We start from the raw sequence: 522,025 nt of genomic DNA on the forward strand, positions 1-522,025 counted from the left end.
TTACAGACTCTAACATTTCCCCCTTTTGTTTAATTTAAATAAGGACCATAGTGGTTTTTACAGAAACACCATAAATAACCTGCTACAAACAGAAAGGGAGGATACAAAATGCCACAATACCAAGCCAATTGATGGCTCCATGCAAGAAGCCCTTGGAAAAATTATACCAGCAATGACACTGTTAACAAAGATACCGAGTTACAATTTGTTATAGATTACAGTTTGTTGTCTCAGTCCAGGTGAAGCAGTGTAGATTAACTCACAGTTCAGATTAACTCACAGTTCAGGTAAATCACAGTCCAGGTAAGTTCTGCAGGCAGCTAGCTTAAATCACAGTCCAGGTAAGTTCTGCAAGCAGCTAGCTTGATCCGAAGTCTCGTCTGTTTCTCAGCTGAAGTCTCGTCCGGTTTTCAGCAACACTGGAAATTCTTCCACCTTGGTCTTTACCGGCACTGGGACGAAGGCAGGAACTCCGGAGGGCTAAAGAAAATCCTGTAGCATTCTACTAAGAAAACAACCTTCTGAACAATTTAGTACATTATCTCAAGGTTTTCTACATTTGAAATAAGCATTAATAGTGCTCATTACTCATCAGCTTCCAGGTGTGGGAGAACCATTGTAGCTTAGTTATTGGCATTGAAAATGACCAAACATCAGGGACACCAGTAGCGTCTTTTGCCGGCTGTAGTGCCTGGGCAACCCCAGATGGCCCTGGGGAGTGTCCCGGACTCAAACTGCTACTGGGCACAGGGAGCAAGAGCCTTCAAGACTGTGCCTCCGAGTCAGGTCTAGATTTGGGCTCTCAGCAGTGAGAGCCAGCTCCCCGGCCAGGAGGCGGGGAAGGGCCAGTCACTGCCGCCTCTTGGAAAATCCTTGCTGCGCTGTGACCAGCTTGCACACTCGGCAGCCGCCTCTCTGCTTCACGTACCCTCCGATAACGAAAAGTATTTAGTAATAGCCTTTTGCTGCAACTTTTATTCTGATAATCCTTCTTCTTCTGAACTTTCTTTTTCTTTCTGACTAGAGTTCTTGGGCTTTTATCAACACATGCCCTAACTATTCTTGGTTCCACTGGGGTGCCTCCTTCCCTTAGTAATTTACTCCTCACCCCTTCCATAGTTTCATCACAAAGACAATACAATACACTGAGACAAAACAAGACACAAACATACTGTATCAATCTTCCTCATTTTCTCGAAATGGCCATTTTTCCTCTCGCCCTATCTGCCTAGGGACGAGCAGAGTTGCTCCCGTCCTATCAATGGACGGGCAGCTTTTTTTTCGTCACTTACCCCCGAATGTCCCGGGGCTCCCCGTAACGGGCCACCATCTGCCGCTGCCCGGCTGGCTGGGCAAAATAACCGGGGGGGTGACGAATAACTTGTGTACGTTGATACAGCAGGAGTAGGAGCCGTTTATTGCAGGACAGGAGCAGTATTTATACATTCCACACAGCTTATCTAATTAGCATAAACTAGATACAGCAGTCAACCAATCAGGAATCTCCACACTTAATGGCTCGCTTTTGTTACTTCTCAAACCACTCCCTCTGGCATTTTGCCAGGCACCATCCAGACTTGTTTAGGAACTCTAACATTTCTCTGGCAAAATGTCAGGAGTTATTTTGACTTGTTTGCAGACTCTAACACTCCCCAGCTTAGTGAGATACTGTCTCAAAATAAAAAAAAAGATCTAGGGATGTAGCTCAGCAGTAAAGTGCCCCTAGGTTCCATCCCCAGTACTACGAAAAAGAAAGGAAGGAGGGAAAGAGAGAAGGAAGGAAAGAAACAGAAAAAAACCCTTTCTCTGTTGGCATTCACTCTCTTTTTCTCCCAATCCCTCCTACCACTAGGCAACCATCAATCTGCTTTCTGACTCTATGGATTTATCTGTTCTATTTTAGTTCATATAAATGAAATCATTCAATATGTGGTACTTTGTGACTGGATTCTTCACTTAGCACATGTTTTCAGGTCCATCCATGTTGTAAGATGTATCAATTCTTCATTTCTTTTTCTTGTTACACAATAACAATTCAAAGAATGGCACTGTTCAAATACGATGTTTTCCATTGAAGGGCTTACTGGTTTTTGGGGAAATTCCTGTAAAGTACAATTAAACCATTTGCTTGGGTAAGACAGTACAAAAAGTAAAATAAGATAATGCTAATGAAGAGAATGAAATAGTCTTTTTATTATCGATAGTAAAATTGAGTCGGGGGTTACTGAGAATTGAACCCATAACATTGAGTTATGTCCCCAGTCCTTTTTTAATTTTTGACATAGGGTCTCACTAAGTGGCTGAAGCTGCACAGAAATTTAGGATCATCCTGCTCAGCTTCCCAAATCACTAGGATTACAGGCATGAGCCACAGCACTCAGCTAGGATATGATTTTTGATTTTTGAGTAATGAATTGTGTTTGTCATTACCTTATAGGGACAATACAAATAATGTAGTTTATAAAGTACTTAAAATGATGTCTGAAAAAATATTCAGTAAGGATCTGAGTGTGTAGCTCAGTGGTAGGGCACTTTCCCATGTATTAGGTTCTGGGTTCAATCTCCAGCACCCCTCCCCCAAAGAGAAAATAATAAACATATTGCTCAATAAATGTAATCTTTCATTAATGTGCATATCTAACATCCGTAATTTCAGCAGCTCCGGAGGTTGAGGCAGGAGGATTGCCCTGAGTTCAATACCCAGTAACCTCCCCCCACTCCCCCAAAACAAAAAGCCTACATTGAAACTTTTAGTAAAGTAAATGTTTAACCTCTTGATTTAACTGAGAAGGGTTCCTAGTGTATTGGATAAACTCTAGGACTAAAGGCACTTCTTGTTTTACAAAAATAGTAAGACAAGAATTGTTCAAGGATAATTTCCAAGGAAGATAAAACACAACTTTCATATAGAATTTTTTAAAATGAAAATGTAATTAATTATTAGTGAGGGAATTGCTAAGATGTTACAACTAGTTCAAGGGAGAAACCAAAAAACCCACAGATTCACATGGAATAAAGAATTTCAAAGTGAATTTATAATGGATGATAATCTGATTTTTATTTATTATTATTATTGGGGATACTAGGAATCAAACCCAGGACCTTGCATATGCAAGTGATCTACCACTGAGCTACATCACCAGCCCAGAGACTATTGTTTTGTACTGGGAATTGAACTCAGGGCCTTCCATATGAGCACTCTACCACTGAACTACATCTGTAGTTGTCAATGGACCTTTATTTTATTTATTTATATGTAGTGCTGAGAATTGAATCAAGTGCCTCACACATGCTAGGCAAGAGCTCTGACACTGAGCCACAATCCCAGCCCTTTTTTGAAAAAATTTTGAGACAGGGTTTAACTAGGTTGCTGAGGCTGGGCTTGAACTTGCAATCCTCCTCCCTCATCTTTCTGAGTAGCTGGAACTATGGGTGTGTCTCACAATGCCTAGCTTAAGCTTCACTTGATGGAATTAATTTGCATGTCTATAGGCAAGAAATATTTTGTATGATTATCGGTTATTTGGGATGTGCAGAATTGTGAAGTATCTTCGGGACAATAAAAATTTACAGGAACAAGATAGTGTTTTTTCATACTAGTTCTTCAATTCTTTGACACCAACTAGGTGTTCAACAATTCAATTAAATTCTGACACTATCTACTTGGAGTTAGTGTCAGATTCCACAAGTTAAAAGGCTCAGTTAAAAGTTAAAAGTACAGCCAGGCACAGTGGTGCACACCTATAATCCCAGCTGCTTGGGAGGTTGAGACAGGAGGATCATAAGTTCAAAGACAGCCTCAGAAAAGCCCTAAGCCTTTAAATAAAATATAAAAAAGGGCTGGGGATGTGTCTCAGTGGTTAAGCACCTCAGGAGTCAATCGCCAGTACAAAAAAAAAAAAAAAAAATTAAAAGGCCTCTGCGCCTCTGCTTCTGATGCCAGTAAAAAGTCCTAAACTATATACTTTCAACTGACCAGCTATAGACCGGGAATTCCCATGACACCTCCTCAGGTTCAGTAATTGCTAGAATGGCTCACCGAATTCAAAACACTTTGCTTAAGTGTACTGGGTTATTATTAAAGGATACAACTCTGGAAGAAGTACGTAGAAGAGGTAGAGGGACTGGGCTGCTCTGAGCCTCCATGCCCTCACTGGGGTGCCACCTACTGGCATACAGATGCAATTCACTGACCTAGAAGCTCTCTGAACTTCAGGATTTTTATGGAGTTTCATTATTTAAGCATGATTGATTGATTGAGTCATTGGCCATTGGTAATTAACTCAATCTTCAGCCCATCTCCCTTTCCCTAGCGTTGGAGAGTTGGGTGAGGTTGAAAGTTCCAACTCTCTAATCATAACTTAGTCTTTCTGGTGACCAGCAATCTCCCCACCAAAAGCTATGCAGGGGCCCACTAAGATTCACCTTGATATATAATGTATATTATGTATTATAATATAAACTGCCATATATACACATATATTAATTAATTAATTAATTTGTTTGTTTGTTTGTTTTGTAGTACTAGGGATTGAACCCAGGGCCTCTTTATCACTGAGCTACATCTCCAGCACTTTTTATTTTTATTTTGAGACAAGTCTCACTGACTTTCTGGGGATGACCATGAACTTGGGATCCTCCTGCCCCAGCCTCCTGAGCTGCTGAGAGTATAGGCGTGTGCCACCACTTCTGGCTTCATATATTTTTTGTATAAATTCAGATATAATTGAAAGGGGCTTGTTGTGAATAACAAAAGGTACTCCTATTCAGTAACTTCCAAGGATTGTAGGGCTCTTTGCCAGGAGCTAGGGCCAAAAACCAAATATATATTTCCTAAATGTGCTAAATGTCCTCAGCTAATGATGGCTGAGGTTCCACTGGAGAACCCCAGTACATCTCCTTTGCTTACTCTAATTTTTTATATATGCTAACATAAATTATATTTATTATTGTCCCCATTATGGAGATGATAAAGTTATCTTACCAGGACATCATAGTATAATGTTGAGGGATGCTAGGGTTTAGATATGGTTTGAGTGTGTCACCCAAAGATGTATGTGCTGGAAGTGATGATGTTCTGAGTGATGATGTTGAGAGACAGTGGACCTTTTAAGAGGTGAGGTCTATTGGGTGATGATTGAATCATAACTGACTTTGGAAGGGATAAACCCATAAGAGCAGGTTGTTACAAAGGGAGGCCACCCCCATGTGTTTGGATCCTTCTATACATGGCTATTCCCTTTCTGCTATTCAGACATATTGTGACACAAACATGAGACCCCAACTAAGATGCTGGAACCATGCTGTTTAGATCCTCCAGCCACTGCATCATAAACCAAATAAACCTCTTTACTTTGTAAAGTATCCAGTCTCAGGTATTTTTGTCATAACAACAAAAATATGGACTAAGGGAATTTTCCCCTTGATAAATGTTTAGAAAAGTAGTCTCAATTCACCTTGACAACACCCAGGAAATAAAAAAGAAACACATTCCAAGCAGGATACAGTGGTAGCGCACACTTGTAATTCCAGCCACTTGGGAGGCTGAGGCAGGAGCATTGCAAGTTTAAAGCCAGCCTCAGCAATGTTGAGATGCTAAGCAATTAGTGACATCCTATCTCTAAATAAAATATAAAATAGGGCTGGAGATGAGGTTCAGTGGTCGAGTGCCCCTGAGTTCAATCACCAGTACAGCCCCCTCCCTCCAAAAAGTGACGATTCTGAACTGAATTTTCTGAGTCCAGAATTAGCAAAGGTTTAAAAGAATTTCTCCTTAGTTAGCTAGAGATTAAGACCAATGGGCTTTGTTTGACTTTTCATATTAACCTACTAAAGTTATTAGCGCTCAACTGTTTGCCAAGCCCTAAATATTTCTTTTTGATTTTTTCTCAGTTTTTAAAAAGAGTTTTATTGAGCTATAATTCATAAATAATAATTCACACACAGAAATTGTGTAATTCAAAGGCTATTAGTATATTTGAAGAGTTGTGACATCATTGCCATGATCTATCTATCTGTTTATTTATTTATTTTTGGCATAGAGTTTTATTTTTTAAATTTCATTTCCCCATCTGATAATCAGGCCAGGTTTGGGTGTAGAAAATTATCAGGCATCTCCTTTTTCTCAACTGTGATTAGGTCATCCTCTGGTATTACCTTTGAGGACAAGGCTCCCCTCGTTAAAAAAAAAGTAAATAAATAAAACAAATGAAAGAGAACAGAACATGGTGCCAGCACCAAGGAAACTGTCTTTTTGGCTAGGGGATATCTCCCCAATCTTGGGACTTCTGGCTGTCAGCAGTTTCTGCCACTCCTTCCATGGCCTCTGGACTTAACTGCTGCCTTACCAGTATGATCATAACTTCTCCCCTCCTTCATGAGTGGCCATGAAAAAGGTGCAAGCCTCTGGTCTATCCACCCTTAGCATGTGACTTGTTACCTTGGGAGACCATGAAACCCTTAGATGCCTTTCTTGTAATGAATTCTGGTTTATCTGTGCTAAGACCATCACAACGTTGATAGTGATGTGTGGGGGAGAACTGGGCCTCACTCAGAACAGAATATACCAACTTCTTGAAAACTGTTTAATCTAAGGAGGACATTTGCCAGATAGCTGTGCCTTTAAAATTTGCCTTACATATTCCCTTTGTCCTTTTGGGACAGGACATGATTTCATATTATGCTCCTCAATTTGAAGTGGGAGGCAAGCCCGTTAGTGCTCTGGATGATATCCCCAATAGAGAAAGTAAATTGGCTCCTTGAACTAGGAGAGATAAGGGATAGTTTACTTGAAGTGATAATTTTTGGTCTTGTTCTTTCCAGATGAGGGGAGTACAGAAAAGATATCTTGTGAGAGTCTAAAAGGCAGTCTAATTTAAAGCCAGGGGAGGGGCTAGAGTGGTAGCTCAGAGAGTGCTTACCTGGCACATGTGAGGCCCTGGGTTCAATTCTCAGCACCACATACAAATAAATAAATTAAATAAAGGTCCAGCAATGACTAAAAAATATTTTTTTTAAATAAGATAAAGACAGGGGAGCTCTATCTTGAGAATCTCTCATAATGGGTCCCTATTTAAATGGTAGACACAGGGACAGATTTGGGGAAGAAGCATTTCTGAAGAAGGAGAGACTGCTCAGCTTACGCTCTGGTATAATGAGTCACCTCTTGGCCAAAAAGCTCAAATCAGACTAAGACTTGTCTCAGGATCCAAGATTTACTGAGTGAAGGCACCCTCCACCACTGGGCCAAGTCAATAAGAAACAAAAGACAGTGGTTAATAATTGGTACCCCCGAGGGCTGTCAGTGTTAGACTCAGGACATGAGACCTTCAGGCAGCATGGAGGAGTGGCCCTGGACAACTATCTTTAATGTCTTTAGACTTCCCCTGTCCCACCCACCAACTTTCTCCCACAGAAAGGAAACTGAAGCAAGTCAGGACTGACATTCTGAACACCTGGTGGAGAGGGAGATCTGTACAGTTGAACATGGCTGGAACAAGATCTATCAATCACATCTGGACACTGAAACAATGGTTCAGGTGGCTCCTTGTCCATCTATGACATAGATCCACCTCATCCAACACCAACTGTTTATTCTCTGTTTTTTATCAGAGAATAATTCTCTTTCCTTAATCCCAAGTGAGTTTGCGACTTAGCTCTTGAATAGTTGTTTAAGATAACAGCCTTTGAATAATTAGCCCCACCTCCATTTTTAAAGACAGTTTGAGGAAAATGTGAGACCCAGACTCAGATCTCTGTTTATTTTTCCCATTTATAGAACAAGCCTCTATTTTTTAAAAAATTTATGTTGGGCCCCAGTCGTGTTACAGAAAAAAAGGAAGTTGATCTAAGTCCTCTGTCTTAAACCAATTTTAATTATTTACTATGAACCTAAGGGATGAGTTCTCAGGGATATATACTCAATTACCTATAATTCCAATGTGGCTTTTTGAAAAATACAAACCAGGCCTCAGAGTATTCTTTAAGTCCCCAATTGGGATCAGATCTTTAAGTCTGTCCCAAATTATCTCTTCAGGATACACTCTATGTGTCCCTATCAGGATCAGACCTTCCAATTTCTTCAATAATGTAGCCTCCAGGGAACTCTTTAAGTCCCCAACCAGGATTGGACCCTTAAGTTTATCCCACTTTGAGCCTCCAAAGTACTCTGGAGTATCCACTGGGATCAGACCCTTAAGTCTGCCTAACGTTGAGTCTCTGGGGGTGCTCTATGAATCCCCACAGACTGGACCTTTAAGTCTTTCCCCAATTGTCTGCAAACTATTGGTGGTACTAATGTCCTCGTCCCAGTTATGCGGTTTTCAGGGTGTTTGATAGCCCCTACCTAGGCCTTTTTTTTTTTTTTTGCTTTTTTTAATTTTTTATTTTTATTGATTTTATTTTTTTAAATACATGACAGCAGAATGCATTCCAATTCTTATTACACATATAGAGTACAATTTTTCAAATCTTTGTGTATAGAGTATGTTCACACCAATTCATGCCTTTATGCATGTGTTTTGTGGGGGTTTTTTTGCATCACAATTCTTATTACACATATATACCACAATTTTTCATATCTCTATTTGTATATAAAGTATGTTTACACCCAATTCAAGTCTTCATAGATGTACTCCTATCTAGGCCTTTTGGAAAAGAAATTAAAGTCTGGCCCAGTGGCGCACACCTGTAATCCTGGTGGCTAGAGAGGCTGAGACAGGAGGATCCCAAGTTCAAAGCCAGTCTCTTCAAAAAAAGTGAGGCACCAAGCAACTCAGTGAGACCCTGGCTCTAAGTAAAATACAAAATAGGGCTGGGAATCTACCTCAGTGGTCAAGTGCTTCTGAGTTCAATACCTGATACCTCCCCCAAAACAGAAATTGAAAAATTCTAAAAAGGACATCCCTAAAATCTCAAATAATCTAGGTACACTTAAGAATTTACAATATCTTTTTAAATAGCAAAGACACAAAACTTTGTAGAGAGCTTAGAGGCACTTTGGGATAGGATGAAATCTTGTAAGTTTTAATTAGAAAATTGTTCATGTAATAGGGGTCCACTTTGTGTTGAACAAAACCCTCACTATTTTGCCAATAGTTTTATTTTAAAACTGACTTTTTTATTTTTCTCCCCCTCCATAATTAAGGTGGAAATGAAATTAACTATTTCCTACCCTAGGCTGAGTTATCGGTCCTTTGGCTCACTGACTGTAGAAATGAAGGAATTTAGACTTCAGGGCTGGTGCCTGTAGGCCTAAGAAACTGTTGGCTCTCAAGGCCGCACATAAACCATGACTCCTAATAGGGCACAGGCTTTGTACCACCTCTTTACAAATCTCTTTCTCCAACAGTGAAAATGATAGTCCCTAGGATAGGGTAACTTAACTGGGGCACATGTGAGACTGTGCAAAAGATAGTTTAGAAAAGGGAGTGACAAAAGACAGGCCAGAGTTTTAGCTAAAACTTAGGGATTAGAGATCAGCAGAAGTTTAGTGTCAAAAGATTTGCAACTAAGTGTATCAGGTCTGAATGTGGTGATTAATGGAGGTAGCTTTCTTGATTGTCACATCAAGGCCGGGTCCCTCCATGTGTCCTGGGTGAATCTCACATTTGGAAAAACAAACCGGTGCTCAAGACTCTGGGAGACCAATTCCTCATGTGCACCTTCCAGACAAGTAATATATGTTCCTTCTGATCCAGGAATGGGATCTTTGTGATTTTATAAACAAGCACTCGTCTGCTAAAAGGCAAGAGGGCTTTTGGCCAAGGAGAAGAGGAAGAGAAACAGTAAGAACATCAACCATTCTAAGATCCATGGAGGCTGAGAAACCTATAATTCCCACTGTGCAGCATAACAAAAAGAAAGAGCTTTGGGCTGGGGATGTGGCTCAAGCGGTAGCGCGCTCGCCTGGCATGCGCGTGGCCCGGGTTCGATCCTCAGCACCACATACAAACAAAGATGTTGTGTCCGCCGATAACTGAAAAATAAATATTAAAATTCTCTCCCTCTCTCACTCTCTCTTTAAAAAAAGTGAAAACTTGTCAATGAACACTGTAAAAAAAAAAAAAAAAAGAAAGAAAGAGCTTTAAAAAGGATCACTGAGGGGGCTGGGGCTGTATGTAGCTCCATGGCAGAGCACTTGCCTCGCATATGTGAGGCACTGGGCACCACAGAAATCCTCAGCACTGTATAAAAGTAAAATAAAGGTATGCTGTCCATCTACAACTACAAAAAAAAAAAAAAAAGGACCACTGAGCTCCTTCATGGTCTTTAGAGTTCAAAGACTCTTACCAGATCCCTAGGACATTGTCAGCCGTCACCTTATTGCCACTTGAATCTATATAGCCTGGGGATTTCCCAGCCACCCAAAAAAGGGAGCCACGTCAAATGAGACTATTGAGATTATGCTCTCTGGTCTTTGGAAGGTAGAGAGGAAGAGAGGGAGGGAGAGGGGAAAGCTACAGGGACAGAATACGTCATAATCAAGACAAAAAGAAAATATTTGATAACTCTTACTAAAGTTGATGCCTCTGAAGCCCAACATTTGAGCACCAAAAGATGTCACAGGAGAAAAATTGTCTCCGGAGAAGGATCCGAGGAGTTCCTAGAGAGAAAGAGAGAGAGAGAGAGAGAGAGAGAGAGAGAGAGAGAGAGAGAACTGAACTCAGGACCCATGGGCTTCTTGGCATATATGATAGAAAAAAATTTCAGCACAAGCCAGAAAAAGTCAGACAAACGTTTATTTAGGAAGATAGATACACATTCAAGGGAGAATGTGGGCTATTTTCAAGAATGAGAAGCAGCTTGATCTAGGAATAAGTTCCAGAGTTCTATAGACCAATATAATGACTATCATTTACAATAATTTATTATACTTCTGTTTTTTGTTTGTTTTCTTTCTTTCTTCTTCTTCTTCTTCTTTTTTTTTTTTTTTTTTTTTGGTGGCAGTGCTGGAAAGCAAACCCAGGACCTTGCACATGCTAGGCAAGAGCTCTACCACTGTGCTACAACCCCAGCCCTTATATTTTATGAAGACCTAGAAGATAAGAGTTTTAAGATTACCTTGCCCAAAGAAATGATAAATATTTAAAGAGATGAAAGTGCTAATTATGTTGATTTGACCATTACACACAGTATACATGTATCAAAATATCACACTGTATTCCATAAACATGTATAATTATTATATGTGAATTAAACAAGAAAATGAAATTTTTAAAATGAATACTTAAGAAGAGGAAATAAAAATATTGACCTTGGAATAGTGAATGTTTTTCTTCAAATTATTTATTTTTTAATTTTATATTAAAATATACTTATATTTTATTAAAACAAACTTTGCTAAACAAACAAACATGATGTGGCCTAAGATGGACAATCCAAGGAAGAACACCACAGAACACAGCACCATAAGGAGAAAGCAGTTTCTCCAACAAGATATCCAACCTTGGAGACAGAGAGCATGCTTTGCATTTTGCCAGTTTCCTTGCTAGACAAAGAACACAGATGTATTAGTTATTTACATATTAACACAATCCTCACAATGTGGTATCTATTTGGACCCCACACTCGGCAAAACAATGGACTTGAACCAGAGCCAGAAGCCGCTGTCCTCAGGTTTAGGGGAGAGACAGCCTGACTAGAGACAGTAAGATTTGGTCCAAGGTCCAGCCTGGAGAATTCATAGCTAAACAAGATTCTTCTTCTAACAGCTCCAGGGCTGAGACCACTTCTGTCCTTTTTTATTTGCTTATTTATTTATTTTGCCCTGGGAGCAGTAATGGTCTCCCTTTCTCTTTGGGTAGATGGGAGCTGCCTATGGGAATGCTGCAGCTCTTCCTAGTAACCATGGGAACCTTATTGGCATGGCAACCTGGCAGCCTGTGAAAGACAGCCAGGAGGTAAGGGGAAGAAAGCAATGAGAAGAACTATAGTCCTGAGAAAGAGGGAGGGGAAGCAGCTTTCCATCCTGCTGAGGAGAGAAAAGGAGGAGGAAAGACAACCAGCTGGTCCTTAAGCTCTCTGGCTGGCTGCAAGGAGTAGTAGCCTCTGATGTTTTAAACCTCCCTCCTTGGAAGGCCTTGGAGCAGGGCTATAAACCAAATAGGGTGCCATTACTGGACATAGAGCTATTTTTTTTTTCTTTTCTGTTCTAGAGTAGCAGCACCAGGAAAGGAATAAGGGCTGGAGGCACACACAGAAAGATCTCACAGCACAGGAGCAAATTCTGACACTAAGTTTGGATCACAGGCAAGATACCACCCAGAGCTTTTTGAGAGCTCTGAGCTCCAAAACATCTTTGGAGTTCTGGGTATGTGCAGACTGGGCACCTTTTATTAAAGATGTCTAGGGATGAGGAAATTTCCAAGCAGCACCAAAACAAGAAATAAACCATTGTAATAAGGCTGAGAATGTAGTAAAAGCAAAACGTAAACCAAGAGCCCACTGAAATTATGTAAGGTTACTTTTAACTGCAAACATTTGGGTTACAGCAGATGCAGAAGGAAATCTTACCTGAGCTTACCTGATCTAACTACAGCACAGTCTACCAAAAACATAGCTGTCTCAACTCCAACCGATTTTCTCAGTTGGGAGAAAACTGACCTTTAGCAGACAGAAATACGAACTCAGATGACATATTCTCCCTCCCTTACAGGGGAATAGAACCTTCCGAACTTTCTCTTTGAAGTTTAACCACCATCCATTTTGTTGTGAAAATTCTGTGAGATAAAAAGTTTAATAACCAGTAATGTAATTAGCTTAAGTTCCTTGCATACCCAGCCTACTTTCTTTCTTTCTTTATTTGAGATAGGGTTTTGCTAAGTTGACAAGGCTACCCTTGAATTTGTGATACTCTTGCTTTAGCTCTCAAATTGCTGGGATTACAGATGTGCATCACTGTGCCCAGACCTTTGCTGGTTTTTTAGAAATGGCTCTGTTTAGCATCATTTGAGATCTGACCAAGTTTTTGTTTGTTTGATTGATTGATTGTACTGACTTTTAAAAAATAATACCTTAGGGATATGATCATAAATAATAAAATTCATTCTTTTAAAGTGTAAATCCAGTGGCTTTTAGTATAGCCATAGAGTTGTAGAACCATCACACAACCAATTTTACTACCTATAATTATCTAATTTTAGTCCATTTTCATCATCCTTCAAAAAACTAAGGCACTACACATGCATTAGCAGTCACTTGATGTAGCCCAGACAACCACTAATCTACTTTCTGCCTCTATAGATTGTTCTATTCTGGACATTTCATATAAATAGCATCATACAATATGTGCCTTTTGGTGTCTGGCTTTTTTCACTAAGCATAAGGTTTTCAAGCCTCATCCATGTGGTAGATTGTATCAGTACTTTATTCTTTTTATGGCTAAATATCATTCTTCCATTGTGTGAATATATCATAATTTGTTTATCTATTCATCCCTTAATGGGCATTTGCATTATTTCCACTTTTTTGACTTTTCTAAATACATTGATATGAACATTTGGGTACCAGTTTTTGTGTGCATGTACTGATCAAATTTTATTTTCTATCTTTCAGGCCCTATGGTTTACACGACATGATCTGGTATTAAAATGGTGAATATAGTGGCTCCGGCTCTCACCGTCATTGCAGAACACTGAGCTTCCTAGAGACAGTGCTGGGATGAGTGAGAGCTAGATACACCTTGGGCAACTCTGTGCCACAGTAAAAAGAAACAACTAAACATGAGCAAAGGAACTCCTAAGAAGCCAAGAGGCAAACTGTTAACATATGCATCCTTGCTGCAAACTTTGTGGGAGAATAAGAAGCAGCACCCAGATGCTGTAGTCTGCTTCTCAGAGTTTTCTAAAAAGTGCTCAGAGAAGTGGAAGACCATGTGTGTTAAAGAGAAAGAAAAAGTGAAGACATGGCAGAGGTGGACAAGATCCATTATGAAAGAGAAATGAAAACTTATATCCTCCCTAAAGGGGAAACAAAAAAGAAGTTCAAGGACCCCAAAGCCTCCAAGGGACCCCCTATGGCGTTCTGTTTTGTTCTGAGTAGTGCCCAAAAAAATCAAAGGAAGACACCCAGGCTTGTCCATTGGCAATACTGAGAAGAAACTGAGAAAGATGTGGAATAACATGGCTGCTGAAGATACAGCCTTGTGAAAAGAAGAACACGAAAAGCTTATGTTGCCTACTAGGCTCAGGAAAAACCTGATGCAGCAAAAAAAGCTGGGAAGGCTGAAAAAGCAAATAAAATAAAATAAAATAAAAGAAGAGGAAGACAAAGTGGAGAGTGAAAGGGAAGAGGCAGATGAAGATAAAGATGATAAGTATTTGACTCTAGCACAGTTTTTTCTTGTCTATAAAGCATTTGACATCCCTGTATCCAACTCACTCCTTTTAAAGAAAAAAATTTGAAATGTAAGGTTGTGTAAGATGTTTTTTAAACTTTACAATGTCTTCTTTTGTATGATAACACTCCACTGAATGTGTCTTTGTTCTTAAATAGCCAGAAACTTTGCCTGGTACAAGATGAAGGTTGCAAATTGGAATGGAAATTTAAAATGGTTCTTGTTGGTATGAAATTTAAAACAGGTTCTTGTTGGTATGTATATGAGAAAGACAGTTTTTTCATCTTCAGTGTTCCTGAAGTAGCTTCTATGAAATAATTTTTATGTTAACAGAAAAACACTCTGTAACTGAAAAATAACTTACAGTTATTTTGTTGATATTATGAATGCTTCTACAGTTTTTTTTTAATTAAAAGAAAAAAAAATTACTGCTGGGCAATGGCTCACACCTGTAATCCAAGCAACTCAGGAGGATGAGCAGGAGGATGGCAAGTTTGAGGCCAGTCTCAGAAAATTAGTAATATAAAATAAACAATATCAAAATAAAAAATACAAAAGGCTGGGGATGTAGCCAAGTGTTAGAGAATTTCCTTATGGCCTTGGGTTCAATCCCCAAAACTGTAAAAGAGAAAAAGAAAGAAAAGGTGAATATAAAGGAGAGGCTAATGTCATTACTTCACTTTAAATTTCCTGCCAGCTATACCCTCCTTTACTCCTGTATCCCCCCACCCCACCCACTCCTGCCTTACTCTTTCTCTCCCCATAGAGCAATCTGATCCTTCTCACACAATATCCAGAGAGGGCACACAAAAGTTATTCTCTTATTTCCCATTAAAAAAACACTTAAAAACTATGAAAGGAAAAAGAGAGACAATGCCACATAGACCAGAATTATTATTCAATAACAATTAAAATATCTTTTAGAAACTTTGTTTTTAACTGTTTTGATAGGCTAGTATATTAAAAAGAAGACAACTTCTTTGGAGAAGAAAGGGAAGAAAGGAAAAAAGAGAGCAAGAGAAAATCAGAAAGAGACATTGATCCAAGGCTTTTCCAATGTCCTAAAGCTCAAAGCACTGGTCATGTCAAAGTGCCATTATCTTAGGTATTGTTTTATAAGCCCCCATACATACTTATTCTAAAACATTATTCATTGTTTATCTAAGACTAAAAGTTAATGAACTGTCCCATGTTTTTATTTGGTAAACCCAGCAACCCCTAGAATAAGAAATTTAAAAAATTCTAATGGATATATAAATATAGCTAAATGAATACCTAGATAGATATAGATATAGGTATATTTTGTAACTGAGTCGCATTTGAAGTCTGGTTGGAGGAAATTCCTGAATACAGAATTTGGAGTTAATTTGAAGATTTAATTTTCTTTGATTTCTAATTTTCTTTGGAGTTTCATATAACTAAGTACTGTTTCATCTCACTTTCTCATAATATCCCTATGAAGTATGTGTGAGTCTTTGAATGGAGAAATAAAGGCACAAATACTAAAAGATGCTCCATAATCCCTCAGTGAGTCTAAAGTGAATTTAAACACAATTTGGGGACATTGGAGATTAGGGTTTTTGTTTGTTTGGTACAGGGGATTGAACCCAGGGACATTTTACCTCTGAACTGAATCCTCAGCCTTTTTTATTTGAAACAGGGTCTTGCTAAGTTGCCAAGGTTGACATTTCAATCTTCCTGCCTCAGCCTCTGAGTCATTGGAATTCAGGCATGTGCCTCCATGCCCGGTTTGGGGACCAGTTTCTGAAAGGAAAAATAGAGTTTAAATTCATGAAATGTATGAGCAGGGGAGGATTTTAGTCTGATCTTTGTATTATACATAATAAAACTATAGTTTAGAAAACCTAAGCAATTTTCCCTAGGACACAAAGCTAGCTAATGTCCTAACTCCTAGGCCATGGAGTTTTTTCCAGTTTATCCCTTCCTTTTCCCTTCTGCTTAGTTTTTGCCTCTTGTAATGTGATCTAGCTATTAGATCAGCTGCAATCACACAATTATATGAAACAGTAATCTGCAAATTCTTTCAGATCTTGCAATTAGTAGAGATGGTTCACTTGATATGGACAAATACTTTTCTATTCTAAACAAGGTAAACAAAAGGATTTAAGATGAATTTCTATTTATTTCTTTTAACTATAAAAAACAATTTACTACTATCAGATTTGGGGTAATCTTTTCTAATAGGTGATGGGAGGGCTGTCTTTGACTTAAACATTTTGCATTTCATTCTTGAACAATCATTATTCCCAAAGAACAAATTCTTAACCTGGAAAGAATCTGGATTTATTTGAATATGCAGATCTTGAATGATCCTAGGTTGCCAAGCCTCTCAAGCTTCTGGTTTTCTATTCATTCTATGCCCAACTGCTTTGTGTTGCTAAGAGAGCACTTCTGCTCTGCAGCATGGTTTCTCCCATGGCCCAGGGATCAAATCAACAGCCAAGAGTGAATTTTTCCTCTCATAGAAAACTGAGTTGCTCTGTGTGTGTGTGTGTGTGTGTGTGTGTGTGTGTTTGTGTTTTCAGAGTTAGGGATCAAACCAAGGGCCTTGAGCATGGTAGGCAGTCACCCTATCACTGAGCTATATCCCTAGCTCTTCACTCTGTATTTTTAAGGGAACTGTCAAAGAAAAAATTATTTGATGGCACTTGTTAAGACACAGTAAGGCAGACTTTATTTGGGAACATCAAATATATATAGGGACTACTGCAGGGGGATTTTGCAGTTGGAGAAACAGATTGAACTCAACCCCAAATACAGCATAGGTAAGTGGGTGTTTATAGTTAAGGAATAGGGTGGAAGTGAGTGGATGGGAAATTTCTAAGAAGAAACATTCGGAATGAGAGGGATTCTGGCTAAACTGACATACCAGAAATCTTGCTGAAGACAGGCCAGGTGATGAGACATCAACTGGGGCACAGTGAGAATGAGGAACTAGATTAGGTATAAAGGGTGATAAGATATTGAGGTTGTAGGGTACTTGTTAAACTGAATTAGGAGGGTTCTTGCTAAAAGTGAATTTTACAAGGATGTACATAGGAGCTAGAAGATTTAGAGCTTGATGAGAGTTTGGTCAAGCAAAGAATCTTTGTCAGAACAAACTTACCAACTACTTGGCCCACCTCTTCTTCAGGGCTTGGAGTTCAGTGAAATAAAGCTCTTACTTTATAAGATACGACAACTAGAAGAGACTGGCCTGTTTAAATCCTGACTAGAATGACTTTGTGGGCAACACTAACCGCTGAAAATGAGGCTTTGGGGAGAATGTGAGTTCTTTACTAATCATTTTTACAGAGTTGAAAATGCTGTCATGATTCTGAGTTGAGGCCTTAAAGAGGACAGCTATGGCCTAAGGCAGCATTTGCAGGGCACACTGATGGCTGGGAGTGTGCTGGTGTTGAAGTGATTTTTATTTAGTTAGACTAGTGCAATGAAATGACGGTGTTATTTGGCATTTCCATTTCCTTAACTTCATTTCTGAATCATCATATTTCTGAATACCTGGGCATACTGGGGGTAACTAAAAAAAAAAAAGAGATTAGTTTTGAGATTACATACACTGGGATTCAATCCTCAGGAGTTCATACAAATTAAACCCCTGCTTTAACTGAGGGTCTCAAGAAGAATCAAATTATGGGATGGAGGTAGTTCAGGAGTAAAGCACTTTCCTAGCATGTGTAAGGACCTGAGTTTGACCCCCAGGTTGCAGAAATAAATAAATAAATATTTCAAATGACTAAAATGTAACCTAAAAGTGATTTTCACAGAGCTGAATCATCTCAGGAGTGTCCCTAAACCCATGAAACTGCTACCTAGCCTGTGTTTCCTATAGCCACAGAGAAGAGGGAAAGAGTAATGGTTTTTCTTTTTTTGTCCCTCCAGATATAAAGGCTTCCCCACACAATGGGGATCTCATTTTCTGATTCCTATTAAAATTCTTGGTTCTCCTTTCTTGAACTATCCAATTTTATTCTTCTCTTTTTTTTTTCAGTACCGGGAATTGAACTCAGGGGAACTCGGCCACTGAGCCACATCTCCAGCCTTATTTTGTATTTTATTTAGAGACAGGTCTCACTGAGTTGCTTAACACCTTGCTTTTTGCTGAGGCGGTGATCCTCCTATTTCAGCCTTCCTATCGCTGGGATTATAAGAGTGTGTCACCATGCCCAGCTCCATTTTTTTCTTGTACAGCAAAAACAATTGTCACCATACTTGAACTTATGGGAATTTCCAGAATCTTGGGGACTCTCATTCTTTTACTTTATTTGTCAATTAGTTTATGTATTTGTTTTTTTAATCAAGTAACAGAGATTACTATTTTGGAATTTGTCATTATTCTTGGGGCTGGCTTGCCTATTTTTATATTATTGCTTATTCTTTATACACACACACACACACATATTTTTTTGGGGGGGTACCAGGGATTGAACTCAGGGGCACTCAGCCACTGAGCCACATCCCCAGCCCCATTTTATATTTTATTTAGAGACATGATCTCACTGAGTTGCTTAGCGCCTCTCTGTTGCTGAGGCTGGCTTTGAACTGGCGATCCTCCTGCCTCAACCTCCTAAGCCGCTGGGATTACAGGCATGTGACACCTGCCCAGCTGCTTATTCTTTTTGAAAGCAATCTTGTCTTGTTCTTAGTACATGTGCTCTGTGGTAGGGAATAATTACCTGGTGGCTAGGTTGTTGTAAATCAGTTTTGAATTTTTGGGAATATTTCATTTTCCTTGTGGAAACAAATCAGGGAGTTCAATCAGCATAGAAGATTATTCTTAGAGATGAATATAGGCTTGAATTAAATGTTGGAGTTTGAGAACTACCAAGTATGGAAAAATCAAGAAGTCTGAAAATGTTAGCAAATATGAGCTCATCTTTATTTTCTAGGCTGTGGTTGATTATGTTTTCAATAAAGGATCCTTCTAAATTAGCTCAAACATGATGACCACAATACTATCGTGCCATCATTAAATTTATAATCTTAAACATCCAGTTATAGACTTGAAAGCCATTAAAATTTTTAAAAGGGAATAGACAGCCTTGTGAGGTCAAGTTCCTTTTCACTACAGGCGTGTAAATAGACAGTACATAGAACTGTCTAGAAGAATTATTAGCTTCTGCATTAGGTGGGCAGTTAAACTAGATGATGTTAAAATACTATTTATGTTCCAACATTTTTTTACTTTATCATGAGTAAATCAGGATTCCTTGAAATCAGCCCCTACAGTGGTGTTGGTGTGATTCCAGATCAATTCTCTATGTCTCCAATAACCAGCAATTTATACCTAGGACACAGTGTCAAACAAAAATTTGTTTTATTATTGGGCAGTAACTGGATACTAGGCACACTGCTAAGGGGTTTAACCTTCACAAAATTCACAAGTAAGAAATACCAGGGAGATTAAATCAGAAAGAACTAATAACATGTGAAATCAAGGTTTAAATCTAGTCATTTAAACTCCAGAGCCAAACTCTTCTTTTACCTGTCTTGGATCACTCATTTAATGTTTATTAAGGGTCAATTATCTTTTATTTTGATGCCTAAGTCATTGTTTCAAATAATTAGTTTCTATATGGATGATTTTCCTCCTTCTTTTCTTTCTCTCATTTTGAGACAGAGGTCTTGCTAGATTGCCTGGGCTAGGCTTAAATGATCCTCGTGCCTCAGCCTCCTGAGCAGCTGAGACTACAGGTGTGTGTCACTACACCAAGATTTTTCTTTTAAAGAAAATGTGTATACTTTCTCTTGCTATATTATTTTCTCTTGACTAGGGTAGTAGTATTTCAACTTATTAGAATGGAGGCATTGAGGATTTTTAGTATTATAATTTGCTCCACTTATTTTGAGGTCTTCTGGGGAAAAATATTCTTGCTTTTTTCTAAACATGCACACACACACACACATGTATAGCTGCAAGTAGAACTCAGGGACTCATACACTGGTATGCAAGTTTCCTCTTTTTGCATTCTTGGCAATCAATCACAGCCTTGTATGTGCTAGGCAAGTGCTCTATAACTGAGCTACATACTCTGACCCCTCATATTATTATTATTTAAAGAGAGAGAGAGAGAATTTTTTTAATATTTATTTTTTAGTTTTCAGTCGACACACATCTTTATTTTATTTTTATGTGGTGCTGAGGATCGAATCCAGCGCCCCGTGCGTGCCAGGTGAACGGGCTACCGCTTGAGCCACATCCCCAGCCCCCCTCATATTATTTTGAGACTGGGTCTTGTCCAGAATGGCCTTGAATTTGTGATCCTCCTGCCTCAGCCTCTTGAGTTGCTGAGATTGCAGGTGTGCAACACTATGCCCAGTCTAAAATGGCAATTTTTTTGTTATTGTTTTAGTCAGCTTTTGTGTTTTTTTGACCAAAATACCCACAAGAGCAAATTAGAGGAGGAAAAGTATGTTTTGGCTTGTTGTATCAGAGAGGTCTTAGTCCATAGGTGGCTGAGTTCATTGCTCTGGACTTAAGGTGAGGCAGCATTTATGGCAGAAAGTCATGGTAGAGGGAAGCTACTCCTCTCATGGAAGCCAGAAAGCAGAGAGAGGGGGGCATGGGCTGCAGGAAAGATGAAACCTTCCAGAGCACACCCCCAGAGACCTATCTCCTTCAACCATGCCTCACCTACCTATAGTTACCATCCTGTAGGTTCATTTAGGATGGACTGATTAGGTCACAGCTCTCACAATCCAATCATTTCACCTCTAAACATTTCTGTATCAACACAGGAGATTTTGGGGAACAACCCATTTCCAAACCATAATACACACACACACACACACACACACACATTAGAATGAAATGTTTGCTGGAAGGATAACCTGGCTCATGTTCAGGGCATTCTTTTCCCAGGTACCCAAACCATGAGTTTTCAGCTTCCAATTCCTTCATGTCCTCATAAAAGTAAAACAACAACAACAACAAAAACAAACAAACAAAACAGAATTCACTTATCAAACACTTATTATATGGCAGGCTTTATGCCTAGCAATTTGTATGCATTATATTATTTAATCTTCACAACAACTTTGAGTACATATTGGAATCTGTATTTTACAGACAAGAAAATTGATGCTCAGAGAGGATAAGTAACTAGTATAAGGCCATCAGCTGGTAAATGGAATGCTGGGGTTTGAACCTGAGTTTTCTTAGAGATCAAACTGGTTTCTTTTTTTTCAATTAAAGTTTTATTGGGGAAAATAATAAAAAGCCAAAACAGAACAACTTTTCGACATTTCCAAAATGTTAATAGCCTTAGTAGTTTCCAAAAGACACCCAGAAACTCTGATTTATCATTTCCTCACAAGCTTCTTACAAACTGTGTGTCCCATTCTCTAAGGTCAAAAGGTGGTTTCTAATATAGTTTCCTCAAAGCTTCTGCTAAGGAAGAGAATTAGCAAAGATATACAGTGTCTTCCTGTATGCCTGAAAGTACTTTACATATATCAATTCCTTTAATCTCACAATAGGCAAAAAGAGTCAGAGCTATTATTATCCTCATTATGCAGATGAGAAAATGAGCCACATGGAGAATAACTCTCCCAAGGTCACAGAATTGGATTTGATCCCAGAAAAGTAGACTTAGGGGTTTTTTTGTTTTGTTTTGTTTTTGTAATGGGGATTGAACCGAGGGGCACTGTACCACTGAGCTACATCCCCAGATTTTCATTTTGAATCAGAGTCTCCATAAATTGATCTCGAAAGTGTGATCCTCCTGCCTCAACCTCCCCAATTGCTGGGATTATAGGCATGCACCACCATTTGCGCTTCTTTTTCCTTTCTAACAAGCAGAGATCCTCTGGTTAATGACACCAGAAGGACTAAATGCTAACTCTTCCTCTCATGGGGATGCTATCACCCTGCTTCCCATCCTCCCTGAGATTGAAATGTTTGTGGAAAGAGCTCACAAATGAGCAAAGGAAAGACTCTTTCCCCCTTTCAGATGAAGTCCTCAGTTCAGCCTTTGCCATCAGACAAAAATACTTGGGGTTCTCCAAGCAGACATGCTTTTCTTATCTTTTCCTTTCTTGCACTCTTAGTGGTCTGTGTTTATCAATTATCAGACTTCTTTACAATGACAGCATATATAAGCACAGGCTTATTCGCAGTAGACAAGATCAACGCACGAAGAGTACATTTTCATAGGGGCCCCAAGCGCCTTCCTCTATTATCCCAAGTCCTCCTGAACCTAAAACCCTCTCACTCAGATTTTTCAGCCCGCATCCAGCTCTCACCCTGCATCTTTGGGTGATAAAATCTTTCTGGCTGGCCTGTTCACCTTTGACTGGAGGTCTGAACCCGGTTTGGGGTAGGAGGCATCCCTCGACTTCCCCCTTTCAGTCTCTAGTAAAGCAGAAAGGGGAGTCCAGAAAATGCCAGAGAGTCTTTGAGTGTGTCTGTTGGCCTCCTCCCGCTCTTTCACTCCATCGGCCTCCATTTTTATGGAGAATCTACGATGACCAGCCGTGTGAGGTATCCATATTGGTAATTATGACAAGCACGGATCTTGGAGCTCTTGAATATTCATGAGGGAAGCAGAAGAGCCAATGTTAAAGAGGAGAGAAAAAGCAATTCATAAATATTTATAGAAGCAGGCCCACGTGCTCCAAGGAGGGCTATGAATGTTCACCAAAGGATGACGTCCAGGCCCTGCGCGTGCCAGTTGGTTCCGTGCCCGAGCGCGGGCGCGTCCCCGGAGCCCGGGCGCGAGCACGGGGAGGGGGCGGGGTGGAGGAGGGGAGCGGAGCCGGGCGCCGCCGGAGCTGCGGGGGGAGCGCTCGCTGGCTGGCTGGCTCTCCGCTGCCGCTGCCGCTGCCGCTGCGCTGCGCTCCGGCCGTTCGCCGCGGCCCGTGGATGGGGGTGTCCGGCTGAGCCCCGGGATCCGCCTCCCTCCGCCAGGACCCGCACAGGTGTGGTCGCAAGGGGCAACCTTAGTCTGGACCCAACCCACTGCCAGGGGTGGGGTTCGAGTGGGGGTGGTGAAAGAGGTCCCGGGACTCCGGATTCTCCGAAAGGACTGTCTGCGGGCGCCGCACCCTCCACATCCCCAACTCGTCCCATCCCGGGATTGAAAAGAAAGCCCAGAGGCCGTCGCCCTCCTGTAGGGAGAGCTACCGGGACGCAGCCCCAGGGCCGAGAGACGTGGGATGATGAGACTTCAAGCATCATCTCAGAACATGAGCCAGGCGTAGTGTGTGTGTGTGTGTGTGTGTGTGTGTGTGTAAAGGTAGGCCTCGCGGCATGGGGTTCCAGGGAGCCGGGGAATGCTGCCAGACCGTGCCAGAGCAGTGTGGACAATACCTCATTCCAGGGCCGTTATCTGGCCACATTACCTTAAACGCCCCAGAATTATCTTCATCCCTAAAAACCGGACCCCCACCCGGCTCATGCCCCTCCCTAGGGTGTGGAGTGTTTCCCCAGATCGTGCATTCCTGCAGTGTCAGAACCTCTGGCGGCAGCTGCAGACGTTGGGGGAGCGATTGTTTTACTACACAGCAGGTCGGAGAAAGGACGAGTGTGGTCGTGTAGTGGTGTGTGTGTTGGCGGCGGGGAGTGGTGGTGATGGGACGCGCTGCGGTCCTCTGGGCCCAGGACTCTGGAGATTGCGGGCTTAACCGAGGAGGTGTTATACAACCCTTCTTTTCTTCCCTCTTGCCTTTCCCTTCCCTCCTGGCAGCTCCGACACTCCTTGACTCACCTTCCACTCCGGCGTCCTGGTCTTACTTGACCACAAGGGCAGTGGAGTATGTGTGAGGCCTGAGAGGGATGAGTCCGACTTCCATGCATCACCAGCCATTGTACTGCCTGAAGGAGCCTTTCTTTACCCCAACAGACTGGTTGCGGGCCTGCGGGCGCTGGTTAGGGGATCTGAGATGGAGGTGAATAGAGCCAGCAGCAGGAGGAAGGACGCCGAACCACGAAGGGTTCATATGCAATGAAATATTCTCTTTCTGCCAAATGTGCGGTTGGCACAAACGTGTACACTGGCTGGGGTTTGCTCAGGAGCCGTGGGAATCTGATGGTGGATTAGCAGAGGGCAGGTTTTAGGGATGGATGTGGGGGGGCCAAAGAATGGATCTATAGAGCAAGTAATGGGAAGGATGGGTCGGGGTATGAAATGGGGCTTGTGTGGAGGTGCAGAGGCCCAGCAGAGGAGGGAGGCATGGTGAAATCTCTACTGCTCAGCTCAGCAAAGCAGAGACTGATAATTTGTACGGCAGCCCCAAGCTGCAGCTAGTGCATCATTGTGGTGCAGGGAGAGGCTTTTATGTTACCTACTGGGTCCCTGTTAAACTCCTTGAATGTCTTTTCTTTTCAAACTACACCATCTATTGGAAACCAAAATAAATGGAATAGATATAGGACAATAAAACTATAGTCCTGCACTCTGTTCTATGCTAAAGACAAGAAAAAATAACTCTCCCATAATTCCTTCTTTAATGCCATTTTTTAAAATCTATTCACTTTGGAAGTATAGAGTATAGCTATTACTTATATTAACTCATGGGTGTGTGTTGTGTGTGTGTGTGTGTGTGTGTGTGCAGGGACCAAATCCAGGGCTTGGTATGTGCTAAGTAAGTGCTCTACCACTGAACTACACCTTAGCCCTTAACCCTGACTTTGGAGGGGAGGAGGGCTTTGAGATGAGCTGTGACTGAGCACAGGAACAAGTTGCCAGGAAGAAAGATTTGAAGGTTGTTTCAGACATTTTAGTTAGGGGCTGAAGGCACCCAGCTAAAAGAGAGCAAAAGAATGGAGGCAAAAGGAAGGAAGGTAAGGGGGCACCGTTGCAAGGCTTGTGCCAACCCCAACCCAGAGGATGCCCCTCTTCCCCACTCCTTAAGAGTATGGTAGAGCCAGTTAGAATGCTTGATTCTCATCTCCTCTGTCACAAATGCTGGGTTCAGTTTGGGTACTGAGTGACCAGATTCTCATTTAGGCTTTCAATTTTAGCTGCATCTCTAGCTGGTCATTCATGCAGTGCTTCTTGGCTCCTTGTCAGTGTGTTGATAACAAGCAATCTGGCTATATTATGGATTGTTTCCAATACCATGTTTCTGGACTCTAGATCTTGGTGTTCATTTCTTTTATAATTTCCTAGATGAATCTATTTCTCTAAAGTCTACTTGTACTGAGGATAGAATAGAGAGACCAAAGATTCAGGAAACTTGAATGAAATGAATTGAAAAAAGCCTTAGTAAAAAATCTGCCCAGGTTTTTCATCAATACTTCTCTCATTTGGTAAGCATTCCGAAACATCATACATAGACTAATATGGCAGGGATAATATTTTTTGCTTGAAATGCTCTTGTGCCACTTTTTTATGTAAATAAGTTATCCTGGTGTTCCAAGCATTGTTGACATTTATTGAACACTTTCTGTTTTCCACACATTGTGCTTAGCATTTCAAAGACAATCTCATTGATCAGTGAAATAACCTTGAAAGTAAGCACTATTTTAAACCCCATTGTACAGATGGCAAAATTGAAGCACACGGAGGCAGATAATTTGCCCAAAGTCTCACTCCAGTTAGGAGTCCGGGTTTTGTTTTGTTTTTTTTTTTTTAAAGTCTTCCTCATGGATTCTTTTTTTTTTTTTGAGAGAGAGAGAATTTTTTTTTAATATTTATTTTTCAGTTTTCAGCGGACACAACTTCTTTGTTTGTATGTGGTGCTGAGGATCGAACCTGGGCCTAACGCATGCCAGGCGAGCGCACTACTGCTTGAGCCACATCCCCAGCCCAGGAGTCTGAGTTTTTAACCATCACTGGATACTACCTCAATTAACACAAATCCTTTGACTATAAAACCTTCTCTATTCTCTATTATACCCTGAGATCTTTTCTAAACTAGCTTTTTTTTTTTTAATGCTCAGAGATGATTTTCTTCCTCCTTCTTTGATGAACTCTTTTGAAGTGTTGTGGAGAAACCTATAATTCTTCTCTGAATTGTAGAAGATAAACGAAGAACTCCTGACTAGCAATTAGTTCTGAATTGATCTAGAGCTGTGTGTGCAGTGTGGTAGCCACTACCTCCATGTAGTTCCTGGGTACTTGAAAGGAGCCTAGTCCAAAGAAGCTATGAATGTAAAGTGCACAATAGATTTAAAAGAACTGAATATAAAAATGTAAATTAGCAGGGCTGGGGTTGTGGCTCAAAGGAGGAGCGCTCACCTAGCATGCGTGAGGCACTGGGTTTGATCCTCAGCACAACATAAACATAAAATAAAAGTATTGTGTCCACCTACAACTAAAAAAATAAATGTTTAAAAATGTAAATTAGCTGAACCTGGTAGAGTAGTACACACTTGTAATCCCAGCTTCTTGGGAGTCTGAGGCAGAAGGACCTCAAGTTCAAGGCCAGACTGGGCAATTTATTGAGACCCTTTCTCAAAATAAAAAAAAAAGGGGGGAGAGGGGCTGGGGATGTGGCTTAAGCCGTAGCGCACTCGCCTGGCATGTGTGGGGCACTGGGTTCAATCCTCAACACCACATAAACATAAAATAAAGATATTGTGTCCACCTAAAACTAAAAAATAAATATTAAAAAAAGGGCTTAGAATATAGCTCAGTGGTAGAACACCCAGTTTGGCTCCCTAGTACTGGAAAAAAAAGTAAATTTTCTCATTAGAATTTTTTAATGTGGATTATGTATTGAAATGGAAATACTTTGAAATTTTGGATTAAATATATTACTAAAATGTATTGACAATTAAAATGATTAAGGTATTAAGATTAACTTCCAAAGATATTGACTTTGCTATAGTAAATGAGGAAATCAGAATCCACATACTCACCACTCAGCTAGCCATTTGCAGGTCTGTTGTCTTTTTTTTTTTTTTTTAATGGTGTCAAGGATTGCTCTTGGTATAGGGCTTGTACTTCTGAGCTACATTCCCAGTCCAGGTCTGTTGGCTCTTGAGCCTGTGCTCTTTCCAAAATAAAAAAAACAAAAGGGGGCTGCTTTTATATCTTTTTATATTCCAAGGTCCTGTCATGTTGCCTTTGCAAACTGTAATGCTGAAGTATAGCTTGATGCCATGGTAATTACTTAATCCTAGCAAAACCCCAGTAAGAACCATCTCACCTACTGCCCTCTGCCTTGCTTAGAGTTTTAGTTTTTTAAGTAGAGATGGGGGATGGGAACTCCAGGCAAAATGCTTAGTTTTTGCTATCTGGTTCTCCCTGGGGTGTGAGTCCAAATGAAGCCTCTAACTGAATCAGTGATCACAGAAACCAAGAGAGAAAAGACGGGTTGCCTTCTGTGTTATAGGAAAGAAAGTTGAGCATATAGAGAAGGATATGATAGACAGCAATGCTTGTGGGAAACTGTATGTGGGGACAGATCATTTTTCAATGAGCACACATTGATTGATTGCCTAGCCACAGGGCAATCTGTGTGTGCTAGGAGCCATGGAGGATATCCGGAGGACATCTCTGTGCCCTCGAGGAATTTAAATTAAAATTGGGAAGAGACTCGGAAGTTAGCACAGAAAGATAAATCACAGTTTAAGACAGTATGTGAAAAAAGGCAGAAAAAGGGTAGAAGTCCCAGAGTTTTGAGGAAGTGGAGGGAAGTCTAAGTGTGCAGCTTTCAAGGGTGCAGTGTCCAAAAAGGATATGGAGTCTGATTTTGGAGCTTATGGGTAGTTCATTTAATTCATTCCTGTATTTCTAGGTATATGCTCTGCATCTTGGAAAAACTCAGGTAGTTGTCAGAAAATCTCAATTACTGTTCCATCATTCTCTATTATTTATGGTTGAAGGTAGTAATATCCAAAACCTTAGGCCTGAGCATGTTTCAGAATTTAGATTATTTCAACTTTTGGAAGGCAGATAGAGTATGTATTCTCAGGTAACAATCTTATTTATTTACTTATTTATTTAGTGCTGGGGATTAAACCCCAGACCTCATTCATGCTAAGCTCATACTTTACCACTGAATTATGCACCCGGTCTGTCTAGAAACTTAATACTCTGCAGCAAAACACATTGAATGGGATACATTAAAACCCAATCAGATTTATGTCCGTGCCAATCAAGTTTTGTTGCCAAATGAGTTGAGGTCATGTCAATCTTTGTTACCAAACAAATTGTGAAAAACTTTCAATTTTCAAAGCAGAGCCCCTGGCTAGAGATGTGGACCAGTGGGAACAGCAATATCAACAACAGCAATAACAATATGAATGTTGAACAATATTGGCATTTATTATCTGCCAACCACTTTTTTTGGAGGGAGTATAGGAGATTGATCATAGGGATGCTTTACCACTAAGCTACATCCCCACTGCTTTTTACTTTTTATTTTGAGACAGGGTATCACTAAGTAGTTGAGGATCTCACTAAGGTGCTAAGTCCGGGCTCAAACTTGGGATCCTCTTTTTAGATGCCTCAGTTTCCCAAATCTCTAGGATTACAGGTGTGTGTCCTCAGCTTGCTGCCAAGCACTGCTCCTTTAATCTTAAAACAACCATTGGAGTTGGGCACAGTGACTCTTCCCTATAATCCCAGAGCCTCCGGAGGCTAAGGCAGGAAGATGGAAAGCTCGAGACCAGCCTTAACAATTTAGTGAGGCCCTGTCTCAAAATTTTTAAAAATAAGGGAGAATGGTGGTGCTGGGGATGCGACTCAGTGGCTAAGCACCTCTGGGTTCAATCCCTGGTACAAAAAAACCCAAAACCATTTTATGTAGGTCCTATTATTATTGCTGTCTTGAGAAGAATAAAAGGAAACAGAGAAGTTAAGTAACTTGCCTAAAGTCTGGCCCAGGAGCTGCACACTTAACCACTATGCTTTGGAGCAGAAAATTGGAAGCAGGTATATTTCCAAAGTTCACTCTATTTAGTTAGTTAGTATCAACGTACATAGTGATATTTGAACTCCTGAAGTGCATAGCAGTGCACCGATGCCAGTATTGGGGAATCTTTGTTTTCTGAGGAATATGGAGTAATAGAATATGTTCTTATGGGTCATAAAAGTCCAGGCCAAATTCACATTGCCCTGTTTATTTCTTCCAGGAAAACGAATCTTGAAAGTTGCTATAGTTGTATTGTGGTGCAAGAATGGAGGCCCCACTGGTGAGTTTGGACGAAGAGTTTGAGGACCTTCGGCCCTGCTGTTCTGAGGACCCGGAGGAAAAGCCCCAGTGTTTCTATGGCTCATCTCCCCACCATCTAGAGGACCCCTCCCTCTCTGAGCTTGAGAATTTTTCTTCTGAAATAATCAGCTTCAAGTCCATGGAGGACCTCGTGAATGAATTTGATGAGAAGCTCAATGTCTGCTTTAGGAACTACAATGCCAAGACCGAAAACCTAGCTCCTGTGAAGAACCAGTTCCAGATTCAAGAGGAGGAAGAGACCCTTCAGGATGAGGAGTAAGAAGCCTTGATTGCCCTTCTCCTGCTTCAGGAGAGAATGCAGTAGTCTGGGATCCTTAACCTAGAGCTAGTTTCTGCCCACATGTTTATATGATGCATTACCTATTTTTATGTTGTCAGTGTGACAGTGCCCTGACAATTGCTGACATTGCTGATAACATTTATAGTTATCTGCAGAAAGCTTTCTTAGATTGAAATATTAGAGGAATGAAAGGAATTAGTTAGGTTTTCTTAGATAAAAAATGAATTATAGGAGCAGAGAAAATTTTGGAGTCTAGTTAGTAGATTGCTTGCTTTCCTCCCTCCATTTCTTCTTTTTCTTCTTCTTTTTTTTCTTTTTCTTTTTTTTCTCCTTGTTTGTTTCACATATTGGGGATTGAACCCAGGGTCTTGTATGTTAGGCAAGCAGTTGATAGCACTATAGCCCTAGCCCTTTTTGTTTTTTATTTTGAGAGAGTCTTGCTAAGTAGCCCAAGTTGGCCTTGAATTTGTGATCCTCCTATCTCAGCCTCTATAGTAGCTGGGACTATAGACATGAGTCACCAAGCCTAGCTAGCCAGGTTTCTTTTCATTAGTGGTAATGTATCCAGATATTAGAAATAGGACTAGAAAAGAACTAGTTAACTGTGATAGAGGAATTTATATCATTGGACCAATTTGCCTCCATAACACCAGAATGACAAAAATTTCAAAATTAGTTATAACCCCCGAGGCCTGGAAATTTATCCTTCAAATGTTAAGATATGTCCAAATAAAAAAACATCCAATTAAACTGAAAGCTAAGGGAGTTCCTGAACAAAATAAAGGTGAAAACTGGGTGGTGTGGTTTTGAGTATGCACATTCCTTGGGTCACTTGCTAACTACAAGTGACAGTTGTTAAGGAAAGAAATCTGAGGAAGAATTGTCCAAGGTAGGAAGAGAAAACGGTAAGCCCATCCCATAAATTAGAGAAGTGAGGACCTGGAGGAGAAGCCCCAGTGTTTCTAAGGCTCATCTCCCCACCATCTAGAGGACCCTTCCCTCTCTGAGCTTGAGAATTTTTCTTCTGAAATAATCAGCTTCAAATCAGCAAGTAGAAACAAGAAGCATGAATTCTTAGTAGAGATAAAATATACATTAATAATTCTCTAGAAATCACATGAGAAATGTCAAGTAGTTGGTGTGAAAGTTTAAAACAACTATGCTAGATTGTTTTTGTTTTTTTTCTTTATTTTTCCATTTTCTTTTTTTTGGGGGGGGTTGTGGGGGTTGAGGCAGGGAATCAAACCCAGGTCCTTGCACATGTGGGGCCAGGGCTGTACCACTGAGCTATACTCCCAAGACCAGTTTCTCTTTTTTATAGACATGTGTGGGACCAGTTCCCACACATGGCGTAGGAGGCATATTCTAGAGGATCCTGACTATATTTGGGAAAGATTTGCTTATTTAGTGACTACTAAGACTGTACTTCTATGAATACAGGAGTTACCTATGTCTCTGTCTTTCTTATTCACTATTGTCTGCACTAATACTGTGTGTAGTTTGTAGTAAGTGATCAAATGATATTTTTAATGAAATATTAAATATTATATGTAAAGGACAAATGATAATAGCTAATCTTATAGTTCTGAGTAAGGTATTTCTAGGCCCACACCATTTCCTTCTTTTTAATTAATGCTAGCCTGAGGGCATGATCACAGAGAACATTTTACTCTGGTGACCATACTATAACTGTGGGCTGTGTGTTTCAATTCAATTTTAAATTTCCTACTGATTCTTTTAAAATTCTGAGCCTATTATAATTTGCTCAACTTCTGTAAGTCAGAAAAAATGCTTAGAGGCTTTATTAAATGGAGTATACATTTTTTTTCACTCCAGTGCACCAGGCAATGAACTAGAAACACAAAGACTATGAATTCTAATTTTTGTACTCTCACTAATTCCTGTGTGACCTTGGGCAAGTCACTTAACTCTAGTTCTCATCTTTGAACCTCTAGAGTTTAATTTTGATGAAGCGGGTCTAAGGACTTGCAAAGAAACTGATTTCTTCCCTCACCCAGGTTGTGTTCTGAAAATGGCATTTTAAGATGCATTCCATTTCTAAGGCTTCTAACAAATCATTTCCCCCCTATCTAAACCCTTCCTCTGGCTCATTAAGGGTGAAGGCCCAGTGAGCAGGTTCTTATTCTCTTTTGGCACATTAGCAAAGGCCACTCAATGTTAATTGCCGTCACATGGGATTATGGGTCTTCCCAGCCTGGTTTTTCTGACTTGACTGCCTCAGCTAAGAGACTAAAGGTTGAATAATTCCTTAGAGATAAAGTGCGATTTGAGGGCAGTGTAGAGCAGACAGAAGAAAATTTGACCTTGCACTTTTTAGGCATTCAGTATATTTAAAGCCTCTTTATAACTTAAAATGAAAATCAGAATTTAATTACAGTTTTTGCTTTACAAACTCTGTCCAAATATTTGCAATTATGACAGAGTAAAGGAAAAAGATGATTTGATATCTAATTTAGTCACAAAACTCCACTAGTGCTATTGTTTTAAACCTACTCAGGTTTAGTGTTTAGAGAGATGTTTCAATCTATAAATGAAGTGTTGTGGCTGGGTTATATCTAAATACTAGAAGCTTAAAACAAAAGCAGGGTCCAACACCACCAAAAAACCCAAACCAAACCAAACCAAACCAAACCAACCAAACAAAAAAAACTTGATAAAACTAATCTCTTTAAAGATAGCACAAAGGGGCTGGATGCAGTGGTACATACCTGTAATCCCAGCTACTCAGCAAGTTGAGGAAGGAGGATCACAAGTTGAAGGCCAGCCCAGGAATTTAGTGAGAGTCTGTCTCAAAATAAAAATAATAATAAAAAAGGACTGGGAATGTAGCTCAGTGGTAAAGTGCCCCTGGGTTCAATCCCTAGTACTGCAAAGTAAATAAATAAATAAATAATACAGAAATCATAAATGATACACATTGATATACAATGATTTCCTTATTCTGGTAGAAATTTTGATTCCTTTAGTCCTCATTTGGAACTGTATCAACTTTGATTTCAGGGCAAGGAAGTTCTAGGAGCGTTAGATTTGAGTGCTGTATATATTTGCTTGGTTTTTAATTCAGAAAGTAGTATTCCAGAATCTCTTCTTTCTGTTTCTGTGACCACCCTGTTTTCCTTTGCCATAAAACATGGGACCTGACATTTAGAAACCCTTAGAGGCTACTACAAAAATGGGAATGGACAACCCTCACCCAGCCTCCTGCCTCTTAGCTCTCTTACAAGTATATCCTGCAGGCAGAGAGGCCAAAAAATTTGGGAACCATGGCTATATCCTGTTCTTCACATAGAATTAATGAGTTAAAGATGATGTTAAAAGTAAAGTCCATGCAAAAAATAAATAAACTGCCTGTTATTTTTTAATTTATTCTGATTTGTTATACATGATGGCAGAATGCAATTCATTTCATATTACACAAATAGAACACAATTTTTTAAGACACTGTACACAAAGTATTTTCACACCATTCGTGTCATACTTCTTATTTTCTTGCTGTACTAAGGATAGAATCCTCTATCACTGAGCCACATCCACAGTCCTTTTTTTTTTTGAAAAAGGGTCTTGCTAAATTGTTGAGGCTGCCCTCAAACATGCAATCCTTCTGCCTCAGTGCCTTCCAAGTCACTGGGATTATAATTGTGCACTATTGTGCACACTTGACATACTTATTTTTATTTTTAAATTTTAATTGGAATTTTATTAAATATATGGCTTAATGTGGGACACCTTGACAGACTTTATTTATTTTTAAAATTTTTGTGGTCGTTGTTAAATGGATAGAATGCCTTTATTTTATTTGTTTCATTTTTATGTGGTGCTAAGGATCAAACCCAGTGCCTCACACATGGTAGGCAAGTGCTCTGCCACTGAGCCCCAGCCCCAGCCCTTAACATACTTTAAATTGAAGACAAGTAAATGATTTAAGAGATAGTAAAAACTGATAACTGTATTTTTAAGAAAACATAATTATCTTTGTAGAGGTTCAGTTTTCCCATATAAAGGGCAGAGATGGTGTTGATTCTATTTAAACATTTGAAAGATGTAAAAAGTTGAACAAAGGCATTCATGTGCTAATAATTCCGAATTCCTAAATAGGAACTACAAAAGTGCACTCATGTTAACACACATCTAAGTGTGGATTTTTACTAGACATAAAACACTTCGCAAGAGAAGTAGCCACATACGGGAGGATTAAACGGAATGTTACCTAGTTGGTATAATTTTTATTACCCCGTTAAGCTGCCTACTGTATTGTCAGAAATAAGTGTGTGTGTGTGTGTGTGTGTGTGTGTTCATTAGAACTGATATAGCCCTCAGGGCTCTGTTGCCGGTTCCAGGTCCTGAAGCTCTTTGTACACTCCTCTTGGCACCCCCACTCTGCTAGTTTGCTCATACTCTGCCAGCATCCTTCTCCAATGCCCAACACTCAGTAGTAACATGTTTAGTCAATTCTACAGGCACCTACGCCTAAGCTATAAAATATGCATGTGAAGAACCTTTTCTATGATTATGAGGACTGAGATAGTAAATTGAATCTCCGATGCCAGGGTGGTGTAATGATAGGAATTGAGGCAACCTGTTTAATCTCAGTTCTTTGATAAATGATAATGTTGATGGCTTGCAAAAATCTTCTTTCTCTGAGATAAGAGTAAATAAGCAGGATATTTCTCAGAGAAGTAAAGAAAACCACTTCCAAGAATCCTGCTTATGATGGAATATATATCCTTTGTGAGGAGCAAAACCCTTCCCATTCTCTTCTTTACAGAACGCTCCATTGCCTCTCTCACCACTGGCTCCTCTGTTTCCATGGCTGTCTGCCTACCAGTATCCTTCCTTTGCTTTCCTGTGGACTTTCCCATGGGCTGAAGACCTACACAGAAAGCTGTTGCACACCCTGTTCCCTCTGCTAGTCCTCCTGTAGAATGCCAAAAGCACAATACCCGGAATAATGTATGTGTGGATTTTGTAGGCAAAGCCAGTGTCTAAACTGCTGTTCTAGGTTGTGATTTGGAACTTGGCATGTTATTCTGATGTCCATGCCAATGCCATCATATAGTAAATCACAAAGAGTTGAAATTGTTAAGTGGTTAGGGATATGAACTCTGTTGCCATTCTGTCTGGGTTTGAATCCTGCCTCTACTATTACTGGCTGTGTGAGCTTACACAACTTAATTAGCTTCACTGTTTTAGGTTCTCATACATCTGCTGTGTGGAGTTGTTGTGAGGAATGAATGTCTCAGTCCTCATAAAGAGCTTAGAAGAGCACTTGACTTGTAGTAAGTGCTCAGTAACTGTTGACTGCTGTTGTTATTGTTAAATGGGCACTGAATCAGTATGGGAAGGATATGCAAGTGATCATAAAGAAAGAAGAGATACTTTATCTTCAAAGTAATTTATAGACTTCAAAGGATAAAAAAAAAAGTATACCAGAAAGAAAGAAAAGAAAAGGAGAAATGAAAATGATTTGAAATCCCAAGGAGACAAAGTTTAGGGAATAGTCTAGAACTGAGAATTAGAAGATAAAATTCAGAATATGCCAGTGAAGGCTTATCAGAGAAAAGTAGGCACTCCCTAAATAACGTGAGAGAGTCCCCCATTGTCACTTCAAGGATATAAGCAGTCTCAAGGTCATTGGAAGGTGTGCTGTCCATAAAGATCTCAGCTTCTATCCAGAGTAGGAGAGGTACAAAAGACTCCTGCCTATTTTGGGCTTTGCTGAGTCTCACTTCTCCAGGCATTTCCACAGGGACAAATCTGAAGGTCAGTTCCTTCGTACATGTTCATTCTCCAAACAGAAGGATGTGAAGAGGAGTACGAGACCTTCCCAGTGGGTGTGGTGCCTAAGAGCTTTGACAGGGAGACAACAAATCAAATTTGCATCTTGGCTCTAGGATGCTAATGGGACTTAGATTTAGAATTAGCCTGTATTGATGCAGCTCTAATAGTTCCTGATGGACATTGGGATATCACCCATGGTTTAAGAAGTATTCTCTGAAATTCTGCTGAATAGTTGTCTAATGAGCACTTGCCCAATTCTCTCAAAGCGCTTTTTATAATGACAGAAAAATAGCAAACAGATGCCTCAAGCACTGCCATTAAATTCTATTTCCTTGGGTTCCTTTTGTCTCATTGCAGTTGCATGCATTGTATACCAGGAAAACCTATTTGCTTACATATCCATATATTATACGTCATTCTCGATTTTTTATGTTCATAGCACCTTCCTTCTGCATTATTATTTATCTGATTTCAAGTGTCTGTGCCCTGATTTCTATATCTATGTATTTTGCACTGACCCTTTCAGCATTTGTTACAACATAAATTTGATCCATATGTATACATTTTAAGTGGCTATTTTTATTAGATTAGTATATCTAAAAATTATATGTCTTCTTTTATCTTGGTTTTGCAAGTATCACTCATGTTTGACAGGTACAGGCACCTGCAGGGGATATTGCATACAACCCTCATGTATCATCATCTAATATTAACTCAAGTAATGCTGGTTTCCATGGGTTACTTTATTAGAAGCTTGGTTTATTAATTTATATTAATCTTTTGGTGTCAATTAATTAATGAATATGTGATATGTGAGTGTGACTTCAGAGTTTTCCCCCAAAAGACCTTCATCTTTACCCACCCAAACTAATTGTGTAGACAGAAGTGTGTTTATTCGTTCCTTTCTTATGTTTACCTTAGAATATCCATGATCTACACTTAGCCTCTACATTACAAGAGGGCAGGATCGTGGCTTCTGTGGGCTCCCTAAAACATTTTGGATAATAAGTGAGAATTCTCAATATTGGCATTATCCCCTTACCTATGTTAGATGTCAGAGTTAATTCATGATTATGTAGATTGCAGGTCTTCGAAATTGAAATATCTATAAACTAGATGATAAACCTAACTTTAATGAGATTCAGCTAAAAAAAATCTGTAACCATCCCCCCCCCATTATCGGCCCACCCCCCCACTGCCTCCATTGTCCATAGGAAAGGAACACAGGAACTTCCTTGGGTCAGAGAATAAGCTCTTTGGTTCGGGTGCAGATTAATTTGCAAGGCAAGAAACTAACACCTTTCAGCCAGGCTCCATGCTCTGGGCTCCCTCTCCCGTAGACGTGCCTATAATTCTGTTTTCCAGCTGCTCTCTCCCTGCTTGCTGGAAGGCAGATGATCTCAGCCTGGCACACACAGCAACCTCTCTCCTGCCCTGGCCTGGCTCTTCCTTCCTCCAGGCAGGGCCATGCCACAGATGTGTGCTAATGAGAGCTTCTCTTTGTTTACAGGGTTTGGGATGCTCTGACAGACAATTATATCCCTTCACTCTCAGAAGACTGGAGGGACCCAAACATCGAGGCTCTGAATGGCAACAGCTCTGACACTGAGGTACCTCTTTGGGGCCCTCTATTTAGCAGGGCTTGGGAAGATGTGGAACTCAGAAAAACATCCAGCAACTCAACAATCTTCGGCAGTAATAATAGCTCAAAATCATTACTGGAAGGCTGGGGTTGTAGCGCAGTGGTGGGGTGCTTGCCTAACACATGTGAGGCCCTGGGTTTGATCCTCAGCAACACATAAAAACAAATAAATAAACAGACAATATTACTGTATGCATATATGTGACTACCTGACCAATATGATTCTGTAACGTGTACACTCAGAAAAATGATAAATTATATCCCATTTTGGTATGACATATCAAAGTGCATAAATGCATTCTACTGTCATCTATAACTAATTAAAACAAATTTAAAAATTAAAATAAATAAATAAATAGAATTTTTAAAAAAGGTAGTGTGTCTACCCACAACTAAAATTTTCATTTGAAAAAATCATTTCTGAGAAAGTAGTGTCATCAGATTCAATGGGTCTGACCAGGTGTGGAGAGGGATTAAAAAAATAAGATAAGGGGACATCCAGTGTAACCGAGGTGATTAAATGGTTATATATGAAAAACGTAAGTGCAGGTAACATCTATTTGTTTATTTATTTAGAGGGCTGGGGATTGAACACAGAGCCTCATACATACTATACAAGAGTTCTAGCACTGTGCTACATCCCCAACCCAGGATTCATTATGAAACTCAACCAAGGGGACAATTAATTGTGTGTCGGGACCAGAGTCATACTCTGTGGTTCCTGATGCCAAGCAACTAAGTAACCTAATGGTTTGGAATAAATAGAGGACTCTCACTCCCAGTTGATTTGCATGGGTTATGGGGAGTGACCTTTCAGAAGATCCAATTGCCCCTCCTGGCTAAATCTATATATAAGATGAACGGTTTTAGTAACCAGAATATTTTGGACTGACTGACTTACGAAAAACAGTTATTTATTCCCCACAATTCTGGACACTGGAAGTCCAAGACGAAGACACAGGCAGATTCAGAGTCTAGTGAGGGCCATGTTCTTGGTTCATAGATGGCATCTTCTTACTATGTCTTCGCATGGAAGAAAGGACAAATGAGCCACACTGAGCCTATTTTATAAGGGCACTAACCCCATTCATGAGGTTCTATTCACATGACCTAATCACTTCCCAAAGGCCCTACCATCATTATTTTTTATTTTGCAATGAGGTCTCACCTAATCTACATCAATTTGGAGGTTAGGATTTTGACTTAAGTTTTTTTTTTTTTAAATTCAGCCCATCACAATAGATAAAATAATTTAATGGCACAATCCATGTTAAAAGCCAATTTCCACCTTGCCTGGTTTTCTAGTTTCAGTTGTGAAGGAAATTTGTCAGGAAGTTCTGGCATAGCCGAGTGGACTCAGCAAATCATAAATGGAGGTGGATCTAATCTTCCTAGGTATTCCAGAACTGATTCCAAGTAAAAGAGCAGGAAGCAGATTCCCTTTACTGGGCAATATATGTGCAAATTATTGCTCAGAATAGCATAGCAAAGAGATCAGGTTTTGGCTGACTTGTTGAAAAGGTGCCTGTGTATCATTTTAAAGTCTTCTTTAAGTACTCAGAACCTCAAGGATTCATTGACTGGGGCAGGTAAGATGGTGACTTTGCTAAAAGCCTACTCCACACAAGCACAGGAGGCCACATCATAGGTTCTGTTTTGAATTCTTGCCTGCTCATTTTCTCTTGCAATGCCTATATGGGTAGTGCTGAGTTCTTACCCAGAATGCAAAGGAAAAGGAGGCAATAGTGGAATAAATCTAGTTACTGAAATTAAATCAGTTCTTTCAGGGTGCAAAAGGCAGATTTTGTTTTGTTATCTTTTTGGCCACCTTTCCAATTCGTTTTGCAGATTAAGCCAAAAGATGTATAAGATAATCTGTCCTTCTGAAGGACTCTAATTTATCCTCATTTGCAGATTTCCCTCAAGAGAGCTAATATTTCAGGATGAATTGAGGGACCCTGGGAAGGATGATCTTGAGCTCTGCTTTGTGGAGTTCCTCTATCCAACCCCTGGGAAAAAAGACAGGGTAGCAAAAGAGGGTGGAGGAAGGGTGTTTTATTTCATCCTCCTTTATTATCTAGATTAATTACAGTAGAAGCTCTTTAACTGACCTCAGTTTAAATGACTCACTAGGTTAACCCGTGCTCTGAATTCCTTCTGCAAAATGTACCAACCAAACATGCCAGCGCACACAGCTGGGAGGCTTCTCTGGAGCGAGCCCTCATACCTTCCACTTGGTACATTTGGCAAGAATGAGTTGTATGCTCCCCAGCCTGTTCGTAGCTTGCCTTTGTGACTACAAGGAAGTAATTTAGTTAAATATTATAATACTGTTGAATTGAAACTACAAGATCAGTCATTTTTGCTTTGTTAAAACTCAGAGGGTGAGAGATGTACATATTTTAAGAATGAAAGGATACTTTTTAAATGATGTAAGTATGAGCCCCTTGCCTTGTCATTCCTTACTCTGTAGTGGTGATCAATTTCATTTCTTTTAGCTGTTTTTTGTTTGTTTGTTTCCTTTTTCTTTTTTGCACAGAGATTCAATTTTTTCTCCCCCTCCTTTTCCTCTCTCTCTCCATCTTTCCTTTCTTTTTCCTGTCAGTACTGGAGATTGAACCCAGAGGTGCCCTACTATTAAAATATAAATGCTATGTAAATTATAGTGTACAGTATTGTTTAGGGGATAATGACAAGAAAAAAATATCTGTACATGTTTAATCTAGATGCAATTTTTTAAAAACTTTTTTTGGATCTGTGGTTGGTTAAATTTTGAAACAGGAAGTCATGGGAAAATCTGGGCAGTTGTATTTTACAGGTCCTAGAAACATAAGGCAGGGCATGCCACATGGGGCCACCTAGGGAAGTACCCACATCAGTCCAGAGGGAGAAGGGGCCAAGGGAGAGCCACCACCTTTAGGGGAATTTTCTTGGGAAGGTGTGAAAAGTTTAGGATTGGATAGTTTGAATAATTTTAGTGGATGTTATACTATAGGGGCGGCCCTGAGTCGCCTGGTACCTGGTCTGGGGTGACTATTGGTGGAAGAATTTTGCTTCTTGGGATGTACTGGCCAGATAGAGGAGATGTGGGTTTACATTGGCTAGTTTTCATATCGATCTACCCTGGCTAGTTTGCATATTGAAGCCACAATCTCAGCGGAAATCTCTAAGAATTGAATAGCCTCTGGAGGGACAATTTCTCCCCACCAGAAATGTTTCTAAAACGTCAAAGCACAATATGCAGAAAATACAAACATAAACAATAACAATACAGTGATTTTAAAATCAGACATTCTATCCATTCAGTATTTTCCTGGAAAATGTCCCTGCCTTGTGCCCTCTATATTCCTGCTACAAAGTGATGCCCACTAGGTCAGTTGCACAGCTATTGCCCTGGAAATTTCTATCACCATCATTCTGGAGATTCTTCTTGCTCTTCTCTCCTGTCCTTCAGTGACCACAGTTCTACCTTTCCCGTATAGTCCCTATTTCGATGGAGGGGAGGAGAAACTATATTCTTTTTTTTTTCAGTTGTAGATGGACACAATACTTTTATTTATTTATCTTTATGTGGTGCTGAGGATCGAACCCAGGGCCTCACACGTGCTAGGCAAGCGCTCTACCACTGTGCCTCAATCCCAGCCCGAGAAATTATATACTTAAGGAAGGAATGAAAAGAAATGTTTTAGAATATACAAAAACATCTTTATTTACCTGACCTGTTATATATTTGAGTGACTGTTGTATTTGGTAGATAATTTACCCAAAATTCTGAAGGCATTGTTCTAGCTTTCAGTTGCTGATGAAAAGCCCCAAATCCACTATTTCTAGTCTTTCTAGAAGCTTCTAATGTTTTCATTTTTTGTTGTTGTTGTTGTTCTGGGTTTTGAACTCAGAGGCACTCGACCACTGAGCCACATCCCCAGCCCTATTTTGGATTTTATTTAGATACAGGGTCTCACTGAGTTGTTTAGTACCTTGCTATTGCTGAGGCTGGCTTTGAACCCATGATTCTTCTGTCTCAGCCTCCCAAGCCGCTGGGATTACAGGCATGCGCCACTGTGCCTGGCTTTCTTATTTGAAATTTTACAATAATGTGCCATAGAGTGAGGATTTTTTTTTCATTATCCATTGTATTATGTTCAACGTGGAAGCTCATGACTTTTAAATTCTGGCATGTTTCCTTGTGTTATTTTTCTGAAGGTTAATTATTTCTATCTTCTGCCTCTATTTAAATGAGTATACAGTTCTCCTTTATCATGTTAATGTAATGAATTACACAAATTAATTTTTGAATATTGAATCAACCTCACATTCTTGAGATAAGCCCAACTTGGACATGATGTAATGTCTTTTTATTTTTTAATTTTCTTTTTTTTCTGTACCTTTGTTGAAGGATAATTGGTATAAAAATGCTGCACTAAGTTTAATATATATGTACATTTGTGATACCATGTCTACAATCAAGATATTGAACATATTCACCATCCTTCCTTCTCACCCCCAATTTTCAGGCTTATCTACTTTCTGTTGCTAAAGAGTGGCAGAATTTTCTAGAATTGTGTATACCTGGAAGCATGCAGTATGTACTTTAGGGGGGCTTTTTAAACTCAATGTGATTAGTTAGTTAGTTAATTAATTAATTAATTTCACAGTGCTGGGGATTAAACCCAGGGCTTTGCTCATGCTAGACAATCATTCTACCACTGGGTTACATCCCCAGCCCAATATAATTACTTAGATATTCATTATATAATGGCATATATCAAGAGTTCACTCTTTTTTATTGCTATGTATTATTCTTTTGTATGGATATACCACAATTTGCTTCTTCAGTCAACCATAGAGAAACACTGGGTTGTTTCTATTTTTTGAATAGCAAATAAAGCTGCTGTGAACATTCTCATCTAAGTCATTGTTAGGATATATGCTTTCATTTCTCTTGAATAGAAACCTAAGGATGAAAGACTGAGTCATGTGATCCATCTATCTATCTTTCACGTTTTAAACTGTTTTCTAGTTTGTTTGAGAGTTCTAGTTATTCCACATTTTAACCAACACTTCCTATGGAAATTTTTAAAAATTTAAACATTCTAGTGAATGTATATTTTGTGTGTGTGTGTGTTTTGTTTTTTGGTACCAGGGATCGAACTCAGGGGCACTCAACCACTGAGCCACATCCCCAGCCCTATTTTGTATTTTATTTAGATACAGGGTCTCACTGAGTTGCTTAGCACCTCAGTTTTGCTGAGGCCGGCTTTGAACTCATGATCCTCCTGTCTCAGCCTCCTGAGCTGATGGGATTACAGTCATGCACCACCATGCCCAGCTAATTATATTTTATTTTGATTTTAATTTGCATTTCTCTTCTCATACAGGATGTTCAGTATCTTTTCAAGTGATTATTTATTAACTACATGTCTTTCATAAAGTATCTGTTCATCATCTGCCTATTTTTTTAGTGGATTGTTTGGGTATTAATTATTGAGTTGTAATTGTTCCTTATATATTCTAGCTATAAATCCTTTGTGAGGATTTATATCATCATCCTCACCATCACCATAGTAATGTTGTTATTATTTTGGTGGTGCTGGGGATTGGTCTCAGGGCCTCATGCGTGCTGCATATGTGCTCTGTCACAGTCTTAATCTCTAAACATCTTTTGAAGAACAAACATTTTTTAAGTGATGATATCAAGCTTATTGCTAGTTTCCTTTTTATAGTTTGAACTTTAAAAAATATATATTGTCTAGTTGTCAATGGATCTTTGTTTACTTATATGTGGTGCTGAGAATCAAACCCAGTGCCTCACACATGCTAGGCAAGTGCTCTACCACTGCGCCACAATCCCAGCCCTGAACTTTTTATATTTAAGAAATCTTTGTTAAATCTTCGTATAGAAATGCTGCCATTTTAGCTCTTATGTTTATGATTTATTTCAAATTAGTTTATCTATGTGTTGTGAAGTAAGGGTCAAGGTTCATTTTTTTGCATACAACTATTCAACTTTTCCAATACCATTTACTAAAATATTATCCCTTCCCCATTAGATTGTTTTGGCCCCTTTGTTGAAAATCAATCTATCAGTTATGTATGGATCTATATCTGGATTCTACATTGTATTCCATTGATATATACATATATGTATATAGATAAATATATAACATATGCCAATACAATATTGTATTGTTGAATGCAGCTTTATAAGAAGTCTTGAAGCTAAGTCATATAAGTTCTCTAACTTTAGGCCTTTTTTCTTCCCCCAAAGTTGTTTTGATTATTTTAGGTCTTTTTCATTTCCATATAATGAATTTCTATTTAAAAAGCTTGCCTAAGGGCTGGGGCTCTAGCTCAGTAGTGTACTGCATTTGCATAGCAAGCTCAAGACCATGGATTCAATTCCTAGTGTGCGCACACATGCGTGCTGCACACACACACCTCAATAAAAACAAGCAAACAAGCAAGGGTTGTGTGCTGGCCATAGTGGTGTCCACCTGGGATTCTAGAAACTCAGGAGGCTGAGGCAAGGGGATCAAAAATTGGAAGCCAGTCTGGGCAACTTAGGAGACCTTTTCTTAAAATAAAAATGTGTATAGATGTAGCTCACTGGTAGAGTACCCTGGGTTTCTTTTCCAGAAAAACTTACTGGAAATTTGACTGTGGTCATGTTGAATCTATAGATTAATTTATATGTGTAGATCAATTAATTAAGTTAATATATTGAATGACATTAATTAATTTTCAAATATTCAGCCAACAGTTCATTTTTTAGATAAACCCCACATTATATAAGAAAGATATTTTATCTTTCTTATATAATGTGGAATTTGATTTATTAATATTTTACTAAGGGTTTTTTGCATCTATGTTCTTTTTTATAAATTTCTTTTGTTCTAATGTCATAAAATGAGTTGGAAAGGGTTTTCTCTGTTATCTGAAAGAGTTTGTGTTAGATTGGTATTATTTCTTCCTTTAACATTGGATAGACTATACCCAGTGAAACCATTTGGGCCTGGGTTTTCTGTAAAAAGGTTTTTGATTGCAAATTTAATTTCTTTAATAGGTATAGATTAGATTCAGATTTTATGTTTTTTCCTTAAGCCAATCTTGTTTTAAAATTTTTTTTTGTAGTGTAGATGGACAGAATGCTTTTTTTTTATTTGTTTATTTTTATGTGGTGCTGAGGATCGAACCCAGTGCCTCACACATGCTAGGCAAACACTCTGCCACTGAGCTACAACCCCAGCCCAAGCCAATCTTGATAAGTTAGTTTTTCAAGGAATTCATCTATTTAATCTAAGTCATTGAAGGTATTGGCCATAAATTTGTTTATAATTTTTATGCATGTAAGTGCATTAGTGATATTCCCTTTTTTATTCATGATATTATTAATTCATGTCTTCTCTCCCCACCCTGCTTCTGCTTTCCTTCCTTCTCTCTTGTCAGATTGTCTATGGGAACTATTTTGGGTTTCTTTGATTTTTTTCTATTATTTGTTCATTTTCTAGTTTGTCAATTTCTTCCCTTAATTATTTCCTTCCTTTTACTTAGTATGGGTTTATTTTTCCTTCATTAAAAAAAAAATTGTTTTAGCTTCTTAAGGTGGATGCTTTGATCATATGAAGCATTTGTTTTAAATAACAAACATATGAAAGCTATAAAATTTCCTCTTAGCACTGTTTTGGCTGAATTGTGAAGGGGCGTTTTTTCATCATCATTCAAGTAGCAAAATTTCTAATTTTCTCTTATGATGTCTTCTTTGACACACTTAGAAGTATGTTGCTCAATTTCAAAGTGGGGACTTTTTACAGCTGCCATCTGTTTTATTGCTGATTTTAAATTTAATTTTGTCAGGGAATATATTCTGTATGATTTAAGTCTTTAAAATACATTCATACTGATTTATGGTTTCACATATTGTGCATCTTAGTATATTATTATATGCCATTGAAAATAATATGCAACTGTAGGTTGCAATGTTCTGTACATGTCACCGAGGTTAAGTTGGTTGATAGTATTATTGAATTCTTCTATATCCCAACTAGATTTTTTTTATCAGTTTTTTCAATCAGTACCCAAGAGAGGAATATTAAAATCTCCAATGATTATTATGGATTTGTCTCTATTTCTTCTGTCCTCTTATTTTTTGTTGTATATATTTTGAAGCTCTGTTATTGGGTACATACACTGTTACAATTGTTATGGCTCCATCATGAATTGATTATTTTATCATTGGGAAATGTCTCTTCTTTATCTCTGCTAATACTCCTCTTAAAAGATACTTTTGCTAATATGAATTTAGTGACCCCAGCTTTCCAATTTTTTTTTTTTTGGTACCGGGGATTGAACCCAGAGGTGTTTAACCACTGAGGCACATCCCCAGCTCTTTTTTTTTTTATATTTTATTTAGAGACAGGATCTCACTGAGTTGCTTAGGTCCTTGATAAGTTGCTAAAGCTGGCTCTGAACTTGTGATCTCCCTGCCTCAGGCTCCTGAACCGCTGGGATTACAGGCATGTGTCACCATACCCAGCTGTGACTCCAGCTTTCTTATGCATCATTTATAAGACATAATATATATTTTTTCCAATCCTTTTATTTCCCACCTATCTTTTTCTTTATATTTAAAGAGTGTCTTTTGCAGAAACACATAGTTTGGTTTTGCTGTTATATGTAGTCTGACAATATATGCGTTTGGGGGGTGGATTAGTTCATTTGCATAGTGTTTGGTTCCTTAACATTTAATATAATATTGGTAATTTGTGTTAAGGTGTACAATCTTGTACTTTTATTTATCTGCTTTTTGTTGTTGTTCCTCTGATCCACCTTCTCTCCTTTATTTTGGGTTAATCTAATATTCTTTGGCATTCTATTTTGTGTTTTATATAGATTTTGACCTGTACCTCTTTGTATTTTTTTAGTGGTTTCTCTGGGGATCACATTATACATTATTAAGTTACCATAGTATTTTTATAGTTAGTCCTGTTCACATAAAATATAAAGCTTGCAACAGAGTAAGTCTATTCCCTCCATCTTTTATGTTGTTATCATATATTTTATTTTCAATTTGTGTTACAAACTGCAGAACACAAAGTTATTTTATCTTCAGACAGGTGTCTTTTAAAGAAATTGAGAAAAGGAAAAAAAATTTAAATTTGTCCCTATATTTACCATTTTTGATGTCCTTTAATTCCTTTCTGTAGATCCAATTTCCATCATTTTGGCCCCCCAAAAACCTTTTACAGGCTATTTTGTAGCGTAGGGCCACAGGTGACAGATTCTTTCAGCTTTCATTTATTCCATGTTGTTCCCTTCTTTCAAGAACCACACAGGCTTGCACTGCCTGTATCCAGTGCCTGGAAACAATTGACTCATAGATTTTTGTCCAGATGCGTAGTTGTTACTTGGAAATGGCTTAAAGAGGCCATCTCGGGTCTAGGGCTACAGCTCAGTGGTAGAGCACATCTGAGCAGGCACAAGCCCTGGTTTTAATTCCCAACATTGAATGGGGGAAAAAAGGAGCTCATCTCTTCTGGTTTTCTGGAACTCTTTTATTCAATTGTTGGGCTTTTTGAACTGATCTTCTGAAATTTTCCCCTCCCATTTTCTATCTACTTATTTCATTTTACTCAACGAGGGGACTTCTCAACCTTCAACTTTATTTAAAAATGCAAATATTGTGATCATACTTCTAATTTATACCACCTCCTTCTGGTTTTTTAATGAATTCTTATAAACAGCTCATGTTCAAGGACACAGTGCTGTCCATTGTCCTTGAGGGCAATCATGATAGTTTTTAAGCAGGGGTTTTGTGTGCCCTCAATATTGCTCTTGATTTCCCCTTTCCACATATTTGCTTTAGTAGCTGCCTTTCATCTTGAGATTTGTTCTCATGTGTCTGGCAATCCTTGGGCATCATTTTGTATTTAAAAGTGAGGCAGTAGGGCTGGGGATGTAGCACAATGGTAGAGCCCATGAGGCTCTGGGTTCAATTCAAAGAAGAAGGAGAAGTAGAGGAAGAAAGGGGGGGAGGAGGAGAAGGAGAAGGAGAAAAACGAGGTCCTAGAAGGCTGAACTCTTTCTGGGGGATTAGGTCTTGTTTCTGCTGGACCACACTATCCTTGAGTGATCCTTAAGGACTTGGTTGTTGTTTTTGGAGGTCTTGAAGGCTGGCATATATCTGTACTCCTGCAGCATCCCCAAAGAGTGTTCCCAGTGTCTTGAGAATAGGCCTGGTTGCCAGCGTCCTGGGAGCCTCCTAGGGAAAAGAGGCAGAGGTCTTTCTGGTTAGTCTGTAGATTGTCATTTAGCCCTTCTGATTTTGATAAGAACCCTCCTCCTACTTTCCAGTTGCCTGGCATCTTGAGTCTCACAAGTTCATCCTGCCCAGAGTGAAGTCTTTTCACATGAGTTGGGAGAAAAGACCTGTGGTCCAACCGTTCCTGATGAAGAATCCCAACAAATCCTCCTCTTTTTAGCCCTGCCTCCCTAGGCCACCTTAGGCCTCAAATCCCCAAGACTTTTAACATCTACTCCCCAACCCCCAATTCCTACCCACAGGTTGAGCCCAGAAGCTCTCTGCATCCCTATCCCTTTTTATATTGTATTTTGAGACAGGGTCTCCCTAAATTGCTCACACTAGCCTCAAATTTATGCTCCTCCTGCTTCAGCCTCCTGAATTGCTGGGATTACAGGTATGTGCCACCCTGTTTGGCCCTTTCAACATCTTTAGTGCAGTCCGATGGCCTTCGAAGCTTCCTCCCACAGGGCATGACTCTCTATCTGCTGGGCCAAGGCTGGTCGGTAGCATCTGTCTTTCTCCAGTTCACTTTGTCCCTGAGGGATAGTCTTTCTTGGTACCTTTATTCTCACTTTAGTAGGATTTAAGGAGGAAGAGGAGAAAACTATGGTTCAATCTTCCATGTACTGTCTTTCTACTACAAAGAAAATGGGAAATCATTTTTAAAATTAAATTATACCTGAGCTCAGTGGTGCATACCTGTAATCCTAGCAGCTCAGGAGGTTGAGGCAGGAGGATCATAAGTTCAAAGCCACCCTCAGCAACTTAGTGAGGCCCTAAGAAATTTAGCAAGACCTTATCTCAAAAAAAAAAAAAAAAAATATATATATATATATATATATATATATATATATATATGAAAGGATTGGGGATGTTGCTCAGTGGTTAAGCACCCTGGGTTCAATCCCCAGGACCTCCCCGCACCCCCCCCCAAAAAAAAGTTGTAATAGTTATAATGTAGATGCTGTAAGAAATATTATGTAGAACTCTGCTCAGCGGTCCATCAGAGAAGCTTGGCTTTATATGGGATATTGGTAAATAAATAAATGTGCATTTATATTTTAGGTCCAAATAATATGCTCGAGCTCTATCTGTATTATTAATATTATTATTTAATGATTACCCACTTTGGATTGGTTCTATGAATAAATTTATTCTGTTCCTGACTGTGATATTAAAATCTTTCTCTTTTTGCAGCGGGGATACCAAGGATTGCACTCAGGGGCACTCGACCACTAAGTCACATCCCCAGCTCTATTTTGTATTTTATTTAGAGACAGGGTCTCACTGAGTTAATTGCTTAGCTCCTTGCCATTCCTGATGCTGGCTTTGAGCTGGCGATCATTGTGCCCTGCCTCCCAAGCTTCTGGGATTACAGGTGTGTGCCATCGCACTGGGTTTAAAAGTCTCTTCTGGTCCTTATAACTTTCAATATCAGGCAGTACTTGTCTAGGGCAAGAGAAAAAGGAAGTTCAGGACAGGAAGTTACATCTTTCTGTTCTCAAGAAGCTAAGTTATTTGTGGAGGTGGGACTGAGTCTAGGCGATCACAGCACTACCCTTCAGTCCTCTCTTTGTCGTTTGTTCTTTAAGTCTTTCAATAAATATTTGTTGGCCACATGCTCTGGAGCATCTTACTGTGGGAATACAGAGCCTTTGACTTAACCCACACAGATGTTTCCTGGTTGTTCACAAGCATAAAAGGGACACAGTTGCCCTTTCCTTGGGTTGGGTACATATTGATGAGTTTCTTTTTTTTTTTTTTTTCTTCTTTTTGTCTGGAGGTTTAAAAAAAAAAAAAAAAGGATTGCTGTTCTCTCAATTTTGTTCAGGGAGGCAACCAACCATGTGAATCAATGGTGGGAAGGAAAAGAAGTAGAAATTCCCTTTTCTGTGAATGGAATCATCTGGAATGCTTTAACAAAAGACATTGATTAACAGTCATAATCAGACAAGAGGACTTCACAGAATTTTAACCTTCACTCAAACTATCACGCAGCAAGATTTAGCACTGTCAGAGTCTGCAATCATTAGCAAGCTTTCAGCTACTGGGTGACAGCTCTGAGGCACATTTACCCAAAGCAGGAGGAAGAAACGGCTTACTGAAAGGGGCAGTCAGACTCCTTTCTGGATCCAGGTCTTCTCAATTCTGGGAGGAAGGAATTTAGAAGGATGATTTTTGTTAGAAAAGTCTAATTCTCTAAACAAGTATCAGGTTTAGCCTGCATGTAGGTTTCTCATTGCTGCACAAGTGGCCAAGGAAACTCTCTGTGGCTCTGTCATATACCAGGAATAGCAGAAGTGCTGTGGTTTTTTCCAAAAGCCTTCCTCTCCCTTGGCCTGTCTGTCCTCCTTCAGCTTCCCACTGTCTGTACAAGATACTGTCATGGTAAGGGAAGGAAGGGCAGGAGTCCGTAAACAGCCCATGGGAAGGGAACAGGACTTGTAGAGAAGTGACAGAAGTTATTGGAGCAGAACAGAGACTAGTAGGATTGAGAGAAAATACTGAAAGCAGTGAGGGTGAATGAGAGGGTCAGAACCAAACACCAGAGGAAGAGAAGCAAAGGCCAGAGGCATGGTGGACATGGTGAAACCCAGGGAGGGGCTAAGAAACAGTCAGATGGAAGAAAGGAGCCAGGGCTTTCATGGGAGTCCTTAGTGTATATGCTTCCTTTCAATTGATGGATTGATTGATTATACTGGTGATATGATTGAACCAAGAGGTGCTTTACCATTGAGCTACATGCTCGGTCCTGGTTTTTTGTTTTGTTTTAATTTGAGGCAGGGTTCTGCTAAGTTACCAAGGGTCCCACTAAATTGCTCAGGTTGGCTTCTAACTTAGGTTCTCCTGCATTAGCCTCCTGAATTGCTGTGATTACAGGTGTGCACCTGATTTCTTTTTTGTGGAGGTGGGGTGGGTACCAGGGGCACTCAACCACTGAGTGACATCCCCAGCCCTATTTTGTGTTTTATTTAGAGACAGGGTCTCACTGAGTTGCTTAGCACCTCACTATTGCTGAGGCTGGCTTTCAACTCATGATCCTCCTGCCTTAGCCTCCCAAGCTGCTGGGCTAACTCCTTTTAATTAATTTTTTAGTGAGAGATGTCTGAGAGCTGAGGAAAATAAATGGTGGGTTGGGCTCTTACAATAGTAGGAACTCATAGTAGCTTTCATAATTTCTTTACCTTATTCTGATAATTCAGACCTGTAAGCATTGTCTTGAGAGGTGGATGGGAGAGAAAGCTCTAGGACTCTGTCAGTCAGGCCACAGCCCAAGGTCATTAGTATTTCCACAGCCGGCAGGAATTCTCCCAAAAACTTCCTTCCTGGGGTGGGGGTGGGGGGAGCTGGGGTTGTGGTTCAGTGGTAGAGCACTTGCCTAGCATCAGCACCACATAAAAATAAAATAAAGGTATTGTGTCCAACTAAAAAATAAATATATTTATATATATATTTAAAATTTTTGCTTTACATTTTACATTCTTTTTTCTTTCTTTTTTTTTTTGTGTGTGTAGATGGACACTACACAATGCCTTTATATTTATGTGGTGCTGAGGATCGAACCCGGGTCCCGCCCGTGCTAGCCGAGCACTCTACCGCTGAGCCACAATCCCAGCCCTAAAAAATAAATATTAAAAAAAACAAAACTTCCTTCCCTGCCTTGAACCCCAGTGGTTTTGGTGGTGGTGGTATGGTGAAGGGTGACTGGGACCTTGAGAAGGGAGATGGAGTTGTTGAGAGGTACAATATTAAGTCAGTGGCATAAACCCACTAAAATTGGCCACACTTCAGAAAATGTAAACATCAATATTTTATAGACTTAATTCCAATCCCTCACCTTCAAATTCCGGTTATAGACTAACAGTCATTGTTAGGAACTTATTTTAAAAATACCCCAAGCAAAAAACAAAAAAAGCTCCATTTCCCAGTAAGAGCCTAACTTTTACCCCAGGACCGTCCGCCCCTCAGAAAGTTCTGCCATATGAGTGTAGTTGTGAACAAAGTGTAGCTCCAGGAGTTTTGTTCTGCCTAGCGGGAAACTGTGGAAACCAAGCAGCTACCACAGGAGGTAGACTTGGCAGAGACCTGAGCATATGGGTTCAACAGCAGAAATAGATGTTACCATCTGGCACACCAGCCCCTCAAATGATTCCATTACCTCCTTGTCCTACCCCTTTTCCAGGTTGAGCACAGATGGCATTACTTATTTATTTTATTTATTTATTTTTTTTGTTAATAACATCGTCCTGGTTTTAAGCAAACAGAGAAGTTGATGTGCGTTCTTAGGGGTATCTGCCAAGGCAGAACTCAGAGAGGAGGAGAGAAGTTTCTTAGGATAGACCACCTTGGATCTGACTGCTGGGATTGGAACTGGGGTGTTTCGTGTTAGAACAGGAAGAATTAATTCCCCAAGGAAGGGCCAACCAACAGGTCAGCTCTTGGAGAGAAGGAAGATTGGTTTCCAGGATGAGAGGTGGTCTGCAGAGGGATTTCCTGAAAACAGTACTTGCTATCCCCAGTATGACTTTGGAACCAGACTTCTGAAAGGAGTGGTTGGGTGGTTAGGTGATTCACTTTGTGCAAGAGTTGAACTGATACGATATGATATGAGTTTACTGATAAGTTTACTGATAAGAGTTTACTGACTGATATGGTCAGTAAAGCCAGCTATACTATGAATATCTCATTGAAGAACATCTAGAATCGTGATAATTGTGAACCTTTAGAATTTACGTAGGATCATAGAATTTTGGACACACAGGGTAATTGGCTACATGGGTGTCTCCTTTTAATATTTTGTTTTTCTTGTAGTTTATCCTCCAGTCCATGTGGTCAGGTATGGTATGTGGTTTGTCCCATGTTGATTTCATCATATGCTTAACTAGCTAAGACACCACACCTGGATTCCAAAAACAGGATGACATTTCATCAGATTCTAAAATCCATGCCTATTGGGCTGGAACAACCCCTTAAAATATCTAAAAAAAGAAAAAAATCTAGAAACACACCTCCAATTGACACTCCTTAATAAAGCAAGTGTGTCTTTGCTATGAGAGTTGGCTATAGGGTCACTCACCTTGAGAAGGTTTCTGGCTTATCCAGAATGACCTGCCTGTGGTTAAACAATGGAACTGGTCTCATGAGTCAGAATGGTGCTGGCGTTCCAGCCCTGTTGTCTTTTTCTGGTCAAGCTGGACTCAGCCATGTCTGCTGTATAGAATTGGATGAAACTCAGGACCGCTCTCCAGCTTCTTTCTTTCTTTCTTTGAACCAGGGATTGAACTCAGGGGCCCTTGACCACCGAGCCACATACCCAGCCCCATTTTGTATTTTATTTAGAGACAGGGTCTCGCTGAGTTGCTTAGCACCTCACTTTTGGCTGAGGCTGGCTTTGAACTTTCGATTCTCCTGTCTCAGCCTCCAGAGCCACTGGGATTACAGGCATGTTATGCCGCGCCTGGCTCCCAGCTTCCTTCTTTAGATGGTGGGTGGCTGGAGTGGCCCTTTAGAATCATCCATTTTAGAGACCAGAGGGAATCCTAGTCCTGCTGATGGTCAATCAGAATCCCATGTTCCTCCCCTCCTCCAGATTCATGAGAAGGAAGAGGAAGAGTTCAATGAGAAGAGTGAAAATGATTCTGGTATCAACGAGGAGCCTCTACTCACAGCAGATCAGGTATGATCATCTCTGTAGATTTTTGGAAACTTTCATTCCTTTGATAAAGAAAAAGTTTAAGAGTGGGCATGGTGTAATCCATGCCCCTGTAATCCCAATGACTCAGAAGGCTGAGGCAGGAAGATCACAAGTTCCAGGCCACCTTTAGCAATTTAGTAAGATCCTGTCTCAAAATCAAAGAGCTAGGGATTTAGCTCAGTGGTAAAGCCTTTCTGAGTTCAATCCCCAGTTTGGGAGGGTGGGGGGAGGAAAAGAAAACAGATCCAAGATAAAGATATATGGTCTTGTGATGACTGTGTTGGTATCTCAGTGTATCTTTGATAAGGGATTTAATTTCTCTTTACCCACCTATAGTAAATGTGAACATAAATCCTAGCACTTCGGTTGCTTAGGGTCAGGTTTTAATGACAGCTAGAGACAGGCCTGGTGTTTACAGGTTTCACCTGCTGCTAAGCCTCTTCCTGAAAATTCCTTGTACTTGAAGTCAGGGCACTGACAGGAGGTTCTTAAATATCTGTTCTTCCAAAAAGAGAAGTGACAGATGAAACTTCTGAATGATGGATATTTTCTCACATTTCATAAAACACTGAAAAATTTGAGCCTTCCAAAAGGAGTCTTAGAGACACTTCTGTCTTTGTGAAAAAAAAAAAAAGACATAGTGTTCACATTTGGTTGGGTTGATTTATTTTAGTTTTAGTGATTTATTACTTTGAGAAGACAATGTTGAGTTTCTGGCTTCCTTATTCAACTTTTTTATCAACAAATATCCATGAGTGCTTATTTTGAGTTAGACATCATGAAAGTTTCTACAGAGTCATTCTTAAAAAATGTTCCACTAGGAGCCATCAGTGCTAGAAAGTTCCATTTATTTATTTATTTATGGTACTGGGGATTGAACCCAGGGGTGCTTAACCACTGAACAACACCCCCAACCCTTTTTATTTTTTATTTTGAAACAGGGCCTCACTAAATTGCTGAGACTGGCTTTGAGCTCATGATCCTCCTAACTCAGCCTTCTGAGTCACTGGGATTACAGGTGTGCGATGCCACACCCGGCTAGAGAGTTCCTTTTATTAGAGGTGTTTCTTCATATCTGTGATAAAAAGGTAGAATTTGGTTTCTAAGTTATTTCATTTTATTTTTAATATATTTATAAACATTTAAATACATTTTCAAGTTTCAATTTTTACCTTTAAAAAAATAAAATAAATTTTAAAGATGAAAAATATAAAATAACAAGGAATAGAAAAGTAAAGGAAACCAGATTAAAACAAACAAACAAAATGGGCTAACAGTTATTCTGTGACTTGTAGAAAGGAATATGGATTGGAAGATAATTACTCTTAGATAAACTCAGCCATAACTCTTAAAGGAGATCTATGTCATTGGGTCACATTGTATAAAATGGATTTTAGTAGTCAAAGAATAAATATGACCTAAATTCTTAAGTGGAGTTAAAAAGATATGTTAATAAAAATAGGAATTATTCTAAAGGATATGTTAAAAAGATATGTTAATAAAAATAGGAATTATTCTAAAGGAATACATCAGGGACAGATGACTAAATGACTACTGTTGCTAGGTGGGTGCAGTGGTGCATACCTGTAATTCCAATGGCTTGGGAAGTCGAGACAAGAAGATCACAAGTTCAAAGCCAGCCTCAGCAATTATCGAGACCCTAAGCAAGTTGAGAGACCCTGTCTCAAAATAAAAAATAAAAAAGGCTGGAAATGTGGCTCTGTGGTAAAGCACCCCTAGGTTTAATCCCTGGTACCAAAGTAAATAAATAAATGTACCGTTGTTACCAAACTTACCCGCAGACTTGCTTTTGGAAGTAAACTTTGATTAATATTTTCTTTAAAATTTTATGGTTGCCGAGGATCAAATCGAGGGCCTTGTGCATGCTAAGCAATCCCTCCATTACTGAGCTATATCCCTACCCACTGTATGTGCAAACAATTACTGTGCACAGCAGTTCACCCTAATTCCTTTTGGCAGGAATCTAATTTTACCCTCCACTTGTAGGAGCTGTACACCCTCAATAGTTAAGGTTAGAGCTGAAATTCTTATCTATTTCCTGCTCTCCAGACTTGAGCTATCCTCTGATTGTGTTCCTGTCTTCATCCTTATCTGTTACTGGGGAGCTTCAGTTCCTGTCTAGATGAATTCTAGACAAATAGCTGTTTTCCTCCCTACTTTGAGTTGTTCTGGAAATGCTTTGTTTGTTTATTTTTTCACTTGCAAGTAATGTGACAATTAATGGACTGAGTTTTAGTGTTAAGGTTAGACAGATAAAATATTTTCCCACTTCAAAATAAAATGCTCAGGAAATTGAAATAAACATTCCTTTCCAAGCAGCTGTGCTTCATTTCCTGAAAGAGTAGTTTATTTCCAATAAAGCATTCATCTAAATGGAGCTCTTGGAAGAGGTTTTGCATGAAAGAGGTGCTTACCATTACAGAAAGAGTGTGTGTAAGACTTTGGTTGAGTCTATTTTTATTATTATTCAATATTTATTAAGAAAGGATAATGCTTCAGGAATTTTACAGACAGCAAATTAGAGACATCCTAAACTGATCAAAATCCAATCCAGAATGCTCCCTCATCAGAGAACAGAGCTTGCATTCTCTTGTGTACCTTTCTCAGGTAATTGAGGAGATTGAGGAAATGATGCAGAACTCACCGGACCCTGAGGAGGAAGAGGAAGCTCTGGAAGAAGAGGACGGAGGAGAAACCTCATCCCAGGCAGACTCCGTCCTCCTGCAGGAGATGCAGGCCTTGACACAGACCTTCAACAACAACTGGTCCTATGAAGGTGAGGGCCCTAGGGTGGGGCTTCCCAAGGATGCATCACCTAAGCCGTGCCAGGCACTGTTCACACACAGTTATTAGAACTTAGGTCACCATCCTAGAGCAAAGGTGTACAATCCAGGAGGTAGGCAACCTCCTTCCTACTCCACATCAGGAGAGAGGTTTGCATTTTGCAAACGAAATGGCAGTACAGCAAAATTTAAATGATAAAGCTAACCGAAGAGCAAGACTAAAGCAGTCTAAGTGGGAAAAATCTAAACCACTATCCAAATCCAAGAGATGATGCTACCATAAAATCAATGAAACAAACAAATAGGAATAATAATAGCTCATAATTTTTGTAGTGCTTTCTATGTGCTGGACCTTAATCTAAACTGGGTCTTTGAGAAATTCAATGATTTGTCCAAGGTTACTGTTGGGGTAATAAAATTAAAAACAAAATCTACATGCCACCCAGAAAAAACTCTCCACAAACATAGAAGAGAAAGAAAGTTTTATTATCGAGTAAGCATTAAACAAAAATGGGATGTGCACTACAGGCAACCTGCTAAAGGGATAGCAAGATAGAAGGAAATCCCACTTTTGGCTGTAGCTAAGTGGATGGAACCCATTACATTAAGTAGGTTTTGCAATTTGGAGTCAGGTGGTGAGTTAGGCCCCTCTGCTTCCAGAACAGTGGGAGATTAAGTCTTTATCTTCCTTGATGATTGCATTTCAAAGCAGTGGCTCCCAAGCCCCTGAGGATCTCTTTCAGGATTGTGGGAATGGTAGGAAGCTTATTTAGCCATTAAAAGATTTAACATACGTTTGAAGAAGACAGGCAATGAAACTGAAAGAAAGGGAGCTGGGGGAAAGGAAAATCCTCTTCCTTATTTCTTTAGTGCAAGGCTGGGAATTGAACCCAGGGCCTCACGCTGGCTAGGCATGGACTCTGCCACCGCACTGCAACTCAGCCCTCTTCCCTTGTGCTCAGTGGAGAGAGTCAAGCCTTTCATTTTAAACTGTATTTGCCCTCTCGCCTGCTATAAATCTTAAAGGGTGCATTCACTACTTGTAGGCAGTGAGGTTAACTCCAGAGTTCAGTCTTTTAATCCCTGTATCACGTTAACGGTCTGAAACAGGTTTATGGTAATTATGAGCATGCAAAGAAAGGCCCGGGTAAATTAGTGTGAAAATAAAATTAAATAAATGTAGTACAGCAAAGGTAAAACTGAGCATGAAATCCATCAGTCTGTAGGGATAATAATGCCCACAGTCCAGGAGGATCTGTTTCCAGGGGGAGGTCCTCATATGGGGTGAAAGGACTTATAAACCAAGGAGAAGAGGGTTTGCTCAGGGTATGAAGATCCAAATGTGGGTTACAAGTGACAAAATCGAGTCATGATCTGAAGCACCACATCCTACAAGTAAAACTGTGACTCTGAGGAGCAGAGGGGGTGGGGCATGGCCTGTTTGGGGCAACAGAATAGATTTGGCTGCCTGGCTGCATTCACAACCGCCCCAATGGAGTCATTCTCAGCCACACAAAGGCCCCAAACATAGAAGTGTTCAGCAAAGGACTCATGAAAACAGCTGAGATGTTGAGTGAAATGGCAAAGACAGAAGGAGGAGGACAGTGCCAAAGACCAAAATAAAGGGAAAAGTCGAACCAAGTCAGCAAGTACCCAGGCAGAGCCGAGACAGAAAAGGGAAGGAAAATGCATTCTGAGGTGAACATAAAAGATGCCATTAGGGATAGACTTTAAAAGATGTTCCCTAAATCTATTCTATTTGTTTAGTTTAAAAATATTTCCAATTGACACATAGTAATTGTACATATTTATGGAGTACAGGTTGGCATTTCAATACATGTACACAATGTGTAACGATCAGCTCAGGGTGATCGGCATATCTACCACCTGAGACGTAATAATTTCTTTATGTTGAATTTTTTTTTTTTTCAATTTTGGCAGTGCTAGGGATCGAATCCAGGGCTTTACACATGCTAGACAAGTGCTGTACCACTGAGCCACATCCCAGGCAGTATTTGGGGAACATTTGAAAACCTTTCTACTAGCTCTTTTGAAATGTTTGATTGGTTGTTGTGAACCACCCAACTCTATTTTAAGTGAAGTGGGTTTTTTGGTTTTTTGTTTTTGTTTGTTTTGTTTTTTGCGGTGCTGGGGATTGAGCCCAGGGGTGCTCTACTACAGAGCTACATCCTCAGCTTTTTCCATTTTTTATTTTGAGACAGGGTTTCACTAAATTGCCCAGGCAAGTCTGAACTTGTGGTCCTTCTGCCTCAACCTCCTGAGTAACTAGGATTACAGGAGTGCACTACCATGCCCAGTTTAAATGAAGAAGTCTTAAAGAACAAGAAGTTAAAACAAAGTTATTTATGTTCCAGGATATCAGGTTCCCTTTCCTTGTTTCTGAAAGTGGCAGACTACTCTGTACCCACTGGGCTTCGTTTGTCCCTGCACATCCCCCATCTTCCATAGATCTCCTGTGTTTCTGAATATGTGCACGACATCCTCACATCCTGCTTGTTTTACTACCAGCTTGGTCTTGATCAATACTTGGGAATAAATACCACTTCCCCCAGGGCAGCCCCATCTCCACTGGGCTCAGGCCTGGCTGCAGATGTCATCGGTGGGATGGTCTCTTCCCCTACAGGGCTGAGGCACATGTCTGGGTCTGAGCTGAATGAGCTGCTGGACCAGGTGGAAGGTGCCATCCGTGACTTCTCAGAGGAGCTGGTGCACCAGCTGGCCCGCAGGGACGAGCTGGAGTTTGAGAAGGAAGTGAAGAACTCCTTCATCACGGTGCTCATCGAAGTTCAGAACAAGCAGAAGGAGCAACGGGAACTGATGAAAAAGAGGCGGAAAGAGAAAGGACTAAGCCTGCAGAGTAGCCGAATAGAGAAGGGAACCCAGATGCCTCTCAAGGTATGTGAGCAGCCCAAACGGAAGGAAGACACAGAGCCGCCTCCACCCCCACCCACCCCTGCAGGTCCTGTACCTACCCCGCCCTGGACTCACTGAGCACTTGCTGGGCTTACTGAGCAACAACTCAGTTGTTGTGAGCGGGGGCCCTGGAACAGACAGTGGGGTCATAAAGAGGGGGAAGATGTCACTTGTTCCCTCTGTTTCCCTGAAGGTCTAACTGGGGGATGATTGAGAGTGACCTGTGTTTTCTGTGGGCCAGACCATGGAAAGTGGACTGATGGTACTTGGAGCCTTGGGACTCTGGGCCAGGATCTCGGCCATTTTGTGGATTGTTGTCCTGCCTGGGCTCTTCAGTGTGTTCCAGTGGTCGACAATGACCAGACGCCATATTGGCCTTGACAATATTCTGTAAACAGTGGTTCTTAATGGTGGAAGCTAGGCAGAATCATCTGAGGAGCTTTTTTCAAAATGCCTTTGCCCAGCTCTATCACCCACTGAATCAGGCTCAGGGCCTGCATATTTTGAAAGAAAACCTTCCCAGATCAGGACAGTTGCTTTAAAGCTGTCCTCTCTGGTAGCTGAATAGTTTGTTTCCCCCAAGACCTTTGCGGCATCATTCCCCTCCATTTTACCATACTTCCTTACTTGTCTATTTATGGGACAGAGAATGAAATGAGCAAAGCTGGAGAGGGCAGAGGGGATTGTCCTGAGGGACTTACTAAGCTAAGAGTCTTTGAGACAGAGTTTTTTTGACTACTATTTATCCTTATAAAGTTCAGGCTTACGTTCCGGCCTGCTTCTGTAAGCCAAGGTCTTACCTTTACTCTCCATCACTGTGGGCCATTTACTGGAACAGCATGGTGGCTGGCGGGTCTGGGTGTTTGAGTGAGGACTTGGAAACCCCTGGGGTAGGGAGGATAGAACCAGAAATCTTTGTCCTCCTTGAGTGTCTCTCTCCCTCAGCGCTTCAGCATGGAAGGCATCTCCAACATCCTGCAGAGCAGCATCCGCCAGACCTTTGGCTCTTCAGGAACCGACAAACAGGTGCAAACAGTCTCCCTACTCCTGCCCTCCTCCTAGACTCTTGCAATTTGACCTCCCCATCGGATGCTGACTTACTAGAATAATTACAGCATTTGGGCAAGGGAGGTCCTAACATTTTTTTCCACTCTTAGTGAAGAACAGGAAGTGCTTTTTAAAAAGATGATTTTTAGGTTTTTTTGGACATGTACAAAACTGAAAACCCAACACTACTTTAGATCTACGATTTGAGTTGTTTTAAGGACAAATGTATTAAAAGAGAATCTGTTTCATGACAGGTCTCATCTTAGAGTTTAATCAGTTCTAATATATTATATTACTAGCCAAGCCAACATCACCAAGTCTGCCTCTTCAGTCTCCTGGCTCTGATTGTATGTAACTCATGCTGTCTCATCTCCTCATTGGCTCCATTTAGTCAGGAACTTGTTTATTGTTTTAGTCAGCTTTGCATTACTGGAATGAAATACTTGAGGCAACTAACTTTATGAAGAGAAAGGGTTTTTTTAGGTCACAGCTTTGGAAGTTCAAATCCGAGATTGGGTAGCTGCATTGGTTTGGCTTCTGGTGAGGGTCATATGGCATGAGTGTGTGTACAGTGGTTTCAGTTCAAGTTCAGGAAGAGAAAGATAGAGAGGGAATGAGAAAGAGAAACAAGATAGACACTAAGTTTTTTTTTTTTTTTAATCTTCTTCTAGAACATGCCTCTAATAATCTAAGGATCCACTAATCCCAACCTTTTAAAGGTTCATAGTACCTCCCAATAATGCCACCCTGGGGATCAAGTCTTTACAAATGAACCTTTGGGGGGACCCTCAAATTACTCCTAAACCATAGCATCTGTGAAGAAGCATTTCTGATTATTAAGGCAGAGTTCAAAGACTCTTATGGAGTTCCTATTATGTGCTGTGCTCTGTTGCTAGGTGCAAAGGGGAAAAGTCCTGGTTGCTGTCCTCATGGGGTGCATAATCTAATAGACTTGGTAGTGTATGAAATATATATCCCTTTTTAAAATTTATGTTTAATTTAGTTTCTGGTACTGGGGATTAAACTCAGCAGTGCTTTCCCTAGTTCTTGTTTTGAGAGAGCAACTTGCTAAGTTGCTCAGGTTGTCCTGGAACTTTTGATCCTTCTGCCCCAGCCTCCTGAACCATTGAGGTTACAGGCATATGCCACCATGCTCCACTAGCCCCTTATTTCGAAGGTGGGAGGAAGCAGTGTATTCTTGAAAGAAAAAGCAAAAGCAGGGTATTCTTTTAAACATGTTGTAACTGAATTCAATGTATTAGAATTTTAGAGCTGCAGCATGCAAAGAAGCTTTAGGAATATCAAACTCAGCCCTGTCTTTTCACAGCCACGAGAAGTATGGCCCAGGGCAAAGAGGCAGGCATGTTCCCAAGGCCTTGTTGCCAGTGGCAGAGCCAAGACTGAAATACAAAACCACTTGGTTTTGCACTCACCACCTCAGGCTCCCTTAGGGCTATCAAGGTCTCCCTGGCCTGGTGGTCTTGGGTACCCACCAGCCTCTCATGTTTAGTTGTTGTTGCAGGAGCACTTCACCTCCAGCAGAGAGAGCGAATCTGACAACCAACACCCTGGGCAGGGTTGACATCCTCTTGCCTGTCATTTTTGACAAAAGAGAAGTAATTCCTTCTCACATTGCACTGCAAAGAATAAAAAGATCACCTTCCCTGGAGATATTCCTTGCTCTCAGCCTGAAGGAGAAACAGTTCCCCAGGTTTCCAACGTAGGAAGGATGTAGACGTTGGAGTGTAGGGAAGTTTTTTCCTGGGCAAATATGGGGAAAGTCTTACTTTGAAAGAGTTTTCCCCCTGGAAAGTGGGGGAAAGAGTTCTGAAATAGTAGTGTGCCGGCGACTGGAAGTGTTGTCCAGAATGTCAGCATTGATAGATCTGTGTCTTAGAGAAAAGTACATTCCTCATGCCCCAAGGGACTGTGTCTTATGATGTCCCAGTCTGTCTCAGGCCCTGCATTCCCTGTTTGCCTTGCAGTACCTGAATACGGTTATCCCTTATGAGAAGAAAGCCTCTCCTCCCTCCGTGGAAGACCTGCAGATGCTGACAAACAGTGAGTGCCTCTGGCCCTCAGCCACATGGGTGGGCTTCTCATTGTCCTCGGTCCCTTCCCAGGCTGTGTACCTCCAATGCCTTGGCCAGAGATTTCCCTAGGGCATCTTCACAGGCACAAAATATGCTCTGTATCATTTACCCAGTCCTCTAGCACAGGGTAAAATTAAAATACCCTGTGACAATCAGAGCTGTCTCTTCTTTCCCCTGGTTCATGTCAGGGAGAAGACCTGCTGGGGGGCAGGGGGTTGGGGGGACAATGCAAAGCAACAACAAAACAAAAACAAAAAATGAACTGGTGAGAGAGGTAGAGGATTGGGTGGGGCTGGGTTTTTTGGTTTGTTTGTTTCCCCAGAAATCCTCCCAGGCTTTGCACCATCTGCCCCCTGCCTGTTTTCTGCTGGAACTTCAGGTTGCCTGGTCCACACTTGTGCCCCTTGAAGCAGGGGGCCTAGCTGTGTTTTTGTTTGTGTGGTGCTGGGGAAACCCAAGACCTCGTGCTTGCTAGGCAAGAACTCTACCATTGAGCTGCATTCCTAGCCCTGTGGCTGTATTTTTAATGAGAAGTGAGGGTTTCTTGGGTAGGGTAAGGCTGATTGGAAAAAACAATCTAATTTTCCTTCCAGGAAGTGACTGCCTCCTCTCCTTCTGTTTGGCTCTATTGTCTTATATTAATAAACATTTTGAGCTACGGGAGAAAGCAGTGTGTAATAAAGAGTCTTTTGTAGGCAAAATCTCTCTATAAGTGTACATCAAACAGTACAACCCCCAAAGGACTGAGGACACATGGTGTCAACCATTAGTGTCAGCTTGGCTGTTAGGAAGGAAAAAATCCTAGGCTGAGATGTGATGACAAGCTCAGTGGATCAGAGAGAAATTCCATTCCCCTGGCAACCGTGCATGCAGAGTGATGGGTCAAGAGCTTGCCCAGCCAACTGCAGGCTGCCCTGGAGGGAATGGGCAGCACAGGGCTGTTGGACACCCCAGGGAAAGGGAGAGGAGCTGCTATTCAGCAGAGGAAGACACAGATGCCTGATGGGCCCTGGTGCTAAAGGTGACCTAATGTTTTCATTTGATCAATTTGGAGGACGAAAACAGGAGATCATGATAAATACAAATCCTGCTGGCATAACTAGACACTGTGTCCTTGAGAATCAGGAATTTAAAATTCATAGTACATTGACTTCTTTCTATATCATTTTAGACTCCTCTATTTGCATAAATATGCACATTCTTTGTTGTGGTTGTTGTTGTTAAGGGAGTAGATAGAAAAGCATTTATAGGACAAGGGATGTAGCTCAATGATGGAATGCTTACCTAACACAGGAGGCTCTGGGTTGGATCTCCAGCACTGCCAAAAAAAAAAAAAAAAAAAAAAAGAAGAAGAAGAAGAAGAAGAAAGAAAATGGAAAAGAAAAAATGCATAAATGCATTGTTTGTGTTTTCATAGTGATGAACATTCGGAAAATAATTTTGACAAATTTGGCAGGTTGATATATATAAAGTACTTGAGCATGGTCTTTAAAAAGGGAAGAACTATTTATTACAAATACCCACCTAGGAATTTAGTATGAGGTTTTCTTTTCATTTTAATTAAGAAATAGACTTGTTTCTATTCTGAGTGGATGTGTTTAGTTCTTAAGTTTATTTACAAAATTATAGCTAGAGCTCATCTATCATTAGAATACTTTGGAATACATTAGAATACGTGAACAAAGAAAAATAAATAATTCATTGTCCCCTTCATCATCACTATTTGGGGTTTTAGTCACAGTACTTTTTATCTTTTCTCTATAGTTGGACTGAACTGGCTATAAAGTGTTGTATCATGATTTTAGTGACACCAGTTAGCATTTCGTTAACATTTATTTTTATTTCTCTTTTTTCTATTATGGGAAGGTACTACATTATGATGTTTTATTTCTTTTAAAAGAAAGATTGCCATCTTCTCTGAATACCCATTTTCCTATAGACTATGAAAGCAGTCATTTTTGGACAATCCTTGTGTGGTCTCATGAGCAGTGCCTCCCCTCTCATTCCTACTCCTTGAATGGAGGCCAAAGGCCAAAGATCAGCTTCTATGACTGGACCATCTATATAAATTTTGAAGTTTGGAGATCAACTTAGACACCTACTGGCTGAGTGCAATGATACTTTACTGCCATCTTCTTTATTTTATTTATATATGGTGTTGAGAATCAAACCCAGTGCCTCACACATGCTAAGCAAGCACTCTACCACTGAGCCCCAGCCCCAGCCTGCTACTGCCATATTCTTGGTGTGGCATTTTGTTGAATGGAGCTTGGTTGCCAAGTGTTCCCAAGCCAATTAAAAGGAAATAAATGCATGTTTAAAAATATAGGAAAAAAGAAAGAAAACGGGATCAGGGCCCTCAGTATCCAATTAAGTTGAAATGGACACATATCTAAAAATACAGAAGAGAGAAAAACAGGAAAGTCCAACAACCAAAGGACCTCAGCTTGTTTTTCTTTTCCTGGACCTGCATGGACTCACATCAACATTGGGTGTTATTCCTCACCCACTCCTGATTTTTTTGGATTCAAGTTTCATTACCGTGCTTTGGAATGAGGCAAGGGAATCAACAGAGACTAAGGATGTGCAAATGGATTGGGAATTCCATTTCCCTCACCTCCTGACCCTAGCTATCTGTGCCTACTGATCTTTATTGTTTTCTCTGGTTGTAAACTAAACATACTCAATGAGAAAAGCCAGGCAGTGTAGAAACATGCTGTAGAAAGAACATCCCCTGTGGCCTCACACTCAGACAGCTATTTAATAATTTTATATACTGTTCTTCTAGATTTTTTTAAATGAACATTAGCCTTTATTTCTTTTAAAGTTAATATGTTTTCTGAAACTTCTTTCTTTACTAAGAAGTGTGCCTTATACGCATACATCACTCTCATTGTTATAAGGCTATGTAAAACTACATTGAATAGATACTTTGTAGTCTATTTACAGAAGTCAATTGATGAAAGATTCAATTGAGGATTTTCTACAAAGTCGGCTTCAAGCTTTTTTTTTTTTTTTTTTTTTTTTCCTTCTGGGTTAGGGATTTAATCCATGTGCTAGGCAAGTACTCTACCACTCGGCTACATCCATAGCCCTAGAAAAACTTATCTTTAAAACTTTAGAAAAAGCTTCTAAAAAGCTTTAAAGTCTAAAAAGACTTTAAATGCTTCTGTATTGTTTGCTTCATGTGTAGGTCAAGCAGAGTTTCATAAGAAGTCTTCAAACTCCCAGAGAATCCATAATTCTTCTGCATCTCCACACATTTTAGCATTATATTGAGCAAAATACAGAAAATAAATATTGTTGAATTAACTTCATTCATTGTCAATAAAGTGGAAGTGAGAATTCTAATGTGTTTATGTGAATAGAATTTCTTTCAAGACAGTTTTATTGGTGATTTCAGCGATGTGACAACTGTTAGCATGTAGATGCTATCTGGAAGCCAATTCTTTTTAAATAATTGCTTTATTTTTACAGTCATTAAAGATATATATTTAGTAAGTGGTATTGAAATTATAGCTGGGCCAAAAAAAGGGAAAGAAAAAAAATCACAAATAGGTGCACTCCCAGGAGACACCACTGTGCTCTCTACCTGGATTTGCCTCCCTCACCATGAGGTGCACTGGCTCCTGACAGAGGCTTCTGGACTTCTGCTCTGTGCTCAGAGAATGCCTGGTTCCCTGAATGGTTTCTCACTCCCTTTGTGCTCGGGGGTTTTTTGGCCCTAGAAGTGAGCTTCCTGCATAATGAGGTCTTGGCTCATCTCTCTCCCTTTCCTTCCCTAGTTCTCTTTGCCATGAAGGAGGATAATGAGAAGGTGCCTACTTTGCTAACGGACTACATTTTAAAAGGTAAGAGCAGCTGTAGGCCTCCTGAAGCAGAAGTGGTCCCTGGGGACTCCTGCTCCAGCTATGGAAGCCACTCTGAAGCCCTTCCAGAGCATTCACACCAGACCCAACTGGGCAGGGAGGTGGGACAGGGAAACTGGGTGGACATGTGTGAAACCTCCACAATAATGGGTGTTTCTAGGAGGAGCCCTAAGGAGGAGATTGCATCTCCCCAAGTCACCAGTGTGACTCCACACCAACAAGGGAGTCAATGTGATAGTCTCATGGAGTTTGGACTATGTGGTATTTAGTTTGGAAAAACAAAGCCTGAAAATAATCTAAAACTTTTTAAGTATTTGAAAGGAAAATGAAGTCATGAATGAAATCATATTTTTAATATATATATATATATAAATATATATATATAATATATATATATATATATATATTTTTTTTTTTTTTTTTTTTTTTTGTCATGCTGGGACCAAACTCAGGGCTTCATACATGCAAGTCAGGCCATCTACCATTCAGCTGCACCTCCAGCTTCCACAACTTCTTTTTATTGCTTCCTTTTATTTATTTTTTTAAAATATTTATTTTTTAGTTGGACACAATACCTTTATTTTGTTTACTTATTTTTATGCGGTGCTGAGAATCGAACTCAGGGCCTTGCACATGCTAGGCTAGTGCACTCCTGCTGAGCCACAACCCCAGCCCCTCCTTCCTTTTATTATGGAAACTCTCAACACATATGATAGTAGAGTGAACGGTACTTACTATCCAGCTTCAGCCATCATTAACTCATTAACTTTTATTTCTTTATACCCTACCCAACTTCTCCATTTCTATATTATTTTAAAGCAAATCTCTGTTATCATATTCTTTCATCCATAAATATTTCAGTATGCATTTCTAAAAGATAAGGACTTTTTAGAAAAACATAGTTATTACACCAACACTAAAGCATTTTCTTAATTCTACATTTCTTGGTATCATTTATAATTCAATCAGTGTTTGGATTACCCTGACTCTCCTATATAATGTTGTTCAGTTTATCTGTTCAAATCAGGATCCAATGAAGGCCAATGCATTTTGTTATTTATTTATTTTATGGCACCTGGGCTTCAACCCAGGGCCTTGAGCATACTAGGCAAATACTCTTCCACTGAGCTACACTACCAGCCCTATTGCTTTTTGATATTTCCTAGGTTTCTTTTAATATACATAGGTTTCCCCTTTCCTTCCTTTCATTCCTTGAAATGTATTTGTTGGAGAAATTAGTGGGTTTTTGTTGTTGTTGTTGTTCCTGTTTTTTTTTTTTTTTTTGTCCCACAGAATTTCCTCACCCAAGATATTTTCATCCCTCAGCTAAGTTACAGTTTTCTTCCCTCTCCTTTAATTCCTGTGAACTGATAGAATGAGAGGCTTGAAGACTTCCATCACAGTCATATATTGTCTGTTGTCTTTCTTTTTGTGATATTAATAGTGTCTAGATCCATTATTTTATTAGCTTTTGCTCTATGTGCAAACAAACCTTTTATGGTTTCAAATGGTTTGGAGAATTCATAGTTTCAAAACCCTGGGCTACACTGCTACTGTTAGGATCAGAGAGAGTAATCTTAAGTTTCAGTAGGAAGGACTTAGGTTAAATATTAGGAAGAACTTGTGGCTCTTAACTATTTTAAAAGCAAATTTCTCAAAAGAAATGTGTAGAAATGGATGATACAAGTTTTGTGGTCTGAGAGCTAGATTTTACCATTCACCATCCCTAGAACTGTCAATGAATTTCTAAAAGTAGTTAATGTGAGCACATTCTACTTGCTTCCTAACAACCCTGTTGGGTAGGCGTAGGTACGTGCTACTGTACATATTTGAAACAAACATGAGTAGGTGAAGTCATTTCTCTGAGGTCATAGACTAAGTAATGCAGATCCAGGATTTGAACCCAGGCAGATGGGCCCTGGAGAGTACATGCTTAATCAGTCCACCTACCACCCACCCATCATTGTCTCTTCTCATTCCTTAAAGGAGAACACATGACTACAATTGTTGCCTGGTTCTAAGGGGTTATCTTCTGCTCAGGACCTAGTGTGACCACCACGGTGCTTGATCTCTCGCCTCTCCTCTCGTTTCAGTGCTCTGTCCTACCTAACCTTGCCTTTGGAGCAGCCTGGTTGCAGGAGGTCACTGAGCAAGAGTCATTCCATCATGGGGACTGCATGACACCACGTAACCTCCGACGTGTATTTAAACGTGTATAGCTTAACCTGGATTAAACATGAGCAATTGCGCGGGTCCTTTGCCGTTGGCTTCTAGTGCTAGCAATCATTGGATGCATGATAGGGGCGCAGGGCCGGTGATGTCGCCTCCTCTCCGCCTATGTCAGGGAAGGCAGAAGCTCTCACCGCTCATTATATAGTCTGGCTCCAGCCCTCAAAAACAGCTTATACTCTAAGACTAATTTTGAAATAAACCTTCATTTAATTAATATTCTGTATGTGCTTTGGAGTATGGTGTCCATCAGCTCTCTGTTTCAAACCCTTTATAGGAAGGATATGTAGCTACCTTTACATGCTGGCCTGTGGCTCGTGGCAGTTAGCATAGTGTTTATGGACCAGGATAATGTCCTGTGGGTTGTACATAAGGTACAGACAGAAGAAGGAGGCCATCAACAGACTCCTAAGATTTTACTGTGTGGCCTTATTAAAGGGACTATATGTTGTAGAAATTAGCTGGCCAAAGGGGGCATCAGATCAGTGGGGAGAGAGAATAGCTCAAGGAGGAGCCAGGCAACTGCAGTGCCTCCTGTCGGGATAGCTACATTGGCTCCTGGAGGTCTGGGGTTCTGAGGTTGGAGGGACATAGGAAATTGTGGCTTCTCTTCTTTTGCCCCCACCCCAGGGAACAGCACCCCAGGACTTCGCACATCGTCCCTGCTCATCCTGCAGCCCTGAGGTCTGGTTGCTCTGATTCACATGCAGCCTCTGGCATCAGTAGCAAGCAGCTGCTGGGCATGTTGGCACACACCTGTAATCCCAGCGATGTGGGAGGCTGAGGCAGGAGGGTTACAAGTTCAGGCCAGTCTCAGCACCTTAGCAAGAGTCTATCTCAAAATAAAAAATAAAAAGGGATGGGTAAAGTGCTCCTGGTTCAATCTTGAGCAAAACAAAACAACACAACACGCAGCTTCTAACCATGACTAAGCAGCTGTCAAATGCTGTTCTCCTGTCCCAGGTATGGGCTCTACTTCACCACAACCTGAATTCCTTTGGTCTTCCTTTTCTGGGTTGGATGTTGTTAACTCTGCCAATTCTATACTCCCTCTCTTAAAATAAAACAAACAAACAAACAAAATACCTTTATGGGATACTTGCTATGTGCTTGCCACTGGCCTTTTCACTTTCTACACACTGTCCTCACATCACAGCAACCCTATGTACAAGTAATTACTTGTTTTATTGTGATTTTCCAGGAGAAACCAAGAAGCAGAGATCTGCAGCAGCTGGCCCAAGGCTGTATAGGAAGTGATGGAGACAAACTGGCACTTAGGTCTCTTATCCAATTAGGAGTGTAGGGTTTGCTTTAACCAAGCATGTCACACGGAGAGCCATACTTTACTACGTTAACTACTGCACAGAAGACCACAAGGTTGACATAGGTGACAGTAGAAGACATTCTGGGTGCTCTGCTTCTCACTTTCTGGGCCTCTGATTGTCTAAAAGAAGTCCAGTAGACCATCTTGCCTGGGGCAGGGGATAGGGACTTAACCCCACCAGGGAAACAACCCACTGTCTGCAGCTCTAATTCAAGCATTTACAGACAGCAGAGGTCCTCAGAGAGACACCTGGCAGTTGTTATACAATCAGGAATGATGAGAACAGGGGAAAGCCAGGAAAGAGAATAGGCTCACCTGTTAATCACATTGTCTGCAATGTCCTTGGGTTAAGTATTGAGAGTCAAAACTCCATCAATTTTGAAAACCTAGAGCAGAGCTTTTCAAGACTTGATTGAAAATACTAACCACAAGGGTCCTATTAAAAGCAGATTCTGACTTGGTTGGTCTGGGATGTGGCCTGGGACTTTTCATTTATAACAAGCTGCTAGGTGAGGACCATACAGCTGGGCACCATGCTTGGAGTAGCAAGGATAGAGGGAAAGGTCATGCAAACCATGAGGAATGGATGTCATAGACCCTCTACACTTCCAACGTGGAAAAAGGCCAACAGAAAGAGGAGCTGCTCTTCTCCCCTTCCCCACTCACCTCCTCCTGGAAAGAATGTGTCCCTGACACTTGTGATTTATTTTTTACTACCAGCAGCTTTGATTAGTTTGTCTCTGCTGCTTCACACACCTGCTGGCAGGATAAATTGGGGGAAAAGGAGTGGCTGACCCAGATCTGACAAATCCAAAGCTCTTAGGGACTCACTGCTTCCCTTTTGCTGAGACTAATGAAAAACCCCACAGCTGGCAAAGTGTCAAACTTGTTAATGACCTCACACCACCAGTGGCCTTTTGCATCTTTATCTTTAGTGCCAATGAGTTGCAGAATCAAAGTCATCCATATTTGTCAAAGAACTAATATTTATATTAGTTTGTGACCCCAAGAATTTGCATGTATGCCTCATGGTCCCTTCCCCTGTTCTCATAATTCCTGATTGTATAACAACAGGGAAGGGTTCCAAGGGGGAACTAACAAAGGGGGACATTTACAGGTCCAGTCAGTTAGCTGCCTAACTCGTCTGGTCTAGTATGTCTGCACTCAAGGAGGAGTTTTGCAGGCCCAAGGTCTGTAGGGAGCCCCCTTGTAGGTAGGATGGAGACCTTTCTGGCACTAGTAGGTCCATTACTGAGGTGTGGTTTTATTGAAGGATTTTGCAAACTAGTCTAGTCCCAATTAGAAAATTCTACTAGACCAAGTCCCAGTTAGAAAATTCTACTGCAGAGCTAGAGGCTACTCTTGATTTATGTAGAGTTGAAGCAGTGATCATGGGGGACAGACCATTTTCCAAATAGAATAGTCCATGTTCTCTGTCCTCCCAGGTGTATTTGAGGATGGGAGACAGATGTAATTCCTTGGAAAGAGAACTTCAAGGTAAGGGTTTTATGCCCTCAAAGTTTGAAGGACAAATTGGGTTTTTAAAATTATATAAGCCATTTCATACTCACCAGAATAACACTGGAGTATGGTTACCTTCAGTTAGTGGTCAGAGAAGAAGAAAGAGATGGAGACTCTCAAGTATTAGGCACAATCCTTTAGTTGCCTTTGTATTTTTGGTGCTAAGAATTGAGCCAGGTCTTCATGCATGCTAAGCATGTGCTTTACCACTGAGCTACACTCCAGCCACTACCCAGTTTTAGCATGTCTTATGCCCTCATGGCCTTGACTGAGGCCATTCCTGAGCATTGTTGAGCACCCACTCAGTCCTAGGCACTCCAACCATAGCCCGGTCACTGAGGGCATCATGGCTCGACACCAGAGGTCAAAACCAGGTAGTATCTCAGAATGCCCAAGTTTCCTTGCAGCAGAAGCAAGAAGTGGAGAGAGACAGGCTGTTTTCACAGAAACCAGGAGAGGTGACTCATCACCTCACCACCAGCCAGCCTCTGTGATTAGTATGCACAGAGAGAGGGGTAATTAAATGTTACCCTTGGAGAAGAGGCACTCCCTTTCTTGATGGCGCCAGATTATTTATTTCCTTGAGAGGGTGAAAGAAAAGGCGTTTGGATTCCTGTCTGAGCCTGAGGTTTGCTCTCCTCCTTTCATTAGGGAGTGGAAGCACAGGTCACTCTGCTGACCTGGAAGGTTCTTTAGCTTCTTAATGCCTTTCTTCTAAAAGAACAATGAGCCACCTTAACCCACAGCCCAACAGCCCCACAACCCGCCCAAGCCCTCATGCATATTCATCCTGCTTCAAAGAGCACAGCGTGGAATATGCAAATTAGCCAGGCAGGAGCTGGTTGGCATTTTGATAATAGCTTTGTCTGAGAAAACCCCAGGGACACGTGCACATCTAGTTTCCTTCTCTTTTTCTCTCTGTGTCTCTTTCTCCTCCCTGTGTCCTGCTCTTGACTCTTCCACTCTCAACCTGCCAGAGAACAGGGAAATGAACCAAAGAAACAAGTTAGTGGAGGAGCCAGGTGTCTAAATTCCAGTCCAGTGTATTTCCACTTCATCCTCTCTCCTCCCTCCTCTTCCAACAGAATCATTTGATTTTCCCCACCAGTGTTGCCAAGATCTGACAATGACCCAGAGCTCCAGCCTGTCCTCTGCTCTCCGTTGACTCCCGCCTCTTGTCTGGGCACACATTTTATGACATCTCTCCCAGAGATGAGCTCTCTGCCCTTTGCCATCACTCTATCTTCCAACCTGGTTTTGCGCTTGCTCTCAGCAGTCAGACCTCAAACTCTTAAGGACTGGCCTTGCTCTCTGAGCAAGAAGGGAAGGAACTGCTTACTTGCACAGGCCAGAGGGGAAAGAAGGCTTGAATGTGAGTTGTCATCACTGACAGATCACTAGGACTCAAGCATTCCTGACACTTGAAAGCTAAACCATACCTGTACCCCATCAGTCACAGCACAAGTGACCTCGCTATTGCCCACTCTTTTATCCCAGGCAGCAGTTTCTTCTTCCAAAGACCAGATTCCTTACCCTCTCCTGTAGCAGAACTCCTTGGAAAACATGTAGAGCAATGCCCTAAATTCAGAGGATATGGTCCTGCCCACTTCCCTACAGGGGAGAAGCCCTGCTGTGCAGGAAGCAGGCTGAGGTTGGAGCCCACATCTTTGAATCTGTTTCATTAGGAACCCGAGAAGGGAAATGTGAAGGCAGATGCAGGGATGCTGGCATCTCCTGGCATTTCAGAGACAACGGATTCTCTTCCCTTCACTCTGAAGGCCCTGGGAGAGCCAAGGCTTAGGGAGGTAGATTATCTTATTCAAGGAGTGTAGATTTGGGAATTGGGTTCAAATCTCAGCTGTACATATTATGAACTATTTTTTTTTTCTTGGTCGTGTTGGGGATTGAACCCAGGGTCTCACACATGCTAAGCATATGCTCTACCACTGAGTGACACTCCCAAGCCAAACGAAATAATTTTTTAAAAAATTACTTAATTCTTAATTTCTCTTAGCCTCACCTTCCTCATTTTAAAAATGAAGCTATTAGCCAGGCACTGTGGTGCATGCCTGTAATCCCAGCGGCTTAGGAGGCTGAGGTAGGAGGATTGCGAGTCTAAAGCCAGTCTCAGCAATCTAGAGAGGCCCTAAGCAACTCAGTGAGACCCTGTCTCTAAATAAAATACAAAAAAGAACTGGGGATGTGGCTCAGTGTTTAAGTACTCCTACACTGGTTCAATCTTCAGTACACCCTGCCCCCTAAAAAATAATGGAGCTACTGATATTATTAACAATACTAGAAATTCTTCCAGAGTTGTCTTGAAGAACCTTTAGCGTCTAGCACATATGCTAAGTGTCAATGAAGCATGACTTATTCTTACTAGAAAACATTAAGGAACACAGAGAAAGGGTTGGACCCTGTGGCCGCTCTAGCAGTGGGTGCCTGGCCACTTTTATAATCCATGGTATACAGGAGGCCAGAAAACAAAGAAAAACAAAACAAGACAGGTGCAGCCTGTATAAATCAGCCTTTTGCCTACTTTTTACCCTCATCAAATCTGGCTCAGTGTTAGCCCAGGGAGCCCCAGGGTGCTCCTTCTAGAGCCAGTGGCCTCCAGGATTCCTGCATAAGGAGACAAAGCAGGGAGGCAGGAGCTGGGTCTTATTCTGATTCCTCAGCAGTTTCACTCAAAGTTGGTGGAGGAGGGATGGTGTAAAAAATTCATTTTTGAGCTTAGAGAATCGTTTTCCTTTCACTGGCAAGGAGACAGATAGAGGGGGGACAGAAGAGGAAACACACAGGCCACACCAGAATCACTCAAGGAAGCTGATCCAGGTTTATGATAAGATGGGACAGGTGGGAGCATCAAGAGATTTTAAAAAGGCTCTGCAGATTTCCTGCAGGGCTGTTCTTACATATTACATGAGCGTCAGAGACCATAAGTAGCAGTCTTCAGGGTGCTACCTATGCCCTCTGTCTCCAGCAGGCAGAGCTCAGATCACGGGCAGATGTCAGAGGGATTGTTCGGCTCTGTGTAATAAGTCGGCCTTCTTGGCTCTAGAAGGCAGTGGGCAGTGTGAGGTAAAGAGAGGTGGCAATCCATAGGGTGCTGGGGCTGGAATTCCTATATTCTGTGGGCAAGTTGGGTTATTGACCTAACATACCCTCTTCAGGATGAGAAAATGATGTTCTTTTCACCCTGTAGGTTTGGATTCTCGTTGAGATGCAAACACAACCAGAAAGGACAATACTGAAAGTATCGGGAATTTTCAGCTCAGAGCAACTAAACTGCAGATCATTTTGTGAAATCAAGTTCAGTTAAGATAGGGGTTCAGAATCTCTGGGGTGCTATTAAAAAAAAAAGTGCCTATCTTGTCCTGACCCTTCAACATTATGATTTAGTAGGCTGAGAATGGAACTTGGGAACTTGGAATCCCAAAATTCCTATTCAGCAATTCTAAGATGCACCCCACCTGAGAATCCCTGGGATGAGGGTTGGAGTGGAAACAAAGAGGCAGTAGGTTGGGAAGATTCCATCACAGAAAGAGCACATCTATTTCACCTCCTTCCAAAAGGTGGCCCCATGTGGATACGCAGTTCTACCCTGTCACCAAGGCAGTATGGACTAGGGGTATGGTTCAGTGCTAGAGCACTTGCCTAGCATGCATGAGGCCCTGGGTTAGATCCCTGGAACTGGAGGGGGGGTGGGGGGGCGGGGGGTGGAGCTGCAAGAAGTGTGAGGCCTTTTGGAAGCTGGACAGTGGTTCAAACTCAGCTTCCACAGTGGGAGTGGGCAGCTGTCCAGGAAGAGGAGCCAGGTAGGAACTGGAACCTGCTGAACTGACCACCATGGAACTGGAGTTTTGTGGTTGATACTACAGGAAACTCAGCATTTCTCTCCTCTAATCCCCTCAATGTACAAGTGAGGAAAGGTGGTTAAGATGGTTTAGATGTTCCCTGTGTGTAAGTAGAAATTATTGGCAGAATCTTGACCAAATCCAAGGGAACCCAACATGCTTTCTTCCCAAAGGAAAAGAATCATGGGTGGGTCTGGCCTTAAATAAGTTTGTTATAATAAAAATTTTGCAAAACAATGACACAAACAACCACCCAGAAATTCAATGGAAATAACAGGTGAATGTGAGATACAGACACCTGAAGTGAGTTCTCTGAATAATAACATGAAAAAAAATTGGAAAATGAAAGGTATAATGAGATACACACAACTGAAGGGAATTGTCTTAAATGGCTGATTATAATGAGATGTACATAAATTGTAAGGCTTGTAATGAAATGAAAAAAATCATATTCTTGCCTGATAAGATGGGGTGTAATGTCTACACCTGAAATAAGTCATCTCAGTGTGCTGTGTGTAATGAGATGCACATAATTTTAAAGAGTGTAATGAGATGAAAAATAAATCAAACACTTGTCTTAAAATGAAAGATTTACTAAGATGCACACACCTGAAGGGCATTGTCCTAAATGGGTTCAATTTAATGAGATGCATTTAATTTGCAAAGGGGATAAATGAGATTGGCCCAGAGAGAGGCTGAGAAACACAAAAGTATAAGATACACTTGAAAGTGGTATAATAAAACCTGCCTCATCTATGGAATGGAAATAAGATGCCAAAGTGGGAATGCACAGTATGATGCGATCAACATTCTGGCAGTCCTTGGTTCTCTATCCCTTGGCCTGTGATGCTTTGTAAAGTTGAATTATCTTTTGACCCTAGGTCGATGCCAGGCATAAAATAGGCACCTATGAAACTTCATTGAATGAATAACTGGCTCAGGCATTGTAGTCTACATGGAAAAAGGAAGATATAAGGAGGAATCATATAGCAAGGAACTTCAAAAGGCAACGGAAAATAATTTTCTGTGAGCAATGTTCTTGGGAACAACACTGGTGATGGGATCTAATCTGCATAGATAAAAACCAAAACTGGTGATTTTTAGTCTCCCAGACTCATGATTTCTTCTAGGGGTGAGATGGGCAGGTAACGTATGTGCATATAGTTGGATGGGAGACAGGTAGACTTTGCAACAGAAGATAGGAATATCATTTCTACGATTATGTTCTCTCCAATATTTTGTTTCAAAGTCAGACTTCTCTTGGACTGTCTTCTTGTTATGGTTTGGACATGAAGTGTCTCCCCAAAGCTCCTGTTAATGTAGAAGGATTCGAGGTGAAATGATTATATTATAATAGCTATAACCTAATTAGTAGATTAATCCGTTCTATGGGTTAATAATTTGAATGAACTAACTGGGTGGTAACTGTAGGCAAGTAGGGCATGGCTGGAGGAAGTAGGCCACTGGGGGCATTCCTTTGGGGTTTATACTTTGTCCCCAGTGCCCTCTCTATGCTTCTTGGCTGCCATGAGTAGAGCAGCTTTTCTGTGCCATATCTTTGCACCATAATGTTCTGCCTCACTCGGGCCCAGAACAATGGAGTTGGACAACCACAGACTGAACCTCTGAAATCATGAGCCAAAATAAACTTTTCTTCTTCGAAGTTGTTCTTGTTGGGTATTTTAATTACAGTAACAAAAAACTGACTAACATACTTTTTTTCTCATTTTTTTTATAATTTTTAGTTGTAGCTAGACACAAAGCCTTTGTTTCATTTATTTATTTTTATGTGGTACTGAGGATCGAACCCAGGGCCTCACAAATGCTAGGCAAGTGCTCTACCACAGAGCTACAGCCCCAGCCTTGTTTTATGATTCTTGATGAAGTAACAGGTTTAGAGAAATATGTCCCTTCTTAAAAACGACCACTTAGATATTTGAGGGGGAAAAAAGACCCCTATTTTTAATTTTAAATTTAATTTTTTAATTAATTAACCAGCTAACCAAGTAGGGAGAGCCCCATAATAAATGGCAGCCTCTGTGTTGGGAGACCACAGGGGATGATGAATGTCATAGCCTGGAGAAATCCCTTAGGGGGCAACTAATTATTCAACCACATTCAATCGTGGCTGCATGGGAATATAGTTCCCCAGAGTGCCCGATGGCCTGATTTTTCAACAGAAATCAAGAATCTGATGTTTTTAACATGCAGTCTTCAAACCTTTAAATGTTGGTACAAAAATGTTAAAAACAACATATGGTTCAGACAAAACATGTCTGCCAGCTAAATTTGCCTTGAACATCATGCTTGACCTGAGACTCTCTTCTCTGCAAATTTGAGTAAAGTTGGAGGTTACTAGGATGAGATCTGGTCCTAGTCATTACAGGAATACCACAAACAACTTCAGTTCCAAACTTCTTCCACTAGAATGTAAACTCCCTGAAGGCAAGAACTTTGATCACAGTTGTACCATTGGTGTCTAAAACAGTGACTGAGATAGAGTTGAACGTGTGTTAAATGAATGTTCAAGCCATGAGGAGTAAGAAGGAGAAGACTGCAGGATGATAGTCTTTGCCCTCAATGGGCCCCATACAAGGCAGCAGAGGGGCTCTTTGGTAGAAGATATATATAGCTCTGGTCATCCACTCCCATGAGCAGGTTCTCCAAAAGTTAAAGGTCTTTCCTGATGGATAGGGGTCAGGGGCAGAAATCAATCTGAACAGTTTCCAAGACACTAATACGAAGTTCCATTTGGGGCTGAAGGAACAGCCCCCCCACCACACACACACACACTGTCCCCCCATCCTCTTTCATTACTACGGGGATTATGGAACATCTTCTTCTTGGGTTAGGTAGCATTTTAATCATGATGCAGAGACAGGGTTTGGTGCTTCTTCAAAACAAAATTACCCAAGTCTCAAATGATTTAGAAAACCTTTTTTAGTTGGCAGCATGGTTGAAAAGATGGCAGAATGGGATAGAAAAACGTAGGAATGGAAGGAGAGGCAGAGGCAGGCCACTCTGTAATCCCTGGGGATAGTATTCCCTGAAGTGTTTTGCTGAATCCCTGTATAACTTGATATTACTTGAAATAAAGCAGGGACAGGGAGGAGATACATCTGGGGAACAGCTGAAACAAAGATAAATTGGTTTCTTTTCTCCAGAACTTTTGTAGAATCTTTAGTATACTAATGTGCATTATTAAATTCTCCTAGGATCTTTAGTATACTAATGTGCATTATTAAATTCTACTAGGAAAATATATTGTTCCTTAATAATACTAGGCTAATTTGACCACAGAATTTTTTTTTCTTGGTAGCGTATCTTTTAATACATGTTCCTTGAAAATCACTGCTTTAAAAGACTAGTTTTACGGATGCTGGGAGGTGAGGTTCTAATGCATTATTTTTAATATCTTGATGTTCTTATCTGCCCACAGAGGGGCGCTTTGCTGAGTTTGGAGAACACTGTCTAGGTGATGGGAGGGTAGGTTGGTGTTGCTGCTAGGCTCTGTGAGAACAGTTCCCCAAGGAACTTCCCAAAACTGCTTGGGGCCCTTTTGTGTGTATAACCATCCCCTTCACCATCCTTGGCCTGGCTCTAGGGGATCCCCAAGCATATGCACTCTGCAGCCTTCATAAGTATGAACAAGAAACTCCCCTTCTGCTTCGAAGTAGATTGCCCTAGACATCTTAGTAAGAGTGCCTAGGTAAGGAGAACTCTAGTCTGAGATTGACAAGAAAGCCTGCTTCTCACTTATGTGGGGAGAAGAGCTATCTCTGAACTTCTTTCCCCAGTGGATACAACATAACAGGGAAGGTCCCCTGCCCCCCCCCCCCCACACACACAATTCAGAGGTTAAAGCTGTAGTCAAGACTGCATCTTCTTCCAGGTTCCTGGGACCTTTCACCTGTGGGATAGGAAAAGGACATGCGAAGTTGCTGTGTGGTGCTGTGGTAGCACCAGCTCAAATGGTGAAAACTCTCAGGCCTAGGACTACAAAGTCCTTGAGGGAGGTAGAGAGCAATGGAAAAGAAAGACCAAATTCAGAGCTTTCACTGCAGTGGGGGAAAACTGCCAGGAGAGGGCAGAATAGAGCTTTCTTCTGTCTTCTCTAATTTCTTTGTTTCAGACCTAGACTCACACAAGGTAAGTGGGCCAGATTTGGCCATCTTTCTGCTCAGAGTGGTTAACTCAGGTCATCCAAGAAGCACTCTCCTTTGTCCTTTTCTGTGGGTAGTCTGCTCAGTAGGATTGATGCAGAGACCTCCAAATTCTTTCTGACTCTGGTTCCACTAAAGGAACAAGGCACCTCTATGGCAGCTACAGAAAAAGAGAATTGCGAACCAGAATTATGGTAGGTAATAAGATTTACTGAAAACTTCTCGGCCACATTCAGTACTGGTTTGGTGGATACATCAGAAGGAGGTTGCATAACATTAGGCAGGTGGAGGGTGCTGGAGGAAATGATGTGGGCACCTGTGTGTGGGTGTGCCTGTGTGGGGTGGGATGCTTATCAAAGTGGTAAGTGGAAGAGTGTGTGTGTGTGTGTGTGTGTGTGTGTGTGTGTGTGTAAGAAAAATGAACAGAAGAGGAAATGTATTTTTATCCCACTGCACATTGCAAAAGTCTCACGCCAAAAAAGCTAGACTTTCCTCTACCTATGGCATCAAAAGGGAGTAAAAAATGATTGGATCACCCAGATTATAAATAAGGTTATTTGTTTCTCAAAAATCCCTATTAAAACATTAAATATCAGCTCTTTTGGGGGAGAAATACATTCATTTCAGGGAGACCTCAGGAAAGCGACTATTCTTTTGCTCCACCCCAACCAGGTAGGGGAGGGGAAGCCCAGAGGGCCCTGAGGGTCCCCTCCAGTTGAGCCAGATAGCCGCTCACATCCTGCCACTGAAGGAGATGGCTAATGCACAATTTACAAATGAAACTGCACGTCCATTAAATTAAATCCAATGGAAAACACACGTGTGATCAGTCCTGTCATTCACAGTCATGGTTTAGGAGGGAACAGAAGAGGATGCCAACTGTGAGGGCCTGGAAGTTGGGCTGGGAGCATGTGTGTTAGGGCAGATAGTGGAAATCCTTCTCTTCCCAGGAGCCCCTGTTCCTCCAGTGCTGTGTACAATGGTGGTGTGCAGAATACCAAGGAGGGTGGGATTAGGCACCACCACAGTCTTTTGGATGCTATTCCCCACTAACCCGCCATTTTGGATATCGATGGAAAAAGGGATGTAGCACCTTCTCCAAACCCTGGCTTCTCACTGGACTGATGCTTCTTTCCAATGTTTCTTCTGCCTTCTCTGATGGATAGAACTAATCAGGGAGGCTGGAGACTAATGGTGCCAGCCTAGGAGCAGAAGGACAGCCTTGTGGAACTGCAAGGTAGGAAGAATCCAAGACACTTTGGCTCCATTCCACCCTCTCTGTAGGTCTATGGAGGGGCTGGAATGTCTGAGGAGCTCCATCTGAGGATAGGAACATCTAGGGTAAGACACCATTGTCCTGTTGTTACATGAGCTGTGTTCTGTGACACACCTAGGGACAGCTGTGGTCTTCAAAGTTACCTCAATATGGCTTCCAGTGCAGGTTCTGCCACCTCCTCAGCTCCCGGAGCCAACCCAGATAGAGGGGCTCCTCTTAATCTCTCATAGGTTGAGCCCACCAGCTGATAATTTGTTTTCAGGAGAGAGAGAAGGAGGCTCTGCTGGCTCCACCCCTCTCTCCCAAGTCCATGGTTGCTGTATCCAGAGAAAGGGACCTAGAGGGATGAGGTGGAGCCTCAGAGGGTGTCCAGGTCTCGCTCTGATCTGCAGGATGTTTTGCCTTAGGCCCTACCACTCCTCCAGCCATTGGTTATGCTTTTGGGCTTCCTCCTGCCTTCGAATGTCTCTCAAAGCAGTTGAGATACTTTTGGGAATAGATCCCAACCCTCTTTTGTCTCTCCCTTCCCTTCCAAGTCTGTCCCCTGACAAAGGCCCACTCTGCAAACAGTATTGATCCCTCTCACAGTGTGGGGCTTATAAAGAACTCAAGTCCTTCTGTGGGGGACCCGTGGGTGCCATCTGTCCTCAGTGTTTGGGTGAGTCCAGATCTCACTCCTGTCTTTCCATTTCCACACAGACTGCTTCACCAGCTCCACCAAACGGAGTCCTCCGTGGTTCCAGGGAAGGGGGCCGGGGTGCTGATTGAAGCTTGGTGGTTGGGAAGAAGCAGGGTGTCTCCTCTGCATTTCTTCAAGCTACTGATGTGGGGAAGCTGGGGCCCAACTTCCTTTGTGCTCCCTGCCTATGCCTCCTGCCCCCCCACCCTGAAGCCCTCCTGACAACACTCCTTTCCTGCTTGGTGATCAGCGCTTCTGGGCTGCCTGGCTACTCCAGGGAGTCACTGTGTTCCAAGCCCAGGTCGCTGACATTCGTTGTCTGCAGCTCATCGGCCTCCTCCTCCAGCTCCTCTTCCTCCTCCTCCTCCTCCATCTCGTCCTCATCCTCTTCTTCTGTCCCATCCAATGAGTCATCATGTGCAGCCATCATAGCCTGCTGCATGGCCATGGTGGCATTGTCTGAGGACAGGGACTGCAGGTTGTCCAAATTGATGGAACCTGCATGAGACAGGGCAAGGGTCATGACTTCACGGAGGCTGTTATTCAGGCCCAGTAACTTCAGTATTGAACAGGGCTGACTAGACTGGCTCATGGGGTATGAGCTCCTTGTTTCTCTCCTTGAGGGTGGGAGGTACTGGAGATGGAACCCAGGGCTTTGTGCATGCTGGTCAAGCACTCTACCACTAAGATACATCTCCCAGTCCTTTGTATTTTATTTTGATACAGGGTCTTGCTAAGTTGCTGAGGCTGGTCTTGAACTTGTGATCCTCCTGCTCAGTCTTCTAGACACTGGGATTAGAGGTGTGTGACACAATACCTGGTGAGCTACTTGTTTCTAAGGGTACCCAACCTTTGGCTAGATCATTAGTTGGTCAGAAGTCCCCCATCCATTCACTTCAGCTACTCCCTACCTCATTCTAGGCAGGAACACTTGCAGCTTACTATTTACTCAGCATCTTCTATGTTAATATGTTAAGAACTTTGGGCTTTCTAACAGTTCTGTAAGGCAGGTATTATCGTCCCCACTCTAAAGAGGGGGAAATGAGCCCCAGAGAGTTAAATCATTAGCTCAAAATGACACAGTCAGCATTGAGAGTTGGGATTGTCTTCCAGATTGGTCTAGCCTAAAATCAGTTTCTTTATACTGTAGCTCATAAGAGCCTACAACAATATACATGCATGTATGCACTAAGGCTTGCATGCACACACGCACACCTCCAACCCACTGCCCACGCAGAGCTATCTTCACATGCCAAGTTCTAAAATGTCTAGCTGATTGAATTATTCATTATGCACTCGGCGACTGGCAATTACAAGAGTGTGTATGGAGGGTGTGATGGAGAAGCTGGGAAAACAAAACTTCTCCTGGCCTCTGTTCACAAGCCAGCTGCCTGCCTTGGTATTTATAGATGGCCTTGGTCTTGGGGATCCACACAGACACAGACTGTGTTGAGGAACTTGGGGAGGTGTGTGGGAGTGAAGAGAGGGCTCTGCTGAGCTGTCACTGACTCAGATGACCACTGACTCCCACACATCTTTGTGAGATCACTTTGAGCTTGTTCAAATGTGTGCCCGAAGCAAGGTGTGGTAGCACATGCCTGTAAGCCCCGTGACTCAAGAGGCTGAAGCAGGAGGATCACAAGTTTGAGGTCAGTCTCCAACTTAGTGAGTCTCAGCTACTTAGCGAGACCCTGTCTCAAAAAATTAAAAAAGGACTAGGGATGTAGCTCAATGTAGCTCAGAGGTAAAGTGTTCCTGGGTCCAATCCTCAAGACAAAAAAAGGTGCAAAAGCATCCTTTCCTTTAAGGTTTTGAAGGAGATCAGGGAGGGCTAATCATTGTGATAGAGCAACAGTGGGGGCCTAGGTAAGGAGACAGTCCTTGAATCTTTGCTTTCCAGGAGCCCCAACCTGCCCCTACCTAGGGTACCCTTAGCCCCAGTTCTTACCATCAGGGTTTGTTCCTGGGGCACCACCCTGCTGCTGTAGCACTCCCGCAGCAATGGAGTTGGGCCAGAATCTTTGGGTGGGCCGGTGCTGAGACTTGATCTTCTTGGCTTTGGGGGCAGGGTCTGGGTTACTGGCATCAAGCATGGGCTGCAGGATGCGCCTCCGGGCATTGATGAACCTGCCCAGGGGTAAAGATGGAAAGCTGGTTAGTAGGTGGTGTCTGGTGTGGGGCAGAGAGGGCAATGCTGCTCCCAGATACAATTAGATAGAACAGATGGGGTTTTGATCTAAGGGGTAAAGGCCCAGCAGAGAGAAGAGCTCCACATGTTGAGGAATTCTTAAAATCACCTGGGGGCTCGGCAACCAAGAAGCAATATGGGAAGAAAGCCTGAGGAGGATTTTCTCATGAAGATCAAAGGGAGATCAGTAGAGGAAAGGGTCCAAGGGATGGGAGATGGGGAGGGAGGGGGGAATGCTGGGGAGTGATATGAACCAAATTATGATGTTATATCATGTATTGTATGCATGTACGTATTTTAATAACGAATCTCATTATTATGCACAACTCTAATGCACCAATTGAAAAATTGGGGGACGGGGAATCCACCAGGATTGAACAAAGGAGAACAGAGCTGTAGCCATAGGTAGCAACTTCTGACTTTTCCCCAGAGAGCTGAGGGCTTATATCAGGGCCCCAACAATAAAGTCCATTCCCATCCAGCTCAGGCAGATACAGAGAAGGCGAAAGCCAAGATCCCTGTGGCGTCAAAATGGAGACTCTCCCTCCTCCTTGCCATTCCTAATGTTGCAGAATGTTTTAGTTTCAGTTCACACACAGGTGGTGATCAGATGACCACGGGCTGCACCTCCTATCTATAGATGTCTGTCTCAGCAGTCAGCGGAGCTGGATGCTCAGGTGTGGTTGGATTTTCTATTCAACAAGAAGCTTCCAGGGATGAGCCTGGAACAATTTCCCAGCAGAGGGCGCTGAGAAGCTGCAGATGGAGCCATGGGTACTGGTGTTGATTCTGGCTCTCTGCATTTAGTTCAAATGGGAGGGGGACTGGCCTGGCAGCCGGGCTGAGACTGAGGCAGGTCTGGGCTTTCTATCTCCTTTCCCTTGCCGAGCCTGTGGCCCCAGGTCCCGGAGGCTTTGGGCAGGTGATGCTAACTCACCAGTTGTTTACTTGCAGGAGGGTGAGGTTTGTCTGGGCTGCGATCTGCCTCTTCTCATCCTCCGTGGGGTAGGGGTGCTGAAATGAGAGGTGAAGGGCTAATGAGGGGAGGGCACCTGGGGGCCAGGTTCCCTAGAGACCATGCCAAAGTCTTGGACACAGTCTTGGGCCAGTTGTTTGGAAGCCCAAACAGGGGAAAGTTTATTTCCCCAAAGACAGTGAGCGGGCCTAGGATTTGGCCAGAGGCTAAGCCATGCCTAAGGCTCCACATTCAGAACCACCTGAGCCTCAGCCCCTCGATGGACAGCAGGAATCAGTGCAATACTGATAACTTCCGAGGCACCTTCACATCCTAGTCACTTGATTCAGCAGACAAGCAGGCATTCTCAGTGCTGGGATTTACAATGCCCTTAAAAGCCCACAAAAGGTGGTAAGCTGGGTGAATGAACCGATTCATTTTAAACTAGCTGATATTTACTGAATATCTATCATGCCTACTTATGCTAGGCATTCTTAGAAGATAAACATATTGCTAATACTATTGGCTTAGGACTCTATAGCCTGTGAAATGCTTTCATGTGCTTAATTTCTTTTAGGCAAGCCTTTCATTCAAACTCTCAGCTAGACAGGTTAGGTATTGGTATTCCCATTTTTTTTTTTTTTTTTTAATTTTTTATTGTGGGTTGTTCAAAACATTACAAATTTCTTGACATATCATATTCCACACTTTGATTCTAGTGGGTTATGAACTCCCACCTTCACCCCATACACAGATTGCAGATTCACATCAGTTACACATCCATTGATTTACAAATTGCCATACTAGTGTCTGTTGTGCTCCGCTGCCTTTCCCATCATCCACCCTCCCCCCTCCCCACCTCTCCCCTCCCCTCCCCTCCTCTCTCTCTACCCCCTCTACTGTATAACCCTGAGGGTCTCCTTCCATTACCGTGCAATTTACCTTCTCTCTCCCTTTCCCTCCCACCTCTCATCCCTGTTAAATGTTAATCTTCTTCTCCTGTTCTTCGTCCCTACTCTGTTCTTAGTTACTTTCCTTATATCAAAGAAGACATTTGGCATTTGTTTTTTAGGGATTGGCTAGCTTCACTTAGCATAATCTGCTCTAATGCCATCCATTTCCCTGTAAATTCTATGATTTTGTCATTTTTTAATGCAGAGTAATACTCCATTGTGTATAAATGCCACATTTTTTTTATCCATTCGTCTATTGAAGGGCATCTAGGTTGGTTCCACAGTCTTGCTATTGTGAACTGTGCTGCTATGAACATCGATGTAGCAGTGTCCCTGTAGCATGCTCTTTTTAGGTCTTTAGGGAATAGACCAAGAAGGGGAATAGCTGGGTCAAATGGTGGCTCCATTCCCAGCTTTCCAAGAAATCTCCATACTGCTTTCCAAATTGGCTGCACCAATCTGCAGTCCCACCAGCAATGTACAAGTGTACCCTTTTCCCCACATCCTCGCCAGCACTTGTTGTTGTTTGACTTCCTAATGGCTGCCAATCTTACTGGAGTGAGATGGTATCTTAGGGTGGTTTTGATTTGCATTTCTCTGACAGCTAGAGATGTTGAGCATTTTTTCATGTACTTGTTGATTGACTGTATGTCCTCCTCTGTGAAGTGTCTGTTCAGGTCCTTGGCCCATTTGTTGATTGGGTTGTTTGTTCTCTTATTGTCTAATTTTTTGAGTTCTTTGTATACTCTGGATATTAGGGCTCTATCTGAAGTGTGAGGAGTAAAGATTTGTTCCCAGGATGTAGGCTCCCTATTTACCTCTTATTGTTTCTTTTGCTGAGAAAAAACTTCTTAGTTTGAGTAAGTCCCATTTGTTGATTCTAGTTATTAACTTTTGTGCTATGGGTGTCCTATTGAGGAATTTGGAGCCCGACCCCACAGTATGTAGATCGTAGCCAACTTTTTCTTCTATCAGACGGCGCGTCTCTGATTTGATATCAAGTTCCTTGATCCATTTTGAATTCACTTTTGTGCATGGCGAGAGAAAGGGATTCAGTTTCATTTTGTTGCATATGGATTTCCAGTTTTCCCAGCACCATTTGTTGAAGATGCTATCCTTCCTCCATTGCATGCTTTTAGCCCCTTTATCAAATATAAGATAGTTGTAGTTTTGTGGATTGGTTTCTGTGTCCTCTATTCTGTACCATTGGTCCACACGCCTGTTTTGGTACCAGTACCATGCTGTTTTTGTTACTATTGCTCTGTAGTATAGTTTGAAGTCTGGTATCGCTATACCGCCTGATTCACACTTCTTGCTTAGCATTGTTTTTGCTATTCTGGGTCTTTTATTTTTCCATATGAATTTCATGATTGCTTTCTCTATTTCTACAAGAAATGCCATTGGGATTTTGATTGGCATTGCATTAAACCTATAGAGAACTTTTGGTAATATCGCCATTTTGATGATGTTAGTTCTGCCTATCCATGAACAGGGTATATTTTTCCATCTTCTAAGATCTTCTTCTATTTCTCTCTTTAGGGTTCTGTAGTTTTCATTGTATAAGTCTTTCACCTCTTTTGTTAGGTTGATTCCCAAGTATTTTATTTTTTTTGAAGATATTTTGAATGGAGTGGTTGTCCTCATTTCCATTTCAGAGGATTTGTCGCTGATATACAGGAATGCCTTTGATTTATGCGTGTTGATTTTAAATCCTGCCACTTTGCTGAATTCATTTATTAGCTCTAATAGTTTCTTTGTAGAGCCTTTTGGGTCTGCTAGATATAGAATCATATCATCTGCAAATAGTGATAATTTAATTTCTTCTTTTCCTATTTTTATGCCTTTAATTTCTTTCGTCTGTCTAATTGCTCTGGCCAGTGTTTCGAGAACTATGTTGAAGAGAAGTGGAGAGAGAGGGCATCCCTGTCTTGTTCCAGATTTTAGAGGGAATGCCTTCAGTTTTTCTCCATTCAGAATAATGCTAGCCTGAGGCTTAGCATAGATTGCTTTTACAATATTGAGGTATGTTCCTGTTATCCCTAGTTTTTCTAGAGTTTTGAACATAAAGGGATGCTGTACTTTGTCAAATGCTTTTTCCGCATCTATCGAGATGATCATATGGTTCTTATTTTTAAGTCTATTGATGTGGTGAATAACATTTATTGATTTCCGTATATTGAACCAGCCTTGCATCCCAGGGATGAATCCTACTTGATCATGGTGTACAGTTTTTTTTATATGTTTTTGTATCCGATTCGCCAGAATTTTATTGAGGATTTTTGCATCTAGGTTCATTAGAGATATTGGTCTGTAGTTTTCTTTCTTTGAAGTGTCTTTGTCTGGTTTAGGTATCAGGGTGATGTTGGCCTCATAGAATGAATTTGGAAGTTCTCCCTCCTTTTCTATTTCCTGAAGTAGCTTGAAAAGTATTGGTATTAGTTCTTCTTTAAAGGTTTTGTAAAATTCTGCTGTATACCCATCGGGACCTGGGCTTTTCTTAGTTGGTAGTCTTTTGATGGTTTCTTCTATCTCCTCAATTGATATTGGTCTGTTTAGGTTTTCTATATCCTCCTGACTCAATCTGGGCAGATCATATGACTTAAGAAATTTATCTAAAAAATATGGAACGCTTCACGAATTTGCGTGTCATCCTTGCGCAGGGGCCATGCTAATCTTCTCTGTATCGTTCCAATTTTAGTATATGTGCTGCCGAAGCGAGCACTCCCATTTTTTTTATGTTCATTTTTTTTTCAGTTGTAGCTAGACACAACACCTTAATTTATTTATTTTTGTTTATGTGGTGCTGAGGATCGAACCCAGGGCCTCGCACGAGATAGGCGAGTCCTCTACCACTGAGTCACAACCCCAGCCCTTGGTATTCCCATTTTGCAGATGCAGAAATGGAATGACTCCTGCACTGTCACTCAAATGGTAGATATCACTGACTCAGTTCTTCTGATTGTGGCCTGGTCTTCTTCAGAATGTCACTTTGTAAAACTTAGTCACTGTCTTGTGGAGGCGGCAAGTGGCACAGGTGTCTTGCATAGTCTTGGAACACTCCAGTCCATGCATTGACTATATGTTTGCTCCTTCTCTTAGACTGTACTTCTTGAGGATGGAATGTATACTTACTAGTGTGTCCCCAGCATCTTGCACATATAAATGACTGCCGAGTGAAGGAGAGCAAAAACACAGCAATAGTTGCTGTGATTTGGGAAATTTGCATTAGAGAAGCTCGGAGGAAGGATAAACAGGTGGTGGCCAGAGTGATAGGGAAAGACTGGGTCATATTAAATAATGGGAGGGAGAAAAGTCCTGAGCCCACTTGGTGGTGAGCCACAGATGACGAAGGCTATGTGTCTCTGGGTCTCAGCACTGTGCCTGGCACCAGTAGGCATCATAAATATCCAAATGGGTGAAAGCTTTGTTCTGGAAGCTAGGAGTGACCTGGGGGCTTTTGGAGCAGAGGACCAAGCTATCCAGCATCCGCAAACCATATCATTCCTTTCAATTGGGCTGGTAATAGAAAGTGGCACTAGGGTTTTCTGAAGTCCTCAAGATTGGGACTTACAACCTTATGCCTAGCTGTGAGATCTCCAGCAAGTCACACAACCATACAGCATAAAGTCACCCAACGGCTAAGTGAAATGATACTTGTAAAGCACTCGATAAAAGGTAGCTCTTCATACTATATTATGGGGTGATGTGGGGAAAGTGTCTAAAGCTCTCTAAGGAAAGAGTCTGAGGATGTGAGGGCGATCTGCCTGCGACATCTGTCACCCCACTGATTGCCAGGTTTGATTTGGCTGATCTGGCTGGCTAGGTAGGTGTCCCCTTCCTCCTTCACAGCTCCATGTGCATCCCTCCTGAAGCTGCACGCTTGGTTGAAGAGGATTTACCTTCCCCCACAGAGGAGGACCATTCTTCGGTCAAGGGTATACAAGTAGCTGTGCTCCCCTGTTAGAACCTCCAAACAAGCTCTCAAAGAGTTTGAGATCAACAGCTTGGAAGTACTCTTATTATCAGTGACAAAGGAAAGCAACCTCTTCAGTTGGCCTCGAATCCCCTGACTGAAGCAATTGGGATCATGTGTTGTTTTAATTCACACCTCTGACCCTGACTGCCACACCAGGGCAGCTGTGACTTGTGATTCATGCAATATTAAGATGCTAACAAGAAGTAAAGCACATCAGTGTTAAGGAAGCCAATTTCATGCTAATTGGGAAGGAGAGAGGGAGGCTGGGAGGAGAGACTTCAGGCCCCACAGGGTAGGGAAGCAGGGATTCTGGGAGTTTTGACATTCAGAGACTGAGGGATGCTCATGTCCTACCCCCAGCTCCGTGCGTTTCCAACCTTCCTATCTTTGGGAAGGAATGAAGCAGCTTCCCTATCCATGGCCATCAGATCTGTGAATAAAAGTGTCCCCTCTCATTATCTACAGGGATTGGTTCCAGGACTCCCACAAATACCAAAATTCATGGATGCTCCAGTCCCTAATATAAAATGATAGAATATTTGCTCAGAATTTGTACACATTCTCCCATTTACTTTAAACCATCTCTGGATTACTTACAAAACCTTATACAATGCTACATATATAGTTGTTAACATCATATTGTTTAGGGAATAATGACAAGGAAAAAATATGAACATGCTCAGTATAGACACAGTTTTTTTCAAATATTTTCAATTCATAGTTCGTTGAATCCATGGATACAGATCCTGCAGACTCAAATGCTGACCATATGACAAAAATACAGTAGTGACTTTTGGGCTTTCACTCCATGTACATGCAGAACCCTCACTGGAACGCGTTTCCACCTTTCCACTGCAAGCTTTTCTGAGCTTCCAGAAAAATCTCTCACAGGTCAAAGCCTCAGGAAGGCCTTTCCCAACTCCCTGATACAGAGCCAGTCACCATTGCTCTGAATCAGTGCACCAAGCACCCTACAGGTAATGTATTCTCTCCCAGGAGTCCATGAGCTGCTCTCAGGCAAGACCAGGTCTCATTAGACATTGTCTCTCCAGTGTCCAGATCAGTGATGGGCAGAGAGGTCATGTTCAGCAATGGGGTATTAACACATGAGCCAGTGAACATAAGAAGGAGATGTATACTTGTTTCCTGAGCAAAGCTCGCCTGGCCTTGATGACCAAGCTGGGTCATCAACTCAGACAGGTTGGATATCTGCTACACCTTAGGTGCCAGAAGGGAAAGATATTTGACATTCAGAGCTCACAACTTAGATGGGAAGGGAAAAGGGGTGGGGGGACATCTCTATTAAAGGACAGTTCATGCTAAATACTCCTTGGGAGGTTACAAAAAAACAAAAAAAGGTAGGTTGGACTGGTCCAGAAAGGTGAGACCTGAATTGGACTTTGAAGAGTGGCCAAACCATTCAAGTAGAGGAGGGGGGCAGTATTCCAGGCAGGAGGCTTGTACTGGGACTTAAACCAGTCAGTTGATAATCCCTTCCATTGATAAAGGACCCCAAAGGGGGAAGTCCCCAAGCCTTCCCTGGAAGGATGGATGATGTTTGCTGTCTCTAAGGAGGCTTCTGGTGCTTTCCCCATTGAGTGGATGTCACACATAAGTTAACATTCACCTGTCTCACAGAGAGCTATAAGAGGCAGTGCTACCAAAGACTGGCTAGTTGTTCTTATGGATAAGGGTATAAGCCTCTTACTATCCCCTAGAACCGTCTCCTCTCCCTCTCCCTCCTGGATCCAGCATTTCAGGAGGCACGTGGTGGAGGCTGTGGGTGAGTAGCAGCATTTAGCCCAGCTTTGGGAACAGGTGTGTCGGCCAGAACATTCCTGGCTCCACTTCTGAGTGGTGATGGGAGCAGTCCAGCTCATACACGCCTCAGACCACATGATTCCTGAGGACAGAGTCAAAATAGTCCTGGCCCTGGGACAGACTGTGATTGGGTCAGTGCTACTTTTAGCACAATTGGAAAAGTCTGGGGCCAAGAATGGGAAGAGGAATGAAATGAGATCATGGTAAGCCATTAAGCCATGGTAGCTGCTCTCTGATCATTAGTTGGAGGAACTCCTTTGGAGATGGATGGGAAGGACCCAGGTAGCAGTTCTCTGTAAGCAAGTGATTTGTTCTTGGAAAAGAGGTACAGAACATACTAGAAAACTCCAGATCCTTCTAGGGCCAACCTGAAGACTCCCATGGCTGGGCAGTGCCACTTGGCAGTAAAGAGTCTTTGGAGACGGGTTCTAGACCTGCCCCCACCTTCTGGCTATTGTTGCTTTCTGTCTTCCAAACTTAGCTTTCTCAGCTTAACTTGGAAATAGCAAAATAATGTGCACCTCTGGACTTGAGGGATGACTTAATGAGATGACGCAGTGCGCATACATTCTATTGATTCACTCTGTGCAATGTTCCGAAGCCTCCCTGACACCATCTAGTTGAATATTTAAGGTCTCCAGAGCAGAGAAATGTGGTATTTATATCAAGTAGGTGTTTCAATGCACCATGGTTGCCACTAGGAAGTTCCTCTGAAATCTAACCTAAATTCCTTCCCAGATTTCTGTGACACCTCCCTCTATAGCTCTACAACCTGAGTCTCATCTGGGCTCAAATGACGCTGAGAACAGTTTTCAGTTTGAAGAGTGAGTTTTTCCTGAGTCTGGTCAGAAGTGAGCTTAGCTTGTGCTGGTTCCTAGGTCTCTGGCTACCTTTTCAATCAACACCCACCCTGAGGTTGTCCTTCCACATCCTAGTCCATGCAAGTACCACCACAAGGCTGGCCAGGTCACCAAGGGGCATGGTACATAGGAAGCAGTAGCCTGTAGGTATCAGTAGCCCCTGTGTTACTGCTGGAGCAGGGCTTGGAATCTGACTCAGAACAGAGAACCTCCTGCTCCCATGGCCTGCCACCGCCAGCTCTGCTCTGGGTCCCATTGCTCCTCTTACTCCTGACAAGTGTGGGGGCCACAGGCTGCTGTGTGCCATCACTCTGTGAGCATGGCTCTGCTAATGAGGGGCTTGAGACCATCTAGAGAAGGGCAGCCAGCTGGGGGAGGGGCTCTGAGATGGCCACAAGTCATCACATCCAGGATGCCAATGATTTGGGATGCACTCTGAGTTCTAAGATGCTAAAATGGAAAAAGCAAACCTTTTAGAAGAAAGAAAAGCATAATTATTCACCCATAGAATTTCTCCTTCTACTATAGTTACCTGTGTTTAGACCTTCCATTCTTTCATTTTCTCTCATATTTTTATTTTACCCCATCTCCCTTGAGATTGTGTACAGTTAGAAAAGTACAAAGACTTCAATGTATAGTTTCATGTATTTGCAAAGCAAATACCCATGTAACAACAACCCCTCAGGTCAAAAGATAAGATTCTACCAGCATCCCAGGAGCCCCCCTTCTACTTCTGAATTAACTCCCCAAAAATATTCACCCCAAAGGTACCATGACTTTTATGGCAATTACTTTCTTACTGTATAGTTATACTATCTATGTTACATCCTTCCACATGATAGGTTAGTTTTTCCTAGGGTTTATATTAATGGAATCATTGACCCATGAACTGTAGATGTTCATCTTCATTGCTGTATACTTTTCCATCGTGAAAATCTAATGCCCTCCATTCTTCATCCTCCTGCCATCTCAAAACAATTCTCTCTTCCTCTGGTTTCCATTTCAATCCATTTTTCACACTGCAGCAAGACTGGTCCTTCTTAACTCCCCCACCTTTACCCCTGCTTAAGTTAAGTATCTGGATGCCACTTTTAGAGCTCTAAGCCCTCCTATGTAGGATTCCTCACACTGTAACCGTAACCTATTGAGTTATCGGTCACAACAAATAATATGATGCAAGTCTTCTTTGTCTTTTTTGAGAAAAGGGACCATGTCTTTCTTTTTGAATGCCCACCCCCACCATCAGTTCTGAGAATGCCTGGCCCATGGTAAGTGTCCAATGCTTATTTGTTGACTTGGAACAATCGTGGTGGCTTGGGGCTAGTTGCTACTTCTCACCTTTCCTCTGAGTGTGCCTGCAGTTGTGAAGGTGGGTGGATGGGGACATCAGTGATTCAGACTCCCCTGGAATTCCACCTAGAGGCAGGTTGCACATCTGTGGTGGGGGAGGACGGGGTACTAAGAGTCCATCCAGGCCCACTGGCTGCCTCTCTGGAGGGTTATGAAGAGAGCACTGTGAGAAGTAGGTGGGAAGGAACAGGGACTCCACACCCAGATGGCCTGGGTTTGAATCCTGGTCCTGCCTCTCGGCAGCTCAAGATCATGGGCAAGTTTCCTCTCCTGCAAAGGGAAATCATTCCAGCTGCCTCAAGGTTGTTACAGGGATTACGAGAGTTAATAGTATTTGAAAAGTACTTAGAACAGTGCCTGGCATACCTTGTGAGTGTTTGTTAAAAAATAAATAGATAAATAAATATTTGGCTGGATGCACATGGCTCTACGTCTGAACAAGCCTCAGGTTGTCTCCTGGCAGATGGCGGGGCCTCCCAGCAGCCCCCTCTATGTTCATATCACTGTGCTCTTGGGCTTTATTTCCTGCATGCTCCGGGGCTGCTCCAGGCCCTCTGCACATGTGATAGTGCATTTTTTCCCAACCTGGGTCTCAGACTTCTTGGGGGATGCTGTGAGGATGTAAATCTCCCACAGCATTTTCAGGTGAAATCTCTGAGAGCTGCAGACTCCCATGGGGTGTCCCAGGACTCAGTGCTGCCTGGGGGCCTCTCACACTCCCTCCCTTCTCAGCTTGCCCATCCAACCTGCTGTCAGCAAGGCCCAGTCTTAGATGGAGATGCACCAAGCTTCCTTCTTCCCTGCAGACTCACTGCCAACGTGGCACACATCCTGGGACTGTGGCTATGCCTCCGGCACTCTGCCATCTTCCCTGGGGAGTCAGAAGGCAGCTTCTCTCTACATCCCTTCAATGAAGGGCAGGTGGGAGAAAACAGTCTCATGTCACAGGCAGGAATTAGAGGCCTAATGAATCTCTGGCACCAAGAGATGGTTGCAGCCAAGAACCCTGCTGGCCTGACTCCAGGCTCCCAGTGCAGTGGTACAGATGCCTGAGCAGCCTCTGGTGGGAACTCTGTCCTGGCCATGACAAGGGGCCATGCATGTTGCCAAGTTCCAAGGGTGAGAATAAGAAGATTTTATGATCAGAACACCTAGGAGGAAGCCCATTTTGAGGCTAGCCTGGGCAACAGCAAGACTCTGTCTCAAAATAAAAATAAAAATGGTGGAGGGTGTAGCTCAGTGGAAGAGTGCTTTTGGTTTCAATCCATGGTGTGCAAGTGCATGAGCACATGCGTGAGTGCACGCACACACACATAAATAAATAAATATCTAGCCATCCTTAAGGATCAGCCTAGATGCAAGATCCTCCACCAAACCCTGCTAATGAAATATCAAAATAGCCCTAAAGGTCCCTGAAGCCAACCTCTTGCATAGTTTAGGAGCCCTTTATACCAGCATACCCCAAATAAGATACAGATGTACAGAGACAGTGATGGCCTCAGCCTGAGCATGTCTTGGTGGGGTGTGGGATGGTGAGAGTCTCCTGGCTGGTCTTCAGTTGTAAGCAGCCTCACGAGTTCACTGACATGTTCTATGTGTGCCATCTTGAAGAAGGCAGGCACTTGGCTCTGAGTATTACCATCATTCAGTGCACAGCCCTTTGCTCGGATGTTTGGGAAGATCTTTCTATTGAGCTCAAGTCTGACTCCCTACTCATCCATCCAGAGAATCCTGCACGAAGTTTACAAGACCGCCTCTGACCTAAGAATAACGGTTGCCACCTCTAATGGATGCCAACAGCTTTTGGCTAACTTTGAACACTTACAGTGGGAAGAATACTCTGCTGAAGTACTTGATGTGTATCCTCATTGAATTCTTTAGGCATTTAGGTAATAGGCATTATTATTTCACTTCACACAGGAGAAAAGCTGAACTCAGAGGGGCTAATACAAGTAGTAAAAGGCAGATCAGAACTGGGACTCATGACCCGCATATCTTTAATCAAGGCTACTCTACCTCTGCTGACGTCCACCTGTCAGGCCCTGTGCTTTATAATATATAATTGGTCACCTTCACCTTAGATAAGTAATGCTCTCTCCACTTTATGAGGGGGAAATCAGCTCTAGAGTTCACAGACCTGATCAAGGTCAGAGAGCAAGTAAAAAATGGAGTCAAGTCTGGGCATGGTGATGCACGCCTGTAATCCCAGCAGCTCGGGAGGCTGAGACAGGAGGATTTTGAGTTCAAAGCCAGCCTCAGCAACAGCGAGGTGCAAAGCAACTTAGTTTACAGGAGGTGCAAAGCAACTTAGTGAGACCTTGTCTCAAAATAAAATACAAAATAGGGCTGAGGGATGTGGCTCAGTGGTCAAGTGTCCCTGAGTTCAATCCCTGTACCCTGCCCCACAGAAAAGTGGAGTCAAGATTCATTTCAGTGTGAGTGCCTCAGTAGCCCTTGTTATCCTGTGCCATACTGCCTCAGGTGAACAGGCTTCTTTTACTTTTATTTTCCACAGGCCAACCATGCCCCATCCCCTCAACCATTCCTCAGATGACATGCTTCTTGTTGGTCACCTGAACAGATATTTCACCATGTTGGCACTTTTTCTCTAGACAGGACCATCAAAGGACCTTTTGCAACCCAATACTTGGTTCTGGTTACACTATTAGGGACATGTTTGACAAGCACAGGTGGCCAAATGTCTCCGGCCTATCCTGACTCCTCCATTCTCAACCTCCATGAGTGTTTTTGGCATTTGTAAAATAGCACTTGATTCCACCATAGTTGACCTTTCTTGACTTATATGTATACACTTTTTTTTTTTTTTTTTTTTTTTGAGACAAGGTCTCACAGTGTTGTTCAGGTTGGCCTTGAACTCCTGGGCTCAAGCAATCATTGCTTCAGGCTCCTGAGAAGGACTAGGATGCTAAGCATGCTTTTATTTATTTATTTATTTTTGCAGGGCCTCATGCATGCTAAGCAAGAGCTCTTCAACTGAGCTACAATCCCCTGTTTATGTGTATAATTATTCCCCTAATTAAATTACCAGCCCCCTGAGTGCTAAATCATGTCTCATACCTGAAACTTAGGTGTTAGTAAACAGATATGTTATTTAGAACTCAGATCACATTTTCCTATAAAACTAATTTTTTTCAAAATATTTTTTAACTTGTCAAAGGACTTTATTTATTTATATTTGGTGCTGAGAATCAAACCCAGTGCCTCACACACGAAGGCAAGCGCTCTACCACAGAGCCATGACCCCAGCCCCAGAAATAAATTATTTTAATAACAGTTTTCCTGGCTAGTCCCAAGGCCAGTTTGGTTAAAGGTCTGTGTTCAAATGAGGGAGGAACTGCAAGGTTCAGAGGGACAAACAAGAGACCTCCCTCTGCTTTCAGGAAGACCGTGCTAGACCTGGGCAGCTCTGAGATTGGTGGGTGCGGACTGTCTGTGTCTCCTTTTTGTACCCTGTTGACTTACCAGTGCCTCTTCTCACGAGCCACAGGCTCCACAGGCCTCCAGGATTTCAAGGTCAAAACCCCTGAAACTGTGTCCATGATGATGCAAATAAGGCTTTCCTCAGAGTCTCAAAAGAGGCAGGGGCCTAGAGAAGTTTGGAACAATTGCTAGAAGATTCTCCACTGGCACCCCATTCAGGCTTTCCTCCTCAAAATGCTGTTAAAAAGTGTTCTGCTACAAGCACTGCTGTTCTTCACATGAAACTGATTTTAGCTGAGTGGGAGTAGAAAAGCAAGATTTGAACTAATTCATTCTAAACTGTGAATGAACGGCCTCTACACAGGCATCTGCTTTTTACAGGGATTAACTTAAAATGGGCATCTGATCAATGGAATTTCATTCAGTGTGAACAAGTTAAAGGGAAAAGTAGCAGACAAGATACTCTGGAACAAGAATGGGATCAATCTTCCTACGCCATTTTCTTGCTTTTTGTAAGGGGTTTTTACTACTCTCTACAGATTTCCTAATAGTTTCAAGATTTTGCTCAGCATTTTCCAGGATTGGGCATATTATGAAGACTCCTGGGCAGGGCACTGTGGTGCACACCTGTATCCCACAACTTGGGAGGCTGAGGCAGGAGAATCACAAGTTCAAAGCCAGCCTCAGCAACTTAATGAGGCCCTAAGAAACTTAGTGTGACTCGGTCTCAAAAAAAAAAAAATAAAAATAAAAATAAAAAGGGCTGGGGATGTGTCTCAGTGGGTTGCATCCCTGGTACCAAAAAAAAAAAAAAAAAAAAGACTCCTGGGGTGAGATTAGAGGCATCTGTATCAGTGGCTATGCCTGTTTCAGGTCAAGGTACCTTCACATCCATCATCTCATTTCATCCTCACAACAACTCTATCAATTGGGTATTGTGATCCCATTTGACAGCACAGGAAACCAAGGCTTAGTAAGGATAAGTAACTCATTCCATTTCTCCAGAGGCCTAGAGTGGGTGGTGAAACTCACCTGGTGGTCCTGCCACCAGGTACTGTGTCCTTTCTATATACCACATTCTTACTGTTTGTAGGAAACATACTATTTCTAAGCCAGGTGGGCTGGTAGATCCTGTCATGGGGACCTAGCTATATAATTCCTTCAAGACTTAACACGGTGTCCTGCACAGGGAAGTGGTGAGGCATGCAAAGAATGTTTGCAGCAGCAGCAACTGGATGGATTTCACCTCCACGTGCCCTCCTTGGCCGGAAGCCCTGTTCAGGGCACAAGCTGTACCTGGGAATGCAGCCACTCTGTTTCCCCTGGTCAGGGTGAGTCCAGCATGTGAGGTGCTAGGGTTGTGGGGAAGATAGCTGGGAATCTGGTGAAGAATCTGTAGGATAAGGTGGAACTCAGAAATCACATGGAGTACATGAATATTCATAGCAGCATTACTTATAAGCCAAAAGGTGGAAACTACCCAAATGTCCATCAACTGGTGAAGAAATAAACAAAATGTGGCATATCCACACAGTGGAATATTACTGAGCTACAAAACAGAATGAAATGTTATAACATAGATTGCCGAGGTCTAGCCCCAGCGTGGGGAGTGGGGGTTAGATGAACCTTGGAAACATGCTAAGTGAAAGAAGCCAGACACAAAAGATTACATTATATGATTCCACTCATTTGGAAGGTCTGGAATAGGCAGATGCCTAGAGATGGGGAGCAGATACCAGGTTGCCAGGGGCTGAGGGGTGATGGCTAATGGGTACGGGATTTCTTCTTGGAGTGATGAAAATATTCTAGAATTAGATAGTGGTGATGATTGCACAATGCTGTAAATATACTAAAACTCACTGAATTGTACAGTTTAAAAGGGTGAATTTTATGGCATGTGAATTATGTTTCAATTCAAAAAGTCATAAGAGAAGGCCACCCGGTGCCTTTTATGTACTCAGCATTCTGCCCACAGTTGAGTTCATATGAGGGCCTGGAGCAAGGCCCTCAGTTCTGCTGGCTGGGTAGACATGGATGTGGGGCAGGAGGAGGGGGGACAATGGCAGTGAGTGGAGCACAGCTGGGCCCTGGCTGAGGAATGTGATGATGGGGTGTGTTAGAAACAGTTTCACTGTGATTTCTGAAAACTGGCCCGGCCATACAAAGATCCGAGACCTTTTCCAAGATAGGGCTCTGTGCTTCAGACAGAAGTCAGGGTTCCCCTCTGATTTACCTAGCATGAAAGCTCTGAATGTCTGTGGTTTCTTGGGTTCTATGTGGAGACAGTAAAGCCAAGTGGGTAGGAGGTTAGAGCCCCAGGTCACAGGTTCTGGGTTCAAATCCTATGCGATCTTATTATCTGTGTGACATTGTGAAACGTGTTGCCTTCTTTGGGTCCCAGTTTTGTCACTGGTAAAATGAGGACAGTTGTACCCACCTCCTAGGGTACTTGTGTGGGTTGAAAGGGACAATGTAGTACAGCGCTGACCAGACTGGCACGCTGCCATGGTTGGTGCAGGAGTGACTGCTGTGCTGGAGCTTGGTTTCTTCTCCAGGACTTCCTGAACTGCTCGTGTACTATGGCAGCAGCATGCAGAGAACTGCCATGTCTGGGGATGAAGATGAGCAGAATCACCTGGCAAGCAGGATGATGCTGGGATCTGGAGTGGAGCAGGTGGGAGCCAAAGCTGGGGAGGAGGCATAGCACCTCTTCCTCCATTCAGCACCTCTCCCTCCTCCACAGGGAGGGAGGACCCTCCGCCAGGACTTCCACCTGACCTGGGTGTGCTATGAAATGATTGCTTCCAGCAGGAGTTTAGCTTCTTTCAGCCAAAATGCAAGAGCAAGAAAATGTCACTGGATTCTTTAGGGACTCAGCAGTCAGCAGCAAATGGATGAAACTATCCCAATCTCACTGCAGCCTGACACAAAAAAGGCTCCAGAGGTAACCTCCATCTCAGGAGCTGTCTATCTCTGAACTCATGTCTGTAGCTGCTAATGCCACAGAACAGCGGAAATGACATGAAGCCTCGGACACAGGACAAAAGGAACCCACCAACCAACCAATAAACACAACAACAACAAAAAACAAAACAAAACAAAAAAACCCCTAACTTCTGCCTGCAGAAAAGAAGATGGCAGAAAAACCAATATTTACTATAGAGTGCTCAAAATTAGTATCTATTTGGCCAAGGTAGTAAATGACATAATGCTCTCCATTTCTTCTGTAAACCATAACAATCGCCAGTCATCAGATCCTGATACTTGAGATGAAAGGGCTGCTTTGTAGAATATCCATCAGCCAAATTATCTGCTTATCAGAAACTCCTCAGTGTTAGTATCCAGATTGGTGTATGACAGTTAAAGATGTTATAACAATATAATTTAATGACCTGCCCTGTAAACCAATGAAATATGAGTGCAAAAAGAAAGAGTTCTGTTGCTAAGATAACTAAAAATGCTTTGGAAAATCTTGAAACTCAAATTTGCTTAAAAATGCTAAATATGGAGCGGGTAATAATAGTAATAGTAGGCTCGGTGGTAGAGAGCACTTGTCAGGCATGCTCGAGGACCTAGGTTAAAAAAAAGAAGGAAAGGAAAGGAAAAGCTGAATAGCTAGGATCAGGTGAGATAGATATAGGGCATTGGAATGTACAATAAAAATCCAGAAAGATCTTGTAGCCAGATTAGCTCCCAAATGTCAATGTTCTTATTTCTCTTTAAATAAACATGGAATTTAAAGAAATTTTATTATGGAAAAGGTTTATGCAAGAAAAATGATAAACATTAATTAGAAAAGGACCTTGGTCCTACATCAAAGATTAGCAAATGAATTTATACACATCTTTTAAATTAACATAAAGCAAATCTTTTGAATGGTTGCTCCCCCCCACCCGCCCCCTTTTTTTTAAACCATCTTTTCCAATTATCTAACCAACAAACTAGTTGTCCCAGCTGCACTGGATACAGAACATCTGTGGAACACTGAGGTATGTTTTTATTTTATACCTTCTCCACTCTTCTTTCCCCAAACTGAATAGGTAGGTACTGCATGCCCACTGTGCTGTTACCCTGAGGTTCTCTCTCCCAAGAGTTGTTCTGTCTCAGGGTTGTTTCTCAGAGCAACAATGATAACAAGAATGATTTGGAGCCATCAAATACATTTGGAAGAAGCCTCAAGCCTTAACCCTCTTGTGAACTCCCAATGCCACCTAGTACACTGAGAAAAAAGAAATAGGCTAACCCTTGTAGAACCCAGATTTGCTCAAACATTTCACCATGGAACTCCTTTTTGGCAGCAATGTCAAGGAAAGTCCTATGAAGGTACATACATCAGGAACCAATGCCATGGGGCCCACAGACAAGGGTAATGCATGGTCCCTATTCTTGAGAAATTTAGCACAGAGTCAGAGCCATAAAGAATAAAGATTTGATGCACACACATAGCATGGGAAAGCCACTGCACTCGTCAGTATACTCTTAGGATTAGATGATGGGAAACTCAGCAGGTGTTACAGATCAAAATGACACATTAGCCATCCACCTCTAATTAATTTTCACAAATGTTGGGCTTTACCCTTAAAAACTTGCTCTTGGTTGGCTGTTCCTGAAAGTTCAAAGTGAACAATTTCTTAAATTGACTATATGGTAGACCTGGCTCTTTAAGGATGTTCTCTTATTTAATGTTCACAACCAGGGGAAATAAATATCTTATTCTTTTCAAAGAAATAAAATCAGAGTGATGATGTAGCTACTGCAAGAAATTCAATTCATACCCCAATCTGCTTGGCTTTAAATCCTATCTCCCCTCCCCTGAGCCTGGTTACCAGGAGCCTTTCAGCTTCTGTCCTGAAACTGGGGTCTGGCAGGGAGTGTATGTGTGTGCACATGTACACAGATGACCAGGCTGCTCTGATGATGCCCCAGGTTGTGTGGCCCAGCTGTGGTCTGCAGAGGACAGCCATGATCTGCAGGGGACAGCTGTGGTCTGCAGGGGCAGTTGTGATCTGTAGAGGCCAGCTGTGTATACTTATTACTCTAGAGTGACCAGAATTTTTCGTTTTAAGTTCAGAAGTTCTGGGTTCTGACTTTAGAGGCCTGGCAGCCCATCCCTTCTCATCTCCTGAGGCCACTGTCTTGAAGGCATTAGCTGTAGGAGGACTTTGTCAATACTAAGTGCTTTCTTACTAGCATCTGCAGCTGCAAGCACTTCCAGGCTACAGAGAATAGCAGAGTGGGTGGGTGAAGGCAGGCAGAAGGCTCATACATATTCTTTTGGCAAGACTTCTCTATTGTCCTAAGTGTCTTTATAAAGTCAACATGAGTCCTTTCTTCTCTTCTGTTTGGTGCTCAGCTAATTCTCCTGCCTCTTCTCTTTCTCTCTCTTCCCAAATCCAGTTGGAAGTGACCATAGAGCATAAAGAACAGACCCTGAGCTAGAGAGGATGCTCACAGGGAAAGGGTAGGACATGAACCCAGGTGAGAGGTGGGCACAGCCGGAAGGGACTGAGCTGGGTGACCCGCCAGTCTCAGGCTAAAAAGTTGAGCTGCAGATGGGGAGTGGAAGGTAGCTGAGGTGGTTTGCAGGTGTGTGTTTACAACCATTTAAAAAAATGCAAAGGGTAGTTCCTGATTCCTGGGTTTATGCCAAATCGTATGGTATAAGGGCACTCCTGTCAGGAATTCTCTGAAGGATGAAAGCAGATATTTCATAGATATGAATTCTATGTAGCATCATTGGGCAGTTGGGAGATGTATGCTAATATCTAACCCTACCAACTAAACCATTTCCCAACATTTCAGCTCTTAATGTAAGTACTTGTTGCATTGACCTGGATGTTTTAATGGAAGAGGGTTTCAGATGTCAGCCTCTGGTTATTGTGTTATTTTTAGTTTATGTCTTTTCTTGTGTGTGTGGCCTGAGCAAATTTGAAAAGAAACAGCTGGATGAATGCTTTATAGCCAACTTAATGTTTATACAGAACTTGCTCGGTGAAGATTTGATTGTGATTGGTTCTCTAAACACATACATCTTTGTTCTTCTGTTAAAATAGCATGCCTACAGATCTTGGGCTAGAATGGAAGCATTACATTTTGACCCAAACCTAAGTGAGTAGAATATTTTCTGTATTGCAACATTTACTTCTGAGTTGAAACTGAATTGGATCTCATGGGCTCAAGTTTGCCTGAAGTGTTTGGATACTTCTAAACATAGGGATCCCTTTCTAACAAAAATTAATCAATTAAAAGGTCTTTATGCAAATTAAAAAATGCATGGGGACCAGGGGTGAAGGAGGAAAGGGAATGAGCATTTATTAAGCACCTCAGTGTTCCAGGGTCTTTGTAACTATTTCATGAACTCATTGTGATTTTTTTTTTAAAATTTGTAGTTGGACACAATATCTTTGTTTTATTTATTTATTTTTATGTGGTGCTAAGGATCGAACCCAGGGCCTTGCACGTGCAAGGTGAGTGCTCTACCGCTGAGCTACAACCCCAGCCCTCATTGTGATCTTTACAAGAGTTGAGAGTGGCCAGATTAGAGAATAAAAGGTAAAATCTAGATTTGAACCCAGGTTTGGTTGCCTTGAAAGCCCATGAGCTTTCCATCCTATCATTATCTGTCATCACACCACAATGCATGGAGCCTGGTTCTGATCCATTGAGGGATAGGGTAGCCTGTGCTGCCCTGATTTTGGTTGTGACAGACAGGTCCATGCAGAGATGACAGATCTTTCCCTAGGGAGGCCCTCTTTCTCATGTATGGGATGCAAGCTCTAACAAGACCCTGGGCTTCTGGGGCCATCAACTGGCCAAAGGGATCGTTGGTTTTCTGAAAATTTGGGAAACCAGAACAGACAGGAAACCAGAGCATCACCCCTCGAGATCCAGACTGGACCTGTCCCTGGTTCCCTTGCTTCATTGCTTAGGCTCTAGGATGTTTCTCCAGCTTCCTCTCCTTGCCTTAACCCTTAGTCTTCTAGCCTCTTCTGTCCAAATTAGTGTTCTAATTCAAAACTCCAGATTTCCAAACTACATAGAGATTTAAAAATGAGCTTGTTCAGCAACACACTGGAGATGCACCAAGTCCTGAGAGTTGGGTGGATAGCTTTGGGGAGATGCCAAACTCTGATCCCACAAACAGTGATTCTTCCCATTCTCTGCGCACACTAAAGACCAGCATCTCTAAGACAGAATCCTTAAGACCATATTCAGTCTTCTGCTCCCAACATCTGAGAGCCATTGCTGAGGCTTGGTTTCTGTGGCTTCTGGAGGCTCTCCCATTTCAGATAAAGGGATGTGGATTGACTGATTATTAATCTCCATGGTCCATTTGATTTCTCTCCTTCTCTCTAAAGGAAGATCTCTCTTCATTCCTGGTTCTTCCCCACAGTTCTTGGTCCATGTATCCATAGCCCCTCTGCATTTGTCTTGTATATTCATGTGTCCTGATATGCCACACCAGACTACTGGACGCCTGCCTGTGGTCACAGAATCTGCTTCCTACCCCACGACACACACACGTCAGACCCACACAGTCCTTGGTCTTAATTGCCATAGCCCTTGAAATTAGTGCTGTAGGGGATTATAACTTTGAAGCCATTCCTAACATTCAACCAAAGGCTTGTCTTTTATAGCTAACACCACATGCAAACACGTAACTACTATCATGTTATGTGCACATAGTAGGCATTTTATAAACACTGCATTTAAACCCAAGGAATTGTGCCATTTAAGAAGGTGGGAACTGAGGCCTATGACAGCAGTGGCTCTGTGTCACAGAGCTGAACTGGTTATGTGAAAAAGCCAGGATTCCAGCCTCATCTGTCCTCCAGAGCTGGTGTTCTAACCAAGCTCCCCTAAGCTGTACCTTGTCCAGTGGCTCTAACCCAGAGGGAAATGGATACATACATTGCTTCCCCCCAGCAGAGTGAACTTTGGACCCTGAGAGAGAATTAACTTGTTCTTCCAGTAATCACAATACCTCCTCTTGAACTTTACTCTGCCCACAAAACAATGTTGTACACATGCCCAGTACTGAACTCTTTCCAAAGTGTTCATTCCTATTAGCTCCTTTATTGTCATATATTTTTGAGGCAGTAACAGCAGCAAGTACTAGAAAGCCTCCCAGCTTTAGCGCCCCCCCCCCCCCGCCCCCAAAAGGAGGGGGAGGAGAGGGAGCCTCTCCTGGGCTGGCCTCCAGCTGATATTCCTATCACCCTCTCTGAGGCCATGCCCTGCAGGTCTGGAGATGACATCAGTCTGGCATCCTCAATGTGGCCCCCCACCCCCGCCATACACATTCACACACACTTACCATGAGATGTTGGAAGAGCCAAGAACGCATTATATTGGTGGCATGTTTGGGCAAGACTCCTCGTTTGTTCTTGGACTTCTTATCCTCATTGTCCAGGAGGGAGGTGAGGTCAAGGTTAACCTTCAGGGCATGTGGAGAAAAAGTCAGCTGGGGACCTGTTGCCTTAGAGATGGCGGGCTCTCCCAGCCAACCCCCTTTCCCAACTCATTCCCAGGACCCTGGGAAGGTCACCTTTCCCTCTCCTCCCACATCAGCCCCTCAGAGAAAGAAGATGAGGCTTGGGGTGAGGGGAGAAGAGAAGGAGAAAGAAAAGCTGGAAGGGAGGAAGGAGAGAGGGATGTGAGGGAAGATAGAAGAAACAAGACCATGCAGAGAGTATGGAAGATATCAATTTGCTATTTATTTGCATTTAATAGTTATTAGCATTTCTGTGATAATTTAGAGTTAGCAAAGCACTTTCCTATCTATCGCCATGGTTAATCCTCCAACAACCCTGTAGGTGGTTGGGCTGTGTACAGTTGGTTATTAATCCCCCCTTTATTGATAAGAACTCTGAGGCTCAGAGAGGTTAGGAGACCTATCCAAGATCACAGAGTTAATGTCAGATCTTGTGCCTCTGACTTCAGATCTTTCTATAGATCTACACTCTACACCACTAAGCTACAGAGAGGCTTGATCTGGAGACTAGGAATAGGAAGTGCAGGATCCTTTGATGTAAACTAGGGAGGCAGCAAAATCCCAGGAGCTGATAAAAACATTTACCAGACCCAGCTTCTTATCTGTAAAGTAGGGATAATGATACCTTTTGAGGAATAGTGAGGATTAAATGAATTTATTTGTGTAAAGTGCCTCACAGCTAGTATGCATTCAGAAGTGCCCTCCTCTCACCCATGCACATATACACACATTTACACACACTCACCTGTGTGTTCTGGATCTGGATGGCTCCCTGGGGGATTGCTTGAGTGACCACCTGACCCTGGGAGGTTACCATGGTAACCGGTTGGTATAAGGCTCCACCTGAGGAGACAACCAGTTTTTGGGTCCCCTGCCATAGGGTGGGAGGAGAGAAGGCAAGCAGCGATCCCAATTTGCTTGGCACTGATATGTGAAGACCCTCTGCTCAGCAGCCCTAGGGCAGTGAGGCATCTTTCTTCCACTTGTAGGGGAGGAGTATGTGGGCTGGGGGAATGGTGTCCAGAGTTAGAGCAGAGCCTCTGGTGGGAAGTGTTTGGGGAAAGAGACAATAGCCTTACTAAGTCTTGGGGGAAGGGAAGCATGAGAATTTGACCCAAATTTGTTCCAACCCATCCCAATCAGGTCTTAGCGCCAACCATTTGCAGAACACTGTAGTCAAGAAACAGCTGGAAGCCCTTCCCTTAGTACAGGACATGCCCTGATCCTGGGATTCCTTAGGGGCCACCCTTCTCCCCTGGTGCTCCCCATGAACCCCTGCTCCGTATTCCCTGCACTGACCTGACACGACTTGTGAGTTGACGGTTGTCATGGCGATGTTGCCCTGCTGGAGCGCTGAGGCTGGGACCACAATCCCCTGGGGGTTATTGGAGACTCCAGACATGGAATTGGGGGAATTCTGCAGGAGGTCCTGGTAGAAAGGAAGGCGTGATTTGTGACAATGTCCCAGACAGCTTAGATGGTTCAGGTCCCAGATCTCCCTCTTCTCTTGCCTTCCCTCCTCCCTCCTTTCTGCTCCTCCCCAGCCCTGAATCCAGAAAGCAATTCCCTTGGCTTTACAGAAAGAGTAAGAAGGCTCAGTATTTAAAAAAATAGATAAAACCCAAACCCAAAAGGCAACAATGGTCATCCATTTAACTATTCTGTTCCTCTGACAACCTGAGGCACAAATTGTCCCCTAAACCAGTAGGTCTCACCTAGATTACATTTTGGAAATTCCAGTGATGATGTGTGGGATCCAGCCCCAGAGATTATTATTTAATGGGTGAGGGGTGTGTCCTGGACTTGGGGGTTTTAAAACTCCCCAGGTGTAGCCATGGCTGAGGACTGAGTTCCATCCTCAGCATCTACTCATTCCTCAAATTCAACTGTGCCAGAAGTGTTCCCTCGCCCTTCTCTCACCCAGTGCCTCTCTTCTTCATAATCTTTAGCACACCTCTATTAGACTTCATAATAGGCACAAAGCACCCTCCAGTATTTTATTTTATTTATATTTTTAAGGTGCTGGAGATGAAACCCAGGGCCTTGCCTATGCCAGGCAAGCACTCTAGCACTGAGCTACACCCGCTGCCCTCCAACTTTTACCTTTGTATCCTTAACCCCAGCACATTGTTTTAAAATGCTTGTTTAAAAAATAATAAGATACTGGGGAATTATAGTGGCCAAATTATATTGCTATATCAGGTGCACAAATGAATATGCAACAACAAATCCCACCATTATGTGTAATTATAACGCACCAATAAAAATGTGGAAAAAATAAAAAATAGTAATAAAAAATAAAAAATAGCCTCAGCATAATTTGTCTTATATAAGCCTCAACTTCATTGCCTTCAGCACATCATCAATTCTTTCTATTTTTTCCCTCAGGCTCCCAACACAGAATTCCCTTTGCCCTTCACTGTTAACCAGTAGACAGTCCATGGTTTGTTTTTGTAGTAGTCAAGGCAGCTAAGAAGAGAATTTTTTCTGGTCCCCTTTTCCTCTCATCATTTAACACTTGAACCTTGAACTTGATGTTAAGGAACCTGACAACAGGTGAAGCTTGACTGCAGGCCTCAGGAGAAATGGGCCTCCTTTTCTGGGGAACCTACACAAGGTTCTGGGCCTCAGAGTTTGAAAAAAGGGACCCAGATATGTGAGAAGTCAGTGTCTCTAGATTTGGAGAAAGCAAGAAAGGTAGAGAATGAGAGAGAGAAGAAGGAGGTTTGAGGGAGACCCTCCTGGGTCTCTTGCTCCTCCCAGTCACAATTCTTTATCTGAAAAACCAGGCTTGAACCAGTTAACAGGTCCAATGGCCATATAGGCTGACATTTCAAAGCTCAAATGCTACAATCATAGGTATGAACTGCAAAGATTTAGAAACAGCAAAGCAGTCAAGAAAATAGACTAAATGAGGTGGTTGGGGAGATGACTCCAGCTTCCTAGCTTTTGTTTTAAGACTGGAAGAAACCTGGGTCCTCAGTCTCCAGGGAAAGTCTAGAATTTGAAATGAGAAGACACCTGTGTTTGGAAGAAACCTTGAGCCAATGATTGCCAACCTGTAGTGACAGACAAAGGGAAAGTGTCACAAGGCACAGTACAGCGAGTTTCCTCCCAGATCCTGACACTGAGAATTGGCAGAACTCCCTAGGATATGGAAATAGGTGCTGGTTTCTATATCTCACTGGATTATGCTGATGAAATCCCCTTTGGCATCTGCTCCCAACTAACCTTTTTTTCTTGCCCTGCTGGACTATCCCTGGCCTGAGGACTGGAGAACTAGCACCTATAAACACACAGTACCAGGAGAACTAGAGTGGAGCCCTCCTACCTCCCACCTGCCTCATGGACCTTTGGGTCCCACTACTCACTCCTCCTGGTGAATGAAGCAGGAGGGAGCCTTGCTTCTATTATTGGCTCACCTCTCCCACTGTGACCTTAGGAAAGGGAGAGGGCAGCTCTTTCCTTGGCTTCCCCTTGCTGGGACTCTGCAGAGCTTCCTAATCAATGAGGTTCATTATTTGAGTCAAAACTCTTGGCCTGGTTGTTCATGCAGTTGGAGTCTAAAATTGGGCCAGACATGTAGACACCTAAGAAATTGTAAGAGCCCCTTACAGATACCACATATCCAACTCCCTGAAGTACAAATAAGAAACTGAGATTTAGAGGCTTCAGGGACTTGCAAAAGGTCATACAGTGGGTCAACAGCAACAGGACTACAGCACAGTTCTCCTTTAGCCACAGATACTAAACACCTGCCTTGTGCTGGATTCTGGTATACAAGGGGCCCCCTTGAACCCTAGTCACTGAGGGCAAGGGGAACAGATAAGAATAATCCTAAAGAAGTCCAAAGCAGCATGTAGGCCAGAGAAAAGGCACTGAGTTTGGGAATCTAGGCATGATGCTTCTTTCTATGGGCTTCACCTCCTCCTTTATAAAATGGGTTGGCCCAGTGCTGCCATTCAGGAGCCCTTGAGGTCTGAGGTTTTAGTCATGAGGTTCCTCCAAGTTTGAGCTCCAAAACCCCAACCAACCATTCTCATGGACTGTAAACCAGTCCTGATATTATTTGAAACTGAAGCAAACTTGCAAGGTAAATTGAAGTGAGGAATGGGATCCTCCATGCCACTCACCCTAAAGCCAATGGAATTGACTGCTCAATACTCTGAAATCATCCATACTATGGCGCTCCTCTTTTGGTAGACACATTTGAGAATTTTAAGCATAAAGAGTTGTCTTAGACTTTCTTCACCCCAAAAACATATCCAGAAAGATTAGGAAATTTCAGGCAAAGTCAGTAACATAAATACAAGATGTGTCCCTTGGGATTTAACCAACACACAGTCTTCCAGCCAAAGACAGAAGGGTGAGATAGCACCTGGATAATTCATCTGCTTATTCAAACTCTGGTTGACTCTCTACCCTGTGGCTTGGACAAGTTCCATGCCAGCTCACCCGGTTTAGGTAACTGAAGACAATTTATGCATTGGATGAGATCCTTCTCTCTCCTTCCACTTCTTTCCCTTCTCTGGACCTTTGGTTAGGAGGTTCTAGAGATAGCCAAATTGTATCAGCAAAGGAATGGAATGGAAAACTTCAGGGATAGAGACCAAAGTTAGGGTCAGGGCTGGCCATATCTTACCTGGAGTGAGAAAGAGGAAAGAAATCCTCACATATCAGAAGTCTAGGCAAACAGTATTCTTCCCTTACCTCTGCAAGATGGAACTGTTTCCCAAACCTCCTGAGCTGTGGCGTGGGGTGTTTATAAAGACAAGGATTCACAGGGCCAGTAATCAGATGCTCAGCCAGCTATAGTTTTAAAAACCACCCTTGGTCGGCCCCAAAGATCATAAGGGTCTGAATATTACCTACTTACTATATACACTTTATATCAGCATTCTTTGGCAACACTATTTCATGTTAATCTTTCCATCACCTTTTGGGTTCAGAGGGAGAGATTATTCCACTTTTCTGAAGAGGAAATGAGGTTCAGAGAATGGAAGTGACTTCCCAGAGGCACATAGCTGAGCCTCAAATGTAGGTCCTTTGGCTCTGAGTGTGGGATGGATGTTCACAGAGAAAGGAAACAAGCTCTGGGGTCAGTTGGACTAGTTATAGTGCAAGCACAGTGCCTGCCACACTTAGCTATCCCATAATTTATTTTCTACTTCCTTTGGCTGAGGTTATTCAAATAGGGAGTAGGATAGCAGGGACTTAAAACCTGTCGTAGAAATCCTAGAGCCACTCAGGATTTTAGCAACAGGAGTAGTTCAACCGAGTTTGCACAGCCAGTCAGAGTGGCACAAATCTTGCCACATGTCCCCGTCAGCCATGCCTCCTTGCCTAAGATGCTCTTCAGCTCCCATGCCAAGCCCCATAATTCTAAGTGTATCCCCTGTCTCAAACTACTTCCAAGACACCACTCTGCTGCAATTTCAAGACGAGCCTTTGTCCCTAGCTCCACAGAATGGCGATAGGGCAGTTCCAAATCTTCAGGAAGAGTCTACAAGTCTTTTCTGAAGAAAGGAGTTACCTGGTAGCGGCCGCTGGGAAAGAATCTGTTGGCTAAGCAAACAGTGCTCGGCAGCTTCCCCTGGAGGCTTATCAGACTCCAAATCCAGGTGCATGTTGCTCTGCCTGGATCCAAATACAGCCACTTCCTACTAGGCTTCTTAGCACCCATAAAGAGGTGAGAATCACATCTGGTATGTTTTAGTGTCATTTTCCAGCATCTAGAGTCTCAAGTCCCTGCTTGAATTGTCCAGGACCCAAGGAGTGAGATCTGGTTATCCTGCCCAAGAACTCCTCGCCTTGTCCCATCAGAAACTTGGTATGGTGTCCCTCTGCCTAAAGCCTGGCTACCAGATGTAAACCCACAATTTGTGCTCCACAGGCTCCCTGGATGTCACACACTCTTATTCCCCCTGTGCTGTTTGCTTGAGTCACAGAAACAAATTGCAAGAAAGGGCCATGGGTTTAGAAGAGTGGAGCATGCCTGCTTCTGGAGTGCGACCCGCTGGCCTACCTCAACACCCTGGTCCTGGGCCTGCTGTGTGAGTTTTATTTCAAATCTCATTTTGTAACATAGAAGTTATTATTCAGAAATTATGATTAAGAAACAGGAAGGGCTCGAGGATGATTTTTAGAAGTTAGAGGGCTGCGGGGCACACATGAACTGACAGAGGCTGTGGACTCAGACATCGGACTGATGTCATTTACCAGGAAGAGTTGTCCCTCTTTGAGGCACCGTTCTTCACTGTTAACAGGGAAAGGTTAAGCTAAGCTACCCAGGGAGACTTTTAATTTCCACTCAAAGAAGCAATTTCTGGAAGAAACCAAGATGGGATGGAAAATGAAAGAATGAAAATAAAAAGTTTCCCTTGGAGCTATTTGCAATAGTTGGAATTTTATCTTACCAGGATGCCCATGAAACAGGAGAATGAACTGAATGGCCTTGCAAAGGTCCTTGCAGCTGAGGATTGTGGCAAAACCAATGTCATTCCCTAGTGGGGGCAGTGCAGAGGAGCAGGGCTTGGGGCCAGCACCTGCCATCCCCACCCTGGCCACTAGGGGTCTCTGCTGATCCACCACCTCAATCCATAGGAGGAAGGCTTTGGGGCTAAGTTGCCTGGGTTGGGGGAAGGGCGGGGGTGGGTTCAGAATGCCCCACTTCTGCAGGAGGATCTGTCCCTACCTAGGGCATTAATACAGGCCATCCTCTTGACTCTTCAGGGCTCCCTCTCTGCCCTACACACCGAACACACACCAGAATGGTTCTCTATTTTATGTAGGTGTCCTCTTGCCTTAGCTTAGTCACAAGGTTTTTTGAGGGAAAGAAGGATCTTTCTTTGACATCCCCGAAACTGCCCAACACAATATTAAGTGCATGGTGGATGCTTTATAAGTACATGACCTCACTGGGATGCGGCCTGGAAGGGTAGACGTGTCAGTGCACACACACACAACTTAGATGGGTGGGGAGGTTGTTCCTGTCCCCAGACACCCTTTCTGGCAGAGTTCTCTGTTCTAGTAGAGCTGGAGTCCTGTCTTAGACCAAGAAAAGCTAGGTTCACAACCTCAGGGAAGCCAAGCTCATATAAACAAGCCACCTAATCCTGTCCTGGTCCCACTCCTGTTGGGGGCTTTACTCTCAAGAGAAAGGCAGCTCAGCCTGTGGGGACAAGCAGCAGCTGCTGCTCTTAAGGAACATTCCTTCTCGGAAGAAGAGAAACTCTCAGGTTTCACTGGCCTGGCGGGAAGGACCGCCTCTTGGTCTCCAGGCCCCCTGACTGGAGGGCTGGGGGCTAGGAACCAGCTAAAGGAACAGCTTTAACGCCTATGAACAGAGAACTAGGTAGTTTGAACTCAACTTCTTGTCACTTTGGTTTGGGCTGTGCCCTTTCCATCCTTTCAAGGTAGGTCACCTTTCCTTCCCTTCCCCTACCTGGTCTTGAAACTCATAGGTCAAGTCCTTAAGATGCTCGTCCATGGGCGGAACCTCTAGACCCACAACCCCACTACCCCATACCAACTCTGAAAATGCAAGACTGCTATAGGTCAGTAGACAAGCCCCACTTTCCCAGGGAGGGATGTGCTGATTAGCCCACTTCCTATTCTGTTAAGAGTCACAGAGCTGAAAAACCAGTTGTATCTGGATTGCAAAACCCAGCATTCAAATTTGTGCTCACATTGTCCCCCTCTGTCCCCCACTTCCAATCTATCTGCTATTTCTTACTCCCTAGCAACTGGTTTCTTCATCTCTATTTCCTGAATTCCTGTGCTATAGCCAGGCAGGGTCATCCCTCCCCACTTGGGACCCAGGACCCCTGTTGTCCTTTGTGTCACAAAAAGTATCACCATATGGCAAGAAGAATGTAGGTTTTGGAGTAGCCCACACTAGTGGCACATAACTGTAATCCCAACTACACAGGAGGATGAAGCAGGAGGATTGCAAGTTCAAGACCAGTCTGAGCAAATTAGTTAGGTCCTATCTCAGAATAAAAACTTAAAAAGTCTGGGAATGTAACTTAGTGGTAGGAGGCTCAGTGGAAAAGCATCCAGTAAAACAAAAAAACTGGAGTCACCAACCCTAGACCGCCACTTATTAGGTCCGTGAACTTGAGCCAGTATCTACTTCCTCTCAGTTTCTTTTTTGGGGGGTGTAAAATGGAGAAAATATGTGCACCTTGAAGCCCTTTGTGAAGATCAAATAACATATTATATGTAAAGCACCTATTATGTTGATAAGTTTGAGACTGCACAGGATTGGGGGAGGCTCAATCAATGCTGATGGTCTTCCCTTTCTTCTCTGAGAGCCTGGGTGTATGGCTCAGTGGTGGAATCCTTGCCTAGAATGTTCAAGGCCTGGGTTTAGTCTCCAGCACTAAAATAAATAATTAAATAAATAAATAATTAAAAAAAGAAAAAAGCTCTGATATAGTTCTTCTTTGAGCTATACAAGATGTGGCTATTCAATTAACTTGTCCCCCAATGTGTCTCTAGCCCTGATCCATTGTCTATATTCTTCACTTTAAAATCTTAGCAGCTGGCCACCATGATCAGCCCCAAAATATAGCCTCCTCATAAATTTGGCTGCAAGATACTCCTGATTCTACATTGAGGTCAGGGGCTGTGCCATGTCCATCTTTACATCCCTGGAGGCTCTGCAAGTACTTGAATGGATGCAGGATGTATAGATGAACAGTGACAGCTTCATATTCCACTATCTACTCTTTGGGGATTCTGAAAGGCTGTGCTCCTCACCTTCTCCCGGACTTCTTGCAGCACTGGAAACACTCAGCTTTAGACATACTAATAGGGCTATTACCTCTCCCAAGCCCATCTAAAAGACCTCCTTCCCCAGGAAGCCCTCCCAAGGCCAGTGAATCTGCAGCTTCTCCCATCACAGTGGGTAAAATGCTGCGGTTGGCCTCTCTAGTCCATGCTGAGGTTTGTATGGGCAGAAACAAACCTGGCCATGAAGATGTGTGGACCAGAGGTCAGGCCTGGGCTCTCACTTGGGAGACCTATCAGGGCAACTCCTGTCTCACATGTGGTCTGCTCAATCTGGAGGGCCTTCCTGCAGCCCCTCTCGCCACCTCTTCAGTTGCTTCTTTCCTCCTCTTTTTCCTTACTCTGGGCTTTCCGTGGCTGATGTCATTTATTTAGACTTCCAGGTATGACTCACAGCTCCCTCTCCCTGATACTGGGAGCTCCTCCTGGACTATTCACGTGTGTTCTCACAGGACCTAGCATTGTGCATACAGTAAGTATCCCTGATGCTTGGTGACTGAATGAACTCTGGCTCAGTCTGATTCGCCTGTAATAGAGCTGAGTCTAAATCTCTAAGGAGAAAGAGGGATGAATTTCAGGCCAAATTAGTACTTGATCGAGCAAGGCAGGAGTTAGACTCTCTCTAGTGAAATAGTTTAGTTTGTGCCCTCTAGGAAGGACAGGAGAACCCAGAGTAGCAGTCTAAAATGAGTGTCCTGGGTACTGAGGAGGCTGCCCCTGCAAGAAGCCTGGAAATTGGTGGGTGCGGGCAGAATGGGATGGCTTCCTAGGGAGGTGGAAAGAACTAGCTGTGTTGAAAGCTAGCTTAAATCCTTTGAAACTGTTTTAGTTTTACTGCTTCCCACCTCCATTCCACCCCCACAGAGAAAACCCACATATAAAAGTGGAAGGCAAGCAGGGAACACTCCAAACCCCACAGAGCTCGCGCGAGGATACAACATGGCATCTGGGAGTGGGGCAACCAATTGGAAGACAAAAATGTCTCCCAATTTGCCACACAAGGCTGGGTGATTAGCACACAGGGAAAACTATGAGCCAGCAGTTTGCAACAAAGCTGGCAGGCAGCCGGGATGCTGATCCCAAGGATCATGTTCCAGAGGGTAGACACCCCTCCTCAGGCTGGGCTGGCGCTCAGAGCAGCTATTTCAGGCTGGGGGGATTAAGGTCGGAGCATGACGAATGTGCGGCACACGCATGCGCACACCACACATGCTCATTGCCTCCCTCCTTTCTGTGTTGGCTCCTGAGACCAGTCTACCACACGGAAAGTCTCTGGACCAGTCCTTTGACAGCAGAAGATCTCCTTCTTTGGAGAACCCATGCAAGCCCCCGCCCTACCTCAGTGACCAGGGAGCAGGGATATGGATGGACAGCATAGGACTACTCACTTTCTTTTCCCCCACGTGCCTACACAGTGCACTGAGCCCAATTCCGTCATCCTCTCACTATTGCTGCCTGCTCCTCTTTCTGTCGCTTTCTTCCTTAGAGTCATCTCCCTTTTCCTCCGTCTGTGTGGATTCTGTCTCTTTCTCTTCTTGTCCAATACTTCAGCCTGGCCCTCCCTCCCTCCTGAATGTTGGCCTCTATATTTGTCTTTCCTCCCCTTTCTCTTTCTTCCTATTTTCCCCCTTACTTTGGATTCCTCCCCCACACCCCCCACTTCATTACCTCTCTCAACAAATACTTGCTGGTGGTGGATCATGCACACCTTGTGCACGGTTGGGATCCTAAGGGAAAGTACAATAAGACTCCGAAGGAATGAGCCCATTTTTTAAGAGAATATTAGCAAGTGGATGCCTGGGCCACTGTCTTTAGATCTGCAATAAAGTGATTTGGTGATTTTAAATATATAAAATACTGTCTCAACTAAAACCAACCAACCAACCAAACAACAACAACAACAAAACCCCTGTTGTCTAGAAAAGGAAAATGAAACTGACATAAATGTCCATCATCTAAAGTCACATGTGATGTTTGCCCTTTCAATGGCTGAATGAGTTCGGCAGCCAGTTGAGTGAAGGAAAAGTCCATTCTAAATGGGGGATAAGCGAGACCTCCAAAGGTTTAGCCTTGCCACTGCCCTTGGGTAGAGTCTGGTTTCGCTCTGCAGAGAGAGGTGTGTCAGAGCGAAGTGTTCCCTGAACAAACTGGCATGGAAAAGAAGTTGTAGTATCTTGACTAGGCTTATTGACCCAGGAAGAAGGCTGAGGCTGGATTTAGGAGGGTCTTGGATGTCAGTTAGGCAGATGTGAAAACTCAGAGTGGCTTTAGGACGACAGTCCAGCAGTGGGAACTTAATAAGTGTGTGGGTGTGAAGCGGGGCTGAAGGATGGCCAGGTAAGACAGGAGGGTGGGTCAGGACAGCAGCAGAAGTACAATTACCTTATTTACCCACTGAAGCCTGAGTGAAGGAGGCAGTGGCAATCAGAGAAAATTAAAGGACAGCTTGAGTAATACCAAGTAGGAATGCCTTACTAAGTGTCTTTGTTTTTGCCCAATTGTCTGAGTTCCTCTTTCCCTGCAGATCAGAGGCCTTTCTGCAGGCTTACCCCAGGGCCAGCATCACCCTCAGGGAGGGATCTGATGCTCTCAGGGATAGGAATCAAATTCTTCCCCCTTTCCTCAAAGCTTAGAAGCACTGAATACAGGCATTCCAGGGAAGGCTGATTTTTGCAGGAAGCATCTCAGAGTCCACTGTCCCCTTCTCCAAAAACCCCACTCCTCCCACAGCCTTGCTTGTCAGCCTCAGACCCCTAACCCTGAGAGGGCCACTGTGGCTGCTAAGCCCTCTGCCCCCCTTCCTTCCTCCACTACCTTGGTACACCCCCAACTCCAGAGCTCAAGGTAGAGTCAGAAGGCCCAGGAGGGGAAATCCGGTGCCTCTCCAAGGACCTGATTATTTCCAAAGACTTGTGCTAATTTTCTGATATGATCCTCACATCTCTGTGAGGCACTAAATCCTCATTACTTTTCCTGACCGATGCATTCTAATTAGATCAACACTTAAAAAAAATTCACAATAGCCACAGGATGGCTTTCCATCTCATTAACTCCTCACTTATTATTTTCATGAAAATTACTGATAAAAATGTGCATCTCCATTTGGTGAGGCCTCACAGCCTCCTCAGCTCCTATCTTACATCTCTCCCGTCACCGGGGCTGCGCAGCGTCACCATGGTAACCCACAATAATAGAAACTAATAAATTACAAACGAGATGCTCGTTGAGCAATTATTGTCCTCTTTTATGCAAGTTTCTTGCTAATTTTGATCATAAGGGAAAGTACAATAAGACTCTGAAGGAATGAGTCTATTTCAAGAGAATATTAGCAAGCAGAAGCCGGGGCTGCTGTTTTTAGATCTGTAATAAAGTGATTTGGTGATTTCAAGCAAGAGGAAGAGGAAATAAACTTCTTTCCCTGTGTCCTGTGCAGTACTCACTATTGTTTCCCACAGAGATCCCACTGGGATGGGTCTGAAGTGATACCAAGTGTCATCAGCGCTTGTTGTCACAATGTGCAGGGGGCTGCCTTCTTCAGATCAGCCCATCCCTCCCTCTTCCCCTACCAACCTATCCTTATAGGCCGAGGGATATAAATGGCACAATCTTTCCTTGGCATCCTTCCCAGCACCTCACGCCATTCATTCTTAGAAAGTTTACCCTCATCCCCACACCTGATTGTCTAACGAGGAGGGCAATGTAAGCCTCTGGGGATGGTGGAATGAGTGCAGAAGGGGCTCCCTGTGTGTCTTCTGGACTTAGGAACTCAGTGAAAGGGGAACATAGTGATGAGTCTATGGCTTATATAAATGCCAGCAAGTGAGGTATGAAGGTATAACCAGGCAGCCTTCTTAGTTTGAAGGTTTGAGGAAAACATTGTGCCCTGCAGAGAAGGGCCCACTCTTTCCCATAACACACAGACACCGCTTCCTCATCTCCATGTTCCTAGGATGTAGGTGGCAGGAGAGTCTTGGAATAGGGTAGGTTGAGGTGACATTTACAGGGTCCTAAACCTTAATGGGAGAGAGGTACCAGGATAGGGTGAATTACTGGAGAAGCTGTCCTGTGGAACTGTCATCATTCATTAGATGGGCAGGACTTGGAGAAGACCCACATTCCCTGAAGCCTCTTTCCTAGGAGCACAGAAAGTTCTCACTTGAGCTCTTTGGAGGAGCCTGTGGGCCAAGAGATCTGAGCCCATCTGCAGTTCATCCTCCAGGGAAGCTCCCATTTCCCTTTCCTTTGGAAATCTGGGGCAGGGAAGCCAGGAATTACTTTGGACATTATCTCTCTCAGATCTTGTCATTTTCTAGGAGATACAGAAGATGGGGATCAGAGGAGGCGCCTGTTGGTGAAAGGATTCAGTGAGTTGAATTCCTTTTCTGAGGTTGCCTGGGGACTTTTGGACCTTCCTACAAACCTGGATTAGGAAATAGGACCCAGCCTGTGTGTTACCTGTGAGTGAAGGTTTATGGAGGGCTGGTTGGGGGAGTAGGGTCCCCCGAGGTCATTCCTGAGCAGGTTATCACTGTGCATCTTGGTTTTGAGGCAGGTGATATAACGGTTGCAAAAGTCCTTGCAGAGTTCATTGACTTTCTCCAACTCCAGCAGGTGGATCCTCAGGACCTGGATTGCCTTCACCATCTGGGGAAAGGGAGGAGAGGTAAGACCAGGCATCCGCATCACACACAGGCCCCTCACTGCCAGGATCCCCAGCCTCAGCCCCAGCCCCAGCAGGGGAGAGGAGCCATCCCTCTCATAGGCAATGCTTTCTCATCCACAGATTTAAATTCTCATTATGGCTCTCTGCTGATTATTCTCGTGCTCTGAGCCCACTGTTATCACAGCTGTTCTTGAGGCAATTGTGGTATTCTGAGAACAGCACTGGCCTTAGAGATGAAGGGCCAGGTTCAAGCTCCAGGCCTGCCATTTATTATCTGTGTGACCTTGGGCAAGTTGCTTATGCTCTCTGCATCTTAGTGTCTAACAAATGGGGATAATTATACCCTCCCTAACAACTTTACAGGTTCACTGAGGCGATCATCTGAGGGAATGTACACGATGGCACTCTGCAAAGTGTGAACTACCGAACAAGCATAAGGAAGGTTGAGATTAGAGTTTGTTGTAAGTGACCCAAGAGGTCAGGGACTGTCTGTTCTTAAACTCATATTCTGAGTGCTTCATGTGTCATGGGTTACCTTGTGGACACTCCATGGGTACTTGCTGACTGACTGAATAATCCAGCATGGCTTAGCTGGGCACCAGATACCTAACTGTCTGTTCTCTGTGCCCTTTAGATGATTGTATGTGTGCCCATTGCCCCTTCATATGGGGATTCCTGACCTTACCAAGCAAGAAGCTACTTTGCAATTGAAACTTTGCTATTTATTATTAAATAGAAGAAAAATACTATGGAAGGTAAGGAAAACAGAGGGTTGAAAAAGAAAAAAACTGATCCAATGGACCTAAAAGAAGGATGCTTTTTGTTTTTTCCACAAGCTTATATTTTATCCGTTTTGCAATAACCTGATACATGTGATTTTTTCCCCCTTAGTTTGACTAATGTATTTTTCTATACAGAATTGTTTTCTGTATTTTTTTTCTTCTAGATTGTGAATTTGAGGAGAGAGGAGGGGTGTCTAATTTGCTCACTATGTTATCTTCAGTATTAACATGTATAGATATGGAATATATAGTTGTTGAATGGGTAACAGTTAATATGTAAATGTATTTTTAATTATTGTGTATTATTCCATGTGTGCCATACTCAGTTTATCCCCTATTGTTGGGCATTTAGATTACTTCCAATTTTTCAATTTTATAAAAAGTGTTACAGAGAATATTTTCAAATCCTGTAGATTTACCTCCCTGTTTCTGCGTTATTTCCTTAGGATAAGTTCCCAGAAATGACAGGAGAAAAGCTATAGACATGGCTCATGATGAATAATGCCAAATTGCTTTTCAATCAGGGGTTGTTTAAATGGTGCTGGAATAATTGGATTTCCATAAGCAAAACAAAAACAAAAAACAATGAAAAAAATCATAACTTTGATTTAAACCTCACATCTTTGAAAAAAATTATGTATTTTTATTGGTGCATTATAGTTATACATAATAATTGGATGTGCTGCTACTTTTTGCACATGCACACAACATAATATAGTTTGATCAATTTTCTAAACCTCCCATCTTAGACAAAAATTAACTCAGTGTAGAACAAAGATTTAAATGTAAGACTCCAACCATAACACTTTGGTGGGGAATAAAAGCCAAAAACAGAAGCAAAAGTTTAGCAGCTAGGGTTAGGCAAAGAGGTCTTAGACTTGATACCAGAGCATGATTCAGAAATGGAAAATGATGAATTTGACCTGGTCAAAATTAAAAATGTTTGCTCTTCACATGACTCTGTAAAGAGGATGAAAAGACTGCATAGCCTGCAAGAGAATATTTTCAAACCACCTATTTTACAAAGCACTTGTACGTAGAATATACAAAGAACTCTTAATACTGTACAGTAAAATAACACATAACCCAATTAGAACACAGGCAAAAGACATGATCAGACATTTCACTGAAGAGGATATACAGATGGCAAATAAGCACATGAAAAGATGTTCAATGTCATTAGCCATTAGGGAAATGCAAATTAAAACCACAATGAGATATCACTGCCCACCCATCAGTATGCTTAAAATGAAAAATAGTGATAATACCAAATGCTAGTAAGGAACTAAAAACTACACACTCATACAGTGATAGTGGGAATGTAAAATGGTACAGCCACTCTGGAAAACATGATGACAGTTTCTTACAAAACTAAGTATTTGCTTTACCATACAACTCAGCAATTGCATTCTTGGGTATTTATTCCAGAGAAATAAAAAAATATACATTTACACTAATACCTGTGCATGAATGTTCAAAGCAGTTTTATTTCTAATAGTCTCAAACTGGAAAGACCCAAATATAGTTCAATAAGTGAGTGATAAAGTAGCTATAGTCCATCTGTATCATGGTGTCTGACTTAGTAATAAAAAAGAATAAGCTATTGATATGCTCAACGATTTGGATATCACCAGGGAATTATGCTGAGAGAAGAAAAAACAATCCCAAAGGATTAGAAACCACATAATGCCATTTATATAACATTCTTGAAATGACAAAATTATAAAAATAGAGAACAAAGTAGGGGTCAACGAGGGTGAGGAGGAGAAGGGAGGCTGAAACTCTTTGGTTCCTTAACTTCAATAATGTTTACATGAATCTAAACAGGTGATAAAATTGCATGGAACTATATACTTGCATACATACACACGTGAATGCATATAAAACTGGTGAGATGTGAATAAGGTTGGGGGATTTTTCTTGCTTATGCAATAGTGCTATGGTTATCCATGAAGGAAACAGATATCTCTGTATTAGTTTTTATAATTGCATATAAGTTTACAATTATATATATATGCATATATGTGTGTATATATATGTATATACATACACACACACATATATATATATATATATATATATATATATATATATATAGTGTGCTCATTGTCCTCCCATCCAGTTCCGATGACACAAACAATACATGGGAGTCTGTATTTAATCCCACCCTTCCAGCTTTCAGCCAGCATTTTAATGCTGAGGAACAAGTTCAGACAATATAAAAAGGGAAGGAAACAAGGAAGGAAACCACTCCCAGAAATTTTTGAGTGTGAGGTATGTGTAGAGCCTGTCAGTGTTGCACCCTTCTTGAGACTCTTTGGCATTTCAAGTTGGGAGCCTACATTCCGTGGGCTGGGCTTATGGATTGTCTGATGGGCAGGGATTGAGCTCAAATAAGTAAGGGTTTTTAGAGTACTAAAGACTGTCGCTTATACTCAGAAACCAACAATTGTATGACTTTATGCAGGGCTTAGTCACAAGGTCTCATCCTATGGAGTGCTACATTCAAGGGGCTGAGACTGATGGAGATTGAGTAATTTCAGGTAAAGAGAAGAATGGTAACAATAGTATGGATCATTTGCACTGAAAAGTGCAGTTAGGAACTTAATAAAGATGTGCTCTTGCCTAAATTTTCTACTTGACTTTGGCCATGGAGGTCTTGGTTTATGCTTCTCAGAATGATGAGCACATGGGGCTGAGGATGTAGTTCAGTGGTAGAGCACTTGTCTGACATCACGCATGAGGCCCTCAGTTCAATCCCCAGCACCACACCAAAAAAAAATGTTAGCATAGTATAAAGCGCTTAATAGATACTTGTTGATGGATTGATCACAATACCCAAACACAACTTATTCTATGCCTCAAGTACTATGATAAGCCCATCTCATGCCTTATCTATTTCAGAGGAGAACCTCTGTAGGTGGATACTTACTGCCAATAATTTATAGTTAAAGAAAATGAAGTCCAGATATATTAAATTTTTATTGCTTAAAGTCACACAGCTGGTAGGTGATATGAAGCCACGTGACCTCATCCCTGAGCCTGAGTTGCTTCACCCTCAATACAGACTCTCAGGATTTAGGTTCATAGAGAAAATGGGAACATAAAGAGTACATGGGTTGGGGTGGAGGGGCTCAGTGTGACAGGAAGTATGAAGTTCTAGGAAAACCAAATAGCTTTGGGGGCATTAAAGATTAGGATTTTCAGAACCTCCCCTGATAATGTTCCCTTATTCAGCTGCTCTTATTTCCCATCTCTCACTCCCAGCATCAGAGAACCTCAGCACATGGGTGAAAAGAGGGTTGGGCAGTTGGGTTCCACCATGCTCTGATTCTCTGAGCATTACCAGGACTTCTACCCTCAATTGACTGGCTCTGCAAGATGATTCAGGTAGCCTACAAGCTCATGAACAGTGCAAGTTTACCAGGTACACAGGCTGCCTCTTCTCTTCTAGGCTGTCCCTGTCATCAGGAGATGATTTTCTTGCTTTGGACCACCTCTGTGTTTCTTCAATTTGCTGAGTAAGAAGCTCTTTCCTACATTTGGCCAACAGTTCTTCTGCCTTACTATGAAGGGCTTATTCAGCCTTCTATAGGCACCAAGGACATCATGCCTCCATCAACACAACTGCACTGAACTTTATGGATTCGACAAACACTGAGTCTCACTATATGCCATACACTGAACCAGACATCTGACTTGAATAAGTTGATCAATTAGTTTTTTTTTCTTCTCCAGACAAAAACAATCCTTAAATCTTTCTTCTCTTTTTCTTCCATCTCTCCTTTTTTTCTTTCCTTTCTCCTCTCCCTTTCATTTTCCAGTCTATTCTGCCTTATTTTGTGGGGGGCAGGGGGTGAATGCTGGGGATTGAACCCAGGGTGCTCTACCATCAAGCTACATTCCCAGCCTCTTCAAAAAATTTTTGAGACCAGGTCTCACTAAGTTACCAAGGCTGGCCTTGAATATGCAATCCATCTGTGATTCTTCTGCCTTGGTCTCCCAAGTAGCTGGGCTTACAGGCATGAACCACCATGCCTAGCTGTATTCTGTAATCAGCATTTTATTTTCTTTAAAAAATTCTTATATAGTAATACACACATGTGCACACATATACATATACTATATATATATATATATATATATATATATATATATATATATATATACATACATACACTCAAAAAGTGCATATCTCTATTCATTTATTTTAAATATAAAACTAAAATCCACTTATTATTTTAAAAAACCCAGCAAACATAAATAAGTTAAAAAAATAAAAAATAAAATCTACTCAGAATAGTTTTTGTTCAAATGGAATACATGCACAGCATGTTTAAATTGGATCTGGTACACAGTGGCCAAAAGTGGACCTATCCTTGGATCTGATAAAGCACAGCTGAAGGGATTACTTTTTTATGGGCTAATAGAATTGGTTTAAAGATTTAAGAATGTAGAGTAAATCATAATGGTACTCTGAGGCAATGAATATGTAGGACCTCTTCAATATTAGAAAAAAAAGATGGGCAATGTGATGCCTTGTGGCAGGAGCGGGGAGCTGCCTGAATAGCAGAAAGCCTGTAAGATTCACTGTCAAACAGCCTGGATTTGAGGCCATGTCCACCGATGCCAATGGACAAACTCTATGACTTCTCTGAACCTCAGTTTCCTCATTTGTAAAATGGGGATAATCATTTCTAATTCACAAAATATGGTAAGACCTAACAGATAATAATGGGAAAGTGCTTTAAAAATCACAGGGAAGTAAATACATATTTTTAAAAAGCTCAGTAGTTTCTAATATCCCATTGGTTTCTCAACTGTTATTTCATATTTAGATAGTGAAAAAATAATTCCCAGTTTTTTTAAATTCTCAAATATTTTTAAAAAATATTTTATTTTAGTTGTAGTTGGACACAACACCTTTTTTTTTTTTTTTAATGTGGTGCTGAGGATCGAACCCAGGGCGTTGCACGTGCTAGACGAGCGTTCTACTGCTGAGCCACAACCCCAGCCCCAAATTCTCATATATTTTTATTTTAGATTTTTGCATTTTTAAGTGAGAATAAAGTGCTGATTTATTAAACAGTTTTTCTAAATGATTTGGGTCATGTAAAACGTTATTCCAAGCCTTCTAAGTGGCAATAACAATGCCACTTAATTTAATACCATCACCAAATGTGATAAATGTGTCCTTAATTCCTTTCTCAGGTTTTGATCTATTTTTCAGCTTCTCTTTTCTTTCTTTGTCAAAATAAAGATCCAGCCTTCTTCTTCAAAGAAGTCCCCTTCAAAAAAAGCAAAGCAAGATGCAATCTCACATTTTAGTTTCTTAACATGTACAGAAGTACCACAGTCCAAGGAAAGTATGGAACACCCGGGCTTCTTGTTTTCTATGAAGTCATGTGTGTGATGTTCCAAATCTATTACCTGGCATTTTGGACAGGTGGTTTTATACTTTATCTGTACAAATGGATGGTAATAATACCTACACCTTCAAGTTATTATGAAAATTGAAGAAGACCATGTATGCAAATGTTCTGGGCATACAATAGGTCCTCAATAAATGTCAATTCATCACATCGATGTGCCCCCACACACACACACACTTTCAAGTTCTTTTCTAAATGGTCGCCTCTCTTGTGGTACCTGGCTTCTTCACTTGATAATAATAATTCCTTGTCTTTCAAAACATTTGTACACATAGCACTTTACAAATTTACAAAATGCTTTTCTCTCCATTATCTCATTTGAGTCTCATCACCACAGGGATACAGGCAGTATTATCTATCATTCTTCCAGAGATAAGAATAAGGAGGCTCAGAGATTAGCTAACCTGCTCACTTCCTTGTAGGAATCAGGGAGATTTCCTTGTCTTTGATGTTAGTTCCTTCCACCCTCTCCTTCCTCTTTTGTGATTTGGGGAGCTAGGACAACTCTCCCCCACAGAAGAAGGAGTTTAGAAACACACATTCCTTAATGTCCTCTGAAATTTCTTGTGGATCACTGGGACAGTCAGAGCTAAAATCTAATCAAGAATTTTTCTAGACCAAGCCAGTTTGGCTTGACCAGTTGGACATGCGGTGTCACTAAAATAAAAAGTGGAAAATGGAAGAAAGGTGAAACTAGGGACTGGGAAACTGCCAGAGGGGCCCTGAATTAACATTTTATGGAAACTATCATACATGACAAGTTAAGGAACTTTCCAGTAAGGAACTTGGCACTTCCACTTTGATGGCCTCAGAATGTGGAGAAGCAGGAGAGGACAGAAGACAGAGGCTGGACTTCCCACAGTTAGACCCACTGGGCTCAAGTTCCAGCTATAAAAATTATTTGCAACAAGGTCCTTGGTCCTTGATTTCTTCTCATTAAATGGGGATAACAACAACCACCTCACAGGGTGTTTTAGTCAGCTTTGTGTCACTGTGACCTAAAGACCTAACAAGAACAGTTTAGAGGAGGAAAGGTTTATTTTGGTTCACAGTTTCAGAAAATTCAGTTCACACAGAGTAGAGTCCTTACCTCTGGATCCAAGGTGAGGCAGAACATCCTGGTGAACCGATATGGTGGAAGGGTGTGGCAGAGGAAAGCAGCTCAGGACATGGCAACCAGAAAGCAGAAAGAGGGCTCTGCTCACCAGGGACAAAATATAAACCCCAAAGGCCCACCCCCAGGGACCTACTTTCTCCAGCCACACCCTACAGTTACCACTCAGTTAATCAGTGGATTAATCTACTGATTAGATCACAACTCTCATAATCATTGCTCCTCTGAACATTCTTGCATTGTCTCACACATTGGGGGCTACCTCATATCTAAATCATAACACAGAGTAACTTTGTGAATTAAATAGCAAAGTAGGGTACCCAAAGACAATGGGTTTCGGAGGCTGAGGATCTTGAGTCTTTCACCTACTGTGAGACTTTGAGTGATTTACTTAATCTTTGAACTTTAGTTTCCTTACCTGTAAAATAGGTATGATAATTGTGACTCCCATGGGTTGGGGGTAGAGTTCTGTGGTAGAGCTCTTACCTCTCATAGACAAGGCCCTGGGTTCCATCCCCAGCAACACACACACCCTACACACACACACACACACTTTCCTCAGAGTTGTATTGAGGATTAAATGAGATGTGACTAGAAAAGACATAAAAAAACCCTGGTTCCTAGAAAGGCGTAAAAGGCTGGCTATAAGGTGGTGTAACAGTTTAGTGTGGCTGCAGTTTACAGCTTGATTCCTTTCTCTAGCTGTGTGGTGTGATCTTGTGCTAGTGATTTCACCTCTTAAAATGGGGAGATTTTATATATATATAAAAATATAATTTATATATATATATATATATATATATATATATATATATATATATATATATATAAAATCTCCCCCAAAGGCACACCCCCAGGGGCCACACTCTGACACTCTCTACCTCCCTGTCTCCAGTTTCCATGCCATGGAGGTAGCTTTCCATTCAAAGTGGCTAAGCTGGACCCTGGGGAGAGGTGGGTTCCAGTTCCCACAACCCTGGTGCTCACCAAGTCTATTTCTTACCTTGGGCCCGATATATACACATAAACACATATATGCATATATATATATACATATATATGCATATATATGTGTATATATATATGTGTGTGTGTGTGTATATATATATAAACATATATTGGTGCTGAAGGATTAAATCCAGGGCCTTAGTATGCCAGGCAAGTGAAAATTGGGAAGAGTATTAATACATGCCTTGTGGGTTTGGAAAGAGGATTAAATAAGATAATAGATATAAAGTGTTCAGAATGGTACCTGGCACCTGGTAAGTGCTCCATAAATGTTAACTATTACCAGCATTGATTATTATTTCCTTTCCCTTTCCTGGTGTCTGTGGGATTTTCCGCTGCTATCCAGGCAGAGCCTAGATTGAAGGCTGAAGTGAATAACTCTGGGAACGGGGCTGGCCTGTGGTCTCCTGGGCCAGAGATCTGGGCTGCCTCCTTCTTTTCAACCTCTAGCCGCTGGCCTGCTTCTTCAGAGTGGGCCCAGGGATCTGGGCGGCTCCATTTTGGAGTTGGCTTTGCGGTCAGGCAGCCGTAATCTGTCCCTTGAGCCGCACCAGAGTCTCATTAAAACGTGCCCCATAAATGTTAAAAAATTTACACATAAAAAAATTCCATGCATGAAACTGAAACCGTACGTTTTACAGCCTTAGTTTGAAATCTTGCATAATATATAAAACCTTGGACCTGCACCAGGGGCCTGTAAATCAGGTTTTATAAAACAAAAAGCTTTTACCTTTCAAAGGGGTTTGGGGAACTTGCAAATTTTACAAACTTTACCAACTGCCAGTCAGAGGCTGCTGGGCCCAAAGAAAGGATCTAGGACCAGGTAAGAAACAGACTTGGTGAGCACCAGGGCTGTGGGAACTGGAGCCCCCCTCTCCCCAGGGGGTCCAGCTTAACCACTTTGAGTGGAAAGCTACCTCCATGGCATGGAAACTGGAGACAGGGACTTAGAGAGTGTCAGAGTGTGGGCTGGGCCAGGGGGTGGGGAGATTTTATTAGAGGCACTCTCTTACTTGTAAGTGAGGGCTTTATTGCCACCTGGAAGAAGAGGTGGGGAAACTGCAGGAGGAGCATAAAATCTAAAATCAGGAGTCAGTGACTTGGGTTCTGGTCCTGACAAGTCAGTTCTCTTTTCTGGATGTCAGTGTCTTTGGACTTGCTTCTCTCTGGGGTTAGGTCCCCCTCCCCGGCATCAACTCTCTGTGAGCTCCACCCCACCCCCCACTCCCCGCAGCAGGGGAGCTGTGCAGCGGCAAGCTCACAGGGAGGGAAGCTCGCTCAGAAATCTACACTAGGATGCTCTCTCTGATCTTTGGGGCAGCTTGGGAGAAGTGACTCAGCCCTCCCATGGGGATTTGTTTGGAAAAGCGACTCTAGAAGACTGCAGAGAGCAAGAGAGAGACTGGCAATGCGCGGGAGGAGAGGAGGGAGGCCCGCAAGGAATTGGGAGGAGTGAGTCCCAGCGGACCCAGGACAGCTGGGCGGGGCCAAAGCTGCCCACTGGCCCTGGGTAGGGAGGAGAGTAGGGGGAGGGACCTTCCGCGTTTGTGGGGATCCAGGTGCCCTCCTGACAATCCCATCTACGAAAGTCAGTATTCAAGGGCAAAGGAAAGCCACCCTGACACACGTATATATAAAAAATAAATCTCTCAATTATCTCAGCTCATTTGCTTGGGGTCCCTCATTTTATGTCCCTGCTCGGCTGCGCAGTATATCTGTCCGGATAAAGAGTTACAGTCCGTTGGGCTACGTGTGCGGGGTTGTAAAAAATACAGATGCCAAATTAACTGGCTGTGGCACTCGGCAGCTGATTGAGCTGGTAATAACGCGATCTGACCTTTTTCTAATTTCTAATTATGTGCATCTCGGCTGTGCTGGCGACATGATTCTTGTTTTAATGATGGCTCCTGTGCTTGGTCTCTTCATCTCCCCACCTGACACAGAACCAGGAGCCGGGGTGGCAAAGGGCACTGTTTGACACCCCTCCACCCCACCCCTAATTTCAGCCATTAAATCTCTTTGGTGGCCAGGAGGTTAGGTCAGGGAGCTGGAACACCTTGCCATGATGATATTGCATTTGAGATTAATCTCCTGAGTGCCAGGCATTTGTAAAGACCAATTCCATGAGCCACCTCATTAATTTTTTTTTTAAATTACAGTCACATGAGATAGGTATATTAGTCCTACAGATGAGGAAACCGAGCTTCAAAGCAGTTCAGCCAGCCATCAAAGTCACAAACAGTTAATGGGGACGCTAGGCTCATCTTTTGTCTTTCAAGTGCTGTTTCAAACCTCCCAATTTACATAATCAACCAATCGTTGACTAACTCATCTAGACAAATCAGGTCCATGAGACAAGATGGACCTCCTAAAGATGCTCCACCAGCTGGACCACTCCCAGCCCAGCTATCTGATACAGAAGCCCAGGGGACACCAGAAGCTTGGGACCACTAGGGTATCTTCCACAACATTCATGTCCCTAGTAAAGGCCTGGCATATAGCAGACACTCAAGCCAGTTTTATTGGATTGAATCAAAAGATCTGATTCTTTGAACAGAATGCTGAGAGACCTGAGCAATACTGGCAAGGGCAGAACATAGCCACGTTTTGATTTTTCTAGGCTGTGCTAGAATGGGAGGTTGTCTTCAGTGGGTCTTACACCTGGAAGGTGGTGGTGGGATAGATATGTGAGGTTTGTTTCTCCAGGACTCCTGCCTTGTAAGAAGGTTTAAATTCCTTCATATTCTTCAGTCCAATTTTAGGTATTTCCTTACCCCAACTTGGGCCTCTGTTTTTGTTTGTTTGTTTTGTTTTGTTTTTCCTTCTCCTTTCCTTCCTTCCCTTTCTCTCTCTCTCTTGACCTTCCTCCCTCCCCCTCTTTCTTTATTTTTTGCCTACCGGGGTGCTTAACCACTGAGCCACTGACCCACATCCCCAGCCCTTTTAAATTTTTTTTGGGGGGGGGCAATTATCAAGAATACAAGCAACAATAAAGTTGGCGAGGATGCGGGGGGAAAGGTACACTCATACACTCCTGGTGGGACTATAAATTGGTGCAACCATTATGGAAAGCAGTATGGAGATTCCTCAGAAATTTGGAATGGAATTTGAACCAGCTATTCTACCCTTTGGTTTATACTCAAAGGACTTAAAATCCGCATACTACAATGACATAGCCACATCAATGTTTATAACAGCTCAATTCACAATTGCCAAAATATGGAACCAACCTAGATGCTCTTCAACAGATGAATGGATAAAGAAAATGTGGTATATATACACAATGGAATATTACTCAGCCTTAAAGAAAAATGGAATTATGGCATTTGCTGGTGAATGGATGGAACTGGAGACTATCATGCTAAGAGAAATAAGCCAGTCCAAAAAAACCCAAAAGCCAAATGCTCTCTCTGATATGTAGATGCTAACCCACAATAAGGAGGGGGGCTAGGAAAAAATAGAGGTACTTTGGATTAGGCAGAGGTTAGTGAAGAGAGGAGGTGTGTGGGGGTAGGAATGATAGAAGCTACATACATATATGATCACATGACTGGTGTAATTCTACATCATGTACAACCAGAAGAATGAGAAATTATACTCCATTTATGTATGATGGGTCAAAATGCATTCTATTGTCATGTATAACTAATTAGAACAAATTTAAAAATTTTTTTTAACTTAATTTTTTTTTACTTTGAAACAGGGTTTCACTAGATTGCTTACAGTCACGTTAAATTGCCGAGGCTAGCTTCAAACCTGCAATCCTCCTGTTTCAGCCTTCCAAGCTGCTATTTTTCTTTCTTTCTTATTGATGATTAAACCTGGAGGGCTTTACCACTGAACTACGTCCCCAATCCTTATTTATTTTTGAGAGGGTGTCACTAAATTGTGAGGATCTTGTAAAGTTGCTGAGGCTGGTCTCAAATTTGAGATCCTCCTGACTGAATCTCCCAAGTCACTGGGATCACAGGGATGTGCCACCATGCTCGGCTACACCAGTATTTTTTGTGTCAAGTGAGGAGGATGATCCTGGTCCCCAGATTCACTCTCACTCCTGCAGAAGTGACTGCCTTATCTCCTGGCTCCATGGCTGTCTGGGTCTAGGTTCTAAAAATCTGCTTCCCAGTTATAGTCTGATTCTGATTAGCTGAGGAGCAAGGCAAGCCAGACCAGCCTGCACTTTATAGTTGGCCAACTGGTGAACCTGTAAAGGGAAGCTTTCCCAGAGGATTCCAAAATAGCAGCCCGGCCTTTTGGGAAGTGGGGCTGCTCAATCAAAGCCAGGAAAGAGGGAGTGTCAGGGACTAGCAGAGGTGGATTTGGGGCTCTCACTGCCTCCACCAACATTCTTGACAGTGGGCAGTGCTTATCCTCTGCTCGGGGCCTGCTCCTGTTCTCTAAATAGCCTTATCCAACATCACAAATTTCCAGACCAGGGTGGGTTCTTTTGGTAACTCTTCTGGACTTCATAAAGGACCACACTCAACCCTGAAACAGCGGTGTGGATAATTCACAGCACAGAATAATAACAAAGTCCTTTACATCTGTTCTGCAGATGTACTATACATGTAGGTGTGTGTGCCCGCACGTGTGTGTAATTTTTCTTCCTTCCTTTTTGGAGTCACATTTGCTTTTCTAATTCTGTTCTCCTTTTTGGAACAGGTACCAGTTAATTGCTGGGTGCAAGAGGTCAGCACTATCATCAATCAATGTATGAGGGAGAGTTTTGCAGAGTTTCCAAATTCACCATGCATACTCTGGGCAATCCACCCACAGAAAAATTAGGAACTGTGGTTAATAATTCCAGGAGGACTATTTAGAGTGATGGACACACAGAGCAGCCTCTCTAATGTCTTCCTGCAGCAGAATTCCCAAGGACAGAGGAGAATTTCAGATGCCATACAGGTCGGGGGCCACCAAACCTAACTGGTGATTGCTGTTGCTTAGGAAACCTAAAATGAGAATTCACAAAGATCCCACTGAGCTTACAAAAACTCCCTGATATGGCCCAGCAATGTATTTTTTGTAAACTATAGTGATGATCTGAGTGGCAAACTGGTGGAGAACCTGATCTGCTGTGTCCCCTAAGCAGGTGGGCCTCTCTGCTGGTCTTCTTAGGATGACCGGGTCCCCAGCTCTTTCTGTTGATGTGCTTGAACATGCTTGTGACTCTCGTTCTCTACCCAGGAGCATTCGAGGCATCAGTTCCTCTCTAGGAGGACTCCAGGCCTGGGGTAGCTACCTTAGAGTTCGCACCCTCCTTTCAGTTGGCCTGTTCTGCAGGATGGTGGGGAGTAAGATTCTGGTGCCACCATGGGTAGAGACAGGAAGGAGTTTGGCAGCAGAGTCAGTTCCTGGAGCTCGTGGTATAAGAACTTAGACATGGTTCTCAGCTGCTAATATGGTGCATCTGGTGTCCCATGGTGGGGACTCAAAATATTTTGTTGAATAAATTAACAAAAGGAACATTTCCAGAGTATTTCAGGGGGACCAAAGGGTAGGAGATTCTGGCCAGGGTGTGGGGTGGAGGGTCTTTACCAGATTGTCCAGTTCTGGATCATCGCTGAAGAAGGGTTTGTGCTCCTGCTCCTGCTGGTGGACAAAGTTCTCGATGTCCACATCAAAGCTGGCGGAGGTGATGCACTCAGAGCCCTGGGTGGCCTGTTCACATTTCTCAAACAGCAGCGTCAGGAGCGGGAAAAGAGGGTGCCTGCGGGGACATCAAGAACTCACACATGCGCACACACAGAGACCGTGCTGCTGGCTGGGCTCAGAAGCCATCTGGTTCCTTTCCCCACATTCCTTCCCGTCACTTCTTCTCCCCAGGTCCCACTCCTTGAGAATGTCCCCAGCCCCCAGGGTCAACCTAATGGCAATGTTTGTGACCTGGCATAGAGGGTTCAGTCCCCTAGTACCTGGGACCTCAGAGGGCTCCTACTTTTTCTCTTTAGATAGATAAACTATACAGATGTTTGAAGAGGGATGAGCAGTTATAACCCTTCAAAGAAGTAAGTGTCCATTTCTGATTCAGAGTTGACTCAGGAAAGAAATATGGGAAATATCCAGAGAAATATAGGATGTGAACATCCGTAGGTGTCATCCCAGCTAAGACTCATAGAGTCATTTAAGTAAGTACTTCAGTTCACATATATACATCATAGAAACACACACACACACACAATGTCTAGAGCAACTGAGGGCAGCAGATGTACACAAACACTTGTATGTGGGGGATGTGCATGAGCCCAAATACTTGCCTACATGGTAGGCAGATGTCTCCACCTGTCCAGTGTCTGTTGGCAGGCTTGGTTTAGGTCAGATATCCCAATTATATGAGTAACATCAACCCTGCACTTTTCCGTCATCCTACTCTTAGCTCAGTGTTAATTAAATGATTATTTGCATCATTATGTGTTCACTGTTCGCCTCCAAGGCTGTCCCTGTGTTAATGATTGTTGTATCCCTAGATCTTGTCAAAGCAAGTATATATAAATATTAGGTGACTGAATGAATCAATGAATGCACTGTGTGTGTGTGTGCGCGCACATACACACACACACACATTCTATCATGTATGGGCATGTTTCTGTGAAGTATATGTGTGAGCTGAACTCCTTACCTAAATGGCTATATGGGTGTCATCTTAGAGATCACAGATCCCTGACTTCCTCCAAATGCTGATAGTTTCTAAGTTGTTTGTTTTATCATCTTCCTTCCTCACTTAGACTGTGAGCGGGAATCAAGTGCACCTTATTCATCTAGAGTCAAGTAGAGGTATGTGGATCTCCACAAATATTTGTTGAATATATATGTTATATGTATACATACTTATTTTGCATACATAAGTGCATACCACATTTATTTCTGCAGCATATTTCATGCTAGTGCCTGGGTTGTTGACCCTGAACTCTGGAGAGCCCCATTCTCTTTCCCTACAGTTCCAAAAAAAGCATTCACACATCAGTCTCTGGTCTGTCTCCTCAGACTCTTGGGACCATGAAATGCAGTTTTCTTTTTGATGCAGCCCTGCTTGCTTGGAGAGAAGGAATGTGTACTGTACCTGACCCCTGGGGTCTCTTCCAGAGGGAATGCTGTAGCCATCACTGTCCAATAGAACTTTCTACAGTGATGGAAATGTTCTGTAATCTGCACTGTCCAATACAGTAACCACTAGCCACATGAGGCCAATGAATACTTGAAATATGACTATGCAACTAGGATGCTTAATTTTTTATTTTATTGAATTTTAATTAATTTAAATTTAAATAGCCACATGTGGCTAGTGGCTACCATATTGAAGGACACAGTTAAGGTCTGAAAAGGAAAACAGACAATGCTTTTCCCCTCTGGCACACTACAGTTGGACGCACTGAGAAAGAATTGAATATACAGCCTACACAGTATATACAGCATTTGTAAGTGAGTAGGGGAACCCCCAAGCTCCTGTCCCCTTCCAGAATTCTTACAATTCTGGACAAAAGACATATAATGGTTACCCCCACTGCTGCTCATTCTCACACTGTATGGGTTTTTCTACTCGGGCTCAGGCAAGATGGGAGACGAAAAAAGATAAATTCCCACTTCACATGAATTGCTAGGCTTCGCAGAGGCTGCCCTCAGACACTGTCTCCCTAACCCTTGTTTTGGGAGCTGATGCATAAATTCCTGGGCCTCAAGGCTGCAGGTTAGATGTACAGTCTGTAGGGAAAGAGGGTCAATATTTAAGGGTGGCTCATCTGCAGCCTCAAATTACCAGAAGATCTATTGAGCCCTGGTAGAAAGCTGGCAGGGAAAAACAATGGGTGAGTTTAGCCATCTGGCTGAAGACAAAGAGAACACCAGGTGAAGGGGTTAAACTCCAGTATAAGTCTTCATTTGCAGCCACTAATACTGCAGCATATTATAGTCTAATCTAACCTGATCCCAGTTTAATGCAAGATTCTCCTGGCCCTGAGTGGAATACCAAAGAAAGCCTCAGTGGCTGTAATTTAAGCAGAGCCCTGCAGTGGTTTAGCTGAGGGCCATGAAAGGCAAATTCCAGACGGTGTTATGAATTATTGCGCCTTATGAACCTTCCTACTCTCAACAGATGCCTGCTGCCATTTAAACAGCCACTAGATCAATTAGGAATGAAAGGCACAAATCGACTCTGTACAAGGGCACTAAATTACCAGGAACTAATAATCCGCAGCATCGTGCCAGGTGGTGGGGGTGCAGCCCCTGCCCCAACCCACGGCAGCCGCGGTCACTGCACATTCCTTTCTCACTGACTGGAGGGAGGGTGCACAGCCGCTGGGTGGAGAGATGATGGGGTGTGCATGCATGTGTATGTGTGTGTATGTGTACACATGTGTGCACTGGTGTTGAATGCAGACTGCCAATAGAACAAGTATAGGAGTGCCATGTACCTCCCAGTGTGTTTTCACCGTGTGCACCCATGGTATTGTGTTTGTGCAGGACGTATGCACGTGGTATTGCATATATGCAACAGGGGGGTCGATTTTGTGTGCCACAAATACCATGTGTACGTGCGTTCTGTGCATTATCTGTATGTCTTGTGTATGTGTGGTTGTGTGTTCCTGTGTACACCATGTGAGTGGCATGTGGGGTGGGCAGGTGTGGTCTGTTGTGACTAGAATCATCCCAGCTAGGAGCACTAGGGGTGGGGAGAGGGGAAGAACATCTCTTCTGCTTCTGTCCTTGCCCCCCAAAAGGAAGAAGCGGTCTGGGAGGGCCTCTCTGAGGAGGTGACATTTAAGTTAAGCCTCAAATGATGAGGGGGCAGTCATGCAAAGAGCTGAGGGACAGGCATTCTAAGCAGGAGGAAAAGCAAAGAAAGCACTTGAGACAGGAATAAGCCCAGTTTGCTTTGGGAAGAGAATCTAGGTGAGAGAGGTAGTAGGAAGGGACGGCAGAAAACAAGCAGCAGAGTCCAGTGCCTGGAAAGACTCAGGTGGAGCTGGGCTTGTGGGATGAGGTAGGAGGTGCTCTCACACACACTGGGGAACAATGCACACCTTTTGTGCAGAGCCAGGAATAGGTCTGTGTTAGAAACCTCTTCTACTCACAGGTGTCAGATCTCCCTCTCCCAGAATGGTTTTTTATTTTATTTTTTTCAGTGCTGGGGATGGAGTCCAGGGCCGCACACATACTAGTCAAGTGCTCTACCACTGAGCAATGCCCCCAGCCTCCCTGTAGTGTCATCTATGGCTTCTCCTATCTCTAAGAAGGGAACATGCCACCTGTCTTTCCCCCCAAGTTAACCAACCATGGAGTATAGGGTGGACTTGATGGAGGTTGCCTGGCCACATCTGTCCAGCGCTCCTTACCTGAGGATTGGGCAGGTGCTCTCTTCTCATACCCCATGCTTCTGTGCCAGCTTCCTCCCACCCATCCTAGGAGTCCCATCTGCCTCATGGAGATCATATGAAGTCTGAGTTTACTCACAATTTTCCACATGACCCATACCAGGGCCAGGAGGGACTGCCTATAGCTCCCACTCCCTGTCCTCCTAGATCACTCAAATGAACCCAGACTGCTATCTGCTCATCTGCCACCTAAAGCACTGGCACTGCTGAGACAATGTGCTAAGTTCCATTGCTGCAGCTGTGGGACTTCTCTAGGACTGTTCCCAACCCAGTTACGGGAGTCATCTGCCTTCTCCCCAGTTGCCCTGTTCCTGCCTAAGGGTTGACCTTTATTTTTAAAGCTACCCTCCAATGGATCCCTCATAAAACGGAGATGAGGCCAGCAGGCACCCTCAAAGAGTCTTTTCCAGCAGTCTTGGTGGAAGGCTCAGGGGTCACTCTGAATAGGGCAGGGTCTATGAGAGCTGGCATATAAGCCACCTGAGCCAAGAATACCCTTCTCTGATTTCCCATTAGATGTGGGACCTTGGCCTTCTGGAGCCTCAGTTTATCCAACAAGAATATTTTCCCCTGCGGTGCTGGGGATGGAATCCAGAGCCTCACCCATGTTAGGCAAGTTCTGTACCACTGAGCTACACAACCCCAGGCCCAGATCATGGGTTTCAGGGAGCTCCTTCTCTGGGTGTCCAGGACCTTCCACTGTAGATCATCATCTTTCAGGGGCTAGAAGCAGGAATGTAGAAACTCAGTCCCCAGTGCCCAGAAGGCAATGAACAAGATATGAGAGATGGTCATTAGACTTTATTTCCAAAGAGCTGAGGACATTTGACCTCCATGAGAGCTCACCTTCCCCCTCCCAGATCCTTTCCCTGCTCTGCTCCCCTCAAGCCGCCTCCGTGTGACCGCCCCCTCCACCCCAATCTCTCTTAAGCCGTTCAAAATTTGGAGGAAATAAATCTCACTGCACTAATTCAGTGAGAGTTTGAGCCTCGTCAGTGCAGAACAAATAAAAGGAGTGAACTGGCATGACATTTTACTGCAGAAGAGAGGTCGTTTCCAGCCACTAATAAAAAGGATTTGACACAGACTAATAAAGAGAAATGAATTTCTCTAATGGCCTAATTTAGCACATTCAGCACTGTGCCTCCGCCCTGGTGCTGGGAGCACGGACAGAGACAGGAGGGAGGGAGTGACGAGGCTCGGGCTTGGGGAGACAAGAAGAAGAGATGATCTCAAATAACATTTTATTATTTCTTTTTTCTTTTCCAAGCCCCCTGCCCCACCCCCACCCTCATCACCTCTCCCCAGGAGCATCCAAACTAAAATCAAGCTCAAGATATGCAGTTCCTGTTAACGATCCAAAGAAATAAAGAAGCCCTCTCCATAGAATTGCAGCCTTGTGCTAGCTTAAGAAGGTGATTAAACCGGATGTGTTGATTTCTACAGGGGTTTAAGCCATCGTTTGGTTTAATTACTTCTGACATTTCTGCTTTCGTGTTTTCTACATCACCCGATTTGTTGGTGTGGAATGCCCAGTTTGGGGCTAGGGTGTCTGGGGCTGCTCCCCAGGGAAGTAGATCAGATGGGACAGGGTATTGGCCAAAACCCTTTGAAAGGGTTACCACCACAGAGGCTGGACCCCTGAGATCAAAATATCTACTGGGTCAAGAGAGAGAGAGTTTCTTCTGGGCAAGGCTGTGCTGACCCCCACTTCTGCAGAGCTTTCTGGAAACATCCTCTGCAGGTGAAATTCAATAAGCTCATTCCATTCCTCCTACCTCCAGATAGACCAATTTTTCTTTTCTTTTGGTACTGGGAACTTAATCCAGGCACGCTGTACCACACTGTACCACTGAGCTACATTCCTAGTCCTTTTTATTTTGAGACAGAATATTGCTAAATTGCTGAGGCTGGTCTGGAACTTGGGATCCTCCTGCCTTAGCCTCCCAAGTCACTGGGATTACAGGCGAGTGTCACTGCGTCCAGCCAACAGATATTCTTAACATAAATTGGGCTGATGAGATTCCCATCATTTATCAAAGACCTTCTGGGATGGAGACCACACCTTTCCCTTTTTGCACTCATATCTAACTGTAAGTCCTCCTATGTGGCAGCAGCACAAGTCCTTTTCCTCAAAAGGACTTAAGAAAAGACAGTTGGGATAGAGACGCAGGGTTACAGCGCTGCAGTTTCTGCCAGACGCGCAAGCACCGCACTCAGGGCTGAATTCTGGGTTCGAGACGGGGAAGGAAGCGGTCCATCTCGGTTCTCCACACCGGTCAGACCACAGAGGAGGCCAGCAGCCACCATGTTGGTAAACTGACGTCACCACACCTGTTTTTGACTGACCGCAGCTCATTCAGCCATAGAACAGGTAATTTCAGGCTGCAATTCGCCTGCGGCTTGCAGACAGATTGCTAGGGTTCAGCGCCTGGGGGCTTCTTAAAATCTGATCTTATCGGAGTGAACACGGAGCGCGGGGCGGCCAAGTCCCGGCTCCCGGAACCGTCCCGGAACCGCCCTGGCTCCGGGCTGCGGAGCCTGCGGAGGCTGCTTCTTGGACCCTGCTAATATCAGAGCAAACACGAAACACCAAGAGGCCGAGTTCCGGCTCCCGGAACTGAGCCCGCGGGGACTGCTTCTTGGAGCTTACACTTATAGGAGCTTACACCGAGCACAGAGCGGCCGAGTTCCGGCTCCCGGAACCGTCCCGGAACCGCCCTGGCTCAGGGCTGCGGAGCCCGCGGAGGCTGCTTCTTGGACCCTGCTACTATCAGAGCATACACCAAGCACTAAGCGGCCGAATTCCGGCTCCCGGAACTGAGCCCGCGGGGGCTGCTTCTTGGAGCCTACACTTATAGGAGCTTACACCGAGCACGGAGCGGCCGAGTTCCGGCTCCCGGAACTTCCCTGTTCCGGGGCTAGGAGCCCGCGGAAACTGTGTCTCGGTCCGGGTCCTGCTGAGGGCGGGTCAGGACTCACCCATTGCTTGGGTTGCCTGGCAAGGGGAACGAAATGCTGCCATTCGCATAGGATACCAACATGGCAGAGATCTGATGTCAGCAGAAAGCGGTGGAGGAGAGATCTTCATCAATACCAGCGGTGACATAAGCAGTTGGTCTTCTGGTAAGGGGGGTGAGGCTCAGTCACCCGAGTCTCCTCAATTTGTCCTCGAGCCGGAGGGAAGGAGCCGGGCCGCCGCCAGCCCCCGGAGCAGGCCCAGCGGCTCGCCAGCGTGGTGACCGCGTGACCCCAATTGGAGAGGGGGCGGAGCGGAGCCGCCACCCACACCCGCCAGGTGGGCAGACCCACGACCCAGTAGTACATGGGCGTGGTAGGAGGGGCAGGGCAGAGCCGCCCTTCGCGCTTGCAAGGTAAACAGACCTGTGACAGCCTGGCGGGTCAGGCCCAGTGGCCTGCCAGTGTGGTACACACGTCACCCCAACTCGAGTAGGGGCAGAGCAGATCCTTATCCCACGCCCGGATCAGGCCCTGCCGGTGTGGTGGTCACGTGACCCCAATTGGAGTGGGGGTGGAGCGGAACCGCCACCCGTGCCCGCAGGGTGAGCAGACCAGTGATCAACCTGCAGATCAGGCCCAGGGGTCCGCAGGCGTGGTAGGAGGGGCAGGGCAGATCCGCCGCCAGCGCCTTCAAGGTAGGCAGACCTACAACAGACCGGCGGATCAGGCCCAGGAGCCTGCCGGCGGGGTACAAACACCACCCTAATTGGAGTAGGGACAGAGCAGAGTCGCCTCCCTTGCCAGGAACAGACCCAGCATCCTGCAGGCGGGGTAGTCACGACACCCCAATTGGAGTAGGGGCAAAGCAGAGCCTCCACTCGTGCCCGAAAGGTGGGCAGATCTGCGACCGACCAGCAGGACAGGCCCAGTGGCCTGCTGGTACGACAGACACGACACCCCAATTGGAGTAGGGGCAGAACAGAGCCGCCACCAGCTCCCAGAACAGGCCCAGTGACCTGCCGGCGTGGTAGCCACGACACCCCAATTGGAATAAGGAGAGAGCAGAGCCGCCGCCCGCACCTGCAGGAAAGATACGCAAGCAGTATGAAAAGACAAGGAAAGAAAGGACCACAAGCAATGCAGGTCAACGCAACTTTAGAAGAGGTAACAGCTGCAGCAGATGGAATGTCAGATAAAGAATTCAGGATATACATGCTTCAGATGATCTGGAGTATCAAGGAAGACATTAAACAGCAAAATCAGACAATGAAAGATCACTTCGACAACGAATTACGCAAACAAATCCAGGAAGCAAAGGATCAACTATACAGGGAGATAGAGGTTATAAAAAACAAGCAATCAGAAATCCTAGAAATGCAGGAAGCAATAAACCAACTTAAAAACTCAATGGAGAATACTACCAACAGAGTAGAACACTTAGAAGATAGAACATCAGACAATGAAGACAAAGTATTTCAACTGGAAAAGAACATAGACAGCTCAGCAAGACTGTTAAGAAACCATGAGCAGAACATCCAAGAAATATGGGATAACATTAAGAGACCAAACTTAAGAGTCATTGGGATACAGGAAGGTACAGAGCTCCAAACCAAAGGAATGAGCAGTCTATTCCATGAAATAATACAAGAAAACTTCCCAGACTTGAAGAATGAGACAGAATCCCAAATCCTAGAAGCCTACAGGACGCCGAATGTGCAAAATCATAAGAGATCCACACCTAGACACATTATAATGAAGATGCCCAACATACAGAATAAGGAGAGAATTTTAAAAGCTACAAGAGAAAGGAAGCAGATTACATTTAGGGGCAAGCCAATCAGGATAACAGCTGATCTTTCAACACAGACTCTGAAAGCTAGAAGATCCTGGAATAACATATTTCAAACACTGAAAGATAATGGGTTCCAACCAAGAATTGTGTATCCAGCGAAATTAAGCTTCAGGATGGAGAATGAAATTAAAACCTTCCACGATAAACAAAAGTTTAAAGAATTCGCAGCTAGAAAACCATCTCTTCAAAACATCCTAGCCAAAGTATTACAGGAAGAGGAAATGGAAAATAACAATGAAAACCAACAGTGGGAGGTAGGACAGTAAAGGGGGGGGGAAACAATCAAAGAGGAAAACAAACAATGTTTAGTAACAGAAATAAACAAATATGGCTGGAAGAACAACCCATATCTCAATAATAACCCTAAATGTTAATGGCTTAAACTCACCAATTAAGAGACACAGGCTAGTAGAATGGATCACAAAACAAGACCCAACAATATGCTGCCTACAGGAGACGCATTTGATAGGAAAAGACATACATAGGCTGAAGGTGAAAGGTTGGGAAAAATCATATCACTCATATGGACTTCGGAAACAAGCAGGCGTGTCCATACTCATATCAAATAAAATAGATTTCAAGCCAAAGTTAATCAAAAGAGATAAAGAGGGACACTACATACTGCTTAAGGGAACCATACACCAACAAGACATAACAATCATAAATATTTATGCCCCAAACAATGGTGCAGCTATGTTCGTCAAACAAACTCTTCTCAAGTTCAAGAGTCTAATAGACCACCACACCATAATCATGGGAGACTTCAACACACCTCTCTCGCCACTGGACAGATCTTCCAAACAAAAGTTGAATAAGGAAACTATAGAACTCAATAACACTATTAATAACCTAGACCTAATTGACATATATAGAGTATACCACCCAACATCAAGCAGTTACACTTTTTTCTCAGCAGCACATGGATCCTTCTCAAAAATAGATCATATATTATGTCACAGGGCAACTCTTAGACAATATAAAGGAGTAGAGATATTACCATGCATCTTATCTGATCATAATGGAATGAAACTGAAAATCAACGATAAAAGAAGGAAGGAAAAAGCATACATCAATTGGAGAATGAACAATAGGTTACTGAATGATCAATGGGTTATAGAAGACATCAAGGAGGAAATTAAAAAATTCTTAGAGATAAATGAAAACACAGACACAACATATCGGAATCTATGGGACACATTGAAAGCAGTTCTAAGAGGAAAATTCATTGCTTGGAGTTCATTCCTTAAAAAAAGAAAAAACCAACAAATAAATGATCTCATACTTCATCTCAAAATCCTTGAAAAAGAAGAGCAAAACAACAGCAAAAGAAGTAGAAGGCAAGAAATAATTAAAATCAGAGCTGAAATTAATGAAATCGAAACAAAAGAAACAATTGAAAAAATTGACAAAACTAAAAGTTGGTTCTTTGAAAAAATAAACAAAATCGACAGACCCTTAGCGATGCTAGTGAAGAGAAGAAGAGAGAGAACTCAAATTACTAGCATACGGGATGAAAAAGGCAATATCACAACAGACACTTCAGAAATACAGAAGATAATCAAAAACTATTTTGAATCCTTATACTCCAATAAATTAGAAGATAGTGAAGGCATAGATAAATTTCTTAAGTCATATGATCTGCCCAGATTGAGTCAGGAGGATATAGAAAACCTAAACAGACCAATATCAATTGAGGAGATAGAAGAAACCATCAAAAGACTACCAACTAAGAAAAGCCCAGGTCCCGATGGGTATACAGCAGAATTTTACAAAACCTTTAAAGAAGAACTAATACCAATACTTTTCAAGCTACTTCAGGAAATAGAAAAGGAGGGAGAACTTCCAAATTCATTCTATGAGGCCAACATCACCCTGATACCTAAACCAGACAAAGACACTTCAAAGAAAGAAAACTACAGACCAATATCTCTAATGAACCTAGATGCAAAAATCCTCAATAAAATTCTGGCGAATCGGATACAAAAACATATAAAAAAAATTGTACACCATGATCAAGTAGGATTCATCCCTGGGATGCAAGGCTGGTTCAATATACGGAAATCAATAAATGTTATTCACCACATCAATAGACTTAAAAATAAGAACCATATGATCATCTCGATAGATGCGGAAAAAGCATTTGACAAAGTACAGCATCCCTTTATGTTCAAAACTCTAGAAAAACTAGGGATAACAGGAACATACCTCAATATTGTAAAAGCAATCTATGCTAAGCCTCAGGCTAGCATTATTCTGAATGGAGAAAAACTGAAGGCATTCCCTCTAAAATCTGGAACAAGACAGGGATGCCCTCTCTCTCCACTTCTCTTCAACATAGTTCTCGAAACACTGGCCAGAGCAATTAGACAGACGAAAGAAATTAAAGGCATAAAAATAGGAAAAGAAGAAATTAAATTATCACTATTTGCAGATGATATGATTCTATATCTAGCAGACCCAAAAGGCTCTACAAAGAAACTATTAGAGCTAATAAATGAATTCAGCAAAGTGGCAGGATTTAAAATCAACACGCATAAATCAAAGGCATTCCTGTATATCAGCGACAAATCCTCTGAAATGGAAATGAGGACAACCACTCCATTCAAAATATCTTCAAAAAAAATAAAATACTTGGGAATCAACCTAACAAAAGAGGTGAAAGACTTATACAATGAAAACTACAGAACCCTAAAGAGAGAAATAGAAGAAGATCTTAGAAGATGGAAAAATATACCCTGTTCATGGATAGGCAGAACTAACATCATCAAAATGGCGATATTACCAAAAGTTCTCTATAGGTTTAATGCAATGCCAATCAAAATCCCAATGGCATTTCTTGTAGAAATAGAGAAAGCAATCATGAAATTCATATGGAAAAATAAAAGACCCAGAATAGCAAAAACAATGCTAAGCAAGAAGTGTGAATCAGGCGGTATAGCGATACCAGACTTCAAACTATACTACAGAGCAATAGTAACAAAAACAGCATGGTACTGGTACCAAAACAGGCGTGTGGACCAATGGTACAGAATAGAGGACACAGAAACCAATCCACAAAACTACAACTATCTTATATTTGATAAAGGGGCTAAAAGCATGCAATGGAGGAAGGATAGCATCTTCAACAAATGGTGCTGGGAAAACTGGAAATCCATATGCAACAAAATGAAACTGAATCCCTTTCTCTCGCCATGCACAAAAGTGAATTCAAAATGGATCAAGGAACTTGATATCAAATCAGAGACGCGCCGTCTGATAGAAGAAAAAGTTGGCTACGATCTACAGTCGGTGGGGTCGGGCTCCAAATTCCTCAATAGGACACCCATAGCACAAAAGTTAATAACTAGAATCAACAAATGGGACTTACTCAAACTAAGAAGTTTTTTCTCAGCAAAAGAAACAATAAGAGAGGTAAATAGGGAGCCTACATCCTGGGAACAAATCTTTACTCCTCACACTTCAGATAGAGCCCTAATATCCAGAGTATACAAAGAACTCAAAAAATTAGACAATAAGAGAACAAACAACCCAATCAACAAATGGGCCAAGGACCTGAACAGACACTTCACAGAGGAGGACATACAGTCAATCAACAAGTACATGAAAAAATGCTCAACATCTCTAGCTGTCAGAGAAATGCAAATCAAAACCACCCTAAGATACCATCTCACTCCAGTAAGATTGGCAGCCATTATGAAGTCAAACAACAACAAGTGCTGGCGAGGATGTGGGGAAAAGGGTACACTTGTACATTGCTGGTGGGACTGCAGATTGGTGCAGCCAATTTGGAAAGCAGTATGGAGATTTCTTGGAAAGCTGGGAATGGAGCCACCATTTGACCCAGCTATTCCCCTTCTTGGTCTATTCCCTAAAGACCTAAAAAGAGCATGCTACAGGGACACTGCTACATCGATGTTCATAGCAGCACAGTTCACAATAGCAAGACTGTGGAACCAACCTAGATGCCCTTCAATAGACGAATGGATAAAAAAAATGTGGCATTTATACACAATGGAGTATTACTCTGCATTAAAAAATGACAAAATCATAGAATTTACAGGGAAATGGATGGCATTAGAGCAGATTATGCTAAGTGAAGCTAGCCAATCCCTAAAAAACAAATGCCAAATGTCTTCTTTGATATAAGGAAAGTAACTAAGAACAGAGTAGGGACGAAGAACAGGAGAAGAAGATTAACATTTAACAGGGATGAGAGGTGGGAGGGAAAGGGAGAGAGAAGGTAAATTGCACGGTAATGGAAGGAGACCCTCAGGGTTATACAGTGGAGGGGGTAGAGAGAGAGGAGGGGAGGGGAGGGGAGAGGTGGGGAGGGGGGAGGGTGGATGATGGGAAAGGCAGCGGAGCACAACAGACACTAGTATGGCAATTTGTAAATCAATGGATGTGTAACTGATGTGAATCTGCAATCTGTGTATGGGGTGAAGGTGGGAGTTCATAACCCACTAGAATCAAAGTGTGGAATATGATATGTCAAGAAATTTGTAATGTTTTGAACAACCCACAATAAAAAATTAAAAAAAAAAAAAAAAAAAAAAAAAAAAAGAAAAGACAGTTGGATTTTTCTGTTCCTCTTCCTTCCTCCTTGAGTAGCCTGGTTATGTTCTTTTTGCTTTGTTTTTAATTTAAAATATTCCTTCCTGCTTAGGGGAGGAGTTGAAACAGAAAGCAGAGACAGGAAAAAAAAAGTGAGAAAGAATGAAAAAAAAAATACAGCTTCCAAGAGGCAAAGATGCAAAAGAAAAGAAGAGAAATTAGATGTCAGAAACAGACCACCACAGACTGGGGAGGGGGCTAAAGGATGGTCCCAGGCAGGGGGGACACTAGTGTTGACTGCTCTTTCTGGGTGATAAACCTTGTGATTCACAGTAATGCCACTCTGTCCCTTCTTAGCTTCTCAGCTGTCCCTTCCCTTGTGACCTTGGTTAGTACTACAGACCTCAATTATGGGTCCAGTCAAGTGTGTGGCCACCTGCCTGGGCTGTCTACCTTTTCTCCCTGTGACTGCCCTTGGAGCTCCCCAGCTCCTCCTGCACCTCCCCTCACAGCCCAGTCTCATTCTGCTGACAGGTGGGCAGAGAGGGCCTCAGTGTCACACCTATCCCCTCTGTATCCCAGCCCTTCCTGATTGGGACAAGGATGATGATCCAGAGAGTGAAGTGTATGGTAGGAGATCAAGATTCCTCCTGCGTGGAGATGTTCAGCAGCGACCCAATGGGATCACGGAGTCAATCTTCCAGAGGTGGACACTCCAAGCTACTCAGGAAGTGGCCTCAGCTTCTTTTCAGTACTTCTGCCAGACTCAGCAGAGATGGATGGTTGCAGGGATGGCTGGCATACTGTCCCTTCACTAGCTCAGGCCACATGCACCCGTGTTCACCCATGCTCTGTGCTTTCCTGTCCCACATCAGAGCTCTATTTGTTCCTTCCATCTGAACTACCTGCTTCTGCATCTCAACTAGTCCCGTCTTATGCCATTTCTTCCCAAGTATGATGTTGCACACCTGTAGTCAGAGCAACTCAGGAGGCTGAAGCAGGAGGATTGCAAGTTTAAGGGCAGGCTGGACAATTTAAGATAAAAAAGAAAAAGAACTGGGAAAGTAGTTCTGTGGTAGAGTGCACTGGGTTCAATTCCCAGTAGCAAAAAAAAAAAAAAAATACAAAAAAACTGACATTTCTTTTACAAAGGTTCCCAGATGGGTATCTCCAGCAAGAGAAAGCACTGCTTCCTCTCAGCCACCACAGGAAATGCTTACCCTCACTCACAATTTAGGGTAGGAAGCAGGGGAATCTGAAAGAAGCATAGACTTTGAATACTGTGTGACTTTGGGCAAGTTATTGAATGTCTCTGAGTCTCCATTTCCTGTTTTTACACAACAAGGATAACACCTTCCGTGCAGACTCTTGTAGGGATTAAATGAAGAAACATGGAATGTGTCTGGCACTCAATAAACTATCAATCAATGGTAGTTTCATCCCCCTGGAATGGTGTGTGGGTATCTTCCTTATTCAGAGCTACAATGACACCATCCACTCCAATAAATTTATCTTCCTGAGTCCATTGACTCATTTGTCTAGAAAATAAGCCCATGTGCCAATTCAAATAGAGGCTCAGGAAGATGAGGAAGAGAGACATCCTACCATTTTTCAGAACTCAAAACCTCATTTTCTTCTAACCAAAATGCACGCCCAGGAAGAATTTATTTTTATTTCCCTGTGACACCACAGTCTACATTCTATGAACCACCAGTTGTTTGTGCACAGATCCATCTCCCTCACTACCTGGTGAGCAACTGCAGTCTGTGACCTCATCTTGTCTCTCTCTGAATTCCCAAGGGTTAGGCACAGTGTGTGGCACACAGCAGAGGATCAATAAGGATTTGGCAGATCAATGAATGGGAACGAATGAATGAATGCAGTAAGCAATGACTCTGGAAATGACGGTTCTGAGACACTAACCTAAAGTTATTTCAGGCTTAGAATGTATCCATACTGGCGGACCTGGATCAGATTTTGCCATCTGGCAGCTTCTAGCCACAGTTGCTACAAAAGGACCTGCCTTGTTTGAGGCTCTGCTGGGGTATCTGTGTGGGAAGGGGACAGTCAGGTCTTAGAGGGAGGGAAAGGGAGGTGCTTGCCTGGCCCTCTGCTTCTCCTCCCCTCAAAGACACCAGATGGAGAGAAGAGAGTGGGGGTGGGAGAACAAGCCAGCAGCCCCTGTTGGATGTATTTTTACTTCAGGTGTGACGTTGAAACCATGCGGGTGTATTTTTAGTCCTGCCCAGTGGGCGGTATGTTCGCCTGAGTTGCCTTGGAGAGGACTTCTGTGGCTAAATTGGAACTGCATCTGTTAGGGTTCCTGGGCTCCAACCCAGTTCTCCTCCCCCAGGTGGGTGGATAGGGCCATTCCTGGCAAGTGTTGGGCCCAGGCAGGTCACAGTCTGCTCTGTACTCTTCCTTCACATGCACGCACACACACGTGCACCCACTCTCTCTCTCTCTCTCTCTCTCTCTCTCTCTCTCTCTCACACACACACACACACACACACACACACACCCCTCTCTGGCACATTTTAAAAAATCAATGTGAAATCTCAACAAACTGAATGTTAAGAGTGGTGGTCCACAAAAGCAAAATTACAACAAAACCTAACACAAGACCTGGTCCATCCTCTCCATCATAAGGAGTGTTAACAGACATGGAAAGAGGTGGCTTTTCCTGAAATTAGACAGTTAATGAGAGCTGATCTGAGCTTCTAGTTAAGTCACCAGGAATTCAGCCAGTTCACAGAGAGAACATCTTTCAGAGGAGGGGTTGCTATGAGGAGGGGAACTCTTCATTTCACCTTGGTCACTTGTAAGGACTAAATACATAGTCGTGCACATTTGGTGGCACTTGGCAAATTACAAAAAGCCCTTATTGCATTTGAACACCCCAAATCCTTACCATACCCATTTTATTTATTAGAAAACTGACATGTTTTATGGTTAAATGATTTCATTGAGCTAAAAGGGGATCAAGTGAATTTTAAATTTGGGTATTCAAGCTCCAAATCTTGCACTCTTCCCCTCTCTCCTGTGCCAATCATTATTGGAATCACTTTACCCCTCCACTTTTTCTCCACTGTCTTTGAGTCATATAGTGCTAAGGTTGGAGATCTGAGCTGCCATGTTTGCCCTTTGAATTTCAAGATCATTACCAAGTCAAGAAAATCTCTGCCTTACCCCATGAGTTTCCAAAAAAATCTCCTCTTGTAATAATGCATCTATGTGTTTGGAGAGGGCTTCAACGGTTTTATAGATCTTTCATTTTCTCATTTGATGCACTCTGTGGGGGTAGGAAAGCTTATCTACAGAAGTTTAATGATACACCCAATGGTAGTTTCATAACTCAGATTGAAATCTTAGTCTGTGTTCTTTCCAGTTGACCATGAAATGGGCCAGTGTGTGGGAAAGGCAGAGAGTGACTTCATGGTTAAAAGAGGGGCATGTTGGCTTAACCCAACCCTGGTAAGAAATCATTGGCCATACTAGCCCTCAAAGCCCCAGCTCACTGTTCTCCTCCTTCTCTACCCCCACTCCATTTACATTGCTGACTGTTTTCCCTCTTGTAAATGGATAGATCCAGTGTAGCACTTATAACAGAAACTGCTTCATAGAAGTAGCTGCTATTCATTGAGAGCCTTCTATGTGCCAGGCACTATCAGCTGTTAGCATGAGTTATCTCATGTAATCCTAACACAACCTCCGGAGAATAATGCCATTGGGCTTCCTGACTCCTGCATCTCTTATCGGTGAGTTTCATCTTTGTGGGGTCCCCGAATTACTTAGCTTTACTTAGGCCAGGTCTGTAAGCTGTGGAAGCAGCTGGATCCACCACCTCTGAGAATATCTGCTCCCTGAGCCAGGCAACTACAGCCTCTGGGCCTGCCAAAGGCTTGTACAGAGAAGGCTAGGTTTGGGACAGGGGCTTCAGATCTGGCAGGAAGGGCAGAGAATGGGCTTTACTTGGTCTCAAAGGAAACCTAAGTATGGTTTTACTTTCCAGAGGCTCATCCCCTTGACTATAGCCAACAACTGAGATGTTGCCTTTGATGCCAGTGAATCTAACTGATTCAAAAGCTGTAAGCAGCTAGTGTCTGCTAGACCTCCCAGCCCATAAATTCCAGCCAAGAACACAGCCTGGAAGATCTGCTCACAGCACCTCGTACTCCACAGGGGCCCTGGCCTGGGGCATCTAGTCCAGACTTTGCTTGGAATGGCTACATTTCTCTCACACCATTCTCGGGCCACCTCACAGCACATTCCAGAAATGACCAAGCACACTGCCACTGAAGGCAGAGGGTTAAGCCCCAGGGTCACTTCACTAGAGCCAGGACACTCTTTGGTCACAGGGTGGACTAGTTCCCTCAAGGAAACTTCATTAGAAAGTGCCAGTTCCCAGGGTCCTGACTATGCAGCTACCAAAGAGGACGGTCACAACAGGACTGCACCCTGAACTTAGGGGGTTTCTTCCCAAGCATTTCGCAGTCCAGCTCCAGGAAAGGCAGCTTGACTATCATTCTCTTGGGGTTTATCTCCCCTGGGAAAAGCCGTGAAACTCTCCCACACTGCACTGAGGGCAGAGGCCTTGTTGCCAATTCCACAGATACGTTTTTGAGCCCTTACTATGTGCTGAGTTTATATTACTTTCTATGTCTACCTTCCCCCACTCCCTGGACCATTTCTTCTTCATTTGTCATCTGTTCCAAAACTTACCATAACACTTTACATGCAATAAGCTCAATAAATGTTTAATCAGATTTAACTTTTCTGTCATTGTTAGTGCCTCTGTCTTCTCCTAGCCCCACTAACCCGTTTGCTTCAGTGTTCCCAAACATCCCACAGCATCAGACACCTATCGAGAGCTCACCATTTGCCAGGTTTTTCCCCAAGCACTTTGCCTATGTTATCTCATTTAATATTCACAACAATCCTGATGAAGAGTCAGTATTATTTTAGTTCTACATTACAGACAAGAAAACTGAGGCATAGAAAAGTTTAGCATCCCATGGTAGACCCAGAGTTCCCAGAGTGGGAATGAGGCAACTTAGGTCCAAAGGCTGTGCTCCTAATTCCGAATCCCACATCCTTGAATGCAACAGACTGTTATAACTTGAGCAGGGCAAAGGGACACATGCTGGCCCCTCTGCTTAAAACACCCAGTGCACCTAACACACACTGCTCTGTGTGCCAGGTGTTAGCCTATATTATGTAATTTTATTAGGGATATTGTTTTCTTTTTGACAGTTGAGAAAACAGAGTCTCCAAGAGATTAACGTGCTCAAGGTGACAAAACTAGTTATCACTATGTCTATTTCTAGAACACTATATTCTATTTCCCACCGCACAGCACTGCTGCTTGGCTGTATTTGCACCTCCAGCTAAAGGACTATCAGGATCAAGTCGGGGCCCCAGTGACCTTTAAGATGATCTCACAGGAGCGATCTGAACACTGCCCACTGCCCTGTTCTGTCTTTTCTCCAGAGAGGTGTGGATTTAAGAGAAACTCAGTCTGGATGCAATAGGAACGAGTGTAATATAATCAGGCCTTTAGAAATACATATGGCATTGTTGAGCTAGAGCTCGTCTTGAACATGAGCTATCGGGGGTAGGGCACAACTGGGTAGAAGCACAACAGTGAAGTGAGACTGATCTGAAAACCTAGACACATGGTATGGAGTCAAAAGAGGAGGTAGAGGAAGGGTTTGCAGCAGGATTTCTGGAGTTTCCGGGAAAGAGTTTATTCAATGATAAGAAAGGGTTAGAAGCAACTTGCAAAAGACCAGACGACACTGAAGGTGGGAAAGAGACAGTGCTGAGTAGAATCTCCAAAGGAGAAAATTTACTGCCTTCGGGTTTAGGCTCAAAATCTTAACTGCAGACACTTATAAAAATACTCTGTGTGCCAAACACTGTTCTAAGTATTAATTCATTAAGAGGGAACATTTCAAATTAAGAACCCCAGTTAGACCAGACAGGATGGTGAGGACCAGGAATGTAGGATCTTTGACAAAGGCAGCAGTAACATTATTCCAAAGAATCAGCATATAGATTGGGCTCACCTGTTTATAAATAAAGACTGTGCACCTGCACCTTGGCTTCCTGTCAGAAGTTTGTACTTTGAGTTTAGCAAGAACTGAATGCATGCATCTCTTCCTAGAACTGAGAGCATGCAACTCTGCTCAGTAGCACACATTGGCAGTTTGGAATGGACTGTAGTAGGAACATTTACACCACAGAAATTGGCAAACACTACATACAGTTCAGGGCTCTCTCCCTACTTCACCCCCTAGGGCCATTTATCAGCATCTCCGTATATTTATGGGGTACTGCCTAACCTATTTTACAGATCCATCCAACAGGCCATTCAGCACCCACTGCACCTAAGATATTGTGTAAGGTGCTGGAGACAAAGCAGTGAGTGACAGATATGGAGCCCTGTCCTCGTGGAGTTCACAATGTAGTATGGGGAACAGAAATAATGTTAAATGTTAACACGGGATACAGAAGCCATCTCACCCTCTCTACCTGATCCTGCAGCTTATTTCTCTAGCATTTTTAATAGAGCAGCAAAGTACAATGCCCTCGCTATTTTCGCACTGCTTGCCCTTCCAGCCCAGCATTTCCTTATCAATAATAGGTAACTTCTTCAGCGCTGCTGGGCGGGCCACTTCCCAGTTCAGAGGTTTTCGCTGTAAGGGAGAAAGCCAATACCTTAGCAGAGCAGGTTCTGCAAAACCTCCCTCCTCCCCCCACTTGCACCTGGCCATCCTAGCTCCCTGCCACTCTTCTGCTCCCCAGGACATCACGGTTTCCATGGGAACCCACTCACTTCAAAGGGGAATGAAGGAGAATGGAGGGGAGGAGGGAGAGCGAAAGCTGGATTAACCTCACCCTCTTGGCCCTGTCTTTGCACAGCCAGCGTCGTAATCCCCAGGTCTCAGACGGCACCTGACACCTGGCCATGGTCCAGCAGCATGGGCAAATGGGGGTGTTTGAACTTCTTTGGGAGAAAATGTCAGGGTGGTTGAGGTTGAGGGGAGGAAGGTGGAAAACGAGAGATCTGAGTTGGGTCCAAACCTTACCCCCCCCACACACACCACCAGGCCTCCTCAGACCTCCTCTCATCCTAGCTCCTGGGCCACAAACACAATTACCCGGGATGTGCATCCAATCATGGGATCTGCTCGGATTAGACTGCAATCATTAATCTGAGCGGGAGCTCCTGGTTGCTTTGCTGATTAGCCCAGATGATGCTCTGGTATGATCCAATTAAAGACAGGCTCTGCTTTCCCCCACCCCCAGCTTCTACATCAGAAGGGAACCAATACATTTCATTAGCACATCTTCATACACAAATAAAACCTCTGGGGCACTGGCAGCCTCCCTCCCCTTTGTCACTCTGCCCCTCTACCACCCAGCAGGGCCAGAGCAAGGCTTCCCTGACTTTTCTCTGTGGTTCTGGAAGGGGTATGGCAGGGGCTTCCAAAAGTCAGTCCTGGGCACTAATCTGAATGAAAGGGTCTTGTTACATTTATTGACATGAAATGGGACTCCCTGGTGTGCTTTGGAGCAACCAGGCTGCCCTAGGCAGGCAATCTAATTAAAATTACTGAACCCTACAGAACCCGGGTCATCCCACAATGGCTGCCTAGAGGGCTGCTGGTACTAATGGGAGAGGTGTGGTTGTGGGAGAAAATCCTGGGGCACGGGACCAGAAGGCAATACAGGACTGGAGGGCTGGGGAGATAGGCTATGGAGTAGATCAGCTCCAACCAGCCAGTATGGAGCAAGCAGCCATGCTTGTCTAGGAGCCCCTCTACAGGATCAGATGACTGCAGATAGACTTTGGGCAAACTACAAAGAGCCGAGCGGTAAGCCTGGAGGGAAAAGGGAAAACTCTGGAGTGAAGATGAGCTGGAAGAAATGTTAGTTGAAGGAAGGCCTGGGCCATTTTTCAAGTGACATCATGGTAGACAGCTCCCATGGGACAGTGACCCACCTCTCCTGTAGCCTGGCCTGGAAGGAGTATGAGCCTGAGATCTTGGGAAGGACTTAGAACCCATGGATTCTTCTGGCGGAGACAAGGAAATTCAAGGTGTCAGGGGTTTACATGAACCATCTCATGAATTCTTACCAAATCTTCTGCTTTGGTTCTCTCATAAAACTAAAGTTCAGAGAGACTACAGACTAGTACTCCATGGAGGCAGAACTCAACCCACACTGCCAGAAACTTTCTGTTGTACTTGTAATCAAAGAGTTACTTACTCACCCCTACAGATCTTAGAAGATGCCCCAAATCAATTTTTAGTATGCATATGAATCACCTGGGACCTTGTGGAAGTGTAGATCATGAATCCTGTGGTCTAAGGGCCCCTGAGGTCCATATTTCTAATTAATTCTTACATGTCATGATGTTGCTAGTCCATGGACTATATATACTTGGAGTTATGATCCAAGTAGAATATGACGAACATATACCCAAAACTTTAGGCCACTGGGCAGTTTTCAGAGACCACTTTACTCCCTCTCTCTTAGGCTCCTCACGAAAGCACAAGCCCATCACACATTGCTCATGTTAATTGATGGGTGACCCTGCAGTCTCATCTTCCAAACCCAGCTGCCCTGGCCACTGGCTGTGCTTGAAACACCCCAGGTTCTCCTCTGCCTGGTTCTCCTCTGCCACTCCCTCCCCATATCACCACCTGGTGGGGTCCCTTACTCAGCCTATAAGACCAGACTCAAGTACAAAGTCTGCCCTGTTGCTGTGACCACACAGTGCTGGTTTCTTATTTGCATATCTATTGGTTCCTGGAGAGATAAAGGGAAGGGTTCATGCATTTACTTTCCTATCTGGCCCTCTTTCCCTAGAGTCTAGACAGTATCTGAAATATTAATAATAAGTGTTCAATAAAAGAGTATGAAAGAGGAGGGCTGGAGCTGGAGCTCAGTGGCAGAGCACTTGTCTAGCATGCGTGAGGCACTGGGTTCAATCCTCAGCACCACATTAAAATAAACAAATAAAATAAAGGTATTCTGTCCATCTACAACTACAAATTAAAAAAAAAGTGTGAAGGAAGGAGTATTAGAGAGAACAAGAGGTCACATCCCGCACTGGGGGAAGTTGGCTTGCCCTCCCTGAAAGTATCCCTGACAGATATTGTGACTAGATCCTGGAATTCTTTGGGGTCCAAGGTAAAGCTTGTACACACATTGCATAGGGTGGGGAACAGGCACTGTGTTTTATCCTTCTTTGGAATCTAGAAAGCCTTCAGTGGTACCAGCATTCACAGATCAGGCCAGTGCTCTGGAATCCCAATTGTTGGCATTAGAGGCATTCAGTTCATCTGAGTAACTAAAAATAATGCCAGTGATAATGATAATAACAGCACTAATTACCACTATTACCATAAAGGCATTGGCGGATACAGGAGTAAAGGAAGGAATCAACTCCCTTATTCATTTGTCTTGTGTTCATCATTTCACCTGTTACTAGTATTGGCTGCAATGTATACCCAGCCAGGGTAAACTGCACTTGCTGATGCATGGGAGCATATGATCTCCCACAGGTGAATATGAACCAGTGTCCAGCCTCAACAGAGTGCAGACTTAGGCATTTTTTCTTAGTAGTGTGAATTTCCCATGAATAAATGTTAACTAAAACCCTACTGGAACCTCATTCAGGCCTGTTCTCAGATGACCATATCTTATTTCCCAATCACATGCAAAAGAACTAGAGTTCATCAAGGCAGACAGTCACTTCCCTGAGCCTTATCCACCCCTCTGAAACATTCAGGACCCAGCATTGGCTGCATGGGGCAGATGCAAAACAGGACGAAGCAGAGGCCTGCCTATGTGCTCATCTTGCAGGAGAGCGTCCAGACCTACACAGTCACACACAACACCTACTACTAAAACAGACTCTCATGAATCAAAGCATGGTCCAAGGACCAGTTTCATCAGATTCACCTGGAATTATTTTTTAAAGTTCATGTTCCTCTTTCTATAGTTTGACCTACTGATTTAGCATCTCTGAGCATGGAGTCTATGATTTAGCCTCCCCATGCATGCATTCCAGGACTATGGGTTTTAACAATCTCCCACTGTGATTTGCATGCACACTGAAGTTTGTGTACTACCAAGTCCTGGATGGTACAATCAGATGTCTCCTGTTCTGCAGGACTTGCTGGAGTTAAGCTAACATTTGGAAGCAGAGCAAGGACAGAGTTCTGCCAAGCTGAAAGTTTCTGATGCTCATTAGGTCTCATCTCATTAGGGGTCCTCATGGGAGATACTGCCCCAGGTCTTCATATCCCTCACTGGACATTTCCAGTCAACCCATAATGGCCAACTAGGAGATTTCTGGATTGACTTGTTGGAGATTAGCTGTGGGACATTGCTGCTAATGCACCATCCTGGCCTGCATTTATTTCTCTCATAGTTGAACTGGGCTGAGACTTGCTGGGGGCTTCTGAGCATGATGAAGTGTCTCCTACCTGTACACAGCTCGCTTGTCAGCCTCCAGCTGGGCCTGAGGGTCAATGGGGGCACTGGGCACAGGTGTGCTGGCCGTAGCTGAGGGTGCAGAGATATGGACAGCCTGGGCCTTGGAGGGTGGCTGGGCAGTAGCCGTCATCTGCAGAAAGAAGAAAGGGGAGAGGTGGTTGGTTAGTTCAGCAGGTTCCTAAGCTGGAGTGTGAAGTCAAACTTGGCCTGTGGTGTACCTGGAGAAGAGAATGTCGGCAAGAGAGTTGTAAGTGCAAAATGAGCATCTATTTATACACATACTAACTATAGTGGCAAGGAAAGAAGGCCTTTTTGAAAAATATTTTTTATTTGTTCCAATTAGTTGTGCATAGCAGTAGAACGCATTTTGATACATCATACATAAATGGAGTAGTTTCTCATTTGTCTGGTTGTACATGATACAGAGTTTACACAGGTCATGTAATCATATATGCAGATAGTACAATAATGTTTGATTCATTCTACTATCATTCCCAACCCCACACACCCCATACCCTCCCTTCATTCCTCTCTGTCTACTCTAAAATACCTCTATTCTTCTCCCACCCCCTTGTTGTGAACTAGCATCCACACATCAGAGAAAACATTCAGTCTTTGGTTCTTTGGGATAGGCTTATTTCGCTTAGCATAATATTCTCCAGTTCCATTCATTTACCAGCAAATGCCATAATTTCATTCTGAAAGAAGGCCTTTTTTGAGTGGAAATGTTCTAGAAAAAATTGAAGCCATCTTACACCAGCACACTTTGAAATAGAGGTTCTTAATGTGAATGGGGTGAACTTTGTCCAGAAGTAGAAAAAAAAAAACAATACAAAGGACATTTAAATTATGCTTAGAGTCTTTGGATGATTTGATGACTTTGAAGAGCAAAAAAAAAAAGTAGCTGAATCAGTTCTCCTTGGGGCAGAGGTTTATTTATTCCTTTAAACATAAGCCAAGAGGTAATCCTTTTAACAGTTTTGATTTATGACTGAGTGGTTCTCCAAGTTTGGTAGATTTGGACAGATTCCTGCTGTTGGCTATAACAAATATTTAGAGAAGTGGTTTTCATCCTATGCTATAGCTTTTTGAAGGTGTCCCGAGGCCTCCAATTTTGTACCAACCAGAACAACTCCTTTCAATATTATATATTAGACTTCCTGTGTAAGGTTCATTTAAAGAAATGGTTCAGTAGCTTTAAAGTTTTTGAAAACCATCTTTATGAAATTTAATGCTTTTACATTATATTTCTTTCAGTCAAATAGATGCAAAAAGTGTGGCTGGTGACATGCCTTGAATGTTCTATTACATCAACCTGTCCCTAGCACCATGATAGCTCTTAGCACACTGTGTTATTGGCCTAAACATACTTGTCTGTCTCCTGTTCTGAGACTGTGTTTTCTCTTTCATTTAGTAACAATGCTTACTAAAAACAATTGATGCTTATTAAATATATTTGTTGAGAAAGTGAGTAAATGAATAAATGAATGAATACGCCTTGAAGGATTCGGATATTTTATAGCTGGGAAGTTCAGTTCATCATGGATCTAGGTCCCTGCTTTCTGGAAGAAAAAATATTGCATCTCTGAACACAAGTACATTATTGCTAATGTGTATATCCCTAAGACATTTGCACTTCTTAATTTATTTCCCTGCTCGGGCTCTGCCCCTTTGAAGTAAATTCCAGGCTCTCTGTCCATTGCTTTATTTTTCTGCATAGTCCTTATTATGATCATATACTATTTATTTGCTTTTTTATGTTCTCCTCATTCCCATCTAAAAATCAGGCTCGAGGAAGGCTAACAACAGTTTTATTTCTAGGGCTCAGAAGAGTCTGGCACATGTAGGTATATTCAATAAATATTTGTTGAATCAATTAATGAATGAATGACAGATGGTGAATGAAGTGAAGGCTATAAAAGAAATGTCTGTGCTTTACTGTATTCTTTTTTAGGAATAAATATACCTGTTATTGCTGGTTAAGCTGGGAGATGTTCCCAAATTCAGTGTATAAGAGGCTTGCTTGGCTGGGCCTCAAGGCAGCCTTGAAACTAGCAGATGATTGCTTGAATCCTACTGTCTCCCTCTATTAGCCTTTGACCTTGGGCAAATCCATTAACTTTTCTAAGATTCTGTTTTCTCATCAGTAAGCAAATTGGTGACCTTTTAGGATTCATGGGTATTAAGGAGGTGCTATAAGAGAAGATAGAAGCCAATTTTGTGCTTTCAAAATAGAGAAAGAGGGTAGCTTCAGAAAAAATGAAATCCTGTTAATCTTCACAGTGGCTTGGGCCAAATTCATTCATTCATTCACTTGCTAATGTAACTGACCATTTCTTCAGATACTTCTCAAGTCCCTGCATGTACTAGGGGGTCACAAAGACAAATGTCAGCTATCATGAAGCTCAATTTGTGGATTTGGCATGATAATTAAGCTGGAAGATCAGGAGAATCTGATGTAATTGACCTCAGTTAGGTATTTCCCATGATCTTATTGTGGAAAACATGGAGAGATGTGGCCCAGTGGATGACTGTATGGATTAATAAACCAAGGAATGACAAAGGAAAGATCTGGGCTTGGGGGAAGGTTCCTAGGAGAGTGCCACATAGTTAATTTCTCCTTCGTCCTCTTCAACATTTTTATCAGTGATTTAGAGGATGTCTGAAGAAATGCTCAACAAATTTATGGATGGCATGAAACAGATCCAAAAGATTTTTACAGATTTTGGCAATAGGCTAAAGCTAATAAGATTAATTTTCATCTAATAAGTTAACATTGAACACTTCTAACATTTGAGCACCCCCACCCCGCAATCAATAATGTAACTGTAGAACAGGGAAACATACTTAGCAGAAGTGTTTTACTTCACATCTAGTTGCATATATACAAAATATAATGGTGTAAAGTGTCTGTCAAAAAAGAACAACAACAAAGAATAATGTAGAAGCATGACTCATAGGATGAGGCAGGTTTTGGTCCTGTCCTACTGGGATTAAAGAAGTACATGAAAACACATATGGTGGAGGGCTGACTGGGATGGTAAAGGGCTTCTGTACCACGTCATGTGGAGAGGATTTAAAGGAACTTGAGATGTATCACAAGATTTGGGGAGTAGGGAGAAATGGGGAGATGAACACTCCCTTTGAACATCTGAATGAGGGGATTGGAGTAAATCAGTTCTGTTATGCATGCCCCAAAGGGCCAAGCTACAAATAATACTTTAAACCTAGGACAATGAGACAATCTAAATAATACCCACCCAAGCCCCTGACTCTTTGAGGCTGGAATGGGCTGCCTCCAGGAGGTACCCCCTAGGAAGGGGATGGGAACTTTAGCAGAGTGGCCAGGTTAGGGAACCGTGAAGTGCCCTCCAACCTTGAGGTATGGAGGCAATGAGGGTGCTTTAACAATCACCAACCCTAGCACAGGGTGGCCAGGGGATCTATCGGCATGTAAAAGGGCTTTGGAAACTCTGAAGTGCTTCACAGATGGAGGGGAGGTTGTTATTATTAAATACGAGATTTCCGTGATGTACTCCTGTCATAAAGCAAGGCACGGCTACAAATGCGTGGCTCGCTTGAGGGTGAAAAGTCAGGGCATTGGTAGGCATTGCTGGACCCACTGAATGAATTTCCTGGTGTCCTTGAAGAAATCCACAGGGGTTTCTGTTAGAATGAAAGTCTAAAATAGAAAGTGAGGAGGGAGATGTTCCTTGCCTCTCACTGTCCCCTTCCTAGGGAGGACCTTGTAGAAGGTGTGCGATGGCCCTACTGGGCTAAAGAGAAATGCACAGAACACAAATGTAAATCAAAAGCAGTCACTCTGTGCATCCCAAGGGGCCCCAGCTAGAGGCTGTTACTTGGGGGGGAGTGTGGGAAGAAGAGAGCAGAGCTGGTCTGAGGAGGAGGATAACTCAAATTTATGTAGCTCCTGGGGGCCAGTTCAGCAAACTCTGCATTTCTTCCTGGTTTGGAGGGTGAATGTTTATCTCCAGATAGATTTATTTTTCTAGCCAGAGACTTCCATTTCAAAGCTCAAAGGAATAAAATCTGCAATTGTCCACAGAGGGTCTGAGGGTTCTGCAGAGGGGTGGGGGTAACTTGAGATAAACTGTGGGGTGCACAGCCTAAAGAGTAGAAGTGGAGGAGAACCTGGGTGAACCAAGGCAGGCTGTGGCCTGCTGGGGTTACCTTGTCCTGGCCTGTGAGAGCCAATTGTTAAAATGTTCGGGAATTTGGTAAGCTGGTTGACATCACATGGGTATTTTGAAAGTGGCCATGGTGGGAATCTCTACACCAAGGAAATTGGCAAATGGTGCCAATCAGGGTCTACCTGTGCCCTCTCCTTCCTCACCTCTGGAGAGCCTGTTGTTACTAACACACCTCTAACTTCCAGGGTTCCCATCAAGTCACTTTCTTCCATTCTCAGTCTGATATGGGAAGAAACTGGCTTTACACAATCCATGAGGCCACTTGGTACTTTCAGAGCTGGTCCTAGAACTGGCCACTCCAGACTTGGAGCTTTCTTCTAAGGAAAACTCAGAGCACTCTAGGGACCTGCCTTGGTGACTCACTGGAGACAGGGTGAGGGAATGACATCAATATAGACATGCCAGGAGAAGCTAAGGTACAGACGGGAGAGGCAGAGCTGAGCAATGTCCTGAGAGCCAGCTGGAGGATCAGAAGTCTCAGAGTGGAAAGAGCTGGGGATCAGGCCAGGGTTTGATGCTCTTCTGCTAATTCTTAGCTACCTGTTTTTGTAGCAAGCTTCTTGACCTCTTTGGTTTCCTCACCTGTAAAATGCAGGAAGTTATGCCTTTGCACAGGTTGTGAGGATTAATTGAAAGAACAAGATAATGACTAGTGGATGGGGCAGGGTGGCATCTTGCCCTGGGGAGGCTTGCCCACTGTGAGCCATGATGCTGAACTCAGAACCTATGCAGGCTCTCTGGTTCCCATCTCTTCTCTTAGCTGTGGGTCCTTCTTGGAGCTAAGACCCTGGGACCAGCACCTCCATCATTTCCCTTTCTTGGATGCAATAACTATTGCATCTCATGTGGCTGGAACCAGCCCTCCCTGAAGTCTGAAGCTAAAGAGTTCCTTTCCACATTTTTGGTTTTTGACATATTGAGATGAAGTTCCCTGTCTCCCCATCCTGTAAAAGAGTGGGAAGAGTTGGTGACTATAAGATGTGTGTTGTTATGGTTTGGATCTGGAATGCCCCCATCTCCCAAAACTCATGTGTTAGGCAGTGTAGTAATGTTCAGAGGTGAAACGATTGGATGGTGAAAGTTGTACTCTCATTAGTGGATTAATCCATTTGATGGATTAATACTTTGAATACACTACTGGGTAATAACTGTAGGCACATGGGATTCAGCAGGAGGAAGTAGATCACTGAGTCATAGCCTTGGGGACTATATCCTACCCTGGATCTTCTATCTCTCTTTGTCTCTCTCTTCCCTCCTCTCCCCTCTCTCTCCGGGCTTACCAGCTGCCACAGAGAAATGGAGTCAGCCAACCATGAATTGAGACCTCTGAAACTGTGAGCCAAAATAAATCTTTCCTCCTCTAAGTTGTTTTTGTCGGGTATTTTCATCACAGCAATGAAAAGTTCATGAATACATGTGTGCAGGCATGCATCTTTGGGGATCTGCTGAGAGAGCCAGCCACTCTGACAGCCTGGTCTTTCCACAAGGATGAATAGAAGATACTCCCTGGTGGATGTAAAAGGTTCAAGGAAGCATCTCCTACCTGCATCCCTCAGTCACCCTCACTGGTTCTTTCTGTTAAGTATCATCCTTCTCCAGTTGTAGGGAGAGTGATCCATTGGGTTGTAGCTAAGACAACATCAAATAGGTTTTGTTTTGTTTTGTTTTTTGTTTTCCTGTCTTTGTACTAGGAATTAAGCCAGGGGTGCTCTACTACTAAGCTACATTCCCAGTCCTTTTTTTTTTTTTGTGACCGGGTCTTGCTAAATCACCCAGGCTGACCTTGAATTTCCAATCCTCCTCCCTCAGCAACCCAAGTTGCTGGAATTATATGTGTGCATCACCACAACCAGCAGCTTTCCAGTTTGACGGTAATCCTTTGAGTAGGTTATCAACATCCCATTTCACAGATGAGAAAACAGAAGCCCACAAAGTCTAAGAAACTGCTAGAGAGCATGGCCAGCTCCTGCAAAGCTGGAGCAACAATAGAGGGCGACTTGACAAATCGCACTATGCAAATGGGTGCATTTAGTTACTTTTCTTTGAAGAGGAGAATGGAAAGATCCCCCTCCCTGTGTAAAAGGGGACTGAAGGAGAAAGAAGGATAGAATCAGAATGAAACTTCACCTCTCAGGCATGCCCTTCAGTCTCCATTTAGTTTACCCTGTCCTCGCTGTCAGGCCCAGCTTCTCCCTTCCCCACAGTAAACCTCTCACACCGTCCGAGATAATTCCCCCCAAAGATAGAGCGAGAAACATTCTTCCATATGGAACCTAAGTAGGAAGACCAGGAGGGCTTATTAATCAAGGGTTAATTAACCAGTCTGTTGACTTCCCTTGGAGGCTACAAAGGAACCTAGAGACCTAGAGCCTGAGAAAAAGCTGACCCCAGGGACCTTCAAGCCTTCCAGAACCTGGGCCTCAAATTGGCGTGGCTACTGCTCACTGCCAACATAACACTCAGAATTTCTCTCTGGCTCATGGAAGGTGGGAGCAAGTAGCTCAGAATGGGAGAGACCTGTCTTTCTAGCACCTAGGAAGGCAGCTTGCATGGGGGAGAAAAGAGGTGCTGGCATCAGATGTTAAAAGTTTTCAGTTCTACCTGGCCACTCACTGCTGGGCAACTTCGATGCATAACTTTACCTTTTGGGCTCACTTTGGAGTACTGCTTCATGCCTCCCATCCCTTCCTGCTTTCCACCCTCTGCTCTATGCTCCCACCTGTCTGCTTACTTCCCTCTCTCTTCTGCTAGACTGGAGAACTCTTGAGGGCAGAGACCTGGTCTTGTCTGTTGACTGTTATAGACCCAGTGTCCAATACAGGAAGTATCCAAAATATCTATGGAATGTGGGAATGACTTGCATGGAGTGGGCAGACTTTCCCATTGGATGCTACCTTTTTAACTTCAAATTTCATTCTTGACCCTGAATGCCTCAGGCCACAGCAAAGAAGCCTATGGGCCCTGACCACACAATGATTGGCATAGTGGGCATGGATCCCAGACTTGGAAAGAATGGCATACGGAAGGATGTGCTGGGATGAATGTCTACTTTGCATTTGGCTCCCTCTCTCTTTGCTTATGAGACTTGGGCTTTACTCAACCTTTCTGATCCAGTCTTCTCATCTGTGAAATGGGAATAATTATACCAAAGTTAGGGGTTGTTAGAATTAAATGAGATAATGTATGGTAAATCAGCTGACACTGAATAGGTACTCAGCAAATGGTAATATAATCCATACCACCCGCAACTGCACTCTGATTGATAGTTGGCCACTGGTGTTCTACATGGGCTGCTCTAGGGTCTTGGCCAGGTGAATAAGAATCTGCTATCTTCCAAAGGCTCCCATTCTACCTAAGCTTTCAGGGGAGTGGGGCGAGTATGAGCTTACAAGAAGGAAAGAGGGCTGTGGTGTGGTGAAAACAAACATTACCAATCACCAACTGTCACCTTGGGCAAGTGATTCAGTTCCTCTGAGTCTCACTTTCCATATCAGGGACCATATGGGAGGGTATACTGCAAACAGTGAATGCTCAGCAGATTTTGGTTTCTAAGTACTCTTTTCTATTTATGTATGTATGTATGGTGCTGGGGATGGAACCCAGGGACCTCCTGCATGCTAGAGAGTGCTATACCCTGAAATACACCACAAGCCCTCCGAGCACTTTTAATGCTTCTTTTGCCAGCCTTGTCCTCTGAATCCAAACTACATATATACCCTGTCCCAGAGGCCCGAGCTCCCACACCTCCTATATTCCCCTGTACACACCTCCTATGTACACACACAGTCTTGCTATTTGTATATAGCCACATACCTCCCTCAGGTGCCTTCCCATATAAACCCTGCACAACCCAAGCCTGTGCCTTCTCAGCACAAACACTCGGCCTAAGAATACATGCCTCTTCTGAGTCCTTCACCTGACAGGTGCACAGTACAAGCTGCTGGCCCCAGAGACACCCATCAGCAAATGCTCAGGCCTCCACTAGGGGCCGCCATGGCTCCATCAAGCTGCTGCACTCCCTCTAGTGCTGGGGCAAACCAGTACCGGATCAGTTTCCTGTCAACCAGGATACAGTCCAAGGACCTGGACGAGGTCAGGGCTCAAAGCCACTTGGTAAATATCAGCTGTGGCCTGAACAGGTGGGAGTTGCAGTGAGCATGGCCACTGTTGGGGGGTGGTAACAGCCCCCAGGGTGCTCCAGGCCTGGGCAAGTTCACTGACCCACAGCAAGGGGGTACAGTACCCCTTCCCTTACCCCAAACTCTGGAGCACACCCAGTGGCTCACATCTTTACACCTTTGCTCCCACAGCTACCTTTGCTGGAAATGTCCTCGTCTTTACTCTTGATCAGCTGGAGGCCCAGCTCTCTCAGGAAGCCTTTCCCTGTTCTCTACACTCCCCAGACCCAGTAGCCTGGGCCCCTGACTCTTCTGTATCTGTGTTACTCCAATACCTTTGACACTTCTGGTTCCATGGGTGGGTGGGTTTCTGGGCTCCTGTGCTTGACTCCAGTGTTTGTTAAATGATTAATGACGACCAAGTGAGGAAATGAGTGGTGATGAGTTAAAGGACCCAAAGAAGAAAAAGGTCAAAGAGGGATCCTCATAATTATTCCCCATCAAAACATCCCAGGAGAGAAAGGTCCAACAGCAGAGCCAGGCCAGACAGAGGCAGAACTAAGAGGCTCCTGGGATGGCAGGCCTATGTCCCCTCCATTACGACTATGGCCAGTGGATACACTAGACCACAGAAGGGTTCCTTCTGTGCACAACAAGGGTCCCAATAATGGATTAGTTGTAAAAGGGTTTGTAGGCAGTGGTTTACAAAAATAAGGTTTGTCTGATGATTCCTGGCCCTAACTGCAGGTCCTGGGGAATCACTGACATGAGGCTAATCAAAGGCAGGCCGTGAGCTTCTACCTCCCAGTTCTGTGCATTTTCCCAGGATCTGATTGCTCCTCACCCTCCCCATCCATCCCTGAAGGATCCTCATTTTTATCTTTGTCCCAAACCAGTGATTTCCAATAAGTCCTTTAGAGCCTAAGAACCTCAGTGTGTGCGCACTCTGTATGTGTTCTGTATGTGTGTGTATGTGCAGGGGTGTTTCTTAGCTGGAAAAACACATTTGATATGCCCATTGTGTTTCTAATAAAAAGAAATTAAAGTTCAGTCCAATCTAGACTGCTGAAGATGTGCAGAAGATAGAGTGAGAAACCAGGTCAGGGCATGGACAATCAGAAGCTAAGAAATACCACTCCACTTTTCATACCCACATCCTCCATGATTCTGTGAGGCAGGAAGCACAGGCCTGAAAAGTGATCCTCAGCCCATTTACCAGAACAGAAAACAAGGCCCCAAGCAGACTATAAACTCTCTTAGGGCAGGAATTCTAATTTTGTACCCCTGGTCTTCAAGACCCACAGGAAGTACTCAATATTTATTGAATGGATGAATTAATGGAAGAAATAGTGCTGAAATTACTTGCCTAAATTTTAATAATTCATCACAGTGGGGCAGGGGCCAGGCATAGGATTCCTGAATTTCTGCTGCGTTGAGTCACCCTGCAATTTCTCTCCAGACCACCAACCCCAAGGGCAGCAGGCATCCTGGGCCCTTACTCACCCATCCCCCTACAGCTGGGCCACACAGACACCGGAGCTCCTCGAAGATAGCACGGGCAAGAGAGGCAAGGCCTGAAAAGTGCTCCTCAGCCCAGCTGCTGACTTGGATCACCTGTTCCTGATTTATTTTAGGCTTTGTATCCTTGGGCCATTAACTATTTTTGTAGCTGTTTAGGGCACTTGTCCTGCTTGGCGATGGACGAGAATATAGACAATAAGATCGCTGTTTCTGGTAACTATCAGAATTAAGGTAGTAAGTTCATCAAAGGAAAAATCTAGATTGGGCCATAGTGTTATTCTTCACAAGCTTCAAAGTCATGGGACCAGCCCACCATCTCCTAAGTGGGGGCAGAAAGGCCCCACAGTTAGACCTGGAGGTTGTTTTTTGCTTTTTATACAATGAAAATCCAGGTCTGAAGTGAGTCAGAGTCCAGGGATCTGTCCAGTGTAAAGACATGGGTGGCCCAAGCAGGCAGGGAGAGAGGTCACTGTGCACAAAGGGAAGAAAGACCCAGCAGAAAAGAAAAAGAAGGGTCTGTTTTGATGAGTTAAAGCAAGGGAAGGTGGGTCCCCCTGATGGTCCCTGGGGTGTTGCCCCCAGGGGCAGAGGGAACCGTCAATCACAGCCACAGAAAAGGCTTAGGAGAACTTTCAAAGCAGCTGAATTAACTCTATTGCTGCAAAGCCAGAATGTGTTTCACAGGCAGCTGAGCAGAAGGCCCTGCAAGGCAGGGGGCTCCGGGCCTTAAAGAGATGAGAGGAATGTAAACGAGTGTGAAAACATCTGAACCAGCTTCTGCCCATCACAGCTGCATGGGTTGGATGGAGGCCATTCACAGCCAGAGGCCCCAGCCACCCCTTCTGCCTCTAGTTAATGAAATGAGCACGGGGATCCTAATGACTGATCAAAGCCCAGTCAGCTTCCCCAGAAGGCTGCACCCCTGGCCCTGCCTGGGGTGGGAGTGGTGCTAGGATAGGGAGGGAAAGAGTACTCAGAGATAAGACTGGTCTGGCTTCCTGCATGTGGCTGGCTCCAGCCTTAGCTTTCCTCTTCAGGATAGGTGTGACAGCATTCTCTTGACCTCAGATGGGCAAGGGCAGTCTCTTGGAGTCCTGGACACAATTTTTCTCCCCTTAAGTGTTGACAGAGGATGGAGAGGGATGGGGGAATGCAGCTTCTGCCAAAAGGTCTCAAGCAAGTGCTTGACTTCCTTCGGAAGTGAGTTTCCCGCATTGGTCCTGAACTTTGAGTTCTGACTCTGCCTATCTTGTTTACTCTGGCCTATAATGAGGTTCATTCTTAGCAAATTGCCAAAGCCCTTTCAATATCAGTCATTGTCAAGTCATGCTACATAAGCATCTAGCTACCTACCTATCCATTTGTTCCTAATCCGCACTCTCCACTGAGCGCCCACATCCATAGGTGCTATACCTTGTGGGTCAGATGAGGATCCACTAGAATTTCTGCTTTCTAGTCAAATGCTCATGCAACCTGTCTTCCTGGGGACACGTAGACAAAGAGAATCCAAACATTAACACATACACCAACAGAACAGATCAAATGTGTCTTGCCTACAAGCCAGGAACAAAGATTTTCATGGAGTGGTGGGTACATGTCTATGTGTGGGGAAGAGCAGCATGGGGTGTGCTGGTAGCCAGAGTCTGTTTTGTGTGTGTACAGTGAGGGTGGAGAAGCCGTCTTTATTAGTAAATCCCAATGGCTTCCTGGTTTGCTGGTAGAACTATGGAGGGGGGAATTTTGCTCAGTAGATGACACTATATCTGCAACCTTAAAGGGAAGTGGAAGGAATTGAATGGCGTTTCCAAGGTGGAGAGTACATTGAAGGAAGGCTATATGCCTAGAAGGAGTGAGAGTGGAGTTGTTACGAAGAAAATTCTTGGAGGGAGACTAGAGTGATGCTGAGTGTGATTCTAAGAATGTACAAGAGAGGGGAGCAACTTTTTTTTTGGGGGGGGGCTGGGGATTGATTCAAATGGTGCTTTACTATAGAGCCACATCCCCAGTCTTTTTTATTTTTATTTTTTGAGACAGGGTCTCACTAAGTTGCTGAGGCTGGTCTCAAACTTGTAATCCTCGTGCCTCAGCCTCAAGAGTCCCTGGGATTATGGGCATGTGCCACCACACCCAGTAAAGGGGAGCATCTTTGAGAGTCCCATTAGTAACAGCAGGGGTGCTGAGGTAGAGAGAGGAGGGGCTATGAGAGCTCAGGTGACAGTGAAGGCCAGGCCCACTTGGGAGAGTTGGAGAACAGAAAGAAACTAAAAAGGGGAATAAACAGTGTCTTGAACTAAGGGACTACACACCTAGTTCATGTCCAGGTCACTCTAGTGACAATGTTTTCATTAAACAATCTTTGTAGAATTCCACAATCTCTGGTGACTCGCCCCTGTTTCTTCAGGACATAAAAGGAGGGTCTGGATCAATGATCCAGCTATAGCACTCCAGAATTGAGGTATTATAGTTAGACAGTAGAGGGCACTGCTGCCCTAACAGACTTTAACAGGAAGGAAGAAGTAGTCCACAGAAAGGGTTCCACTGGGTTGCTGCTTTTGCACTTCCAAAATGTATATTCAGTCTTAGTGATACTAACTACCGAGTGGTGTCCTCACAAGAAATCACAGGGTTTCCCTGGATGGACAGAAGCAGAACTGAGGGGATAGAAGCCACTTAGCCATCATGCCACTTGGCTTATGCCCAAACAACATGGGGCCATAACCATTAATGCCTCTCTACTAAAATGGGAAGGAAAAAAAGTCTCCCTCATTTTTAATAACTTTATTCCCCAAACTTCAAAAATGAAATTGCCAAGTTAAGAACTTGCCTTGAAAAAAATTTTTCTAATTTATTATAAAGAAGGTCCGGGGCTTGGGAATTTTTTTAATGCAGATTCCTAATTTTCCAAAGTGACATTCTCCTGTGCATTTGAATAGATTATGCTCGGTATTGCTAGCCCTTAGCACAACGGGAACATTATTAAAACGATTGCATGGGTCTCAGAGGAAGGGCTCTGCTTCTTGCTTCCTTTTTCATTTTGGGGACTTCATATCAGAGACTGTCCATTTCTTGCCTGTGGAGGAAACTAGGTTTCTGAGGGGACGATATAGAGAGCACTCAGCTATCCAGGCCTTGGGGAAACAAGGACAGGGCCAAGAGTCCTGAGAGTAGGCCTGAAGGAGTGAGGAGGGAGCAGGTCTCATTTCCTGAGGGCTCCGTTAGGGCGCAGTTCCCCTGTGTGCCCGACCTGTGTTCCTATTAGGCCCCACTTTCTTAAAGATATTGAGTGTCAAAGAGCAGCTGAATATTTAGGATAATGACATTATGAGGGAAATGGAGCAGAGCCTTCCCTGAGGAGCGGAGGTCAGCTTTGAAAGCTGAGAGGGAAGAAGGTGGCAGGACCAGCACAAATTCCCCTGCATCAAACACATATGAGCTGCTCCAAGTCTTGAAGAATGTTGAGAAGGGCCCCCCAGATCCATTGGGCCTCAAAGGCCAGTACTCTGAAGAAAACAGCCCTCCCCCATGAGTCAGAAGCCTTTGTTCTGGGGACCTCACTCCCTGCCACCCACCCGCTCCATCCCTGCCCTAACTCATCTTCCTTAGCATCCCCCTCTTGATGATTGGCCAGCTCAGGGAAGGCCAATGATCATTTAACCACAGGCTTGTGGCTTAGCCAAGGCCATAAAGACCCCCAAGATCTTAGCCAGGTCACTTCCCCAAGGTCAGTGAGTCTTCCTGGCAGATGCTTCATTCCTGGAACCCTGGGGTTACAAGCAGATGTGTGACTTCCGGCGTGGGGGGGCGGGGGGGGGGGCAGATTATCCCTCTGCTGTAAATCCGAATGTTCTCAGTAGTGAAGTTCTGGTAGAGCCTCACAGAGAAGAGTCTGGGGCAGTCCCTGCACCTGGCTTATGCTTGAGGTCCCCCCAAGGCCAGAGCAGCTCAGTGATGGCATCTGGGGCTGCAGCCCCACCTCCATCCCCTCTCTCAGCAACTGGGACTTATTCATCCAGCTATATGTGCGAATGAATTTAGGCTCCTGGATCAGCATTCTTGGACTACATGGACCCTTGCTACAGCAATCCTACTAATCCCTGCCAAACCAAAACTTCTCCCAGCTGCCCAGGCAGGCAGAACAGGGAGGGGCAGGAGGCAGGAAGCAGCTGCCTCCAGCTGTGACAATCCCGTGCTCTTTGACCTCTTGGTCCTTCCCCAGTCTATCCTAAAGCCTTGGGTCTGGGGTGTGTGTGTGTGTGTGTGTGTGTGTGTGTGTAGGGTTTGCACCCGCACCCACTACCTGCCAAATATAAGAACTGAACTCATTTCTGTTCCCCATTCCCATAGTGGAACTTAAAAAGCAGTTTCTAGTTACCAAGAAAAATGAGCCAATTTTTCTGCCTCTTAATACACCATGGGTCCCCTAATATTAGCCCCCTGGCCGAGAGATATGGGAATGGGTCTGCATCTATGAGGGAGGTGGGTTCCTGTCCCACATTATGCTCCAGAGACTCCTCTTCTGTCAATCTTTCTTCTTCACTAGTTGAGGGCTTCTTCTGAAATCATTTCTGGGACCAGGGACTATACAGGGAAGAGCCCTGAAAATATTGGATGTCTGAAAACTTTTGAATAGAGGAGATGTTGTAAATGCCAAGTCCAGCTCTGCAGTCACTCATGACAGACAGTTTGCTGAATATAGAATTCAGTTAGGGAGAGCCAGGGAGGGAACATGAAGTCACTCTGTGGAGTAAGGTGGGGGACTCAAGATCATGTGCTCACAGTGGGTGAATGAGGAGGGCTTTTGTACTTTCAGAGGGAGAGGAATCAAAGGGGGTTTGCATGCTGGACACTGTGCAAAATGGCCCCATATCATCTGGTCATTTTGTGAGGGGATGTCAAGGGAGTACGGAACAGCTACCTATATGCTGACTCTAGGATGGGGGTATCAGGACCACAGGACCCAATGTGATCAAAAGTCTCCCTGCCCTATCTGCATCTTAATACCCTTTTCCTTTTCCACTGCACAGATCTTCAGTGTGGTTGGTGAAAAGGGCTGTGTTTGAAATGCTAATGAGTAAGGGACACAGGGAAGGGCAACTGAATGGCTGCTGCGGAGAGTGGGAGTCTGGCACACAGTAGGCCCTCTCTGCACCCAGGTTAAGTGAACATTCTAGTTTCACATGACAGATGCTCAATAAATAATTATTGAATTAATATTGACTTCAGAGGCCAGGAGAAAGAAAACAGGAGAGTGTGAAGGTAAAGGTCAGAGAATGGAGCCTTCTGTGAAAGCTCCCCCACATAAATCAGGCTTTCAAAGATCCAAGGGGGAGTGAGAGGCAAGTGGGGGAAGCAGAAGGAGAAGCCATAGGTCTTAAGGACTGTAGGAGCCCAACCCACAAAAGCTGGACCTGTCTTGCAGAAGGAGCAAAAGAGATAACGGAAATACGGTGAGAAGATGCTTCCTAGGACACTGAAGGACTTGCAACCGGGAAGGGTGTCTCAGAAGAACTTGAGCGGCTGTGCTAAGGGATGGAAGCTGGAGACCAAGGGGGAAAGAGTTGAGGGAATAGAGAAAGAATTCTATTTTTCTAAGTAGAAGTCCAGCAAAGTCCGGATGAGAACAGATTCTTCCAATAGGCTGTCAGTGAAGGACTAGACAAAAGGACTCAAGTGACCATCGAAGGGGGAGAACCTGTAAGTAGGAAGTTTCCTGAATACCTAAAGGCAGACTCTGCTTACATCAGGTACCAGGATCTTGAGTGTGGATTTTGTATTGATTACAACAAAAGGGTTCAATTGTACTCAGGTATGCCTGCCAGGTAGGGGACGAGGGACAGTTCTATGACCACTACTCCAGGTTATGGTCCTGGTGATGGAATGACTCAGGTAGGATCTGAACCTTGAGTTTCATCAGGGGCCTGTATTCACTGCACTCTCTGCGGAGAAGCCTCCCTAGGCCTGACAGGGAAGAGCCCCCAGGCTGTCTGGGTAAAGTAGAGTCCCATCGGATCAGACCCCTCAGCCCTGAAATATCCCAGCCTCCCAGGGGGATCCCCAGGGCTACCATGCTCCCTCCCCACTTCTTCCTTCGCTGGCAACTCACCTGCGGGCTGTCCTGGTAGGGTGGGGGAGGGACATTCTGCGTGGCCATCATTGTCAGAGCTGGGGCTGGGGAGGCATGTTGCATCATGGGATTGATTCACATCGAGGATCTGTGGGCAGGAGAAAGGGGGCCGCACTGTTAATACCATCGAGCACAGGGGAGCCCTGGGGACCCACCAGCTCCACATTTTTTTGTTGTTGTTGTTGTTTTTTTCAGGCTGGGTCACCAAGACTGGTGAGATACAGCAAGGGCTGGGGACCCTTCAGGGGAACAAATGAAAGCTGAGGGGAGAAGCTTGGGCGGGGAGGGGCTTGCTGTGCTATTTTGACTTGAAAGAAACAATATTCAAATCATATGTAAAACAGCCGGTACCCCTGCCGCGATGCTTTGTTCAGCATCAGCGAAGGCCTAGTGTGTGTATGGGAATGGGGGTGGGGGTGGAGAGGTGGAGGGTGACTTGACTGGTGTTAGCCCAGCGGGATTGGAGACTACTCAGATACCTCTCCTTCCCAGCTTGACCTGGGAGAGCCCTGAGCTTCCTCCCAATTGGTCATGATAAGGGTCCTTCCTGCCCCACACTTTCCCAGGTGTTGTGGAGCAAACACCAGGACTGGGAGTGTGCTCAGAGGTAGAATGCTTGCCTAGCATGTGTGAGACCCAGGCAGGGCTCCATCCCTACCACCAGAATAAATAAATAAATGGAGCAACCACCAGCACTCACAGGGGCAGGAAGCCTTCAGGTCCCCTCAGGATCTCCAAGCATCAGCCCCACCCCTACCATGTGTGCTCACCACACCCCCTAGTGGTAACATGGGATGAGGGCCGACTGCAGTCCAAAGGTGACCACTTGGCGGCTTAGGGAATGAAAGAGGCAGGGCAACATCAGTCCTCCAGGGTTTGTTGTTGTTGTTGTTGTTGTTTGTTTATTTTGGTGCATGTAGTGGTTCCAGGGCTTCTTTTAGCTTTGGTTCAATAATAGAGTCACAGTCATCTGGGACCAAAAGAGCCAAATTGTTGGCCTGCCTTTTATAGAGAAGACACAATCCAGGAGTGGTGTGTGTGTGTGTGTGTTTCAGGTCTGTTCCACTGCACCCCACCCCCACTCTATCATCAGTAATTGAGCTGTCCCCGGGAGGCCTCAAAATTTCCTCTTGAACTAGAACGTGGTGCCCATAGTATGTAAGTGATACAGCCTGGCAGTGCCACCCAAGGAAACAGAATGCTCAGAGAGCTGATGAACTACAGTGGATGCCCTGAAATAGTTAGGGCCAGAAATTGCAGGTTAGTTGCTGATACTGAGCTATCTATTTGCAGGGAGGGAGATTGCAAGAACTTATGGGAATATGGGACCTGTCTCCTGAGAGGAGGGTGCTGAGGAGCTAGAAGCCTTTGTGAGCCTGCTTTCAAACCTTCCTCCCCTCTCTCTCAGAGCTCTCAAGGACTCCACTCTCCTCCAGTCTGATGCCAAGTCAGCCTGGCCCTCCCCAGGTCTTCCAAAATGTGCATGTACCCGAATGCTGCAGGAAGCAGGCGGTGTCTTGGAGCTGCTATTAAATAAAGGGGCATGTTTCCAGGGCCCAGCATATGTGTGTGTGTGTGCATGTGTATGTGTGTGTGTGTGTGGTGATGTTGTTTAAAGAAGGGGAAAAAAGATCTACTCTGGCCTGACCTGAGTCTCCAAAGTACCAGGTATGCTTTGACCTTAAGTGCACACGCAAAGCAGCGGAGATTCATGTTTCATTCAGTAGATGTTTATCGGTATCAGCTCTGTGCAGGGAACTGTATTAGGGGGTGAGGCAGGATGGATGAATGAGGCCAGGTCTTCTCTCCAGGGAGGCTGGTTGGTAGAGGAAGGTGATAATCTAGCAGGAAAGAAGAAGGCAAGGTGGGGATAGTGCAAGAATGATGGCTGTTCCTGTATGGGCAGTGCTGTTGGCTTCATGGCCTGAACTGCTCCTTACCCTGGCCTGACTTCAGAAGACAGACCACCAGAATATCCTTGTGACAAAATCACATAAAGTCCTGCCCATCTTGTACACACTGGGCACTGAGTTCCAGGCTTTTCTTTTGCACATGGGCTCAGCAGAGAGCTGTGAAGAGAGCCCATCCATTTGTGCAGGGGAATTATCAAGGCTTATTTTATTTTTAAAAATTTATTTTATACTGGGCATTGAACCCAAGGGTGCACTACCACTGAGCCATATCCCTATCCCTTTTTATTTTTTATTCTCAGACAGGGGCTCACTAAGTTGCCTAAGCTGGTCTCAAACTTGCAATCCTCCTGTCTCAGCCTCCCCAATTGCCAGGATTACAGGTGGGCTCTGGCACTAGCCGTCACCCACAGGGGCAAGGCCTATTTTAATGATTAGGTCTTTGTGTGGGTGGCAGCCAGCCAAAGGAGTCAAGAGCAGAGTGGAGAGGGCTCCAGAGGGGGAAAAGGTGGATACGGATTTATGGGGTTTTCTCATACTTTCTTGCAGTGCTGGGAATGGAATCCAGAGTCTCATGCATGCGAGCCAAGTACTCAACCACTGAGCTACTCCTCCAGTCCAGTACACATTCCTTGAGACATTAGAATGGACTTCCAGAATTAAGACTTTGGAGACATTAGAATGGGTGTAGAATCTCTTTTAAGAACCCTGAGAGAATCGATGAACTAGGGATGTTTCGGGGACATGTTAGGCACAGCCTCTCCTGGAACTCTGGACAAGGCAACTTTGGATGGAGCCTATGGGGTAGCTGTGTCACTTCCTGGGAGCACCAATCCTGGAGGTTCATTGCACCAAGAGCAGCACAGATGCAGTGCTAGAAATTTCCAGAAGAGGGAGCTTGCGGGCAGAGTCAGGGTGGGATTCGCATCCAGAAAAGAGGTGTTTTTTGTTTGTTTGTTTCCTGTTGGGGCAACCAATTTCCTTTAATTCTAGGTTTGGGTATTTTGGTAACTTCATTCCATAAAAGAGAAATTCACAGTGAAGGCAAAGCAAAGGAAATGCAAAGCAGAGAATTTGGGCTAAATAGAGAAGTCTTTAATCTGCATTCTTTTGTTCACTGTCCTGTGAATGGGAGGCAGGTCAGTTTAGAGGCAATATCCCTAGACATATTTAGAGCTGTCCTGTCTCAGGACAAGGAGGGACATTAAGAGTGATCTGCTCCCAGAGACGACCATCCAGAAGGCTGGGATACTTTTCAGTCCTGAGCCTGCGAGGCTGTGGAGCAGGGCTCAGACTCCTGAGGTGGAGACCATACAAGCAATCTTCAGAGAACCCAGATGGCCCTTGCCCCTCCCCCCACTCCGGGTCACCACAGGCCACTAGGCCACTGCCCCATTGCCTCTAGGGGCTCCTTCTGCAGGAGAACAGGAGGTCTTTTCAACAGGAGCTTAAGTTTCTTTCTCTGCTCACTGAGGCGTAGAAGCCTCCCACAACTTGACACTTGGGAGCTCAGCTGCCGTTGGACCCCATACCCAGCTCTATAAGCCCCGGATCTTCACCCCTTCCACCTGCATGTGCACCCCCCATCCCACTAGGTCCACCGAAGGGCCACATGCAACCATTTGGAGAGGAATTTGGGGATCTGACTCATCTGGTCAGGGACTTGACTGAGACTCTGGCCTGAGCATGGGGGGAGTCCTTCAGCACAGCTGGGGTCCCAGCCTTTGGGGAGACCTCCCCTTTGTGTACTTCCTTTGGGAGTGGGGAGAAGAGTGGCAGGACTGAGCTCCAGGAGCAAACCCAGCCCAGGGCCTTGAGCTTTTGTCAGGGGCTGTGAGAAGCTGCCTGCCTGGCTCTGGCCCTGTCCAGAAGCCCTGGCGCTTCTGTTACCAGACACCAGGGCATTCAGGGAGCAAAGCCAAGACTGCAAATGGAGGGCACACGAGGAACATTTACCAGGGACAGATTTCCCATCCAGGCGAGGTTCCTGTTCAGTTTGGTTTTGTTTTTAATGCTGAAAACCTTTACTGTGTAACAGCGAGGGGGCACAAGAAACAATACAATACTCCACGAGAATAACCAAGAAGAAATATTTGTGTCACTGATATCATCCCATTAAAAGGAGCTGAAAATATCATTTTACAAGAGGCCAGGAGCCCGGTAACGCTGGGGAGGGGCGCGGGGGGCGGGGGCACAAAGGCACACTCCTTTAGCAAACGGGAACTTCAGCCTAAGGGTACCCATCTTCCTCTGTCTCCTCAGCACTAGCTCCCCACAGCCAGGCACAGGAGGCTCTGACTGGAGCCCAAACTCCTGTGTGTTGACAAACAGGCTTAGAAAAAAAATGCCAAGCTTGTTAGAAAGAGCTCATTAGGACTTGTTGACATGAAACCCATTAGACCAATTAACATTCCATTAACGGCCTGGGGCACCAAGGGGTTAATGCTGTTGGGCAGTAATTGGGCCAGGGTGCAGGGGTTGGGGGCTCGGGGCCTTAAGGATGAGAAACAAAGTCTAATTGGGAACTGTCTGGCCAGCTGGCCCCACAGCATTTGTTCCTGGCCCCTGACCTTAGCTGGGACTAAATTGTATCCGGTGCTGAGGTAGGAGAGGGAATGCAGGGGCCAAGCTTTCCTTGGCCCCTTTCTGTCCCGTGACTGCTTCAAACTGAAGACTGGCCTGGTGTTGGCACAAGGACGAGAGGGAAGGGGATAGTTCTACCTTTTCAGACTCCAATAGTCCTGTTTTCCTCCTCCATGAACTCCCTCCCTCCCATCCACACTCACTTCTAGTCCAGTTTTTTTCTCAGCCCTTGGGAAATGAGTTCCTCTTCTCTCCAGAGACTGATTTTCTGTGATGTTACCCATGGTGTTACCCAGTTAGAAAACTGTCTGGAGGGGTCTGGGGATATACCTCAGTGGTTGAGCACTTGCTTAGCATGTGCAATATGTGCAAGGCCCTGAGTTCGATCCCCAGCACTGCCCCCCCTCAAAAAAAGAAAGAAACAGAAAAGAAAAAGAAAAATTCTCTGGAGAAGAATTTGTTGAGACAACAGAACCTAATAATAGTATTTTAGAAGTGCTGCAATCCAGGGAAGAGAGGTGAGGAAGGTGGTCCCTGGTTTCCCTCCCTCTTTTCCTTTCTTCCTCCCTCCTTCCCTCCCTCCCATAGCAGCTAAGAGGTGCTTCTCCTCTGTCCTTCATTATATGCACGCGCGTGCGCGCGCGCACACACACACACACACACACAGAGTTTTCATGATTTTCCTTCACTTGATACAAGTAGGGGCTGTGGAAGACCAACCCCTTTCTGGGTCTCAATCTCCCCATTTGTAAATTCACTAGGACAAGAGCATTCACAAGGTCATCCTCAATTCTCAATTTCCAGGATCAGAGCCTGTGCTTAGAGTCCCAAGGCCTGGATTCCACTCCCAGTAGATCTTCGTGGCTTGCACAAGTCACTTTTCCTCTTGGACTGCAGAATAAAAGTCTTTGCCCACAATTAGCACTCCAGATATGCTTGTGGAATCGAAGGCAAACAGTTGGACTGTAGCTTCATTCCAAGGGCCAGCAAGCTCCCTTCTTCTCTTCCTCCCCTCACACTTGAAAGTGGAGGAATAGAGTCCCTGTGGCCAGTGAGCCAGGAGCCTGCCATGCCCCCAGCACAACCACCCTCGGGTAACCCCTCCACCCAAACCTTCCTCTCTGTACAGCTGCCCAGGCTGGTGTTCTGACGTCTAGACAGATTTGCAGGAGGCTGAAATAATACAGTGAACTCAGCAGGAGGGACCGAAAATCTGCATTAGTAACCTGGCTGGCTTCAACGGATCCCTTTGGGGCAGGTGCCTCAACCCTGGTGCAATCCCCCTTTCTCCTTCAGTGGCAAGCTTTGTCCCAAGTGACCATCTCTGATCTAGCTCCCTTCCTAGAAGTGGCCTGTAGGTGGCGTGGCAGGGCCCCTCTTTAATTGCATTATATAATATAACCTGTTTACTAAATCATGTAATCAGTCGCCTTAGGATTTACAGCTTGGGATGTGTACGGAGAATTGGACTTTGAGTCAAATTTAAAAACAAATAAAAATGAGAGGCAGCTGTTGCTGATAGTGTGATATTCATCTTTTGGAAACAAATTCACCCCAGTGCTATAAATTATGCCTGGAAAAAAAGTGTTGTTGGTGGGAAGGAGTTGGCTAGGTCTCCTCTGCTGGCAACTCAGAGCGATGAATCTTGAAATAACGGTGTCAACCTGTCACTGATTTCATGTGACTCTGTGGATTTATCTAAAGAAACACAGGCGTGTGGGTGCACACACACACACACACACACGCCCCAGGTCTCTTTGCAAAATCCAATAAAGGCTAAAAACCACAAGCTGAAAGCTGAGTGTCTACAGGAATTCCATGGTCCCCACTGCCTGGGATGTGTGGCCAGGTGGGGGAATGGAGATGGAGGAGGATGGAGTGGAGAGAGGATGCACTGGTGGGGTTCTACCCCAATATCAATTTGTTGGTTTAAAATGTTTCAAAAGGAGGAAGAAGTGAAGGGTCCTTGAGGTGGGGACTAAGAAACTGTAGGAAGAGGGGCAGGCACCCTTAGAACCTGCTGTACCCTACAGCTTATGAAACACTGCCCTAGTGTGGTGACAAAGTCAGAGGCCTGGGGATTTAGGCAACAGGAATGCTGGGCCTGGTGGCCGCTGCTTCCTGACTCTCTCTGATTTTAGGGTGCTGGGGGAAAATGGAAATCCTCTAGTCTGGTCGGATGAGGCTCAGGGTGGGGCCTGCGAGCAGGGAGTATACCTATGTCTGTGTTACTAAGGGGAATTCGGATGGGAGAGGAACTAAGCAGGATTTGCACCCAGGTCTGATCCCTTGCTCACTCAGTTCTGAGGCTGGCCAGCTAAGAGGTCAAAGTGAACTGCAGCTCCACAGTTACCCAGATCCCAGGACATACTGCACCTGGCCCAGGGCCCTAAGTCCTTGCAGAATCTCATGACCATGAGGCCCATTTCCCTGGTGCCCCTCGGGCTCCTGCGTGGAACAACAGTGGAAGTTAATTCCCTACTGACTTCAGCAAGAAGCAGAGATGGCAGTCAAGACAACCACACCCTTTGACCACCCACCACTCTCGGTACTTGTTGTCACTTGCTGTCTCTCTGGGATGCCTACTTGGAAGGTGGTGCCAGGTCATGCCTAGTATCATAATGCTAGCCTCCAGGGAACCGTGTGGGGACAGAGAAGACGCCAGCATGAGTTTTGGCTAAGACTCTCTGAGAAGTGTGAAAATATTTCTCCCTCTCTCCTCCATTAGTTCTAAACTCCTCGTGGAGTAAATGGGCTTTAGAAAGGGTAACATAGACCCCCTTCCTCCTCCCAAACCCAAGGAGTGGCCCAGGATCCTACTTCCAAGGGCCTCAACTACCTCCCCTTTCTCCACCTGCCTGCCCCACAAGGCCATTTTACTCTTTGCTTTTTATCAGGAATAACAACGTGTCCTGTGTGGCTGAGCAAATTGGTCATTTATGCACACTGATTTATGACCCAGCCTAGAGAAGATGAGCACAAGTTTGTTCCAGAAACCAGTTCTGGCTGGGGATAGCTCAGTTGGTAGAGTGCTTGCCTTGCATGCACAAGGCCCTGGGTTTGATCCCCAGCACCAAAAAAAAAACAACAACAAAAAAAAACCACCCCCCCCCCACACACACACAAAAAAAAAAACCCAGAAACCACTTCTGGAGCGTGGATGGGGGATGGTTGCTATCCACTCTGGATTCCTCTGTATCCACAGTTTAATGATGGGGGGCTGACGAGGGGCTTCATGGTTAATAAAGCAGAGGATTTGACTAAGCATGTTTGGGGACAAACCTTTAGCCCTGGCCCAGGCAATCACAGACCCCCTCACCATCATTAGTCTCTCATTCATCCAGGGACAACACTTGTCTTCCTTGAACTGAAACCTGGTTAGCTTTCCCAGAGAGGAGTGGTGCCATCTTGCCCTGTTGCTGACTGGCACACAGCTCTAAATCACAGGGGACCCAGCACACCAGGGCCCAGAGTTCATAGGCTCCCTTCCCCTCCATTCCTCCTCCAGTTCAGCTGTTCTTCAACGTGGTGTGAAAACATGGACCAGGGTCCTGAGCCCTCTTGTCCAGCTGCTACTGCCTCCCTGCACCAGGACAGTAGTGGTAGAGCCCCCACTCATTCCCTGATGCGCTGTCACACCTTGGCTGACTTCAAAAAGCTGCTGATATATTTTACAAACTGAAACAGCAATTTAATTCCCCCTGATAGCGGCAATTGTCCATTAGATCTTCCTACCGAGGAGCTTAACAATAATTCCTTTCATCCAACTGCTTGCTTCTTCTTGATCTGAGAATCAATCCCATAAATAGCAGGCAAGAGTTTTCACATTACTCTCCCCCTCCAGCTTTTAGCATTTTGATGAAGATTCTTATCTCTTCTTTAAGCACTTTACAACTTGGCAATTTCCCTCCCTTTGGTTCCTTTAAAGAAAATAAAACAAAACAAAAAACCAAAACCAAAAAAAAAAAAAAAAACCTAGAAAGGGAAAAAAGGGTAGAGTGCATGTTGGCTGTAAAGAAGAACAGCATTTGCACTCTTCTCAGAGAGGTGGTTTGTACTTTCTCCTGCTGGGAGGCAGGGGGATTGCAGCAATGACCTCTGATGGGTTCCTTCTGCTGAAAAGCGGGTGCTGCTTTGTCCCAGAGGGTGTTGTTAAGGTCTTATGGTTCATGCTCACCCACAGGTGGGTCCTTGTTTTCCCAGCGGTGTTTGCCTTACTTTCCCTTTTTCTGCCAGGAGACCCTTCCCCTGTTGTACCCTAGAAACAGAGGTCCCGGGTCTGGCTGCTGCCCTGACAGGGAGGGCCTTCCTTGGGCCTGTTGCCCCAGTTTCCTGCCCATCACTCAGGCAACTCCCTCACCTAGGGAGGGGAGTCTGCCCTCTTTTTCATCTCCAGTTCCTTTATGTCTAGCCAAACAAACGTGAGTGGGAGAGGTGGGGAGGCACAAGGAAAGCAGAGAGCTTGAGGCCTTTGATTCAATTATTTTTCTTTTCTTTTAAACATCCAGGCAGCTTCAGAGATCAGGGACAGAGGAGAGCCCTCCGGGTCTTCCTCAGGGTGGCAGTGAGGGTGGATTGCCAGGGCCGTGGGGAGCCCCTGCAGGGCCCTCTGAGACACTGTCACATGCTTCCTTGTCTGTACACACAGAGAGAAACAAATCTAAAAATGAACCTGGGGACTGAAGTCCCCCTCGACAAACCCGATTCCCAGGTTTATTATTATTTGTTGAGAGCTGACAGCAGCCGCTGCTCAGGAACTGAGCTGAGAAAACAACCCAGGCCGGCCCCTGAGGCTCACAACTCAACGGAGACAGACACACAGCTCAGACGCTGGGGAGCCAGGATGAAAGAGCCAGGCAGCCTCCTCCCTGCTGCCCACCTGCCTCCCTCCCCTTCATAAGTCTCTTCTCTAGTGCAGGGCACTCCCCGGGAGCCGGAGCCTGGGAACCGAAGTTTGGGCAGAGAGGGGCTGGGGCAGGAGCCACAGAGGGGAGACCCTGAAGCCCATCCACTCCACCCCCCGCAATGATCTCAGAATCTCCTGGAACCAGAGGATCCTAAAATAGTCAGCCAGTCCCCTCTCCACTCTGAGAAAGGCTAAACCATATCCTCTGGGTCCCAATTTTTTAATTGGAGAGAAAAAAAAGCAAAATAAAACATAATCAGCAGTCAGTTATGGAAACAAGTGGTTGGTCTCTGGGCTAGGCTCAGGTTATTACTGCAATCTGCACGTTCCTAGCAAATGGATGCCCTTCCCTGGGGCCTTTGTGGTGGTCCCCCCAAAAAAGTGGGGAAGGCTGGGGTAGAGTCCACAATAACTCTATCAGCTGGAGGAGGGAAGGCTGTCCAGACAGCCCCCTCCACCCTTGGTCCTCACTGCTGTTGGAACAAGGGCAGGTGCACTGGTGCTGGGCTCCTGATCCACCAAGAAAGTCAGCCCCCAGGGAAGGAAGGACAATGGCCACGTTGTGAGAGGAAGTGACGATGATCAGTGAGCCCATCCCAGGGACCCTCAGATTCACACTGCAGCTGAGCAGATGCGCCCTCTATTGCCTCACCCAAGCTGTCTCCTCTGAAGCTTTTCTTATTCCCGAGGAAGGTGTTCTGTGTTATGCAATCTCCTCATCAAAATTTGGCTCCAAACCCTACTCCTCCATGACAGTTTCTTTCACTTTCCACTCCGGACTGTCCCCTCCCTCAGACCCTTGCACAGTCAGATGTGGGGCACCGTATGTATGTTTCTATATTAAGAAAAACCTACTCCTCATCCACACATCTTATCTGGCCCGATGACCACTATGCTCCCCAGGAGACAAGGTACCTGGCACCTATGGTGGGAAAGCATATGCAATAGGACTCCCCCCCCCCCCCATGGAGCCTGAAAATACACATGCACAGAGAGTGACAACTCAGTTTCTTTGGCTGACTGTTAAAAGGTAAAACAAACAAATCTGGGTAGGACAACCCTTCAAGTCCCAGCAGCCATTTAGGCCTCAGTGAGAATGACTTTATTAGTCCCTTTCCCTGAAGTGAATTTTGATGGGCGTGAGACAATAATAGTGAATTAATAACAACGTCATTTATTAGCCCTCACCTGGCACAAGGCACGATGCTCAGCTCATAAGGATAACCTTGTTTATTTTTTTTGCCAACCATATGGAGTCAGCATTATAATTGTTCCTATTTGTGGATGAGAAAACTGAGGCTTAGAGAGGTTGAGAGAGTTTCCAGTGTTAAACACCATCTGATTCAAGACTCTTGAATGTGTAGGGTGAAGGCAGGAAACACCAGAAAAGGAATGAGACCCAGAGAAGCCAAAGAAGTGCAGACAGGGCAAAACTGATCATGAAAACAAGCTGCCAACCTTGACGAGCCGTCTATCATACGCTGTCCTTTGACTTTCACCCGAACTAAATTTCTAAGAATTCTGTTATATGGACACCACTAAGTGTGTTCCACGTGCCACTTGCAGGCTTTTGTATACGGTCAATGCACATGTCTTTTATACCTTCCCACACTGGGGCTGCTTCAGTTTCTGTCAGTCCTGTCATCCTGTACAGCAGTGTTGGTCCAAATTTATGTAAATATTTTATTGCATTCTGCTCTTATTATTTAAAAAACGGAGTGAGTGGGAGATAGAAAAATGAAAGTGCTGATACCAGCAAGAAGAAGTAAGGGGCTTGGAGACATAATACTACCAAGACGAAGATGGAAAACACCTAGCGTGCTGAAAGCAGCAAATCTCGAGTCTCCGTCACAGACTCACTGGACTGTGTGTTCAATTAGGAAGGGAAAGAACAAAATTAAAGAATAAACATGAAATGACAGAAATGTCTGGTTGGAGAGCGCATCTCAAAGGCGATGTGTCATTGGGAACATGGTCATGTGTCTTAGCTGTCTGGGAGCACAACTCTGGGAAGGAGCTCTATATGTCTGAAAACCGGGCTGCTTGTCCCAGATCCTGCACCCAGCTGCTCAGGGCCAAGGCTCTGACTCACTTTGACTGGGAACCGTTAGTGTCTCCTTGACAGCCTGGACCAAGATGCCCTGTGGGGGCCCAGTAGGGTAGGGTGGGGTTGGGTGGGAGGGAGCCTGCAATGAGCCTGCTCTCTGTAACTGTCTCCACTTGGCCTTTTCTCTCCACCCTACCCCTGGCTTTCCAGGGACCACCCACAGCTGCAAAGAAGTCCCTGTTCTAGAATGAAATCTGTCCATGACTCACAGGCGAAGAGGCACCTGGCTCTCTCTTCGGAAAGCCTGTCCAGTTGAGCAATATTCATTTTTCGTGTCAGGGCATTCCTTCCTTAGGAAGTGTCACTCCTTGTCATATTTCCCTAGGTTCTAGCTTTCTCCTTTGGCTGAAGCCCCTTCCTGTGCCGCTTTCTTTCTGACCCTTCTCTTTCCTCAGGCCAGTGAGATTCTAGCAGCAGGGGTGGCCAGTGAAGACATCCTGTGGGTCTGCAATAGAATTTTATTCACAGTCTCCAAAGCAAGCTGTGATTAGGAAAGAGCACCAGAGCTGTGTTCTGCCGCCCACTGGCCCCTGGCTGCTTCCTGCAGCCTCTATCTCCTCAACCTCCAGCCTTGGGAAGGGTCTGTAGTTCTCTGGCTTCTCCTAGGGAAACCATTCGTCATTTCCTGGCCCTTCCAGCTGGACCAGACACAAAGGAGATGTGTTTCGTATTAGCAGAATCTTTAAATACTAGAAACTTGTCTGAAAAGTATAACTTGCATAGAACCTTAATCATGACTTTTGCAATGACAACTCATTTCCTATCATTATGGTCTCCATGGAAAAGAAAGAGCCCTGCCTTTCACACAGAATCTTTGCGGACTTGAAGTTCAAGATTGTGCCTCTACTTTCCCCTTCTTCATTCTCTTGGCATACCCCCACTTACCATGCTTTAGGGCAAGGAGCAGGGAGATAGAAGGAGAAGACAATTTTGCACAGTGGCCCTCAAGGACCAATTAGGATATTCCAAGTTAGAACAAATCCTAATCTCCTGGGATCTGAGCATTTGTTATTCTGGATCTTCTGGGGTCAGGCTGCCCAGGGAAAAGGAACAAAGAATCTCAACTCTCCGATCTAGAGGTTCTGTCCAGAACTGGTCTGGGCATGTGGGAAAACTGCATGGGAGATGTCACCAGGGTGAGGAGGTGTAAACAGGATGCTCATCTGAGATGACTCTCCCCGGGAAAGTTTCCCAAAGCTGGGGCATAGCCCCACTCTTGGCAGGCCCCTGTGTTCTTTCGTCTCTTTTTAGGGTCTAGCTATCTCTGGCCCAGCCTCTGTTTTGGAACACTGGGAGCTGTGTGCATGTGAGCTGAGAAGTGTGGGGAGCAGGGGGGTGGGCAGAGGAGAAGCCACGAGGCAGCCCATTTCAGAGTGACTGGAAGGCCAAGGGGAGCAGTGCCCAGTGGGGACAGACACAGATACTGGCGAGATGGGAGTTCCTGGAAAGGGTCCACAGTGGGAAGCTGGCTGTAGTGGCTGCCCTGATCACCTGTTTTCTCTTTACTCTGCTTTTTCCCCACTCCAGGAGTCTGGGACGGATTATCAGAGGACCAGCAGAGCTGGGAGATTCCTGAGCAGTCATGAGGTCTGACATCTTCCCTGGACCAAAGAGGAAACTGACCCAAGTTAGCAATAGGGTCCTCTCTAGAATTTAAGTCCCAGGGGGAAAACAGCCATCATTGGCCACGTGCTGGGCCCTGTGCTGGACTGTGAACATTCCAGAAGGAGAAAACAGACACTATGGTGGGAATGAGTAAAGATAACAAAATGAAAACTTCGCTGAGCTGAGGTCAGACAGGTGACTTCAGATTTAAAAGGACCCCAAAGACTGAGTAAGAGAAATGAAATGAAAAGAAAGAAGAAAATAGAGCAAATCTACACCCCAGTACCTAGAGGTAAAATTTCAGAATTTTAATGAGAAAATAAAAGTTTCCACAGATTCTCATTGCAAGCCTGGAAATAAGACGGGGGAACAACATCATCATAACCGAAGGAGAGGGGCTGGGGATGGAGTCCACTGGCAGTCCTCTTATCTAGCACGTCAGAGGCCCTGAATCCAATTCCACGAAAAAAAGAAAAGAAAAGAGGAAGATTCGAACCTGGGATTCTGAGCTCAGTCAGATTATCAACCAAGTGTGAAGGCAAAAGAAGAGTCACATTGGGCATGTGAGAACTGTTTATTTCCCACTCATCATTATAAAAAATAGCTAGAGGTGGTATTCCAGCAAAACAAAGAAATGCAAAGAGGAGGACAGTATACACACAATAAGAGCAGCAACTTGGTTTGACCCACAGAAAGAAAAATCCAGAGGGAATGTGGAGGGGGTCATCATTCCCTAGTGCTCAGAAAGTTCCATCACAGCAGCTGGGATCGCAGTGACGGGACCCATCTCCTTCCTCAGGCAAATCACACTGTTTGGTTATGTGGTTGAATAATATTTCCATACCCATAGTGGGTTTGATGCTTTTTAATAGACTTTCATTTTATAATCAACCCCTCACCCGAATGCAGAGGTAACTAAATTTATATAACAGAATATAGATCTTCTAAATCTTAACAATGTAAACAGAGTAGATATTGTTGTTATTCTATTTATAATGTATGGCATATAACATAATAATATACAGTATAACACATACACTGCATATAGTAGAAAGTGTGTTATATATAGTATTTAAGTATTATATGATATAATTTTGTGTAATATATGAAGTATTAAACTTTATATAATAGTATATAGCATCATATTATAAGATATGATATTATATATTTTTGTGAAAGATTGGAAATAAGAATATGGTGGAGCAATATCAGCAAGATCAAAGGGAAAGGCTGGGTATGGTGGCACATGCCTGTAATCCCAAGGACTCAGGAGGCTACGCAGGAGGATCACAAGTTTGAGGCCAGGCTTAGCAATTAAGCAAAAAACCTTATCTCAAAAACTAAAAAGGAATGGGGGGTATAGTTCAGTGGTGGGCTGTCCCTGGGTTCAATTCCAGTACCAACCACCATAAAACAAAACTAAAGACAAAACAGTTTTAAACCTATAGTTGTAATACATGTATGTGTGTGGGGGTATATATATATATATATATATATATATATATATATATATATATATATATATATTAATATATAGTATTACATACTATAATACTCCATATTACATATTATAATGTTTAGAATATACTACATAATATGTGATACACAGTAAATAGTATAGTATATAGTATTATATATAACTCAGTATTTTATATATATTGCATATTATTTAGTATATTTTTATATTAAGATTTAAAATATATACTTATATTAACACAGTGTCTATTACACAATATTATGTATTATATAGTATATTATATATGTGGAGTATATAATATATGATATATACTATATACTAAAAATAAATGATAGCAATTATTTATTTTTAGTATACGATATGAAAAATTATCAAATTCATGCAGATTGGAAGGGAGAGAATGTATGGTAATTTTCTGAGCTTTCATAGCAGGGAGTTAATATATTAATATATACATTAGGAAAGAGGAACTGAAGTATTATTTAGCACAGTAAATGTTGGCTATCAAGTAACCAGAACACAGATGCTTTCCTGTGTTGAAAATGCAGGGGAAAGAAAGGAGACCTTTTATTTTATATCTTTACACTGTTTCCCCTTCTGTAACACATACTTATAATTAAAAAAAAAAAAAGCTAAAGTAAATAATTTAAAATCCAAATAATAAAAACACTATACAGCAATTGAAAATAATGGGAGTAGATCTACTTATTTTGGAAAACAGTCCCTCATATAAACTAGGTTTTTAACCTAGGTTTAAAAAGTAACTTTTTGAACAAAGAAATGATAAATATTTAAGAAGCAGTGAGTGCCAAAAACACTGATTTAACCATTGCACATTGTGTGCATGCATGGAATTCTCACACTGTACTCCATATATTTGTACAATTATTATGTGTCAATTTATTGAAAAGCAAGTTTTTAGAACAGTGTGTGTGTACATATATATATAATTTTTGTGGGTGTGCACACTAGACAAGCGCACCATGACTGAACTGGCCCCCAGATCCCCAAACCATAACACTTAATTATGTTAAAATAAACACCAAAACTAAGACACAAACCCTGTTTTCAAGAGTCTCCTTGACTGTGGGCCCCTTCTGTTTTCCCTGCACAGGTCACATATCTACTTCTGGAAACTATTCTCTTCTCAGATCTTCCTAAGATGTGTGACTCTTTCTGCAGTGGGTAAGAGCTATCTTGTGCATGTTTCTGGTAACAGCTGGGAGTTCTTGACTGTAAGTGTCAGTTCAAAGACTGGCCTGGAGGTTGCCCAAGAGATGAATAGCTTTATACTCAAATATTTGGTGGAGGGGAGCTGAGTGGGGATGAGTATCAGAGGCTACAGAATGTAGCTCAGGAGCTCCTAGTCCCCTGCTCTCATTCACATGTAAGGAACATACATGGGGCCAGGAGGAAAGATCACCCAGTGGAAGTAGTGTCCAGGAAAGAGATAATTTGGCTTGTTAAAAAGCAGAGTCAGGCAGAGACCCAGTGAGCATGGAAGTCTGAGCCCCAGCCTGATGCCAAGCCCACAGGGAATCCTATGGGGAGAGGGGAGGGTGAGAGGGGGGTCCCTTCAGGAGCTGCTCAAGTAACCTGCCCCAGACCCACAGCCAGCAAATGGCAGTGCTAGGATCTAAGCCAGATGGTTGAGATTCAAAGCCTGAGCTTAGGCAGGAATCAGAGGGCTCAGATTAACACGTGCTAACTCATTGATAAGAAGAACAGTGTTGTTCCCAAACAGGGACACGGCACATGCTGTTCCCTCTCTGAACCCTAAAGAAGGAATCAGCCCCTTTTCACAATACTTGGATATCCAGCTGTCTTGACTGGCTCATGGGGACTAGGATTCATGTTTGCTCAATGGGACTTTGAAAATTCCCACCTGGGAGGATACCGGCATTGGATAACAACAGTGGGGGCCCCTCTCGCCACAGCTCTGAGCACTGATAGAGTCTCCTGTGGACACAGAGAACTGAACATGACTTGGCTCAAAGAGATGGGTCAGGACCCTGCATAAGGCAGGGAGGAGGAGAGAAGTTAGGGTCTAGAAGTCTTAGTTTTCCATGTCCTCAACCCTATCTCTGTCCTCTAACCAACATCAAAGGCACATTAATGTTCCTGGCCACCCCTCACAGCTGAGCTGGCCCAGGCCTCCTGCTGTTCCTCTCTGGGAACTTTAGCCTCCCTCAGTCTCAGGCTTTTGGGGCGGCAGGGGGTGGGGGCAGGCAGGCGGGCCCAGGAGAGTATGTATGTCAGTTAAGGTTTGTCGTTCACACGTGGAGATCATTAACGAGACTTATTTTTAAATTGTAATTGCAAAATGTAAATGCTCCCCAAACTGATGTGTAATTGCTACCCCCTCCACCCCAGCCCTTCCCCTCTGGTGCCAGCTTTGCAAGGAGAGAATTAGAAAATAAAAAGGGGGTGGATTATGTAAGCAAAACGATTTTAAAAAAAGAGAGCGAGAGAGCTAAGAATTTAAGTGAGACAGCTGGTGGCTTCTCTGATTGCCACACATCCAGCATTAGCTGCAAAAATCGTCCTTGCCGATTACACCCATCCAAGCAATAGTGTCAACTGTATTTAGTCTCCAGGAGATACCATATTGTCACTCACTTGGAAAGACAGTGCAGTAGTCAGCGAGTGTATGGGTGTTGGGGGACTGAAGGGGCAGAGGTCAAGGATATGTTGGTAATATTGTTTCTACTGCATCCATGGAAACCTTCCATTCTCCAGAAAATCACAATCCATGGCAAGAGCTAGCAGTCAGTCAACATATTTGCTCAGTCTACCATGCAGGTGATGGCAGGGGCATGTCCTTTCTCCTGGGCACAGGTTGGCCTGTTGGAACCCAGCAACCTGAGCCTCAGCCCTGAGAGAATAGAGCACCACTAAGTAATTCCAAAGAAAGAGCCTCATTTCCACTTGGGTCCTGGAAAAAGTCACTGGACTTGGGTAGCAACGTACTCATTCTGGTTTACCGAGTGTATAGCTCTTGTCAGGCTTTTCTTTTTCTACTTGCCCTTCACTCTTTCTCAAGCCCTTGTCATAGCTACTGTGTAGAATAAACTCTGCAACATCACTGTGCACACAGGCTCCAAATGTTGCAAAAATTGTCAGCTTGTCCCCCAGATAGGATTGCCCAACTACACTTAGTCCAGTCTTGACCCCTGTAGATGACCTTCCCTCCAGAGGCATAGCCCGCTGGACCATGGTGACCCACCACCCCCCACTCCCTGCGCTTAATATACCTAAAACACAGAACTCCCCTGAGAGGAAGCAGAATTATTGCTGCCATTCTCTTACTTTCAGGCATGGGGTCCTCTATGAACATCCATAGCTTAACTAACCCCCTGCTTGGGGAGCTGGACGCAGGGACATTCACCTTTGTGGCTAGCTTTCTCTCTCTTCCTCTTCTTCCCTGCAGGGAAACCGGCTTTAGTGATAGAATTTAGCAATGATTACTGTCCCCAAAAGGAGGGCTGATGAACTATAAGGCCATGATGGCCCTAAGACATCAGGGAAACTTAGAGAATCATGGGCAGAAGCCTTTGGAGTTGGGGCTCAATCTTACCATAACAGATCCTGCCCTTATCAAGACACACTGGAAAGAAAAAAGGATTGGTTTGGATAACTGGGTTTCCAAAACCTTGGCTAACTGATACATAAATCCGTGAGATTCTTAATCCTTAAGGGGATTAAGAAAACCAAAAAGAAAAAAAAAATCTTACCTGATAAGAGGATCAAATGAGGTTCTCTATTCAAAATGTTCAATACATTCTAAAGAACTATTTCTCATAGTTCATCAGAAATAAATGGGATGATTTATTCAACATTCATCAAAAACACTTGGGGTTGCCAGGCACAAGTGTTCCCAGACACTTGGGAGGCTGAGGCAGGAGGATTGGAAGTTTGAATTTAATCTGAGCAACTTAACAAGACCTGACTAAAAATAAAAATTAAAAAGGGCTGGAGATGTAGTTCAGTGGTAGCACACTTGGGTTCAATCCCCAGGACCATGAAAAAAAAATCTGCTTGGGCTTAGGATACAGATCCATGAGTCTTCATCTGACTCTCAGAACCAGAGTCTGACTGTGAGGACCAGGAACTGTGTTTTTCACTGGCACACCCAGATGACCTCAGGTGGTAATACTTGCTCAGAGAGTTGTACAAATGTGATCATCAATATGGATGTAAGCAATACCCCATCCCTCTGTACCAACAACTCATGGAACTGGCAGAAGAGCAGAGTGTACAGGGAGGAGGGCTGGCCCTCGTCCTCAAGGTGCTAAGAAGGTAAAACATAAAGATGTAGGGAAAAAAAAGCACAACAATTTACTGCCAAAGATTGTCCATGCTAAGTGTCAGCTCAGGTGATCAACTGATCCTAGAGGCTTTAGAAAGAAAAAAAGTCTGCCTGGGGGATTTAATTTTTGTGTTAAAGGACAGAAAAGCATATCTTACTGTTGGGTGATCCTGCAGCCTCTGGGATGGTGTTCAGGAGGCTCACTCCCCTCCTCCTCACTTCCAGCTGGGCCAGAAATGCTTCCTGTCAGCTAAAGCCAGAGCACCTACAAGCAAGGCAGAGCAGCTCTCAGCAGGGGTCTCAGAAAACAGGGAACTCAGGGCTCTACTCACTGGCTTCTTTCCCTCTCCCAGGATGTGTTTTATTCCAGAAGGTATAGATTCTATTTCCTCTACTATATTACCCTTTCAACTCTTTCTTTAGCATGATTGCTGAGCAAACCCCCCCCCCCCCACACACACACACACACATACCCGAGTCATTTTGAGGCCCAAACTGTGTCACAGTTGTCAGTACCCTGTTGCTACCTGCAGCCCTCTCCCCAAGCTGCGGGCAGCACTGGGAAGAGCAGCAGGCAACTTGTTCTGAGACTAGTGGAACTCACAGGAAGGGGCAGCAGTCATAGCTCTTTCAGGTATGCAGATGAACTTGCAATCTACATGACTAATGAATGGCAGGCTTTGGCTGGGGGTCTGGAGGGACACTGGTTAGGTTCATGGTGGGTGGGAGGGTGCTTGAGGGTGGCAAGGAGGAATGGGCCAGAAGAAGTGGAGGCTCCAAAGTAGCTTTGGCCACGAGCTGTGGCCCCAAAGTAGCTTTGGCTTCACAACTTACTTAGTTGTAGATTAAAGTTAATTAATTTTTTTTCTCAATAATTGAAATTAACTAAGGTGTTTGCATATGGAGGTTGGTTGGTCAGCCCTGTCAAAAGGTCAGGCTGGACACTTCCCATCAATTTCTCCTTGTTGGACCAGTTGCTAATTTGACTCCAAGGAGGCTGTATATGGAGTCCAGACGGCAGGGTCACTGGAGTGCTGAGCTGCTCCGGGACCTGGGCTATACTTTAAGGGCAGCATTAGGTAGCACCTCCAGCCCAGAGCCCCGCCCTGCACATGCATCTTTAACATTCACATTTCCTTCCTAGTTAACACCATCTTGGTCTCTCTGTAAAAACACATTTGCACCTTGATAAAGAATGTCATTAACTAGTGACAAGACAACAGGAGGAGCAAAGCAGTAGCCCACACTGGGAGCTGCAGTGGGGAGATGGAAATGTATACATCTATCTGAGCAACAAGGCTTTCCCACCGTGTGTGTGTGTGTGTGTGTGTGTGTGTGTATGCACACATGTGCACACATCACTAGGGAGGTGAGGGTGGTAGAGAGAGAGCATCCGGAATCCTAAGGGAGATTTGATTCCCAGTCTCAGGAGAGAGGCAGCTGGGGTATGCTAGAAGGATGGGATGAACTGAGAGAGCTCCAAGGGCAGAAGGGGAGCTCATGCATCTCCATTAACAAATGTTCTCTGTATTGAAAGAAAGTCTCCTCTTCCCTTTGCCACACCCCAGACTCCTCCCAAGAGGAGATGAAGAATGTTGAGACACATTTACAGTCACCCTTGGGGACTGCCTGCTCTGGGGTAGCCACATGTAGAAGCCAAACAGATCAGAGCCAATGGAGAGGGTAGGCACTGTGAGTGCCAAATTCTGATTCACTCCTTGCATTCTGCTCTTCCTCCATGGGACCTTGTCTGTGGACTTTGTGAGGACTTCCTGGTCTCTGGCAGTGCAGACTGCAAACCAAGGAGAGACATCTGACTCTTCCCTCCTCCAAGCCCCACCTAATTTTCACTTCCATCACTATCACTTCCCATTCCTTTCTAGTTAGGGTTGAAGATCATCTTTCCTCCTTTCCATTCAATCTGGAGAGGGAGCTCCTCCCTGGTGTGGTGGTCACAGCCTCTCCTTCTCCCTACCATCAGCCATCCAGCACATCTTCACATGATGGCTTCCAGACTGAGCTTCCCAGGCAGGGGATATCATCTTCACTCATCAAGGACCCCAAACACACCAGGCATGGCCAGCATAGCAGTGAGTACTCACTGTCCTTCATGGGCTTACAGCTGGGCCACTGTGGGCTCTAGGCTCTTTGGTGCCTCCTTGCTCATAGAAGGCATTCAACTGAATTAGACCAAGTGCATCCTTCTGAGTGCCTGTGGTTGGCCCTGAACTGCCTTTTGGATTCATCTTCCACCCTGCACCAGGAGTCTCCTTATCCACCATCCAAACACAATGACTCTCCATACTTGTCCCACAACTTCCTGCTGCTCTATATCTCTCTATTTCTACCTGAGAAGATCCTAGCCATTCTTCAATATTTAACTCAAACAATCTGGCAGCTACCTCTATAACCAGGAGTAATTTTTCCTCCTCTGTGTTTCCAAGTGACATGCTATTTGACCTCTGAAAGTTCTTGCCACATTCCATCTGATGTTCTGGTTAATCTTATATGCCTGTCATCCCTTTCTGAACTATAAGCTCCTTGTGGGCAGAAACCCTAATCTCCTATCTCTGTGTGGAACATTTTAGTCTACAAAGCACCTTCATGTATAACATCTTCTTTAATTCTTAAACTTTAAAAGGAGGCATTTTAACACAATAATTTTTAGTACCTTTAAAAAATAACACATGCTTATTGTAGACAATAGATTAACAAGAGGAAAAAAGTTAGTTGTAATCCTACAGAATGAAGATAACCACAGTTAACATTTGGAGTAAAACTCTTCTTTCTTGAAAATAGTACTGTATTATAGTGTTCAGTAACCAGCCTTTCATATTAGGCAACATATCATAAATAATTTTCATGTAATGGAAATATATATTATAATTTTAATGGCTACATAGCACTGCATTGGGGGATGTACTGTAAGTGTTCAAATGTTTATTACATAATGCTTTGTTTCCAGTTTTTGCTATTAATAAATATTCTTGTAGTTTGTTTTTGCTCCAGACTTGATCATTTTTCCTAGGGTAGGTTTTTAGATGTGGTTTTGCCAAGTCCAAAGATGTGTTCATTTTAAGGAGTTTTTACAAATTACTCGTGGGAGGTCACACTCATTTATATCCTACTAGCAGCATATGAGAAATGCCTTTTTCCTTGCTAGACAGTTGTTTCCATTTTATCAATGTGGATAATGAGGCTTAGGAAAGTCAGGTTTAGACTTGTCAAGGAAAACTGCCACCAAGGTGGTATATCTACTGGCCATAGATATTTTGTTTTTCCAACCTCCACTATTCTCTTTGTTCTTGTACTTCTTAATAATCCAAAGAGAGTACTTGCAGTTGTGAGTGCTAAAGCAATGTTGGGCTTCCTGAAGGGGACAGCAGAGGTGGGTGTGCCCTGAGTGGCAGGTGGGCCGTTCCTAGGAACTTTGCTAATGTCAGCCTCCCCTACCTGGTTCTGGCTGTCTGGAAATATAGCAGATGAGAGAGTTGTTTTGGGGTGGCATTCTACTACTTCCCCCTCCTCTCTCCTGGAAAGGTGCAAATGGCATCAATTTAGCCCTAGTATATTAAGAATCTTCTATGTATGGGAGCCTGAGGATCCAAAGATCTCTCTCTCTCTCTCTCTCTCTCTCTCTCACACACACACACACACACCCCTTTTCTCTCTCTCCCTGTCCTCAAGGTGCTCACTGTAGAGTCAGGGAGATGGATGGATAGGAAATCATTGTCACCTCCCATGTGCACATTATGCTGCTTTTCTGTCTCACCGTTCCCTCCTTTGCTAAAGTCTGCAAAGGCAAGGGCCGGGGACAAGGCAGGGTCCTTCAGCCTCTGTCTCTTGTCTTGCCTTTTGTGGCCCTAAGGGGTCAGGACTCCCTCCTGTTGTCCTGCATCAGCCACATACTCCTGTCTTTCTGCTCTGCCTGCACTTCTGCCCACTCTCACCCCTGAAACAGTATGGAGGAGCTGGAACTCCTCAGAGAGGAATCACACCAGTGTTAGGGAAGAGAAGCCAACCCGCTTCCCACTCAGGGATTAATAAAATGCACATTAGCGAGAGGAAGGACGATCAGAGGTGACACCAGCATGCCCCCGCACAGGGCGCTGCTTCTGGGCTACAATATACATAGATTTCTCCTTTCCCAGAACTGACATCTAGTGAGTTCCACTTGTTTCCTTACAGCCTGGAGAAAGCTTCAAGGCAGAAATACAGCCTCTAATCTCCTTTCTGTCACTGCCAGTGATTCCTCTGAGCATAAGGAGGGCAACACACATGTCAGAAGCACCGAGGAGAATGAAAGACAGTCCAGGATTGGTGGGGGTGGGGGGACTGCCAGTGGGTGGCTGCTGTCCTTCCTACTCAGCCCACCTGCCTTGCTCTGGAAGAGGGAGGCCTGGGTGCACCTTTTTAGATGGGGGGTAAAGACCCACCACCATACAAAGTCCTTCTCCTCTGAGAGGCTAACAGGCAGCTGCAACAATGCTGCCTGGGGCTGGGCTTGAGTCCACTTGACAGATTGATTGGCAGGGCCAGGCCATGGAGGCAGACAGAAGGACCAGGCCCAGAGTGACCTGATGTGATAACCCAGATGTTTCAGGGGACAAGAAAGAAGCAGGAGCTTCAGATTGAAGATAAAGTCCCTTTTGTCCCTACTCCTTCCCCAAGAAATGGAGTGGCTCCACTCCCAGCACTTTAGCTTGGATCAGGCACCTCTCTGCCTGTCCAAATTCATTTTCCTGGGCACCCTCTGATGGGCCAGGCAGGCTTCCCTAGAGAATGCCTTTGCCTGTTTGGCCAGGTGCACTTAGACCTTGAGACCTTTCACAGATGTGTAGGACAGCTTCTAGAATCTGTGGCCAGAGGCCCAGGCCACTTAAGGCACAAACAACTTTAGGGAAGTAGCTCCAACTGGTATCTTCCCCAGGAGCAAAAAGCACCATGGTCTTTGTCCTGATCAGCTTGAGGGCCTTCAAAGAAACTGCTCTCACTCTGGAGCCCAACCACGGGCCTCTTCGATCACAAACACAGTAATTGAAATGTGGTTTTCCTGTAAAGACTCTCCAGGCACTTCCCCAATCCTGGGCATCTGTGAGAATCAGGTGAGCGAGCAAAGGAGACATGCTGGCTAGTACCCGCTCTGCCACAATCGTGCTCTGTGACCTTGGACAAAATCCTCCACTAGTCTGTCTGAATTCTGTTTCATCAACATCCTTATCATTGACCTTCATCATTATCATCTATAAACAGAAGCTGGGCAGGCTTTAGAAAGTAAGATAATGCTCAGTACTAAATGTGACATTCTTCCATCCTGTTCTCTGATGATTCTTGATCAACTATTGAACTCAACCATCATCCTTAGGAAAGCATAGAATTTCACCAGGGCAATGAGGCTGACCTCCCAGAGACCAGGCTCCAATCCTGTAGTAAGAAAGGAGCTCCTTAAAAGCTAATTAACACAGAGACTGGTTTAAACTGTTTGTCCTCTGCACAAAAGTCTAAAATGCCTTGCCAGGACCTAAGAATTTCAAAATTTCTTAACCTCCATTCTTCTTCCTAATCAAGCTGGACCTTCCTCTCTTACCTAATCCCCTGCTACTTTCTAATCTGAATCTTTCTCCAGCTGTGCCAGGATGCCATGATCCCAACACCAAGCACACACCATATTTGAGCTCTCTGTCTCCACTCTGGATGGCTTTGTGCTCCCCTTTCTTCTGTGCATCTGGCTCCTATCCTACCCCCAAAGCCCAGTTCTCTGCAGTTGCAAGATCTTCCTCTCATACTCTCCACCCTATGACTAGTCCTTAATCTTACTCCATTTTCTGATCTTCTGCTCTTTGTGTTAAACAAAACCTCCTCAACAGTATCACAAACTTTTGAGGAAAAGACCTGCATCTTTATTTCTCCCATACCTCCATACATACTAGGTTTGTTCTATGCCCATGTAGATCATCAGAAGTATCATTCTTGTCACATAGAGAGGAGCCAGATCAATGCTGAATCAGTTAAGAGTTTGCCTACTTAGTTATTATTATTCATTGCCAAAGACCTTGTAATTCTCTATGTTTCAATATGTTCCTGAGTTGAGAGCTTTTGACTGCACTAGCATTTTATCAGATGCTTCCTGCACTAAATATTAGTGACGTGGTGAATGTGGCAGAGAGAGCATAGGGGAGTGAGGTCAATCAAACTTGGATTCAAATGCTAAGTCCCTGTCTTCCTCACTGTGTGACCTGTATGTCTTATAGTAATTGTTTTCCTATTTCTGTGAGATGGGAACAGTAGTTCCTAACTCACAGTGTGTTTCCCAGGATTCTCTGACTTTGCATTGCGTACGTGATATGCTTAGCATATCGCAAACGACTCTGCAGTGACACAGACTAAGTCTTCAATAAATGGTGACTATTGTCATTAAAGATAATGGTAATGATTGTAGTAGTCATATGTTTAGGTCTTGTTTAGTAAAATCCTACTCATCCTTCAAGAGTCAGCTCTCCAGAGCTGTGTTTGAATAGCCACCCTTCTCCATATAGGGTAGTCTTTCCTTCCTTTCTGCTTCCCCAATAATTGGGACCATTTTTATGATGAAGCCCAAAGTTCTCATCCATGAACTACAGGCTGCCTCATTCAGTTAGACCCTCTGTTTCTATATATGTCCTTCCATGAAGCTCCAAGCTTCCAAAAAGCAAGGACTGGGTATTCCCACTTTGTGCTAACATCTCTGGCCCCATCAGGCTCCATGTGTTTGTAAAATGGGGGAATGGATGGATGAGCAGGAATGCCAAAAGCAGTCAAAAGACCCAGCCAGAGTATAATAAGACACAAAGATTGTCTGGAGAAACAGGCTAAGGGGAGAGGATGGCGATCAGAAATCTACCATGGAAAGTAAATGTGCCTTTTAGCTCAGTCAAACCCCTGTTTTGAAGAAGTCCCTTTACTTGCCCAGCAGGATTTTCTTTCTTGGGGAAACCTTCAAACCCATCAGAAGACTTTGCTATTGAAAATGTGTGAAGCCCTGCCTGTCTCTACCCTCCTTACCCCAGTCTCTTCCTCCCACTCCTCCCTGTGCCATTCCTTTCCCCAGCAGTCAGATCTTTCAACCTGAGTCCCTGCTCCCTCCCCGCACCAGGCTGCTAGAAGACCCTGGATCCTGAGATTACCAGAAGCAAAAGAAGTAAGTGCAGGGGCTGGGATTGTGGCTCAGCGGTAGGGCACTCGCCTAGCATGGGCAGGACTTAGGTTCAATCCTCAGCACCATTTAAAAATAAAGACATTGTGTTGTGTCCATCTACACCTAAAAAAAATAATCGTTAAAAAAAAAGTAAGTGCATCCTGGTACCACCTAACTGTTCTTTTTCTGTCCCCACCCCAGCTGCTGTGAGCTATCTTTCCCTTCCCTCCATCTCCATTACTACACCTTAGCTTAGCAGTAGCCTTCTAAGCCATCCCTCTGCAGCCTGCCCGACACTTTGCATGGCAGCCATAGGATGGTTCTGGCACTTATCCCACCAAACTGTGATTGTCCAAGTACAATCTGTCTACCCCACTAGATTATACAATCCTAGATGGAATCTCAAACCCATATGGATCTCAGAATTGGAAGGGATGGGGCTGGTAAAAGGATTTCATATATCTCCCTAGAGCTTAATATGTATTTTGTATGTATTAGATGTTCAATAAATATTTGTTGGATAAAGGGACAAACAAATGTATGTTTAGCAGAGGACATGCAAGGTGTATGACACATCACATGTGTGCTCCTTCACAAGGAACTCTCTTATCTAATTTCTTATTAATCCTTACAACAATCCTATGAAGTAGGTATTATTAGTTCCACTTTTCAAATGGGAAAACTGAGGTTAGAAAAGTTAAGTGACATGTTCACAATCCCTAAGCTAACTGAGGGCTGAAGTGAGAGAGCAGAATTCAGGAATTTTATTGTGGCTTTCTTGGCACAGCTCCCTGGCACATGCCCACCTGCCCATCTGCCCAACTGCCCACCTGCTCACCTAGCCAGGGAGAGATGTCAAGAGGCTGAACTGCTTCTGTTCTGCCTCACTTGGGAAATAAACAAGAAGAATTTTTCTTCTCATCATCTGGTGAGTCGGTGACATTTCGTTTGACAAAGAAGCTAGGAAAAGCCTCTCCTGGGACTAGTTTTGGGACCAGGCTCTGATAATATTGCTTTATTGAAAAGAGATGCTAGGAACTGAGCTCTGGATGGCCTTTTACATGAAGTAATTTATGCAGGAAATGAGAAAAATATATTTTTTAAAGAAACACACATTGATCTATTCATAGTCACAAAGACAGAGAAGGAGGACAAAACACACACACACACACACACACACAATCCCAGAAACACTATCACAGACACACAAAGGCACAGTTTCCAGTTCATGTTCATGGTCAAGTCCACATACAGTAAGAAACCAAAGATTCCCAATCCGATGGACACAAGGACCAGGGACATGCCCACTTGCAAAGCAGTCTGACGGCCCTGACTTTTCCTTCCACACCTTCCAGGGGACATTGCAATTTCCCCCACACCTGTAAATTTCAGTCATTAAGAAATGCACAGGAAGCACAGCATTGAAGAAATTCATCTTTCTGTGCTTCCTGTCCTTCTCAGGACCTCTCCCTTCTGTTGATCACACTTCCTTCACGTGGAGATGGTTGCCAATCTGATGACCTGCCGCCCAAGGCACAGCTCCACTCAGGAAGATTTACACCCTGTTTCTCACGGAGGCTCAGTCATCGCCTGCTCCTGAGGACAGCAAAGGAAGGATAACAAGGAAGGGAAATGAAATGTCTATAAAATTCTAATTCAGATGCCACTCAGAAATGGATCTCAGAATTGGAAGGGATGGGGCTGGTAAAAGGATTTCATTTAAAATGCCTTTTGCCTCAGGCTGTTGGGAGTTACAAGGATATCTGAAAGCCAGGAATGCCCTCCCAGCCTTGGAGATTTTGACCAGGGCTCAGAGCAGAGCTCAGGATCCCTGTTCTTATCAGTATCTGAAAATCCAGGAAGGCCTAAAACTGTACTGGGAGCCAGGACAGCTGGCTTCCATCCACAGCTCCCTGTGTCAATACCTCACAGCTCTAGGCCTCAGTGTTTCCATCTACAAAATGAGAAGGTTAGGAGTGGATGGTCACTTTCACCATGGTCTGTATCAGGGTCCACCTTGCAGCCTGCTCAACACTTTGCATGGCAGCCATAAGATGGTTCTGGCAGCTTAGAACAACCCATTTCTCTTAGCACTTATCCCACCAAACTGTGATTGTCCAAGTACAATCTGTCTACCCCACTAGATTATACAATCCTAGATGGAATCTCAAACCCATATGGATCTACCCTCCTTACTCCAGTCTCTTCCTCCCACTCCTCCCCAGTGGTCAAATCTTCCATCCTCTGAGTCCCTGCTCCCTCCCCCCACCAGGCTGCTGGAAGACCCTAGATCCTGAGATAACCAGAAGCAGAAGAAGTAAGTGCATCCTGGTATCACCTAACTGTTCTTTTTCTGTCCCCACGCCAGCTGCTGTGAGCTACTTTTATATGCCGCTGAGCCTGTGAGAGGACTTATACATCCCAAAGCACGCCCAACCACATTCATTAAGTTCTTATTTATGTTTCACAGTGACTGTGAGTTTGGTGGTGCTAGAATCAATCCACCCATTATATAGACAGAATAATCAAAATAGTAAAGACTTAAGTGCCTTGGCTAAGGTCACAAAAATAATCACTATTGATTCAAACTTACATGAACTCAGTCCCATTTTAAAAACAAACAACACAACACACCTTGAAAACCCTGGAGTTTCCACTAAAAAATATCTTTTTCCTATTTACGGACCTGCCTCCATGAGAGAGCTCAGGCCACAAGGCAGTCCTCTTTCCTCACTGTGGCTCCCCACTTTTCTCTATGTCAGACTTGTTCTCTTTCTCTTATTAAAAAGATTTAACCTTCTTTTGGCTATTAAAGGAGAGGTCCAGTCTGAAAGGGGAATGATAAAAAAGAGAGAATTAAATTGTTATTCACTCATTCAACAGATGTTTATTGAGTGCCTGCTATGTGTCCATAACTGTTCACAATTGTGAAGAGATGTGATCAAAATCCCAACATTTTGAAGGCTTGCCTTCTGATTGGTATAGGGGTGAGGAGCAGTAAAGATAATAACCAAGATATATAAATAAAATGTATAAAGTCAGCCAGGTACAGTGGTACAAAAAACCCTAGCGGTTTTGGAATGCTGAGGCAGGAGGATTGCAAGTTCAAAGCCAGCCTCAGCAACTTAAGGAGGCCTGAAGCAAGACCCTGTCTCAACATAAAAGAATTTAAAAGGTTGGGTTACAGCTTCAGTGGTAAAGTGCCTCTGGGTTCAATCCCTGGTATTAAAAAAAAAAAAAAAGGGAAATATCACATTGTGCCCTAAAATATGTACAATTATGATGTGTCAGTCAAAAAAGTTAACAATTTTTGATTTTTCATATCATGGATTTTGTTATTAACTTTTATCTTTAAAAACTGTTCTGAGTTTTTGAATGTGCCCTTAAATTTTGTGCCTAAGGTGAGTCCTAGAAGACCCTGCTTCGTGTTTTCAGTTAGCATGTACATATGCAGCAACTCTGTGGCGGGAAGAGAAGGGGCCACATCCATAAATGGAGAAAGTCACTCAGGAAGAATGAAGGAGGCCCTACAGACCAAACAGAGAAAGGCGGGCAGGACATCTTCTTGGGACAGGAACTTGATGTGACTAGGGGAATCTAAGCACCCTTCCTCTCCTAGAAACTTACAGAGCTGGGCTTTCTGCAATGTGGGGAGAATCTCAAGTTGATCTATTGGGATGTTCAATGGAAAGGTGACTGCTCATTCTGGAGGTCTTGGGGCCACAATGGTGGCGACAGATAGCTAACTGCTCCCTTTTCCAGCTCCTCAGTCAAGCTGTGCTACAATGCTTACGCACCAGAGGCACCAGAGACCATGGGGAGTTCGGGAGTTCTAGCAGGGAAGATGTAGAGGATCCACTGGGCTCTGTCAGGATTACACCTTTTCATGTAGGAGCTTGGGCCTCATTGGGGTGCAATGGGCAAGGTGGTTGTTACTTGCTTTCAAACCACGGGAAAGGCAGATAACAGTTCCTTGTCACTGTGTATACTTAAGAGAGGGTGAGGTTTCTCGGCACCCTTAGAATGACCAAGAGACTTGGGTATGGGAGGGGAATATAGAACCATAGGGAGGATTCTGCAAGGACGGACCTGCCTCCAGGAGAGGGCTCAGACCACAAGGCAGTCCTCTTTCCTCACTGTGTCTCCCCACTTTTCTCCAGCATCCTTCATACCCCCACAATAAATCCTAGAATCTCAGATCATCCATTTTTAGTCACAAAAAAAAATTTAAAAATAAGATACATTTTAGGGCTGGGGGTGTGGCTCAAGCAGTAGTGCGCTCGCCTGGCATGCGTGCGGCCCGGGTTCGATCCTCAGCACCACATACAAATAAAGATGTTGTGTCCACCGAAAACTAAAAAATAAACATTAAAAAATTCTCTCTATCTCTCTCTCTCACTCTCTCTTTAAAAAAAAAAAATCAGATACATTTTTAGCAGACATACTGAGACCTTTCACGACATGTTTCCTACCTAACTTCCAAGGTTTACCTCTTAGGACTTTCCTTCAAGTACCTAGAGGGTGAGGGAGTAGGCAATTTACACAGCCATGATCTGAATGTGCCCCTCCAAAATTCATGTTGAAACTCAATCCCATTGTGGAGGTGTGAAGAGATACAGTTTTTTTGAGAAGCGTTTGAGTCACGAAGGCTCTGCCCTCATGAATGGAATTAGTGCCCTTATAAAAGGTTGAAGCGGGGGCCCTGTGAGGATATGTAGAAACTGCTGTTGATGAGGAAGAAACCCTCACCAGACACTAAATCTGCTGACACCATGTTCTTGGACTTCCCAGACTCTAGAACAGTGGGAAATACATTTCTGTGGCTTATAAATCATCCAGCCTGAGGTATTTTGTTTTATTAGACATATACTTAGGGGCCAAATCTGAGGTTGGCTGTTTTTGTAAATGAAGTTTTATTGGAACACAGACACACTCATTTGTTGACAATTGTCTATGACTGTTCTTTACTGTAGTGCATAAGTTGAATAGTTGCAACACAAAACCTGAAATATTTAGTCTGAACCTTTACAGAAGAAGTTTGCTGACCCTGGTCTACATTACAGTTCAGCTACCCACCTCTTCTACAGGGACCCCAAATTTGCTTGTTGCTACATCAGGTGCCCTCTCTCCATGCTCTCATAGATGAAATGCAGCTCATTCCTCAAGGACTCAGCTCAAATATTACTTTTTCTGTGATGCTTCCTGAATTCCTACAAAGAATTGCTCTTAATAGCCATGCACACTGTTAGAGTGACCACATAATTTATTACACACACTGGAATAATTTTGAGAGTGAAAGACAGCAGGATTACTAATTTTACAGTGACTACAGGTTTCAATTGAGACTGTCCCTGGCAAAACAGGTCATATGGTCACCTTACACTTAGTACCAATTTCCTTCTGCCTCCTAGGGATGAAATATTTACATACTCAGCTTCCCTTAGGAGGTAGCATGCTGAAAGGTGAGGACAGTGAAGGGATTTTTGGACTTTCAGAGTGTCCTTGTACAGAGAATATGGTCCATTAATATTTATTCAAATAGTCAGCCATGGTGGCACACACCTGTAATCTCAGCGACTCAGGAGGCTGAGGCAGGAGGATCACAGGTTTGAAGCTAGCCTTAGTAACTTAGCCAGGTTTTAAGCAACTTAGTGAGGCCCTATCTCAAAATAAAAAATAAAAAGGGCTGGGAATGTGCCTCAGTGGTTAAGCACCATTGGATTCGATCCCTGATATCCTCCTAAAAAAATGCTGAAATAAAAGAAGGAAGTCTAAACTAGACACAAGCACTTTCTTTAAGAGTATCAAGCTGGAGCTGGGAATAGTAGAGCAAGACTGTGTTACTTAGTTACATAGGAGGCTGAGGCAGGAGGATCCCAAGTTCAAGGCCAGCCTGGGTGATTTAGCTAGATCCTGTCTAGAAATAAAGTAAAAAGAACTGGGAATGTAGCTCAGTGGTAGGACTCTTGCCTATTATATGACCATCAAGTTGGAATAAGGAAGAGCACGGAAGCCTTTACCTTGGTATCGAGTAGGAGCTTGTAGCCATGGAGGCTGCCTGCTGTGTTTCTGCCACTGTGCTTGCATGTCTGGAATGTGCCTATGTGCCTGGTGCACCTGGGGGTGAGGTGGAATGCTCCCCTGCTCCCCTGTAGCCCACCGTCTCCTTCATCCAGCCCTGCAATCCCTCTCTCAGCTGCTGCTCTTTCTCCTGGCACCTGACCTCACAGGGGTTGGGACACATCCCTTGTTCTGTAGGGTTCCCTATGCATCAAAGGGCTCACATTGCCCAAAGTGGTCATGACAGCCTGATGGTCTGCCATGTTAGGAAAGGTGGGGTGCCAATTCAAGGATGATAGTTTATTTTTGTAAGTTCTTAGCTGATTCTGGATACTGGGGGATCAGAATTTAGATATGCATCTCCTTTCATAAGGCTCCAGCACATTCTATAGACTTCAGCTCACTAAAGTGGGAGATAGGAAATAGCAAGGGACAGATGACCCATTTAACATTCTTGGCACTGCCCATCTGTTCTCAACTAAACTGCCTGAGATATCTTTTTGAAGTGCAAATCCCATTCTACTACACCCCCATACCTTCTAACTCATCACTGATTTCCCATTCCTCTTGAGATCAGCACCCAAATCCTTCTGATGGCCACAAAGATCAGATTGGTCTGACCCTATTCACCTCTCCAGCCTCTTCTATCTTGTTCTTTACCCTCAAGCCACCAAGGCCTTTGGTCTCTCAAATAGGCAGCACTGCCAATTTTTCCTCTGTCTCCAGGGTGTTCACTGACTCTTCTGTAATGTTATGACACAACAAGAAGGTCCTTACCAGATGTGGCTCTTTCTTGGATTTTCCAAACTCTAGAACAATGAGACAAATAAACTTCTATTTTTTATGGAGTACATAGTCCATGGTATTTCACTATTGCTGCAGAAAATGGACTAAGACCCTTCCTATCTCTCTCATTCCTCCTTTCCTCTCTTTCTCCCTTCTTTCCTTCCCTGACGTGCTGTTGTATTATGTATTCTCTGTGTGGACATCTCGTCCCCACTCCAATACAATCTCCTTAAGAACAGGAACTGTGCTGTATGTGTCTGAACACCACAGATCCAAGGACCAAGTCAGGTGCATAAAGAAGACTATGGCTTCCTGCTCTTCTGCAGAGGATGTACAATGTGGGGGCAACTGTACAACTATACTGGGGTGTAAAGCCAGAGAAGAGCTTCAAGCCTTGGGTGGGGGGTAGTTCCAGGAAGGCCACTAGGGGCACTGTGGCCCCAGGTGTGCAGGAAGAATCCGTTCTTTGGCTCAATACTGAGGCTTTGCAAGCCCAGCCCAGCAATGGACTGAGAAGCAATAGCTCTTGGCTGAAGGGGCAGCAGGCCTGCTCACTCTCTCAGGGCTGCAGAGAGACGCACTGGCATCCCTGCTGTTCACTCAGCTTGGCCCCCCCCACCCCACCGCCCCCAGCACAGCAGCAGCCTGGCCTTTGCACCCCGTGTGAGGCTGAGCAGAGAGCCTCAGGCAGGCTCTGGCCAGGGAAAAAACAAAACAGCTGCCCCTGTGCTGGCTCTAAACCTGCTCCCGGTGTGGAGGCCTCTCTATGCCCGGCCAATAAATAATAGAAAGTCCAAGTGCCTGAGGTAGCAAACTCCATGCCGCTGGGCCTCAGGCAGGACGGTGGAGGGGCTCGCCAGGTCAGGAGCACAGGGATTAATAACGCATCAATTTTAATGCAGGGAGAGATTTTTTTTTTCTGCTTCACAAACAGCAAAGTGAATGTTTGAGCATCCTGGCAGGGGGTTAATGAGGACTCTGATTAGTTATTCGGATTTCTCCACACTGCCTCAATTCATCCTACTAGGAAAGAGAGAAAGGAGGAGGTAGGGAGTGGAGGGCTGTGCAGAGGGGCTGGGGATGAGATGATCCTCCTGTCGCTGTGAGGTTTCAGCTGGCAGAAAACTGCAACCTTCCCCCAGTCCACCCTGCATTTGCTGTAGCAGAATTGGGAGTCTGAAGAGGCCTGAAGACGACCTGGTACAGCTCCTTGTTTGGAAGATCAGAGGGGCATTAGTCAGGGCCAGACAGAGAAGAAGTGAGAGCCCCCTGGCCAGCACCCAGCCTGCTACCCCCAAGTTCCCTTTTCACACTCCCTCTTCCCCAACCCAAAGTAAAAATTCTCCCTTTACTTTAAGGAGGCTGCAAGTCAGAGGTAATCAGGGTCCAGCAGGGGCTGCCATTGGGTAGGGAACCAACAGGCATCCCTGTCAGAAAATCCCTGTCTTTTTGGTCCAGGTAAATTGCCCTGCTCAAAACAGGGCTAGGGAAGTGGTGGGAAAGGCAAAGGTGTATGGCCCCTGAGAAGGGGGGTCCTCTCAGCAACACCCAGAACTAGAGCAGCACCCTCTCCTCCTTTCCCAGCTGTGGCATTGAACCCAACTCTGGGGAAGCTAAGGCAAGAGGCCATCAGTTCCCTTCATACAGGCCTCCTGCAAAACCTTGTCCCCACCTGCTAACTCTGGGTCAGCAACAGATCCTACTCACTTGGCCCTCAACATGCAGGGAACGAGAGACAGGCAAAAGCACACAGAAAAGTAGCTCACACTCTGGGGAATTGCTGGGGCCATCTGGACCAAGCTCCAAGTCTTCCCCACATTACCATGCAGATGGACTTCTGAGCAAGAACTCCCCCACCCTGCCCACCCTCAGCTTCCAGCCCATCTGCTACAGCTCAGGACCCAGAACCACATCCAAACCAGCAGAGTGACATCATGGGTAAGTGACATCACGGTGAAGGTATCACCCTGCAGGTGTTCCAAGATTATCTCCACGTCATTCTAGTCCCTAAGAGGCTTCCTTCTCTGGAGATTCCTGAAACCTGCCCATCACATCAACCCCCAATTTTTAAACTGCATGCTGTAGCTCCCTCAGCACCTCTCCTCATACTCACAGGGCTCCTGCACATTCCTGTGCACTAGCCATAGTGCCCAGTGCTTTACATGCTTGAATCTCAGTGGCACGTACTCGACTCCATGAGGCAGGAACTGACACCTATCTGCATCTTAGCCCAGCACTGTGCAGTGGAACTTTCTTCCATGACAGAAATGTTTTCTGTTTGCACTTGCCAATGTTGTATCAGTGCCACATGGTTATAGAGCCCAATTTTTATTTTTATCTAAATACACGGGGGTATAGTGGCCATTGTACTGGACAGCACAAATATAGAGAGGTCAAGTGAATGGCCTCTTGATGGTCAGTATCACAGTTAGTAAAGGGCATGGCCTGGATTCAAACAAGGTTTGTCTGCCCTGGGGATACACATGCTCTTCCACGGTTCTGTTCTTTGACACTGTCAAAGAAGATATATCACATGAAGAAACTAAGGCAAGGACAAGGAGCATGATCAACAAGTCTATGGAGTGCTCCTGTGCTGTCCAGCACATTGCCATCCAGCAGTAGATCTGTGAGGATAGGAAGGACACCTCGAGGGGACAATGACAAGTAAGACTTACTCTCTGTCCTTGAGATACTTCCAAGTCAGCTGGAAGAAAAGATAAATTCTATTTGGGCAGAGAAGTTCAGATGCAAAACTGAATGATGCAGGATGCCATTTGTCTATCCCACTGCACCCCCAACCCCAACTCAACCATGCCGAACACATTCTGCCCACTCTCCCGAGTTTGTTTCTCCTGCTTTCTTCCCCGTGGATGATTGGCACCACCATCATTACAGGCCCTCAAGAAGGGAGATGAAGACAGCCTCGATCTCTCTTTTCCCTTCCTTCCTTCTTTCCTACTTCAGTGACTTGCTGATAGTTCTTAAATGTACCTTAACATTGTCTCTTTCCCATGCCGCTATCTATGCTTCCTATGCCCCTGTGCATGGTATGGCACACGAGGTCCAACTGGGCCCTGGCCTCCACTGCAGGCTCTTTCCTGCCTCCTCACCACTGTCTGCTCATGGCCTTTCCCTGAGCTCAAGGTGCTTCCCCCTTCCTGGAACACCCCTTCCTACATTATCTCCTGGAACTGCTAACCATTCCTGAGAACTCAGTTCAGATGATCTTCCCACAGAAGCCTTGTCTAAGCATCCTTACCTCTGGCAGATTGTGACCTCCAACCAATCCCCCATAGCCCTGAGCATATCTGTATGACCTGCTGCTCACCTGCTGAGTTGTACTTATAGGCATGCATATCTCCCCTACCCAATGGCACTCTTCAAGGTCTGATGGCAATTCTGCTCCTTGTGCTCAGAGTGCCTGCAGTGTGTGTGACAAAGGGCAGGAGGTGGGGAGGGTGCAAAGGGTGTCTGCAACACCTTCTGTCCCTGCACCCTCACACCCCATACAGACCACATTTCTCTGCATGCAGTGGCTTTTGCAGAAAGGTGCAGAAGAACATCCCTGCTTCACCTCATAGCCTGCTCTCCTGAGGCAGGGTAGGGAGACTTCCCACAGAACCTGGCACTTATCGTGAACTCTGGAAGCTTCTAAGATAGTCTCAAAACCAGCTTGCTTTTTAGTCCCAGTCTGTGACTCCAAACTGGACTCTCCCTTGGGCTCTGGCTCCCCATCCTGACCTTCACCAGGCACTGTACTAACAGTGACTGTCAGGCACTGAATGAGGAACCTTATTTCTTTGGAAGCCGTTTACCACGTGGTGCATGGATCTGGGGGCCAGGTTGGGTGAACATCATTCCTATGTCCACATCACACTTTGCCACTTAAGAAGCAGAGCCTTCCACATTTTCTCATTTAATCCTCACCACTTCCTAGGTGAGGAGGGTGGTCGGGAGCTGTTCCCCTATGTTACAGATGAAGAAACAGAGATGCAGAGAAATTAAGGGGCTCATCCACCTAAGTGTTGCTTGATCCTAGATTCAGATTCAGATCTTTTATTCTAAGCTCAATGTTCAATTTATTGGGAGGATAGTAATGTCAAAATTACAGGGGCATGAAATCTACCAAATGATGCTATATTCATGTACAAATACATCACAATGAATCATATATATATATATATATATATATATATATATATATAATGACAATGCATCTAATTAAAATAATAATGATAATAATAATGATAGAAGGGAGATCAGTAGAGTAAGCAGATCAGGAACAGGAAGAGGGGAGTGAAAGGGAAAGTGCTGGGGAATGAGATTGATCAAATTATGTTATGAACATATATGAATATAGCATAATGAATCCTACTATTACTTACAATTGTAATGCACCAATAAAATTTTTTCAAAAATTATCTAATTTTAAAAGGATTACAGAAGAAGAAGAGGTTCAAAGGAGGTGCACATGGGTTTATTTGAAGATGTTGTGCTCAAGTTTTTGATGGGATCTGTAGTCAAGCAGAGAGTTTGAAAGGGATGTCCACAGCTATCTTCTGTCCCCAGTCCACCATAAGATCTAGCCACACAGTTATCTGCTGTTCTCCAACATCATCTTACTTCTTTTCCTTTGTGCCCTCCATAGGAATTTGTAGACTTTGCTGCTGCATCTCCGACTTCTGCCATCCTACCCAGTCTCCCACAACCATTTCAACTGCTGCCTCCTCCATGAGTCTTTCCCAGATCTCCCCAGACAGACACAGTCTCTTCTCCTATGGGTTCTCACAGTACTTTGAATATTCCAATATTCTAACTTTGTCTCATTCTATCTAGGGCTATAGTAATTTTTGTGTCTGCCTCCTCCAGGGTGTCTAAGGCAGGGACAATTTTGGTTCACTTTTGTATTACTCACAGTATCTAGTACTGTGTCTCGGGCATAAGAGGTGATCAAAAAATATTGGTTGGGTCGCATTTCATTGTTAGTTGTGTTTCTAAGGGGGGCTGGCACAGAGCATAGGTTTAACCCACGTCTTCCTAGTGGGAATGGGAAATGTGGTGTACAACACACTTTTGTCTGAATCTTCCTTTTCGAATCTGAGCTCTGTGATGATTTAAAGCACAGACCCAAAAGACGGAGAGAGGGACATATAAATAAGAAGCAATACAAAAGAGCCCTCAGAACGGCAGCAGAAAACCTAAAGATCAGAATGAACTAGAGTTTGAAAACACCTCCCCCACCCCCAGCCCTGAACACCCACACACATTCCCTCTCGAAAAGCAATACTTGAAGCAAAACAGAAAAAAAAATAATAATAAGGGATTGAGGCAGCTACAGCCCAGGACAGACATATGAGTTACCAGATGACAGAAGGAAAGCAAATGATTTAACTCCCACTTTGCTATGTGGTTTTCAAGGACAATGATCATCAAACCAGAAAAATGATTTTAAAGGGGTTCAAGTTGAGACAGGTAAGGAGATGGCAACCTACATCACACAGCTTTAAATAAACTCAAGGCTGAGGGCGACAGCAAATTACTTCCTAGAGTGTACAAAGAACTTGAGGGTAGAATTGTAGAGCCACAGTTAGCTGTTTGTGGACTGATGAAAATGAACAGTGCTTAGAGATATAGATATAGGCAAAAGTCATTTTTAGTTTAATAACAGGGCAAGCATCAGATTCTGGAAGCTACCTAACAGTGTTTGATGTAAATTGCTGACAAAAAATACAAATTGGCTTGTTTATGAAAAAAAGAAGGAATGACCAAGAACCAAAATAGCCTCATTGAAAAAGTCACATCAAACTAACTTTAATGCCCTTTAAAAAAAATCAGAATTCCTAGATTGTTAGATAAAGAAAATGACTATTTTGATTTGAGCAAGAAATATGACAAAGTCTTCCTTGATATCCTTCAGGATAGGAAAGAGAAATAAGTGAATGAAAGAATAGGTAGGTAAATTTTTAGCTAGAAGAGTGATTACCCGCAATTGGCACTGAGAAGTAGATGTCAGTCTGGAGGGAGGTTTTCATGAAGTAACCATTTATGTACTTCACGTGGAGCATTTTTACCAATGATCTGCATAATGTTGAAGAAGGTGTGCTTATCATTCCACACACTGAAGGGAATAAGTTAATGTGTTTGAAGAGAAAAAAATTGAGGAAGAGCTGGTGAGGCAGGAACGACAGGCAGAAAGCAAGAAGATGATGTTAAATAGAGATGTGTATACATTTACACTGTTAAAGAAAAATGCAAAGTGCATGAGAGATGGAGCTTAAAATCATTTCATGTAGAAAAAAAAATGAAGGAAAGTTTGATGAAAATTCAACAGGTACCAGTTGAATACTGGTTGGGATGTACTTGCCGTAAAAAGAAAGAAAAGAAAAGAAAAAGAAGGGTAATTGCAATCTTAGGATGCATGACTATACTACTTCCTCAAATATTTATCATTTCTTTTGTGGTGAAAACATTCAAAATCTTTTCTTTTAGCTTTTTGAAATATACAGTACATTATCGTTATCTGTAGTCACCCTAGTTTACTATAGCACACCAGCACATCTTGCTCTTAACCATAATTTAGCACCCATTGATCAATTTCTCATCCATTCTCCCCCCTACCACCCTGAAGGAATATGTGCACTTTGTAAAAAGACACATGACATGGAGTGCATCTGTGGACAAAGGCTGGGATGCTGGAAGAAGGAGTACACACAAAAAACAGAGACCTGGGGAAGGGGCATGATTGTTGTCTTCAATACTTAAAGAGCTATTGTGCAGAGAGGAGAGTTGGGCTTATCAGAAGGAAAGTGAGAGACAAACCTTCTCTTCATTTGAAGGAGTTCTACCAGTGAGAACTGTTCCAGAATAAAAGAACTGCCTTTACTGGGACTCATTACGAAGAGAATATGAAGCCTTAAGCCAGCAGACCTCTGAGGCCCCGTCCAGCTCTAGGATATTATGAGACCCCTGGGTGAGGAAGATGTTTCTGGTTGAGGCAAAGCTTCCCTAGAGTCCTTTGAATACTTTGCCTAGGTCACCATCTCCTTCACTGTTATCATAAATCTCATCCAACATTCTGGGGAAGTGCTCTTGGGAGAGATCATGGTGGCCATGACATGTGGCATTTGGAAAAGAGCCAAAATTTTCCCTTATGCATTTCAGAGATTACTCTCCCTCCCAGCATTTCTGAAGAAATATGGCTCCCACTTAATCTTCCCTTGTGTCCAGCCCAGGCACAAGCCAAAGAGCTGACCCTCATGGCCCAGGGCATGCTCCACAAGGAAGAAAGAGCAAGAAGACAGTAATGGAACTCTAAGGAAGGTCATCCCAAGGCCAAACGGTCTTCCAGGACCATATGCTGGAGACCCACTGCCTGTGGAAGATGACTTCAAAGCATGGCAGGTTAAACCAGTGGACTTTTGAGGCCTCTTCCAGCTCTAGGCATTATAGATAATAAGTATCTATAAGGTATTCTGTTTCCAATCATCTCTGTGCCTTTACCCACATTGCCTCCTGGTCCCGAATGCTCCCAGCCCCTCCATGTTTGTCTTTATAGGACTTACTTATCCTTCTAAGTTCATATCCATTTTGACAACATTTCAGTCTTCAAGTTGAAGACATCCCCCCCCCCCCGCAGCACTCATTGTATTCTGCCCCGAGTTATAAAGAGTTAAGCTTGTGCTTTGTCCCCTTCTAAGCAACAAATTCCTTGAGGATAGAAAAGGGTTCTTTGCATATTACTAGCCTTACATTTTAGTGGCAAGATTGTTGGTCCAGAGTTCTAGCCCTGGCTTGGATACTAACTCCTCTAGATCTTTTTTTCCCCTGAAAAATGAAATGAATATAGCAGCAGAGCAATTGCCAAGGTGCATTCAGGCTCTCAACCTTAAAATTTTGTTCAATTCTTGTTGCTTAGGGCATTTCCCCTTTTCATGTTCGTTTTATGGTCTGCATTCATTTCTGGATCCTTCTCTGTTGTCACTCATCTATCCAACCATTTACCCATCCATCCACCCACCTATCCACCCATCCATCCATCCATCTATCCATCCATCCATCCTTACTTCCAACCAATATTTATTGAATAATTGCTTTGTCATTAAAAGACTAAGAGATATACACTGCCCTTAAGGAGGACACAGTTATGGTAGGAAACATGGACACCAAAACAAATAATAAAAGTACAAGGTGGTAAATGTCATATCAGAGGTGAATGTAAAGTGTGCGGGGCCCCTAGGGAGGGAGGGAGGAAGAGAAGAAGAATGCTGGCTAAAATACCAAAGCCCTTCATCACTCTCTCAGCCCTACTTATGACCCTGAGGCCTTGAATCCTTTTGCTTGGCAAATCCTCCAATGCAGCACGGGAAGAAAAATGGAATTTGTGTGAAATTGGAGCAGAGGGAAAGAGAGGATGGGTCTCATGGTCCCCAGAGAGACTGTGGTCAGACCTAGAATGAGCCCCAGACTCCTTCACAGCCATGCTGGGGTTGCTAAGGTCCAGAGTCTGCATTTTCAAGCTGTTCGCCTCTCCCCCACCCCCACTGCAGCAGCACACTCGGCAAGTCATTTATTCCTCCATAACATTTGCTCGAAGGAACGTTACCGCTGAATTATAGCTGGGACCATTATCTCACAATAACTGTCTGGGAAATGTTAATGTTAATGCATGGATCATGCAGAATGCCACATTAGGGGTTTTATGGTGGACATAACATTTTTATGAACTTTTTCTCTGGTAGCACCAGCCTTTGATGGAAAGAAAAGTAAAAAAGAAAGAATGAGAAGGGAAAAAGAAAAACCGGCCCAGGAGAAGTGGCCCTGGGAGAAGAATTGGCATATGATAGCCCCCAAGCCTGAGTCATTGAGTGCCATTCCCCCTGGGGACAGGCTCACTCTGGCAGCCCTCCAGTGGGTTGAATATCTTTAGTGTTAGGTATTTGTGAGTGGGGAGCAACCGGCCAAATTGGCAACTGGTGGGAGACAGGGTCTGTAGGGCAGACCCATAAAACTTTCAGCCTTTCAGCCACCTGCTGCCGGACAGGCATTTGGTGCCAATGAGAACTGAAAGAGAGGTAGGAGGGGGTGTGAGAGGGTGGTGGGCTGGCCACTCTACCTCCTGGACCAGAAGAGGGATCCCTGGAAGAGCTGCTTTAGGGGCTCACCTTGGGGAGTGATGGCTAATGGCTTAAGGAGATTTTAATTTCTGCCATTAAAGAAAAAAGGTGGGGGGAAGGAAAAACACAATCTTGGGAATGGCAGTATTTTACACCTGGCTTTTAAAAAGGACCAATAAAGGCAGTGTTTAGCATTTTATATCCTTGCTCAAAAATAACGATCTTTGGTTCTCATCTCAGACATATTTTAAGTGAGCTTGTGTCTCCTACCTCAAGAATATTCTTTCAGGAGGCTGGATTTATAGCTCTGTTCTTTACCTGCCCTGGGCTCCAATTTAAGCCTCATAACCACCACATTTCGGTCAGCTTGTGTCTTCTCTCCCCTCCCTTCCACCTTTGCAGTCACCACCGATGCTATTACTACAATCTGTCTTTCAGACAGGGTGCTGTTTAGCTCCCTACCCTGAAAGACACCTGTCTACAGCCATTCTTTGATCACATTAAGATGTTGATTAGGTGGCCTTGCTATTCAGGGGCCCCCTCTCCAGCTATGCCAAATTGATGCCCAGGAGAGCCTCAGATGGTGGGGGCCTCTGACCTGGGATGAAGGGGGATGTAAAGAATGTGTGTATGGTGTGAGGTACAGAGGGCATTGGTGGGAGGCTGGCTGTTTTTGAGAATGTAGTGGTGGGCTTGTCGAGAAGATCTAAGTACTGTTTGATAGGAAGGTCCTTTGATGACAAACCAGATCTCCCTGTTCCTGTTCTGTACATTTGACTGGACATGTGACCTCAGACCAGTCCAGCAAAAGTCTGAGGGCAGAGCAGCCATCTCTGAGAGCTCCATTTGCCTTGGGAGTCCCTGGGTCGGTCACCACCCAGACTATCTGGATCCCTAAACTAGAGCTTATCAAGCTTGTCTATCTTCAAGACAAGGTGAGTGTCATGCAGTGGGCCAGACAGTTTAAAACCAGACTCTACCACTTACTAGTGCTCAGAACACACTTTTTAGAAACTCTTGGTTTTTATATACTTGCATATAAAAAGGAAATCACAATACTAGTATGTATAGGTTGAGCAACCCTAATCCTAAAACCCAAATACTGAGATGCTTCAAAATCTGAAACTTGTTGAGCATCCATGTGAATTGTGTAATTTACACAAGTGGAAAATTACACACTTTGACTCATGCTACAAATTACAATCAAAATGTAGGCACACAAAAATATTGTGTAAAATTACCTCCAGGCTATGCACAAAAGGTGCATATAAAACAAAATAAATTTCAAGTTTAGACTTGGGTCTCATCCCCCCCAAAATTTCTTTTTTGGTTCTGCGATTAAACTCAAAAGTGCTCTACCACTCAACTACATGCCCAACTACATACCCTTTTTATTTTTTATTTTAAGACAGATTCTCATTATATCCCTGAGGCTGAATTCAGTAGCTGGAATTACAGGTATGCACTACAGCACTCGGCAAAATATCTCATTATGTAAATGCAAATATTCCAAAATCCAAAAATATCTAAAATCTGAAACATTTCTGATTTCAAGCATTTCAGATGAGGGATACTCAACCTATAAAACCCTCAGCAATTTACTTATGTATTATGTCCACTGTCTGGAATACCACACTGGAATTTAAAAGTCCATGTGGGCAAGCATCTTTGTTTTTCTTCACAGATGGATCTCTAAAGCTCAGGATAGTAATTGGCACATAGTAGGCCCTCATTAATACTTAGTGAATGAATGAGTGCCTAAGGAGACATTAGTTCCTCAGTATCCCCACCCTCAATCCACATGGTCCCTGGGTAATTACCCTGAAGCTCTCTTAGGAAGGACGTTGTCCAGACTTATGGGGCTTTCCAAGTCTCTTGACATTAAATGCTGATTTAGGGTACTTTTGATGCATTCTTGCCTTGAGATGCATAAGGAGTTTGCAGCAGCCCTCACTTCTGTTCCCTTCAATACTAAATGCAGGTGTACCTGGACCAGGCAGCAGCCTTGGAGACCCGCCTCTTTCAAACACCCCCTCCACATCCCTCCCAGACTTCTCCCCTCCTTCTTGGGCTGCCACATGCTGGCTCCTGGGGACCCCCTGCCATATGTTCCATTCCAGCTCTAAACTGCGTGCTAATTGTTCTGAACGAACAGCTCCAGCTGGAAAAGCAGGCAGACCGTTTACAGACCTTAAGATAACACCCAGCTTCCCGTAATCCAGGGGGTTTCCAGGGAAAGGGAATGGAAAGTCTTCTTTCAGGGCCAGAGCTGAGCGAGACGGGGCCTGGGTGCCGGGGCTGCAGTCCAGGGCATCGTCTTTTCTTGGTCTCTACCCAAGTAGAGTCATTTCAAAGCAGCCCCACCTGAACAGCCTTCTCTGTGGAGGCCCTACTATGTTTCTTATATCCAGCAGGCTGCTGAGGCTCCCTGCATAGTGGAAGGTCCTTTCCAACTGGTCCCTTGGTGCTGCTTCCAGATTCTGGTGATATTCCTGCATTCTCAAAGAAGCCCTTTGAGATTAGCGTATACAGTGCCCTAGTCACTGTCTCTTTGCTCAGGTCTGTCAAACATCTATCAGTGGGATCAAGAGAAGACAGTGATGAAGAAGGAGGAAGGGGTTTTGCAATAGACACAAGAAAGTAAGCATCCCTCTATTTGGGTGGCCAGACAGATCATCTGTCCCATTAGATAACATATCCCTCAATGGGAAGAGGGTTGTATCTTTTTCTGACTCATGTTCCTGGTGCCTGTCCCACTACATAAGCCTGATTTCTCCTCCAGTTCTGTGATGTGGATACTACTTTGTCCTTCATTACTGTCCAAGTTTCCCAACAGAAGAAGGTGAAATGTTGAAGTCAATTTTCTGATGAAAGAGGAAGGCACATGTGATGGAGTCACATCGAGTTGGAAGGAATCTTTCTGATTCCCAGGGGAAGAGGCTGAGGCAGGGTTCCAGATATACACACCAGTACTGGCTGCAGGCAGGGAAGGACCCATGATGCACCCTGCATCCTTTCCCAGTCCTGAAGTTGCCTGGGACATGGCACGGGCACTGGGACTATGATCAGAAACTTGGAGTCTGGGCCCCAGTGCCAGCTCTGCCACCAATTAGCTATCTGACCCCGGGCACATCACTTAATCTGTACCCCCATCTGCTCATCTACAAAACCAAGGGTGACACAAAGCTTGCTGTGCTGCTTTTTAAGGGTGGTAGGAGTGTCCTAAGAAACATAAATGTGAAAAGGCTAAGAAAATTTACCAGTAGATTTCAAAAGAAAGGGATTTTAGTTTCTTGGGGTCCCTCTTAACTAGCTGGGGTTAAGGTTCTAGAAAATGCTGAGACACTGTTGTCCATGTGACAAGAAGTTTCCCACCTGGTTTGCAGCACTCAGCCTGGGAGCAGCAAGAAGAACTGAAGGTAAAATGAGAAGCAGAGGTTCAGCCACAGCCTGGCTTCCTTCTAAAGGGTTGGAGATTAGAGAGGCAGGAGCTCTGAAGCAGGGCACCTTCACCCGATCTGCCTCTGGCGGGTGGGATAGGGTAGATGGTTCAGGAAGAAGGCCCTGATGGTGAAATGACCACTGTGTAGGCTGTGAGCTGGGGATTTCAGATGGAAGCTGCACTGCAGGGTTCCAGGCTGCCAGGAGGGTTCTGCATTCTCCACAGTTGCTTACAACTCAGAGATTCCTTACTTCTTCTCTGATTTCCCAGGTCCTGCTGGGAAAAGAGAGGCAGAGAGGGTATGGAGAAGGGGTACAGAACCTCTCTATAAGGGAGCATCCAGCCAGAAGAGGAAAAACTGTGCAGGCTCTTGGCCATTTGCCCATAAGGGCTGGCAGCAGGGCCTAGGTTCACTTCCTCATCAGGCACCAGGAAGCGCATGAGACTGATGGCTCCTGGCAACAAGGTGGATTTGGAGAGGCCTTGTTTTAAACACCCCACAGTGATCTAGAGGGCCTGACTCAATCCCTAAGCCGCATGACCCCATTGGTATATAAGGGTGGCCAATAACTCCCCAATGGCCAGCCTCTCTCCAACCAAGGAGGATGGCAAGGGCATGAGCCAGAAGCCTACTTTTTCCTGCAAGTAGGCCAGCCTGCTAAGGGCAGTGGGGGGCGGGGGCAGGCAGGGGGTCATCAGGCATGTCACATGTGGAGAATCACACCTCTATCAGCATTGGAAGAGAGCACAGACCAAGGATCTTGGATCAGACATGACCTTGATAATTCAGTGGATGGCCAGAGGCAGCAGATCTTGGGTCAGACGTGGCCTTGGTAAGTCAATGGATGGTCAGGGGCAGCTCAGGGTCAGAAAGGTGACTTAGGTCCTATCCACCTGTCTAGGGCCAACTTCTAGGTCTGATGGCTGAACATAATTTTTCTTTTTCTTTTTTCCAGTGCTGGGGATTGAACCCAGGGCCTCATGAATGCTAAGCAAGTGCTTTATCACTGAGCTACGTACCCAGCCCTTTTTTCATTTTTTCTTTTTGAGACAGGGTCTCGCTAGTTGCCCAGGAGAGCCTTGAACTAGCAATCCTCCTGCCTCAGCCTCTCAAATGACTGGGATTACAGGTGAGTACCACTATGCCCTGCTCTGAGTTTTCGGTTTATCCATGCTGTCCTTCTCTTTGCAGTGTTTTTGTCCCCTTTCTGCCAGTAGAGTGTATTTCATCCTTCCAGATCCAGCTCTGATGTCGCCTTCTTTGCAAGGCCACTTTGGACCTCTGCTGGGCAGTAGAACCACCCCAGCTCTGGATTCTCCCAGCAGACAGAGGAGCTGAATCTGAGATGCCAAGACTGCTCTTAGCTCCCTGTGAGATAAGCTTCAGGCTCCAGATTCCTTGGGTGCTTGCTAACAATGCACAATACCAGCTTCATGCACAGAACTTGCACACAATAGGTGCTTAGTAATTGTGAGCCAAAATTGGCTTAAATGACATCTATGAAACCAACACTTAGCAAGGAAGAGCCGTAGAGAGGTTGAGCCTCCTGAAGGTTGCCCTGGGAAATCCTTGTTTCCCTACCCAACGGCCTCTAGCTGCCTGCCTCATGCCCAAGCCCTGAGCCTACCAAATTCAAACGATTTTTTTTTTATCAACGATGAGACAATAGATGATCTTTTGACATTTCCAGGGCTGTTTGGAAGAAGGAAAGATAATATGTAATAAATTCATATACTTCTGTGTGTTTCTTGGCTCTGGCAGCTAAAATTTCCATCTCTTTATGCAGGCATCCTGGGGAGCTGAAATCCTTAATAATGCCAAACAATTCAACACTTTATTCTCTCTTTACTCTGTCTGCACCACAGAAAAATATCAACTTAATGCTGCCAGCTGTGGAAAGTACGATCAGATGCCCCATTCTTTCTCGCATGCAGAAGTCCATCCTGCTTGGGAGGCCAAGGGTGGCCTCTCTCTACTCAAGGGTCTTTGTGGGTGAAAGAGTTTAGGACCCTATGTCTGCTCTAGCCAAGACATAGGACAGTCTGGTCCTACCTGCCCCCAGGGTTATGGGCTTGCACACCTGAGATTCCTCCTCTCTGCCCCTCTGCCTCTGCTGCCCTGGTCCTTTTCCAGACAGTCCCAGAAGCTGGTTGGCATCCTCTGATCTGAACTGCAAACAATGCTTCCTGAGCCAAAGCCAGCACAGGACCCTAGAGGTTAGCAGAAGCAGCAACACCTTCAAGATCAGACTCTCAGCTTGCACAGCACATTTCAGCCTAGGGCTGAAACAAGCATGTATTATCAGCACCTTTATTTCCCGGAAGAGGGGATCAGGGCCAAGGCTTGCCCAGGGCCTCATGCAATCTTGCTAGAGCTCGAAACATCCTCTCCCGACCTTTAAGCCAGAAATTTATCTATTTGTCCATCCATCCTTTGAGTCTCTAACAAATATTAAATGACTGTGATGTGCTAGATAACTGTGTTCCTGGCCCCAGGTAACTTTTCTTGCATCTGGGGAGCTCAGCTTTCAGTTTTCCCTATAGAACCAAAATGCAGGGCTCTGCCTAGTTAGGTCTGAGTAGGTTCTCTGAGGACAAACAATAGCAGGTTTCAGGAGACATTTTCGACTCCCTCTCTCTTCTCTCCTCTCCACTCCCTCCCTCCCACCTCTCCCTACCCCATCACCCACAAGCTCACTCACTCAAGTATACTCCTGTTGCCCTAAAACACAGTGAGCAGCTGGAGAGTCCAATATGTTAATGTATCATATTTTTCCTTTTCCTGTAATAGTAGTTAAGAGTGTGGACTTGAGAGTCCACATATCAGGATTTAAGTATTAGTTCTATTACTTGCCAGCTGGAGAATTGCAGCAAATTGCTTCATCTTTCTGTGCCTCCATGGCCTCCTCTGTAAAATGGGGATAAAAATAATAATACCCCCAGATAGGATTAAATAAGAAAATACATTAATGCTCTTAGCTCAGTACCAAACACATAGTATATATTCAAAAAATATATACAAAATGCAAGCTGCTGTTTTTATTATTATCATTATTATTTTTATTGCAAGGTTGGGGCATTAAATCCAGGGCCTTTCTCATATATAGAGGCAAGTACTCTACCACTGAGCTACACTCCCAGCCCAATTATCATTCTGATAGAAAGTGGCCAAAAGAGGGAAAAATGGGAGTGGGCAAAGAGAGATCGCCAGTCTTAAACTTGGCCAAATTTGCTCCCTCCTAAGATGCCATTCCACAATCAGGGTGTGAGCCACTCACCTCAGCCCCTGTGTTAGTTTTCATCACTGTGACCAAAATACCTGACAAGAACAACGTAGCAGAGGAAAATCTTATTTTGGCTCCTGGTTTCAGAGGTTCAAGTGCACTCAAGATCCGAGTGCGCTCATCCTGATTCCTCGTGAAGTGGAGACCACCTTCCATCGTCACTCTGCTCTTCCCCTGGGCCTTAATCAGTTCTCCATTTCCCCAGGGAGGGATCTGAGGGGCTCATCCAACAGCACATGTCCAGGATCATTCTCTCAGGGAGCTGAAGGCATCAGGAAGGAGGCACTGTGTGTGCTGGGCCCACCCTACAGTCAGGGACAGACCTTCCAGCTGTTGTTTTTGTGCTCAACCTGGTTTTAGAAAGAATCTTCCATTTAGATGCATACCTGAGTTGAGCAATAAGCCAGCCCAGGTGAGCAAGGAGGAAGGTGGTAATGTTCCCACAAGACTGTGACCAATCTGCTGCCCTCAATCCCTCCCACCCGCATGCTGTAGCCTTATACCCAAGATAGTCCACAGGCTTGTCACTCAGTAGGATGCTTTGCTTCTCCAGATCTCTCGATGCCCAGAGCCCATCATCTGTCACTGTCCTGCCTTTACCACCCCCAAGGGCTTCTCTACCTGTTCCCTTAGCCCCTCAAGATCCCTGAGGGAAACTGAGCAACCATCACTTTGGTTAATTCAGCTTGATCAACAGACCACCAAATGCCCTCACTTGCAGGAGTCTTCCCAAATCCTAAAAGCTTTCTTCTCTCTAGCGCACAAAACACAGTGAGCAGCTGGAGGGTCCAATAGGTTTGGTTCTATCCAGCAACCATATGTCTCATGTCCATGATGTGACAGGTCCCCCGCTGTCATACACAAGTAGGAACAGAGGTGATTAAGACTGTCTTCAGAGGGGTTATGTTTTCAGGAAGTTATAGAAACATGACAGTGAGCTTATCTTTGGGGAGGTGACATGGGACTCAAAGATGGGCACAATTTTCATCCATGGGGCGGAAATGATTCTGAACTGAACCTCAAATTAAGATGGGTAAGTTACAAGGAGCATGTTCCAGACAGAGGAAACAGCATTTGCCCAGGCAGGAAATAGCATCCGTGTGGCAGGAAATAATAAGTTTGTGTTTATAACACATGGGCAGAACTAGATGAAGTTGGTGAGGCTGGTGGAGGGGCTCATGTGCCAAGCTCAAGGGCTTAGTCTTCATCCTTCCAGGAAGGTCTTTTTTTTTTTTTAATGCATAGCATTCCTTTATAAAGATTCAGCTTCAACTCCTCTCCTTTGGTCCAGGGAGCCTTGTCTGACTGCCTTTTATTTCATTTTTTATTTTTTGCAGTGCTGAGGATCAAATCCTGGGACCCTGTGCATGCTACACAAGGACTCTACCACTGAGCTACACTCCCACCCCTTCTCAGGGCTCCTGACTGATGAGTTCCTACCTCTCTTATAGCACTTCTTTCATCATTCTAAACTTGTGTTTACATGGCTTTTGGTACCACTAGACTGGAGATTAAGAATTATTCTTTCTTCAATTCTAGATCCCCAGAATCAAGAAGAGGTCTAGATATACTCAGGGGCTTAATAGTCTATGGATGACCTAGGCATAGTGGCATACACCTGTAATCCTGATGATTCAGAGTCTGAGGCAAGAGGATCGAAGGTTCAAGAGGCCAGCCTCAGCAAATTAGTGGGGCCCTGCCTTAAAAAAAAAGTCTATGGATGAATGAGAGCAAATTGCAGCCAAATGATCTACTCACTCACTGCTATCTGAGTTCTCAGTTTAATTAAATGAATATTGATCTATATCTCTATTTATCTGAGTCCTCATCTATATAATGGGAAGCATGCTATAGCTGGCTCTGCATATTCATGGGTTCCCATTCAGACTCAATTAACATGGAATGGAAACGTTACATTATTGCTGACATCTTCTGTGCAAGGCCTGCAATGGTTGCATTGGTTGTGTCTGCACTAAACACATACAGACGTTTGCCTTGTCATTATTCCCTAAACAATAGAGTATAACAACTATTTACATAGCATTCACATTGTATTAGCTATTACAAGCAATCTGGAGATGATTTAAAGTATGCTGGAGGATTGTGTAGGTTATATGCAAATACGACACCATTTTACATATGGGATTTGAGCATCTGTGGATTTTGGTATCTGAGGGAGGTCCTGCAGCCAATCCCTCATAGATACAGTTGAGCTCCAAGGATGGTTGTGAGGAATAAATAATGTAACGTAAGTGAAAACACTTAAGACACAACTTAGCACATAATAAACACCCTGTAAATGTTAGTTTCCCTTCTCTTTCATTCAGCTTGTATTTATTAATCACCTACAATGTGCCAGGCACTGTCCTAGGTACTAAGTCCAAAGCAGTAAATAAAATGAACTCCCTGTCTCCATAGGACATACTTCTAATTGGGTGAGGTAGATAGTAAATAAGTAAAGGCATAGTGTGCCAGATGCAGAGAAGAGCCATGGAGAAACCTAAGCTAGCATAAAAAATAGAAAGTATCAGGAACTGGGGCAGGGGAGGGACTTGCTCTTTTACATAAGGCAGTTAGGGAACCTCGTTGGTTAGATGACGGGTAGGCAGAGACTTGAAGTGACCTGTGTGGACACCTAGAAGAAGCATTCTAAGTCATGTGCTGGGGGCACAGCAAGGAGGTCAGTGTGGCTGGAGCAGAGCAAGTAAATGTGGCCAAACGGGCAGAAATCTGGATCATTGAGGGCCAGCATTCTCTGAATGAAATGGGAGGCCCATGGGGGCTTTTGAGCAGCAGAGTGACATATATGATTGTCATTTCAAATTGAGACGCTGGCAGCTGGGTTGAGCATATACTGGAGAGGGAAAGGATAGAGGCAGGGTGAGAGGTTAGAGGCTACTGCAATAATCCAGGCGGGACCCAGTGGGGACTTGGGCTAGGGTGGAGAGAAGTCAGGTCTGATGAGGTTTCTGGAGACATGGATGCACAGTGTGAGAGAAAGAGAGGAGTCAGGTTGAGCCCAGTGGATTTGGCCTGAACAACTAGAAGCAGGGATTTGCCCTTTTCTGAGATGATGAAGACTGCCTTCCACGTGCTGGGTGGTATGGAGGTGGAGAGAACAAAGGAACATTCTTAGGGAGCTTTGAAACATATTGTGCAGGGAAAACTACTCATGGTGCATAATGAGGGAAAATCAGAAGATAGCCACCTATGAAAGAGTAAGTAAGTAAGCAGAAGCCGAGTGCCCACGTGCAGCAGACAAGAAGGTGCTGGGGGTGGAAGTCCATGGCAGAGCATGTGCTTAGCATATGTGAGGCCCTGGGTTCCATCCCCAAAACCAAAGAAGGAAAGAGATAGAGGAGGCAGAGGAGGAAGGGTCCTTAGGAAAGGGCAATTCATGTTGGCTCAGGCTCTGAAACTGCTCTCTTCGAAGGCTACCTTCTTGCCAAATCCAATGACCTTGTCTCAGACCTCATTTTCCTTTAACTCATTGTCACATAGATCACTAGGATCTACTCTGGTCTATATGACTTCCTCCTAAAGCATCCTTGATGCTGCCCTCTTCTCCCACCATGGCCTCCAGTTCACTGTGTCCTTATCCTCTAACCAGTGGTGTCCAACCAAATGCCACTCCTGAGCCCTCCCTCTGCTCTCTGGCTCTGAGATCTGTGCGCGCACAAACACACACACACACACACACACATACAAGCATATGCACACATTCACCTGCACAGATGCACCCATACATAGATTTGATTCATGTGACTATTTAATTCTCGGATCTAACCCTCTAGAGCTGACCACTTTCCCAAGAACTTTCATCTCCACTGGACATTTCTTTTGGATGTCCATCTGTCCCTCATGTTTAAGCTTCACTGACTTCTCCCATCATTTTTTTACCTTGCCTTGAAAATTTGTAGGTGACATCATGGTTGTTCCATAAATCTAAGTCCTAGATTTATCTGTGTTTTTTTTTTTCCTTATATTTTTTTTTCCTTATATTTCATGATTAAATATCTGCACTACCACAGCCCTGCTTCTAGCCTTGCTGTCTGGTCAGCCAAAGACCATGCCAGACTGACACAACTAAAATGTGACCTTTCCTTTTTCACTTCTCTGCTCAAAAATTCTAAGTTGGTTTCTACCTAATCAGGCAGAGTTCCAGTTCTTCAACCTGGAATTTCCCTTTCCCTATAATCCTGTCTCACTCTTCACTCTTGGAGACCCCAGTTCTCCACCCAAGACAGATGGTGGAGGGAGTTGGCTATTGTTTGGCATCTAGTATGTGCCAGCCCTTATCTCATGAAATCCCCATGACAGGCTTGCAAAGTAGACTGAGACCTGTTTATTTTGCAGATAAAGAGGCAGACTTTTGGTAAGAGTGACACCCTGAAGCTGGGTGTGGTGGTGCATGCCTGTAATACTAGCTACTCAGGAGGCTAGAGCAGGAGGATTGCAAGGCCAGCCTCACAACTTAGCAAGGCCCTAAGCAACTTAGCGAGACTCTGTCCCAAAAAATAAATAAATAAACAAACAAACAAATAAATAAGGGTCTGGGGATGCAACTCAGGGCCTGAGGCCTTTTTGACTAAAAATTTTAAACCCCCATTTTCCCATCTTACCACACTGTGTCCTATATGCATGGCAATCTTTCCTGTGTGTAAAGTTGGCTTATGGTGTTTTGCTTACTCTCAATGCCCTCCCCTGCCATGTCGCTCCTCCAACCACCCTGGCCCAAAACCCCACTTCCCTACATCTCTTGTGGTCCAGATCCCAGACCTCTTTGCTCCATCAAGCTCAACCTCTCCCAACTTCTCCATGCAGCACTGACTTCCTCCTTTTTATGTGCAAGTAGATTCTTTTCTGTACAGTTCTTCTGGTCACCTAGCTATAGAAAATCTTCCACGATTCAGTTTATGCCTTTTAGTCTTGCTCTTGTGGATCAGAAGCTTTACAAGATCAGAGTTTAGCCAGGCCTGGAGGCTCATGCCTGGAGTCCCAACTACTCAGGGTGTTGAAGTGGGAGGGATTACTGGAGCTTTGGGGTTTGAGACCAGCCTGGGTAACATGCAAGACCTCATCCCAAACAAAAACACACCAAAACAACAACAAGGTCAGGAGCTTGTCACAGGTTTCTGAGTATCCCACAGCTGACTAGTAGGACCAAAGGAGATAGTCCACAAATCAAGATGTGGCGAGAACTAGTTTCTTCACGGGAATATTTAAAACAACTTCAAGCAGGAGTCATTTGTATTTGTGTTCAATGTGTTAATTTCCTCTAGTTAGCATGGAAATGATTGTCTGACATTACAAGCTCAGTAGAATAGGGAGGTTAGGAAGCTTTGTGATTTAAGAAAAATATTTTTCTAACAGTAGTGGCAGTGAACTACAGAGCTCAACCAAGCAGCCGCTTCCTTCCTAACGGGCAGTTTCCATTGCTCAAAATATTCTGAAACAGTCCAATTTTTCCCTTCCTTTAATCAAAGTTAGGGGAAATGAGATGAAAGGTAATATCCACAGGCTTCTTGAAGATATTTGAGTGAGATACAAAAGATGGGAGATGTTGTCTATCCCCCTTGTGTGTGAGAGGGACAACTACTCTGTCATGAGGCTGGCCATTGAGAAGGACAGATCCTTCCCAGAGTTTAAAGAGATGAGTTTTGTAAAAAGCACATAGGGATGGGGAGGCTTGAATAATAACATCACAGATGCCCAGAGGCTGAGAGGACAAAGCTGCCAGATGCAAGATCCAAGGTGTTTGTCCAGGAAAACAGGGACATAGACTGTTGAGAAAGGAAGGCCTCTCTCAAGAAAGAAATTCAAGTGACACTAACACCTGGATGAGCACCCAAGGACAGAAGAGCCTCTCCCTACTTCTCCAATTGCCTTTCTCACAAACAGAAATCAGAGGGAGGATGGGGAGAGCTCAATGTCACTCACTTACCCAACAGCCAAGCCATCTGCCTCCTACAACCATAGGGTTGAATTAAAATATAAAATAAAATCTGTTTTGTTATTAAGCAACTAAAAGAATATGGTCAAGAACTTAAGCAATACAAAATTATATACATAGGTCTGTATATACATGTATATGTACACTATATATCTAAGAAACATTATGTGTGTGCATGTGTATATATATATGTGTGTGTATACACACACACACACACACATACACATATATATATATATACTGTATACATTTCTCCTACTTCTGACCCTGAATTTCCCATTATTCTCCCTCACTCCTGGAGGCAATTACTGTTATAATTTTTATGTCTACTTCTCAGGGATATTCTATGCGTATATAAACATGTGTTTTTAACATAATGGCAGGGTACTCTACAATGCTGTTCTGCATCTTACTTTTTTCCTATGGTGCTGGTCTGTGAACCCCATTTCCCTCAAAAAACCAAGCCAAATAATACCCAATCTTCCACAGAGTGGGAGTTTTCTGAGTTCAGCCTGAATCCCCACTTCCACATTGCAAATCAGGAGTTGATATATATTCTAGAATTTTTTTCCCCCATGGTGCTGGGGATTGGAGGGAGGGCTTCATGCATGCAAAGTACATGCTCTACCACTGAGCTATATCCCCAGCTCAATGTCCCCATTTTTGAACTGATGCACTTCTGTCTTTTAGGGTAAGCATTTCTCAGGCATAACTGTAGACTTGGCCCAAGGGAAACCACAGGCTGCTCTCAAGGACTGCAAAGGTCCCGACAGACAGCAAAGGGAAGAAAGAAAAGAAGGGGTTCCCGCCACTAACCGCATGAATGAAAGCTGTCTTCCAATTGCTGAATTCTGTCATCCTAACTGGAGTGCTTGCTATGTGCCCAGCCTTGTAGTCCATGCCCAGCCTTGTAGTCCAGGCTGAGGATTCACAATGAATCCCATCTTAAAAAGACACAAAGCCAGTGCCCTGGAATCCAGAACCAACATCATTTTCAGAAAGAGGTCCTTGAACTTGGACCACATAGGGTCAGCCCTCTTTACCCTTGTCCCACGCCTGCAGCTCCACACCAAATGGGGCCTACTGGGGGCTGGCACTGCTTGATTCCTGCTGCTGCCTCTGTCACTTCCAAAGAGCCTGTCATTAAAGCTTTGTCCCTGGCTCTCTGATTTACATGTACAAATAATCACTGTCAGGGGCACGAGCCCCAGAGAGCAATAATAGATTCTGGTGGTAGCAGATGCAGATGCAGGAAATAAAAACAAAAATGAAACACACCAGCCTGGCAGAACTCAATGCTGAGAGGAGTCCTGAGTGGGGAGCAAAGCCTGCTGGGGAGACAGGCCCGAGAAGGACCATCAGATGAAGTATTGATTGCTGGGTGTTCTGCAAAAGCCAGCCAAGAATGTTTTAAAATCTGGCGGCATATATATGACTAAATATGCTATTTTAACTATTTTTAAGTGTATAATTCAGTGACATTACGTTCACAGTGTGGTGTAAACTTTACCACTATTAGTCCTTAAAACTTATTTTTTTAAAAATATTTTTTAGTTGTAGATGGACACAATACCTTTATTTATTTGTTTTTATGTGGTGCTGAGGATTGAACCCACTGCTTAACACATGCGAGACAAGTTCCTTACCACTGAGCCACAACCCCAACTCCTTCAAACTTCTTCATCATCCCATACAGAAACTCAGTGCCCCTTAAAAACAGTAACTCAGTGCCGGGTATGGTGGGACACACATTAATCTCAGTGACTCAGGAGGCTGAGGCAGAAGAATCACAAATTTGTGGACCATCTAGGAAAATTAGTGAGACCCTATCTTAGAGTGAAAAAAAAAGGAATAGGAATGTGGCTCAGTGGGAGAGCCCCCGTGGGTTCAATTCCACAAGGAGAAAGAAACACCCACAACAAAATAGTGACTTCCCACCCTCAACAACTCTGAGCCCTGGTAATCCTAGTCTAAGTCCTACTTAATGAATTTATCTATTCCATGTATTTCGTAAGATGGACTCATACATATTTGTCCCTTTTGTCTGGTTTATTTTTCTTAGTATGTATCTGAGGATCATTCATATTATGGCATGCTTCAGAGCTCAGTTCTCTTTCTTCCTTCCTTCCTTCCTTCCTTCCTTCCTTCCTTCCTTCCTTTCTTTCTTTCTTCCAGGAAATGAATCCATAGGCACTTAGCCACCAAGCCACATCTCCAGCCCTTTTAAATATTTTATTTAAAGACAGGGTCTCACAAGTTGCTTAGGGCCTTGCTAAGTTACTGGGCCTAGCTTTGAACTCATGATCCTCCTGCCTCTGCCTCCAGAGCTGCTGGGATTATAGGCATGCTCCACTGCTCCCAAAATACTTCATTCCTTTTAAAGGCAAAATAATATTCCATTGTATGGCTAGACCATATTTTGTTTGCCTATTCATCTGTTCATGAACACTTGGGTTATTTCTATTTTTTGGTTATTATGAACAATGCTACTATAAATATGGGAGTACAGATATGTGTTTGAGTCCATTTTCTATTCTTTTGGGTTCATAACTAGAAGCAGAATTGCTGGCTTAAATAGTCATAATGCATTTAGTTTCTTAAGAATCTACCAAACTGTTTCCAGCAGTGGCTAGCCTAAGATTTAAGAAGATGACTCGGGCCCTGCTCTGGAGACAGAGTTCTGTGCATCTTGCTCTTGGGAAGCCATACAGCACACTCAGGGTCAGCCTGCCTGGCTAAGGTGAGAAGAAAGATAACTGGTCTAGAGCTGGAGGGTGTCAAAGGAAAGAGTAGTCAGCCTGGCCTTCCCCGCTACTTTTCCATGTTCTCAGCCAGCTCCTGAGAGAGGGTCCACTGTAAGCCACACCTTGTGGGGCAGGGAACCCTAGGGTTCGAGCATGTGCCTCTGATGGTTGAGCTCAGAGAGCTGATGACACCTGATCTAAATCTCCGGACCCCATTCCTGATTCTTAAGAGCTTGTTTGGAGGTTCTGGCAGGGGAATGCAGCTACTTGACTGAAGAACAGTCCTCCTCTATCGGTGAAAGTCATTCTCTTCAATCAAGCACACAGACGAGTAGGACGCACATGGAGCAGGAAGGGAGTAAAGGGACAGCCACCTAGCCATCAATCAGCCAAATCAACCCTGGCGATCAATGAGGTGACAGATGCTGCAGCCAGATCACCCTCACAGCCCCATTCCTGGTCCTGGTGTATCATCCTACCCGAGCTGGGATGAGCAAGATGGGACCACTCAAGCAGGAAGTAAGCAGAGACACCCTTGGTGCTCCACTCTGCACTGTCAGAATCCTGGTGTTAGGACTTTGTCTGCATCTGCCTCAGCTCAAGTGTCACATCATCCTCCACACTACACCCCACTCCCATCTCCTCAGTGGTTCCCATGTGCCTGAGGAATTCACTCTCAAGGCTGTTATCACCCACTTCTCATTGTTTTCAGGTTACTGACCTGTTTCCCCACTGCAGTGTGAGTATCTTACCGGCAGAGAATGAACATTTTATCTCTGTATCTCTAACTCTAGGACAAGGCCAGTACCTGGTGTTTGTTGAATGAACGTATGAGGATAAAGAATGAATGAACCATGCTGGTTAATGAACGTTTATTTCCCAACTGAATGAATGAATGGATGGATGAATGGGGTTCCAAGGACTGAGATGAGCTGGTGGAGTAGACTCTTGGCTGATAGCCAAGCCCTCATTCGCTCACTCACTCATTTATTCATTCATTTAGTACAATCACTGCTGTGTCAGTCCCTATTAGGTACTAGGCTTCAGATGCAAATAAGACCCGGCCTTTGTCTTCAGGAAACCCACAGAAAAGTAGATAGAGAAGTAAACAAGAAGTGTGCTTCCAGCTACTCCATTTCCCCCAAACCATACAGGCACTTACATAACATCAAAAGCCAGACCAGGGCTGCCTCAGCTCCACCAGTTGCTGGGCACAGCTGGCTGTGGGAGGAGTGGCCAATTAGCATGCTGCACACACCTGTCCGCGGCTGCTCCAAGGATCCAGGGGCTGAAGAATTAACCACCAGGAGGATTTTTGGAGCTCCCAGAACCCAGCCCAGCTCACATCAGAGACCTCATTCCCCTTTAGGGATTCATTCGCTCTGCACAGCTGGTTAATTTTTCATCAAGGGGTGGGGGCTGGGGTTGGGAGAGAGCTCTGATCCGCCACTCTTTCATGCTGGGGGTGGGGGAGAAACACAACATCCTATCCATTTTATTTTTTTAGATGAAATAGGAACAGATTGTGGTTGCCAGGCAAGACCCTGCTCTCACAGGGCTTGTGCTGCTGCTGTGGGCTGATTAACGGTTATTGGGCAAAGGATAAAGCATCCAGACGGCTCAGGCCTCCGGTGAAGGTGCTTACACATTTAATGAGCACTGGGTGACATGCTAGTGGTGAGCAGCAATTGTTTTAGGGAAGTGATTTAAGGTTCTAGTCTTCTGTTCCACCTTCATTCCCCTTTCCACTAAGATCTGCCATGCTAACTCCCTGTTCTGGCCTGGGTGGTATCTGATTTGCTCTTAAATGAGCACATCCTTCTTCCATGGAGACTCCAATGGCAGTCCCAGGGACACCTGTTTCTACTCAAATCTGACTCAGAACCTGAATGCTCCGGACTGAGAATAAAGTCTCAGTTTGCTCATCCAGAAAATGGGAAAGGGAAAAATGAAAAAATGACCTTATATGTTTAGTGAGACTAGAAGCATCAAAGTGCTTTCACATCTGTGGTCTCACTTGATCCTCATTCAAAACATTTGACTGAGTGCCTTCTGGGTGCTGCCAATTAAAAGTGGGCCCAGAAGATTAGTAGAACAGATATTATCATGCCCATTTGGGAGAAAGGGGAACAGAAGGACATGGTTGCATTATTTGCCCCCATCACAGGTGGTCAGTGGCGGGGACAGAAAAAGAACAGCCACCCACCACAGTCCTGGAGCAGATTTAGCCATGAGGGGATATTCATTTCCTTCTCCCTTTTCCAGGCTTATTCTACTGGAGGAGTCTCCCAACTGGCAGTTGATTTCCCCTGCTCAATGGAGCCTCAGTTTACTATCCTCAGCTTGAGGAGAGGAGGATTTCCTGATTCTGTGTCCATCCTCCTGGGATCCCTATGCCCTGGCCAGTTGGCAGATATTACAGGTCAACAAAAAATAGAAGGTACCTACTACATGCCTTGAACTGTGCTGTATTGCTACATGTTGTGTGCAAGACACTGAAGACATGGGCCCCTGGCTCAGGAAGAAGGCAAATTTATTGTTGAAATAAAACCTACACAAATGAATCTGAGAGTGCATCTTAAAAAAACAGCTGATGCTAACTCGGATTCAGTGGGTCTGGATTGCGTGCAGGCTATTGACAATCTCCTAGTCAATGCTGATGTCACTTGTCATCAGACCACACTTCGAGTAGCAGGGCTGTGGATGGGCCAAATCATGAGAACTCAGAAGAACAAGGGTGGTCAGGCAGTGCCTCCTTAGAGGAGATGCATGTACACACAGCCTGGAGAAGGCGAGGGACATAAACTGGCAAGTAAAAAAGGCAACTGCAATCTTTCATCGGCACTCCACAGAGCCATTGGGTCACAGGGACATGGAAAAGGGCACAACATGGCGTGGGAGAAAAAACTCTGGGCTGGGAATTGGAGACAAGTCACTGGTCCTGACTGTGTGACCTTGGAGTGTCCACTTCCTCCCTACAGAAGTGTTTATAAAGGAACAGTTTAACAGTTCTCAACCTGGACAGCACTTTGGCACATCTGGGAAGCTTAAAGCAGCACCTGGCCCCTTTCTGAGTGATTTTTATGTAGTGGTCTAAGGTAGGGCTTGGACTCATAGCCACCCTTTACCCCTATGATTCTCGTGCACAGCCTGGGCTGAGAAGCCTCACGTTGGATGGGCTCTGAGGTCCTGCCTCACTTTCTCATCTCTTCATCTGGACGGCAAGGGCCAAGTCCTGGCTTCTGTTCCTGGGCATGCAGCCTGGAACAAAAAACAGGATCTGGGAACTCCTAAGAAAAGCTTCTCCACCATGCCAGAACTCTGAGCTGTTCTGTGGAGGAGGCCAGGTGGAGGGGCCGCCCTGCCCATCTGGTTCCCATTAATCCCAGGGCATGTTTCACATCCCCGGCAGGTACTTGGAGCTGGGAACAGCCCCCTGGGTGGCCCTCGGCGGGGGCCTTTCAAGCCAAACCCTGCTGACAGGCTGCAGGGCTCTGTGGGGCCCTTCTGGCTTCCAGTCACTTGTCCCCTCTTGGGCGTAGAATCCCCCAACAAATAAGAAACCAAAGGAGGCAAATACAGAAGCCTACCCTCCCTTTCATTAGCAGCCTGTCACAGAGTGTGAAGGACTCCGATAAATTCTGTGGCTCAGCAGCTGCCAGGGAGACCTGGGAGGAAGAAGATTCATTTGTTCCCCAGAAAACTAGTCTTCAGGAATTTCCAGCTCCTTTCCTCCCCCAGCCACTCAGCTGGCTAGGAACTAGCCCAAAGCCACATGTTGCTCCAGGGTCGGCTTGGAGAAACCCAGGCTTCGGAGGAAGCCGGGATAGAGTGACTGCCCTGAACCAAGAGGAAACTGGAAATGTTCAGGCCTTGGGTTCCCCTTCTTCCTGCAGACATGGGGTGGAGGAGTCAGTCTTGGCTTCCATAAGGACCCCAGAGCATTTGCCTGCTGGGATCTCCTTTCCTCAGGTGGTGGCCATGTGGCTCTGTGCAGGGGACTTGGCTTTGCTATGTGAGTTGCCCCATCAGTCCCAGGGTTGATAAGTCAGGCCAATGGGGTGGAGGCATGTGGGTACTCTGCACAGAGACTGCCCAGGCTGCACCCACACCTGAATCCTCCCCCAAAGTCTTGCTGCTTCCCCTCCATCTGCTGGCTGCTCCCTAAGGGGAACACAGTGTTGTGGTTGGATCTGGACTCTGGGGTCATATGGCCCTGAAGCTGAGTCCCAGTGTCACCACTTACTAGCTACATGGCCTGGAGCAAACTAATAAGCCTCTTTGTGGCTTTGCTTTCTCATCTATAAAATGGGAATAATAAAATATGTACCTTGTGAGGAATAATGTGGTAAGAGTATCGATACCAAATGCCTGTGGGAAACAAAGTCAACAAAAAAGAGGGCCTCCTTGGCTGGCAAGTTCACTGACAGGCGCTGGGGACTCAGAAGTACTTGCTCAAGAGAGCTGAAAGAATCCATGCACACCGCATGTGTTCCAGGATGAAATCAGCAGGCATGCCCTCCCTTTGGGAAAGGAATGAGGAGAAACTGGGAGCATGTTCTTGCTGCACACTTACAGCATGTGCTGTCCTTCCCGCATGTTCTGGCCAAGTCATTCCTGGGAGGCTCTGGCCAAACCGCAACACCAGCCCTGGGAACAGGAAAGGGCCAAGCTCCAGGGCTGCAGATGTCCCCACAGTGAGAACCCAAGGCCAGATTCTCGAGGAACTGAGGGGAGGTTGGAAGAAGAGACATGAATGGGCAGCCCAGTCCAGCAGTATGAAGCTGCGGAGGGGGGGGCTGGCAGGGTCCAGGCAGACAATGCAGGCCAAGCAGGGGCTCAGCATCTTCTTCCCACAACCTCAGCGAGCAGCAGGGGGAGTGGGCAGAGATCAGCTTAGGGCCAGGGAGGTGGGAAGAGTTGGTGTGGTGTCCACGAGAACATCCGTCTCAAATCCTGTATGTAAGCTGGTGGAACTCACTTGGAAAAAATGTCCACTTTAGAAGGAGGAACACTTTGTGTCCCAAAGGGATTCTTTCTTCTACTCTGTTCTTTACCAGGGAACTTTTCAATGACAACTTCTTAGGGCCTTGAAGATGTGATCTGATTTTTTTTTTAACTCAGTTTTTAAAAATGCAAGTGTTCAGAAGTTCAAATTTGTGAAATACTCAGATATCCATTAGTCACCAGCTGCAGTTTTTAACCTACCCCTTAGCATAGCTGTCCTGGCCCCAAATTTGGTCTTTACCATATCTTTCTGCCTTTCTCACCTCCCCAGGTACATCCATCATGACTGAGTGTACACTGTGTGCCTAGCTCTAGGTTGGGGCTTTTCTTAGGGTCCTTTCCTGATCCCCCACTTAGGGCGTATATATACACACTCGGACCACTGGTGTGCTGGGAAACACTTAACAACCAGTTGTCTAAAAGAATACTACTGCAATGGCCAATTTCAAGCTACCAGTGTGATGTCACTGAACACAGAGTTGGGAAGAGACACAGAGTGGCACAACTTTACACACAATTTCCCCCTACAGATCTGATTGTTGTAAATAACCTCAAGGGCATAACTGATATAGAATGCTTTAGGAAGCTGTGAGTTTTGAGTGTTTATTATCTTTGTTTTTAATGTGATTTATTTAACACTAAATTTGTACAACTTAATTTTTTAAGAATATTGTTTAGTTGCAGATGGACACAATACCTTTATTTATTTATCTTTATGTGTTGCTAAGGATCAAACCCAGTGCCTCATCCATGCTAGGGGAGTGCTCTACCACTGAGCCACAACCCCAGCCCCTGTACAACTTAATTTTAACAACTACTGTGTTAAGCCATTGCCTTGCAAAAAAAATTTCTGACAATGGAACAACCAGATCTCACAGGCTGACACCAGCTGGCTCAGACACAACACTGCTGGTGGCGGTCATGGATTCATAGCAATTGCAGTGACGCTGAGCTTAGCAGGTAACCTGTAGTCTTTCAGGTAAGTCTCATGGCACGCCTATAGGTTGGGTCATTTATTATTCCCACTGTAAAGATGAAGATGCAGGTGAAGCTCAAGAGAGGTTAAGTGATTTATAGTCCAATTGTAGATCAAATCTAAACTCCTTCGCCTGTCAAGACTCTCTATGAACTGAGACATCCTCTGTTTATTCAATTTCCTTTCTAACACCCTTCAGTGCTCTGATCCCCAATGAGGCATCAGGAGAGAACTGGGGATCTGGATATGATTTCTCAACATTCCTTCTCAGACTAGCATTAGAGCAGTTTTCAAGGCAGGCGAGTATGTATAGGAGCACGAGCCAAATCCCTATTTGGGTGTCTTTGACATAGACAACACACTGTACTTCCTGAGCCTTAGGTCCTCTCAGAATGAGGGGAGTAACCATCTCTTGATCAGTATAGGTTCTATGATACTATGGGATCATAGCACCTGTCTACCCCATGGGGAGCCCAGATTCCATTCTGGGTTATGTGGTTGCTGGCTCCCAGATGAGGAACTTCTATTGCTCCCAAACTAGAGCATATCCCTCTAAGCCAGTCTGACCCCAAGCAGAAACATACCAGGTACCTAAACAGCTAGACCCAGAGGTGCTTTCATAGAAGCTGGAGAAGCTGGGGAAACTTAGTAGTGGAACAGCCAGAGATGAAGAATGGTTTGGGGGAGGCAGCTCAGGGCTGGGGTGGAGGCTGGCAGAGGAGCAGATGACCTCCAGAAGTCCCTGGTGGAGGCTGGTCTTGTGGGTTTCCTGAGCTAGATTGATTCCAGGCCTGGAATCCATCATTCCCTTCATAACACAAATAATCACCAAATGCGCTCAAGCACTCGGTAGCCTGGATATTCACTCTAGCAATTCTCTGTGTGGACGGTGATTAGACCATCATTATCTTAATGCTTCTTAATTTATCTTTCTGATTAGCAACTTACCATTTTATTTGCAAAAAATAGCCTTCTGCTGGGTGGAAGCCAGCCGAGCACAGCAGCTGTCATTTTCTCGTACTAAATCAGGCCAGGCTTAAGTTGGTTTTCTGGTGATGTTATTTCTTGCGTCTTGGCGCTATCAGGGACCACAATCCATCATGGTTGCTGTTGTGGAATAAAGGCACACCCCTGGGAGGCCGCAGGAAGAGAGGTCACCTCTACCCAAAGGGTCCAAGATAAGACACACTCAGAGAAGGAATCCCAGAATCTGAGCTCTCATATTGCCTTTATGAGACAAGCCAAGGAGGAACTCGCTGCAGAGCCCAAGAGGGAGGTCAGTGGTGTGGATAACAACATAGTCATAGCTGCCATCCAAACGCCACTTGCATGTGTAAAGCCCTTGAGATTTCTATCTCATTTAATTTTCAAAACAGTCCTATAGGTGTGTACCACTTTTATTTTCATTTATAGACAGACCAAGGCTAGAGAGCGTGCATAATTTGCCCAAGATCCTATAGCTCAGGAGCAGCAGAGCTAGTTTTGAACCACATTTTTGTGACTCTCAGAACCAGTGACCTTGACTATTATGTCACTTTCCCAAGCAGAGTAGACACAGCATGAGACGAGAGATTTTAGGACAAACACTCAGAAAGCCTCTTGAGTTTGTACCAGTTTGCCACTCACAGAAATGTCCTTAATTGACAAGCACCTTTCCTTTGTGCCCACAGACAACCACTTTCTTCTTTCCCATTCTCCACCACCACAAGGAATTAGTTTCTGTCTTTCAAACTGTTACAAGTGTTCTTGCTTTGGGCCACACAAGGTTTTTCTTCTAACTGACCCACTTGATCTCCCATCTCCTAACCCTGAAAGATCACATTGCTGTCTGATTCTACTTCCTTCCAGAAAATGTCTTTATTCTATCCCTGAAGTATACAGGCCATGGCCATGGCAATCTCTACTGAGAGATGTTATTGTCCCTAAGAGGTCCATCATTATTTATTCCACTTGGACTTCAAACCCTACATTTCCTTAATTTCAATTGTTGCTGCCTATTTCAGAGAGTAGCATTAACTATATATTCAGGTAAATGATGCACAGGTGAAACTTCATGAGTTGACTCTAAAGGTCTCCAGAGAAGGTCCTAAGGCAGAAAGAACACTCTGGAGGATAGGCGGCAGCTACATTGCTTTGACCCCAATCTCAGTTCTTTTTTTAATTTTTTTTAGTTGTAGATGGACACAATACCTTTATTTTATTTATTTATTTTTATGTGGTACTGCGGATCAAACCCAGGGCCTCACACATGCCTGGAGGAGCACTATACCTCTGAGCCACAACCCCAACCCCCAATTTCAGTTCTTGAGGTGACGTATCCACGGAACCATTTGTTTTTCTGGGAACGGATATGCCTGCACCAAGCTACATCTTGTCAGCATAGTCCAATATGGTAGCCATTAGTCACACGTGGCTATTTAAATTTAGATGTAAAGTTCAGTTCCTTAGCTGCCTGGCCCCATTTCAAATGTTCAATCATTGCACGTGGCTGGCAACTACTAAATTGGCCAGCAGAGAGAGAAAGAAATTTCCATCCCTGTAGAAAGTTCTCCTGGATAGCATTAGTCTGAATTCAGTCCACGTGGAAACCTTTGTGACAAAGTCAGATGCTCAGATGAATCATGGTCAAACACTGTACTGTCCTCACTGTATTATAGAGACTGCTGCTCTTTAAAGTGTGGTCTCTGGATCAGCAGCAGCACATGGGAACTTGTTCAAAATGCAATTTTTTTTTTCAAAAATACAAATTCTTAGGCCCAATCTCAGAATTACTGAATCAAAATTCCAGAAGTGGAGTCCAGCAATCTGCACTTTAGTAAGCCCTCCAGGTGATTCTGATGACTGCCACACACTGAAATCAATGTGTGGCACTATGATGATGTTGCTGGGTGCAGTGGTGCACGGGTGTAATCCCAGCAACTCAGGAGGTAAAGGCAGGAGGATTGTGAGTTTGAGGCCAGCCTTGGTAACTTAGATTCTGTCTTAAAAACAAAAAAGGGCTAGGGATGAAATTCAGTGCTAGAGTGCCCCTGGGCTTAAGCCCAGCACTGCAAAAATAAATAAACAAAAAAGAATAGTGATGCCACAGATTGAGTGCTATGTGTCAGTCATGATGGTGAGTGTTTCATCAGCATTATCTCATTTAAACCAGGAAATGGTACTGTCAGATAAACAGTATATCTCCATTTTACAGATCAGAAACTGAGGTTCTGAGTAGGAAATAACTAGTCCAAGGTCGTATAGCTAAAAGTTGGCAGAGGCAGATTTTTGTCTGACTACAAACCCTTTCACTAACACCACTGGCTTGAATCTGGCAGTGACTGCTTGCCAAGTATCTTCTGAAAGGACTTGGGGAGATCTCCTTTGACAAGCTCAACAGTGGGTCCTAAGACAGGAAAAGGAACATGGCCAAAGCCCCCACCAAACAACCAGAACCACGGCACTATCCTAGTAACAGTAGCTCCATCTTGTCCTAAACAGAGACATGAGCTGGTCAGGTAACTCTAAGGCCACGCCCTCTCTACTTGGGTCTTTCCAAGGTCATTCTAGTCTGGCCAGGTACTTGGGGATCATGTTCTAAGAGTACATGTGAGTTCAGAGAGCTAAGTTACACTAAAAATAAAATTCTTCCCTGGGTAACTATAGATTTGCTTTTCTTAAGAGTTCAAGAAAACCTCCAGTGATTGTATTAGGGGATTAGAGGTAGAAATTGCTGTTTCTTCTTTAATCTTTGCAGTGGTCCCTGGGATGGCAGGCTGGATTTCACAGGAAAGAAAATACACGGTTTGTTTTGTACAAAAGTCATGCTCCCAAAATAGTCAACAAACATCCATCGAACACCTATGTTATCCAGCCACTTTCCCCGAGGTCATTTCATTTAATTTTCAGAACAACCCTTTAAGGACCTATGATTTTAGATGGTAGCTCTTATTATCCCCTCTTGATAGAAAAGGAATGAAAGGCATCCAGCTGGTAGTAGCCAGCCAGAATTCAAACCCAGGTCTACCTGTTTTGAAAGCTCTCCCTCTTTACACCACACAGGCCTATATTCCTAGCACTGGGGTCAATTAAGGGAAGGGACTGGAGTCTGGCGACAGGAAAGGAAAGACGTTCTATGTGTCCTCATGTCAGCCAACAGAATGGTGTTGAAGGAAAAGCCAGGTGCCGAGGCACATGTCTGTAATCCCAGTAGCTTGGGAGGCAGAGGCAGGAGGATCAGATTCAAAGCTAGCCTTAGCAACTTATCGACGCCCTGTCTCAAAATTTAAAAATTTTTAAAAAGGGCTGAGAATGTGGCTCAGTGGTTAATCCCTGACATCAGAGAGAGAGAGAGAGAGAGAGAGAGGTGTTAAGGGAAGGGACATTTCTAAGAGTATTTATTAAACGGAGCCAGTTCTACACATTGCTAGAGTCATATTTGGTCTTTTCACATGTAGGTACCTAGGATTCCAATCCCTCTTCTCCTGTGTTAGTTATGAACTGGTGCTGGTCATAGACTTACAGACCCAAAGTGGAGGCAAGGCCTTAGCAAGTGGCCTGAGCTCCACGGGAAATTGAACAGCATCAGACACTGGCCAGCAAGTTCTGAACTGTATCTTGAAGGTGATGACCCTGGGTTCCAGAGAAGCTGTCTAACTAGTGCCCAGGAAGATAGCACACTCCTGTTTCCCCATCTATCCTAACCCTCTACTTAGAGGCCCTCATACTTCTGGCCTGCAATAGAGTCCCACTTTCTCCCCTCCTGGAAGGAGAGCAGGACCAAGTAGGTGAACAGACAGAGGCCAGGAAAACTCCTTGCACAACTCAGCCACAGATGTCCGAGAACAGCCGGAAGTCCACCACTGCTGGGCCATCACAGTGGTGTATGGGGCCCTGCCACGGTATGAAACTTGGAGCCTCTTTCTTAGGGGACTCCACACAGGTTTTTTGTTTTTGTTTTTGTTTTTAATATTTATTGAGTTGTAGATGAACACATAGTATCTTTATTTTCTTATGTGGTGCTGAGGATTGAACCCAGTGCCACACTCATGCCAGGCAAGCGCTTTACCACTGAGCTACAGCCCCAGCCCCTTCACACAGGTTCTTTATAGCAAACAGTGAATAGAAACACGTAGCACCCCTCATATCACCTGTGCCTACTCTCAAAGAACTTGCATCAGGAGGCCCATTTTATCTCATACCTAATAAGGCTTTCTTCAAGAAATTCCACATTATTCTCCCAGTTATAGTAAAAGGTAGAGAAGACCCATCCCATTGTTTCTGAGTTAGACTGGTTTGTGCATCTTCTTTCCCAAAAGTCCACCAGAGAACTTCAAAATACCAAAGATGAACTTCTTAGGAGAGTCATGGCCTCTCCTTACCTCTGTGCAGAAGGCCTAGGCCCCTTGCCCTCCCCCCCAAGCTTCCTTTCCCACTCATGATCCCCAGGGCCATCCCCCAGATGCCCACAGGTTAAGAGGGGTGGTTATAAGCTGAGCTTGAAGCAGCCCCAGGAGTCTGGGTGCAGGTTCAGGCTGTCACGAGGTGCATATCAAAGCTGGAGTTTAAAAACTGTACTGGGAATAGTGCAATTATCTCGCTTCACCACATTTCTCAGCCCTGACTGAGGTTTAATTAAAGCCAAGTAAAAACACAAAGTCGCCATTTCAGATATCACCCCACTGCATGCTGGTTAAAAAAAAAAAAAGGAAAAAAAAAAAAACCTTTATCAGGGACTTAAAATTTTTCTGTGGGTATCTTCTGACTCAGTTGGATATTATTCTTTCATAGCAGTCCCTTTAAAGAAAAAAATATATATTTAATATATATGTATAAAATGAGTTAATCCCCCATAATCTCCTTGAGTTGTACCTAAAACACAGTTTCTTGCAGGTGACCTTTTCAGAAGAGGCTGTCGCTATGGCAACCGCATTGTTTGATTCCGTCAAGAGAAAAATGCTGCATGGAAATGTATTTAATTTTGCTTAATTTGATGCTGTATTTAACACTTACACAGGCTGAAAGGAAAGAGGGTCTGAAAGGCAGGAGCCAGCTCATCAGGGCCATGTTCTCCAGTTCCTGAATACTGAAAGGGCCCTCCCAGACACCATGATCCACTGGGAACCTGCCTCTGGCCAGGGGTGGAGGCCAGTTCTGCCTCTTGTTCTATCTCCAAGAGACTTGGCAGGAAGGAAAGATGAACATGGCCCATTTTTGACAGCCCCGCAAATGCAGGTCCCCCCTGGGGAGACACTGCAAGTCAAATAAGATAGCACACATTAGTGGCATAGATTTGGACCAAGAGTTCACAGGCCTAGGTAGAGCCCTGTTCTGTTGTTCCTACAGCCTCACTTTCCCCATCTGAAATGTGAATCCAAAGACCTCTCCTATCTCTTATCACTAAGCCCATGAATGTCTGCATAAAAGTCTGATGTCCTCAACTAGGTTTTGACCTTCTGGAAACAGAATACTTAGTAAATGATTCATTCACTTGGTCAGAGAAGAGGCCACTCCAGGAGACAATCTGGCCCAGTGCTGAGAGGTTTGGGTACAACCTCAACCACTGCACTTTGCAGGCCACTACACCCACTTGTTGCTGCACAGGTATGCCCCACAATCACAGACAGAGGTCCTAAAGCCAAACAAGCAAAGGAACCTTGACTAAGGTGTCTTAGGGGAGATGGGGATAGAGCAAACATAGTTTCCAATGGTCCCTCCAAGCCAGGTACATGTGTGTCCCTATGAGGAATAAGTATGGTGACCATAAGGAGAGAACAGGAAGAGCAGGCACAGCAAAAGAGTGTTCTCACAGCTAGTTATATTAGGAGAACTGACTTCCCCAAGACTCATACTCCTTCTACCAGCTGTAGATAAGCAGTGTATACAAACTATACACATGCCCCAGTCTGAATTAAACCTACTAGCTTGATGACCTTGGAAGGATCATTTAATCTTTCTGAGTCTCAGTTTCTCCATCTGAAAAATAAAATTGTTGACTGGGGATACTTAAAATGCCTGCCCTTCCTTCCTTTCTCATTCTCCTGACATGATCCATTATACATGGGAACAGAGCCACCATCCAAGGGTGAGCCATTCACATCTCCAGTCACCATATTGTGCTAACTCCAGCAAGTCACCCCTCTGCCCGGGTCTTCAGCTGAAGGCCCCACATCTCCATCGCAAGCCAAGACCAGCCATCCCAGTGTCCTCAATCACTACACATTTTAGGGCTGGCCCCATCAAGTCTCTGCCTCCCACTCTCCTGAGTTGCCATCATGATTCTACAGCTCCCAGATTATGCACCACAGTATAGACATGCTGCTTGCCCCCCACATCCTTTAATCGTGGCTTCTGGAAATCTTGGTCCTCTCCGAGTTTCTCCCTCACCTTCTTCCTTTAGGTGAAACCCAGCCTCCCCCAGAGGATGTGTGTCCTCAGAAGCCCTTTCCAGTGGAGTTGTTTTTGTCTTCCACATGCCAAGTACATCAGATCCAGGTGGGCATGTTGCTCCCCACTGCAGCTTCTAAACTCTTTCTTCTTTCAAAACCCAAGCTCACTTGAAGCTCTATCATCAGATACATAATGACTCTCTTATATACATAATGCTCTTGTTCCCTCTCATTTGTGGATGACTTTAGCACCTACATCGATGGCTCCTTCTCCACCATTATTCTGCCATCATTGTTGGAGACTTTGACATTTGTGAAAATGATTCATCCAATGTCCTGTCCTCTTAATTTGCTGACCATATAAGCTCCAATGAGCTTTTGTTCTACTCAGGGCCATTCTGTATATTTTGTCACACCAAGGATTGAATCACCTATGGAATGTAGATTTCTAACATTCCACTCCCTGACCATTGCTGCTTTCTTTAAAGCTAACTTACTCTGACATTCCCACTCCAGCAATTCTCCAACCACATTTTATTTAAAAGCCAATTTTTGTGATTATTCATTTCTATCATTCATTGCATATATTTGCTTCCCTCCTTACCCAGCTCTGGCTGCATAATCCAGCACTTAAACTTCTCCCTTGCCAATAACCTGACCTTCCTGCATCTCTTCTCCATTGTCTTAGCCTAACAGGACTCCAGCCCTGGCATCCTACCCACTTATTGGCCTGTACCAGAGCAGCTCAACACTGCTGGAGAAAAATGACACAAATTTGCTCACTAGATTCACTACAAACATGACCACAAATCTTACTCAACACTGTCAGAAAAACCTACTACTCTTCCCTAGAAAATTCAATTTCCCCATCTCTGGGGAAACTATCATACTTCCTTCTCTCTCCCCAAGTCTCCAGCACCCCCTCCCAGCCGATGACCTTGCACTATACTTTCTAGACAAAATAAATTTCTATAAGATGAGAACTACCTCATCTTCCCATCAATAAGTCCTTTATTGCATCTGCCTCAGAACCAAAATATTCTGGCCATCTCACTCCCCATTCACAATGGAGAAAGAGTCCTGGCTCCTATCCAAGGTCAGCACCTTCACTGGCTCTGAACCCATTCTTCCATGCTATTTCAAAAACTTTTTTTCCCCCAACTATTCAATTTCTTCTTGCATTATCATTCTCTCCCTCTTTACTGGATCCTCCTATGGCCATAAAAAAAACAAACCTCCATATTAACCTCCTTTTAAATAAGTCTTTCCTTGACCCCAACTCTGCCTCCATTTTCTATCTCTTTTTGAGTTCCCCTTCCTAGTAAGTCTGTTCAAAGAAGTCATCAGTACTCTGTCTCCACTTTCTCATCTTCCATTCTCTCCGCCACCCACTCTAGTCGGGCTTGATTACCCACCACTTCCCTGAAGACCAAGTGCCAAGATAACCTGTAACTGCATCCTGCCAAAGCCAACAGTCAACCCTCCATCCTCACCTTCACTTCCTAGCAGCATTGGGCACAGTTGGTCATTGGGGCTTCTCAAAAAACTTTCTTCTCCAGATTTTGACACATCACACATCTGGCTTTTCTCACATTTCACTGGCACTCCTTAGTCTCCTCTGTTAGCATTTTCTAAAAATACTAGAGCACTCTTCCTTTCTGTATTGTTTCTCCCCAGGTGATCTTATCTAGTCTTGTAGCTTTAAATACCTCTCACGCGCTCAGGTCTCTCAGATTGACATCTCTAGCTGTTCCTTTGCCCAGATCCCCAGACATCTGTATTCAACTATCTACTCAACATCTCAACTAGAGTGTCTCAGAGGCATCCTAGACTTAACATATTCAGAATAGATCTTTTAATTTCTCCTCTCAAACCCACACACCCACTCATGCCAAGCCTTCCCCATCTAAGTAAAAAAGCACACTCTTCACCCAGTTGCTAAAAGCATATAAGTTGGTCTTGGTTACTTCCTTTTCTCAACCACATCTCCCCCACCAGGGGATCCTCCCGACTCTACTCCCACAGTGAATGGGAATCCAACCACAATGCTCTGTCTTCACTGTCATGGCCAACAGAGCCTCCTGACAGGTTTCTTAGACCCACACTGCAGCTGGGGTGGTATTCCTAAAGCATACTCAGCTCTCTTCAGTTTCTCACCTCCAACCTTCCAATGGCTTCCCACTACAAGTCGGGTAACTCTAGTTGCCCCAGTGTTGTCTCCTAACCCCTAAGGTCCTTCTCTGCCTCCTGACCTCATGTCTCTTCATTCTCCCTCTTGCCTGCTAATTCTCTAGGCACATTGGCTTGAACCCATTCTACAGGTTTTGCTCTGGCTTTTCCTTCTGCTTGAGATGCTTTCTCCACCTCCACACATGACTGCCATCTTCTCATCCATCAGGTTCAGGCCAAATATACCATCCTCAGGAAGCCTTCCCCAACACCAGCCCAGGCCCTCTCCCATAGCATCCTACTTTACTCCTTAACTTCATGTATCAGACCGAATATTTTCTTATTTCTACATTTGCTTTCTTGTATGTTCACTCTCTCCCTTCCCACTTAGAATCTGCAATGCGGAGACTCTCTTATTCAACGCTATACCTGCTCCTACAAGAAAGTCTTGCACACAGTGGGCACTTTGTATTTTTTGACTGCCTTTCTTAAGGAAGCAATTTATGATTAGCTTTTCTGCCTTATTAATTTTGTGCCCCTGGATTGGACCTGGCCCATAGTCAGCACATATAATAATACATGTGGTTATGCAGCATCTTGGAGTTGGGCAACCTCTTAGACCCTTGCTCTGATCTTCCACCTAAAGCAAGAGTTTCCACTTATTCTAACATCCCTGACAAGTAGTCATTCAGCCTCCTAAAGACCTAGAATATTTGGTGAGGAAGACAAATAACTGAGAGTAGCCAAGGGCCATCGCCCACAGAGACCTGGCTGGGCCTAGGCCTGGGTCAACTCATCCTAACAGCAGACCGCTCTGTCTGTCCCCACTGAGCTTCTTGTTTACATGTCCTTGCCTGCCTTCTTGGCACTATGGTTGCTGCACAGCTTGTTCTCTAGTTTATTAAAAAATTGAAAACAAACAAACAAAAGACCATGGTTTTGTGAATAGCTGTCCTGTATAAACTGGCAGAGTTGTAATGCAGAGAGCCAGCACTGCCCAGGAACTCCACTCTGTGCTCTGGTTAGGGAATAGACCCCCTCTGCAAGGTAGGATTTGGGGGGTTTTGATCTACTACTGCTAAACATCCCCTTCTGGGGACATGATTCCTTTCCCCAGGACTATAGGGCATGGAAGTGCACGTGATTCAGTGGTTAGAAATGTGGGCTCCCGTGTCATTCAGACCCAGGTGAACCTAAGTTACTTAATTATGGGCACGTTACCTGAGTTCTATGAGTTTCATCCTAAAGTAGGGATAATATACCCTTTGCTCAAAAGATTGGTATAAAAGTAAATGAGATGATAAATGCAAAACATTCAACAGAGCTCTGGACACTGAGTAAGTTCAAAGAAACTTGTACCTGTCAGATATATCAGAGCTTCCAGATATATCTGTGGCCCCAGAGCCAATGTAATGCTACCTTCACCATTGTTGGAAGGAAACAACCCTTCACCAGAACCCATTCTTATCTGATTCTGGATATCCAAGAAGATTCTTATGCTGATGGTTCCTGCTCACATGACTGTCCATGTCATATGTGTGTCTCAGGGGATATGCTTCCAAAAGATGTTAGCACTACCCAGTGAGTAGTTGAACATGAATCCAAGTCTTCATCAATAACAGTAAATCAAAAGCAAAAACAAAAACTAAGGATTTCCCCCTAAGTCATCCCAAGGTCATGTAGTGACAGCTGGGTCTGGGACCCAGCCCTCCCAACTCATTTCCAAATTTCCTTTTACTGTAGAAAAATACTGCATAAACCACAAGACCATGAACCATTTTCCACTGAAGTCTCTCCATCCATCCCAAAGTTGAGAGATGTTTTCTTTGCATCAATTTCCTCACCCTCTAGGGAGGTGGGTGGCAGAGAGAGCATGTTGGGGACAGAGGACAGTGGGAACTACACTTGCCTTGACCCACTTTCCCTCTCTTCCTCCTAGCTGAGCCCTCCTTTTGCATTCACCCCTTCACTCCTTCTGCCTGCCTGCCTGCCTTTCTAGCTGTTTGCTCAGAAGCTGGGCTCTGTTTGCTGAGCCTTTATTCATTTTCATATTACCTGGGATATTTTCAACTGCTCCCCTGGGTTTTTAGGAGAATTTCAAGTGGTGAGAAACATACTGGGCTGCAAATGTAAACACCTAGTGATGACCTCCAAGCCCCCCCCCCGGGGGGGGACTTGTCCATCTTCTTAGCTGCCCTTCTGATCTGCACAGCCACCCACCCTCTCCTGCCCTGCTCGTCATCTCTCCTTTGGTTTCTGGCCAGCTGGGCATGCTTTGGCAGACTGATGCAGCAGGCTGGATGGTTTAAATTCTTGAGTGATGGGCACTGACATGTAGGTCTTTTCACTCTGGCCCCCTGCATGCAAGATGTTCCCCCTGCACAGCAGCTGACACAATGGTGTTTCCATAAACCCCAGAAACAAGGATCAGTGAGGCAAATGAAGTAGTCAGTTCTCTCACTTCCAGAAAATGTTTTCCAGAAAGTATTGACTCCCATGCTGAAGGTGTTGGGAGTCTGGGAACCATAAAGAAGTAGAGACATCATAAAGAAGGCTGTTTCTATTCAAAGGAGCTGGGAAGTTGTCCCTGTGTCCTTTTTTTTTTACATTATGCAATCAGAGCCCAAAGTGTTCTCCAGGTCTGGGGAGAACAAGGTTTGAAACTTTGGAATTGTAGAGAGGGCACTGGAGGAAATGGAAAATCAAAGGAATGCAAGATATAAAATCAAGATCTGAGCTTGAGCCTTGGCTGTGCTATATGTTATTCATGTGACCTTGTCAATCACAACTTTCTGTATCTCAGGGTTGATATGTGCATTCCATGAGATGATGTATGCAAGTGCTTGGTAATTGGTAAAGGCTTTCCTAGATGTCAGTTATCATTATTCACTCAGATTCATATATTTCACTAGTAGATCAGTCACTTAGGATCCAGGATCAGTCACATTGAGACAGACTTACAGAAGAGCTTTCCTCACACCCCCACTGCCCACAGAGGCCCAGAGGCACCATCATTACCAGCACCTCTCCCCATTTGAAATACTCTTCCCTTCAAGCCTTCATGCAATTTGTATCAAATGTTCTTAGAGAGTAGGCAAGAAGCCTGGTTTATTGGATATTTGTCAGGTTCAATAAAAGACACTGAGTGGCTCTGAGCTCATTGTGTTCTCTGGTTTGTCACTGTAGCACTTATAGGGCATGGCCCTGCCACTTCAGGCACAGGACATTAGGAAAACAAGAACAGGTTTTATTAACTAAGCCAAGGGACCCGATGGTGCATCTGTCACAGGGAGTGAGCAGAAGTGGCTTCCCCATCAATAAGCCCCTCCCCAGTTCCTACTAGAGTCACGTCATTTCTAGGTTCTGTGGGCTGAGCAGAGCCAAGAAAATATACTAGGCTATGACCTAGAGCAAGACGTACAAAGGAAATGCATTTTTGAGCTTTGTGGGATGTTTTTTATTTTTTCTTTTTGAAAAAGTCATCAATTTGCTGCTATCCCTTCTCTTAACTCTGGTGTTTTCACAACAGGACACACATTGAAGACTAAGTAAAACTGAAATCAGAGCCTTCTGGAAAACAGGAACTGACTCTCCTCTGACACCCAAGTGCCCAGCACAATGTACTGAGATATCATATCTGCCTCATCAATATTGAGTAAATGAGTGAAGACAGCAGCGGGGAAAGAGATGAACCATATTTGTACTCTGACTTGATGGAGGTAGGGACTGGGAAGCAATCCGGGTACAAATATGGTAGAAGGTCCACTCAGGAAGAGACTGAGCACTGTATTCAGGTAGCATCCATCTTTGGAGAAGTCCATAAACAGATTCTGAGTGTCACATCAGATTGGACATAGTATACAAATGGGAACTTGGCATTAGAAGTAAGACAGAAGCCCGTTTTCTAAAAGCAGGGCAAAATGGCCAAGTTGGATTTGTAGCAAGATTTAAAGACTGATCCAGAGAGCACCCTAGATTCTTCCTAATAAAGCAGATCAGAATGCAACCTAGAACCTGGGTAGGACCCAGTCCTGTGGCTATCTCTATACAGAAGAAAGGATGGTAAGGGCCGGGAAATGAGAAACCATTCAACTTCCTTGCCCCAAATCCCTACGCAGGATCATCAGCCCCAATGAAGGATAAAGAAACAGGGGTTATGCTTGCAAAACCTTCTGAATCATCCCCAAGCTAACACTCAGCTAAGTGAAGGGCCCCCGACACACCTGGAGGCCTCTAAAGTTAGATGTTAATCTCCCAAATTAGAGCACAGACCCTGATCCAGGATCCTCAGTTAGGGGAGGGGAGAAAGGTGTTGGTTATGATTTCCATGTTTCTTCTTACCATCCTATTTTGGGAGACACAAAATGCAGAGACCATTGGAGCCTCTCTGGAAAGATGGTCTGGGAGGCAAGTGCCATTTGTTTTTATTTTTTCCTCAGTGGAGTTCACAGTATCCTTCCAAAGAGTGGGCTGAGTATAGTGCACATACCTGTAATCCCAGCAGCTAGGGAGGCTAAGACAGAAGGATCACTAGTTCAAAAGCTAGCCTCAGCAATTTAGCGAGGCCCTAAGCAACACAGCAAGACTCTGTCTCTAAATAAAGTATAAACAAAGACTGGGGATGTGGCTCAGTGGTAAAGCTCCCCTGGGTTCAATACCTGGAATAATAATAATAATAATAATAATGCCGCCGAACAAAGAATGGCAAATTGCTAATTGCAAAAAGAAGATTCCACACACACACAGGGCATTGGTTGTCCCCTTATTATTCTCTACCAGATTAAAGAATTAACAAGGGTCTGGTGACACAAGTGAATGGGAGATTTTTAGCTTGGGACCACACATTGAATGTTGCCAGGTGTGGAAAAAATTACAGAAGATTTTTCAATGGGAAGAAAAGCTAACAAATGCCACACTAAGGCTGAAATTAAAACTCCCAAGATTCCAGCTCGAAGTCTGAGTCCTTGAGGTGACCCATGGCAAGGTATGTCATGGCAGGATCAGTCTCCCAAAAGAGCCCCCTACCCTTACGGCAGAAGGAGGTCTACACTAGAGTCCAGAAGAGAAGGATGTTGATGCAATTCATTTGGCTTTCAGGATCCCTCCCAGGGGAAAGTGGGCAGTGGTATTGTTGTCTTTATTTTCAAGGTTGTGCTAAACCCATGGGAATCCATAAATCCAGGAATACTGAGTTATTAAAATTCCAGCCATGAGTACTTAAAACCTAGGGGTGGAGCTGTTCTGATAGATTCCTTAAGGCAGAAAGTTTGTTTAACAAGGAAAGGAAATAAGCAGAGGCATGGTGGAATATTCAGGAACTGGGTTTTCTCATCTCCATCCCATCTTATTTAATGTATCTCCAGAGCCCATCACAATGCCCAGCACATAGAGAGCACTCAATAAATATTTGTTAAGTAAATGCATGCATAAAACCCAACCTCCAGGGCTGGAGCTGTGGCTCAGTGGTAGTACACTTGCCTGGCATGTGTGAGGCACTGGGTTCAATTCTCAGCACCACATATAAATAAATAAAATAAAAGTCTATCAACAACTAAAAACAAAAAACCCCTCTAGGAAGCTATTTGCTACTATGCCCCAAGTCAGGTTTTTGTGAGAACTTACCAAAATCCCAAGGATAAAATGCTCCCCATCATCACTCCCATGAAGATGTAACAAATGACTCATGTCTGAAGATTCCAGAGGTGTTTCTGATGCATGCTACCAAATGCACTTGAAGGGACCTGAAACACCCCTGACCACATTCTACAAAAGACAGAAGTGAGTCTCTTGTTTCCAGACTCATTATCAGCCCCACACTGGACTTGGACACCAATTGCCTTCATCAACATAATGCACATAAGTGACAAATGGCCAAGGGTCCAAGGGGGCTTCAGTGTGGGACACTTCATTGTAGCTCTGCAAGTGTTAGCAGTCAGGCTGGATTCCCCAGCCCTGGCATTAATTGTAGCCTGAGTGCTATGATTGGAATTAAATGACATGCCAAATTAAAGAGTTATTTTTTCTAATAAATATTTTGCATAGGATGTGTTTATAATGGCATTAATTATTTATGCTGCCATATAGAGAAAGCATAAATATAAAGAGAGAGAGAGAAAGATCAGACGGTTCCTGTAGGAGAAATAAAATGAAAATTTCCATCAGGATGATGAATACCTGCATTCTAACTTTGGGGCTGGGCCTGGGGGGAGGCAGAAAGACAGGGACATCTTGAGAACAAATCTGACAAGCGTTATTGAGGCTTTTGAGGGAGGAATATGTTAAAAATGAAAGTGAGTACAGAAAGTTTAAATATTTAATACCTGCATTAATTCTAATTCACACTTTCTTTATTTTTCAGATTAAAAATTTACGAGGATTCCCATCTCTTTCATCCTTCTCCCATGGGGCACTTGGCGGTCACTGTGCCAGGGACTACCTTTAGCAGGACCTGGGTCATAAAGGACATGAGAACGACAGCTCCTATCTCCCACTACCCTTTCGGCACCCTCCCTAAAAGCAGCACCTTCCCCAACCCCATGCTGGAAAGCCACAGTTGTTGGGTTTCTGGTGCCAGAATGACAGAAGGGACCAGAGCCTACTTCCTGGACTCTTCAGCACACCCTGGAAAAGGCCATGGAATTCTTGGATGTTGCAGTCAAGTTGTGGGTTTTTTTATTTTTATTTTTAAGTTATGTATGGATTCAATGCCTTTGTTTATGTGGTGCTAGGATCGAACCCAGTGCCTCACACTTGTGAGGCAAGTGCTCTGCCACTGAGCCACAACTCCAGCCCCACCAAGTTGTGGGTTTAAAGTGCTTGTTCAAGTCCAGATCTCATGGGTATAGGCGGAATATACCAGTGAACCAGTATCTACTAAATCAAGGCATTTCTGTCATACAAAGCCCCAGGCACTCTACCATTCTGGAGTTTTTTATGCTAAAGATATCGAATTGAGCTGGGTATGGTGGCACTGGCCTATAATCCCAGTGACTCAGGAGGCTGAGGCAGGAAGGTAGCAAGTTGAAGGCCAGCATGGGAAAATTGGTGAGACCCTGTCTCAAAATTTTAAAAAGACTGGGGAGGATGCAGCTCAGTAGGTTCAATAGCCAGTTCATAAAGTGGGGGGGTGGGGGGCACATACAAATCAGGTTTTAAACAATGTCACTGTAGTGACTTGAATGCAAGGGAGAACTAACTTCCTGATGTGACCATTGGGGAAGTAACTTCTATATAGACTTCAGCTGCCTCTCCACTCCATCATTAAACAGGTGAGTAAGCTTCCAGTAATGACAACAAAACACACCTCTGCATTTACAAAGCACTCTGCAAAGCCACATTGGACCCTAGAGTCCTATGAAATGGTCAAAGGGCTGTTACCAGCCTTCATTTCAGATACAAGAAAATCCAGGTTATAAAAGGTCATGTAACTTATCTAAGGTCTCTCTATTTCAAATTAAAATTCAATCCACTGTAACAATGTAGCTCCTATAGCATGTAGCCCCCACAACATGGAAGGAGAAAGGAAACTGGCCTGAGAGATACTTTGTAACTCTCTGACTTCTAAGTGGCCTGTCAGCATGCAGGACCCACAATGTCACAGCCAGGTGGGCTGTGTGACGTGAAGGGTCTGCTGTGTTCTTGCTACTGTTGCCCTCTACACCCTGGGATACCCTCAGACCACAGACCTGCAGAGAAGCATGTCAGACAAAGTCGTCTCAAAGTTCTAACATCTCTTTGGTCCCTGGGGCTTTAAATTTCAATGTGGCCTTTGCTTCCTCCCCGATTCTCATAATACCTTCCCATCACTTAAAACAAATTCCCACACAAAGCACCTTCATAAATAGTGCTGATTAGGTCCTTGTTCTAATCAGACCTCTGATCAAAGAAAATTCCCTTCCCCTAACCCACACTTCCTCTTGCATCTAGAGATCACAATACATATCAATCAGTGGAGAACACATACACACACAGAGGCTTCCTCCATCAGAAAGCTGGGTAGGAGAAAATCTCTCCTGTGGTGGGGATCTGAGCTACTGATCTGGTGCTAGGATATGTTTGGGGTTGATTGTTGTCTTTACTCCAGGATACCTGCTGGAGTCTGGCTCTTCCTTCCAATGAGGTGAACAGAGCTGGGAATCTTCCCAGCTTAGTGTCAGAAGAGCAGAAACCCTTTCAGCAGCACCTTCTTCCTCTCTCTCACACACAGCCTCATTCTGAAAAGGCAGAGGAAGAGGCCCCAGCAAGGAGAAGACACAACTGGATAAGCTCAAAAGAACCAGCTCCTCTCCAGCCAAGCCTCCAGGACAAGCACATCCTTCTTGATGTGGACTCTAGTGTAGACCTCCTTCTCTATATGCTGTCATATAGAGAAAGCATAAATATAAAGAGAGAGAAATCTGGTGCTGTTTCATTCTGTTCCACCTGAGCCATGACTCATTCATGAATTCATGAATCATACGGCCATGAATCATATCAGCCATGAATCATACAGCCATTGTATCCATGCTGTATATGCTACCTGCCTGCTATTCATTTAGTAGCTGTCTTGGTTTTCAGATTGACTGTGGTGGTATCACAATGCTTAGTTCAAATAACCCTTTTTTACTTAATAATGGCCCCAAAGTACAGGAGTAGCACTGTTGGCAATTTCATTACAGTATATACAGTATATTGTTATAATTGTTCCATTTTATTATTGTTGTTGTTAATCTCTTAGTGTTCCTAATTTGTAAGTTAAACTTCATCCTAAGTATGTGGGTATAGGAAAAAAATAAATAAACATAGGATTTGGAACTATGTGTGATTTCAGACATCCACTGGGAATCTTGGAAAATGTCTCCCTAGGATGGAGGGTACTACTTTAAGAAGAAAATGCTCTCCCTTCCTAGGAGGAGGAGTGCTTTGCCAACTGAAATGGGATCATTGAAATTCACAAACTTACTTTTATTTTTTAAAATCTATTTTAGGAGAACTAGCACCCCCTTCTCACTCCACATATCCCCACACCACCCCTTTGAAAAGCAGGCCTGTCCTCCAACCCCTCTCTTGCAAGCATTTTACTTGCTCGGGGAGGATGGAAGTTTCAAGTGAAAAGAAAATCACCCTTGATAAATGCCCCCCAAAAAACAGCAAGACATATACCTTCCTCAGAGGCATCTTCCTGGAAATGAGGTAAGGTTTAAAAAAAAAAGCAAAGGTGATTGATCCACTATGTGACCTTGGACAAGTGACTTAATTTATATGAGCTTCAGTTCTCTCCCTTCTAAGTCAGGAGAAATCTTGCCTCATGGCGAGGGGTTAATTCTCCTCAGCTTATGCTTACTGGGCTCCTCCTGCATGCCTGCCATTGTCATATTTATCTTATCATTCAATTCTGGCTAGAACCCTATGAGAAGGGAACTGTCCCTTCCTTCCAAGAGATGAGCTGCCAGTGCAGAGGAGTGAAGTGACCTGCCTCAGAACAGCTATAGGACTGGCCAGACCCAGGTCTTTTCCATGATTGACATTCTTTTCACCACTCCATAACTGTTCCCCCACCAGATCATGGATACAGAATGTCTTTGGAGAGTTTAAAAGCCGGAGGATGTGAGGGGCTATTTCTCTGAGAGTTTGGATGGTGGAGAGGAAAGAAGCATGTTTTCCCTGTAAGTTCCCCCATCCAAGATCCTTCTGCTTTGTTCTAGAGACACTGCTCCACTCTAGAAGCAGAAAAGCCACAGATGACCCAAAACAGCTGGGCTGAGGGGCAGAGCTGTGAAGAACATGGAGAAGGCTGGGGACCTCTTGTAGAGGCTGGTATTGGCCTGGGTGGGTTTGTTTGTTCATATGAAATGAGGGTGTCATGGCTACCTATGTTGAAGAAGCCATAGGAGAAATGGGATTTTCTTTAGTGCTGCACTTCTTAAGGTGTTTTGAGATGTGATGAGTCCTATATTTCTTCAAGAGCAGGTGTCTCTGCAGCATTGCCCAGTTTGCTTGACTGTAGAATCCTTCCTTTACCCTGCAGAGCCCTCTTCTGTAGAGACCACTTTAGGGAGTGTTAATCTAGAGCTGCCTTCCCATTTCACAGGCGGAGCCACTGAGGGGAACTCATTCAGTTTCTAAAATTGGCCACCTTCCTGAATCCTCATCCCTAAGGGGCTGAGAATTACTTCACACCTGTTTCCAGGGCTTAGAGAAATTGTGCCTGGCTGCAGCTGTGGTGCATGAAAGAAATGACATCTGTCCCCTCATTTTAAGGGAGTGGGGGGTGGTAACTGGGGAAGAGTGCAGGGAAGGAAGAACTAAGCCACTTGAAAGTGAGGAACCATTTAAGAGAACAGTAGATCAAGACAGCTGGACAAGCCACTCTAAGCATATTCTCAGCCTCCTAGGTCTTAGGAGGGACCACCCAGGTGGCTTCTCAGGAGCCAGGTTTCAGACCCAGGGCCCAACTCAGAGACACTACTCCTTACCCCAGTTTCCCCATTTGCTAATGGGTCCCTTCTGGAAATGAACTCCCTTCTACTGACAAAGTCCCCAGGGCCCCCAGTCCATGGTAGCCCAAGCTACATTCCAGGAAACCTGAGGAAGGAGATTTGGCACTGACCACGTTTGTGCCCCCCCCCCCCCGCAGGCACACAGCGAGAGACATGACCAGGAATGTGTCATGAAGACCCGTGCCCCCCAGGCACCTTGTTTTCACCTGGAATCAGTTTCTCACCCAGAAAAATGTACCCAACCTTCTGTAGCTCCTAGAGTGGATCCTCTCCTCTTTTTCTGACAATGTCAGGGATAGCACCAACTTGCTCAGCTCAGCCATAAGGCTTGTGAAAGGGGACCCTTTCCCACCTTTGAAAGTGGGGAGATGACTGGTTAGAACCAAATTCCCTGCTTCCCCTGAAGTCTCCAGGGGTAGGGCCCGTGGGATTCAGAAGGTCCTGGAAGCATTGGGTAGAAGGGCGCAGAAATGGAAGTCAGGGAACACCCCATCCACACCCCACCCCGAGACACACACACACACACACACACACACACACACACACACACGTACACCATCCGGGGACTTTTTCCTCCTCTGGGCTCTGAGCCCAGTGGAGGCAGCTGTTGACCAGAATCAGACAAAGACCTGATACCTCTTCCAATCAGGCCTAGCCAGGCGGTCTGTGGATGGGAGGTGGGGGCGGGAGTGGAGAGACCAAGGAGACCTGGTCCAGCCCCGACCGGAAGAGAGTCTGCCGTCTCAAGCTCTGATCCAGCGCGAAGAAGAAGACAAGACTGAGATAGCTACTTTCCGTGGGGCCCAGTCGGGTCTTCGGCGCCCTCTCCCCCTCCCGCTCTGCTCCTCAGCCACATGCCCTTGGGCTGAGCTAAGTCCAGAACCCGGCTGAGTAGGGGAATTGTTCTGAGAAAGTGGCCCGTTGGCTGGTTGCTATGGAAACCGACATACCACAGTGCTGACCCCGGAGAGGTTTAGCACGCTCCCCCAGCAGGGATGCCAGCAGCTGGACTGCAGCTGTTACAGCGTAAGTGGGGGCTGGAGCCGTCGCCAGCAGTCCCTGCTGTTTGCCTAAACTAGGCCCGGCTGCAGAGCCCCTCCGTGAGCTCCCACCCCCAAGCCTCACACAGCCTCCCCCCTGCTCCAGCAGTCAGCCCGGACAGGATGGGGGTGGGGTGCAGAGCAGAGCTCGACTCTCGGGAGAGTTCTCCTTTTTGAAGCATAGCACATCCTTGAAGAGTAGGGCGATGGCCTCCCCATTGTATTTCTAGGGAAACTGAGGCTCAGGGAAGGGGAGAAATTTTACCCAGCCACACTACCAGGTCATGGCATAGCTGGGACTGGCACCCCGGGCTCTGCCCCGCGGCACAGTGCTGTTAGCCCCTTCTGGCGGTAACTCCTCTCTCTAGAGTCCTGTCCTTGCTAGCAGGGGCATTTAACCAACGTCGTTCCCGGACATCACCAAAGGGAGAAAGGGAGCATCAATGAATGAATAAAAGGAGCCCCAGAAAACTGATCGCAAAAATAGACGAACACACAAAAAGAAGAGGGTGTGAGAGTTTGCAAGCAGGAGGGAAAGAGTGGGAGAAGGAGACTGGGAGGTAAGGAAAGACATAAGAGAAAAGAGCTTAAAGGTGAGGATGTATCCGGAGTGGAAGAGGGAAAGGGCAGGATTGCACTCTCTGCCTGCTAGGTTTGGTGCCCCTCCCCCTCAAGCAAAGCCGCGGGTCAGGAGGATTGAATCGGAAAGCAGGAGGAGGGGGCAAAGGTGGAGGGGCATGGAAATCAGTTTCAGGGAGGCATCTCCTGCTATCCCATAATGCCTTGAGTTTCCCCAGGCGACCTAATGCAAACATACCAGCTTGCTTCCCCACTGCAACGTGGAGCTTCGGGGACTCGGGCCAGACTAATCTGCGATGGGATACTAAACAAACTAAACAAACACCCCCTCAACCAAAAGGTGAGATATCTTTCCCTTCCTAAGCCGCTCGGTTAGCCAGCCATCCTCTTGCGAGAAGGTCAGAACACAAGCCTCTTCCCTTCCCCAGGGCCTGTTTCCCCACCCTCAGGTGTCATCCCTTCTGGTCACCCAAGAGGAGATGAAGTGCACAAAGAAGCCCCAACTCGTACCTCCACCTTCCTGAAACACACTATGACACTGGCCCTCATCCTTCCTCCCTTTCTCATCTAGAACTGGGTGTGACATCAAAGGTGTCTTGTGAGCAAGTGGTCCTCCTTCACTTCAGAACTGCTCACTGCTCACAATGAATTAACACCCTTTAAACTCTCTTCCCCTCCATCCAGCTGCCCCAATCTAGTTCATTGCAGGTGTCTAGAGGGCTGCTCTGAATCCTCCTGCCCTTCTGAGCTGTTGGGAAGTTGTTCTCCTTATGAAGGTTTCACCCCATGGACACAGGAACTCTGGCAACAGCTCAGGAATGTGCGGACACCATTGCACTCCTAAATTGAAGACCTGGCTCTGCAATAGTCCAGCAGATTGCTTTTGCAATTACACCATCTTTCTGATTTTTTGACAAAAATTTGGTGCCTAAGGAGTCATTTCTGATATGTTTTTGCAGGACAGCATTGCCATTCTCAGTGTGTAAGACCAACTGGTCAGATGCAGACACTCTTCAACTTGGAGAGGAGATGCCCTGGCTGAGTGGATCACTGATACCCCACCCCCTGCCCTCTGGCTAATGGGGTCATTGAAAGCTTTCATGGAACAAACCATCCCCAACTTCATACCTAGGCACTGTGAGTGGGGGGAGGAGGGGGAGGAGCCTCAGGCAAGAGTCCCTAAATAGATAAAGTGAGCAATCTTAAAAGAAACACAAGGCTGACCTACCACATGCAATACAGATGATCAGTACTCATAGCAGAGCACTTAGAGCACTTCAAACACTGATACAATAGCAGTAGAGGCACAAACCAGAGAAGAGACACCCTGCCCATTTCTTAAGACAAAGTATGACACACGTTTGGCAGTGATGTTCTTCAAACAAAGTGTAGAGGAGAGGATGAAACCAGATGTATGAAACCATCCAAGTGGTAAACTCCACCTAGAGCTTCCTTCTGTTTCTCCTCTTTGGAAAAGACAAATACATAAATATTTGACTTCAAATAGCAGCAACATCCCACCCTGAGAGCAAGCATCTCTGTACCACTCATCAGCCAGGATCCAGGATCCATGGTCCAAATCTCTTGGGGACTTTGTTGCATCCCACCTGAATCTTGACCAACTTTTACGATTTCTAAATCATTTGCACAAATCCCTACCACCTCCCAGGAGATAAGTGAGGAAAAATGGCTTTGGGATGTGAGATGCTTACTCTGGGTCACAGAATCAGCCATGTCCAAATTTAGCCAAGGCTCCCTTTTCCCTCTACACAAGCCCTCTCTATTAGGTTTTCCAGTTCTTACAGACTCTAGCTCTTGGTAGTTGTTCAGTAAACATCTCTTATAAAGCAGGAAGACATAAAGATGTCTTGAAGTCCACAGTAAGATGCTTTCAGCCCTGTCTGCAGAGTAGGGGGGAGGGTAGGGAGAGACAAGGGTGGGGACAAAGCATGAGAAGATGATGAAGCAAGGAAGGGCCTGAATGAGTCATCAGTTACAGGGACATCACACTCAAGCACCAAGCTGCCACTTTGAAGAGAGGGTGGCAAAGGCAACTGAGCTAGTTTCTAGTTGAATTAACATGTAAAACATCCTCAAAACCTCCAGCCTATGCTAGCAGCAAACACCTTTCTTATAATAAAAATAATAAAGCAAAAATTGGAGGGTGTGAGAGGGAGAGATGGGTTCAGGCTGGCAGTCTTCAGAGAACAGGCTATAAGGTAAGCAGCAGTGGCCAGTGGGTCAGCTGTGAGACCAGACAGGCCCCCATCTAGGTTCCTCACAGGAAGGTCCACAGCCAAGTGCTGATCAGGCCTCCAGAGTAAAGGCAGGTTAGTGCTCCCCAGGTTACTGAAAGGAAAAGATGCAAAGGATGCCCATCAGCTAGAGGCAAAGATGTGAAGGATCAAGCAAGAAGCCCACAGGGCCAGGCTCAGGGTGTGGGAGCAGAGACAAGAGGCCTGGTCTGTGCAGATGCCTGGGTGCTGTGTGCTGGGGCAGGAGGGCACAACAGAGGTACCTGGGGTACCTGAGGAAAACAGACCAAACTCCTTAGTGCAGGTGATTTTATAACCAGAGCCCTAAGGTGGAACTGCTGAGTTTACTTTATTGATCACTTATTACAGATTTTTTTTCTTATAGTGTTGGAGCTTACAGAAAATTTAGGGACCACTTGTATTTATCTAGTGTCCACAATATAGTAAATGCTCCCCAAATATTTACTGAATGAAAATATCTTCTTATTTTAGAGACAAGCAGAACTCAGACCTATAACTGATACATCTAATGATGTACTAAAACCCTAAGATATATGTGAACCTCCTAAATTATCCAGGAGAATATTGCGCTCTGTACGCTTGGTGACAGGTTTGAAAACAGGTGCTGCATATATGGCAGCTCCTTGTGAGTCAGAATTCAGTCTGGTTCCATTTGATCAACCTGCACTGAGATCCTACCACATTCATGATGCCGTGCAGAAATATTTGCCTCCTCTTCCAAGGCAGACCATAAAGCATTGGGGTTTGCCATCTCCATGGTTTGTACTATTGATTCTGTGGTTAATACTGAGGCTACCATAGGGGCTGTGCTGGCTCCCAGGTGAGGAACATGCTGTCTGTGTCCCGTGGAGTCCCAAGCAACTTCTGGATTGGTTAAAGAGAACCTCGATGACCCCCTCCTGCCCATCCTCCTATCCCTGAGCCCAGATGGCAGAAGGGGAGGGATGGGGAGCCTACCATGGCGCTTCTCTCCCCTGCCATTTCCTCTGCAGTTTCCTCACTGGCCCTGTTTTTCAGACCTCCAGTAATAAAAACAAGCTAATAAAATGAACATGAAAATATATTCATTAGGATTTATAATGCTCATTAAAACTGCCTGTGTACGAAAGCATGACTTAGCTTCATATAAGTGGGAAAAAAATGCAAATTATACTGCATGCAAAGAAGATATTTCCCTAATCGTCCAATCAAATGCCAGCCCAATTATCTGTGGCCAACCCAATGGGTTAAAATTATACTCTCTTTCCTTGGACACAGTGAGGCGCCTGAAAGTGTTTCATTTTAATAAAAATGAAATCTGGACCCTGCAGAAAACCAGCTTCACTAATGACGTGTTTACACAGAGAAAGACAATTTCTAGTTAATGGTGATTACTACCGAGAACAAATTAAACTTCCCGGAGTATATGGGTTAGAGATAATGGGAAAGGGGGGAAAAAAGTTATGGTTTTAGCGTGCATGGCAGCATGGGGGGACAGGGTGACAGAAGAAAAAGCAGCAAAAGGAAGTTGAGGAGGAAGTAAGGGTTGTAGGGATGCTGGGGTGGGTGTTTGGGAGAGCCCGTGACTGCATCCAGCAATAGGGGCTGGCAACTATCAAAATCCCAGAGCCAGCCACCTTTGGCTGGGACAAGGCTGAATTCTTTCTTACAAGCCCAGGCCCCCTGGAATCTGCCATTCTGCCCTTCTTGGGAAGCCAGGTAGCTAATTCCTATCATTAGCCATCATCAAGAGCATATGGAAAGTGCTTCCTACTCCACTCCACTGGCTTAGTGATGAGACCAGAGGCAGGCCTGGACCTCACATCTCTCATGCGAAACCAAGTGAGCAACCAGCTCCAGATGGGTGTCTGAGGAAGCAAAATGGGCAGGAGATAGAATGATGAACAACAATTATGATGATATTAGCAATATCACTTTACCTACCTGCTATGGATATGCTTAGAGTGTGTCCCCCAATGTTTCCTGTGGTGGAAGTTTGCACCCCAGTGTAATGATGCTGAGAGGTGGTGGCACCTTTAAAAGGTGGGGCCTAGTGGAAGGTAGTTAGGTCTTAATCCCTGAAAAGGTCTAAAACACACACAACCCTGAAAGCTGGGTATGGCGGTGTGTGTTTTAAACCAGTAAGCAACAGGATAGAAGCACAAGTGGAAAGACAGGACAGGGCTGTGGAGCAGACCAACATGGGCTCAAGTTCTGGCTCTGAGCCCAGCACTGTGATGCATTCCTGTAATCCCTGCAACTTGGGGGCCTCGGGCAGGAGAATCATAAATTCAAGGCCAGCCTCAACAATTTAGTGAGACCCTGTCTCAAAGTAAAATAAAAAGAAAATAAAAAGGATTGGGGATGTAGTTCAGTGGTACAGCATACCTGGATTCAATCCCCAGAACCACACACACAACTAAATACAAAAGTTGTTATCAAGAATGAGCTTAGTGCCTGGATCTTTCTCGCTTCCTGTCCCATCATTGCAGTGTCATCTGCCAGAAGGCCCTCACCAACAACAAGCAGCAGCTGGCGCCATGCTCTTAAATCTTCACAGAAAACAGACTAATCACAACCCTTAACAAAGTCCATATCATGTGGTTGGCACTATTCTGAAATTTTATCCCTTTTCATTCTTGTTCATGGGACAGTATCATCATAAACTTTCCCTGTTTTTATAGTAAGGAAACTGAGGCTGAGAGAATGACATAACTGTCACTTCTCATGACAATGTCAGGAGCCTACTAAAGGAAAAAATTGGATTTTAAACCCAGATCTGTCTGATTCCAAAGCCTGTACTCCTAATCACTGCTGGAAGGAACATGGAGTGCAATACTATTGATATCTTGCAGGCTTTGAAAACTAAGTCTCCAACTGACACCAAGCTGGTGCCCTCAACTTCTCCTCTGGCTTGACCATCAGAAACCATGATTTTGGCACCAAAATCTCAGAAAGTATCAGATCCCTTCGGCTCCCAGACTCCCCTCTCTGCCACATCCTACCACCTGGTGGGCCAGGGGCAAGGAGGAGGGAAGGGAACCAGAATTCCTTCAGTGCTGAGTTTTAATGTATGTTCTTTTGTAAACAAGAACAATAATTTGCCCAGATGCAAACAGTCCCCAAATCAGGAATTCCAGCTCAGAGGTGCAGAATTATACAGCTTTGGGGAAGATTTAATAATAGTAAAATTAAAATTGTAACTGAAGCATAATGAAGAATGTGGTACAAACAGACACTGCCAAGGAAAAAACCCTACACAGATTAGCCCCTATGGAATAGTGATTGGTTGAGAGCAACAGTAAACAATGCACAGAAATGCAACTTAATTATCTCACAACTCTTAACATTCTACCAAAGCCACACAGAAAGCTTTGATGTTGGCAGTGGAGGTGGTGGCAGCAGTAGCAGCAGCAGCAGCAGCAACAGCAGCAGCAGCAACAGGACTCTCTCCTTTGCTCCTGGAGAAAGATTATTACTAAGAAATCTGTAGCCACAACAGCAGCTAAGCCAGAAAAGAGCAGCAGGATTGATTTGTTGGGAAATCCTGAAGTGTCCAACTACCTGGGAAAAAAAGCTTCTCTGGGGGCTACCAAGCCATGGAGTTCAGGAGTCTAAAGGGAGCTCTGAGGATCAGAGACCCAAGGATAAGAATGCTTTGGGGGGAAAGCTCAGTTGACCACCAGTCCCCAGAGCTAGGTGGAGAAGTCTCCTTAGGAGCTTGGGGCCTGCCAACCTCAGCACTGGCTTAGCCAGCACTGGGTACCTTGTGAATGAAAACTGGGTGCTCTCCTTCCCCCAAAACACACAGTGAGTACCTCCTGGTGCAAAATGTCTCTGTTCCTATTTTGCCTCTAAGGGGCATGCTCAAGGCTTGAGGATGTAAGCAAAAGACCCAAAGGAAGGTGGACACTTGATTCCGAGTCATACGTCTTTTTTAAAGATGCTTCTGAAGAGGCAGGCTCAACAGATGCCAAACCAGAAACCCAGCCCCCAGAGATTTCTCAAGGACCTGGCATTTTCTCTCCTGAACCTCCCGAGGGTATGGTAGCTCAGCTACTCATGGATTTCCTATCTCCCTGGGGCTCCTCTCTTTGTGAGTAGATGATATTAGGAGCGGGGGTCTTGTCATGGTTGCTTGGTGAAAATTTGGTTAGTTGGTAAGTGCAGTCCTGAAGACAGGGGGATGGACAAGATGATCTCGTGAGATCCCAGGAATCTGAGAAACAAGAATTATGGTCCATGAGGTCCCCACATCCCAAGTTTGCTCAGATCGTCATCTTTTTATGTTTGTCTGATCCCCTACACAGCCAACTTTGTTTATGTGGGCTCAGGGTTTCATCTGGTGGTGCGGGGTTGGGGGCCGGGGGCAGAGTCACACAAGACCAAAAGACATTTGATTTCTGAAAGAAACAACCAGTACACAGGTGCCCAGATTGCTGGAGGAAGGGCAGCAATGATGACACCTGCAGCGTCATCTGTGAAGGGCTCCCTCCTGCCCAGGATGGGGATGCTATTGTAGCTTCCTGGCAGTTGCCTCGGGTCTGAAATGGAAAACACGCTGCAGTTACTCAGGACTGAAGGATTCACCACAGCCATTCCAAGAGCTGACCTAGGGCCCATCCCCTGCTTCTTCCTGGGCAGGCCAAGTTGCCCATTTCACAGAAGGGAAACACTTAGCTCAAGGAGCATCATGGGAACAGTCTTGGTCTTTCTGTATTTCCCTTACTCTTGATACCAGGTTGCAATGGAGGAAGGTAATTAAACCCTTCAAGGCTGAAAATTGAGGTGGTCTATATGGAAAATCATATTTCTAGCTGTGGGTGGGGACTGGGTAGAGCAGGGGCAATTTAAGTACTGATAATGTCCATTCAGACTGCTGAGCTCTGAAGACTCTGGTGTGTTTGTTCTGGGAAGAAGCTAATAAAAATCCCACCTCATTTGGCAGGGCAATTTCCAGAAGTGAACAAAGTGAGTCCCCACCTTGCACCCGCTAACCGACCACCCCTTACACTCTAGTATGTCCCTGCATGTGACTTGCATAGCTCTTATCTCCTTCTGAAAACGTCCCATGTATTTTTTTTAATGCATTATTGGTTGTCCAACTCCCCTTGTCACTAAAATATAAGTTCCCTGGGGGCTGGGATCATGTTCCTCGGTGTTGCCCCAGGGCCTAACATGTGGAAAGCTCTCCATAAATATGGGTTGAATAAAGGAACAAAATGTCCAGGCTGCTCCCATAAGAGCAGAGCTAAGGCTCAGGACACGATCATTCCTGTCTTTCCCTTCAGCTTCATCCTGGGGTGGGCGGGGCTTATGTCAAATTCTTGACCTCAAGATATGAAGGAGGCTGAGGCTCAGCTCCAATGGGAGGGGTCACACGAGGGATCAAGGAAACACCGCTGGAGTCTATAAGGTACTGAAAGCAGGTCTAGAGCTCTCACTAGGTGGCACCATGCATGGCTCTGAACCCTTGGCATATATTAGCTCATTTCATCCTCACAGTGTAGGTTTTTGATTCTGCAAAGTCTACTAACTTGAAATGTGACCTAGCACAGTTACTTTCCTTCCTGGGTGGCCTTATATTTTCATCTACAAAGTAGAGATTAGTGAACATCAATGTAGAGTGTATGCTGAAAAAGAACTGAGAGGTTAGGACTATGTATAATCACCATTTCATCCTCAATATTTAGTTGAGAACATGGTAGGACCTCAATAAATGTTGAATTGAACAAAGCGACATTTTGTTTGTTTGGTGGTGCTAGGGTTGGATCTTAGGATCTTACACATGCTAGACAAGCACCCTACCACTGAGCTATACACCCAGCCCAACAAAGTAACATTCTGTCTAGCTTCATTCCAGGATTCTAAAAGACTTCTTATCCTAAATTGACCATTGCTCTGCAGTAGGCAGTCTAGTTTCCCATTTTCCTTGAACTCAGAGGTCTTATTTGTTGTATCCAAGAGTCCCAAGGGACCTCAGACTTAGAATTGACCTGACAATATTCTCAGAGTTATGGAAAGCAAGGTACAGACAGGGCTCAGCTCTAGAGCATGAGGAACAGAGAACTGGCCAGAGCAAGCAGAGGACTGTGTGTCATCCAACCGTACCTACTGCTCTTTCAGTTGTGACCCAACTTGGATGAGAGGCAGTATTCCAAAATGATCATGATCCCCTACATTGCACAGGATATAGATATTCCAAACAAGCTCATGAGTTAGGCAGGACAGAACTGGCTGTTCTCCTTATTTTACAGAAGTGACAACTGAGGCTCAGAAAGGGGGAGTCACTTGCCCAAAGTCAGGAAGCTATTTAATGACTAGGTCTCAAAACCAAGACCCCTGGTTCTCAGAGCCTGTGTAGTACAGTCATCAGTAAAGCTGAGGAAGTGGTCCAGGACCCTGCATCACACCAAAATCTGTAGATGCTCCAGGCCCTTCTATAAGTATAATGGCATAGTGTTTGCATACAACCTACTCACATTCTCCTGTATACTTTAAATCACCTCTAGATTACTTATAATACCTAGTACAATGTCAATGTTATGTAAATAGCTGTTAAGATCTATTGTTTAGAGAATAATGACAAGAAAAATAAGCTTGTACATACATGTTTAATACAGATATTTTTTTTTTCTGAGGTTTTCCACCCTTGGTTGAGTCTGCAGATGTGGAAGCCGTGGATACCTGGGGCCAACTGGACTTTCTTCCTCCCATCTTTCTTCCCTTGTGCCTCATGGGCTTCTTGGAACTGTGACCAAAGCCTTGCTCCCACAGGCTGAGGAGGGAGCCACCGAAGAGGTGACTCCAGCCTCTCTGAAGGAAGACTTGCTGCATCCGGTGATGGTCTTAGAGGAGCAGCAATCAGAGCATGATTTGAGGCTTGGGGAGATGAGAAACTATTGGAGAGTTTTTTTTACACTTGGATATTTAAAGACACATTTTTATTGTTTGTAAAATGCTGTTTGGAAATTGCCCTGGTGCTACATTTTTGCTGAAGATGTCAGATGTGTACACCTCTTCACTCCAGTTGCCTAATGGCCCAAGTGGTGTGTGTCTCCATTTGTTTTGTTTCCTTGGTATGTGCTCTCTTCAATCCCTGGGAGCTGGAGGAGCCTGGTGTTACATAAGCACCTCATCAGAATAAACATCCAGCCAGACTCTGCTTCCTTTGGTCCTCCCACTGGGGAGGAGCACCTACCTCAGCCCCCATGTTTTCCCAAAGTGCAGAGAGAGATTTTGCTTCTGACAACTGCTCCCTTAGTCCCAGGCAGGCTCCAGGGGGACACTGAATCCAATCTAGAGCCTATCTGGGCAGCTCAGCTTTTACTCTGACCTCCAAGCCCTGCCCACCACCCCAACATCCAGGCCTCCCTGAGAGCATTCATTGATTCATAGAAAACCTACTGTGTGCCAGTTGCTGTGCCAGGTACCCAGGATACAAAGAAGAGGAAGCCAAGATCCCTTTCTTGGGAAAATTCAAAGTACAGCTGACTTGTCTAAGGTGACAGACATGCAAAGAAATAACCCCAATTGGCAAAGCTAGAACTAAGTAATGTATGTATTCTGGGAGGAAGGAATACTAGCTTTGCCTGGGACAGTCACTGGCATTTGTGCAAGGGCTAGAAGGACCTGTGGGCATGAAGATAGCAAGGGGGCATACAGAGCCATGCCACTTCTGCCTGGCATCAGAGGCACTAGAGCCAGCTCAGGTCTGCCCAGACTCCCTCTTTATTCTAAGAAGGAAACTGTAGGCTGGGGTGTCCTGGTGGCCCAATAATTTCTCAGTTTCTTCCTTTTTATATCAGATACAGTAATTATCTATATGACAGGACTGACGAAAGAGCTAAATGTGAGACTGCATTAAGTACATGAAAGAGTGCCTGGCAAGCTGGGCACAGTGGTGCATGCCTATAATCCCAGCAACTCAATAGGCTGAGGCAGGAGGATCTCAAGTTCAAGGCCAGCTTAGACAATTTAGTAAGACCCTGTCTCAAAATAAATAAAAAGGAGCTGGTGGTGTACCTCAGTGGTAAAGTACCCGTGGGTTGTATCCCCAAAACTGGAAAAAAAAAAGTGGATGGAATATCTAGGAAAGCCTTGATCAACATGACAAAGTTTTGTTATGATTCTTATTACTATTATACCACTCTTGCTGGCAAGCTTCCAAAGATCCTAAGGAAAATGCCTCAGAGACTTCAAGACACTTCTGGTTCTACAAAAATTATATTCTTCATTTCCTAATCAAATAAATCAGGGAAGACCCCCCCCTACTCTTTCTTGACTATGAACTGAAAACTCCTTTAAAAGAGGAGTTGTGTGAGCCACCCTTGGCATAAGTTCATTGTGGGAATAAGTTCAAGTTGGGCCCAATAGGTGACCTGTTCACCTCAGAACAGAGCTCTTTTAAGAACTCTTCAAAGGCAACTATCTATGACCACTTGAAAGAGTGAGCTGATACCCACAGGCTCTGCTGGTGAATGTGATGTGGGTCCTTAGTGGTTATTGGTGACAGTGGTCAAGGTGCCAGCATCTGCCTGGGATTTGAGCCTGGTGGTCTCATGTCCTGTGGAGGGCTGCACCTCTCATTGAATCACACCTTGTCCTAGTTTCCAGGACCCTCCTACAAATTTACCCAATTGCCAGAAACCTAGATCTCACCTCCATGTCCCCTCTCCTTCCCACTCCCCATTCCAAGCTTGTCATTTCTCCATCTGGGCATCTCACAATTTTTTACATTTCTCCCTATCTCCATAGTCACTGACTTCAGGTCATCATTCTGTCTTGCAATAGTTCCCTCAAGGACTCCTGTCCTCTTTTTTTCCCCCCTTCTTCCAATCCATTATACATACTGAAACAGAAATGATCTTTCTGAAATGCAAATCTGGCCAAATCAATCCACTGCTTAGAACTCTTTGATGTCCCACCAGTGGTCCCTTGGGATCATGGCCTTCAAGACCCTCCACAATCTCCAGTCCCACCTCTCACACAACCTTTGTCCCACATGATGCACCTGCCAGATGGACGATTTTGCATTGCCCCTCACCTGCCAAGCTATCTCTGGCTACCAGGACTTGATTCATGAAGTTCCCTCTGCCTGGTTCCCTCTTCCACCCACTCCCTCAACACTTGGCTAAGTCTACAGCCTCCAGGTATCAGCCCAGACCACCCTGCCTCCAGGAGCCTTCTTTGGTCCCATGAGGTTTTCTGAAGTGCCCGCTGGCTGCTCACCGTGTCTGCCTGTGCCTGATTACAGACAGCACTTAATGTATTGCAGCAGAGGTGTCTGCCTGAGAATTAGCTCTACTTCTCCAAAAGGGCATCTCCCCAGCCTGAATAGTGCCTGAATACAGTGGGCAATAGGCATGTGCTGAATGAATGACAAAAGGACAAAGTTAAGAAACAACAAGCAAATGAATGAATGAGTCAAGACACATAAACCCAAAAAGACTTGATTCATACAAAATAATACATAACAGGAGAGCATCTCCCACGGTGGAATTTAAACACATAACGCAGGTGGTAGAGACAGGATAGAGGCATGAAGAGGTTTGAGGTTTCATCCAGCAGGCACAGAGCAAGAGAAGAAGGGAGAGTGGGGGGGACTGTCAAAAAGGCAGGGGGCAGGCATGTGCATTGAGAGCTGCCCCTTTCCATCCAGCTCCCTTGCACCTCATCTGCATAAATACCAACTACCTGAGAACAGAGTCTTGTCAATAAGGGGACTTCTACTATTTCATAAACTTTTCTTTAAATTAAAATCCAGGCATCACACACACATACACATATACCCCACAGACATCTTCGTCGCTGAAAAGTTGCTCCCTATAAAATAAAAGAAGCTGTTTAAATGTCTTCCTTCCAAGCTAGCCCCACAGAGCTGGAGCTGAGAATACATTAGCCTTTAATGAAGTGAGACTCTCATCTTGCAGGAGACACCTCATTTAGCGCAATTGTTTCAGAGCCATTACAGAAAGACAATTACAAGGAAGCGGGGAGAGTAATTGGAAATGCTGGCAGGAGTTGGGCGAAATGATAATAAATAAAAATATTCAACCTAATAAGCTTCCAGGAGGGGGTGGGATGAAGAAAATCAACATAATTAGAACTGAACCTTAGCAAGGAAAAACAGACAGCAGGGTGGCAAGTGCTCAACTCGTACAGGAAGAAAGAAGAAGTCACATGCCACCGACCATGATTTGGGGGGCTACAGGCTGCCAGCCCCCTCCTGGAAGCTGCTGGAAGGTGAAGGGGGTGCCCACAGCCCAGAGCCTATTAGGGGCTCAGGGTGTGCTATTCTTGGCCACAGAAATCTGGATGTATGAAAAAGGCAGGCCCAGCCTAGCACAGCTGGGATTCTCCCATATGCCAGAGGAGGGAGGGGGAGGAGCCTAGGTCCAAGCCTGGTTTGCCACTGCCAAGCCTTGGAAGTGCAACCGTGGGCAAGAGGCCCCTGCTTTCTGGGCCTCAGTTTTCTCGTCTTGGCACGAACCTGGCTTATTCTGTCAGTCTGTCTTCCTCTCATGTTCACTCCTTATCTGATGGGTTCCCGCTTTGGTTCTGAAATTTCAACACAGGAGCCTAGAAGTTAAGCTCAGAAACCCAGCCTAAGCACCACTGATAAAAGTCATTCCTGATCCATCTCTTCTTTCTCCAGAGAGTGCTGACCCTCCTGGCTTGCTCTGGGTCCTGGCCAGGCCCATTGGGATCTAGCATAGTCCCTACAACATAACTGCATTTGCTGAGAGGTCTGTAGCTTCCTAAAAGGCTGTGAGTGCTGCAGCATTTGCAGAGGAAATGATATGAGACCTGGGATTCATTTCCAAATGACCCCATTGAGTAGGGGAATGCTGAGAGTTGCTGAAGCTAGGGAGTGCACACATGCAGTTCATGATATGCTGTTTGTTTTGTTTTTGGTTTTGCTTTTTTTTTTCTGTTTAAAAATTTGCATTAGGAAAATTTCTTGTTTTTTTGGGAAAAAAAAAAAGAATGTAAGTAACCTGAGATCAGGGACCTTGAATTTGTCACCCTAGAACCTTGCTAGAACCTGGTACATAGCAGGCACAAACTTAACATTTGCTACATGATGGTTCTCTAGTAAACTCATCAAGTATAGTGTTTGGAAGTAAACAATGGAGGATTCAACCAAAATCAAATTTTAAAATTTTAGAAGATTCTCTGCTAGTCTTAATTCAAATTGTATCATTCCAACCACACTTATCTGTGAGTGCCTGCTAAATGCCAGGCACCAAAGATTCACAGGGGAGTAGATCCCAAAGTTTCTTTTCTTAAGGAATCTGCTATCTAATAAGATTCAGGTTGTGAAGCTTTAGACACCAGGTGAGGCCATTCTCGGAGGCATTTTTCAGCAACACTTAGCAAATATATACTAGTCCCACCACTTACAGGGTAGCCCAGTGACCTAAGTCCATGGTTCTCAGCAGTTTTTACAACTCTATCAGTAACAAATTTTAAAACACCCTCAAGATAAACACAAATATATATATATATATATATATATATATATATATATATATATATATATAGGACATGGATGCACATATACACATATTATTAGATATGCTAAATATGATGTGTCTTACAGAACACATTCAAAAATAGAAGTCTGGATAGAATGAGATTTTTTTAAAAACACAAATAAATAATGTTGAATTATTTTCTTATTCCAATGGCCCTTTTTGCTTACTGGGTTTTTGGAGACTTGCATGCACAGTACTAGTATCCTGGGACCTGACAGGCCTGCATGAAGAAGTAATTCCAGTCTGCTTAGTATTCAAGTGAATTTAACACCTGTTTTCCTTCTGCTGGCCACAGCATCCAGTTTCCAGCAACTGGTGACAAATGTGCCTCTAGGTCCTAGAATCTGGGGACAGAAAACTCAAAGCTGAAGATGGGAGAGAAAGCCAAATGCCTCCCTCTCAAATAAACTGGGAGTAGCCCTCCTGTTAATTCAGCATATGTGTATCATCCATCAGAATGTGTCAGGTGCCACACAAGGTGGAGCAAGGGCAACAGAAGCCATGGACCCTGAACCAACCCAATTCGGTGGGAAGGACAAAGCCTGGGATACAGGTGACAGTAGTTACAGCCAGGAGGTTCAAGCCAGGAGCTGTGGGAGGGAGAAACTGCTTTCTCCCAAAGGATCTAGGAGGACTTTACAGAGGAGGTATCATGGGAGGTAGTGAGGATGGGCAAGATTTGGCCATGCAGAAAGACTTCAGGAAAAGGAAATGTCCTTGGCAAAGATACAGGGGGCAATACATTAAGAGTCACTCTCCTGTGCCTGTCCTGCCTCCCTCTGAAGGTCCCATATGCTGAGGCTGGGCAGGAGAGATCGAGCACTTACTTAATAGAATAGCAGACAAAAGAGGCAGGGAAGGGCTCTTAAAATGAGTACCTAGGAAGCTAGAGACCAAGGCTGCTCTTCTGACAGCCAAACATGCCAGTGGTGAAGGAGGCTGCTGAAGTCATTCAACAAAGCAAGCATTTATTGAGTGCCAAAGGCTAATGAGAGAGGAAGGCATTCTAATAACTGAGCAAGCTCTCCACTGCTGGGGAGGGACAGAGCGTGATGTGCCTTCTCTGCAGGAGGGACAGAAGAGATGACGCCAGACCCTTGCAGGCTCTAAGCATTTTGTGTTTTTGCCTCTAGAACCCGTTCCTGCAGCTAAAGCATCACTAGTAAAGACATACTCACAGGATACCCAGTGTGCACTGGACACTCAAGGAAGGTAAACCGTGGCCCAGACCTTCTCATCACCTGGACACTGAGTTCTAACCAGCTAAATGGGGTAGGGAAAGCATTCTAGGTAGAGAGATTCTCATGGGTGTAAGTGGAGAGGCACAAAAGGGTGCAGAAGCCCAAAATCTTGTTAGGTAAGGCAGATGGTCCTGGGATCTGGCAATTCCAAAGAAAGCAGGAAGTACCATGGTCCCTGGAGGAGAGAAGAGGCCCTGGGGCAGGGCAGAGCAGGTGGGTGGTGACTCTCAGGCTGACCCCATTGGGCCAAGCAGTGGGTACTACATACAGTCAGTGCTTAATAAATGCATTTTGATTGTAGAAGTAAAGCCTGGGATAAGCAGTTCCTTCCTAGAAAGCCCTTGGCAGTGCCACATGCTGAGATGCATTTTTAAAATCTTTTAATGAGAGAGAGAAGGAGAGGAGAGGAAAGAGAGAAAGGAGATCTGAAACAGGGGTGGCCCACCCTCACCCCCAGTACCCTGGATCAAAGCCACATTCTAAGAGGGGAAGGGGGACAGAAGCATGAAAAAAAAAACAGGAGAATTCATATGGATGTCCTGCATCCCTAACCCAAGCATGCCTATCATTTCTTTTAACTTCTCAACAATTCTGAGATGAGATTATTATCACTCTTAAACAGATGGGAATACTAAGGCTAAGACAGGGTCATATCTGTTGAAAGGGGGAAGTCAGAGAGAGGGGATTTGAGTTTGAATTCATTGTTCTTCCTCTGACTCTTCCTCCAGATGCACGAAAAACTGGGGAAGGTGGCACATGTGCCAACAGGAAGTGCCCAACCTGGGTCCTGTGAACCCTTCTAGATATCTGTAGATGAAATCCCAGGGACTGATGGGGACCCTGCCCCCAGAGTATGGGGGCTCAGGAGTCAAGCCTGGAGATGGAAGCTGCCCTCTAGGACCTTGAAGGTTCTGTGTTAAGGGAAGATCAGAAGGATCCTTAGTCAGTGAGTCCATAGAAACCTGACATTCCCCTTCCCACCCCAGTTCCCTGCTCCAACCTCGAAAAGCAACAGCCACTCTAGTAACCCTCTGAGACCATCCAGGCTCCGATATTGTGCCCCTTCCAGGAGCTAGGGAGACCCAGGCTCTAGTTTGGCCTCCACTGATGGGCACTCTAAGTCACCACCTCTTCCAAGTTGCAGTTTCCCTATTGGGTACTTGGATTGAGAAATGCAGTGACCTCCAAAGTACCTTCAGCAACCCATGAACCTCTTCTTCATTTCCCAAACTTCTTTTCCTTTTTTCCCTGCCCCAGTCCTCAAAAGCCAGAGTTTTGTTTTTGTTTTTGTTTTTGTTTTCTCCCCTCTGCTGCGTTGGCTGCAGGCTGAGCCTGGCCATCACAGCTGCCAGGATCTAGGCTAAGCCATACTAAGAGAAGGCAGGCTCTACACAATCCAGCTAGGGATGGAGGTCAGGGTTTCTGGTGAGGCAGCAAGGGTCCTGATTCAAAGCCAATCCCAAATGTGTCATTGGAGAGAGAGAGACATTCCCCAGGGCAATAGAAAGCACAAGTCTTTGGAGTCATGCATACCTGGGTCCAAATACCACCTGCTCCACTTTCTAGCTGTGGGCCCATAAACACATGGCTTTGCTTTTCTGAGCCCCAGCTCCTTGATTAATCCTGTCCTGTTTCAGAGGGCTGGTGGAAGAGTTACAGCACATATTCCGCTCACAATGTATGTCACACACACAAACTATTTTTAATCCATCCCTCCAAAGTTAGTACAATAGTAGGACTCCTAAAGTACTTGACAGTCACGGAAACTACATAAGGATGAAAAGCTGCCACCCCTGCTCAGCCAGTCACCAAGGCTGAACAGTTTCCTGATGGAAAGATCCCACCTTCCAGCAGACAAGGGCTCCCCCAGGGAGAGATTCAGGTAGGTCATTTGAGTGTGATACACTTTTGGCTTTTTAAATTGGGTTTAAGGTTATAAAACAATGACAGTGAATTCCTCCTGCCTCTGCAGGCACTTGGCCCCAGGTGGGAATCAGGGGCATTGATGAAAAACCTTACCCAACATCTCCCATAAGACCAGGTGGTCCTGAGCCCAGACACTGTCCCCCACTTATCCTCACGGTCTCCTACACCAGAAAGTGGCTCCTCGCGAGTCTCAGTCTAGAGGTGGAACTGCCTTGTGGGCCAACCCCACAGGCACCCCACCCTCCCCCAGACATCCACTCCAACCTAGCCTAATTCGGTCCTAAGTATTCCTAAGGTGCCTTCCAATTTCCCGCTGTAATAAATGGCACAGAATGCAAATGGAGGTGGATGTGGGACACAGATGTTTGCACTAATTTAATTGAGGGAACACCTTGGATTAAACACTTTGCAAAACACTCACAAATAGGTTCAGTGCATTCGGTAATGAAAAGCCTCCCAGCCCCCTGGCACTTTGCTGAGGCTGCCTGGGGCTGGGAGTGGGAGGGGAGAGGGGAGGCTGAGAGTAGGCAGGAGACATGATGCCCGAAACCAAAGGGGAAGGCAAGGAAGGTAGGCCCCTGGGTGGGCTTCCAGCAGATCTTCTACCAGCTGGGGCCCACCCTGGAGAGTTAGAATCTGGAGGGCCAGGGATGGGGTAGGCAGCATCTGCCTCCTCAGGTGGGCAGCTGCTCACCTCTAGGGGTCAGCAACTCACAGCTGTTCCCCAGCCACAGGACAGAGGTACAACCTAGAGACCTCTGCTTGGCTAGCTGAGGCCAGTCACCCACCTGTATGGGACCAAAGTCCCTAGTACCTGCCCTAGCAGTACACACTGTGGTGAGGGAGGCAGGAATTAATTAATAGTTGCAGGCATTTAGCTGTGATCAGTTCCTGGAGGAAGGTAACTTGGCAACCTGGGAGCCTGGAGACAGGGCAGCAGCTTGGCATGAGAGGTCATGCCAAGACCAGTAGAGAAAGGGGGAAAAGTACTCCTGGCAGAGGGAACAGCATATGCAAAGATAATGCTGCTTGGAAGCCCAAGCAATGAATGAGACTCAGGAGAGACTACTCACATGGTCCCATGTCCACTCAAGAGAGGGACAGGTGGCATAAATGAAGATGAGCCACTTCTCCCACCCCAGTGACAGTCAAGCAGGGAAGAGGAGAGGGCAGGGCTCTCTGGGCCGAGGCTCCCGTCCCTGCAAGTTTCCATAGTCGGGCAAATCTAGAATCAGCTCCTATAATGATTGCTCTGTAAGTCTCAGAGTTCAGATCAGGCCTGGATGATTTTATATTCCTGAAAACAGAATCCCTAATTTTCAAACACAATGATCACTTCAAGTGTAATAACCATTATAATAATAACCTCTTACACTTGTGCAGTGCTTTATAGTTTATAAAACACTTTCACATATCTCTTATAATCCTCCACCACAACCCTTCCAGAAAGATGAAACAGGGAGTATGATTATTCTTGCTTTCAAGATGAGAAAATTAAATCCCAACATCTCTGCTGAGTACACAACAGAACCAGGGCTCGAACCCAGCCTGTCTGACACCAAAGTACACATCGTTCAGCCTTTTGGTGGTGCATTTCATGAGTATGAGCATCTGTGGTATACCTAGAAACACAGACTTAGAGCAAAGCATGTTTGGGATATTGGGATGATCCTAAGCCCAGATGCAGAGCAGCCAGAGACAGACAACCCTGGACCAAAAGATGACAAGTGGAGCACTAAATCTCGTGAAAGACACAAAGCCACATGAAGATCTGAGCCATTTCTCCTGGGCTGCCCCCTTCCCAGCGTAGAACTCAGACTCTCCTCCATTCCTGACATCTCGCTGCCATCAACTGTCTGAATAACCCAGTACGAACAGCTGGAGGCCACCCCAGAGTCCTATGCTTCCCTCTGGCCCCAGCACACACCCACAGGCACACATAGGCAGCCCAGCTCATGGGTGGGTCCTGAAGTCATGGTGAATAAAGGAGTCCACCTTCCAGGGTGGCTGGTGATCCAGCCAGAATGGACGAGTAAAGGGGCGGGTGGGTAGATGGGGAAGGGGAAACAGGAGCTTTCACCTGGGTAGATCCTCAAGGACCCCATGGGCCCAGTCACAGACCAGACCAACAATGCTTCACCCTCTGATGAAGACTGATGACTCTCAGTTTCTTCTGCTAAAATAATACCCACCTCACCTCATAGGGTCCACGTGAACATGTGTGAAATGAGATATTGGCATAGCAAGGCCAGCATACAGAAGGGGACGGACAAAGCATCTTTCCAACTGGGAAGTAAACGTGACGGAAAGGCAGGTGACCCTGCATGACCTCAATAGGATTCAGTTCCTGAACCTCCACCATTATCCATCCCAAGCTGGGGACCTCATTAGAGAGCATCTCTCCGTTAGGACACTCTTTTCTCCTGGGCTCATCCATCCATCCTTTCACTTAACCCTTGCAAGTACCTACAGTACCTGATACAGCCAGCCATGATTCTGGATAGTGGGATTAAGAAAAGATTGAGATTCAGTCCTTGACTTGGATATCCGTTTGAAGTCCTTTGATGGTCTACAGCAGAAAGAAGTACAGACAGCAGTGCAGGGTGGGAAAAGCAGGAACACCCGAAGGAGACAGCCAGAGAGGAGATATGACAGGAGGAGCAGGGTCTACCCAGATCAAGGATATTCTAGGCAGAGAAGAAGCACATGCAAAGGCATAAAAGTATACAGAAGGCTGGGGATGTAGCTCAGAGGTAGATCAGCCCTTAATTTAATCCCCAGTACCAGACACACACAGACACAAAGTATACGGAGTTCACAGGGGAAATTGCATAATCCAGCCTGCTTGAGTCTCAGGTGCAGGAGTGTGCTTCTGTGTCCGAGTGGACAGGGAGGAAGGCGCAGCAAGCAGTGGAAGAGCAGTAGAGACACTGGAAAAAAAGATCAGAGTTGAACTATGCAGCCCATGGTCAGGTGGGCCAAGGCAATTGACTTTCAGCCTGTCAATAGTACAGAGACACAGGTATTCCAGCATGGAAGTGACACAGTCACATAAAGTAGTCCTTCCTTATCTGCAGGAAATAGATTCCAAGTGGATGCCTAAAGCCTCAAACAGTACCAAACACAATATATAAAATGTTTTTTTCCTATACATACATGCCTAGTATAAAGTTTAATTTATAATAGGCACAGTAAGAGATTATAATAATCTAATAATAACTAATAATAAAATAGAACAATTATAACTTTAATTACAGTATATTTCCATATACTATAGTAAGTTATTTGAAACTTAGGAATTGTTTATTTCTAGAATTTTCCATTTAGCATTTTTGGACTATGGTTGACTATGAGTAACTGAAACCACAAAAAACAAAGTAGTGGATAAGGGGAGACTACTACTTACACAGTGTTAATTTAGCTCCAGCTGTTAGCTGGGCTCCTCTGCATGTAGGGGGCTCTTTGGCTAGCTCTGATAACAAATAAATCTGAGTTTCCTCTTGGATTTGTGCAATTAATTACCCCTGGAGAAATGACCAATTTCAGAGCAATTTTTCCTCTCTGAAGAGCCAGACTGGCTGGCTAACTTTGAAGGCAAGGGTAAGGGTCCCACCAGTACCACTAACCCCCCACAGCCAGAGCTGCTGGAAATAGTGCTTGGAAACCCTTTGCAATCTCCTTCCAAGCCTCATAGCTCTCTCTGAGGATTTGAAAGCACTTAGAAAATTGATGGAAATTCCAGGAGCCAAGGAGGAAGAGAAAAGAGGGAAATCCCTTTCACTGGACAAAGATTTGTGACCAACCCTCTGTGTTTCAACGGACAGGGGAAAAGTGAGTAGGTTGGGTGGCTAGCACCCTGTCTTTTCCAAACCCTGCTCAAAGTGGTTCACAGCAGGAGAGCTTCTCCTCCTTTTCTGTCTCTTCTCTCCCTCCCCCCACCCTTCTTCCAAGCCCCTCTCCAGAAAGGTTTATGGAGAAGGCTCCAAATAGCCCCCTCTCCTGCAGGCATAGTCACACCAACTGAAAGGAGATTTAATTAGCAAAATCTCGTTAGGCAAACGAAATTATCCGTAAGACAATACTCTTCTGGACAGGGGGTATGATTAAACAAAGCCATTAATTGAGAGAGTCGCTTTGGCAGCTCCCAGGATGGGTTCATCTCCAGGCAGGCTCCACTCTGCCTCCTTGGGCCAGGGGAACAGACTCTTGGCCTCCTCCCCTGCCTGGCCCACCTCCTCCCCACTTCATCTCCACTCTTCCGGGGGCCCCTCCAGTTAAGACTGCAGACCTCGGCATCTCATCAGCGGCCTCTTCGCTGCCAGATTCCCGCTAAAGTGCCTTGATTGCATAATGTCTATTTGCATAATGTAAATTGCAATCTCCTAGCTCGGGAGGCAGGAATCACAGAACAGCCATTATTTTTTACCACTCCACAAAAAATTCTACATTTAGAAAGCAGATTTGCAGCTCAGAAAGCCGTATAAATCTGAATCCGCCAGAAACACCATTAAATCACACCAATTAAGCTGGACCCACGAAGAGCCCCTGTCACCGCTCTCTGTACACTCAAGGACTCCCAGCCCAGACAGAGGCTATGAGACATTGGAGGCTGTGGCGGAAGAGCTGAGGTAGATGCTAGAATAGGCAGGGAATTCTATCTTAGAAACCTGAGCATATCCCTGCAAAGCACAGCCTCCCAAGAAGAACTAGTGGTGCAAGGCGAAAGAAGGGGTGTAACTGCTCTGTTTTTTCCTAGAGTCTTGCCTCATTTCTGTGGGCATATTGTCCAACTGTCTGTAGACTTTAAATTTTCAGAGTGGGGGAGAGTACGTAAAGGCAAAACCTGTACCTTTCAACAAAAATGATGGGAGGTCCAATGTATTGCACATGGGGGTTTAAACCTCTACTCCTTAATGACCTGTTTTCTCCACTTCCAAGTACCCTTTAGCCAAGCTAAAGGAAAAAAGGAAAAATCCTGCTTAGACTAGGCCAGGCTGACTGGATTCTGAGTTCCTTTTAAGAGCTGTTTCTAGGATTGACTAGGGAGAGGGGTGAGTCTCAAGACCTCTGGAAAAGTTGGTATTTCCTTGGACAACTACCTAAAACTCCAGCTCCTCCAAACCAGTGCACCTGGCTATTCTTTTGCCTCTTTATTGCTCATTCAATATTCATTTGTCAAAGGGCAAGATGCTAATGCGTATTATTAAAATATCAATAGTTTATGAGTGAACTTTTATGGAGAGTACAGTTAAAGGCAACATTCTTGACCATTTCTGTCAAAAGCAATTAAAAGAAATAATCTTTCTTTCTAATTCCATTGTTTATTTATTTCCTGGGTGAATGGTTCAACCATTATTAAGTACCTACTATGTGCCAAGAATGATTCACATGCTGGGTTTCATTGAGTCCCCACAGCAGTCCTAAAATATGTATACAATCTCATCTCTTTTCTAGAGATGAGGAATCTGGAGACCAAAGTAAAATGCTCAAAATCACAAAGGTGTTAAGTCATGAGACTGGGATTCAAACCCAAGCTTTGGACATCATACCCAACATTTCCCCCCAAAGCTGGAGCCTTGAAAATTGAAATGACCTTCATGTTTTTATCTGTTTCCTTCACCTGCCCAAATTAAACATTAGTTTCCTGACCTAAGTTTCATGAAACGGGAAAGAACAGGAAATGATTCCATAATTTCATGTCCATAAAGAGGGCCTACTTTAGATGTTTCTAAGCAAGTTCCCAGAATCTTAGCCATTGAGGATGATACCATCAGACATACATTTTTCTTTTCTTTTTTTTTTTTTTTTTTTGCACTGGGGATTGAACTCAGGGTCCTTAACCCCTGAGCCACATCCCCATTATAAGACAGGGTCTTACTAAGTTGTTTAGGGCTTTGCTAAGTTGCTGAGGCTGGCTTTGAATTTGTGATCTTCCTGCCTCATCCTCCTGAACTGCTGGAATCACAAGCATGCGCCACCACGCCCAGCAGACATCCCCATTTGACAGAAGAGTAAACTGAAGCTCCTTTTTTAAAAATCTGTTTTTTAGAATTTAGTTATTTTTATTTTTATTAACATTAATTATACATATTAATGAAATTCAGTATGACATTTCAATCAATGCATACAGTGTGCACTGAAAAAATAATGAGGGCTACAAGTCTTGAGAACAGAGTTCTAAGTTGGATTTCAACTCTGTTACAAACTCACTGTTGTTTCCTAGGGTACTTCTCTTGTTCTCTGAGGCTTCTCTTCATTTGTGCAATACAGAGATAATAACAGGAACCCATAAATTAGGGTCCAATGAAAAAACACAGCCCAAGAGCTTAGCATCCAGCTTTTTATGTAGTAAGTGCCTAGAAGTGCTGCCTCCTAATGTTAACATTGACCTGATGTAGAAGAACCAAAACTCTCCTTCCAAACCCCAGTGACTTTTCGTCTAATCCAAGTCCCCTTACCCCTCTCTTTCCTGCCCCTTCCCTCTGGCATTAGCCATTCTCAGATCTCAGCCTCCTGGGAAGATGGACTGGTTCTGTTTCCACTCTTTGACCTCTTTGGTTTTGTTTACATCTCCTTAAGTCAAAACAAGGCAGCCACAGCACTCAGATTCTCCTCCAAAATATAGCTGCATCTGCTTCAGAAGCATGGACAAAGAAAGGGAGCTTGGTTCCTTAAAGACACAGTCTCCCCAGGTCAGAGGGTGTGGTAGAGGGAAAGGAAGAAAAACAGAAGGCTTGAGGGGCCAGGAAGCAAGGGAAACCAAAGAATTTCCCTTGTCCAATGAGCCCCTTATAGCCTTTTAAACCCTGATCTGTGGTTGAAACCCACCCCAGCTTGGAAAGCCATGGCAATAGAGATGGGGGGAGTGTGGATGCAAACCAAGTGTCAAGGTTTGTGGAGTCCTGGGTCACAGGTCTAAGACCCCTCCAGACCTGACTCTTCAAGCTGTGGGTTGCAAACCAGATATGCTCTCGCTGTGATAGACTGGCAGATAGAGGTTTCTACCCATTGAAGGGCCTCCTAGCCTCACCACATCCCCAACCCTGAAAGCCTAGCTTGACTTTGAGAGGCCCTTTAAACTCAGACGTGCAGAGTCAAAGGGGAATTTGATTTATCTAAAGCAATCCCCACCTCCTTTTGTGGTGCTGGAGATTGTGCATGTTAGGCTACATCCCCAATCTACTTTGTTTTTTATTTTAAGACATGGTCTTCCTAAATTGCCTATGCTGTCCTCAAACTTGCTATCCTACATCAGCCACCTGAGTAGCTAAAATTATAGGCATTTGCCATCATGCCCAGCTTACCCATCATCATGCAAGAGGGAGCACATCACTTCCCAGGAAGTCCTTTTCACTTTTACTGGGAAATAGATAAGGCAAGTTGTACCAGACTGCTAGCAGATATTTGACAAATACTAGATGTAGTAGACTCTAGTTTCCAAAGATGGCTGCAACACGTAATTGGTCCTCAGTATCCATGGATTCCATATCCAGGGATTCAACCAACCATGAATTGAAAATATTTGGGGGGAAATTGCCACTATACTGAACATAGACAGTTTTATTCCTTGTCGCTGTGCCCTATACAATACAGCCTAACAACTATTTACTAGCATTTACATTGCATTAGGTTTTAGAAGTAATCTAGAGATGATTTAAAGTTATTCAGGAAGATGTGCATGGGTTATATACAAATACTACACCCACCATTTTATAAAAGGACTTGAGCATCCCCAGATTTTGGTATCAACAGGGGGTGCTGGAACCAATTTCCTGCAGATATGGAGGAACAAATATATATATCTCCTATCCCTCTTGCCCTATTCAGCATGATGTTGATGCTCCTTTGAGAGGTGGTAGTGACGATAAAGGGTTTATGTACCTTCTCTTTTATTAGTTGTAGATAGACATAATAACTGTATTTTATTTATTTATTTTTTATGTGGTGCTGAGGATCAAACCCAGTGCCTCACTGTGCTCTATGCAAGCTCTCAGCCACTGAGCCCCCACCCCAGCCCTGTTCCTTCTCTTAAACCTAGATGACCCTTGCACCTATCCCCATCAGAGGATTTGAGAGGATGCAATGTGGGTGGTGCTGCTTGACTTCAGGGAGTAGGTCATAAAAGGCAAAAGAGTTTCTGCCTGGCTTCTGCTCTTTCTCAGGAGGCTTCTCTTGGGAATCAGGCAACCATAATGTCAGGAAGCCCAGGCCACAGGGAAAGGTCACATGGGTCTGGCTAGCTAAGGCCTTAGCCAATGGCTGGCATCAAAGCTCAGAATGACAATGATGAGTGAATGAGTGTTTGGATGCTTCCAGCACCCAGCTTTTGAGTTGCCCCAGCTGAAATCTGAGGCCTGGTGCAACAGAAATGAGCTGGAGGTGACCAGTCCCCATCTAACATTCCCTGCTCACAGAATAAACGTCTTGCAGCTACTGTGTATTTGGGGATGGTTTGTTACACAGCCTAGTAACTGTGACAGTACTGGAATTAAATTGGAATGTTTGCTGTTTCCCAATCAAACCCAGCCCTCACTGGTCTTCTCTAAATCTACAGACTTTGAAACACGTCCTCCTCACCTGGTGCCCGCAGCTCTGTGCCCGCCTCCTCTCCCCTTCTTACTCCCCCTCCAAAAGGCAGCATCCTCAACACCCATGTGGCTTTGGCAAGTTACTGCCTGAAAAATCATTTGAATCCTCCCCATTTCAGAGCTCTGAAGAAACCTGCTTTTCCTGGTTCCTCACTGCAGGTCCAAGAGTGTCCCTGTGAAGGAGCTTTCTCTGGGTGTGGGTGACCCAGTGCTGAGGTGCTCAGCTGCCCTCCAAGACAGGGAGGGAAGGTGCAGACCAATCCTCCTCCCCCTACTCTCAGCTCCCATAAAGGTTCACGCTCAGCTTGCTCCTCATACTTGACTTGACTTATGAGGTCCCTCTAACCTCCGGTGCGAGGAGACATCGATTCTCACAAAGGTCATTATCTCCTACTCTGGCTCCCCCACCCACCTCCAGCTCCATCTCTAGGCAGGCTTTCCTGGAACAGGATGGAGGGAGGCACCCTTCCCTACCCCCTCGGCCTGGGGAGCCGACCACTCCAGAGCCTGGGCTGCAGAGGAGGTGCCTTGGGAGCCCAGGCCCGTCAATCACAGAGGCGACCATCACTGAATTGCAGGCCATTAGGCGGGAGGCCGGCGCCCTGCTCACTCACCAGGCAGTCATCGGCAGGATGTTAGCCGATCACAGGGCGGCCATTCTTATGATTTATTCAAATACTCATTACAGTCAATCTATTTTTACACAGAGGTGAAGATGTGCGCTGATAACGGTTAATCATTTATAATTCCATGGACTGGTTGGAAGCCAATGTACTATCAAAGTCACAGCAGCAGCAGCAGCTTAGTCGCAGGTAGTCCTGGAAGCAGGGTGGAAGAGCCATGCCTGCCCTGGACAACCCAGCCACACAACTGATGGTCACCAAGTGGCAACCAGGTTGAGGGTGCAGTGTGCACACAAAGTGGGATTCCAGACTTCACCCTCTTAGAGCTCACAGCCTTGCTGGAGAGAACACAGTAAAGTGCTGTCCAGAGGAGTGAGCAATGGTGAATGCTGCAGAATGTCAGAAGAGGAAAAATCACTTCTAGCTGGGTTACCAAAAAGGACTCCACTAAGAAGGCTGGAAAGTGGCCAGGCCCTACAGGTGAGCAAATTCTTGCCAAGTTGGGGGGACCCATAAGCCTGTCTGCAGTGGAGCTCTTATTGGAAGATGAAAGGGAAATGCTCAGTATTATTTCCTTTATCCTCCTTCACACCTCCCCAGAAATAACCAGATGCAAAAGCAAGTCTGGGTTATGAACTTGGTCCAGTTTGGAGACTGATGTTACCTCTTCCTCCTTTTGCTGACCCTGCAAACTCAGCCTATAGGCAGTAGTGGCTGAGGTCTGGCTTGGCCTTACAAAAAACTCAAGAGCTTCCTTCCCCAGCTCTCATGACACACGTAACACATCAAGTCCACCTTAATGCCCAATCAATACAGTCTAATTAAATAGCATGTCATATTACAGGGCTTCTTTGTCACATTCAGACATAATCTAATTAGAACTCCACTGTATTTTACATTCTGACTAGCTCATTGTTGAGTGTTTCTCTTGCACATTGCGTGGCTGTTAAAGATCAGGTCCAGGGCTGGTGTTGAACCCATAACCTTATTGAGTCAGCATGGAAAATGCCAATCAAAGTTACTTACAGTTCAGAGCCCCTTTTCTAGTGAGCAGCATGGAGGACAGAGAGCTTCAGGGTCCTGCTCCAGACTTCACCTGCCAATAAAAGAAAACATCTTTATAGACTGTATGAGATTCTGCTGGGGTGAGAGCAAGAGGGGATGGGGTTGACCCAGAGGTGGATCTGCTCAAGAGCAAATCTGGAGCTGGCAACTCTCCTACAGCGCTGAGTGGTAAAGTTTTCTGGCAAAGGACTCCTGGTGCAAAAGGATTATGGTTTTAAGAGCTAACCAAAACAGAGAAACTGGATCATACCCTCCTCTGGGTGCTCGGTGCCTCAATTTCTTTTGAGTTTCTCTCCTTGCCCTAAAGAAATCCCAGAGAAAAGAGGGTTCAGAGCTGTTGAGTACCCCAAGCTGTCCAAGGCAATAGTCATTACTGGAGCTTCTCAACTGATTAAAGATCCTATCCAGGGGGACAGAGCTGAGGGGTCCCTCAAAATCACACAACCTAGACAGGGAATGCTGCACAGAGCAAACAAACGACGAAACTGATCCTGTTATGATCCTGGTATTTATGGTGGGAAAATGAAAGCCTGGTGGCAGGAGGAACTTTCAGGTAAAATGAAGAGTCCAGGTGGGTGGGAAGGCAAATGTGCATGGCAAAGAATTATGGGAACAATATGGAAAAATCAAAACCCTGACTACTTTTAATTCTCTTCTTGGGATAAAACAATAATTAAAAGGCTGGGGATGTGGCTCAAGCAGTAGCGCACTCGCCTGGCATGTGTGCGGCCCGGGTTCGATCCTCAGCACCACATACAAACAAAGATGTTGTGTCGGCCGAAAACTAAAAAATTAAAATTCTCTCTCTCTCTCTCTCTCTCTCTCTCTCTCTCTCTCTCTCTCTTAAAAAAAAAACAATAATTACAAAAAAGTACGGGTTAATAGGTATCTGCTCCATGATCTAAACTTGCTAGGAATAAAATCTATAGGTCCTACTAGAAAAACATTGCTGTCACATCACTGGGGAAATAAGATTATCCATCTGAAACAATACCAGACCAGACATCACTATTAAAAAGTTGTGCTTGGGGCTGGGATTGTGGCTCAGCGGTAGAGCACTCGCCTAGCACAGGCGGGACCTGCGGATTCGATTCTCAGCACCACATTAAAAAAAATAAAGGCATTATGTTGTGACCATCTAAAAAAAAGATTCTCTCTCTCTCTCTCTTTAAAAAAAAAAAAGTTGAGCTAGGATGGATGCAGTGGCACAAGCCTATAATCCCAGTGGGTTGGGAGGTTGAAGAGGATGATTACACATTCAAGGTCAGCCTCAGCAACTTAGACCCTTCAGCAACTTAGTGACACCCTGTCTCAAAGTAAAAGAAAATTTAAAAGGACAAAAGGTAAAGTGGTAAAGGTAAAGATGCTCAGTGGTAAGGTATCCGTGGGTTAGATCCCCTGTACCAAAACATAAATTATAAAAATAGAAGTTGTCGGGGCTAGGCTGTGGTTCAGCAGTAGAGCCCTTGCCTGACATGTGTGAGGCACTGGGTTCGATGCTCAGCACCGCATATAAATAAATGATCAAAATAAAGGCCCATTTAAAAAAAATAAAGGAATCTCTTTTAAAAAAAATAGAAGCTGTGCTAAACTGCACGATAGAGACAATTGTCTCTTTCTCTCTCCATAGAGAAATGAAGTTGGTGGGAATTGAAGCCATTAAGAGAATTTTTATGGGGAAGTAGAATTTAAGTGGGACCTTGGAAGACTGGGGTAGGAGGACTTGGCTGGAGAAAGGGAGGCAGAGGGTTGCTGGTAGAGAGAGTTTGAATGTTGACTGCCCCTGCAAACCAATGGCCCGTGTGTTAAAGGCTTGGTTTCCAATGTGGGACTATGTGAGGTGTAGAAGCTCTAAGAGATGAGGACTAGTGGGAGGTTTTTAGGTCACTGGAAGTCCTTGAAGATATTGTGGGACTGTGGTTTCTTTCTCCTTGTCTTCTGCTGCCCTGTCATCAGGTGAGTGGTGTTGTTCCACCATGCACTCCCACCATGGTGTTCTGCCTTACCATAGGCCCAAAGCAAAGGGGCCAACCAACCATAAAGTGGAACCTCCGAAACTTAGGGCCAAAATAAACCTTTCTCTTTATAAGTCGATTGTCTCAGGTATTTTACTATGGTAACAGAAAACTGACACAGAGGACATGACAAAGAAGGGGAGCAACCTGAGCAAAGGCAAGTGGGGAAAGCATGGAGGCCCCGTGACAGCACAGAGATTGGTATATCTGAAATATAGCAGAGAAAGAAATAATCCCAGTTAAGAAAGAATGGCCAGAGAATCCAGGACTCCAAGCATCAAGCCAGAGAAATCAGTCTGGGCTATGAGGTCCTAGAATTACTTGAGGTTTTTCCATAAGGAAACTGTAAGATGTAGTGCCCCTCACCTGCACCCTTTAGTATTTCTCCTTTAAATAAGACAAGAGAGAGAGATCTTGGAAGAAGGTGGAATTTCAATGAGAAGATTTAGGTATGGGATCAAGCTTAGTGGTGCATGCCCATAATCCCAGCTACTCAGGAGATTGAGGCTGCAGGATTGAGAGTTTGAGGTCAACCTGATGAACTTAGCAAGATCTTGGCCCCCACAAAATAAAGTTTCAGACATAAGATATAGTGAAATGTGCTCCTGGAAATAAATTGTCACTCTTTTCCATAATGATATCCTCCAAGCAAAAGCTCTTCCTCTGAATCTGTTTACTAACGCCTGCATGATGAAGGTTCTCTGTTCATAGAGGTAACTCACAGACAAAGCCAGGCCACCAACTTGAGTAATTGAGGAAAAGTGCCATTTCTTATGCATCATTATGTCCCCAGAACCTAGCAGAGTGCCCAGCATGAGTCATGTTCTGAGTAAATATCTATTGAAATGCTCCAACCAGGATCTATAACCAGCACCTCAGAACCAGCCCTGGGTTGGCAATGGGTTCCAACTGTGTCATTCTCAACCACTCACTTATTACTACTGAGCACTGCATGCACTCAGTACACAAACCTCTATGTGAAATTACATGGAGCTGTTTGCCCTGTCTCCACCTTCTGTGACTGTCCACCTGAGACACCAGCATCTTGGAAGAAGATATGGCAGCCTTTCTATTTGCACATGACACAAAAAGGGAAACTCCTGTGCTGGAGGGATGGATTCAAGAATCAAAAAGCTTTGAACATGCTGAAGGAGGGACCAAAACTAAAAAGTCCATTTTTTTCTTTACCATTTTTAATTTCTTATATAATAATATCGTGACAACCACGAATGAAATAATTTTGAAAGTAAGGAACAATTGTCCACAATCTCACTCATACCCATCCAATTATATTCTATGTCCACATGCAAATCCACCTTTTTCACAAAATCGTAGCAAAAGATTTGACGTGTGTGTGTGTGTGTATACACACACACCAAACCTGCCTCTCGTATTCAAAAATTGCAGATGGGCATGGTGCCTACACCCACAACCCTAGCTATTCAGGAGGTTGAAGGAGGAAGATTCTAAGTTCAAGATCAGCCTGGGTAATTTAGTGAGACCTGTCTAAAAATTTTTTAAAAAATAAATAAAAAGAGTTGTGTATGTAACTCAGTGATAGAGCATTCCTGGGTTCAATCCCCAGTACTGGAAAAAAATAATGCTAGAAAAGGTTGGCCTGATTGAGGGGGAAAAAAAAACTGAGTTATTTGAGTTAAATGCAACCCAGGATATGGAATTGCTGCATCTCATTAAATGTGACCTTGGGTTGCACTAATAGCAATACAGTGTCCAAATTGAGGGCATGGATGATCTCCCCCACTTTGGACTTGTCAACCCATATTAGTTCTACATGCAGTTCTGACATATTTGAGAGCAATGAGTAGAAAAGTGAGGTGGAGAAGCTGTCCAGTTGTTAAATTGTGTGTAAATTCTAGTGGTTAAAAGTGTAAGATCTGGAATCATATTGTAAGTCCCATCTTGACCAAGGACAAGCTCCTTTACTCCTCCGTGCCTTAGTTTTTCATCTGTAAAATAGGCCTAATGAAAGTGCACTTCTGGGCTGGTAGCTCAGTGGTAGAGCACTTGCCTAGCGAGCATAGGCCCACGGTTCGATTTCCAGCAACACACACACAGAATAAAAAGAAAAAAGTTTAATTTACTAGAGTGGTTGTAAGCATTGAATGACCTCATATAATCTAAGATGCTTATAATACTGAGGACCTCACACAGAATAAGCATTCACTAAATGCCTGCTATTATTATTGCTTTCATTATTAGGAGGCTGTGAGGTAGAAAACATGGTAGAAGTAACTACAGGGGTATCTTCATTTGTCCTTCTGTAATATTACCTATTGGTCCTAACTGTATTGACTAAAGCAATGTGTTCCCTCTTTCTCATGGTAGTTCTCCAAATATTTGAAGAAACTATGTGAATGAGGGACTGCAATATTCTAAAAGGTAAGATTGAGACTAACTGTGGACCTTAGAGAAGGCCAATCTTTAGTTGAACAGAAGAAGGAATACTCTGGCAATAAGAATTATCAAATGGGCTGGGAATGTGGTTCAATGGTAGAGAGTTTCCCTGGCATGTGTGAGTCCTTGGTTCCAACCCCAACCCTGGAGGGAAAAAAAAAAAAAAGAACCATTGAAAATTGAGTCATGATTCCTGGAAAAGTAGTGAACTTCCAATATGGGAAGGATAATCCTGCATTGGGTAAGAAGTTACTTCATTGCATCATTTCCCAGATTTGGATTTCAGTCATTAGTAAAATGCATTCAACGTTGGATAGGGTTGATAAAAGTTAGATTTTGATAAAACATTAATAGTGTCTTCTTTTATCATCATTCATAAAGTTCTTCAACCCCCAAAATGAGGACAAAAACATGACAATGAAGAGCCATCCCTTTACCAGGTGTGGTGACACATGTCTGTAACCCCAGCAATTTGAGAGGCTGAGGTAGGAGGATCACAAGTTCAAGGCCAGCCTCCGCAACTTAGCGAGGCCCGAAGCAACTTAGGGAGACTCTGTATCAAATAAAAAATAAAAAAGGCTGGAGATGTGTCTCAATGGCAGGGCACTCTTAGGTTCAATCCCTGGTGCCACAAAAAAAAAAAAAAAGAGGAAGGAGGAGGAGGGGGGAGAGGGGAGGGGAAGGGGGAGAAGGAGAAGTAGAAGTCCATCCTTTGAATTGAATAACTAGAAAATCATAAAAAGCATATTTTTTCTCTCTCAGTATTTCTCCATTTCTCTCTCTCTCACACACGTGCACGTGCTACTTCACCATGCTGTCTTTATCTATCATTCATCATCATGAACCAGTTGGAGAAGTTTCCCCAGGACTGACTGGTGGGTGCCTGGGCACCACTCATGTGCACATTTTAGGGCTTTCTAAAGCTCACAGACTCTGATCCCGGCAGGCAAGCATGACAAAGGACTTTAGTCATGCAATAAGGCAACCAGAATTAGAACTTGTTCACCATGATGTTCACCATGATGTTCACCATCTTGTTCACCATGAAGATAAGATGGAAACATGAATGAGACAAACAATTCACATTTGTAGACATACAGGAGTTTGAGGAAAAGACAAATGAGGAGGGAGTTGTTAAATAATCATATTTGTTTGGATGAAAGGATGAGAGAGGGATAGAAAAAAGCTTCCCAGAGAAGACGGTACAGCAGAACTTGACTCAGCACCCTCAAGGTGGTTGTATGTGCATCCATGAAACACACCCAGAGAAGTCAGAGGGGGGAGGAGAGCTTGGGTGTAAAATGCACGAGCCATGGTCTAAGACAGAGAGCACTAGATAGATGTGGGTTCATACCCTGTCACTGACTTATTCTTTGATATTGGACAAGGACCCTTACTACTCTGTTCCTCAGTTTAACAATCTAAAAAGGATAGAGTTAGACTACTAGATGATTCACAAAACAAAATTCCATCTGATATCTATGTATGTCTGAGGTTATCCAGATTATCTACAGGGAATGCTTCTCTTCCTAAGGCAGCTTAGTATATCATTGTGGCTTAAGAGTAAAGAAGCTAGAGTCACACAGCTCTGGGTTCAAGCTGAAGTCCATCATTTGTATAACCTTAACCTCTATGATCCTCAATGTTCTCATATCTAAGATGGGGTACTAGAAGCATCTTTAAATGAGATAATAGATGCACAACATTTAATGCATTGCCTGGAACATATCAGTGACTTGATGGGTTTACTGTTGTTATTCTGTGTTATAAAACAAAAGCTGTAGCCAGGTGTGGTGGCACATGTCTGTGATCCCAGCAGCTCCAGAGAATGAGGCAGAAGGATCTTGAGTTCAAAGTGAACTTCAGCAAAAGCAAAGTGCTAAGCAACTCAGTCTCACTGAGACCCTCTCTGTCTCTAAATAAATACAAAAAAAGGGCTGGGAGTGGCTCAGTAATCAAGTGCCCCTGAGTTCAATCCCCCCCACAAAATATAAAATAAAATAAAGGCTGTCTAGCAATTAGAGAAATGCAAATTAAAACTACACTGAGATTTCATCTCATTCTAGTCAGAATGGCAATTATCAAGAACACAAGTAACAGCAGGTGCAATGGCCACACGCCTCTAATCCCAGTGGCTTGGGAGCCTGAGACAGAAGGATCACAAGTTCAAAGCCAGCCTCAGCAACTTAGTGAGGCACTAAGCAACTCAGTGAGACCCTGTCTCTAAATAAAATACAAAATAAGGTTCAAGATATGGCTCAGTGGTTGAGTGTCCCTGAATTCAACTCCCAGTACAAAAAAAAAAAAAAGAATACAAGTAATAATAAATGTTGACAAGGATGTGGGGGAAGAGATACACTCACACATTGCTTGTGGGACTGCAAATTGGTGCCACTCTGGAAAGCAGTATGGAGATTCCTCAGAACCACCACTGGACCCAGTTATCCCACTCCCACGGTTTATACCTAAAGGACTTAAAATCAGCATACTAAAGTGACATGGCCAAATCAAAGTTCATAGCAGCTCAATTCACAATAGCCAAGCTATGGAACCAATATTTCAATAGATGAATGGATAAAGAAATTGTGGTATATATACACAATGGAATATGACTCAGACTTCTGCTGGTAAATGGAAGGATCTAAAAACTATAATGCTCAGTGAAATAAGCTAATCCCAAAAACCCAAAGCTCGAATGTTCCCTCTGATATGCAGATGCTATCACACAACAGGTGGGGAGGGAAGAATAGAAGTTGGTTGGATTAGACAAAGGGAAATGAAGGGAAGGAAGGGGAGATGGGAAAAGGAAAGACAGTGAATTCAGCAGATGAATGGGGAAAAAGAGGCAAGTGAAAACTGACGACTTTGGCATTCATCTGCTGTGTGTGACAAGCTTTCCTGTTCTTAACCCAAACCAGAACTTGGGGATGAAAACCAAATTGTGACAACCCCTCCTTGAGCACCAACAGGCTCCCTGGATGCCCCCCTATAGGCATGGGACAAATTTTCCAAAGGGGAAAAAGAACTTCAATGGAAAACTCTGAGTCAGCCCATTCTAGAATGAAATGTCTGCAAGACCCCTGTCTCTCCAGACATGGTGCCTTGCATCTCTCCACCACGTCATCCACGTCACACACTTCTCCACCTGCAGTCCCTTGTCACAGATGACGTTTTGTAGTTGCTTTTACTTGTTCAATGAGACCACCAGTTAGACATTGAAGTCCCTGACCAGTGGGCTCTAATCGACATATAACTGAGTAAATGAATAAAGATATAATTACCTGGCTCTAAATATTTGGGTATTGAGTCTCTTACCCACTGGCTGGGAGGGCACTACATGGTCTTCCTCTAAGTCTGGTAAGCATAAATTCTAATTCCTCACCCATCCTCAACCCTCCGGGGCCACAGGCACACAGTTGCAGAGAACCTGCCAAAGGTCCCTCAATCACACTCCCCAGGCCCTACCCAAGCCCCACCCAAGCCCCACCTCCGACCTGGAGTCTGTACCTACAAATTTAAGTATGAATCTGAAATCCTGAAAGGACTCTTAACACTGATGGTTTTAATCCTGATGATTTTTCTACCTGGGAGAAGGAACTAGAGATGTGTTGGGTGTTCCTGGCCCATAGCCTCTCCCTGCTCTTGCCCATCTACCACCCATCCCAACCTCCTGCCCTGAGATCTTCCTGAAATACAAATGAGATCATATCCACCTCTCCTTAAAACCCTTCTAAGACTCCTTATTGCTTGGCAGAGGCTGCCAAATGGCAACCCCTAGGCTGACTCTTGCCTATCTGGTGTTTTTTAAATAAATTCTGCCTACATCTAAATGTTTGGGGAAATTTCACATTTAAAAATCCAGCCAGTTATGTACACCAAAATTTACCAATAAAAAAAACATGGAAAAAAAACTTTTTAAATAAAAATTCAGCTGTGTGTGGCAGTGCACACCTGTAATCCCAGTCATTAGGAGGCTGAGGCAGGAGGATCACAAATTTAAGGCCAGCCTGGGCAACTTGGTGAGACCCTCTCTCAAAATGAAAAAAAAAGGGGGGGGGGGCTGGGATGTAGCTCAGTGGTAGAGCACCAAAATAAAATAAAACTCAGATTTCCAACTTTTCACCCAAACTTAGGTTACTTAGCCATACCAACCCTGCATTTCCCCCGGTGATCATTGGATGGCGTTGGATATCTGCCACCCTCTTTGACAGGCACAAGTCCTCCAGTTTGTCCCCTAGAGAGAAGGCATGTGTTGCCTCTGAGTTCTCACAGGGTCAGGCACCTAGAGTCTGACTCTACCCCCTGCTGCCCTTCCCCCAACCCTACCACGGGCTGAGGAGCTTCCAGTTCAAGGTGGCAGCATGGAGTGGGTGGGGGGTGGCACAGGATGGCCTCAGCTGTGCTGTACCCAGCTGGAAGCCGAAGCAGGAGAGCCAGGAAGCACAGCACCGCTCCCACCTAGACCCACTGAGCATTCTGTCCTCTCGCCTCCTACACTCCTGGCTGGAACAGAGCCCAAAAGGTCTTTCTGCAGTTTTCCAGGAATGCCAGTGGCCCTGAGGCAGGTGCTGAACATGCCCACAGCACCCCCCCACACCTTCATTCTGGAGGTCCCCACCCTGGGCCTAGCCTCTCCCCACCCCCACCTCTGTGGTGGCATCCCCGCCCTTTATTTCCATCCCACTCTTCCTATCAAAGCCCTAACAGCACATATTTTGTTAATTGTACAAACCTAATGGGGGAATGCATTGGCAAAAAAGGGTAATGGCCATCAGACCAGCAATAAAACAAAATTAATGGCCCATAGGAAGAAATCATGTCCACTTAATCCCGGCTCTGAAACTCTAATAGAATAATGGAATACCAACCGAGGGTTTTTTCTCTCTATGCAGATTGCTTACACCATGTTAATCACTTGCAAAGCAGGCCACATACCACTCTGGCTCACATGACCCTCCAGGGAAAGTAGCAGACCAGAAACATTCAGTGCAAGGCTCATTACTGACATGCATCATCGCGGTAACACCTTTCCTCCCTCCCCCAGGTGACTCAGGGACAGCCAGTGTGGGGCGTCATTGAGGGCCATCAGGTGTGGTGGGTTGGAAAGCAAGACACAGAATACCTAATAATAGCAAGTATTTATTGAGTGTTTACTATGTGCCAGACTCTGGGCTAGCTAAGCACTTTCTATATGCTATACTTCTGCATATCCCATTCTCAGTCTCTGTAGCTGCATGGTGCTCTAAGGTAGCCACTAGCCACATGTGGCTCTTTAAATATAAATTCTAATTAATTAAAATGTAAAATTCGGTCTCCAATCTCACAAGCCGGATTTCAAGTGCTCAACTGCCACATATGGCTAATGGCTGTTGCACCAGACTGTCAACCCCTTTTCAAATGCACAGAAAAGTTACGTGGCTTGGCCAATGTCAAACTGTTAGTTAGTGGCACAATTTGGTACTATAATCCAGATCCCCTGATCAGTGGCTACAAGAAAGGACAGAGCCACATCCAGGCCCACAGGTGGCACGTGAGAAGGAGCAATGTCTCCTTCAACCTTCTGGGAAAGTCCTGGGGCTGACTGCAAGCATCTGGGATGAGCCTGAAGACACTGCTCTACAGAAAATCAGGGAGGGAAGAAGTGAGGGCAGCCTGCGCCTAGAAATTGCAGTGATTAAAAGCATGACATTTGATGCCACTATCTTTTGGGAATATAGTAAAGCAGTATTGATTACAATTAAAAATACACATACACTTGGATTGAGCAATTTCATCTTGAAAATATATCCTAAAGAAAGAAAAGTATTGATAAATAATGGTAATGCAACATTGTCTGTAGTGGAGAGAAGCAAAAAACCCAGAAATGGATGGATAACGTGGTACAACCATATTGTAGATAGATGTAACTGTTAAAAAGAGCCAGTCAGATCTACATTCTTCACTATCCGAGATGGCCATGATGTCCAAAGAAAAATAAGTAGCAGAGTGATTTAGGCAGTGTGATTCCATTTTTGTAAAAACAGAGAAGCCTCTAGAAAGGGTTTATCGATTTGCAGGGGTTTGTGTGAACACAAGAGCGTGTGGATGGGTACAGACCAGGGTGTTCATATTGGTGCTGACCAAAGCTCTTGTTTTTAGTGGATCTTTGCCTTTTTTCACTAGCTTCAGTGAGCGCTGCCACTTTTATGATTTTTGAAAAGAAATTTAATATAATTAAAACATGGATAAAAAAAAGGAGGTTTGACTCAAAGAAGCAGTCTTACTAGCTGTATGGCCTTAGTTAGGCAAGATCCTTAATCCTTCTCAGACCTAGTTTCCTTACCTGGAAATTGTTAACAAAATTATATCATGAAGCTGTGGGGAGACTGATGGAAAATTAATTAATTTCTATCACCATCATGCTACTCTATCATGCTACTCCACGGGCCTTTTCATTTCCTACCCAGTACACAGAGATAATTCCCGTTCATCCATCCTGGGCTCTCTCATAGCACTTGAATCTATACCACTAAGGGCTCCTATATTTTGCATGATACTATAGTTGGAATATGCATATCTCCCCAGCAGATTATAAGTGACTTGCAAGTAGGTGCAGTTGCAATCACTCATTTGTTCCCTTAATAATTGTGTCCTACGTATGTATAGCAGACACTGTGCCTGATAGAGGAAATACAGCAACAAACAAAGCAGAGAGCTCACATTCGAATGAGAAGGAAAAAACTATAAATAGAAAGAAAAAAGATATATATAGTATAGCCAGGCCTGGTGGCACATGTCTGTAATCTCAGCAACATGAAAGGTTGAAGCAGGAGGATCACAAGTTTGAAGCCAGACTCAGCAAATTAGTGAGACCCTGTCTCAAAATAATAATAAAAAGGACCAGAGATGTAGCTCAATGATAAAGTGCCCCTGGGTTCAATTCCCAGCAATCCCCCAAACAGACACACACACACACACACACACACACACACAGTGTGTCGGGTGATGATAAACACAAAGAAGAAAAATGCAGCAGAATGTGGAGATGGCAGTGACAAGGAGGGAAGGGTGGGCATTTGAGGTAGTGGGGTCAGGAAAGCCCTGTGAGTTCTCTGAGAAAGTGCTCTTTGTGGCACTTGCCACAGGCCCAGTAAGATCAGCAGTTGCCCAAAAGACGTTAGTTGAAGAATAAAATAAAACAGAATTGAGGTAGGGCAGAGAATAATTAAAACAACTTAAAAACATGTCTCCACTTCTGGGTATATGACATGGGCCCCAAAACATCGGAAACAGAGACTCAGATGCCCTTACACGGCCAGCAACACTCACCACGACAGCCAAAAGATGGAAGCAACCCCAGTGTGTGTTGACAGATAAATGGATAAGCAGAATGTGTTTGCTATGGTGTGGGTCTCAATGTCCCCCAAAGGCCTGTGTGTTGAAGGCTTGGTTACAGCACATGGCACCACTGGGAGGTGGTAGAACTTTTAGGAGGTGGGGCCTAGGGGGAGGAAGTTAAGTCACTGGGGGAGTGCCCCTGAAAGGGATATTGGTCTTTTCCTCTCTTTGCTTCCCAGCTGCTGTGAGGTAAATACATCTCTACCATGTGCTCCTGCTATGATGTACTCTGCCACAATCCTAAAGCAGCATGACAAAGCAACCATGTGCTGAAACCATGAGCCAAAATTAACCTTTTCCTTTATTAAGGTGATTTTCTCTGGTATTATATCTCGGTGACAGAAAGTTAACACAATGGGAATATTATTCAGCCTGAAAAAGGAAAGAAATTCTGACACATCCAACATGGATGAAGTTCAAGGACATTACGCTAAGTGAAATAAACCAGTCACAAAAGGACAATATTCTTTGATTCCATGTACACAAGTTATCTAGAGTAGTCAAATTCCTAAAGACAGAAAATAGAATGGCGGTTGCCAGGGATGAGGGTGGGGTGGGGTGGATGGGGAGTTGTATTTAATAAGGACAGAGTTTCAGTTTTGCAAGATGAAAAGAGCTCTGTGGATTGATGGTGATAATGATCGTGCAGCAATGTGAATGTATTTAATGCCACTGAATGATGCACTTAGAGATAGTTAAGATGGCAAATTTTATGTTACGTGTATTTTACCACAGTTTAAAAATGTGTTGTGCTATTAACTTCTTCCAGTTTCTATCAGGAAAAAGAAAGAGCCCGGGGTCTTAAAGAGCAGGAAAAGAAGCAGCTGGAGCCTGGAGTCCCTGAAGCCACAGTGGGGTGACCCTAGAGGGGAGGCTGGAGGGAAGGACCAGCCTGGGTTCTTGGTTGACTCCTCCCACAGATGTAAACAGCTGGCCCACATGCCAAGGGGAAGGCAGAGGTCCCTGGTGGCATCTGAGCCAAGGTGACTCTGAAGAGTGGGTGCTAGAAAAGTGAGACAAGATTTAGGATTAAAAAAAAAAAAAAAAAAGGAAACAGTCTGGTGGGGGAAGGGACAAAGGACTCCAGACTGAAAGGAAAGGCAGTTCTAGAAACATCCATAGCAATAAACCATGCACAGGAAATCTAAAAGAAAAATAGGGCTGGGGATGTGGCTCAAGTGGTAGCGCACTTGCCTGGCATGCGTGCGGCCCGGGTTCGATCCTCAGCACCACATACAGACAAAGATGTTGTGTCCGCCGAAAACTAAAAAATAAATATTAAAATTCTCTCTCTCTCTTTCTCTCTCTCTCTTTCTCTAAAAAAAAAAAAGGAAGAAATCTAAAAGAAAAAGGAAGAGGAGGCTGAGAAAAAGATTAGGGATCTTGACTCCTGTTCTGATGTAACGTGAGCAGCTTGTTCTGATGTAACGTGAGCAGCTTGGTAGGTTAGAGTTTAGGCAGGACGGAGGGATGACCTTTCACAGCCCTAGGACCCTGTGAACAAAACCCTAACTCTCTGGGCCTCGGTTTCGTCATCTTTTGAATCACATGGCTGGACCAGAGCAAGAGGGACATTAAGGTTCTAGGGGTACTCAAGACCCTCAAAATTTTATCCAGAATGGTATTTGTGTTTACAAATTGCACTGAGATTTTTGAGGAGTCCACTTAGAGGTTACGAATCAGGGAAAAGATATTTATCAGGTTCACATACAGTCAGAAAGTCCTAAGATTCCAAGAAATTTTGGATTAAATACCAATAAATCTTCGGGCCTCAAATAAATCCAGATGTTAATTCCTGGCTTGCTTGCAACACAGAGATACTGTAAAAATGAAATGAAAATGATATACTTTGAAATTTTAGATTATGTCTCTCATGCAAGTAAATATTCTTATTGTAATGCTTGTTTCATTGGAAGCCAGAGAAATTCTGGGCCAGGCATCAAGGAAGGGGAAAGAAACTGGCTCCCGTTTTGGGAACAAAGACTGCATGATAAAGGGAGGTGGATCTGCTACAGGATGACCCTTGGCCTTCCTCATTTGGTTAGAAATGTAGAGGCCCTTAATTCCCCTTGTGGAGCCGGGGTCTGGCTTGAAAGACAAGTAAATACAGCCTCCCGGGGAGGTGCAGCCCAGGGCAGAACAAATGCATCCCTTTGTGCTAACAAGTCCTCATCCTACATCTGGCTTTACTTTGGAGGGAATTCTCCACCATGTGTTAGAGGAAAGTGACAGTCTGAGGATGCGGCAGGAGAAACAGCACAGAGGACAGTATTTAGACACCAGAGAGCAAGACCCGGACTGGAAGCCCGCATAATGACTAAACCAGGGTCACCAGGCCAAGGGGGACAACTGCACAGGAGGCAGCACCCACCTCTGTCCAGGAGTGAGCCTGCCAGAGACAGAGGTCCAGGGGAAGCTCAGAGAGGGTTCAGTGCAGAAGCCAGTGTTAGAATGGGGCACAGCTGGCCCTGGACAGTCAGAGATCTTCTATTTCAGCCTCCTCCTTTCACATTTGAGGACATGATGGCGGGGTGGGGGGGGGGGATTTATTCAGGGAATCCAGGAATGGACACCAGATCGGGAATTCCATTCACTCGATTTCAACTTGAGTGTCAGACCTAGGCTGCGGATCAGTGATGAAAAACAAGTCCAGTGCCCTGACCTCAGTGAGCTTATAGTCTAGAGGGAGAGAGAGACCACCAGTTGATTGGGGGATTAAGTATAATCCTGCAGCTATGTGAGGACCACAGAAGTTTCTCCCTCCCAAGTATTTCCAGAGCTACCTAGTAACAGCTCCCCTTTGGAGCAGCTCCATCCAGATAGATGGAAGGGTGGGGTTAGCCACTTTTCCTTGACCAGTGCTAAAGGAAATAGAAATAATTTTGTTCCAAGCCAAGCCAAGAATCATCCACATCTTGGAATGGCCGGCCATGGGGCCATCAGAGAGCCCTGGAGGGCTCAGCATCAGTGAGGAGAGAGCCAAACCCCACTCCAGCCATCCAGCCACAGGCCTCTCCAAATGGCACCATAGCACTTCCCATTCATTAAGTCCTAACTTGCCTCCAGGGGCTGGTCTTGAATATTGTTTCATAAATAACTTAACAGGGCTCCAGCTTGTTCAGCTGGGGTTAGGCAGATGTGCACAGCTCTGGAGGATTATGAGGAAATTTGGCTGTGTTGAACGGTTCTGAGATGCTGATTCTCTGCAGAGGGTGGCTCAGTGGAGAAGGCTGGTGTCCCCACCTGGATCCCCAGATCACAGCAGGATGCTGAAAGAGCATTTGTTCCCAATTGTTCTTAGCCACTAATTTGGCTCCAGGGTATAACACCAATCTGAGAACAAACGGAGTAGGAAAACTGTGCTTTTCCTAAGGAGGCCCAATTTTGCCATAAACAGGAGAGGACCTGGGAGGTTTCCTGAATTCACAGCAAAGGACCTCAGCCTCTGGGCTCCCGGCAGGGCCAGCAGCTCCAATCTCCATTCCGAGTCCCCCCCGGCTGCACTGCCATCTGCCGAGCCTCACCTGCTCATTGCTCCTCTGAGGTGCCTCCAGCAGAGACAGATTACTCTGATGGCAGGTAGATAAAATGGGGTCCCTTGCTAGCAGTAACTACCCAGAACAATCTCTCTCCTGTGCAGCTGATGGTCTCCACCTGGCACCTGCCAGCAAAAGAGCTTGCAGGTGGCAGGGACTAGGGGGGTTGGCACGGGCAATTCTGCCATGCACAGAAGGGACTCTGAGGGCCTCCTCAAGGCAGGACTTGCTCAGAGGGCCCTCTGTCGGGCTGCAGTAAGGTCAGCTTGTGGCGCCCATCAGGAGAAGACACAAACGACACTCTGTTTCTGGCAGACGGAAGAGCTAGCACCCTCCAGGGGCAAAGGGGAAGAGCTGGTGAGCAAGGCCGAGCCTCAGCTGCATGATGTGAAAGATTGTCAGTAAACAAGAGGCTCCTCTCATAGTTAAATTGCCTTCTTGTGGCTTAAAATAACAAAATCAGAGAACTTTCAGTGTGACGCTCTGGAAAGCAAAGTAGCAGATAGAATGCTTTTCACCAACGCTGGCAGCTTTTACTCACAAACTCCCTGCAGGTATGTCACAGTTTCTCTGACAAAAAAAAAAAAGTGCCTGCCTCGCCAGCCTGTGATTTAGCTATTCAATAATCTCATAAATCCAACTTCGAATAAAAGTACTGGAAAGGGAGCAATTTTTTAAAATCTCTGAGCAGTCAAAATACATGTCGCAAAATCTCTGCACTAAAGTTTATGAACCTTATTCAGAAGGGAAGTGCTCAAGCCCTCGCTTATGGCTTTTTTACTTTGATTTTGCACACATTTCTAACAGCCTGTTATCTGATGTCTTGGGCCTCAGCTGATTAATACAGGGGGCTTGGGATTCTCCAGAGGCAAACCAAGGGCCTGGGGGTTTGGCCAAAGTGGGACCCACAAGGCAATCCAGGAGTCAACTGATTAGGAGGATGAGAGGCTGTCTGCTGGCACAGCGTGTAAATTGTCCTTGGGGCACCTTAGCCATCTGAAAGACACCAACTGCAGCTCTGTGACGGTTCCAGGATTCTGGTTCTTCCTGGAGGCTGCCTTGTGCTTTTGGAAGTTGCACACATTTGTTCCTAGATGGTTTACTCATTCAACAGGCATTGATGCTGTGGGTGCAGGGTCACCCAACATTTTGATGAGATGCACACACATACAAACACTCACACACACACCACACACCAGGTGCATGTATGACACATAATAAGCTCAACACATGCATGTTTGCAGATGTTAGAAAAGGCATTTGGGATAAGAAAGGGTAAGCCCGCCAGACTGTCCTTTAACCCAGGCCCTGGGTACTTAAATGAGAATTCAGAATTCATGAGGAGGGGGCTATAATTATCCAGGATTCAGTGGAAAATGTCACATCACAAAAGACTTCAAACTGCTCCAACCAGAAAAACACAAAAGACAACACAGCCTTGGGCCTGGAAAAAAAAAATGTGGAGAAAAATCTTCCAAAGAAAGGCCTGGGTGTGGGGGTGGGTGGGGGTTCACAGCTAGGGGAGATTAGGGGGGATAAGGGGCACTGGGCTCAGCGTGGCCCTGGGGCAAGCCGTTGGCCCTTGGCCCTTTGGGCTTCCTCATTCACAACAATGCCCAGTTGGGGCCATCAGTGTTTGAAATCTTGCAGCTCCAAGTCAACCCAGTTCCCAGTTTGACTCAAAAGCCAAGTTTACCTACCTCTAGATTTCTTTTATTTTCATCACAATTTTGAAAGGCAGGATTTTGATGCCTTTCCAGGCACCAGCCAATCACCCCAAAATCGGTGTCTGTCAGACTTGTTGGATCTGCCTCAGGTGCCCAACCCAGGGAGAGCACCCATGACTCCTCAGCTGTCCCCAACCCCATGGATGCTGGCTGCAGGACAGGACACTCCCATCATTTGGGAACAGAAAGTTTTTGTAAGACCCAGGGGATGGTGGGGGAGGGGTTGAGATTCTGGCAATCTGTCCTGAAGAATGCAGGTTAATAATTTATGGATGCATTAAAAAAAAAAACCTTCGGAAACAAATTGCATACAAATTGTGTGACAGTCAAAGGAAATGTGCCAGTGTTGCTCAGTGAAGCATAATAAATATATGCAGCCCATAATAATAAGTTACTTAAACTCAGGGCACTAAATGATTTATTAATTGTCTTCTAATCCTTTCCAGCTACAAGTAAAACCAAGAGTATGGCCGTATTTCACATGCTAGCTCATAACTCCAACACCAAACAGCGTGGCTGCCTGTGGCTGTCCAGTTCGTTTTTCATCCTGGATCCCAACTCTGCAGATGGGCCTAAGCAGGGCAGGAAGCTGAGGGGACTGCTGTTCTCACCAGCGGGAATACATGTGTCCCAAACACACATGCCATCCCACTGCACTTATCACAGGGATTGCCACACATCACGTGTTTGTATTGTACAGAGTTCCTCTCACTGGGCTTCCTCTTCTCCACTTTTCCCATTGCCATCAGTGCCAAGGTGGCCATGGATGGACACTCACATGGGAGACACAGGCCATCATCTGGGATGCCCCAGCACAGGCTCACAGCCCCAGAGCTCTGAGCAAAAGAGAACAGGATGGAGTCCCAAGTCCTGCCCTCTCTCCAGGACACACTGACCCAGAGGGGAATGTGGATTTCTGCTGTTGTGTCCACCGTCGGGGCTCCTTCCTGTCTCTAGTGCTGTGGACTCTTAGTGCCTACTCCCTGGAAGGCCCTGGGCTCAGGCAGCTGCCTGGAGCCACCTTCAGACTCAACACCTGCCCTGGTTTCATACCTGAGGGGCTGCACTGGCAGAAGGAATGCCACCAGCAAACTAGGAGCCTGTTGGTCAGAATTTAGCGAAAATGAAACTTCAGAGGAATGCACCCTCTGCTTTGGTCACCAGAAACACTGCCTTTGCAGATAGATGGAGAAACAGGACAAGGTCATGACCAAAAAAGGAGAGATTAGAGACTGAGCACAAGAGGTGAGACAATTCTCCAGGGCGGATTGCCCCGTGACCTGAAGTCCCCTCCTTTTCCCCAACATGCTTCTCTCTAGTCTTCCCATGGCAGAATGGGTATCCACTTCTAGGAGCCATCAAGACCTCAATCCTCTGAGGCCTTGGTCTCCTCTCACTCCCACGCCCAACCCTTAGGGGGTTTGCCTCCCCACCCCCAATATTCCTCAAATGTATCCCTTCCATCTCCACAGTCTCTATAAAATTCTGAGCAAGGGATTGAAGATCAGCAGCTCTTGGCAGAATTCAGCCCCAGACCTTTTGTGGAATTTTGCAGTGTTTCTTGTTTTGTATTGGTTTGAAAAACATAATATGTAACATGGTTCAAAAAGCAAAAGGTATACACTGAAATGTCCCCTCCCATTCCTGCCTCCCACCTATCCAAGCAAATACAAATATAGATTCTCGTTTTCCCTCTTGTCTTCAGCTCTTTGGTAGGATTTTTATTTTTCACACATATTTTGGAGATCTTTCCATGTGCCTAACGGGAAATTTCCTTGTTTTTCTTATAAATGCATACTATTTCATTATCAGGATATTTGATAATCTAATTAATTCGACCCCAATTAATAGACATTTGGGTTCTTTCCAAGCTCTTACTATTACAAGTAAGATTACAAAGGACATACTTATACATATGTGATTTCACAGGCTGGGAGTGTAGCTCAGAGGTAGAACACTTACCTAGCATCACCAAGACCCTGGGTTCAATCTCCAGTACCAAGAGGGGAGTGGGGATCATTTCATAGATGTGCAAGCATATCTTTAGGATCAATTCTCCAATGTAAAATTCTCAGTCAAAAGACTTGTGATTCATCATTTTTTATAGATACTGCCAATTGCCCAACAAAAGGGGCTATACTTATTTACACTGGGAGGCAGGCCACTTCTGAAGGGGTTTGCCAATATAATGTGAAAACTTTTTGAATTTCTGTCTATTAAAAAAAGTGAAGGAATAGTGAAATCTCTGGGTAATTTTAATTTGTGTTGTCCTCATCATGTGCAGAGTTAAACATCTTTTCATATGTTAAGAGCCGTTTGTATTTTTTTTCCTGTGAATAGTCCCCTCATATTCTTGGACTATTTTTCCCTATTGGGTTGTGTGTGTGTGTGTGTGTTTGTTCTGTTTTTGCTGCACTGGAAGTTAAGCCCAGGCATTGTACCACTAAACTATACCCTCAGCTCTTTAAAAAAAATTTTTTTTTTAATTTTGAAACAAGGTCTTGCTAAATTGCCCAGACTGGCCTCAAATTTTCCATCCTCCTGTCTCAGCCTCCCCAGTAGGTGGGATTACAGGCATGTGCCACTCTATCCACCTAGGTTGTATTTTTGTTGTTGATTTTTAGGAGTTCTTTGTATATTGGGGAGAACAGCCCTAAGTGTAACAGATACACACCTTGGATGCCCTTCTTAAAAAGGTCTGGTCCCCCTCTGATCCATGCCCACCGTGTTCAGACCACGTGCCTTTTGCGCTCAACCTGTCCCTGCCCACACCTGCCTTCCATGTTCACACTTCCTATTGTTGATCATTCTATTCTTCCTCCTTGGAGGGCCCTTGTCCTCCCTCTCTTTTCCAATACCCAAGACAAACTGTTCTGGCATCACCCCTCCAAGCAATTGGAGACCAGGTCCCTGTCCCTACCCCATAGTGGCCTTGCATCGTTTACTTCCAGAGCTACACAAACCTCGGTGTCCATACCTCTGTCTACTTCCCTGGACTCACTTCCCCATGAGCTCCTGAAGGCAAGACAAGGTCATATTCACTTCTGCATTCCCACCTCCTCGCTCAGGACCCTGCCCAGGGTAGGTGTTCACCTGTGTGCACGAATCTGAACGGAGCTCCTCATTCTCATCCTGTTTGTTCCTACAGATGCCCCTCAGGCCTCCTGCAGCCCAGTTCCTCAGAACCAAAGCCTTCCACTCAAGTGCAAGTCACTTTAGAAAGATGATGAAAGAAAGGCCTCCTCCAAATGTGCCTGCTCTCCAAAGAAAAAGCAGGCCATTTATTAAATCACCAAACAAAATAGTACCATCTCCCTTAGGCAGGTGCCACCATTGGATCTGGAATGTCCCCAAGGCCCATATGTTAAAAGTGTCTTCCCAGGTGTGGTGCTGTTGGCAGATGGTGAAGCCTTGAGAGATGGGGACTGGAGGGAGGTCTTCGGATTATTGGGGGCATACCCTTAAAGGGACAGTGGGACCCCAGCCCTTCCTCTTGCTCTCTTTCACTTCTGAGCTGTGAGGTAAGCAGCTTTGCCCCACCAGGTACTGCCCCCAGGTTGTGCTAGCTCTCAACAGGCCGAAAAGCAACAGGCCCACCTGCTCATGGACTAGAACCTCAAAAACTGGGAGCCAAAATAAAACTTTTCTCTTTATAAGTTGATTGTCTCAGGTATTGTTACAGTGGCTGAAGGTGACTGATGCAGGAACTCATGCTAGGGACCCCTGTGCATCCAGTGCAACAGAAAGTCAAGGTAAGGGGCGGGGCTCCTGGCCGCTCAGGAGCTGTGTGAACTCAAATTCTTTAACCCCTCTGGGCCTTAGCTTCCTTGTTTTTTTGTTGTTTATTTGTTTGCTTGCTTTGTTTTTGTTGTTGTTTTGATACTGGGGATTGAAACCAGAGGCACATAACCATGGAGCCACAGCCCCAGCCCTTTTCATTTTTTATTTTGAGACAGGGTCTCTCTAAATTGCTTAGGGCCTTGCTAAATTGCTGAGGTTTACTGTCCTCCTGTCTCAGCCTCCTGAGTCTCTGGGATTATAGGCACATGCCACCACACCGGTTCAGCTTCCTTATTTGTGAGAAAGAGGTGGACAACCTCTTGCAAAGGTGAGTGAAATTCTCTTGCATAAAAAATATTCTATCAATTGATACCTATGATATTCCACCCACTCCCAGGTTGAAATCAGCCCCTAGACAAATGAGACAATGTTCATGCAAGGAAGACCCCAAGCTCTTCACTAGGATGGGCCTCTTTTCTAGCCCAAACAGCTGCACCGGCTCTGTTATTAGCCTGTGACTGGTGACTGACCCAGCAAGACATGGAAAGGACAGTGGAGGGAAGAGGGGAGGGAGGAGGGACCTTTGCTAATTCGGCCAGGCTTCTCTGTGCTCAAACCTAGCTGTGTTGTTGTTCTGCCAGCCAAAGAGAGCTCTTTTCTAGACCATACAGCAGAAATAGATTCACGGAGAGCAAAGGAAAGAGCGGACATCCGCTGACACCTCAGGCATGCTGGCCTGTGCTGGGTTCCGTACGCCTGTTACCACACGCATTCCTCACACAACCTGGAAACAAGCTATTTGCAGCTGGATTTTACAGATAAGTAAGGCTTAGAGGAGTGAAACAACTGCCCAGTGTGTCTGTGGCCAAGAGCCAGTCAAGCTGAGGAGCCAAGATCTGAACTCAGCTCTTGGGGCTCTCATACCATGTTCTTTTCTCAGTCTCGTGTTGCCACCAGACTGCACGGGGTGAGAGCTGGCCTGGCAATTCCAGGACTGTTAACCACGGCCGCAGTGGGATAAAGAAACCAGGGAGGAGAGTGGAAGGGGGAGAGCTGGGGTGGGAAGGGGGCAAATGAGAGAGTGAAGAGAGAAGGTCTTAGAAATGGTTGCTCTTGAGGCTGGGGGTGTAGCTCAGTGGTGGAGAATATGTTTTGTTGCATGCACAAGGCCCTGGGTTCCATCTTTAGAATGGCAAAAATGAATAAATCAAGGGAAGGTTCCTCTTGGGAGGTATGTGTGCACACATACCAGTGAGTATGACTCCACGTCTGTGTGTGTGTGTGTGTGTTACTCTGTGCATGTGTGTACCTGTGTTTATAACTTGTGTGATTCTGTTTGTACACATGTGTGTGTATGACTGTGCCACGCATGTGCCTGTGTTGAGGGAAGGAAGAGGAGGAGGAGGAGGAGGAGGCGGCAGCCTTGGCCTCCTGCTTCCTTCAACTCACACACACATCCTGGCCCTCTGAGCTTGAAGACACCCCATGTGAACTCCGCGTGTGCTCAGTGGTGGGAGACCTCACCTATTAACTCTCCTCTAACAATGCCCCCCTGTTGCAGGCAGTTCAGATCAGCCTCGTGACACCAGCTGCACCGGCTCTGTTATTAGCCTGTGACTGGTGACTGACCCAGCAAGACATGGAAAGGACAGTGGAGGGAAGAGGGGAGGGAGGAGGGACCTTTGCTAATTCAGCCAGGCTTCTCTGAGCCCAAACCTAGCTGTGTTGTTGTTCTGCCAGCCAAAGAGAGCTCTGAGAGAGGTGCATTGCCCAGAGCATGGGGAACACACACCTTCCCATAAAAGCAACCCTCTGGAAGGAAATAACAGCAGTCCTGGTCACCAGCCTGGAAAGAAGTGGGGATAGGGACTCAAGGTAAGGGACGAGCTTTGTTCCCAGTCTTGCCACCTCCCCGACCAGGTTTCTCAGACCCCCTCCACCCACCAGGGTTGCCCCTGAGTTAATCTCTCCTTCTCCCCCTCGGGTGGAGACAAGAATGATTTATTTCATCTTATATGGTCTCTGGTAAGATAAACAAGATCAGAGACTGGCAGCTCTTGCCCAAGGTCAAGCAGCATGTCAGAAACAGACCCAAAAGCGCAGCTCATCACCAGACTTACCCAATCCTTACCCAATCCTGCCTTACCCAATCCTGACCACTCTCTATGACTCCCAAGTCCCCTGAGCATTGCACCACAGCTACCCTCAAGGATTTTTTTTCCCTAAACAGGAGAAAAGGAAATAATCTTTAGAGGCCTGGACCCAACACATATTGGGCTCCACTTAGCCCTGGGAAGAAGAAAAAGAAACAATCATGCAACTTTCCAGTGGCATTATGATGCCTCCAAAGATCTTTCATTTTCATCCTCTGGTTTCCACCCTCCACTGGGACCCGCACTTCTAGCCATGTGACCTTGGGCAAGTTACGTCCATTATACAGATGACAAAAGCAAAGCTCCAAGAGATTTCAGGTCAGCTGAGTCACAGAACCACAGCAGACAGCACTGCCTTCGTAGTCTCCTAAATCACAGTCCAACGCTCTGTGCACCACCCCCAGCTTTTCCTTGCTCAGTCTAGCCTTGATTAGAAAACCAGTTACTACAGCACTCACTCCCAGGACTGCCTTCCTGGAGGGAGGCAAACCCTCCTCTAGGAGGGAACTGATATTTGGACAATCTGAGAGTCTCTGCACTCCTCCGGAAGACTAGGCCTTCCCCTTCCAGGACTTAGCAACTGCTGCCAAAACAAGAAGAGAGACCTTCCAACAAAAGTTTGTTTTCATGGAGATTTTATTTCCTTCTCAGAGGCTCTCTCACCACAGATTTCTCTTTGTTGGAGCTTGCATTCAGAAGTCACCAGATACACAGTTCCTGACCCTGCTGGCCCTCAGGAATCTCTCCTCCCAGGCCCACAGGCTGCTGCTGGCTCCTCCACTCAAAAGGCCTTTTGAGCCACTCCAAAGAGAGGGGGCTCTTGGAGTGGACAGAAGCTTTGGTGGTTGAACCAGCTACATCAAGGTGGGGAGGCCAGAGAAGGGGGAGGGGAAGAGGGAGGGGAGGGGCATGTCTGAGTGCAGGCAAGGGGTGGGGAGGCCTAACTGCATCCCCTCTCCCTCAGGCAGAGGCTGTGGGAACTGGCTAGGGGCTCAGAGAGCAGAAGGCAGATCGCTGGGGCTGTCCCCAGAGCATGGCTCAACTTGCACAGAGACGGGGCCAGTGCACCCAACACTCAAAGGGGATAAGATTTGTGTCGGGTGGATAAGCCTCTCCTTGTTGTCCTCTTCAGCATTAGCTGCCCTTCCGGTACACAGATCAGAAATTTTACCCTGGCTTGGATGACAAGGCTAATGCTTGCTACATGAGCACCCCAATAAGTGTATTGAAAAGAGAGGGAGGGCCAGATGCAGAGGCACACACCTGCAATCCCAGCTACTCAGAAGGCTGAGGCAGGAGGATCACAGGTTTGAGGCCAGCCTGAACAACTCAGTGAGTTCCTGTCTCCAAATAAAATAAAAAGGATTGGATGTAGCTCAATGGTAGAGCACCTGGTTAGCATGGGCAAGGTCCTGGGTTCTATCGCCAGCACTGCAAAACAGAAAGAAAATATAAGAGGGAAAGAGCAAGAAGAGGGATTACTCTGAGGAATATATTATTAGTGGTGAAATGATAGGTTCAAGTGGTAGGTAGGTGGTCTTTGGAGGTGGCAGTGTGTGAAGGTCACCCTGCTTCCAGTTTCTCCTGGAAGCCACCCTCCCACAGGCAGGTCCTGACACAGGATGGCATCATGGCGTGGATGTTATGGCTTGGCAGAACTGGGTTTGAATCTCCTTCCTGCAAGCTGCTAGCTGAGTAATTGACAGTGTCTTTGGGTCTCATCTGCTCAAATGAGGGTAACACCATCTCCAGGTTGGCTTGAGGAAGTAAGAAAACAGACACTAAAAGCCAAAAGGGGGTCAGGCACTTAGTGGGTGCTCAATTCCCCTGGCACACCCTTTAGGGTCCAGAGTCACCCCATAAGCAAGCAAAATGATGAGACTAGAGCCAAGTAATGTCCACTGTCTGGTGTCTGGAGCAGACATGAGCGCCAGGATGCCCCAAAAGGTGCAGGGAGGGGTGGAAGGCGTGGAGAAGCCTGGGGTTCATATGTGAAGGGAAGCCACAAAGGATGACAGCTTTTTGAAGAAGAGAGAGAATGAAATGAAATGAAATTTCAGTTGTGCCAGATTTGAAAGACTGGCACAACTCTGAGGGGCACTCTCAGGGCAAAGAGGCAGGGAAGAGATGATAACTTCACACAATTTTCTGGCTAGGCCAGGCGTTCAGAGAAAACTTTCCTATTTCATCTTTGACCCAAAGATCTGTGGGAGGGAGCCCTGGGCCAGACTGTGGTGCGAGAGGAGGAGAAACAGAATCTATTGAAGTCTACTTTCCAGATTAACTGAGGCCAACGCATCATACGCAATCAATTGAAGTCAACTTTCTAGGTTAACTTGGGCCAAGTTCTCAGTCTAGACTATTAATTATCCACCTGCCTACAAAATCTCCACCACAGAAATAGACAGGGCCCAGGGAGGAACTGGGAAGGCCACCGGGCCTGTCACAGCTATAGACCAGCTGAGAGAACCTTCAGCTTGGAGGTGGACTAGGCAGGTCATGCTTTGTCTGCACATGTGCTGCCGGTTAGCCCAGGGATATAAGGGCTGGTGGTGATGTTCCCGAGCTCCCCTCTCTCCCTAACACTATATAGTGGGGTCCCTGACAACTCTGAACTCTGATTGACACTTTAGGAACAATTGCCTATCCTCCTGACTATTCGTCAACCTGCAAGAGCCAAGCCAAGTGCAGTCATACCTGGATGAGGAGGGGGTGCAAGAGAACCAGGAAAACTCCTGCAGGACACCCTGCCTGGAGATTCTAGGATCTCAAACCCATGATTACAGCTTCAGAAAGAACACTCTCCCCTTGCCTCCTTCAGCACACACGAGACTGGCTCCGTGTCTCTGAACTGATCTCCTGCCTAACCAGCTGCAAAGGAGCTCTTTCAAAGGAAGGCTGAGGAATCTCTCCTGGGCCCAGGGGAAGCCGTGAGTCTGTATTGTGAAGCAATTTCAGACAGTCTCCTCTTGCTTTCAAATGTACTTAATCAACACGAATAGGATTGTGAGGGCTGGAGCTCCTACAGGTAAAGCTAACGGAGAAGAATAATGCTCATAAATCATTTAGCATGCAATCCAAACAGGGTGCACTTTTTTTTTTCTTAAAGGAAAAGGCAATGCCAAAGACCTAGAAGCATATAGGAAACTGAATACACAGTGACTTGTCCCCACATGTAGAGATTTCCAAGCAGGGCAGGGCAGTCCGTTCATATTAGTTCCATCTGCAATCGGACCCTCCATATGGATTCTGCAGCTCACATCTCCAAACTCAGATCAGCAGAGGGGTCAGCAATGTGGAAGGACAGCTGATAAGAACAGCTGCCTTCCACCTACTCCTTAGGCCCAAACCAGGGACTGGCGTCTCTCCTGAGCAGCTGACTCCACCCAGGAGCAGCTGGGCCAGAGTGGGGAGCTGCAGAAGGTGGCGGAGGCCCAGAAAACCCAGGTTGATTTCTTCCAGGACTCAGCTCAGAGTGAGCTTCCCTGATAGAATAACGTCCACTCCCAGCCACACTCTTCCACCTCAAGCTGCTATTTCCCCTTCAAAGCAATTATTAGTACTTGGCATTATATTACACAGACATTTACTATGCATCTCCCCTGCCGGGATGCAAGATTCATGAGGGCTGAATATTTATGTGTGTAGTTGACAGTTATATCCCAGATCCTGGAACAGCACTTGACACATAGTAGGCATTCAGAAAATAATTATTGAATGTAAGAATGAATGAATGAACAAATAAATCAAAATGAGTTCCTTCCCTCTTATTCCAGGAACAGTCCAGATGGAAAACCTCTTGTCTACTCCAAAGTAGAAAGATGCATTCAAGAGCTTAAAGTCTATTGTTGGTCTCTGATTCTGTCATTTTGACCCAGAATAAATTAGTCCTGCTTATGAACCTCACTTTCTCCATTTGCAGAATCTATCAACTAACGCTTACTGTACTGGGCTAGGCACCTAACTGATAAACACTCTCATTTATTCCTCACCATGATCTTTGGAGATAGATACTGTTATCTCCAGCTCACAGTAGGGAAACTGAGACACAGAAATATAAAGTAACTCACCCAAACTTGCACACTGTGGAAGTGACCGGGGTTTTCAACCCAGGCCTTCAGATCCTTCTATAGCTACCATTTCCCTGAGTATAGATTTATCATCCCAGAAGAAAATTCAAGCTGTGCCCAGGAATTTGGAGACCCTGAACTCTGCATTTTTCTAAAAGTAGGAGGTGGGGATAGTTAGGGAGACCAACTTGTTCTGGCTTGTCTAGGACTTTTCAGGCCTTAGCAGTAAATTCTTCTGTCCCAGGAAAACCCTCCATCCCAGACAAACAGAAGCAGTTTATCACCCTAAGTGAGACGCAGCCAAAGACCACAGGGTTTCCTTGGAGAATCCTATCCTGCACATCTTCCCACAGGTGGTTAGGGATGGCCTGCTGGGTTTGTGTCATGTGACAGTGTGCCGTCCCAGCCCACAGGGGTACAGAGGGAAAGCCAGGAGCCTGTGAGGCATCATTACCTTCCTGTGCCCTAAATGCAAACTTTGGCCTGGGAACAGCATGGGCTCCTCCTTAAAGGGCAAGATAACTTCCCTAGAGGAAGGAGGGCAGATTCCTGGAATTCCAGTCAATGTGGCTTTGGTTTTAGCCAGACCCTGTCTGACCCAAAAAACAAAATTCAGGATTGCCAATAAGTTACTAAGAAGTCCCACAGGGCCCCTGCAATGGCCCCTCTAGGATTCCCAGATCAAAGAATTCAGAAGGAATGGTTGCATCTGTAGAATTCTCCTTCTGTATGAGAAGCTGTCCCCTCCATTCTCTGGCCAGGTGAGCAGAACCTCCACCACATATCTTCGTTCTCCTGCACCCACCCAGGGTCCATGCCCCCCTGCCCCCTGTTCATTGTGTCCGGGTCCCCTTGCTTCACTGCAAGTGATGGTTAGCTGAGCAATAATGGCCCAGCAGAGATCATGTAGAGGTGAGGGTAAGTGTAAGGAATGACACTAGGTTGGTGTGAGGGTTGCATAGGACATCCTCCCTCCACCTTCAAGATTTCTTTTTTCAGGGCCTTCCAGGGGAAGCCCTTTTGCCCCCTTATTCATTCATTTATCCCCCACAAAGATTACCATGACCCATGTCTTTTGTCCAGAGATACAGGAACCCTCAGCCCATGGCTCTGCTCCTCCATCCTCCAGCCCCTCTCGCTCCTCGCTGAGGTTTTGGGCATGTTGCTCTATGAATGCTTCTTGATGGTTTCAGTCGAGTGTTTTCAGTGTTCCTTGGTTCTGTGTCTCCTGAGTTTTCGTCATTTCCTTCCTCTCTTCCTCAGCCTGCTATATCTTCAAACTCCTTCTCCTTTCCTCCTGCCCCAGAAGCAGAACTCCCCTCCTCCTTCTCAAGGTTGACCCCCCACCACCACCACCCCTGGGCGCCAACCTGACATCTTATGGTACCATCAGTTGTGTATCTTCAATGTCTCCTACTCAGGCTACCCACCTGGACCTACAACAGTCTCCCTGGACCCACAGGCCTCACTTGCTCCAAAGGCGGAATCCCACCTGTGACACCTGCTGACCTGTGTATTTCAGAGACTCAGTTTCTTCATCTGTCAAGTGGAGGTAACAGCTCCTGCCCGGCCTCCCTGAAACTTTGGAAAGATTAGGTAACAAAATAGACTTCAACTACTTTATAAGTAATAATATGAATGTACAGAATTATTTAATTCTTAAATCATTTGCTTAGCCCTCTGGAACTATATCCCTTTCATCAGCCCTTTCCTTCCCGTTTACCACCAAACTATTGATTTGCTATTTTTTGTTTTGTTTTATTATTGATGTTATTTTATTCATACAAGTATGCTTTTTTCCCAGTGCCAGAGTCTGATCCAAGGACTCCTGCATGCACAGGCAGAAGCTATGCCCCACAGCTCCCCCAAGACTTTTGAAAGATTGAATTGTGCTCACAGCTATCACCTCCTCATGTCTCATTCTCTCCTGACCCCCTGAAATCTGGCTGATCCCACAACTGCAGCGACATTGCTCTGAGGTGGCTGAGCACTCCTGTTCACCTATGGAATGGCTGTTTCTCAGTTATAGCCCTCCTTAACTCAACTGTCCAAAGAATGCGACACTTGCCTCCTCTTCCCCCTTAACTGCTTACCTTTCAGTCTTCACTGTTTCTATTAATGGTGTCACTTCTCTTCCAACCATCCAAGTTGTATAAACCTGACTGATTTCTCCCTCACCACCCCTTCTACCTTGCACCTTCCCCCCGAACTAGCCCAGACCCAACACATTCCCACAGAGGCACATATTAAGTCCCAACCAGTCAAACTCTTACAGATGTCTTCCATATTTGCTTTCTTCTTCCCCACTTGTTAAGTTCTTCATTATGTTTTACTCCTAATCACAGTACTCTCTCAAATCATTCCTCTCTTCTCTGATCTACCCCACACATCTTGTCAGCAAGATCCTTCTAATGCATAGTTGCAAAGTCTTCTCTTACTACCCTTTACATTAAAAACACAAACAACAAAAAAAAAATGTATGGCTCCTCCAGGCCTATAGAATAAAGTACAAATTCCTAAACCTCATGTGGGGAACTTCCACGATAAGTCCACAATCCAACTTTCCAGCCTCAATTACAATCTACCTCTGTGATGACCCCAGAGTCTCAAGAAATTAGAGTATTTCATGTTCCCAAACTATGCTATATACTTACCTGGCTCAGGACCTTTGCATATACCAATTATCTTTTGGAATGCCTTACACTGATTCTTATGAAAACCCAATTCCTCCTTCAGACTCAGCTCAAAAGTCATCTTATCCATTAAGCATTTCCTGGTCACCCCAGAGAATGACAATATTTTGTTGTCCAAACTCATAGCACATCATCCATGATAGTTTTCAGCTTTGCACTACAGCTACTTATTTCCTTGCCTTATCTTTTATATTGGACCTACTCATTACCGAATTACATCTTGCACATTTTAAAATCCATAGCAGTTGTGCAATAAATATTCGTTGAACGCAAAATTGAATGACTGAATTAAATCTCTCTAGCAGATTCTAATTCAAGCCCCACAGGTGGGCTTGCTCACTTGTTGTTGGCAACCAGCTCATCGCCCCCGTCCAGGAGTGATTTGACCACACACATCCATACCCATCTCTTGCCCACCTCCCATTCACCCCTCACAATCTCTTCTGCTCTGACCTGCCACCAAATCCTCTCTCCTCAGGCTGCCCTTGGCTTTGGTAGCCACAAAGTCAAGGGATATTCTTTCAGTACTTCTCATCCTGGATATTTTGTTCTTGTTGCATCTGACCCTACCCAATCACAGAGCATTCTACTCCTTTGGTTCAGGGATGTCCCCCTTTCCAGATTGTTCTCCTAACTCTCTTTGCTTTTGTGGTTTCTCATCTTCATCCCTTAAATGTATGTTCCTCAACATTCTGCCTTTGCCCACCACTCTTCTCCCTCCACACACTCTCCCTGGGTGACCTCATACACCCTCATGGTTTCCATCCCCATTCTGGGCTACTGGCCACCACATTTCCACCTCCAACCTTGTTCTCTAGTGGGTGTGTTCAATTTCCTAATAGATATCTTTGACTACATGTTCCATAGATACTGGAACTCAACATGGAAAGAAGCAAACAAGAGAGAGTAAGGGAGGGATCAACCCCTAAGTAGACCTGTCCCTATCATAGTTTTCAACTACCATCCACCCAGTACATAAGGTTTAACCTTGGAGTCCTTCCTCCCCGTTACCCTCTCACATCTAGATTAGTCCTCTCACCCCATACCCTGAAGATTTGTCCTTCTAACCAGTTATTGAATGTGGGTCTCACTCCTACCCCCACCCCAGCCTGGAAGCCCCCACCATTTCTCGCCTGCAATGTAGCAACAGGTTTTTAATCGGCTTCCTGCATCTGCTCTGACCCACGTGAATCCGCCCTTCTCAATACTGCCAATGTGATCTTTCTTAAACACAATCTGTCCAAGTCCCTCACCAGCCTAAAATCCCTTAATATTAACAATGGCTACAGTTTAGTGAGCGCTCTCCTGGTTCCAAGACTGCTCTTAGCACTTCACGCTTATTAGCTCATTCAGTCCTCACAACACCTCAGTGAGGTAAACACTATTATTTTACCCTTTCTGCACATTAGGTAATTGAGGCACCAAGAGATTAAGTCATTCACCCGAGGTCACACAGCTAGCAAGTGGCAGAGCAGGGCACCTGGCTCAAGAGCCTGCTACTCGGCTGCTCTTTCTTGCTGCCTCATCAAGGGCTCCCCATCAGCTATATGAGAGGGCTAGGCACTCCAGGCTCTCCATGATGCCTGCTGCTCCACTCCTCTTCTGCTACTCCCTGGTCCATGTCGTTTGCTCCAGAACCCTGACCTCCTTACTCTTCACATTCTCTTTGTCATGCATCCACCCCTTCATGCAAGATAATCTCTCTGGCCAGAAGTAGCAGTGAACACCTGTAATTCCAGCAACTCAGGAAGCTGGGGCAGGAGAATGGCAAGTTTGAAACCAGCCTCAGTAATTTAAGGAGGCCTTAAGCAACTTAGCAAGACCCTGTCTCAAAATAAAAAACAAAAAAGATGGGTATGTAGGTCAGTGGAAAAGTTCCGTGGGTTTAATCCCCCCCCAAAAAAATTAAAAATAATAAAAAAAAGATCTCTCTACTTAATACCCTTTCCTACACTTTGGACTAACTACCTTCTACTCAAGTCAACTTATATGTAAAAAGAGGTGGCTCCTTGCAACCTCCCCAGGAGCCACCAGTCTGATCTGAGTGTTCTTTTATGATATACCCATAGCTCCTGCCCTGAAGTTGCCTTCTTGTTACCCCTCTAGACTGAAGACTCTCCAAGGGGGGACTTTGCCTTATGTCTTACTCATCCCGTACCTGCAGAGTATAGCACTGTGCCTAGAACATGGTAGATGTTTCACAAATGTGTGCTGAGCTAGACTGAGCTCAGGCTGCCTCTGTTAGCTCTATCTGGACCTGCCAAGGCCCTGACTATAGTCATTCTAGACCACCCCAGTGCACAGCCATTTCTTTCTTCCCGGAATTCCCTCAACACAAGGAATCTGCCACTCATTTAATAATTAATTAAACTTACTCCGTTGTGCAACATCTCCTGCATTGTAATCTTCATTATTATTTAACTTTTGTATTATTACTTTTCTTTTCACAAACTGCTTCCCCAATTAGAGGACAAACTCTTTGAAGATGGAAGGTAGGGGTTAGGTTTCAATTGCACTTTTATTTTCCTAAGTGCCTTGTACATCTTAAGTGCTCGATAAATGTATAGTGATTCGATTTTATGCAGTGTGGGGAAGCCGAGGTTGGGCTGTAGTGTATGTGTTGGGGCGTAGTGTGGGATGAGAGAGGAGGGAAGACAATCAGATTCAAAATAAGGGCTGGTTAGAGAGTAAAGCATTTGGGGCTCAAAGGGACGTAATCTAGGCTCTGCTCATCCTATCCACCCTCCTCCCCCAGTGAGAGACTCCCTGATGGCTTTAAAATGAATTGTTACTTGGATATAATAAAATATAAAATTACAATTCTGGATTCAGAAAATGATCACAATGTTTGCCTAAAAGTCAAAAATATCACTCTGTGCCCTCCATCAAGTCATCTGGACCAGGGCATGTAGCTCAATGGTAGAGCAGTTGTCTAGTATGTGCAAGGCCCTTGGTTCAGTTCCCAGTAAAAAAACAACAGAAAAAAAAAGAAAGAAAGAAGAAAAAGAAACCACCTGCCTGGCCTGCTGGACACTAGAGATTGCACTGCACAAAGACCATGTGGAGGAGAGAGAGTCCAGGCTCAGACTGTACCCTCGAAGGGCTCCCCTCCCAATCCTCCCTGGAAAGGACTCCATTCCTATCAACATGTTTTCATCAAAAATAAAAAACATCCAGTCCTACTGTGTGCTGGGCACATAATGGGATAGAAAGGCAGAATGAATGTAAAAATAAACACAAGGACTTCAAACCTTAAAACGTATTCATAATAAAATATGTATTGAGCATTTTTTTAGCTTGTTCCTTTTTAGAAGCAGCATGTCATGAAGATGCCATTAACATATAATTGACAGACTCTGTGCTGTGCACCACTCTGGCTTCTGGGAATAGGGGAGCACACAGAACAACCCCTACCAAGGATTAGCAAGCACTGTGTGCCAGGCACCCTGGGGGATACAGGAAAGATCAGATATGGTCACTGTCTTCCAGGAGCAGACAGTCTAGGTTTGGAGACAGGTACTTTATGCAAAAAAGCATACATTATTGTCTTTGCTGCTGTTATTAGAGGTGATAGCCAATCACACCAGTCTACAATGAGCACTGAGCAGAGGTATACACTGGGAGCTCAGGACAGGGTTAAAAGAGATTCATCCAGGCAATCCTGGAGGAGTCAGGGTTTAGGGGTCGGTGTGGAGTGTTGCAAGTGGAGAAAAGGAGATGGCAGAGGAAGAAGGCCAGTGACAGAGTCCAAGGAGGTTTCCTGAAGCTTGCAGAGCTCTCTAACCAGGAGTCAGGCCAGTTCACAATCTAAGTGGAAGAGATTTGACAGGAAAGGACCAAAAAAAGTCGGGTGCCTTTAAATCATAGAAGCTTAAAGAAGAGGTCTAAAATCAGGACAATCAACCTTCCAGTAACTTCCATTGATAAAACCTGGAAAGTCTCAGGCAAACGGGGACAAGTTAGACAACCTATGACTGGAATCCAATGGTAGCTTGAGTTGAAGGCCAGCAACCTCTTCCTCTGTGAACACACTACAGATTACATCCATCAGTCACATGCTCCTCACAGTGTGGCCCACAGACCACCAGCATCAACATCACTAGGAGCTTGTTACAAATACAGAACCTCTGCCCTGCTCCCAGAACCTATAAGTCATCCTGAACAGAGGAACACCAGAAGTCTGTCCTGCTCCCTACTTAGATATAAAGGTGAAGCACTAGTTTGGAGAAATGAAGCTTAGAAAGAAAAGGGCTTGTTTAAGATCACCCCAGAGTTATCACAGAAATTCTGCAGTCCTGAGTTTTTTTATTGCTTCAGGGGACAGGGCACACATGACACACACTAGTCAGCCACACAATAAATGAAACTGAAGAGTTTGCTGACCTAAGACATGCACACTGCAGGTTCACTAGCTTGACCATGCTCCTGAGAATCCCAAGAGGGGCTGGCATGGGAGTTTGTGATTTGAAACTGTGGACCTCTTTGAATGACTGAGAGGGGAAGAATGTCCTCTGAGTGGTGAGAGAAAACTGAGGCCTCACAGTCCAGTCCCTACAGAATATTCGATAAGCTCTGCCCACCTCCTGGTCTCCACTGTCTTCAGGATTTCCCGAAGGGCCAAGGCAGTCAAGGAGGAAAGTGTCCTAAGGAGTGGGGACCACGAGCCACCTGCATTTAGCCTGACAAGACAAGTTAAATAATTATTTAGAGACCAGAGGCGTAGTGCAATTCCCAGACCCTCTACCTTTTGGCCAGGACTGGGGATTTTCTGAGCAGTATATTCAGACAGACTAGAGCCATGGTTACCAGATACCAGAGCATTCCAGCGAGGACTTGAAATGAAGAGCACATAAGGAAAAATTTACCACAGTGAAATTCCATTACGAGGGCCATATATTTAGGGACTGCAAATATTTTACCTCATAATGAAAGGGTTTTTTAACTCCAAAAACACCTGGCAGCTGGAAGTGGGAAAGGGAGTAGGGAGAGAAATTGCCCATCTCTAAAAACGGAAAATAAAATTTTTGAAACATTTCTGTTTAAATAGCATCATAGAAAGAAGCTTAAAAAAAAGAAAAAAAGCTCTGCAGATATAGACATGGGGATGGGGTATCTGCCCCAGGGGACTCTCTCCCACCCCTGCACCCTAAGAGCCCTACCTCATTTTTCTCCTGCACCCCTGAAGGCTGGAGTGGAAGAGTAGCCTTGGTGTCCCCTAGGAACGTCTGAGCATGCTCTTGCTGGACCGACTGAGGCCCTCCCTGTGGAGTGTGGGTGGATAAAGAGGTGACCAGGAACCTCTGTTCTGAGGTGTGGACCTCTTCCTCCACAGTGCACCTGCAGGTTGCTCAGGACTTTAGGGGATAAACACTCTCCCGTGTGCAGGTACCTCATCCATGGAGGGAATGGCATTGAGAAGAAAAGTAAGGTGCAGAAATGGGGACCAGAGGCCAGAAACCAACCTCCACCCGCCAGCATTTAACATTTCCCCAGGACCCACAGATATCAGGGCTAAGGCTCCGGCCTCCAGAATGTCTAGGGCGAGATGGGGGTCTCTCTTGGGGATGCCATTCAGGCCCTGTCTTTTGGGGTGGGGGAAAGCCAAAGAAAACCATGTATTTATAACATGAACTTCCCTCCTCTCCTTTCCCTCGGCTAACTGATTAATTAAATGAATACAAAGGCGGTCTTGTTGGGAGCCCCAGCCGCAGGACCCTCTGTGTTTTCTTTAAGCCGGCCTAGCAAACAGGAAACAAAAGGCTTAATTCTGTCTGGTTTCATGAAGGGGGCTGTATGTCACAGCCAGAGGCTGGGGCTCCGCCAGACCCTGCAGAGCAGCCACAAGGCAGCTCACGACCCCCACCCCCCCAGCTGAGCCCACCACCCCCCAAACACATACTCTTCCCCAGCCCTGGGCTCAAGCTAATCTAGCCCAGCTCCTGGGGGAAATGCCTACGCAGCAGGAGAAACTGAAAGGGAGCCGGGAGTGCCCAAGACTAGGCTCTGGAAGAAAAGCTGTAAAGGAAGTGAGGTTGAGGAATTTGGTCCCTATGGCCATTAATAACCAGAGAGAGGCAAGGGGCTAAGTCTGGGACTTTGCTGATGGTGTAAGATGAAAAATAACCATTTTCCAGCTGTCGCACTTCCTCCTCCCAGTGAATCTGTCAGATGGGCTTTAGCTTGGCAGCCACACAGGTGGCACTGTCTCACTCTCACAGGTGGAAACTGCAACTCGGAGAAGGACAGAGACAGCAAATCATGTGGCACCAGGGTGTCTTCCTCAACTGTCCTTGTATTCTCCCCCAATCCCCAGGGCTTTGTCTTCTCTTCTGTGGGCATTTCTTATAACCCTTTCCTCGACTCTTCTGGGAATTCCCAGGATAGGGGAGTCAGGGGTGGAGGGCTGCTCTTTTTTGCCCCCACCAATATCTGGGAAAGACTTCCGCTACTGGATGTAGCCCCAGAGGGGCACAGAAGTTTCCCCAGAGCTTCTCGGGCCAAATGCTCTCTGTGACCATAGGGAGGGTCCTTCACTCCAGTGTACCTAGAATGTAGGAAGTTACAGGGAAGACCTTACTTCCTCCTCTGGAATAGTAGGAACATCTGCCCCAACTAAGCTCTCACACCAGAATAGGTTTGTGGAGACCAGGGCTTTGGGACACCAGTGAGATCTTTAGAAAGAGGAATGGCATCAGAGAGAAAGTGGCCAAGCCCCCTGGCTGTCCACCTCTTAGGACAGTGGTATAGACTTAATCCAGAGCCCAGGGAAGCTCTCTATTTCAAAGACTCACAATTCATCCAACAAAACGTTACTGAGTTTCTAGATGGGCCCATGTTGCAGGCTATAGGGGGTCATCCACATATGAAAGAGATAAATGCCCTGCCCACAAGGAAAGAACATTCTAGAGGGGTTTCCCTTTGGAAGAGAGGCAAGGGAGAGAGCAAGCAAACAAATGCCCTCCCTGTCTGGGTCTTTCGTTCATTTGCTCATCAGTTCCTTAACAAGGGCACAGGGGATGCAGTGACCATCGGCCCAGATTCTGACCTTTACTCTGTGGAGCATGTCTAATGGGAAAGCCAGACATTAAACTCCAAATCACACACACACACACAAAAAAAACATATGACTGCAAACTGTGGTGGCCTCAGTGAAGAAGAAACACAGGGTACGAAAGATACTCTGGCTTCCATGTAGAGAAGAGTCCAAGGGCAAAAGGAAAAGCCAGGAAGCCACCTGGAGACACTGGAGTAGTCCAGTCATATAGAGAGAGACAGGCTAAGGGGTGGCCCGGGAATGGAGACGGTCAACATCAATCAGATTTACCTTATATTGTAGGTCCATTTGAATAAGACACAATTGGGCTACGTGGAAATGAGAAGTCAAAGTCAAGGATGAGGCCCAGGTTCTTATCTCCAGCAACTTGTGATTTTGCTGCTCTTTGGTGAGATGGGGCAGCTGGAGGAGGCCCAGAATAAGGGGAGCAAGGAGAAGAGCAAGCAGCCTGGTCCTTTCTGTCCTTCCCCCTGCCTCCAGTCCTTGAAAGGGAATCTCCATTCATACCTTTCCTGATGTCCTCATGTGACTAACAGCTATGACAGTAGAGAACAAAATACCTTGGCAGTGGGGTGCTCTGGCCCCTGCCCCAGTTACCATGTCAGAGACAGGAAACCAGCAGCCAGGTCTGATGTACACTGTATGGCCGTATAAAGTGCTCTCAGCACACACAGCCCTAAGAAGCCACTAGCGTTGTTTTATAGATGGGAAGTTTGAGTCACAGAAGAGCTGAGCCACCTGCTCAGGCTCTCACAGCCAGGGGTGCTGGTATTGAGCATGAAACTCAGGTTGTCTGGTCTCAAGCCAGGGTTCATTCCATAGCTGGATGTTGCTTCTGTCTTATTCAGTCCATAGAGTAGCCAGGAGGGGCCCAGGAAATCTTAGACAGCCAAGGATCCCCAAATCTGATCTGGGAGAGTAGAATATGCCACATTGTTTTCTTTTGCAATAACCGATTTAACTTCTTGATTTGGTTGGATTGTAAATTTAGTTTGTTCTGAATGAATGTGCAGGACTGGCAGGGGCAGCGGGACCAGGGTGACAGTGAGAACAGAGGAATGTTTCGCAGACCAAGTCAGGTGCAGCCTGCTTTCTACACTGCCCGAAACTCTTTAGCCTTTTTAGAGCAGTCTAGAGACTATGATTGCTGCTTTGGAAATGCTCTGTGAGTCCCTAATGAGGGTTGGACGGAGCTGGGCTGCTCAGCTGAGCACAAGTGCAATCAAATGCCACTTGGGACTGGGATGAGGGCATGGGGTGGGGACTTTGACAAGGAGAAAGAGAAAGAAAAAAGGAGGAGGAGACAGGTGAGGGAGGAGAATCTACAAAGGAACCAAAAAGAGAGGAATGGGTACCTGTGTCTGATCTACAGGGTGAGGACTAACGGTGATCTCAGAGCAGACCCCTGACATGTGTCAAAGAGACTCAAGGGACTGGGAGACAGAAGTGAAACTGCACTGACAAATTTGCTACAACAGAAAGCCTGTCCCCCAAACTCTCTGGTACTAAAGGAAAGCTTGGTTAAGCATTCAAATTACCAGACCACCATAGAAGATATTGAAGGAGAATCAGAAAGCAGGTTTGTGAGGCAGAAATCATGGGCCCACACTCCCCATCTTTCTTACCCCTAGAGTGCTCCAAACCAAAAGGGAACCTATGGCTGAAATGCTGGTTGGTGGGGTACAGTGTTATAGGCACTCCTATCCCCACTTTTACCTTTCTGATCTTCTGTCGAAAGAGCTGGTGGACTCCAGACGCGGAATTCTTTGTTCTCTCTGGAGAAAAAACTGCCATTAGAAATGTTGGTGGACCTCCTCCACATGAGGACTCTACTCTGGGCCCCTTATCTCACCGTTCATCTCTTTTCTGGCCAGGCATGATTGCCCCAACAAGTGCCAAGAGAACGGGCTGCCAGGCCTAAGTCCTGACCATGGTGTCGGGAGACAGAGTCCAGGGAGGCTCAGTCTTTCCCCTGCTTCCCTCTTCCAAAGACCTGCCTTAGCAGACTACACAAGAAACCAGCTGCTTTCCTGGAGGGCCCTCCATTGGTCCTGCCAGTCCAAGGAATGTGCTATTGATGTGGTTTGTAAGGATGTAACAGCCAGATTTCCTAGGGACCTTCAATCAGCACTCCTGCCCCTGGGCCCCAGAGATGGCTGTGTTTGTGAGAAGAGCAGGGTGGTGAGGGAGCAGAGATGACCCGCCCTAAGATCACCAGGAGACTCACTAGTTCTGCATAGGCAGCTGCAACCCAGGACCCCAAGGGATGTATGCCCTCCCCTTGAAGACTCTCAGCTAATGTCTACTGCACCCTGTCAAAACCATGGCCTGTACTCCTTCATCCCTGATTTGGGGCAGGGAAGGGGGTCTGAGGCACAGCCATGTGTTATTAGGAAGTCCCCAGCATTGAGACCCTCCCAGCTGAGACCTCAGTGGAGCTCTGACAGGCAGTATAAGACTTTAAGAAAGACCAGGGTAGAGCCTCTCACTCAGGCATCTCTGGGGCAGGAGAACAGGCTTCTCTGGTCCCCCAAAAAGTGGAGGTTAAGAAAGAAAGACGTCCACTTGACTTCAAGAATCTGGCGGGAAGGTTCTGGAGACCTGTGTGGGCAGTCAGGAGGCACTAGAAGCTCTCTCTGGGATTGCTTCTTACCTGCCCCCATGCCTGGGCAGTCATTCAATGAATCTGAACTTCACCATGGCTGTAATGAATTGAACAATGCCAGCCCCTTCCCATCTCAGACGTAATGAACTACAAAGAACCAAGTCGTCCTCAGGTGTTACCACTTGAATACTCTGAATACCTACTCTCCCCCTCAGACAGGCAGGGGGCCCAGCTGGGACATTCAGAGTAGCACTTTCTGCAGTGATGGCACACGTGGCCACTGAACATGTGAAACAAGACTAGTGAGACTGAGAAACTGAATTTTTAATGTGAGTTCATTTTGGTCCATTTAAATTATATTTAAGTATCCACAGAACTCAGTAAAAATCCAGCAATCTCAATGAAGCACCTTCTTCATACCTTCATACCACGTACTCTTACGAAGTTCTTTTCACAAAGTAGTAAAGCCCACTGAAGAAGCAGGGGTATCTTTTTAATCCTCCCCAGTGATCAGGACTTTGTTCCCTATATCCATTATAGGCAAGCTGTAGTTCTATAACAATGTATAGAATCATGGAAAACTAATATGGATGAGACCTTGGACATTATTGGACCTAACACCTCTCTTAGTTCTACTGATGAGGAAATTCAGGCTCAGAAAAGTGAGGAAGCTTACCCAAGGTCACTGAAAAATTTGTAGCAGGGTTTGACTCAGGTGTGACTTCAATGACTCTCAGATCTCCCTCCTCCCCTGCACTGCCTCTGAACATCAGTACTGTCCCTGACAGCGACACTTCCTCCCTCATCCAAGAGCCTGGTTAGAAGTGCAAAATGAGCCTCTCAGCAAAGGTTGGGGAGACCCCATGATGGGATGCTTTCCACCACTCATGCTCTAGAGTTCAGGGGAAGAAGGTGGACTACACAGAAGCTGGTCTTCTCTGCTCAGGCCCTGCCTCAGGCCCTCCCCAGAGCTATGGTCCCAGGGAGGAGGACAACAGGGAGTCTAGAAGCTCTCAACTTGGAAAGAGGCCTTAAACCCAGCATTCTGAACCTGGAGCCCCTGTGAGTTAGGGATTCTATAGCAGGGACACTGGCAGGAAATTGTGCTTGTAGTTTTTATTTCCTTGGGAGAATTTATCATTCTTTTATCCTCTCAAAGAGACGATGATTCAAATGCTTTGAGAACCCTGTTACCTAGAATCAATTTTGGAGGCTGGAGAAAGTATCGGGCATCAGTATCAGCTGCCAGCACCTTGAGCTCAACATTGTAAAAATGAAACCCATGTCCACTAGACTTTCTCATTTTCATGAATGTTACATTAATCCACTGAGTCTCTGGGCTGGTCCCACCCTAAACCAGACTTCCAATACCTGCACAGTCACTGAGAACCTTTTTTTTTTTTCATTCTGTCTACCCTAACCTGGACCTTACCACCTGCTATAGTTGAGTGTGTCTCACAAAGTTCATGTGTTGGAAACTTAATTCTCAAAGCAACACTGTCAGGGGTTGCAACCTTTAAGAGGTGATTAAATCATGAGTGAATGAATTAAGGCAATTATCACAGGATTGGGTTCTTAATAAAAGAACAAGTTCTTCTCTCTTCTTCCCTTTCCATCCCCCATGCTCTCTTGCTCTTCCACTTTCCACCATGGGATGATGCGCAAGAAGGCCCTTACAAGATGCAGGTCCCTTAACTCAGACTTCCCAGCCTCTAGGAACTAAAGAAGTAAATCTCTATTCTTCATAAATTACACAGACTTAGGTATTCTGTTACAGCAGCCCAAAACAGCCTAAGACTTCACTTCTACCCTCATTGCAAAGTCCTTCCCCTTTCTCCTGTTTCCTAGCCCTCCCACTTCCAAACCATCCTCAACTTCTTTAAAAGTTATAGTTATATAATAGCTCTCACTTTCCTAAAATATTAGGAAAAAATGCAAAATATTGCAGGTAGGAAAATCATATGTCTTAAACTAGTAAGCAAAAGAAAACAGGCATAGTGGAAAGACAGAATGGAAAGACAGAGTGGAGCTCCTGGGCAGAGAAACATGGGTTCAAATTCTGGCTCACATGTCTGTAATCCCAGCAACCTGGGAGGTTAAGGCAGGAGGATCACAAGTTCAAGATCAGTCTCAACAACTTAAGAAGACTTTGTCTCAAAATAAAAAATAAAAAGACTGGGGATCTAGCTCAGTGGCAGAGAACCCCTCTGAACTCAATCCTCAGTACAAACAAACAAACAACAACAACAGAGTTCTGGCTCTGCTTCTTCCTGGTTATGTTATTGGAGAAGTTACTTAAACCCTTTGAATATCCAGTTTAATAGCCAAATGTAAATATAGGTGGGGTAAAATTAAAACAGGGTGATAATAAAATACCTTCTTTGAAGAAGCAACACTTCCTATGTGGTGATTAAGAGTCCAGTCTCATAACCTGATTTCCTGGGTGCTAATCCCATCTTTCCAAATTACTAGCTGTTGATGTTTGGCAAGGTCATTACCCTTGTCCATCTCACAAGCTCCTGTCCTCTATAGGAGTGTGGTGAGGACTGAATTCACATAAGGAGCTCAGAACAGTTGTGTGGTTCATGGGGAATGCTGAATGCAGGTTAGTGATGATGACTTGTGGGGTTTGGTGAGAATTTAATTACCTGCACCTTGGCAGCTATCTGGCGTATCATAGATGCTCAATAAATGACAGCATCTTTCCCTTCACAGGAAATGTGTTGGATGAATCTGTTTTTGCATTAGTGGCTAAGTATCCAAGTGGGGAGTGTTCCAGCAGCAAGGAGTACAAGAGTAAGGACAGGGCCTCAGGGACATTGAAGCAAGAGTGGGATTGAGGTCCTCTACACTGAGGGGCTCACCAAGCCCCAAGAGGAGCTGAATGTCCCCTTCTGTCAGCCAATGCAAGCCCCACCTGGAGGGTAGGAGGGCCAAATTCCCCACTGTGTGGTGAACACTCATCTGTGTGGACAGAGGAACTGGGAGCTACAAACCTCCCTGCTTATGAATCCTCACAACACACTAACATCATCTAGGTTCTCAGGAGACCCTGGAAAGACCAGCTTGTGTTTTCCCCTAAATAAGAAGTACCAGCAAAGATCAAGACAGGATTATTGTTCCCAAGAAAGGATAGGGGCAGGAGCTGGCCTGGAGTGAGGAAGGGGGTGTCAATGTGCTCTCCTCAAAGGATCAGAAATCTCTGGGCCCAGAGGGCCCTGGTGGAAAAGCAAGAGCCACTTGCCAGAGCTCTGCCTCAGCCCTGTGTTACACAACAGCTCTGGGCTCAGTGCTCAGCAGAGACCAGGGAGGCCCGGCTCATGTACAGGCATTTAGATTTGACTTTGGAAAGCCCTGAGACATCACATTGCTCTTGGCTGTTCTCTCTCCTAGGGGTGCTGCCAGCAGTTGAGAGCTTGGAATAGCTTCCAGCCAGCCCTTGGATATTGCCTCAGCTCATGAAGGGCCTTCGCAGTCATTAGCATACGTGAAACTCTCAACACTCTGGTGAGAAATTCATAATCCTACCCCATCTCACAAATGGGTAAACTGAGGCTAAGAAGGACTACACAGTTTGCGGGTGATAGCACGCGTGGAATGTGCTCCATTCCAGCCCTAAACCCTAATCCCCTGCTCTGATCCTCTGATACTTTGCACCCCACGCTGCTGCCTCTCTTAAGCCCCTTGTCTTATGGGTGAGGACACTGGGCCTCAGTTCACACAGATCCTAGGACCATGTCCCTGCCCTGGGGCTACCTCCCTGGGTTGAACAGTGGAGCAGCAAGGAGGGGGGTCCAGGTTATCACGGCCACAGCACAAAGCAGCCAAGCCTCTTATAACAAGGAGGAACTGCCGGTATATTATGCACACATTTGTAAGTTATAAGCATTACAGAAAGAGAAGGAGGCACATAAATTAAAGTGGCCAACTTGTATGCACACATGCACACTGGCATGGACAGAAGGCTGGCTTTAAATGGAAAAAAATTAGCAGCTTGAAACAGTAAAAAACCTCAACTTTGCCTCAGAAAGATGCAGGGCAACTTCACAGAGTTTTATGTGGCCCATAAATTAGGGCTGAGAAAGGGCCTCTGCAGCATTCCTTGGTAGAAACGGGGGCTTTCCGCCCGCAGATACACCGTGTGGCAGCATTACAAATGTCCCAAGCAGTTTATATACAACAGCACAGCATGAGTTTGCTGGGGGATATTGGAGCTGGTAATTGCTATTCTAAAACTGGCCTTGTAAGCTTGAAGAAATGTTTTGAGGGGGGAAAAGAGCCAATTTAAGAGCTTTATAAAGCCATAAATGCCTTCTGAGCAAACCAAATGTAATCTATCTAGAAAGACAGGCTGTCCCTCAAACCCAGTGGCAGACCCGTAGTGCTGCAAGGCGGACAGAAGTTACCCTAAAGGTCCCATCTCACCAAGTGGTTCACCTGTGCAGAGGCAGGGGGCTGTCCCGATGACCCAGGACTGACATCAGATTACCTGAGGGCAATCTTCCCCGCCACATACACAGCCCCCCAACACCTTCCTGCAGCCCCTCCCACTTACTTCTTCCAAATAAGTGAAACCAAACCCCCTCAATCTGTCTGGCCGTGGCTTCCTCTGTGCTTCCCACATGTCCTTCCCTCCCACGGCTCTCGGAGACAGGAAGAGGCTGGAGGCTTGGCAGACACCGCAGAGTCCTCCATGCAGCCTCAGTCCCCCATCCAGAAAATGGGCTGACACTTCCTCCCAGGTTTAGAAGAATTAAGTAAGAAAACATACTTAAAGCACCTGCCACATGGCACTCAATAAAGGCAAGCTATTATTATTTTATTGTCTTATTACTTGGGAGGAACAAGGTGCCCTAGGCAGAGGGCACTTTTACAAGTCTCCACCTTCCCCAGAATGGCCAGGATACCCAGCATCAGGTTAAAGGACATCTTTTATGCATCCCTGGGGATGGACACTGGCCCAGATTTTCTTGGGAAATGATTCCTGACTGCATTTGTCCTCATCTCCCCAAGGTGTCTACAGATACACCCCACTTCCCCAGGCACCTCCATACTGGACCACACAGTCTTCTCAAAATCCTGATGATCAAACAGAGCCTCTTCATGTCAGTTAATTGCATGAATTTCCCAGGTTCCTGGTTAGAAAAAGCAAGACTCGGAGACCTCCTGGAATAGAAGACAGATTCCTGCTCTGCCACCCTCTGCCCTTAGCAGCTCCCCCTCCCTGTCTCCAGCCTCCCCCTGGCAGCTCCTGCCCACAATAATCCCACTGTCTTTTCGGATGTCAATATTTCATAATGGAAAACAAAAGCCATATAATGCACAATTACCACTTTCCATTGTGTTTTAACAGCTCTATTGACAGCACCAAAACTCCACACAGGAGCAATAGAACAGGACTCAAGATCAAGCTTCCAGTGAAATGTGTTTTTGGTTATATGTACTTTCGGAGTTTTGCAACACCTTATTAAAGTTGAAGGCTGTATGTAACCACATTACCAGTGACGCTTTTCAATACCACTGAAGTCAGGTTTTGTTATAGCCCAAAGCTGCCTCTGAGCAGGCGTTTCCCATGCCCTGTCTTAGCCCACCTGAGCTGGCTACCCTGGCCCCCCACCCATTCCCACCACACACCCCACTACAACTTCTGGACAGTGGAGTCAAGGGATGGGACTTTCATCTAAGGTGCAGGCATGTGGCTGCCCTGGGACAAATATCTGCTTAAATCCAAAATCCTGGCATTGATGGGCATCCCTGACCCATCCCTCTCCACAACTCTCTTATACAGAAATTGTCTTGGTCTAATTGCTGTTCCCCCCAAATTTTATCAAACAAGTTTCTACTTCTAAGAGTTTGTAGAAGTCCTACTGCACTCCTGGTTGGCTCATCTTCTTTTATTTATTTATTTTGTACTGAAACCAAATTGGATATTAAACCCAGAGATGCCTTACCACTGAGCTACATCTCCAGTCATTTTTTCTTCTCCTTCTCCTCCTCCTCCTTCTTCTTCCTCTTCATTTTTTTCTATTTTGAGAACAAGTCTTACTAAGTTGCTGAATTGTCCAGGCTGGCCTCAAACTTGTGATCCTCCTACCTTAGCCTCCCAAGTTATTGGGATTATAGGCATGTGCCACTACACCCAAACTGGTTTGCTTAACTTCTTTCCCTATATTTTCTAAATGTCTACTTATCCTTGAAATGAATGCAATCCACTTGGCTGGAGATAGAACTCAGTGGTAGAGCACTTGCCTAGCATGCATGAGGCCCTGGGTTCAATCCCCACTACCACAATTAAAAAAAAAAAAGTGCCAAATGAATGCAATCCATTTTCCAAATGAAATCAACACACAGTCAGTAGCTAGCTAGTTTAGTATCTGGAAAGTAGCCCTGACTGAGAATAACAACATCTGCATTTGAAGTCTGGCTCAGCCATTTGCATTAGCTAGGTCTCTGAGCAAGTCTCTTGAATTTTTTTTTCTTTTGCTCATCCACAAAATAAGAGATTGAACTATGTGATTAGAAGGGTCTTTCCAGTCTGAGATTCCTAAATGAAGACCCATTAAGCATTTATTTTATTACCTATGAGACACTTGGTGGTGCCATAAGGAACAAAAAGATGTAGAAGACACGGCTCCTGTCCTCAAGGAACGTGCGTCTTCACTGAGAAGACAGGCGTATGAGAACTAACAGTGAAATTACAGCAAATTCTTTCTGCCCTGGTTCAAGATAGCAATATATGAAAAGTCATGAGGCAATACATGATTAGATGCCAAATGAATTGTGCAGACAATAATTGCTCCAGGCCGAGGAGTTCAGAGGAGGAGAGTGCTGAGGGATGGGCTGGTCACAGAACGCTGTGCTTATGAGGTGGAGATGACGCTGGGCTTGAAGGACACAGGCACGGATTTGCATCTGTGGGGATGGCCCAGATAAAGGGTCCTTCGTGAGCAGATGTTCACAGGCAGCTGTCACAGGGCAGGTACCAGGGACAGCACATTGACCAATTAGAGTGGAAATGAGAGTTCATGCTGAGAAACCAAACAGGGAGCACTGTCTACCACAGCAGAGGCTGGGTGAAAGTGAGAGTTTGAAGTACCAGAGGAAGATGTTGGAATTGTGATCCCATCAGCAGCAAGGACCCAGGGTGTGAGCAACAGAGGACTGTATTTTAAGAGAATTAATTAGGCGATGATTTACAGAATGGATTAGAAGTAAGATGCACAAGTCAGGACACCAGAGAGAAGGCAATTGCAGTAATCCAGCAGGAGGTGTGATGGTGTCTGAACTCAAGTGGTGTCATGCCAGACTCGGACAGGAGGGCAGCCTTTTTGCTTTTGATAGGTTAAGGACTGGCTGACCATTTAATTTATTGCCTGAACTTGGACACTTCAGAGAGTGAAAAAGGAGCTATTAACAACCATACTGTCATAACAGGCAAACCAGGACTGTCCTGGGCAAAGGGACAAGGATGATTACTTTATCATCTGGAGAATGGAGGAGAAAAGAGGGAAAGTGGGCTCAAAGATTTCAATCCAGAAGACAGAAAAAAAATATGGGAGTTAACAGGGACAGGTGGAAGGATGATGGAAGGAAGCGGCATTCAGCAAGAAGGGAGTTTACTTCTTTTGAGTGACAGAGCAGATTCTGATTTCTTTGAAAAAATGCATCTTTTCTAAATTATTATGCATATATTTGTTAAATTGAATCGAAACAACAAAGACCTGCTAAATTTTATGTAAGAATTACTGGGGGAGTAGGGAACAGAGCTAGCCCTCTCCCCTTAGTTTTGTTTGTTTATGTGTGCATGCTTAGATTTTCAATAGAGGTACTTCTCTTTTTTTAATTGTCATTGGATGTTTATTTATTTATATGTGGTGTTGAGAATTGAACATTGTTCCTCACACATGCTGGGCAAGCACTCTACCACTGAGCCACAACCCAAGCCCTATAGAGGTACTTCTTGATGGGTTGTCCCCATGGCCATCTGCTTCCCAGAGAAGTCTCCTCATGAACTGATGACTCTAATGCATTCTGAAAACATAACTGTGGCACCAAAATGCCAACATTGGCAGAGAAAGCTTAGTAAACCCTGCTCCAGACACAGTATGAGAATCAAGGAATTAAATTTACCTACACCCCTTAGTTCAAAAAATGAAAGGAAAAAAAGTGCAGAAAATGAGGTCAAAAGAAAGAGGAAAGTCAATTTTTAAAAAATCAAGATAGCATAAATGCAACTTTCCCCTGTCTGAAGTTGATTTGGACTTTTGTGTGCAGGACTGTCTTCCACTGAGATCAGGAGCAGAAACTTCTGTTGTTTACTGTCTACACTGAGGATTAGCACCCAGCACCAGTACTCAGAAAATCTGAGGACTTTTCTGTAGGCTATTGCTCCCTCCAACTGGGACTCTCTTCCAGGCTCATGCTCAAGCTACTTTAAAGTGAAAAGAGAGAAGAGACAGGCATATGACCCCACTAGTTGGGTCTCATAATGCTGTCCAGAATAGGAATTTACACGGTTCCAGTGACCCAGAAATTTGAGGCAGAAACTAACCATTGGATATGAATTATCCAGGTACCTGTGGTTACAGTTACTTGATAAAGTTAATCTCCCTAAGAGTGTTGATTACTCCTGAGTTAACAGTACAGGGGTTTGGGGAAAGGACTAATAAAGTTGCCAGGCAGAGCAATCTCTCCTTCTGCTGAAAAGCATTTGCTCCCCATCCTCAGAAAGAGTTCCCTCTTGGAACCTTCTGATGCAATCAGCCCGCAACTCTGTAGCTGACTGGCAAGGCTAACATCACAAAATAAAGAAGCTGTAGTTTGCAGTGGTGCTCAACATTTTTGCCACTGCACTCTCCTGACGGTTGCAAAGAGCTCTTGTCAGTCATGGTGGATCCTTGCAACAATGATTCTCTGATGTGGGCAGAAGACTCCAGAAGTGATCCGACCTATCAGAATGGGCTATATTTTTGAGAAAGCCTACCCTAGCTCTCCAACCCCTAGGGAGTTTCTGGTGCACCCTGCAAATAAAAGTTGTCCCCCCATTCCCCTTGAGAATTAGCAGACAGAGAACAAGTCAACTTATAAATTAGAAAACTTACTGCTTACACCAAACTTCTTAGGAGCACTTACCAGCAGTGTGAATCACCTCACCCACTCAGTATTCATTGCCTCACCTCTAAAGTGGGGGTAGTGATAATAAAAAGCCTGAAACCAAGGGATATTGTTGGAGTAAATGAGGTAATAAAAGGTACCTGCAGCATAGTAGGAGCTTAACAAATGTTTGGGTTTTAGTTCAGTTGACATTTTAACTGTGTGATTAGTGCTGCCAGGAAATCAATATTTTCTAATTAGAGGGTATTTTCTCTGAACAAGACTCCAAATATGATTCTCTGTCAGAAGAAAACTATTTGTTGGGTAATAAAAGCAGATGGGTGACCCCATCCCCCTCACATCCAGCCCCAACGAGTGGCCAGTCAATAAAAGGGCAGTCAACAGCTAAGATCATACTCAATGGTGGAAAACTGAAAGCTTCCCCTAAGATCAGGAATAAGACAAAATGCTCACCTTCATTGTGTGGAAAGGAAGAAATAAAACTATTGATATTCATGGATGACATGATCCTATATGTGGGAAATTCAAAGGAATTCTCCCCAAAAAAGCTACTAGAATTAATAGACAAAATCAAAAGAATTAGAAGGTTTAAGATTATACAGGGGGAAAAAAGTTGTATTTCTATACACAAGCAATAAACAGTCTGAAAAGAAAATTAAGAAAGCAATTCCATTTACAATAGCATCTAAAAGAATAAAATATCAATGGATAAATTTAACCAAGGAGGTAAAAGACTTTTACATTAAAAACTACAAAACATCATTGCAATTAAAGAAGACCTACATAAATTGAAAAATATCCCATGTTCATGGATAGAAAGACAATATTGATAAGATATCAATACCACCCAAAGCAATCAACAAATTCAAAGAAATACCTATGAAAATTCCAACCTTTCTTCTCCCTTCAGAAATGGGAATACTAATGCTTAAATTCACATGAAATTGCAAGGGACTCTGAATAGCTAAAACAGTCTTGAGAAAGAACAAAGTTGGAAATCTCACAATTTCCAACTTCAAAATTTACCACATATCTATAGTAGTCAAAACAGTGTGTAACTGAAATAGGGATGGACACACAGACTAAAGGAATAGAATAAGAGTATAGAAATAGACCTATACATCAATGCCAATTGGTTCTGATAAGAGTGTAAATCCATTTAATGCGAGAAGAATAGCCTCTTCAATATATGGTATTGGAAAAACTATATTTTTTATATGCAAAAGAATGAAGTTGGACTCCTACTTCATATCACATACAAAAATTAACTCAAGGGGCTGGGGTTGTAGCTCAGTGGTAGAGCACTTGCCTAGCTCATGTGAGGCACGGGGTTCAATTCTCAGCACCACATGTAAATAAATGAATAAAATAAAGGTCCATCAACATCTAAAAATATTTTTTATTAACTCAAAAAATAGATCACTGCCCACAAACAGGGTGGGACTCCCCCCAAAAAAGCCATGGATGTTACACACACTTGTAATTTTAGCAACTCAGGAGGCTGAGGCAGGAAAATTACAATTTGAGGACAGCCTCAGAAACTAAGCAAGACCCTCAACAACTTAGCAAGACTCTATCTCAAAATAGAAAGGGTTGGGTATACAGATCAGTGATAAAGTGCCCCTGGCTTTATTCCCCATAAATAATAATAAATCAATTTTGAATAATAAATAAATTTTAAAATAAATAAAATATTAAAAATAAATTTTAAAAATAAACAAATATAAGAGTTAAAACACAGCACTCTTAGAAAAAAATATAAGGAGCAAATATTCATGACCTTGGATTTGTCAATGATTCTTAGATATCTCACCAAAAACATAAGCAACAAAAGAAAAAAAATATGTTAAACTTCATCAAAATTAAAAACTTCTGTGCCTCAAAGGATATTATCAAGAAAGTAAAAAGATAACTACAGAATGGGAGAAAATATTTGCAAATCATGTATCTGATAAGGATTTAATATTATATATATAATAAATCATATATGTGAATGTATATATAAAGAACTTCTACAACTCAACCACAAGAAGTCCAACAACCCAATTTAACAATGGGCAAAGTACAGGAGTAGACATTTCTCTCAAGAAGAGGTACAAATGGCAGTAAGCACACCAAAAGATACTCACCATCATCAATCTTTAGAGAAATGTAAATCAAAACATCAAGATAGCACTACTAGAATGACTATCACCAAAAAAGAGAAAATAGGGCTGAGGATGTAGGCTAGTATGCATAAGGCCCTGTGTTCAATCCGGAAGGAAGGAAGGAAGGAAGGAAGGAAGGAGGGAAGGAAGGAAGGAAGGAAGGAAGGAAGGAAGGAAGGAGGAGGGGAGGGGAGGGGAGGGGAGGGGAGAGGAGAGGAGAGGAGGAAGGAAGGAAGAGAAAAGAGAAGAAAGAGTTGACCAGGATAGAAAAATTGGCACCCTTGTATAGTGCTGGTAGGAATGTAAATGGTACAGCTGCTGTGGAAAACAGCTGGGTGGGTCCTCAAAAACTCAAACCTAGAGTTACCTAGAATGTAACCCAGCAATTCCACTCCTAGGTATATACCTTAAAGAATTGAAAACAGGGATTCAAACAGATAGCGTGCACCAGCCTTCCTTCAACATTATTCACAATAGCCAAAAGGTGCAAACAATCCAAGTGGACAGATAAACACCTCAACAAAATGTGCTATGTACACAAAATGGAATACTATTCATCCATAAAAAGGATGGGAATTCTGATACATGCTACAGCACAATGAACACTGGAAACACCAGTCTGAAACAGCCAGGCACAAAAGAGCCACTGCCAGCCCTGGAAATGCCTGGAAATGTTAGGATTCCGCTGATAAGAAACAACTAGAAGAAGTCAAATTCACAGAGACAGAAAGTGGATTAGAAGTCACAAGGGGCTGAGGGAGGACAGAATATGAAGTGAGTGCTTAGTGGGCACAGACTACTCATTGGGGATGACGAAAAGGTTTTGGAAATAACTATGTGGTGTTTGCACAATATTGTGAATCTAATTAATGCCACTGAATTGTACACTTAAATTGATTAAAATTTAAGTTTTATGCTATTATATAATATAGATCTGCATTTATATTATATAACTCATATTAATTTACACAATGTCACATATTATATATAATTATATACTATAACATTTATATAGAAAAGAAAAGGTAGGGCATAATTAATTTCTCATGTAAAATTCAATTGAACCCAGAGAACCTAGTCAAACAAATGAAACCAGATTTCCTCCCAAGTCAAACCCAATAGCTGTGAATGTATGTAGGCGTTGCAACAGACTCTACTTGGGCTGAGGCACAGGGCTAAGGACCCCCATCAGACTCCAGGTGGAGGACCAGGGCTGCTGCTAGCTCTCTGCAGAGGTGCTGGAATCAGGTGCCCACAAACAGGGTGGGACTCCCCCGCAAAAAGCCATGGATGTTATGAACCACCTACCGCATGCCAGGAGCTGTACTCACAACCGTAAATAGTGTGTGACCTGCCTGGGGAGCTTGGACCTGACCCTGAGTGCAGGTGGCCCAGTGGCTGGGTGGTGAGGCAGTCTTTCTTCCTGGTTTATTTCAGGATTGAAGTGAACAGACAGCAGGTGACAGAGCGTTCACGGGGGTGGGGTGGGCCCTCTTTGTTACACTATCACTGGGCTTTACTGGGTCCTCCTGGGAGTTGCCAGCCTAGCCAGCCGCTGTCTCAAGGCCATCAGAGGCTGCTGACGTGGGGAGAAGAGGTTCCCAGAAAAGAACGTGGAGCAGAGGTCAGCATGCACGGGATCCAGGGGCTCAGGCCTCCACCTGCCAGGTGTGGGCTGTGGCTCTTGGCCCTGCAGCGTGCTGACTTCTTCTCTCCTGGCTGGCAGACTCAATGCCCCTGCACGCAGTAGGGGCACTGCTCATGTTCTTATTCACACACACCCTTGTCTCTTCAATCCCAGCCCAACTTCAAAGCCTTGCTCACAGGAGACAGGATTTCCAATGGGGAAAGTTTAGAAGCGAATTGTCCTAAATTCTCATCCAAAAAGTACAAGTTGTGTGGCCTGGACCTTTGCCACCTGGAAAAATGGCAACAGTAGTACCCAAATTCCAAAGTCATGAGGGTCAAGGGTTTGACTCCCTCTCCCATGAATCTCTCCTCAACCATGCCCCCAACTTGGTCTCCCTTCTTTGAAGGGATCACTCTTATTAGTGTCACTCATGCAAGTAATAAATTTTCTCACCAGATAATGCCTGTAATCCCAGCAACTCGGGACACTGAGGCAGGAGGATTGCAAGTTTGAGGCCAGCCTCAGGAACTTAGCAAGAACATGTCTCAAAATTTTTTTAAAAATCAGTTTTTAAAGGACTGTGGATATAGCTCAGTGGTAAAGTGCCCCTTGGCTCAATCCTCAGTACCACAAAAGAAAAAAAAAAAAGGATTTCCTCTGCCTGGTAGTATCTCTTGTGATGAAACCCTCCGGAGTATTGGTATATTGCTAAGTATCCCTCGGTGTGACAGCATTTCTTGCTTTTCATGCTTATCTCCTCACTGAAACTGAATGCTCCTTCACCTAACGAGCAAATCTTGTCATCCTCTGTAGCTAGCACACAGGGTGCTAGATAAATTGAAAATATGTTTGAGGCAAATGGAGGGTCTGCAGGCAACAGAGGAAAACCCACAAGACAAAGAAGACATTTGGCTCAGAGTAATCTCCCATTCAGGTCCTCTGCTCCCGATGGAACCGTCCCTGCCCACACCAGCACTTAATGAACACTCCACTCACGAGTGACTAAAACCTGCTGATGCCCCTGGCTCTTGCAGGTCAATTGTGGTGTGGCTAATCAAGAAAAAAACAACAACAACAGCTGATATGAAAAAAAAAATCACCTCTTTTGTGAATTTTAGAATGTCTTTGGAAATGGTATTTATCTTCTTCGTTTAGTGTGCAGGTTAAAAGGAGTTGATGTAAGAAACTTAATTTACAAAAAAAAACCCGGAGTCAATGTCTCATGAACACAGCTCACCCCCCATAGGAAAAGGGGACCCAGAAATAGGCTAACATGGCAGAGGGTGGCTGGCCAGGAATTTAACATGTATCACCAATAATCCACACCGCAGATCTGTCGTGAGCTGCACCCACCATGAGCTGTATCTCTTGGGGCTGACAGGATCCCCAGGCCACTGGACCAGGAGTGCTCTGGGCCCAAGGTTGGGAGATCTGGGTGTTTACCAGAGCTGGAGCCTCAGATGGTCACTGCCTCCCTGGGCCTCCAGGTCCCCATCTCAGAGAAGGTTAAATAAGACGAGAGGTTCTCTGCCATCTCTCCTTCAAGCTTGGTGGCCTCCAATCCTATGCCTTTCTATTTTGCTGAAAGACCAAGCAGTCAGGGAAAGAGGACAAGGACACATTGAAAGCCCTCAGGGTAGACTTCAAGGCAGAGATGACAGCAAGTTGCCTGTCCTCCCCACAACAAAATCCAGGGTCCTTCCCAGGCCCTTCCTAGAGCCACTGCCAGCCCTGGAAATGCCCTGGAGCTAAGCCAGGTGCAGAGGGGAGGCCTCACCCCCAACCCAGCCTCTCTGAGCAGCTACTTCTGCCTATCCTGTCCCCAACACTGGGAATAAAGGTCATGGCTCCAGTGGCCTAGCCTGTTACATGGAATCCTACCATGGGACAGGCACTTCTATGCCTTAAGTCACCGGAGTCCCCAGAGAGCCCCATGATGTAGTTATTATAGCCCCCACTTTTACAAATAAGGACCCTGAGAGTCAGGTTGAGACACTTGACCAAAGTCAAGCCAACAGTACACAGATGGGATCTGAACTCTGGTCTGTCTGAGGCCAAAGACTTTAACCAGTGAGGACTTCCACCGGCCTCTGCTATCACCGGGAGGGAGTCAGAAGCCAAATGGAGGCTACAACAGGCCAGCCTCAGAGGGCGTGCTCCAGTCTCATGACATCCTCTCCCTCCTGACTGACAGGTAGGGTGGACACTGCCCCCAGTTGCCCAGACCGAGGGGCCCCCAGCACTGACTTTCAGTGCTAAAACCTTCTGGTCTTGGACACTGGGGTGGTTGGCCACCCTATGACTGAGGCCTCCTTATCTTTGTGGCTCCAAAAGAAAAACGAATATATTTGTAGACTGCAAACTTAATAGAGGGACATCATCAGTGGCTCCTTCTGTGGCTTTAGGTCTGTCCTCTAGCTCATCCCCAAAGAACCAGGTCACACAACCCAAGAAACCTCTCACATCCCAGTTCCAAGCTGAGACCAAGAGTAGCCAGCCTGGGTTGAGCCGGGTGGGAGCGGGTGGACACAAGACAGGAGGTGCTCACAGGTGAAGCCAAAGGGCCAGATTCCTCACTGCCCTTGCCCCCACCCAACACTCCCGCACCCAGTAGGAGGGGATTCCAGCCCACTTCACAGGTGGAGCAGCCACAGTCTTGGAGACCACTTAGAGGGTCTTCTCTGAAGTTCTCTAAACACTTCAGAGCCCAGATCCTTGGGGACTTTCCCAGGAGGGACCTCATCCAAACTGAGAGAGCCCTCATGACACAAGCCCCTGGGGACCCGGAGATTCAGGTTAAGACGCTTGGCCAAAATCAAGCTAAGGGGATGCAGTGGACAGGGGATTTGAACTCTGGTTTGTCTTGGGAAAGTCTTTCTATGGGGAAGGGAGATCAGGCCAGTGCCAGGTCCCCCTCCCAGCCCTCCCTGGCAGCTGGTCATGTCTCTCACCTCCAGATGCTGGTACCATAGGATGATACTCATCCTTGCCACAGGCTTCACCAGGACCACTCTTCCCTCTTGGTGCAAGACCAAGAGGGCACAGCCTCTCTCCAGCTACTCAAATCCTCTCCATCCTTTAGGTAGCAACCTCTCCATCCTGACCACTCCAGCCTGCAGTGTCCACTCCCCCTTGGCCTCCTACCTCTGCCTCATGATGCACCTTGAACTCTTATCTTGTGCCATTATTTAACCTAATGGATAGAAGGATGGGCACTGGTGAGAGACCCAATGGGTTCAAATCCTGGCTCCTCCACATATCAGCTGTGTGACTTTAAACAGAATGCTTAACCTCTCTGTGCCTCAGGTTACTCAAGTAGGGCACTGACCTCATATAAGGGTTGCAAAAACTAAAATGAGTTAATAGAAATAAAGCATTTATGGTAGCATTTGGTAAATAGTAAGCACACAATACATGTTTCGTGCTATCATTTCTTTTTTTTTTTTTTTTTTTTTTTTTTTAAAGAGAGAGTGAGAGAGATAGAGGTAGAGAGAGAGAGAATTTTTTAATATTTATTTTTTAGTATTTGGCGGACACAACATCTTTGTTTGTATGTGGTGCTGAGGATCGAACCCGGGCCGCACGCATGCCAGGCGAGCGCGCTACCACTTGAGCCACATCCCCAGCCCCGTGCTATCATTTCTTAATGTTAATAGCAACATTAGTCAGCGACATGAGAAGGTCCTGAGGTGCAGGCCAGGGTCCGATACTTCTTCACACTCACATCAACCTGGACCTCAGTCACCAGCTCCTGTGGACTGATCTTGCCGATGACAGTTTGCTCATTTTACTTCCTAGTGAGAAAAGTGTGTCCTCCTGTCTGTGGCCAACAGCAGTCTTTACCCACACCCCTCAAGATGACCCCAAACTATCTTACAGATGAGATGAAAGAAAAGAAGCACTGGAGACCTTAGGATGAAGTTCCACCCCCTAGGCCATGTGGGGCCAGGAACAGAATTCAAGGAAGCCGGCACCCACAGAGCAGACCCTTCTTTCCCCAGGAGCAGTGTCATGCAGAGAATCCAAAGCTTCAGGAAACCCTCCTGAAGTGAATCCCAGAGCCTCAGTTCACAACGTGGCCCTGTGCTGTGTGACCTGTCATAAGCCCCTTGACCTCTCTAGGCCCCTCTTCACTCAGTTGTTAAATGAAAGAGTTGCTCAAAGACCAATGACTTAGTTCCTTCCACTTCTGACATTCCACCGTTCAATTTCAGAGAAAGGGAGAAAGCATCTTTGAATGAACCTAATACATCATTCATTTATTCCACAAACACTGCTTAGGTTTTTACTGTAGCCAGTTACTGTTCTGGCATATAGAAGAGTAAAAACAGAAACAAAATCTGATGATTCCTCTGAAGAAAAAGAAAGATGAGCATGGAGATCTAAGGGTGGGAGAAAGAAGGGATTTAAGTAGAGTCTTCAGAGAAGGATTCACTGACCAGATGACATTTGAGTGGAAATCTCAAAAACAACAAAGTGCTCCCATACAGGTACCTGGGACAAGGGCAATCAGGCCAAGGGAAAACCAGGTGCAAAGGCCCTGGGGCAGGAGTGCATGTGATTTCTTTCAGTTAGAACTAGGATTGTCACAGAGCAAGTGAGGATACAGTGACGGGAATGGAATTGGGGAGGTAGAGATTCAGTCACAGTAAGAACTTTGGCTTTTATTCAATTATGAACCCAATAAATGAATTCAACACTGTTTATATATGGATAGGGCAAAAATACCTTTTCCATTTACTCTGTGGAACGCCCTCCCCCTCCTCTTGGACCTGTAATTGATTTACGATTTTTATTGCTATTGCTTTCATTTGGGGGCTTGGAGACATCTGTTTCTCTGTTCAAGCCTATAACCAAGCTGGGGCCTGACCTCCACCTCAGAAGCTCACGCTGGGTTTGCCCACCTCGCTCCAGAGGGGCAGCCTGGCCCAGGGCGGCTCCTTGCATTCTCCTCCCAGTGCTTCCCAGTAGCTGTGACTCCCCAACCTGTCACTCTGCCCAGCCCCAGCTGTCCCTCCAAGGAACACCTTCCTGTCCAGCGTTCCCACATTTCGGGCTACACCTGGCTTCGCTCCCTTCCTACCCCAGCATCAAGGCAACGCCTGGCACGTGCTCCAGGTCCCAATAAATACTTGAATAACTGAGTGAAAGAATGACTGGGTCCCCAGGGAGTGTGGGAACACGGATGGGACAAGCTCGGGTGCTTTGCTGGGCCCTGCAGGTACAGCAAGAGCCCTGAGGGAAGGGGGGGATGGAAAGGAAAGGCCCCGCGCTGCCTGAGCCCGATGCCACACAGGGCTGTTCTTGTGGCCTTCTCATTTCACTGTCAATCTGCCACTTGAGTTGAGAATTACTGTCCCATCGTACAGATAAGAGCTGAGGCTCAGGAGGTAAGCAAGTTTCCTGGGTCATACCCTAAGAGTGTCTGTAGTTAAGCTGGGTCCAATGGTGCACACCCATAATCCCAGCAGCTCAGGAGGCTGAGGCAGGAGGATCAAGAGTTCAAAGCCAGCCTCAGCAAAAGCGAGGCACTAAGCAACTCAGTGAGACCCTGTCTGTAAATAAAACACAAAATAGGGCTGAGGATGTGGCTCAGTGGTCGAGTGCCCCTGAGTTCAATCCCTTGTACCTGCCCACCATCTCCACCCCCACACGACCCCCACAAAAAAAAAAAAAAAAGAGTGTCTGTAGTCAAAGCCAAACTTTCTAACTCCAACTTCTATATTCTTTCCTCAGGGCCCCTACTGCACTGGCCTGTGCAGTTTTTGTCTATTTTTTTGGGCGGGAGACGGGATTCTAGGGATTAAACCCAGGGTCTCTTTACCACTGAACTACATCCCCAGTCCTTTTTACTTTTTGAGACAGGATCTCGATAAATTGGCCAGGCTGACTCTAATTTGCCGTCATCCTGCTTTACCCTCCCAGGTTGCTGGGATTAAAGACATGGGCAACCACACCCAGCAGCGTGGCCAGTCTCTAACCCAGCCCTGCCACGGATCTCTTGTGTGGCCTTAGACAAGTTACTGTTCCTCTCTCAGCTTCAGTTTTCCCAAACACAGAGGTAGAGATGGATGGAAGGTTTCTCATGCTCTTTCTTGACTTTAAATTTTATGCTTCCATATTTATAAAATTAAATCATGAATGCCAAGGGACCTAGCTCCATGTCGAGCACATGTCCCTCCCTCCCTACTCCTTGTTTCAAAGGTTCTCTGCCTCACTGCCTCCTTGCAGCCACCGACGCTGTCCTGGTTCTTCCAAGACACCCAGCGCTCTGCATCCCTGCTTCTGGAAACCCCACCAGGCTCTGACGTCAATGTCCACCCTGCTCAGTGTTCCCAGCTGGTCATTCCAGCAGTGCTCCTTGGAGAGGCCCACAGTATGACCTTCCTGCTCCCCACACCCTCCTGCCTCTTCCTCTGAAGGGGAACGGGGTCCATGGCCAGCACTGTGGGGAGAGAGGTCCAGAGACAGGAAAGGCCCACAATAGACACCTTCCAGAGGCCAAAACGGAGCAGGCTCTTGATTATCTCATTTAATACCTACAAGAGATGTCATTGTCCCCATTTCACAAAAGGAAAGAAACTAAAGCTCCAAGAGATTAGGAAGTAGCCCCAGATCACAGAGCTAGCATGAGGTAGGAGCCGGGCACTACTGCCACCTTTCTGACCTGACAGCAGGTACCTTTGCTAATGCCGGAGGGCCCTGAACCTTGGACCAGGGACATCAGCTTTTCTTTTCCTATCTATATAACTTGGACCCCTCACCCCTGGTGGCTTGGCCCATCAGTCGCTCCCCAGCACCCCCATGCCTCTCCTCACTGCCCCTCTAAATTAAGAGAAGCAGAATATTCACAAATGGTCCTCAGTGTTTCCTAAGGGAAGACACAGACCTGGCCTTCCCACCATAAGAAAATGTCAAGCTGAGCCCTATGAGGAGGGGCCTGTTCTGCCAAAGACTTTCTTCTCATAAATACAGTCCTTCTGCAGCCAAAGCTGGGAATGGACGGCTGACTCATGGCTGCCCACCTCACAGGTGCTGCCCCTGAGGGCTTTCCAGGAATTAGAGCCTCAGCCAGGTAGGACCCAAATGTGCACATCGCCAGGAACCCCAGGATACCATCGGGCCGCTAACGGACAGCAGGAGGAACAGGGGAGGGGTGTCCATAATTATTTATTTATTTATGGTTCTGTGGTTGAGCCCTGAGGTGCTCCACCCCTAAGGTACACCCCCAGCCCTTTTTATGTTTTATTTTGAGATAGTGTCTCATTAAGTTTCCCAGGCAGCTCTCCTACCTCCACCTCCTGAGTCACTGGGATTACTGACGTGTACCACTGGCCCAGACGTAGGGATGTCTGTAGCTTCTACAGGCTCTTCTTACAAGCTGTGCCCTGAGAGCAGCATAGGGTGAGGAGCAGGGGGCAAGGGGTGTGGGAGGAGCAACTACGGTGCTACGTGACACAGCCCAGGCAGGACAGACCAGGTGACAGCAGACTCGCTGGCAGCCCACTGGCTCCCTCTCACCTACTTCTGCCCTGGCCTCAGATGGAAAAGGAGCCCCCAGGGCTGGAGGGGCTGGCCAACTCCTTCCCTGAGAAGAAGGGCCTCACAGGGAACTAAACGGAGCATCAGGCCAGCCTGGCCCCACCCCACAGCTTTGCTCAGGTTCCCACCGTCAGGGAAGCCCTCCAGACCTCCAGTAGGTGACCCTTCCTGCTGTGTCCTCCCAGCTTCCTGGACTTCTCCATGGCTCCTTCAGTGATTTATCTAACCTCTTTCCTGCAGAACATGAATGTCTTTCTCCCCGATGGACACACTGAGCCCTACTGGCAGAAGCCCATCCCTCCAGTTCACAGTCATAGCTCTGGTCCCCTGGCAGGGTCTGACACATGGGAGATGCTCAGAAAAGGTCTATCGAATGAATGCCACCAGCAGGAAAGACGCCAAGGTCAACATCTCTGTACTCCAACCCTGGCCCTCTGCAGAATCAGATGGGAAAACATCAGAGCGAACAGCCGGGGCAGAGAGTAGGCCAGTTCAGATCCAACTGAGTTGGAATCCGAAAAGCCACCAAGTGCTCTGGGAACCCAGGGGAGCCATTCATACCCCAGCCATGGGGCAGCGGTAGACAGCCGTCCTGCCAGCTTTTAATCACTTCAACACGGTTGTCATCGCGCTGCGAGTGAGTGCAAGAGGCAGGGTGTATTTGTGTGTGTGCTCTATTTTAAACTAATAAGAAACATATAGTCTGTGCCAACCAGTTTCTCCCCCTGATATTACAGGCAAGGTGCTGTGTAGGCGCTGTCGTTGATGTTTGCACATCGTGTACAGCACATCCACGCACGTTAACTCGCTTGATCTTCTCCACGGCCCTGACAGGAGGTGTTATTAACCACCAGTTGCCTGAGGAGCAGGAGGAGGCCAGCTTCTGTGGTCACTTCGTCGAAGCTCAGGCAGAGGCTTCTCTGCTGTCTGCCTCCACCAGCCTTTGTCACACGCAGTCTCTTCACCCATGACCCACCCAAGCCAGAGCCCCAGGTCTATACTCCATGAGCCTACAGTCTCCAATGGGGGAAAAAGAGATGAAGCAATCCACGAACTTTCCCCAAATGCACAATCCTCTGGGGCAGGCAGCAAGCTCTCTGGACCCAGAGAGATCACTGGACCCAGAATCACACAAAACCCACTGTGCACCTTGGGCAATTCTCTTACCCTCTGTGAACTCCACTTTCTTCCTCAGATCTGTTGTGATGACTCAGTAAAATAGGGCTGCAAGCACCCGGCCCAGGGTCAGGCATGGAGTCAGAACATGGGAAAAGAGCCTCCGCTGGTTCATGGCCTTTGTGCGGGGGCTCCTGCACAGCTGCCTGGCACTCCCAGAGCCCAGGAGAACTCCTGCCCCATCTCCTCCCTCCCGAGAGCCCAGTTCCAGCCCAGAGTCCGGGACTCTGTACCACACGAGTACCTAAAAATTCCCCTCTGCCTGCCAGCAGTGAAGGCCACTCCCTGGGAATGAGGTTCTCTTGGAATCCAATGAAAATGACATTGAAAAGTCATTCCAGGTGTAGACGCAGTAACGCACATCCCAGCAGTCGGGAGGCTGAGGCAGGAGGATCAAGAGTTCAAAGCCAGCCTCAGCAAAAGCAAAGGGCTAAGCAACTCAGTGAGTCCCTGTCTCTAAATAAAACACAAAAGAGGGCTGGGGATGTGGCTCAGTGATTGAGTGTCCCTGAGTTCAATCCCCAGAAACAGGAAGGAAGGAAGGAAGGAAGGAAGGAAGGAACAGCATTACAGGAGACCATTTGTCCAGCTCAGAAAGGGGCTCCCCTGACAATCTGGAAATCAGAGGAGTTAGTGGTCTCAATGCCATCGAGGGGCCCAATGGATGGGGTGACTTCAGGGGGAGCCATGTGGGTCCAAGGGACAGTTACATTCTCCAGGAGCAGGATCCTGGGAAGGCTGCAGGGGTCCCATCAGGCTCCCTGGCTTTCCTCCAGAGTTGGTCTTATAAGTCAGGAGTGCCTCAGCAGCTGCAGCCCTACTATGAGTCCAGCTATCCTCTCACAGAGCAGGGAGGAACGGAGCAGGGGAGGGGTCAGGAGAAGAGCTCCTGAGGGTCCCACCAGCTTCTCCGAGCACACGTGTTATCATGGCCAGCCCACAGATTAACCAAAGAGCAGAAGCAGAGGGCCTTGAAGACCACCCAGCCTAACTTCCTCATCACGTAAAATGAGGAGGTGGAGCCTCAGAGAAGGTAGGCCATGTGCAAGGTCACGCAGCTTCTTCCCATTGGATGTGCATTTGTTTGGTCTTCTCTCACTCGCACCAGGAACTGAGGCCCACAAAGGACACTGCTGGGCATCCATGAATGGAAGGCTCAGGCCACACCTGTTGAGTGACCATTGGATCCTCGGGGAGGCATGGAATTGAGAACAAACACTTGTCACCACAGCGTTCTGGGCACACACCCCAACTCTCCCTCCTCCTGGGCCTGGAGCCAGAAGTCCCAAGCACACAGGACAGGCTCCCCTGAGAAGGGGTAGGAACTGCTTCTCCAGGGGAGGATGACTCTCAGACCTGGCCCAGGACTTGGGACCAGGGAGTGCTCAATAGCAATGTTGGGCTGAGGACATTAGAGGAACCTCTGGGTATGGATCGCCCTCCCCTACTCTACCACAGACCCCCTGTGCTACCCTGGAATGAGGGGGACGATGCCCCCCAACTCGCCTAACAGGAGTTAGATCCACTACAAGTTGGCTAAAAAACCCTTGGTGTCTGTCAGGATGCTGAGCTAATGACCCTGGACATGGGCGCCCGGTGTTCTCTTCACCCCGAGGGTCCACCTTCCAACCTGGACAGGTAGACAAGACTCCACCGAGCTCTGCCACTCCTACCCACTGCTTTTCCCACACCTTCTGCCCGAGGGCCTGGCCAGCCCAGCCCCACCTTGACTGAAGGCTTTGTGGAAATTTTAAAATTCCAGGTTGTGGTTTCCATAACAGGCGGTAGTTGTCCCCAGCATGTGTCAGGAACAAAAGTATGGACAAGGGGGAAGGTAAGTTGGGCTGGTTCCTTTAAAGATGACTCTCAGGTGGGGCGCAGTGGCATGTACCTGTAATCTCCAGGAGGGGACTGGGAGGTTGGAGCAAGAAGATTGCAAGTTCCAGGCCAGTCCAGGTGATTTAATGAGATCCTGTCTCAAAATTTATAAAAAGGGCTGGGGATGTAGCTCAGTGTTAGAGTACCCCTGGGTTCAATCCCTAGTACCACACACACAAAAAAAATGGTGGGGATGTGGAGGACTAGCATTTGCCATGAGCTTGCTATATGCCAAGCAGTTTTAGATGTTTTCTTGTAGAGTTTTCACAACTGTACTATGTGTGCGTGTTATTGTTATTATTGTCGCTAATATTATTCACTTTGTAACTAAGAAAATTAAGGCTCAGAGAAGGTAAGTGATGTGCCCAAGGAAACACAGTAGTACTAGTAGAAGAAGGGTCAAAACCCAGAATCTGACTCCAAAGCCTGTGTTCCTTCCTCAGCTACACACTGTTGCAACAAAAGAACCAAATGTTGCTTCTTAGAAACAAGACAATGAGTCTTCAAACTGAAAAGGGTGCCTCCTAGAGGCAATCCCATTGCTAGAACCCAACTATTTGCCTCAGGAAGGCCATTGGGAGAGTCAAATCCACTCCCTCCATTTCCCACTGACCTTAAGACCCCTGGGGGCAAACCAGGGCTCAAGCCCTTGCATCCATGTCTCCGAGGCTATTGTATGTTCCCAGATCCTTTGCTTGGATTTGCCCTGGTGGGGTTGTTCAGTGTTGCCTATTCATGAAGCAATCCATTTGAGAACAGACATAATTGTAGAGCACACCATCTACCACCCCTCTACCACCATTCCCAAACATTCCTCACCCCAACTGTCCCTGGGTTTTATGCATCTATTTTCTACAGCAGCCCCTGCTGGGATCTGCACTCCCCTAACCCTAACCCTAACCCCACCCCCTCACCCCCCCACCCTGCACCCCCCAGTGTGGACTGGCTGTGTGTTCAACCCTTGTTGATGGTGCAAGTGACCTGTGAAAGGACCCAGGCCAGCAAAAAGGGAAAGAAGCTAGACAATCCGCCAACTGGATCATCAGCTCTAAAATGAGATGGGGAGGAGAGGGAACCAGGATTAATCCCCCTTTTTGAACCTCTAAGAGAGAGTTCAAGCTCCTCATTGGATAAGGGAGGACACTGACAATAGAGAGACCAAGTCACTTTTTGGAGGTCACCCAGCCCGTCAATACCCAAGTCCATCGTAGATCCGACCCCATTCCCTCCACCATCCCAACCACTCTCATCAGCTTCCTGGTCCTTGACGGGGAGAGGGCCAGATGTGGGCCTATAGCCTCTGCTGTCTCTGCTTAGGAAAAGCAGTGATGCTTGATATGACAGTTGTGCCACAGCCAGCAATGAAAGGAGCTTGTCTGCCTCATGCACTAACTCACTAACCTACATATGCCTGTTGAAGTCAACATGGAAAGTTCCCCTCAGAAAGCCTTCCATGTGTAAGAGAAGCTGGTCCTGACGTGGAGACCTGAGTGGTATTCCTGGGGCAGTGACTTCTGGCCACCTGGGACCAGCTCTTCTGTCTAGTTCAGGCTGCTCCCCCCAATACCCATGAAAGTCCAGAGCACAGTGGCCTGGGGGGGGGGTTTCAGATTTCAGCCCACCTCCTGCAGCCCTCTGGGCCAGCCCTCCAGGCACTGCTGAGAGCTCACCTCCTCTCAGAAGGCAGCCCTGGTTAACATCACTCAGTCCTGACTACTCTACCATTCCATCTTGGTTTTGCCTCCTCTGGTTAACAATGGATGGATGCTTTTTTTTCCTACCTCTGTATGATTGTACATCACCTCTTATTTGTCTGTGTGCTACATCTCTGCCCCTCTACCACCATTCCCAAACATTCCTCACCCCAACTGTCCCTGGGTTTTATGCATCTATTTTCTACAGCAGCCCCTGCTGGGATCTGCACTCCCCTAACCCTAACCCTAACCCCACCCCCTCACCCCCCCACCCTGCACCCCCCAGTGTGGACTGGCTGTGTGTTCAACCCTTGTTGATGGTGCAAGTGACCTGTGAAAGGACCCAGGCCAGCAAAAAGGGAAAGAAGCTAGACAATCCGCCAACTGGATCATCAGCTCTAAAATGAGATGGGGAGGAGAGGGAACCAGGATTAATCCCCCTTTTGTACCAGACACGGTGCCAGGTACTTATAGATGCTGCTCCACGATCCTACAAACTACATGCCTTTATTTCCCAATTTACGGATGGGAGACTAGGTCAACGATGTTAAGCAGCTTGTCTGAAGTCACACAATAAATAAACAGCAGAGCAAGGCTCTGAAGGCAGTTTTGTCCTATGGTAGAGTCCATACTCCCTGCTATCCCACGACAGCCAAGCCGCTGGAGGACAGGCTTCCTGGTCATGGTACTTGTTCTGTTGGGTTTGGTTGCTGTGTCCTCAATGCCCAGATCAGTGCCAGGCACAGAGAACATGTTCAGAGTGAAGGATGCCCCACTGCCTCTCCCCGGAGGGCAGGACCAGGGCTTGCAAAGCCAAATTTTGGGGCTGTTTCCTCAAAATTCCTGGATTTGATTTCCTCTCTCCATCCAAAAGGGACCCAATAGATAAGGATTCCTTCAAAGGCCACCATAGACGATGGCTGCATTTGCTGAACGTGGGGTGGGGGTGAGAGTGGAAGCACGAGTTGAACACCAACAATTAGGTCCTAATGAGGTGCGGGATTTAGGAGCCTTCATGGTGCTCCCTGACCTGCTGCTTCTGTCACCACATTGTGACCCATCTGGATTTGATCTGTCCCCATGATAGCCCCCTTCACCTCCATTGTTTACCCCCACCACTCCGACTGAGCCTCACTGAAACTGGCCACGTTCCTACCAAGCAGAGAACTAACAGTTACACCACCCACTCTGGCCCCATCCGAACCCTCAAGAGTCTGCCCTGGGCCCCAGGGCCAGCTGCTTTTCTCCACATTCCAGCCAAAAATAATACGAGAACGTAGTTCTTTGGTGGAGACTTAATCTAATCTTCATTGCTTCAGTTTTAAAATATCCTGCCTGGTTTAGGGTTTCTTATTACACACAGGGATGTGTTTTTAGTGAGATAGGTCTTAGCAGAAACGTCCTTCTTGTAATTAGAAACCCAGGCAGGCAGAGCTTGCGGTGGGACACCCAAGCCAAACAGCAGATCCCCCTGAAGAGGACACGTTTGCAGCAAGCTCTTCCCAAGCCCCATTTTCCGGCACAAGATGAACTGAGCTGTCCTAGAGCTTGGTACTCCCTCACTCCTGGGGGTTCTGTAAGTGTTCTGGTAGGACTCTGCCCTCACCCCTTCTCCCCCACCCAGTGTCTCTCTGCCCCCTCCTGAGTCTCACTCCCAATCAAAATAGAGACTCAGATATTGCCTGCAACGGGCTGGGAAGGATGTTTGAAGGGAAAAATTACCTCCAAGGAATCCCCAAAGGACTAGAGAGTATTAAAGACAAACATTCCACCGGAGCCACATCTCTAGTATTAGGCTCGCTTCTAAAAATCAGGCACTGGAACTGAAGGAGTGTACGAGTGCATGTACACTTTTGTAGAAGTGCTGGGTGTAACTGCTCAGGCTTTCTGGCCCAGAATCTGCTTTGATCTGCCAGCATGGAGACAGCTAAGCAAGCGAGCTTCAGGCTGTGGCTAGCTCCAGACCAGCACCCCTCCCCCCAGTCCCTCCAGATGTCACACACCAGTCAGGGCTAGGCCTCTGTTCTCAATGGCTTAAAGAGAAGGAGCTACATCTCTGAGAAGTAAGGTTCTGTGTTCATCTGAGGCATGAAGTCTATTACAGGTAGCACCACTGGGAACAACCAAACCAATTCCCCCAACTCAGCCATAATTGCCCCTCTTGGTAAAGCGCAGATGGTTTGGGTGGTTTGGGGACTCACAGAATGATTTTTAAATTCTAAAGGAAGGCAGGAGTTCTGCCCCTTTACCAAAGTCTTTAGAACTCCTGAGACTTATGGGGCCAGGCTGTAGAACCAGGAAAGGAAAGGAAACACGTGGAAGAACGTGACTTTGCCGCCGAGAAACCTCTATCTCCTGTTTTATTATTGAAGTGTTCTGAGCTTGATTCATGCCCATCCTTCACCCCTCATAGCTTAATGAGAACTGTATGTGCTACATTCCACTTTACAGATGAAGAAAGCAAGGTCTAGCAGCTTGGAGGACCCGCTGGAGTGGCGCAGCCAGGCAGTAACAGGGCATAAAGCTACCAGTCCCCCAAATTCCAGTCTATAGACTAACTCAGCATGCTGACCTGCCAGCCTCAATGATCACCCAACCACTTCCCTCCCTCCCTCCTTCCTCCTTTCCCCATCAGGTATTAGGTTTAATTAAATTAGCAGAGCCCCATCGCAACAATCCTGGCCATGTTGCCTGGATAGAACCCAGCAAGCGCAGCTCCTCCCTCTAAATTCAGCTTCTCAATATAATTCAATCTTCAATAAGTCACGGATCTCATGTGAAGTGTCTTATACAAAGCATGGTGTGTTGGCTAGACTCAAGGCTCATGGTGGCTCGAGATGATTTCATTTTCCATGTAACTTCCTCTGTTTTTCCTCTGCGGCATCGTTTTCTCCCTCTCCATCCTGGGATCTACATTTTGTTTGAACCAGACACTTCGCTTCACATGCAGTCAACCTCCAGCAATTGCATCACACATTTATATATATCTTACAGCATCCAGTCCTTGTGCCACCCAGCATAGGAAAAAGGAAAACTTATAACAGCATTTCGCACCCTCCTCCAACTAATTTAGAAAATGTGCTCCGGATTAAATAAATCAGAAACAAAAGTCTGAAATTGGAGATAAAATTTCTGAAAGGTGGTGGTGGGGAGCTAAATAAATAGCAAGGAAATCTTGCAACATGTTGGAAGCCTATAAATTTTATTGGTTGTTTCTTTAATAAAAACAATTTCAGTTGCTAACAACACAGTATTATTAAGCCTCTAACATTTAAAAATCTAATTTGCCCCTTCTCTGTGGCTGTTTATGTTCCATGCAGCATTCAGGAAGGATAAGGAAGTCAGGTTAGGTTAGGTATGGTTCCTAAATCAGGCTAACAGAGACCCCTTTAAAACACAGCCTTTTTGCTTTCTAGGTATGTCTTGGTCTCTAATGAGTTACAGCCCCCAGTTGAAGATGGACAAGGCAAAAAGAAATTGAACACACACTGCGGTGCACCCATAAACTTCAAGAACAAGAGAGAGGTGGTATGTTTCCAGTTAAACTAGAACTCCATGAATTCAGGATTCTCCACTCACAAGACAGTAATTCTCCTTATTTCATCACTAACTTACTTCAAATGTGTTTATACAATTTATTGCTACTGAACTTCCAGGCAACTGGTGTAGAGTTAATGAAACCCAGCTTGGAGAAGCTTTGAGCTTTGAACAACTAACCACAGTTTAAATGGTTATGACATGCGGTCAAAGCCACAGCCCGGCCCCACTGCAGTTTCGGTGTTAGGATCTAGTCAAAAAACCTTGTCATCTCACCTTTTGTGCCAAATAGATTGAAAAAAGAAAAAGCACTGAAAAACAGCCTGCCTTGTTCCTTCTCAAGGTTCCCATCATTTAAACACATTTATCTTACTGAATGCAAGGCAAAACCCCTCCCCCAGTGCCCAAGTAAATATTTTAGTTGCAGTTTGAATTGGCAGGGGGCTGAAATCCTGAAATTCAGTTTGGGTTGAATTGAGTGGGTCAGGCCTACCTAAAGCAATGTGGTAGGGGGCTGTTAGGGAAGCACGGAGGGACATTTAAAGCCAGAGCCAGCTAGAGAGCCCCCAAAGCAATATAGGGATGTACAGATGAAACTGGGCTGGGAAAGAAGTAAACTCATCTTTCTGAATTACTGGGGCATTGACTTTTATTAATCCTCATTGTCACATGGTGCCCCCTCCCCAGGCTTCGTTTATGTGGGAACTCCAGCAAGCTCCTTCTTGCTAAACAGGCCCATTTTGGAAGAGTAAAGGGGAGGTACTGGATTTGTCACTGCTGCACAATAAAAGCCCCTTTTGAAAGCAGCACTTTCATTAACTTAAAGCAATCTATAGACTTAAAAGCACAGAGCAGTAAACTCCGAGAATGGATCATAAAACAGCCAGTCTCAAGTTAGGTACACTTCAGTGCAATTTGCACGAGGCATTTTACTGGGAGCGGTGGTCAGGGCCCATCTCTCTCTTCAGTAACCCCCTGGCAGCTCCTCTTTCTCTAGGCTTTCATGCTTTTCGCGCTCACAAAGGGGAGGCGGTGACCGGGGAGTCTCCGTGGGGTCACGGCTCCCTCCCCACCCCCCAGGCTCTCGGCGGGAGAGAGCGCGCACGAATTCCAAGCCTGAAAAACAACAGCCTTGGAGCTCTGCCGCCGTGGCGGTCGCCGCGCCCCGGGCCGCAGTGGCCACTCCTGGGTCGCGCGGCTTCTGTGTCCCCTAAGGGCCTTTTGGCTCTCCCAGCCAGGGGTGCGAGGGGTGCGCGGGGCTGGAAGGGGACAGATTTAAGATTGCAAGGAAGAAATCTCAAACCTTCTTCCCCTCTACCCCCCCGCACCTCCAACACACTCCCTGGCCAGAGAACAGCCTCCCTTCCTGGTCCGGACTTCCCACTCCGCACACCCCGAGCTAGGCCGGAGAAGCGGGGATGCAGCTTGAGTGGGAGTGCCTGAGTCCAAAAAGGGAAAACACCTCCGCCACCACACACACACACACACAAACGCACACACACACACACCAAGGTCCTGGGGCCTCGGAAAGGCCAGAGTAGCAGAGTAAGCAGGAGGGCTAGGGGCTGGGGCTTTGGGTAATACATCATGTTGTGTTTAAACAGTATCATTTCTCAGATTGGGATGAGTGGGAGAGTCATTTAAATCTGCCTAAAATAAGAAGCTTTGGGGTTCCACCAGTTTGGAGAGCGTTTAAATTCCTAAAAGCCAATACTCTGGAGAAGTCCGAAGAAGTGGGATGAAGGTAGGGAAACCCTAACTTCTTTCTCCCGCTGGAGCAAAACATTGCAGCAGTAATCGGGCTCGTAGGCTTCCCAGCAGCGCTTGCCGGTGTACAGGCGGCGCTGAGATGTGGGCGCCAGAGTTCGAGCCCGGCCTGCCCTGGGACGCAGTCGCGACTCTTCCGCCCAATGTGGCAGCTCACTGCTAGCGCTTCCCCTTCCCCCCATCGCAGGCCGCAGCCCCCCTCAGGCCACCAACACCCGCCTCACCGCCTGGCCCCGCAGACCCGAAGTGCATCGGGAATCCCGCTGAGCCACCAATATAGGGTCCTCAGATCTACTCCAAACCCCGCAAGGATACCCTGTCGCTTCCCCCAGAATGTCTCTTCATTCGTCCGCTTCCCAGAATCTCTCTCCTAGGACCGAATCTTGTGCGCCCCAAACGCTCTCCTCCTCCAGATTCGCGTTCTGGGAGAAGCGGCGGACATTCGGGGCTCGCCTGCCAAGGCTCAGATCAACTACTTTCGTTGCTTACCTAAACGCTTTTCCACCCGCGGACCTTAAGGAACCGAACACACAACCCTCCCCCATCTCTAATAGCCTGGACCCCAATAAAGAGTTATCCCTGAAAACACCACCCGTCCCTCCGATTCCAGCCTCAAATTTAACCCCGGGCCGCCGACTCCTACCTCCAGCCCTCTGCTGTGGCCGGCATGTAAACTACCCAGCGGCCCTTCAATCCTGATTCTGAAAACAGCTTGAATCCCATAACCCAAACTCTAGCCGGCCTTAAAACCCAGCCCTAATTCAGGGCCGATCCACAAGCCCCCTCCCATTCCCAAACCAGGTCTCCCCACCGCGCGGGAACCCCGGGATCTCCAATGAAGAGCCCCCAGAAAGGGCGGCCCACTGCGCGGGTTTCTTTCTCGGGTCTGGGAGCCAGGAGAGCCCCCTCGCCTAACCCGAAAGAAACAAACTTTGCGCGGCAGACTCTGGACCCTGTCCCATCCCCCTCAGCTTTCTGTTCTTGGGCGCTATCCGTCTCCCCCACCCACCCACCCACCTTTTACGATTTCATCCCCTAGTTCTCGAACCAGGAGCTCTCCCTATTTCCAAGCTTCGCCACTGGCCCCTACGACTCCCTTTCCCTTACCAAAAAGCACCCCAACAATCCGCGGGAAGCCAGTGACCCTACAAATTCTCGCTCCTCCTCAGGCTAGGGTCTCTGAGCATGGCCCCTCGGTTCCCGGCTTTCCTGACCCCACTTGCGTTCCCCTTTCCCCACTGATTCTCCTGCAAACCTCTACTCGCCCTGCCTACCCAGGCCAGGCACCGCTGGGGAGGACGCAGCCGCCGTTTCTTGACTCAACCACCCGGCCCCAGTATGGGGCTGCTCCGGCTTCCAGCCTCTCGAAGCCAGCTCCAGGCTGGTGACGCCAAGTAAGCGCCGGCCAAAGGGCTCCTGAAGCCGGGAAAAAGAGGAACCTAGAGCCGGCCCACGGTTCCCAGCCTCACCCCGCGGAGAGCCTAGCCCAGAGCCGCCTGCGCCCGAGCTCTGGCTGGCGCACTGGTCCCTATTCTCGGGTCCCCGGGTGCTCCCGGCGCACAGCCTCCAGCCCACCCGCTACGGGGTCTTGGGCCCGCGGCGGTCCGGGTCCTTGCATCTGCGGACAATGAGCGCCCGGCCACCGGCTCGAGCCCAGCGAGACGGCGGCGGCGGCGGCGGGGCTGCGCGCTGGCCCGGCCAGGGCGCGGGCGGGCCGCGCGGCTCTCGCCGCCTCCTTTCCCGGCCTCGCTGCCCCTCGCGCTGCTTCGCTCCGCGCTCTCCCGGCGCTTCCCCAGCTTCTCTCTGCACGCTCCCGCCGTCCCTCTCTGCTCCTTGCCTCCCTCCTCCCTGCTGCCTCCCTCTCTCTCCTCCCTGCTGCCTCCCTCTCTCCCTCTCTCCTCCTTGCCCTGTCGCAATGAATAATACTCTGGCTTGGGGACTGGAATAAAACACACGCGCTCTGAGGCAGCCGCCCGCAGCAGCAGCCGCCGCCGCCGCGCCGCCGCCGCCGCCGCCGCCTGCAAAAGCGTCTCTGACATGGAAATGAATGACAGCTTACCTGATGCCAATCTTCATCAGACTGACACCGGCGTGACAACACAGCCTATACTTCCCAGCACTGCTCGGGACGTCAGCGGCACAGGGACCCGCCCCCCGAACCCCCCCCCCCTTCGCACACCTCCCCTCTCCCCACTCCCCCTTTCTCCCCACCCCCCCATCACCCCCACCCACTCCCGGGCCTGCCGCCTGCAAGTCGAGGAGCCGCTGGAGTGTCTCCCTCTACTGGAAGCTCTGCTTAAACGTCAGGCGCGGGCCCGCTCCTGGTGGCTGGGAGGCAGAACCACGCAGGGAAAGGAGCCTTAAACCCTGAGGTTGCCTCTGATGGGGAGGGTAGCGGATCCCCGGGGATTTAGGGCGCACCCACCCATGCCAAGTCCTTTTAGAGAACCCAGGGCAGAATTCCAGGACATCCGGTGCTGAGGGGACCTGAGATGAGGTGAAATTTTCTGTGGACCTCAAGAGAACTCCCCAGAAAATATGAAACTTGAAACTGGCAAGAAATCCTTCCCTCCATCACCACTCCCCCCACCCATTCCTGCCTGGCTGGCCTCGTTTTTATGATTGCATTTGAATAATTCTCATTACCCTGGCCCCAGAAAAGGTGCTCAGTTGACACTCTGGTTAGTTATTCCTAGTCTCAAGAGCTTTTTCTTCTATGGGCTTCCTGGGGCGATGGATTCACCAAGGGGGAGACAATGTAATGGGGTGGAGCAGGGGAGATATAAAAGAGAGTAGAGGCTTTGTCTGCAAGCCTGTTGGAGCCCCTGTTATTTTTCATTCTAAAAAGTCCTTGGTAAACTCAGTGAGTTCTGGGTGTTGGAGTGCAGTAATGTAAAGGGGGAGACCAAAGGGGCTCTTTCATCTTGGGCTTGCTGGGGTGGATTCATCTGCTTCTGGGAAAAAATGGATTCCTCACCTAAGAGCATTCTACAGAAGAAGACCAAAGCAAGCATGTGTAGTCATACATGTGCCTCCATTCCTTCAACCAAGTTGACAGTCTCACTAAGGGCCAGGTACAGGCATGCAGACACCTACTAAAGCAGGCTCACTTACTCCCACAATTTAGCGCAAGGCCCTCTCTACAATCAAGGGACAAAAGAACCCCTCTCCCTCTGCAGAGGAGCCATTTCAGCCAGGCAGTGACTGATCCTCTGACCCCAGACAAGGTAGGGGTCCTGAATAAAGCCTAGACAAAGACCCTAACGTCAGGAAGGACAATAAAAAATGAAACCCCAGCCAGGCAGGCCAGGTTTTCAGTAAATAATCTACCCCAAGAAGTTGAAGGCTGCCCCTTAGTCAATTTTAAGCCTCTGGGTTACCCCTCCTCTGACTCAGGCATGGGTAAAGATGAGAGTTATTAGATTCCATGGCTTAGACAAGGCAACTGAGACTTTGCATCACATCCCAAATATGATACTGTTTGTCCAGATCTTCTCAGTATCTCCAAATTCACCCTCTGCAGTTTCAGAGGAAGAAACTCTTCATCAGTAGCCTTGTTATGGATAGAGTTGAATCTTCTTGCCTTCGTGTAGATTTTCCAAAGACTTCACTAGGTGGATTTATGTCACCCCAGCCTCTGATGTGTGGTCAGAGACTCTGGCTGCTGACAGCATAATCGCTATTATATATTATATATTGTATAATGATATAATAATAATGAATGCACTTGCCCTTTTTATGTAGTACAGTAGCAGCCAGATTTGCTGGGGGTCAGGCTGTCATAAAGTCCCAGAGGGAAGCCTGCTTCAGATATTGGGGGAGGGGAGATCCATTTGGCCCTACCCAGTACCCTTGGAGGGAGGCTTTTCTTTCTTTCCCAGGGCTCCTAGTGAGTTGCTGAGCCTGAAGAGTCAGAGGGAAAATCAGGCTGAATGTAAATACTTAACCCCATCAGAGAGGTGTCAGTGAGCCATAAATAGTACTACAGGCAACAGCTCTGCATCACTGATTCACACTTGTCACACCCCTCATTTTCTGGAATCCAGTTCAATGCCCAGCTCTTTCTTGAGATGGCAGATCCATGGCCACGAGCTATTAATTTGTGGAAGTCTTTTCAAATCTGTGATTGCCACTAAAACCCTTTTGGTGCTTTAAAATGCATATTGTAATTTTAAGCCAATGTAGCTTGCTTTGCAGTTTGCAAAAGCTTTAAAAATTATTATCTAAAATGTAGCAATCCTTTTTATAATCATTCAGAGCAGATATTTGCACTGCCCCCTCTGGTAGCTCAGCTGTGTGCTGGTACTGAGGGTAAAAAGGAGGGGCAAAGAGGCCCCAAATTACTGCTCTTATCATCAAGCTGCTTTCATTCTACTGGAGGGAGACAAAGTGCCCATGTTTAAACATTCAATAACAACAATGCAGGTACAATATAACTAGTTAGTAATTAATGGTCAAAGGGTTGTCAAATTCCATGGTTCTGCATCTAAATCTTGGCTCTGTCAGTAGAGAAGAGAGAGAGTGGAACTTAAGTGTGTAGAATTTGGTCCAGACTGTACAATTTCTCCTCCATCATCATTTTAGAATGAATAGACACATGCATGTCATAACTCATCAACACAAACCATTGTAACCAAACAGGAGATCTTATAAATCCTAGTCATCATGTCTACATGTTAGAGTTCCTCTGCTTGGTTCTCTCTTCTCACTCCACCTGTGCTTTGTTTGTCTTTAGGATAAGAAGTCCTACCAGCCCAGATTGTCTCCTCTGAGCTCCAGATATGCACAATGACCCATCTGAATCCTGCTTGTGTCACCCTATGAATACAAATTTAAGATCTGCATGTACTAGTCTGCTTGGGCTGCATAAGAAAAGCTCCCAGCCTGGGTGGCTTAAACATTTATTTTCTCACAGTTCTGGAGACTGATCAAGGTGTCAGCAGCATTGAGTCTCTTCCTGGCTTGCAGAGGGCACCTTCTTTCTGTGCCCTCCCATGGTCTTTCTTCTGTGCACACAAGCAGAGAGAGGGGGCTCTGTTGTTTCTTCCTCCTCTTCCAAGGACTTGGTCCTGCTGGATTACAGTCTCAGTTTTATGACTTCATTTAACCTTAATTACCTCCCTAAAGGCCCCATCTCCAGACAGTCATATAGGGGGCCAGGTCTTCAACATATAAATTTGGGGATACACAATTAAGTCTCTAACACATCCAACTACTAATTCCCTTCATTCTCAACTTAATTATTTTTAATGACTTGATATACTGTGAGGTCCTGGAGGATGGAGACAATATCTCATTTCATCTTAGGGTCCCTAAAGCCTGACACAGCACCCAGTCTAGAAAACATATTAAAGAAACGCTTGTTGGATTGAACTGAATAAAACTTATTTCTCCATCTTTGCCCCAGTCCTAATTGAGGGATTTCTCACCAGTGGCTTGGAATATTTTAATGATTTCCTACCTGGTCTAAAGAACTCTCTACCATCTTTCTAGCCTAAAATAAAAGTGGGATCACAGCTTGCTTTCCTCTCAAAATCCTCATTACCTACAAGATTTAGACTAAAAGTTTATTGGGTTTATCAATGAGTCAATGGATTAAGAAAATATAGAATATATACACAATGGAATTTTATTCAATTACAAAAAAAAAAGAATGAGATGTTGTCATTTGCAGCAACATGGATGAACTGGAAGACATTATGTTAAGTGAAATAAGTCAGTATTTATCAGAAAGATAAATACTGCATGATCTTACCTATATGTAGAAGCTAAAAAGTTGCTGTCAAAGAAGTATTGAATAGAATAGTGGTTACCAGAAGCTGGGAAGAGTGTGGGAGAGGGAAAAATGGAGAGAGGATGGTTAATTGGCACAAGGGTGCAGTTGGATAGGAGAAATGGCTTCTAATATTCTTTATAGCACAGGAGGAAAACTTTGATTGGCAACAATTAATTGAATATTTCAAAATATATAGTAGAGAAGATTTTTAATATGCCCAACACAAAAAAATACAAAAAAGCGATACATATCTAAGGTGATAGATTTGACAATAACCCTGAACTGATTGTTACACATTGTACATATACATTGAAGTGTCACACTATAGCCTAATAAATACATACAACCACTGTATGTCAATAAAAAATAAAAATGTACTTTTCAAAAAGTTTATTGGGTTAAGCTGAGCACTGTAGTGCACAAATCTATAATCCCAGCAACTAGGGAGACTAAGGCAGAATGATCACAAGTTTGAGGCCAGTCTTAGGAATTTAAAAAGACCTTGTCTCAAAATGAAAAATAAAAAGTGATGAGTATGTAGCTTAGTGGTAAAGCATCCCTGGATTCAATCCCCAGTAACAAAAAAAGAAAAAAAAGAAAAAGAAAAAGAAAATGGTTTATTGGATCTTATGATAAAAAGAATGGCCTTGAATGCTACATTCTTTAGCCTGTCCTTCAAAGTCATTCTTCTAATCTAGCCTGATTTCCCTGCTAATCTGCATTCTTTCCAGTGGTTTGCATTGCAAGGACTTCCTACATGAAAAGCCCCTGGGGAACTTCATTACAAGTCAGGGTTTCAAGTCCCACTCCCAGACCAGAAAGCTGGTCTGGAGAAAGACCTGGGAATCTGTATTTTAGAAGCTGCTATAGTATAGAGTTTGGGCTTGTCCATTCCAGCCCCAGCACACACCCTGTGCTCTAACCCTTGTAAGAAATATTTTTTTAAAGCTTTGGGGATTATATTACACCTATATTATAGAAGCTGGTTCAAGACATGACCCAATTAACTGCCTATTCTGCACCCAGAGGACAAGTTTCATCCCCCTGCTTCAGAGGTAGTCAGAGGTAGGAGTGGGGTGGGAAAGCAAACAGGCTTTCACTGGCTCAAGTTGTTTCTCCAACCTTGAGATTCCACTCCTCCCAAAATTCCATCTGCTTTTAAGACTTGACTGAAATACCACCTCTTTTCAAAGTGACCTTGTGTTCCCCACTATCTTATAGAGGCACCAGGTCCTGGCTCAGATCTTCACCATATCACAAAATAGTGATCTGGAAAGTTACTGATACTCTCTGTTTCTGCATTTGTAAAATGAAGATGATAATAGAACCCCACTCATGAGACCATGGGGATTCAATAAAATCATGAATGTAAAGAGCTTAGCACAGTCCCTGGCACATGGGATGCTCTTCAATAAGTGGCAGCCATTAGGTTTAATAGCCCTTTACCCAGGGCTGCCACAGCACTTTGCCTGTGCCTTTATTATAGTGCTTATTTAATTGGCCTGAGGAAGGAAAATATTGTTTACTGAGAATGCTATGACAGGCCCTGAAGGCTGTAACACAGATAGTGGGAACAAGGAAAAGGAGAAAGGGGGTTGCTCACTTTCTACCTACAGCCTCCTTCTTGACCATGGACCCAGGTGGAACTATGGTGCTGGGGGACTTGGGGCCAGGGGAGGAAGATTCAGTCCTTGATGAAAAGCATAAGTGTTGAGCCCCTGGAGAAAAGGGAGGAGGACAGAGAACAAACATGTGCAGTGCAAAAACTCTGATATTATAAATCTTTCGAAAGATAGAGCTGCAGAATTCTGCTGAGCTGGAAACCAGGATGTCTAGGCTCCTTGTCCATTTTTGAACCTTCCTTTGTTCCTTCCTTTCTTCCTTCCTTCCCTTCAATTCAGGGAAAGCCTGTTTGCTCTCCCACCCCACTCCTATCTCTGACTACCTCTGAAGCAGGGGGATGGAACTTGTCCTCTGGGTACAGAATAGGCAATTAATTGGGTCATGTCTTGAACCAGCTTCTATAATATAGGCGCAATATAATCCCCAAAGCTTAAAAAAAAAAAAAGTCTTTCTTACAGTGCTAATGCACTTTGGGAAGATTCTTGCCACACTGCCTTCTCCCCAGGTCTCACTTCTAGGCACCTCCCTACCCCAACTACATGCATGCATGCATGTGCATATGCGCGTGCGTGTGCACACACACATGCACAATCAGATTCTCAAGTGGGAGCCGCTCAACCTCAGCTCCAGGTGAGATACTCTGGGGAGGGGGGCAGGAGGCAAGGGAAGGAAAGTTTCGAGTTCCAAATTCCTTCCAGGTCTTCACAAGAGGTGGGAAGTAACTTTGCCAATTTGAAAGAATTAAGAGAGATTGGGGGAAAAAATGACTCAACTGTATTTAGGAAAAGAAGAGAAAATGCCATGCTTTTCAAAAAAAGAGCCATTTCTGGAAAATGGGATCTCAAGAGTTTGGTCACAAAAATATGAGAAAGAATATATAGATCTGTGCTGACTAATAAAGAAGCCACTGTACTAAGCACTAAAACATGACTGGTTCAGACATGGGTTGTCAGTGTAAAATACAGAATGGATCTAGAAGATTTAGTATGCAAAAAATATTTCAAAATGCCTCATTAGGAATTATTTTAGGAGCCAGGTATTGTGACTCATGGCCTATAATCCCAGCTCCTAACTACTTAAGAAGCTGAGGCAGGAGAATCACAAGTTCAAGTCCAGCCTGGGCAACTGAGCAAAAATAAAATTTTTATAAAAGAGCTTGGAAAGTAACTCAGTGGTAGAATGCTTGCCTAATATGACAAGGCCCTGGGTTTAATCCTCAGCATTGAAAAAAAGAGATAAAATTATTTTATGTTTTAGATATCAAAATTATAATGTTTTAGATACATTGAATAAAATATAAATAGGTTACTAAAATATTTCATCTGTTTCCTTTGTATTGTAAATGTGGCTCCTAGAAGTTTAAAATTACATTGTGACTTACACTCTATTTTTATTGATGCCCCCTTCTGGGCTTCATTTTTTTGTCCCTACACCGGCTATGTTTGGATGCTGAAACCTTCAACATCTATCATGTATCATTCTGCTCATTGGCTCTTCAATCCTTCTGCTACCTCCAGCCCCATATACGTCTGGTGAGCAAGGGGAGATCAGCAGAACATCAGTGCCTCCCTTGTACTGCAGAGATCAGAATAACTCACTCCCTGCTCCTGCCCAGTGGAGTGTCAAAACTTCTTTCTCTTCAAAAGTCTTCTCCAAACTGTACTGGAGGGCCTTGTCCCCCATCATCCTCCTCATCATCATCACCATTGTCACCCTGCTACCACCATCCATCCCTGGGGCCCACCCTCTCCCTCTTACCACCACATGGTCACCACCTCTCACAGAATCACTCTGCATCCTTCTGCTTATCCATTGGACCATCTCCCACCCACCACCACCACTACCCCCATACCCAGGGGTGAATTCTGTCCATATTTGTTGCCTTTGATGCTGCATTCAACCTCTAAGCCCTCCTGAGCTGAGGATTTCACACAGCTGGCTCCCAACTTCATCCTGGCAGCCCACACTGCAGGGCCTGAGGAACCCAACCCAACAACCCCACCAATAGGTGGAGGCTGCACTTCCCACCAGAGTGGGTCCTGTCTTATCACAGTATAAGCGAAGGTAATGAAGGGTGGCCATATGAGGCAGCAAGGAACCCCAGCTAATACAATATGGGGGGTGTAGTTTGCTTAGCAAAGAAAAACGAAACAAAGCAGCAACAGCAATAATAGTTAATAGTCGTTGATTATTTCTGGGTGCCAGACAGAGCTAAGAAGCTACTGTACATGCTCATTGCATCTATGTGAGATTTAGGTAAGTGTAGGAGCTTGTCACCAGGGGTGAACTCAAGCAGGTGACCTCCAGAAGCCACACTCCAAATCACTACTCTATTGCCTCTTCATCCCTCTTCCTGTCCTCTCATCCACTCACTCATCCGCTGATTCACTCATTCAACATGCATACCCTGATGCCCTCTAAGAAACTTACCAGTTCATTGGTTCCCATAAAGCAGAGAGACTGGCCAGGCATGTGGTAGGCCTTGAGGCTATAAAGATGACTAAATCACAATCCCTGAACTCACAGAGATCTTACAGGTTTACAGGGACCAAGAGAAATGTGGAAAGGCCAAACTCTGTCTTCAGATTCCACTCTACTTTACAGCAGGGAAATCAAGGCCCAGTCAGAAGGGCAAGAGAGGGGTGAACTTCAAGTCTCTGCTGACTTAACAGGCAAGGAAAAGACAGCTTGGATTCTCAGTCCAACCCAGAGGTTTGCCTTTCAGCCCTGCCCAGCCTGAAGATTTTGCAGACATATCTTGTCATGGTTGGCTGCACAGACTTCTTGACAGACTCCATATGCCTTTTTCTGCTTCATCCCCATTGGCTACTATCACCATGCACAGTGGCAATGTCCACACCCAAATGGAAATTCATCCCCTCTAGAAACTTCTAATTCAGGACACCCATATCCTGTATCCTTCTGAGTTTATGCATTCACATTTTCACTACAGCAGGATGCACTTGTACGCTGCCTTATACATGTTCAAAAATTTCAAATATGTATGCATTAGCTCCCCAAACAGCTCTTGAACTTCATAAAGGCTAGGACTAAGTGTTTCTTTTATATATTTCCTTCTCCTTCCTGGTCTCAGCATTTGGTAACAATCTCAGCCTATTTGAATTGGCTAATGAATGCTAATGGCTTGACCTACTGTGCACAGCTATGATTGTGTGTGTGCGTGCATGCATGCATATGTGTGTGTGTCTTGTCTGTTTGGGTACTATCCTGGACTAGTATTCATAGCAGGGGTGTATGTGTGTGTGTGTCAGTGTAAGCATACGCACATGGATGTGTGGATGAATCCTCTAGAGATTATGGTTAAAGAAGCTTAGACACACACTAGCACAATCCATCAATTTCCAGACGTTATCTCTCATGATAATTTCCTGCCAAATCTTTGAGTTGCAATTAAGAAAGTAGATAATTTGAAACATTTTCCTCTGCATGTTGAGATGGATTATAATCCTAATTTGATAAAGACTCTTAATGACTCATTAGCCACCCTTGGCTTCTCCTCAGGTCAGCCAACTTCCCAGGCACTGGAGGCAGCTGGCAGCAGAAAGATGGGACGCTCAGGTCATTACACGTTATTACTTTGGCAGCTCTAAAACAAAAGGACACAACAAAGCCGCAACTGTGCTGTCACTCTGGAATTCTCTTTCCTTCAGCTCCTAGATTTGGGCTTTGGTTTTCTTTTTCTGGCTTTGAACAAAGCCTCTAATTTCCTGACAACCATAACTTTCTTCCCAGGCCACTCTGCCAGAGGTCTCTTCTGTATAGGTAGTGGTACAGAGACCCCATCCCCACCACAGTTTGTTTTTTGGGGTCACAGTCCCCAAGTCCAAAGGGTGGGGATTCCTAGAAGGAATGCAATTTCAAGTTTTTACATACAATAACCACATAACAGTTCCTTTCCTGCCTCTGTTGAGCAATGGTCAGAAAGCAAAGATGTCTAGAGGTTCCCTGTTCCCTTGGATTCTGACAGGGTGGCATCCTCTTCCAGCTCCAGGCTTAGATAATTAGATGTTCACAGAAGACAAAGTCATGGTTTCCCTTGAGTCACCCAGTAGAGAAAAGTTCTCACTTATTATGTGGACTCCTATGGACACGTGTGCAGCTGCAAACACACACGGCACACACTTGTCACACCCAGGCAAGGTGAACCCACATAGACACAGTCACACTGGCAGATGGTCACACATACACATAGTCACACAGACATGTGCACAGTCTCACAGCCACACACAGTCTCAATTATACATGTTCACATAAAAACCATGTCTCCGGGTGTGGTGGCATACACCTGTAATCCCAGTGGCTTGGGAGGCTGAGGCAGGAGGATTGCAAGTTCAAAGCTAGTCTCAGCAAAAGTGAAATGCTAAGCAACTCAGTGAGACCCTGTTACTAAATAAAATACAAAATAAATAGGGCTGGGGATGTGGCTCAGTGGCTGAGTGCCCCTGAGTTCAATCCCTGGCACACACACACAAAAAAAAGATGTCATACACATATGCACAATCACAGAGACACACAAACACAGGATCACAGTAACATGGTCACATGGTTATATGAATATGCATTCACATGGCTACACAGTCATACAGATACACAATCCAAAAGTCAGACACATGGTCACAGAGTCACACAAACACAGACACAGTCACACAGACATGCAATCATGCTGTGCAGATGCAGGGTGACTAAATGTATAAGGACTTCTATGAATGATCTTAACCCTGAGCCCAGGTAGGGAAAAGGACTCTTGGTCAACAAACAAACATCTATCTTTGTCACATGCCTGCTATGTGTCAGGCACTATACTGGATGCTAGGGTACCGTGATGCTCAATGGGATGGGTAAGTTAGCAATCACCCAACAGGGTTAGACAGCGTGGCTGCATTCTGAGTTGGAGCAGGGTGAGGGGTGGCACCCTGAGTCAGGGTCACCTTCTGAGTTCTAAATCCCTTCTTGTCCTACCCTACTCACATGTGCTCTCATCCCTGTCCAAGGCTCACTGCATCCCTCTATCACAGAGTAGGTTCATGGTGGGATAAAAAGCCTCCCCCTACATCTTACCCCTGCCCTGTGAGTTTGATCAATGTGACAAATTCAGGACCCTTGAGGCCATCCTCTCTACCACCCACCCTCCTTCCTTCCCAATGAGCCTGGGGAGATCTGAGCCGAGGGCTGATGGATAGCCCTGTCTTATTGTTCCAGACTCCAAATCCAACAGGGGCCTAGGAGAACTGTATAAATCAATACCGGGGCTGGGCTCTCACCCGCACAGTGACTCGACAAGAGGAATGGAAGGCAAGGGACTATAAAACTGTCTATGGGCCAAGATGTTTCATTTCAAGTCAGGGCCAGGGAGAGAAAATGTTTGGTTCTTGGGAGACAGACTCACTTGAACAGGATGGATAAGCCAGTGAAGGTCTATAGGTCTGGATGCTCAGAGACTCATCTTTCTTGCAGGATAGTGCATGAGCCTGTCTGAGTCACTCCTCATCTCTGGAGACCCATTGCTACAATACAAGAGGGGTGGGGATGCTCATGTTCCAAACTGTGATAGTATTTGGAAATACTCTCTAGTGAGGAAGGAAGATTCTTACCCCATATGACTGATAAATCATAATTTTACCTTCTCTGAGGTAGAAACATCTGGGGGCAAGAAAAGGGAAAGGGGGCGATGGGCAATGCTGGGTAAGTTTTAGCTATGCAGCTGTGACTGGAAAAAGCAAGAGTTATTCCCACTTGATTTATGTAGGCATTTATTGAGCAGCTACTGTGTGCTAGGCATGGTGCTAGGTGCTGGGGGCACAGAGCTGCATGATCATGTGGCCCTGCTCTGGAAGTACTCTTAGTCTACTGGGACAGACAAGGAGGCAGACTCAGTGGCATGTGATTCCTTCTCCTTCTCACATGTTCCTATATCAACATAAGTAGTACAACAAATTCTTGCATCGATTAGTTTCCTTACTTTTCTCCCCTCCCTAGATGGGAACACCTTCAAGGGAGAAAGGAAAAGGAACAAATATTTGAGCACCAATTATGCACTGCCATTTGACAATTGACAGTCATTTTATCTCCACCGTAATGGTTAGTGGTAGATTTGATTATCCTTATTTTATAGATGAGAAGACTAAGGCTCACAGAGGTTAATGAGCCAAAGCTAGAGACTGAGAGACCTGAGACTCAACCCATGGGACTTGAGCTGGACTGAAGTCCATGTGACTCCAAAGTTCATGTTTGTCTCCCATACACTGCTCAGAGGCTCACTCACCAGAGCTACAACTAACTTAGAAGATGTTGATAATACAAAGTTGTTATGGTATAGATATGAAGTGTTCTCTAAAAGCTCATGTGTGAGACAATGCAGGAAGTTTCAGAGGAGAAATGACTGGATTGTGAGAGTCTTAATCAAGTCAGTGAATTATTCCCTGATTAGATTAACTGAGTGGTAACTGGAGGCACATGAGGTGCGGCTAGAGGAACTGGTTGATTGGTGGTGTGGCTATGGGGTATATATTTTGTATCTGGAGCTGGACTCTCTCTCTCTGCTTCCTGATGTGAGCTGCTTCCCTCTGCTTCGCTCTCCTGCCATGATGCTCTGCGTCACCTCGAGCCCTGAGGAATGGAGCTGGCCTTCTCTGGACTAAGACTTCTGAAACTGTGAGCTCTCAAATAAAGTTTTCCTCCACTACTGTTGTTCTGGTCAGATCCTTTAGTCACAGCAGCAAAAAAAAAAAAAAAAGCTGACTAAGACAAAAGTGGAGGAAAAGGGGCACAGGAAAGTATGGCATTAATACTGGGGATGGAGGATCAGGGAAGACTTTGCATAAGAAAGGATGAAGGATCTGTTTCAAAGAACAAATTTGCCCAAATGACAAGAAATGGAAAATCCATCTAGGTGGAAATGACATGTGTCCAACAGTGTGGGGCACAAGGACCACCTTCTCAAACCCCAGGTTTATTTGAAATCCACCCCCCATTCCTCCCATCTCAGTCCTAAAAAACAGGAACTCAGGCCTTGGTTAAGAACCACACAGACAGCAATGCTGCATGGGGCCTGCAGCCCTGATGGAATGGAAGGTGATCTTTCCTGGGACTTGATAACTTCCACAGCGGTGGGATCCAGCCTGCTTTGCTCACAAGTATAATGCCAACACCTAAAGCAGTGTCTAATTTTGGAAGAAATGAATAGAACTGGCCAAGGAAGAGGGGGGTGTTCTCTACCTCTGTGTCCTCCCATGATGTTGGTAAAACTGGACAAAAGGAAACCCCTCCCTCTTGGGCTCAGGGAAACCAAATGCCCCACAAGCACTGAAATGGAGCCAGTAGAGGTGAGGCCCAGAGTCCCGTGCAGTGGGTACAGGCCAGCTCTGCCTGTCCTGCCTGCTCTGTGCCCTCCTCTCCACCACAGGAGCCAAAACCAGGACCTGCACTCAGAGAGCAGGAGCCAAGCAGCCTCTCTATTCTCCATCTTATGCTAAAGGGACAGCAAGAGTCTGATGGGGCAGGAGACTGAGGAACACCAGTATTTAAAGGAAAACATGAAAAAGAAGAGCCTACAAAAAGAAGAAGAGCCTACAAGAGAAACAGAGGAGTGCTTCGAGTGCTGTGAGGCCCAGGATGACACCAGCCAGCCACCTGCCCACCTTCTTCTCTGATGTGTGGCTGTCACCCTATGAATCCACAGCCCAATCTTCACAAACTGCAAAGGTATTAATCAGTGAAAAAAAAAAAAAGAACGGCAAAGGAAAAAACAGTGGACTAGAGAGTTTCATAATGGTTTTTCTGAAAGAATGAAGAGGGAAGAGTGGTAACTGGCTCAGCAGGGAGAAGTCACAAGCCAAAAGCCTGTGGCAGGGGCTCATCCACTCTGCAGAACCCTGAGGGGGGTGGTCTTTGAAGGAACCAAGCATTGTGGCCTTGGAGTCATGTTCCAGGCTGGACAAGGGGACATTGGTGGAAAATCTGTTTATAGAAGAAGTCTCCTCTCACCCCACAATCAGGCAGCCAGTCTCCTCTGCTCTCCCCATCACATCCCCCCAGGAAACAAGAGTTTTCCCCATGGGGAAATTGATTAAAAGCAATATTATACTTAAGAATACCAAATAGGGATGGATGTGGTGGCACATGCCTGTAAACCTAGCAGCTTGGGAGGCTGAGACAGGAGGATCACAAGTTCAAAGCCAGACTCAGCAATGGTGAGGTGCTAAGCAACTAAGTGAGACCCTGTCTCTAAATAAAATACAAAATAGGGCTGGGGATGTGGTTTAGTGGTTGAGTGTCCCTGAGTTCAATTCCCAGTACCAAAAAAAAAAAAAAAAAAAAAAAAAAACAAGTAGGATGGAGAGTAAAGAGAGTTAGGTAGAGATCTGAATGCTAAACTGTCAGCCCTTCGGTCTTTCCTCTGGTCTTGCTAGCAACCTCCCCAATACCACCAACCCTAGCCAGTACAGTGGAAGAACCAACAGGCCCAGAGACAACTGCAGCTATCCCCAAGGGAAAGGCTGGCTTGCCACTTGATTGACATATGTCCACCAGTCAACAAACTAGCCCAATCACATATCAAAATTTCCCAAATCAACTTTTGTTCCTTTCTTAAATATGAACAAATAGCCAAGGATCACTCAGTGTATGTGTAGTAAGCCTCAAATATGGAAAAGGAAGACTGAAGTAAACAGGAAAAGGGAAGATCTAGGGGGAATAGAGATTTTACAAAGAGCAAAAGAAATGTTCAAAAAGAGCATTAACACTTAAAAAAATACTTTTCATCAAAAAGATGAAAAAAGAAAGATTGTATTCATAAAACAAGAAGAGATTATAATTGGAAAATTTTTTAATTTAAAAAGCCTCTGGGGGTCTGGGGGTGTAGCTTATGGTAGAGTGCTTGCCTAGCATGTGTAAGGCCTGGGTTCAATCCTCAGCATCAAATACTAAATAATAAGCAAAAAGCCTCTGAATTAATAACTAATTTTGTTTCCAAAAATTCAATATAAAGTTTAGAAAATAAAGTTGAGGAAATCTTCCAAAGAGTGAAATCAAAAGAAAAAGAGATGGATAATAGGAGAGAAATAAAGGAAACACAGTCTCCTGACTAGTACAACACAAAGAAAGAATAAGATACATATCACCAGCATTATTATGACATTTTAGAATACAAGGGATAAGAAAAAGTTTCTAAAACCTTCCAAAGAGACAAACACAGGTAAAAATTAAAAAGTATAAAAACAACATCAAGCTTTTTAAAAAGTAACATCAGATGTTAAAAGATAAATAAATGCCTTGGGGCTGGGGGTGTGGTAGCGCGCTGGCCTGGTATGCGTGCGGCCGGGGTTTGATCCTCAGCACCACATACAAACAAAGATGTTGTGTCCGCCGATAACTAAAAAATAAATATTAAAAATTCTCTCTCTCTGTCTCCCTCTCTCACTCTCTCTTTAAAAAAAAAAAAAACATGGTAAACTTATTTAAAAAAAAAAGATAAATGCCTTCTCAATCAGAAATGAAATGCTTTTAATTTAAACTTCTATTCTCAAATAAATTATAAGTCACATCAAAGTAGTACAGTAGTGGGGCTGGGCTTGTGGTTCAGTGGTAGAGTGCTTGCCTAGCATGTGTGAGGCACTGGATTTGATTCTCAGCACCACATATAAATGAAAAAAATAAAATAATGGTATTGTGTCCATCAACAACTAAAAAGAAATTCTTTTAAAAAAAGTAGTACAGTAGCAAATATTCAATAACACAAGAAAATTGCCTCATTAGCACCCTTTCTTGGAAAGTTATTGAGAGAATGAGTTTTGTAAAATTAGATGATTGTCCAATAGGGAATGTGGGAAATTTTGAAAACAGGGGATCCAACACAGGAAGGCAATAAAAGAAACACTCAAAATGATAGTAAGCTTCCATATGCAGTGGTACAGGCCTATAATCCCAGAAACTCATGGGCTGAGAGAGCAGAATCACAGATACAAAGCCAGCTTCAGCAACTTAGCAAGGCCCTTAAGCAACTTAGCCAGACCTTGTTGCAAATTAAAATATAAAAGGACTAGAGATGTAGCTCTGTGCTAACACACCCTGAGTTCTATCTCCAGTGCCCCCCCCCCAAAAAAAAATATATATATATATTAAATAGAAGCTTCTGGATGACAGTTGTACAGCATTCTTATAAAGCAGTCAATCCAGATGAAAGTAAACAGAAAACATGGATAATAGGAGCGGTAATTATAGGAGAAAAAGATAAGCTCAAATGTATGGAAAATAGTTTGGTAGGTATATAGCAAAAAGCAAATTCACTTTTTTTTTCAAGTTTCCCACATTTGCAAAAAACAAAACAAAACTATAAGTAAATCTGGAGACCAGATCAGTTAAGGGAAAAAAAAGAGGCAACTATTAACTCCAGGAAAAAGAAAGCAACCCCAGTAAAAAGATACATGGTCACAATGTACTACTTGATTCAGTAGTAAATACTATTTTAGTCATTAGCATATAAACATCAAATATGAACTGAACAGAAAAAAAATTGCATTAAAGAGATAAGAGGGGAAGGCAGGGATGGAACTGAAGAAGAATAATGTAGGAGAGCTGAGTTCTCATCTACCATGGCAGAAATTTTCTAAAACTGGCACATTAAGTAGCAATACAAGGCCAAGCACTGTGGTGCATGCCTGTAACCCCAGCAGCTCAGGAGGCCGAGTCAGGAGGATTTTGAATTTAAAAAGTCAGCCTCAGCAACGGTGAGGTGCTAAGCAACTCAATGAGACCCTATCTCTAAATAAAATACAAAATAGGGCTGGGCATGTGGTTCAGTGGTCGAATGCCCCGGAGTTCATTCCCTGGTACCAAAAAAAAAAAAAAAAAAAAAAAAAGGTAGCAATACAAGCATATTTTTAGAAACATAGTTATATATGCAAGAGAGAAAAGAGCTGTAAGAGTTAATGGTGACTCCCTTAGGGAATTGGATTTAGGTGTAGGGAGGGGTGAGGCAAAGCAACAGCTAACTTCCAAACTACATATATGTATTCTTTGATTTAAATAAAAATTAAGTTCTTTTTTTTTAAGCATATATGGCTCACAATGTTCAGCTGAGCTCTTCAATGTATAAAATCAGAGATGACTGGGGGCCAAGGCTCTAAAACAAACTAAGTGATGCACTTTTATTTGAATATTCACTGAGACACCCACACACACACACACCTGACCCAGTGGCTGATAGCGAATAGTACTCAAAGATTAAGAAACCTGATCCTGGCCCACAGTGTGGACATTACAAGAGATTTTCAAACATACCATGATATTTCATATCTGTGCATGTGGGTGTCTTTGATTAGGATGCCTCAATAAACAAACCTCCCAATCCCCTCACGTGGTAAAATTCTCTTTGACCTTTAAACACTTCTAAGCCATCACCTCTTCCAGAAAGCCTTCTCAGATGCCTCCTTTACAGAGAGTTATTTTCCCTCTTTTGGCCTACCCCTGACTCCTCTGTGTCTATGACTAGCAAAGCATCCATCACTCCACGTTTCAGTTGCAAATAAGCCATGTCTCCAACTAATCAGTGATTCTCTGTAGCCTTGGGCTCATGCAGCTTATGCTGCAGGATGAACAACCATCAACTCTTGGTGGCTGGCCACAGAGACAGAGCACTGGTCTCATTACGCATCACCTTTGGCTCCAGAGCCTCTGCATATCTTCTCTTCATTGTGGAACCTGGCTAGAAGCCCGGCCCTGCTCTGGCCTTGCCCCTCTCCTGGGGAGACAGAAAAGCATAGGAGGGACCACAAAATGTCCTTGAAAGCCTCTGCTCAGAAGTGACACATATCACTTCTGCTCAAATTTCACCCACCAAAGTGAACCAAGTGAAGTGACAGCACAGTTAAGCAGAATCCTTTCACAGGAGAGGCTGCTCATAGTTGGGCACGCTAATGCCATGCAGTCTGCCTAGTGGTCCACATCTTATTTTTTTTATCCTGGACCTAACACAATGCTTGGCACTGAATACGTTCTCAGTGCATCTCTATTGAATCAACTGAATTGTCCGACAGTAACAGCCTGAGACACAAACCTGAGAACAGGAGATCTGAGAGGGGGAAGGGGCCTGCTGCAGAGCCACAAGGACTTCAGCACATGGAATGGCACTGGGCTCAAAATCAAGACACCTGGGTCCAGTTCAACTTCTGAAGCCATTCCACCTCTCTGGAATCAGCAAAACAAGGTACCAAAACACAGGTAGAAAGAATCCAGTCCTGTGTTGGATCCACACAGGGGGCTGTAGCTCACAATAACCTATTATATATTTTATAAATAGCTAGAAGAGAGGAGCTCAAAGTCCCCAAACACAAAGCCACAGTAAGGAAATGTTAATGAAAATGGAAATGTTAATTACCCTGATTTGATCAGTACATATTGTATACATATACTGAAATATCACACTGTATCTCATAAATATGTACAATTATTATGTGTTAATCAAAAATTTTAAAGATGTTTAAGGAGATGGAAACATTTATTATGTTGATTCTATCATTACACACTGTATACATGCATTGAATTATCAAGCTGTACCCCATAAGTTTGTATTACAACTAAAATAACAATTAATTTCTAAAATGAGGACCATGAACTAGACAATCTCTAGGGTCCCTTCCAGCTCTAACCTCTCAGGAGACTGACTGTCACAGGACTCTGTAGGCCAGGATCCTTAGCACCTGTGCCAACCTCTTAGCTTTTATTTGTCCCAGCACTCAGATCTACGATTTAGAAGAAAATAAGCTCCCAAGTCACTTAATGTGCCACATAAATCTCTGGAAACTACAAATTCACTTATGTCAACAAATGACAATGCAACTATATTTTTAAAAATGAGTATATTTTCAACAAAAATGTCAAGTGGCAAATGCACTTTTAAGCAAAGCATTGGTTTTGAGCACATTATTCTAGATATGGGGAATCCCAAGTTACATAAAAGCTACTTGTCATGATGTTACAGAGGGGTGCTTACACATTTCACTGATCCACATTAAGTTCAAGGTCACAAATGGAAATCAGCACATCAACTGAAACTGTCTTGAACTTAGCAGGAATTTGTTTAATGAATGAATACCTATCCTGGTCCCTGGTCGCACTTTGTGGGCACTGAAGGCTATCATTCCAATGCCCATCCCCCTGTACCTGGTATTTATTTTTGAAAGCTTTCAGAGAAAAAAAAAATTAATCTAAAAAGGGTTGAGGAATCTTGTGGCTAGTGAGCTGATATACTAAAAGAATTATTTAGCAGATGCTGGATCCTGAGCCCTGGGTTCTCATCACCAGAAGGCCAAGGCTGGGATAACCCTTGTACCTTTAAGTTTCTACCCATAAATCATGAATGCCAGCCCAGGTGTCCATCTGTATCAGAGCATAATAGCAACATATACAGAGCATTTCTCATATTCCAGAGCCATCCATGTTCTTTACATAGGTCAACTAACTACCACAGTAACCCCAAGATATGGGTACTGCTGTCATATCCATTTTACTGATGGCAGAATTGAAGTACAGGAAGACTAATTAACGTGCCAAAGGTCACACATTCAGTGGCAGGGCTGGGCTGTGAATCCAAGCAAGCTGGCTCCAGAGTCTATGCTAAAATCACCTCTACATTATACCTGCTGAGCAACTACATGCTGCCAAATGAGTTGGGTTTATTCTGAGCATAGATATAGTCTGGAACCCATAAGTATATCATCAACTCTTTTATCCTCAAAGACCCTCCCTACCCTGTCCCCACAGCAACCGAGGAGACTATGGATTTTACCCTCTAATTGTGGGTGCAATGAGAAAGATGAGTATGACTTTGGCTCCATCAAACACCAGAAAGTCCAATTTTCCAGGCAGATGCCTGTCTGTCCTCATCTATCTCCAAGTTTCTGACTTGGTGCCTGGTAGAATGGGGGAGGGGGCATGACAAAAGTTAACCTTTTCAAGGAACAGCAAGGTCCTTCTTCTAGTTGCCACAGCACTGCAATCCCCAGGCAAGGCTCTTTCCTGTAAAGACCAATCAATACTGCCCCCATCCCACATCCCCACCCTTTCCTGCTCCTGGGTCTATAACTGCTATCGATTACAGCAGAGCAGGGAAGCAAATGCCAAAATATATCAATCAATCACCAAGGTGGCAAAGAGACTTTATTAAAACCATTACACCTTCTTCTATTTTCCTGCCTACCCCAGCTTCCTCAGCCCAGTGGCCATTTCTTTTGGACAGTTTCCAAGAACTTTGCAGACATGATCTGATGGCTGGTGGAATTTCCTCTATTTGGGGAAAATTTAGACCTAGAGAAGGAACAAGAACAAGTCTCACAGTGAGAAGATGGAAACCAGGTGTGTGAAAATATGTGCTTGTGTCTGTGCAGTATATATATGAAAATGTGCAAGTATGTGTGTTTGTTTAAAGAAAAACCTAGGACTTAGTCACATTTCAGAAACATTTGGTAATTATCACTGAAATTTTTACAAATCAATTCCTTCTGGTCGCTTAATGTCCTTCACTAAGTGGTTTAATTGTGAAATTTCACTTTATAATTGGGTTCGTTTTAATTCGGGAAGAGGTAGATTTGCATAAGCAAATGACAAACAGTTAACAAAACCCATTAGCAGGGAAGCAGAACTCCAAAGAGCCACACACCTGGGTTGTCAGCTTGGAATCAAAACCTGGGCAGAAGTCCCTGCCTGAGCCCAGACCAGCCCTGTGGCCCCTACCCTGACACAGGAAGGAGCAAAAGGATTTCAGGTGCCTGAACAGATTACTAGGACAAGAGAAAAACTTCCAGTGCAGGAAGAGACAAACAAGGAAGATTTTTTTTTTTTTTTTTTTTGGCCAATGAAAGGCTAAAGATATTTTCTTTGCAAGGAAACTCTGGGCATGATTTTAAAAGAACCATGAGTTTTATATAGCTAATTGTTTTTTGAACCAGGGATTGAACCCAGGGGCACTTATGCACTGAGCCACATCCCAGCCCCTTTTTAAATTTTTTTTTTTTTTTTACTTTAAGACAGGGTCTCACTAAGTTGCTGAGGCTAGCTTTGAACTCACTATCCTCCTGCCTCAGCCTCCTGAGCCACTGGGATTATAGGCATACACCACTCTCCCGGCTTCTGACAACTTTGTTCCAAGTGAAAAGAGCACTAGACTCAGCAGCAGAGAGGATGAAGACTTTAACTTCTGACCCTCATTTTGCCACCAGCCAGCAAAGATCCTCCTACCTCAGTTTCCTCTTCCATAAAGTGAGCAAATTAAACTAGATCACATTTAATACCTGTTTCTAAAACCTATATTATCACAAGTAACTGACTCATTTATTCATTCATTTCTTCATTCATTCAACAAGTATTTATTGAGCTCTTGCTATGAGCAGGTACTGTAGAAATGACAAAAGAGCCAGGCACGGTGGCCACTAATCCCAGTGACTCGGGAGACTTAGACAGGAGGATCATGAGTTCAAAGCCAGCCTCAGCAATGACGAGGCACTTAGCTTTGCTAAGCAACTCAGTGAGACCCTGTCTCTAAATAAAATATAAAATAGGGCTGGGGATGTGGCTCAGTGGTCAAGTGCCCAAGTTCAATCCCTGTTACCCGCCCCCCCCCCAAAAAAAATAAATGATGAAAAAATTGCCAACAGATGGAATGAGGGTGAGGAGTGAGTACTGGGGTAGGCATGAAAATAGAAGAAGGTGCAGTGGTTGTTATAAAAGAAAGCTTCTTTGCCACCTTGGTGATTGATTGATATATTTTGGTATTTGCTTCCCTGCTCTACTGTAATCAATAGCAGTTATAGATGGAAGAGGAGAAAAGGGTGGGGATGTGGGATGGGGCAGTGGGCAAGGCCCTGCCCTCATGGAACTTATCATCTAATGGGTTACCATGGAAAGAATTGTAACTCTGCACCATTCATACGTTGAAACCTTAACCCCTAGTGTAACAGCATTTGGAGATAGAACCTTTATGGAGGTAAAGTGAAATGAGGTCATAAGGGTAGGGTCCAGATCCAGTAGGACTGGTATCCACTGGAAGAGACACCAGAGAGTATGTTCTCATGTTTGTTTGTTTGTTTTCTCTCTCTCTCTCTCCCTCCCTCCCTCTCCCTCTCCCCCTCTCTCTCTCTCCTCCTTGCATTCACAGAAAAGAGGCCATGTAAGGCCCCAGCAAGAAGGCAGCCATCTACAAGTCAGAAAGAAAGACCTCATCAGAAACTAATCTTGCTGGCACCTTGATTTTGGACTTCCATGCCGCAGTCTGGCTGGGCACAAAATAACCAAGTCGCCACGAGGCACTTGTAGGTTCAAACAGGAACTCTTTTATTTCCAAACTCCTGCGCATGCCACCCACGCGGCCCTTCCAGGAACATCACACCAACCGGAACTCTCTCCACCGGAACTTCACCAACCAATGCGAACTCTCCAGGAATCCCCGCAAGAGCTCAACCGGAACTCAACAGGAACTCCAAGAGACCTCAAAAGTAGCGGGCGCTGGAGGCAGCAGGAGCCGCCCTATTGCCGGACAGCAGGGGTCTAATATACAACTGAATACACAACCTGTTTCAATCCAGCATCATCCAGTCACAGCAATTATACACAGCTTAACTTAATTATCATCATCTTAATGGCTCGCTGGCATCACCTCTCAACCACTCCTTCTGGCAAAAATGCCAGGCATCATTCCAACTCGGCTGTGGCTCTCAACACTTCCAGGCTCCAAAATCATGAGAAAATTCAGCTTCTGTTGTATAAGCTCCCCAGTCTGTAGTACTTTGTCATGGGCCATATACATTAACTAATATATGGGGAGAAGTGAATGACATTGTGTTATGGGAGCACAGACTAGGGGCACTGGCCAGTCTACATGGGTAGAGAAGGTTTCCCAGTGGAGCTGCCATCTGAACATAGACCTGAAGGGCCAGGAGGATTTGTAGGTGAAGAGCAGAAGAGTACTCAGGGCATGCAGGTGTCCACTTGCATGAGTAAAGACCCAGAGACAGGAGTAGTGAGTATTAAAATAGGGGCTGAGCACATCTTCTGGAGGGTCAGAGAAAGAGAGGTCAGAACAAAGCTCAAGAGTTTGAGGGACAACTTCAGTGGTTGGGTTCAGTTTAAGGGCAACTTCACAAGTAAGCATGTCCCTGAAGATCTCAAAGGACAAGCTGCTCTGCCTTTGGACATCTTGGACTCACCCCACTGAGGTTTCTGATTCTGATGGACAAATGCCAACTTGGGTTCTGCAGGTGGAGAGAAGCAGCCTGCTGTTCCTGCCCCCTAGCAGTGTCTTCAGCATGTCTGCAAACTCCTCATGGAAATGCTTGCTTGTTCATCTAGAAGCTTCCCTCTTACCTCGCAAAGCATCTTTCAGGACAGTCTCTTCTTCTGGTGCTTGCCTTCAGTTCTGTGAAATCCCTTTGCTTTTTATTAATAATTGTTAGGGGTTTATTGTGTTAATTAATGCTAACCAGACACAAAGCGCTGTTTTAGGGGCTTTATGTGCATTAGCTCTTTTAATCCTCATAACAACACTATGAAGTGGATTCTATTAACTCTAGTTTATGGATGAGGAAACTGAAGCACAGAGAGATTAGCTTACTTGTTCAGGGATGCTCAGCTGACAAATAGAAAAGCCAAGATTAAAGCCTGGGTAAGTCTAGCTTGGGTAAATCCACCCTCTGAACCATTATGCTCTCCTGTCTTAAAAGAAAAAGAGAAGTCAGGGCTAGTTAGGTGGTCTCTCTGTCTAGTTTAAGTGCTGGAGCCAGGATAAAAACTGATATCCTTCTGATTCGGAATCTATGCATTTTTTTTTCCTCTTCCTTGCTGGAAATGGAACCCAGGGTCTTCCATATGCTAGGCAAATGTTCTACCACTGTGCTACATCCCCAATCCCAGAGTCCATGTTCTTAACCACTAAGAGATGCTGCCTCTTAGGGACTGGAGAAGAAGAGATGCTTTGAGAATCACTCAGGAAATAGATTAGATAGAACTGTCATGGGGTAACTGAAGAGCAAGGAAAACTGAGTGGGACAGCCAGGTTTCTGGGTAAATGGTGCAGTCAAACCTTCATATTCTTGTGCCATTTATTCCTTACTCATCCATTCATTCAGTAAATGCTTATTCTGAAGCTACTATGTCTCAGATGCAGGGCTGGGAAAAGCAGGCAGAGGAAAGCAGGCAACTACAGAGAATAACCATGATACCCACTAGCCCCTACCTCTTCCCTTTGTCTAATGAGCTCAAGAACTTTGCATTCTAGGGAATGGGGCTAATAAATACATACATTCATATATACATACAGTGTGATTACATTAATAAATCAACATGTCTCTATCTACCTACCTGTAAGGTATTACAAGAAAAATGGTTTATCCCTATGTAACAAAGTCAGGGGAACCATCACTCTAAAGACAATGCCATTGATCCAGGCTTGAAGGATGATGGGAATATCCTGGGAGAGTAGCTGGGATCTTCAGAGCTTCCTTGGAAAACATGTGATAGAATTCTGGACCAGAATCATAGAATTAAAAATCAGTATTAGCACTGAAAGGAGACTTACAGATCAACTCTATCCCCTGAAAGGAAAGTGACCACAACACTCGGAGCAACCAAAAGATCTTTATTGCAGCAATGCAACAAAGAGAAAGGAAAGAAGGAAAGAGAGAGAGAGAAAAGAGAGGAAGCGCACACAGGAGAGAGACAGAGAAAGCAAGAGAGATAGCAAGAGAGAGGGAGCAAGAGAGAGAGAGCAAGAGAGAAAGAGCAAGAGAGAGGGGGGCCTGGCAGGAGGGAGTTTTTATGGCCCAAATCTAATGGGGCCTCTGGGTCTGCAAGCTGCCTTGTTGGCCCAAGGGGGGGTTAAGTGTTCAGCCTTGAGCAGGACTTGACACAAACAGGTGATAAAGGACCAGATAGAGTGGGGTTTGAGTGCGTGGGCTATCTTGCAGCCAACATCTGTTCAGCCTGCCCAGCAGACAACAGAGTTCAGCCTGCTCTGCACCCAACATCCCCAGATTAGCAAACTGGGTAGGGACAGTCACGGGATGCAGCAAAACTTCAGGAAGCATCCCGTATCAAAACCATGCAAGTGCCAGCTCTGCCTGTACAACCTAAGCCCAGCCCTGAACGTGAGGCATGGCTTTGCCACGGCCAGCAGGTGGCAGATACTTATCAAGCCAACACAGCCATCCAAGAACCCTTGCCCCTGCCGCCTCCATCCGGGCCTTATGGGCTTAGTGATTAAGGATTGTAGAACACAAGAGAGAGGTAGAAGTAAAAGAGGAAGGTCAGAAGTCAAGAAATTCGCCTGGTTTCTGGTTTGTACAACTGAAAAGATAACTCCAAACTCCCTGGAACCGGCTTAAGTTCCTAGCTTCCTATCCCTGAGTCTGAAGTTTAGCAATAAGGATGGCTTGAGCCGTAATGCCCTTTCCTCTCCTCTCTCTGCTACCGGTTCTTCTTATCCCACACCTGCTCGGTATTTATTTCAGCTGCAGATTCTTGCTCGTTTCAGCCGGATCCCAGGTGAGTCCCCCAAGCGTCCACTACAAAGGTCAAAGGGTTGCAGTTCTGTGGTCAGCCGGCAGGGGACAGTCCCGCTGCGAGTCTTCATGCTGTCGCCACCACTTCATCCCAGCCCCCAGCCCAGTCACAACTCCTTAGAGATGCAAATTGAGAGGCAGCCTTCCTAACCGGAGAGGGCTGCTAATTCTCTTGACGAGTATGCAGATTTCCTCCCTGCCTTTGCCTGGGTTTATTTGTTTTACTTTGCAATAAATTTAATACAGACTCCCTGAAGCAGAGAGGCAGATGGACTATAAACTCTGCATTTTGAGCAGCCTTAGTTACTAGGTTAGTGTGGATTTTTGATCCCAGCTTAAATTATATCTATGAAATTTGACATGGATTTGAGTCTGGGGTTTTCGGGCTCCTTGGTGCTCTGGAGCTGCTTCTAGGGAATTTACAAGGACTGATTTGATTATTGGGATTTTAATTTCTTACAAAGGCTAACAAGAAGGCTGGGAAGGCTGGCTGGGGTACAATAGGAAGATGGAAAAGCAAGAGAGTAAGTTGGGTTTCTACCTACCCCAGTGTTAATGGTATCAGTACCATTTTCCCATGCCCTTGCAGGAGAACAGTGTGCTGAGTCTGTTCAGACTTCCCTGGAGGAGTCATGCAGTGGAAAGTACCCACAAGGAGCTCAGAGTCTAAGAAAAAAATTCAGATGCGCATATGGGACAGACATAACTAAAACATCTATAAAGAAACATTAACAAGAACGGTACAAATTAGCATTGTATAACAATGTAAATTGGTCGTGAAGGGAGGTGACAAAAGGAAAAAAATTAAAACTCCCCCTCAATATCTTTGCCCTGCACCAGAATGTGCAGCCTCCTCCCTTTTCTACTTCTTTGCACAGAGGACTGAAGAAAGAAGGCAAAAGAAACATGGAATTCCATAACCTGGGTTCTTGTCCTGGCTTCACTGGTTACTTCTTTGTTCAAATGTTGGGTAATACATTTAATATCTCTGAGCTCCAGTTTCCCTTTCTGCACAATCAAAATCACATCACCACCAAGAGGAACAAGTAAGATAACTTGGACAAGGATACTTGTATGCTGTAAAGGACTAGACCATAAAAAGTGCATCACGAACAGATGCCCACAGCAAAAAGGCCTCAGGCCAGAGGGGAGCTATAAACAGAATTTCCAAGATGGGCCAGTGAGGCCAGTATTCTTTTTTTTTTTTTTTAAGAGAAAGAGAGAGAGAGAATTTTTAATATTTATTTTTTAGTTCTCGGCGGACACAACATTTTTGTTTTGCATGTGGTGCTGAGGATCGAACCCAGGCCGCACACATGCCAGGCAATTGCGCTACCGCTTGAGCCACATCCCCAGCCAGTATTCTTGAATGAGTTGAGTTCCACAATCTCACCATGGTGTGGTGGCCAGCTCTTTTCCATGGCTCTCTTGCTGACCAGTTATTCCACTCACCTGTTTGCAAAACCTGCCTTCAGACAGAGAGGGAGAGGTGGGCACCTGGGAATCTTCCAGCAACAGCAGATTCCAGGGACTGTTTAAGAGAATTCTGAGGGGTTTGGCCACCACTGCTGGGGGAGGTGGTGCTGCAGACTCAACTTCCCCCAAGGGAAATCCCAGAGTCCTAGCAGAGCCATGATAGAGGGGGATGGGAGGCAGAGGACCTTGCCTTCAGCTCCCTGCTCTGCACCTTCCTACCCTTCAGGCAGAGCTGGGAAAGGAACTGGAGGGGACGGGGGCACTAAAAGGAAGGTGTTTAACGAGCAAAAAGCAAAGATTTGGGAGTGACCAGTGAAAATAGGCAGAGAGGGAGAAGAGGGCAGATAAGGTAGAAAGGAAGGAGCCATGACACATTGACATTTATACCTTAAACTTGAGGGAGAATCACTTACCGAGAGAGAGAAGAGAAAGGAAATACCCAGGCTTCACAGAAAGGAGAGGGTAGGGGTAGGGGAGGGGGGACTGAGATTAAATGGAAATGAGGGTCTTGGTCACCATGGAGAAAGGAGCTGGAAGCTTTGGCAGCAGTTTGTCTGTTAGCAGGGAAGGCGGGGATCAAAGAAGCTGCGGTGTGTCTCTACACACAACCGGGTTGGAAAATGACTAGCTGAATTAGCCCAAAGCAGGGGGGTGGGGCCGGGGTGAAAACTACTGGTTGAATTCTCTCCAAGACAATAGCTCTCCCCGCGTGCTTCTCCATCCTGACTGTTCCTCTGCAGCCCCATAAGGCACGAAACTAAAACTGTTGCTGTGAGGATTTTGTTCAATTAAATTTGGTGACTTTGCTCCACCCACACCACAATAATCTGTGTGTTCGAGGGAACGGAAACCCTAAATCCTTCAACAGTGATAGGGAAGGGCGATGACAACCAGGGCCCAGAAGGAGAGGGAATGTTGAATACAGTGGCAGGGATAAACCCACCAGATGCCTTGGTCTTCATGGCACCTTCTGGGGGAGAGTGAAGAAATCCAGCAAGTACAGTCCATAGGGCCATGGGGACGATCAGGCATGCTCTCAGAATTGTGGCTAGGGCAGTGACAGCTTTAGACCCTACCATGTCTCTGCTTGAGATTTAAAGAGCCACACTGGCTTTCCTTCAGGGGCACCCCTCCTTAGGAGCAAAGGCAGACCATACTCCAAGTGTCCTGGCCAGAGATGAAGAGGGGGTGGTTGTTTGAATGGGGGGGCTATGCCCCATCAAAGGGACTAGGACCAAGGAGCACAAGGTTCCTCACAAGACAGAACAGTGCTGGGTATGGGGCATGGAGTAGGGAGCTCTGGGGTCAGGCTCTCTACTTTGCTCCAGCCTGGCTGCCCTGCACATATCAGTTGCTGCCCTGAGCAGGGCAGAGCCTGGCTTTCCAGATGGAGGTGAGATGGCTGAAAGCAATAAGGAATCAAGATCATTAGAGGTTAGAAGCTCCAAGGCAAAGGGAGCCGGAGGGGACAATCCAACTCACAGGGAGCATGTGTGGCAGAGGAAAGTGGACAGGAACAGACCCATAAGTCTGTCTCCTCAGGATTAAAATAATTATTTTGTTTTTGTTGTTTATCTCATATTCTCACTTGACTGGCTAGCCTGTATTTTACCTGGCACATGCAACCCCTGGGTACAAGATCTAAGAGGGCAGATTCTTCCTGGACCTAAAGCCTACCATAGAGTCTAAACCATACAGGGTGAAACCAGTATGTTCCAGCAAGGATGGGGCTGGGAAAAGTAATGTCATGTTTAATGATGCTATGTTATTTGGGGAGGAAAAAAAAAGTCACCTGTGCCAGTGATTTTAAGAGGGAACCAGGATCCAGGCAGGATCAGAGCAATTTCCCCAGGGACAAACACTCCTCTTCTGCATCCACTGGAATCCCAGGGGCCAGCTAGGTCTAAACTGATAAAGAGAGAATTTCCTGCCCAGGGAGAGCATCTCTCCCTCAGTACTTCATGGTGTGTGTGGGGGGGGAAGAAGCAAAGGAAGAGTGTAGGGATCCAAGTACAACAGACTCCCTGAGGGGGGATGGCTCCCAAGCCTCCCCAGTGGGAGCCCAAAACCTCAGACAGTACTGAGCCCATTTCAGTTTGTGCTACGTCTTTCCTAAACATTGCATGGCACAGCCACGCTGCAGCAGAGCTGATCTGTCCTTTCCTGTTTGATGCCCCAGTGCTTCCTTTGCATCACTTGCTACTCCTGTGCCTTTGGAGCCACTCTTCATTCAAATAAGGTTTATTTGACAAGTACTAAGGTTTATTTACAAGTACTATGATAAAGCCAAAGTCCCCTGATACCCAAGATGGCTACTGAGTAACTAGCAAGGGAGCAGCTTACATAGTGGACATTCTGAATAAAGGTATGATTCACATCCTGGATGGGTCAGAGCGGGATGACATGAGAGTTCATCAGGCTACTAAGAATGGCATACAATTTCAAACATCAATTGTTTATCTCTGGAATTCTGCATGGAACATTTGTAGACCACAGGTAACTGAAACTGTAGACAGCTCAAAGTCTGGCCATGGGGGGAGAGTGTGTCCTTCACAGTTCATGCAATTTTAAACTATTCTTTCTCACCTTCAACTCCCCTATTGCAACTGAGATGCTTTAAAATTCTTCTCAGAATCCAACCTCTAAAATTCTACATTCCAGGAAGTAAGTAAATAAACAAATACATAAATCAATAATCACCCTACATTAATTCTAGCTCTGTTAAAAAGACAGAAGCAAAAGAAAGAAAAAAATCAATGGTTGCCAAATGAAAAAGGGTAGACAGCAAGGAGAACTTTTTTTTAATTCAGAAAACTTTTACAATGATATGACAAGCAATAGAGGATAAAATAAAATTAAAACAATAAAAAAAAGTATACCCAGCAGTGTCCTGTTAAATAATTGGATGAGATTCATCAGGGTAGCAACTGGCGCTGAGCGTTTTTTAATTTTCTCCCTGCTGGATATTCTCCTCTCACAGTATCAACAAATAGATTAACGGCTTGTCAGAGACGAGGCCTTCACAGAGCAAAATTGAATTCTTCAGTATTTATTTTCCTCTTTATGTCCCCTCCCCAAAGAGGAACATCTGATCATTTTTTTTTAAAGACCCAAAATCTAGAAATGATTCATTCTGCCCTTGAGGATCACTTGATTGCTTCATACAAAGGGCTCTATCCACCACAGTTCATGCTGGAAACCTGGTTTAACAGGAATTCCTCTCTTTTCCTTCGAAGAAATGAACTTCAAACCAGCAAAAGACACAGGCAGACCCAATGCTTAAATGATGCATTTGTGGCAAGTGAAGGCCAAACGTGTCATAATGCTTACACAAACAAACATCCTGCAGAAAGAAGTTCAAATATAGAGAAACAGTGAAGCACACAGAGGCCAAGCATGCCAGGAGAAAGGGCCTGCAACCGAGCAGTCAGGGCTGTGTGCTTGGTCAGAGCCAGGATCTCAATATTATGTTTCAAGTTGGACAACAGTTGCTAACAAAAAATTTTTAAATTTAGAATTTTGTTTAGCATTTAATTAAAACTTAGTTATGAGCAAACAATAAACATTAGGAAGTTATACCTATTTTTTTTGGTACATTTAAGGTTACATTATAAATAACTCAAGTCAATATTAGATGCCGAGAGGATATTTTTTCTTTTAGAAAGGGTCTGGGCATTAGTTAACTATGAGAAAAAAGATTGAATGGAAAAATTTTAGCCTAGAATCTGGACGACTTGGGCAAATCTGTGTCCGTTTCAGCTTTAAAGAGTTAGATATGTGCCTTTTCTCGTTCTCAGGGGTGCTGAGGATCAAATCTGATAATGGGTCAAATGCAAAAATGGATGTGGAATAACTTATTTTTAAAGTGTGCAAACCATTAAGAAGTTTTTCTATAACATCGTAAACCTAAACCAGATTGTTTTTAAATGTGCATAACTGAGTTAAATGAAATTAAAGAATTGACACCTTGGGGCTGGGGATGTGGCTCAAGCGGTAGCATGCTCACCTGGCATGCGTGCGGCCAGGGTTTGATCCTCAGCACCACATACAAACAAAGATATGTCCGCAGAAAACTAAAAAATAAATATCTTAAAAAAATAAATAAATAAAAATAAAAGTTTAAAAAAAAAAAAAAAGAATTGACACCTTTCCTGTGTTTAAAAGAAGACTCAATATCAGAGAAGGAAGAGGATATAACAGGGCGCGCGAGTATTCAGGCCATTGGCACCTTGCTTTGTTGAGAAACAAGGCTGGGATGCCTACCACCTGCGCTACATGAGGGTGTGGAAATGCCCTGCAGCTCTGCCTTCTTTGTTCACTGGACTCCCAGGATCCCCTTCCAAGTTAGTCTGGGAAATGAGACAGAAACAATATTACTTAATGGTGTCTGGGGAAGACAGTTGTCAATTTTTCCTGCTCTGGCCCTGGCCCAACTTTCCAATCAGTAGAATTGCACTCAAGGTTGAACCTGCCTTAGTAAAGCTCATCCAGGTCCAGTTCAATCAGACATATTCTGGGGCTGAATTCTCTGACGCAGAGGAATCAGAAGACTGGGGGTATGTCTTGGCACCAACTAAGCTTTTTTTTGGCAAATAGCATGTAAATATAAATTCATGACCTTTGGGTGGGGGGTGGTTTGGGATTGAACCTCAGGCCTCACACAAGCTAGGCTAGTGCTGTGCCACTGAGCTATATCCTAGCCCTAAATTGGTGACATTTTAGTAGACAATTCAGACACTTGGTATTTTCAGAACACAGCAGCAATTTCAAGAGTAGTTATTGGATACTAAAAGGTAAGGGGCTGCTCAAATATTGCATTCTTTTGATATTTTATCCTCTAGTGCATGAAATATCAATCTATCTTACCAATAGAGAATAAAATATAATTCCTTTTTATAAGCTAAAAGTCCAATGTTACAACAACAACAAAATTGTAAGGCATTTGGAAATTCACAAATAATATTCAAGACTTTTTATGGAGAAAGATTTTAAACCCTAGTTAAGAACAAATGAAAAAACCTGTGTCAGTTGAAGAATCTTTATACTCATGTAAGTGATGACAACTGTACATGTCAATACCCTGAACTAACCATGTAAATGTAATTAATTCCAATCACAATTTCAGTAGATATGGCTATGGAGGGAAAGGAGCGGAACTCAACAAACATTCTAAAATTTATGAGGAAAAATAAAAAGACTCACTAATGCTAAGACGATTTAAAAACAGAAGAGCAAAAACAAGGAACACACTATATCAGGCATTGAGAAATGTCACAAAGGCAGAGTTATTACATCAGTGTGGAACTGGCACAGGAGCAGACAAACAGGCTGGTGGAACCAGACAGTGAGTCCAGCAGCAGACTGATAGGTGCACGAAAACCTGGCGGATGATAAATCTGGCCTCATAAATGAAAGGGTACATGAATTATTTCACAAATGGCAAAGTAAATTTGGATCTCTCTTTCATTATTGAATAGGAAAATAAACTATATAGATTCAATACTTAAATGTGAAAGATAAAACCATAAACTAATAGAACAAAATATATGATAGGATATTGTGACCTTGAAGTGGGGAAAGATTTTTTAAACAAGATCCAAAAGTAAAACCGTAAGGAGGAAAATGGATAGATTTTACATCCAAATTAAGGATTTTTGTTGAGTGAAGTACACCATCGACAGAGTTAACAGATGGGTAATGCCTAGAAGAAGACATTTACAACCGACAATGGTTTGGGGAATTCCAACAAATTAGTAAGAAAAGAAAAAAAAACAGGAAACAATAGAAAAATGAGAAAAGTATATGAATAGGTAGTTCATAGCAAGGGAGGTGTTAATGACTAGCAAGTATTTGAAACAATGCTTAATTTCAAGAATAAGGAAAACGCAAAACCAAGTCAGATCCCACTTAACATCTAATGAATGAGCAAAAATTAGAAAGCCTGATAATGCCAAGAGCCAGCAAACAGTAGAGGCCCTGGAACAGCTGATGAATGTGAAAACTGTGCAGACATTTTGGAGAATAATTTGGTAGAATTTAGTAAAATGAGAATGCATGTTAGCCTATGACCCAGAATGACCACCTTGTTACCAGTAAACACACCCTGGGGAAATTCTCCCACAGGAGCACAGGGATGTCCCTCATTTTGCTGATCATGGTAACAAAGAACAGGAAGCAACCTGGGTGTCCATCAGCTAAGGAATGAACGGGTAAACTGGCAAACAGAAATGAAACAACACTGTACGGTAGTATAAAGAAATGGAATAGCTCCTCCTATAGCAACATGGATAGTGCGCCAAAACAGTTGGGCTTGGGAGAACAGGAAATGAGAAGAAATTTAAAGCACTGCCAGGTATGGTGGCATATGTCTGTGATCCCAGCTACTCTATTCTGAAGGCTGAAGAAGGAGGATTGCAAGTTCAAAGTTTGGCAAGACCCTGTCTCAAACAAACAAACAAACAAAAAAAGGACTGGAGATGCAGCTCAGCTGTAGAGTACCTCTGAATTCAATCCCCAGTGCTGGGAAGAAAAAAGGAAGGATAGACATTATAGTGGATGCAGAGGTGCTCTACCCTTAGCCCCCTTCACAGCAAATCTACCCAACTCCTCAGCGGGGTGCTGTATTTATAATCAGGTTTAAAACTGCGTCCCATAAGGAAATTGCACTGACAGGCAATTGCCACACCTAAAGTTATATCCCATCCAGTGGCCATTGGCTGACTGATGCAGGATGTAAAAGTCTCAGTCCCTTTTGCTTCAGTTTGGAAAGACTCTGAAGGGCCCAGAGCATGGGTGAGCTCAGCTCAGTCCTCAGCTGCTGTCACATGCAGAAGGGGTCACCTTGCCCTTCTGTCCAGTCCTACCTGCCTTACTCCTTCACATGAATCACCTCAAGAATAAATCACATGCAATTCCCATCTCAGAGCTTGTTCCAGAGAGCCCTATCTAAGAAATACAGTAAATAATTAAGAGTAATTACCTTTAGTGGACAAAGGGGAACAGAAATGGGGATAGGGAAATAGAAAGGGGAAATAAGGATTCAAGAAGACAGGAATTCAATAAATCATCAAAATGATTGTAGCACCTCCCAAAACAAGAATGTGAGGGACTCAACTGTGTGCACCCAAAATCCAAAATATAAAATGAAAAAAAATAACATCTGCCTGTGACAATAAGCAGTGCCCCCACCAACACACTTCATTTGCTTTTTTCTGTAACTCAACAACAATTAATCTTCCCTTGGGCCAGTGGTAAGCAAGGGAAAAGTTAAGACTTGCATACAAATATCTATGATACAAGTGTAAGGGCAACAAGCAAAGACTCATCTTTTCTTCTCTTCATAACCAGAGGCATCCTCAAGAATCAGGTTGCATGGGGACCCCTTTGACCCAAGTCAGTACTTGCTGCAAGGAGCTGCCGGATATGATTACATCCTGTCCAACAAAGGACAGTAGAAGCAGAACAATATGGTGTATTTGGGTGTGTGTGTGTGTGTGCGCGCGCGCGCGCGCGCGCGAGAGAGAGAGAGAGAGAGAGAGAGAGAGAGAGAGAGAGAGAGAGAGAGAGAGAGAGAGAGAAACAGAGAAAGACAGAAGACAGGGAAGTGTTTCCAGCTCCCAAGACAGCCCCAGGACTCAAGAGACACAGATTCTGCACTACAGGGACAAGACAGTTTTATGGTGGGGGGCGGGGTGGGGGTAGATATTTCCTCACACCTGGGCAGCGTCTTTGCCTCAAGCCAGCTGGACACATTGTTCTGCTTTCCACTCCTCCTCATTTACATCTCCCCTCCTCTCACCCTCTTGTTTAATATTCTTTTGTGACAAAAAGTGGTTTACTTCCATAGCCCTGACCTAGTGGGTCTCCTCTCCACCCTCCGCCCCTCCATCTCCAGAGCTGTTGCTGTCTTCAGGGTCCCCATGTATCTCTGGACTAGCATCACACATCCAGACCCTGAAGCAGGAGAGGTGAAGGAGAGACCCTGATCCAACAGTAACTCTCAACCTGGGAAAGAGGCCGTCTGATCTTCAGGAAAAGCTGGCTAGAGGCTGCAGGACTCAGAATCCTCTCTCCCCATGTAAAGAAAAACAAAGAAAGGTGCCTGAAGGAACATAAGTAAACATTAATGTGAGTCACCTGCTCACCCTTTCTATAAAAATATACTGTGCCCCTGCTAGCTAGTACATAAGGCAGGGGTTTCCAAAAATGAGCAAGACACAATCCTTGGTTGCTAGGGGCTTATAATCTGCCAAAAAGTTAAGACTTGCATACAAATATCTATGATACAAAGTGTAAGGGCAATAAGAAATCAACTTACCAAATGCTTTGTGTATTCAGAGTAAAAAAACTAAGGAGGGAAGAATCAAAGGTTTCTGAGGCTATTTAACTTTTTATAAGGATTACAATTTATGGATAGAATTTGTTGTCAATTAATGTTTAAAAATTAATTAAATTAAATTAAATTAAATTAAATTAAAATTAAATTAATTAAATTAAAAGGTATTGTGTCCATCTACAACTAAAATTTTTTTAAATTAATTTTTATGCATTTGAAAAATGCATTGAATAGCATAAAAATAAAAGATCATTAATAATCCTATTGCTTTTTAGGAAAAAAAATCTATCTAAAGTAAGATATCCATATTCCCCTTTAACCCATTCCATCCCCCACAAAGTAAACGATTCAACAATCTGGCATGAATCATTCCCAATCTTTTAATTGAAATGTTATTGTTTTTTTTTTCTTTTGCAGTGACAGGAATTGAACTCAGGGCCGTGCACCTGTTATACAAACACCCTACCACTGAACTACATCTCCAGCCCTGATAGAAATGATCTTAACAGGAACAAGAGTGTCTCAGGAACAGAACAGGGTATGAGCTAAATGAAAAGGCAGTCTGTGCTCTTAGAGTGAAGGAGAAAGTGGAAGAAGATGAGAGATGACATCATAAGAGAAGGTTAAAATCATGTCACATCATGTCACAGAAGGCCCTAAATACAGGAGAGGGTACTTTGGGCATTATTCAATAGGCAATATTAGCTAAAAAATTAGGGAAGGAAGAAGAGAAGATCTGGAGAAAAATGGTAGCAGTAACTTAAGCATATATGTGCTGTCACATAAAAGAGATATCAAGCTTTTAATTTGAGTGTCACAAATCAGAATTTTGGTCCACAACTGTAAGTTTCACAAGTGGCATCTCAGTTCTATGTAGGAGAAGAACTTTCTAATCAGCAGACCTTTGCAATAATGGAATGGATGCGCTGGTGAGGGAGTGAGCACCTCTTGACCAGAGATGCCCAAGAGTCACTGGGGACAGGATCCATGCATCAAGAGCCTCCAAAGAACCTTCAAGCCTTTTCTAATATTATGATTTTATACTAAAGGGGGAAATGGGAAGGATTTTTAACTAAGGAGACATGTAATTTAAGCTATACTTTAGAAAAATTAATCTGGCAGAAATGTCTAGATTGGATCACAGAAGAAGCAACTTTAAAGAGATGAACAAAACCAGAAAGCATAGCTTCACTATCAGGAGAATTAAGAGATATCATTGTGTTCCCCAAAAGAACAAGATGCTATGGAAAAGAACAGTGATCAAGAAGGAGCTGCATCATATAAATAAAATACCAAAGAGAAAAGTTGGAAACGAGTTGAAGGGCTCTCCCAGAAAAAAGAACAAAATGGAAAATCAAAGAAAAGGGATAAGAACATTTGTGAACCAGTCTAAAAGTTCCAAAATCCAACAGGTGGGAATTATACATTAAAAAAAGAGAAAGAATTAAAGAAATGATTAAAGACAATATATATATAAGAATACTTCCCAGAACTAAAGGTTGCTATGCCCCAGACTGAGAAAGAGTCTGTCTGGTGTCAGCCAGTGAATGAAAAAGTGGGATAAAAAATGTCATTACAAAACTTCAGAAGAGTAGGGATATATAGAGAACCTTCTTCATGCAAACATTATTTATAGCAACTGAAGAATGGAAACAACCCAGATGTCCAACTTATTAAAAGATAAATAAATTGTGGTATATCCATTCAATGGAATATTATTCAACCCTAATAAGGACTGAAGTACTGAGGCAGGCTACCACATAGATGAGCCTTGAAACATCACGGGTAAGTGAAAGATGTCAGTCACAAAAACCACATATTGTATGATTCTATTTAAATGAAATGCCCATAATTGACTTATGGAGGCAGATGAAGATTAGCAGTTGTTGAGTGCTAATGGAGAATGTTGAGGGATAATGTGGTCTGACTACTTAATTGGTATAAGATTGGTCTCTTTGGGGGATGCTAAAATGTTCTAAGATTGATTGTTGTAGTGATGAACACACAACAGTGAGCATACTAAAAAACTATTTGTATACTTTATTTATTTTGGTATTGGGGATTGAACTCAGGGGTACATTACCACTCAGCAACATCCCCAGCCCTTTTTACTTTTATTTTGAGACACAGTCTTGCTAAATTGTTGAGTCTGGCCTCAAACTTGGTGATCCTCTGGCCTCAGACTTCTGAGTCCCTGGGATTATAGGCATGCATCACCACATCCAGCCCATTTACATTCATAAATGGGTGAAGTTTTTGACCTTCGTATTGCAATAAAACTGATATATTAAAAACAGAAATATTTAAATGATAGCAAGAAAGGGAGGTGGGAGAGAGAAGGGAAGAGAGTAAGGAGAAGAAAGTCCCAAAATGTAGAGAAGAAAAAGGGAGGCATACAAAGAAAAAGAATCAGAACGTCAGGGAGGCACAGTGAAGGGATAGAATGTTGGCCGGGCATGCACAAGACCCCGGGTTCAACCCCCAGCACAGCAAAAACAAAACAAACAAAAGAAGACACTAAGAAAGAGCAGGTACAGTGTCCAGGAAGTCAGAGGCTCACAGGAGGGGCTTGAAAGAAATCCCCCAAATGATGCTGCACAAAAAAGCAGCAGCCTAATGATGACCCAGGATCAGAAAGAGCAGTGGCATGTCCCTGGGAAAAACTAAACTGAACTCATAGAGAACTGGTAAGTTGTTTGATATCCATGGCCAAAGTGGAGGGAATTTATATTTCTCCTAGAAAGTTTGGAGCAGACTTAGTGATAGTCTAAGCAAATTTTAAAAGCACCACTATTAACTTAAAAAACAAAAAAAAAGCAAGAAAGGAAATGTCATCACTCTACACTACATGTCTTCGTTGTAAGCGCTATTTCCCTACCATAGTACTATACTGAATACCAATTTAAACAAAAATTCTATAGTGGCCAATTAGGAGAATCAAGGGAGGAGGAGTGGGGGTGGGGGAAGAAGAGGAGAGAGATGTTAGAGAGTTAAGCTGTCATCCCCCAAAAGAGGAAAGCAATGTCAAAGCTGCGGTGGGTGTGGGTGTGGGGATCAGGCATTAGAAGCATAATGTTGTTCAGAAAATAGGGAGCTAAATGCTGTGAGAAAAAATTAATTTATAAAAGATAATGAGAGGGGCTGGAGTTCTGGCTCAGTGATAAAGGGCTTGCCTAGCATGTGTGAGGCACTGGGTTCAACCCTCAGCACCACGTAAAAATAAATAAATAAAATGAAGGGAGATATGATATATATATATATATGAAGACCTGAGTTAAGGTAGTGGCTGATAGGGACAAAAGTAAGAAAGATACTGTGGAAGCCGGATTTAGGATCTGAGTATGCAGACAGCAAGGGAAACAGAAACATAAAACCCACTAAAAAAGAAAAAGGAGAAGGAGAAAGAGAAGGAGGAGAGAAGGAGGAGGTAGGGAGGGGGGAAAGCAGCAGGAAGAGGAATAAGAAGAATCGAAGTAAATCTGCGGTTTTAAGTCTGGGTTCAAATAGCGATGGTACCCACGGAAAATAAGCAAAGCTTGAAAAAGTTAAATTCCGGTAGGCAACATCTGCTGCCAAGGGGTCTCTTCTGCCCACCCCTTCGGTATGCCCTGTGGGTTCTGAAAGTACCATATTCTGACTGCAGCTGACTGCAAACAGAAACTAAGAGGATTTGAAATGTGTAAGATTCCAGCACCCAAGGAAGCCTTAGAAACCACTTTCATTAATTCTCCCAACTTTCAGCCCAGAGAAATTAAAAGCCAAAGGAGGGAATGTTTTCAACTAAAGGATGGTCAACAGCATTAAGAGCTTTAAAGAAAGTGAAAAATTAAAGAACAAGAAAAGGCCCTTGGATTTGGCAGTTAGGTGATCCCTGAGGAATAGTCCTGGAGTAAATACGGGAAGCTGGAAGCATGGGGTTAAAATATCGGGGAGGGGGAGGTAGCTGAGTCTACCTGACCACACCTCAGATATCAGAGAAAGCTCACAAATTTTGAGACTGGTATTTACTTTTCAGGGAAACATGAAGATTAAATGGAAGAAGAAGAAGAAGAAAAAGAAAGAAAGAAAAAAAAACTGGCTAGTAGCTTTGGCTGAGGTAGCCAAAACTGTTATTTAAAAATACTGGAGGTTCTGCCTAGAAAAAAGAAATGGCTTTGGCAAAGACAGATGGCTAAAGAGCAGACAAATGCAACACGAACAGCAGTGAACACCAGGGTGGCTGGTGCCTAGGCTGACCTTTAATAAAAGACATACCTGTAGCAATTAGTCTAGGAAATGAGGGAGGGCAAGTCTAGACCAAAGGGGAAGAGGAGAGGGTGGGTGAATATCCAGATGAATTTTGAATGGTAAGAATGGAGTATTTTTTAAAAACCTACTATCTTGTCTCCTCCTCCTCCTCCTCCTCCTCCTCCTCCTCCTCCTCCTCCTCCTCCTTCTTCTTCTTCTTCTTCTTCTTCTTCTTCTTCTTCTCTCTCTCTCTCTCTCTCTCTCTCTCTCTCTCTCAGCACTGGAGCCTTTTTTATTTTGAGACAGGGTCTTGCTAAGTTGCTGAGGCTGGCCTTGAACTTGCAATCCTCCTGCCTTAGACTTTAAAGTCTTTGGAATTACATGTTTGCACCACTGCCCCTGCATCAGATGCCCTCTTCCTAAGGAAAACAGAAGGCATAATCATCCACTGAAAGTGGGTATTGGAAGGTAAGTTACAAGTTTGTGGAAGACAGAAAGACTTTGAACCATGGTTTTCAACTGAGGTGATTTTGCCCCTGCAGTTAAGAGATAGTTTTGGTTATCACAATATGGTTACTATGGCATCTAGATGGCAGAGGCCAAAGATTCTGCTAGACATCCTACCATCCACAGGACAGCCCTGCAACCCCAACAAAGAATTACCCCGCTCAAAATGTTAATAGTACCAAGGCTGAGAAACCCTGCCTTACGATAACCATTAAGGGAATTTCACTGAGTCAACAAGAAATAGATGGGGAGGAGGATGGCCCAGCACCTTCACCAAGCTTAAATATCAAAAATGTGCAGTGAGTCCATTTTTTTATTCTTCTGAAGTTTTTTTAGTTACGTTAAACAAGGAGAGCTCATATAAATGTTATGTCTCTTTTTAAAAGGCTTTGTAAACATTTGTCATGGTTCAATCACTAGAGGGACTAATATCTAACATTCATTGTCTTAAATAAAACTTTAAGTAACTTTTATCTAGTTTTCTAGATGACGAAACAAAAACAGAGGTTAAGTATTTGTCCAGGGTCACACAGCCAGGAAGAGGTAGAGCTAGGATTCAAACCCAAGCATTTTGACATAAATGTCTATCTTCTTATTAGGAAGTCACGCTGTTCTTAAGGAAAGTTGCTTCCATTTCTCATTTTGACACTTCACATGATTCTCCATTCTGGAAGGTTAGTGTCCTAATTGACATTTCTTTTAGTTGTCCTGCTTGTGCTTACTGGTTCCTCTTAGTACACAGGATCCAGTTTTGATTTCAATGATCTGTATCCTTGATGCAAGGACTAGGGAGGTAGTTAAGTTTTCCTTGGGAAAAAAAAAATCAACTAGTTGATCCCTGACTTCTGAAATATCTAATTTTAAGGAAGTTCACCAACTTAACCCCTTAGAAATGCAAATGGCCAGCTGTTTTGTGAACTATCCTATCACCCATGTCCTGCATTCTGAGATTGCAGAATTACTTAATGTGTCTGAACATTAGTCTCTCTATCTGTACAGCATTTTGACTATTGATTCTGATCCTATACTGTGCTCAGCCTAGGTTTGAAATTGTCAACTTCCTGGAGTTATTTTGATCAGAACTTTTCAAAAGTGCTCTTGGGGTCTACCTTATATATGCAACAGTTCAAGGAAAACCCTGGAAACCCTAACGATGGGCCTGCTGTTATGAAAAATGCCCAAGGGATAGATGGGAATTTGACATCTAGAAGCACCTTTATTCCATCCTCAGAAGCTGCTTCATTTTTGACCCAGCTCTGGCACTTGCCAGCAATAAGGCCTAAGACCTCTTGCCCTTGTGGTAACTGGAGGAGGCAAGGCTGCTGGTCTGGGAAATGGAGACATGAACAGCTGACCTGAAAGACAATGAGATGTGAAGAAGCTAGTAAGGTGCAAATGGATCAGTATGCCCAACAGAGGGCCCATGTCCTTGCTCCAATGTGGTCATTCCTTTCCCAGCTTGTCAGCGCTGCCTCTGTGGTCAAGGGGCTCATGGAGGACCTCAAGACTTCCATCTGCCAGCTTCCTCCTTCCTCTCCAAATCTTCTCATAGCTCTTTATCTGGCTTTTTTGTTTCCTGCTCCCCAGTGGCCATGAGCTACGCTCTGTCCTGGATGACCTCAGCAATCTGCCACTTGCATTCTCCTAGTCATCCACACTTCCCTTGGACACCGGCTCCCAGAAAGTCTAACTTGATTGCAGGCTAACATGTAAGAAAGAAAAACAGGATCGTAGAACATTTTATTTCTGTTTTAATTACTAAGTTTTTTTTTTTTTCTGATCTTTATTCTGGTTCTTGCTTAATTACTAAATTGACAGAGTTTATACTCCCTTTTTTATATTTCCCCAACAATTTGCACCTGGTAATTTCCATTACTTTAACTCCAAGAAAATCCTCAAGGTTTTATCATTAGGGACTTCAGTAGACACTCACTGAGTCCCAGACATTTGGGATTTTTAGACTGAAACATTATGGGGGAGTTACATAGCAGCATCCAGAGCAAGTGACATCACTTCCTGTCTTGTATCCCTTACCATCAGAGGAGTCTTGCTTCATCTGACTTTGATGTAGCATGCTGTCATGTTCTCCATTGCAAGAGGAACCCAGACATTCTTCATAGCCTGCTTTGGTGAGTCTCTCACAGCTCTTTAGTGCTGCCATCATCCCACCCTTCCTCAATGGGATGAGGAGTCAAGTTCATCTGTCTGACAGATGAGGAAACTGATATCAAGGGGAAAGAGGGGCTATATTAAAATCATGACCCTGAGAGAAAAGATCCAAGAATGGATGGAGCCCACATGCTCTGATCCCCAAACCATAGTACCCCTTTCTGTTGTACATGGAGACATGTCTCCTGTTCCTGAGCCTCCAAGATGGTCTCTTGGCCACTGCCAAGTATGACTCCCTTTCTCCATTTTACCCTCTCTGGTACTTCTATCAGTGAGGTTAGTGCTAAGTAGGTAGTATACCTCACATCTTTCACTCTAACTCTCTTTTATCAGCCCTGCCCTGGGCCCTTTCTTAACAAGAGGCCAGCTTTCATTCAGCATCTCATGCTGGCTGATTCCTAACAAAAGTGATCTAGTCAGGGATTCTCTGGAGTAGAAGACAGAATCCCTAGAGGCCACCTCACTCTTTCTTTAAATTGTTTGAATTCTGAGACAAGACATTTGCTCCAACAGAGGCCCACAGGCCATCAGGTGATAAGAGGTATAATGTTTGATGCTCTTTGTTCCTTCTATGAGCTCCTTAAGGAAAAGAAGGATATGCCAGAGCTAGTGTGGCTCTTTGTTCCAGCAACCTAACGTAGAGGTGTCATGGGCCAGGTCCACCTCTCATCTTACTCTCACACTAGGCTCCTTGGGACACTTCTGTCCCAAAAGAAAGACCTAGAACAATGAATGCACATGGTAGGTGCCTAATGAATGTTTGCTGAATTAATGAAAACAGTGTTTTAGAATTCTACAGTATCTCTGGGATCTTTAGAGAACTCTCACCAAAAAAAAAAAAAAAAAAAAAAAAAGGCAGGAAATTAAAATGAGTTCGGCACTAAGGCAGAGTAAAGATGTGTCTAAACATGAGATAGAAATCGTGTCCTCCTTTAGCATTCCAGATTCTCCATGTGCAATGACTTGAGAACTAATTTGGGCAGATGGATGAGCATGAAAACTTATTTCCAAGACCCCAAACCAGTGAAAGTACTCTATTTCCATGATCCAAGGATCACCTAGGCCTATTTCTGACCAAAAGAAGAAAAATACAAATTCCTGCTCAGGAAACTCAAATTTTTGCAGAGCTGAAGAACTTGCTGTTTCACAGCTTTAGCTAAACAACTCTAGCTTGATTATCAAATATTAGAATTGGGAGAAACAAGCATTGATGCAAGTAAAAGAATATTCTGCTGCTGATTTAAAGACAAGTGAATCGCTAAATATTTTTATTAGCAGCAAATTTGCTGCTTGCTGGAACTAATTTCACGCCCTGTAGATATGGTGCTTAAGTTGGAAATGGCGTTAAATTGCTCTCTCCTTGAGGAGGGTAAGGTTTCTGATGGCAACAACCACTAGATGGCAGACGAGGTAGCTCCTCTAACATAGGCAGCTTTAGAGCCAATGATAGGGAAGTCCAGAGGAAGTTCCGCCCTATATTTCCTTTCTTCCTTCCAAGGAAATGTCTACATCCCAAATACCCAAATCTTCCTTAAAGGGAGTTGCCTAGAAAGGAACATTCCTCCCAAGGTTCTTGAATTTCTCCATTCAATCCTTTCTCTAAACTCACAGAGCACTTTAAGTTAGTGCATCCGATCTGCCAATCAATTATAACTTACACAATTCCTTGTTGTTAGTGCTTTCTCTTCAATGATACCATAGCTTCTAGAAAGGAGCGACTGCATTTTATTGTCAGAATTGGGATCCAAAGTGAGCAGACAGGTACAATGTACAAGTCAGGGAGCTAGAATAAAAGAAGTGAGTCAAAGAATGTAGCACAAGGATGAGACCCAGTTAGATCCAAAGCAGGACACAAAGTGCAGAGGTCACGACAGAATGGGGCAACTGAAATCAAGGCGGAAATTCAAAGTGCAGGCAAATCCAGGACTGAGGGTCAGGAGATTGTTGTAGTTCATTATCTGGTTAGTAAGCCAGTCAGAGGATATTAAATACTAAAGGTCAAAACAAGCAGTGGGTAAACATATAAACCAGAAGAAGACAGAATACAAATGGTCAAAAGGGAAAAAAAAGGCAAGAGGCCAAAAGGTCAAAATAATAGTCAGGAAATACCTAGACACTGAAAAAGTAGGACAAAACACACAGAAAAAGATTGAAGTACTTATTAGATAGATGTTTCAGTAAACAAAAAAATGATTCACAAAGATCATTCTGCCAAATTGAATTTATTTCCTTGTTCATAGAGTTATGAAGTTCATGAATCTGACCATGTTATGCTGTTGCTTAAAGATTTCTGATTTAGCTGAACCCTTCACTTGTAAGATAGAGCCCAAATTCCTTAACATGGCATTCAAGACCCTTCACAAACTGTCCTCTGATTCCCTTTTCCCTGAGCCTGGCGCTCTACCCACACTAGAATATATGCCGCTCCTGAACATTTCCAAGGACATTCGCTCCTTCATTATTTGCTTATCCTTTTTCTTCATTCTGGAATTTCTTCCTATTTCCCTTCTCCATTTATCTAACAAAATGCTTACATCTCTGTCAAGACCCAGTTCAAAGGTCATTTCTTCTGTGAAGCCCTTCTTTCTCTTTTTTCCTATGAAAAATTAATCTCCTTATTCTCCAAGTTCTTGACATACTTCAATACTGCAAATATATAATATGATATGTTACATATTATATTTTGAATCTCTATATATCCCACTAATACGAATCAGAGTAATGCATATTTTAAATATATATCTATATTATTTTTGAAACTGGTATATATATGTTCATCATCTCTGGTAGATGTGAGCTCTCTAAGACAAAACTAACCCCTTGGTCACTTTTTTAAATATATAATTTTAGTTGTAGTTGGACACAATACCTTTATTTTATTCATTTATTTTTATGTGGCACTAAGGATCGAACCCAGTGCCTTACGCATGCTAGGCAAGCTCTCTACTACTGAGCCACAACCCCAGACTGCCTTGGTCATTTTTGTATCCTCACACCTAACAGAGCCTAGCAGTTAGGAGGTTGACAATATATGCTTATTGATGCCAGTGGTAGGAAATGCCACACGTGGTGTACCTTTATTTAAATAGAATTATTTTATAAATATTCCATTTTATAAATAATCTTGTAAAATGGGTCATTAGGCAAAATTGAAGCTGTCTCCAATGCTACCGAAAATTGAAGGAGGCCTCCAGTGCTACCAAGTTTTCTCCCAGCCAATTTTTGTTAGTGACTTGGATAAGAACACTTACCAAATGTGAAAGGAGATCCACAAATATCATAGGAAAGATAATTGAGACTTTTAAAAATGATAAACTGGAATGTTAGACTCAAACTAACAAGATAAAATTTATACAAATCCAAAGTCCTATGTTTAGATTTCAAAATAAATTTCATATACAAAGTACAGTGGAGATTTAACTTGGCAGCAATGGATGTGCAGGAGAAGTAGAAACTTTATTAATCAAAAGCTTTGAAAGCAGAGTGAGAGGTGACTGGTATCAAACTAATGTCAGTGGAATCACTGAAGATCCTATCTGTCCAGCTCAAAAGCAGCAATAACAGCATCTCTGTATCCCATGTCTTTCAGAGCGGATTTGAAGAATTATGAGCAATAATTTAACACCCAATTCTAAAAGATGCACTAATAAACCACAGTTCAGTTCGTCTAGATACCTGTGAATGGAGTCGAGAAACAATGAAATGCACAAAGAATGAGGGAGCTCTGTGGAAATGTGGAAGCTTGGAAAACTGAAAACTGAGAGAAAGATTGACAGGTACCTTCATATATTTTTAAAATGTCCTTCTGTGTGTTGCTACAAATGGCAAAACTAGACACAAATGAGTAGGAATTGTGAGGAGGCAGATTTTGGTTCAATATGAGAAAGAACTTTCTAAGATTGATAGCCATCCAACAACAAAGTGGGCAGCTTTAGAGGAAATCGAGAGCCCCCAACCCTGAATACATTGAAGTGGAGGCCAAATGAATTCATAAGGTTTATGGAAGAATATTTTATATTCGTAGTTTATAAAACTTGTAATATCTAATCTTTCAGTGGCTAGTCAGAATATTCAGGATAATGTCCAATTCCTGATTATGTCGTGCAAGTCCTTTGTGATCCATATTTCCAAGACCCCTTTCCCCCACTTTCAGGCCCAGTACACCCCATACTATAGACATGCCCAACTTACTGTCCCAGCACCTACTCTTCCATGTTCTCTCTGATTACCACATAGGGCCCCCGCTTTGTGCCTGGAATCCTTTCCTCTTGCTCTCAGGGGCTAATCTACAAAGGGTAAGTTCCCTGACCTCTCTAGTTTATTCTTCTGCACAGTGAAAGCAGCCTAGATTTGCCTCTGAGGTAGCCTTTGTCACCAGGTTGTTTTCCTTGTTTGTCTCCTGTAGTAGAATGTGAACAATGTGGAGAAGGGACTGTATCTTATCTTCAAATCTCTATTTCTAGAACATTGCCATTAGGTAAATGGATGTAGTTGCTCAATTGCCGACATACATTGCATCAGGCCTTTATTCTTTAAGCCAAAACATGACCAAAAGGTCAAAGGAGTTTACCAAATGAGAAACTGTCTCTAGTAACAGAGGGTTTGGGAAATCTTGACCCAGTCAGGGAATGGCCATTTCTCTCACCCATATGCAACTTAAATGATTTCAAACAGTGATTTCCCTCCCTCCGTCCCTCTCTCCCTTCCTTCCTCTTTTTTTTTTTTTTCCCATTCTAGGAATCAAACCCAGAGGCACTTTACCACTGAACTATACTTCCGGATCTTTTGGGTTTTTTTATTTTGAGACAGGGTCTCCCTAAGTTGCCCAGACTGGCATCAAGATAGTGATCCTCACGCCTCAGCTTCCTGAGTAGCTGGGATCACAGGTGTGGGATCACAGAGGCTTTTCCCCAATTAAATAAATAAAAGTAGAATGTTTGTGAGACTTTACTCTCAACGTGGGCCACATCTAGATACTTGTGAGCTTCTGAAAATAATATCAGTAATTATTTTCCTGATCCTGATTTAGCTCGGGTCTCCATCCTAAATACTGGGACTTTCAATCCTAGAACACAGCACCAATCCATGAAAAGTCTTTCCATTTGAGCAGCTGACAGCTCAAATAAGATTCCTCCCCATATTTTTCAATCCCTCCATCATTCTAAGTCTGTCCATTTTCTTTCTTTTTTTTTTTTGGTGGTGGTGCTGGGGATTGAACCCAGGGCCTTGTGCATTCGAGGCAGACACTATCAACTGAGCTATATCCCTAGCCCAGTCTGTCCATTTTCTCTCATTCAGAGCTGGAGCTTCAGCCTGACCCTGTCTTGAAATGTCCTTGTGGAACAAACAGAGAGTGGTCTTGGGTGTGACCCCAGATGGACGGGAACATTTTTAGCTGCTTTGCAGGTCCCATAAGGAAGTGTGGGGCTTAGCCCTGTCGTGGGCTATATCGATGCCTCAAGACATCTGCTGATCCAGAAACCCCATGGTTCTTCTAATGCTCTCACACTCTCCCATAAAGTATTTTGAGTTTCCTTCTCCCCACCCACCAAATGTTCCCGTGTGGGCTCCAGCTGAGTTTGCCATATATATCCTCCTGGCAGCTGTCTGGTATTGTGTCTCTCTGGCTTCAGCCCTCTCTTCCTCTCCTTCTTTGCAAAAGTTGAGGAAATCACAACTCACAGAATTCTCCTCTGGCCAGCCAGTTGATATCAGTTCCTCAGAAAGGATGCCTGGATAGCAAACCCAGAGGCTGGTGGTGACAGATTCTCTCTCTTGCTGTTTGATGGTTTTATATCCTCATCCTACTTTGTAGGAGAACAAAGGGACATTAAACCCCAGCTTATCATCATCCTTGTCACTCTCTAGGAGAGGATTCCATTTTACAAATAACGAAGAAATCCCACCCATCCTGCAGATGAGAAGAAATGAGATGAGCCTTCTCATGCCACCTCCCAGGGAGGAATCACACAAAGCTACTTGGTGCCTTGATATTATCGGAAGCAGCCCTTTCCCATTAGGGACTCTACCAACAGCGTACTTGGCATACTCACTCTGCATTTGGTTTTTAGGGAGTCAGATCGTGGCACTTCTCTTCTTGGAAACTCCTCCAACTTCTTCCAACTTGTCTCACTCACAAAGTAAAGCTCAAGCTCTCTTAGTGACCTGCAAGTCCCTTTCTGGGGACCCTTCCCCACCTTGCTGTTCTTGAACTATACCTGGCTCCTCTTCTCATGCTTTCTTGGCCCCTTAGCTCTTGGCAGGATAGCTCCTCTTCTCATTCATTTCCTTCAGGTCTCTGCTAGGATGCCACCTCATCAGAGAGGTCTTTCTTGGTCACCTTATATCAAATAGCTCCCCCACCTAGCCTGCTCCTTCATCATTCTTTAATCCTGTGCCCCACTTTGCAGTCTTCACCTCATGTAGAACCATCAGTTATACTATATATTTATTTATTGATTACTGTGCTCCTTCCACTAGAATGCAAGTTCCATGAGAGCAGGGACTGTTTTGTTTATTCCTCGCCACCCCACCCATTTTCCAGAAGAGTGAAAGGCACACAGTAACACTATTTGTTAAATGAATGAACAGATAAGGAATGAATGGCCCTCTTTTAGGCATCCACACTAATGTGCATACTATTACTTTCCCTGAGCAAATAACGGGTAATATTAAGCCAAGAAGCACTGCCCCCTGCCCTTCACAGAAAACAGAAGGCTAAAAGCTGAACCTAAGATTCACAGAAAGCAATCACTCCTTTCTATATTAGAACTCTAGCTTTTCAATTGACTTTGAGCATAATTGGAGTTCAACTTCCTCCCTAACCACCACCTTTTACCATTCTTTAGCTTAAGAAATAGACCTTAGAGCTCCCTGCAGGTGTGAAAGGCCTTCTGACTATCAAATAATCCAAATGAACTCCATCAGGCCACTTCAGACCCTCAAACATTTAATATGTTACTTCATAATGTTAAGGCAGATCAAGTTCTTCCTTTCTGAATAAAACAACCCTTTCAAAGAATAGACAAAATATCTGTCAGTCAATTGAGCCAACAGGTTGAATTTTCTCTGAAATCCCTTCTGATTTGTAATAAGTAGCAAGTAAGTCAGAAATCAAAAGCATGTTACTTGTCTTGTGCATTTCTGAGTCTCACCAAAGAGAGATTCCTCCCCCTTCTCTAACACAGAGGAGGGCAAAAGCTTTTCACAAAACACAATACTACAATAATACTGAAGGAAGGGATCCAGGTTTGCTTTCCATTCTATTGTCTTATTCTGTCAGCTCTCTTGTCTCCCCAAATCCAGGCTTAATAATTTACAGCGGAAAGACATTTAATAAATAAGCGGCAAGATTGGAGCTGTCAGCTCTGCACAATGGGATTGTTTGCACCTTCCTGCTTGGCGTCAGCACCAACTCTCCCAGCTTGCTTCAGCTGAAACAATCCCATTTGCTATTTTCATGAAATTAGTTCCTCTGCAGTTTCTATTAATCAGAACATTCTTTGGAGAGAATTATACTGGGATTTTATCATCATCTGAGTTCAACCATTCTGTGAATCTGATGAATTTTTAGCACCTCTGAGTGGCAGAGAGGAGAAAACTTTTGGACTGGCCAGGGAGCTCTCCCCTGATGTCAGCTAAAACCTTACAGTCCCCAGAACCTGGATCAGTCTCCACCACCACCCATTTGAGCAGCTTTCTCCCCTAAACACATCTTCTTTACATCTAATAATTCAAAATCTTCTTAGGGTCATGGACCCTTACAAGTTTTATAAAAAGCTATGAATAGTCTGCCCAGAAAAGCCCACATACACACATGTACATTAAGCCTCACAATTCAGCAGGTTTGTATACACTCTCCCCTCCACATTTATGGCTTATCCAACAGGCTGGAGTAAAAAATGTGTGTGCTGTGATTTTCCAATCATTCTTACCTCCTTTAACTATCTTAGGTTGGAATAGAAACTCACTTACCTCCAAATTCCTTTGTTGAAACAGAGGAAAGAAATAATTTTAAAAAGAGAAAAGATGGAAAGTAAGTTTTTCATGATGGCTTCTATGGTTTGGATAAATGTCCCCTAAAGGCACATGGATGGTTTTGTCTCCTGCCCATGGCATATTGGTAGGTAGTGCAACCTTCAGGAAGTGGAGCCTAGTGGAAGGAAATTAGATCATTGAGGGTTTGTCCTAGAAGGAGATATTGGGATTCTAGCCCATTCCTCTTGGCTTCCCAACCCCTGTGAGGTGAGTAGCTTTGCTTCAGCAGCCACTCCCCATCATGATGTGCTGTCTCAATGCAGGTCCAAAAGCCATGGAACCAACTGTGGACTGAAATCTCTAAAACAATGAGCTAAAATAAACCTTTCTTTATTTTAAGTTGATTGTCTTGGGTATCTAGTTATAGTCATGAAGAGTTGACTAATGCAAAGGGCAAACACTTTTTGAGAAGTAAGAAAAATGGAATAATGATAACTCAAAATAGCTGAAATAAACCATAAATATCCAAGTGTCCCTTAATTAATATACACTACACTGTGTTAGTATGAAAGAGACATGAGAATTAATATTAGGAAAGGTTTTGATGAATTTTTCTTGCCTCCAAATATATATATATATATATATATATATATATATATATATATATATATATATCACCCACCCAATTCTAAATAAGGTAATCTCTGCATGAGAAAAGTCATAGCATGGATGAAAAAACTTTGGATCAATAGAGCCCAGCATCTAGTACCAGCTTTGTTTACGGATTATGTAATTTTAGGAAAGAAGTAACTTATCTTCATCAATGTGAATTTCTAAAAATTAACACTATTTTTTTTTCTAAATTCTATTTCAGTTAACAATCCATCAGAACTGATTTATTTAGGGATGTCTAAGATTGTAAGAATCAAATTTTTCTTAAAGAAAGTGAATATTGGGCTGGGGATGTGGCTCAAGCGGTAGCACGCTTGCCTGGCATGCGTGCGGCCCGGGTTCGATCCTCAGCACCACATACAAACAAAGATGTTGTGTCTGCCGAAAAACTAAAAATAAATAAATAAATATTAAAAAAAAAAAAAAACAACAAAAAAAAAAAAACAAAGAAAGTGAATATTTACGTTATGGACCCTACAGTCTCTGTGGCAACTGCCTAACTCTGCTGTTGCTGAGAAAGTAGACACAGACTACAAAAAAAAAAAAAAAAGACCATGCCTGTATTACAATAAAACATCATTATGGATAGTAAATTTTGAATTCTATTTAATTTTCATATGTCACAAATAGTTTTCTTCTTTTGATTTTCCCAACTATTTAAAAATGTAAAAAGTTGTCCTTTGTTTGCAAATCATACCAAAAATAGATGTCAGGCCAGATTAGGCCCACAAACCATAGTTTGTTGAACCCTGATCCATAACCTCAGGTAAATATTATGGTCTGAAAAATCTTGGTGGTTATTTTGGGTGGCCTCAGAAAGTTAGTAACTTGGCTTCACTATGAACAACTGTACTAAGGGGAAATTTCTGTTTACTCAATTTCCCAGTTAGCAGAATGGAATGGTAGTAGCTTTGGAGCGTCAGCTTAATAAAAGTTACTTCATTTTTTTGGTACACTTTTAGACCTATAAAATGCTGAAATAATCTTACATGAGAAAATATATACATAACATTCAGAACTCCCTGGCTGAAAAAAAATTTGATAACTATAAAAAGAGCAAGAAAGCTTCACATCTTCTCTTGAAATTACCCACGCTTCATAAACCTAGTGACCTCTTTTTGTTGCCCTTCTAGCTCTATCAGGCAGAGTAACAAATGATTTTACACTGAGTAGAAGGAAATAAACATTGCTTTTTGTTGCTTTTGTTGTTGCTTTTACTTGTTTTTTAGGAGACAAGAAAATTATAACTTAATAAAATGACATGCATATGATACCTATGTGCATTCTACAAGTACCCACACACACATTCTATACAGCTGAGATGGGGAGTGATGTGAAGAGGTACAGTAAAACATACAGAAGACAATTTTTAAAAAGATAAAGGTTGTATGATCAAGTAATCAATCTTGTCTAGACTGGGGCACACAACTTCAGTTCAGAGATGGCAGAAGATGGTGACAGAACTTCTCTCAATTTCATATCATTGAACCAGAAAACAAATACCTACACTCAGTTAAGAGGTAAGATGGGGGAGGAGCTTGGGATAAAAATCCCTTCTTTTGGGAGAGAAAACTTAGAAATGTTATGTCCATTCAGGAAGATGTAAAAAGCTGGGAATGCCTCCTCATTCATGCCCATCCTTAATTTATAATTTAAATTTAATCATTAGAAGTAGAAGGAACTTAACATTCTCAATCTCAGACTTTTGACCACTTTCCCCCAAAACTGATTCTGACCAGTTTAGCTTCAGATTATTTTCCACTATTTGTTTCCATGTTATTCTGCAAATACTCAGTGCTCATTCTTCTTTTAGCCTCCTTGTTCAAACTATTTCTTCTCCCTAAATTCCTTTCCATCTCTATTATATCTTTCTGATTTCTATCCATAAGCAAGGGTCCAGCTTCATTCTTGCTCTACCATGCAGACACACCCACATTAACTCCAGTCAAAGCAAAATTTCGTTGGAATATACAAGAACAAAAATACAATAATGCAAAAACTGCAAAATGCTCTGAAACATGAGGTATCATTACCTTTTGGAGTAATGAGCTGTAAATTAGTTTTGACCCACTGTTATATCTTGCTTTAAAGTGCTTGCTAGTTGTTTCCTGTGTTCTCAACCTAACATTAGAAAACCACTCAAACCTCATTAAGGCGTTGTATCATATTTCTTGAGTATCTTCACAGTCTCTAATGATGCATATACTACAGTTAACACTCAAGTCCAATGAAATTAATTAATCAAAATAATGGCTTTTTTAACCACAGAGCTCCTCACTGGACCAACTAAGGTTAGGATGTTAAACACATTAAGAAATCATTTGTTAGTTTATGACACTGCAAATGAACCACTGACAGAATAAACTTTATGTCGGCAATCAATGAAATTCACCCATCTTCCGTTTCATTCATAAAGCTGATTCAGGAGTTGAATTCTCTAATTTGGAGATTCAGATTGAATAGTTGATTTATGGTATTTCCATAGTTTGTCTAAGGACAAAGGTTTAAATACTTGCTCTCAAATTTGGTACTGTTTGTTGTTTGTTTTGGTACCGGGGATTGAACTCAGGGGAGCTCGACATGAGCCACATCCCCAGCTCTATTGTATTTTATTTAGAGACAGGGTCACACTGAGTTGCCTGGCGCCTCGCTTTCGCTGAGGCTGGCTTTGAACTCACCAGCCTCCGGATCCGCTGGTATTACAGGCGTTCGCCAGCGTGTCCGGCTGGTATTGTTTGTTTGTTTTCCCTTCCTGATTCCACAGTGGTGCACACAGACTTTCTCCTGGTTCCTTTGATTGGCCTGATGGATGGCTCTTTGGGTCTATGGGCAATTCTGGCTGGCAGTTAGGTAACAGCAGTCTGCTAGAAGCGTGGACCAGTCCCAGTTGCAGCTGCCCGGAAGAGTGGCGGCAAAGGATTTACTTGATTGACCCTACACCTCTTTCCCAGTCTGTAGACTTGGGTAGAATGATCCTTGCCTCAGTCTACTTCGAAGTAGCTACCGGCTATAACGCCAAATAAAAGAAGTCAAGGTAAGGATAAATGAAACGCGACGTTATTACAACTAGCGCTTTGGACTCACTTCCCGCCAAGTGGATTTTTAGCGACTTTTTCTGACTAGGCCTAGAAACACCACTGAAAACCTGCGCCCCGCCCGAATCAGTGGGTAGGGGACTGAGAGGTGTATCAGACTGCGGAACTTGCACTGATGTCTGTACAGGTCTCGGAACTTGGAGATGGGGGCTACTTGTCCTAGCCGCTTCACCGCGGGGCTGTATAGTCTCCATGGAGACCGCGAAGGAAACCTGGAGAAACCGCTCTCCGGTCCAAAAGCCCGCCCTCAGGCAACACAAACCAATGGTCCAGCGGGTTAGAGAGAATAATGTGATTGACAGTGGTATGGGGCGTGGTGAGGCGAATCTATCCAATCGAAGTTGAGCCAAGGCCCAAACCGACCAGCATTGACCAATGGAAATGCTGAACTGAGGACAATGTGCCCACCCACTACACTTGGCGTTGCCTGGAGTCGCGGCAAGTGTAAGCTAATGAGAGGAAAGCTGGGCGTTGAAAGAGCAGCACTGATTAGCGAATCGGAAATCGCCTTAATGAAAGCCCACTTGTGATTCGTTCTAAGTAGATCAAAGCCTCGGCGGACTGGAACCAGCGGGACATTGAGGTATGAGTCTGGTCCGGGGAAATGGGGTAACCCGGGAACCCAATGAGGCGGGCGGCAGTGAGGAAAGCCGGACAGTTGCGGAGTAGCGAGAAGGGTGGAGACTCCGGCTGTGGAGGCTGGAAAACAGTGTGGACGGGCGGTGCGCGGACATCACAGACTACCCTTACCGCGGGGTCTGGGCCCAAGACCCGGAGGCTAATAAATTCTTAATAGAATGCCGAAAAGGAGGGACTGTTTTCTGTATCATGCTCTTAAGAAAGTAAAGTGTCAGTGCTTTCGTTTTCCTTTTGTCTGAAACCTTAATCCCTCTCCACCTGCTAGGAGGTAGTCAGGTGAGCATTCTGATGAGACGTGCGGGCACTCTTTTCCTTTTGCCAGTTTGAATCAGCAATCGGGCCGGGGAGAGTAGAGGAACTCCTAGCAGCCCGGTGTTTCCCGGCTGCAGTGCTGGTAGCTGATGGGTGATGGAGCTAGCGGACTGAATCTGTCACTTTCAAAACGCAACCATGACCTGGAAAGGGGTGCAAGGACAGAATCAGAATCCATGGACGAGCCCCCCCCCCCCCATTTCTAACAGTGTGTTAAGTAAAAGTGGACGTCACATCCGTGGCATTTAGGTAGCTTGACAATTGATTTTTGTCCCAGACGTGCATGGGACTTAATAAAGCTGGAGGCGATATCTTAATATTTTAAAATTCAAATGATAAATATTTAAAGTAGAAAAATAAAAATGTGAAAGTCCTCTGATTATTTTTAAGTGTTTGGGACAAGCTATAGAAAAAAATTGAAAAGGATTCCTTCAGAAGGGCCATTCACTCCTGTAATCCATTGTTTTCTTCTGTTGCTTTCAAGGGCTTGAGTCCACGTGAAAATCGGGCAATGGGTGAGGTATCACCCATCACCAGCAGCTATTAAGCTTTATTACCCTCTACGGAGTCCATATTTGTCCTGGACAGTAAGTCATCTTATAATAGCCATTAGTATTCTCACTAAGATTCTCAACTTAGTGCTGGGTGCTGTATTCTTAGTAAACTAGGGTCAGTCTCCTCACTGTGTGCTTCTCTATCAGATTTCTCTCAAAGGGCATGTAGAACCAACCTTAGATAAATGACAAATACAAATACATCCAAAAGGGTTTGAAGAAACTTTCTTTAAAAAAAAAAAAAAAAGATCTCACAGCATCAACATAGAGGGAAAAAAATTGATCCTATATTGGGTCTTGTTGTCAGCTACTGAACACTGTTCAAATTTAGACAGTGTTTTTATCTACTTGCTACAGATATTGCTGGGCTTATGGTGTATACCTGTAGTCCTAGCAACTCAGGAGGTTGAGGCAAGAGGATCCACAAGTTCAAGGCCAGCCTGGGCATTGAAAGGTCAAGGCTTCATGTCTCAAAATAAAATAAAATAGAATGGACTGGGGATATATAGCTCAGTGGTAGAGTGCTTATATGAGGAGGACCTAAGTTCAACACCCATTACTGCAAAATAAATGAATTCATAAGTACATGCCACATTTATTAAGTAAATGGACTTACTCTTAAAATCAGGGTGACTAAACCATCAATTCTCCAAGATTTGAAGAAGTCCTGAATATTCAATAAAAACTTTACTTTTTATCATATCTGACTCAAAAATAATAATTTAACTATTCCAATAGAGGAAATGAGCAAAAGTATTATTCTCATATTGAATTAACAAAATGAAATGCCTAGATGTTCATTTCTCTACAGCATCTTTCTTTAGTATACCCAACCCCTTCCTTTCTACGTATAGTAAGAAAATGTGTAGTTTGGTTATAAAGTCATGAACCTCATTCTTAGAATAGCTAATTCTAGTATTAGTATTTATCTCATACTTGAAAGCTGTAACCCAGTGTCTATAGAACCCAGTGTCTCCTGAGTTTTTAAGTTTCTGTGGGATATTAAAGGGATATGTTTCAAATGATTCTGTTTTAACTACCATTATCCTATATTCTAAGATGATAGAGTTGGTCTAGGTCTTACAGGTTATTGTGCAATATCATAAAGAGCACCAATTAACCTTAAGTAGTTATTTTCTTAGAGGTATCAGCCCAATCAACCAAACTCAGAAATATGAGTAATTTCTAAAACCTTCTCCTTAGGTTTTCTATTTCCACAACCAAGGAAAGCTTATACCCTCATCACCTCTCTGAAGAACTATTGGTCACCCATCTCTGATCTTGATCCCAATTCATGTGTACTCTGTCATCAGGTAACTTTTTAAAACTAAACTTGAGAATATTACATTTGATAGTATATCAAATACCTGTGTTCCAGATTAATAAATATTCACTTTCTGGCTTATCTATTTAAGCTTTTAATTTTAAAGAAATAAAAATCTCATAGATCTAGTTTAGATCCCTTTTCTTCCCTTTCCTCTCCTCTTTCCTTCCTTTCCCCAGAGAGGCAAATACTCTCCTGAAATTATATAATTAATGCTCATGTTTTTATGCTTTTGCTGTATATATGTACATCCTAAGCAATATGTATTATTAAAGTTTATTTTAATTTTTAACTACAAATAGTTATATTGTGGATTTCATTTGCGATTTTTATCACTCAACATTGGTTTTTAGCTATATTTATAGCAGTACATATAGATCAAGTTCATTCATTTGAAGTGTTCATTATGAATATAAAATATTGTATTCATTTCCTTATTGATGAACATTTCAGGGTTTTTTTTTTTCCTGTTGTTATGCTATCAAGAATAAAGTCGTAGTGATGACCCAAGAGTTTTTCCAGAACACTAGTTCTTCATGGAGGTGGTACTGCCTTGGATTGGGAGTATTTTGGGATTTGTGTAGACATATTTAGTTATTATCATTGGAAGGAAGTATTGGAATTTACCTAGCAGGGCTGGGGATGCAAGGTGTTCCATAATGCACGGGACAGTCATCAGGTAAAGAATTGTCCTCCATCCTATACTACTTTTCCTCAGGGTATTCGATTCTAATTATCTGGGCCCAGAACCTAACTCTATTTTTCATATTAACATAATGTATTTTTTGGCACAGTTTAATATAGTAAAATTTCCAGGAATGAAACTCTAATGTAAATCAAGGGAAAATTATACTAATTTGTGGTTTGGAACTTTAACAAGAGTTGTTCCTCACTCTAGAAAAATCACATAACTAAAGGCAGCACAGCTCGTGGTATTTGAGTTGCCAGCACAACACACCTGCATAGTCTGCATTTGTAGCTTTTGCGTTCATGGTGATTCTAAGTTTAGGTGCGAGCATCTGACTACTGTACTTCATTATGTATTCTAGTGTAGTCAGCCTGAACATTCATATTTTTAAACATATGCTATTTCATTATGAATTAGTTCCATTTAAAATTGGCTTCTGTATATGATATAATGTAGAGGTCTAGTTTTATTATTTTCCGGTTGGATAATCATTTGTCCCACCACCAGCTATGAAATCCTTTACCCACTGAATCGCAGAGCCAACTCCTTCCTGCATGAAGTTCTGACAAATGCATGGATCTGTTTCTAGGTTCTCAATTTCATGCCGCTGGTCCATGTGTCTTTGTGCCACTATCACACTGTTTTAATTACCTTGGTTTTATAATGTGTCTTGTGGCAGTTGGTAACAAGAAAGGCAAGTTGCCATTCTACTTCTCAAAATTGTTCTGGCTATTCTTGGGTTTTTACTCATATGAATTTAGGATTCATTTTCAAGTTCTACAAAAATTATTTTTAGATTTTGGTTAGAATTGCATTAAATGTATAGGTTAAAGAAAATTAAGATCTTTGAATTGAACCATCTAGCAACATGGGTTATTTTTTTATTCAGGTCTACTTTATTTCTCTGTCCAGGTGCTTCTTAGAAAACAATCTTTAATAAGATTTTATAATTTTAACTACAATAATCTTACAAATCTTTTGTTACATTTATTCACACTTACATACATATACATACACATATTTTTCTAGTGTGAAGGTTTCCAATATATTCAAAAGTATAAAAATAGTATAGCCAACATCAACACTCTCTTCACCCAGTTTCAACAACTAGCTCACAACCAGTCTTATTTCATGTTAGCTACTTCACTTCCCCTCCCCCAGAGAATATGAAGCTCCTAGTCACATTTTCTATTCTCTGATGTGTTACATGTATATATGTGTATATCCTAAAGAGCCTTCAATAGCTTTTTTTTAAAGAGAGAGAGAGAATTTTAATATTTATTTTTAAATTTTCGGCGGACACAACATCTTTGTTTGTATGTGGTGCTGAGGATCGAACCTGGGCCCGCATGCATGCCAGGCAAGCGTGCTACCGCTTGAGCCATATCCCCAGCCCAATAGCTTTTTTTTTTTTTTTTAATTCGCTTAAAAAAACCCATAATTCCCTAATATCATCAAATATCCAGATACTGTTGAAATTTCTCCAGTCATCTTTTAAAAGGTTTTCTTTTTTATACTAGCTTTTTTGAATCAAGACCCAAACAGAGTCCATATATTGCATTTGATTGATATGTCTCTTAAGATTCTTCAAAAGAAACCTTTCAGTGAAGTATAACACACATACAGAAAAGTGTACACATCCTAAATGTATAGCTAGGTACAGTTTACCAAAATGAGTGAATCCAGGTAACCCACACCCAGATCAATAAACAAAATTTTATCAGCACTCCAGAACCTCTTTCAGCTCCCTCCAGTCACTACTTTCTGAATGGAAAACATACTCTTTGACTTCTAACCCCCCAAAGTAGTTTGAACTTTTTTTGAACATTATATAAATGGAATCAAACAGTATAAACTTTTTTGCCTCTGTCATTTTACACTTAGTATTTGTGAAATTCATCCAAGTTCATTCTTATTGCTTTATTCTATTGCATTGTATGAAAGAATTTTGAAACATATTTATCCTTTGTATTGGTGGACATGTGGGTTGTTTCCTTTTTCAGCTATTTCAGATAGGGTTGGAATGAACTTCTTGTACATGGGTTTTGAACTTCTGTGTGCATCTCTGTTAGAAATACAACTGGGAATAGAAGAGCTGGATCTGCGGGACATGAATTTTCAGGTTTGATTGATACTGTCAGTAGTCTCCAAAGCAGTTATAACAATTTACACTCTTACCACGGTGTTTGAGGGTTCCAATTAATCTACATCTTTACTAACACTTATGTTGTCTGTCATTTTCATTTCGGCCATTCTTGCAGGTATGTAGGAGTAATGAATTTTGGTTTTTATTTGCAATTTCCTGATGGCTAATGAAGTTGAACTGCTTTTCACATATTGGTCATTTGGATAACCTCTTTTGTCAAGTGTTTATTTTTATTTTTTATCTGCTTGATCTGTTGATTCTAAGATAGTTACATTAAAATCTTCCACTAAATTTGTGGCTTTGTTTATTGTAATGTTATGTCATTTATGTTAGGTTTATATTTATGTCATTTATGTCACTTATGTTAGGTTCATATTTATTTCAAGTTGTGTCTTTTTGCCAAATTATTCCTTTTGTGATTATTCTTTTTTTTTTAAATACTTTTAGTTGTATATGGACACAATACTTGTATTTTTTATATGATGCTGAGAATTGAACCCAGTGCTTCACATATGCTAGGCAAGCTTTCTACCACTGAGCTACAAACCCAGCCTGTGATTATTATTATTATTAATATTTTTCTTTTTTTTTTATTAATTTTTTATTGTGGGTTATTCAAAACATTACAAATTTCTTGACATATCATATTCCACACTTTGATTCAAGTGGGTTATGAACTCCCACCTTCACCCCATACACAGATTGCAGAATCACATCAGTTACACATCCATTGATTTACATATTGCCATACTAGTGTCTGTTGTGCTCCGCTGCCTTTCCCATCCTCCACCCTCCCCCCTCCCCACCTCTCCCCTCCCCTCCCCTCCTCTCTCTCTACCCCCTCCACTGTATAACCCTGAGGGTCTCCTTCCATTACCATGCAATTTCCCTTCTATCTCCCTTTCCCTCCCACCTCTCATCCCTGTTAAATGTTAATCTTCTTCTCCTGCTCTTCGTCCCTACTCTGATCTTAGTTACTCTCCTTATAACAAAGAAGACATTTGGCATTTGTTTTTTAGGGATTGGCTAGCTTCACTTAGCATAATCTGCTCTAATGCCATCCATTTCCCTGTAAATTCTATGATTTTGTCATTTTTTAATGCAGAGTAATACTCCATTGTGTATAAATGCCACATTTTTTTTATCCATTCGTCTATTGGAGGGCATCTAGGTTGGTTCCACAGTCTTGCTATTGTGAACTGTGCTGCTATGAACATCGATGTAGCAGTGTCCCTGTAGCATGCTCTTTTTAGGTCTTTAGGGAATAGACCAAGAAGGGGAATAGCTGGGTCAAATGGTGGCTCCATTCCCAGCTTTCCAAGAAATCTCCATACTGCTTTCCAAATTGGCTGCACCAATCTGCAGTCCCACCAGCAATGTACAAGTGTACCCTTTTCCCCACATCCTCGCCAGCACTTGTTGTTTGACTTCATAATGGCTGCCAATCTTACTGGAGTGAGATGGTATCTTAGGGTGGTTTTGATTTGCATTTCTCTGACAGCTAGAGATGTTGAGCATTTTTTCATGTACTTGTTGATTGACTGTATGTCCTCCTCTGAGAAGTGTCTGTTCAGGTCCTTGGCCCATTTGTTGATTGGGTTGTTTGTTCTCTTATTGTCTAATTTTTTGAGTTCTTTGTATACTCTGGATATTAGGGCTCTATCTGAAGTGTGAGGAGTAAAGATTTGTTCCCAGGATGTAGGCTCCCTATTTACCTCTCTTATTGTTTCTTTTGCTGAGAAAAAACTTTTTAGTTTAAGTAAGTCCCATTTGTTGATTCTAGTTATTAACTTTTGTGCTATGGGTGTCCTATTGAGGAATTTGGAGCCCGACCCCACCGACTGTAGATCGTAGCCAACTTTTTCTTCCATCAGATGGCGCGTCTCTGATTTGATATCAAGCTCCTTGATCCATTTTGAATTCACTTTTGTGCATGGCGAGAGAAAGGGATTCAGTTTCATTTTGTTGCATATGGATTTCCAGTTTTCCCAGCACCATTTGTTGAAGATGCTATCCTTCCTCCATTGCATGCTTTTAGCCCCTTTATCAAATATAAGATAGTTGTAGTTTTGTGGATTGGTTTCTGTGTCCTCTATTCTGTACCATTGGTCCACCCGCCTGTTTTGGTACCAGTACCATGCTGTTTTTGTTACTATTGCTCTGTAGTATAGTTTGAAGTCTGGTATCGCTATACCGCCTGATTCACACTTCCTGCTTAGCATTGTTTTTGCTATTCTGGGTCTTTTATTTTTCCATATGAATTTCATGATTGCTTTCTCTATTTCTACAAGAAATGCCGTTGGGATTTTGATTGGCATTGCATTAAACCTATAGAGAACTTTTGGTAATATCGCCATTTTGATGATGTTAGTTCTGCCTATCCATGAACAGGGTATATTTTTCCATCTTCTAAGATCTTCTTCTATTTCTCTCTTTAGGGTTCTGTAGTTTTCATTGTATAAGTCTTTCACCTCTTTTGTTAGGTTGATTCCCAAGTATTTTATTTTTTTTGAAGATATTGTGAATGGAGTGGTTGTCCTCATTTCCATTTCAGAGGATTTGTCGCTGATATACAGGAATGCCTTTTATTTATGCGTGTTGATTTTATATCCTGCCACTTTGCTGAATTCATTTATTAGCTCTAATAGTTTCTTTGTAGAGCCTTTTGGGTCTGCTAGGTATAGAATCATATCATCTGCAAATAGTGATAATTTAAGTTCTTCTTTTCCTATTTTTATGCCTTTAATTTCTTTCGTCTGTCTAATTGCTCTGGCCAGTGTTTCGAGAACTATGTTGAACAGAAGTGGAGAGAGAGGGCATCCCTGTCTTGTTCCAGATTTTAGAGGGAATGCCTTCAGTTTTTCTCCATTCAGAATGATGCTAGCCTGAGGCTTAGCATAGATTGCTTTTACAATATTGAGGTATGTTCCTGTTATCCCTAGTTTTTCTAGAGTTTTGAACATAAAGGGATGCTGTACTTTGTCGAATGCTTTTTCCGCATCTATCGAGATGATCATATGGTTCTTATTTTTAAGTCTATTGATGTAGTGAATAACATTTATTGATTTCCGTATATTGAACCAGCCTTGCATCCCAGGGATGAATCCTACTTGATCATGGTGTACAATTTTTTTGATATGTTTTTGTATCCGATTCGCCAGAATTTTATTGAGGATTTTTGCATCTAGGTTCATTAGAGATATTGGTCTGTAGTTTTCTTTCTTTGAAGTGTCTTTGTCTGGTTTAGGTATCAGGGTGATGTTGGCCTCATAGAATGAATTTGGAAGTTCTCCCTCCTTTTCTATTTCCTGAAGTAGCTTGAAAAGTATTGGTATTAGTTCTTCTTTAAAGGTTTTGTAAAATTCTGCTGTATACCCATCCGGTCCTGGGCTTTTCTTAGTTGGTAGTCTTTTTATGGTTTCTTCTATTTCCTCAATTGATATTGGTCTGTTTAGGTTTTCTATATCCTCCTGACTCAATCTGGGCAGATCATATGACTTAAGAAATTTATCTATGCCTTCACTATCTTCTAATTTATTGGAGTATAAGGATTCAAAATAGTTTTTGATTATCTTCTGTATTTCTGAAGTGTCTGTTGTGATATTGCCTTTTTCATCCCGTATGCTAGTAATTTGAGTTCTCTCTCTTCTTCTCTTCGCTGGCATCGATAAGGGTCTGTCGATTTTGTTTATTTTTTCAAAGAACCAACTTTTAGTTTTGTCAATTTTTTCAATTGTTTCTTTTGTTTCGATTTCATTAATTTTAGCTCTGATTTTAATTATTTCTTGCCTTCTACTTCTTTTGCTGTTGTTTTGCTCTTCTTTCTCAAGGATTTTGAGATGAAGTATGAGATCATTTATTTGTTGTTTTTTTCTTTTTTTAAGGAATGAACTCCAAGCAATGAATTTTCCTCTTAGAACTGCTTTCAATGTGTCCCATAGATTCCAATATGTTGTGTCTGTGTTTTCATTTATCTCTAAGAATTTTTTAATTTCCTCCTTGATGTCTTCTATAACCCATTGATCATTCAGTAACCTATTGTTCATTCTCCAAGTGATGTATGCTTTTTCCTTCCTTCTTTTATCGTTGATTTTCAGTTTCATTCCATTATGATCAGATAAGATGCATGGTATTATCTCTACTCCTTTATATTGTCTAAGAGTTGCCCTGTGACATAATATATGATCTATTTTTGAGAAGGATCCATGTGCTGCTGAGAAAAAAGTGTAACTGCTTGATGTTGGGTGGTATACTGTATATATGTCAATTAGGTCTAGGTTATTAATAGTGTTATTGAGTTCTATAGTTTCCTTATTCAACTTTTGTTTGGAAGATCTGTCCAGTGGCGAGAGAGGTGTGTTGAAGTCTCCCATGATTATGGTATGGTGGTCTATTAGACTCTTGAACTTGAGAAGAGTTTGTTTGACGAACATAGCCGCACCATTGTTTGGGGCATAAATATTTATGATTGTTATGTCTTGTTGGTGTATGGTTCCCTTAAGCAGTATGTAGTGTCCCTCTTTATCCCTTTTGATTAATTTTGGCTTGAAATCTATTTTATTTGATATGAGTATGGACACTCCTGCTTGTTTCCGAAGTCCATATGAGTGATATGATTTTTCCCAACCTTTCACCTTCAGCCTATGTATGTCTTTTCCTATCAAATGCGTCTCCTGTAAGCAGCATATTGTTGGGTCTTGTTTTGTGATCCATTCTACTAGCCTGTGTCTCTTAATTGGTGAGTTTAAGCCATTAACATTTAGGGTTATTATTGAGATATGGGTTGTTCTTCCAGCCATATTTGTTTATTTCTGTTACTAAACATGGTTTGTTTTCCTCTTTGATTATTTCCCCCCCCCTTTACTGTCCTACCTCCCACTGTTGGTTTTCATTGATATTTTCCATTTCCTCTTCCTGTAATGCTTTGGCGAGGATGTTTTGAAGAGATGGTTTTCTAGCTGCGAATTCTTTAAACTTTTGTTTATCGTGGAAGGTTTTAATTTCATCTTCCATCCTGAAGCTTAATTTCGCTGGATACACAATTCTTGGTTGGAACCCATTTTCTTTCAGTGTTTGAAATATGTTATTCCAGGATCTTCTAGCTTTCAGAGTCTGTGTTGAAAGATCAGCTGTTATCCTGATTGGCTTACCCCTAAATGTAATCTGCTTCCTTTCTCTTGTAGCTTTTAAAATTCTCTCTTTATTCTGTATGTTGGGCATCTTCAGTATAATGTGTCTAGGTGTGGATCTCTTATGATTTTGCACATTCGGCGTCCTGTAGGCTTCTAGAATTTGGGATTCTGTCTCATTCTTCAAGTCTGGGAAGTTTTCTCGTATTATTTCATTGAATAGACTGCTCATTCCTTTGGTTTGGAGCTCTGTACCTTCCTGTATCCCAATGACTCTTAAGTTTGGTCTCTTAATGTTATCCCATATTTCTTGGATGTTCTGCTCATGGTTTCTTAACAGTCTTGCTGAGCTGTCTATGTTCTTTTCCAGTTGAAATACTTTGTCTTCATTGTCTGATGTTCTATCTTCTAAGTGTTCTACTCTGCTGGTAGTATTCTCCATTGAGTTTTTAAGTTGGTTTATTGCTTCCTGCATTTCTAGGATTTCTGTTTGTTTGTTTTTTATAACCTCTATCTCCCTGTATAGTTGATCCTTTGCTTCCTGGATTTGTTTGCGTAATTCATTGTCGAAGTGATCTTTCATTGTCTGATTTTGCTGTCTAATGTCTTCCTTGATACTCCAGATCGTCTGAAGCATGTATATCCTGAATTCTTTATCTGACATTCCATCTGCTGCAGCTGTTACCTCTTCTAAAGTTGCATTGACCTGCATTGCTTGTGGTCCTTTCTTTCCTTGTCTTTTCATACTGCTTGCGTATCTTTCCTGCAGGTGCGGGCGGCGGCTCTGCTCTCTCCTTATTCCAATTGGGGTGTCGTGGCTACCACGCCGGCAGGTTACTGGGCCTGTTCTGGGCGCTGGCGGCGGCTCTGTTCTGCCCCTACTCCAATTGGGGTGACGAGTGTACCACGCCGGCAGGCCACCGGGCCTGATCCGCCGGTCGGTTGCAGGTTTGCCTACCCTGCAGGCGCGGGCGGCGGCTCTACTCTGCCCCTACTCCAAATGGGGTGACGTGTCTGTCGTACCGGCAGGCCACTGGGCCTGTCCTGCTGGTCGGTCGCAGATCTGCCCACCTTTCGGGCACGGGTGGAGGCTCTGCTCTGCCCCTACTCCAATTGGGGTGTCGTGACTACCCCGCCTGCAGGACGCTGGGCCTGTTCCTGGCACGGGCGGCAACTCTGCTCTGCCCCTACTCCAATTAGGGTGGTGTGTGTACCACGCCGGCAGGCTCCTGGGCCTGATCCGCCGGTCTGTTGCAGGTCTGCCTACCTTGGAGGCACGGGCGGCGGATCTGCCCTGCCCCTCCTACCATGCCTGCGGACCCCTGGGCCTGATCTGCAGGTTGGTCACAGGTCTGCTCACCCTGCAGGCACGGGTGGCGGTTCCGCTCTGCCCCCACTCCAATTGGGGTCACGTGACCACCACACCGGCAGGGCCTGATCCGGGCGTGGGAGAAGGATCTGCTCTGCCCCTACTCCAGTTGGGGTGACGTGTGTACCACACTGGCAGGCCACTGGGCCTGACCCGCCAGGCTGTCACAGGTCTGTTTACCTTGCAAGCGCGAACGGCGGCTCTGCCCTGCCCCTCCTACCACGTCCATGTACCACTGGGTCGCGGGTCTGCCCACCTTGCGGGTGTGGGTGGCGGCTCCGCTCCGCCCCCTCTCCAATTGGGGTCACGCGGTCACCACGCTGGCGAGCCGCTGGGCCTGCTCCGGGCGCTGGCGGCGGCCCGGCTCCTCCCCTCTGGCTCGACGACAAATTGAGGAGACTCGGGTATCTGTGCCTCACCCCCCCTACCAGGAGACCAACTGTTTATGTCGCCGCTGGTATTGATGAAGTTCTCTCCTCCGCCGCTTTCTGATGACATCAGATCTCTGCCATGTTGGTATCCTATGCGAATGGCAGCATTTCGTTCCCCTTGCCGGGCAACCAAAGCAACGGGTGAGTCCTGACCGGCCCTCAGCAGGAAACGGACCGAGAAGCAGTTTCCGCGGGCTCCTAGCCCCGGGCCAGGGAAGTTCCGGGAGCCAGAACTGGGCCGCTCCGTGCTCAGTGTAAGCTCCTATAAGTGTAGGCTCCAAGAAGCAGTCCCCGCGGGCTCAGTTCTGGGAGCCGGAATTCGGCCACTTAGTGCTTCGTGTATGCTCTGATAGGAGCAGGGTCCAAGAAGCAGCCTCCGCAGGCTCCGCAGCCCTGGGCCAGGGCGGTTCCGGGACGGTTCCGGGAGCCGGAACTCGGCCGCCCCGCGCTCGGTGTTTGCTCCGATAAGATCAGATTCTAAGAAGCACCCAGGCACTGAACCCTAGCAGTCTGTCTGCAAGCCACAGGCGAATTGCAGCCTGAAATTACCTGTTCTATGGCTGAATGAGCTGCGGTCAGTCGAAAACAGGGATGGTGACGTCAGCTTTCCAACATGGTGGCTGCTGGCCTCCTCTGTGGTCTGACCGGTGTGGAGAACCGAGATGGACCGCTTCCTTCCCCCGTCTCGAACCCAGAATTCAGCCCTGAGTACGGTGCTTGCGCGGCTGGCAGAAACTGCAGCACTGTAACCCTGCGTCTCTATCCCAGCACGCGCTGCAGACTCTAGCCGCGGGGCGGTTTGCTGAATAAGCAGTGTTACCCTCCGTGCGACAAACCTCTCGCGTTTGAGTCCCCGTAGCCAATCCTTGTGCGATGGAAATCCTTCCTCCAGGTTCCGGAGCACCCCACTATTGCTGGAAATTCCTAACAAGATATCCTTTAGCCGTCCTGACTTGTCATACTCCCACACAGTGAAGCAGCACACGGGGGCAATGCACTCCCCTCGCCGCCATCTTCCTTCCCCCATTATTAATATTTTTCAAGCTTAACATATATTCTTGATACTAATATTGCTTTACCAACTTATATTTTTGTTTCACTTGTTTTTCCAAATTGTGATTTAAAGCACATAACATAAAATTTACCATATTAACCATTTTTATGTGTACAGTTCATTAGTGTAGTATATTTACATTATCATGAAACAGATCTCCAGAAATTTTTCATCTTGTAAAAGTAGAACTCTACACCTATTAAATTTTACAAGATGAAAAAATTTTTTCCCCATCCCCTTTCCCCCAGTATTGTTTTGTTAGTGTTTCTTTTCAGTCTCTTTATTTTGAACCTCTCTTTCTTTATGCTTTTTGTGTAGCTTTTATAAAGAGCTGTTTTTATTTTTTTTAATCTAGCATGAGAATCCTTTAATAATCAAGTATAATTAATATAATTAATAAAAGTTTGTATTTACTATGCTTTTTGTTGTAATTTTCAGTTTTATCTTATATTTTTAAATGTTCCTTCCTTTTTAACCCCTTGCCATCACCCCCTCTTGTTTTCTTCCTTTATTATTATTTTTTCACTCTTGTGGAAGTTGTTCATTCTCTTTCTGTTATTTAGTATGTGCCTATGTGTCTTCAAATATCTATCTTTTGCTTAGTAAAACTTAACTAATCATTAACTCCTCCTTCAGAGCAAGTAATATATGTTGACTGCTTTTACTTTGAACTATTCTTTCTCACCTTCCATATAACTGTTGAGTAATATTTTAGTTTTCTCATTTTTAACCCCTTGAAAATTAGTCGTCATTATCATTGCAGGAATATTTATAGTCAATTTTTGCTAATGTCTTTCTCACCATTTTTCCTTATATCTTTCTTGGTTCATTTTCCTTTTTGTTGGAGTACATTCCTAAGTAACTCTTTCAGTGAGGATCTGTGAGAGGTGTGTCGCATTCCTGCGACTTAAACCCTCAAACCTGCCTACCCAGGGACACTACCTGTCGTGATCCATGTGACTAAAACACTCAGGGTTCACTTAAGGGGAACTGGGCTGTGCAAAATAACCACACAAGACAGAAATACCTTTTTCTTTGGGGGTGCTGTGACAGCTCCTCTGACCTTAAGGGTCTGTAGAGAGAGCGAGCGAGCACGTGCTGACCCCTTTTATTGAGGAGAAGCCATTCAAATGAGGCAAGGGGTCAGGCTTCAGGGGGTCGAGTCTAGCTTCATGATGTCTGCTGTCAGCAGGTTGATTGACATCTAGGAAGGCCACACCCAAGGGGGTGATGGCAAGAGTAAGAGAAGGGGACACACAAAAGGACATTTTCATGGAACATTCTGTCCCAAACTAGACAAGGGGTAATATCACAAAGGAACAGGTGAGCGTAGCTCAACCCATGGGGCTGTAGGAAAGCACGCCCGTGTACGAAGACACATTTGCTTTGTCTCTACCCTCAAGATCAGGGCTACCATCTTCCCTTACTTAAAAGCAACCAGATCACAGGGTGACCGACAGTGCCTCAGCCAACCAGGAAGGGAAGCAAACACTAGTTACATGCTATGTCAGCCTCCCACAAGGTGAATTCCATTTCAGTCTTTTTATGTCTGAAAACCTCATTAAATCCACTCTTTAGTCTTATATGCACATCTGTGGTGGCATCCTAATAGATGATCTCAGCTGGGATCCTTTAGGTACCTTACTTTTAGTCTAGTTTTTATGTTAATCTTTTCTACTGAGATTCCCATACTACATTGGTATTGTGCTTAAACTCTATATTTAAATGCAGGTAAGGATTCAGATTTCTCTTGGGCTAGTCTTTTTCACTTGTGGCCTGAGTCACTTGTCTAGATTTCTTTGAAATCTTTAGCAATTTTTCAGACCATATTTCAAAAACCATTAAGCCCTTTGAGGGCCCAGCATGATATATTGTTCTTAGTTCTAGTTCTCTGCATCATGGGCCTGAGATCTCATCTGGCCAGGACAGGACCACTCTGAAGGCCTGTATCTGCTGCCAGCACCCCTGTATGTCTCAGTGCTCAGTCCTCACTAACCACTCAGGCTTTAGGTTATATTTTTTTTGTTTAGGGTACTTAAGGATTTTCCTTCATTGCTTTGTATATTTGTTAAATTCTTTTTAATCTGTCTTATTGAGCATTTCCACGTGTTCACTGTTGTTCCCTTTGTTAGTACTGTCCAGTGCATGGACCAGAAGTTATCTGGTCATCCTTCTAAACCTTGATATGACCTTATTACTCCCTCACTTGATTTTCAGATTTGTTAGCACTGCTTTATTTATTCATCAAACAAATTTATTCCATATAACCTCTGAGCTACAAACTGGGGATACCAGGTGAGAAAGATAAAGTTTCTGCCTTCGTGAATTTATTATTCTAGTTGGAGAGACAAAAAATAAACTTGTAAGAAAATGAATAAATAAGTTAACCAGGTGGAGTGGTACATGCCTGTAATCCCAGTGACTGGAGGCTGGGACAGGAAGATTGTGAGTTCAAAGCCAGCCTCAACAACTTAGTAAGACCCTGTCTCAAAATAAAAAGGGCCAAGAATGTGGCTCAGTATGGGTTCAATCCCCAGCACCTCCCCACATAGAGAAAAAATTAACTACAATTAATGACAAGTACTCTGAAGGAACTAGAGAGATGGAAAAATCACTGCTTGGGAGGATTACTTTAGACAGGGTAGTCGGGGAAGACCTCTCAGAGGAAGTGCTATTCCTTCTCTGAAGAAGCCAAGATGGGAACCATGAAGAGAGTCTAGCCCTACAAATAGTAGAGGGATTGTTGGGGATTGAGGGTTAATTACAGGCTTTAGAAATAGCCAAGTACAAAGACATCGAGATGGGGAAACACTGGCTTGCTGGAGTAGTTGGGACAACATCCATGAGGTGCCTGGGAGGGGCATAATGCTCCCCAGTGAGGTTAGAGAGGCCTGTCCCCTTACTCCTCATCTTGCCTCACTGATTCTTTCCAGAGAGTTCCTGTGCAAGGTCCCTCCTTTGTAACCCTTCTCAATATCCCAGTTCCTGCTGCACTTTGCTGCTTAACAGAATGTAACATGAACAGTTGTTTATGTGATGGTATTCTCCAGTAGACCTAAAGCTTCTGCTGGGAGAGATTTCTCATCTACCTTTGTCATCCCCAGCTTGTAGAATGGTGCTTTACATGGTAGGGACATCATGAATGTTGATTGAATTACTGTGTTTTAAAAGTAGTTCATGCTTAGAGCTTCTTTTCCAATAACTTTTTAATAAAACCTCTCATAGATAAATTTTTGTGACATTTAAATATCAGGTAAAGAAAACCAGCAAGCTAAGGAAGAATCTGTTGCTTAAGACTTGTCTCTGATACTGGAAAGAAAATCAGGGCAAGTATGGTAGTATGGTGTTGACCTGTAGTGGGTTGATTGGTAGCCCCCCAAAGTTATGTCCACAGCCTAACCCCTAAAATATATGAATGTGAACCTATTTGACTAAAGTGTTTTTGTAGATGTAATTAAGTTAAGGAGCTATGATAAAATCATACTAGACTACTTGAGTGGACCTGAAGTTCAGTGAAGATGCCCTTATAATGAGTAGCCAGAAGAAGACAAGAGACAGAGAAGGCCACTTGAAGACAGGAACAGAGACTAGAGTTGTGAGTCACAAGCCAAGCAACATGTGGAGCCACCAGAAGCTGGAAGAGGCCTGGAAGGATCCTCCTCTAAATCCTTTATTAGGATTGTGGACTTATTGATGCCTTTATTTTTTACTTTTCATCTCAAGAACAGTGAGAGAATGAATTTCTCTTGTTGTAAGGCACTAATTAGCAAAACAGCACATCCCCCTTTCCAGTTATACTGCACTGACTCCTTCTGAGACATAAGACATATAATACCTTCCTCCAAAGCTTATTGCCATGATTAAATGAGATACATTTGTAAAGTACTTATCACATAGTAAATGTTCAGAAGTAGTGATGGTGGTGGTTCTTTAAGGACTGGAAATTTTCTTCCTTTTGCAAATAAGCACTCAACAGTAGAGTGGAAATTTCTGTCTCGTGATCGCCTGGTGAGTCAAAGTTCATCCCATGATTTTAACCTAAGAGTTCAACTTCTGCTTTGGCCCTGGAACTCCCAGGCCCTTGTGCCTTTAACAGACCTTAGTTAGGATATTACAGCAAGGGAGAGTTTAGTGTTCTACTGTGGCTTGGGGAAGAAGTTAAAGTAGAATTCAGAGACCAAATTTAAAATTACACACATGGAGCAGAAAGCCATCTCTCAGTCTCTGCCATAAAGAAAGTCTTTGGGTTCTAAATTTCTAGTTCCCATTAAGGGACTCTGGAACTGGACATTCTTGAAAATTAAAGACCTGTAGTGAGTGATCCTACACACCAATCATCAAAAACTTCCCCATAATGAGGTCAGGCTTTCTGTATTTGTCTAAATTCCAGAAGTGGGTGTGGGTAGGGGTCCCAGACAGAGTGCAGCCTGATGATGTCTTCCTCCCCAGGATGGCTGGCACGGTGCTAGGAGTGGGTGCTGGCGTGTTCATCTTAGCCCTGCTCTGGGTGTTGGTGCTGCTGCTGTGTGTGCTGTTATCCAGAGCCTCCGGGATAGCTAGGTAAGGCATTCTTTCCAGCTGGGAGTCCTAGGTAAAAGAATTAGAGGCAAAATCGCTGACGCTCATTAAACATTTAGAATTCAGAAGATCATTTTTGTAATTACTGGCAGTTTGAATGAGTTGCATTTTAACCTCTTATTATAAGCACTAACTATGTTATTTATGCTCTGAGGCAGAGGTGGGAGGAGAAGGGAAGTGTATTTTTCAGTTCTTACTATGGAGGAGATCAGGGAAGACAAGAGATGACAAGAAAATCTGCTTTCACTGCCTATTGAATCTCTTGAGGTTGAACGTGGGAGTTTTTCTTAATTGTTCAGATTTATGGCACTTGCTTGGTCCAGTCTCTAAGGCTCTAGGCCTGGACCCAGGGAAATGAAAGAAGCCTTCAGTGGATTTAACTGGCCTTCTGCACCTGGCATTGACTTGGAACAGAGTTAGGCTACTAACGGAACCTGAAAATAGAGTTCCACTCTGGACACTCCATTTTAGTGTCAATAGGAAGCAGAGAATTAAGAATTTGCTAAAGTATCCTAAGTGGGAATGGGGAGGGACTGCTTTGTTGTGTTTTCTTAATGACTTCATGCAAAAGCACAAATGAAAACTATGAATTCCCGCTGTTAGGAATTTCCCAGAATAAAGGGGAATGCATACAGCTGGTACCTGTCTAGGAAGAAAGACTTTGGGATAGAGGCTGGTTGTGGACAGCAGGTCTCTGGACTCTGTTAAGGGACTGAAACATAGAATATTGACCCCAAGGAAAGGCCAGTCTGGGCCTCATAAAAGAAAAAACTGTAAACGGTGCTTTTAATACTTTCTCTTTTTGGTCCCAGGTTCTCTGTCATTTTTGTATTCCTTGGTGCTGTGATCATCACGTCTGTTCTATTACTTTTTCCCCGAGCCAGTGAATTTCCAGCCCCAGAGGTCGAAACGAAGGTAAAGCTGTTGGTTTCATTTTGTCCTCTGGTCCAAACCATCATCCTGCCCTGTGACCTGAGATGTGTTAGAATTGCAGTGTTCAGGCAATGATGGGAAAGCTCGGAGGGAATTTTAAGACCCTCTACGCCTTCACTCAGGAAAAGAATCTTCTGAATTCCATCTGTAACACTTCTAGGCAGAGGTTTGCCTGAGATGTTCTCTTCTCCAACTTGCATCAAGTTGAACAACATTGTGTTGTAAGGCCACCTCCTACTGTGGGGACAGAGAAAGAGAAAAGAGTTAGAAATGGGAGTAGTCCTGCTCCCAAAGTGAGGTCCCGTTTCTGGTAGCCTTGGCTCACATCCTCATATCTTGGGTTGAAATTGATGTAGTACCATCAGGGTGCTGAGCAACATGAATTTCCATTTCCATAATGTGGAGAGAATCATTTCCATAGAGAAGTGGGGAAAGAGGAACATTTCTGTGGAAAGCAGAAATGGAAGATATAAATGAATTCAATACTAACAATTTCATTGGTCTACATATGCCAGCTTCCACCTCTGTAAATGGATTCTTATCACATCTCTATACTTCTTTGCTGGAGATCTCACCCATTCCTGAATGAATGGGGTGCTGGTTTAACCATGCACAACTGGTCTCAAACCCCATAGGAACCTGATAAGGTTATTGACTTCATTTGTTCCATTGCTTCTTCCTAATAGCTTCTTTTTTCTCAACCTCTATTTTAATTTTTAAACAGTAATGATGATAATAGCTAACATTTATTAAAGGATTACTGTGTGCTAGGTCCTATGTAAGCATGTTTATACTGTCTCATTTAAACTTCAGGCCAACCTAACTAGTACAAAGTAGGTACTATTACTGTCCTCATTTTATAGGTGAGGACACAGGAGCTGTAGAGGTTAAGGTAACTTGCCCAAATTCATACATATACATTAAGAAGCAGAGCAAAGATTCAAGCTGAGGTCTACCTTCAAAATCTTCATTGTTGGGATTCAGCAGAATATCAGGGGCCAGCCCAGAGAATACACAGGTTACCAATTTGATATTAAACAACAGTACACAGACTTTTGGACTATAGTGAACACATACTTCCAATCTTATATAGAATTAAACCTTGACAAAAGGAAGGAAATTAGTTTCAAAAACTCCAAGGGAATATTACCACACAAATTCAAGGAATTATTTTCATTAATTCCAGGTCTTTTGTTTACATTTGGAAACCACTCTGAAGGTAGAAGTACTGTGTGTGTGAGCCAGGGGTAAATTCTTACCTCAGTGTCCTTACTTAGAGGAGAGAGTGATAAGATTTCTGTGTCGTTGGGGCTGGGGATGTGGCTCAAGTGGTAGCATGCTCGCCTGGCATGCATGCGGCCCGGGTTCGATCCTCAGCACCACATACAAAGATGTTGTGTCCGCCAAGAACTAAAAAATAAATATTAAAAAAATTCTTAAAAAAAAAAAAAAGATTTCTGTGTCGCTACAGAAGTGACTATTAGAAGAAGGCAATAGAGTAAACACTGTTGAAATCAGTCTCTCTCTTTTCTGTCATATGAGTTTCAGACTCAGGAGAGAATGGGGTTTGAGCAAAATGTGTTTGTCAGCATAGCCAGCAGAATGGAGTTCTCATTTTCAGGTCTTGAGAGCTGGCCCCTGCAGCAGCCAAGCTCAATACTGTATCAATAATACATGGCCTGGGCCTTCTGCACCCAAGGCCTGCTAATTGGCTAATTAAAAAGTGAAACAGTCGAACGAGCAAATATGTAGCCCGCAAGAGACTTGTTCAGTAACAGAGCCAAGGTCAAAGTTATGTTAAAGCTGTTTTATCAAACTGACCTTTGTTATAAGTTGACTGTTGGGGTAATCTCTGGAGTAGCTGGGGTGTCTGAGTCTTCTTCTTTTTGGTGTCTTTGGATCTCAGCAATCACACCAGAGCTTGGATTTTGACAGGTGCTTTGAATATCAGCACTGTATTAGTTTCCTATTGCTGCTGTAACAAGCTACTATAACCATAGGAGCTCACAACATAAATTTATCATCTTACAGTTCTGTAGGTTAGAAGTCCAAAATCAGTCTCACTGGGCTAAATAAAATCCAGGGTTCAGCAGGGCTGCATTTCTTTTTAGAGATTTTAGGGGACAGTCTATTTTCTGGCCTTTTCCTGCTTCTGGAGGTTTCCTCTGGCCCTTAGCTGGTGGCCTCCTTCCTTTACCTTTTTTTTTTTTGGGGGGGGGTGTCCTGGGGATTGAACTCAGGGCATCAACCACTGAGCCATATTCCAGCTCTGTTTTTTTTGTATTTTATTTAGAGACAAGGTCTCACTGAGTTTTGCTGAGGCTGGCTTTGAACTTGTGATCCTCCTGTTTCAGCCTCCTGAGATACAGGCATGTGCCACTGCACCAGCTTCTTCCTCTATCTTCAAAGCCAACAGTAAACATCTCTCTGACATTGCTTCCATCCTCACACCTCTTTCCCTGACCCTCTTTCCTGCTTCCCCCTCTAACTTTCAAGGGCCCTTGTGGTGACATTGGGCCCACCTGGGTAATGCAGATAACCCTGTTTTCAAGTTCATTTGGTTAGTAACCTCAATTCTCCTTTGCCATGTAATCTAACATATTCAAAGCTTCTAGGGATTGGGATGTGGACATCTTCAGACCATTTTTTTTTTTTTTTTTTTTTTGCCTATGGCAATCACTGCTTGGATATTTTGGGTTCTCTCCTAGATATGAGTTTTCAAGGCTTCTGTGAAGTCAATCACTGCTGTCATAAAATCTATACATTAAATAGGTCTTTTTCTGCCTAAATTCAAGTACCGCCATTTGGCTCTGGGAAAATTGGGGCTCTGGTAGTACGTAGAACACCAGTGAATAGAGCCAACATCGGTTATAGCTATTTTATTTTTATTCTTTTAGTATTGAGGACTGAATCCAGGACCTCCAGCATGCTAGGCAAGCACTTCACCTACAGCCCCAAATGCCCCCACCTTTTTAAAAATTTTGAGACAGTCCACACTCATACTTGCAGTCCTCCTGCCTCAGTCTCCTGAGTAGCTGGGATTTATAGGTGTGTGCCACCACACCCAGCAGTTACAGATTTTTGTCAACAAAGACCAGGAACACTGGGGCCTCAAGGACTGGTAGCATTGGCGAGACCCTTGGTTCAATCCCCAGTACCACAAAAGAAAAGAAGAAAAAGGAAAGCAGAATAAGAAAGAAAGAATTGGGGCCTCAGGTATGTCAGGTTACCAGGGAGCCAAATGTATGATGGAGCAAGTTACTTATCTTCTTAATGTTTTATCTTAGGCAAATGACCATTTGCCTTCTCCTCTGAGAAACTAAATGTTAGGGTTCAGAACTCATCTGATGAAAACTTTGAAGAGTCACCTTTTTATTTGAAAACGAACCCCTCTGAAAGCAGTAGGTTGATGGCTGGATCATATATATATATATAAAAACATGGTGTATACACCATGTTTTTTTGTTTTGTTTTGTTTTGTAGTTGTAGATGGACAGAATGCCTTAGTTTTATTTGTTTCTTTTTATATGATACTTAGGATCAAACCCAGTGTCTAACATGTGCTAGGCAAGTGTTCTGCCACTGAGCTACAGCCCCAGCTCTACACCAAAATTTTATACTATTGTATTTTAATATAAGTTCCAAATTCTCCATAATAAAATATGTTTTAACAACAACAACAAAAAAATGACTCTTTCTAGACCAAGCTAACTTCTCATTAACTCTTTGGGATAACTGGTTCCAATGATCTATTTATAGAGGGAACTCAGTTACAAATATGAATGAACAACTGCTGATGAACTTACTATAGATTTTGGATCAACACAGCCAGGATGCTGAAGGGTAATAATTTCACTTTGGTGTTTTCTTTCTCCAGATTGTGGATGCCTTTTTCATTGGGCGCTATGTCCTGCTGGCTTTCCTCAGCGCTGTCTTCCTTGGAGGTCTCTTCTTGGTTCTAACTCATCATATCCTGGAACCAATCTATGCCAAACCACTGCGGTCCTATTGAGCATTGTTGGGGAAAACCAAGACCCTGTTCTCCTCTGCTCCATTTTTATGACATTGATGAGCAACAGGGACTTCAGAGCCTTATTTTGACAGTCTTCCTATTTGAAGGCAGAGGAATATATATTCATCACTAAGACAAATCTCTTGAGCTCTGGCTCCCAGAAACAGGGTTGCAAAATTGTCCCCATGGGCATCAATTCTCACCGTTTTAGGAGGGCTGCTACTGTCTTCTTAGTACCTGCACTTAGGAATTTCATCTGTTTTGAAAGGGAAATAGTAATAATCATCTTAGAGTAGATTTTCAGTCATGCTATTTATAAGTGGACTTGGGGGGAAGGATGAGCCCTTTTTGATAATATGTGAAATTCTTAGTTATAAATTATTATCATAGCTGGGTGTGGTGACACATGTAATCCCAGCTACTCAAGATGCTGAAGCAGGAGAATTGCAAGCTTGAGGCCCACCTGAGCAACTTAGTGAGACCCTGTCTCAAAAATTTTCAAGAAAAGGCTGGGAGTATAACTCAGTGATAGAGTGTTCCTGGGTTCAGTTCCCAATACCAAAAAAGAAAAAAAAGTTGTAGTTATTTGCAAAGTAAAAGCACTTAAACACAGAGGTTACTTTAATGTGATAATTTGGAAGACTAATTTAGATGTTGGTTATTGACCACCCTATGCATATAATTTCACAGAAGCCTATAAAAGCAATGGGTATTACTTTCCTCTGCTCTAATAAAGCAATAAACAACCACCAAGGGGCTGACTTTCACTTCAAACTCTTAGCCATGTAGTGAAGCATTTGTATTTTATTTTCAATCTGTAAGGTAGTATTTTTATATTTCAAACTTGTTTGGAAATTAGAGGACAGGTAGGAAAATGTTGGTAGACTGTACTCCTGCCATATATCTGTAGGTTCTTTTCCAGGATATGGTCCCTCTGTGTGCTTTTACATTATCTTAACGGACCATTTTAGGTTGTGGTACTCTCTCCCCATCTTTGTAACTCTTTCTTCAACCCTAATCAGGAACATATATTATCAGCATTAGATTATAACTTTATACGTGCCTGATCTCCCTGACCAAGTAAAATTTGTGCCTAAATGGAGGGTCACTTTAGGAAGTGTCATCCTGACACCCTAGATCTGTTTAGAAAATGGTCTTCTGGCTTAAAATGAAGACCCAAGAGAACAAGTTGGAAAGATTGATTAGGTATGTGTTATATGCCAGTAGTCTGCTAATACCTTTGAAGTTTATTTAAGTTTTACAACAATCTGTCATCATCACCCCCCACTTTTTGTTGTTGTTGTTGTACTGGGGTTTGAATCCAGGGGTGTTCTACCACTGAGCTACGTCTCCAATTCTTTCTTTTTAATTTTATTTTAAGACAGGTTCTTACTAAATTGCTGAGACTGGCCTTGAACTTGTGATCCTCCCTCCTCAGCTTCCAGAGTTACTAGAATTACAGGCATGCATTACCATGCCCAGCCATCCCCATTTTAAAGTAGAAAAAAAAAATCTGAAGCTTAAAGAGATTAACTGACTCATTTGAGCTTCATACAACATCCAGTGTGCAAACCCAGGTGTGGCAGACTCCTAGGCCTGTTTGCAGCAAAGTCAAGCCCACACAAGAGGAACATTGACTCCTCCATTTGCCACCTTCTCTTTGTGTGTGTGTGTGTACACACACACACACACACACACACTTTGTGCAAAGTGTATTTCAGCTAGGCCTGCCTTCTGTAGTCTGTAATTGCCAGCTATGGTGAGATGAATGATACATTACTTTCTCGCTGCATACCCAAGGTATTCATGTCTAACCCTAAAAACAAAACAAAATAAAAAACCACCACAGGTTTAGTCCCAGAAGTGGAAGGCTGAGAGCACACAATGAATTTCAGACTTTAGCATTGGGGTGCCCCTATCATCAGTGTCTCATATGGCACCTCTTATATCCATGGCCTCCTGGAAGCAGGGCTCAGAGCTCATCCCTTAAATACGAAAAGAAATCATTTTTAGTGCTCATTAACCGGTCTCTGATCAGTGGCCTTAGGGCAGGTTATGCTGTTCTGGTCTCTGTTCAGAGATTGCAGTGATTCCCCACTGTTTGGAAGGTGGTAAGGGAGAGAAAACAGGTTATTTCATAGCCTTTCAGAATTGAATCCTGACAAGTTAAGAGTTTAAACACTAAATCAAACTGCCTGACTTCAAATCCCGATTCCTGGTTATTCCTGAATGATCTTTTTTTTTTTTTTTTTTTTTTTTAAAGATAGAGTGAGAGAGGGAGGGAGAGAGAGAGAGAGAGAATTTTTTAATATTTATTTTTCAGTTTTCGGCGGACACAACATCTTTGTATGTGGTGCTGAGGATCGAACCCGGGCCGCACGCATGCCAGGCGAGCGCACTACCGCTTGAGCCACATCCCCAGCCCCCCTGAATGATCTTGAGCCTCATCAGTCTGTGCCTGTTCCCCACCTGTGAAATGGGGACATTTAAGAGGACCTACTCATAGGGCTGATACATGATGACATAAGTTAGTACTTACAGTGCACTTAGAAAAATGCCTAACACATTTACTAATCTAAAAAATTCTGATTTCCGCATTCAAATGCACTTGTTTCCATATTGTCCATGACACCACTGTGCTCTTACAGTAGAGATGTTTGTTCATTCCATTAGGTGGCGCTGTGTGTTATGTTTTAGAAGTTTCTCAAGCCAGCAAAACACACTGGGTAATTACTTAAGTTCCTTAAACTTGTCCCTTATAAAAATGGAAGTAAAGCTAGCACTCTTTTGATACAGGGTATCAGATATTTAATGTTAAGACTGCATGAGCAGTACTGTATTGCTGTTCAGGGACTAGGCACAACCATTCCTTCACACATACCACACATATTGCCATTGGTCAACACTGATCCAACGCCTGTTGGGCATAAAGTAGTGGTCCTGGTGGAGTAATTCAATCAAAGCACCAGCTCTGAGGTGTTTGGGCTGTTTTCCTAACTTGATCTCAGGATGGAGGTATTCCAGTTATTTTTAAATGTTTTAATTCTAACAAAGTAATCCATTTCTTTTTGTTCTTTAAGACATTGACTTTGCTATCACTCTACTTCATTGCTGCTATAGTGAAGCATTTGTATTTTATTTTCAATCTGTAAAGAACCTGTTGCTGTTACTTTACAGATGAGAAACAGGCAAAGAGGAAAAAGGATTTTAAACGTTTCGCAGCTAGTTAGTAGCGGCACTCAAACTTGACACACTAGCCCAACCTCCCACTGGGTTCCTAACAATTCATTTCTCATTTTAAAGATCATTTTTGGCTTTCAAACAACTCCTTATTTTTACACTGGTTGATACTATAGTTATCTGTACCTGCCATTTCCCTAAATCATGTCCAAAGGTTAAAAGTTCCATTAATGAATGCTAATTAACATTGATAGTATAAATAACAAACATTTTATTTTAACTCCTTGGCTTAAGTCTTTAAGTGTTTGGCTGTTGTTGCATAGAAACAAATTTCCAGATGTGAGAATCAGAACCATATGGAAACAAATCTGGAAAAGTGTTGATTATCCTCATAGGAGCATAAAAATTCAGGACTGGAAGGGATTTTATAATTCATAGAGTTCAACCTTTAATCTCTAGATCCATCCCAAATCTTGGAAATAAGTGCATTTGACATGCTGAAATCACATTTTTTATTAGATTAGTAAATGTGCTAGGCATTTTTCTAAGTGCATTGTAAGTACTAACTTATGTCATCATGTATCAGCCCTATGAGTAGGTCCTCTTAAATGTCCCCATTTCACAGGTGGGGAACAGGCACAGACTGGTGAGGGAGTTGGCTCAAGATCACTCAGGAGTAACCAGGAATCAGGATTTGAAGTCAGGCAGTTTGACTTAGTGTTTAAATTTTTAACTCCTTCCTATTATGCTATGTTGCTCCATAAAATGAGAACAGGAAAAGGAACCAGGGTCAGGCAATGCAAATCTGCTTGATAAAAACACCAAGGAAAAGCAGCTGAGTGTGGTGGAAAATCCAGAACCTTAGGAGTTGGGCAACAGTCTGGGGCAGAGCAGTTAAAAGACACATGGGACCTCAGAGACAACTTCACTGGTCAACCTTGCATTTTGGGAATGTCTCACTCTATTATGCTGAGGCTTCCTCCTCGCTCAGAAATACTAAACAACTGAGCAGCTAGTAGATGAAGGACACTGTGCGTAAATGTTACATAGCCAAGCCCTCTGCTTGTTTTTAAGCTGGAGATTTCTTTTCTTTTTAATATTTATTTTTTTAGTTGTAGTTGGACACAATACCTTTATTTTATTTATTTATTTTTTATGTGGTTCTGAGGATTGAACCCAGGGCCTTGAATGTGCTAGGCGAGCGCTCTACCGCTGAGCCACAACCCCAGCAAAGCTGGGGATTTCTTTTGTCTTCCTGTCTTTAAATTGATCATCTTCAATTTTATAAAGAATCTTTATTAGTTTCCTGCTGCAGCTGTGACAGATTATCACAAACTCAATGATTTAAAATAGTACAAATTTATTATATTATGGTTTTGGAGGTTAGAAGTCAGAAATGCGTTTCATGGAGCTAAAGACAAGACTTTGGAGACTCTAGGGGGAAATACATTCCCCTGCCTTTTCCAGCTTCTCTAAGTTGCCCACATTCCCTGGCCATTGGATGCTTTCTCAGTCTTCAAAGCCAGCAGGATAACATCTTCCAGCTGACACTCCTGCTTCTCTCTCTGATTTATAAGGAGCCCTGTGGTTACATGGGCCCACCTAGCAAGGTGGGGTAGTGCCTCCACAATTTTTATCACATCTGTCAGGTAAAGTGACATATTTACTGGTTTTGGGAATTAGGTTACAGACATCTCTTGTGGGGAGGGAACACATTCTATCTACCTACTATGGAATATATGGTCCCATCTTCCAGCTATCAGGAATGTCTCCTACGCTCCATTGGCCCTCTCTTCATTCCCACAACCTTATGTGCAAGGTCTGTTGTTTTATCCACTTCCTAGGGTTCTCTGCACCCACTCTCTACACCTCAATCCCAGATCCCCATGGCATGTTGAGTTTCTCCTCCCAATTACTAGTCTTCATGGTAGCTTCATAATGCTAAGCTCTATTGAGAGCTTCTTTCCCTTTCTTTCCATTGCTTCTTACCTCCTCCTCCCCCAATACCCTTCCACCAACACTAGTCCCACACACACTAGCCAACCTCCCAATGGATCTCTAAAGGAGAAACGCAAAGAATTATTGCTTTTTAATTACAAGTGCTATTGTAGCATCTACGAGGAAGAACATTTTAAGCTTAATTGAGACCAAATGTGAAGTTAAATTAAATGAATAACTAATTAACGTAATGCTCCTGCATTAGCCCCGTGTGAGTGCAGAGGCCCAGAGAGAAGGCAGGTACCAGGCCTCTAGTGAACAGTCAATGCCCAGAGCTGAGGAGGGCGGGCAGCCTGGCCCTAGATGGTGAGTGCCAAGGGGCAGATCTCAGCACTGTGGAACCCCCAGCTTTTGGAGCTTTCCCCAACTGCCCAGCCACAGCCCAAGCCCTCATTTCCAAGGCCATGCTCTGAGCCCCACAGTGTTTCTTGCTTCTCTCCACTGCCAGACTTATCTGCTGAGAGGAGCTGATATGTCTTGTTCATTTCCCAGAGATCCTAGTGCTGGAGTCTCCCTTCAGATCGCCTTAAGAGTTGTTGGCTAAACAGGCAGATGCTCAACTGATTCAGTTGCTGCAAATAGTGAGAGGTGGGCAGGAAGGGACAAGCTTAGAAACGTGACAGGTGGGCTGCCATTTTCTTTCTTCACTCCTTTGTCCTGTGGGAGTTTAGTCTTAGTAGAGCAGCATGGCATCCATTTATGACAGACACCAGTGCTATGCAGCAGATTGGGGAAGAGGATGGATGAGAGCAGAGGTGATAAAATGCTGCAAGTGGCAGCGGGAGGCTTGTGTCATTTATAAGCCTATTCATATCCCTTATATTATCCCTGATGAGACAAGTTCCTTAAGGGCATGATCTCCTTTCCACACCACTCCTATGAGGTAGGGAATGTTATTACCATTTTCTAGAAAAGGAAATAGGTGTAAAGCTAGTTAACAGTGAAGGTAGGGAAGAGAAGACCTCCAGAAGAGCCACACCTTCTCCCCTGACCATCATCCCCAGCAGAGAGGGCCAGTAAGGAAACCTCTGCACTCTCCTTTCCAGGAAGCAGGGCCGCAACACCTGCCCACGCTGGACTCTACCACAGGATTGTATCACCATCTAGTGGCTCTTAAAAGTAACACAGCTTCTCCTTAAGCCTATCCCTCCTAGGTGTTAAAGTCAGATAAATCTTTCCGGTCTTGTGAGAAGTAATCATAAATTCTGAACATAAAGCCATATATCATAGGTCCTGCCCCTGTAGGCTCTGAAGACTTAGAGATCTCTGACTGACTCCTTCCAGAGCCAAAGTGTGTATCAAGCACATGAGACTCCCCTAGGTGTTACCACTGTAGCAAACACAACTTATTTTAACCTGTGTATCCAGGGTACTGCACCAGCCCACCCAGTATCCCAGTAAATACAATGGCTGTATCTTCTATGAGGCTGGAGGCTTCCAGCATGTTCCGCAAGTCATCAATGTCATTAGCATGCCCTCCATGAATGCACACCAAATGTGTGCTCCTGGGACCCTAGTTCAACAAACCCTGTGAACCCTGCTTGCTGCTGCTGGGCCAGGACCTGTCAAGGATTAGCACAGCACAGCTGGCAAAGGAAATCTATATTAGTACTGATGGGTAGCTATAGAAGTCAGTCGAAAATGCCAGGAGTCAGCCTGGCATGTCACACCCAGGACCTGGTGTAGAAGCAGGCACATCAGAACACTGGATAGAAGGGGGCTGCTGACAGCTCCAAGCAACAGCATGTTAGCAGCTGCTCAAAAGAACCAGCAGCACCCTCATTTCTTGTCATCCTGGTACTTGTGCTAGTGGTGAGAATCCTTTTCAACTGTGCATTGTCTACTTCATTCCTATGATAGAGCTGGTGTGTAGTACACACTCAGTATCCACTGGCATTCATTCTCAAAGCGTGTACCACACATGCTAGGATTCTCAGTTGTGCCTCACCCCATCAATTCCCATAACACTGACACTGATATCATTGTCCACTGAGGCATCATCAAGGGCTAAGGACCAGGGTGAGGCAAAGAGGCATTCAGCTGTCAGGATGGGCACACACACAAGCCCAAGAGTAAGTGCCCCCTTACTGAGGCAGCTCTCTTGCCCTACCATAGTCTTGGCCCTGGAAGAACAGCCATAAGCTTTAATCAAAATGGCCTAAGACGTTATCAACAGGATCAAATGGGGGTAGAATAAGAGGACCCAACTTGGGGAAATACACAGAGAAGACTGATTTGTGGACAAAGAGACAAAGAGAGGCTGGGCACCTATGAAACAGGAGAGATGACTCCTACAGGAACTGGGTGATTACAGAAATGAGAATTGAACATGCGAAGAAGAGACACCTTTTCCAGGCCTTGGTCCTATAGTCTTTGCCTTCAGTCATGGAATCTGAATAAGAAGTAGTCTGCATGTCCTTCCCTCCTGCTCTGATCCCATCCCTTCTGCTTGCAGCTCTCAGAGCTCAGTCCTTGAGCCTTTTATGTCCTTGGCTTGGCAGTCCCTTCCCACAGAGAATTTTCTGTACCCTTAGCAGCTTCATGGGTTGGGCTAGGTCGGCTGGTGTTGGATCAGGAGGCTTTGCCTCACCTGTCAGTAGAAATTTCCATTGTCTTGCCCATGTGGAGTGCTTTGGGGACCCAACAGGGACCCTCCACACTTCTTTTCCAATCGAGGCTTCATATTTCTTTATACCTGTATGAAGAAAAGTGAAAATGGAAGAGAAAGTGAGATACAACTTAATAAGCTCCTGCCTTTCATCTCTGTTCCTGGAATTAGGGCTCCCTTTTACCTCTAGAGCAGGGAATAATATGGAGAAAACCTCACAATGTTTATGCCACATTTGACAGCTTTACAGAGCAATATCACAGATCTCATCTTGCCTCAACCTCAGGTCATCCTTGCCTGTATTTAGAGATAAGCATCCCCATTTTTGCATAAGGATTCAGGAAATCTGAAGGAGTACCCACAATCTTAGAGTGAGCAGAGTGAGCAGAGAATGCAGGACTGTCCAGGGATTCAACAGTCCCAGCCCAGTGTTCTCTCCACTCCAGTAAATTATTATACATCCACACATGCCTTCCATGGAGAAGGACTAGCTTGGAAAGGCAGCAGTGCACAAAACAAACCCCTACATTTCTGGGTCCTTCTTAGGTTGTTCCAGAACTGGGTCCTCATTCTAAATGATACTACCTGTTTTGATATGGTTGAGAGGTGAGCTACTATATCTAAAGCTCAACTCCATTTCAGGCACACAGCAATGCTCACTAAATATTCCTTCTTTCCCCTTTTCCCTCCTCAAACCTGGCCTAAGGAATACAGGTGGAAGGAGCTAAATCAAGCTATCTAACTCCCTGCTCCCCTCCTCCAGAGCAGGACAAACCCTGTGAATGCTTCCTGCAAACTGTAGTTTGCTTCCTGCTCTCAGTTTTTCTCCTTGTGTGATGCCTTTCTAAAGCAGAAGTGTTTCCCAGAAATGTTTCCAGGATACTGTGTGGGTTACCATGACCCCAGGGGGCTCTTCCTCATATCCAACCCTGGTCCAGGCTCCAACCAGCTCCTCATGAGCAAGAGGCCCCTGCTCAGAAGGAGAGCCAAAAAGGCCACAGGAAAGTTGTCCAACCACCAGCACCAGCAGACAGTGTCAGCCTCTGACCAGCCCCTGCTTCAGCCACTAACCTATTCCTGCCACCCCTACAACCACCACCACCGGACACCAGGCAGACAGCACACCAGGTTACCAACGGACGATTGATTCAAATTTTGTTTCAGAGCCTCTGATTGGTAGTTGCTTTTTTCTGCACACCCTGGACAGAGGGACCAGATGACCTTTGTTTCTGAACTTCAGGAAGCACATGTGGATAGGCCTAAGTTCAGAAGGAAAATGATTTCCCATCTCTGCCCCCTCTGTCCTAGAGGATGCCCCTAATGCTGTCCCTCAGGGAAGAGGCTGCCATCCTCGGTAGCATCTCAGACCCCTTGGGAAACATTTCCCAAGCACCATGCTCTGTCCAGGTTATCTCTGGACCTGGCTCCCAAGAAAAAAGAGAAAGTCAGAAAAAAAAATCACATTGGAAGGGAGAGGATTTGCATGCAGCCCATGTTATAGTGGCACATTAATCGCAGACTTGAAGAAAATACTCACAAAAGTTGTGGGACTTGAGGAAAATACTATCGCGGATGGGTTAGGGCCAGACTAGAGCTACAGAGACACACGGGGACAACAGAGGACAGGTTAGTGGGTCTGGGGTGGGGCAGGGGTTCACACAGCACTTCAGAGAGGGGCTGGCTCAGGGTCCTTGAGGTCTGGGCTGGTCTAGCCTCAGAATGGGTGTAGAGTAACTGAGCACCAGGTGGGTTGCCTAAAGAATGAGGTCGGGAGAAGTGGGGCTTCCACTGTTAGGAGGACTCACCCTCTGCCTTTGCTCAGGGATGACTTCCAAGCCAGGATCTCTTTGTACACCAACCGACAGAGCAACTGTGGGGAGTCCAAGGCACAGAGGGAAGGGGGGCACCGTGAGCATCAGTACATAGCTCCCAGGGTCAGTTGACCAATGCATTGGCAGCAGAGAAAGGAGTCACCCCCATTTGCAAAGTAGTTATGATCAAAGAACTGCTGTTCTTGTTGCCCTAGAACCCCCAGTACAGGGTTCCAACCTGCGGAGACAAAAAATCCCCTTCTGATACCCCTTGGTGTATCCCAACAATGCTTACCAAGCAGGCCAGGATGTCAGCAGAGATGAGCATGTAGAAGACATTGTTCCAGCCTGTGGGGGAAATGAGTCCAGCCAGCAGGGGCCCCAGAGCAGCACCTATCAAAGCATAGCCTCATGAGAAGTGGGCCACACCTTCCCTGTCCACCTGAGGGTAATCCAACAAGCAGTCTGTCCAAGACAGGGCTTGGTCCAGCTGCCAAAAGCCAAATTAACATCACAGACCTATGGAGCCCGTGCCATCGATGATGGCTGAGACAGTGGAGAGGGCCTTAGCATTGCCCTTCAGGCTCTTGTGAGTGCCCTGAGGAGAGAAGCAGAGTGGAAGGACTGAGCTAAGTAGCAGCACTGAGTAGGACCAGGACAGGGGGAGGCTCACTTGGGAGTGTAGTGACTAGGGCTTGGATGTTGAGGAAAGGGATCTGTGGTGGGTTCTCAAGGACTTTAAGGGTCTTGTCCCTGTAGGAAAGGAGATGGGAAAAGGGATATGGGAAAGTGGCCATGGAGAGAGAAGCCCTGATCAAGTCCCCAGAGTGGTCCTTGGTGCACTGGGTTGGGGGTGGCCTGCTTACCAGATCAGCAGAGACTGCTGTGGTGATAAGTGCATAAGGACCATTGACCAGCATCCCGCAAATAATCAGCATCACTGGACAGCAGCAGAAATGGTGCAGTTAGAAGTGAGTCCCAAAGTAGATGACACCTCGAGGTCTCAGGCCTCCTAGCTCTTACCCTTCATACCCCCACACCAGCATCATTGGGCTCCCAAAGCAGGGACTTTTCTGTGGCCTAACAGAACTTGCACTGCCCACTCACCTATGGAGCTGACAATCCCATTCTGGCCAATGTAATTGTACAGGAACATCTGTGAGAGGAGGAGCGAGGCAGAGTCACATCCAGGTTCCCCTGGATGGGCTAGAACAGCCCTTTCCTGATCTGGAACACCAGATGTCACCTTATTCCTCCTCCCTCTCACACCCAGACTTCTCAGGTCTTTAAGCAACCCAGGGATAGAAGATTTAAAACATGACTTTTTTCCTAAAAAGCCTTCTCTCCTATTTAACCTCAATCTCTTTCCTTTTTCTTGGTCAAGAAGTTTTGTAGCTAGTCTCCTTCTTCTCTACCAAGGTCAAATAATCACTAATCCCTTTCCAAAATTCCCAGTCCTGGTCTCTTTCCCAGGGGCCTTATTCTTCTGACCCTCACTTCTCCTCCTCCCAGGTGTGCACAGGGAGTACACTCACATGTACAAGAGATAGCTGTATGCATAAATGTAGAGATGGGCACAAAGGTCAGAGGCCTGTGACATCTGCTCATAGGCACTTGGCCCTTGAGGTTATACGCACCATGGGGGCAGCCAAGATCAGCATGATGCAGCAAGTGGTGGCTCTGCCGTTGGTGTAGTCAGAGATGAGCCCTGCCATGATGCCACCTGGAAGACACAACACTCAAACACTGCCCTCCGATAGGAGGACGCCATCCCCTTGCCTGCTGCCCAGCTTCCCCCCATTGCCCTACTCAGCTTTGGCCTGCACCTGACATCAAGGACCAGCAGAGCGTCTCCCTCCACATCCCTCCCTGGCACCCATTACTATGAGAAACCACACAAGCCATCTTTCTTAGGCCTATCCAGCCCTGCAGGAGCAGAGAAGACCATTCTCTAGAGCCACCTGCCCAGGCACAGCCCATTGGACCTATTTCTTCTTTCCTTACCCCTAAGGAGAATCAGGGAAGCCTACTGGTAGAGCAGGTCAGGGCCTCACCTATGATGCCACCAACATCAAAGAGCGTAGACAGATCCCCAGCCTCCTTGGCACCAAAGTGAGCTTTAGAAAACACAAATACATGGTCAGACACCCAGAGGTTCAGGGCAAGCATTCTGCGTGCTGCAGAATAATCCCTACAGGGCCCTGATCCAGCCCCATCTTCCAGCTGAGAGCCCATGGCACAGTGATTTGCCAGGGCTGCAGAGTGGCTTTGCAGCAGTTTGGGACTTAGTCTTTCTGGTTTCCAGTCCTGCACTGCCCTTCTCCCCTGGAGGATGACTTTAACCTCTTAGAATAGACCTTGTCTCACAAAGCTGGGATCTGGGTCCTTAGAACCCTACCCCAAGAGCCATCTTTCCCCCGGAGTGCAGTCACTCTCACTGAGCCTCAGCCCAATCAGCCACTCGCCCTGTTCCACTCCTGACCTAACAGCAGGTTCCACTAAGTGCCCTTCCCAGCCACCTTAGAGCTCTACTAATGCAAAGAACGAGAAGAAGACTTGCAGGGAAATGGGGAACTTGGGCCCAGGCCTTGGTTCTAGGCTTAGAAAAAGGAATGTCCAGAAGCTTGACTTGTAGCCCTCCCCCAATGTTGACTCATATTCTGAAGTCAGAGCCAAGGCCTTAAAACAAAGAGTCACAGTGTCCACAAAACTGCCCCAGAACTCTACCAGTATTACCAAGAGGGGCCCCTAATGTAGAGCTAAAGGGCAAGACGCAGCTTGAGATCTGGCCATGACTAATCCACAAGGACTCCTATTCAGAGCAAGCACAAATGTGGCAACATTTGTGGGCAACATCGTCCCTCCCCAGGGCTGAGGGAGTCGAGCAGCCTTGGGTGAGAGGTCCTGAGTGAGAGGTAGAGTTTTGAGGCTCCCAGGGTCTGGGAAGGTGAAGCATGCTAGATAGAGACCCCCGCTCAAGGAAAAGCAGAGGCCCAGGTCAAGGGGATATCAAACACTCTTTTTCAATATCACAAGTGATCTCTCTTCATCTGTACATCCCTGAGCAGGGGAAGGGAAAAGTATCCCATGACGTGGGGCAGCTCCCCAAAAGCAGACCAGCAAAACTCAATACAAAGGCATAAAACCCATAGAAGAAGGGCCCTTGGGGCCAGGTTGTGGCTCAGTGGTAGAGTGCTTGTCTGGCATGTGTGAGGCACTGGGTTCAATTCTCAGCTCCGAATATAAATAAATAAACAAAATAAAGGCCCATCAAAACTAAAAAAAAAGAAGAAGAAGAAGAAGGGCCCTGTGGTTACTGCCAGCAGCAGGCCTCTTCTTTGGGCTGGGGAAGCACTCATGGTAGACCTTTCCAGCACCCAGCTCCACCCACCTGTGAGCCAAGCAGCCTGGAGTGGGGTGTTTTTCTTACTCTCAGGCTGAAGAAGACAAGGGAGGATGGTAGAACAGATCTTTGGAGTCAGGGTGAACTCAGCTGGACTCAGGGTCTAGGTATAATGTACAGAGCTTCCCACTTAAACAAAAAATTAAATAAATCTCCTCATGCCCTAGTTGAAGCTCAGCACACTGGAGTCTCACACAGTGCCGCAGTGGCTTCCTCCCCCACCAGAAGTAGCCTTGCTCTCCTTGGAGATCTCTTGCTCTTAGCCCTTCTGTCCCTTGGACTTACCCACATTGAAGATGTAAAGTGGCAGCCAGTAGAGGAAGGTGTAACTGACCAGCTTGGCGAAGAGCAGACAGAAAGAGAACTCGATCACACCCTGGGGAGCATAAAGAAGGTCACGATGGAATAGGGTCCAAGAGATCCTCCATCTGGTGGTGGCTCAGCACTACCCTGGGACTGTTTATCACCTTCCACAAAACAAACTCACACCCACACCTAATCCCAAAGGAAGCAACACGCCTGCTGCTCCATGCTGTGTCAAGTCTCCCAGACCGCCCTCCCCAAGCCCACTACTGCCCCTCCACCTCTCTCATAAGGAAATTCTGGAAATCATTAGTCATCCCCCATCCGATATTCTGATATCCAGTGGAAAAATCTAGAAAATCCCTCTCTCCCTTCATTCCACAAACTTCTCACCGGGATTTTGAGTGCCCCCAGGAAGCTGATGGCCACAGGCTCCTTGGAGCAGCTGGTCATGGTCTCCTGGCTGCTCTCCCTATTAGTGTAGGGACTGTTTTCAGGGTCCTCAGGGTTGTCCTGGTCCTTGTCTGACCCATCCTGTGCAGAAGAGAAGAGCCCTCACTGCAAGCTGGTCCATATACCCCCTTACCCAGCTAGAGCGTGGCCCAGGTGAACAGGAGGAGGTGTGCATCTCTTTCTTGGATAGGACTGACTCTGCCAGGCCCACTGGATTTTTAGCCAGTTAGTCCAATGGCCTAATACTGGGTCTGTGAAGTCAGTGGCAGCGGGGGAGGGGCACAACTCCCTCCTCCAACTCCCAGATCTTCCTTGGTCCAGCCCGGATCATGGGGAGGGAAGGCAGGGATAGAGCTGGGAGGGGTCACACTCACGTGGTGCTGTGGAGGGGCACAGTCCACATCTTCTGGGTCTGGAAAAAAAAAATCTTCTAAGAAGCTTCCTACAGGCCAGCTTTCACTTTACAGCTGGTACAGGAAGCTGGCTATACCATCTCCTGTGTGGTCTCCCCTCCATGACGGAATGGGCACTGGGGTTCAGGAGGCCAGTTTTCTAGGCCTGGCTCTCCTAATTACCATGTCACTACTGCCTCTTGGACTACAAAGTGGCTATAAACCCAGTCTTGCCAACTCACAAGGCCTCACAAGATGTCAGAAAATGGGGAAAACACCAGGCACAGTGGTACAAATTTGTAACCCCAGTGGCTCAGGAGACTGAGGCAGGAGGATGGTGAGTTCAAAGCCAGCCTCAGCAAAAGTGAGATGCTAAACAACTCAGTGAGACCCTGTCTCTAAATAAAATACAAAATAGGGCTGGGGATGGGGTTCAGTGGTCAATTGCCCCTGGGTTCAATCCCTTGTACCTCCCCTTCCCCTCTCAAAAAAAAGAAAAGAAACTGGGGAAGACAACAGTCAAATGTACCAAATGAAAGAGACTAGGTTCTGTGAGCATGGCCCTTCAACCACACCTGCCCCTTCCCACACCCCTCAGAGCCAACCAGTGTTGACTGGGCTGCTACAGGCCAAGCTCTTTTTGTGTGTGGTAGTGGGTATTGAACGAAGGGGCACTTTAGCACCAAGCTACATCCTCAACCCTTTTTAATTATTTTGAGACAGGGTCTTGCTAAATTGCTGAGGATTTCAGTAAATTGCTGAGACTGACCTTGAACTTGTGATTCTCAGCCTCCCAAATTGCTGGGATTACAGGCATACACCACTATGCCCAGAAAAAGCAGACATTTTAACTACATTGTAACTTCTTTAATCCTTCAGACATTCCAGGGAGTAGATATTATTATTATTTTGCAAATGAGAAAACTGAGTCTCAGCAACACACAGCTGATCCTCCAACCCATGCCCAGCAATCTTTCCAGTGTATCGACTGCCTTCTCCCAGAAACAGAGAACTGGGAGGCTCACTAGTGGGGTCTGTGGGGTCCACTCACATTCAATGAGGAAGAGGAAGGTGATAATGCCCATGATAGCTGTGATGACACCAGGAACAATAAATGACAGACCCCACTCTTGGTTCACCCAGATGCCGGCGATCAGGGAGCCCAGGATGTTGCCCACAGATGTATGGGAATTCCAGATGCCCATGATGAACCCCCGCCTGCAGGGGAGGGAAGGAAAGGGAAGAAGTGTAGAGAAAGTAATGACCCTGGCCAAGATTGTAAGTCTGGCTGCCCACAGCCTCTAGGAGGTGCCCAAGCTTCCTAGACTTGCAAAACCCCAGAGACACAGTCAGTGAGGAGGGGGAGGGCTGGGCTGTCGCCAAGCAGGCAACTGGTCTGGGCTCCACCCCTCTTTGCCAGCACCCTGAGCAAGCACAGGTGAGAGCTCTCACCACACAGAGAGTGTGGAGCCCCAACTCTTTCTTCCCTTTTGCTGCACCATAATCTTACTCTAAAGCAGAGGTCCTCAACTGGGGAGCAATTGTGCCCCCCCTTCTGGTAACATCTAGAAATTTGAGGGTGTCATAATTCAGGGTTTGCTCCTGGTACCTAGTGGGAAGTTGCCAAGCATGCACTAAGCACTGTCTAATAAGCACCCAATGACCAAAATATCAATAGCTCTGAGGGTGAGAAATCTTGCTCAAAGGCAACTTTTTCTTTTTCTTTCTTCTTTTTTTTCAAGATAGCAAAAAGTTTACACCAATTTTAAAGGCCTCTTTGTGTCTTCTTTCAAAATGGAAATTCATTCTTTTTGAGAAAAAGTATAACTAAGGTTGCCTTAACTATGGGTTAAATCCTCATGGACGACAAAAATAGCACTGCTCCCATGGAAACATTTGTGTCTCAGCCTGTGGACATCAACCAACTGGAGGAGGCACTCTCTACTCTTTCCCCTGAGTTTACACCAGAGGGCCGTGAGTAATCATCTCAGTAGTCCCAGCCCTCAAGGTCCTTCCCACCCTCCTCCTTCGTCATACTCACTTCCCTTTCCCGAACCAGTTGCCGACACAAGCCACCACTGAGGGCCAGCCTGTGGTCTGGACAAGTCCATTACAGATCTGTAGGGAGAGAGGATGGAGGGTGAGAACAAGCCTGGGCCATGCTCCACAGCCCTGGGTGGAGGAAGTTCAATGTGACGCTGAGGGGCCCTCCACACCCTACACTACAAACCTTGCCCTTCCCTCACATGCCTGTCCACCCACACCCCAATGTCATGAGCTGATTTCTCCTCTAGCTCAAGACTTAGCAGAGACCAAGCCTCTCATGCCTTCTGAAGGGATCTCAGTGCTGTGTTCAGGGCAGATTTACTGAGCTAATAATTCATGGCTGTTGGGTGTACAGTGTGATGGAGGGAACTGAACTGGGAGCAGGGAGTCCAGGTCTCCATCTGTTGTGACCTGGGGACAGATGGGAAGGACAGTGGCCTCTGGGGTCCTTTTAGTGATTGGAATAAAGACCCAAGGACAAGATGGAGATTCGTACCTGGATGAGCACAAAGTACCAGAGTACATGGATATTCCAGAAATATCCCAGGCCAAAGAGGGAGGTGAAAAGGCCACTGAGCAGCATTCCAGCTGAAAGGTAATAACGGAGGGGGAGCCGCTCCCCAAAAATTCCACTGGAGAAGAAGTAGTTAGATTTATGGTCAATATCCTTTATGTCCACTACCACTTCATTTCTCCCCTAACCCCAAGCCACTGAAAGTTTACACCAATGACCTCTGTGCTGTCACATGTCAAGGCTGACCTCAGCCCCCACTTCCTGGACTCCTGCCTTTTTTTTCCCCCCCAATATGGGGAATTGAACCCAGTGTGCTCTCTCACTGAGCTACATCCCCAGTCCTATTTTATTTTATTTTGAGATAAAATAAAAAAGGCTAGCCTTGAATTTACAATCCTCTTGCTTCAGCCATCTCAAGTAGCTGGGATTACAGGCATGTGCCAAATACCCAGTCAACCCCTTCTGCTTTATTTGACACTGCTGGCCATACAGTGAAGGCACTGTTGCTCATCTCCTTCCCCTGTGGCTGGCCATTCCTTGTCAATGATTTCCCTGTGGGAGCAATCTCTTGCATCACTTTTACGTTTTAACTCTCACCTATATGCTCAATAGTTCCAACTGTGTATCTTCAGTCCTGATCTGGTCCTCAGAGTTATAGGATCATATCCAGACACCTTCTGGACATCTTTACTTGGATGTCCTCAAAACATTAGAAATTCTACACTTGAACTGAATTCCTCTTCCTCCTTTCACCACTCAGGTCCTTGGCCTGATCTCTGATCTGAGAGAAGTGCACCACCAACCCACCTGGCTGCTCAAGACAGACCAGGGAGCCACAGGAGGCTCTGCCTCTCCTCACTTCCCACCTCTCACATTCAGTCTCTGAGGCCCACCATTCTACCTTTTTAATGTTTGCAGTGCTAGAGATTGAACCCAGGGCCTTGCACATGCTAAGTATATGCTCTGTCACTGAGCTGCATGCACAGCTGCTTTCTGCTTCTTAAATTATTCTGCAGTGTGCTGACTCTTCCATCTTCATTACCACAGTAGGAACTCACACTCAGCAGCTTGGTCTGTTGTAAAAGCTTTTTCTGGGCTGGGCACAGTGGCACATGCCTGTAATCCCAGTGGCTCAGGAGACTGAGCCAGGAGGATCATGAGTTCAAAGCCAGCCTCAGCAACTTAATGAGGCCCTAAGCAACTTAGTGAGACCCTGTCTCAAAATAAAAAATTAAAAATGCACTGAGGATGTGGTTCAGTGGTTAAGTATATCCCCTGGGTTCAATCCCTTGTACCAAAAAAAAAAAAAAAAAAGCAAAAGCCTCCCCTTGGTATGATCTATCTTGCTCTCCCTCACTTCTCCCTCAGATTGATCTATCCTGAAACAAACCTGGGGTAAAAACCCTCAATCACTTTCTCTCCTCACAACCTGACACACAGGCCTTTGGCACATGACCTCATCCTTTAGTTCCATCTTATGTTACTTCCTTGGAATCTCCTCTCTGGAAAACCTGTTTCCTCACTTGCCTTATTTTGCTCATGCTGTGCTTTCTGCCTAGATCCCCTTCTCTGCTACCAGGCCCATGACCTCTTTACCAGTTCAAGACTCATATCCTCCAAGAAGCATTCCACAACCCCATCTTCTCCAATCCCCCTGCTTGAACTCTGTAAGTATTCTGAACTCCAGAGCACCTGATGGCCTTCTCTATCCTAGAGCCACCTTGCCATTTTGTAATTAGCAGATGATGCCTGGGTCGCCCCATTAGGCTGTGAGCTCTTTGAAGGCAGGACCCTGCCTTATTCATCTGTGATTCCTATCAGTGAGCTCCAAACTGGTTTTGCCAGATTCATGCTTGCTGGGCTAACCTTAGACACAGCACAGGATAGGAGCTTCCTGGTATCTCCACATCTAGGGCCATCTTTAGAGGGACCCTGCTTCACACCCACAAATGCTAAGTCAACTCAAAAGGGGCATCTTGAAAATCTTCCAGGAAAAAGGGCAGCTAACAGTGGGAGTCCACCAGGTAAAGGAGCAGTCTTGGAGGCCACAGTGAGGAAAGGAGGCTGATGGTTTATGCACAAGTCTTGGCCTCACTCCTACCTAGGGAGCAAACAGCTTTCACCCTTCAGCCTGATGCCCCCAGATTAGACAAGGGGAGGCTGCAGTTCTGAACCATTCCACTCTAGATGGGCACAGGCTCTGCCCCTCTTTACCTGATAAACATGCCGATGGCATAGGCCACAAGGAAGGCATTATCCACAGCCCCCAGTAATTCCTTGTAGTCATCTTTATCTGAAAGCAGACAGAAGAGACAGAAAGTTGACTGCTTAGCTTCCCCTGCCACTTGGAAGCCCTTTTTGGCTCTGGGTAGCCCCTTCTTGAGGAAGAGGGAACAGGAGTGGAGAAGAGCAACATGTTTTTACCAAATGGACTCCAGCTGCACCACGAGGTATCATTTAAACTGTGGGTATCATTGATGGGTTTGATCAGCTCTGAGCAGTTCTGGTGCAGACGGCTCTGGGGAGGCAATGATTTGCATAGGTCAGGGGTCATCTCATCATCCCAGACCCCACTCAGCCCAGAGAAGAGAAGGACCTCCTACCCCAACACACCAGCACCACTGCCTTTCCCCGCTCCCCCAGATTCCTTGTTCCCTTCTGCCCGCACCTTCCTTAACAGTGACTGAATATAGGGAAAGGTGGCTATCTCAGACTGGTAAGCAGGACAAATAGAGCCCAGGATCCCTGCCTTCTCATCCCATCCATACCCCCAACACTGAACAAACTCAAAAGAAGCACATAGGGAAATATTCCTGAGGGGGGGGGGGGGAAAGAGCTACTAACTTTGAGTATCTGCCAGGGGGGAAGGAGTGGTCTCTGTGACCAGAGAAAGGGAAAGAGGCAGGTAATGGCCTGAGGACAAGACCACTCCATTAAAGTGCACATCTGCTGGCCCCAGCATGTCCTGCATTCTCCATTACTACCCAGCCTCACCTTGACAATGCTGATTGGCTTCCTGGACATGTGATAACAGGTATAAATGAGGAAGGTGAGCAGCAGGGTGAAGCCACGGAACCTGCAGAAGAAGCCAGGCATCTGGGTCAGCAGGAAGCCAAACCCCAGCTGGGAGCTGCCTCCAGCCTGTGCCTGCTCTGGTAGCCCCAAGGCCTAAGCCCCACTTACTCTTTATCTCCAGGTTCCCTTTTAGACACAAATTCTCAGGGGCAGAGGCCAGGGGGAGGCTCAGAACAGCCGGGCAGAGGACAGATTGCTGGGAGCATTATCTCCCTGGTTTCTAATAGAATCCTGAGGTTTCTAATAGACTGGCCAGTCACCCACACCTTAAAGGGAAGCACCTCCCCTGCTCCTGTTGCTTTCCAGCCCCTTTGTTTCTCTGTGGCCTAATCTAGGCAAGGGCTTCTGGGTGTCTGTATGAGCCACAGGGATGGTGGCAGGGATCTGGGATGGTTTTGTTTTTGCTTTTATTGGGGATTGAACCCAAGGGCACTTAATCACTGAGCCACATTCCCAGTTCTTTTTTTGTATTTTATTTAAAGACAGGGTCTCACTGAGTTGCTCAGGGCCTCACTAAATTACTGAGGTTTGCTTTGAAATCATGATCTCTCAGCATCTGGAGCCACTGGGATTATAGGTGTGCTCCACCACACCCAGCTGGGATGGTTTTTAAATGTCAGAAACATAGGAGTGGGAGGGAACTGCAGAGGAAGGAGGGTCTGTCTTCAAAGTGAGGTCAATAGTCGCCTTGAGCTTGGAACACAGCAGACAGTCCAGGCCTCAGTTGGAGATGAGTCAGCTGGGGCAGCTGGTGACAGAACCCAAGTCTTCTCCTTCATAGTCTCAGGCTGGTCCATTCCACTGGACAGAAAGATCATTCTTTCCCTCTGTGGCACACACATCCCATGTGCCCTCTCCCACCTCCTGCCTTGCATCTCATCCACTGGCCTGGGATGGAAAGAACAGTCCCAGTCAGACACCAATCAAAATTTCCACTGCAGCCTAGGCCTTTTTCCTCTCCCAAGGGTCTGGGGAAGGAAGAGCCTGCAGTGCCTGCCTGAGTCACTGTCTGCTTTGACAGCAGGCCATCAGCTGAGCCAAGTCAGCAGCTGCTGAGAACCAGAAAGAAAGTGGAAAATAGACCTCAGAATGGGGGTTGGGATGCAGCTCAGTGGTACTGTGGATGCTTACAATGTACCTTAAAAAATGGTTCCCCCAGCCTGAGAGAAATATCCAGGCATTAGGAAGACCCAGTTCTTTGGCTCATCAATTAAACATCTCATGAGAAGTGTGTAAGAGGGCTCTGGAAATCTTTGTATCCCTTAGTTCCATGAATCTAAGAGTAGATACTAGATGCTCACTCTGTCCTCTCTGGGAATCTACACCCAAACCCCAAACTCACTTCCCTCAAACATGTCATGAAGCAGTGCAGGCTCTCACTTGTGAAATAGAGTATTTCAGCAAAGCCCAAATTTGGGTTGGGCTATCAGTTCCCTTCTCACTTTACCCCTGGATTTGCACTTCTTAAGAGGGTCTCTGTCTCCATTCTGTCCATTTTAAGTTTTTCTGCTTAAGAGAATGAAGTTACACATGGCCTTCTCCATTACTTTGCATAAAATTTTTCAGTGTCTTTCCATTCCATCAAAAATGCAATTCCAACTATGTAGTCTGGATTTCACTGCCCAAAGACACCTGAATGGATCACAGGAGTCTTCTAGAGGCTTGAATTCTATTCCAAGTGCCTGACTGGTGACTGACATTAGCAGTTTAGTGGCAGAAAAGTTTTCTGGTTCTACTGGTTGCCATATGGCACACAACTCCTAGTTTGGGGATTTCTAGAAGCTGAGGTCAATTTTCTGAGAGAATTTGGACAGGGTGTCTAGTTGACCTTCTACAAACAAGGAAGTAGGTGCAAGGAAACTTCACCTAGAGAACATCAATGCTGCCCTTGCCTGGGATGCTGCCTCATTCAGGGAAAAGTTGGAAAGACAGAGACACCTGTCACTCATTTATTGGGTAAACATTTTCTGCCTCTGCTTCACTCCTCAGTTGTACCAGAATATAGTATCAACCCCATCCATCTCACAAGACAAGTGAACACAATATCCTCCTATGCTCATCTCTAGGTCTCTGTCACTATCACAATAGTGACAGATCAGATCCTTTCTGGATCTGAAAGACCTCCAGGACCTCCCCACTGGGGCCCCTGAAAAGCCAGGCAATGGGGTCTTTGCCAGCTATGGAGCCTGATGTAGCCAGGAGGCCAGGCTACACTTCAGCAGGCACACCCAGCCCTCTCAGGAGCTGAGCAGAAACAAAGAGGGCCCAAAGGGATAGCCTGGCTACCAGCAACCCTTCCGTTCCCACCCCCACTCCCCAATAATACCATACTGCTTCACTCCCACATGCCAGGAGCTGCCCACCAACACCTCAGCCTACCCTCCTTGACTTTCTCCTAGTTATGGTCCCAGCTATACCTCCTCATCTGCTCCATGTCCCTTTCCTCCAGAATCCTTGTGCTTTCCAACTCCAGGTAGGATAACTGTTCCAGAGGACAGACATATTCATGTCCATTTCTAACATCCTGATTCTCTTGGCAGAAACAAGACTGCTTTTCTGCCGACCCATGTGCCTTCCATGTCCCAGGTGTCAGCCTAAGGATCTGGAAATAGCAGGAGGAATCATAAGAAGGATCTTTGCCCTGCTGGAACTCACATGTGAGTGCAGGATAGACAAAGTCAGTGTGACTGTGCTATAAAATAAAGAAGTCCTGCCTGACACTGGAGCATAGAGGAGGGACACCAGGCCCAACAGAATGGGAGCAGTGTCTTTCAGAAAGAGATTCCAGTGGTGAGGCTTCAGTTGTATCTTCAAAAAAAAGCAGGAAGAGGCCAAGTCAATCATGGCTGGGCAGAAAGATATGCCAGGGAGAGGAAGCAGTTTGTGCAAAGGCACTGAGGCGTGAAATAACACTACCTGTTTAGGGAACTTTGCATGGCTCCGGATATCTGTAAGGTGGGACTGAGCCAAATATAGACGAAGTGGCTGGAAGGAGGCAGAGCCAAGACCAAGCAGGGCCTTGGGTGCCAACCAACGGAGTTTGGGCTATTTCTTGAGGATAGAAAGCCACTGAGGGACACCTAGGTCAGGGTGCTCTGGACAGGAGCCAGGTGAAGTCCTAGGAACACCCAGGCTTCTATCCTGTTGATTCTGGGGGAAGCCCCAGCTAGCTTTCCTCAGTGCAGGGTCTGTTCCCTGTGTTTTTTCTACCTGCCAACTATCCCAGGGGCCACAGCAGCATCTTGGGCCCCCCCTAGGTGTGTATTTCAAGGAGTTGATGTCTATAAGAGAAAACAGCAAGGACTTAGAAATCAGGCAAAAGCTGGATTCATTCCTTAAACCTTTTCACTCCTCTAAAAAGCAGTTTATCACCTTTCTCGCAGAGCTACCGACAGGTTAGAGTTACTGACAGGTTTTATCACATTCCTAACACCCAGTAGGCATTTAAAAATAGAAGTTAGTATTGCTTCAGACTTAACAGATGAGGAAGAAGAGCTGGAGGACAGAGACAGGCCTTGCTGCTCTGTCACTGGTACCAAACTCTTCTAGACTGTGATTTCTAGAACCTGGATTCCAGCCCCTTCCCCCACCTCTAAAGGAGGCATACCTGGGTCCCCATGAACACAAATATCTGAAGCCAATAGCACCCTCACCTTGTCTGGGGTGGATGGAGTGCCTATGGAGAGCCTGCAATGGTACAAAGAAGTGACTCTGACCTGCTGAGGCCTTCCCACTTTCCCTCAGAGGCAGACAGGAGGATCAGCAGGGTCTACACTGGCATGCTGTGATTTTCCAGCCCTCTCCTCCTTGAGAGACCTGCTTGACCTACACCCAAATTCCTAGAAAACCTGATCTCCAATGAGCAGAGTGGCACACACCTGTAATCCCTATGGCTTGGGAGGCTGAGGCAGGAGACAGTTCAAAGCCAGCCTTAGCAATAGCAAAGTGCTAAGCAACTCAGTGAGACCGTCTCTAAATAAAATACAAAATAGGGCTGGGGATGTGGCTCAGTGGTCAAGTGCCCCTGAGCTCAATCCCCAATACACCCCACCCCCCAAAAAGAAAACTTGATCCCCAAAGTGAGCAGGAGAGTCGTGATTCCTGGATCCAGGGGTCCTTAGCTGTGCTGTGTGATGCTAAGTCTGGCATTGGATTCCTCTGGGACTTCCAGCCTGGACTCCAGATGGATGGAGGGGTTGAGCTCAACGTCACACCACACTGGCACAGTGCATGGAGGGGCAGGCCTTCTCCTAGTCTGATGCTCTTTCCATGCAAACTTGTCAGGGTGTTCTCAAGAAAAGGCTCAGGTATCATCATTCAAAGGGGCCTGAGGACATAGGTCAGATTAAGGGCTGGGTTAAACTGAGTCAAGCTTATGAACACACACTCAATTTGCAGGCCAGAGAGCTGACGCTCTCCTGCTGTGGGTGGGACCTGGGAGGTTTCACTTCTCTTCACAAGCCCTTCCCTTGAGAATCAAGGGGCCCCAGAAGGGGAGCAGGGTACAAGGTATGCACAACTGTGAGTAGAGGGATGGCAATCCCAGTGTAGGACCAGGCTGGGCAAGCAGGTCAAGGGCCAAGGGTGATGAGGTGCAAGGCTCGCAGGTAGTTCCAGGTGGGGCTTGCTGCCTCATTACCCTCTAAATCTGTTGACAAGAGGTGGCACTTCTTAGAATCCCACCTCCCTCTACCAGATACTGGTTACTGAATAACCAAGTCAGATAGAGAGGGGGACTAGCTATCTCTTAATTGTTAGCTGACAATCCAACTTATTCTTTCAAAGGAGCATGATAATGGCTTTATTGACCATGTTAAGACTTTGCACTAAGAATGCATCTGGAATAGGAACTGGGCACAGAGCGTGCCACAGTAGCAAGAGATAAAAAATAAACTGACTGACCCTGCAAAGGACCTATCACCACTAATACTAGAGCAAATATACAAATAAATAAAACAACCAGTAAGAACAAGTACAGCTGAGGGTCTCTGACCTTTGGAGAAGATAGAAACAGCCCCTCTTTCTGAAGGCCACTCAGTTATCCCCACCCTCTGCATCTACCTTTCTTGCTTTGCAACTATTTTTCTAACAGTCCTGTCCACCAGCAAAGCCAATGGGGACTATAACTCCCTCAGTGACTGATCCCCTCACCCTCTTCCTCAACCAGGACTTTCTGGATGGTGTCTGGGGCTGCCCTGGAGACCACACAACAGGGTGCACTGGCTATATCTGCAGGTGACCTTGGCACTTGCCCTGAGGAAATGGAACTTGGTGGCCCTTTTGTGGGTGTGCCTGTTCTGGGGTCAGCAGGTCTAAAAAGGATAGAGGGCTGGGCACTATAAGAACCAAGCCAGGGTCAATGGTAACATTGCCACCACCCCTGCACCCTTACCAAGCCCTCCAGACACTAGGAGATATCCTAGTGGGAAAGGCCTGCTGGGAACAGATAGCACAGGGTCAGAGTCCAGAACCAGACTCCCAGCATACAAGATGGGACAAGGGCATGCCAGGTCTGGGAGGGCGTCTGTGGACCAATGGTACAAAGCTTTCTTAGGTCAGGGAAATCCTATGCTTCTTGTCCCCCTTTCTATAGGTGAGACTTGGGCACCTGCTCAGAGAGATGAAGGTGACCAAGGGCCAACCAGCCAGTCCCAGAGCCAGGGAATCCTCAAGATCCTTTCCAAAGAAGGAGCCACTAGTCATAGCTGTGGAAACCCAAAGCTTCTAGATGAAATTAGTGGATAAGATGAACATTTTTTTTTTTTTTTTTTTAGGAAAGAGGAAAATATAGGCTAGATGGCTTGCTTGAGGAGAAAGCTGAGTAGAGGAATCCTGTGTGCTCAGACAGAATGAAAAGGCACGGCTTCATTTCATTTTGACAATCTGGGTAGCTGAGCAAGAATCCAAATTCGTGGGGCTTGGCAGGGTGGCCAGCAGGTGTAAGTTCCATTTTCTTCTGAAGCAAGGCTGTGTGAACAGCACAGACGGGAGTGTGGTGATGAAGGCAGAGCTATGAGATGAGGCCTTCCCTGTTAGGTCCTCTGGAGGCTTCACCTTGACTCACGTCTCCTGAGCACAAAGGACCCAGGGATGATCATGGCAGAGACTAAAAGGAGAGCAGGAACACCACCCACTACACAGCCCTCATACACATTCCAACCTCACAACAACCAGATGGGGGAATCCTGGGCTTCAGGGGCACAAATCCTGGTGTCTGACCTTGATTTTGCTGGTCTTCTGGGACTGTCCAGCTTCAACCTCAGCACCCAACTGGTTTATTTCAACTGAAGAAATAAGGCCTTAGCCAAGCATATAGACTATTCCAAACTCCTTGCTGCCTTTCCGGTCAATCTCTGAAGCCTGAGTCAGACAGCTCCACCCAAGCCAGTGAGGTACACACCAGTTTGTGTTGTAAGGAGGGAAAGAGGAAACAACAGGGCAGAAGAGGAAACACAGAAAGCAGCTGCGAAGCAGACTGCACTCACAAGCAGTTGGGGGAAGGGACTGCAGGGTCACATGCTCAGTGGGGGAGGAGGCTTAGTGGATAATGGGTTGCTCCTCCAGGTCCTGCAGGATCCTTCATTCCTTCTCACAGCAGCCTCTGCTCATCATAGCTCATCTTAAGCAGCACTTTCTGCTGCCTGTACCAAGCACCTCTTTGTAGGAATCAGGAAAGTAATTCAAGCAAAAGCTACATGGATAGCATCTGGGGGGTGGGGGGTGGGTAAATCTAATCTAGGGCCATGGCAAAATAGGGAAAAGGACATCAGACTTAGGCCAAAAGAGGCTGAGTTTTCATATCTGGTTCTGCCACTTACTGTGACCTTGAGCAACTTGTTTAGCCTCTCTACTTCTCAGTTTGATCTTCTTTTGAAAAGGAGAATGAATGCCTGCCCAAGATTGTCATAAGGATCAAATGAAGTATAATGGATGTGGACGTATCTGGCATACACAGTATTTCTCTGGGTGTGCATTCCAACATTTTTCTCCTGTGTCTTCCAAGCAAACTCCACAGAGCAGAATCATTTGTCCTAGTTGCAGCCACCAGTTTGGCCTAGTTCTTGTCTGGCCCTTGTGGGAAGATTAGGGTGTGGGGAAAATGGAAAATGTGGGAGTTCACAGCTCCTGCTCATCTTGCCTGTTCAATCTGCTCCCCCTCCACACCCATTCCTGCTCATCCAGCTCCTGTGTCAACCTGGTCCCTCCTCCCACTGGCTTCACATCCCGAGTTCCCCCTCACAGGTCCCAAGAAAAATGCCCAGCCCCATAAGCAACAGCCACTGTCATTCCTCTGAAAAGATGCCCATGTTGCCAGCTGCCCCCAAACATGCCTATGCAGATGCTGGCGCAGAAGTAAAAGAACCAGCCAGTCCTGGGGTTAGGGAATCTTCTGGCATTCGGTAGCTCAGAAACACCATGACAGAAGGTCTGATAGGAGGAGGAGGAACAGTAACATCTGCCAGGCAGAAGCTCCTCACAGTTTAGGATCATGCTTAGAGGGAGCTGCTTCTGAACACCAGATGCCACCTGCCTCCAGCCTCACTTCCAGGGGCTGCTTCCTGGACACACTATGCGCCTGCTGGCCGGAGCCATTTGTTACTAGTCCCTAAGTAATGGCTTCCAGATCCATCAGTCAAAGTTGACCTTCTCCCCTGAGAGGGAATGAATCCCTTCCATCACAGAAATCTTCCAGTACCCAACAAATATTAAATATGCTAGGCACTGTGCTAAGTGTTTTAAATAGTTTCTTATTTAATTTCATCCAATCCTGTGATTTAGATACATTGTCATTTCCCTTCCATAGTAAAGAAAATGGAGCCTTAGAGAGATTGATTTGTCTAAGGCCAAATGGCCATGTCACTACCCCACACTATCATCGGTGGGACAGTGGGAAGACCATAGGTTTTAGAGTCAGACTAATCCAGATCCAAATTTCAATTCAGTCATTTACCAGTCATTTGTGATGCTGGGCTGGCTACATAACTTCTCTGTGCTTCATTTTACCCATATGTTCAATGAAAAAACTAATACCTTGCAGTTCTAAAAGAATTATAAATTAATAATGCCTGGCACATATTAGTAGGAAGAGTGAATAGAATAATCATTGATAACTAATGATTACTTAGTGCTTAATATGAGCCTGGCACCAATATAAGTACATGTAGTACCCCATTTAAACTTCACAACAATTTTATGAAGTATACTACTACATCCCCATTTTATAGATGCAGAGTCCAAGGCCCAGGGCCAATAACCCTCTAGCTTCTTATGCTCTTTTCTTTACCTCTGTTTTAACATTCTCCTTGGAGACATGTGAAAACAGTAAGATTTTTTTTATTGGTGCATTATATATTATATTATTTTACATAATAGTGGAATTTGTTGTTATAGAGTTTGTTTCTAATTTTATTTCAGACTGTAAGTACTTATCCTGTTTGCCTCCATTCCAGCCTATATTTTGTTTAACAGAGGTTAAAGATAAATTGGATTAACATTTAGCCATAGTAATACCATCTCTGAAGATGAAAAGCCACCATTTTATCAGGTTTTCTATACGCCAAGCAAATTATACTATAATCTCTAATACCTTATGTATCAGACATGTTCAAAAAGGCAGTTTTCTTCAAAATCAACTCAAATGACCTCTAAAAGACATGGCACATACAAAACATCACATTTTGACACTCAATACACAAAGCAGTCCCTTCAAAAATTGTTGATTGTGTGTACACAACCTGTTCCAGCTTTACCCTTACTTCAGAGAAGATAGGATCGTGTCTTAATTGTCTCTGCAGGCCTCAGAGTGAAGTGCAATAATGCACCTGCAGCACAACTACATCTCATTTGACGCTTGATAGGAATCCAAACCCATGCTCATTAGGAAGCAAGAACACCCATCAAGCACCCTCTAACAGCCAATGGAGGTCAAACATGTTTAAACAGACTATCATATGTATCTTCAAAACCACCTGATTTTTACTGGTGAAGGAAACTGAGGCTCCTCAGAGAGGTACATGGTGGTGAATTAGCCTTATTATGTTTTTAAACACTGGATAGATTTTTGCTGTTGTTATTTGTATTGGCTCCTTTTTGTTTTGAATACTACAAAAGCAAACAAATTTTCTTGTCAGTTGAATTATTTTTGTCATAATTCTCATGAGACTGTTCATACTTGAAAAATATCAGTAATAAGTTGACTAGCAGTTTTTAAATGTCATCTACAAATAGTTTTTATTTTGTTCTGATGCCTCCTAAAGACTTTGCAATCAAATAGGCCAATTTTTTTTTTCTTTTTAAGATTTTTTTTAATAAGATGGACACAATTTATTTATTTATTTATTTTTATGTGGTGCTCTGAGGATCAAACCCAGTGCCTCACATGTGCGAGGTGAGTGCTCTATTGCTGAGCTATAACCCCAGCCCCCCATTTTTTTTTATTAACAACTATTTCTGACAAGCACTTACTCTTGGGTACAGAGTTCTGATGGCACCACTTGAGCAACTTTGAGAACACACTAATGAATTGAGTTAGGAGTTCCTGGACTCTTTAATCAAGAAATGGATGTTTTTGTGTTCGACTGTTTTCGTGGTACTGGGGATTGGCTGAGGAGTGTTCTATGACCCAGCTATATCCCCAGGTCTTTTTAAATTTAATTTAATTTTGGTTCCAGGGATTGAACCCAGGGGTGCTTGACCACTGGGCTACATCTCCAGCTCTTTTATTTATTTTTTTAATTTGATACAGGGTCTTGCCAAGTTCCTTAGGGCTTTGCTAAGTTACTAAGGCTGGCTTTGAACTTATGATCTTCCTGCTTCAGCCTCTCCAGCCAGTGGGGATTACAGGTAATCACCACCATGCCCAGCTGCCTTTTTTACTTTTTGAGACAGGGTCTTGCTAACTTGCCCAGGCTAGCATTGAACTTGTGATCCTATTGACCTTGCCTAAAACAGATGGGTTTATGAGATTGCTAACCCAAGATTGTGTGGAACAAAAAAATTAATCATATGGAACTAAATGGACCAATGAGGGATGACTGTCATATGTTTGAATATTTTTGTTATGTTCCATTTCCAGGATATAAGTATTAGGAAGACCTTTGTCTTTTTTCTTAGGCGATCTGCAACCCATAACAATTTAGTAGACTTCACTTTTATAAATTGAAATGAAACATTAATAAATGTCTTATCCTTCCTATCTAACTCCTAAGAATTCAGAAACTCTATTGGTTCTTCTTGTTTTTCATGGTAATATGACTATTTGCAAAGGTTCAATAAGAATCTGTTCCCTGTTCCTCTCTGACTTTTTAAAAACTGACACATAATTAGAAAAATTGGTTATGTAACTAAGTCTTTGGCTGGAATACTGTGTTTGACAAAGATGTTCTCTTATCAGATATAACCAGCCCCTTTTAAAGAACTAAGTTTTACCTTTTGGAGCCAATACTAATAAAACACTTCCAAGAAAAGTAGCTTGCTGAGTTCCCAACCTTATAGGCAAAAAGGAATGTCATCATTTGTAGCATCCAGGAAGCTTAAGAGATTTGGGGGACCTTGAAAAGAGAGGCATTTGCCAAAAGTTATAAGAACAGCAAGTAAAACCTAGTGAAAACAGTTTCTTGGTATGGTTTATTAACCTCAGGACAATAAATAAGAAAAGACTTTAAAAGTCCAATCCAGGATTCCTCATGAAAACTTTTGGCAAAGCAAACTTAACAAGCTCTGTTAATTAATATTCTTGCTGTGTCTTAGTAAATAATGAGATCAAATCTAATGGGACCAGCTTTATTTTGTGATCAAGAATAATCTTTCTTGGAGATTATAATAATAATTATTATTATCATCACCAAAACAGGGGAGTCTGTGGAGGAAAACAAAACAGAACTATGCATTGTTCAGAGGATATACCTTCAATTTATCTGAATCCAGCTTTCACTTATCTGATTCTAGCTTTTCATTGACTTTGAGCTATTTTACAGTTTTTTGAAATGGTAGCAAACCAATAAAATGTCATGTAAAATATGTTTATGAACAATAATTCCAATAGTTTTCCATCCCAACCTGTGGAAAAAGTAGTGTGGCTTTAATATTCCCAAATTGTAAATGGGTATGTTCTTTGGATTCTGGTTTTTTAAATTGTGCTAAAAGGTACATAACATAAAATTTGCCATTTTAACCATTTTAAATGGCATTAAGTACATTCACATTATTGTACATCCATCACTCCTATTTTTTTTCAATTTTCTTTGCAAATTGAAACTCCATATGCACTAGACACTAACTGTCCATTTTCCCTCCCGGGATTCTCTTTTGAACCAATTATAACATCTTCTGACTTCTGCATTATAAATTTTTTTAAAAAAATATTTTTTAAGATGTTGATGGACCTTTATTTTATTCATTTATTTATATGTGGTGCTAAGAATCGAACCCAGTGTCTCACACATGCTGGGCAAGTGCTCCACCACTGAGCCACAACCCCAAGCCCTAAAAGAAAATCTTTAACAAGTTAATTTTTATATTCTTATGAAAGTCATGATCTTATCTTTCTGAAAAAAATATCATTTAATAGTCTCAAACTCAAAAAGAACCAGGTAAGTAATCTAAATGAATGAAGAAGGTTGGAAATGAAAAGTACTAACAACCAATTCAAAGTGCCTAGGTGACCAAGTGTCCTCATTTGCCCAGAACTGAGAAAGTTGGGAACGAAAGACTATTTTAAAACCAGGACAAATTTGTTGCCTTGAAAGTACCTGACCTATCTGACGTGACCTTTAATTCCTATTAATTTAATTGGGAATTAAGGCCTGGTATTAATATGTCATATGTTTTTCAAGAGAAGCCTCGAATTTGGCTATTTTTGTTAAATTTTATAAGTTGTAAATGATGGCAACCACCAAAATATTAAAGAAAAAAAATACACTACTGTGCAGATCAGGCAAAATGCTCCAAATTGCTCTGATGAAGAATGTCTGAAACCTGTCCACCCACCACCAGGCCATCACATGGCCACTGTGATCAGGAGGACATGTACTCTGGGAGCTGGCTCACCTGTTTGGGGGCGACCACCCAGCTGGGAGCTGTTACAGATACAGTCCCAAGTCTCCCAGGGCCTGGAACTCCTCCAGATAAGCTGCCAGGACCACTGAGTTCTGGTTTCTGTGTTACTCTATGGCTAAAACAAACTGAAAGGGACATAGAACAACTCCAATATATAGCCACCTTTTTGGTCCACCACCCGCGGCCTAGGTTCCTTAGTTAGCATGTCCAGATCCCCCAGGTGCTCAGGGCTACAAGAATGAGGCAGTGAGGCGGTCTGAGTATGTGCTCCTGTTTGAAAATGAGGATGGCAATGGCAAAGGGGAAAGTGTGGGGGCTCTGCCAGGCAGCCCATTGTTCATCAGTGTCACTGAGAAGTAGGAGAACGCAGTAAGGCAGGGTCTGTGTGTTATCAACCTTCCAGGTTGGTGTAGGTGAAAAAGCCCGGGGCCAGATCTTACCAGACCGTCCCTCCGGGGAGTAGGGCCACCGCGGACCTAGTTTGGCCTCCGGAGGCTACTTGGCGGTCCCTGCCCGCCCCTAGCCACGAGCTGAGGCAGCGCGCCTCCCTCCCCTAGCTCACCAGCTGTCCCTGGAGAAGGAGCGGAGGAACCAGACACCCGGAGCCAGGGAAGACCGCATCTTGCCTGGCTGGTACCCGAAGCTGAGTCGACGCAGGAGGGCGCGGAGTCTGCGCGTGTCCCAGGCCGGCGGTCAGCGGGGGTTTAAATGCCCCGCCGGCTGGCCCGCCCCGAACCACACTGCCGGAGCACTAGAGCCTCCGCCCCTTTGCACCTGACAGCCCTCGGAGCCCGGCAGAGCACAATCAGATGGGCCATCTCGCGGCCACGCTTACTAGGACCTGTTTTCTCGTATTTTGCCTCCCGGTCAGAGACTGACAGCTCTTGGTTTCCGGGCTCCTCTTTCTGCCCTGCCTGCACTTTGCGCCTCCCTACCCTCCCGGGAAATGAAAACAGCAATCCCAGGCCGGATCAGCTCTACGTGAGGATCCCGCCTAGCCGCAGCTGTCCCCGCAGCGCTTTCTAGCCTGAGAAGCAGTGGGCTGTAACAGAGACCGAAAACTGGAGCAAACTGGGGGCAACAGCTAACACCCTGTGCCGCCCTCATCTTACTGATCTGAATGCGGGCGCCCCCTTGGGAACTCAGTTTTTTCAGGGAGGGATAATATTTGGCCCCAGATCCCTTTTAGACTTCAGTTTCCCGTCCTCGTTCAGATTTTAAACTACTTATTGAGCCAGTCAGGTGCCTTTTCCCTTTCCCCAACCCCCTACTCCCTGCAGAGACAGTGTTGTGGTCACCTGCGCTCTCCTTTCTGGAGGCAAGCAGTCAGGCGGCAGTGAAGAGCTACCAGGCAGAAACTTCTGAGCACGTAAAAATGACTGCCTCTAGCACTGAAGATTTCAGGGTATGTTTCCACCTATAAAAAGAAGACATTGTGAGATCCTTGTACAGGAGCCCAAGGGTGAACTTAGGAAGGGTGGAAAGGGAAGTATTCGCCTGAAAAATAAACTTGTTAATAAAACATAAAATAGGAATGTGTCTTGTGCAAATGGGTTTCAGCCCTGACCCCACCCTGCCCCTAACTCCTAGGAGTGCCCAGGTCTGAGAGCAAGGTCGGGGTAGTGATGCAACAACTTCATCACACAGGTGAGGACCCAGAATAATGGGCTTGGCTGGTACCAGCCCTGGGATCAAGCAAAAAGAGGGTAAGCAAAGTTGTAAAACCCTCGGTAATGCCAGCAGTCAGGGGCATGGGTCTGGTGCCAGACATGAAGAGGGCAATAAGCCAAGGACAGGGATAAAGGGACAGAGGAAAGAAGAGAGACATGGAAGGGAGGTGCAAATACCAGGTCACATAGTACACAGCAAGCTGAAATCAAAGGAAGACTATTGTTAACAATGGCTCCTTAATCAAATCCCTCATTATGCCACACACTGTACCAAGGTGTCAAAAGTTTTGGAGAGGTAGGGAGGTGTAGCAGAAGTCCCTGCAGCCACAGTGTTGTGCTGTGGGAAAGGGAGACAGAGATTCTGCGTACCTGAGGTCACTGCTGTGCGGAGACTCCAGGGTGAAGCCACCATCACCATGTCTCATCAGAAAGCAAAACCTTCAACTGAGGATTTGGGGGATAAGAAAGCAGAAAATACATTAAACTAAAAGTCACTGGACAGGATAGCAGTGAGATTCACTTCAAAGTGAAAATGACAACACATCTCAAGAATCTTCATACTGTCATAGACAGAAAGTTCCAATGAATTCACTCAAGTTTCTCTTTGAAGGTCAGAGAATTGCTTACAAGTCAGATGAGTATTATCCAAATGGTTAGGGTGACTTTATGTCCTGGTGTGCCTAGGGTAATCCCAGGAGACACCTGATGTCCCAGAATGTATGATGGGCCAGCTCTGGGGTGAGTGACCCCAGGTGAAGGCTCCCTTTCTTAAAGGAGGAGTAAGCTGATTTTCCCAGGATGACAGGTACTTATCTCTAAGGAAAGAAAAGGATCAGATTGGAATGCAAATGAGCCAAGGAAAGTGCTGAGGCTAACTGATGCCACTAGGAGGAGTAGGGGACATCAGGAAGGATGGAAGAGACCACTTCCAGAGCCTCAACAGTGCTACCCAGACTCCCATAGTGTAGAACATTCGTCTTACCATTTCAGACAGAAAAACCAAGGATGAGGAAGGCTCACTTCTGTTCATTTTCATGCCCTTTGGGAGAAGCTGTTTTGTGTTTCTGAGAACCATGCTTGCCTGGTGCTGGAACTTTGAGAGGTATTAAGAATATGCCCCCATGGTAGTATGGCTGTTATTCACAGTATGCCAATAAGTAGCTGGGAGCAGGGCCAGTCCTAAAACAGTCTTTGCCTTGTGCCAGTTACTTCCTATGGATTCCAGCCATGTATCCCTGTTCAAAGGCCAGGATGGCAGCGGGAACATGCCAACTGACTTTGGAACCCTTTCTCACAAAACAAACAAACCAAAAAACCCGAATGGTTGAAAGACCTTCTGTACATAGACAGTATTTTAAAAGACATCAACATGACCACTGGTGATTCAAGATTGACAATTATTTTTAACCCATACCGTGTGGTAGTTAGCACATGAATGACCAATCAAAACCGCACACATACTCTAGCTATTGTGAACTGAGCTGCTATAAACATTGATGTGACTGCATCACTATACTATGCAGATTTTAAGTCCTTGGGTATAAACAAATGATTTTTCTCCAATAGAGTGGTTCTCACAAAGAGATGTGAGTATTGTAGGGACAATCCCACTACTGTGGGGACTGAAAATGAGATGCTATCCTGCTCTGCTCTCTGAAATTGTCAAACTGGTACCCTCAGACCACTAAGTTCTGGAGGGCTGGCATACAGCATGGTGGCCATGCTTACAAACCTCATACACTATCATCTGGCTAAGAGAATAGACCGTAAGTGTTCGCACCATGCACAAAGGGTTGCACATCCAAAACGCAACTTTGCAAGGCGTTGCATGGGGTGATTACCTTGACTGTGTTGAATACTGCACCGGGATGTCAAGGGGCCAGGTGGCAAAGGGATGACAAAGGGGCCAGACTGCCTCACTGGGGAGCTGTGAGTCAGTCGAGATCCATTTCATTCCGTGATGCCATCAGCAAGGAAAGTGCGCGGGACAGTGGTCAAACAACCAGCAGCCCATGGTGTAGAACCAGAGAAGAGGGCGGACAGCCTTGAAGCTGTGTGCTGTATGCCAGCCCTCCAGAACTTCAGTCCAGTTCCTAACAGGAACTCATTGCTTTCTGAAACTTCGTGAGCATGGTACCGGTTCCTATTGGGTGTTGATTTTATATCCTATTACTTTTCTGCATTCATTTACTAGTTCTAGAAGTTTTCTGGGAGAGTTTTTGGGTCTTCTAGGTGTAGAATCATATCATCATTAGCAAATATTGCTAATTTAAGTTCTTCTTTTCCTATAGTTCTTCTTTTCCTATATATATTACTTTGATTTCATTTGTCTGCCTAATTCCTCTGGCCAGTGTTTCAAGAACTATATTGAATAGAAGTGGTGATAGGGGGGGCATCCCTGTCTTGTTCCAGGTTTTAGAGGGAATGCCTTCAATTTTTCTCTATTTAGAATGATGGTGGCCTGAGGCTTAGCATAGATAGCCTTTACGATGTTGAGATATGTTCCTATTATCCCTAGTTTTTCTAGTGTTTTGAATATAAAGGGGTGCTATATTTTGTCAAATGATTTTTCTGCATCTATTGAGATGATCATATGATTCTTATCTTTAAGTCTATTGATGTGATGAATTACATTTATTGATTTCCGTATGTTGAACCAACCTTGCATCCCTGAGTTGAATCCCACTTGATCATGGTGCACAATCTTTTTGATATGTTTTTGTATTTGATTTGCTAGAATTTTATTGAGAATCTTTGCATCTATGTTCATTAGAGATATTGGTCTGCAGTTTTCTTTCTTTGATGTGTCTTTGACTGGTTTTGGGATCAGGGTGATATTGGCCTCATAGAACCCCTGCTTTTTATTAAGCAAGTTACAAAATTATTATAGCAAGAACAACTGGGAATAAACACAACTGATTCTTGGTAATAATATCTATCTTATGCAGTATAAAGAATAAAGCATGAATCCCAACTACTTGGTAAGCACACAACCATTAGAACATGGGGGAATGCATGTGTCTCACAGTATTGTAGCTATGAGCATTAAATGTGTCATGGGAACCATTCAGTACATATGTGTGTTCGTGGGGGGATAAATGGCATGAGATGGATAAGTATCTGTATTAACTAGCATCCTCATCTTTTATGATCTCTTACCATCTCATTATTGCTCTAAAGTAGAAGCATGGAATATTAGTTTTTTAGGATTATAACAAAGTACCACAGACTAGGTGACTTAGAAGGACATAAACTTATTGTCTCACAGTACTGGTACCTAGAAATCCAAATTCCAGGTGTCCAAAGGGTTAGTTCCTTCTGAAATTTCTAAGGGAGAATCTGTTGTATGTTTCTTTCCTAACTTCTATACTTGCCAGCAACCTTTAGTATCCCTGACTTGTGGAAACATTAGACCAACACCTGCCTCTGTCTTCACATGGTGTTTCCTCTCCTCATTTTAAAGATTGGAAGCATGGCCCTTTTAATAAGATGGATGTGGGGTGTGAATGCAATCTCAGGCAAATTCATCTAACTTCTCTGAGCTTCAGTTTCAAGGAAAAGGTTAACAGTAATATCTTCCTTGTCCTGGTTGTTATGAAGTGAGATACATTTCAGAAGACATAGAATAAATGGTGGTCACTGGAATTAAACTCAGGGTCAATGCAATAGCCTCTTTTTCTCTATCAAATTTGTATATTTTAGTACATAAGTGCATATAAATCTAGTGGCAAAAAGAGTATGATCATATTCAGAGAATTCTCAATTTATAAGCAAGATGTTAAGAGACCTAGATTCACCAGATATAGTGGTACAGGCCTGTAATCCCAGTAGCTCAGGAGGCTGAGGCAGGAGGATCTCAAGTCAAAGCCAATTTCAGCAATTTAGTGAGATGCTAAGCAGCTCAGTGAGACCCTGTCTCTAAATTAAATACAAAAAAGGGCTAGGTATGTGGCTCAGTGGCTGAGTGCTCCTGGGTTCAATCTCCAGTACTGAAAAAAAAAAATAGAACTATATCCCTATTCTACTTTGTTATGATTTCTTTTTGTTTTTTATCTTTCTTTAAGTCTAAAGAGGATAGATATGACCAGAGCTAGAGGAGTAAAAAATACTTTTTATTATTTTCCCCAGTATAGTATAGTAAATCAAGTATAGTAAATTTTATTCTATACTAAAAATTAAAATTTCATTTGTAAGACTATAAATAGGCTATAATATCTATCTTATGCAGTATAAAGGATAAAGCATGAATCCCAACTACTTGGAAGGCTGAGACAGGATGATAGAAAGTTCAAAGCTATCTGCACCACTTAGTGAGACCCTGTCTCAGGTGTGGTGGTGCATGCTTGTAATCATAGGTACTTGGGAAGCTGAGACAGGAGGATCACCGGTTTGAGACCAGCCTGGGCAATTTAGTGGGACCCTGTCTCAAAAAAAAAAAAGGAAAAAAAAGGAGGGGTGGGAGGGGAGAAGGAGTAAGAGAAAAATGTGGTGTAAAGGGTAAAGCTTGCATGTAGGAGTTACTAAGAATTATATAGTTTTTCAGATGAAAGGATCTTGAAGGTGCAGTTACTTAGTCATGATAAAAATATTTTCTTCAAACTTTTCAACCAAATAATCTAACATTTTATAGAAGCCAGGCTGTTTTTTGTTTGTTTGTTTGTTTTGGGGTTTTGCAAATGGCCTACTCTTAAATGGACCTTTGCAGTGGAGAATGGGGAGCTGGGCAGCATGAAGAGGAATGAGGGAGGAGTTACTGGGAACAGAAATGGAGAAATTATATTCCCCGCATGTGTGATTACTTCAGAATGAACCCTACTATTATATATAGCTATAATGCACTAATAAAAACATTAAAAATGTGGAAGTCATAAAAGATAAACTCTAAATTCTAAACTAAAAATCAATCCATGTAAGACAATTTGTGTAAGTATGTAATATGTGCTAATTGTTTCAAAAAACTGTAAATATATATACCTGCAAATGGATATGGACCAGCTCTGGAAAGCCACATAAATACTGACAGCAATAACTGCCTCTGCAGGAGGAGACTGGGAGAGTTACACTGGAAGTCCATATTTTTTGTGTATAATTACCTATTTTCAAAAATATGAATCAAATATTTTGCACTGATAAAAAAAGGGGGGCTATGCTTGGCTTAATGCTCTGCTATCCCTGACAAAATTCTTAATAACTTTTTTAAAAAGGAGCTCTGCATTTTCAATTTGCATAGAGCCCTGCAAGTGATATAGCCAAATCCTGTATATAATAGTTTTAAATATTAAGTTTTTATTTTTTTACAATGTGTTTTTCCTATATTTAAAAGCTGGATTAATGCAGTGAGAGCTACTTTTAATGGACGTTAACTTCTTTATAAAAACTGTGTGAGGGCTGGGGTTGTAGCTCAGTGGTAGAGCACTTGCCTCACACATGTGAGGTATTGGGTTCAATACTCAGCACCACATAAAAATAAATAAAAAGATATTGTGCTGGCAGCTGGAAGTTTGCTGGGGCCCCTTTGGCTGTGGCTCTCAACATCTCCCCCTCTCTGTTTAAACAACAAGCATGTGGCTTAGGGACCGTGCCTGTTAGGCAGTCCAATTCAACATATGGTCCTTACCCGTCATCGGATGAACTGACCTCTAGGCGTCAGCCTCCTGTCTTAGGTTGGTACCACTGCAATTGGATCATACCCGTCACTGACTACCGGTCCAGCATACAGCCATACTTGTGGATAGGCCTTTGCACCTGTGGGGGGTGCAAAGAAACAGAACCAGGATGCTTTTTTCAATATCTATTTTATTATTGCCCTTTGCCATATCATGAAGTTCTATTTTGTTTTTTGAGCTCATACAGACCTAGGTTAATGTTTTGCTGATCAGTTCTATTTTTTGACTATAGAGTTTTTAAGCATTGCAATGGAGATTTCACCTGTAAAAAGTTATAAGGCCTTTACTATAATGTTATGTGTTGTATGTATTATATTATGTGTGCACACTTGTGTTTTGTGTTATATGTTTGAATGTACGTATGTCCATATATCATATGAGCGCTCATGATAAAATGGATCCAAATATTTTTTTTTCACGTGATTTATATGGTTTAATTTAAATTGGGTAAACAACTGTTGAGGATTGTTTTAATATGTAAACAAAAAAGAAGGTTAACAGATCTGTTTGTTTACTTTCACCTTTCCTTTTCATTATATTTAATAATTCTCTTAAAGATAATGTAAATTGTTAAGAAAATTGTTTTCTTTTAGTGCCTTCTGTAATGTTACATAATTTTTTCTTTAGCCATTATTGCCAGAATTCCTATCTTCATCCCAGTGCCGGTGAAGACAATGTAAATTGTTAAGAAAATTGTTTTCTTTTAGTGCCTTCTGGAATGTTACATAATTTTTTCTTTAGCCATTATTGCCAGAATTCCTATCTTCATCCCAGTGCTGGTGAAGTCAAAGATAAAACCAATCTACAGCTTCTACAATAGCCATCACTGAACTGCTTGCAGAACTTGCCTGGACACATTGTGAGCTCACCTGTATGCATTGTGAACTATCTGTTGGTGCAGTGACTTGTGGTAGTGCTGGGGTATTTTTGCTGATGATGTCACCGGTGGTACAATTTTTCAAAGGAGCCCTCAATTGGCTTAATGTCATGGCATTTTGCATCCTCCTCTACTAGTGATGGTCTAAAATTTGGGGGCCAACAGAGGTGAGGCAAAGAACCTCACCCCCCCACAGGTGCAAAGGCCTATCCACAAGTATGGCTGTATGCTGGACCGGTAGTCAGTGACGGGTATGATCCAATTGCAGTGGTACCAACCTAAGACAGGAGGCTGACGCCTAGAGGTCAGTTCATCCGATGACGGGTAAGGACCATATGTTGAATTGGACTGCCTAACAGGCACGGTCCCTAAGCCACATGCTTGTTGTTTAAACAGAGAGGGGGAGATGTTGAGAGCCACAGCCAAAGGGGCCCCAGCAAACTTCCAGCTGCCAGCAAACTTCCAGCTGCTGGCTGATGATTGGCTCACAGCAGCCCCAGCAACATCTAGCTGATTGGCTCCTCTGCGGTGATGCTCATTGGACTGTTTCCCTGCCCTTTCAGACCACGGAGCTGCTCATTGGGGGACTTTTTTGGCTCCGCCCATGTGACCCAGCCAATCGGCCTCAAGAGCAGGAGGATTGTGGGAGGTGGAGAGAAGCTTGTGTGGGAGAGAGAGGCTTGTGGAAAGCCGGTGGTGGCAGTTGAGGCTCTGAGGGTTTTTCCTGAGAGACTATTTTGTTTGTCGTGTGTGGTTCTAAAAATAAAGTTAGTTTCTTTTGACAAGTGGCTCCTGATTGTGCCCAGCCAGACTGCGGCAATATTGTGTCCATCTACAACTAAAAATATATATAATATATATTTTTAAAAATTTAAAAAATTGTGTGAGCATATTTGTAAATATTTACAAATTTAGTAGACAATATGAAAATATACAGGTATAAGGATGGACCTTGTATATGCTTTGGATGTGAGATGGCCCCCCGAAGCTCCTGTTAATTCAGAGGTGAAAAGAGTAAATTATGAGAGCCGTAACCTAATAAGTTCATCCTAGTTTGAATGGGCTCACTCGGTGGTATCTGTAAGCAGGTGGGACATGGCTGGAGGAGTTGGGTCACTGGGGGAGTGCCCTGGGAGTGTTACTCATCCTGCAGCCCCTTCCTCTATCTCAGTTTCTTGACCACACCATGGGATGGATGAGCAGTTTTCCTCCTCTGGGACCTTCCCCATGATGTGCTGCCTCATCTTGGGCCCAGAACAAGGGAGTTGTTGTGTATGTTGTCTATGGACTGAGACCTCTGAAAACCTGAGCCCAAATTAAACTTTCCCTCCTTTAAGTTGTTCTCATTGGATATTTTGGTCACAGCAACACAAAAACTTATGACAACAAGAGGAGGGGTCCTTTGATTTTTATATCCCCTTTTCCTCCTTATACATTTCTTGTTATTATATGGTTCTTCTGTTGCCATGGTAGCCAACTGTCTCAGAACATAGATTTCTCATAGTTGTGCTGCTGCTTAGCCACTTGAACCAAGGACCTGAACGAGTTCAGACGTCCCTCGTTCGTGCCTCTGGAGTTTGCAGCATCTGTTTCGTGTGGAAACCCTCAGAGCTGGGTGTGACAGACTGCAATGTGTGTGTGTGTATGTGTGTGTGTGTGAGAGAGAGAGAGAAAAGAGAAATTGAGAGGAGAGACAAATTGAGAGGAGAGAGAAATTGAGAGAGAGAGGATGAGAGAGAAAGGGGGAGAGAGAACGGTTGTATACGTGTGCTTTTCCCCACTTACTTGTCAGGGGATCATGGAAAATGCTAATCTAAAGAAGCCATCAGATGATGGGAGGACAGGCATTTAAATAGCTGTACTCTTTCTAGAAAGATACTTAGAATCAATGATTATAAGACTTTAATGTAGTTGTGATCTTTGGTCCAATAATCCAACCTATAAGACTACAAAAAGAGAGATAGAGATTTGTGGATAAGGGGGTTTACTGTCATTAATACAACCATTGTTAATGGTTTTAATACTCTAAGGGTCATTGACAGCTAAATAATGGTCATTAATGGTGGTCACCTAAGAGTAATTAATGAGAAAGTAGTTAAGAATTACAGAATAGCCATGTGTGCTTCTTTTAGGCTGTGCCATGACCTAATTTCTGTATATGTATGTATATATAGAGAAAAAGAACTCTTTTATTGATGGTTATCATTATCTCTGGATGAGGTGAGATCGTAGGGGCAGTGATTTCCTTCTTCCTGCTTTCCAGAATTGTTTAAATTATATACAACCATCTTTTAGGATAGGAATTCTTTGAAGTATAATAAGAAAAAATATGAGAGGTATCAGATGGAGATGATCAGTACAGAGGGTTCTTATACCATAAGTTTAGAAAGAGAAAGGCCTGTCTCTTCTGCCCTTAACTGGAGACTGCAAACATAGGATGTGCTTCTGCCTTAGTGGGATAGTTCTGAATGGGAATTCTTGCCAAATTACATGACTGTCTTACCAATATCACCTATTAATGTTTCTCTTTTGAAGTTTCCTGAGTTTGTGGAGACGGTTTTTGATACCTTAAACAACATGGATGACTCATCCTCTACTAATAAATATGATGAAAAAGAGGAAGAAATTTCTGATTCTAAATCAGACCCAAGCACCTCTGAACACTATTTAGCCTTGGAGGACAGCATTGGCTATGAGAACATTGTCACCGATGACAATGTTGTTGCCTATGACAACGTTGTTGCTTATGACAACGGCATTGCTTATGAAAACACCACTGCTAGTGAGGCTGCCGAAGCCCCTGAGATTGCTACTGCCTATGATAATGGCACTGCTTCTGAAAACAACAACATTGCCTATGAGGGCATAGCGCCCTACGAAGGCGTCATTTCATCTAGCTCTTCCTCCCACTACTTCCCGCCTGTCCATGGGTCATTGGAGACTGAAAATTTAAGTATCCCCACTGAGATAAGTGATCAAGATTTGGACAAGCCAGAGAAAATCTGCAAACAAAATATCGCCAAATTATTGGATGCTCTAAACCTTGACCGTGAAGACAACAAAAACCAGGAGAATGAGTTCTTAGGAAAAAAGGATGAAAATCTGAACACGGAGAAGCTATGCAAACTACTCATTACTCTGATCTTCGATACTGTTACAGGCTCTAACGACGAAAACTCACCAATTACGTTGGAACTAAAGGAAGAAATCAAAAAGTTAGATAAAAACCAGAAGGAGAAGGTAAAACAAACTATCTCCAAACTCTCTGATGTATCACAGAAACTTAAGGAACTTCTAGAAGATGAAAAATATGACAGTGAAGCCACTGAAGATGTCCAGCTGTCCACCGGCACTCCATTCCATGTAAGTATGGACAGTATTGAAGAAAATGAAAGTTCTGAGGATATATTAGAGTGGGAAGCACCAGACAAAGAACACAGAGACCAGTTTCCAAAAGTACCTTCTAGGCTTGATGAAGAAGAAAATCCTGAGGTGAGCACCGAGCTGCATCACTGCAGAGCAAGAAATAGGCCCGGTGGGGGGTCAGGTTAGCCAGCATAGAGTCATGGTACCTCATGTGAAGCAGATGTGGACCCCAGTGTCTGAGGAGATAAGCAATGGGAGAGAGACTACAGTAAGGAAAGGAGCCAGGAAAGAGATGTAGGGAAAATGCCAAGGAGCACTGAGGGGGGAGGCAAGAGTGGGAAGGAGCAAAGAGAAGGACTAATGATCATACAAGTAAGTGTGTGTGTGTGTGTTTTAAGTATTAATGAGTACTGAAACTTTGCATTTACAGTTAGGCTATTCTTGGTAAAAAATAAATTAGATTTCCATAAATGAGTAAATAATGACTTCATTGCTACTGGCATTACCTAGATCTAATTCATCCATTTTCTCTTGGCAGATAACAAGCCAGGAGAGTTGCCCTGAAAAGGATCCTTCAGGGTCACCGAAGCAACCAGTGGAGACAGAGATTCCTACCGACACGGAGACTACAAATTGTCTGAATTTCCGATCCATTGGCAAATGGTTCAGGAAGCATTTTTTTCCCTGTGTTCAGGGGAGAAGGAACACTGAGAGGGCAAACCAGATCCCTGGTGAGCGGGCACCCAAGAGACATTTCCGTAGAAGCAAGAAAGTTCACCCTGAAGAATCCCTCAGTTAAGACACCCTATAGATTCAGACAGTTCATGGTTTTATGTATTAAAGAGATATTTCTGTAGAAGCAAGATAATTCACCCTGAAGAATCCCTCAGTTAGGACACCCTATAGACTCACATAGTTCATAGCCCCCATGGTTTTATGTTTTTTCAATAAACAAATGTTCTTATTAACCATGTCATCATCTTCTTTCATCATAACATCTTAGCCCAGAATGTATGTATGTTGCCTAGACAACCGAAATTCATTCTGGGAGGTTTTAGATAGTATCATGACTCTTAAAAGAAGGTATACTTTTTCTCTCCTCTCCTCCCTTCTAACAGTGTTTTATCCTATTTTATATAATTTATTTTCTTCCAAGAAATATGTACAAGTGATTCCTGAATGAATGGAGACCTCTGTACACACACTCAAAACAATACCCATTCGCAGAGCTAGCCAGAGGTGGGCAACCTACCACACCTTAATTTTACTTAGAACAGGCTTTATCCCAAAGAGGAGGTTGAACAGAGATGCAAAGAACTGAACTGGCAAATCATTTAAAGGTGGGAGGGAGAACAGGAACAGGATGTTCTGTCCAGCAGGTATATAAATTAGTGGGAACTCTGTGATGTCACAGGCAGACATCAAACTTCTATGTCACCACACCCCAGACTAAGCTTCCTGGGCCCATTATGCTTTTCTTCAAGTCCCTTCAAATGGAAATGAAGTGAATTATTATTTGTAATAGACATTCAGTTTTCCTGCTCTTATTCACATTCATTTTTTACTTACCCTTGTGATAATGTACAGCATCTTTCTGTTTTTCCAAATATAAGAAAAACACTGGCTACTTCATTTTCTCTGAATGGGTTAATCTGAGAGCAGGTTGCTGCTACCCTGTCTGCTGCTATACGTTGGGATCCTTCTAGATAGTCAACCTGGAGCATTTCTACCACTCACTTCCACCTCCACCCTTTCTTTACAGTCCCATAGAGAAACAAAGCATTTTAAGTATTTTACTATTAGGTTTTTGCTTTTTTTTTTTTTTTTTTTTGTAAAGAAAGATAATATGCCAACTGTGGTGTGGTCTGTGGTTTCTTGTTTCCTGGGGATATTCTACATCCTCCCCATTCCTCTCCTCAAACAACTTCTCCTCCTTCCCCACCCCCTGCCTACCTCCTCCTTTTCCTCCTCCCCCCCCCTCCTCCTTCGAGTGGGGTGGTAGAAAACTCTTTCCACCAAGGGGATTCTCCCTGTCAAGTTTAGAATGCAGCCAAAGGGAGAACAACTGTTGGCTTCCAACTATTTTTATCTATGGCCTCTGATTTCCTCTCTGACACTGAGAAACGATGCCAACTCTGGGAACTTCTTAACTATGACCACCAAATTCAGGGGGAGGGGTCACTGATCAGTCACCAAGCTGGCAAATACAGGCAATATCTAGAACAAATAGATCCACCTTGGACTCATGGAGGCTACAGACAAGTGCAGAAAACAATCAGATAATCAGAAGTATAACTATTAAATGCACATGATTCTCACACTCCATCGGTGGTGGAAACAAGTCTGCCTGAAACTTTACAAAAAAATAAAACAGCTTCCCCAGAGAGGTCCTACCATTGCAACACAGAGGAGGGACTTGGTTTGGAATGAAAATAAAACATGTACACAGCATACCACATGTATAATGTCTAAACATTCCAAAAACTCTGTGAGGAAGACTTTATTTCATATGAAGCAATAACAAGTTAAAAATGGATTTGATGTTGGTAGAAGTGGTAGGTTGCAGGACTTGAAGTTTGATAGGCACTCAACTGGTAGAAACATTGTTGTGGGATTTTTTCCAAAAGTTTTCAAAAATACAGAAACTACTGTAAAAGTGAAGTAGAATATTTCCTGTATTTGGTTTTGCATGAACCACTGTCATATTCAGACAGAAGTATGCTGACCTTGTAAATAAAAAAATAAGAAAGGCTATATGCTTTATATGCTTGAAAACAAATAATTAACCAGCAATAGCCTGACTAAAGACCTTGGGGGAATTCAACAAATGATAAAATGAAGTTCATACCTACAATCCTAGAAGAAAGGGTGGCTTTCAAGACTGAATGAAACAATCAATACATAGGCAATTTTTTACAAGACTTCAACAGGGTTAGTTGTGATACAAAGGTAATAATTATTTATAACCTACTCCCTGGGGAAATTAGCATCAAATGACTAATTAAAAGACCATATACAGAAAACCAAATCAACCCAAGTATGTTTATCTCACATGAAACCCAGAGGTTTGTCCTTTAGTTTAACATCTGGTCCAAATGATTTTTCATTGATAAAATGGTGCTCACATGAATATTGTACAGATAGTCTCACTTCCATATAAACCGAAAATGAGACTCTATCCTGCCTAGCTGGGTAAAGTTTTCACTTTGGTTCCCTTACAACATAGGTTTCAGAGGGCTAAAGGGTGTTACGGTTTGAATATGAGGTGTTTCCAAAAGCTTCTGTTAATGCAAAGATATTCAGAGATGAAAGGAATACATTATGAGAGTATGTAATCCGTCAGTATGACCGGACTCACTGGGTGGCAACTGCAAGCAGTGAGGTATGGCTAGAGAAGAGAGGTCACTGGAGGAATGCCCTGTAATGGTTGTTGTTCCTGCAGCCCTTCCCTCTCTCTCTGATTCCTGACCCTGCCATCCGCTGAGTAGCTTTTCTCCACTGGGCCCTTTCCCCATGTTGTGCTGCCTCACCTTGGACCCAGAGCAATGGAATCAGTCATCTAGAGACCGAGACCTCTGAAGCCATGAGCCAAATAAACTTTTCCTTCTCCAAGTTGTTCTTGTTGGGTGTTTTGGTTATGGTGATACAAAAGGTGATTGAAAGTAAAATTGGTACCAATAAATGGAGTTGTTCTGTGACTAACTTGACCATATAGTTCAGAAGCCTTTGGAAATGGTTGGCAGGATATAATTTGAAAAAGTTAAGAGATGCAAACCAGAAAAGCTGTAGAGCATTGTAAGCAGAACTTAATGGGTGATTCTGGTGGGAGTTCAGAAGACCAGAATTCCAACAGGAATGGCGTCTGTTGCACATGAGATTTCAGAGGGATATTAGGACTCAACTGGTAATTGGACTAGGGGATACTCATGGTATATTCTGGCAAAGAACTTGGCTATTTCTGCTGTGAGATTTGTGTGAAGCTGAATTTAAAAGTAAGGGGCTAATGAATCCTGTGGATAAAAGTTTAAGACAGCATAGCATTTGATTGGTGGCATGGATATTGTAGGTTGTGTTTAGCCAGGTTCTGTGAAAATCATGAACAGAAAGCAGAGCTAAAGGAGTTTAAAAACTTCCACTTGGCCAGAATGGTGCATGTAAACCTGGGGCCAAGGTAGTGTGCTTGTTGGAGAGATTATAGTGCTTAATGAGATGCTAAGTACTGTGCACAGAGACAGCAGGATGCCTATAAGGCATCTCAGGACTTTGTAAGACTGCACTTGCTACCTGTTCCAGGCTACAGAAAATGAAATTCCTTTGAGACTGTGGGAGTGACTTGCTAATACAGGGGGCTTAGGAAGTGTTTAAACACGCTCAAGCCCTGCAGTAACTTAGAGGCCTCTGCAGGCCTGATCCCAGGGAGCAGGAGCTGGCAGCAGACCTTAGTGTCTTCCACATGATGTTGGTTCTACTGGAATTCAAAATACTTGAGTTAAGGAGTCATGGAGGCTTCCACTGAGATTTCAAAGGAATGCCTGGGAAGCAAGGCAAAATGTTGCAGGGTTGGATTCCCTGCAGGCTACGTTCAGGAGGCTGATTCATGAAGTTGTAAATGTGAAGCTGAAACTGGAATGAAGACCCTATGAATTAAGAGATGCCAACCACGTGGATGGTCTGCCAAGAAAACCCGGGGGCTGCAGAGACCCAGGTTAAAGAGAGCCCATTTGCAGTGAAACCAGCAAGGACAAAGGGGCAGTGCTGCCCAAGTCCTTTGAAAATATCATTTTGTATCCAAGCATGCTAGATGCTCTATGTGGAATTAAGGGACCTGTTTGCCCAGTGGGGTTTCAGTCTTGCTTTGGCCCCAACTCTTCTACCTATGCCCTTATTCCTCCCTTTTCAAATGGCAATGTTTATTTTGTGACACTATATATTGGATATAATGTAATCCGTTTTGGATTTTTTACAGGGGCTGACATCTGAGAGTTTGCCTTGAATCTCAGAGAAGATATTGGATGTAGACTGAACTTTAGGGTAGTGCCAGAGGCATTAAGTCTATGGGACTCTTGGAGATGAACTGAATGCATTTTGTACTGTAAGAAGGACATGAGCTATTTGGGAACAGGGGTAGATATTAGGGTATGGATATGAGATGTCCCCCAGAAGCTCCTGTTATACAAAACTATTCAGAGGTGGAAAAGAGTACTTTATGAGAGCTGCAATCTAATCAGTCCATCCTAGTTTGAATGGACTCCCTGGGTGGTATCTGTAAGCAAGTGGGATATGGCTGGATGAGGTGTGTCACTGTACGCATGCCCTGGCAGAGTTGTTCATCCTGCAGCCCCTTCCTCTCTCTCTCAGCTTCTTTTTATTGAAGGGGAGGGAGTATTGGGAAATTGAACCCAGGGGTACTTTACACTGAGTCACATCCCAAACTTTTTATTTTTGGAGACAGGGCCTCACTAAATTGCTTAGGGCTTCACTAAGTTGCTGAGGCTGGCTTTGAACTTGCAATCCTCCTGCCTCAGCCTCCCAGGTTGCTGGGATTATAGGTGTGCACCACCACGCCTGGCTCTCTCAGCTTCTTGACCCCACCATTGCCTGAGCAGTTTTTGTCCTCTGGGATCTTCCTCCCTGATGTGCTAGCTTAGGTTGGGCCCAGAGCAAGAGAACCAGCTCTCTACAGATTAAGACCTCTGAAAATGTGAGCCAAAAATAAACTTTCCTTCCTCTAGTTGTTTTTGTCATGTAAACACATGGTCATATCGACACAAAAACCAACTAAAACAAAGGGGATGGATCCTTTGTTTTTTTATTCCCTTTTTCTACTTATATACTATGGCTACAATTTGGTTCCTCTGTTGCCACAGTAGCCAACAGCTTCAGAACAAAAACTTCTGCGGGTTAGACTTTTTAGTCATAGGGACCCAGGATCTGAAGGACTTCTGAAACCCCCTGTTTATGCCTCAGGAGATGGCAGCATCACTTTCATGTGGGCAGCTGAGTGTGACAGAGTCTGCACTGTGTTTGTGTGCGCACATGCATGTGTGTGCGCACATGCATGTGTGTGCGCACATGCATGTGTGCTCTTCCCTGCTTTCTTGCCAGAGCATCAAATGCTGTAGTAAAGACACTCTTTCTAGAAAATAATTTAGTAACAATTATCATAAGGTATTAATATACTTGTGATCTTTGGTCCAGTTATCCAACTTATAGGACTAGGATGAGAGAAAAAGAGATTTGTGGATAATGAGGCTTACTATCATTAATAAACAACTGTAAATGGTCTTAATAATCTAAGGGTCATTGATCACCTAACCTAATGGTCATCAATAGGTGATCACCTACGTGTCACTAATAAGAAAGTAGATAAAAATTATGGAATATCCATGTTTTCTGAAGACCGTGCCATTGAATTTTACTTTTGTCACTTTCTGTTGATGTGACATCCATATCTATCTATCTATCTATCTATATCCATCCATCTATCTATCTATCTATCTATATGGTAAAGAATATACAATCATATATGTATGTATATAGAAAGAAAAATAAAAGATTATAAGGAAATCAACTGAACTCTTTAAGTGATGGTTACTGTTAACTCTGGATGCTGTGGGATCACAGGGGCAGTACTTTTCATCTTCATACTTACTAGAATTTTTCAGATTATCTACAACTATCTTTTATTACAAGGGTTTTTTCAAGTGTAATAAGACAAAGCATAAGAGGTATCAGGTGGAAATGATCAGTACAGAAGGTTCTTATAAAAAATGTGTTTTTAAATTTTTTATTTGTTTTAAAGAGCAGCTTTATTGAGGCATAATTCATACACAAAATTCATCATTCTATAATGAATAATTCAGTAGTTTTTAGTATATTCAGAGTTGTACTCTTTTTTTTTTTTTTTTTTTGGTGCTACTGAAGATTGAACCCAGGGTTGCTCTACCACTGAGATACATTCCCATGTCTTTATTTTAAAAAAACCTTTATAATTATACATAGTAGTTGGGATCATCCCCACAGACTCATAGGTGCATGGAATTTAATTTCAGCTCATGATTTTCCATTTTCCCTACCCCTTTTTTTCTCCCATCCTTCCCCTGCCAAGTTCTTCCTCTACTTCCTTTTCCTGTTTATTTATATTTGATAGGTTCTTTATACTTATGCATAAAAGTGAAATTCCCTGTGGATTATTTATATATGCACATAATATGACTTTTTAAAGAATTCATTCTGCATTGCCTCCCCTAACCCATCCTTCTAGTCTACCTCTTGATCTCCTTCTTCCACATTACTGATCTTCCCTTAATCTTTATGTTATCCTATTCTTCCCTCCCCCTTTCCTTTATTTCACTCTAGCTTCTGCATATGAGAGAAAACATTCAACCTTTGAGTTTGTGAGTTTGGCTAATTTCACTTAGCATGATTCTCTTCATTTGAATCATTTACTGGCAAATGCCATAATTTCATTCTTTTTTTTATACCTGAGTAGAACTCCATTGTGTGTGTGTGTGTGTGTGTGTGTGTATGACACAATTTAATCCATTCATCTATTGACCGGCATTGGGTTGATTACATAACTTAGCTATTATGAATTGTGCTGCCATAAACAGTGAGGGGGGAAAATACCAAGGAGTGGGAGAGCTGGGTCAGATGGTGGTTCCATCTCTAGTTTTTTGAGAAATCTCCAACTGCTTTCCAAAGGAGTTGTACTAGTCTGCAGTCCCACCAATAATGCACAAGGGTACCTTTTCCTCCCACAACGTCACCAGCATTTATTATTGTTCATATTCTTGATCATTGCCATTCTGACTGGAGTGAGATGAAATTTTAGTATAGCTTTGATTTAGTATAGCACCTCCTTGATTCTAGAGATTCTGAACATTTTAAAAAATGTGTTTGTTGGTCAATTGTGTTCCTTCTTTTGAGAAGCTTCTCTCCAGTTCTTTTGCCCATTTATTGATTGGGCTATTATTATTATTTTTTGGTGTTAAGTTTTTTGAGTTCTTTATATATTCTGGATATTAATCCCCTTTCTGAACAAGATTTTTTCCCATTGGAGAATATTTTCCTTTATACTACAGAAGCTTTTTAGTCTGATAAACCCTGCTTGTTAATTATTTGTTTTATTTCTTGCACTTTAGGGGTCTTATTATGGAAGTTAGTGCCAGTACCTATATGATGGAGTGTGGACCCTATGTTTTCTTCTAGCAATTGCAAGGATTCTGGTCTAATTTCTAAGTCTTTGATCCATTTAAATTTGAGTTTTGTAAGGGTGAGAGATAGATAAGGGTCTAGTTTCATTGTTCTATGTATAGTTGTCCAGTTTTACCAGCACCAGTTCTTTAAAAAGGCTGTCTTTTCTCCAAAACATATTTTTGGCACCTCTTTCAAGTATTAGGCTGTAGGTGTGTGGATCTGTCTCTGTCTCTTCTGTTTTGTTCCATTGGTCCTCGTGTCTATTTTGATTCCAATACTATGCTGTTTTTGTTACTAGAGCTCTGTAGTATAATTTCAGCTGAGGTATTGTGATGTCCCCTGCTTTTTCTTGTGTAGTATTGCTTTGTTTATTCTCAGTCTCTAATTCTTCCAAATGAATTTAAGAATCATTATTTCTAATTCTGTGAAGAATATCATTAATATTTTGATGGGGATTATATTGAATCTGTGTATTGCTTTTGGTAGTATGGCCATTTTGACAATATTATTTCCTCCTATCCAAGAACATGAGATGTCTTTCCATCTTCTAAGGTGTTCTTCACTTTCTTTCTTGGGTGTTCTACAAAGTTCATTGTAGAGTTCTTTTACCTCCTTGTTTAGATTGATTCCCAAGTATTTTATTTTATTTTATTGTTTAGGTATTGTGAATAGGATGGTCTTCCTGATTTCTTCCTTGACTAAATCACTGTTGGAGAATAGGAAAGCTATTGATTTATGCATAATGATCTCATATTCTGCTTTGCTGAACTCATTTATAAGTTCTAGAAGTCTTCTTGTGGAGTTTTTTGGGTCTTCTAGATAGAGGATCATGTCATCAACAAACATAATTTGACTTCTTCTTTTCCTATTTGTATCCTTTTGATTTCCTTTTCTTTCTTGATCAGTCTGGCTAATGTTTTGATGACTATATTGAATAGGAGTGGTGAGAGTGGACAGCTGTATTTTGTTCCTGATTTTAGAGGAACTGCTTTTAGTTTGTCTTAATTCAATATAGTGCTGCCTTTGGGTTTGTCATAAATGGTCTTTAATATGTAGCTTCTCCAGCATTTTTAACATGAATGGGTGCTGGATTTTAACATGAAAGGTCTTTTCTGCATCTATTGAAATGATCATATGATCCTTGTCCTTAATTCTTGTGGTGAATTACATTTATTGATTTCTGTATGTGGAAACAACCTTGCATCACTGGAATGAAGCCCATTTGATCATGGTGTATTATCTTTTTTATGTGTTTTTAAAAATTTTTTAAATTTTATTTATTCTAATTAGTATATGACAGTAGAATGCAATTCAATTCATATTACACAAATAGAGCACAATTTTTCATGTCTCTGGTTGAACACAAAGTAGAGTCACATTATTCATGTTTTCATACATGTACTTAGGGTAATGATGTCAGTCTCATTCCACTGTCTTTCCTATTCCTATACCCTCCTTCCCTTCTATCCCCTTTGCCCTATCTAAAGTTCCTCCATTCCTCCTGTGCTTCCCAACTCCATCCCCATTATGAATCAGCATCTTTATATCAGAGAAATAATTTGACATTTGGTTTTTTGGGATTGGCTTGCTTCACTTAGCATTATATTCTCCAACTACATCCATTTTAAGAAATGCCATGATTTTATTTTCTTTTAACTCTGAGTAATATTCAATTGTGTATATACACCACATTTTCTTTATCCATTCATCTACTGAAGGGTATCTAGGTTGGAGCCACAATTTAGCTATTGTGAATTGTGCTGCTATAAACATTGATGTGGCTGTGTCCCTGTAGTATGCTGTTTTTAAGTCCCTTGGGTAAAAACTGAGGAGTGGAATAGCTGGGTCAAATGGTGGATCCATTCCCAGTTTTCCAAGGATTCTCCATAATGCTTTCCAGATTGGCTGCATCAATTTGCAGTCCCACCAGCAATGTAAGAGTGTGCCCTTTCCTCCACATCCTCACCAACACTTATGTTGTTTGTATTCTTTTTTTTATTTAATTTTTTTTTTTAGTGTTAGGTGGACACAATCTTTTTTTATTTTTATGTGGTGCTGAGGATCGAACCCAGTGCCCCATATATGCTAGGCAAGCACTCTACCACTGAGCCACAACCCCAGCCCCGTTGTTTGTATTCTTAATAGCTGCCATTTGTATGTATGTATGGAGTGAGATGGAATCTTAGAGTAGTTTTGATTTGCATTTCTCTGATTGCTAGAGATGTTGGACATTTTTTCATATATTTGTCGACTGATTGTATATCATCTTCTGAGAAATGTCTGTTCAGTTCCTTGGCACATTTATTGATTGGATTATTATTATTATTATTATTATTATTATTATTATTTTGGTGTTAAAAGTTTTTGAGTTCTTTATATATCCTAGAGATCAGTGCTGTATCTAATGTGCGTGTGGTAAAAATTTGCTCCCATTCTCTATTCACTTCACTAATTGTTTCATTTGCTGAGAAGAAGCTTTTGAGTTTGAATCCATACCATTTATTGATTCTTGATTTTAAGTCTTGTGCTACAGGAGTCTTATTAAGGAAGTCAGGCCTAATCCGACATGATAAAGATTTGTGCCTACTTTTTCTTCTATTAGGTTCAGGTTCTCTGGTTTAATTCCTAGGTCCTTGATCCACTTTGAATTGAATTTTGTTCATGAGAGATAGGAGAGATAGGGGCTTAATTTCATTTTGTTGCATATGGATTTCCAGTTTTCCCAGCACCATTTGTTGAAGAGACTATCTTTTCTCTAATATATGTTTTTGGCATCTTTGTCTAATGTAAGATGATTGTATTGATGTGAGTTTGTCTCTGTGTCCTCTATTCTGTACCATTGGTCTACAAGTCTATTTTGGTGCCAATACCATGCTGTTTTTGATACTCTGTAGTATAGTTTAAGGTTTGGTATAGTGATGCCACCTGCTTTACTCTTCTTGCTAAGGATTGCTTTAGCTATTCTGGGTCTCTTATTTGTCCAGATGAATTTTGTGACTGCTTTATATATTTCTATGAGGAATGTCATTGGGATTTTGATTGGAATTGAATTAAATCTGTATAGGGCTTTTCGTAGTATGGTCATTTTGACAATATTAATTCTGCCTATCCAAGAGCAAGGTAGATCTTTCCATCTTCTAAGGTCTTCTTTAATTTCTTTCTTCAGTGTTCTTTAGTTTTTGTTGTAGAGGTCTTTCACCTCTGTCATCAGTTCCTGAGTATTTTATTTTATTTTTTGAGGCTATTGTAAACGGGGTAGTTTTCCTCATTTCCCTTTCAGAGGATTTGTCACTGACATACAGAAATGCCTTTGATTTATGAGTGTTGATTTTATATTCTGCTACTTTGCTGAATTCATTCATTAGTTCTAGATATTTTCTGGTGGAATTTTTTAAGTCTTCTATGTATAGAATCATATAGTTGGCAAATAGTGCTAATTTGAGTTCTTCTTTCCTTATCTGTACCCCTTTAATTTCCTTTGTCTGTCTAATTGCTCTGGATAGTGTTTCAAGAAGTATGTTAAATAGAAGTGGTGACAAAGGGCATCCCTATCTTGTTTTTAAAAGGAATGCTTTCAAATCTTCTCCATTTAGAATGATGTTGGCCTGGGGCTTAGCATAGATAGCTTTTACAATGTTGAGATAAGTACCTGTTACCCCCAGTTTTTCTAGTGTTTTGAACATGAAGGGGTGCTGTATTTTGTTGAATGTTTTTTCTGCATTTATTGAGATCATCATATGATTCTTATCCTTAAGTCTATTGATGTGATGAATTACATTTATTGATGTCCATATGTTGAAGCAACCTTGCATCCCTGGGATAAACCCCACTTGATTGTGGTGCACTATCTCTTTGATATGTTTTTGTATTTGATTTGCCAGAATTTTATTGAGAACTTTTGCATCTGTGTTCATTAGAGATATTGGTCTGAAATTTTCTTTCTTTGACATGTCTTTGCCTGGTTTTGGAATCAGGGTGATACTGGCCTCATAGAATGAGTCTGGAAGTGTTCCCTCTTTTTTCTATTTCATGAAATAATTTGAGGAATATTGGTATTAGTTCTTCTTTAAAGGTCTTGTAGAACTCAGATGTGTATCCATCCATTCCTGAATTTGCCTTGGTTGGTAGGCTTCTGATGGCATCTTCTATTTCATTCCTTAAAAGTGTTCTGTTTAATTCGTGTGTATCATCCTGTTCAACATGGTCAAATCATGTGACTCTAGAAATTTGCCAATACCTTCAGTATTTTTCATTTGACTGGAGTACAAATTTTAAAATAATTTCTAATTATCTTCTGTATTTCTGTAGTGTCTGTCATGATATTTCCTTTTTCATCACGGATGTTAATTTGATGTTAATTTGAGTTTTCTCTCTCCTTCTCTTTGTTATCATGGCTAAAGGTTTATCAATTTTACTTTTTCAAAGAACCAACTTTGTTCTGTCAATTTTTTCAATTGTTTCTTTTGTTTCAATTTCAGCTCTAATTTTAATAATTTTCTGTCTTCTATTGCTTTTAGAGTTGATTTTTCTTCTTTTTCTAGGGCTTTGAGATGAAATGTTAGGTCATTTATTTGTTTTTTTCTTCTTTTAAGGAATGAACTCCATGCAATGAACTTTGCTCTCAGTACTGCCTTCATAGTGTCCCAGAGATTTTAATATGTTAGATCAGTGTTCTCATTAATCCCTAAGAATTTTTAATCTCTTCTTTGATGTCTTTTGCAATGTATTGTTCATTCAATAGCATATTATTTAGTCTCCAGGTGTTGGAGTAGCTGTTATTTTTTATTTTATCATTGATTTCTAACTTCATTCCATTATGATCTGATAGAATGCAGGATAGTATCTCTACTTTTTTGTATTTCATGAGAGTTGCTTTGTGGAATAATATATGGTTTATTTTAGAGAAGGATCCATGTTCTGCTGAGAAGAAAGTGTATTTGCTTGTTGATGGATGAAATAGTCTATATATATCAGTTAAGTCTAAGTTATTGTTTTATTGAGTTCTATAGTTTCTTCATTCAGCTTTTGTTTGGAAGATCTATTCAGTAGTGAAAGAGGTGTGTTAAAGTCACCCAGAATTATTGTGCTGTGGTCTATTTGACTCTTGAACTTAACAAGAGTTTGATGAATGTAGATGCTCCATTGTTTGGGACCTATATATTTATAATTGTTATAGCTTGTTGATGTATGGTTCCCTTAAGCAGTATGTAATGTCCCTCTTTATCCCTTTTGATTAACTTTGGCTTTAAGTGTACTTTATTTGATACGAGGATGGAAACCCCTGCTTGTTTCTGCAATCTATGTGAATGGTATTTTTTTTTTCCAATTTTTCACCTTCAGTCTGTGGATGGATGTCTTTTCTGATGAGATGAGTCTCTTAGAGGCAGCATATTGCTGAGTCTTTTTTTAATCCAATCTGCCAGTCTATGTCTTTTGATTGATGAGTTTAGGCCACTAACATTCAGGGTTATTATTGAGACATGATTTGTATTTCCAGCCATTCTTGTTTAGTTTTGGTATTAAATTCAGTTGTTTTCTCCTTTGATTAGTTTTTCCTTTAGTGTACTACCTCCCTCTGCTGGTTTTCATTGTTGTTTTTCATTTGCTCTTCGTGGACTATTTTGCCAAGAATGTGCTGTAGTGCCGGTTTTCTAGTTATAAATTCTTTTTACTTTTGTTTACCATGAAAGGTTTTTATTTCATCATCAAATCTAAAGCTTAATTTTGCTGGATATAAGATTCTCAGTTGACATCCATTTTCTTTCAGAGCTTGATATATATTGTTCCAGGATCTTCTAAGCTTTAAGAGTCTGGGTTGAAAATATGCAGATATCCTAATTGGTTTCCCCCTATATATAATCTGATTCCTTTCTCTTGTGGCTTTTAAGATTCTCTCCTTATTCTATATGCTAGGCATTTTCATTATAATGTGCCTTGGTGTGGATCTGTTGTGATTTTGTACATTTGGCATCCTATAAGTCTCTTGTATTTGGTTTTCCAATTCACTCTTCATGTTTGGGAACTTTTCTGATATTATTTCATTGAATAGATCGCTCATTCCTTTGGTTTGGAACTCTATGCCTTCCTCTATCCCAATAACTCTTAAATTTGGTCTTTTTATGTTATCCCATATTTCTTGACTGTTCTTCTCATGGTTTCTTACCATCTTCACTGTGTGATCTATATTCTTTTCAAGATTATATATTTTGTCTTCATTGTCTAAGGTCCTTCCTTCCAAGTGGTCTAATCTGTTGGTGATGCTTTCTATTGAGCTTTTAATTTAGTTTACTGTTTCTTTCATTTCAACGATTACTGGTTTTTTTTCAGAACCTCCATATCCTTATTGAAGTAATCTTTTGCTTCCTGTATTTGCTTATGTAGCTCTTTATTGAAATGATCTTTTTTCTGTCTGTTCTTGTTCTCTTATATCATCTTTTAATTCACAGAACGTTTTAATTATGTACATCCTGAACTCCTTCGACGTCATTTCTTCTGTTGTGCTATCCATGGATTCTTATAATGTAGTATCTTGATTTGTTTGGGGCAACTTTTTCACTAATTTTTCATGCTGTTCGTGTGTCTTTCCTTCTAGCACCGAGGATCTGCAGCGTTACTGGTTTTTACACTTTAGGCGTATAGTACTCCTGCAGGGTTCCAATACCTCTCCTGCCCAGCTGGTGATCCAAGCTGGGAGTTGCCACAACTAAATAAGGCAAAGTCAGTGTCCCAAGTGGAGGGGGCTGCTTTCAGCGATGGAGTGTCAAGGGGGGGGGGGAGGCCAGTGGTGGTGTTGGGCAATGTGTTCAAAGATGCATCTTGGACCCAGTGCGGGCACTGTGGGCATTAGTGGGGCTGACCTAGGCCTGCCTGGGCTCCGAGGGTGTTGGTGGAGCTGACCTGGGCCTCCCTAGCTCCATGGGTGTCCTTGATGTGTTTTTGAATGTGGTTTACTAATATCTTATTAAGGAATTTTGCATCTATGTTCATCAGGGGTATTGATTTGTAGTTTTCTTTCCTTCATGAGTCTTTGTCTGGTTTTGGTATCAGGGTTATATTGGTTTCATAGAATGTATTTGGGAGTATTCCCTCCCCTTCAATTTCATGGAATAATATGAGAAAGACTGGTTATTTCTTCAGTAGAGTTCTGGTAGAAAAGTTTTGGAAGACTTTGAATTGCTATTTCAATTTTATTACTTGACATTGATCTGTTTAGGTTTTCTACATATTTCTGATTAAATTTGGGCATCATATGTGTCTAGAAATTTGTCAATGTCTTCCAGATTTTCCAATTTATTGGAGTAATAAATTAATATTGGAGTATTGATTTTCAAAACAGGTTTTGATAATCCTCTGTATTTCAGAAGTATGGTATCTCCTTTCTCATCTCTGATTTTGTTGATTTGGGTTTTCTCATTTCTTTTGGTTAATCTTATTTTTTTTTAAAGAGAGAGAATTTTTAATATTTATTTTTTAGTTTTCAGTGGACACATCATCTTTTTTTTATTTTTATGTGGTGCTGAGGATCAAACCCAGTGCCCCATGCATGCCAGGGGAGCACACTACTGCTTGAGGTACATCTCCAGCCCATCTTATTTTTTTTTTCAAAGAACCAGCTCATCATTGCATTGATCCTGTATATTGTTTCCTTATTCTCAATTTCATCTCTGATCTTAATTAGTTCTTCTCTTCTACTGATTATAGAATTAGTTTGTTCTTCTTTTTCTAAGGCCTAGGGATAGATTTTGGTATGCTGTATCTCTGTTCTTATTCTTTTCTGAGGATTTCTTGACTTCTCATTTCTTTGATCCATTCTTCGTGTAAGAAAGTGTTCAATCTCCATGTGTTTATGTGGTTTCTATTAATTTTCTTACTATTGATTTCTAGTATTCAATTATGGTCTGATAGGATACATGAGATTACATCATTTTTAAAATATTTGCTAAAATTTGCTTTGTGGCCTAGAATATAGTCTACTTTGTAAAACGTTTTATGTGCTACTGAGAAGAAGGTAAATTAAGCTGTTTTGGGGTAAAATATTTTGTAAATGTCTGTTAGGTCCATTTGATTTGTAGAATTATTTAGGTCAGAGATATTTTTAAGTTTAAGGATCTTTCTATTGGTGATTAGGGTATGTTGAAATCACCCAGTATTGTTGTGTTGGAGTCTGTCTGGGATTTAAGGGCATAGAGGGTTTTTTTAAACAAAAGGATGTATGTAGGTATGTATGTAAATATTGTTGTATCTTCTTGTTGGATTGTTTCTTTTACCAGAATGTAGTAACCTTCTTTATGTCTTATGATTGTTTTCTTTTTTGGTACCAGGAATTATTGAACTCAGGAGGCACTAAACCACTGAGCCACATCCCCTGTCCTTTTCATATTTTATATTTTGTCTTGCTAAGTTGCTGAGGCTGGCTTTGAACTCACGATCCTCCTGCCTCAGCCTCCCAAGTGGCTGGGATTACAGGTATGCCCCACTGTGCCTGGCTCTTCTGATTAATTTTGCTTGAAATCTACTTTGTCAGATATTAGAATAGCTACTACTACTTGTTTTCGGGATCCTTATCCATGGAATTTTCCCCCTATCCTTTTACCTTTAGCTTGTGGGTATCTTTGTCGTTTCCTGCCATTTTGAGTTTTTATTTTATTTAATCCTGTCTTCTCATTTAGTAAATTATTCTTCTATCAAACTTCCTTTTGGGGAGCTTTGGAAATTGTTCCTCTGTGTGCAGTTTACCTTTGACTGTTCTTTGTAGTGCTGGTTTGGTGCTCATGAGCCCTTTTAGTTTATTCTTGTCATGAAAAGTTTTTATTTCCCCCTTCAATTTGAATCTGAACTTTGCTGGGTAAAGTAAAATTGACTGGCAGTTGCTTTCTTTTAGAGCTTGAAATATCATATTTAAGGTCCTCGTTGATTTTACGGTCTGAATTGAGAAATCAGAAATGAGATTTTTGGTTTGCCTCTAAATGTGACCTTAGGTTTCTATCCTGCAGTTTTAAAAATTCTTTACTTTCTGTTAGGCATTTTATGATATGTCTTGGAAATCTTCTTATTTAAATAGTTCTATTTGGAGTCCTGTAGATTCCTATATGTGGATTTCTACCTCATTTCTGGTATACAAAAAGTTTTCTATAACTATGTCATTTAAAATGTTCTTTATGCTTTTAGCTTGCATCTTCACGTTTGTTTCTATCCCAAATGATTCTTAGGTTTGGTCTTTTAATGTTCCAGTGTTCTTGTATATTCTGATCATGTTCCATAACTTTTCTGCTTTATTATACTCTTTTATTTGTTTTAGTTATACATGACAGAATGTATTCTGGCACATCATGTATGTATAACTTTCCCCTTTATTATATCCTGTGTACTCAAGATTACATATTCTGTCTTCAAAGCATGTAAAATATCCTACACTGTAATTTTTGTAAGACTGTAGAAGTTAGGTGTTCTAACCATGTCCAAATAGAAACTATGTAAGGATGGAGGTGTTCAGTTTATACAAAAACAAATCATCACATGACATGTCTTAAATGTACAATTTCTATTTGTCAATTTGTCAGTAAAATTCAAGAGGGTTTTAGTGCCCTTGGCTGACTCCCACCAGTCTTCTTTCTAGCTGCTTTTGAGGAAATTTTGTCACCTGATCCTGATTGTGGGTCAAATCCTGAAAGTTGGCTAAATCCTGACACTAGAGTTATTTTTGCCTCTGCTTCTAAGGAAACTTCCATTTGTTCAGAGTGCCATGGAAATGCACCAGAGGGCACACAGTGTGGAACTTTTTAGAGCAGCTCTGTCCAATAGGACTTTCTGAGATGATGGGAATGTTTCATCTATCCTAATAAGGCAGCCACTAGTACCATGCTTGCTGGCCATTTGAAAAATGGCAATGTGATTCAATAACAAGATCTTTCATTTAACTTTTAACTTTAGTAGCAACATGTGATTGGTGGCTGACAGTGGAGCACAGCACAGTTCTGTAGCTTTTGGAGCATGGCCTTATGGTGTATTTGTGCCTTCTTTCTATTCAATGCCTATACATGTGGCAGAATTTGGTTTGGGCCTTGCTTTCAGGGCAATGCTAGGTGATGAGGTTGTTGGAAGGGAAACCTAGAGTTCTCATCTTTTGGCTTTGCTGACAAACCTTTTTGGACCCAGGATGCAAAAACAGGCTAGCTCTCTAGTGCCGCAGTCTGGCTGGGCACAATCAGGAGCCACTTGTCAAAAGAAACTAACTTTATTTTTAGAACCACACACGACAAACAAAATAGTCTCTCAGGAAAAACCCTCAGAGCCTCAACTGCCACCACCGGCTTTCCCCAAGCCTCTCTCCCCCCACAAGCTTCTCTCCACCTCCCACAATCCTCCTGCTCTTGAGGCCGATTGGCTGGGTCACGTGGGCGGAGCCAAAAAAGTCCCCCAATGAGCAGCTCCGTGGTCTGAAAGGGCAGGGAAACAGTCCAATGAGCATCACCGCAGAGGAGCCAATCAGCTAGATGTTGCTGGGGCCGAGGAGCCAATCAGCTAGATGTTGCTGGGGCCGCTGTGAGCCAATCATCAGCCAGCAGCTGGAAGTTTGCTGGCAGCTGGAAGTTTGCTGGGGCCCCTTCGGCTGTGGCTCTCAACATCTCCCCCTCTCTGTTTAAACAACAAGCATGTGGCTTAGGGACCGTGCCTGTTAGGCAGTCCAATTCAACATATGGTCCTTACCCGTCATCGGATGAACTGACCTCTAGGCGTCAGCCTCCTGTCTTAGGTTGGTACCACTGCAATTGGATCATACCCGTCACTGACTACCGGTCCAGCATACAGCCATACTTGTGGATAGGCCTTTGCACCTGTGGGGGGGTGAGGTTCTTTGCCTCACCTCTGTTGGCCCCCAAATTTTAGACCATCACTAGTAGAGGAGGATGCAAAATGCCATGACATTAAGCCAATTGAGGGCTCCTTTGAAAAATTGTACCACCGGTGACATCATCAGCAAAAATACCCCAACACTACCACAAGTCGCTGCACCAACAGATAGTTCACAATGCATACAGGTGAGCTCACAATGTGTCCAGGCAAGTTCTGCAAGCAGTTCAGTGATGGCTATTGTAGAAGTTGTAGATTGGTTTTATCTTTGACTTCACCAGCACTGGGATGAAGATAGGAATTCTGGCAATAATGGCTAAAGAAAAAATTATGTAACACTACAGAAGGCACTAAAAGAAAACAATTTTCTTAACAATTTACATTATCTTTAAGAGAATTATTAAATATAATGAAAAGGAAAGGTAAAAGTAAACAAACAGATCTGTTAACCTTCTTTTTTGTTTACATATTAAAACAATCCTCAACAGTTGTTTACCCAATTTAAATTAAACCATATAAATCACGTGAAAAAAAATATTTGGATCAATTTTATCATGAGCGCTCATCATATATGATATATGGACATACGTACATTCAAACATATAACACAAAACACAAGTGTGCACACATAATATAATACATACAACACATAACATTATAGTAAAGGCCTTATAACTTTTTACAGGTGAAATCTCCATTGCAATGTTTAAAAACTCTATAGTCAAAAAATAGAACTGATCAGCAAAACATTAACCTAGGTCTGTATGAGCTCAAAAAACAAAATAGAACTTCATGATATGGCAAAGGGCAATAATAAAATAGATATTGAAAAAAGCATCCTGGTTCTGTTGCAGATGTAAGAATAGCCAAACTGGAGTTTTGGATATCAGTTGTTATGGATTTGAGCCAAATCATCTTCTTTTTGGTCTGTAGAAATTGCTTTAGTTAATCTTTCTGGAATCTAAATCGGCTGTTCTCCCTGTGGAAACACACAAACAGACCCCCGACTCCAGACAATTACTGGGTCAGGACCTTTCCATTGTCCTGTTAGAATATCCTTCCAAAGTACCTTGGGCTTATGCACATTTTTTGGACACATATGCCTTTCCGCAGCACTAAGTCCTGATGAATCCAAATTTAAAAAGTTTAGAGTAAAAAAGGTTATTTTAAGTTTATCTTTGGGGAATATATACCCCTTCCCAATTCCTTCTTTTTGCTTTAATAAGTACATTTTAATAGTTTGATGAGCTCTTTCAACTATGCCTTGTCCCTGTGGATTGTATGGGATTCCTGTTATATGAGTAATGCCAAATGTTGAGCAAAATTGTTTAAAAGAGGTAGAAGTATAACCAGGGGCATTATCTGTTTTTAACTGTTTTGGAACACCCACAGTGGCAAAATTTTGGAAGCAATGAGCTATAACATCTTTAGTTTTTTCTCCAGCATGAAGGGAGCCCATCAAAAATCCAGAAGAAGTATCAACTGTAACATGCAAATATTTTAATTTTCCAAATTCTGGCAAGTGTGTGACGTCCATCTGCCAAATATGGTTAGGTATCAATCCTCTAGGATTGACTCCAAGATTAACTTGTGGTAAAAAGGTCACACAATTTTGACATTGTTTTATTATCTGTCTAGCTTATTCCTTAGTTATTTTAAAACGCTTTTGTAAAGTATTAGCATTGACATGGAACTTTTTATGAAAATTTATAGCTTCTTCTAGTGTAGAGAAAATATGTATGTCATGTGTAGTTTTATCTGCTAAATCATAGCCCAAACTAAGGGCTCCAGGCAATCCTGTATGTGCCCTGATATGTCCTATAAAGAATGGATCTTTTCTGTCCCAGATTAGACTTTGTATAGTGGAAAGCAAAGAGAAAACAGTAGAGGAAGGGGAAATCCTACCAGCATCTTCAAGGGATACTATAGCGTTAACTATATACTATCGGAAAATAAATTAAATACAGAATCTTTAAACATCACAAAAGCTTGTAATACTGCATTAAGCTCTACCTTTTGAGCTGATTGTTTGGGTACTAAAAATGTAAAAGTTTGATCAGGTGTAACTATTGCTGCTGTACCATTATTTGATCCATCAGTGAATATATTTGGAGCATTCATCATAGGTGTTTTTCTTGTCATTTTTGGAAAAATTACAGGATGCGATGACCAAAAAGACAATAAAGGATTAGATGGTAAGTGGTTATCAAATGAAACATTAGATTTGCACATGATTATTGCCCAAGTATTTAACTCATTAGCTAACTCATCAATTTGATTCATAGTATATGGAGTAATAATTTTATTGGGAGAAATTCCAAACACTCCCTTTGCTGCTTTTATTCCTTTGAGTATTAATTGTCCTATAGCCTCAGGAGACCTAGTAAGAATAGTGTTAGGAGAATAAGATAAATGTATCCATAATAATGGACCTTCTTGCCAAAATACTCCTGTAGGAATATTTTTTGTTGGTAGTACAATAAATAATAAAGGCAAACTTATATCAATTCTATCCAAATGCATATTTTCCATATATGTTTCAATGATTTTTAATGCCTTTCTTGCTTCAGGTGTTAACATTCGGGGTGAATTTGGATCTGATGGACCTTTTAGGATATCAAATAAAGGTCCCAACTCTCCTGTTGGTATACCTAGATAAGGCCTTATCCAATTTATGTCTCCTAATAACTTTTGAAAGTCATTAAGTGATTTGAGTTGATCTACTCGTATTTGAATTTTTGGTGGACGGACCATGGTTGAGGATAATAGAACTCCTAAATAATTAATTGGAAAATTTAATTGTACTTTATCTATTGCTATCTCTAGATTATAATTTTTTAATAAGTTTGTAAGTGTGGCATAACATTCTAGCAATGTGTTTTTATCTTTGTGTGCTAATAATACATCATCCATACAGTGAAATATTTGTAGTTCAGGATTTTGATTTCTAAGTGGCTGGATTACTTTGTTAACATAAATTTGACACATAGTTGGGCTGTTAGCCATCCCTTGAGGGAGTACTTTCCATTCATATCTCTGATCAGGACCTTCATGATTCAGTGCAGGGATAGTAAATGCAAAACGTGGACTATCCTCAGGATGAATTGGAATTGAAAAAAAACAATCTTTAATATCTATAACTAAAACATACCAGGTTTTTGGCAAAGCAGACAATTGAGGAATCCCTGATTGAGCAGGTCCCATAATAACCATCTCATTATTAATGGCTCTTAAATCTTGCAATAATCTCCATTTACCAGATTTCTTTTTGATGACAAAAATGGGAGTATTATGGGGAGATACAGAAGGTTGTATATGTCCTTCCGCTAATTGTTGTTTGACCAGGTCATGGGCTGCTTGTATCTTTTCTTTAGTCAGGGGCCACTGAGGAACCCATACTGGTCTTTCTGATTTCCAAGTAATTTTTATTGTCTCAGTGGCCCTTTCTGAAAATCCAACCCATGTCTGTCTGTTCCTTGATCTATTTGTATTGGTGCTGCTATACCTTGTTCTTGTTTTTCTAATCTTTTTCCTTTCCTAAAATCTTGTCTAGCCATAATAGTGGGTGCATTTTGATTGATGTTATTTGTTAATGTCAAACCTAATTGATCTAGGACATCTCGTCCCCATAAATTTACGGGAAGATGATCCAATACATATGGCTGTATAGTTCCTTCACATCCTTCAGGATCCTTCCAATCTAATACCATTGCACTTCTATGGGGATTAGAGGCCACTCCTAGGCCTCAAAGCGTTTGAGTGGCTTGTTGTAATGGCCAATGTTTTGGCCACTCTTGATGAGAGATGATGCTAAGATATGCGCCTGTATCCAGTATCCCATTAAATTCATGTCCTTGAATATTTAGTTTTAGCATGGGGCGAGAATCTAAATTTAAAGAAAGCATAGCCCAATCTACACCTGTGGAGCCTAATCCCTTGGAACCTCTTTCTAAAGCACGACTGGAAAATTTAACATGTAGGCTGGGTATTATTAGTAACTGTGCTATTCTATCTCCTGGTGAAATTACTGATATACCCTTTGGAGAACTGGCTATAATTTTTATTTCACCTTCATAATCGGGATCAATTACCCCAGGACTTATCATAAGTCCTTTTAGAGTAGAAGAGCTGCGTCCCAATAATAAGCCTACTGTTCCTTTGGGAAGAGGTCCTTTTACCCCTGTGGGAATGATTTGAACTCCCATTTCTGGAGTTAGTACTGCTCTGGCGGAGGCGCAGATGTCCAACCCTCCACTCCCTCTGGTTTTGTCTGATGAGGGATCTGATGGACAATGTGTCCTGGGCACTACCCTGACGGGGTTGCTGGGTTCCTCCAGTGCTCCGTATATTTGTGGTTTTGGGCCCCGAAGCATTGGGCCCCCCTGTCCATTTTTTGGCAATGGAGCCCGATGCCTTTCTCCACGATATCGTGGATAAACACCTGGTCCTTGTTCGTTTTTTGATAATGGAGTACCCTCTATGGTGGTTTGAGAACGGCATTCATTAGCCCAATGTCTCCCTCTACGGCATCGTGGGCAAATACCTGGTATTCTACTCCTCTGATACCTAGTTTTGTTAAACCCTCCTCCTATGGGGCAATTCCTCTTAAAATGTCCTGTTTGTTCACAATTGTAGCATGTTCTTGGCCTGGCATCTAAAGCCTGTTTTACTGCAGCTGCCACAATTTGCCCTTGTTCATTAATGTCTCTGGCATCTAAAGCCTGTTTTACTGCAGCTGCCACAACTTGCTCTTGTTCATTAATATCTCTACATAATTTAATATATGTGTTTAAATCTTCATGTTTCCATGGTCTAATGATATCTCTGCACCAACGATTTGCTTGCTCATAAGCCAGTTGTTTTAGTAATGGCATTGCTTGTTCTGTATTTCCAAAAACTCTGGTAGCTGTTTGAATAAGCCTATCTACAAATTCAGCATAAGGTTCATTAGCTCCTTATATTACCTTAGATAATTGACCTTGTAAACCTCCATGTCCTTGTAAAGTCTTCCATGCCTTAATTGCATCTACAGCAATTTGTGCATATACACCAGGATCATACGCAATTTCTTGCTGCTGATCCTCATAAGGTCCCTTTCCTAACAACATATCTAGATTTCTCTGAGGATAACCAGCTGCTGCATTTCGCCTAGCCGTCTCCTTGCAAAATTCCTCATTGGCAACCTTCCATAACAGGTATTGTCCTCCATTTAGCACAGCTTTACACATATTAGCCCAATCCGCTGGCGTCATGTTCAAGTTGTTAATGGATTTGACCATGCTTACAGTGAAGGGTGCTTGAGGACCATAGGTTGTTACAGCCTCTTTTAGCTGCTTCACTGTTTTGAGATTTAAAACATGGTAAACTCGCTGCCCTCCTGCCTCAAATACAGGGCATGTTAATATTTGAGATCTTGTCTCAGGATCCCAACTATCAACTGCGGGGGTTGGGGACCTCCCAGCATATGGAGGTGGCCTTGTTAGTTGGACACTTATGTCCTCTGGTGATAGAAAGGTGTTAGTAGCAGTCTCCTGTAGAGGCGGTGCTGTTGGTTGGACACTTACACCCTCTGGTGATAGAAAGGTGTTAGTAGCAGTTTCCTGTTGTAACTTTCCCCCTGATGGCTTTTTCTGTTTTACACTTTCTTTCTCTGTCTGACTAGCTTGAGAGGCCTTCTCTTTTACTTGAATCTTTTCCTCTGTCTGACTAACTTGAGAGACCTTCTCTTTTACTTGAATCATTTCCTCTGTCTGACTAACTTGAGAGACCTTCTCTTTTACTTGAATCAATATGTCTTCTCCTTCCTCTACCATTGTCTGAACTGAAGGCTTTGGACTAAGCAAACAAGATACGAACTCCACAATGGCAATGTGCCAACTGGCAGAGTCCCTGGGCTTTTCTTTTCTATTCTTTTTAAATCTTCACCATGATGGTTCCATTGTGATATATTTAACAACTCCTCCTTAAAAAGCCATGGGCTACATTTTTGTATTGTATCAACGTATGCCCTAACTGTTCTTGATTTTGCTGAGATGCCTCCTTCCTCTAACAATTTACTTAACACTCTTTCAGTTTGTTTTTTACTAATTTCTGATCCCGTATTTCTACTATAATACAACCCAACAAGATGACGCCAAACAAAACCGAGACAGAATGAAATAAAAAGGGAACAACAAAAAGTCATTATAGCCTTTCTATCCTCCTGACATGTGCATCCGTCCTTTCTCCCTATCTGTTCCTCAGACGTAAATAGTTTTTCCTCAGATGTGAGTGGTTTTTCTTCCGTCTCACTCATCTCCAGGGACAGGCAACTTAAAACAAAAGTGAAGCAAAATAAAAGAGGAATCTTAAAATGGCTACCCATCCTCTCGCCCTGCCCTCAGGGGCGAGCAGTTTCACTTACCCTCAGTCGCTCCCCGTGCGAGCCACCAAATGCCGCAGTCTGGCTGGGCACAATCAGGAGTCACTTGTCAAAAGAAACTAACTTTATTTTTAGAACTACACACGCCAAACAAAACAGCCTCTCAGGAAAAACCCTCAGAGCCTCAACTGCCACCACCGGCTTCCCACAAGCCTCTCTCTCCCACACAAGCTTCTCTCCACCTCCCACAATCCTCCTGCTCTTGAGGCTGATTGGCTGGGTCACGTGGGCGGAGCCAAAAAAGTCCCCCAATGAGCAACTCCGTGGTCTGAAAGGGCAGGGAAACAGCCCAATGAGCATCACCGCAGAGGAGCCAATCAGCTAGATGTTGCTGGGGCCGCTGTGAGCCAATCATCAGCCGGCAGCTGGAAGTTTGCTGGCAGCTGGAAGTTTGCTGGGGCCCCTTCCGCTGTGGCTCTCAACACTAGGGACACAGCCACATCAATGTTTATAGCAGTACAATTCACAATAGCTAAACTGTGGAACCAACCTAGATGCCCTTCAGTAGATGAATGGATAAAAAAATGTGGCATATATACACATTGGAACTTTACTCAGCAATAAAAGAGAATAAAATCATGGCATTTGTAGGGAAATGGATGGCACTGGAGAAGATAATGCTAAGTGAAGTTCGTCAATCCCCAAAAAACAAATGCTGAATGTTTTCTCTGATATAAGGAGGCTGATTCATACTGGGGTAGAGAGGGGTAGCATGGGAGGAATAGATGAATTCTAGATAGCGCAGAGGGGTGAGAGGGAAAGGGAAGGGACAAGGGTAGCAAGGATGGTGGAATGTGATGGACATCATTATCCAAAGTACATGTATGAAGACACAAACTGATGTCAACATACTTTATATACAACCAGATACATGAAAAATTGTGCTGTTTATGTAATAAGAATTGTAATGCATTCTGCTGTCATTTATTTAAAAAAAATCAATTAAAAATGCTTACTATAGTTTGTTTAGTATCAGACACTTGTGAGAAGGAAACTGACAATCACTGGCCTTTTTACCCATCAAATACCAGTTCCTACTGCTAGCAAGTTTCATTGACCACACATGACTTTTTGGATAGCCAGTTAGGTTAGATGTTTAGGTTCTTTTGGATATTGAAAAAAAAAAAATCTTTGTTTTTTCAGAGGTACAAAAGGACCTGAATGCTTAAGAAAATTTATAAGAACATGTTGGGAGAATAAGCTACCAAGCAAGAGAAACCCAAAATTTCACCACACACACATACATCAATATTTGAACACAATTACCTCCTCCTACTCATTTTTTTGTGATAGAATAAAAATGATTAAAGGAGTAGGAGTTGGGATATTAGGGGAAATTTGGATGAAACTTCCCCCTGCCCCAGTACTGGGAATTGAACACAGGGATACTTTACCACTTGATGGACATCCCAGCCCGCCCCCCGCCCCCCCGCCTTTTTTTAGAAAACATCCACTCTTTTTAAAAAAATTTTTAGTTGTAGACAGACACAATACCTTTATTTTATTTATTTGTTTTTATGTGGTGCTGAGGATGGAACCCAGTGCCTCACACATGCAAGTCAAACGCTCTAAGCTACAATGCCAGCCCCTTAAGCCCTTTTTGAAAAATATAAAAATTAAAAAAATATATATCTTTTTTTTTTGACAGAGTCCAAGTTGCTGAGGCTGACCTAGAACTTGTGATCTTCCTGCCTCAGTCTCTCATGTAGCTGGCATTACAGCCATGAGCCACAGCACCTGTGGTATTCCATCTTTTGAAGATTCAATTTCTTATTACATCTTTTCATTGAGGCAAAGTGGTACACTGAGAAGAACTTGTACTTGGAGTCAGAACCAATTCTGGAACCAATTCAAAACCCTTTGTTAGATTTCCAGACGAAGATGGAATAGATAGATTTCTTCCTATCCTAACTACTTCTCTGAACCTTAGTTCCTTTGTCTATAAAATGCAGATAATAACACGTATCTTGCAAGGTAGCTGTAAGAATGAAAAAATATGCATATAAAAGTATTAATCATGTCGGTTATACTAAATAGGTTTGGTAAGTGAAGCAATTATTATGTGTGTATGAGCTTATATACTGTATTAGGATCAGATAGTGACTACAACTGAGAAAAATCAATGACCATAATAAATGAGAACAAAATAGAGGGATTAAAGTATTGGAGTCTTTAAAAAGATTCAATGATATAACAGAATAGGTTTGACCTGCAAAATACTTAATAACATGTGCTTTATGTGTTAAGTTTATATGTTAAGTTGTACAACTTAAGTCACTGATACTATAAGCATTGTAATAACACATGTTGAATCATTTTGTGTCAATAAGGATATATGTATAGACTGAATATCAGAAAAACAAAAAAGCTATTATTATCTTAAATGTCAGATGCCAAAATCTCATAAGAGTTACTGTTAAATTCTTCCCAGCCAACACAATTAAAAGGTGATCATGAATCCAAAAGGATTTTGTTTCTTAACAAAAGCTAAAGTTCTGGAATGCTTGGCAAAGAAAATGTCAGGCTTGATATAACTAGTCAAAAATAAGGGTTTAAGGGCTGGGGATGTGGCTCAAGCGGTAGCACGCTTGCCTGGCATGCGTGCAGCCCGGGTTCGATCCTCAGCACCACATACAAAGATGTTGTGTCCGCCGAAAACTAAAAAATAAATATTAAAATTCTCTCTCTCTCTCTCTCTCTTAAAAAAAAAAAAAAAAAAAAAAAAAAAGACTGGATCAATGGCTAATGATGACCCGGAGATGGGCTTTGGAGACCTTATCAACCAGTGAACAGGGCAGCCTTCCTCTCAAAGGGTCAGCTCCTTAGGATACCAGTGGCAGCAGCAGGTTTATGAAAGCAGGCAGTCCTTAAGGAAGGAACAGGATGGGGAAATGATTATATTAGTACATTTCTCGAAGTCATTTTGTTTAGAGGAAAAATAACAAAAATGAGGTAGTCTCAGGTAGCCTAGTCATAAAGCTGGGGATAATTTTTGGTTGCTTTAGTAACTAAGAATGATAATTCATTCATTTACTCATTTAATAAACATTTGTTGAGTGTCAACCATGTGCCAGGTACAGTGTTATGTGCTAAGGACACATTGATGAATAAGATAGGCGCAGTCCCTAACCTTAAAGAATTTATAGTTGAGTCAGACAAAATGGCTCACACCTATAATCCCAGCAACTCAGAAGACTGAGGCAGAAGGTTGATCACAAGTTCAAGGCCAGCTTGGGAAATTTAGTTAGACCCTAAGCAACTTAGGGAGACCCTGTTGCAAAATAAAAATAAATAAATTTTTAAAAGGGGGTAGAGATGTAGCTCAGTGGTAAAGTGCCCCTGGGATCAATCCTGGTACCCCCGCCCCCCCCCCCCAAAAGGACTCATAGTTGTATGGATGAAATCAACACAAACAAGAAGTAAGTTATGGAGGTATGTTCATACTGCTATGGTAGCATTGAGAAAGGATCAAATAGCTCTGGGAGAGTCTCAGTCAGCTTCCCTATTATATAAGAACTAGGTTTGAGAATAGTTAGGTGCCTGCCAAATGAAGAAGAGGAGAAAGGTGGGACCAACAGTGCACATACATCAGTGTGTACAAAACAACCATGGAAAAGCATGGTATTGAAGAAATGGTGCATGGGAAATTCTGTATGGCTGGTTAAGTACATGTACACAGTGGAGAGCTACTGAAAAATATGGCTATTATTTGTGGAGAGAGAGTGAAGGATCCTAATTGTCCACATTAAGAGGTTAGAATTTTATCCTTTGCACAGTGGGGTGCTAGACAAGAAGGTTTTTAAGAAGGGTGGACACATGATCTGATTTATGTTTTCAGAAGAGAATGAACATTCAAAACCCTCTGTCAGATTTCCAGATGAAGATGAAATAGATTTCTTCCTATCCTTCTTGCTATGCACACTAACCCCCCTTGGAATTACATATAACATCAACATAAGAAAACTGAAATGTGAAGAAAAGGCAGACTAGCTAGGGACCTTGAGATCTGAGGAAAGACACAGCAATTAGTTATCTGGGTGTAATTTTTGTTTCATGTATGTTGAACTGAATGGAGAAATCCACAATCCAGAAGCAGCAAGAGCACAGACCAAGAAAAAGAAAAGAAAAGAAAGAAAGAAAACCACCAGGAGAAGCTGGCTCTATCCAGACAAAGGACTAAGAAATAGGCAGCTTAACAATAACCTGCCTACTCCAACAAATACCACAGAAAACACTACAGCCCCCCACCTACTTCTGTCGGCCAAGGCCAAGTGCAGAACCCAGACCCCTACTTGCACTTGGCTATAATGAAATGTCCCCTGCCCTACACCTAGGGTAGCATCAGAGAACTCCAAGTGAAAAGCGAGGATTTTCATCCCCTTCTAGCGCTTATGAGCATACTCCCATCACTAAGGTGTTATTGGAGGTCACCTGGGGAGCAGTAGGGCACTTTCTCCCTCTCATGTAGGTATCAATAGAGGCCTAGCCAGAAATCCCATCCATCCAAACAGTAATGAGGTGCCCTTGTCTCCACTCTCCTCCAACCATCCAGGGCTTCAATGGAGGCCAAGTGGGAAGCCTACACTGTTACCCACCCCCACACACCTAGCAGAGTGAGTCAAAAATATGATCCAAAGGCATTTGGTCACTTTCCTAAAAAACTAAAATACACTTACCATACCATATCTCCATTCTGGTCATTTATCCAGATAATTGAATATTTCTACCCATACAAAAACCAGTATACAAATGTCCACAGTAGCTTTATCTAAATAACAAAAAACTGGAAATGTCCCTCAATAAGTGAATGATTATCTCAAAAGGCCACACATTGTACAATTTCATTCATATAACATCCTCAAAGTGGCAAAATTATAAAAAAATGATTAATGATGGACTAGAGTTAGAGATGGTGGGGTGGGGAAAGGTAACATGAGAAGTTTGTGGCAATGAAACACAGTCCTATATCTGGACTGTGGTGGTGATTATCTGAATCAACACAGGTGATAAACTGCCACACACAATCTATATGTACTTGTTGAACCAATGTCCCCTTTCTGGTTTTGGTATTATACTATAGGTTATATCAGATGTAACGAATAGGAAAAACTGGGTTGAGGGGTGCTTAGACTCTCTAAACTACTTAAAAAAATTTTTTTTCTTTAGTTATAGTTGGACATAATACTTTTATTTATTTTATTTTTATGTGGTGTTGAGGATTGAACCCAGTGCCTCACACATGCTAGGCGAGCACTCTTCCACTGAGCCACAACCCTGGCCCCTCTCTAAACTACTTTTGCAACTCGCCATGAATGTATTCTTATTTTATAAAACATTTTTGTAAAACTCAGGAAAAAAATTTCTCTTTGTCAATTTTTAATTTCCTTCTAGTAAATCTCAATTTGGTAACTTTAGAAACAGCATGGCAGAAAAAAATAGGAGTATGCTATGGCGCAGAGTGGTTAACTCAAGTTAATATCTGACTTCTGTCCTTGACATGGCATTCAGTACTGTGCCTTAAGAAAAGATTCCAAGTTATTACAACTCTATTTTTTTAAAAAATTATTTATTGGTGCATATTACAGAGTAGTGGGTTTCATTGTGTTATATTTATACATGCATATAACACAATTTGGTCAATATTACCCCCCAAACCTCCCCTTACCCTTCCCATTTTCCTCCTACTGTTCCCCTCCAATTCCTCCTTTTTTATTTGATTCCCCTTTACCTTCCACATGGGAGAAAACATATTTGTCTTTTTGGGTTTGGCTTATTTTACTTAACACGATGCTCTCCAGTTCCATTCATTTTCAATTACAAATGGCATAATTTCATTTGTCTTTATGGCTGAATAAGACTACATTGTGTACACATACATTTTCTTTATCCATTCATCTTCGACACACAACAACTCTATTCTTCTCCAATAGAGTTATACTTTCCCCTTCCTCTGTACCTCTGAGATAATACTCCTCCCCATTCCTCAGATAAGGGAATTTAACTTGCCAGGGAAAAAGGTATGCCAGAATCACACAACCTATGTGATAGAAAGATACTAGCTTTCCCCAGGGGCCACTCCATTTGTAGAATCAGACTTCTTCTTAGCACCTGGGATCAACTTCTGTCACTATGGCCCATTAAGCTTCAGATGTTGTGGGCTTGCTTCTCTGCCTTACACTGCCCCAGTCATGTGTCTACAATAGGGAATACAGTCTGATTGTAATGTTGTGAGGCAAAAAGAAGGCAACAGGGAGAACAGGATGAACAAATGAAAACTGGAAATTGGGTTTAAAACTCAAAAGCATGTATGCGACTCTCTTTCACAAGCAAAAATTGGGAGGTCTTCCAGGGAGAGTTTTACTAGTAAGATTAAAGGTCTGAATAGCAAAGCAGCCTTCAAAATAAAAACTGAAAACATTTCTGCTGCCCCTAGATACCTGTGGCAGCAAAGGCAGGCAAGGCAGGATGAAGATCTGGGAAAACTCTGACCCTATCATTTTGTATGGCTCAGCAAAATCTTCATCCCAGAATTGTTCCACAAAACTCTAGCATGGGCTTCAGATACCTGGCTCCTTGCACAATGTTGACAATCCTTGCTGTACACTACATAAAGGTTGCAAGACTTAGGAATTAAGTGCATGACTGAAATTCCTGGATCAAGATTCCTGATTCTAGGTCTACCTTCTTAGAAACTCTTATTTTGGGGCCTAATTATTCCCTTCTTTAGAATTAAATTAAACATTTCAGTGTTTGCGGTATGCTAAAGTGTGCAAAATATGCCCTAGTAATTTCTTTTTTCAGAGCACTTTTATTTGATCCTTTTTCCTGGTTCCTATTAATGAATAGAAACAGATTCTTTCCAGTTTATAACAACAAACTTCAGCCAGAGAGAGACAGATAGGCCTAGGCAACTCTAAAATAACAGAAAATACAACAGTTTCTTTCAAAGTTCTTATCAAGTCATTGTCTATTGCACAGAATAAAATTTAAGGTGCAAAAACATCTCAAGTTTAAAAATCTAGTCAGATTGAAATCATATGAACTATGAGTGAATACAGTGCAATTTACAAGTATATTAAAATCAAAGCTGAAGCCAGGTGTGATGGCACACACCTATAAACCCAGTTACTTCCAGCAAAAGACACTTTAACTGCACCTATAGAAATAATCAGGTCCAACCTAAGGAGACCAGCCTTACTTTGTGATTAAGAGTAGTCTCTTTTTTCTTTTTTTATTGAAACACAGTCTTGCTATGCTGCCCAGGGTCATCTAGAACCCAAGATCCTCCTGCATCAGCCTCCCAAGTAGTTGGGGCTATAAGTGTGTATCACCATACCTGGCTGTAAGAGGAGTAATTATTTTTAATCAAAAAGGGGAGGCTGCAGAAAAGTTTTGTTTCTGTGAAAAATTATGCACTGTCTAGAGGACACTCCTCCAAAGCCATCTGACTTTAGCCTGTATTCTCTTTGAACTATTTTACAAACCTGAAAATTTTAGAAACCTGTAGAAAAGACCAGTTTCGCTTCTAGTTGCACATTCAACATTCCTTTATCCATAAAATTTTTCTTTTTCTTGAAATCAGTTATAATATCTACTTATTGTTTTCCTCATGAACTAAACTCTTTTAACACATGTTCATTTTGTTTGTTTGTTTGTTTGGTACTGGAGATTGAACTACTGAGCCACATCCCCAGCCCTTTTTATTTCTTTTTATTTATAAGCAGGATTTTGCTAAATTGCTTAGAGCCGCACTAAGATGGTGAAGCTGAACTTGAGATCCTCCTGCCTCAGCCTCCAAATCACTGGGAATCCTGGTGTGCACCATCATGCTCAGCTTAATACATGTTCTTTTACTGTGTCGTAATATTTAACCTTTTCCTGAAAATTATCTTCTAACATTTATGATCAATTATCATGTAGGGCAGAAAACCTATGTGCTAAATTATTACAAGTAGAATACTATGATTGGACAGAAATAATTGCTTCTGATCTAGAAAATCCAGGTGAATTTACATAGAGATGGCAGTCGTAGTACTTTGCTTTAAGGGTGAGTAGGCTTTTAAGACTAAGAATTCCAAGGAATTTAAGGCAAATAAAAGCCCTGTTAATCCTAATGGGACACTACTGCCAACTGACCTAAATGCTGTCACCCTGCTCCCTGGCATCCCAAATGAGGCTACAATTCTTTTGTAGGGGCCATACCCAACTGTAGCCAATCAGCTATATGTCTTTCTACCTGGGCTTATGTCCCAACTATCCAGTTGAGTAAAGGCTCCTGGCAAACCCAGAAGCATGAGGTGAGACAGTAACTGGGACAAGTGGTTCATCAACTCAAAGCAATATGTCCTGAGATGAGCATCACAATCTACTTCCTGTATATCATATAGCAGAACCGTACCACAGCCTAAACAAATCCCTTCCTCTGCTGCCTCAGTGGGCCAGGTATGTAGTGATATAGATTCAATTGCATCTTACTTTTGGACTCAAACTGAAATTAACAGCTCTTCCTCTATATATTTACATTTCATCAGTGGTCAAGAAGTAGGTAAGGGATTCAGAAAATGGAAAACAGAAAAATACATATTTACAGATCATCAACAAAGTCTCCAGCTATCACTGTTTACCTGTGTCAGACCACATTCCTTAATGAAAAGGATTTTCTATTCTGAGTCACTATACATTAATCTTCTAGACTAATAACAAACACCACCAATGCTTTCAGAGACCCATGCTTAGCTAAACTGCTGATTCTACTTCTTCTTTGATCTTATTTGTTTTTTGTGGGGGGAGAGGGGGTTAGTCAGGGATTGATCAGGGTTAATCAGTTAATTCAGTGGCACTTTACCACTGAACTATATCCCTGTACCTTTTTTTTTCTTTTTAAGTTTTGAGTTTGTTTGTTTGTTTTTAAGTGTTGTTAAGAATTCTGTGTAGAGTCAAATTGCTAAATTGCTGAGACTGGCCTAGAACCTGCGATCTTCCTGCCTTGTCCTCCCAAGCTTCTAGAATTATAGGCATGAACCACCGTGTCTAGCTTTCCTTTGATTTTCTATTGTTAATCTCAGTCTCAGTTCTGCTCCTTGCCTTGTGCCTGTGTTATCCCCCTCCCAGTCTCAGCTGTTTCTGGTCCCCCTTCACCTACTATTCCTAACCAAAGTTACTTATAAGGTGAGAACAAGGTATTGTAGCTCTGTGGAAAAACACTACCTGGGCATAAGCCCTAAAATATGGCTGTACCATAGTCAAGTTTTATGTGTAGGATATAAAGTCCTAATCAGTGACAGAAAAAATGTACTGGTTAGAGAAAACACTGTGCCCACCTGGGAAAACAGGGCAGGCAGAACTTACCTTTGGGCAATGATAAGGTGGGTGGATCTTACCAGATGAGGGTATCTACAGCTTTGAACCAGGAAGGATTTAAACATAGGCATCATCTAACCCTTAGATTGAGCAACAGAGAAATCATACTGATTTGCAATTTAAATAGCACACCCATCTATTCCGCAAACTTTCTCTTCCCTTTATCTTCCACCTTCAAAAAAACCTAGTTTTAGTAGTCTAGTGTAGGATGAAACAATGAATAAAATTAATTAACAAAATGCAAATCAAATATGTCATCATAACCTAGGGAAACTAAGAAAACTTCTCTTAGGTAGTACTATGACGAGAGGCCAAATGGTGTCTCTATGCTTACTTGGCTCATTACCAGCAAACATATCTGAAATGTCAAAAATTCTGTGTAGAGTCAATATAAGGGAAGAAGGCCTTGTCTCTTGAATTCTTAAAGAACAACTAAAAAGAACAAATTATGAATATTCACATGTATATAAAAGAGGATATACAATGTGGTGATGATGATAATGAAGATGGTAATTCTGATGTTAGCATCTAACATTGACTGTACTTACCATGTGCTAGGCACTATGCAAACCACTGTATCCACACTCTCACTGAATTCTTATAATCTATAAGACTATTATTTTGCCCATTTTGCAGATGATGTAACTGAGTTGAGAACTTCAATAACTGGCTTAAAGTCGCACAGCTAATATATGGTTGAGACAAGGTTTTAACTGTGACCACTGCATAAAGTAGTGCACATAGCAGTAGAGCCTTTGAAGGCAGAACAAGAAAAAACTTTGATGTGAAAGAACAATTTTTCAATCTCTGGTGACTCTATTCAGAGGAAAGACAGAAATGTAAATGATTTTTACCTCCCCTCAATTGAACCACAAAAATATTCTCTCTTACTTCTATTTCATCCAAATTATTTCAAAGCTGCTTTTACTAAATTATCATGTTATCTTTTTCATCATTTCTCCCTTAATGTTCTCCATGATGTTGCATCTCTTGATTTCTCAACTTTTATAGGCCTGGGAAGTATATCACCAGATATATTTCATAAAACCAGGTGACAGAGTGCCTACCTGATTACTTAGGGTGTGATCTATGACAGGCAGCCTTGGTACAGACCTGATCTCTGGAATGAAACTAATTTCTATTTTTAATTAGTCTATTTCGTAGAAAGGCCACAAAATGTTGTAATCTCTAGATTCTACTTACTGCCTAACTATGTCAGAAGTTCCAGAACAGAGGGAAACTATTTCCCCATCTAAACCTCCTATTTGGGGGAATGGAGAGAGGAACAATCACAATGGTAATTTTAGGCTTAAGGGCTTTAATTTTTTTTTTTTTTTTAGTTATACATGACAGTAGAATCCATTTTGATATGATTATGTAAGCATGGAACATATCTTAGTCTAATTAAGAACCCATTTTTGTGTATATACAGGATGATGGGATTCACTGTGATGTATTCATATATATGTACATAGGAAACTTATGTCAAATTCATTGAGACCTGGCTTCATTTTTTTTTTTTTTTTTTTAAGGAAATTACTTTAAAAAATTCAAACATGGGGCTGGGGTTGTAGCTCAGTGGTAAAGCACTTGCCTCGAAAGTATGAGGCCCTGGTTCAATCCTCAGCACCACATAAATAAATAAATGAAAAATAAAAATATTGTGCCCATCTACAACTAAAAAATATATATAAAAAAATTCAAACACACACAAAATAAAGTGAATAGTATCCCCACAAAACTGCCATCAGGATTCATTATTATCAAACCTTGGCTATACTTACTACATATCTTTTTTATTTCATTTTATTGAATTAAAGGAAATCTTAAGACATAATTTTATTGTAGTTCTATATACTGTAATATCTATCTTTATAAAGATCTTTTCTTATATATAACTGTAATGCCATCACCACAACTAACAAAATGAATAATGTAGAGATGCTACTCAAATTTCCCTGATTGCTTCAAAGTTACCTTTTTCAGGCTGCTCACATCAGGATCCAAGCAAGGTCCATATGTTATATTTTCTGGTCATCATCTTTATAAATCTGTTTTATTCTAGAACCATCTACCCATTTTTAAAATTCAAGCCATTAGCTTGCTGAAGAAACTGTCAGTTTTCCTACCGAATGATCCATGTTTTGGATTTCTGTATCCTTATGGTATAAATGGGATCCTCAAGGTGGCTTTTCTCTTTACATATTGTCAACACCCAGACCAGAAAATGATGTGAGTGAATATTTTCTCAATCGACTCAAGGAACGGTACATAACTAGTGCCAATCTAGATGAATAGAAGAAAAGTTAATTTACAACATAAACTGGACTCCCTAGAGCATTAGGGCTTAATTTTCTCCCAGGATCAAGATGAGAAAGGCTCAAAGGCTTGATAACATTTAGTTACAACTTCTTTTTGGCAAAAATATTTCTTCGAAGGAATTGCATGATTGACATTGTGTCATGTCAGGAGGCACACAACATCTGCTTCTCTCTTTAAGTGATGCTATAATGGATTGCTGGGTTCCAATAATTTCTTAGTCTAATAGGTTCATCCATTAATGATCACTGGGGGTGGACCTAGGGCATGAATAACTTCTAGTCAGAGTGATCTCATCCTGAGGCCTGGAAAGGGTGACTTAAGTGGTATAACACTAAACTGCCTTTCAAAAAGAATCGATCTTTCTTCTCCTTGGCATACCCCTCTAAAAATGGTCAGCAATACTGAGCAGACCAGAGTTGAACCATTCATTCCTACTTTAAGTTAGATTTTAAAAATATGAACCAACATATTTAAAGTCTGTGAAAAAGCATAAAGGGTTCAGCATGCCTGGAGAACATTTGTTTTTATTTTCCTTTATAATATTTCCAAATCTCTCAAATCCTTTTTGTCTGAGAACAATGAAAAAAATGCTTATGATCAGACACAAAGCAAATTATGTTTACTATTCTTAAGAGATAAACTACAGGAAATATTCTACTCTAAAAGCAAAATATAAGTAAATATAGAAAAATAACACACACTACTGTATCTTATCTCAACTGGATAGAAAATATGAAAGCAGCAGTTTCTAGACTTAGCATGTAGTCAATAAAGTTGTTGACAATCTTATTCCTGCCCATCATAAAAGAACTAAACAGGTAAGGGTGAGGCCTAGATAATTAAGTAATATACTGAAACAATGCAAGGGAGAGGACATGGAAGTTTCCTAAATCAAAGCAACTAGAACAAGCTCATTCAGGTTGGACTAGCTAGAAGAACATGTCATATATGTATCTGATGGTTGTTATTACAGGAAAATTGGTACATGAATATCCCGTTACTGCTATACTACTGAATTTGCCTCTATCACATACAGAGTTTCATGTCTTAGAATGGAATTTGGAAATTAATTTTCTGGGTAAGAGTTTGAGCTATATTTTCATGGGGTTGTTTCTTTCTTGCTAGCTTCATGCCTATACCCTTCCATACTCTTCTGCTCTGCCTTCCTTTCCACTTTCTCCTATAGAACTTGCATCTACTCTCCACTATCACTGTTGAAGTCACAGTAGAGAAGAATGAACTTTTTCTATTCTTTTTTCACTATCCACAAGTAAAACCTACTAGTAGTCCATACTTTAGAAAAAGCAAATGAACTGAAAACACCTTAGCATGAGGTCAAAAGTATGAAACATAGCTAATAAATTCATAGGATGTTAGAACTTTATGGGAAATGGAGGTTGCTTGGTATAAGCCTCTTATTTAGGAGAAACTGTTGCCCAGAGAAATTATTTGCCCCAAATCACATGGCAATGAGGGAATGAAAAACAAAGCAAAATTATTTCTAATGACTTTTCAGAGGATCACAAACATTAGGAGAAACTACTAGTCATACAGAATTATTTAGAATTTTTGAAGACAAATTTGTTCATAGTAACCAAAAGAATCATGTAGAATAGTTAACTGTAGAATATTTATTAAATTGTCTTTGTCCTAGACAGATCATGTCTACAGAGTGTTAGAGAAGGCTCTAGGAAAGAGCCTTGTGATCACATTGACCACTGGCACCCCGATTCCATGTATTGATTACTAGGAGGGTCCACAAGCAAGACAGGTCCACTGGAAAGGCAGCTCTGCTATGCAGACCTAGAGTTCAGACCCTGGTGGGAACTGAGTTGTGTTCAAGTATTTACTTAAAACAAAAGAATCATGTCTCCCATTTGTACTTAAGCACTAGCTCCTCTTATCACACAGCTCAATATTTGTAATTACGTTCCACATTGGGCATCATGCTGTAAAAGAATGAAACAAGAAATGGGGGGAACAACTTTGTTATTTCAGTTAAGTAAAACAAATAGTACGCTACACAGCTATAAGTATCATGAAAAAAAAAGTAAGAAAAGGAATAGGGAGTACCTGTATAAGGTAGGTGAATGGAAAGACTGCATTTTAAAATAGGATGGTTAGGGAGGCCTTCTGAAGTACATTCAAGCAAAAACTTGGAGGAGGAAGAAGGTCAAATATTATCTCTGGGAGAAACATCTTCAGGCATAGCAAACAGCAAATGGGAAAGCCTTGAGGCAAAAGTGTCCCCAGAATGTGATAGAACTGAGCAAGCAAGGAAGAAAGCACTAGGAGACAAGGCCTCAGGAGTAATCAGGATTAGACTTTGTAGGGCATTGTGTGACATTGTAAAGACTACAGCTTTTTCTTAGTAAAATGAGTAGCCAAAGCAGTCTTTGAGCAGAGGAATGCCATAATCTTATTTATTTTGAAAGAACTACTCTGGCTCCTGTGCTTAGAACTATCTATATGGGGCAAGTATAGAAAACAAGAAAATGAACTATGAGGCTCCTGAAATAACTACTCAGGTGAGACACAATGACTTAGACCAAAGCTGTAGTTGGGCAAGCACCAAAAAGTTGTATTTTGAGTCTTTTCAAGGTAGAGTCAATAAGGACTGAATAAGAGTTGCATAAGAAAGTCAAGAATGCGGCTTACTTCACATTTTTTTGACCAAAAGAAATAGAGGATAAGGTTGTCATTTACTCGATGGAAAGACTACAGTAAAAAACATGTTTTGTTAATTCATTTGATTGATGCCATGTGTGTAAAGGGTAGAAGTTGGTTTTTGATGTACTAAGTTTAGCTGCTGTATTGAGAAAATGTGCAATATGCAAGCAGGGAGATTACTTAGAAAATTCTTACAATAACGCATGAGAGAAATGATGGTGGTTTGAATGAGGCATCTGTCAGTAGAAATAATATTAATTTCAGATATACTTTGAAGGTATTGCTGACATAATTTGCTGATGGAGTGACGAAGAAAGAAGGAAAGAAAAAGAAGTCAATAATTTCCATAAGGTTTGGGGCCTCAATAACTAGAAAGATAAAGTTGCTATTTACTGATTTAGGGAAGAGCAAATCTGAGGAAAACCAACCATGTGGAAATATCAACTAGGTAGTAAGGATTATGAATATGGATTTAGGAGAGAAGTTAGAACCACAGAAATAAATTTCAGAGTTATCAGTATGTAGATGATATTTACGATTAAGACTAGAAAAGATGACCAAAAGAGCAAAGGAAAAGGAAAACAGAAAAGAAGTCCAAGGACTGACCCTTGAGACACTCTAATACTGAAAGAGAAGAGATGGAGGGAAAAACACCAAAGGAAACTAAGAAGCAATGCCCAGTTGAATTTGGGGAAAAAAAAAAAAAAACCAAAAAAATCAAAGCTTTGGTGGTAGAGAAAACAGGTGAAAAAGTATACATAAAAAAGAAAAGATGGATGAAGTAGGGATGATTCTGTTGAAAGGTCAAGTTAGATGAGGCATGAAAAATGACCACTGGATTTAGCAATGTGGAAGTCACTGGTGACTTTGTAAAGAATATTTTCAGTACAGAGATAAAGGTTAATGTCTTAAGAAAATGTATTCATGACAGAACGTAAGGAAAATAGGAGCAGTAAGTATAGACACTCAAGGAGTTTTTTAAAATATTGGATTGGATTTATTTTTATGTGGTGCTGAGGATCAAACTCACACGTGCTAGGCAAGTGCTCTACCACTGAGCCATAACCCCACCCCCAAGAAGTTTTGTTATAACAGGGAGCACAAAAGTTTGGTGGTAGCTGAAAGGGGCTATGGGATAACAAATGGTTGTTGTTGTTTCTTTCTCTCTCTCTCTTTTAGTTGGCTGGTTTTTAAGATGGCAGAAATTACAACAGTCTTGTGTACTGATAGGAATATTCTAATGGGGAAAAATTAATCATGCGTAAAAAAGAAAAAATGCTGAGGCAATGTCCTTGAATAGGTAGGAACTAGATCTAGCCACAAGTTAGGGCAGACTTAAGACTGAAGAACAAACAATTCCCCACATTAATAGGAATACATGCAAGTAAGTGGGTAGATAATTATGATGGTGGGAGCTTGTGGAAATTCTTTTTACTACTTGTTTTTTCAGTATAGAGAAAGAATGCATCTTCACCAATTGAGAATGAGGATGAGGGAAAGTCTATGGGAAATTTAAGGAAAATAAAGAAATGAAACAGTTATATAGTGTAAAATGTTCATTCTTATTCAATAATTTTTCAATTGAAATGCCTGCCATCTACTCTATTTTTTTTTTCATTTATTTACTTTTATGGTTCTGGGATCAAATCCAGAACCTCACACATACTAGGCAAGAACTCTATAGTTGAGTTACATCCCTGGCCCTACTTTATTTTAAATTCTAGGCTCAAATTTAATCCTCTTCCCCACACCCTCAACCTCTTCCCTAGATATCAAAATCTATCTCTTTATGGCTCTATTCTTTAGGCCTCTTCTTCTTCTTCAGAGGTCCATGTTAATCTAGTAAACTGGTATAATTTGTCCTTCCAATTCTGATTTCATAAACTTGTAAATTCAGGAAAACTCTCATTAGATTCCAGGCTCCTTTTCAAAGCATTCATCTAACCCCGACAGGATTCACCATTCTACCATCAACACAGGGTGTCAAGAGGCTTTTCCTCTTTGGTAAATGCTAGCTAACCAGCATTGTTTAACCATATAAAGACAAATCATTAGACACTGTCTATTTATGACCAAATTACAATGCAAGAACACATTCATTCTTAGTTGAAATTTGTATTCACAGGCTGAATCTAGAAAACTTGGAAATTTCTTAATCCTCTCTGATCCCATGATCATTCTACAACTAATTTGACATCAGACAAGTTGATTCACTTGTTTCAGAAAACCAAACAAAACAAGCAAAAAACTTGTAAAAGATAAAAGAAACAGATAAAGCCAATATAACTCATTCTAGGAGAGCAAAGTTGATTTAACATCTGAAAGCCAATTTAATATAATACCTCATATTATGGAAAAAGAGACAAAGAACACACACAATCATAGATGCAGAAAAAGCATTTGGCAAAATCCAACATCTTTCTAAGATAAAAATACAGAATAAACTATGAATAGAAGGGAGCTTCATCAACCTGATAAACAGCATAAAAACTGAATGTTTTCTCCTTAAAATGAGAAATAAGAAAAGCATATTCACCCTATCATTTCTATAAAACTTTGTACTAGATGTTCTAGCCAGGGCAATTAGGTAAGAAAAAGACCTAAAAGGTTGAGTTGAAAGAAAGTTAAATTATCTCTATTTGAAGATAAGATCTTACACAGAAAAACATGCTGTTAATTTATCCTCTACAAAATATTAGAATAAATGAAAGAAATCAACTGTACCTCTATACACTTTTGACAAATCTTCTGATAGTGCAATTAAGAAAACAATTCCATTTCTGATAGTATCAATAAAATTCTTAGGAATGAATGTAGCAATGTGAGAGTTTGTGTTCTGAAAATTGTAAAACATTGTTGAACAAAATTAAAGAAGACTTAGAACAAATGGGATGACATCATATGTTCATGGATCAAATGGCAGTAGTCCCCAAATTCATCAATAAATTTAATGCATCACCTATCAGAATCCCAGCTGGCTTTCTGGTGTAAAGGTGAACTTAAAATTCATATGAAAATGCAAGAGACTCGGAAGAGTAAAACAATCTTGGAAAAAAACATAACAGAAAAAAAGTTGTAGGACTCAAACTTGCCAATTTCAAAAGTTACCACAAAGCTACAGTGCTCAAGACAGATTTATTAGCATTGGGACAGACATATATATCAGTCAAACAGAACTAAGAGTTCAGAAATAAACACTCATATTTATGGCTACTTCAATGTCTGAACTGAGAATTCAGAAATAAGCTCTTTTATTTGTGGACAGTTCAATGTCTTTTTAACAAATGATGCTGAGACACTGGTTATCAACATATAAAAGAATGAAGTTGGACCCCTACCTAACACTATAAACAAAAATTAGCTCAAAATGGATAACAGGCTAACTATAAGAACTAACAGTGCTAAGACTCTTAGAACACATAGGAGTAAATCTTTGTGACCCTGGATGATGTAATGGTTTCTTAAGATTAAAACAAAAGCACAAACCACAAAAGAAAAGGTAGATAAATTAGACTGCATCAAACCTAAAAAGTGAATGAAGAAAGGAAACCTCCAAGAAAGTGAAAAGACAGTACCTGGAATGAGAAAAAGCAACCATACATCAGATAAAGAATTTACATGCAGAATATATGAAAAATTTCTATAACTCAACAATAAAAAAACCAACTATGAAATGGGTAAAGGATGTAAAAAAAGTTCCCCAAAAGGGATACGAGAAATGGTCATAAGCACATAAAAAATTAAACAAAATCAACAGCCATCAGGAAAATGCAAATTAAAGTCACAATGAGATACCACTATACAACCAGTAAGATGGTTATAGTCAAAGAAAAAAATAAGGACAAGTGTTGAAGATGTGAAGAAATTTGAGCCCTCATACACTATTGGTGCAGCCACTTTAGAAAAATAGTTTGCATTTCACAAAAGGTTAAACATGGAGCTACCACAGGACCCAGCAATTCTGCTGGGCATATACCCAAGAAAAATATAAGCATGTACTTACAGAAAAACCTGTAAACAACTGTCCATAGCAGTCTTCATAATTAGCCAAGAAGTGGAAAAATCCAAGTGTTCATAAACTGATAAATGGATAAATAAAACGTGGTTTATCCACAGAATGAAATATTATTCAAAAATAAAAAGCAATGAAGTATGCTACATGAACTACAACATGGATAAACCTTGAAAACATTAGCCTAAATGAAAAAACCCAGCCACAAAAGATCACATATCCTATTTATAATAAAGTCAAGAATAGGTCAATCTATAGAAATAGAAAACAGATTAGTGGCTGCCTATGATTTCAGGGAGTTTGGGGGATGGGGCAATGGCAAGTGATTTCTAATGAGTATGGAGGATGCTTTTTCTATTTTTAATTTAAAAGTTTTCAACTGGATGAAAAACACATAATATAAAATTAGCTATTGTAACCGGCTTTTAAAAATATTTATTTTTTAGTTGTAATTGGACACAATACCTTTATTTCACTTTTTTATTTTTATGTGGTGCTGAGGATTGAACCCAGGGTCTCACACATGCAAGGTGAGCACTCTACTGCTGAGCCACAACCCCAGCCCCCATTGTAACCAAATTTTTGTTTTGTTTTTAAATATTTAGTTTTTAGTTTTAGATGGACACAGTATCTTTTTTATTTTTATATGGTGCTGAGGATGGAACTCAGTGCCTCATGCATGCTAGGCAAGCACTCTACCACTGAGCCACAGCCCGAGCCCCATTGTAACCATTGTTAAGTGCATGGTTCACTGGTGTTAAGTATGTTCACACTGCTATGAAACAGATTTCTAGAACTTTTTCACCCAGTAATACTGAAACTAAATTACCCACTAAATGATAACTCTTCATTTGCTCCTAACCACAGCTCCTGGCAACCACTATTTTAATTTTTGTCTCTATGAATCTGACTACTTTAGGGATCTCACGTAAGTGGAATCCTATAGTATTTGTCTTCATTACACTTAGTACAATATTGCAGTATGTGAAAAGATCTTCCTTTTTAAGCCTGTTATTAATTAGATGCCACATTTTGTTTATCCATTCATCCATTGATAGACACTTGGGTTGCTTCTACCTATTGGCTATTGTGAATAATGCTACTATTAAGATGGGTGTGCAAATACCTGTTTCAGATATTCCTTTTAATTCTTTTGGATATATACCCAGAAATGGGATCGCAAAATCACAGGGGTTTTTAAGTGATACAAATGCTCTAAAATTTAATACTGTGGTGGTTGTATAGTCCTGTGAATACACTAAAAAATAATGAAGTACACTTTAAATTTGTGAATTATGTATGATATATGAATTATATTTCAACAGTGCTGCTAAAAAATACAACCGTTAAAGGCTTAATCAAGCCAGGCTCAATTGCACATACCTGTAATGTGGGGACAGGTGCATGGAGTACTGAGTCTGAGTGACAGGCCACTCCCCTCCTGCTAGGTGCGTGAGCGGCAGGCCACTTACCTGGTAGGTAAGTGTTGCGCACTCTCTTAGATTCTTAGATATTCAGGTTTAACCCTGAATAAGAGAGAAGTCTAAAAGTTCTGAAATGCTGTGATTGATACAAGCCCATGGATAAGTGCTGCTGCTGTTTCTGATCCTAAGATATGAGACAAGATAATGGCAAATGTGCGCAAGCTGAAGTGAGACAAGGGTATAATTTATCGCTACATTTTTTTCCTATTGTGATAGCTATTCAGCAAAGTTTAGGGGGCCCTACAACAGACCCTTGCCATATAATGATGGCCCTGAGGGAAGATGAGGCTGTGAAAAACAGACAAGCAGAAAAAAGCGGGGGCAACAATCTACCTCAAAGCAAGCAACTGCACTGTAATCCCAGTGGCTTGGGAGACTAAGGCAAGATGATCATAAATTCGAAACCAGCCTCAGAAACTTAGCAAGGCCCTAAG

General features: G+C 43.7%; 4 protein-coding genes and 1 non-coding gene across 20 annotated transcripts; 2 read left to right on the plus strand and 3 right to left on the minus strand.

The window, feature by feature from the left end:
* The first annotated feature begins 23,122 nt into the window (after window positions 1–23,122).
* Fez1 (fasciculation and elongation protein zeta 1) lies at window positions 23,123–68,391 on the plus strand. Of its 2 annotated transcripts, XM_046432826.2 has the most exons (10): window positions 23,123–23,275; window positions 29,382–29,737; window positions 37,072–37,171; window positions 53,094–53,180; window positions 55,827–55,995; window positions 58,647–58,918; window positions 59,882–59,962; window positions 61,969–62,044; window positions 65,862–65,927; window positions 68,039–68,391. In XM_046432826.2, exons 2-10 carry the CDS (start codon window positions 29,427–29,429, stop codon window positions 68,053–68,055), a joined length of 1,179 nt encoding a protein of 392 aa, XP_046288782.1. In that variant the 5' UTR covers window positions 23,123–23,275; window positions 29,382–29,426; the 3' UTR covers window positions 68,056–68,391. The 2 variants fall into 2 exon arrangements, with proteins under 2 accessions (XP_046288782.1, XP_058431249.1); XM_058575266.1 differs by lacking the exon at window positions 53,094–53,180.
* Window positions 68,392–79,228: 10,837 nt separating this feature from the next.
* Pknox2 (PBX/knotted 1 homeobox 2) lies at window positions 79,229–356,410 on the minus strand. Of its 8 annotated transcripts, none has more exons than XM_058575285.1 (14): window positions 356,322–356,410; window positions 284,314–284,383; window positions 191,101–191,207; window positions 173,694–173,886; window positions 172,025–172,133; window positions 156,062–156,201; window positions 132,363–132,534; window positions 118,281–118,469; window positions 106,332–106,461; window positions 105,778–105,875; window positions 104,856–104,975; window positions 84,120–84,196; window positions 82,943–83,121; window positions 79,229–81,492 (listed from the first exon to the last, which is right to left on the minus strand). In XM_058575285.1, the coding sequence occupies exons 5-14, from the start codon at window positions 172,109–172,111 to the stop codon at window positions 81,263–81,265; spliced, it is 1,422 nt and encodes a 473-aa protein (XP_058431268.1). In that variant the 5' UTR covers window positions 172,112–172,133; window positions 173,694–173,886; window positions 191,101–191,207; window positions 284,314–284,383; window positions 356,322–356,410; the 3' UTR covers window positions 79,229–81,262. The 8 variants fall into 8 exon arrangements, with proteins under 8 accessions (XP_058431268.1, XP_058431269.1, XP_046288756.1 ...); XM_058575286.1 differs by lacking the exon at window positions 173,694–173,886 and adding an exon at window positions 189,943–190,057; XM_046432800.2 differs by lacking the exon at window positions 173,694–173,886.
* On the minus strand, window positions 87,706–87,812 carry LOC124085262 (U6 spliceosomal RNA). Its single transcript, XR_006849385.1, has one exon. It is a non-coding gene; the product is annotated as a U6 spliceosomal RNA (small nuclear RNA).
* A 53,687-nt stretch (window positions 356,411–410,097) lies between the features above and the next one.
* Window positions 410,098–477,236, plus strand: Tmem218 (transmembrane protein 218). Of its 4 annotated transcripts, none has more exons than XM_046432683.2 (7): window positions 410,098–410,267; window positions 411,120–411,222; window positions 412,393–412,502; window positions 427,780–427,890; window positions 428,721–428,823; window positions 475,442–476,269; window positions 476,811–477,220. In XM_046432683.2, exons 4-7 carry the CDS (start codon window positions 427,781–427,783, stop codon window positions 477,069–477,071), a joined length of 1,302 nt encoding a protein of 433 aa, XP_046288639.1. In that variant the 5' UTR covers window positions 410,098–410,267; window positions 411,120–411,222; window positions 412,393–412,502; window position 427,780; the 3' UTR covers window positions 477,072–477,220. The 4 variants fall into 4 exon arrangements, with proteins under 4 accessions (XP_046288639.1, XP_046288641.1, XP_046288640.1 ...); XM_046432684.2 differs by lacking the exon at window positions 410,098–410,267 and adding an exon at window positions 410,274–410,599; XM_046432685.2 differs by lacking the exons at window positions 475,442–476,269; window positions 476,811–477,220 and adding an exon at window positions 432,719–434,195 and having other exon boundaries at window positions 410,116–410,267.
* Window positions 428,668–465,583, minus strand: Slc37a2 (solute carrier family 37 member 2). 5 transcript variants are annotated; one of them, XR_009225752.1, is made up of 21 exons: window positions 465,256–465,396; window positions 452,556–452,637; window positions 451,986–452,079; window positions 451,776–451,854; window positions 449,544–449,679; window positions 449,043–449,119; window positions 448,053–448,219; window positions 446,984–447,021; window positions 446,550–446,690; window positions 446,139–446,229; window positions 444,505–444,567; window positions 444,088–444,173; window positions 443,558–443,606; window positions 443,317–443,390; window positions 442,970–443,048; window positions 442,746–442,843; window positions 442,445–442,509; window positions 440,622–440,726; window positions 430,101–430,251; window positions 429,167–429,286; window positions 428,668–429,078 (listed from the first exon to the last, which is right to left on the minus strand). XR_009225752.1 is itself a non-coding variant. In XM_058575232.1 (19 exons), exons 1-18 carry the CDS (start codon window positions 465,312–465,314, stop codon window positions 442,203–442,205), a joined length of 1,509 nt encoding a protein of 502 aa, XP_058431215.1. In that variant the 5' UTR covers window positions 465,315–465,583; the 3' UTR covers window positions 437,377–440,726; window positions 442,177–442,202. The 5 variants fall into 5 exon arrangements, 3 of the variants coding, with proteins under 3 accessions (XP_058431215.1, XP_058431216.1, XP_046288637.1); XR_009225751.1 differs by having other exon boundaries at window positions 428,668–429,286; XM_058575232.1 differs by lacking the exons at window positions 428,668–429,078; window positions 429,167–429,286; window positions 430,101–430,251 and adding an exon at window positions 442,177–442,233 and having other exon boundaries at window positions 437,377–440,726; window positions 465,256–465,583.
* Window positions 477,237–522,025: the final 44,789 nt, after the last annotated feature.

Source organism: Marmota monax, unplaced genomic scaffold (assembly GCF_021218885.2).
Source record: "Marmota monax isolate L192 unplaced genomic scaffold, Marmota_monax_Labrador192_F-V1.1 WCK01_AAM20220418_F8-fsc00062, whole genome shotgun sequence".
NCBI classification, from domain to species: Eukaryota; Metazoa; Chordata; class Mammalia; order Rodentia; family Sciuridae; genus Marmota; species Marmota monax.

Bases quoted from the DNA above. Each gene is read 5' to 3' on its own strand.
- Pknox2 (XM_046432801.2), bottom strand. From the start codon at position 172,111: ATGATGCAACATGCCTCCCCAGCCCCAGCTCTGACAATGATGGCCACG. The intron at 156,202-172,024 runs GTGAGTTGCCAG...TTCTTTCTGCAG, and splicing joins CCTACCAGGACAGCCCGCAG to ATGACGGCTACTGCCCAGCC. The intron at 132,535-156,061 runs GTAGGAGACACT...ATGTCCCCGCAG, and splicing joins GACAAGCGAGCTGTGTACAG to GCACCCTCTTTTCCCGCTCC.
- Slc37a2 (XM_058575232.1), bottom strand. From the start codon at position 465,314: ATGCGGTCTTCCCTGGCTCCGGGTGTCTGGTTCCTCCGCTCCTTCTCC. The intron at 451,855-451,985 runs GTAAAAACATGT...GTCTGCTTTCAG, and splicing joins GTGCAGCTGGAGTCCATTTG to ATAAAGATGACTACAAGGAA. The intron at 447,022-448,052 runs GTGAGTGGACCC...TTTTTTTTCCAG, and splicing joins CTTCCTCTTCCTCATTGAAT to ACCCAGAAGATGTGGACTGT.
- Fez1 (XM_046432826.2), top strand. From the start codon at position 29,427: ATGGAGGCCCCACTGGTGAGTTTGGACGAAGAGTTTGAGGACCTTCGG. The intron at 53,181-55,826 runs GTATGATCATCT...TACCTTTCTCAG, and splicing joins CTCTACTCACAGCAGATCAG to GTAATTGAGGAGATTGAGGA. The intron at 55,996-58,646 runs GTGAGGGCCCTA...CTTCCCCTACAG, and splicing joins CAACAACTGGTCCTATGAAG to GGCTGAGGCACATGTCTGGG.
- Tmem218 (XM_046432683.2), top strand. From the start codon at position 427,781: ATGGCTGGCACGGTGCTAGGAGTGGGTGCTGGCGTGTTCATCTTAGCC. The intron at 427,891-428,720 runs GTAAGGCATTCT...TTTTGGTCCCAG, and splicing joins AGAGCCTCCGGGATAGCTAG to GTTCTCTGTCATTTTTGTAT. The intron at 476,270-476,810 runs GTAAGTATGGAC...TTCTCTTGGCAG, and splicing joins CCACCGGCACTCCATTCCAT to ATAACAAGCCAGGAGAGTTG.